Here is a 576,716-nt window from a genome sequence, read left to right as displayed (position 1 = left end):
ATTTCAAATAGTATGGAAAAATCACATATCTAAGATTAAATCTAACAAAGGATATAGAAGATCTTCTACATAGGAAACCAAAAAGTATCCTTAAGAGAACCTGAAAAAGACCTAAATAAATGGAAGAGAAAAAAACTATGTTCTTTTATTGGAAAACTCAATAATATGAAGGACTTAAATATCCACACCCAAATTTTTCTACAGATTTAATGCAATCTCAATAATATCCTTACATGCCATTTTGTAGAACTTGATACACTTAATTAAAAATTTATAAGAAAATATAAATTGCTAAAAATAGCCACAACACTCTTGAAGAATATGACCAAAGTGGGTTGACTTGTTATATCAAATATCAAGATATTATAAAGCAATAGTAATTATGAAAGTAAGATATTGGTGCAGGGTATACAATTGGGCCAAGGAATAGAAATATAAGTGCAGAGGCATGCCCATTCACATATGGCCAATTGGTAAATGAGAAAGGTAGCACTATATAGCGATGAAGAAAGGAGAATATTTTTAATAAATGGTACTGGAACAACCAAATAGCCATATGGTAAAAATGAAATTCGAACCCTAACACACCATTCAAAAGTATCAGTTCTTTATAGAATGCAAATATAACTATAAATTGCAACATAATAAAGGCTATATATGATTAACCCACAGCCAATATTATACTCAGGTGGTGAAAATCTGACAAATTTTCCCTCTAACATCAGGAACAAGACAAGGATGCCTAATATCACCACTTCTATCCAATATAGCAATATAGTATTGGAAGTCCTAGCCACAGCAATTATACAAGAAAAAGAAAATAAAGGCATCCAAATTGGAAAGGAAGAAGTAAAATTCATTATTTGCAGATGACATGACACTATATAAAGAAAACTCTAAAGACTCTAACAAAAAACTATTAGAACTAATAAATGAATTCAGTAAAGTTGTAGAATATAGAATCAATATGCAGAAATCTGATGTGTTTCCATACACCAATAACAAATGATCAGAAGGAGAAATTAAGAAAAGAATCCCATCTACAATTGCATCAAAAAGCATAAAATACCTACGAATAAATTTAAGAAGGTGGGAGACCTGTACTCTGAAAACTATGACATTGAAGAAAGAAATTTAAGAAGATACAAATAAGTTGAAAGATATATCTTGCTCATAGATTGAAAGGATTAATATTGTTAAAATGTCCTTAATACCTAAAGTAATATACAGATTCAATGCAATCCCTATCAAAATACCAATAACATTCTTCTCAGAATTAGAACAACTATCCTAAAATTTATGTAGAACCACACAAGACCCTGAATAGCCAAAGAAATAATGAGGAAGAGTAAAGTAGGAGGTATCATGCTCCCTGACATCAAACTATACTATACTACAAAGCTACAATAATCAAAACAGTATAGTATTGGCATGAAAATAGATATATAGGTCAATGGAATGGAGAGCCCCATAATAAATTCTCACTTATATGGTCAATTAATCTATGACAAAGGAGGGAAGCCTATATGATGGGGTAAAGACAGTCTCTTCAATAAGTGGTGTTGGGAAAACTAGACAGATACGTGCAAAAAAATGAAATTGGACCACTTTCTTATACCATATACAAAAATAAACTCAAAATGGATTAAAGACTTAAGTGTAAGACCTGAAACCATTAAATTCATACTAGAAAATATAAGCAGTAAACACTTTGACATCGCTCTTAGCAATGTCTTTTTTGATATGTCTCTTCAGACAAGGGCAACAAAAAGAAAAAATAAACAATTGGGACTACATAAAACCAAAATGTTTTTGCACAGTGAAGGAAACCAACAGCAGAATGAAAAGACAACCTCCTGAATGGGAGAACAGATTCTCAAATGATACATCCAATAAGGGGTTAATATCCAAAATATATAAGGAACTCATACAACTTAATACACATACACACACACACACACTCCAATTTAAAAATGGGCAGAGGACCTGAACAGACATTTCTCTAAGAGGATAGACAGATGATAAAGACATATGAAAAGATGCTCAACGACATTAATCACCAAGAAAATGCAAATTAAAACCACAATGAGGTATCACTCACACCTGTCAGAATGGTTGTCATCAATAAATCAACAAATAACAAGTGTTGGTGAGGATATGGAGAAAAGGGACCCTTGTGCAGTGTTGATGGGATTGTAAATTAATGCAGCCACTACAGAAAATAAGGAGATTCCTGAAAATATTAAAAATAGAGGCTCAATATGATATAGCAATTCTATGTCTAGGTATTTATCTGAAGGGAAAAAAACCACTAATTTTAAAAGATGTATGCACCCCTATGTTCATTGCAGCATTACTAGTAATAGCCAAGATTTGGAAGCAACCTAGATATCCATCAATAGATGAATAAATAAAGATGATGTGTGTGTGTGTGTGTGTGTGTGTGTAATGGAATGTCACTCGACAATAAAAAAAAAATGAAATCTTGACATTTGTGACAACATAGATGGACCTAGAGGGTATTATGCTAAGTAAAATAAGTCAGACGGGGAAAGACAAATACCATATGATTTCATTTGTGTGTGGAATCTACAAACAAAATGAATAAACAAAACAGAAACAGACCCATAGATATAAAGAACAAGCTGATGGTTGCCAAAGGGGAGTGGGGGAATGGGGAAAAAGAAAGCATCTATGTATAAGCAGAGGAATGTGTTGGGATATTTAGCAGAAAATGTGTGAAATGGAAATTTTTAAAAGACACAGTATGCAAACTACAAAACGAAAAAAAAACAGGAAGAAGGAAGCATAAGGAAACCATAATATTGATTGGGATTGAATTTAGTAGAAAACAAACCTTGAAGAGAATGAGTCCATTTTCTCTATATGTTCAGCTCTCTGTTACATTCACTGTTTTAGAAATTAGTGTCAATGACTCACAGGCATAAAATTTCCTCTAGAGATTTTTCTTTTTACAGTAGTTAAATAGATTAAATAAATAAATAATTTTAAATAAAAATAAAGTGTGGCCTAAGATTGCATAAAATTTAGTGAGGCTGTGGCTCATACATCTTCAGAGTGAGAGAGAGGAAAACCAACTGGGGGGTTCTCTCAGCAAGTCAGATTGTATGACATGCAATGTGGTAGGTCCCTAATCTTCCACAAACTTGGACCCCAGGGTCTTGTATCAGCTCCCTACCTCTTCCTTATCCCTACTTCCTCAATGCCTACATTTCCTTCCCTGCTCCACAATCAGTTCTCAGTCTTACTTCTCCTTTGGTGCCATTCCTGTCCCAAAGCACAGAGGGATACCATCTAATAGTTAGCCATTCACTTTGTTGTTCTGGTCTGTCTTAAATTCAGGCAGTGTTGAGGTCTGCGTTACAGCCATGGAATGTATCAAAGACAGAGCATCACCTGGAAACACCTGTCTACCTCTCACAGCAAGCAAGACACCCTGAAAGAGGCTGGGAGCTTCTCTTCCTGGGGGGTGAACTAATCAGTCTTCAAAAGTTCTCTGTCCAGCCTTCCCCTCATGAACACAAGACTCCACCCCTAGCTACTCTAAAAAAAAGGTGCCCTTTTGCCAGGGCCCTTGAGAATCCATCATGGTTAAAGATAATTTTAAGTTACAAATGAAAAAGATCTCCCCATTAACTGTTTTAACTTTACAGATGCTTGAAAGAAGTATAACCAACTTGATCTTGAGCTCCTTCAGAGCAGGGACTGTGTGACCCATAGTTGTAATCCCAGCACCCAGCACAAAGTGTTGCAAAAAGTTGATGCTCAACAAACGTTTAAAGTGGACTGTTTCAATTAATCCACTCCCTGCTCTGTTAGGGCAGCCATTTCTCCAGATCAAGGTGGACAGAGGATCCAGCTCAAACCTCAATTGCCTCTTTTCTTCTTTTTTTGCTCATGGCCTCATTTGTTTCAGGAATTTTCTGGGCCTCACCCTCCAGAATTTCAGCCATGGTGTGGGCCCTGACATTGGTATGAGGATCCAAAAGGTGTAAGTCCAAACAATGAAGTCATTTGGAAATGAGCTTCAATTGGAGGATTTCCTGGTTATTTTCCATGTGGACAAGATGTGCCCTTATTTGCTTATTCAGTAAATATCTAAATATCAGGAAAAGGACAGGGTGAGGGAGTCCAAAGAAAAAACCCAAATCACTGCCTCTAAGTAGCACTTAAAGTGTGTATATGTCTGTTATCTGAGTGTTTAGATGACGGAGGGGTACCAGTTGTCTAAAAAAAGTATTTTTAAATTACATTTTGTAATCAAGGATTCCATTTCTATTCCACCAGCTCCTAGTATCTGCTTTTAACTTTAAGGTGTGTGTGGCAATAGCGATGAGAAGGTGCCTGCAGAAGTACTGAAGGGTAAGTTTGCCAGGAAAACTCAGGAGGGCTTTTTATGTGAAACAAGTATCTGCAGCCTGGGGCCAGGAGAGGTCGTTCATCTTGCTGGAAACTGCAGTGCCCCCAGCATATATGTACCCAGCCAGCCCTGCAGTAAATTGGGTCTCATAACCAGACGTGGCTGATCTCATAGGTTGGTAAGTTTAACGTGGAAAACTGGCAAATCAACAGCATTAGGTCCAGTTCGGTTACCCGGAAGGAACAAGGTTCGCGCTGAAGAGTCACTGGTCAGCCAGAACGGAAGCGGTAGACGGAAGTGGTTCCTTGTACCAAGAGCCAGCTGGGCCTCTGCTAATGCAGGGCCTGAGCAGCCTCGGTTGGGAGCCTCAACCCTTCGATCCGTCCTGGGACTGACTCCTGGGTCCCCTTTACAGTTTCAGGGGTTCTGAGCTTGGGAAAGGGCCAGAAAAACCCAGGTAGCAGAGAAAAACCACCCGCACGCCGAGAAGTGCGCAGAGCCCTCCTCCCCTCCTCCGATTGGTAGGGTTTGTCCTGATTCTTGTCTGTGATTGGGGGATTCCGGCGCCGGGCCCTGACCGCCACTCATTGGCTCCTGTGGGCGGGGCCTGGGAACTGCGGGAGAGGCCTAGGAGCCGGGAGCTGCTGGAGCCTTTATCTCCCGGCGGTAAGTGCTGCTCTGGCTGGGCCGGTCTCTGCTGACGCTGCGGATACTCGGCAGTGGGAACCCGGCGTCTCCACTTTCGGCTTTCGCTGTGGGGCGCTAGTGCTGACTAAGGAAGGAGGTGGGTAGACAGCCGTGCCTCTTCTGAAGTCAAAGGTCCTGCAGTCACCTCACTCTGGCCCCACCCGCCCTCAGCCCCGGGACCCTGCCCGCGCGTGCCCTGTTTCCAGGAGGTTACCAGTCCCCTCTGCTTCCGAATCCTGGAGATCCCCGCCTTTCCTCGTCCCTCTCCCCACCTGGCCCCTCTTCTAGAGTCTTTTCTAAACTCCGCCCCCTTCCCTCAAATGCCTTTCCCACACTGGCTCCCCACTTTGCCAGTCAATTTGGAAGCAATTAAATGTTTAATAATTAAAGTTTTGTCCAAGTAATTCATGTATAATAAAAAACAAAACAATGAATTAGGTCTTATATCTAACAGCAATAGCTACCCGCCCTAAATCTTTTTTGCAGAGGCCACCACTTTCTCATGTTTAGATCTTTTTATGATCCTACTAAATCTAAATGTGCTTACACCGCATTTCTTGATTTATTATTTTGATATTTCTTTACCTCACTTCCCTACTGCCACCAATTTTCTATTTCTATTTTTATTCTTGTGTTGAGCTTTGTAGCTTTAAATCATAGATATCAATCAACCTGTATTGTGTCAGCTTTAGATGATAACTCTTCTTCCACCTCCAACCTACTATCACCTGGACCTTGACAGTTACATTCAATTCTCATATATTCAAAAAATATTGGAGGCACTGCTGTTCTTGGTGTTGGGGATATAGTGGTGAACAAAATTGATGATGTCACTATCCTCGTGAAAATTCTAGTGCGGGAAGTAAGACAATAGACATATGCATGTCAAATGACGTTAAGAGCAGGATCATGGAGAAGTCATTTCAAGCTGGGAGAATGTCAGGAACCCAAGTGAGGTAGAATGAATACACATGGGGTCTGCAGGAAAGTGTGGAAGTTTCTGTTTGCTTGACTGGGCACAGGTGTTGTTTCAAAGGTTAAGCACGAGAGTTTCCAATTGGACTGGGTGCTGGGGAACCAGGATAGACTCTTCTGTGGGTTAGTGATAAAACTGGGTTTTAGGATACTGGATCCCATAGTTTGGTAGTGCTAGTGGGAGAGGGAAAAGCAGGAGGCAGGGAGGCCAGTGAGAAGGCAGAAGCTTCTGCTGGCCTATAACAGAGAATCCTGCAAAATCTACTTATGGCTCCATTTCATTCAGGAAAACTTACTGGACTACCCAAAACCACAGTGATTTATCTCTCTGCTTGAATTTTTATTATTACTTGAAGTTGGAGAGATTAGTAATTTGCCCAAGATAGATGGTGGAGCTCAGGATCAAGCATCTGTAAGAGGAGAACAGTAGAACAATGGTTTCTTCTTAGGGCTGTGAAATAAACTGAGCTAATCTATGTAAAATGCTCAGAATAGTGCGTGGCACATAGTGTAAGTGCTCAAGGAGTGCCTGCTATTATTATTAATGTATAATACTCTCAGTTGTCTAACCCATTATAAAAGCATTTTGGGTTTAGGAACTATTTCCTATGTCTAGCTGGTTTATTTTTTCAACAGATATTTACTCAGTAATAATTGCATGACAGGCATTGTTTAGGTGCTGAGGATACAGCAGTGACAAAGACCAACACGGTTTTTTCCTTTAAGGCTCTAGCTAGTAACACAAACTTGCAAAGGAACAAATAAATATTGCCAATTGTGCCAAGAGCCTACACTTGACCATGTAAGTTCCATACCCACATGTGGCCCTGGCAAAAATTTCGGGTTTCTTGCTGAGGTAGTAACTTTATCACATGGGTTTGATTAACATCAGGTGACCTTTGTTTTTTTATCTTCCAAGGGGTGTTGTTTCATCTCTAACATATCACTGAAAGCTGAGGAGAGAGTCTTGGCATCTCGGTGAATGTTGGTGCTGGAGAAGTGGGCAGAGGTTTACAGAATGTGGGGAAATGATTGCTGGTTCTCTTGTACTTTATACTTTAGTGTGCAACACAAGAAAACCAATTGTGCATATAGGCAATGGGTTTCTGGCATATTACCTTTATTGCCCCTTGAAGTATATAAGTATACATATACACATACCAGAGAGTGAGACTGGGGGTATTTCTGGCCTTCTTTTAGACACTGAAGTACCACATTTTATGTGACCTTACCCAAGTTGAAGAGAAACAGTGCTGATTTAAGGAGTGTGATTGAGGTGGAGTGGGAATAGTCAGGTGAGCAAACCCAGAGGAGTGTCAGAGATGACCAAATGAATGAAAACAGCTCCCAACGTCCACTCGGTTAGACATCCCCAGATGTCCCTATGTGGTGTGAGCAATGTGACCTAGTCAGAACTTCACTTGGGAAAGCCAGTGCTTATTAAACAAGGTCAATAAAGGACCAAGGAAGAATCAAAAGGAGGAACTTGTTTTTTTTCACTCACGAATTATCCCTTTTACTAATCCCTGTGCTCCTCTGTTACCTTTTCCCCTTATTTGTTTTGCTTTTCTTCTCAGCCTTCACCGCTGCCTGGTTTTGTTCATGTTCTGAGGAGGGTGTGAGAAGGAGCCATGGATCCTGCAGCACTGGTGGAAGCCGTTGTAGAAGAAGTGGCCTGTCCCATCTGCATGACCTTCCTGAGGGAGCCCGTGAGCATTGACTGTGGCCACAGCTTCTGCCAAGGCTGTCTCTCCGGACTCTGGGAGGTCCCAGGGGAATCCCAGAACTGGGGTTACACATGTCCCCTCTGCCGGGCTCCTGTCCAACCAAGAAACCTGAGGCCTAATTGGCAGCTGGCCAATGTGGTAGAAAAAGTCCGTCTGCTAGGGCTGCACCCAGGAATGGGGCTGAAGAGTGATGTGTGTGAACTCCACGGAGAACAGCTAAAGATGTTCTGCAAAGAGGATGGCTTGATCGCATGTGAGGCCTGCGGCCAGTCCCCTGAGCATAAGGCCCACAGTGTTGTGCCCATGGAGGATGTCGCCTGGGAGTATAAGGTAGGAGATGGAGGCTAGCCACCCCAGTCTTTACCCTGCCTCTCACTTGGTTATCTCTAAATCAAGGACTTGACCAGGGACCCTAGAGATAAAATGAGAACTGCTTCCTTTGATCCTCACAGCCATAGAGCCTTGGGACCTGATACGATGAGCCACACCTCTCCTTGCATTTGTGACTTCCTTTGACTTCCTTCCCTCCCACTTCCACACCCCACCCCAATCCCAGCATGGCTTAATGCCTAACAAAAAGATGCTTTGTTTCCTGAGAATTTAAAGGAGAGCAGTATAGTTTAACTGGGTGCCTTGGATGAATTTGGGTATGAGGTAGTCAAGGCTGCACCTATCAGAACCTGCAAACTCCTAGCAATGCCACAAATAGTCATTTGACGTTGGGTGAATCACTTTAACTCCCTTGTTTTGTAGACAAAACTGAGGCTTAGAAATTTGAGATCACGTAATTGGTTTCAGAGCTGGAAGGGACCATAGCTGAGTCATTTAGGATTGAGTGCGATTAATCTAACATTCTAACGTCCCTCTGACTTCAGGTTAAGTTAGTTAAAAGTTAGTTACGGTAAAATCAAATGGTACAACTCAGGTCTTCTTGCTCTTCTGGCAGTGTTCTTTTTCCTCTACCAAGCCTTTTATTTTTTTTATTTTTTATTTTTGGGGGGGGCGGGGGGGAGTCATCTCTGACATATCTGCTACTCCTTTCTTATAGCTACTACCATCGACTTCCAGCTTCTTATACTTTCCTCAGTTGTCCATGCTGACATATCGTTACCAGAATTATTATCCCAATGATTCTGTGATCCAGTACTGGTCTTAATTCTCTTTCTTGAAGTTGAGATTAGAAGGTAAGAGTAGAAGACACATCCCCAGAATTAGCTGTTTTTCTATGTGAGAAGAATTTCTTAAAAATGTAAAGTATTTACTTACTCATTTTGTTTTGAGAATATTAGATTACGGAGGCAGTATCACATAGGCAGAGGAGTTAAACAGTTGGGTTAAATCCCACCCAACCACTTACTAGCTGAATGACTTTGAGTAGGTCATTCTCTAAACCTCAGTTTTTTTCCCCTATAAAATGGGGATAATACCAGTCTCAAGGAATTGTGATTATTGACTATATGGTTAGTGCTTAAGCCATATTTGGCTCTTGGTAAATCTATAACAAAATGGTTAATATTATCACAGTACTTTGTGCTTTTCAGTAGTAATCTCTTGCATTAGTATTCTAGGATAATGCTTCTTACTTTTAGTGGGCAATTGAACCACCCAAGGATCTTGTCAAAATTCTAATTCTAATTCAGGAGGTGTGGGGTGGGGCCCAAGACTGCATTTCTAACAAGCTCCCAGGTGGTGCTGATGCTACTGACCCACTTGAACCACACTTCAAATAAGAAGGTTTTAGGAGGCCGTAGGATAACAAGTGAGAGGAGCATACAAGGAGACACGGATAGGAAGTCCAAGGTGGTTTTCTGGAAAGCTGGAAGGGCTCTTTCCTTCTACTTTACAGTAACTTAGAGACTGTGGGAGGTGAAAGAATTCTCAGATCAAGAGCTACGTTGGATGTCATCTGAGCAGGAATCCACTCCCTGTGGCATCCCTTTTCTTCCAACATTCATTCTGGCAGATCACCTAAGGGACACTTCTTTTCCCATCACCTACCAGTGCTAGGAAGCCTCATTATGAGTCTGGCTGCCCAAGATGGCCTCATGAGGTTTTTATCTCTTTCAGTGGAAACTGCATGAAGCTCTGGAACATCTGAGGAAGGAGCAAGAAGAAGCCTGGAAGCTGGAAGTTGGTGAGAGGAAACGAACAGCCAACTGGAAGGCAGGTTGCCACCTGGGAAAGGAGTTGGAGTGGTCCCTATGTTGTCCTAGAGCTGGCCCATGGTGGCTTCCTCATCTCTGTGAGGCAGAATGTGAAGTTTGAAGTCAGAGAGCTTGGGGGCCTCATGCCACCTTCCTCTAGCAGGTGTGTGGCCTTAGGCAGGCCACGTCACCTCTCATTTTTTATTGTGATGTAGAAATAACCTCTGGGCTTATGTGTTCATGTGTGAGAAAGGAAAACTACACGTCGCACATAGGTGTTAGCTCACAGTGGTATGACTTGTGTAATGCTTAGTAAAACGTAGTTTGTGTTTCACTTTCCCCAATTAGAGCATATTTACTAAAAGTTCAGTTATTAAAATACTGGCAAATCACTTCTCAAATAAATTCAAGGCCCATAAGTACCAAACTATCAGAATTTTTGATCAACAGACGCTAACATTGAACTGGTCAAAACAGTGTATTGAATTGATGTAATACCCATAAGAAGTAAAAGCATTTAACAGGGTAGTTATTACACTCTCTTAGAGGCTTAAGTGTAATGCACTGACCATTATTCTGAAAATAGGAAATAATCTAGAGCATATAGTACCAAGATAGTATTCTGGGCCCTTCTGGGGTCAGTAAGAGTAGTGAAAGGGACCCAGAAGCATGTACCGGAGCTGTGGGAACAGGGAGATAGGCAAACCAGTATCCTTTATCTTGGATAAAGGATATCCTGGGTGGCGCTTGCACAAACAATATCAGTGCTGACTTCCTATCTTGGCTCTGCAGATACAGGTGGAAACCCGAAAGCAGAGTATCATGTGGGAGTTTGAGAAGTATCGGCGATTACTAAAGAAAAAACCTCCAGGTCGGCGGCTGGAGGTAGAGGCAGCCGCAGCTCTGGCGAACCTAGAGCAGGAGGAGAGGGAGACCAGGCAGAAACTGGAGCTGAATCACGATGCGCTCAACCAACAGAATCGGGTCCTGTGGAGGCTGATTGCAGAGCTCGAAGAGAGGTCTCAGAGGCCTGTCCGCTGGATGCTGCAGGTGAGGAGCAGGTTTTCCTGGGAACTCTGAGTGGCAGCTGAAAGTAGCTTGGGACTCCAGGACAGGATCTTCAGTGAGGCCTGTCAGCACGCTGCGGGCCAGACCTGGATCCCATATTACCCCCTCCCCCACCCCTGCTGATGCCTGCTGTTCTCCTACCCCTGGTTGGGTGGATGACCCGGCCCACTGTAGCTTGGTAGGTGGAGCAGCACTCAGGCAGCTCTGGCGTTATACCAGTCTGTCCCCTCTGGCCAGAGAGTGGAGTCAGCTAGTCCAGCCAGAGCTCAGTCTGCCCTGCTCCCCTCCTATAGGCTTTTTGCCTCCACCTCTACACACCTTCTCTCCAGGCTTGCTCTCTGCCTCCCTTGCACTCAGAGAAACCCCCCTCCCAGGACTTGGTGTCTGTCTGGTCCCTTTGAGGAACAGCACACACTCATGTGCTGCATTTTTCTCTCCTTCTAGGGTATTCAGGAAGTCTTAAACAGGTATGTTACCATCCTTGGAGCCCCTAAGCAGCCCTATGAGGGATACTGGGGCCTGGCCAGAAGTGGGTAAGGAACAGAGACCCAACACCATAGGAAAGTGGGTGCTGCTCCATCGTTTTCTCCCTCTTTCATTATATTGGCCAAAGAAGCTTTGTTCACCTAACGTTTTTCTTCTTTATACTTGATCAGATTCATTTGAAGTAGTGCCAGTAAGAATTTCAGTAAAGTTGTAAAATACGTGGTTTCAAGCAGATCTCCCAAGGAGGGAAAAAGACCGCAGATGTCTCCATTAGTGCTCTAAGCTCTGAGTATAGCCTTTGTCCTCTGTGGCACACCTCTTCCTGTCCCAATGTCAGGTGTACATCTAACCCTTCCCACAGCATCAAAACGTGAATGTTCTCCTCTCTGTGCCACAAAACGTTCACTTTGGTGGGATAATCATCATATCTCTGCTTTGCCTAGTGATGCTAGGGAGGGGCATCTCCCTGCCTATGTCCCTGGCCAGACCCCTCTTCCGTGTACTAAGGGCAGGCCTGTGTGGCAGAGCCAGGACTTCTGGCCCCAAGATTTACCCCTCCTCCATCAGGAGCAAGTCTTGGACCCTGCAGCGGCCAGAACCAGTCTCCCTGGAGCTGAGGACAGATTGCCGTGTGCTGGGCCTGAGAGAAATCCTGAAGACGTATGCAGGTAATGCGCGCCTGGGGCGGTCGTGATGGACAGTGGGAGGGACCACTCCCGGAGAAATAAAACGGTTCAGTGCACTCTGGATGCCCCGCCAGCTGCACTCCCACGCGTCATTGAGTAACCTGTGGCTGTGTTTATCAGAGACCTGGTCCATTCCCCTGGCTGTGCAGCAGCATTGCCAACCAGGATCTTTTTACCTAGCTGATGTGCGCCTGGATCCAGACACTGCTTATTCCCGCCTCATCGTGTCGGAGGACAGAAAATGCGTACACTATGGAGATACCAAGCAGAAACTGCCTGACAATCCTGAGAGATTCTACCGCTATAACATCGTCCTGGGCAGCCAGTGCATCTCCTCAGGCCGGCACTACTGGGAGGTGGAGGTGGGAGACAGGTCTGAATGGGGCCTGGGAGTGTGTAAAGAAAATGTGGACCGGAAGGAAGTGGTCTATTTATCCCCCCACTATGGATTCTGGGTGATAAGGCTGAGGAAGGGAAATGAATACCGGGCAGGCACCGATGAATACCCGCTCCTGTCCTTGCTGGTCCCTCCCCGCCGGGTAGGCGTCTTCCTGGATTATGAGGCCCATGATATCTCCTTCTACAATGTGACTGATAATGGCTCCCACATTTTCACTTTCCCCCACTATCCCTTCCCTGGGCGCCTCCTGCCCTATTTTAGTCCTTGCTACAGCATTGGTGCCAACAACACTGCTCCTTTGGCCATCTGCTCCCTGGATGGGGAGGACTGAGAGAGCCATCATCTCACCCAGAGGCCCCGGAAGTTTCCCTGGGCCACAGGGGACTTGAAGGGCCCTGCCCCTGACCGGGGTTCCCGTGAACTGAGCTGAGCCTAGAATCCAGGGATTCCTCTGTCTGGCCCGCTGGTCTGCTGCCCCTGGGACAGTCTCACTAAAGCTCTCATGTGAAAGAGCTGAGGCTTAGTCAGTGAGCATTGTGCCTGTGACGGGAGCCTGACAGCGCTGATGGTGTGGATCAGAATGGCTCGCGGCATCAGGACTTGACCTTTCTGTAGCTCACACCCCTCTTCTCCAGTCCCTGTTGGTGCCATAATTAAGTCAGCGAGGATGATGAAGCAGATCCAACCTTCGAGAAACCTGTTGGATAGAGTTTATCAGCAAGCCAGAAGACTCCTGCCCACATCCTGAGGTGACAGCTGTGCTGAGACCAGTCTGAGGAGGCCTCAGCGGAGGTTTGCTGTGACTGAGCAACCCAGCTCTCTGACTCCAAACTAGAGAAATGTATTGCACGTTGCCCAGCCCACCCCAGTGGTCATCCCCTCTGAGCATGAGCTGGGCACATCACTCTGTCTCAGACTCTGAGGAGACCTGTGTCCTGGTCCTGCCTTTCCCTCTGAGCAGCAGGGTCAGAAAACCTGTGAGCCTTGGTTTTATTTTCACTTTATGGATGTGCAACCTGAAATGGCCTTAAAGCAGCAAGTTATTTCTCACAAAGCTGTCAAAAAGAAGACTGTAAAGATTATAAAGTACTTTTCACATTCAAATGAAATGAGATTGACAGACTCATGCTTCTTAGGTCACATGTCTGCGTGTCATTCATTACATTTGGGTCTGAAACATCCCACACATTTAAAAGATTTTGTGTCCTCTGGGAAAATGGGTAGAGTAGCTACATATTCTCCTACCTCACAGGGTTGTTGTGAGGATCTCAGATCCATCCCATTACTTTCGTTCCTTTCTCAGGGACAGAGGAAGAGAAGCCATGATTCCTGCCTGTGTGACCTTCCTGTATCACCTTCTCATCCAGCATCTTTACAGCAGGGCTTTTCTGTCTCAAGGCCTCGCCTAATAGTCAAGAACCCTATAGACAGAAAGTGGCCATGCCAGGGGCAAACTCTGGGCCACAGTAACATATTGTGCATCAGTTCTATGTATTTGTCTTTGGATTAGAATGGGGACTGACCACAGGGTAGACAATGGAGATTTAAAAAAAAGAAAAAGAAAAAAACAAAGAGCAAATGCACAGGGGGGAAGGCTCACTTACCCACAAGCTGGTTGGGCTAACATTTGGATCTTTTCGTGTCACCAAGGGATCTACACAGTTCTGGGAAATATATATTAAAAACATTCTCCCTGCCTTTGTCTTCTCTAAATGTATGACAGAAGAAGAAAGGGGAGAAGGAAGTGTAGGAAGAAAGAATATGAGTAGGCACAAAAAAGCTACTTTGGGAGCCATATATTATAATGAAGGGGAATAAGACTATATTTCTGTGCTATTGACCTTAGAGTGTTGTGTGTGGCAAAAGTAATTCACTGCAGGTCTTCAGAGTGTGATGTGGGAATGACTGGCTGGGAACAAACTTCAAGGCAAGCATATGAATGAATGGCTTTGCCCATTGCGAGGGCTATAATGTGTACATCACATATTGTCACCATGACCGTCACAACATCTGATATAGTTTACACATGAAGGTAGTGACCATTGGGTAGGATTGGCCAGCAAAGTAGATATTAGGTTATGTATAGGCTGAAGCAAAGTAATTAGAATAGCGTAATAAAGAATAGCGAAAATTATCTTGACGTTAATTGTGCTGGCTGTTCACATATGAAGGAGGTAAAAAGGGCCAAAATGGAGAAATAAACTCATTTTGCCCAACATGCTTCCAAGTGGCTCCTTAAGCATTAGCAGCAGAAGGGGAATGAACTAGAAGTCACAGGCCTGGCCTTGGCAAACAGTTGAGCTTACCTACATTAGAGGGGCTGTGTTTGTGTGTGGCAGAGGGGAGGGAGATGGGGGTGAGGGAATTCACAAGTCGTCTGAAAGGGAAAGAGGCAAGTAGGCAGGTAGCTGTGTGGAGGGTAGAATGCCTAGGAAATTGTTTATAGACTTGAGAAATAGAGCTTTAGAAAGCACTTCCAGTTATATGTCCACAGACACTTAGCAGAAGAGGCTAGGGGCCAATTCAGTATTGTTCTTTTACTATGGTTTTATTAGGATAAATCTTGGAATGTTCAAAGGAAAGAAGATTATTAGGTAATAAATTCATTCAAACCTAGAATGCAAGAGTGGAATGACTTCACTTGTAATGTACTATTTGCGGGCTTGGGGGTGTTTTTTACATTTATAAGCTGATTTGGGTACTATGATTATTTTTTAGAAGAATTATAAGGTTAAATTATGCCAGTGTTTATTTCGTATTTCCTGATTTTTAAGACTGTGCAAGAAGATTGAAGTTCTTAAGTATGTGAAAATCCGTTTCTCTAGGTGTTGCTTACACGTCTCTTCTAAGAATCCCATGAAGACAATCCCTCATTTGTCTGGTTCACAGGGAGTGTGCCCATACATCCCCTGAAATGACTACAATAGCACCTCCAACTTAATGTGATTATTCACTACAAGGCAGGAGGAGAAATGAGCTCTGCCCATCCTTGTTTCCCAACAGAGAAACCAAGGGGCGCAATGCCTGAGCCTCGAGGGAAAAGTCTATTAAAGGTAAAATGCTTGAGTCCTACAAAAGGAGGAGACAAAGGGCAAATCCTTGAGTTCACAGTCCACAGGAAATTCAATCTCCCTTTTTTTTCAAGCTGGACTGGTTGTAATCTTCAGATCCAAATATTGAGAGTCTACTATGGGTCCCAGGCATTAGTTAAATTAGCACACATTGCTTCATGTGACAGGGCCGGGGCACATGTGAATGTATCAGGAGAAACACAGGATTTTCTGTTTTGGGATAGCCATGGAAGGGAACCAGTCCATTTTGGAAAGTATATAGGTCAATAAATAATTGAGTATTAACAGTGAGTCCCAGGTAGTTTCAGAGAGTACTAACATGAATGAAACACAAGACTGGCAGGCCAGGCTTCTGACGGAAATGCCAGAAAGAAATTTCCATTTTGGATGCAAGCTGCACAATACCTTTGTTGCTTTACATCAGATTCTTTCATGCACCTAATATTTTTTTATTAATGGGCATAACCAATTCTTTGGGTTCCTTATGAAGAAAAAATAGTGTGACTTTTTAAAATGGATAACTTACCAAATATGCTTAACCACCTCATGGTCTTGATTTGTTTTTATGTTAGGGGGTTGCAAGAGGAGAAGAAATTCTTTATACTGTTCTTTGGGAACTCAGTACATTATTATCAGATTATCAGATTTTTAGAGGCAGATTCCTACTTCACTGGTATTCAGAAACAATACATTCTAGTAGTAAACAAGTCCAATGTTAGCAAAAGTTATGGATGCTAAGTTGATGAGGAGCAGATCTGTTTGGAAGAATTATCACACAAGTACTGATTTACACTGGACTGCAATTTCAATGGTGCCTAAAACTACCTCTGAATATAGAATTTGAAATCTATTGGGTATTTTTTTTTTTTTTTTTGGTACATATAATATGTTGATGTATTATGTGCTTTTCTTATTTTCGTTAATTTTCAATAACCTCTATGAATTAACATTTTTATCCCACAAGTACAAAGGAGATATTAAGACTCAGATATAATATCTTGTTATCAACACTATTAGGAAATTATCTTTTATTAAGATTTTCAGATTTACCAGAGTCAAATATATGTATCTCTTACATATGAAATCTTCTTTTAACATATACTGATTGTTCAGTTTAAGACTTCCCAAAAGGGGAAAATAAAATAATAATGATAATAAGTATCTGGTGACCTGGAGAAGAGTGGAAACAGTTCAGCTTCATTATTGATAATGTTCTCTGTTAACCTTTTCATCCAAGGTATTTCTTCTATAGGTATCCAAAAGAAGAAAGACCTGTGTTATATGTGGTTCCTCTCTTTTGTGTCTTACACTTGTTAACACAGATAGGACTAGTAAGAAAAACAAATGATGCCCAAAACCAAACCCACATTGCCTCAGCTTCCATTGCTTAAAAACAAAAAGCTGCTGATTAGTCCACTGACTCCAACTAGCTTACCGGTAGGCAACATATTACAATGACAGAGATAGCTCATAAAACTTAGTAATAGGGGTCTACCTGTGTATCCAAAATGAATTGGAACGAGAAAACAAGAGACTCGGTGTCTTCATCCCATCTTGCTAATCTGCTTCTGTTGCTGTGCAACAGGTTTCTCTACCCAAGTTCATGTGTTGGAAAATGGCCCCCATCAGTGATCCCAAATTGATATCTCCTCAGATAATCTGGAATCCATTTTGACTGGAGAAGAACTCTGGTCCCGGAGTGAGCACATCACCCAAGCTGAGTGGATTTGTCAGTGGTCCAGAAGGCAGGGTCATATATTCACAGTTGTTTCCATATAATCACATAAGGAGATGAGCAATTCTGAGAAAACCAGCAAGGCCGGGGGGGACCAGAGTTGGTTTCTTCTGCAGAGGAATCAGTAGGATATTAAGTTGGGAATATGGGTCAGAAGCTAAGGAAAGAAAAATCCCATATCTATATTCTCTGCCCACTTATTTCTGATTCAGATTCAAATTGATTGAAACTATTAAAAATGTCAGAAAATAATTATTCACATTCTTGCTAGAAATTGAAGTTATGCAAAGATACACTTTACAGCTTCGTCTCAGAACTCCGATGGTGCCAGATGAACCAAACCAGCTCTGCAGGTCTCTTAAGGCATCTATGAAGTTGTCTGGAATGCTCAAGATCTGAAAAGACTTTTTGTTCATGAACCCAGGATGGAATGGCCAAAAAGACAGTGCATCAGCAAGCTACCTATTCTCTCCCGTATTTGTTTGGTCCTCAGGCCATAGATGATGGGGTTTAAGGTGGGTGGGATGACCAGGTACAAGTCCGCTAAGAGCACTTGGGTGTGCAAAGGCACTGTGTCCTTCCCTAGCCAGGCCACATAGATGGATGCCATCCCAGGTAGGTAGTACAGAGCCATAACCCCCACATGGGAGCCACATGTGCTTAATGCTTTAAACTGAGCATTCTTTGAAGAGAGACCAAATACTGCCTGAAGAATCAGGTTATAAGAAGCAGCAATGAAGGCCACATCAGAGCCCACAATAATGGAAGAACCAATCAGACTATAGAGACTACTAGGCATGGGGTCAGTACATGCCAGCTTGGCCACAGCTATATGCTCACAGTACGAATGGAGAACCACATTGGAGCCACAGAAAGGTAGATGACTCACCATCCAACTTAATGGAGTCATGAATATGACAGCTCTGATGGTGATGGTCACACTCATTCCCAGCATCACTTGAGGTGTGAGAATTCTCTTGTACTGTAGAGGCTTACAGATAGCTACATAGCGGTCAAAAGCCATGGCCAGCAGCAGCCCTGTCTCCACAGCTGTGGCTGCATGGACAAAATACATCTGAGTGAAACAAGCATTAAAGCTGATGGAGTTGTCTCCTGAGGAGAAGATGCTTATCATCTTAGGCACTACAGAGGAAGCCATAACAATGTCCACAGTAGCCAGAAGACACAGGAAGCAGTACATGGGCTCTTGTAGAGTGGAATCCATCCAGATTACAGTCACTATGAGGGTGTTTCCTAATACGGCTATAGTATACATGGCACTCAGGGAGATAGCCAACCAAAGATGTGAAAACTGCAAACCTGGGATACCCACAAGGAAGAAGGTGTCAGGGGCTTCCATTGTGTGGTTGTAGGGTGGCCCCAGCATCACAGATGATGAAACTGCTTTCCTGTTAATGCATAAAATGATGTTAAGAAAAGGATACAGTCCTATAAGACTTGTTCCCAGCTGTGGTGCTAGGAGAGCATACTGATATTCTCAGCTAGGCGGGCCACAGGTTCAGAACTGACATCTGACAGTTATCCTGCTCTACTTCCCAACCTCCTCAATATTCTTTGCCTTACTAATTTCTATTCATTGTTCAAAGACCTCTTTTGAGAAGTCGTCTGTGCTCTACCTCCTCCCCCATCCCATGCCAAAACTAAATTATGTATCCTCTGAGCTTTCATGGAATCTTCCATGCTGACCTCTGAGGGATCTAAATTAACAATTGCAATACTCTAACTATGACTTTATTGTGTTTAATCATAAATATTGTTTGTGTCTTGTTCATGGCTTTATACCTTATACCAAGTGTGTGACCAATTACTGTGGTGCACAAGTCCATTAAAAGAAGGTATGTGTGCTCATTATAGCAAACAATTGAAAGAATGAATGAGAAATCAGAGGAGTTTTTCTTTTATCTCTGTATGTTCAGTTCCTAACAGTTAATAATTGTTGAATGAAACAAGTAACTTCCTGAGATGGAGCATGTCGTATTTTGTATCCTTAGTATAGTGCTAGAGAAAAGATGAATGAAACATCCTTCTGGTTGAAGAGATCAGTTAATGGATCCGCAAAAATACGGTCACTAGAGAACAACATTATAATTTTCCATAGGAGATAATAAACTGTCTGGAAATATTTATAATCCCTGTATTTTCTTTATTTAAGCCTCGATTTCCTGTTGAGCTAAGTTCAATTAACAGATTAGATAGCTACAAATAAAACTTTAGGTCTCCTTTATAGCTGAACCCCCAATAGGTTTTTTATGATTCTTCAATATAGATAACTCTCTTTTCATGATAAACTACCAAGACATTCCAAATGACAGTGAAGCTTTATCCTTCAGCAAGTCAATTTCTGAGATATTAGTGCAAACTATGGTCTTTATTGAAACAGAAAAACCACCACCAACAGCAACAACAAAAAAAAAACCTAAACATAAGAAATGCCTTATAATGGAACAGACTGAATAAAGTAATAAACTCTGCTTCATGGTCAGATTAAAAGAACCTTGCAATGTATAGTCACTGGATGAAACATCTTCAGTGAAAGACCATGAGAAGTTAAAGGAAAGCTCTTTGAAGTAGAATTGGAGTCAAGGGTTATGGGGTTATCAGAAATATCATAATTCAGGTTATCCTTGTGTGTTTTCTGGATGCCACAAACTCAGAGTTAAGTATCACTGCTTAAAGAGCTGAAGAACAGTCTGAGAAACCAGAATACCTCCTCCTCCGCCCACACCACTTGCCTCTGATCCAGGAGCTTTCTCTCCTGGCTTGCTGCCCTGTATAAATCTACTTTTCTTCTGAGGGTACTGTCAGCTTGTGCACTGCCCATCCCTCTTGTCTCCACCCTGGCAACATCTAGCTAGCTGGTTGTATCTTTCTTTCTCTTGAGGGTTTTATTTTCTTCCTTTCTCTTTCTTCTTAATTAGCACTGCAGAGGTTTGTATATTTTATTACCCTTTTCAAATGACAGGACATTCGGTTTGGTTGTTCATCTTTTTTAAACATTTTATTTCACTCTTTAATCTATTGTTCCTTAAGCTTTTCTTGCTGACATCAACAATGATCTCCATCAATGACCTGTTGCCAGTCCAGTGATTTCATTTTTTATTTTACCTGACCTATCCAAAACATTCACCTTTACTGACTACTCCTTCATTTTTCGGCTAACTTTTCTGATTAAAGTATAACATGCATACTGTAAAGTGCACAGATCTCAAGTGTGCATCTTGAGGAAGTTTTATAAAGTGAGTATATGAACACACCCACATGGTCACTACCCAGATTAAGATACAGACAGTCGCTTCCTAGTTGTTGAGACGTTCTTCAGAAAGCTCTGGCCTACAGCTCTCCTAAGGCATTTCCAGCAGAGAACCTGCCTCTGCCTTCAACCCTGCAGAGACATTCACATGAAGACCTGGAGGGCCGATCACTAAAGAAAAGATTAGACAAGTCACTTAACGCCAAGAAATAAATCACAAGGATGTGAGGATTTTTCATTCCTATTGAAAGTATAGGAAATACACAATCGAAATTAAACTTGTTTGAAGATAAAGGCAGTAATGCATAAGTCATTTGTTGGAGAGTTTGTTTATGATAACCCTATGCCTCCCCTCTACAAGCAAATAAATATGCTCCCAATCATCCTTACTGCTTGGTTTCTTTTTGCATAACTCCTTTGGTCTCTGAAATCTGTCTCTCCATCATCCCAAGCTTGAACTTACCTCTTTCTCTCTCAGCTTTGAATCAAAGTTGTCATGTATTCCCTGCTCCCGCTCTCTCCCCCATCCTCTGATCATTTCCAGAAGGTGATTTTGGTATCAGAAGTACCCTCCAGACCGGGCCAGCCCTTTATAGTGGGGTGGAGAGCTTATATACTTTCTAGGGTGACCCTGACCTTCAGACTTCATCAGCCCAACACCCAGTCCCAAGGTCAGTTACCCACATCCCTGGAGTTTTCTCTATTCAACTTCCTCAGATGTGTCCACATTTCTTTCACTCAAAAGGGAGATTTATACAGGATGCTTCAGGAGGAGCAGGAAGAGCGGTGTAAGATCAAGGATGAAAAACACAGAGTCATTGTGAGAAGTGCTGTCACTTTCAAAGACCTCCCATTGGGAATCCTCTTTCCCCTTTAGATTCTCTATCATCCTGCTTTTTCCCCAGGCACCCTGTCTTCTCTTGGCCTCTGACCAAGAGCCAAACACTGTAACTCCTCCAGAGACTGGCTTTTTTCTGTGCTCTGGCCTCTGGGGCTTTCCAGATTGTAGCAGGAGACAGATGTTTAGCGGATGAAGAGTCTTTGTTTCTTTAAGTCTTCAAAGGATATCTAAGGGTAAGAATACAGAGTGCATCCTGAAAAGAAAACAAAAGGCCCAAGATTAGATAGATTTATGAAAGCCTGCTATGTACCAGGCACTCTGCTGAATGCTTTTCAAAGACGATCTCATTCAGTTTTCACAACCATCTGCAGTAGCTGCCCTTATTGCATCCACATTTTATAGATGAAACTGAGGTGCAGAGAAGGTCATGAAGTTAGTGAGCCAGAGAGTCAGGATTCAAATTCTAGCAATCGTAATTCATTTCACCTTGTTGTAGAACTGTTCGCACGAATAGGATACTTAATCTCTCAAAATCCACTTCACTGTTCAGTTCCTCAGTTCTGCCTGGGGGCTCATGACGGGCTTCACTGGTTCAATATTTCTCATTACTCTGTGTTTAAAAGTCCTATTTGAGCACAGAAGGGAAATAGAATGTAAGGGGACCAACTGGGGGGAGGGCGTGGACCTCAGCACAAAAATATGAAAACACAAAATGTTCTCCAAACATAGAATACACCAAACAAGGGAGAGTACAGGGCACTTGAAAGAGAATCAAAATAAATGAGGCTAGAACAGTGCATGGGCCATATTTTAGAGGTCATGACTTCTGCCTGGGCGTTATCTGGGTGCAGGAATAACACCAAGAGAAAGAAGACAATGAGCACAAGATATAAATTTTATTTTTTTAGTGGCAAAGGATATAGAGATATATGGAAATGTGAAAGATCAGGAGACGATGTTCGTGCTCCCAGTTCCACAAGTCCTCCGCGGTGACATAGTTATTAGTGATGTGAATGGTGAGAGGCCTTCGTTGTCTTTATGGGGGTGGGGAGTGCTTCATGCCTTCCTCAGCCTGACCCACCACATTCCTAATAATGGAGGAGGGTGGTTGAAGTTCAATTTGCTAGGCTTAGCATCTATTAGCAGGTCCAGCCTTCAAGCCTATGAGAGAACTAATCTCCCAAACTGCTGCACTTAAAAGTTTAAACTCTAAAACACCTGTGGGTCTCTGTTGCCCATAGGATAATTCAGAGAACAGGCCAGGATGTAAACCTAAACAACAACGTGGAATATTGATAGGAAACATGGGCAGTCAGATGCAGAAGGAGAAAAGGGTGCTGCTTAAGGAGCCCCAGCATGAGACAAGGTAGCTCAAGTGCAACTGTGCCAATGGGGACAGATGGACCGCTTTCCCCTGGGAGTCAGCCCGGCTCCTGCTGAGGCATTAATGGCCATAGTGCAAGCTCACAGAGCATCCTCACCACGCCCAGTCCCATGGCAGAAGAGATTCAAGAGGAACAAGAAGCACTCCCCAAAGGGCGAGGACCCAATATAACAGAACAGTGATACAGGGCAAAGCTATTCTATATGGAGGCAAGAGCTTTCAACATCTTGGATTCTTCTACCTGTGGAACATCATAGCCTACATAATAAGGAGGTTTGCATCTACAATTCACTAGGCCAAAAGATGATTTGGACGTGCCACCTAGGTACAATGGCAAGTGTCAGGCTTATGCGTGTAGGTGTGTTTGCATGTGCATACAAGCGCATATGCAAGTAAGCATTGATACACAATCCCGTTTCAGCAAACGGCCTTTTTGTTTGAGCTACTTTTCATTAGGACCCTGTCACATCTTCCAAGGGGAGAATTTCATTTTGTGCCATGAGGAACAAGCCATAATAATACTACCTAATGAAAACAGTACAGTGTCTCTTTATTTATTCAGCAGCATTTTCCAAACAGCAGAATGATTCTCCTTAGAATTGGATCAGTTTAGTAAGTCTCTTGTGGTTGGGATTTAGACAAAGATACATCGATTATTTATGATCTTTGGCTTTCTGTCATGAGAATCTATTACTTCCAACTCCCTACATGCATCCTTTCCTAAGGTTTCCATTGCTGGAAAGCTAACCAAAAAATACAAACAAAATTTAAGTGAGCATTTAATTTTATTTTCCAAATTTATCCATCTCTCACATTTTAGTTTTCACAGCTTTGTCTCTTTTATTTATTTATTTCATGTTTGAATGAAAAGCAACAATCAAAATTGAGACCGTGAATGTATTTTTGTTATAATGTCTGTTTGAATTGTATCCATTGATTTCTGTTTACTTCTTTTGTCTTTATTAATTGTATTTTAAAATTATAACTTTTATTACATCTGTTTCATGATTTCTTAACCAAGAAGAAGTATGATAATAAGCACAAGATATTAAGTCATCTGCTCACAGACATTTGGGTAGTTTCCTCATCTTACCTATTGTGGAGAATGCTACAATGAACATAAGGGTGCAGATACCACTTCAAAATCCTGATTTCAATTCAGAATAAAACTTAAATGAGGCAACCATGGGAGAGACCATTCTCCAATCAGGAAAAAACGTGTGATGGTTTATTTCCTTCCACCCCCAAGTCCCCTCAGAAAACTAATCAGTTATAAACGTTCCCTAGTAATAGACGGTGTAGCACTACACAGACCCCATTTCAGGGTTAAAGTACTCGTTTATTCAACAGCTGAGAGTGTTGGCCGCTGAGGGTTCACAGCTTTATTCCTCTTCAAGACTTACCTTTAGCCAAAGGACGTGCATCACCCTAAGTGATGCACCCTCCTAATGCATGGATCGCATCCTATAACCAGTCGATCCTGGGTATAAAGCCTTGTCCCCCTTGCCCAATTCAGGACAAGTATACAGGTCCAACTCAGCTCCAGAGTTCCTCATAGGGTCAATTGGCTGAGAATTCTGATGAAACTGCATTGTAATTCACCTTCTCCCTGTATTCTTCCTTCACACCTGTTTGGATGTTGTTCCTGGCATATTCCATGCTAAACTTTTTGCATGAAAAGGTCTCAGAGTCTATTTCTGGGACTTAAGATGGTTGGTAGTAGAAATAACCCTAGAATGTAGACTCAACTGTAATTACAAGCTGGCAGGCTGGAAATGAGGACCCAGCAGACGGTTGTCTAAGCTGTTTTGGGCATAATTCAAATAGCAGAGTCTTTATCATGCTGGGGCACAAACTTCCCTTTTCTTCTTCTTTTGCTATATTAAAAAGGTATTTTTATGGGTATGAAAAGTTAACCAATATTGGTTGTGTGTTTTTCCCAACTCAGGTTGATTCTAAATTTGATGATAGAATTTAGAGTTTCAGCAGGATGGTACAGTAGGCAGCCTCCAAAATGGCCCCCAACGATCCTACCTCCTGATATGCATGCCCTGTGTAATTACTGCCCCTCAAGGGTGGGAAGGATCTACTGACTTATTTCTAACAAATAGAATGTGACAAAAGCATTGAAATGTCACTTTTAAATGAGGTCACGGAAAGATTGTGATTTCGTCTTTCTCACCCTTTCCTTCTTCCCCTCAGAACTCTCACTGCTGGGAAATCAAGCCAAACTTCCATGTTGTGAGAAGCCTTATGGAGATGCTCATGTGGCAAGAAACTGATGTCTCCATGAACACCCAGGGAGGACCTGAGGCTGCCACCAGCCATGTGAGTGAGCGTGGAGGCGGACAGCCCTCAGATGAGCCCTGGACAACACCTTGACTGCAGCTTTGTGAAGGACCTTGAGGCAGAGGCATCCAGCTCAGCTATGCCCAGATTTTGACCACAGAAACTGTGACAGTGTAAATGTTTGTTTTAAGCCATTAAACTTAAATATTTAAGCTCTATTGAAGAATAATTGATATACAAAAATTTGTATATTTTGGTGAGGTTAGACATAAGCATACATCTGTGATACCATTACCACAAACTAAACATATACAAACTGGTTTAGTTTGTAATTTCCTTGTATTTTTTTGTGTGCGGGTGAGTGGGGGAGGCGTTGTGTATGTGTGGTAAGAAACTTAGCATGAGAACTAGTATCCTCTTAACACATTTTAAAGCACACAATACTGTGTTGTAAACTATCTATAAAGCACACAATACTGTGTTGTTAACTATGTTGTACAGCAGATCTTGAGAAATTTTCTCACCGTTCATAACTGAAACTTTATATTCTTTAGCACCAGTTCTCCATTTCCCTCTATCCCAACCCTTGGCAACCCCTATTCTAGCCTCTGCTTCTGATTTTGACTATTTTAGATACCTCATATAAATGGGATCATGTTGTATTTGTCCTTCTGTGTCTGTCCTATTTCACCTGGCATAATGCCCTCTCTAGGTTCATCCATGTTATCACATGTGGTAGTATTTCATTCTTTTTTAAGGCTGAATAATCCATTGTATTTATATGTCACATTTTTTTATCCATTCATCTGTTGATAGACATTTGGGTTGTTTCCATATCTTGACTATTGTGAATAATGTTGCAATAAACATAAGGGTGCAAAATCCTGATTTCAATTCAGAATAAAACTTAAATTTAAGTAGGGTAATTTGTTATACAGTAATAGATAACTAATACAGAGAATTATCGTATAACCTATTAACGTGAGCCTTAGCAAATCAATTGCTAAGTATAGAGCTCCCAAATAGCATGTTTGGAACCATATTTAAAACACATGGCCTCAGGGAGAGGCTAACAGTGGCATATTACTGAATTCCCTCACAAGTTGACTTCAGTCACATCTGTCTCTAAAGGTAATGTCATTCATCTCAGACAAACAAGCATTAAAACAAAGCTGACTGTCAAGACAATTTTTTCAACTCTATGAAAAATGTTAAATATGTATAAATATTGAAATAGTACAATGAAGACCTGTATACCCACCACCTAGAAAATAATTATTAACATATGACATGTTTGTTTTGTATGCATACATGGATATATGAGTGTATATGTATGTATGTGTATATGTATATATGTATAAGCCATATACTATACATACACATGATATACATAGGATGACACTTTACCTCTAAATACTCCAACATGCATCTCCTAAGCATAAGGACATTCTCCTATATAACCATAGCACTCACTTCATATTCACATTTCTCCAGTTGTTCTAAGGACTGCTATTATAGCTGTTCTTTTCAAAACTAAGAGTTATTCAAGTTTCACACATGGCACTTAATTATGTTGCTTCAGTTTCTTTTAATCCAAATAATCCTGTCACTTTTTTCACTTTATTAACTTTTTTGCAAATTTTATAACTGTTTATTTTACCTTTTTATTATAAAAGATTTCAGCACATATAAAATAGTGTAAGAACCCCATATACTCATCTCTCAGCTTCAGAAATTATCAACTCATGACTCTTCTTGTTCATTCATAATCCTACTTATATCTCATCACCGTGTCCTTTCTTTTATTTTTATGCTTATTGGCATTTATTATAATAATTATATATTTTTAATTATATGGTTTTATGGAGTTTAATAAGTGTTATAGCCAAGTACTACCATTCCAGTCAAGATACAGAACATTTCCATCACCGAAGAAAATTTCTTCATACTGCTTTATGACCAACCCCCTGTCGCCCACCCAAAGGCAACCACTATTCTGATTTCCATCCCCATAAATAATTTTTGACTGTTCTTGAAATTCATCTGGATAAAATAATACATTATATAACTTTTGTATCTGTCTTCTTTTCCTCAGCATAATGTCTGTGAGATTCATCCATGTTTTTCCTTTTATCAGTAGTTTGTTACTTTTTATTTATGAGTAATATGGTCACAATTTGTTTATCCTCTCACCTGTAGATACAAATTTGGGCTATTTCCAGTTTGGGGCTATTATGGATAAAGTTCTATTCTTGAGCAAGTCTTTTGGTGAACATATGTTTTCATTCCTCTTAGATAATACTAGGAATGGAATTGCTATGTGGACAGTGTACACCAGTTTTCAACATTACCTAGGTCTGAGTAATTTGTGCCCCCCATTGATAATATATTGTCTTCCTTGAGAGGAAAATTAAGTTGCCCTATAGCAGAGAAGAGAATCTTAGAGCGTAGACTAGTAGAGAAAGAGCCCAGAGATAGCTAAGATAAGAATTGTGGCTTAAGGATAAAGGATAGGTTGCAAGTGTGATTTCAGCAGACAAGAGCTGGCATGCTGTGAAGTGGCACAGACCCACTGGAGAGACAGCTGTAACAATCAGTCCATAGTCACACACAGCCCTCCACCTTTGTGGTTTTCTCCAGGTCCTGAATTCAATTTGTGAGACTGAGGCAGGGACTGGGATCTGGACTTCTGCTGAGCTCAACTCCGTAACCATCAGACCTCATGGGAGGAAGTCAGAGAAAGGGGAGCAGAAGGATGGCCAAACAGTGTAGACTCAAAGGTGAAGTCAGTCCTATAGAAAGAGAACTATGAGAGATCCAGCAGAGTCTTGTTCAGAGGCTAGAGCTTACTGAAAGTAACGAGGAAAGAGTTTCAAAAGCCTATCCCCTTTTCATACGTGACTGTTCTCTCTTTACCTATGGGGAGAAGACACTGGGTGATAAAAGGGCTCAGAGTAGATAGGTAAAATGTAGCAGTTACCAAGGAAACACACCTATAATGTGTGAGGGGGTGGAGAAGGATATATGAGTGAAAAGAGTTACTCAAAGCCATTCTCTGACTACAGATTTATGGCTTTGTGAAGTGTTTCCTAGGACCAGCTGGCCTAGGGTAAAAGAACCAAGGCCTGGCTCACAAATGGGTTGGCAAGATATGTTGTTGCTAGCTGAAAATGGATTTCTACTGCATGCATGTTTCAATCATGATATCCTTAAGTGCCATTCCTAAGTGGTGGAAGAAAATTTGGCATTGCATTCAGTCACCAACATGTTAGGGAGGGAGGAGTAGACTAAGGGTCAAATATGCACTAAACAGTGGTATAAATCTTGGATAATCTGTCAAGGGCCTGAAAGAAATAAGATTGAAGGATTAAAGACAAGTATGTCAGGGAATAGGTATGTTAATGGAGTTATATGAGTGGGCATAAAGCATGCAGGTCTTTTGTTTTTTTTTGTTTTGTTTTGTTTTGTTTTGTTTTGCTTTACCCATTGCTCACCAGAGAGCATGTACTCTTTAGTGGGCTCTCAAAACAAGTTGGGCAGGATGACTTGCCCAGTGATTGTCAGCCAGCTTCTCTCTCCTTGGCCACCTAATGCAGGCTCAGTGTGTCCACAAACGGGGTGGTACCATCAACATGGCGGCCACAGATGGAGATTATTCATGGGCCTAACAACCTGGGCTCCTACTCACCAAGGCTGATTCAGTTACTGCCACTGTTGAACGTGCAACCTGTCAGCTGCAGAGGCTGACAGCAGCCAACCTTTATTAACAGACTATGGACACTAGCAGATAAATTCTCGTCCCACCTTTCCTTACTCTAGACAGATTTTTCAAGTGTGACATTGTTCATATGTTTTCTTATAAGATGGTGGCATGATAAGTATTTAGGCACACTTGTTACAAAATGGTGATCAGCTTGATAAAACACCATTATATTGATTTGTTTTTCTTCCTGGTATCACTCCCCCTTTTCCTGACTCCTACTTCCCTGAAATTACAACTCTTAATAAAGTAAGTAAACAAGCTTTTCACTCATGCTCTCCTTTCAGAGAAAACCAAACAGAAACAAACCATCTATTTTTCTTAAGCTTCTACTCTGGAATGTTCCTCTATGCAGGCAGGTACTGTGTCTTTCTGGTTTCCTCCCTTTTCTCCTAGTGAGATGTCTGGCATATAGTAGGCAGTTAAACATTTATCAAATAAGTTCAACAAATATTAATATTACATTAATTCCATTAATGTGATTGAAATAAAATGGTCCTTCAAGAATGAAAGAAGCTGGAGGTAGAAATATTATTTGAAGATCCATGGGCACTAATTCTGCTTTCTAACCCTGATTGAAAATGTTGCCTTGTTAACACTGAGTTTGATTTAAGAAGCCAGAGTACCTGATGCTTGTAAACATCCCTCTAAAAGATACACATAAAATTAGTGTTTGTCACTTTTTAAATTTTTCTGAATTGCTGACATAATTCCCCAGTCTAAAATGGTAGATGAAACAAATTTTGAGCTTCCAGATAGAAGGGGATTCTAAGTATCCCTGGAAATTGTGGCACCCTCCCCTCAGGAGGAACCCTTCTGAAACATGCTGCATTTACTTGTTCTATGGGTGGGCACCTAACCTCTAATAAGTTTCTGCATCCTAGGATAAATAAATCATGGATTAAAAAATAACCTTATAATAAGCACATATAGGATCTCTTTTTTCTAATCTATGACCGGCCAGGAATGCTTTGAAAAATGAATGGCATTAATATATTACCTAATGTTAACCTAGTTTTGTATTTTTGGATTAGAATCTTAGTTATTTGCATATTATTATTATAATGCACCCTTGATTTTGATCTGCTGATTTTTATTTTTTAAGGATTTTTGTATCTTTTGTCATAAGTGAATGGTGTATACTTTTGTTTGTTTCCTTTCTATACCATTATTATCGTAATTTGAGTTTAGGATGATGGTACCTCCATAAAATGAATTGTGAAGCTTTCTATATTTAACTTACATTGTGCAATAGGGTCCTCATTTGAGTTGCCATCAAGGTTTTTCTATAGCAATTACCTCTTTTCATATACCTTTTCACTATACCTAGTAGAGTTTTTGATACATAGGAGACACATGAGTGAAGACTTCTTATTTGTTCATTTAATAATTCATTGAACTAGCAATTCTGCAATGCAGCTATTGAGTTTGTCATGCAGGGAGGTCTGCGGGGTCTCTGCTCCCGCTCCCCACATAAGAACGCAGAACATGGTGAGGCCAAAAAGGAACAACCACGGAGCCATAGGTAGGGGAGTCATACCACTATATTCTCACTGGCGGCATCCACCTCTCTGCAATCCACTCTTGCTAGCTCAGCCACCATTTTCTTGCTAGCCCCCATTTTTCTCTCTTTCTGCTAGCGTAGCCACAGCAGTTATATTAGTGGCCAATGGCTCACTGTTTATAGCTGACGGCCAACTAGCCACAGCTGATGGCCATGCAATCTCAGTTGATGGCCATTTACTACCTGAGCCAGCACCTGTCTATGTGAGGCTGAGAGCCTGGAAACTACTTTCTGGGGCTCTGCCCCCACAGAGTTGCTTGTGTGATCCTTTTTCCTCTGGAAATTAGGAAAACTTAAATAAACAAATAAACAAAACAATGCTAGTAGGTAAACTTAGGATTGATATAATTTAAAACCTTTATATGTATAGCTGAGAAAACTGAAACGGTGCATAGAGGAAAAGGGTTTTTCTTGACACATCAAAGAAATAGCTCCCCTTTCGTCCCCCAGACCTAGAATTATGTTTATGTTCTATGACACCCTCCTTTCAGGATTTTCTATACTCTTTGTGATTGCTAGTGCCTCTATAATTTCCAGAGGTCTCTAAATTATTCTAAATAAATTCTGTCTCTCAGTTATGTCACATTTCAAGTTTGCTGACTCTGTCTAGCGATGAACTGCTGGGAGGGAGCGTGGGAAACATCAGAGTGTAGTGATGATCAAGCAAGTCATGTTCTTGAATCTGTGCTTGGCCACTTATTAAATGTTCAATTTTGAGTGAGTTATTTCATATCTCAAAGGCTCAGTTCTTCAACTATAAAAGGGGTATGAAAATAGCTACCTCACAGGAATTAAATGAAATGGTAAACTATAAAGCACTTAGTACCAGGCCCTACCCGTACTTAGTACTCCATAAATCAATTGGATATATTGGCCTGAGGGTGATGAGGGAGGTCTGGACCAGAGTTAAAGATTTGGTAATCCCCTTCAGTTTGCACAGAGATGGTAACTGAACCTACAAATAATGAAGACAGGGGTTAATAACCTTTGCTGCAGGTGGAAAACATCCAGGGAGCTTTACAAAAGCAATACGATGTTTGAAAAAGCATCCGTCCCCAAGATTCTGACTGAATGGGTATAGAACTTCAGCATGAATTGGAATAGCCTGGAGGGCTTGTTAAACCAAAGATTGCTAAGCCCTATTCCAAGAGTTTCTGATTCAGAGGATTAAGAATTTGCATTTCTAACATGTCTCAGGTGATGCTGCTGGTACAGCTGATGGAAAGAAGATTCATAAACTTATGAATATTCTCCTGCAGCATCAGCTCTCTTCTATCATGGTGGTTTCGGCAGGGTAAAATTAATAATTGCATTCTAGCTGTCCTCATTAGAGATTTCACCAATTTTCTTAAACTCAAAGCTGAGGATTACGATGTATTGATGAGAAAAACTCTAAGGCGTGAAAAGTGAGTTTTGATGTCAAATACAGCTGTCTAGAGGAACATTTGAGACCATGAAGTGACTGAATGGCCACAAAACAAAAACAGTTTTGTTTTGTCAGAACGTGTTTTTGGAGGGAGAGGGTTAAGGCCAGTATGAAGAGATTCTGAAAAGGAAGGGGCTGGTCATGGTTTCAGAAAGTGATGTAACATGGGTCTTCCTTTATACTATGTAAGAAATGAAAGGTTTACTGTTTTCCATGAGGAATGATCTAACATCATTATTTATTGAGCTTATTTTTCTTTACTATCAAATTTAAGATTCTAGCCCATTTCTGACAGTTTCAACTTTTTTTGCTTGTGGATTCTGATAATAAATGTTAGACGGTGAATTATCATACTGTAGTTACAGGTGGACACACTCAAGGCGCTCCCAATTAAAAAAAAAAAAAATCATCAGTCCTCAGCTTCCACTACTGTTTTAATAGATCCAAGAAACTCATTGGCTCCAGACACTTAGGACGTAAACTCTGACCAATCATGTTCCCTCACCTTCTACTTAAGTGAGACTCCCGCCACTTGCTTCGTTTCTATACTGCTGACTGAGGGAGAGTTGCGTCTGAGCAGTTGGGGAGGGATCGCGAGCTATCGAAGTTAGTTTCTATTTTCTGTCAGTCTGTTTCTCTCTGCTTTTCTGTTTCTGCTTTCTTTGAAGGATAAGGAATTTTCTTCTGCTTGGCTGTGGGAAAGACAGGCAAAATAAATTAGACCCTTTCCTTTTATTTCACTCAGACTCACAAAATATGCCCAAGAATTCAAGACTTGGGTAGTAAACTCAATATCCTTTTCTTTCACAAATGAAAAAGCTGAATTTAGTACTGAGTTGAAGAAACACTTTGGGCTGATCAAATACTAGAAACTACCTTTGCAGGGACCTCATTCCTCCTATCCCTGCTTCCTTTACTTGGTGAGGTGTGGGCTGTTGGAAAACCTGGGGCTGGGAATACCTCTCAAAGATAATGCTGGGGCTGGGATGGAAGCATTACCCCTGTTTTCCTTAGGAAGGGCATTTCTAATTCTGTGTCTCTTCTGGGAGGTACAAGGACCTTCCTGACCTGACTCAAGCTTCAGTTCTAATTTTCGCCTAATTTCTTAAAACTAGTCTCCCCATCCTTGCTGGGTTATGAGCTACTTTCCTTCCTATTCTGACTCAAAATATCCCACGTCAGAGGGAGGTATATATATATATATATTCCCTTGTCCTCCTGGTGCCTTCACTAAGCTGATTTTATAGCTACCTCTACCCCAGAGCCATCCAAATCTCCCAGAAAGCACTCAGAATATTTAGCCCATTTTGTAGGATGCTTGCCTTTTCTGATACTTATTTAACACAGCCTCTTTTCAGGACATGAGCTTTTAGCCTAACTTTCCAGGTTCTTTCAATTTCTCTTAATCTTTCTTCGGTAGCTTGAAAGCTGGGAGACACTTCTGTGTTCACTTAAGTTCTGTTTCCGTTTGTCTTGCTGGAATTTGGAAAGCAGGTCCAAGGCTATAGAATGACTCACTGGGGAATAGAATATACTATCTATAATGTCCTTGTATCCCTGCTGTTCAACTCTGGAAGGTTTATAGACTGGGCGTGGAATTGGACTAGTAAATGGGATTGTGACCCCAATCCTAGAAGTTTTCCTCTTTCCCTCATGCTCAGGCTACTTCTGTTCTCAGGGTGTGAAAGAATCTTGATACAGGAAAAACAAGCCATGAAATACATTGAGACCCTGTTGATGGGTGACACCTAAGAGCTTTTCCTACAGTACTCATTTGTCTAGCTTAAAGAGAATTCAAAGTTTTTCCTTACAGTACCTGAGAAGTTACTTCTGACTGATCGTCTGAGGGCTGAGCTATGTTCTTAATTCAGAAGCTCACAGATGCTGTTTGTTCCTTACTAATAAGATTGTCAGGCCAACAGGGTAATAGCCTCACCTGTGGCTGGCTTCCTTTGGAGACCACTTACCTTGATCCAGTATACAATAAATGAACTCTTTTATTTCATGTTGTGATGGCTCCTAATACAGATCTTTAGGATCCTGTTTCCTATCAACGCTCAGAATCTATAATTTAGATAGATGTCATAACCAGGCCAACTACCCACTAATGCCAATTAGTGGTGAAAAGTGGCAGCTGCCATATTTTGGTGGGGAGGAAGGTGGTCAAAACCTGGATCAAAGGATGAGGAGAAGGAGTTTGTAGCAGAGAAAATAAGAGCAGGAACAATTAAGGAGAACTGCTGGGTCCAGGAGAAAGTGCTCCTTGCAGTAAGGTACCATAGGTGTCTGTAGCCTTAAGGAATTCCCCTCAGGGAATGAACCAGTGCTGTAGGAGCAGGAGTTACTGCTCCACTTAACATGCATTTTGAGCAGCTGCTATTTACAATTATAATAAATCCCAGTGGAAACCTTCCTGTCATGCTGGGTCTCTGCTCCCTCTCTAAATCTGAAAGAACCAGAAGTTAATAATATGTCATCAACATAGTGAAACAAGATCACAGAGGCCGGGTGATCCCACTGTGCCAAGTCCTGGGCTACGAGCCCGTGGCAGATAGTGGGGCTGTGCAAGTATCCTTGCAGAAGGACTTGAAAAGTCCACTGCCACCCGTCCCAAGTAAAAGCAAACTGTTCTTGACACTCAGGTGCAATGTCAATGGAGAAAAAAAGCACTGGCCAAGTCCACTACATAATGATACGTTCCCAGGTGGACAATCAAACAATCCATCAAATCATGTATTGAAGGCACTGCAGCGTGCAAGGGTGGTGTCACCTTATTTAACTCCCTATAGTCCACAGTCATTCGCCAGGTCCCATCTGGCTTCTTGACAGGCCATACTGGGGAGTTAAAGGGACTGTGCGTTGGCCTCACAATATGTGCCTTCTCCAATTCCAATATTGTACGACCAATCTCCTCCTGTCCTCCTGGCAGGTGGTACTGTCACACTGTAAACATGCGCCGGGGCTGTGGTAACACTTGAGGAGGGTGGTGAGCATACCCACGTGTCACCACTTTCACCACCCGGATCCGGAGACGGAACTCTCCTACCGACGTCTGTAAGCTGACGCCGTGTAGCACATCCACCACTAGAATATACTCCAGAACTGGGGAGACATAAACCTTGTAGGTACGAGGGCAAGACTTCCGATACCCAGTAGTAAGGAAACAGCTTTTACTGTCAGTCTTTCCCCCGTAGCCATCAATGCAGATTGCTGGTCTGGGGAATGGTTCTGGGTTCCCATAAACAAGACTGCAGTCTGCGCCAGTGTCAACTAGGGCCAAAACCCTCTGCACGTTAGAAAGGGACCAATGTATGGACAGTTCCATGTGGGGTCAAGCCACGTGGCAGGACCTCTGGGACCTAGGGCAGAGAAAGGAGGTGACCCTAATGTATGTCATTGGTCACTCCCCCGTAATGTCCCCAGATAATGATGAAGCAGATGTCCTAGCATGGGTCCAATGGTTACAACAGGCCTCTGCCACTGATGTGGCCCATTGGCTGCACAGGAAATTGCAGCACGCTGGAAGCCGAACTATGTGGCAGGTGAACAGATGCTGGGGTCTGCTTTTGAAATAGCAGGAGATAACACATGCCTGCTATGACTGTGTTGTTTGTGCCCAGGACAGCCCCCACGGCGGAGGCTCTCTTGGGAGACACAGCAGATTATACGAAGGAAGGTAGCTGTGGGGGCAGAGCCCCAGAAAGTAGTTTACAGGCTCTAGGCCTCACGTGGAGGGGTGCTGGCTCGGGTAGTAGATGACCATCAGCTGTGGCTGATTGGCCGTCAGCTGTAGCCATTGAGCCATTGGCCACTAATATAACTGCTGTGGCCAGGCTAGCAGTTAAAATGGGGGCTAGCAAGAAGATGGTGGCTGAGCCTGCAAGCGGAGCAATGAGGGTTGAGAAGTGTGTGGCTCCTGTTTCCTGTTTCTCCAACCCAGACACCAGAGAGAATATAGTGGTATGACTCCCCCATCTATGGCTCTGTGGGTGTTCCTTTTTGGCCTCACCATATCCTGCGTTCTTATGTGGGGAGCAGGAGCAGAGACCCTGCAGGCCACCCTGCACGACTCCCTGCACGACAAATGGCGCAGCGAGTGGGGTCTCCCGCATGACAAATGGCGCAGTGAGCAGGGTATGGTGCCGGCCAAGGCTCTCCCGAGAGTGGTGGAGCAGTTTGTGTTTATGAACACTCAGTCTCTGGAAGACCAGGAGGAGCAGCTGCCGGAGAGCTGGACCCCCGTGGAGGGGTGGGAGGACATGGACGGTTCCCCAACCAGCACAGACTGGAGAAAGCAAAGGTCATTGTGGCCCTGTGGGCCGGGAAGTTCCTGCTCAGGCAGCCCGGATACGGGACTTGTCCCAGGAGGAAATGCTTGCTGAGTCCTCCATGGGAGATGAGGGTGAGGTCAAGGTTGTCCCTCACCCCCAGGACAGCCCTGGCGAATGACTATGGACTATGGGGAATTGCCTTCCATCCCTGATTTAATGGACAGCTTGACTGTTTGGGAACATACCACCACGTAGTGGAACTGGGGGATATTTGCTTTTGTGTCTTGACTGGCTGCCACCGAGAATATGTAAGCACCTTGACTGTGAGTCGCTGTTGTTCCAGCAGGGTACCCTGAGAGGCCCAGAGAGTGGCAATGCCCTGAGAACCCTGGCTGAGCCCAGGAAGTCTGGCTGTGCCCAGAGAGAGTGGCAGTGCCCTAAGAGGCCCTGGCTGAGTCCAGGAAGTCTGGCTGAGCCCTGAGATACCCTGGCTGTGCCCAGGAAGTCGGGCTGTTCCCAGAGAGAGAGTGGCAGTGCCCTGAGAACCCTGGCTGAGTCCAGGAAGTCTGGCTGAGCCCTGAGATGCCCTGGCTGTGCCCAGGAAGTCGGGCTGTTCCCAGAGAGAGTGGCAGTGCCCTGAGAGCCCTGGCTGAGTCCAGGAAGTCTGGCTGAGCCCTGAGATGTCCTGGCTGTGCCCAGGAAGTCGGGCTGTTCCCAGAGAGAGTGGCAGTGCCCTGAGAGCCCTGGCTGAATCCAGGAAGTCTGGCTGAGCCCTGAGAAACCCTGGCTGTGTCCGGGAAGATTAGTGGTACCCTAAAAAGCCCAGGAAGTCTGGCTGTGCCCAGAAGTACTGGTGGTGCCCTGAGAAACCCTGGCTGTACCCGGGGAAACTAGTGGTACCCTAAGAAGCCCAGGAAGTCTGGCTGTGCCCAGAAGTACTGGTGGTACCCTGAGAAACCCTGGCTTTGCCCAGAGAGCCTGGCTGTGTCCAGAATATTGCATTCACCTCCAGGCTCCTCGCACAGGGCCCCTCGCGGAAGACGCTTGTCGCGTAGATTGTGAGGCGAGAGCCTGTAGGTGTGGAGTGTGGGGGCAGAGCCCCAGAAAGTAGTTTACAGGCTCTAGGCCTCACGTGGAGGGATGCTGGCTCGGGTAGTAGATGGCCATCAGCTGTGGCTGATTGGCCGTCAGCTGTAGCCATTGAGCCATTGGCCACTAATATAACTGCTGTGGCCAGGCTAGCAGTTAAAATGGGGGCTAGCAAGAAGATGGTGGCTGAGCCTGCAAGCGGAGCAATGAGGGTTGAGAAGTGTGTGGCTCCTGTTTCCTGTTTCTCCAACCCAGACACCAGCGAGAATGTAGTGGTATGACTCCCCCATCTATGGCTCCGTGGGTGTTCCTTTTTGGCCTCACCATATCCTGCGTTCTTATGTGGGGAGCGGGAGCAGAGACCCTGCAGGCCACCCTGTATGACTCCCTGCACGACAAATGGCGCAGCGAGCAGGGTCTCCCGCATGACAGTACCCCTCACTCACTGGCAAGTGGATTACATTGGACGCCTGCCTAAAACCTGCAATGCAATGTATGCTTCACAGCAGTGGATCCAGCTACAGGGTTGATGTTTGCTTAGCCGTGTCTGGCTGTGGATCAGTGGCATACAGTTGTTGCTCTTACACTGCTGTGCACCCTCTATGGGCTCCCCACAGTCATTGCAAGTGACAGGGGTACCCATTTTTAGGGGCACGAAGTGCAACGCTTGGCTGCCAGGATGGAAGTACAATGGTTGTTTCATACCCCGTACAATCCACAAGCAGCTGGCATGAGTGAACACTACAATGGCCTTTTGAAGCAAGGCCTCTGGGTGTCAAAACACCCTCCCACCATACGTGACTGGGCTTCGTGTCTGTGGGATGTCTGAATGACAGACCATGGACGGGAGGGCCCACAGCAGTAGACGCTCTGCTATATCGAACGGCTGCTCCCATTCAGTTACAGGTTATCCCAAGTGAGACTCTGTTAAAGCCAGGCTATGGCAGAAATGGAAACATTTTGCTGCTGGCACTCACATGCTTGAAAGCAGGGGAACGGCAGCAATGGACTTGGCCCTGGCAGGTCAAAAGTCCCCACTGTCGGTGGTTGGGCCTGATAGTCCCATGGGGGACAGGTGTGACCCATGATTTGCAAGTGATGCCAGAGGTGGTGGCCGAGTGGCCACCACAAGTGACTATGGTATACGGAGGTCCCGATGCCGTGATGATTTTGCGGGGAACCTATGTGCTCTCGCTATGGCCTATTATGGGGTCCCCTGTTCTGTTACATGTTAAAACAACGCAAGGAACCCCAAGCACTGCCATAATGGTCTGGTATCACAAACTGGGAAAGGTGCTGGTGGCAGCGACCCTCCTTTCCCAGGACAAAAAGCTAGCATGTATCCTCCCAGATGGAAGGGATTTGCCATTGTTGGTTCCTAAGACTACTGTTTCTTTCCATCTGTAGGTGCCCATAGGCTAATATGGCACAGGGCCCCTCATGGAAGACGCTTGTCATGTAGATTGTAAGGCAAGACCCTGTAGGGGTGGAGTGTGGGGAAAGAGTCCCAGAGAGCAGTTTCCAGGCTCTCGACCTTTCCTTGGAAAAGTGCTGGCTTGGATAGTAGATGGCCATCAGCTGTAACCAGGTAGCCGTTAGCCATTGACTTAACTGCCATGGACGAGCTAACAAGCGTGGATTGCAGTTAGCAAGGGGTTTGGGGTTGGGTGGCAGACAAGCGGACAGCAGATTGCAAATCGTGTAGCTCCTGCTTCCTGTATCTCCAACCCAGCCACCAGCGAGACTATAGTGGTATGAACCCCTTATCCATGGCTCCGTTGGTGTTCCTTTTTGGCCTCACCATATCATGCATTCTTGTGCAAGGAGCAGGAGCAAAGACCCTGCATGACACTTCCTATTTCCTGTTTTGTCAACAGTGTTGCTTTGGTCTTATTTTAGGACTTCTGTCTTAAAGAAACCGAAGGTTGATGGTTCAATGGTGGTTCACCAGATTTGTGTGCCTGAAAAATTATTTTTCCAGCTGAAGACTATTCAGATCAACTGAGAGCTTTGTGTTTGATTCCTATCTGATGCCACCTGGGTTCCATTTGGGATGCTTTAAAGCGGCTTACACTTATGCTGTTCAGTTTTGTGGAGGCTGCCCAGGTCAGAACGTGTAACTGTCGTTCCTCAAAAAGGAACATGATAGACTAACTGCACTTTCAGCTCTTATATTGCTGTTCTGTCACTGAAGATCTCAAGCCCCATCAGGGACTTCTCCAGGGTTTGCATGTCCTACATTGGTATCAAGAATTCCCTTGAGTAAGATGTCTAGTAAAGATGGCAGAGGAGGTAAATGCTGTGCTTGCATACCCTCACAACCACATAAAAATTACAACTAAGTAGAGAACAATCATCATTGAGAGTTACCTGAAGTGTAGCTGAACCAAAGCCCTACAAATACAGGTGTACAGAGGTAGCCACCTTAAGACTGGTAGGAGAGGCAGAGATGCAGAATGGGCTGGTCCCACACTACATGTGACTATAAAAAATCAGAAGGGATATCTCAGCTGCAGAGGAGCCCCACCAAGGAGCAAGAGGTCCTGGCCCCACACCAGGCTCCCCATCCTAGGGTTCTAGCGCTGGAGAGAGAAGTCCCCATAACTTCTGATTGTGAAATCAGCAGAGATTATGGCTGAGTGAGATGGAGGGCTGCTGAAGTCCCAGGTCCTCTTAAAAGACCACCACATAAACAACAAAAGAACAAGACAAACAAATGAGAAACAGAAACTCATAGACACAGACAATAGTTTAGTGGTTGCCAGAGGGTAAGGGGGGCGGGGGGTGGGGGGTGGGAGATGAGGGTAAGGGGGATCGAATATATGGTGATGGAAGGAGAACTCACTCTGGGTGATGAACACACAATGGGATTTATAGATGATGTAATACAGAATTGTACACCTGAAATCTATGTAATTTTACTAACAATTGTCACCCCAATAAATTTAATAAAATAAAATTTAAAAAAAAAAAGACCGCCACATGGACTAGCTTGCTCTGAGCTTCAGTGCTGGGGCAGTATCTCCAAAGGTGCCAGGGATATACAGCAAGAAACTGAGTTGTCTTGGCTTCAGGGAAGGGGCTGGAGCAGCAGCTCTCTCCCAGACAGAACTGCTGGCAGAATACATTGTTTCTTTGAGCCCTCCTCGTCCTGGCCACCATATCTGAGTCTACATCAGCCTAGCTAACACTATTCATCTGCCCCACCCTGGTAATTCCCCAAAATCCCGCCCCACCCAACTTTTGGGCATGCCCAAGCCTCTTCCATGGCTTTTACATATGAACAGCCTATCTTGGCTTATCCTGTTGACTTTCCTAATATCTCTTAAAGCTTCATGAAATCCAAACAAGCAGCATCTGGCCTTCAACATATCCTGTACCTCTTACTAACCAACCCAAAGCCAAGCACTAGCAGCCTCTAGCCTCAGTTAACAGCTTGGCTTCTTCAAGGCACCTCCAAGTCTAGTGAAGTTGGTGTCCAACTGCAGATTGCTTTGTGGCGCATGCCAGATGGCCCCAGGCAGGGCACAGGCTGTGGCTAAATTTGGCCTGTGGCAGGGACCATTCCAGGAGGCCCCAAGGCCAGCACACCAGTGGCCAGCTTCAGACCTAGCCAGAGCATCATCTGGCAACCTCCAAGGGCAACACACCCAAAGGGCAGATGGGGAAGGCACCAGAGCCCTGCCAAAGAAAATCCTGCTCTGTAGGGTCAGCCCCTGAACAATAACTTCTCCACTATAGTCATGGCCAGTCCTCACAACCAATCACCCTATGAATCAATCTCTCCCATTGAGATGCAAACAGCAGCTAAGGCTCAACTGCAACAGGAGGGCACACACCCCCATGAGGGACACACCTGGAGCACCTGGCTCTAGTGATCAAGGAGACTGTGCCACTGGACCCCACAGGACACCTACTACAAAAGACCAGTCTAAGTCTAGGAGACATACCTAATACATAGAAACAAACACAGAGAGACAGCCAAAATGGGGAGACCAAAAAAAAAAAAAGCCCCAAATAAAAGAACAAAACAAAGCTTCAGAAAAAGAACAAAAAGAGAGAAGCAATCTACCAGATGCAGAGTTCCAAACAATGGTTATAAGGATGCTCAGTGATCTCAATGAGAACTTCAACAAAGCGATAGGAAATAAAAAATGGAGATATAGAACATTATTTAAAAAGTCAAAAATGAAGAAATAATTGAATTAAAGCAATAATTGAATAAAAGCATACATTGCAATAATTGAAATAAAGCATACATTAGAGGGAAACAACAGCAGATGAGATGAAGCAGAGGATCAAATCAGTGATTTAGAAGAGAAGGTAACAGAACACACCCAATCAGAAAAGCAAAAACAAATGAGAGTTTAAGGATCCTCTGGGACAACATCAAGTGTACCAACATTTGCAATACCATAGGGATACCAGAAGGAGAAGAGAGCAAGGAATTGAAAACCTATTTGATAGATCCAGGGAGATCACTTCATAGACCGCATAGATGCGTGACCAAAGCACTGTACACCTGAAACTGAAGTAGAATCATATTGTATGTCAACTATAATTAAATATAGTCATGGAATGTGGAGTAGAGCATAAGGAAGATAGTCAATGCTATTGTAGCAGTTATATAAGATATGAGAGGGGTAGTCGCTTGGAAAAGGAGGGTTCTCACTTTGTGAGGGGTGTCAATGTCTATTACATTGCTTTGTACACCTGAAACTAATTTTTTTTTAAAAAAGCTGTTTGAAAAATGACAGAAAACTTCCCTAACCTGGTAAAGGAAATAGACATACAAGCCCAGGAAGCACAGAGCACCCCAAACAAGATGAACCCAAAGAGGCCCACACCAAGACACATCATAATTAAAATGCCAAAGATTAAAGACGGAATCTTAAAAGCAGCAAGAGAAAGGCAGTTACCTACAAAGCATCCCCCATAAAATTGTCAGCTGATGTTTCAACAAACTTTGCAGGCAGAAGGGATTGGCATAAAATATCTGAAGTGATGAAAAGCAAGGACCTACTACCAAGATTACTCTACCCAGAAAAGCTATCATTTAAAATTGAAGGACAGATAGAACTTCAGGATAAGAAAACACTAAAGGAATTTATCACCACCAAATCAATACTACAAGGAATGTTAGAGGGACTTCTTTAAGAAGAAAAATAAAAAAATAGAATAAAGTGGCAATAACTACATATCTGCCAACAATTACTTTCAATGTAAAAGACATAGGGAGACCACTTCATGGACAGTGTAGGTGCCTGACCACTGCAGTGTATACCTGAAGCTAAAGCTGAATAGCAATGAATGTCAACTATAATATATATATATATATATATATATATATATATATATATATATAGTCACAGGATGTGGAGTACAGCATAAGGAAATCAGTGGAATTGTAACAGCTACATAAGATGTCAGAGGGGTAGTAGATTGGGGGAGGGGGTTATCACTTTGTGAGGGGTATAAATGGCTAACTATTGCATTGTTTTGTACACCTGAAACTAATAAAATAAAATAAAAGCCACCATTCCCCTAAAGAAAAACTAAATAAAACAATTCCTTAAGAAAAGAAAAGAAGACATAGGGTGGCTGAATTGATAAGAAAACAAGACCCTTACATATGCTGCCTACAAGAGACTTCAGATCAAAAGACAGACTGAAAGTAAAGGGATAGAACAAGATATTTCATGAAATGGAAAAATTAAAAATGCTGGAATAGCAGTATTTATGCCAGACAAAATAGAATTTAAAACAAAGAGTGTAATAAGAGACAACTAAGGATCCAATAATCCCACTTCTGGGTATTTGAGGAAACTTAAAACACTACTTTGAAGGGACATGTAAATAATGCTGCAATGAGCATATGGCTGCACAATAGCCAAGATATGGGGGCGCTACATATATACAATGGAATATTACTCAGCCATTGAAAAGAACGAAATCTTGCCATCTGCAACAGCATGGATGGACTTAGAGGGTATTTTGCTGAGTGGAGTAAGTCAGACAGACAAATGCCATATGACTTCATTTATATGTGGAATCTAAACAACAAAACAGAAACAAACCCATAGATACAGAACATGGATGGTTGCCAGATGGGAGGGGATTGTGGCGGTGGATGAAAAGGGGAAGGGATTAAGAAATACAACTTGGGCTTTTCGGCCGGGACCGCCATCTTCCAGTAATTCGTCAAAATGACCAACACAAAGGGAAAGAGGCGAGGCACCCGCTATATGTTCTCTAGGCCTTTTAGAAAACATGGAGTTGTTCCTTTGGCCACATACATGCGAATCTATAAGGAAAGTGATATTGTAGACATCCAGGAAACGGGCACTGTTCAAAAAGGAATGCCCCACAAATGTTACCACAGCAAAACTGGCAGGGTCTACATGTTACCCATCATGCAGTTGGCATTGTTATAAACAAACAAGTTAAGAGCAAGATTCTTGCCAAGAGAATTAATGTACGTATTGAGCATAGTAAGCACTCTAAGAGCCGAGATAGCTTCCTCAATGGGTGAAGGAAAATGATCAGAAAAAGAAGGAAGCCAAAGAGAACGGTACCTGGGTTCAACTGAAATGCAAGCCTGTCCCCACCCCCCAAGAGAAGCACACTTTGTGAGAACCAATGGAAAGAAGCCTGAGCTGTTGGAACCCATTCCCTATGAATTCATAGCACGATACGCGTAAAAAAATAAAAGACCTCTGTAAAAATATTTCTCTTCATTGAGGAGTATGGCGTCCCCTCCCCCAAAGAAATATTTAAAGAAAAAAAAAAAAAAAAAAAAAGAAATACAACTTGGTTGTTACAAAGTCATGGGAATGTAAAGCATAGAGAAGAGTCAATAATACGGTAATTATGTATAGTGCCCGGTGGGTACTAGAATTGTCAGGGAAATCATTTCTTATATGAATGTCTAACCACTATGCTGTACACCTAAAATTAATAAAATAATGAATGTCTGCTGTAATTGGGAAATTAAAAATATGGGGGAAAGGTGGAGGGAAATAAATATATATTTAAGGTGGTTTTAAAAACCTACCTGGAACTGCTGACATACGCAGTACAGATGAATTTCAAAAGCATTATGCTAAATTAAGTAAGATAGACACAAAAGACTATATACTGTATGATTCCACTGAACCTAAAATTCTGGAAAAGGTGAAACTATGTGGACAAGAAACAGAACAGTGGAGCCAGGGGCTGGGGATAGAGGGAGGAATTTGCAAGGAGCATCGGGAATTTTTGAAGTAATGGAAACATTTTTTATCTTGATTGTGGTTACACAACTGTGTACATTGGTAAATGTTGCTGTATGTATTAATAAAGAATGTCTCAATAAAACTGATGACAAATAAAAAATTCCCTTGACTAGTTCTAAATGAGAAACCATCTGTTTTGGAAATGGTGAAGTCTGGACTCAGCACATAAGACCTATGCTGAACAGTTTGCTGCAGTGGGGTGCCTGTATTTCTTGTAGTCCTAACTAACTATTGCAGGCATTTCAGGAACCTATTCTCTACCACCTTAAAAAATTCTTATTTCAGGCTGTAATGAACTAGAAATGGAGGAAAAAACTCGTGATACAAGCTGTTGTCTCCTTCCTTTTCCTATGAGCAGACTATTATCGTCTGACTTAACTCCCAAGTTCTTTATAGAAGTAGTGACATCAACAGCCGTAAAGTGTATGGTGGCGGAAGTGTTGGTGGAAGTATATGGTTAATACTAACACAGTACATGCTTTTTCCTTCTGAATGCTATTAAACTTTTTGCTTGGTCAACAAACTTCATTAATATGTTCTGTAGTGACCACCAGTTAACAAATTCTTAAAGAATCACTCTTCAACTTGACTGTCAAATAACAAGCCATAAACATCCCTCCTTCTGAGAGTACATTTTGTTAGCAGTCACCTTCCCTACAAATGGGTACATGGAAGGAGAACTGACTCTGGGTGATGAACACACAATGGGATTTATAGATGATGTAATACAGAATTGTACACCTGAAATCTATGTAATTTTACTAACAATTGTCACCCCAATAAATTTAATAAAATAAAACTTAAAAAAAAAATTCCTTATTCTTGCCTACAAAGACAACTTTTGGATTTATACAGATTCTTTTAAAACCTTGCATTTTGGTTCCTGAAATTTAACACTTCTAGTTTTCTGAATCCAAAAACTCCTGGTGTTGTAGTATGGGAATCCTGTTCCTGCTTGCCTTTACTGTTCGGTCAATGTGAGGACAACTTAATGAGCTCCATGTCTTCATGAAGGTATATATCTCCTCCCCTGAGGATGAGCAGTATTGGAAGAAATGTTGAGTCCTCTCTCCATATTTTCCTGCACCCTCCCAAAAGAAAAGATTCATAGAAACAAAGGAGAATGAAAATACATCATATCAAAATTTGGGGGATGCAGAGAAAGCAGTTTTAAGAGGGAAATTTATATCATTACATACAGGCCTATCTCAAGAAAGAAGAAAAATCCCAAGTAAACAATCTAACATTACTTCTTAAAGAACTAGGGGGAAAATATGAAACCCAAAGTCAGCAGGAAGAAGGAAATAATAAAAATTGGAGTAGAACTAAATGAAATAGAAAACAAAGACAATAGAAAAATTAATACCACAAAGAGCCAGTTCTTTGCAAAGATGAATAAAACGGACAAACCCTTGACTAGATTCACTAAAAAAAAGGCCAACAAAATCAGAAATGAAGAAGTTTATGACAGATACAACGGAAATAGAGGATCATATGAAAAGACTATGAAGGACTATATGCCACCAAATTCAATAATCTAAAAGAAATGGACAAATTCTTAAAAATCATCCAAAACCTTCCCCAAAGCAAAGATGTAGAACCAGATGGCTTCACTAATGAATTCTACCAAACGTTCAAAGATTACTTCATACCTGTCTGCCTCAAACTCTTCCCAAAATTGAAGGGGCAATACTTGGTAACTTATTTTATGAGGCCAACGTTACTTATACCAAAACCTGGTAAAACGAAAACTACAGACCAATGTCTCTGAATATAGGTGCAAAAATCCTAAACAAATACTAGCAAATCGAATACAATAATACATTAAAACTATTATACATAATGATCAAAGGGGGTTCATTCCAGGGGTACAAGAGTGGTTCAATATATGCAAACTGATCAATGTGATACACCACATAAATAGATAAAAAATCATATGATTATATCAAGAGATACAGAAAAAGCATTTGACAAGATACAACATCCATTTATGATTAAAACAATAAACTGGGTATAGAAGAAAAGTACCTCAACCTAATAAAGGCCATATATGACAAACCATTAACTAATATCATACTTAATGGCGAAAAACTGAAAGCTTTTCCTCTATGATCAGAAACAAGACAGGGATGCCCCCTCTGACCACTGTTATTCAACATAGTGTTGGAAGTCCTCGCCAGAGAAATCAGACAAGAGAAAGAAATAAAAGGCATCCAAACTGGGAATGAAAAAGTTAAATTGTCACTTCTTGCAGATGACATGATTCTTTGTAGAAAAGCCTACACTCCACCAAAAAAGATTAGAAACAATAAATGAATACAATAAGGTTGCAGGATACAAAACCAATGCACAAAAATCCATTGCATTCCTATATACTAACAATGAAATTTCAGGGGAAATTCATTTTGCAATCACACAAAAAAAAAGTACCTAGGAATAAACTTAAAGGATGTAAAGGACCTATCCACTGAAAACTATATTATTAAAAGAAATTGAAGAAGACACAAAGAAATGGAAAAATATTTTGTGTTCATAGATCAGAAGAATCACCATAGTTAAAATGGCCATGTTATACATGTTACACAAACGCAATATACAGATTTAACACAATCCCCATCAAAATCCCAATGGCATTTTTTTCAAGAAATAGAACAAAAAAATCATCAGATTTGTATGGAATCACAAAATACCCCGAATAGTCAAAGCAATCCTAAGGAAAAAAAAAAAAAAACAAGGCGGGATGTATCACACTCCCTGACTTCAATTTGTACTACAAAGCAACAATATTCAAAACAGCATGGTATTGGCAGAAAAACAGACAGGCCAATGGAATAGAATTGAAAACTCAGAAATAAACCCACATATACGTGGGCAGTTAATTTTCAACAAAGGAACCAAAAACATACAATGGAGGAAAAAAAGTCTCTTCAATAAGTGGTGCTGAGAAAATTAGAAAGCCACGTGCAAAAGAATGAAACTAGATTGCTATCTGTCACCATATACCAAAATTAACTCAAAATGGATCAAAGACCTAAACATGAGACCTAAACAAATTGCATAGAATAAAGTACAGGCACTAAACTTTTGAACTTTGGATTCAGAGAGGATTTTGCTATCTATTATGAATAAAATGGGCCAATGTGGAAGATCTGATCGGAGAACATCCTAATGTCAGATAAGTTATTTCTCAAGGATAATTGATCGTAAGCCTCATTCCAAGCTGCATAAGATTTTCTTTAATTAGACTGGTTGGATAATCTGAGGTTCTGGTTGAAATTAACTGAGAATCTGAGTGAGATACCAGAAACTTAATTAGCATCCTATAATTATGATACTGATGTTTTGTAGTATCTAGCTGACAACTTAGTATCCTAACGAGCTTTGGGGAAATAAAATACAAAACACAATGTCCTGCCAACAGAGAACCACTTCACAAAGGTAGGAAGAAGTTTTGAATAAGCATTAGGATGAGATGCACATCACAAGCAACTCACTAAAGAGATTGCAAAGACCGCAATATTGCCCAACGAGATATATCCCATTACACGCATGTTATCAAGATAGGCAATAACTAAACTTAATAGCACCATTGGTCATATGTTGTTCATGCTAAATTTGGGTAGCCATCTGTACTTAACTACCATCATCCAGTCAAAATATTTCTCATATCTTCATAATAGGAGATAGATTTGCAACTTGGAGCCAAGCATTGGCTGAAGTTAGGCTCCTACTCTCCCACAGAAACTTGGAGGTAGAATAGTATAACTCAATTTCAGATGGCCTAGAAAGCCAGTGGGAGCGGTAAAGACAAAATGCCTATGTAAAAACAGAGGTGGTACTCCCAACTTGATTCTCTTTACAAGATAATCACTTTTTTTTTTTTTTTTTGTAGAGGCTCAAATGAATTGAGCCCTGATTTAGGAAATGTGTATCATAAGAACCATGTTTTTCGTTTGTCTACATGTTGTAAATTAGAACAACACTTTTTGTAAGTAAGAAATGACTCTACTGTGTAATATGTGATTTCTTCACATATTTGAAGACATCTGTGTGTGTTGCTGTAGTTCATTTGACTTCTCTGACATTCCGTTGTGTGAACATATTAGTTTACGCATGTTTGTCTTGATGAGTGTTTGCTTTGTTTCTAGGGCTGTTCTATTATGAACAGTGTAGCTATGAATACTTTTACATGTCTATTGTTAATGTAAGCTTAATACACTTGCTATAGAATACAAAAATGCTTAATATTAGGAGACAATGCCAAACTGCTATCCAAAGTCATTGCATTGATTTACACCATAAGAGAAACTGAACCAACATCCTCTCCAACATTTACCAGATCTTACTTTTTGAAAATTAATTGGTCTAAAATCTCGCTATATTCTTGATATATATTTTTTGGATCACTAATTATGATCACTTCTTGCATATGTTTAAAGATTTCCTTCTCTGTGAAATAGCTTTTTGTCCATTTTTTCTCTTTGGTATTAGGACTTTTCTTGATAGTTGCTTATTTGATCTTTATAAATCCTTTGTGTATATCAAGAATCTTTCCATTTGTAGCATTTTCTAATTTTCTGGGAGTAAGTCTTTGTTCTTAAATCTCCATCTATCCCAAGATCTAAAACTTTATTCATTCATATTTCTATACCAAGAATTAGTTACTTTTACATTTAAGTCCTTAATACATCTGGAGTTCATTTTCTATATAGAGTAAGGTAGGGGTCCAATTATCTTCCATGGGAAGAGCAATATTTTTTCCAGCTAACCTTATTAAACAGGTCCTCCTTTCAGTAAGTTATCTTACTGAGTTAAGAAAGGTGGGATGCTGTGTACAAAGAAGTGATTTCTTTTTTGCTAGGAATCTGCTGGCCTGTGAGACTGTACCTAGACTTAGGGGCTTGCGACTCAGGTCTTGGACCTATATAAGTGAAAAGACAAGACTCTAGTGGGAAATCAGTGCAGTCATCTCTGTCAAGGCAGAACATAACGCATGTTAGTTCATCCCTAACAACCATTTCACATCCCTGGAGGAATGAGGGAGAGCCAAGAAACTGCAGAGTTGTAGGACTTCCCAATGAGATTGAGGATGGTGGACTGCTCTATTTCCTGTCACATGTACTTCTATAAAGCTGTTACCTTTATGCCAAGTTAAAGCTTATAGTGTCTTATGAACATATTAATCCAAATCTGTGACCACTGCTGATTGTGATTCATCTGTCCCAATAATTCTGCTTCTAATGAACTTGAATTCAGTGGAGTTTTTTTCGTTAGTTGTTTCTCAAACATCTTTACTCTGTCCTGTGAGTTCACTTCCCCTGGTGGTATCAGCTATCATCTGAGGAGCTAGCCTGTAGCGAGGGCCCATGAAGTGATTCATCCAACGATACAGGTTGTTTGGCGGAGTCACTCGGCGAGTGGCGCACACGCTAGCTATGGGAGGTGATCCGGTCCAGTGAGTGATGGTCACATTGGGCGGGGGGCTGGACTCCATGGTATGACTTGATGCACCCACTTGGTATGCACAAAGGACGTTCTCTTGGTCTTGGGGAAATACAGGCAAAACCTCGTCCCCATGTTAACAAAGTACCTAACTGCCATTGATTAGTCTGAATATCCTTCCACCGAAGGGGCACATTCTCCAAGGCCTTAGGGCTATGGAGATTATTAAAATGTCTTTCTGCAGCTGTGCGCCCAAGGTGTGGCTCTGTATTACTGCTAGAGCCAGAAAAATTCAAAAAATTTAAAGTAAACATAGCTCTGGCTAGTTTTACTTGCGGAGGATCCTTATTGTCTCCCCCTTTCTGTTTTTGAAGGGTACAATTAGCACGTTCTACAATGGCCTGTCCTTGGGGATTATAAGGAGTTCCAGTGATATGATTAATGTTGCACTGTTCACAAAATTTTGTGAACTTATTACTGGTATAAGCAGGGCCATTATCTGTTTTAATGGCCTGAGGGAGTCCCATAATAGAGAAACAAATCAGCAAATGTCTGCAAGAGTGTCCAGAGGTTTCGCTGCTTTGAGCGGAGGCTGTGATGAAACCCAAAGATGTATCAACCATGATATGAACAAATGACAAGCGTCCAAACGAAGGGACATGGGTAACATCCATTTGCCAAATAGCATTAGGAGCTAGACCTCGGGGATTAACCCCTTCTGGACACTCTTGAGGAGCATTGAGAATCTGACAGGCTGGGCAGGTCTGAACTATATATCTAGCTTGTTTAAAGGTAATTGGAAAACGAGCGAAGGCCAGCAGCATTTGTATGAGTTAAAGAATGAAACTTGGTTGCCTCGGTAACTAACACATTAGCAACCAATGAATCAGCTAGAGCATTGCCACCAGTCAGCGGTCCCGTTAAGGGAGTGTGAGCGCGGATATGAGTAATAAAAAATGGATGTTGTCGGTTTCTGACAATCTGTTGGAGCTGATTAAAAAGAAACTGGAGAGATGGGTTTGAATTGTTAGACGGAAGAGCCGTCTCTGTTTTGTACTGTATGTACAACATAAGCTGAATCAGACACAGTATTTAAAGGTTCAATGTGACCTTGTAAGGCAGTTAAAACTGCAACTAGCTCTGCTCTCTGTGCAGAGGTGCAATTAGTTTGAATAACTTGTTGGTCTGTCTCACTTACTATTGCAGCTCTGCTATTACTAGATCCATCAGTAAAAACTGTTTTACCTCGCAAAATTGGGGTTGGACTTAACCTCTTAGGGAGAATCCAACTAGAAGAAATTGGAACAATTTATTCCTTGGATAATGATTATCAGTTACTCCAAAGTATCCACAAATAGCAACTTGCCAGATTTCAGAATGGGTATTTAAATGTATAATTTGTTATTTAAACGGAACTACTATCTTATTAGCCTCGATTCCGTGTAAATGAAGAACTCTTGTGCGAGCTCGTGAAACAAGTTCTGAAATTAACTCTAAATATGTTGGAAGTGATTTGACAAAATTATTAGGCAGAAACAACCACTCTACTAGGTCATCCTGTTGGACAATGATCGCTATAGGTGAATGAGGAGTGGGAAAAATTAAAATCTGCAAAGGTTGTGGTGGATCTACACGCTGAATCTGAGCGTCTTGAATTTTCTGTTCTACTAGTTCTAACTCCTTGCTGGCTTGAGGAGTTAGAGTACGGGGACTATCTAATTGAGAAGGACCCGCAGGAGACTAAACAAATTACTGAGTACATAGGTTGGGATTCCCAGAGTGGGACGTAGCCAATTAATATCTTCCAACAATTTTTGTAAATCATTTAATGTGGAAATCTGATCTCTTCTGATTTGTAACTTTTGAGGTTTTATTGTCTGTCTGTCCAAAATAGCTCCAAGGTATTTTATAGGAGTTGTGGTTTGAGTTTTATTAAGAGCAATACAAAGTCCTGCCAACTCATATTGTTCTTGGAGTAATTTAAAACAATCTGCCAAAACCTCTGGAGAGGACGCAGCACAAAGAATATCATCCATATAATGAATGATATAACATTTTGGAAATTTTTCTCTAACTGGAGAAACAGCTCTGGCCACAAAAATGTGACAAATTGTGGGACTATTCAACATGCCCTGAGGAAGCACTTTCCATTGATATCTTTTAATTGGCTCTGTATTATTTAAAGAGGGTACTGAGAATGCAAATCTAAGACCATCCTCAGGCTGCAAAAGAATTGAATAAAAACAATCTTGTAAATCTATTACTACTAATGGCCAATTTTTAGGAATCATTGATGGTTGGGGAGTCCAGGTTGTAATGGACCCATAGGCTCAATTAAAGAATTAACTACTCACAAATCAGTGCGCAATCTCCATTTTCCTGATCTTTTTTATAACAAACACTGGTGAATTCCAAGGACTGGTTGAAAATTCTATATGCTCTTGTTCTAATTGAATTTGTACTAACTCTGTTAAAGCCTCTAATTTTTCTTTAGAAAGGGGCCACTGTTCAATCCAGTAAGGCTTATCACTATTCCATTTAAGAGCTAAAGGAGTTTTTAACTCAGTAACAGTGGCCCCTAATAAAAAGGCTGTTGACCTTGTGAATAAAATCCTAACCCTTCACGTCCCTTTTGAAGCACTGGTTGAATAGGTTGAGTAATGCCTTGATTAAATTTTCCTAGCCCTTGTCCTGACTGATAATCCCATTTGAGTCATCATTTTTTGGCTTTGTGGACTATTGTCCAGGGGTTTTACGATTTCAGCTCTCCACTGAGAGTAAATCTCGACTGCGCAAACTGATAGGAGTGTCAGCAATGTACGGCTGTAAAAATCATTTTTGTCCTTCTGGCCTGAGGCAAGGAAGGATGCAAGTGCTTTGAAGCAATCCCTTAGCCTTGCCTACTCCAACAACATAGATATTAGCTTGTTGGGTGGGCCAATTTTTTGGCCAATCATGGGAACATATCATAGAAATACCAGCACCAGTATCCATAAGCCCTAAGAATTTTCTATCTTGAAGTGTAATATGGCAAACAGGGCCATTGATGTAATCTGGGGAGGAGGACTGATAACAAATGTGTGGATGACAGAATTTGGGATCCTTGCTCACGCAACTTACTTAGGCCATCTGGTCTTAGTAGGTTTGTTCCTGGCTGAACCATTTCCATCTCATACTGCTGTGGACGTGTCTGATTTTGACTTGGCCTGACAGACCCAGCTTATAATGGGCTCAGTTCTGAATGCTCTATGACTTGTTGTCCCACAGACTAATGTTCTGTTTCTACCAGGGTCCAGTAAAATGCCAGGAGCTACTTCTCAAGTTATACAATGTTTTGCTGTAGATGAGACAGCGTAATTCAAATCCTATGAGCCTGTGTAGCAATAATTCCATAAGCTCCATGTTGCTTCTCTCCCCGTCACTGACACCTTCAACATTTGAGTCTGTCAGTTCCTAAGACCTAAATGGCAGTGATGCTTACACCACACCCTGGACTTGCAACAGAGTTCTTTCTTGATCTGGGTTCACTCAAAGTTGGACACCTTCCATGTTTCTTAGCATATGGGCCAAAGCAGGATTATTAAGTAAGGAATATATTATGTCCAGAATCCAATGTGGCCTACCATGCGTTCTGCTTTCTTTGTAGTAGAGATGCAAGATGGTCTTTCTTTTTTTTTTTTTTTTTTTTCACTTTAGTAACATTAATTTACCATTGGACCCCTAAAAAATTCACTGAAGTGCTAGGTTCCTGAATATTCTTAGGATTTGTCTGGAGCATATGTATCTTATCTGTGTAAAACACCTCTTATTTTGCCCAATCCACATGCCATTGATGGGTCATTGTGATAGTCTATGGGGTGTCCAGTCATCTCTTAGGACTATATTATGGCACAAGATAGAAGAGTTAACATGACCCTGAAGAAATCTATATAAGTACTATTGCCCAGCCCATGTGAATGGAAACTGTTTTGTTCTTTCATAACTAGAATGTAAATACATTTGCCAAATTCTCTAACATTGCCTGTAAAGCAAAATTTTTTTTTACAGTTTTGGTGGTGGAGAGACATTTTAGAGGTTTTCTTTTGACCTTCTCCACTATGCTAGCTCTTACCTCACAGACCAGGATTGCCATGTGGTAGTTACTCTAACAAGTATAGTAATTCTAATTATGCACTAAGTGACTAGAGAAATGACAACTGGGTGGATTTGTGGAACCAGAACACACTGAGAACTAGACTTTCTCCAGGACTCTATTTACTAACTGAATTCTACTACCTAAAGTAGAGCCCCAACTCGAACAGAGGAACCATGATTGTGCTTTCAATTTTTGGTTATCAATGTCAACTCAAACTTTGTTCAGTAAGCCTTACTGTCTGGGTATTCCCTTCTTAGTATAAAACTGCCTGAGTAGTTGCTTTAGGAAAAGTCTCAGGGAATCATCATGGTGTATAATAAGTATGGTGTTTCAGAGTTCTTCCACTTAGGGATCCAGGTACCTCTTTAGGTAATGAGTTCTAGACCTGAAAATTGGTACAGGTCTCAGAACTGAGCAACAGGTTGAAATTTTTGCAGTGACTATCATCAGCTTTCTACTCCTCCATTTTTGCCTTGTTCTTTTAAATGGTAAGCAGAGACTTGCTGGTTCTTATAAATGGTAAGCAGAGACTTGCTGGCTGCCTATCTGTTTTGGCCCTTGTGGAGATGGGATTGTATCCTGTGGGCCAAGCCCCTTTGACTTTGCCCTTTGATCCATAATTTTCTGATGGGTCTCCTGTCCTTATATGTCTATTACAATATGGTCATACCCCTCTTTATTTCTTCTACCTTCTTCCAGGGCAAAATAAACATTTACACTTTCCTGAGCATTAGCCATGATTGTTTTCAAGCTTAAGGTCTCAGTAATTTCAGCCTTATGATTTGTGGTTAAGTGTTTTCCACTTGACCTTTTGCTCCATTATCTCCTTAGATATTAATGAACCCATGTCTATAACTACCTTTACTGCTATCAGATCTGGTATGCACAGGAAAGCCACTTTGAATTTCTCAGTGTTGTTGGTGCCCATGTCACCAGGTTATTTATAATGGCTTGGTGAATGTTGTCCTGTGTCCTCCAATTAAACATAATTTTCTGATGGGTCTCCTGTCCTTATATGTCTATTACAATATGGTCATACCCTCTTTATTTCTTCTACCTTCTTCCAGGGCAAATTAAACATTTACACTTTCCTGAGCATTAGCCATGATTGTTTTCAAGCTTAAGAGCCAACCTACTAGGAGTGAGTTTGTGCTAACTCCTAGGGTCCTTGCAAGGGTCATAAATCCCACATCTGAAGAAAATGTCCCCAAGTTGAAACTTTCATCTAGTCTTAACATTCCATTATATTCCCCTTAAGTTACCCCCAAAATCCAAACCCAGGGGTATTTGTTATCTGTCAGTATATGCTGGCTAATTCTGAAAACTCTTTAGGTATCTAGTTACTTTCCTTATCAGGCCCTACCTATTCCCAGGAAGGGTATGCTGTCTTTTCACCCTAATTATCAGCCTGGCAGCCAGTAGAGGAGGTAAGAGCAGTTCCTGAAGGTTATATACCTCTTGCCTCATGGATGCTACCTCTTACTAGGGAAAAATGGGTCACCTCTGAAAACGCAAAGTATTTCAGACATCTGCAGTGCCAGCATCCTCAAGGACAGCCATGCCATGTTTTAGCATCCCAGGTTTTCCTAAATAGAGCCCTGACCTTGGAATAGACCTTTGTCTGAGCATCGACACATCTCAGATGCTGTGTGCCTCTTATAATTGTCTTCAGTCTGTTGTCGGCTGTGTATCATTACAGAAAATAAGGGCTTTTCCTGGAAGTCACTAGACAGATTCTCTGGCTCTCACACTTAACTATTAACTGTTTGTTAATTGCCCACAATCTCATTATCCTTCTGCAGGGCATCAATGCAACTTAGAATAAAACAAATTCCAATGTCTTTGTAGGTTGTCCCCCCCATGGTTTTCAAATCTTTGAGCCATCATACCTTCAACATTAATTCCCTCTACTGGGACATTTTCTTAGGTCACCACCAGTGAATTCCTTAGCAATTGAGCCAGCATCTTGAGCGAGGGATTACTAAGTACTAGAGTGACATCCTCTTCATCCACAGGCAGTTAGCGAGCCATTCCCAAATCCCCATCGTGTCTTTTGCTTGCTTTAACCACTCTTGGTCCTCCGAGAAGCAGACCACAAGAGGAAATTAGATATGAGATTTATTGGAGGTTATGCCTATGAGGGAAATGTGGAGAAATTCCAATGCTGGCCAAGCTATTGGCTCACAATACCAGTATGACCTCTGTAAAGGCTTGAGGAAGGTTAAGGAAAGTCTCAGACTCAAGTGTATTTCTAAAAGCCTCAGAAAGGCCTGCAAGGAGTCCTGCAACCACAGGTGCCTGTCAGAAGGGTTCTGTCGCACAGGAATGGGCCTACCCTGTGTCTGTATGATACCCAGTAAATGCTGACAGCTGCTTGTGGGAAGTGTGGCCTCAGCAGAACATGGTGATGGAATTTAGATGGCAGCAGCTAAGGCTCAGCCAATCATGCTCCCAACTGTGGGAAATGTGGAAGGCACATTTTTTTTTTTTTTGAGGATGGTAAACTTTTTTTTTTTTAATTCAACTTTATTCGGGTGACAATTTTTAGTAAAGTTACATAGGCTTCAGGTGTACAATTCTGTAATACATTATATCTTACATTGTGTGTTCACCACCCAGAGTCAATTCTCTTTTCATCACCATATATTAGACCCCATTTACCCTCTTCTAGAGTCTCCCTCCCCCCTAAAATATTGGTAACCCCTAAAATATTATCTGTCTGAGTTTTTGTTCCTTCATTTGTTTGTCTTGTTCTTTTGTTGTTTTCAGTTTTATATATCACATATCAGTGAAATCATATGGTTCTCTACGTCTTCTGTCTGACTTATTTAGCTTAGCATTATAACCTCAAGATCCATCCATGTTGTCACAAATGGTACTATTTCATTTTTTCTTACTGCTGAATAGTATTCCATTGTGTATATATACCACAACTTCTTTGTCCATTCATCTATTGAAGGACATTTTGGTTGTTTCCATGTCTTGGCCACCGTAAATAAAGCTGTAATTAACATTGGCGCACACTTGTCTTTATGTATAAATGTTTTCAGGTTTTTGGGTAGATACCCAGGAGAAGGATTGCTGGGTCATATGGTAATTCTATTCGTAATTTTTTGAGGAACCTCCACACTGCCTTCCATAGCAGCTGCACCAATCTGCATTCCCACCAACAGTGTATGAGAGTTCCTTTTTCTCCACAGCCTCTCCAACATTTGTTACTATTTGTCTTGTTGATGATAGCCATTCTGACTGGGGTGAGGTGATATCTCATTGTGGTTTTTATTTGTATTTCTCTGATTAGTGATGTTGAGCATTTTTTCATAAGTCTATTTGTCATTTGTATGTCCTCTTTGGAGAAATGTCTCTTCGGGTCCTCTGCCCATTTTTCAATTGGGTTGTTTGATTTTTGGTGTTGAGTTGTATGAGTTCCTTGTATATTTTGGATATTAGCCCTTATCAGAGGCTCTGTTTGAAAACATTTTCTCCCATTCAGTTGCCTCTTTATTTTGTCGATGGTTTCTTTTGCTGTGCAGAGCTTTTAAGTTTGATATAGTCCCATTCATTTATTTTAGCTTTTAGTGGGAGGCACATTTAAAGGTTGCCACAACAATCCCATGATTTCTTGTATGTTCTGTAAACTCAGCCTTTTTTTATAAACGTAATGCCTCTTGGCTACATCCAGATTTCACAATATTTATATTAAAATACATAAAAGACATTAGAATTGAGACTGTGGTATTCCATAGCCAATCTGACAGACTGCAGTCTTAGGAAAATAAAGGCAAATTCATGAGTTAGGCTGAATTCCAAAGGAAGAATGCCATAAATTGGGTCCAAGTCTGTCTAACTCCTCCGAAAATATAAATGGTTTTCACTGAAGGAGAATAACAAGATTTATAATCTTCTCTCTCCTGAGATTTTTAAAGTGATAGTTAAATGATACCTTACTATAACTTCAGAGGTGGTTCTGGGTCGTTGGGCCTTGCCCTTTCTCTCACTCATGCTCCACTAAGAGGGCCCTGAGAGCCAGTGAGCATGTGCTTAGCATTAATTCTAGACATCTTCACCAGGACCCCAACCATGGTGGGCGTGGGGAGAACAGGACTTTGCTTACGATTGCTTTTCCATTCATAGGGAGAAGAAGATTTGACTCCTCCAATCCCAAAGGTTCAGAAAAGCTAAACACCATGGTGGAGTAATGAGATGAAAGTTAGAGGTATTAGAAGAAATACAAATATAATTGAAATCCTGAATGATCACACACTTTAGATATCCCAACAGTGGGGCAATTAATTGGAATAGCCAAAGCAAAACCAGAAGTCACTTTTTCCGGTTATATAGTGGTCTTTCCTTTGCACTTTACTTCCCTTTTATACATATGGTGTGCCCAATAATGGCTTGTTGTATACCTGAAGCCTAGTAGACTCAACATCTTCCTGCCTGTTTAGTTTATAGTTATGGAATTTGTAATCACACTTGTATTAAATCCAGCTCTACACTTTGTTGTCCCTCTAGGAAAGGAGCCCTGAGAGGAAACTGCTTTGTTGACCTGTGCACTCCCAGTTTTGGGAATGTCTAATGTCTACAGCGAACGTCTGCTGTGTTGGGGATGTTAAATACACAACCGTCAGACCTTGGGGAAGAGGCCTTTCAGCTCTTTCACAGTTAAGGAAAATGAGGATTAGAAAGACTAAACGTTTTAGAATTTAAAAAATCTAAATTCCTGATTTTTATCTCCTATAAACTAAGTTACTTTGGACAATCTTTTTATCACTTCTGGGAACACCAATTTCCTCATCTGCAATGTAAGGATAGTAACTCCTGCCCTTACAGTATGGTTATGAGAATCACATTAGTAATTTTCAATCAGTAGCAGCTTACTAGCTAAATGTGTATATTATCCATTTTCTATCTGGGGGTAAAGTCAGTGTTCCTATAAATGCTAGAATTCATAAGTTTAACTTATTGCAATCCATTAAAAAAATAGCACATTATGATTAGGGATCCTATAGATGGATCCAGGGGTTAAAGAGAGTTTCTGTGGGGAAAGGAAGGTTTTCCCTTTCATGGAGCCCTCATATGTTTCAGGCCACTTGATGGTAGCAGGCCTGCAGGGAAAATACAACAAGGGCCGTGTTAAGACATGGTCATTTTGTCACATCTCCCTTCATTGAGTTTATTTTTTTCCAAGCCACATACTCTTTCATGAGTGGTATGCCCCATACCAGCCAGGCATACATGTCAGTCTTTTTCTAGAACACTCCATGCTTTATTAGTATAAGCAGTTTATCAGCATCTTGATAAGGGCTTAAATCAGAAAATGTTTTTCTTGCACCTAGGGGCAACTTTAATGAAATGACCCCAGTTTTTGAGGATTTACTTATATTAAAGCATACACAGAAAACTGAGTAGAAAGTATTATGTAACACAACAATAGATTATAAACTCCAACCAAAACATGGAGTTTCTAGAGAGCTTAAGAAACGTTGTATGCAGTTTATAAAGCAAGCATATTCAGTCCTGTTTCCTCATGTGTAAAATGTGAACACTACTACATATCTCATAAGATGTCAAGATATTTGTAAGAATTGCATGACATATAATTGCTGAATAAATATTAACGACTATTTCTGTTACTGGTATTGTCATTGTTGTACCTTCTACAGCTCGAGTATCCTATAGCCATTTAAAAGAACATACCCTCAGAATTTAGGATTGTACAGTCTTTCTTAGCGTTTCTTTGGAATTATTGAAGCTGCAGACCACTGGGCCTAACATCTCTAACTCCCTAAAGTTCTCATTTGGGAAGTTGCCCACCATACTTAAATACATTTCCTCCATGTGCTTATTTGAGAGAGAAGGAAGTAGTAGTCATCTAACCTTGGCTCCTATCTTCAGGACTTGGAGAAGCCGCTCTCGGATCTGCTTGGTGCGGATAGCATAGACAATAGGATTGAGGATTGGAGGAATGAGGAGGTAGAAGTTTGCCAACAGAGTATGGACTGGAGGAGGCACCTGGTGACCAAATCGGTGAATGAGGGAGGAAACAGCAATGGGAACATAAAATATCAGAATTGCACAGATGTGAGAACCACATGTTCCCAAGGTTTTAAGCCTGGCCTCAGGGGTGGTCAGCCCCATCACAGTCCTGAAAATCATCACATAAGAGACAGCAATGGCCACTGAGTCCAGGACCAGCACCAGAAAGCCAATGCTTAGGCCATAGACATTATTGAGCCTGCTGTCACCACACGCCAAGGTGACCACAGCCATATGTTCACAGTAGGAATGCAAGATGACACGGGCTTTGTAAACAGGCAGCCGCAAACGGATCATCAGGGGCAGGGGTCCAATGTAGAATACACCCCGGAGGAGTGCAGCCATCCCCAAACGCCCCACCACAGTATGAGTGAGCACTGTGCTATGATGTAATGGGTCACAGATGGCCACATAGCGGTCAAGAGCCATGGTAAGGAAGATGCCTGACTCAACCGTGGCAAAGCAGTGGATGAGAAACATTTGGGCCAAGCAGGCATCCAGGCCAATGTTGCCAGCACCAAACCAGAAGATTCCCAGCAGTTTGGGCATAGTGGAAGTAGACAGAACCAGGTCAATGACGGCCAACATGCACAGGAAGAAGTACATGGGCTGGTGCAGGCTGTGTTCCACCCTTACCACAGCCAGAATGGTGAGATTCCCCACCACAGCCACCAGGTACATGGAGCCAAAGGGAATGGAGAGCCAGATATGCAGGGACTCCAGCCCTGGGATGCCGGTGAGCCGGAAGGAGCTGGGTGCCGAGCAGACATTATGAAAAGTGAGCATGGCTGTTCATAAATCATCCTTTTCACTTGTGCCCCAAAATGCAGAACTTTTTTTTCTACAAATAAAAGATAAGAATATTTTATTCTTAGGTCCTATAATAAAGAAAAAGAGCATTGATAAGATGCTATAAACTTTTTTCAGAAGAAATTATAAAATGCCATGACATGTATTATAATATTCACAAATTTGTCAAGCACAAGCCAAAATACATACTTGAATGAAATGTTTAAGTATATTTTTGCAATATGGCTCTCAAGGAGTAATGTTCTCACATCAATGAATGAAATGGCCAAAGGCAGACAGGTAGCTAATTAGTCACTTAACTATGCAGGTAGGCTATAAGGTATCTCTCGGGATTATATTAGAAGATTTCAGACTAAAGACTTCTTGAAAGAAGAGATACATTGATGCTGAGAGATACAGTGGCAGACTCCTGGGGCTGTCTAGACTATGGTAAGTCAATGCTCAAGCTGGGGGTCAGCATTAGCTATTAGATGAGCTGAAATGTTTAATCTGCCTGCCAAAATCACAAGGATGTGGGCTGGTGAAGAAGAGGGACTTCCAGAGGGTGAAAATAGTGATTCCTGAAGGGTGAAAGCTGCTTTCTGGAGCTCAGTTTGTGTGTCCAAAAGCAGGTCCTTGCAATGGCCTTCTCCCTTCATGGAGGCTAAATATGAGGATAAGATTCCAAAAGTAGAGACGGTTAACCCCAGGCAGGAAGAAGACACAGTCAATGCCAAGCGACATGAAGCTCAGATGATAAATATCTAAGCCCTAAGAAGAAATGCCCTATCAGAGTATAGAACAACTGGTGAAAAGGGAGATGTGTACTCGTATTTAGAGGAAAGACACCAACTTTTTTCCAGGTCTAAGTAATCATACCAGAATGGGTTCCCTATGTATATTAGAGATATGTCAAGGAAGGGAAGAAGTCTTTTCTGCACATTTTAAGCCTAATTGGGTTGAATATAGCAGAGTCATCAGTAGTCTTGGTTTTAGAACTTTGCAGATCCAATTTCAGATCCTGGCAGTAGGAGCTTAGACAAGTTACTTGATCCCATTAGGTAAATACAACTGACCTCATTTCACAACAAATTTAAACAGCTGTGACCTAAAGTCATAAGGATTAAATGAGAATTCAGTATCTGACACACAGTAACACTAAGGATTAGCTCTTTATAGTCAGTTGTTGGAATGATGCGTGAAAGCTAAAATATACTCAATAAACTTCAAAGAACTCGGGAAATGCCTATCTTGGCAGAGAGCCATAGTGCAGGGAGGATGACACTCTGTGTGAGTCTGTTGTAGTGACTTTATTCCCCAGAATTCCTCTCCATGAGCTGGGTTTCCTCTCCATCTCAGGGTTCTCCTAGATCACTACAAATGGAAATAGAGATAGTGTTGGCAGTAGCAGAAAAAAGAAAAGACAAAAAGGCTAAATCACTGGAGCTGAGAAGGAAAGGTCTGCACAGGTACCAACCAGCCTGTGACTGAAATAACCAGGAGACATTAGATGAGGGGCGTAGCTAAGGAGAAACTGTCCTGGTTTCCTTACCCTATCTGCTGGCTATTCTCCATCTGTCCCTCCAAATCCTGTCCTATGTCCCCAGAATCTAATGTTTATGGCCTATATCACCCAGAGCACCTTCTCCTCTGTTTCTAGGTGGTTCAGCCAATGTGAGGCATCAGCAGGAGATATCAAAGTGAAACCAGAGATCAGGAGTTTATTCCCCAGTTCCTTTCCTGCCAGGCACATTTGGCAGCTCTGCGGTTTTAACCAAAGGCTCCTGAAAAGTGACCCCTCCTGTGTTTTGGCAACTGCCTCTTCCTTTGCCTGGTCAGGCCTGAGTTAGGTAATGCTGCTCACTGTTGTCAGTCCTGGTGCTCCACCATCCCTTCTGTTTCCTTAACCCTGCCCAGGCCTCTGCACAAAGTCCCTTGACCACGCCACTTGTTCTTTGAGTGTATCAGACCAGAATCCATAGTATACCCAAGAGACATTCTTCACCCAGTATTGTCTCTTGAAAATCTGTCTGCTTCCTCCACAGGACATACAATCTGAAAGTTGACAACTTTACAACTTTTTCTAAAAGCAAAAGAGCTATGTAACCTCATGGTGGTCAGGGCTAAGTGATCCTTACCCTGATTTCTAGATTTACAATAAAAGGGAACTTGTCTACTTCACCCCTAATTGTAATCAACTGACTTTCATAACTGATGTTATACTAAGCAAAGGTGAATCATGTGGAGAATAATCTTTTACTCCAGGAAAAGAAGAGTCCTTACATGGAAAGATCAGCAGGACTTGCCAAGTGAGTTTGTCTTCTGTTTCCAAGCTGGTCCCCTTATAGAAGTTACTCTCCTCCTGTGTTAGGGAGGAAGCTGTTTTTCAACCATCTGTCTTTCCTTCTGATGTTTTTGAGTCCCACCACTACTGAGTCACAGCTTGGGGCAGTGGTTCCTAAGATTCTAACACTCCTTAAATTATGCCTCCCTAGTCAGAAGCACCCCTCACACCTTACATACAACAGAAGGAAGCTACTATACCTCATCTTCAGTGTTGCTGTGAGAGTGTAAGGAATCACAACAGGCCAACCCCCACCTGAGCTCTGCCCAAATACATTTGCCAACATCAACCACAGATTTTACTGTTCCCCACCCTGCTCACTACTTTCCAACAATGCTGAATGTTGTCCATTTCCCAACTGCACCATGTTCTTTTGCCTCTAAGAATTACTGATGTTCTTTCCTAGTGTTGGAATGGCATACTCATCTTTCTCACCGGGCTAATCCTTACATATGCACCTTGCCACAGCTTAGATTTCACCTTTAAAAAGCCTGCTCCCATCCTTAGTCTGTGCTCAGTACCTGTCTTTGTACTGCACACATAATGCTCTGAATTCAGAGTTTACATACATGTTTCCCCAAACAGGATGTAAGTTCCATAAGAATAGACAGCGTGCCTATCTTGTTCTCTTGTGTAATCCTGTATTAGCACAGTGCCTACCTATGTTGAGTGAGAATAAAATGCTGTGCCTATTTAAAGCATGTGGGGATGTTTTGGAGGATGTTGTGTTGGCATTAGTGAACTAGCAGCCTCTTCGGCCTCCTTATGTGTGGACTCCACCTTTTCTAAGTCCCCTTCCAGAATTCCTTCCCTCTGAGTCCTATCTTGGAGATTTATACAGGAGTTCAATCTAAAGTGGGTTGCCAAGTGTCCCAAGTCTCTTCATCCTTATAGGTTGGGAACTCTTTCTGGTGACCTGTTTCTTTCCTAGGTTTCCCCTTTATAAGATGCTCTTACCTGGGCTGGGTAGTGTCAAAGAGCAAGAGCCTGGGGCTCTGCCAATGACTCTGAGGCCTGGCACTTATGAGCATTCTGTTCAGGGGTTGAGGGAATTCCACCTTGACTCATAACCTTCTTACTTCCTTCCGTGAAGAAGGAAAATAGCAGGTTTTGTCCCAGAAGGATGGACACAGAATCTAAATTTAGGTACAGCTATCCCTGGCATGTCAAGGTTGGTCCAGAGAGATCTAAGGAAAACAGACCTTCTAATTGGCTCATGATCCCTTGGGTTCAAAGTCTGCTCTTGCTTATTGTCTGGTCTCCCTGGAGTTGGCAGCTATTCTGAGGACACCAAGGAGAAATCAGAAAGACCTTTCTAGAGGAGGTATGAAGAATCGCCTTAGGATTGGAGCTCAGTCGGGCTGTAATTCTCCAATAAAGTCTGGTATCCTTACAGCATTTGAAGGTGATGGTAGAGTCTTGAACTAACTTTAAGATAAACCAATGACAACTCCCTAAAATCTAGATACTGCAGACTTTTTCTCCCACTCTGGTTTATATTGTGAGGGAAGGACCTCATGGACTTGTGGCTGGAGCTGTGTATCTCCTTTACATCTTTCAGAACCTCACCATCCCAACCTAACATTCCACTCTGCAAAAAGGAGAGAAGCCAAACTGAGAAAGCAGTTTCTTTTTTTTCTTTTTTTTCTTTTTTTTGTAATTTAAGAGATGTATTTGAAATATAAATATTATTTTACAGTAAATAAAATTTCTATAGAGGAAAATAGAATATGATTTCAAAGATAGAGGTTTATATGTAAAATCTATTGATTAATTAAAGTTCAAGGGGAAATTTATTTTCATTCAGGCAGTTTTCAATTTCTTTACAATACTCTGTTTAGTGCGTTGAGTATGGTAACACTAGGAAACTAGTACACTCTGAAATTCAGAAGTTCTTTCGAGAAAGCAGTTTCTTGATGTATCTCACTGGGATGCTCATTGGGTTGGTAGGACATGTGACAAGACACAATCTTTGAAGCTCCAAAGGCTTGAGTTTACAAGCCAGCTCAGTTACATACCCACGTGCGACCTTGAACAAGTTCATCTCCATTTCTTCAAACAGAAAGTGGTAATAATACCTATCTCTAGGTAGTTCTTATCATTGAAGTACTGTTTATAAAGGGGCTAGTAAGAAGACAAACATACTAGGTGCTTAATAAACAGCATGGTTATCACCGTGACTGCTGCTTTTTGTGTATCTTTGGGAGGGGTTAGCTCTCATAAGCCTGGGAGAGACATCCTAATTGTCTCCTTCAGACAAGAAGCCAAGATGGTCAGGGCAGGGGCTAATCCAGTAGAATCAATACATAAATAATCTAATTTTCACACCTCAGAGGAACCTATTTCTCTGGAAGCTCAGGAGAAGCTGGGAAGTTCTAGCTTTTTAACTGTTCCCCAAACTTAAACTTCATATTTTATGTAAAACTGCTTCTAGTTGCTGCAATATACAGGGTTACTTCTTGCTTCTATGCCTGTACACATTTTATACCCCCAGTCAAGTTAAAAAAAAAAAAAAAAAAAAGAAGGTAGGAATGCCTATCATACAGATTTCATATCTAGCTTTTGAAACATGGTTCAATAATCACCTCCTCCAACTGAATTCTGCCTTTAAATTTAGAGTTTAATAGGCAAGCTAGTTTATTTTGTACCTGAATTTCTTTTATGATATTTAAAAATTATAAGTATTCAATAAATCAATGCATTTGGATTGAATGACAGTTTCACGTAGTAAGGCCTCTTCCTTTAATAATTTGACTTTCTGGACCAACTGTCAAGACAGCCTTTTTTAACTGATGAAGAGGTATGCATATTATATGCACAGAAGAACATCAAAGTATTAACTTTCTCCACAGGATAATATCTTAAGTCTATATTAAATAAGTCAGATACATATTCAGCCTTGGAAGCAGAGATGAATCAGAAGCAAGTATGGTCCGTGCTCATTCTAACTGTCCAGGAGAGGGTGTCCTGCCCCAAGGAAGAGATAACAATGGCAGATTGAGCTCCACAACACAAAGGAAATCCTCAAGCTTGGGGTCATCAAAAATTTTAATCCTTCACTTGAATGTGCTGTTTTGGCTTTATATCTTCACCCAGTCAACCCTATCTTACAACTGGCTTCCCATGTAGGTCAATCAAGATGAAGAGAACATGTTCCTTAGGCCAACATAATAATACCAGGGACCCAAAAGAGTTCACTGTCTATTTATAAATTAAATATTGGATTTCTGGATTATAACCTTATCAATGAGTTGGGTTACTCTTACTCTGAAATAAGCTATTGTTCATGTGCAATTCTGAAAACAAACAAAAAAAATTTAAGCTTGTTAGATCAGGAATTGAATTGCAGTGTGTAGGAATAAATACCATTTGAGTGCCATGAATACATCATCTCTGAAGTCTGAAGATTAGTTTTCTCATCCATAAATGGGAATACTGACACTCAGTATAGGTAAAGCATTTTGCCAAAATCCTCCCAGCTTATACGTGGTAGAGCCAGGAGAGCCAGGATTGGGGATCTGGGATCAAACTTGAGCTCATGCTTGTTGCTGAGGGAAGTGGTGTGCCACCGTGGTTAAGAGCATAGACATGAGCCCACACCTGTCAGTACTGCCACTTACTAGACACATGTCCTTGATCAAGTTATCCCTAAACCTGAGTTTTCTTTATCATTTCTTCCTTGATACACATCCTGAGTTTCACTCCTTTTGCGAGTTTCCTGCATCCTTTATCCCATCCTGAACTCCCCGCATATTACTCATCCCACTAATAAACTTTCTCTAAGTCTCAAATTACTCAATCCTCAGCCTCCCTATATCTGCCCCTACACAGGGCCATTGGTAGTCCACTTTTTTCTGTTTTCCAGAACATGGAAGACTTGTTAGAGCCTGAAGCAGCTGTGGATGGTACAGCTAGATGAGACACCCCTTCTGATATACATCCTCATAGACCCACTGAGACTTGACTAGATACCACTTGGATGTCTTTGTTAATTCAAATGTCAGAATGACTGGGTCAATGTTGCGTTATAATGTCAATTAACATTAAAAAATCCTTTTAATTCTTAGTCATTGAATAAATTCACTATCCCAGCATCACCAAGTTCTCCTTTCTTGGTTCACGTTCTCATTTCCTTACTGCCTTGTGCTGCTATTCTTTGGTTCCTCTGGCTATCATCTCCCAAACGCTTTTCTTCTTCCTTTTTTACCCAAACAACCCTATGAGAAATGCGCTCTTATAATCCCACTTCTCAGACCAAGAAAACTGAGGCACAGAGAGGCTAACTAATTTCCTGAGATTTACATAAGTAGTGGTAAAAAGCAAAAGTTTGGGATTCGTGTACCCTAGTTTCAAATTGTACATTTTTCATTTCCTAGTTTTCTAAGAGTATTATGAATACGTGTTGTCAAATGAGTTTTCTACATCTGTTACTATCATGGTTTTTTTTAACCTGTTGATGTGATTAATTACAGGAATTTATTCAAATGTTGAGATACCTAGAATAAAACTCACTTGGTTGCAGTGCATGTTCTTATGCATTGTGGGGTTCGGTTTGCTAATGTTTTGGTATAGATTTTTGCACCTATGCTCATGAGTAAACCCATCTGGGCCAGGTGCCTTGTTTTGGAAGGTTATTAATTGTTGACTCATTATTTTAATAACCACATTCACATGTATTTCTCCTTGAGTTTGGTAGATTATCTCACAAGGAATTGGCCCATTTTATCTAGATTATCAAATGGATGAGCGTCAACTTATTCAAAATACTCCTTTATTATCCTAATATTCATGGTATCAGTAGTGATGGTTCCTCTTTCATTTCTAGTATTAGTAATTTGTTACTTTTTTTCTTAACCTGGCTAGAGATTTAACACTTCATTGTTCTAATTTTTTTTCAATTACAATTGATGTACAATATTATATTAGTTTCAGGTGATTAGACATGTATGTAACTTATGAAATGATCACCTCAATAAATCTAGTAACCATCTGAGACATACATAGTTATTACAATATTATTGACTGTATTTAATGCACCCATTAAATTCCCAGAGTGAATCCATGGGGCAGTGCCCCACACAGGCATCCCTGTAATAATCCAGCCTTCCATTGCCCACCTACGTGATCATACAACTAGGCCACTGGCTACAGCCCATGTCTCAGTAAAAACCCAAACGTAGGGACTTTTACCATTGCTCAAACCTTCCATCACTGCTAGAAAAACAGCATGCAGTTCAGCCCGTTGAGACCATTTATTTTTATCATCAAAATGGCAAAATAGGAGTTATCGACTGTCTTCTCCCCAAAGAACAACAATTTTGACAGTCACCTACAGATAAGAGCACCTTTGTGGAAGTCCAGGAGTCCAACAGACAAGTAATAGCATACCATAAGGGGGTGAGGGGGAATAGAAGAATTGAAGAGGGTAAGAAAAATGATTTCACTTTACTCATGTTCCCTTTCCCCGAGGTAACACAGCTCAGTGCCAAGAGAGAACTTCTCAGCCCATGCTCTTCCCCACAGCAGAAAATAAGACCACTTGAGTGCCAGGCTACTCCAGCTGAGGGGGAGGCTGCCAAAGAGGACCACTTCTTACTCGTCCCATCCATAATTCTGAGAAGTGCTCAACAGCTGGGGATCAGGGAGTGGCTGGGGTTCTCTGAGCATCAAAGGAATGCAGATTCTACTAACTGCATTCCAGATTTCATCAGACAGCCCACTCATGAGCATTGGAGATGTCTTTCATGTGGATTCCCCCAAGTGACTCACAGGCACCCTCAATGTTCTGTGCACCTCACTCACATAAAATCCTACCCCACAGGAAACCATCATCATCATCTTATTTAAAATGTGCAGAGGAACTGAATAGACATTTTTCCAAACAAGACATACAAATAGCCAATGAGTACATGAAAACATGCTCAACATCACTAATCATCAGGGAAGAGGGTTGTGGGGTTGTCCCTCTTAGGGGTTGAGTTTTATAGGTTTCCTCTCTTGGTCCCAGTATGCTGGGTCTGCGGTCAAAGATGAGTAAGATTCCTCAAGGGAGGAACGACTTAAGCCAGACAGGACCCCAGGGACCCCCATGAGTTAATGCGAAACTAGGAGGGATGCCCCTCCTCCAATGCTTTCTGGAAGCTGCTGACGCATGCTTCTGATGTCCGGCACCCTATTGTGCTAAGGAACGTTAACTGAGCGAACTTATCTCGCTTCCCGCTTAGCTCATGAGGTAATTGCTCTGAGAAACCTACTCCCCCAGGGGTTGTACACACCACACCTTGATCATGTGGGGACAGCATGCACAGGTTGCTTTGGGACAATATGATTGGGTATTGGAAATATGCTAATTGTATCAGTGGTGTGAGAGTTTTGCAGACCCTGCCCAGAATCATGTGATGCCTATTGTAAAAAAACAATAAATACCCACGACGACCCGATTCGGGGCTCCAGTCCCTTGAGGCTGTGAGTCCCTTGGTCCTCTGTGGTTTCTTTGCATTCAGTGTCTCTGGTCTCTTTATTTCTATAATAGAATTTAGCCCTTGCCGCCTCCCTCGCTTTCCCCACTGCTTGTGTTGTGCAGGACGCAACAAAACAGTATAGAGATTCCTTAAAAAAAATAAAGATAAATACCACATGAACCAGCAATTACACTTCTGAGTATATATCTAAAGGAAATGTAATCATTATCTGAAAAGTTATCTGCACCGTCACATTCATTCCATCATTATTCACAATAACCAAGACACAGAAGTAATCTAAATGCCCTTCAACTGATGAATGGATAAAGAAAATGTAGTATATATGTGCAATCATATATGCAAGTAAGAATATACAATCATAAAAAAAAAGAAAAATCCTGCCATTTGTGACAACATAGATGGACCTTGAGGGCTTTAGGCTAAGTGAAATAAGTCAGAAAGACATGATCTCACTTATGTGTGGAATCTAAAAAGTCGAACTCATAGAAACAGGAGAATGGTGGTTTCCAGGGATTGGGGTTTGAAGGAAATGAGATGTTTTTTAAAGGGTACAACTTTCAGTTATAAGATAACTAAGTTCTGGGAATCTAATGTACAGCATGGTGACTGTAGTTAATAATACTGTATCATATACTTGAAAATTGTTGAGAGTAGATCTTAAATGTTCTCACCACAAAAAAAATAAATAATTATGTGAGGTGCTAGATGTGTGAACTAAGTTTAATTGTGGTAATCATTTGACAATACATATGTATATCAAATCATACTATACCTTAAATGAACATTATAGGCTGATTATATCTCACTAAACCTAGTGGGGGAGGTAGGAAGGAGCTTTAGAATCAGACTTAACTCCTCTCTCTCACATAAATCTCTATATCCTTCCAATTATGACTAAGATTTTTTAAAAATTAGTTTCAGCAGTTTGGAGATATCTCAAAAATCTGAAAATGGAACTACCTTATGATCCAGCAATCCCACTCCTAGGTATCTATCCGGAGAAATCCAAAACTCCAATTCAAAAATCTTTATGCACTCCTATGTTTATTGCAGTACTATATACAATAGCCAAGACCTGGAAACAACCGAAATGCCCATCAGTAGATGACTGGATTAAGAAACTGTGGTACATTTATACAATGGAGTATTACGCAGCCATAAAGAAGAAAGAAATCTTACCATTTGCAACAACATGGATGGACCTAGAGAACATTATGTTAAGTGAAATAAGTCAGAAAGAGAAAGACAAATACCATATGATCTCACTTATATGCAGAATCTAAAGAAAAGAATAAGTGAATGAACTAATCAGAAACAGTTTTGGAAACATGGAGGAAAAACAGAGGGTTGCTAGAGGGGCTGGGGGGTGGGGATAAGGGGAAGGTGAGAGGTTTTGGGAACGTACAGAGGGATAGTGGATGGGGGGAGGGGGGTTCACACAGTGTGAGGGATATAAATGATAAACGTCTAAGTTTTGCTTTGTCTTGTGCACCTGAAACTAATTAAAAATAAAAAAAAAATTAAAAAAAAATAAAAAAAAATAAAAAAAAAGTTATTTAGGCAGAAGGAAAATAAGCCCTGGTGGAAGATTCAATTTCAGTAAGAAATGGAAAAAAATTGGCAAATATGTAAGTATAGCTAAATATTTACTGCATAAAATTATTATGATAATCAGTTATGTGGGATTTCTATCTGTATGTATTGTGAATGTTTGACAACAATATAAGCTACAGGAATAAATAAAATGTTCAAAAAAAAAAATTAGTTTCAGGTGTACAAAACACCTGAAATGTAATAGACATTTACACCCCTCACAAAGTGATAACCCCTCTCCCCCAATCTACTACCCCTCTGACATCATATATAGCTATTACAGTTCCATTAACTCTGTTCCCTACATTGTACTCCACATCCTGTGACCATATGTATATTAAATTATAGTTGACCTTCATTGTTATTCAGCTTCATCCTCAAGTGTACAGTGCAGTGATCAGGCACCTACACCGCCCATGAAGTGGTCTCCCTAACAAGACAAGTGTCCATCAGATACCCTACATAATCTTTACAACATTGATTGTATTCTCCAAACTGACTTTCGTATCCCCATGGCAATCTTGTGGTTACCAGTTTGTGCTTTCTAATCCCCTCACCTTCTAAGCTTTTAACAATTCCTTTCATTTGAGTCTGCAGCAGGGAGAGAGCAATAATCTAGGATTACTTGAGGATTTTAATGTGTATTGAAACAGATTTCCCAGAAATGGTTAGAAAATTAAATCTAAAGCTAGATAGAAAGAGCAATCACAAAAAGCATTTTGTTATTTGGAGTGTGAATAATCAATTTTGCAGTTTCAAAATGGCACCTAAGTAGTGGAGAGCAGAATGATAGCCAAGACAGAAGGGACAATGAGGCCATTGAGGAGGATACAGTTCAGGACTTGGAAATAAGGGTACACCAAGGATACAGAAAAGAGAAAACATTGTGTGAATAATTAGGAAATCTCACTGAGGTTTCCCATAATAAAGATGGAATATTATGATTTAGTAACAGTGACCATAAAAGTCCCTCCTTGTATATGTCAGAACTTTATATAGAAAACATTAAATCTTTCCCATATTTCCTAAAATCATTCTCCCTGCTTTATTTAGGAATACTAAGTATATGGCAGAAAAAAAGTGGGGAAAGAAATTGTTCAAAATACATTGGCCACAAATTGTCCAAATATTGACATGTTCACTCTGTAGAAATCAAAAAAATGAAAACTATTTTTGTTTTGTTCATCAATGTAATGGATACTTTAAAAATTACTACAAGACAATTAAGCAAATAAACTCACTTAATGCTAGGTTAAACACAAGGTGTACAAACAGTTTCAGAAAGCAATTTGATAAGAGCATTTGCGAGGCCTGCGCAATGGTCAATAATATTCCCTGGGAATCTATCCTAAGACTGAGCAGAAACAGAAGATCGACACATATGTCTGTGCCACTCGGTATAGTGGGAAAACTGAAACTAGCCTTTTCACTACTCTGAGAAGTGTAGGTTAAAGTAACCACAGACATGGACACAAACTATTGTAACTTGTGATCATAAATATTTTTAAGCAAACACGCATTGAAAAAACTAGAAGCATAACGTTTGTATTTAAGTAATTTTCTTCTTTATATGTATAGCCAAGGTTTTATATTAACAGTTTTTTAAATAATGTAAGCAATAATTAATAAAAATAAAAGTGTTCATATGGTTCTACTTTATCCTATGTTCTTTTTCCCTCCCTGCCCTTCTCTTGTGAACTCTCCCAATGTCCCTCTTGGAGTCTTTGAAAACCGAGCCCTGAGGAGAGGACAGTTAGAGACCTGGGGGCCTACCAAGAGCCCCAGCAGGAGGATAGAAATAAGTCTATAATCTAGTTCTGGGAGATAGAGTGGGCTAAGAAGTGAACACTACTCCCCAGAGGGAGTAACTAAAGATCCAGAGGGAAGGGCACAGGTTTCTCTGTGCAACCCTTGGGACATAACTGGCTATTTTCAGCACCTGGATAAAGAAGGGGACACGATAAAATAGTGAAGAGATCAGGGCCATGGCCTCCCTTGACTGAACTAAATTTGCCTAAGCATTCAGACAAGAGGTGATCATTGTTAGAAACAAAGCTTAAAGCTAGCTGTGTGGACAGCACCCCAATGGGTAAGTACATTCCAGAGATTGGAACCAGTCATTGGAAACAGACTCTAATTTTCAGAAACTACATTTGATTTTTAGTCCATCCAGGGCTTATCTTCACAGTTCTAGTCAAAAGTAAAGGAAATACAGTGAACATAATTTGGCCTGGATCATGAATCAAAGAAGAGAAATCCCAAGGCTTTATTACCTAGTGCACTCCATAACACAAGAGGAAAGATTGGACTATTCCAGCCTGATTTGGCCTCTTGTCTTCTGCTCCAATCAAGCAACCTTCTCTCCTGAGCTGATCCTTACACCATCACTGGTCTCTTCAATTGATTATATCCATGTTTATAGTGCTATTCATACAGCTGGGAAAGAAGAATATGGAGTCACCACGGTCACATGGAAATAAAACACTGTGTCTGTTCTGTGGAAGGGGACAAAAAACAGAAGTGAGGAGTCAGTAAAGAAGGGAATACAATGCCTATTCCAGAGGCCAGGCATCCCAATATTTGACCTCCTGTGCGCATGCATACACACACATTAGAAACAGTTCATTTACTACGTGAAATATCTCTAATATAGCTAGAGATGTACACTTCATTTCACAGACTGGGAAATAGCATAGAAAATAGAGGCAGAGAGATTGCACTTCCTAAGTCACACAGCCAGAAACAGTGGAGTTAGTACTTGAACTTAAGTGGGTCTTGCTTCTAATCCATGTTTATTTCACCACAACAAAGCATCTCTCAGGAGCCTCAGACCCGCCATCAGAATACCTCTTCCAGAACTTACAGGCACGTCAGTAGTGTCCAGGTAAGCATGCCCTCATGTGAGATGACACAAAAAATTTCTCTGGAATGTTCTGTTCCAGAAGCTTAAAATAACACAACTTAGGTGCCACAACCTAGTAAAAACCACCACTTAAGATGCCAATTATCAACTTGGTAGCTTTATTTTTATACACATGTTCACATTCTTTGTCCCAGCCTAAAACAACTTCATTGATTAAACTGACACAAATCAAAGTTAGAAATCTGGGCTTAAGTCCATCCAATTGTGATGAGTAGCTACTATTTTGAGCTACCCTGACATTCAGTAATTAGGCCCCTTTCTGCTTTAGAATGGTGGTTCATCACAATATTTTTAGAGAACACTTCAGACATTTACTCTGTTATGAGATAAAATTGTATATTGACTAGTGTTCCCCTTAAATCACTGTTCCATCTCTACAATTCGTGGACTTTCGAGGCATCCTCAAAGATGTTCCGTGGAACAAAGAGACACAGGAAACTATTCCAATCTGCAGAATGTAAATTTCTGGTCTATTCACCATGGTGAATTTAGGGAAAGGAAACTGTTGCCATGTGCCAAGAGCCTCCCATTTAATTTGTTCTTTATAGTATACTTATCCTTTGCAGTTGGTATTCTCCCCATTTCTCTTATGAAAAGGGCTGAGACTTTAAGATGTTAGGCAATTTGCCCAAACACAGAGTGACATGAAGATCTGGAGAGGGAAAACTTGTTTGGTAGCTGACAAAGCTGGTGCCCTGGGCTGGTCCTGTGGTGTTGCTTCCCAGGACCTCTTTCCCTTTCCTATCTTATCCTGTAGATCCACAGAAACTTCCATTTGATCCCTGAGAAAGTGACTTCACACACATTATTACTACTGTTGAAGTACCCAATTCACAGAATTGCTGAAGTCAGTAAGAGTTAATGTAAAACAACAGTTGTGAACCATTTTAAAGTTTACAAAACTTTTTTTTCAACACCCAGTCAAAGCCTGACCCAGAAGTAAGAAAACTTGTAAATGTAAAATTAACTGTGTGTTGGAGCATGAATTAGGAATCCCTGAAGTTACGTAGGCACATTTATTTTGCTTATTTGATATAAAAATGTAATTGCTATTTATATTTTAAACAGGAATATTTAAAATGTAAATGGGTTATTGGAGACAATTGGGGAGAATTCAGTGACTACTTAGCCGCCCACTCTGGTATAGAACAGAGATACCAAAAAAAGCTTTGTGGAGGAGGGAAGACCTAGGATGGGCCTTAAAGGATGGGGGATATTTGCCTGGGTAAAAACCAAGAAGGTGGTGAAACCTCTCAGCAAAACATAGCTGTGTGAAGAAAGTCAGATGGTGTATGTGGGGAGTCTGAGATTTGACTCTGCTGAGAATCTGATGAGAAACATGAGAATTGCAAGCCCAAGACAGGGCAGGACCCAAATTAGACCCTGTGCTCTCAGGTCCTAGACCCTGAGGATGTGAAGCAATGGGAGCCATTGTTAGATTCTTAGCGAGAGGAAAAAGAGCAAGAAGTGGACAAGGATTTTACAAGCGATGGCCAGAACTTTAGTGCTGCTCCTCCCTGTCTCTTCAAAGAATAGAAAACAGGCAACAGAACTCTTTTACTGATCACATCCTTCTTAGTCTCTGTCAGCCCATTCTTTTCTTTTTTTTTTTTTTTTTTTTTTGTAGATTCCCTTAAATGTCTGTTATGTGGTCTAGAGAGGCAGCTTGGTGTAGTGAAGGAAGAGTCAAGGAGAAAAGGAAACCTTGAATTTAACCAAGGTTCTACTCCTGACTGCCTCTGTGATTTGAAGTAAATCACTTAATGTCAGCCCATTCTTTGTAAACACTATCGTCACTTAATGGGCAAAACATCCAGTGGGATTTGCTCATAAAAATATGTGCCTCTTTTATCTAAAATTATATGCAATGCCAGATTGTCAGAAAGTTTAATGGGATCTGTCCTTAAAGTTCCTTAAAAACGGTTTACTCTAGCTGTTCTTCATTTTTTTAAACATGAAATCTGGGCAACCTTAAATGAGAGAAAAAATTTTTTTTGAGAAATTAGGTCCTGTTCCAAGTAATCTTTGAAGAAGTCAATTAGATTTGACAATCTGACAAAACCAGTGTTAAACCATTAGAGTAAAGGGAATTGTACCTCACTAATATATTTTTCTTAATAAATTGTCCCATTATGTTTTTGATTGGGTTTTTGATAACTTATAAGATTTTTAAAGCTCTTGGCCATTTTTAAAAGACAGAATATTGACATATAAAAGAGGAAGAAGACTAAAAGTGTGTGCTTTTACATTGAAGGTGTTTTTCTACATGACACACACATATATTTTAATGAAATTATAATTTAATCTGCCTCTTGCCATACCCTTACTTAACTGAAATAAGATGTAAACATTTTACCAGGTAAATACATCGCTCTAAAAATGTTATAAATATAAATTAAATTCATCGAATGGATGTACTAGAATTTAAACAATGCTTTATGTTTGAACATATTTCTTCCTTATATTATAAAATCAATGCTTGCAAATAGCTACTCAATATTTATTATTGACAGTGTTAATATTACTATTTATAAAGTGATGAGAAGGCACTGGGCTAAACATGTTACATGGATTTACAGTTAATCATTGCATGTAGAACTTTTCTGTATTTTCCATTTTCTTTAGAAAATGTTTACCAAAGTAAAATTACTGGGGCAAAGGGGATGAACAATTTTGAGGCCTTCTACAATGGAGTAGGGCAATTTAGCAGTAGAAATCATAGAATGCTTGTTTCTACATTTACCTGTGGGTGTTTTCATGCATAGTTTCTTTTATAACATATGTAATATGTCAATTTTCAAGTAGGCATTCAGAATTCTTCTTTATTATAGGTTCCACCAGTTGCCCAGGACGGAAATAAGAGCCAGTAGTCTACAGTTTCAGAGGCAACATCTCTCATAGAAGTAAAAATATAAATCTTAAGAACTCCTGTCCCTTGGATACTCCCCACAGTGAAATATGTTCATGCCTAATAATGCGTGCATGGTGCCTACTTCTTTCTGGCTCACTGGCATCCCAGGGTTGGAGTCCCTGCACATCTGGCTCTCCATCCCTTTCAGCTCTATGTACCTGGTGGCTGTGGTGGGAAATGTCACCATCCTGGCTGTGGTAAAGGTGGAGCGCAGCCTGCACCAGCCCATGTACTTCTTCCTGTGCATGTTGGCTGTCATTGACTTGGTCCTGTCAACCTCTACCATGCCCAAACTGCTAGGCATCTTCTGGTTCAGTGCCCACAACATTGGCCTCAATGCCTGCTTGACCCAGATGTTCTTCATACACTGCTTCGCCACTGTTGAGTCAGGTATCTTCCTTGCCATGGCTTTTGATCGCTATGTGGCCATCTGTGACCCACTACACCATGCCTCAGTGCTCACCCACACAGTGGTGGGTCGTTTGGGCCTGGCTGCCCTCCTCCGTGGAGTACTCTACATTGGACCCCTGCCCCTGATGATTCGCCTGAGGCTGTCCTTTTACCGGACCCAAATCATTGCCCACTCCTACTGTGAACACATGGCCATGGTCACCTTGGCATGTGGTGACACAACAGTCAATGATTTATATGGAATGGGAATTGGCTTCCTAGTATTGATCCTGGATTCATTAGCCATCACTGCCTCCTATGTGATGATTTTCAGGGCTGTAATGGGGCTGGCCAGCCCTGAGGCTAGGCTTAAAACCTTAGGGACGTGCAGCTCTCACATTTGTGCTATCCTTGTCTTCTATATTCCTATTGCTGTTTCCTCTCTCACTCACCGCTTTGGCCATCATGTGCCTCCCCATATTCATATCCTTTTGGCCAACTTTTACCTCCTTATCCCACCCATTCTCAACCCGGTTGTCTATGCTGTCCGCACCAAACAGATTCGAGAGAGACTTCTCCACTTTCTTAAGGCAGCAGCTCAACTCAAGTGACCATTCTGCATCTATAGAACATACAGATATTTAGGGGTGACAGGAAAAGACTGACTGGGTAAACTCATGCAATAAGACCCAAGCAACTAGACCTTACCTGAGTTGTGGAGATAAGTGTCTATGAGGATTGCTGGAATATATTCTATTTGACCATGTATGTATTTTCTGAAAGTGGAGAGGGTAATAGCTGATAATGGAAAGGAGAAATCAGGGCATGAGTTTTTGTACTACAAATCCCTTTTCCTTTTGACATCATAAAATTAAGTACAATAGATATAAGTATACAGACCACAGAAGTAGGATTGTTTCTATCTTTTTTGGTAAAGGATTTTAAGTTTTTCTTTGAAGAGTGTTTTGCACAATTGCTAGACAGTAAAATTATACTCTAACACCTTCTTGAAGACAGTTTACAAATTCTATTAGTAAAGGTCTGGAAAAATTCAACTGTGTTGGCAAGCTTTTCCAATCCTATTGGCTTCCCACAGAAAAGGCCTTTTGTTGAGGATGGAGATGATATGAAAGTGAGAAATCTTAATCTAATGAGACCTTACTTTTAACGGGAGTTAAAGCCTGGTCATTTCCCCCATTTATAAAGATAGATGAAAATGTAATATCCCACATCTTTTCCTAATAATAGTTAATGGGGAGCAGGGAGGAGGAGACAGAGAAGGACATTAGATTTCATTTTGGAGGCCCTGGAATGGGATACATAAAAGACAGCAGCTACAATGAAATAGTAATAAAATTACATAGAGATTATTAACATGGAAGAGGTTGGGTAGAGAATGGAGTAAAGGTGATGAGAATAAATAGAGACCCACCGGCAGATACAAATCTTGAAATAACTTCAGATCTGTCTTTGGAGAATTCTTGCTTCATATTTATGTTATATTTTGACCCTTTTTATATTGATCATAGAAGTTCCATAATGAAATTATTTCAGGCTAGAAACCTACAGAAGTTTTGTAGTAATGCATGAAAAACAGAATAAAGCAATCACTCCCAATTGTAGTGATTCAGAATTATGGTATGTCCATTTTAGTTCTAAAATATTTCAGACTTTAAAATGTGCATTTAACCTCAGTTTAAAACCATTACAAAATCTAAGAAAGCCAAGGTGACTTACCTTAGGTTAAGAATAAATCACCTTAGTATTTTGAAAATATAATTTAAAGAAGCCAGAGCTAAAATTCAAGCCTTATATTAAAATTTAAAAAAAAAAAGGAAAACTTAGAATATCATACTCTTTTTTAAAGTTTAGCTTAAAATCCTAATGAGTTTCAAATTTCTGTTTCCTCAGAATCCTATTCCTAGACCTAAGGCCGGCCGGGCCATATTTATTTTTCTGCATTGTTTTTGAGTGACGGGTGTTCATCCCCCATCTCCTTATCAAGGGCCCTGGAGTCCAGTGCCAAACCCAAGTCCATTTATTGGGTTTGAATGAACCCAATTATTATGAAGATAAAATTATGAACATAATTTTAATGCCAAATGTAATCTACCTGCTGGTGTTTTTCTATTTTTTTAAAGTTTTTGGGTTGACAATTGTTAGTAAGTTACATAATTTTAGGTGTACAATTCTGTAATACATCATCTATATAGCACATTGTGTGTTCACCACCCAGAGTCAATTCTTCTGCTGATTGTTATTAGGAGTTGATGAAAAGATACTATAGAAGCCTCAGAGTTAGAAGCTTATTTTACAGAGTTATCTCCTAAACATGACCCTGGGCTTTGGAGAAAATGCAGAAAAAAATGATATTCAAATCCATCAGTGACACCAATGCTGAGGGAAATGACAAGGAACCTTTATCATTTCCTTTGTCATTATGCTCTTCGGCATAATGCCTAAAGTCCATTTATAGTATGTAAGCAGAGCATGTATATGGAGATCCAGGGCTTTCAACCTGGACTTCATTGCATTCAGTAGGATTAGTACTAACTTTCTAGCCAAATCTCAGAAATCCCATAATAAGGTGTTTCTCTCTAGATGGTCTTCTGGGTCTACCACAGACCAAGACCACAGACCAATCATCTCTAGCTTCTTCATACGGTATTGAAGCATTAGGGGTAAAAGAGAGAAAATACCACCCGTATGTGTGCTCCTGCTCTATCTGGGGACAATTACGCATGACAACACCTATGCCTATCGGACTCAGGGTTTGAGTTTAGTTACAGTAGAGCATTATAATCCCATTGTCAACTGTAGCCATGGCTGCACTCTTTCATGGTGAAGGGGCCATCTCAGAACAGGATGGAAGGGAATATATACAGTGGTGAATACACTATAGGGATGTGACGTAAGTCCAATAATTGAATCTCTTTTTCAAAAAAACATCTTCTTTCTCCTTCACACAAATATCTCTGTTCCCTTTTTATCACCCACCCCACCCCCCAGGTGAGAGTAAAAGACACTGTCATCAGCCCCTTTTGAGCCTTCAAGTCTTCATGGAAAAGTGAAGATTAGAGAACATTTGAGGGAGGAGGCATTTTTATGCTCATTTTCCAGGGTGGTGTGGCACAGGTGGTTAAGAACTTGGGCTCTGGAATTACAATAAATGGCAGAGATGGATCTGAACCAATACCTGTCAGACTTGAGATGTGTTGCACAATCTAAGCCTCAGTTTCCTCTTCTTTAACATGAAAGTAATGATGGTAGCTCCTCATGGGTTTGTTAAAGTTATTTGGGTATGAAAGTGAGAGAGCCATAATCTTATAAGGGATACAAGCATCTCACCATGTGCTGCAAACAGATTAGATAGATATATGATATAGATAAGGAAACAGATGGGTATATTTTCAGAGGAGCAAATGTTATTCTCAAATTGGATTGTCCAAAACTTTTCAGATGCATCTAATGTTGTGAGGGCATTGTACTGTCATCAACATCAAACCAGAATTATAAGGAATCTTAGAAGGACTTCTTTAAGATGAAAAAAAAAAGGATCAAAAATATGAATAATAACGATAGATATGTAATTATTGCCACAACAATTACTTACAATGTAAGTGGCTTAAATGCTCCAATCAAAAGATAGAGAGGCTGAATGGATAAGAAAAAAAGACCCTTACATATGCTGCCTACAAGAGACTTACTTCAAATCAAAAGACACACACAGACTGAAAGTAAAGGAATGGAAAAAGACATTTTTCATGAAAATGGAATTTTTTTATAAAGCTGGGGTAACAATAGTTATACCAGACAAAATAGATTTTAAAAGAAAGGCTGTAACAAGAGACAAAGAAAGACCCAGTAATCCCACTTCTGGGTATTCAAAGAAATCCAAAAAGTACTTGAGGGGACGTGTGCCTCCATATGCTCATTGCAGAACTATTTATACTAGCCAAGAATGGGGACAACCTGGTGTCCATTAGTGGACGAATGGATAAAGTAGAGGTGGTACATTTATACAATGGAATATTACTCAGCCACAAAAAAGAATAAAATCTTGTTATCTGCGACAACATGGATGGACCTAGAGGGTACTGTACTGAGTGGAGCAAGTCAGACAGAGAAAGACAAATGTCATGACTTCACTTAGATGTGGAATCTAGACAACAAGATAAATGAACAAATGAAACAGAAACAAACTCAGACAGAAAGCAGTTTGATGATCTCTGGATGGGGGGGCAGGTTTGGGAGGATGGGTGAAGGTGGGGAGGAGATTAATAAAAACAAATTGGTAGTTACAAAGTAATAATGTCTGGGAGGCTCTTTATCTGTCCTTTGATTCTAAATAATAGCTTTGCTGAGTAGAGTAATCTTGGTTGTAAGTTCTCACCTCTTACCACTTTGAATATTTCATGCCAATCCCTCTGACCTGGAAAGTTTCTGATGAGAAATCAGCTGATAGTCTTATAGGAGCTCTCTAGTATGTAACTAACTGCTTTTCACTTGCTGCTATTAAGATTCGTGTTTGTTTGTTTGTTTGTTTTTGTCTTTAACCTTTGGCATTTTAATTATGATGTGTCTTGATGTGGGTCTCTTTGGGTTCATCTTGTTTGCCACCTCTACACTTCCTGGGCTTGTATATTTATTTCCTTCACCAGGCTAGGGAAGTTTTTCATCATTATGTCTTCAAATAAGCTTTAAACTCCTTTGTCTCTCTTCTTCTGGTATCCCTATGGTGTGACTCTTGGTACCCTTAATGATGTTCCAGAGGCCCCAAACTATCCTCAATTTTTAGAATTCTTTTTGCTGTTCTGTTTGGGTGTTTTGTGCTATTTTATATTCAAAAATCACTGATTTGATTCTCTGCTTCATCTAATCTACTGTTGATTCCCTCTAATGTAGTCTTTATTTTAGTTATTGTATTCTTTATTTCTGATTGGTTCCTCTTTGTTTTCTATCTCCATTTTTGTTTCCTATCTCTTTGTTGAAGTTCTCACTGAGATTATTGAGCAGTCTTATAACCAATGTTTTGAACTCTATGTCTGGTAGATTGCTGTTTTGTTTAGTTCTTTACCTGGAGCTTTGTTCTGTTACTTTATTTGAAACATGTTTCTTTGTTTCCTCATTTTGTCTGCCTCCCTGTATTTGTTTTTATGTATTAGGCAGAGCTGTTATGCCTCAGCTATTGTAGCCACCAACACGCTGGTGAGGAGAGGGTTCAGCAAAGGAACAATGGCTTCTGCCAGCGCTTCTATCTGAAAGAAAGCTGCCCCTCCAGCCCTCACCCTGAAGCCAGATAATTCAGTTCCTCCCCATATATCCCTGGCTCCTTTCCACCTATTGCCCCAGTGTTGGAGCTCAGGGCAAGTGAGTCTGTCAGGGAGTGAGTTTGTCAGTGAGTAAGTCATGCACAGGCACTTTAAGAGGAGCACAATGGGACTCCAGCAGCATTTGTCTCACTCAGCCACAATCTCTGCTATTTTCACATCCAGAACTTATGGGGACTTCTCCTTCCAGCACTGGAACCCTGGGTTGGGAATCCTGGTTTGGGGCTGTGACCCCTTGCTCTTCAGGGGGACCTCCACAGCTGAGCTATTTCTCCCAATTTTTAACTGCCACATATGGGTGTGGCACTAGCCAGTTCCCCCAGTCTTAGTAGAATGGCCTTATGTAGTAGGTGTCCTGTGGAGTCCAGTGGCTCAGTCTTCCTGTTCACCAGAGCTGGATGCTCCAGGTGTGTTCCTTATGGCGTTGTGTGTGCCCTCCTGTTGTAGTTGAGACTTGGTTGCTGTTTGCACGTCAGTGGAAGGGATTGATCCTCAGGATTACTGGTTGTGAGTACTGGCCTTGACTACAGTAGAGGAGTTGTGGTGCAGGATTCACTTTAGTAGGGCTCTGGTATCTGCCTTTGGGCATGTAATCCTTGGAAGTGACTGGGTGTTGTTCTGGCTCAGTCCAAAGTTGGCCACTGGGTATGCTAGCCCTGGGGCCTACCAGGAGGGGCCCTGCCACAGGCCAAGTTTAGCCACAGCCTGTACCCTGCTGGAGCCACCTGGCATTAACCACAAAGCAATTTGCAAATGGCCATGACCAATGCTGTGCTTGAAGGTGCCTCAAGAAGCCAAGTCTCAAACCAAAGCCAGCTGCTGCCAAAGCAGGACTTGGGGCTGCTCAGCAAGAGGTACAGGATATGCTGAGGCCAGATGCTGATTGTTTGGAGTTTATGAACCTAGGAGAGATGATAGGATAGTCTGAACCATGAGCTAAGATATGCCATTTGTATGGAAAAGCCACTGGAATCAGCTTGAGTAAGCCTGTAAGTTAGGTGGGGCACAGTCTCAGGGAATCACCAGGCCAGGCAAATAGTGTTAGCCAGGTTGATGGGGACTCAGCTATTGTAGCCACCAACACGCTGGTGAGGAGAGGGTTCAGCAAAGGAACAATGGCTTCTGCCAGCGCTTCTATCTGAAAGAAAGCTGCCCCTCCAGCCCTCACCCTGAAGCCAGATAATTCAGTTCCTCCCCATATATCCCTGGCACCTTTCCACCTATTGCCCCAGTGTTGGAGCTCAGGGCAAGTGAGTCTGTCAGGGAGTGAGTTTGTCAGTGAGTAAGTCATGCACAGGCACTTTAAGAGGAGCACAATGGGACTCCAGCAGCATTTGTCTCACTCAGCCACAATCTCTGCTATTTTCACACCCAGAACTTATGGGGACTTCTCCTTCCAGCACTGGAACCCTGGGTTGGGAATCCTGGTTTGGGGCTGTGACCCCTCGCTCTTCAGGGGGACCTCCACAGCTGAGCTATTTCTCCCAATTTTTAACTGCCACATATGGGTGTGGCACTAGCCAGTTCCACATCTCTGCCCCTCTTTCCAGTCTTGAGGTGGCTTCTTCTGTTGTAGGACTTCTATTTAGCTAGACTTAAGGTGATTCTTAATGATAGTTGTTCTATAGTTTAGTGGTAATTTTAATGTAGTCATGAAAGGAGGCAAGCACAACATTTACCCACTCTCCATCTTGACCAGAAATCTTGGGTTTGGGTTATTACTAATGTATTTGCTAAAATGTAGACTGAAGCTTGCCTTCCTTGTTTTGTTAACCTGTATTCTAACTCTGTCATTTGGGCATTTCAAAGCTATCAGTGAGCTGGAGGTGTCCTAACTAAAATGGATGTCTGGGTCAGTCAAAGAACCATGTAGAGATATTGTTTAGGCAACTTACTGACAAATACTCAGGCTCTAGAAAATCTAGAAGTAGGGTGCAAGAATGATTGAAAATGTTCAATTAAGTTTGAATCAGTGCAAACACATTTTCTGTATCTTGTATTTAAGTAATGGTAAACTTCAAGTCTAAAAATAGCATACATGCATTGTTCTCATGAGTGTTCCACCTAAGCATACAGTGTTAATATAAAATAGGAAATAACTCTCCTTTGACTATTTGTGAATAAAGCTAAGTGTGCTTTATGGTAATTTAAGTATGGTAATTGAATTCGTATACTCTTAGACTTCTATGCAGGACAAAATCACTCTGTGGAAGGTATGTGTCACCTAAAAGTCAAGGTCATTCCTACACCAAACATGGGGACAAATCATATCTTGCAGCCAGGAAAGATGTATTTAGTTCATTATATTCAATTTACTAATTAACAACGACAGATAAACAATGAATTTCCAGAACATACTGTGGAAAAATATCCACAAAATCTCAGCAACACACAACAATAAAATGTATGTCTTATACATCAGGAGAATGGCAGAGATGACTTTGCTGATCTCAATTTAATTGCTCATCCATCTGCAGGTCAGCCGGAAATCTGCTGATCCAAGTTGGGCTTGGCTGTTAGGCTCTGCTTCAAGCTGCAAGTTAATGAGGCAGCTCTGCTCCACTTTCTTTGCATCTCCTTGGACCAGTGGGCTAACCATAGTACAGTCTCATGGCACAGTAGAGTCAGAAGACAGCAAGCCCCACGGTATAAGCAAATTTCAAGCCTCTGCTTGTACCACATCTACTAACACCCCATTGACCAAAATGGTGCTAATAGCCAATCCCTTGTTTCATACCACTTTTTTCCTTGCTGCCTAATTGCCCTACCTCAATGTCTAGAGAACTGAGACACTTGGGAACTGACAAGAGATCCACTGAAACTCTTCATGTGCCTATGAGTCAAGCTGTGGCACAACAACATGTGCCTGGAGGGCTTGGAGATGCTTTTTACAGAACCTCAGGTTTTCTTCTTTTCTTACAATTGGAGAAACTCCTTTTAATTATTACTAAGGAAATAAAAGGGTCACAAAATAAAAAATAGAATAATGTGGTTATCTAAATAGGCCTTCATGAAAAACTGCATGAGAAATTCTTTAAAAACTAACTGAAGGAATGTTCAATTATGAGAATTCCCATTAGGAGACAAAGCAGAAAGATAAATGAAATTTGGTATCCTTTTTAGGGTATGCTGATAGAAGAAATAGTGGATTTTCTTTAAATACTCAATTTTGAACTGTCAGGAGTTGGAGTGAAAGAAAGAACTCACAATTCCAGCAATCAGCGTTCTCTGGGTTATGTTATAAAACAACTCCCAAATCTCAAAGACAATAAAATCATCCTTGCTCATGTTACATGAACACTGTGGGTCAGCTGTGGCTATGTTCCAAGCTATGAGTCAGATTCACATCTGCTCCATCACGGGTCTAGGTTGAAGGAAAAACTCTGATTGGCAACATGCTCATTCTTATAGCAGAGGTGAAAAGCAAGAGAGACTGAGCAAAGCTACACAAACACATTTTAAAGTTTCTGATTATTGTGACACATTTCAATGCCACTAAAATCCCACTGGCCAAAGAAAGTCACATAGAAAGATTTAACATTCCTGGAGTGAGGAAATATCCTTCGCTGGGAAAGGAAAATGTTAGTAAGTATCTGTGAACAATAATACAGTCTACAACTACATATTGGAACTACTTTCTTTAGCTTCAGAAGTCTCAATTTTAAGAGTCAAGGTGTTTCCATAGTCCATAGCCCAAAGATAATATTCTATTCATTGAATAAATACGAGTTTTGTTTTTACTTTTAAGATAAATGACATATGCATATGAAAAGTTAGTTACATGATGATATAAATTTTTATAAAGGATGTCAGAAGGCTTCTTTGCCAATTGTCCATTAAAGTAATTGGCCTTTAGTATGGGTCAGAAAGAAACTTAGTGGAAGGTATAAGTCTTTTTAGAAGAGGAACTGTCCAACTTAAAGCCAATAACATTGGGTAATAGTGGGCTAATTAGTGGCAGAGAATGGGGGCCACTTATCAGAAGAGATATAGAGGCTATTTCAGTAGTAGATGTGGTAGTAGCCTTTGGGTCACAAAATTTGTGGTTCAATTTTTCACTCATCAGCTGGATGAAGAGCTTACCAAAATCTCAGCTTCTTGTACCAATCTCACCAATATTCCAACTATCTTTCACCTAGATGACAATAGCACTTTGGAAGTTTCTCTGATTCCCTGAATCATGTGATGAGTGTATAAGAAAAGGACAGTCAAACCTCTGCTATTAGACAGATAATAGGGACACACCTGGTTTGATCTGATTGGTGGATCTGTGAGAATGGGACCTCATTTTCCTTGTCATACTGGAGAATCGCCAAACATGGAGACTGCAATTTCCCTACTTGAGATCTTTCCACTCTACCTTAATCCAGCATCCTCTCAGTACTGGACTGGTGGGTAAGAGAAAAAACTTATCCATCTACACATCCTTTCTCTGGAATAGACTGAGCACATGATCACGAATCTGCTTGGTCTTGATGCCATAGATAATGGGGTTGATCATGGGAGGGAAAAGAAGATAGAAGACAGCAAGAAGTATATGGATATGAGGGGCAGCTTGGCGAGCTACACGGTGCATGACTGAGGAGATAACTACAGGTGTGTAGGTGGACAAGATGGCACCTATGTGAGACACACATGTCCCAAAGGCCATGGCCAGCAGCACTGCTGACTCCATGATGGAGAAGGAGTGGAGAAAAAACATCTGGACTAGACAGGCATAGAAGTTGATCTCCTGATCTCTGAACCAAAAAATGGCCAGCATTTTGGGAAGTGTTGTAGAAGTGACGATGAGATCAGTGGCTGCCAACATGGCCAGAAAGAGGTACATAGGCTCGTGGAGAGCTGCATCAACTCGGATAATGAAGAGAAGCATGCAGTTGCCTAGCAGGGCCAGAGTATAGGCAAAGCAGAAAGGAATGGAGATCCAGATATGTAGGTGCTCCAGGCCTGGAATTCCTATCAACAAGAAGGCAGCTGGATGGGTTGAGGTGATATTGGAGACGAACATGGCTTGTGGAAATTCTCCTTGTCAGTTTTTATGGGGCTCCTTCATCTTCTATATAAATTTTCTTGGCAGGATTATGTTTTGTTCCCATTGCTAGACTTTAAATAAAAGCAGATAGTAGGGCTCACAGACGTTCTCATGGAGGAGCATAATCATGTTTTCTTCCCTTAAGGCACTTTGAATCTCATTAAGTAGATAGAATAGTAAACATGATCAGAACTGATATTACAAGACAACTTTCGTAAAGAAATGGAGAGAAGGTAGTGTTTACTGTGTTGGTGGTGATGACAGGAGCACCTTGTTAAAAGAAGTAAAAATATGTTTAAGCCAATTCACTTTTTCAGAACATACATTGGTACCGTTCTACATGATAATCATGCTAAGCTCACAATCACAAAAGCCAATTTTCTGTCCTGAAGTCTCAGGCTTGGGTCTCTGTATAAGGTGAATAAAACTTGCAATTTCTAATGCCCCTATTAATTTCACAATCTGGATAGTTTTCTCTAGCCCTACTCTATCTAATATGATGGCCACTAGCCACATGTGGCAATTTAAATTTATTAAAATAAAATAGCCACATGTGACTAATGCCACCATATTGGACTATTCAGACACAAACTATTTCCATCATTGCAGACAGTTCTACCGAAGAGAACTGCTCTAGGATATATCTTCCAGGTCCTTTCCACGTCCACATATCTGTAAACACAGCCCTGCCTCCAACTTCCTGGGAAAATGAGGAGCTTCCTCTTTTGGTTCTCCTCCATCTAAATTCACATTAACCTCTCTGTTCATGTGGCTCTTCCTCGACTCATCTTCCAGCTCCTTCATTTTCATCACAGAACTTTCTCATTTTTAGCAATACTGATATCTGTCTTCCATAACAAATGCCTTTTATTCTTAACAGTCTTTCATCTTTTCCTCTTCTCTTGCTCATTTTCTTTTTACTTTTTTCAAATCTTTAAACTTTGAGGTTGCCCAGTTTTTACACAGCCACTTTTCTTGCAGAATCCAGTTAATGTGGTTTTTACAAGCACCAAATAAGATAATGTATTTAAAACATTTACCACACCACTGAACAAAGTAAGTACTGAAAAAATTTGGTCTCCTTTCAATATAAGAAAACTAAGTTTTTAGAAATTTAATATCTCTAAAGTATCATAATTAATAGTGTTAGACAGCTTAGTTTGAGTTCTCGCTTTCTCCAGTTCTTATGTCCTAAATAACTAGGCTTTATTACTTCCATCTAAATGCCTTATAAGTAACACACATTCAGCATATCCAAATTGAAAACAAACTAACTTCCTTCCGTGCTGTATGGAAAAATTTTAGAATGTGAAGATTTGGGATCAAATCATGACTGCCCTTTACACTGACTGCATGACCGTGCACAAATCACTTATATCCAAGCCCCTGTTTCCTTCTCTGTATGGGGTATAGCAATGCCCCAACTTTATGGAGATTTTGGAGAGAGTACATGGGATCATGTGTAAAATTCTCTTGTATAATTCTGTAGTGTTTGCATAGCCTTATTTATCATTTCCACCTCTCTTCCTCCACAGAACTACATATTTATTAAATCGTTATGTTCATTAATATTCTCCCTCCTATCTTCTCCTCCTTCTATTACTTCAAATCTCTGTTTCTCTTCACAGAAATCTAGAAATGCTTATATTCAGTCTCAACTCTCTCAAATGTCACTTGATAATGAAACAGTCCCATCTGGATTCCATCTCATTATTTCTGTAAAACTACTCTCAGCAGGACCACCAAAGACCTCCATGATGATAGTGCCATTGTAACTCACCCGCTTTATCTGAATTGACAACTCTCCTTTTTAAAAACCCTCTTTTCTACAACAACACTACTGTTTCCTACTGCATTACCTTCTCATTTTAGTCTTCTGTATCTGCCTTATCTCTAAATATTGAATTTCTTCAGGGCTCAGTATTGAGCTCTGTTCAATTTTATATTCACAAACCACTCAGTAAATATATTCAGTAAATGTACTGAAAAAAATAAATATTTTTACTAAGTGGGTTAACAATAAATCCATGAATGAAACAGACTGTTGAGTAGAACAAATTTTCTAAAGGCTTGGAAAGGATAATAAAAGAACATAACCAAATTACATAGAATAATATATTACTGTTATAAAAAGTAAGGTGATGAGGATAGGAAATCTTGGAGTCAGGGGAAGGGGAATGTAGCAATCTGAAATAAAGAGATCAGGATAGGCCTCATTGGGCAGGGAATTTGAGCAAAAATTGAATGAGGTGAGAAAATAAATTAGCCCGGTTTTTTAAAAGTCAGAACCTCAGGTTCCATGCAGCCAGTTTATGTGGAAAAAATTATAACAGGGAGAAAGAATGGGATGAAAGGGTGAAAAATAAAGCAGAGAATCACATCCAAAACTGCATTACTAAGCCAGATAATGTGTGATCAACAATGTCCAATCCCACATGAAAAATTGTATAGAAGGCACCTCAGAATTTTGTGTTTGAGACATGAAAGAGGTATATTTATCAACTGGGCCCACCCTACTCCACCCCTGCTCAAGGGTGGACCAAAGTGTTAATTCCTTGTACTTCATATTCACACATGCTCTAGAATAGATGAGAAGTCTTCAGGTGTCCCAAACAATGGAGCAGAGAAACCCAGGAGCAGATTATGTCTGAGTTAGGTGCAATCAGGTTATATCTGCACGGAAGTGGTTGCCACAGCATCAGCTAAACAAAAAGGTAATGCAAGGAAGTGAGATAGGCATAAAAGATGGAGCATATAGGGAATTACTTCTGTGTGAAGAAAAGGAAACAGTCAGACCAAATGCCCTAAGACTGAAATATGACTGATGTCCAAAGCTCAGCTATGAGACCAGTGTAGCCAGATGATGTGAATGAATGAGACATTTACAGAAATCATAAAGATGGGGCCAGATCATGGTAGGCCTTGTAAACCTTTGTAGGAACTTTGCAAAGGCTTCATTTCTCTCAGTTTTCTGAGCAGAAACAATGACATATCTGACAAATTTGTTTTAAAGTTTTCTCTGTCTTTTATGATGAGAGTGGTATGAAAAGGTAAGAGTAAAGGCAGAAAAACAGACTCTAGAGGCTATTACAGTCATCAGGGAAGGGAGAATTTGGCTAAGAATCAAGGTGGCAATGTATGTGATGAGAAGCTATCAGATTTTGCATATATTTGAGAAACGCCATGGGACTTTCTGACAGGTTAAATATAGGTCAGAAGAGAAAAGGCAGTCAAAGATAACATGAAATTTTTATCTTAAGCAACTGAAAAAAGGAATTGCTGTCAACTGAGATGGGGAAAGATTTGGAGGGGGAGATCAAGATTTTAATTTTGAATATGTTGTGTTTATGATGTCTATCAGAAATGTAAAACATGTTGATATATTTGGGTATATACACCTGGAGTTTAAGACAGCGATTTGGGCTGCGGATGACCACATTGGAAATGGATAACATTAATAGCTATGAAACTGATTACCAAGATAATGAATGTTCATAAAGAAAAGTGAGCCAAGAACTGAATTCCAACATTAAGAGCTGGGGTGGAGAAGAAGATGGGTTGAATGAAGAGTCAGCAAAAGAGACTGAGAGTGGGCAATCTACCAGAAAAGTTCTCACAATGATGTTCTCTCTTGATAGGCTATTGAATGTAGTGGATTAAGGAGGAGAAAACTATTACCATGCTAAATGCTACTGATGAGTCAAATAATTCCAAAACAGAGAGTTGTCCTTGGGTTTGGACATGCAGTGGATTGGCTACCTTGGCAAGAAAAACTTTGCTAGAACAAAAGGAGGCAAAGCCTTATCTTACTGAGTTAAATGAGGTGGGGGGGAATGAAGTCGGTTAACATAGCTCACTCTTTTGAGGAGGTTTGTTGCAAAGGCCAATCGTAAAAAGGGCCCTGGCAACTGCAGAGGGTAGTGGAGTTAACAGAAGGTTATATATATGTGTGTGCATATGTGTATGCATAGGTGTGTGGGGGTCTGTGGGGGTGTTCAATTGTTTTTAAGAAGGAAGAGAAAATGGTATGTTTTTAAACAGAAGAAAATTATCCAGTAGCAAAGGAAAACTTAAAATAAATGAGAGAAAGGAGAATATTGCTTCAGAAAAGTCCTTGAACATCACCCTCTTTCTAGGTGTTCTACTTGTTTACCACTGATTTAGTGATCAGATCCTAAAACTTCACATATTGGTTTCCATATCTGACCTTCTCTTGAAGCCATAGACTAGTATATTCAACTGTCTACTTAATATGCCCACATAACAGTCTCATAGATATCTCAACCTATCGTGCATGAGGCAGAAATCTTGACTTCTTCCCTCTATGTGCATTCCGTATCTCAGTATATAATAGTCTCTCCAACCGGTTTCTCCACCTAGAATCAAGTCATCCTTGGTTATACCCTTACTTTCTGCACCATAGTCAATCTACCAGCAGGTCCAATGCGATCAACCTTCCACAGTAAATCTCAAATTGCCTACTCCATTTTAATTGCCACAACACTTATTCAAGACACCATTATCTCTCATTTACTATTGAAACAGACTTCTAAAAAGTGTGCAGATTTCTACTTTTGTGCTCTAATGTCTATCCTTCTACAAATACCCAACATATTGTGAAGTGAAGAGACTTGGAGTGAAGGGACTGTGACTTATTCACTTCTATAAATGCAGCCTCTAGCGTACACATTAAGTGTTGAATATTTCACCAAATGAAGCATGAACACGAGACTGAAAAATGTCTCCTCACTATATCAGAAGATCTCCCTATCTAACCCAAACCCAGAATAGTTGATTATCTTCCAATTTAACATTCAACCAGGATAGAAGTTCTAAGAAACCCTGACCAGCCTTGGTTATATGCATCAGAATAAAATCCTCTTTCCAATGAAAGTAATATTTGCATATCTTTGATAGGAGCAAGCACTTTGACTGTGTAAGGAATAAACTATAACAGTAGGAAATTCTTTCATTTTTCACAATTATATCTTCAGTGGCAAGAACAGTGCCAGGTATATAGCAGACGCTCTATAAATGACTAATGATCCCACATAGCTGTTGCAACTTCACCCTCAGTAAATATGCATTTTTCCATAAAACCAAACATATTTCACTTTATCTCTGAGTCTCTACATCTCCCTGACCTGTCCACCTTCTAATCTTAAATAACTGCCCTGTGACCTGTTCACCCTTCCTCACACAAAGAAAAAGTTATCTGTTCTATCCAACTTCCCCAAAAAACCACATGTTGTCCAACAGTGCATGACCCTTATTTTTGTTGAAACTTATCAAAAATATACACCACCCAGAATAAGAATCTCAGAGTAGGGGAGTGAATAAAGCCAGTGTTCCATCCCTAATATCCAGAACCCAGGAACTTGCTCTGTAGAAAATGTTTTATCCTGCCTGTACTCTGTTTCAGAAGCCAAAATGTCCACATGAGATCACAGGAATTGTCTTCTATTTTTGGGGGGTTTTTCACAAAAGTGCTTAAATGACTCTCCATACACAGAAAATACTCAGTTAATACTTTCATCTATTTCATAATCTATACCTATATCATAGGAGGATATCAGAAGATGAATTTGAACAATTAAGACCCAGAAACAGGAAGTGAGATAATCACTCACCGAAGGTCCTTCAAAAATGTGGCTTGTAGACAAAGAACCAATAAGAAATGTATTTCTTACTTCTCCCTGCAGCTTCCTAGTTCAGGCTTCATTTTCTCTCTGCTAATGCAGAAGTCTCCTGATTGGGACAAGGACACTGGTGTGGGTGGGAAGAGAAATGATAGCAAGTGAGAAGCGACAAAAGGATCTCCCAAAAGGATCCAAGCTGGAATAATCAGCTAAGACTTCCTGGAGATGAACCACAGTGTTTGGCATAGAAAGGAGGCAGGCATCCTCTGTAGTGGAGGAAGTGTCTGGAGTTTGTAGACAAAGCATTTATTTGTGAGGGACTATCAGGACTTATGTTCCCTCAATTGAAGAACCAAAATAGAGGCAATAAAGGAAAAGGGAGACGGCAGGGAGCTGATTGAGGGGTGTAACTGTCTAATTATGACATTGTTTTGTACACCTGAAACTAACTTTAAAAAATGAAGAGAAAAATAGATACATGGCTGGAGGAGAGGAGTATCAACTAGCACAGTTCTTCTGTGGAACAATCTAGCAATACACATCAACAGCCTTCATGATATTTATATTGTTTGGCCTAGTGATAAACACTGAGGACATTGTGCTACGTGAAATAAAGCAATCACAAAAAGAAAAAGAAAAAAGAGTGCCCCCATCCTCTCCCATTTACCACACCTCTGTCACCTCTATTCTGTTTCTGCTAGTCCAGCTCTGTCCACAATCCAATGCACACTTCTTCCAGTGAGAGAAGTTTGGGAAGAAGGGAGATAGAAGTGACTGCCTTTATCCTCCCAAACCTCTGCTCTTCTCCCAAAAGGATGTGGAGGCAGACATTGCTATACTTAAGGAGGGTCCTCAGGGGTCATGGAAGGCTCTGGCCTATTCTTTAGAGATTGACACAAAAGGACTCCTCTGACCCAGAGCTCTCGCCCCTGAGGGTTCTGGCAGATCATGCCCCCTCCCTTTTTGTGGTGCTATCATGCCTCCCAGGTGTCATGCAAAACACTCCAGAGACTGCACTGCACTTCAGGTAGAGGCTGGTCTTTGATGTGCGTCTACTTAAACCTCTACTACCTCCTTGCAGTGTCCCCTAAAAAAGAGAGCCTCATTAAAATATATAGTCAGCAACGAGTCTATGGCCCAGAGGGCAGGAATTCAACTACTGTCTATTTATTTATGTGTTTTAGTATTTACTGATATTTTTAAGCTTTCCACCTATCCCAATTATGCTCAGAAGAAAACAAGCAAGAGGTTTGTACCACATAGGAACTAAAAGTATAATAGCATTGCCTTTTTTGTTTGTTTTGGTTTGTTGTATTTTCGTTTGTTTGTTTTAGGAAATTATGAAAGCAGAAATGGGACACAAGCATAAATGTGTCTCTAGGTTATTGCTACACCCTTCCCTCTTTGACTGCTTCCAACCTTCCATACCCCATCTGACATTGACCTGGGACTCTTCTTTCAAAGCTAAATATGTATAGGCAGATATATAGAGATAGAGACAGATACACTGATTCCTAGACAATAGTCTCTGAGGAAACAAGGGCGTCATAAGATGAAAGTAGAAGAATGCATTTGTGGAAGAAAGTGAGACAGGTTAGATAAGACAGGGAGGTCCCTGGTGGAAATAAACAAAGATAGCCATATCCTAAAACTCCAGGTTTTAAAATCACTCCTTCATTCCAGGACAAAATGTACCAACGCCCTGAGGTTAATCATAACATTCCTTTTGGCCTGACAAATGGAGCAGATCTGATAGATAAGAGTGGGTTATTTTGCTAATTCCTTCAGGATGGGCAAGCAGAACAAATCTGGTAGACGAATTTCATTAAAAGATGCCAGCTCCCCTTCCCCCAAGCAAGCAAGGGAAGGTATAAATGTAAGAGCTTTTGCCTCAGTCACTGGGCACCCCCATTCAGGACCCCCTCCCGCTCGGGAGCTCTGACCCTCTGCTTTCAATAAACTGTCCTCTTTTAAAAACTCTTTGCCTCTCCTGGGTCCATGTTTCCATTCTTCGGTCTCACAAGACACGATCCCGTTACTCACTCACTCCAAAGTCCCCTACATCATTTGGGGACTCGCAGAGACATATTTCTACTTCAATAGTGTATGAAGGCTTGTGTGACCACACAAATTCTAGTTGTCAGGATTAATAATAAAGGAATTCTCTAGTTTGCTTGGAAAGAAGGAAGGGGAGAGAGAGAAACACAGGACGATATTCCCATCTCCCATCTGCTTTGCCTACCTATTTCTTCCACGATAATGAACCTAGGGATGGGGAGTTCAGAAAACACAATCTATTGTACTTAGCATTTCCTTCTTTGTTTCAGGACATAGATATAAGTGCAGCATCCCTTCCTTAATAATCTACGTATTCCCAGCCCCTAGCACAGACTTGAAACAGATTTGGTACTCAATAATATTTTGTGAATGGATTAGTAAATTAAGAATTCACATTTTTGGGGCCGGCCTGGTGGATCAGGTGGTTAGAGCTCCATGCTCCTAACTTCAAAGGCTGCCGGTTCGATTCCCACATGGGCCAGTGGGCTCTCAACCACAAGGTTGCCAGTTCGATTCCTCAAGTCCCGCAAGGGATGGTGGGCTGTGCCCCCTGCAACTAGAAACGGCAACTGGATCTGGAGCTGAGCTGCGCCCTCCACAACTAAGATTGAAAGGACAACTTTACTTGGAAAAAAGGCCTGGAAGTATACACTGTTCTCCAATAAAAGTCCTGTTCCCCTTCCCCAATAAAATCTTTAAAAAAAAAAAAAAAGAACTCACATTTTTGATGAAAATGAAAGATACATCTATGTGTAAAGAAAGGACTGAATGATGTCTAAAGAAATGTCAGAAGACATGTCTTATTTAAAGTGTTTAATGAGAGGTATTGGACATGAGAATGTATAGATCAAAGCAGTCAAAGAATACATAGGCTGACTCAGAGGAAAAAATAAATTTTGACAAGCAAAACTGTCTGACTTGGAACCTATAGCGCGGGAAGATCATGAGCTCCCCCAAACTGGTAGTGTTTAGGCAGAGACTAGACATCAACTGTCAGACTGTATAGGCATTCCTGCCTCTGATAAAATGTTGGTCCTTATCTGGGTCCTGAGTGGATAGTTCACCAAATCCCAAAGACTTAAAATAGAAACTCAGATACGTAATCTTCTTTTAATAAATGAACTTGAAAGCATCTTTGTGTCTATAGGTGACGTTGCCAAGAGGAGAGTAGGTTAAGCCTTTGTCAAGCCTTTGATAGGAGAGTTGACTCTGAAGAGATAGCAAAGTCAACAATTTCAGTCCAGAGGCTACCAGAGGATATACACCCATGAGTCCTGATCAGACTGGTACTGTGAGTTTCAGGACATCATTTAGTTTTTTCATTATATCAGGAATAAACTAAACATGGAGAGTCTGGCAGCCCTCTACTTCCTATCATACCTCCACCCCATTTCAGTATTCAACCTGTACCACACTTTCTCCACCTGCTCCTCACTCTTCATTTATTTACACATCCTTTCTCAGGAATAGTCTTAAGACTCGCTCACGAATCTGTTTGGTCTTCACCCCATAGATAATAGGATTAATCATGGGTGGAAAAAGCAGATAGAAATTGGCAAAGAGAATGTGCACATGGGGGGCAGCCCGGCGAGCTACACGGTGCATGACTGAGGAGATGACTACAGGTGTGTAGAAGGCTAAAATGGCACCTATGTGAGACACACATGTCCCAAAGGCCTTGTAGCGGGCCTCCTGAGAGGCAAGCTGTAGAACTGCCTGAAGGATGAAGATATAAGACAGGATAACAAAGAGCAGGTCCAACACCACTATAAACATGGCCACAGCAATGCCATAGATATTGTTGAATCGAGTGTCCCCACAGGCCAGCCTTACCACAGCCATGTGCTCACAGTAGCAATGAGCAATAACAGGGCCTCGGCAGTAGTGGAAGCGTTTGAGCAGAAAGGGGAGTGGAGTCATTAATGCCACAGCCCGAGTCACAGCAGCTGTACCGATTTTGGTGATAAGGGATCCAGTTAGGATCTTGGTGTAGTGCAGTGGCTTGCAGACGGCCACATAGCGGTCAAAGGCCATGGCCAGCAGCACTGCTGACTCCATGATGGAGAAGGAGTGGAGAAAAAACATCTGGACCAGACAGGCATAGAAGTTGATCTCCTGATCTCTGAACCAAAAAATGGCCAGCATTTTGGGAAGTGTTGTAGAGGAAAGGACTAGGTCAATAGCTGCCAACATGGCCAGAAAGAGGTACATGGGCTCATGGAGAGCTGCATCAGCCTGGATAATGAAGAGGAGAGTGCAGTTGCCAAGCAGGGCCAAAGTATAGGCTGAGCAGAAGGGAATGGAGATCCAGATATGTAGGTGCTCCAGGCCTGGGATCCCCATCAACAAGAAGGCTACTGGCTGAGTTGAGGTGATATTGGAGGTTGACATCGCCACTGGAAATTTTCTTCCTCTTATCTACTTCCACAGGGTTCTTCCAGAAAGTCTCCAATGTCAGCAGAATTACAGTGCTCAAGTTCAAACTCTGATCATTCATATGGGAGGATTAGCCCTTGATCCCATTTCTAGACCTTAAAAGAAATTAGAAAATCATCCTAATATGCATTGTGAAACATTATTCGTGATCTCTGCTGTCAAGGTGCTTATAATATCATTGGATACTGAGGACATTAAATAGCAATAAAGCTAATATCACAAGGCAGCCTTAATAAAGGAATCAAGTGGAGGAAGAGCTTTCTGTGGTCTTTGTGTGGCCAAGGACAGCTTTATAAGGGACGTAGCTCCCTGCCTAATTCAAATCTTATCCGAAAACATTCACTGTCTTCTTATTGCCTTCCAACTCAAGTTATACTCCTAATTATGAAAGGAGAGTCTCTTTCCTGAAATGTCAAGCTTGGCTATATTAAACAGAAAAAATTAAACCTGGCATTTCCTAATAATTCACTTTCCTCCAAGTTCTATAGAATTAGTGTAATGGAGTTTCCATAGTTTTTTATTTGACACTCAAATCTTACCAGGAAGCTGTACCTCCAGCTAACTTGAAAATGTAAGACCTATTGTTGTTCTCCTTCACCTAACTTTAGTTTAACTTCCATATCTACATGCTGCTACCCACACCTACTTTCCTCTTTAGCATTCATGGCATTCAGAAGAAGAGATGTTCCACTCCCACATTTTTGCAAGACTGAACTCTAGACTTCACACCGTTCTTTTTCCTCCTGGGATCCCTTATCATTTTTTTTCTCTTTGATCATCATTTCCTTTGAAAATGCTTAATCACTTGTTTCCCAAAATTTTGACCTGTGCTCTCTTCTCTTTTTTTCTCAGTGCCTACCTAAAAACTTTCTTCAGAGGATTAATTTAGGTAATCTTTTAAAACGCTTACCACATTGTCTTTACCCATTCACCCATTGTGATATCTATACACAATGGAATACTATTTAACCATCAAAAGAAGGAAATCCTGCTATTTGCAAGAACATGGATGGAGCTTGAGGGCATTATCCTAAGTGAAATAAGTCAGACAGAGAAAGACTTACTGTATGATCTCACTTACATGTGGAATCTAAAAAAACCAAACTCATAGAAACAGAAAACAGATTAGTGATTGCCCGGGGCAGAGGATGGGGGTGAGGAAAATACATGAAAATGGTCAAAGGGTATAAACTTCCAGTTATAAGATAAATAAGTTTTGGGGATGGTAATGTACAGTATGGTGACTATGGCTAACAATACTGTATTGTATATTTGAAAGTTGCTAAAGCAGTAGATCTTAAGGTACTCATCACCAGAAAAAATGAAATGGTAACTATGTGAACTGATGGATATTAACAAAACTTGTTGTACTAACCATTTTGCAATATCTACATATATCAAATTATGTTGTACATCTTAAACTAATACGTTATTGTCAGCTATATTGCAAAACTGAAACTTTTTAAATTTTTAACTTAAAAAAAATATTAGCAGAAATCTAGATTAGAAAGCACAATCAGTTACCACAAGATTGCCATGGGGATACGAAAGTCAATTTGGGGAATATAATCAATAATGTTGTAAAGATTTTGTAGGGTATCCGATGGACACTTGTCTTATTAGGGAGACCACTTCAGGGATGATGTAGATGCCTGATCACTGCACTGTACACCTGAAGCTGAAGCTGAACAATAATGAATGTCAACTATAATTTTTTGTGTGTGTATACATATAGATATAGATAGATATAGATATAGATATAGATATAGATATAGATATAGATATAGATAGCCACAAGAAGTGGAGTACAGCATTAGGAATAGAGATTGTGGAAATGTAACAGCTGTACGCAATGTCAGCGGGCTAGTAGATGAGGGATGGGGAGTTGTCACTGTGTGAGGGATATAGATGATAAATGTCTAACTATTACATTGTTTTGTACACCTGAAACTAATGAAAAAAAAATTTTTAAGTACTCAGTAAATGTGAGCACTGTTTTTTTTAATTTTTATTAAAAAATATAGCTAGCATACAACATTATATCAGTTTCAGGTGTACACCACAGCTGTTCAACATTTATATGCCTAAAGAAGTGACGACCATAAGTCCAGCAACCATCTGGCACTGTACGACAGTATCACAATATTATTGACTATATTCCCTATTCTGTACATTATATCCCCATGACTTAATTGTTTTATAACTCGAAATTTGAACCTCTTATTCCCTTTACCTTTCCCCTGTTTTTAATTTTTCAATTACAGTTAACATTCAATATCATTTTATATTAATTTCAGGTTTACAGCCTAGTGGTTAGACACTTGTGCAATGTAAGAAGTGATCCCCCTGACTAGTCTCATATGTGAGCACTGTTTTGAATTGAGAAAACTAAAGGTTAAGTTACTTACTGAAAATGTCATGGTTGGTAAATGTCAAAGATTAAACTTGAACTTTGAGGATTCTGGTTTCCTGCCTTCACATACAATATCTTAAATCACTATACTCTTCTGCTTCCACCTTGCTGCTTCACAATCAGTTCAAATCCAGCATCTTCAAGTTAAATAAAACTTTAACTCATCACCATGCTATAGAGAAAAGTTTTAGAATCTAAAGACTTGGGCCCATACTAATTATGCCATCAGTCTACCATCAGAAACCAACATTAATCCTGTATTTTTTAAATTTTAGCTTTCTCACCTATAACTACAATAACTGTACCTCCCGTGACCATTCTACTAAGTTTTATTGTAGGATGAAGGCACATATAAGAACAGACATTGAAAGCTGTAAAACATTGTGCAAATGCTATTTGTCATTAGTGACTTCCTCGCCTTGTGCAAATTTGTCCCATTTTCTAAAATGTTTACCTTGATTAACATCAGCATGATCTGTATTCCTTGGCTTTATATCCTCATCTAACACCCATTAAATTCTGTTCCCCTACACAGCACAAGTTGTTTAAAAATTTGACAGTATTTAATCCCTACTTCGTCTCTCATTTAATTTCCAATCCTTTCAAATCTAGTTTCCATCTCCGCTACCCCCTTACACTGATCTTATCATTACTCCGTTTTTTCCCTCACTCTGTCCTCCTTTTTCTTAATTCCCTTTTTTTCTCATACTTCTCTAGGTGTTCTCTTTGATTCCTCTTGGGGTTTTTACCTTCTCTATTTAGGGAATTTTCAAATGGATAGCTTCTACCCTGAGTTTTAGACTAGTATATCCTGCTGCCTATCGGATATCTCTTAGTTGTTCCACAGTCATCTCAAACAAAATACAACCAAAACAGAAATCTTACATCCCCACACACTATTTCCTCCCCATGCCTTATCCATCTCGGTACATATTACTACCACCCACCCTCTGGTAACATCAGAAATGCAGGAATAATCCTTAATTTAATCCTTCATATTCAGTTCAGTTGCAAATCCTATCAGTCTACAAAATGTCACTCCCTATTCTTTTCCTTTCCCCTGCCAACGTTCTTATTTAAATCACCATCTTTCATCCAGACTACAAAAGCCTCCTAACTGGTCTTTGTGATCTGAATCTTGGGCCCTCTATAATCCATTCGTTGAACTGTTGCGAAAGAGACCATTTACATATTGAGGCAAATTTATATTGTGACGGGCCTTACCTAAGACCTTCATGGAACGGCCATTGGCCTGAGGCTGGAATCCACTCTCCTAACCCTGGTTTACATGTCCTGCATGGTCTGGTCCCTACTCACCTTTCAGCCTCATCCCATTCCACCTCTCCTGCCTTCATTATGCCCTAGTCACACAGCCTTCTGCCAGATGCTAGAACTCCTGGAACTCTTTCTCAGTCAGAAACAACGCCTCTGAGTTCTCTCATACTGCTCCTCTCCTCTCTATGCCCTTTGTGTCTTCCCAAATTCACATCATCTATTGCCTGTGTCATTATAAAGACCTCCTCCTTAATTTTCCACCCCCACTCAATCCGTCCACTACAATGTGACAGACCACATATGATATTTCTGTACGGAAATACACTTAGATCTCATTGCTTCAAGAAAAATAAATCAATAAACCACTCAACACGCTTACAAACTTGTTCCTGCCTAAATTATTGTCCTTACTTCTTACCATTTCCTTAAATATTCACTCTAGGTTCAGTCACATAAGGTTATCTGTCACTTCCTAAAACAGTCATGTCTGTAGCTCATACTATTTATCTGGAATACCTTTCTCTGTCCACTTTCATACCTGGCCAAGATCATTCCACCTTCTTGGTGAAGCTTTCTCAAACTCCTTCAGGCAGATTTTCTCAGTGTTATCAATGAGGACTCATTAACACACTGAATGAAGTAAGGGTATGTATGATCTGTGTTGCCAATGCATGTATCTGTCCTTTTATAGGACCGTGAGAGCACTTTTAGTACAACTGTGACTTACTCATTTATTTCCATATTCACAGACTGTACTGAGCATGGTTGGTGCTCAAGTGTTTATTAAGTGAATGCATGAATGACTCCCTTCCTGGAGAAACTTTCTTCTCTCCTGCTCTTGTATAACACACATCATCTGATCCAAACTGAGACTATGCATATCTCCCAATTTTAGGCAACTCCACAGATGGAAATTCTATGAAATTTCCCATCAGTTTCAGTTCCTTAGATCAGAGTAAAAGCCCTTCTCTTCTTCGTAGAAACTTCTCCAAGTCTAATGTGTATCTGTCCATTTTCTCTAGGACTTAGCAGTGGAATGGACAGTGTGGAAGCCCCATGACAACAGGGCTGTGTTTTTATATTTACAGCACTAATAGCTATAGCACCCAAACAGGAACTTGCTAGATATTTCTTGAAAAAATAAAATAATACTCTCTTATACATGTTGTCACCCTTATCCTAAGTGAAGTGCTTCTCCAATTCCAAGCAGGTCTCATTTCTTCCCCGAGTGCCCCTGTCTCCCTTACTCTCTGTGCTCCTCCTGAACATCATTGGCCCTCGGTTTATTTGCCCCCACACCTGCATCTTGCAACTTGCCTATTCTGTTTATTATGCTTAATAATCTGTCAACCTTCCCTCTTTCCAGGTTCAACTAAAATACACTTGTACCTCTAGTTCCATTAATAATCCAGCTCTGCTGATCTGGTCTCCCCCTCTGCCAACTCCCTTCAACCTGCTGGGCATGAGTGTTTTATCTAATTCCTTACATGACGTTGTTTTTTGTTTATTTCCTGCCTCCACAGCCTAGATGTCAGCAAATGACAAAAGGAAGCTTGTATCGTTTATTTTGTCTTCCCCAAAAGTGCACGTGGCTCCATACCTGCGGAGTATTCCCTCAGTGCTGTAAACTATTTGGTAGGCTTACCTGACAGGACCTTAGAATGATGTATTTGGGAAATTGAGTCCTTAAATGGTAACGGAGGGAGTAAGTAGCATATCTAGGACTAAATTCTACATCTTCTGTCCCCTATGTCAGGATTCTATCTACAGGTCCATAGAGCAAAGATATAGCTGTTTGTTGCTGAAAACTTTAATACCTGGCCTGCCCCTTCCATCTCCTTATTTCAGGTTTCTCCTTCCCGCCTCCCCTCTGCCCCAGACTATTACAGCAGTTGTGACTGAAGTGGAGCCAGAATGCGAAGTAGGAAGGAAACAATTATCACTAACAGAAGGGATGTGACTAACCCAGTCTGGGTTGTTTAGCGAAGGTTTTCCTGAGGTGGTCCCTAATACACAACACAGGAACATAGGCCTGGGAGGCAGAGAAGGGTTTCTTCTGATAATGGGAGGATCTGAAGCTTATAGAAGATAAAGTATTTGAGGAGCATAGAGAGAAGGTCTCCTGCTACATAGAGACAGATGTACAAGGATGAGAATGATAGAGGACAAGAGAATCAGGAGGTGAGGTAATGCCTGAGACCAGGGTAAGTTGTTTGGACATCGGAGGTGCATGAGAGATGGACTCTGCCCTGTGCACACCAGAGCTCATCCCCCAGACCTAGACCTTGCCTATTCCCCTCAAACATGAAAAACTCTTCTCTTACTGGGTCTCCACTCAGCCTTCTGGTATTTCCCCTAATGATTACTGTTTTCAGTCTTATTTCTGCCATTACCCTGCTTATTACATGTTTCTCTGCCAGCCCCAGCTCACATGGCATCTTTCCTTGACCTGTGCCCCTCTTCTAACTCTCTGGTAGTCATCTGATCCCAGCATAAGAACCCCTCCCTGGTCTGCTCACCCCTCATCCCATTTGTGCCAACTCCCTCACTGTTCCCTGTATACTCCTGGTCTGCCGCCACCACCATGGACCCAGTGTGCTCTCACCCCTCAGTGCGGCAGTCGGGTCATTTTCTGTAGTCTTCAGGAAGCACTGATACAATTTTCCTCTCTTAGTGAGAGAAGGGTGAAAAAGAGGACGTTGGAAAGGGGAGGTCTGGCTATACCCTCATAATCGGCTATTCTCCTAAAAGAAAAAGGAAACATCAGGCCTTGTCCCTGAAGAACATCTTTAAAAAGTCCCAGGACTGGCTTCGTGTCTTCTCTGGGGGTGACTCTAGGAAACTTCTTTGTCCCAGTCTCCAGCCTTTTGGGGTTCCTGCCCCTGGCTTTCTGCAGACTCTACTCCCTTACCACTCTGTGGCATTCAATTATGCCTCCCATGAGGCAGAGTGTAGTCTGGTTTCAGCAATTACGGTGTCAGTCACCACCCTCACCTTTCTCCCCTGCACTGCCTACTGAGAAATAAAGCCTCCTTAGAACATGTAAATGGCTGCTTGCTGTGCGTGCATTTTGTTTTTTCTTTTTAATTTATTAAAGTATAGTTGACATACAATATTATATTAGTTTCAGGTGTACAACATAGTGATTTGACATTTATATACCTTATGATGTAAACACAATAAGTCTAGTAACCATCTGTCACTGTATGTAGTTATTAAGGTATTATTGACTATATTCTCTATACTGTACATTACATCTCAATTACTTATTTTATACCTGGAAATTTGTATCTCTTATTCCCTTTCACCTATGCCCTCATCCTCCCCTCTGGCAACCACCAGTTTATTCTCTATATCTGAATCTGGTTTTGTTTTGTTTTATTCATTTGTATTGGTTTAGATTTCACATATAAGTGAAATCATCTGGTATGATACTCAGCATATTGCTTGGACCTTGGCTACCTCTCCAAATTCATCTCCTACTGATGTAGGAATATTTTTCCTGTGAGTCCGCAAATGATGTAGATGATGTTGGATCTGCCGGCAGTTTCTGGGTGTGGGTCGGGATCATGTCTTGTGAGACAGAAGAATAGAAACACAGACCCAGGAGAGGCAAACTTTTAAACAGAGGATAGTTTATTGAAAGCAAAGGGTTAGAGTTCCTGAGCAAGAGGGGGTCCCGAATGGGGGTGCCCAGTGACTGAGGCAAAAGCTCTTACTTTTATACCTTCCCTTGCCTGTTTGGGGAAGGGGAGCTGTTTGAAGAAGGGAACTGTTTGAAGAAGGGAACTGGTGCCTTCTAATGAAATTCGTCACCAGGTTTGTTCTGCTTGCCCATCCTGAAGGAATTAGCAAAGTAACCTACTCTTATCTATCAGATCTGTTCCATTTTTCAGGCCAAAAGGAATTTTATGATTAATCTCAAGGCCTTGTTACATTATGTCCTGGAGCGAAGGAGTAATTTCAAAACCTGGAGTTTTAGGATATGGCTGTCTTTTGTTTATTCCACCAGGGACCTCCCTGTCTACCTAGGGACATGCTGGCTAACCTGTATCAGTACCTTTTCCTCTCAGTCACTATGCTCCAACAACTGGCCTAATGTTGGCTCTCAAATTCACCAAACACATTCCAGACATCAAAGCGTATACATCTGCTGTTCCCTCTGCCCAAAGCACTGTCCTTCATATAGCTGCATAAAGGACACTCATTTCATCAACATCACGACTCAAATGTCATCACCTACCTAAAATTGTGCTCCTTTTCATTTCTAGCTTCTTAACCTGTTTTACTTTTTTAGCAGTTTTCAATACCCATTTGTGCTATAAATTGATTTTTTTAATGAAAGTTTCTCTTACTAGCAATAGAAATTCCACGAGAACAAAGACTTTGTCTTCTTTCTTCACTACTATATTCCTAGTACTTAGAGGAATGCTGACACATAATACGTGCTCAGTAATATTCTGTAGAATAGTGTTGGTTGAACAAAAATCTGTGCAATGATATTGTGCAATGATATCCCAAGTTAACAATGAGTAGCCATTTCTATCTCTGAGCCCCAGCAGGACAATGGAGATTCTAGGTTTGGCTCTGAGAACTGTGGTACTGGTAGAAAATTTTAAAGTCATGTCATTTATCTGCCGTTGTCACTTATTCCTTCTATTAGAATCAGTTGTATCTCTGGAAGAACTAAATGGGAAAAAGCCAAAAATCAGGGTCTCTGAAACTTAATTCTTTTTTTTTCAAGATAATATATTTTTATTAGTTTCCTAAGGATGCTGTAACAAATAAGCACAAACTGGGAGACTGAAAACAATAAAAGTTATTGTCTGAGCAGTGACAAATCAAGGTGTTAGCATGGTCATCATCCCTCTGAATCTTGTAAGGGAAAATCCTACTTGCCTCTTCCTAGTCGCTGGTAGTTTGCTGGCAATTCTTGGTGTCCCTTGGCTTGCAGCGGCATCACTTGGCTTCCATCTCGGCCTCCACTGTCACGTGGCATTCTCCCTGTGTGCCTCTGTCTTCACAAGAAACAACATGCCATTCCTGTTTGTGGACACCAAAATAAGTTTGGTCACTTCGCTTGGGCTAATGCGTAGTATAACCTACAATTTTACAAAACTGATCTGCATTCTTTGATAACGGGAAATTGCTGAACTATTGGCACTTGCAAGAAACCTACTGCACTACTAAAATATCGCATAAATTACTGTGTTATTGCATATCTACTGCTGTTATCCTATTGGTGTTAATTTCCAAAATGTCATTTATCGCTCAAGTTTTGCACTTGCATGGTTAGTAAAGATTGGTTATCTGCTTTGTTCTCTACTTCTTGCACTACTCCCTGACCTTCTGATTCCACTGCTCTGAGCTCACAATTATTATTTTCTTTATATATTATTTTCAAGACTTTATTTCCTTTCTATTAATCATCTGGTTTCAGATCCTGTCCTCTCCAACCTCTTCCCATTCTACCCTAATCCATAAGGAAGTCATCATATCTCAGCCACACATTATAAGCCCCCATTATTTTCATGGTCCTATTTCTTCTGTTTCCTGGTCTTAGCTACACCTATGGGGACTCCTACCACATATTATGTTTCCATTAGATTGTTCTTTTACATTTTTTCTTCTTTGACTCTTATTTCTTAATGTGCTGTCTACCCTCTTTTGCTCTCAGTTCTCAATATTTTCCCCGGCTTTCACCATGAAAGGATTGTTAAATTTGCATTGTGGATTTCTCCAGAAAATTAATAGTTTTTAGGGCTATGGCTTTAATCAGTCTGTGGCAGAAAGATAAAACACATGCACTTTGCTGACAAAATGCCAGGATTTGAAAATTTGGTCTAATATTTTGGATAATTTAACTATTTGAAACCCCAGTTTATTCATCTAGAAAATGAATACTCTGGAGTAATTTCATACCTGTTATGGGTTGAATTGTGTCACTCACAAAGATAAATTCTAACTGCCAATACCTCAGAAAGTGACCTTTTTTATAAATAGTGTCATTACAGATGTAATTAGTTAAGATGAAGTCATAATGGAGTCAGGGGATCCCTAATCCAATATGACTGGTGTCCCAGTAAGAAGAGGAAGCTTAATTCTTGAAGTATCATTCCTCTGTGAGCTCCCCAAGGAACCTATATGCTTATTGAGCGAAGCCTCCACCTCCCTCTCTCTGTGGGTGAGGGCCATGCCATCCCCCACTAGTTCTTCCCTCCACCATCTGCATACATTTAAAGCTCCTTGACCCAAGAATCTTTTCAATTCTTTGTATTTCCAAGACAACATCAGATACATATTAACTGGTCATCATATTTTTCTTGTATAACTGATTGTCTGAAATCAAATTTTTGTCTGCCTGATCTACATTTGATTGGAATCCCATCTGCTTGTTCAATGGCCTTCTCCCAATACCAAATATCATAAGGTTTTAAGCACTGTCAGAGAGAGAATTCACCCCGGTATCTCTCTGCCTTTTCAATACCCTTGTTTAGGAAGCTAATTGAAAGATAGTGATGTAACGATAGTAACAATAAAAATCTACTGAAGACTTGCTATGTTCCAGGCACTGAATTAAATATCTTGTGTGCAATATCTCATGATGACCCCCCCCTCCATTTTTACAGATGGGGAGCAAGAGGTAAGAGCTGTTACTTACCTAAGGTCACAGCAATAGGATTTAAAGCGGACAGTATCATGCAAACAGCATCTGATAAGATGCTGTGTGGACAAGAGAAGAGAAAGAATACTCTGTAGTGGTTCAGAATATCAGAGAAGACTCATGAAAATGTTAACTTTGAACTGGGTTTCAATGGTTCCCGGAACACGCCCACTATCCCTTGCCTGCTGTCTGCTCTCCCTGGTATGCCCCTCCCTCCAAGCTCACCTTAACTCCTAAACCCTATATCCTTGACTTTTACAGAGCAAAACTATTCCCTGCTAAATGAGCCTCTGTGTTTTTTTTTATGTCTACATCCCCAGGGAATTTTTACTCTCAACTAGGGCCCTAATAACAGGATAAATACTTTAGTTCTTTGGCTCTCCACACTCTAAACCCTGCAGCAGCTGAGAGTCCACTACCACCCCCTGCCCCAGATCTGGTAAGTCTGTCTGTGTACTCAGCCCACGAGGTACACTATGATCAGACCAAAGACCTGACGGCCACTAAGATAATTTCCTCACTGAGGTGGTCTCTACTTCAGATAAAAGGAACTTACAAATGAATCACAATTTTTATCACTGCTATGTGCTATGTAGTGCGATTGCTCTTCAGATAAGTGTCTCCCATAATAATTCCTCACAGTAGGCTCTAAAGTAGGAATCGTCCTCTCCGGGTCACATATGAGGAAGCAGGTTAAGAGAGATTAGGTGACTTGACTGAGATCGCACAGCGGGTGAGTTAATAGAGCTGGGATTTGAATCAGGCTGCCCTTAATGTTTCACTAACAGACGTTGAGTTCTTGGCAGGTAGCTTCCAGATGCTCAGAGCATCTCCATTGATAAAGAACATCCTTTCCTCATGAGACACTCTTGTTCCTAGTACTTGGGCATGTATTCTTATATATTTTAGGTAAGGCCTTTCTTATACCAAGTTCTAAGGTACTTTAGAACAAAGAGAAGTGTGAGGAGCATAAAAATAGTTATTCTGAGTGAGTCATCTGGAAAAGGCTGGGAGTCTCTCCTTGCCTGACCTCCAGAGGCAGATGAATTAGAAGAAAATAACAGTAGGGTATAGGAGAAGGAGGTTCAGGCAAAGAGAAGAAAGCTGTAAGAGTCTCTCGCTGTTCACCTTTTCCATAAAGAGGGTTCTGGAGCCATGCCCCTCACCTCCCAGCCCAGAGATCATTGAATCAGACATAAGTGGCAAGGACTCATTTGAATGCTGGTGATAGTAACCCACCTCATGCCTTGCATCATTTCACAATGCCCTACAGTCTTCTTCTCCTGGACATTTTTCATGAGATCTAACTCAAGTATTAGTGAGAGGGCCAGTAAGTAAGAACCCCAAGGCCTACACCGTGACCTTGATCTCTTTCCTGGAATACGAGCATATTGTGCTTAACATATGCTTTTCTAACTTCATTTTCCCCATCTGTGAAAACAGAGGCCAGGGGAGCTTGCAGTCACTGTCCTATGTAGCTATAAGGATAGAGTGAAAGTTTTTTGAATGGAAGCTCAGGGGCTGAGGACATTTAATTCAATTATTAAAAGGCTGAGGAGAAGAAGAAAAGGAAGGAGAAGAAAGCAAGGCTGTCCCATTTACGTATGGATTATTCAGATCTCAACTTTCTCCATGCCAAAGAAAGGGCATTGAAACATGGACACTCCGAAAACAATTTCTTACCTGTGTCTTCTGAGTACAGCCTTGCTCGTGCATTTTACAGAGCAACATATGTAAACAATCACATGCTCAGACAAACACATTGTGAGCTAATTTATAGAATGGAACAGTTTTACTCATCATTTCACAAGATGTCCCCACTCAGATTTTTCTGTTCTTGATCCTCCAGCCACCACCAAATCTGAAATACCCTCTGGGCATGCTTGGGTACAGGCTGGATGGTGGAAACTCAGGGAGAAAGATAGCACAGAAGAGAAAATAGGAAACATGTAGAGGAAGGGATGAGACAGAAAGGAACAAGATGACTTGTTCAATATCACGATGACAGTTACAGTTGGCACTGGGATGGAAAACCAGGCATCCTGGTCCAGGGTTCCTTCCCTTTTTCCTGTCACTTTCTTTCTGGATATGGATAGCCAATGTGAGGGATTGCAAGGAGTATTGTGGCTTAAGGAGAGGGACACAAGTAGGTTATCTCTGGGGGGCCAAATTAGTTCCACTACCTCTGTCCTAACTAGTAACCAAAACAGTCACATCCCATTACATTAGAAGCCAATGTGAGAACAGTATTTGGTTCTTTCTCACTCTCTTTTCTACTCTCTTCTATGTCTATTTCTTGTTCTCAACTTTCTTAACTCTCCATCCTCATCTCCTCTCCCTCTAATGTCCCTTTCCTAGCTTTTTAAATTTAATCTTCCCTCTTTCTCAAATTCTCAATTACTGGCTGGCTAATAGATAAGTGAAAAATGAGAAGGTGCTTGTAGGTGAGGGAAGATCAGGGCATACAGAGAGTGTGTGTAATGGACAAAGATGAAGTAGAAATGTGTAGAAGCTCACTACTGTCATTTGACCACAGTTAGTCTCCACATTTGCTTACAGTCAATGATTCTGTGTTCTCAATTGTACTTTTCTATTCCTGATCAACCCATGTTCTGAACCTCATCTATGAGTAACCATGGTATTAATAGCTTGAAAAATCCATCCAAGATCTCCCAACTTTCCCTTCTCTACCCCTCAGTTCTGATCTTCCCATCTTGAAAAGTAATCCTTTGAGTCTTCCCCCCAATCTACCTGAGCTTTGATCACTACATTGCTCTTATATTGTTACACAGGCAGATGATTCAGAAGAAAATAAGACTATAGGCAGAAGAGCATTCACAGGCACAGAGGAGAAAGCTGTAAGAGTCTATTGCCTCTCACATTCACCTTGGAGAGGATCCTACAGCCATGACATCATTGAATCAGACACAAGTAAAAAGGACTCCCTTGAAACCTGCTAATGATAACTTCACCTCCTGCCTCGCATCATTTCCCAATGATCTTCAATATTCTCATCCCAGATGTTTTTCATGAGGTTTAACTAAAATATTTCTTGCTATCATTTCAGTTTCAACCACAGCATAAGAATGAATCCCAATAGCTTCATCTCTCATGGCTTCCTAGGGCTCAGAGCAAAGAAGTGAGGCATTTTTACCCACCCGACCTCGACTTAGCCATGCAATTCACAAACCGCAGCCATCAAAACCCAAACTCCTTCCTGCTCATGGGAATTCCTGGCCTGGAGGCATCCCACTTTTGGATTGCATTTCCCTTCTGCTCCATGTATGCCCTGGCAGTGCTCGGCAACATGGCGGTGCTCCTGGTGGTGCATTCAGAGTCTGCACTGCACCAGCCCATGTACCTGTTTCTATGCATGCTGTCCATCATTGACCTAGTGCTTTGTACTTCGATTGTACCCAAGCTCCTTGCACTCTTTTGGACAAATGCTACTGAGATTGCCTTTGAAGCCTGTGCTGCTCAGATGTTTTTTATCCATGGCTTCTCAGCTGTAGAATCTGGTGTCCTGCTAGCAATGGCCTTTGACCGCTACTTGGCCATCTGCCGACCACTGCACTATGGGTCATTGCTGCCCCCGGAGGCTGTGGGCAAGCTGGGGGCTGCAGCTGTGTTTCGTGGCTTGGGGCTCATGACACCACTCACCTGCTTACTGGCAAGGCTGAGGTACTGTGACCGAGTGGTGGCCCACTCCTACTGTGAGCACATGGCGGTGGTAAAGCTAGCTTGTGGGGGCACACAGCCAAACAACATCTATGGCATCACCACTGCCACACTGGTGGTGGGGACTGACTCCATCTGCATCGCTGTCTCCTATGCACTCATCCTCCGGGCTGTGCTAGGCCTCTCTTCTAAGGAGGCAAGGATTAAGACTTTTGGCACCTGTGGCTCCCACCTGGGTGTCATCCTTCTCTTCTATACACCAGGACTGTTCTCATTCTACACGCAGCGCTTTGGCCAGCATGTACCTCAGCACATTCATATCCTCCTGGCTGATCTCTACCTTGTTGTGCCACCCATGCTCAACCCCATCATCTATGGCATGAAGACCAAGCAGATCCGGGATGGGGCCCTCCGACTGCTGAAGCAGGGCTCTGCTCAGTCATGAAGTCTTCAACCCCACCCTAGAACCCTATCCTATTCCCTTAGCCCTTAGGAAAAGTTTAAGAGACCAGTGGTTCCCAGCATACTGGGGAGAAAAACCCGCACTCAATGGTATCCTTCCTTTGAGAAGGAGGTATAGCACAAATCTGATGGGGCAAGAACAATCAGGTATTTCCCAGTTGTGATGTAGACACTGTTACAAAGATCAGGGAGCCCTGTCTAATGGGAAACATGGTTACCAAGCTGACGATAGTCTCCCAGGGAATCCCATTCTGCTGTTCTGACCTGGCTCCTACCTTCCAGGAGATCCTGATAAAATGAGAAAGCTTTGACCACTGGTCTCACAAGGAGAAATAACTGTCATCCACAGTCAGGTGTTTCTACTCTAATAGGGATACATGGATACTTCCCTCAGTGCGTGCTAAGTCTTTTGGAAGAAACACACTTGGGGAGGGAGGAAAGAGAATATTAGAGGCAGAGAGAAGGGTGGAGGACATACTCAAGAGGACATGACTACTGGTTGATCCTCAAGCTGGATGAGGGCAATCGGAGGTTTCACCTCCTCCCCTGTCCTTGGAATGTATACTCTGCCTACCATTCCCACAGTGGGAGCTGTTTCAAGAACATGCTCTCTCAAGGTTAAGGCATTGTTGAGACCATCTGAACTGAATACATGTTAAGATCTGTTAAGAACTTAACATGTTAAGAACTGAACCCAGTTAAGATCATCTCTATGAACTTTTAAGATTCTGGTGAGCCAGTATGGAGATCAACTCATCTTGGAGCTGCCCAAGCCAAACCCCATATGTAAGTTCCCTTACTTATTAAACCTGCCACCTACCAAGCTAAAGTGGTCTGCCTCTGTCTTAGGTCTCTCCCTGTCTTCCATATACAGGGGCCAGTTTGTAAACTAACATAGATGAAATCAGAGCACTTAGTAATGGGTCATAGGGACAGCAATAAATAATCATGGGAAAACTGTGTCTGTTGTACAGAGGTGTAATGTCAATCTAGGAAGTTTCTCTGGAAGAGGAGAGCTTTTATCTTTTTGCTGAACATGCACTATGGACCAAATATATTGCTAAAATCTAAGGATATGGACTTGATTAGGTTAAAAATCCTTCTTTCATGGTGACTCCTCACTGTTAGAGGAGACCTACATATCGGGTAAGCACAAGGACCATAGGTATTGAGCAAGAACACCTAACTTTCTCAGGGAAAATAAGGTCCCAGGGCCTATTTCATCTTACCCTACCTCTGTACAGTTATGAAAGGCTGCTGTCCCAGAAGCCTTTGACCAGGCCTGGGTGTAAGGTGTGGGAACAAAGTCTCAGGCTAGATGACATCAAGTCTGACATCCTTAGTCTTTCCTTCACCAGCCAGGGAATGGCCAAGTGGAGCTGCCACTGAGCCTCAAACATCCAGGGAAGAGACCAGGCACCTTCTTTGGAGACAAAACAGAAGGCATCCAATTTGACCTCCTGAGCAGGTTTATAAAAATGAAAGTGATGGCTATAACTAGAAGGCCTGTTAGATTCCAGGGTTCTCAGGGGCTCTGGTTCTGACATCTCTGCTCAGAATCTGCAGGCAGATTGATAGGTATTTGTCTCTGAGTAAAGCGTTTTAATAAGCTAAGAAAGAGCTTACACAAGAGAAGGTTTTCAGCAGGCTCAGGGTGACAAGCCACCAGAATTTCATCTAGTATTAATGGGTCGATTAGCTTTTAACATAGTAATGCACCAAGAGGATGTGTATTGTTTTATTGTAGTCTCATAACCATTTTATGAGGAGCATATAATTAACTACTCCCACTTTACAAAACCAGAGGCAGAAGACTAGGGAGGTAGCAACTTGTCCAAGAAAGAAAGTAAATGTTAGCCATTCAAACTCAGATCTTTCTAATTCTAAATTCTGTACTTTTAATTCTTTACCAGGTGAGTTCCTATAAATCTAAACCCTAGGCCCAAGAATCTAATAAATTTTAACCTGGGAGTGAGAGGATAATTCTTTTCTTAACATCACTGACATTTCTGAGTACATGCAACATGAAAACACTATTCTAAGAGCTGGAAATATAATGGTGATTCAGGAAGATAAATGCCTGGTGACAAGTCAAATATGAAACCTCAGAAAAATCCTCTCATATACCCTCTGTGACTCCCATGTTACCATAATAATTCTTTTTTCACTCCAGGGTTCAGCACACATGAAATTAGTAGCTTTCATTTGACCACAGACAACCCATATTGCCAGGAAATCAGAGAACTCATATTGGCCAATAAATTCTAATTCCCAGGATGTTTAATTTGAACTATAGGGAAAGTCAACAGAAACAGCTACATCGTATTTGAGACTACATTGGTTATGGTTGGATTTATTTTCCCCAAACCACTTTTTTAATGAGGTATAATTTATCTTAAATAAATACATATATTAAGTGTATTTAATATATGTATTTATCTCTATCAAATGTATATATCCATATAACCACCATCTTAATCAAGATACAGATTATTTCATAATCCCAGAAAGTTCCCTTGTGTTTCTTCCAGGCAATACCCTTGCTCCCTACTTTTTTCTTTCTTATATATCCAAATTTCTATGTAGTATTTCTCATCAGCATTCTTGTAGTGTAGATTTGTTAATAAAAGAATTCTCTCATTTTTTCATGAAAATGACTTTATTTCAATTTTACTTTTGATGAAAATTTTTGCTAGCTATAGAATTATAAATTGACAGGTTTATTTTTACTTTCAGCACTTTACATAAGTTCCTTTATTTTTTTTCCTCTTTTTTTTTTATGAAAGTCACCATTCTTATCTTTGTTTTCATATGTGTATTTTTTAAACTGGCTTCTATTACGTTTTTTTCTCTTTATCTCTGTTTTTCATCAGTTAGACTTTGTGTCATGTAATTTGTCTTCATTTTGCTTGGGGCTTACTGACTTGCTTGAGTCAATGGAGTGAAATGTCCAGTTTCTGGGCAAAATTCCCCCTAGAGATTTGGAAGTAGCTTTGGGAAAAGCTCCACAAAGAAAACTTAGCTCTTCTCTGAGCTGCACTCTGAGAAATAGCCTTCTTGACTCTATGGTATAGAAAGAATCACCCTTGTCTCCAAAGTTTCTGACATCCATCCTCACCTATTCCATTGCAGTTTATCAACTACTTGTTAGCCCCATGGGCCTCAGACATTCAGATCTCCTAGTCCTCTCCTTTCTGGAGATTTTGCCCCTTTGCCTTCTTTACTCATTTATTTAACAATATATGTTGAGCACCTACTATATAATAGATGTTGTTCTTGGAGCTGGAGATAAGTCAGCGAACAAAACAGTCCCCAAATCTCGGACCTCATGGAATTTACATCCTAGCACACCACCTGCATTGGAAATGAGTGGCTGAGTATTCCACCTTTACTATTGATGCTTGAGCACTACTCAGAAGTCATACTGAGCAGCTTTCCTGGGTTTGGCAGGGCCAAACTTTCTCTCTAGCTCAAAGTAGAGACACACATGAGGGGAACCAAGAGAAAAAATCACTCCCTGAGCTGCAAATAAATGCTAAATAAATTCAGTACATACAGTGTTGTCCTATGAATTTCCCACCACCCACTCCCCTTTCTATTTCTTGGTATATGAGCTGGTTAACATTAGATTTAGGAGAAAAGAGCCAGTGTTAAGGTGAATATAGCTTACTTAGACATAATATTCTTATGTATACTAGGATTATAGTTCTTCTTTAGGCTTAGAAATAAAATGGTGGAGGAGTCCAGTGGAGAAAAGGAGAGAGGTACCTGCACAAATAGATATGCACACACATCCTTTCAGTGTGGTTCAGGCTTCTAGGTGAGGAAATGTTACAGTATATATGAGTCTGAAATAGTTCATCTCTAATCCAATACAACAATGAAAGGATTATCAAGGTGATACTTTGATATGCTTCCAATGGTCTCAGTCCCCAAGAACTATAATTATAGAAGATGATAGTGCCCCCAAAGGGCTCAACAGTTAGAACTGAATCATTGTAAAAACCTCAAAAATTAACTCTTCACAATTAATCCTCCTCCACCGCAAGATCCAGGTTGGCCCACAGGGGTCATGGTATCTTCGGCTATTCTAGGAAACATCAACCCTTTTCTGCTGGAAGCTCTTTAGGAGGCCCTGACGGATCTGCTTAGACTTGATGCAGTAGACAATGGGGTTCATGAAGGGCGGGACCAAAAAGTGCATGTTGGCCATGAGCACTGCCAGAGCAGGGTAGCTGTGCTTCTCTACTCGGTGCAGCACAGACAGCCCCAGTTTGGGCAAATAAAAGATGAGAACAATGCAGAGGTGTGAGACACATGTGTTGAGAGCTTTGAGCCGTTCCCCAGGTGATGCAATGCCCAGCACAGTCCGTAGAATCAGGGCGTATGAGAGCATGATCAGGAAGGAGTCAAGGCCCAATGAGAGGAGGATGGAGACCAGGCCTACCAAGCTGTTGATCTGAGTGTCTGAACAGGCCAGTCCCACGAGATCACAATGCAGGCAGTAGCAGTGAGAGAGGACACTGATCTGGGGAAAGAGCAGCCGCCGCAGGAGGATAGGTCCCGGGAGGTTGAGCAGGACAGCCCTCACCAGGATGGCAGCCCCCACTTTGGCCATAGCTGAGTGGGTCAGAATTGTGGCATAGTGCAGAGGGTCCCGGATGGCAACAAAGCGATCAAAGGCCATGGCTAGCAGCACACCAGATTCCACGTAGGTAAAGGCATGGATGAAGAACATCTGTGCTGCACAGAGATCAAAGGGCAGCTCACGAGCACCCAGCCAGAAGAGCTGCACCATAGTTGGGAAGGTGGAGGCACAGAGGCACAGATCGGAGGATGCCAACATGGACAGGAAGATGTACATGGGTTCATGCAAGGCTGGATCTGTGCGGATCAAGAAGAGGATGATACTGTTACCCATGATGGAAACCACACAGATGAGGTTGATGGGGATGGAAACCCAATGATGAGAAGCTTCCAGGCCTGGAAAGCCAGTCAGGAGGAAGGTAGAATGACCAGAAGAGCTGGTGTTACAGGCGAACATTCCAGGAGGGAGTTGTCCATTCTACAAGTAAGAGGCATTCATTCATTTGATCATCATTTATAAAGACCCTAAGTGTGGGCTGGAAAGGAAGAGCTGCACCATAACCCTTTCTTGGGCCCTGAAAGAAACCTTATTCCCCTGAGGAGACTTCTCCTTCATTTCCCATTCTCCTTCATTTCCTGGTTAATTTAATCTTCTCTTTGAATAAGTAGTAGTGAATAAATTTTATGAGTTAATCTCTGCTTATTACTTTAGCCGCTCAGTATCAGTCTTCTCTTGGGCCTAAAAAACCTCCTTTTTCCACTTACACTACACCCAAAGCCCATCTTCAGAGTGTATTCTCAGACAAAATAATGAAAAAAGGAGAATAACTTTTGTTGAAATTTAGGATTATATTAGGAACAAGCAATATAGACTCCATTTCTATTTATTCTTAGAGAGAACTCAGGTGCATTCATTTTTGTTAGATTCTTTCTTCCCCAACAACCCCACCTCCACCTCACAGTCTGCTTGAAGTTGGCACATTTTCTTCTGACTCTGCCTTTGAGACAGTCCTGTGGACATAGACTCAAATTGAAGGCATTTTCCTCTTAAATATCTCTTTTTGGTCCCTTTTACCATAAAAGCTGTTATGACTGCCCCAGGTACTTTGAAGTTCTCAGTTGTAGACAGAAGGGTGAGGCTGACAGGACTTGAGGGGCACCACCTGAAGAGTCAGGCAGAGAAGCATGAGCTCGGAGCCCCACGGTTAATAATGTTAAGCAAGGAGCCCAGAGTGTAGTGTGTACGCTCATTCATTCCCACAACGTCACATTACACATTCAGGCTGCACAGTCTCCCCAGCTTCTGTCCTCAGCAACAGGACTGCATCACCATTTGTCTACTAAGCAGCTTGCCATAGCTTTGCACTATAAACTGAATGTCCTGCAGAACCACAGTTTGTAATTTCTCTACTTTCCCCCTAAAGCTCACCCTGCAGTACCTGTCAGGCCTTCCTCTCTTTCCCGTTATCCATGAAATCTCCAGGAAACACACACACACACACACACAGTATGTCTTTTCACTCTGTAACATATTCCCCAAATCAACTATATTTGAAATACCTCCTCCTTTCAGATCCCAGTGAAACTAATCTAGCCAAATATCACCATCATTTGTCTAGATGTTATAATAGCCTCCTACCTACTTTCTTCAGTCTTCCTGTATTCTGATTTACTGTCCAAATTTCCATTAGACTCATGATCAAAAGACTTAAGAAAAAGCAAGTGTGGACATTTAAATGAGTACATGCATAGGGAGGAAACGTGGTGATCATATTTGTTTTAGGGAGATGTCTCCTTTCATAACTTTGTTTAGTGATGATCACTAGTCCCTGATGCTGCAGAATCGGGTCTAAGCAAGATCTTTATACCAGGTCCAGAAAGAGAAGGACCTTGTCCATCCACCAGCTGTAACCAACTCAGTCACCTCTCCCCTAAACATTATGAACACTACTCATAAGACATCTTTCTGCTTAACAAATTTACCATATTTGATCATTCTTAAAATATCTTTTTTGTTGAAATTTAAAATACACATAGAAAATCCTACATATTCTAAGTATAAAGCTTAATGAATTTCCTCAAAGTGAACACGCGCACGTAATCACCCAGATCAAGAAACAGAGTACTATTAGCCCCTCAGGAACCCCCCTATTACCCATTGCAGTTATCCTCTCAATGACAACCACCATCCTGACTTCTAATATCACAGATTCGTTTTGCCTAATAATGCAGTATATACTTTATCTGCCTTCCTAGGTTCAACTTTGTGTCTATTTGTTGAAGGAATGAATGGATGGTTTGATTTGTTTTTTAAATACCATCTTTCTAAACTGACTTTGTTATGTGTAAAGCACTGTGCTAGGAAATGACATATAGCAAAGAAAACTCACATAGGCAGGAATACCCTAAAGGAACTGGAACTGTTTGTTCCAGCATGAATGTGTACAGTTCCACCCATCGGTTTCTGATGGTGATTATTAATGTTAAGAATAGTTGTTATCATTTATTGACCATGTGCCAGACACTGAGTAAGGATGTTAACTACACTCTTCACAATAAGGAGCTGAGCCTGAGGCTGAATAACTTGCTGCAAGCCAAACATCTGGTCAGTGAACAGTCCTGACCTCATCTCAGCACTGATTCTCAAGGCCATGTGCTAGCAGACAGCTTATGAAACTTTTCCCAAACTGTCAGGCAAGACATGTATTATCTGATAGGCCAGGGCCCAAACGGAAAGACTTTTTTTCTTTGGATACAACTTAGTTCATACACAAAATAGCAGCTTGGAGGCCACCTGTGAGCAATGTTTTCACTGACTGTCATGCCACATAGCATCATATTGTTTTGTACAAAGCTTCCGTGAAATGACAGCAAAGCAAAATGACAACCACATACCACCTGAACAAAGGTCAGAGAACTCCCTTCTCCAGCAATTGGCAACTTGGACATTCCCTTTCTTCATGATCCCTAGAGATTCCCTATATCACTGTGCTGGAGCTAAGTCCACCTTGAAATATCCCGTGGTGCCCTTTTTTGCCATGCCCCTTGCTTTTTGACACTTCTCCAGGGTCCTAAGCTTATTTTCTTACAAAGTAAGAGCCCAAAATTAACAAATTTGTCTTTTATAAATGCTCTCTACCCAACTGCTTACTCATTCCTCTAAGCCTGTGGGATATTTTTCCATTTTCTGATGAGGAAATTGGAGCTCAGAGAGGCCAAGTAACTTTCACAAGTTCATGAAGCTAGATGGTAGATCCATCTGGCCTAAAGACAAAGGTTATTTGCTTAATTGCTTCATATAATAAGTGATTCTGGCACTTTGTGACTATTAGATCCTTTGCCCTCAAGATAATTTGAAGGCCGGTTTCTCTGTCCCATCCCTCTAACCCCATCTCCCTCTAAAGCAGATGCAGTCTTGAGATCAGAGTAAGTTTACCTACTAAAAGAAGAAGTCCTCAGATCAATCCAGCCAGGCTTCTGCTTCCATCACTCACAACATTTTTCCAACCTTTCCACACAGGTTGTGGCTCATCCTCCAGGTGCAATGGCTGAGATACCTGCACCCCTGCACCCAAGACTCAAGAAAGCTGCAGTGTCTGATACAAGGGAGGCTGCATCCTCCTTCTTCTGTTCTAATGCTGCAGGGGTGACAAGGAGTTCACCAAAATGTTGTGTCCTTGTGTAAAAAAAAGGACAATTATACTGACTTCACAGAGTGGTGTGAACATGGGGAAGACTAGCACATAATAGGCGTTTATGAAAACGTAATAGTTAGCAGAGACACCCTAGGATTTCATATCCATTATCCTATGAATCTCCCTCCTTCCAAAGCCTGTGAATGGCATCATCCCCTTTCTATAGATAAGGAAATAGAGCCTGAGAGGAGAGGAAACCTGTGGATGACCACATTAAAAGTAAGCAGAAGAGACTGACTTCAAGCACAGTCTGTTTTACTCTAAAGTTCGTGCATCTGTCCATTCCTCAGCATTCTCATCTCTAAAATCTTTAAACATGGTATTTGCCTCTTGAGATCATTATAAAGATTAAATGAGAATACATGCAAAGCACTTAGTACAGTGCCTAGCCCATAATAAACACTTACTCAAAAAATAACAATAGTTAATATTTATTATTTGCTGCTTCGTGAGGTGGGTATAATTATCGTTCCCATTGCACATGGTAAAACTTAGGTACCAAGTGGATGAATAACTTACCTAAGATCATGAAGTAAGAAAGTGGATGAGTCAGGGCTTAAATCTAAGCACTCGGACTCCAGAGCCCACATTCTTCAGCATTGTGTTATGTTGCTTCTTTCTGCTAGCTATGATGATTCTTAATATTGTTAATGCTGAAAAGTTTCACCCCAAAAGAAGATGAAATGGGATTGCAGATTTATGTGATCTCCTCATTTACCACTCCTGCCTCCTCCCTGACTGTTCATATGCACCAATCCTTGAACTTCCCCACAGAACAGTTCTAAGATTATAAGCGGTACATGTGCTTATTGAACACCCCTATGTTGCATACTGTGTGAGTTTAATTACAGACTTATGGCTTAAGAAGAACTTTTTCCTAAAAGAAGTTATCTCCTGAGAGAGCAAAGGAGAAATGTGATAAAACTGTATCTGGAAAGAAAAACAATGAGAGCGAGAAGCCGGGAGAGAAAGACAGAGGGACAGAGAGAATCAATGTAGAGCAGACCCTTCCAAGGATGAAGAAAAAAATTAAACAACATTTTCTACCATCTTACTCATTCAGGTTCCAGAAGACCATGAATAGTGCAAAGACTGTGTCTTTCTCTAAGCAGGGAATTCTGTCCCCAAATTGTTCATGGCCAAACTATGAGCCACCAAAAGGAAAAGAGTCATCTTAGAGAAGATTGGAGACTCTTTTCCCACAAGATTTCTATGGCAACCAGGCATCAGTCTCCAGAACTCAAGGGGATGTAAGGCTTTAAGCCTCTGGATTTACCAGCTGAGTCTAGGGACTGAAGAAGCCCCAGGCCTGGGCCAAAGAGAGGTTACAGAAAAATAGGCTCTGGCACTGCAGCCCCAGCCCAGCAAAGACTGTGAGGAGCTAGGGAAACAAGTTTTCCCCACGCTGTTATGCTTTAGCCAAGATTAGCTCTAATTCCACTCTGCTCAGAAGTAAGCTTAGCATACACACGTCTAGGCTGGACACCTGCCCCTGGGCAGTCACAAACTGTCTGCAGGCTCTCCAGCTCCCCAGAAACAACTCAGACTCCTTCCACCTCCAGGTGCTTTCTAACTGTGTGAAGCTTTAATTGTCTTCTAGGGATGAACAGCAGATGTGTGGAAAGGTTCAGTGCTGCCCAGGGGTGGAAACACTGATGTAGGCAAGTGGCCCAAGGCCTCGGTGTTCAGTCTCTCCACTGACACTCTAGTTCCAGCACTCACCATAGTTCCAGAGCTTGTATCTCCTCTCAGCTGTCCCTCTGTTTGTAAAAAGCGTTTCTTGGTGTATCAATAAAGACCAGTACTTTATAATCCTCCTGGTAGAGGTAAGGAAATAACCAGTCTGCTGGGAGCCGGGTGCAAATACAAGAGATTTTCATAGTTGACCTTCTTGAACTCCCTGAGAGCAGGGTCAGGCAGCTCTGGGACTTGGAAGGAAGCATCAGGCATGATTTTTCATTGAGAGCACCAGAAGAATACCAGGGTGCCCCCTACTGAGCACCTGCTCTTCCCAAAAAGCCAGCCCATGAATTGTCTGGTGACAGATGGAGGCAGGTGAGGACAAAGAGGATGGTTAGAGACTGGGATACACTCTGTCCTTCTGGAGCAACAAAGGCAATGTGAAATTTCCATTTCTAGAGAGAATGAGCCTAAGCTCTTTCCAAATTCTGCCAAAGAGAAATCACACAGTATAGCCGAAGAGGTGTGCGTGAGTGCTTTAAACACAGGGAGAGTGTCAGAGAGGAGAAAGAAGTGCTCTATCTAAATTTATGCCTGTACCTAGGGGATGAAGGTAGTTGAAAATAAACCTATAATGATGAAGCAATATTTCTTTCTCTTTCTCTCTCTCTCTCTCTCTCTCTCTCTCTCTCTCTCTCTCTCTCTCTCTCCTGATATTACCCTTGGAGATTATCCATCAAGCATGGTGTAGTAGAAAAGCTATGGTCTATTTCTAGATCTGTCACTTATCAACTGTGTGATAATGAGCAAATTAACTCCTTTTATGTTTCACTTGTAAACTGGGAATAATGGTTATTTCATGAGATCATTGTTAGAATTATACTAGAGTAGGAAGGCACTCAAAAAAGGGCCTGGCACATCGTCGAATCTCCATACATACTCCCTTTCCTTTCCGATAGGAAATTGAGAACAGGCTTCAGTAATCTATGTGACTCCTCTGCATTGGCCATCTGCACAGCACACTCCCACCACCACTCATACTCAGAGTTGTGGGTATTTTTTAAATAAGCTTTTTATTTTCAGATAAATTTAGATTTACATAAAAGTTATAAAGATAGTATAAAGAGTTTTTGTATATATGTTAACATCTTACATAAACATGGTACATTTGTCAAAACTAAGGAATTATTAGTGATAATTACTATTAAAATCCAGATTTTATTTGTATTTCACCAGTTTTTCCACTAGTGTTTGTTTTCATTCTAGGATCCAATGCAGGGCACCACATTGCAATTTGCAATTAGTCATCATATCCCCTTAGTGTCTTCTGGTCTATGACAGTTTCTCATTTTTCACTTGGTTTTCATGACCTTGAGGGTCCTTAAGAAAATTGTTCAGTTATTTTGTAGAAGGTCAGAACTCTTAATTCACTAACGTCAGCATCCTCTCTTCCTTTCGCTCCAGTGTGGAAGGGAGAGGCAATAGGCTGCACTGCAGAATGCCCTGACCCCTCTTTATTCCACTCCAGGTTCCAGTGTGTCCTGCAGATCAGAGAACAGGACATCTCAGATTCCATCTGCTTGAGGCTATTAGCAATTCCTGAGGTTTTCCAGGTGGTTCTTCCAACTAGGAGACTAATCTTTGTCCTCCATGGGCTGCACCCCAATATAAGCCTTCCCACACTTATCACATACCCCTTTTTTCATTCATTGAAATTTAGAAATTTTGCAGGTTCTTATCATGATTCAGGCTTTAAAGATAAAGAAATAATTTTTAACGAATTTCTAACTGTGTTTTGTTGAAATACTGACATCTCTTTGATGAAATAATTTTTTATCTTTTCTAGCACTTCATTTTTGGATGCTTTCATTGCCTTAAAACTAATAAATATGGCTGGTGCCAAGTTGTCTCTCAAATCTGGGATGGGAGAGAAAATGATAAATGGAAGTAGATGGGTAGAACCTAAGACCAATTCTATCTGCACATGAGAAATTTTTCCCCATTCTACTCATTCTGAAATCTGCATTATCTAGTAGTCTTTGAAGTGGTTCACAAAATTGGGGTTCCTTTATTCACTGTGCTTTTCCTAGAGATTTAATCAGGTACCAATCCTATCTTCTAGTAGCTTATGCCTCTAAAAGAAAGTAAAGCGTGTGTAAAATCTAAATTGATACATTACTCTCTATTTTAGTCGACAACAGAGAAATAAGGAAGGCTTTATATAAGAGGATGGTGCCTGAGTTGAGACTTTGAGAATAGATTGGCCTTAAATATATAGAAATAAACGTCTTGCCAGGATTACAGTTAAGATCATTGTACATGAAATAAAACAGAACGTAATTAAACTCCTTATTATTAAACTAGATACCCTGGGCCCAGTATCTAGACTCTAAATGCATCAGTATCCACTCTGTAAAATTGAGATGATAAATGATTAAGAATAGCTGGAAAAATGTAAACGTATATAAAATTGAGCTACTCATTTGCATGTTTGCTCTCAAATATATTCATTTCCCCTCTTCATTGTCAGAGGTTAATCCCTGACTGCGGGGTTTCCCAGGCTCCGGTGATCTGGTTTCTAACTGGGTTTAGGCATCGCAAATATTGGAGGAAGATTAACCAGGTCATCTAGATAAAATTGGAGTAAGATTAAATTAGTGATCTTTATTCACGAGGAGAGGAGAGGAGAGGAGAGGAGAGGAGAGGAGAGAGGAGAGAGAGAGGAGAGAGAGAGGAGAGAGAGAGAGAGAGAGAGAGAGAGAGAGAGAGGAGAGAGAGAGAGGAGAGAGAGAGGAGAGAGAGAGGAGAGAGAGAGAGAGAACTCAGAGTTGGGGGAAAGGGAAGTGAGGCAAGAAAAAATGTAGAACAATGAAATGCATTATCACACTGGATAATGATTCATGAGTTTCAAAATGACACAACCATCAGCCAGTGGGCTTGCTCATGAGAAGAACTGCAAGGAGGAATTTCACCTTGAAATTGTCCAGAGGAGAGAAAGGAGGGCATTTTATTTGTCCCACTTTCTCCTATCTCCCATTTCTCATCGGTCAATGTTCACCTCATGGAAAACTAACTCCCTGTACTTTTTGCTTATGTCATTTGCCTATAATGGCTGTTCTGAAATCTGGATCGCACACCCTGCAGTGTGATGTTTCATCCAAATCTGACAGTATGAGTATGGAGTGGTGTCCTTACGCAGCACTGACAGGGTGCTGAGTAAGAGGATGAGAGAGAATCTGAGATGGTGCCAAGATTGGCGTCCAATACATTTCACCCTGTAAAACAAGGATAAAGGAAAATCTTCCCAGTGGACAGAATTTGAAGCAAATGGTTCTATACTTTGCTTGAAAGAAAAGATGAATTGGTGCACATTACGTATATACCACCTTCACCATGTCTAACAGGTTGGCCTGCAGGTCAGGAGCTGAAAAATAAGAAAACAAGATTGAAAGACTGGTAACAGAGTTATGGGTAGAAGTATACATGGAACTTCCAGGAAAGTATCCAGAGTGTGAAAATGTTTTTGTCCCATGTAAATATCCACTAGAGAACATGCAATGCAGAGAAGGTATCTCTAACCAGATAAATAAGATGATTCACCCAGTACATGTTGCTGAGCCTCTGCCCCAGTCACCTGTTGCTTGGTCAGTGGGTTTATGTACAAGAATCCTTATCCATAGTGGTAAACAGATAAACCTTAGTGAGGGCAAATGCATACTCAAGCAGAGCTTCTATCCCTGCTGCTGTAGGCACTTGGACATAAAAGGCCAACTCTGAGCCAGATTCTTCACTACATCTAAGAGAATCAAGACAGTCTTCTGGTGCCACGTTAGTTACATTGAACAAAGAGCAATTTGTCCTCACAAACTACGTAATATTCCAGAGACAATTCATTTGCCGCCCCAAACCCCCTAAATTGGTTCTGCCAGCACCACCATTTTTAAACTTACACCATCAGGATATCCCAACAATATCACCTGCAACCAAGGAACTGATTTTACAACCAAAGAATTCTGATAATGGGATTGCCCTGTGAAATGCACTGATCTTACAATGTACACCATCAGCCAGGAAAAGGTGGACCAATAAAGCTATGGGATGCCACACTAAAGGCTCAGGTATGGCACCAGTTTGGAAACCCCACCCTGTGAGATTATTAGGTGGTCTCATAAATTTTGGTACATGCTTAAAATCAGCAACTAATGTATAGTGACTTTTTTTCATATCCAGTATACATACACTCATCACAGAATCAAGAGGAAAAGTGGAAGTGACCTCTGTTACCATCAAACTAGTAACTCATGTACAGAAAGTGTTCTTTCCATCCCACAACATATGGCCCAGGCCTGTTTGGAGGGTCTTGTGAAAAAAAGTAGAAACCCTTCCGCCAGAGTAAGCAAATCTAGTTCTAAGAAATGGGAATTTGCAACTACTCCGGGCTCTTTGGGGATTCTTAAGCCACTGAAGAAATAGGAAGAGGATGGGGTTTCTATACTGGCTGGAATGACTTATCTCTATTACCAAGGAGAACTGGGGTTTCTGGTATGTAATAGGGGCAAGAAAAACTATGCCTAAAACCGAAAATACACGTTAGAGAGATTCCTAGATATCATTGTCCCATAGCAATGGCCAAGGTGTTAAAAACAGGAACATTGAGAACACTGATCTTTCAAGAATGAAGGTGTGGGTCACCTCACCAGGAAAAGAACACTGAAGTGTTAAAGTACTGGCAGTTAAGTGAGGGGACTTGAAATGAGTGGCAACATTATTCATATAGCCAGTTACCAAAATGGGGACTGTTGCAGTTATGCATGTTAAAATATCTGTGTGCATATTGTTGAACAATACCAAATCAACCCTGGATAAATATTGATAAATATTAGGATAAATATTGATATCCTAATGTAAGTAATAAATTGAAGTTCAGAGAGGTAGTACATGCCTAGTAAACAGCAAGGTTGGTACTGAATCCTGTCCTATAGTGAGACCTCTGCTCTTTTCTACCTCTACCAACAGTAGCTTAGTTAACTCTGTGCCTGCAGGAAACAACAAAGGGGCTGCAGTGGTGTGAAGCCCAGTCCTTTTCTGAGTGCAAGTTCACGTACAGGTCTCTTCTTCCTTGGATATTTTTTTTCATTCTGTTTTCACTCTGCTTGCATTAAGTAAATTATCTTAAAAACAGAACTGGAAATTTCAAAAAAGCATGAAATGTTTTTACATTTCCTAAATCTATAGAAAATACCAAGCAAAGTTCAACTGATGTTTTTACTTTAAGTTATAAAAGAACAAAAAAGAAAAAGAATGTCAGAGTTGAAAGGAATTGAGGATTTTTCTAGCCTTCTTCTTTGCTCCTTCCTCCTCTACAACTATAACAGCATCCCTTCCAGCTGTTCCTAAAGCCTCTGCTTGAACTGACAGGGCAGCCTGTTATGTCCCGGCTGTCACTAAAATGAGGATCTTCCCTGGCCCTTTAGTTATCATACAAGTATGCTTACTATGTCACTTTAAACAAGTCACTACACTCCGTTCAGGTTCAGTGTCCTCTCTTGTAATATGAGTTTAATAACCCCTAAATCACTAAAATGTTGTGCAGCTTAAATAATATAACCTGACAGAGCAGCACTATTCACAATAGTCGAAAGGTGGAAGTTGACACCCAAATGTCCATCAACAGATGAATGGATAAATTATTCAACCCTAAAAAGCAAGGAAATCCTGTCACATGCTACAACATGCACATTACCCTGAGTGAAGTAAGTCACACAAAAGGACAAATACTGTATGATTTCACTTATATGAGGTACCTAAGATAGTCAAATTCATAGAGGCAGAAAATAGAATGGTGGTTGCCAGAGGCTGAGTGGGGAATCATTGTTTAATGGATACAATTTCAGCTTGGCATGATGAAAACAAGTTCTATGGATGGATAGTACTGATAATTACACAACAATGTGAATGTATGTAATGCCTCCAAACTATACACCTAAAAATGGTTAAGATGGTAAGTCTTATGTCAGGTGTATTTTACAATTTTTAAAATAAAAATAATAGTAACCTGAGAAAATCCCCAGCTCAGTGACAAGAACACAGTTGGTGTTCAACAACTAACTGTCAATTCCCTTCTTACCACTCACTGGTGTGATATCTGTCTTGGGGTCAAGCACAATAAATCTTTTACACCCTTAAGTTAAAATATTGAATCGCCTGAAAAGGAATTGTTTCTGAAAGAAGGCAGCAGATGGTGGCATGTGAGGGAGAGCTCCAGGCACTCTTCTCTCCATCCAAACCTCCCTAAGAGCTGCTCCCAAACGTAGGCACAGCATGTTGGCATGGGGTGATGACCCTTCCATCTAGTGGATACGATATTTTACTATATTAGACATGGGAGGGAACACGAAGTAAGAACTAAATGCTGCGGAGCTTCCCTCAGTCCCAGCCTCCAAGAAGTACTAGCCAGAGGTGTCAGCAGCTTCAGACACTGAGACGCTCAACTCCGCCTTCTCTCCTCCCACTTCCTCTGTCTCCTGTCCCTCCCCACCCCTTCAGTGTACTCTCCTCCTCTGGCCCCTCCTACTCTCTGGCGTGTGCCTACCTCCCTTTCAGACTTGCCTTTTAGAGGAATCGAAAGTGAAATAAAAAGCCGGCTGCCGTCTGCTGAGTCCCCTAAAAAGGTGAGTGAACTTGGCTAGACCGAGGTATCCCACCCCTCCCTGAGAAGCCCCTTCCAACCGGTGCCCATCCCTAGAACCTTCACTCTCAATTTTACCTTCTCCGCAGCAGGGTTCACTCAGCCCTAACCCAGCAGTTTTTCCCCCTTTGATTCGTCTGCCCTGGGAGGAGGCTGGGCTGTGAACGTGACTTCCAAGTCACCTGAAAGGAGCTAGGGCAGCCCTGTTGCTGGCACTAGAGCTGGATCGAGCGGCCAGGTGACGCTGGGAGCACCAGGACAGAAACCAGCAGGAAGGGTGGTCCAGGAGAGCCCGGGGTAGGATAGGTCTGCAATCCTTGAGACTCCCATCTCCAAAAGTCTCTTTCTGTAGGAGAGAGGGACAGGGTTGTTTAGATGTTATTTTATAGATCTATGCCCTGGAGGAAATGAAGCTGCTAGGGTGGAAGTAGCTGAGAGAAGGGCCTGGAGTGCTGAGTGCTAACCACTCATTGGTGTCTGTATAAACATATACACATGTATACATATACAGATACGTAAACATATATGCATATATAGGTGCACCTACCGGTATACACATACAGATATACGTATATACTTACAAGAATAAATATTCTTATGTATATATTCATATTATTATATATAATGAACTGATGGCCTGAGATGGGAAAAGATGGGTGGGAAAAGCCTGGGCACTGAGGGTTTAAGCAGAGATAAATGTGATAAAAGTAGAATTGTAAACAGCTTTATTGCTGAAGTTCCCAACAATTTTACTGTCTTTTGGGGATTCACTTCCCCCTTCTGTGTGACTGGATCAATGGAGCAGACTGTGGGGGAGAAGCTCTTGTTATTCAGCTTAATGTTCTTTGTTTTAACCCCCTCCGGGTCACTCTCCCTCATGTTTGCCTTTTAATTTTTTTGCTTTTCTCACACAACCTTTCTTGTCTTCTTCCTTTTCTCCTGTCCCCATTATGTCACTGCAAGATCTCCATAGTACCACTTCATAGAAACATTCCCCCTCATGGCCTCAGCAATGCCCTTGGCAACGATGTGGGAGGAAGTCACATGCCCTATCTGCCTGGATCCTATGATGGAGCCTGTGAGCATTGAATGTGGCCACAGCTTCTGCAACGAATGCATCTCTCAGGTTGGGAAAGGTGGAGGCAGCGTCTGTCCTGTGTGCCGGAACAAATTCCTGCTCAGGAACTGCCGGCCAAATCACCAGCTAGCCAACGTGGTCGACAACCTAAGACAAATCAGCCAGAATGCCAAGAATGGCACGCAGAGGGAGCAATGTGGAGTACATGGAGAGAAACTTCACCTATTCTGTGAGAAAGATGGGACAGCCCTTTGCTGGGTGTGTTCCCAGTCCCGGAAACATCGTGACCATCCCATGATCCCGATTGAGGAGGCCGCTCAGGAATACCAGGTGAGGCCTTGGCACAGAGGCATGAACAGGTAGAAAGGAGAGGGGGCCCTGATGAGTGCTTTGTTCCCCAGAGCTGGGATGGGAGAGAGTCACCCATAGAGTTAAGGGATTGGAGAAAGGGTGTCCCCAACTTTTTATGTCTGAGTTAAGGGTCAGCACAGCCTTCTCATTCCCCAGGAGCAGGGCGACGCTATGGTAAAATGATGCAAGGATCATGATTCCCTGTGGCTTCCTGGTTAATTAGGAATAAGTAGTGCCCCCACCCCTGCCACCCCAACAATGTGGCTCTATTTTGTAAGAAACATGAGGCTTTCTCCAAAGTTTTCCCATCCACAGAATTCCTACCCCAATCAGACTAGTCCTCCCTTCTCAGCACACAAGCTTTTCTAAGAACCAGTAAACCTTCCCCCACCTCATGCTACCCCACCCTACTTCTTGATCTGGTTGGACATTAACCTGCTATCTTTCTGTGCAGGAGAAGCTCCGGGTGGCATTAGGGAAACTGAGACAACAACAAGAGTTGATTGAGACGTTGGAAGTGGATGTTGCTACGAAGAGAACAGCCTGGAAGGCAAGAGTCATATCCCAAAGGGAATCTTAGATCAGAAGTCTAGGCAGGGTCCAGGGGCCTGGCCTCAAGAAAGTCCTGACCATAACTATGCCTGTCTGAGGAGTGATAGAGTCAGTATATCTCACTCTTCAAAAACCAACAGTCCCCTAGGTCTCCTGATAGAGGAGCATAAAGAGTATGGAGCTCAAAGAGAGCTCCCAGTCAGACACAAAGATCGAGTCTTAGGAGAAGGTGCTGAGGGACAAGCCATACCCTAAATCTCCTGTTCCTTAAGCCCAGTCTTAGGGGATGACCGCACCACGGTGTCTGGGACAGGTATTCCAGGAGAGATGACCAGTGGCTAGGCCTGTTAGGAAATGACAAGGGCTGTGATGAACAGACTTAAGGGAACCACCAAGGCCTGAGGTAGGAAAACCAGTCTGACCAGGTGATTGCTTAACCATGTCCAGATCACTGGTTCAAAGTAGAACAGAGAACTAAAGCTTGTTCTGCACTGGTGATATGGAGGTGGGGTGGGTCAGGGCTAGAGGTGGGTTAGGGACTCATGTCCAGTAGATCCCAGAAGAGGAAGATTTGGGACCGGGGAAGTATACCAGCCTATGGTAGCAAAAAGGGTCATCCTGTGTTATCCAGTGACTCTTCAATCACTAATACAAAAGGGCAAACAAAGAATATCACAAAGACTTCCTTTGCCCAGGACTTAAGAATGGTGTTGTGAGCCTGTCTTTGTGAGGTTGTTGGGGTGGGGACAGGTGTTACTGTCTTAGTAATTCTCTGAGATAGGAAGACAAAAGGACACATGTGGGTGCTGACTGGGTTTTGAAACAGGTTGAAAGTCTCTGATAACAAGGGCTGATGCAGCAGTGGTTGTAGGGCAGCTACAGTGCACCCCCCACCAATCCCATTCCCCTCTTAGTTCCAGAAGCCTCACCCCCTACTCATATCTTCCCAGCAAAATTGATTGTGTGTGTGTGTGTGTGTGTGTGTGTGTGTGTGTGTGTGTGTTTATTCCCAAAAAGAACCAGTGGTGCGTCTATAGAGAATAGAAGTAGGTATGGACATCTCCATTCCTGAAGCTTGGGGGATTTTGATAAAAACTACTTCTCTTTCCAATGACACCAAAGAGGAAGGTTGAGACACACAAAATGAGGATTCATGGAGAGTTTGAGCAGCAGAAAAAGTTCCTGGCTGAAGAAGAGCAGAGGCAACTGCAGAAGCTGGAGAAGGATGAGAGGGAACAGCTGAGACTCCTGGGGGAGGCAGAAGTGGAGCTGGCCCAGAACAGGGAGGACCTGCAGGAGCTGATCGCAGAGCTGGAGCAGAGGAGTCGGAGCTCAGAGCTGGAAATGCTGCAGGTGAGGTGGGAGAGGCTCCCACTCTGAATTCAGAGTAACTGGAAAAAGCCAGAATTCTCCAGGGCTACCCTCACAGCAAATGTAAACCTGGTCCCTGGAATTTTCTTAAATAAAACAAGCTAGAATTTGAACCCATGAGTGGTTTGCATTTAAGGCATGGAGAGATACAGATGTAGGAAGGAATATTCCATGCAGCAATTTTTAAAATGGACACCTCTGATAAGGGTCTGTTCTAACATATACCAGGTTCATGACCTTGAGAAAGATCCTTAATCTTTCTCAGTATCAGGTTTCTCATATGCTGAATGGATATTATGATATTCCATATCAAAGAATTTTTGTGAGGATTTAATGAGAAAATCCGCTAAGGCTCTATGGGTGTTTGGGAAGGTTTTCATAAATAACTGAAACGACTGAATTGAAAATTAGGAGACAGTAGCTCAGCCCCAGCCTTGTAAGTAATTCTCTCCATTACTCTAGGTTAAGTCATTTTTCCTTTACTAGACTTTATTTCTACATTTGTGAAATGAGGAGGGAGTGGACGACATGACAACGGTTTCCCCAAACTTTACTCATAAATTTATCATCTTTACGTTTTCTGCTACTTCTATGAACTACCGAAGCAATTTTAACATGTTATTTTTCTTTAAATTGTCTCACTCTTTTAGCAGAATCAATTTAGTTTAAAAGGAAATTTGTCCTGACCAATAGTAGCCAAGAAATCATGTGTTGATATGTTACTGATATTTTTTCTAAGTTATTTCATAACAATGATAGTAACTGCATAGTCTTCAATAGCACATATTACGTGACAGGCATTCAATTCGTCATGACAATGCGATGAGGTGGGTAGTACTATTATCCCCATTTTAAAGACAAGAAAACTAAGGTACAGAGATGTCAAGAGATTTAGTGAAAGACTAAAGCTGAATAACTTGACCATTCACCCAAATAGTAAGAGGTAGAGGTAAGATTAAAATAATTACCAATGTATGTTCTACTTAAAATGATCTCACATCCACCAATGATATGTTTACCTCACTTTGGGTATCTAGGAACTAGATGGTCTCAAAAGTCCCTTCTGTTGTAACATTCTACAGTTCTTCTTTTCCCATACCTTTTCACTATCACCCATTCAAGTGTGGTCATGAAGCCATTTCTTTCTGGTCTGTGGGGGGGGGAAAAAGGTGACTAGATTGGCTTCACTTGGCAGGCTCTCTTCTTCCTGCTGTCTAAATCTTGCTTTGGCCCAACATTGAGCCAAGCTTCTAATGCACTTTTGACTGGGCCTAGGAGCCTGCTAGTTCCCAGGTAAGGGCCCCCAACCCCTGCAACAGAAATATTCTCAGGTGATTTTATTGCACCTACAGGAGAGGCCACATTAACTATAGCAGAGGACAGAGCTTTAACTAACCAGCCTTTTCTCCCCAAACAACTCAAGCCCATAAATGAGATAGAGCAGTATCTGTGCACCCTGACCTGTCTATTCTTTCCCTGTGACTGTCTCTGGGCCTCACCCAGGCTGGACTATTTGGCCCCTTTCCACTCTTCCCATCTCCCTTCCTCTCTCCAAGAATCTGGTCTTTCTAATGTGTTTTCTGAATTGGAGTCCTTAAACTGATCGTCCTTTCCTTACCTATAGATCACATGTGGGTTTCTGGTTACCTTAGAAGCATCCACACATCCTTTCTGCTCCAACCTAGTCAAAAATGTCTTTTGGGCAATGGCCCAGCGGAATGGGGCAGAGCAGTGTCCTGTGGACCTCAGGGTGGCATTGCATCACCCACAGGAATGAAGTCTCAATGGTGAACCAGTGATTCTGAAAATTATTCTGTCTCTTTTTCCCTCAGGAGGTAAAAAGTGTCCTGGAAAGGTAAGGAGAGGTTTTCTTTGTTAGAGGAGTGGGTGGGAGGAAGCGTATACACCTGTGAAAAAGGTTATTGCGTTAGAAAAACATGCACTGAAGTTTCTATTGTCAAAGATCTAGTCCTCCATAAAATAGTCTCTGATCTCAGAGGGCTAATTAATGGACATCTCAGTTGGTGAGTTGCCCCAAGTAACTGGACGAACAGGGAAATTTGGGGGAGTTTTGAGTCTGCAGCTTCCTGGGGCTCCTTTAAAAAAAAATTAAAAAAAAATCTAAATCTAACCAGTTACAAACGTCCCAGAAAGAGCCATGAGTAAGAACCACAGTGTAGGTAAGACTCCTTGGGGTTCCTTAGGAAATGATTCAGCACCCTGCCTATAAAATGAAACAGAATGTGCTTGTAGGGTGACCTCAGACTCAGAGACAAGATACAGACTAGCCACGTGCTACACGGGCCCATGTAACCAGGAAGGCAGCAATAGGAGCTAAATCTTGCCTCCTTTTGCTTCCCACTCCCAGGGATCCTAGCATAAGAGGTGTTTATAAATTTGTGTTGATTGAATCATCAGTCATCCACAAGGCAGGTTATAGCATTAGGGTTTGGGGGTGGGGTAGGAGTTGGAGACGGGGTCTCTAACTCTGTTTCCCGCAGGAGTGAGTCCTGGAACCTGAAAGAGCTGGACATCGACTCCCCAGACCTGAGGAGTGTGTGCCATGTGCCAGGGCTGAAGAAGATGTTGAGGACGTGTGGAGGTGAGGCGAGTGCCAGGAATACGGGACTGGCCTGTGAGCAGCAGAATGGTATAACAAGGGTGCAGAGTATGTCCCAGGGTCGGGGAGACATTTCAGGTCGGAATAGGTGGAGCTAGGGAAGGTGGTTTCCTCAAAGGTCAGGGCAAAGGCTGGAGCTGGCTGGGGTGGGGGGTCATTTCCTCCCATAATGAGATTCAGGGTCACCCCCTCTTCCTCATCCCCTCACCACTGGCACTGAATTAGTGACCTCCCCGTACTTTCCCAGCCTGACTCTGGTCCTCTCTCTGCAGTACACATTACTCTGGATCCACACACAGCCAATCCGTGGCTCATCCTTTCCGAGGATCAGCGAGTAGTGAAGATTGGAGATACCCGGCAGAAGGTGCCTGAAAAGGAGGAGAGATTTGATACTTATCCCATGGTCCTGGGTTCTCAGATCTTCGAATCTGGAAAATTTTACTGGGAAGTAGATGTGACCGGAAAGGCAGCCTGGGACCTAGGGGTTTGTAGAGACTCTGTGCAAAGGAAGGGGCATTTTTTGCTTAACCCTAACAATGGCTTCTGGACAATTTGGCTGTGGAACAAACAAAAATATGAGGCTGGCACCTGCCCCCAGACTCCCCTCCAACTTTCGGTGCCTCCACACCAAATTGGGATCTTCCTAGACTACGAGGCCCGCACTGTCTCCTTCTACAACGTCACTGACCACGGCTCCCTCATCTACACCTTCTCTGAATGTGCCTTCACTGGACCCCTGCGGCCCTTCTTCAATCTTGGATTCAATGATGGAGGAAGAAACGCTGCCCCTCTAACCCTCTGTCCACTGAAGATGGGATGGTAGAAATCCTCTGACTGTTGATGGCTCTCTCTGGGTACTGTTACCCCCACCTCGTGGGTACCCCTGCTCAGCCACTGACCCTGTTTCATTTTCCCAGGAACTCTGAACCACCTTTGTCTCTGCAGAGATGTCAGGATACCAGCAAGCAGACGGGCAAGGAGGTCACTGAAAGTCTGTGTCAAATCACCTTGATCATCAATATCCCTGCCCTAGATTTCTTTATGGTTTTCCCTCCATGAAACAAAATATATTCGGTCCGAACTCATCTGTATTAACCAAAACATGTTTCTGCCTTGTTTACGCGACTCAAGTTTTGTTCTCTTCTCTCCATTACTAGGCCTTTGGTCAGATCTCTATTATATATCACACATGGTGTGCAAAAAGGCTTCCTAAGTATATTAGGCCTCAATGTATCCCATTCAATCCTTGTTCTCATACACATCTGACCAACAACACATTTCTGAACATAAGTGGCTCCACACTGCCTATAGAAAAAAGCCACACTTATTAAAGAAAGGCTGAATTATACATTCCTTAGATTACCAAGTTAAATATCCAGCCTGCTGTGCTCTGCCATATCCCGCTTTATTTCCCAACCATATCTTGTTAATGATAGAGTTGGTTAAAGGGCCTATCAATCTAAATGGAAGGTGTGATGGTTTTTTGATGTGTCAACTTAGCTAGGCTAAGTGTTTTTCAGTCAAACGGTAATCTAGATGTTGCCTCGAAGGTCTTTTGTAAATGTCATTAAAGTCCATAATCATTTGACTTTAAGTAAGGAAGATTGTCCTGATAAACAGGGTGGGCCTAATTCAATCAGGTGAAAGGCATTAAGAGCAGAACTTTGGCTTCCCTGAGGAAGATATTCCACCTATGAATGGCAGCTTCAACTTATGCCCAAGAGTTTCAGCTTTCCCTTCCTGATTTAGGACTTGCTTTGCCAGCCCCCATTGCAGCGTAAGTGAATTCCTTGCAATAAATCTCAATCTTTAGCTCTTACTAGTTCTGCTTCTCTGGTTGAGCCCTGGTTGGTATGAAGGCCAGAGCTGAGGTAACAGCATCACCTGGTGACAGCAAACACTTTCTTGAGTTTATTCTTTTAAGGTTGGAACACTGAAGATCTACCTGAGTGATAGTAGGCTATGAGAAAGCCCCCTGCTGTCATTTCAGGAACCTTGATTCCTTATCTAAAATAGAATCTCAGATGTGCCCTCAGAACATCTGCTAAGTATTTCAAGAAAAATTCAGGTACTATCCTAAAAGACTTCCCCATGCCTCCTTTTAAAAGAAGTTTTCCTGAGCCTGCCCCAGGCATCCCCCTGCTTTGTGCTGATGAGCGCTATCCCTATCCCTCTCACCTGGAACTTCTTAGAGTCTGCCAAGGGTAGCAGTTCTTTGCCCACATGATCCATCTCCCCTAAGTCATAATTTTCTAAATATTAGGAAACATACCTTATTAATCAGAACTATTTTTATAATGAAGCATCTTTAACAAAGCTTGAATTCCTTTATGGATTGGACATGGCCTTTCATCAATGTGGACCTAGAGCATAGCACAGAAGGAAAGGCCAACAGGAGAGTAGGAGGGAAAGAAGGCCAGGTGAGAGAGAAGATTTAAGATCAGTGGCCACACAGACAATAGTTTAGTGGTTACCAGAGGGGTGGGTGGTGGGAGATGAAGGTAAAGGGGATCAAATATATGGTGATGGAAGGAGAACTGACTCTGGGTGATGAACACACAATGGGATTTATAGATGATGTAATACAGAATTGTACACCTGAAATCTGTAATTTTACTAACAATTGTCACCCCAATAAATTTAATAAAAAAAATAAGATCAATGGCCAAAGTCCTCCTTTGAGGACTCAGGTGCCTAAATCCAAATGAAACTTAAAAAGTCCTCAGAGAACCATCTATCTCATCCCTATCAGCCCAATTATTGGCCACTGGTCTCTACAATCTGTTCACAGTCTAATCACAAGACGCCAAAGAGCCTACTATCCCAACCTCACAAATTAGTTCCATTACCTCGGGCCTGTGAGGCGATCTAATGTCTAGCTCTACTCTCCCCTACTCCTAGAATCTCACCCCACATAAGACAAAATCAGTCATCAGCCTCAGACCAACTCTTCTGAAACAAAAATGGAACCAGTGACTGGAGGAAACCTAGAGACTTGCAGAAATGACTACAGAAGTGATGAACTTCATGAGTTCTCAGGAGGTCACTTTTATTCTAAAGACCAATTGCCCTTGGGTTCTGATTCCACCAACTCACCTGAGGTCCCACATGGGCCAACTCATTATGCCTACTTCTTTCTACCTTTTTCTCTTGACACCTGGTCCTCAGACACCTCCAGTAATTAGATCTCTATCTTCAAATTTTACGTGTGTATAGCTGTGGCTTTTCATACTCAGAGGCTTTCACTCCTAACCTAGTATTTCCTTCAGAGAAATTGGGAGGATGGTGGGGTATGAATCACCAGGAATCTGTGTCCCCACCGAGACAAAAATTGTAATGGTAGAATCTGTCTCACATAGCAGTTTTGGAACTCTGGAGCCTATTGGAGGCTTCCAACTTCCAGGGGACAGCACGGACAGTAAACTATGATGAATTTTCATCACTTTCATCTCACAGCACAATAGCAGCTACTCACTCCTTACCCCCAGCCCTATGGCAGGCAGCTGTGCATGTTTCCCTGGGGCAGCTTGCATACAACTGGTGGGAGCCAGGGTGGACCAAAAGGATTCTGTCCTCCAAATATCAGGAATCTGTGTTCTGATTCCCAAGTGCTGGTTCTGATCTCAGAGGTGCAGAGAGGTGGGCAGCCATTGTTATTGTACCTCAATCCAAAGAAAGTGACTTCCAGGGGTTTAAAGAGCTGGCACCCATTTTTCCCTTTCATTTTTTTCTATCCCCACTTTTGGGAGCCAGATAGTAAAGATTAAGACATGTGAAAGCAACTGCATAATGATGGCTTTTAAAAAGTGACCATACAGGGCCGGCCCAGTGGCTGAGGTGGTTGGAGCTCTGTACTCCTAACACCGAAGACTGCTGGTTAGATTCCCACAATGGGCTAGTGCCAGATGGCTCAGTTGGTTGGAGCACGGGCTCTCAACCACAGGGTTGCAGGTTCAATTCCTCGACTCCCACAAGAGATGGTGGGCTCTGCCCCCTGCAACTAAGATTGAACACTTGAGCTAAGATTTCAGCACCTTGAGCTGAGCTGCTGCTGAGCTCCTGGATGGCTCAGTTGGTTGGAGCGCGGGTTATCAACCACAGGGTTGCCGGTTCAACTCCCACAAGGGATGGTGGGCTGCCCACTGCAACTAACAATGGCAACTGGAGCTGGAGCTGAACTGCACCCTCCACAACTAGGATTGAAAGGACAACAACATGACTTGGAAAAAGTCCTGAAAGTACACACTGTTTCCCAATAAAGTCCTGTTCCCCTTCCCCAATTAAAAAAAAAAGTGACCATACGTACCCAAGGACGAGCGCAGACTCAGGAAAGACCTGAGAAGACCTTAAGATTACTAAGAGCTTCTGATATGATTTATTTACACCTCAGGCTGATCCTTGGCACAGAAAAAGCCTACAGCAATCAAATGAACAAAAACAATATACAAAAACAGCACTTTAGCTGCATCCTATAAATTTTGATACTTTATTTTTTCATTTTAATATATTTCAATGTTTCTAGCTTCCCTGTGACTTCTTATATTTTTACATAGTTGTGGATTTTTTAATAATCTTGTGTAATTGATTTCTGTTTTAATTCTGCTATAGCCAGACAACATGCTCTGAATGATTTCATTTCTTTGAAATTTGATGAAGATCGCTTTATAACTTAGCACATGGTCAATTTTGGCAACTTCTCCATGCGCATATGAAAAGATTGTGTATTCTCTTGCTACTAAATATAGTGTTCTATAAATATCCAATAAGTAAAGTTTTTAAATTATACTGATTACCCTTTGCACCCTTATTAATCTATTAGTCTTTTGTCTCCTTGTTTTTCATCTATTGGGAAGTATGTCAAAGTTTCCCACTCTGATATCGGATTTGGTTACTTTTCCTTTTAGTACTATCAATTTTTAGTTTATGTATTTTTAGCTATGCTATGTGGTGCAAACAGATTTATAATATTTATGTCTTTGTATTGAACTTATGCCTTAATTATTATGAAGTATCCCTCTATATCTCTAATTATGATTCATACCCTAAAGTCCACTTTCTTTTTTTTTGTTTATTGGGGTGACATTGGTTAGTAAAATTATATAGGTTTCAAGTATATAATTCTATAATACATCATCTATATATTGCATTGCATGTTCACCACCCAAAGTCAAATCTCCTTCCATCACCATATATTTGACACCCTTTACTCTCTCCTACCACCCCCGTCCCTCTTATCCCCTGGTAACCACCTAACTGTTGTCTGTGTCTATGAGTTTTTGTTTGTTTGTTTATCTTGTTTGCTTATTGCTTTCAGTTTCATATCCCTCATATAGTGAAATCATATGGTTTTCAACTTTTTCTGTCTGACTTATTTTGCTTAGCTTGATAATCTCAACATCCATCCATGTTGTCACAAATGGAAGTATTTCATCTTTTCTTATTTTATTAATATAGCAACATTGGTTTTCTTCTAGTTAGTGTTTCCGTGGTATATGTGTTTCCATCTTTTTATTTCTAATTTTTCTACATCTTTATACTTAAGAAATATTTTTGTAGGCAGCACATATTTTCTTTTGTCTGTTATCTAATCTAAATAAATAAAGTTCAATCTATTTACTATTTTTAACGTTTCACAAGTTTTATGTCATATTTAAGAAACCCATTGCCAAATCCAAGATTTCTAAGAGCTTCTTATATGATTTATTCTAGAAGTCTTATAATTTGAATTCTTACATGTAGGTCTATGATTCTTTGGAATAAAATTTTATACATGGTGTGAGGTAGCGATTGAGTTCTTGGGGGGGATGAATATAGTGATCCAAATGTTCAATCACTCTTTAGAAAAGAGTATGCTCTTCCCATTGAATCTCTCCTTGTCACTTTTGCCTAAAATAAGTTGACTAGTTGGCAAAAAGACAGAGTTGGGAACTCCAAACACCTGTTCTTTTGCAGAAACACCAAAAAAATGAGTAAAATCTGTCAGAATCAACTTTCTCAGAACTCTAGAAAACAGTCAATGCTTACAACATCCAAATAAATGTTAAATCAAGAAAAAGATGAGTTGAGATCCAAGATGGCATAGTAGATAAATGCTGTGCTTGCCTCATCCCATGATCACATCACAATTACAACTAAATTATAGAAAAATCTACCTGGAGAACCATCTGAAGTCTAGCTGAACAGTTAGTTATCCTTGTAACTAAGGATATAAAGAAGCCATGTCGAGACTGGTAGGAGGGGCAGAGACATGAAACAGGATAGTCCCACACCCATGGGTGGCGGTTGAAAATTGGGAGAGATATCCCAGCCACAGAGATTCCCCACAGAAGAGCAAAGGACCATAGCCTCACACCAGCCTCCCCAGCCCAAAGTACTGGTGCCAAGAAGAAGAGGCCCCACAACTTCAGTGGGGATTCTAACCATCTGGGTGGGACAGAAGACTGCGGGAAACCCAGACATCATCTTAAAGAGCCCATGCAGGCTCAGCTGGGGCTCCTGTGGAGAGACTCGGGGGGTATTGAAGAGATATGGGGAAAGACTGAGTTGTGTAACTTTGGAGCAAGGACTGGAGGGACAGTCCCCACTTTCCCTTTGTGGGGCCCTTCTCCCATGTAGCCGGCAGGTGGCCGCCATCTTTTCTGTGTTGAGCCTGCTCCCACAGGCCAAATCTGAATCTGATTGGCCTGGTGAGTTCCACTGTTCCACCCTGCTAACTCACTGAGACACTGCCTCACCCAACTTGCAAATGTCAGGAGGCTTTATCAGTGTCTGAACCTTACAGGAGTTGGCAGGTGGCAGCAGACCTTGGAGTTTCCTGGCTTTTTGTGGAGCTACCCTAGACCCAGTACTGGTGGCAGCCATCCTCGGTTTGCAGCGTAGCCTCTCCCACATGCCTCCATGTACAGCGCACGCAGAGACTGACCGTGGGTCACTTTGTACCTCCTACCAGGTCCTCCCTAGCTAGTCACAGGCAGTGGGTGACCTGAAATGCACTAGAACCCCTCCCAAGAGGCCCCAGAACCAATACACTTGGAGGTTGGCTTCAGACCACAGCAGAGCACCACCCAACTAGCCCCACAACCAGCACACCCAAATGACAGTCTCAACAGGCACCAGAGCCCACTGGAATGAATCCCACTCCATGGGGTAAATCCCGCACAGAGAAGCCCATAAGCTTTAGGTGTGGCCAGACCCCACAGCCTGTCCCACCCAGTGACATGCCAACAGCAATCAAGGCTCAACTATAACAAGAGGACACAACAAACCCACACAAGGGACACTCTTGGAGCACCAGGAGCAGTGACCAGGGAGACTGTGCAAGTGCCCCATATAAGGCCACCTGGCCAAGACTGGGAGATATAGCTGGTCTACCTAATACATAGAAACAGAGAGACAGCCAAAATGAAGAAACAAAGAAATATGTTCCAAATGAAAGAACAAGAGAAAACTCCAGAAAAAGAACTAATCAAAATGGAGGCAACCAACTACCAGAGACAGAGTTCAAAACAATGGTTATAAAGATGCTCAAGGAATTTAGTGACAACTTCAACAAAGAGATAGCAAGCATAAAAAAGGGCATAATAAACCATAAAAAAAGAGCCAGTCAGAAGTGAAGAATACAATAACTGAAATCAAGAGTGCACTAGAAGGACCACCAGCAGACTAGAGGAGACAGAGGATCAAATCAGTGATTTGGAAGACAAGGTAGCAGAAAACACCCAATCAGAACAGCAGAAAGAAAAAAAAGAATTTTAAAAAATAAGGATAGTTTAAGAGGCCTCTGGGACAACATCAAGCATACCAACATTTGCATCATAGGGGTACCAGAAGGAGAAGAGAGAAAGCAAGGGATTGAGAATCTATTTGAAAAAATGACTGAAAACTTTCAGAACCTGGTGAAGGAAATAGATATACAAGCCCAGGAAGCTCAGAGAGTCCTGAACAAGATGAACCCAAAGAGGCCCACATCAAGACACATCATAATTAAAATGCCAAAGGTTAAAGACAAAGAGAAGGTCCTAAAAGCAGCAAGAGAAAAGCAGTTAGTGCCACAAGGGAGCCCCCATAAGCCTGCCAGCTGATTTATCAACAGACACTTTGGAGACCAGAAAGGATTGGCAGGAAATATTCAAGTAGATGACAAGCAAGGACCTACAACTAAGGGTACTCGACCCATCAAGGCTATCACTTAAAATTGAAGGACACATAAAGAGCTTCCCAGACAAGAAAAAGCTAAAGGACTTCATCACCACCAAACCAGTATTACAATGAATGTTAGAGGAACTTCTTTAAGATGGAAAAAAATAAAAGATCAAAAGTATGAATAATAAAATGGCAATAACTATGTATCTATCAACAATTGCTTTCAATGTAATTGGATTAAGCGCTCCAATCAAAAACATAGGATGGCTGAATGAATAAGAAAACAAAATCCTTACATATGCTGCCTACAAAAGACTCACTTCAGGTTGAAAGACACACATAGACTGAAAATAAAAGGATGGAAAAAAGTGATTTCATGAAAATGGAAATGAAAACAAAACAAAACAAAAAAGCTGGAGTAGCAATACATATACCAGACAAAATATACTTTAAAACAAAGGCTATAACAAGAAACAAAGAAGGACCCAGTAATCCCACTTCCTGGTATTTATCTGAAGAAACCTAAAAATGCTACTTCAAGGGGACATGTGCATCCATATGTTCATTGCAGAATTGTTTACAATGGCCAAGATGTGGAGACAGCGTGGTTATCCACTGATGGATGAATGGATAAAGAGGAGGTGGTACAGATAATACAGTGGCATATTGCTCAGCCAGGGAAGAGAATGGGTTCTTGCCATCTGTGGTGGCAGTGGATTGTGCTGGAGTGTGTTGTGCTGAGTGGAGTATGTCATACAGTGAAAGACAAATGCAATGTGATTTTGTTTATATGTGGAATCTAAAGAACAAAATAAACAAACAAAACTGAAACAGACTCATAGATACAGAGAACATTTTGATGGTTGCAGGGGGGATGAGGGAGTTGAGGTGGTGGGTGAAAAATGGGAAGGGATTAAGAAGTACAAAGTGATTGTTATAAAGTAGTCATGAGGATGTAGGTTATAGCATAAGGATTATAGTCAACAATACTGTAATAACTACATATGGTGTCAGATGGGTACTAGATTTATCAGGGTGATAGATGGGAGGGGTGTTGGGGGACAGGGTGAAAAAGGTGAAGAGATTAAGAAATATAAATTGATTACTTTGTGAGGGGTGTAAATGTCTAATCATTATGTTGTTTTGTACGTGAGAAAACAAAAAAAAGAAGTACAAATTGGCAGTTACCAAATAATCATGGGGATGTAGTAAAGCACAGGGAATATAGTCAATAATATGGTAATAACTATGTATAGTGCCAGGTGGGTACTAGACTAGTCAGGGGATCACTCCTTAAAATATATAAATGTCTAACCATATGCTATACACCTGAAATTAATATAAAATACTACTGAATGTCAACCATAACTGAAAAATTAAAAGGGGAGGAAAGGTTAAGGACAATAAGTGGTCAAAATTTCCAGATATAAAACAAGTAAGTCATGGGGATGTAATGTACAGCATAGAGAATATAGTCAATAATATTGTGATAGATTCATACGGTTGCTGGACTTATCATGGCGATCATTTCCTTAGGTATATAAATGTTGAATAATTATTGTGTACACCTGAAACTTCCATAATATTGTATGTTAACTATATTTTTAAGAAAAATCTTTTTAAAAAGAGAATAGCCAAGGTCTTTTGAGAACATTTATTATCTATTATGTTACCATTCTTTATGAAGTCTCAAAAGAATTCCACTGTGGCTGTCCAGAATGCAGTGTTAGAGAAAAGGACTCTGCTACAGTTTATATCCAGGTGGATATACCAAAGTGTAATACAAAAGGTGAAAGGAATGTAATGTAAACCATGAGAAAAGTGAGTCAAGCAGCATGGATTGTAAGAGTAAAGGGGATATGTTACTGTCTTTAATACACTACCTTTTTGGAAGTCAAAATGACGGGAAACTGACCTGAAATAATTAACCTCCTCAATATTATATTTTAACCACTTTCAATGCCCAAGTACCAGGTAAGCAACTTAAAACACAGGAATTTCCAAGACTGCAGAAATCTTACCTGATATGCATTTGGAAGCTAGTGACTATGTGATATTTATATAAACAATCAAGCACATAATTTATTTTCTAAAAAACATTCTGTACAGTTTTGTATTCTGATGCTAATTATTTATTTTTATTGCATATTAAGTGTTAACACCAGGGAAAATATAATACTGGCTGAAAATGCTCTTTTGATTGTTGATGTTCTTACCATTAACCACCTCACTAATGCAAGCACTGCAACCTGACATACTGTAACATAAAGCTTTCATATAACTAAACCCAGAATTGTGTTACTAACATTTTCTCTTTCATTTCTCTAATGAAAGGAATGGATGATAGTCAAATAAAAAAGTTTGCAAGGTCAACTATTAAAAAGAAAAGAAAAAGATGAGTTAAACATGGTAGGAGACCTTTGTGGCATTTTAACTTATCCTTGCTCGACCCCTCTCCCCAACTCAGTAGCAATCCTGAAGAAAGCAACAAGTATTCCTTGTGTGGGTCTCTGCTTCTGGAGGGAGCAGAGTAGACCTTGTTGTCAAGGAATTCTGTTTGTCTATTTTAACTATCTGGGTGTTGCCTGAAGGACTAACACAAGGTGCTCACGTTTGTTTTGCCTAACTCTGAACTCTCTCAGGACAGGACATAAAAGCAGCTATATGAAGGATGTTTCTCAAAACATTGAAAGGCAATGAACTGGGGCATTTGCTGCCATTGCCACCTGGTACAAATGATTCCAGTTGGGGCAAACAATAGATACACCAAAAGATTGGGGGGAAATCTGGAGAGAGAGATACTTTGGGGAATAAGGGCTTTGCAAAACTTCTGCGTATAATAGGAAATCTAAAAAGCTTCACTCAAGCCTAAACACTGCACACAAAAATCAGTTGTTTTTCTATACACTAGCAATAAACAATCAAAATTAAGAAAACGATTTCATTTACAATAGCATCAAAAAATAAAATGCTTATGAATAAATTTAACCAAGGATGTGTAAGACTTGTACACTGAAAACCACAAAAAATTGCTGAAAGAAATTCAAGAAGACAAGGATGAACCCTGTGATGTTGCATTGGAATTAGAGCTATCAGTATGGATTAATGATTCAGAGAGAGAAAAAGAAAAAAAGCTTTTGTTTTTCTTGACTCTGATAAAGGAAAGAAGCTAGAAACGACACCGAAATAGCAACGAGCACACCTAGTGTTCAACTTGTTTTCTAAATACTATTTATTCACCATTAAAACTATCTAAGGATCTTGGAGAAATAGTTTATTCCAAGGCTGAGGTGGAAAATTACAAGATGAGTCTGGAACATCTTGTGCTAAAATGTAAGGAGGTACTCAAAAAAATGATAGAGAAATAGCAAAGGTTACAAGAGCCAGTTTAATGTGGCTCTCACTAGTCAAACCTGGAAGAATTTTGAGTACCAAAATGAATAATCATAGCACTGGATTATACAAGTAATTGAATAAAAAAAAATCCATTTGTCCATACTAATCCAAAAAACAAACAAACAGAAAACAGGAAGTCTCTTATTTACAATAGAATATCAACTAATAAATGTAATGGGAAATATCAAGTTAGAAAACCATTATTTGCAACCATCAAAATAAAAATTGATTCAGGTAAGAATCACCATTAAATGTTAAAACCCCTTCATGCAGGTTTTGTTGGGGAACAGCATATTTCACAACCTCAAAAAATCTCCTCAAGTTTATATTATTGATTACAAGATAGAGGGAATACTTTTATGTTGGAGAAATCTGGTGGACCCACTTTATTTCATTAATTGATCACTGATAACATCATCAATAATGGGACAAAATTTTATATCAGTTACCTGCTGATGTGATGTAACAAGAAGAACACAGCATCACTTATGTAGTATTCAAGCCAAAAATGTATAATCTGAATTTAATTATGAGGAATACTCCAAACTAAGGAGCATTATATGAAGCATGGGACTCCCTGGTGCCCAACACTCAGGTTCCTCCTTGAGTCATCACATTTGAGGCTATGAAGACAGCATTTGAAGCAGGTGAATAAGTTATTTATTGACGTAGGGTAAACTTTTAGAGGGTAAAAAGGAGATTAGTGGGTCATAGGGTTTAAGGTTAAGTATTTGAGAATATTAGGACCTTCATCTGGCATTAAGTAAGTGGAGTGATATCTAATGCTCTCCAATTTAAAAACTCATGATAGTTGACTATCTCCTCCCAGGATTGCATCCAAGTTCTTCAATTCATAATCAGAGCCAATATACTTTTGTTTCTTTCTTTTTATCGTTGCATAATAGCTACAATCTGTTGCGACCTGCACAACACAAGACGTGGGAAGGCGAGGGAGGCGGCGAGGGTTAAACTATCATAAAGAGACAGAGACTCAAATATAGTTAAATCACAGAGGACCAAGGGACTCGCAGCCTCAAGGGACTGGAGCCCCGAATCGGGTCGTGGGTATTTATTGATTTCTTACAATAATCACAAGATTAAAGGCAGGGTCCACGAAATTCTCACACCACACCATAAAAATTCTTCCAATTCCCAGATATCTGTCCCAAAGCAACCGATGCTCATTGTCCCCAGGCGACTAAGGTGGGTGTGTACAACCCCCTGGGGGAGCAAGTCTCACAAGGTAAAACCATCCCATGAGCTAAGCAGGAAGAGCGATATCTTATCGCTCTAAGAAGTCCTTTGCATAGCAGAGTGCAGGACAACAACTGGGGCATGCATTAGCAGCTTCCCATAATGGTGAGGAGGAGGGGTATGGCTACCTCCTGACTTTTATTATGTTAACTCATGGGGGTCCCAATGGGGTCCCGTCTGGCTTAAGTCGTTCCTCCCATGAGGAATCATTACTTGTCTTTGACTGCAGACCCAGCTTACAAGGACCAAATAGAGAGACTTAGGATAAATGAACTCAACCCCAAAGAGGGACAGTCCTGCAGAGTCTTCTTTCCCTAAGGAAAGATTGGAGGGGACAAACGGCTAGGCTGCTGTGTGACCACAACAATCACACAACCACATGGGATTACAAACTGTTTTAAATGCATTAAATATTTGTATGACAACAGTCTATCTTTAAATTCCCAAATGACCTCATGCAGTTCTCCACCTAATTCACCTCCAACTAATGACATTCTACAGCCAAATAGACTGAATTACCCATTTGGTTGGGTTCCCATAATAGTTTTTTATTTTTACCACTGATATGTTCAGTTACCATATTATTTCAGTTGGCTATATAACATCTATCTTCTCTGTTAACTCACTGAAAAAAAAAGATGCTATGCAATATGCAAAGTAAGGTGCCATTTTTAATTAAATTGTATTTTTTCATGTTTTAAAGATATAACTTAACACAGTGAAATTCACTTTTACTTTACATTTCTGTGAGTTTCAATAAACATGCAACTACTACAATAAAGATATATAATTGTTCCTTCACCTCCCCAAAACACCCAGGTGCACTTTTTAGTCAACTATTCCCACCAGCCCTGGTAGCCTTTTATCTGTTTTCTGTGCTTACAATTTTGCCTTTTCAAAAATATCTTACAAATGGAATCATATTTTATGTAGCCTTTAGAGTTTGGGTTATTTCACTTAGCATAATGCATTTGAGATTCAATCGTGTTGTATTAATATTAGTAGCTCATTCTTTTTCATGGTTAGCAATATTCCATTGTATGGGTGCACTGGATCAATTCATCCATTTTCCAGTTGAAGGACATTTAGGTTGTTTTCAGGTTTTAGTGGTTACACATAAAGCTATTAAAATTATACATATTTAATAAAGAGTGAAAATGTAAATTTAACTTCATTTGGCTAAAAATCTAAGACTAAGATTGCCAGGTCATAAGATAAATATGTGTTTAACTTTGTAAACAAAATTGCCCATCTTCTCTAAAGTGTCTATGCTATTATGCATTTCCACCAGCAACGTAAGAGATGCAGTTGCTCTACAGTCTCATCAGCATCTGGTACTATCTTTTTTTTAATTTTAGCATTCTAATAGGAGATTAATAGTACATCACTATAGTTTAATTTACATTTCCATAATGATTAGGGATGTTAAGCATTTTGTTTTCAAGTACTTACTTGCCATATGTACATCTTATTTGGTAAAATGTGTGTTCAAATATTTCAGCCATTTTTATCACATTGTTTGTTTTCTTATTATTGAGTTTTGTGAGTCATTTATTCTGGAGACAAGCCTTCTATCTAAATGTGATTTGAACATAATTTCTCTCATTCTATGATTGTCTTTCCATTTTCTTAACAGTGTCTTTCAAAGAGGGTAAATTATTAGTTTTGATGACATTTCACTAAATTTTTTCTTGTATACTCGTGTTTTGGGTATTTTAAGACATATTTGCATAATTCTAGGTCACAAAAATTTCCTCCTACGTATTCTAGAAGTGGTATAGTTTTAGTTCTTTATTTGGGTCTATGATCCATTTTGTGTTAATTTTTTCATGAAGTATGGGTTGAGGCTCATTATTTTGCATATGAATATCTAAATATTCAAGCACTATTTGTTGAAAAGACTATCCTTTCTCTGTCGATTTGCCCTTGCACCTTTGTTAAATAAATTTACCATGTGTGTGGATCTGTGTCTGAACTCTGTTCTATTTCATTGATTTACAAAACTAAATATACTCTTACCATACAATCCAGCATTCACACACCTCAGTAAGTTGAAAATGTATATCCACACCAAAACCCACACATGGATATTTATAGCAGCTTTATTCATAATTGCCAAAACTGGGAAGTGACCAAGGTGTCCTTCAGTAGGTGAATGAATAAATAACCTATTTTTTAAAAAAAGAACTAAATAAAAGGTATTCAGGTTGGACAAGGAGATTTAAACCTGTATTTATTAACAGATTATTAATAGATGAAATGATTGTGTATGTGGAAAATGATAAGAATCCATGCAATAACACTTAACAAATGGTTTTAGCAGTGTCATAGGATATATGTTTAAAATACAAAAATAACTTGTAGTTTTATATGCTAGCAGGAAACAATTCACCTTGGCCCTGGCAGAGGAATGGTGACTCATGGGGCATCAGAGGCATATGCTGGGCAGACTGAGGTATGTGGCCTGGTGGGGGGGCGGGAGGAGAGGGGAGGACAGCTTGGAGGTCAGTAATTTCCCTGTGTTGGGAGCTTTTCCTGTGCAGCTGGCAGGTGGGCACCATCTTTCTTGTGTTGAGCCTCCCACCTACATTTACGTCCAAATCTGAATCTCATTGGCCTGGTGAGCTCCGAAGCTCTGCCCTGCTGACTCACTGAGACCCTGCCACACCCAATTCCATACTGCAGGAGATTTTATTGGTGGCTGAACCTTACCAGAGCCAGCAACAGGCAGCAGATAGCAGCAGGCCTCGATGTGTCCTGGCTTTTTGCAGAGCTACCCCAGGCCCGGTACTGGTGACAGCTGTCCTCAGTTTACAGCGTGGCCTCTCCCATATGCCTCCAGGTCCAGCACAGGCAGCAACCAACTATGGATTGCTTTGTAGCTCCTACCAGGTAGTCCCCAACCAGTCACAGGCAGTGGCTGACCTGGGCCTGCATTGGAGCCCCTCTCAAAAGGCCCCAGAACCAACATGCTTGGAAGTTGGCTTCAGACCACAGCAGAGCACTGCCCAATTAACCCCATAAGTGTCACATCCAAAAGGTGGTCTCACCAGGCACCAGAACCTGCTGGGGCAAATCACAATCCATGTGGTAAGCACCCCAGCACAGCAGCCTATAAGCTGTGAATGTGACCAAACCTCACAGACAGTCAGCATGAGGATCAATCTAACCCAGTGACATGACAATGGCAATAAAGGCTCAAATATAACAGGAAGGCACACACAACCCATACAAGGTGCATTCCTGGAACACCCAGCTCAGGTGACCAGGGAGACTGTGCCAGGGCCCCATAGGACACCTACTATGTAAGGCCACCCAGCAAAAAATGTAGCAGATCTACCTAATACATAGAAACAGAGAGACAGCCAAAATGAAGAAACAAAGCAATACATTCTCAAAGAACAGGAGAAAATTCCAGGAAAAGAGCTAAACATAATGGAGGCAAGCAACCTACCAAAAACAGAGCTCAAAACAATGGTTATAAGTATGCTCAAGGAACTTAGTGAGAACTTCAACAAAGAGATAGCAAGCATAAAGACATAGAGGGCTGGCCGGTTAGCTCAGTTGGTTAGAGTGTGGTGCTAATAACACCAAGGTTGCCAGTTCGATCCCCACATGGGCTACTGTGAGCTGTGCCCTCCTTAAAAAAAAAAAAAAAAGACATAGAAACCAGTAAAAAGAAACAGTCAGAGGTGAAGAATACAATAACTGAAATGAAGAATGCACTAGAGGGAATCACCAGCAGACTAGATGAGGCAGAGGATCAAATCAGTGATTTGGAAGACAAGGGACAACATCAAATGTAACAACATTCGTATCATAGGGGTACCAGAAGGAGAAGAGAGAAAACAAGGAATGGGAACCTATTTGAAGAAATAATGATTGAAAACTCTCCTAACCTGGCAAAGGATATAGACACACAAGCTCAGGAAGCACAGAGAGTCCCAAACAAGATGAACCCAAAGAGGTCCACACCAAGACACATTATAATTAAAATGGCAAAGGTTAAAGACAAAAAGAGAATTCTAAATCAGCAAGAAAAAGGCAACTAGTAACTAACTTAGGAAGCCCTCATACAAGTAAGATTGTCAGCTGATTTCCCAACAGAAATTTTGCAGACCAAAAGGGATTGTCACAAAACATTCAGTGATGAAAAGCAAGGAACTACAACCAAGACTACTCTACCCAGCAAGGTTATCATTTAAAATCAAAAGACTTGGGAGGGGGACAAGGATGGGGGAGAAGGTGAAGGGATTAGAAAGTGCAAATTAGTAGTCACAATATAGACACAGGTATATGAAATACAGTATGGGGAATATAATTAATAATGTTGTAAAGGTGATGTAGGGTGCCAGATGGGCACTGGGCTTATCAGGGGGATCACGTCATAGACTGTGTAGATGCCTGACCAAGGCACTTTACACCTGAAGCTGAAGTACAATAATATCGAATGTCAACTATAATTAAACGCGCACACACACACACACGCACACAGCATGCCAAAAAATGTATACACATTTTAAGAAACGAAAAAACTGTATTAATTGTAATATTCAATATATATCAATAACAAAAGATGAATACAAGTCATATTTGACTTCCGCAATTACATGGGGTGCTCAAAGTGGTTACCATCAGCATCCAGACACTTCTAATTATGGCGAACTACTGCTTGAGCAACGTTGACCTAAGTGTCCACTTGTATACATATTTTTGGCACCCCTGTGTTTGTGTATGTGTGTGTGTGTGTGTGTGTGTGTGTTATTCAGTCATGAGAACTGAAGAAATCCTGTTGTTTGTGACAACATAGATGAAACTTAAAAGCATTATGCTAAGTAAAATAAGTCAAATAGACAAAGATAAATACTGTATGATATCACTTTATGTGGTAAATAAAGAAGCCAAACTCAGAGAAACAGAGTTTAGAATGGTGGTTTCCAGGGGCTGAGGGGTGAGGAAATGAGGAGATATTGGTCAAAGGATACAAATTTCTAGTTATAAGATTTACAAATTCTGGGGATTTAATGTACAGCGTGGTGATTATTGCTAATAATACTTTATTATATACTTGGATGTTGCTAAGAGACTAGACCTTAAATGTTTTCATCATATCACCATATGTGACATGATGGTAGTGTTAGCTAAGGCTATAGTGGTAATCATTTTGCAATATATAAATATATCAAATCAACATATTAAATTTACACACTATTGTATGTCAATTATATCTCAATAAAGCTGGGGAAAAAATTGAAAGAAAAGGAGAATAAACATTCCTGACAAAAGATATATAACCACTAAATGCCACTGTGTTTAAAGACTGGAAAAATTTGTTGCTATAAATGATTGAATCCTAACCATTGTAGTTATGAATATGGACTGAAGAGTAAATAATAGCATTGTATCAATGTTAAATGTCCTGAGTTGTGTACTGAACTTTGTTATATAAGAGATTCTCCTTGTTCTTAAGAAGTACATACTGAGTATTTAAAGTGAAAGGTCACATCTGCAATTTTTTCAAATGGTCCACCAAGAGAAAAGTGTAATAATGATAATAATAATAATATAAGAATAATGAGAGAGAGAGCAATAAAGAAAATGTAGCAAAGTGATAATAATAACTATATAAAGGCTAGATGAGTTTTATTATAATATTATTGCAACTTTTGGGTACATTTTAATTTTTAAAAAATAAATATTGGGCCGGCCCGATGGCTCAGGTGGTTGGAGCACTGGGTGCTCCTAACACCGAGTTCACCAGTTCGATTCCCACATGGGCCAGTGAGCTGTGCCCTCTATAGGTAAGATTATGAACAACAGCTCTCCCTGAGCTGGGCTGCCGTGAACAGCTGTAGGTGAGCATGAGCTGCCTTTACCGTGTGCTGCCAGGAGCAGCTGGCGGCCAACGTGAGTGACCGGGGGCCAGCTTGAGTGGCTGGCAGCCATTGTGAGCGGACTGCAGCCGGCGAGAGCTGCCATGAGCTGCTGTGAGCGGCTGATCTATGACTGGCGACCGACTATCTGGGTTGGGGGGCACAAGGCTCATAATACCAGCATGGGCAAGGGAGCTGTGTCCTACACAACTAGACAGAAACAACGGCTTGAACTGGAGGGGAGGGGAGGCAGAAGAAGGGGAATGTATGAATGAATGAATGAATGAATGAATGAATGAATGAATAAATAAATTAAATAAATAAATATTAGTAAAACAATTTTATCAAACTCCTCTATAAGTTAAGTGGAAGTAGAATTCTGAATCAGCTCCTTACATCATCATTTTGACTAGAATTTTATGGTTTTAAAACCATACACAGACAAAAAGATATTTCTTAGGCATAAAACTGTTTCTCCTTTACAAATATTTAAGTGTACATTTACATAGTTTAATTAAACAAAAAGAAAAACATATAAAAATGATATAATAAGGAGGATATAAGTATATCAGAAACAAAGCTTTACTGAATAAGTTGACTGAAAATTAAATGTAGATTACGTGGCAGCCAAAGGAAAAGAGGATACAGAATGTTTTTCATAGTTAACCTTGGTTCACATAAGTAGTACAAATAGACTTTTCAAAATACATTCAAGTATTCTCATGTAAATACATAAAACATTATTATTAGAAATTCTGAAGTTTGAATGACTTGACAAATATGGTATAAATTTAATTCATTTGTCTACATTACAAAGGAGCACTTTTGTAATAAGGTGTTTTAAAAATAATGTTGATTTAGTTTGGTGGTTGCCAGAGGGTAAGGGGGGGTAAGAAGAGGGTAAAGAGGGTCGTTATATTGTGATGGAAGAAGAACTGACTCTGGGTGGTGAATACACAATGTTATATATAGGTGATGTATTATAAAGTTGTACACTTGAAACCTATATAATTTTACTAACCAATGTTACCCCAATAAATTTAATAAAAATTTAAAAAATAGTGTTGATTTTCAAATTGAGCTCATTGAAACAGTATTAATATTTACTAATAGCCATTAAAATGGAAACAGGACTGTTTGGTGTAGTAATGCTAATAATTTATTTATTAGAAATAAGTACATGAGTACACCTAATCAAAGGAGGTGTGAAAGAATCAGTGGGATAGTCAGGCTTGAAGAGTCATAGAGACTTGATCCACACATATAGGATAATGGAGATGTTGTTGAAAAGACAGCTCTAAATCTGGGCTCCCTGGAATAGTAGGTGCCCCTGAGGATTTCCGGTAAACACATAAAACCTCTGTTCCCTGGCACCCATCACTCTGAAAGCCTGTTTGCGACTCATTCCAATCTAGCCCATGAAAACTCCATTTAAAGCTGGTGAGTGATTTATTTTCTTACTGTGGGATGAATTTCAGGCAAGAATGCCCAATACAAACTAGATGTTATTGGGACATACAGTTAGTTGTTGAAAATAATAGGACCATTGTCTAGAGTTAAGTAGACAGAGTTGGAGAGACTAAAGCAGTTGTGTGCTAGAGCCACTTGTACTGACTCATTTGTACTCATTTCTTGCAAACTCTACATTCAGTGACATCATGTTTGTACCTAGAAATAGCCCATAGTAGGAGTATATACACTGCAGAAACTGGCAAATACTACAAATCAGGACTTTGTATTTACTATGTATTTAATGTGTATGCATTCGAGCTGGGTTGCCAGCACACCACTGAACCACAGTGATAAATATGGGCTATCCATATTTATGGAAACAGCTGTCTGGGAGAGGAGAGTGTGTACATTCTGGGCACGAGGCTCCTCAATTACTCTGGGTTCCAAGGATCCCTAAACCCTGCCAGAGAAGATTCCACATTGGCCCCAGATCCCCACTACTGTAAATATCCAAGACATTAAAGAGACTTATTCGCGTCTACACTGTGATGATCCTTCAGCACAGGCATCCAATATTTGTCATTTGGTTGTTTTGTTAAACATTTTGAGGAGTGGCACTGTGCCTTAGTGTGCTGAGATCTGGAATTGCACAAAGGAAAAGGACAAGTCTCAGACCTCAGAAAGTTTAAAATCAACAGGGGAAACATTGCCAGGTAATCAGATATGCCTCTATCCTTGAGATAGTGGTCTGACGATTAGACTCCTTGTGCAATCAGAAGGAAAGAAATGACTTATGGGGAGAAGATTCTCATGAGTACATGGCTGACATACTGGGTAGATGGTGAAAAGAACCCTGAATATGGGTATTTCTCTCAGGAACACAGCAAGGTAAAGCAAGTAAATTCTCCAGGATGCTGAAGATATCTGGATCAAGACTGGGGGAACATTCATGAGGCATTTGAGAATTCTTTTAGATTTGATTAAGTAAACAAGAAAATACTCAAGTATTCACACCTTTACCCATAAACCAGACCCCAAACACTAAGTTCCTTAGCATTTCTCCTCTGCCTCTCAGAAAAAAAAATTCTCTTTACTTCCAAAGTATCCAATGCCCATCCTCATCTACAAGCTGGTCCTCTTCAGGCTCCTCTTTTTAGTGACTTATCGTTTGTATGTTTCTTCATTTTCATCACCTTTTCCTGTTTTGACTTTGTCAACCTATGATATACACACCTAAGCATTGTCCCCCAATGACATTGTCATAGCTATTGGGTTTCTTCCATCTCCTTCAGGAGGATGGTTTTCCTCAGGGCACTATATAGTCCCATAGTGGTTGCGTGGCCATATGCTGACCTGGTGGTACTTGCTATCCACAGCAGGCACATCCTCAAAAGCTTCAACTGAACTCCTGTGTCATGATTTTATTTTTAGGACTTTTTGAACCATTACTTAGAGAATAATATAGGAATGAAAATAGGAACAGATTCTCCTACTCTGGAAACTAAATTTAGAGGAGAAGAGAATCAAACTTGGAGGCAGACAACAAATGATTATGTTAATACTGTGTGCTGGATCCTCAGTCATGCCCTGAAAATAAATACAGAGATCTTGAAAGTTGTTAATCTGTGTACTTCATCATAGATCCCTGAACTTCTCACAACTTGAGTTTTGTACCAAGCTCCTCTCCTGAGAATAGAGATAAGGATTCCAATCAAGTTCAACACATAGACAGGGCATGGAAGAGGGTAAGTCCTCGAGTTTGAACTTGATAGTATAAAATTGTTCCTTTAACACATACCAATACTGGCTGATTCTGTAGAGTAATGAGTCCTCTGCACACTAAACCACTTGTATTTCTTCTAGAATCTGAAACAGTTTTTAACTTTTTCTTCTGTCTTCTCCATCAGTTCTTAGAATTTGGGCCTACACCCCCTTCCATGTTATCACCCAGCCCCTCGTCTTCTGTAGTATGATGGATAACAGAACTATTTATGAAGTTCTCAGGCTTCAGCTGGCCTGAAGACATGGTGCACAAGTGTTTTGGGTTTTATCAGAATTTTATCACTGTTGAGTAAAGAGACATTGACAAGGGAACACATCAAATATTGATGGAGTTTCAAACATAAATAATTTCAAAAACCATATTATATTGCCCCTGTTCTTCATTCTGTAGTAAAAAGGATAGGACATCATTACCTGCTCAGCAAACGCCTTTGTTCTGTTTCTCCCTTGACCCCCTACCAGTGGTCACAAGACCTCTGTTTCATTCAGTTCAGGAAGGTCTTTTCCCCCTAATCCATTCATAGAAGATGAAAATATGTGTAGTAACTTTTTGTAAATCTTTAGATCCCAGCTACATTCTTAGAGCTATGACAAGATTCTTGAGCCTCAAAGTCCTATTTGGGGAAATTGGTGATGACAACGCCTACTTCCCTGTGTTGTTAGAAGCCATTAATGGGTACCATAGGTAGCATTTTTACATTAGTCCCCAACACTGAGATTTAAAAAATAATTGATCCTATCTATTTCACTGTGATAGTTATCCATCAGTGTATGAATTTCAAATGTTTCAGTGTCCTGACGTTCCAGTCTTTGCTCTCTTTCTTCCTTCCAATCTCTCTTTTACTAGCTGCCTGGTTAATGAATCCAAAATGTTCTCCAGTTTCTTAACTCATCATGGCTGACCATTTATTCACAGATTAAGTCCAAGATCCTTCATTTATATTCTGAGCAAATCTGCTTTGGTGGCCATCTTTTCTCCAGTTACCCAATTTTCCAGTGCCACAACCACACAGAGATGAAAAAGGTTTTAAACACACCTGGCATTTTCTTGTCAAACATTTCTCCTTAAATTCCCAAATGACCTAGGTCCAATCTCTTCTTGGTATTCCCACCAACTATTGACATCCTAAACTATCTTCAAAGGTAAGCTTAAAAATAACCTGTTCTTAAAACCAGCATGAATACAGAGTGAATTACTCCTTCCATTGTATTCCTGTCTTAGTTTAATTTTGTACCACAAAGATGTTTATCATTAACATAACTTAATCATTTGTTTTTCTGTACTTGTGCAAGTACAAGGGTCCATCTTTTGTGTGAGATTAAGATGTCATTCAGAAAATTATGTCTTATTTATCTTTATATGCATCATAATTCCTTACATCCTCATAATGGAATAGGATCAGGTCAGTGCCAAAAGCACCTGGTTATATCAAAGAAAAAAAAATATATATATATATAATCCAAATTTTCCTCTGTCTCTGTGAATAGGTCGTGAGGTCCTGTAAGATCTCCACAAACATGGCTACCTTAAACCACACTGGTGTTAGCCACACAGTCTTCCACTTGCTGGGCATCCCCGGCCTTGAGGACCAACATATGTGGATTTCCATCCCCTTTTTTATTTCCTATGTCATCGCCCTGCTTGGGAACAGCCTGCTCATCTTCATTATTCTCACCAAGCGTAGCCTCCATGAATCTATGTACATCTTCCTCTGCATGCTGGCTGGAGCAGACATTGTCCTTTCCACATGCATAGTACCCCAGGCCTTGGCCATCTTCTGGTTCCATGCTGGGGAGATCTCCCTGGATCGTTGCATCACTCAGGTATTCTTCCTCACTTCCACTTTCATGTCTGAGTCAGGGATCTTGCTGGTGATGGCATTCGACCGCTACATTGCTATATGCTACCCACTGAGATATACCACTATTCTTACAAACACACTGATTGGGAAAATTGTTGTGACAATCTTTCTGAGAAGCTATGGTACAGTTTTTCCTATAATATTTCTACTGAAAAGACTGACTTTCTGCAATAGTAACATCCTCCCAAACACTGCTTGTAAACACATGGTCTTAGCCAAAATTTCCTGTAATGATATCCAAGTTAACATCTGGTATGGTTTTTTTCTCCTAATGTCTACCTTGGTCTTAGATATTGTGCTCATTTTTGTTTCATATATGCTTATTCTCCGTGCTGTCTTCCACATCCCATCCCAAGATGCTCGCCACAAAGCTCTCAATACTTGTGGCTCCCATGTTTGTGTCATCATCCTCTTTTATGGACCTGGGATCTTCTCTGTCCTTACTCAGCGATTTGGACACCACATCGCACTCCATATTCACGTTCTGCTGGCCAATGTCTATATTCTCATTCCACCTATGTTAAATCCCCTCATTTATGGGATTAAGACCAAACAGATTTGGGACCTGGTGGTTCACTTGCTGTTTCCAAAACAGAAATGACTATAATAATGGAAACTAACCTTGTACTTTTCTTAGTAATTTTTGCCATGCTTGAGGTTACATTTTGTATCAAGATGTGAAGGGATGCAGTAGAGATACTAGTCAAATGTCACCACGTCTTGTTGTCTTAGACCAATTGTATCAGGAATGTGTTGGTGAATGTTTCTTCTAAAGCCATTAATAAGTCATTAGATGTCAGTGTCTTTGGTGTCTTAGCATTCTCATTCACAGAATTCAGAGCCAGATCAGTTCACCTCTTTACTCCTAGACTGGAGGATAGAATGCAACAAACTGGAGTGACCTGCCCCAGAAAGTTGTTGAACTATACTGGGGTAGTCTATGCTTTGAATAGCTGCATTTGCTTTATTCCTCTCATTAGGACATTTGTCCATCCATTCATATCTGTCATATCTGCCTTCATATTTTTGCTTTAGACAATTATTATAAAATTATATTATGCAAGTATTATAAAATTCATCTAGATCTTATAATTCATATATATTCACCATTAATATAATTTAGCATAAATTGATGAAATTACATACCAAAGGCTTATTAATGTTTATGTTCATGACATTTTTATTTATTGTCAATTGTTTAGAGAAAATATTCGATATGAGACTAAATACAGTACACACACATAAGAGTGTACTAAGCGAATATTAACTAAAAATACACTAATATATAAGAAATGTTATGTAAAGAGAACATTTGTTTAGATCATCAATGACACATCTATAATTTGCAATATAGAAGGGCAGTGAGAAGTAATAATATGAGTTTATGTTTTTGCTGATGGAACTATACTTACATTATATTTGTAAGTGAGAGAAGTAAGTTCCAGATCAGTCAGTTAAATATGACACAATTTTTAAATAATATGTTTAACTAAATGTCATATCAACATATGCTAAAATCATATGAATGGTGGCCATATTTGAATTATAAGATACTGATGATTTTTATAATAATTTTAGTCTAAATTGTCTAATACTTATACCGTGAACATGATTAACTCAAAGAAGATTAAGTGAAAGGTGTTTTTTTTAAAAAAAGAAGTACAGTTAAACATCATTGACCAGTATTTCCTTTAGTACAGAAATGCAAGAGATGAATTAGCTCAGGTTTTGCTTATCTGAAAATATTTTTATTTGTCTTCATTTTTTAAAAGATAATTTAATGGGTATAGAATTTCATGTTGGCAGGGGTGGGGGTTTGCGCTTTAAAATTTCTCTTCTAGTGCTTTTTTGCTTATATCTTTTGTATTAAGAACTGACTTGAAAGCTTTACTTTTGTGCATCTGAATGTAATGTACTTTTTATATCTGGCTTCTTTTAAGATTATCTTTTTGTTTGTTTTTGTTTGTTTGTTTGTTTTTCAGAACATTTATCACGTATCTATCTGAGGTTTGCTTTGCATACATCTTGGGATTTTTCTGAACTTGAACATGTGAATTTATACCTTTCATCAGTTTGGGAAAGTTTTCTGTCATTATCTTCTTGAATATTATTTCTGCCACAGTTTCTCTCTCCTCTCTGGTTGGAACTACAAGTATTATTACATATTTTTTTAATGTGTCTATCATTTGTCTTGTGCTTATTTTTTGCCATTTTCTTTTTCTCCCCCTCACTTCAGTTTCTGTTGTTTCTATCAATCTATTTTCCAGTTTACTAATCGTGTCTTCTGTTTTTTAAAATCCATTGTTTAAATTCATCACATGACTACTTAATTTTAGGTAATTATGATTTCAGTTCTACAATAACATTTTAATAATTTTCAAAATTCTAATTCCCTAGTGTTTCTCCAAACATTCAAATATCCTGACTACTTTTTGTTTATTTTTAAATAAAATTCTATAAATCTTGCCAGATAATCCCAATAACTGGGTCATCTATTGGTCTTCTCTTTTCAGTTTTTATTCTTGATCATTGATTATAAGGTCCTGACATTTTTAATGTCAAATAATTTTTTATTTAATGATTTATATTGTAGTAAAAAATGTACAGCTGCAGGTGTGATCTTCTATGAGACGTGTTCTCCCATCATCTATTAAACAGATAAAGTGAGCAGCTGATCACTTCAATCCAATGAGGACTTGATCTAAGAATAGATGCAAATTTAGTAAGACTGTGTATCTCTGCTATGCTTCTATTCCTAGTTAAGGATCCTCCAGAAATTTTTATTGAGAACATAGAATGCCTTTGAATCTACAGTTTAAAAACTGCAAAAGACTCTGTTATTCTCTTTAGAGATCTTTTAATGTAACTCTTTAGACTCTATCTGATGCAACTCCAAATTTGGGAAATGACACAAAGGAGATATTATTAGCCATATATTTTAGGCATGTATCCCCCACCCTGGTAGTTCTTTCTTTTCTCAAAAACAGAAATGCAAGAGATTTTACTCTGCTTTTAAGATGTTCTAAGCTTATTTCCCAGTATCTAGTGCAGCTCCAGAATTCAGCCCCAAATAAATAAATAAATAAATAAATAAATAAATAAATAAATAAATACTAAAAACAAAAAACAGCATAAATTTGAAGCCCCCAGGTTTTATATTTGTTACTCCAGCCCTGTAAGACCAGTGAAAGCTTTAGTGGTTTCTGTTTCCCCCAGCAGTGGCCCTCTTCATGAGCCAACATTAATACCTCACCAGAATCAGCAAATATTCCAGTGGGGGGTAAAAATGCATGGAGATTGTCAACTTTTGTGTAGTTTTTCTTTCTGCCTTGAATTTTAAACCATCTAGTCTTTGGTGCTTTCACCGCTCTCTTATGTCTTAATATATGGTTTTTGTTTCAAGACACTAGTTAATGCCTGCCTTGAAAATATGGAAATAACAAACCAGTGACATTTAGCCTGAAGCAAACTAAAATTTATATGTTTGGGGCACAATAAATGTTTCTATCTTTTATTGGAAGCCAAAATAATGGTCAGTAATTTTTTTCAGCATACTTACCTTACTGTGAGATTCACTTACTTTGGGATTTTAAGAATCTCCACCTGCATTAGCAATTACATAATGCAAAATAAGGTACATTTTTTGTGGATCTTACAATTACATGTTTTTCTCCAAAAACATTAAAACCCATGATCTATAAAAATATCAGTAATTTCCAAACTTTTTCACTCCTCCAACCTGTTAGAACGAATCTAATTATTTCTGTGATTATTCGTTAGTAACCAAGAATTTCATTGTTTCCCCTAAAGATAGTATAGTGGCACATTACTCTGTACTTTATATTACAAACCCTTTATTACATGGGAAAACCTGATAGAATTTGTGTGTTCAAGGTGTCAATAATCATTTTTGTCCTCATTTTGTTCAACCTCTAAATAACATTTGAAAATAGCTGGCTATTCTCTTTGAACTCTTTACTTTGCCTCCATGGCATTAATAACCTCCTATACCTTCCTAACCAGTTTTTAAGCATCAACCAGGAAAAAAAAAATCTGCAAGTCAAATTATTCAGTTTTTAACCTTTTCATATTAGAACCTACATGATTGGATTCCTATTCACCTTACCAATTTTTTCCCCTCTTCTACCATTTCCCCTCCCCCCTCCACCCTCTGGAAGCCACTAAACTGTTATCTGTGTCTGAGTTTTTGTTTCCTTATTTGTTTGCCTTGTTCCTTTTTTGCTTTCAGTTTTATATCCCACATATCAGTTAAGTCATATGGTTCTCGTCTTTTTCTGTCTGACTTGTTCCACCTAGTATAGTAATCTAAAGATCCATCCATTTTGTCACCAATGACAGTATTTCATCTTTTCTTATGGCAGGGTAGTATTCCATTGCGTATATATACCACATCTTCTTATCCAATCATCTATCGAAGGACATTTTGGTTTCCATGTCTTGAACACCATAAATAAAGCTGCAATGAACATTGGAGTACATATATCTTTATGGATAAATGTTTTCAGATTTTTGGAGTGTATAGCCAGTAGAGGGATTGCTGGGTCATATGGTAATCACCCAAGAAGATATACAAATGGCCAACAGATATATGAAAAAATGGTCAACCTCACTAGCTATTAGGAAAATGCAAATCAGAACCACAATGAGATATCACTTCACCCCAGTCAGAATGGCTATCATCAACAAGACAAATAATAACAAGTGTTGGAGAGGCTGTGGAGAAAAAGGAACCCTCATACACTATTGCGGGGAAAGAAGATTAGTGCAGCTACTATGGAAGGCAGTGTAGCGGTTCCTCAAAAAATTAAGAATAATATAACCATATGATCCAGCAATCATATTACCAATTTTATCTCCTACATCTCCCACAAAAGCCCTGTTGCATCTCTGACTTTCTGCTCCTCTCATTCCACACTTTCATTACAGCCATAGACGCTTCGCACTTTCTTTCTCCAATGTCCAAAACGTCTTTTCCCCATATTTCTATGACCTACTATTTAACAGAAAAATCTCAGCCCAAATGTCCTATTCTCAGCAAAAACTTGTCTGACAACCCAATATTAATTACATATACTCAAATGGGGAATTGAAGATTTCTTAAAGCAAATAAAGGAATTTTATAAAAGCCCAACTGCGGCAACTCAGCTACCCATTCTCAGCTCAGGCACATGGATTCTAAATCAAGATTTCAGACCTGATGTTGACCCTTTTATATACAGCCCTGCTTTACCTTGAGCCAATTCAAACTGGTTTGTTTATATTTTGCCTAAAAACAAGTATCCCCTAAATCCTTTAAGTCTATCTTTTCAGTTGTTTGGTCAGACACTCCATTGTTCCTCTAGTGTGCAGTTCCCCTCACTGATATGGGTAAACAAAAATTTGAATTTGTTGGGCTACAGTCTTATTCCTGGGAGATCTTGAACTGATTGGGCTAGGACAGTTTCACCCATCTCCAGTCTCCCACCCCAGTCAGGATTCCACCCTTGTTTAATTGTTTTTGAATGCAAAGCATTGTCATGGATACTCTAATCATATACTTCCAGCCATAGGAGAAAAAAAAATCATCTTTTATTGAAATGAACTTGATAAATTTCTGCTAGATAAAAATTTGTGTTAAATTTTAATTTAATTCATACTGACATATTAATTTAACAATTTTTCATTTAATTGTTTTTAGTATAGTGAAAATCTTAAACAATCCAAGTATTTATAATGTGTATTTTCTTGACAGTTGTAAATATTTAACCTGGTCAGGAACAAGCTAAATATAAAATTTTTAAATTTCAATAATCTCCCTATATGAAAAATTAACATAGACTACATTTAAAGGCTCATAAATAATTATGCTTATGACAACTTTATTGATAGTGGCAACCATTTGAAGAATATCCAGCAAGAATCTACTGATGGACTATAAAAAAAGACACTTATATTTTGAAATATATTGTTCATATGAAAAGATATCATTCCAATATTAAATTAAGCTCAATAAATGTGAAATATTTTGCATGTCAAATAATTTTTTGTATAACATTAAACTAAAATGTAAGACAAAAATTATTGTATAATATATCAGCGTGTCAAAATATGCTTAAAGAACAAAATATTTTCTAAATATTAATGATTATGTGTCATGGGTGTTGTTATAGTGATTATTATAATGTTTCTCCATTATGTATTTTTAAACAGAGATATTGTTGAAATATTAAATATAAAATGTAAATTCTAGAACAAATGGAATTTTTAAAATAGTAAGTAATGGATTTATCTTAAAATGAGAAAAACTAAAAAGAGAGAGAGAGAGAGAGAGAGAGAGAGAAACTGATGTGAAAAACAAAAGAACAATCAAAGGGAAAAACCAATGATTTGAGTACATGGAAATCATTAGGCATCAGAGTACCCAGCTTCTTAAGAGTTTCCTCCAACAACTACTATCATATAATTAACTAATTCATCTTCTCATTTATCCTGTCATTATTCACTCATTCAACAAATATTTAATGAGGTCCTAAAATGGGCTAAGAACTGCTCTGGGCACTACAGATAAAGCAGTGAAGATACCACACAAAAGTGCTTTCCTCATCTAACTTATATTTACTTGAAAGAATATGCAAATAAAATAAGTAAGCAAAGCAGGCATACAGTCAGCTATGTAATGGATCACTATTGCCAGCAGCAGCAGCAGCGTATGTTATAGATAAAAATAATGTATGAAAAGAGGTTAGCATGTCAGTCGTCAGATGTCACAGGGATTGTAATCTTAAGTAGGATGGTATGATGCTTAATTTTATGTCAATTTGGCTAGACTGTGGTGCCCAATTATTTGGTCTACATGTTGACATGAAGATATTTTTTAAACGTAATTTTTATATAAATCATTAGACTTTGAGTAAAATAGATAACCCTCCATAATGTGGGTAGGCTTCATCCAATCAGTTGAAGGCCTTAAAAGCAAAGATCGAGGTCCCCAAGGAAGATGGAATTCTGCCTTCTGGAATTCTTTCCAGAACTGAAATATATAATGTAATACAAGAAGAAACAGAGGGAAAAATCATAGAATACCACCACACAGAAATAATAGACAACAACAAAAAGGCAAAGAAACAATGGAGACACAGTCTTACCAGAAAACCAAAGGTAGAATGATAGGAAATACTCATATATCAATAATCACCCTAAATGTAAATGGACTTAACTCACCAATAAAAAGGTAGAATAGCAAATTGGATCAAAAAATTAAACCCAACAATATGCTGCCTCCAAGAGACACATCTCAGCTACAAAGACAAATATAGACTCAAAGTGAAAGAGTGGAAATTGACACTCCAAGCAAATGGTATTTAGAGAAAAGCAGGTGTAGTCATACTGATATCGGATGAAACAGACTTCAGGATAAAAAAGGTAACGAGAAAAAGATGGACATTTCATAATGATAAAGGGGACTATAACACAAGAAGACATAACAGTCACCAATATTTATGCCCCCAATCAGGGAGCACCAAAATATACCAAGCAACTACTAACAGAACTAAAGGGAGAAATTGACCAAAACACAATTATAGTAGGGAACCTAAATGCATCATTGACAACTATGTATAGATCATCCAAACAGAAAATAAATAAATAAATATCAGTCCTAAATGACAAATTAGATGAAATGGACATAATTGACATTTATGGAGCACTTCATCCTAGAATATCAGACTATACATTCTTATTTAGTGTACATGGAACATTCTCAAGGATAGACCATATATTGGGACATAAAACTAGCCTCAGCAAATTTAAGAAGATTGAAATCATACCAAGCACATTCTCTGATCACAAGTCTTTGAAATCGGATATCAGCTGCAAAAAGCAGGAAAAAAATCACAAATACGTGAACATTAAACAATATGTTATTAAAGAATGACTGGGTCAAAGAAGAAATAAAAGGAGAGATCAAAAGATACATAGAAACAAATGAGAATGAAGATCCATAGTATCAAAATTATTCAGATATAGTGAAAGCAATTCTAAACGGGAAAGTTATATCATTATAGGCCTATCTCAAGAAATAAGAAAAATCCCAGATAAACAACCTGACATTACATTTTAAAGAATTAGAAAAAGAAAAACAAATGAAATGCAAAGTCATCAGAAGGAAGGAAATAATAAAAATTAGAGCAGAACTAAATGAAATAGAGAGCAAAAAGACAATAGAAAAAATTAATGCAACAAAGAGCTGGTTCTTTGAAAAGATTAGTAAAATTGACAAACCCTTGGCTAGACTTACTAAGATAAAAAGAGAAAAGACACAAATAAACAAAATCAGAAATGAAAGAGAAGTTACCATAGTACCACAGAAATACAAAGGATCATACGAGAATGCTATGAAGAATTATATACCACCAAATTCAAAAACCTAGAAGAAATGGACAAGTTTTTAGAAATATACAGTAGCCATTGGTATGTTGATGGGGATTTCATTGAATCTACAGATTGCTTTGGGTAGTATGGACATTTTGACATTGTTGGTTCTTCCGACCCATGAGAATGGTATATCCTTCCAGTTGGTGTCTTCTTCAGTTTCTTCAGTGTCTTGTTGTTTTTCAAGTATGGGTTTTTTGCCTCCTTGGTTGAATATACTCCTACGTTTTTTGTCTTTGTGTTTCTTTTTGTTTTTTGGAGCAATTGGAAATGGGACTGTTTTCTGATTTTCTTTCGATAGTTCCTTGTTAGTGTTTAATAACGTAACCAGCTTCTGAATATTAACTTTGTGTCCTGCTACTTTGTTGAATTCATTTATAAGTTCTAATTTTTTTTGGTGGAATATTTGGGGTTCTCTGTGTATGGTAATATGTCATCTACAAAACAGTGATGGTTTTGCTTCTTCCTTTCCAATTTGCATGCTTTTTAATTCTCTTTCCTGTCTTATTGCTATGGGTAGGATTTCCAATACAATGTTGAATAAAAGTGGTGAAAGGGGGGGGGGAAATGTTATTTTTTCTGCTAAAGATCCTTACAGATGTCAATGTCCAGCACACTCTATTACGAGCTTTGATTTGCTCACTGGAAAACAGTCCGCTGTGGTAACTTCCTTCTAATGTGAACACTACTTCTTCTCTGTTGAGTACCTACAACAATGTCCTCCCCCTTGTAGAGTGTTTTGATGACTGTCAGTAGTCTTTGTCCTCATTTCCCATCAAAGGCTGTTCTTGCTCAGATCTCTTCCCCGGTGCCATAGCTAAAAGTCATACAAACAGCATTGAGTGGAAAGGGCTTTAAAGATGCTTCTCACAGAAAATATGGACTACTCACAAACTTCACGCACAAGTTCTTACCCACCAAGAAGCCAAAACCAGCTAAGATCTTCAGTAGAAGCAGACCATGTGAAGGAAGCTCTTCCCTGTTTTCTCCTCGAAGAGCAGCTTGTCCAGACCATCTTCCAAGTCTTCCATATGCTGCAGGCCCTGGCAGAGCTCACAGATGAGGAAAGCTCCAAGGGTGGTGCCCTCCAGCATGTCTTCCACGTCCACGTTGACCACGTGCACAGGTTGGAATGTATCCTGCTCTCTGGCACACAGATCTGCCACCACTGTCACAGACCCTCTCCTCACAGGTAAAGATGACATCAAAGGGATCGCTGCACTCTTGAAATCTCTCTGGCTGGGGCTTGATCCTCTCATTTCTTTCCAAGATGCGCAAGAGTCCATTCCTGCGATAGCACTTTCTGTCTTTCCTGAGGAGGTCGTTGTACATCTGTTTATATGTCCTTGAGAAATCGTAAACTACGGGGAGATTGGGTGCCGAGCCCGGGAGCTTCACACGAGATCCAGTTCCGAAAAACCGAACACAGAACCCTTTTTTTCCTGAGGACGCTGTGGGCTTCCATGCTCCTGTTCATGTTACTCATGCACACCACAGCCAGCCTGAGCGGGGATGAGGGCATCATGGTGGCCACTTGGCACTTGGTGAGACTCGTGGGTTTCAGTGGCTGCTGGGACTCCAAAACCAGGCAGTGACCACCTGGCTACAGCTCTTCCAACTAGCAAAGTGTCATTGAACAGGAACCGGGTTTATATGAAGTCACCTTCTCAGAGTGGGAGGAGACTTCCAGAACTTCCAGATTGACTTACTTTGATCAGGTGGAATGTAATCTAATCATGAGAACAATGAACGTGATTGGATCAACAGACCACTAAATCTCCACAAGCATGTGGCCACCCAGTGGGAATGTTTTGAAATCTGGAGTTGACCTTGTTGCTTCACATGGTGAATGAGGGCTGATAGTGACAAAGTTCACTAGGCTAACTGTTATCATGTCACTGCTCTGCAATGAACTGTTCATGAATTTCAGTTGAAAATCTGTTTTAAAATTGTGAATTTACATCCAATTCAATTACACCTATAATTACAAGTATTGTTGTACTTTAATATACTTTTGGTTTTTCTAGAAATGGAATTGTGTAAATCATAGGATGGTTGTACATAGTTTTGCCCAACAATTTAAAAATCATTCACCAATACAAACAAATCATATTCTGTAATTATAGTTACAAAGCTATTCCATTAGATCTCTGAAAGTTATTGATCTTGCAAAACTGAAACATTGTGCTTTTTATATGAGATTGTCCAGGGATATCACAAGATGTCTCAGAGGATGAGAAACTCAATGAAGAATAGTTGAACAAATTCCAAGACGAGAGCACTGTTCTCATTTCCTGTTACCAAAGATCAAGCTAGTGACATGACCCTGGAAATACAGATGTCTGGCCACACGATCTGTGAAGGAGGTAGCTTGCTCAGGCAAATATGGCACTGCTCTCTCCCTTGCATTGACAGTTGAAGATGTAAATCCTGTAACTTCTTTGTTGAACTAGCTCCAAAAACAGAATTCACTGAGCTATTTCCTAGTGTTTCAGTTTACTACTACTATTTCCACCCACCACTTCCATAGACAACATCATGGATAGCTAAAGATGCTGAAAACTCTGTTCCACTTCCAAAGTTGTTTCTACTTTGGTAAAAATATGTGAGCTGCCTGCTCTTGGATTTGCTTGGTCTTAATCCCGTAAATTATGGGATTCAGCATAGGTGGAACTGTAATGCAGACATTAGCCAACAAGATGTGAATATGGGGTGGAATATAGCGCCCAAACCGCTGAACAAGGCTTGTGAAGATTCCAGGACCATAAAAGAGGATGATGATGCAGACATGGGAACCACATGTATTGAGTGCTTTGTGGCGAGCATCTTGGGAAAGCATGTGGAAGACGGCATGGAGAATCAACACATAAGAAACAAAAATTAACAGGACATCTAAAACCACTGTTGACATTAAGACAAAAATTCCATACCAGATGTTCACTTGAATGTCGTTACAAGCATACTTGGCCACGCCAATGTGTTCACAAAAGGTGTGTGGAATAATATTACTTTGGCAGAAAGTCAATCTTTTCAAAAGAAATATCATGGGAAAAACTATACAATAACTTCTCAAGAAGATGATAACACCAATTTTCCCAATCAGTGCATGTGTAAGAATAGTGGTGTATTTCAGTGGGTAGCATATGGCAATATAGCGATCAAATGCCATCGCCAGCAAGATCCCTGACTCAGAGATGAAAGTGCAGTGGATGACGAAAGTCTGGGTAATGCAGCGATCCAAGGAGATCTCCCCAGCATGGAACCAGAAGATGGCCAAGGCCTGGGGTATTGTGCTCGTGGAGAGGACAATGTCTGCTCCAGCCAGCATGCAGAGGAAGAGATACATGGGTTGATGGAGGCTGCTCTTTGTGATGATAATTATGATGAGCAGGCTGTTCCCAAGCAGGGCGATGACATAAGAAATGAAGAAGGGGATGGAAATCCACATGTGCTGGTTCTCTAGGCCCGGGATGCCCAGCAAGTGGAAGACTGTGTGGCTAACACCAGTGTGGTTTAAGGCAGCCATGTGTGGAGAGACCACCAGCGACATCACTTCTTATTCACGGAGACAGAGGAAAACACAGATTTTCCTGTGATATTCTTTATGAAGGCACCGGGAGCTTTTGACACATTCCGCACTTTCATATTCTTTTAACAGGCAAATAATAAAAAACATAAAAGGTCAATAAGATATATTCTCTGCCTCAGTGAGTGTTAGTGTAATTAAAAGATATGCATATATCTAGCTAATCAAATAAAACATTATATGTATATCTCCTACAAACAGAGGATCATGAATATTCAAAGGAAATCATTCTATGTATCAGAGAAGGCTGTGACAAGTGTTTTTGAACTTGAAGAACTGAAAACTTGACCTGTGGTAGGTAGTTAAGCATAAGAAGATCAAAAAGAGAGGGAAGCAACAAAAGAAAACATGGGTATTCAAGGCAAAGTAGAGCTATAGCACATTCCTGAAACCATGTTCAGTTCTAGGTGGTGATGCCTAGAGAATGTGGAGAAAGCAGGGTAGGTGGTTGTTCGGGCAGATTCAGTCCAATTGATGGAAATGAGATTTGAAATCTCTCTGATTTCACCACATACAATTTGCTCACTTGTGAAGAGAATCCAGAGGACTTTATTTTAAGAGAGAACATTGACATGGCCTGTGTGCCTGAAGTGAGGCACTGTGCATGCTCACACCTTAAGGAACTAAGTTTAGAAATGACTGAAATTGCAAAGTAATGCATTAGTGCTGGGAGGAGATGTGCAGGATATTTGGAAGCTTTTTCCGTAGGTGGAAATTTTATCACTTAGGTCTTAGTGTACATTCATTCATTCACTCAATCATTTAGGAAGCAGTAACTATTTTTCAGGCACCGTATTACAAACTGAGGATATAGAAAAAAAAAAACGGAATTCAACAGAGTCCTATGGGCTTATAGTTAGAGAGAAAACTGAATTTGTAAGCAGAGAGGTTGAAGAATTGAAGACAAATGCTAATTTCACTTTGTGAAGGGGTCTTTTTAAATATCTAGTACAGTAACTAAGTTATATCTCATACTCATTATTTCTTCCACTCCAGTTACTTACTTGGTGCCCATGATTTTCCTTTTGGGGGAGGAAAATCAGCTCCAATTACCATCCTCCAAGTGCCGGGGAAACGTGTTCTGCCATCAGTCACCTATCAAAGGAGCCCAATCAGCTGGCCTAGGTCAGGGCACTGTCTCCTATGGAGCATGCAGCTGCTTTGTGAGAAAGTTCTCTCCAGTGAGGGAAGCTGACCTCCTGCAGGAAAACAAGTAGGCGACACCAGAGGGATGTGAGGGTCGATGTGTGCCCCACAGACCTGATTGGGAAAGGGAAGGAGGAAAATAGCAAGAAGGAAGAGGGCACAGAAGACACAAAACAAATGCAGAGCTGGAGAGGAAAGATTATGGAAGCTAGTGATGGCTATGTGTTTGGGAAAAGGGAGAAGCAGAGGATATTTTATTAATTGGAGCCAGAGAGAGAAGCCAAGGAGCTCAGAGGTTGAGGATTGGCCTGTTTAATTGGTCTCCTGACTTTGGTCTCACACAAGTTCATCTAAATGCCCCACTCAATGCTCCTCCCCCATAGATCTCTCACACCTGCCCAAGATCTCCTGGTTCGCTTCCCAAGCCCTCCTTTGGGAAACCCAGCACAGATCCTTGTCATTCTGAGGGTTCTTCTCATATTTGCCAAGAGGTCTGCAGTCCAAGTCAATATCTTTTCTGTGTTTTCATGTCCAATCTAATTATTAGAACATTTGTCATGTATTGGATTACTTCCCTTTATTTACCAACCTTCATTAACCTCAGCTACACATACACTCTCAACTCCCCTTCCCTTCCCACACCTCACCCTCCACGTCTGCTGTAACCAACCAGCCTGGTGCCTCTTGTCTTTAACGTTCTTTGTGCACATATATCAATAGCCCCTAAGAGTCCTGTTACCTCTGGCCTGTTTGGGACATAACACCAGCCCAGCCCTCACATTGATCCTGGAACCACCCCACCCATAGATGTCTATTTCACTCACCAGCCTTTGCTGAGTCTTTAGGAACAAACATGAGATTGGAGATGAAATTCAGTTTGTTGGGAGCCAGGCAGTTGGGCTATTTATTCTTTCCTGACAGCCCTTGAGGGAAGCACTTACATCAGGGCCGCAGGGACACAGCTGTCTTCACCAGCCTCCCCCCTCCCAAAATGTCCTGATCACAGGTCTGTTTCTCCTTTCCCTAGAACGTCTCCTGACTATTTTACTTCCTGCTTCTCCTCACATGCTCTGAAATTCATCCAACACCAAGTGTTCATATTTATGATGTTTCACTATAAAAAAACTCTCCCAGCTAAACTACCTTTGCTACAAGCCTGGCTTATACCTACCCTGGCATTAAATATTGAATTAAATTAATGAATATCAAAGTTATTTCAAATCTATAATATCAATGCGTGCCATCAATATGTAAAAATGATTTTCAGATTTTTGTTCTTCATGTAAAGGATGACGTTGCAGTTATTATATTCGTGGTCATAAGATTCATCTTTAGACTCATAAATAATGCGTTTTAATTCTTTCCTAAGGGTACATACATGTACAATTTGTAGCACACATGTGATTCCTGACATTTGTGACACATTTTTATTTCTTTTGCCTGTCTAATGTGTTATTCTGCTTAGTGCTTAGTCACCAAAACTCTACATTTACGGTTGTTGGGGAAAATTTCTGTTTTCTTGATCCTCCTTCATAAGGAATTTTATAGATTTTATAGATTTTACTTATCATGATTGTATGGTGTGAACTTTTTCCTAATCCAGTCATCTATCTATGGGCATTTCAGTTGTTTCCATGTCTTGGCTATTGTGTATAGTGCTGCCATAAACATAGGGGTGCATAAATTTTTTCAATTAGAGTTTTGGATTTCTCCGGATAGATACCTAGGAGTGGAAATGCTAGATCATAAGGTAGTTCCATTTTCAGATTTTTGAGATTCCTCCATGCTGTTTTCCATAGTGGCTGCACCAATCTGCAATCCCACCAACAGTGAACAAGGGTTCCCTTTTCTCCACATTCTCGCCAGCACTTGTTGTTTGTTGATTTATTGATGATAGCCATTCTGACCAGAGTGAGTATTTCATGGTGGTTTTTATTTGCATTTCTCAAATGATTAGTGTGGCTGAGCATTTTTTCATGTCTGTTGGTCATCTGTATGCCCTCTTTAGAGAAATATGGACAGACCTAGAGAACATTATGCTAAGTGAAATAAGTCAGATGGATAAAGACAAATACCATATGATCTCACTCATATGTGGAATCTAAAGAACAGAATAAATGAGCAAACTAAAACAGAAATAGTCACAGAGATAAAGAGAAAAAAACTGACGGTTGCTAGATGGGAGGGGGGAGGGGATTGGGAAGAAGGTGAGGGATTAGAAAGTACAAATTGGTAGCCACAATATTGCCACAGAGATACGAAAGACAGTTTGGGGGGTATAATCAATAATTTAAAGATTTTGTAGGGTGTCCGATGGGCACTTGTCTTATTGGGGAGAACACTTCATGGACTGTATAGCTGTCTGACCACTGTGCCATACACCTGAAGCTGAAGCTGAATTATATTGAACGTCAAATATATATATATATGTGTGTGTGTGTGTGTGTGTGTGACTGTGTGTGTGTGTGTATGTATGTATAGTCACGAGTCACGGAATGTGGAGTACAGCATAGGGAATAGAGTCAATGGAATTGTAACAGATATATACGATGTCAGAGGGGTAGTAGATTGGGGGAGAGGGGTTATCACTTGTGAGGGGTGTAAGTATCTAACTATTACATTGTTTTGTATTCCTGAAACTAATAAAATAAAATCAATGTGAGCCCCTGGAGCATAAAATACAGAGGGAGGCAAAGGACTAAGTAGCATCTGATCCCCAGCCCAGTTCCAAGGAAACAAAGAGATGTGAAGGCAGATGACTTTCATGGTAGACTTGGTAAGATTTTAGAGCATTAACTTTAATAATGTGGAGCTATAGATATACAGCATTTAGAAGAAAGGATACCGCTCCCCTATACAGTGCTGAGCACAGCCTGGAAGCACAGTAAGTGTAGTGTCATTTGGCACATTGAGACCATGTTGGGAGCACCCTGAGTAGGGCATTGGGGTGCTCATGGAAGTCCCTGTTTTATTACAATTACAGTCCCAATGATCAGGAGAAGGGACAAGAGTAGTAAAGGAGGATATGGAGAGCAATAAAGAGATGTGTTATACAGCTGACAAAGGTGGCCGGGGTATCTAGAAGTTCAATCTGCAACACTAGCCCTTGCGAAACCATAAAAAATTGTGTCTCATTGCCATCCTTTGATTGAAAAAAAAAAAAAGGATAAAGAATTTATTCTCTGGGTGAGATCCCCAATAGGGTGTTAATGCCCATAATCCTGAGTCTCTGTGCATGGGCATGGCTTCTGAAGGAGACCTTTGGTAGTGTCAACAAACAAAATGCCAAAATGGGAGGTTTGATACCTATGGAAAGTATTCAAAAAGAGAAAATTCATAAACAGAAAAAAGATACTTATCATCAAAATTAAATTACATCATTTTATATTTTTCATTTGGGGTTGTTTCTCCTTATTTACAATTCCAAATCTTTAACAATAACGTAAAATGTGTTTTCTTACTCAGGTCTTGAAGTCAGCATTAGAAAAGTACGTATAATCAGTAAGTAAAGCTATCTACAAGTAAAAATGCAATATACTCCTTTTTCGTTGGGACAAAAACCCTTATAATTAATATACCGCTTAAAATGGGCTAAAGAAAATTGTTTTTAAAAGTGATGCCCTATACTTCTAATTTCAATTTATTACTTTATTGTGTGATTAATGAAATCCAAAAAGCTCCTAAAAATGTATGCCAATGAAGAAGCATCCATGCTCATTTTCCTAGGGATCTTTAGTTGTTTCATTCCATTATATTTCAGAGGCAACACCCTCAGATGCTGCAAGAAATTACATTTCCCAATCAACTGATCTTAAATTAGTAAGATCAACCTGAATTATCTGGGTGGGCCCAATGTAATTACAAGGTCCTTAAATATGGAAGAGGGAGGTACAAGACGAGATCAGAGTGATGTAATGTGAGAAAGACTCAACCTGCCATGGTGACTTTTAAGATGGAAGAAGTGGGCAATGAACCTAGGAATGTGTGTTTCTATAGGCTAGGAAATGCAGAGAAATTAACTTCCCCTACAGTCTCCAGAAAGAAGGCTGGAAATAAATAAATAAATAAATAAATAAATAAATAAATAAATAAATAAATAAATAAATAAATAAAGGCTGGCCTGTGTAATGTCCTTTATTCTCTGAATATCCTTCAACAAATCATTGTCAAATACTGCATTATGAATTCGATTTGCTCACTGGAAAACGAAGTCCATGGCGCTAACTTCCTTACAACGTGAACACTAATTACTTCTTCTCTGTTGAGTACCTAGAACAATGTCCTCCACCTGTGGAGTGTTTTGATGACTGTCAGTAGTCTTTGTCCTCATTTCCCATCAAAGGCTGTTCTTGCTCAGATCTCTTCCCCGGTGCCATAGCTAAAAGTCATACAAACAGCATTGAGTGGAAAGAGCTTTAAAGATGCTTCTCACAGAAAATATGGACTACTCACAAACTTCACGCACAAGTTCTTACCCACCAAGAAGCCAAAACCAGCTAAGATCTTCAGTAGAAGCAGACCATGTGAAGGAAGCTCTTCCCTGTTTTCTCCTCGAAGAGCAGCTTGTCCAGACCGTCTTCCAAGTCTTCCATATGCTACAGGCCCTGGCAGAGCTCACAGATGAGGAAAGCTCCAAGGGTGGCGCCCTCCAGCGTGTCTTCCACGTCCACGTTGACCACGTGCACAGGTTGGAATGTATCCTGCTCTCTGGCACACAGATCTGCCACCACTGTCACAGACCCTCTCCTCACAGGTAAAGATGACATCAAAGGGATCGCTGCACTCTTGAAATCTCTCTGGCTGGGGCTTGATCCTCTCATTTCTTTCCAAGATGCGCAAGAGTCCATTCCTGCGATAGCACTTTCTGTCTTTCCTGAGGAGGTCGTTGTACATCTGTTTATATGTCTTTGAGAAATCGTAAACTACGGGGAGATTGGGTGCCGGGCCCGGGAGCTTCACACGAGATCCAGTTCCGAAAGACCGAACACAGAACCCTTTTTTCCTGAGGACGCTGTGGGCTTCCATGCTCCTGTTCATGTTACTCATGCACACCACAGCCAGCCTGAGCGGGGATGAACGATGTACTTCCTCAGAGAATACACAGGAATAAATTATATTCATATCTCTTCCTTTGGAGGTCTGAAAAATCTACTTGAAAACTGAAAGGCACAATCCAATTTTTTAACCTTGACAGTAATTTCTTGTTTGACCTCCTAAGGTGGAAAAGTTCCTATGTAAGATGTCACAGAGTATACAATTGGAATTACTGCAGTGAACAGAAGTACAGGGAAATCAACATTTTCATGCAATTTGAGACCCCAAATGAGGAATTTGTGAAACAAGTAGTGGATATACCAATGGATATACCAGTGTACCAATCCATTTTTTTTTTCCAAATTGAATTTGCAGAGTTTTGCCTTCCATATTATGCACTGTCATTTTGTGCAGGGAATAAGTCTAAATTTACAGGGAGTATTCAGATTAATGTTTTTCTCTGTGCTTCCTCCTCAGCTTCCTGAGCTTCACCTGCTCTTATTCCCCAGGAAGATCATAAGACACTCCTCAGGTGAGTTCTAGTCCTTTTTGCAGATTTTAGCCTCAGAAATAGGTCTGGGCTTGACTAGCAAACAGTGTTGGCATAGAGCAGGGGTGTCCAAACTGCGGCCCGCGGGCCAACTGCGGCCTGCAATCCATTTTTAATTGGCCCGCAGCAAATTCCAAAAATATATTTAGTTTACTTAAATAAACCAGGTGAGGCAATACGTACTTCACCTCGAGTGAGTGACCCGGCTGTTTGTGTATTTTACCGCATATGGCCCTTGGTGAAAAACGTTGAAAAAAGTTTGGACACCCTTGGCATAGAGGAATAAGTAGCAGTAGCCTCTGTATGTTACTTTTAATGCTCCCTCCCACCTGTCTGATGGATGACCTCCCACCTGAAGAAATCACATCCTATACATGAGGAGGCCTAAGTTTCCCCTGCCTGAAGCTAGGTTCCCCGTAGCTGGGCTCTTCTCACCATTCTTGAATTTCTACAGGACAATTAAGTTTGAGAACTCATCCTAGAAAAAGTGCTACATACCTCATTGCTAAATATCACTACGGTCACCTTTGAAGTACTCCCCTTGGGAAGCTATGCACTGATGCCAGCACCTAGTCCACCCTTTAACGCAGTTTTGGAACTCTTTTTCTGGAATGGCCATCAGAGCTGTCATCGTATTACCCTTGATGTCATGAATGTCATCAAAATGTCTTCCTTTCCATATTTCCTTGATCTTCAGGTAAAGAAAGAAGTCATTGGGGGCCAGATCAGGTGAGTAGGGAGGGTGTTCCAATACCGTGATTTGTTTACTGGCTAAAAACTCCCTCACATACAGTGCTGTGTGAGCTGGTGCATTGTTGTGATGCAAGAGCCATGAATTGTGGTGAAAAGTTCAGGTTGTTTTCGTTTAACTTTTTCATGTAGCCTTTTCAGCACTTCCAAAGAGTAAACTCGGTTAACTGTTTGTCCAGTTGGTACAAATTCATAATGAATAATCACTCTGATATCAAAAAAGTTTAGCAATATTGTTGCAACAAGTTTGCGAACTTAATTGTAAGAACTTGTATGATGTCTCAACTTAGTTTAATGAAAATTACCATCCTCTGGGAGCCAGGGTACCTGAGTTATTGCCTGAACCCTTTTTTTTTTTTTCAGTGTATCCAGTGTGCTCCACTGTGTAGTTAGGGTGACCCTTGTCCCAATTTGCCCAGAATTGGGAGGTTTCCCAGAATGCAGACATGAATGCTAATACCAGGAAAGTCCCAGGCAAACTGGGACGAGTTGGTCACCCTCTTACAGTTGAGTTTGTAGTCTGTGGACTAGTGCATGTATAAAGTTATTTCCCATCCTTACCATTTAGGAAATTCTGGCCTGTTGACAATTAATATGATAGGATATATGAGGAAATAGCTCTTGTAGTTAAGTAATTGCTTCCTATATGCCACTCTCCTCTGGAGACAGGGAATATCTAGAGCAAGAATTCCCTCAGAGCCATATCTCACCTAGATATGACGGGATCCTGTGTCATCAGATAGTGAACAGTACTGTACTTTACGCCAGTGTTTCCAGTGCCATGGTCCTATGTGTTTCTCTTCAAGATCCTGGGGAGGTCTTGTTAAAATATCCCAGCACTGTGATAGCTGACAGATGGGGCACTAGATGCTAGAGGAAGTAGGAACGTGTGGCTCCATAGGCTTTTCTGATATCTGCCATGCTTGTAAGGGAGACCTTACATGGCAAGTATGACTTAAATTCACTGCCAACTCTGACCACTGTTTAACTCCTCACCATCTCTGATTTTTCATTCTTTGTTAACCTTGAATGTGGTTAATTTTAGTTTTTATTAAGACAGTTTTTCCTTATACTCAGTATTCTTTTTTAAAAAACAAGAATAGGATGCTTTTTTTAAAAATTTTATTGGGGAATATTGGGGAACAGTGTGTTTCTCCAGGGCCCATCAGCTCCAAGTCTTTGTCCTGCAAGCCATTTGTGGAGGGCGCAGCTCAGCTCCAAGTCCAGTTGCTGTTTTCATTCTTAGTTGCAGGGGGCGCAGCCCACCATCCCATGAGGAAATTAAACTGGCAACCTTGCTGTTGAAAGCTCGCTCTTTAACCAACTGAGCCATCCGGCTGCCCAAGTCAGTATTTTTTAATGTTACGTCTTTATGTTATTATGTCTTTAATGTTATTATTACGACTTTGTTTTCATTTTTTAAAGTCTACCCTGGAAAAAATTCTGTTGCCCTCAAAGTTATCTTATGTCTTTCTGTAATTACCTCTATGAGAAGGTCCATCTTCTCCAAGTAATTTTTTTATCTGAAATCATTTGACACTCAATCTTGTATATCTGTAGCTAAACACATGAGTTTGTTTATTTCATCCAAATTACTTCAAAAACCCAGGCAACAATTATACTGTAGGACATCAGTGAACTGAACTTTTTTTAAGTTATATTTGTTCCTGTGAATTCTTTGAGATTCTTGCAGAAAACTTTGCAGTGCAGTTGTTTGTCCTTTTTAAAGTCAACAGCTGATTCAATATAAGGGTTTGATTTCATTCTTTGGGGTATAGATATCCAGTTTTCCCAGAACCATTGATTAAAGAGAGACTGTCCTTTTTCCATTGTGTGTTACTGGCTCCCTTGTCAAAGATGAGTTGACAGTCATTCCTTAGGGCATCATGGGGACTGCAGAGGTTATCAAGACGAGGCACTAAGGGGATGGTGAAAATAAGCCACCTTGTTTCTGCTCCCCTTAGCTGGAGATGGCCTATGTTAGTCTCCCACTGTTCTCTCTCTTCATGGCCTACAAAGCCCTTTCATTGCTAAGTCTGAACTGATTTTCACAGTCAGTTTAGAAGAATCACTGCAATGTGGTAAGAGTCCTGAGCTGAAATTTGTACTTTCTGGAGCATCTTCCAATGGATTGTTCACTATCTTGATTGTGGCAACAGTTTCATAGATACATATTTCAAAACTTACCAAATTTGTGAAATTTAGCACTTTAAATATGTTCAGTTTATTGTATGTTAATGGTACCTCCATACAGCTGTTTAAAAAAAAGAATAGGAGCTTCTTTTACCACATGAGATGGATATAGTTTCTAAGGAGTGATACTTATTGAGCGTTTAGAGTAAGACCAGTGGCTTACATAGTTCTCAATTAGCTCTCCCAGCATTGTGATGATGTATTAGTTATATTATCTCCATTTTATAGAACAGAAGACTGAGGTTTAGCAAGGTGAGCTAAACTACCCCAAAATCACAGGGCTAATGCATGACACAGCCATGACAGTGCTGCTCAGAGCTCCTGGGTGAAAGACACTCTCGTTCTCTCAGCTCTACCTCTCTGTTCCTGACCATTTCTCTTTTTTTAGAATTTTTTTTTTAATTATTGTTAGTTTCAGGTGTATGAAACAAGGTAATAGACATTTATACTCCTCTCAAAGTGATAACCCCTCCCCTGACCATTTCTTATAGGATAACTTCACAGCCTCATTTTCTAGTTAACAGTTTTCTGATTCTCTGGAACTATTTCCTATTGTTTACTGTGTATGATGAAACCAAGTCCCTCTTTCCCTCTTCTTCCTGAAGCCATATTTCATTGCACTGTCCCCAAATGGCATAAACACAGGAGCTCCTCCCCTCTTGCTGACTTGTGGACCTCTATGTGAGGTATGGGGCAGCAGCAGAGGACGACAATGATAAGGCCCCTTCAGGCTCCCTCTTCTCACAAATAGGCCCTTCTGCAGCACAGAGACACATCTCTCCAGAAAGCAGCATCACAGGAGTCCAGCTGATTATGTGAAAGGAAAGTTCACCTTTGCCAGTAATCCCAGAATTTGTAAGACAGAAATATGACACATTTATTACCTGTTGGATCACCTGACCCAGCAAAGATGAAAAGGCATGTTAATGCCCAGTGTTGCCATGGATGTGAGCAAGGTAACTCATGGATATTCTGTTCTTTGGATTATAAACTAATAAAACCTCACTGGCTGACAGTTCAACATTTCACACAGCAATCTAAATCCATCAGCTTATTCTCCAGAAATAACCAAATTGTAAAATGTACATTAAAAAGCTAATGATTATATCACTGTTCATAATGTGAAAAAAAATGGAAGGGGCACATAAATACAAAATTATTTTCAAAACTGTTTAAGTTAGTTTTGGTGCATCCATCTAATGGATTGCTTGTATGCATTAGTGATACAGTTGACCCTTAAACAACATAGGGGTTGGGGGTACAACCTCACACATAGTCAAAAATCTGAATACAACTTTTGACGCCCCCAAAAGCTTAATTAGAGTCATCCTGCGTTAACTGTGGAGCATTGGTTCCAAGACCCCACCCACCCACCCATGGCCATGGATACCAAAATGCTCAAGTTCCTTATATCAAATGGCGTAGAACGATTCATACAGTCAGCCCTCTGCATCTGTGGATTCCTCGTTTGGTTGATCCTTGCTTGATCCTCAGTTGGTCATTTGAATCTGCAGGTGCAAAACCTGAGGATATAAGGCTGACTGTATTTATTGAAAAAAATCCATGTATAAGTGGATCTGTGCAGTTCAAACCCATGTTTCTGTGAGAAGTTTAAAAGCAAATTCAAGTCTGTGGTAGCATAGTCTGCTTGTCAATTTTTACTTTTTCTTTTCATGTATGAACCATATACAAACATTGAATGAGGGATATCCAAAGGAGTATCTAAAAGATCTGTCAGAAGCATGGATAGGTCCTTAACAGAGGTAAAGAGGCCATGGGTTCTCGCCCTTAGGCAAAGGAAGGAGGGTGATTGGTTTTTGCGTATTGCAGCAATGTTGACAGTGATATGTGAAGGGGAAGACAACAGTGCGTCATAGGAAATGATGTGAAACTAAGTTTCACTGGGCAACTAGTGTAAAGCGGTGAGAATTTTCTGTCAGTAAAAATCTGTACAGCACGAGGAACCATGAAGCGTAGTGGAGACTTTAGAATAAAGTCAGTTGAGGTTTCCTTGAGCTTTGCTGCTGCTACGATAGTTCTTGGGCAGGTAGATAGGCCCTGTTAGGCATATGCCTCCTAATGGGAGACTAGAGTAAGCAACAAGCCTCTGATCAGTGCCGTGCGGAGCATACTGGAGCCTGTGCCCTTTCTTAAATGGTTTATTGTTTTCCAGAACATTAAAAAAGTGAAATAATATTTTTAAATGGAAAAGTAAGTTATTAAAACACATTATTTTTCATCTGTTATAATTTTTTAATTTTTATTAAATTTATTGGGATGACATTGGTTAGTAAAATTATATAGTTTCAAGTGTACATTTCTATAATACATCATCTATATATTGCATTGTGTGTTCGCCCATTATTTTAAGTTCAAATATTTTACTTACACCCAAAAGAGTTTACTATAATTTAACTTTCCTGGATTTAATGAAACCAAACTCATCCAGAAACAATAAAAGATTAATGAATTTCTTTATATAAAAATAAAACTATTTTATTACAAAAATACAAGAAAAGTCAAAAAATAAAAGACAAACTGAGAGAAAATACTGGAAACATACCACAGAAAAATGTCTAACATCTCTAATATACAAGAACTTTTAAAAATTGAGGGGAAAAGTTTCAAAAACTTGAGAGGAAAATAATCAAAGATGTAAACAGATAATTCACCTAAAAAGAATTAAAAATGCCACTTAAACATATGAAAAAATGCTATGCAGCTATAAATATGAGGACAGTGTCTGTAAACTGATATGGAACGACTTCCAAAATACATTGTTAAATGAAAAGAACAAAATGTATTTTTGAGAGAAAGAGTATTTATAGTATGCCACCTTTTGTAAAAGAAAGAAGGAGGAATGAGAAAACATGTTCTCTGCACAACTGTACAAAAAGAAACTTAAGAAATGTCCCCATCCCCCAGTTCAGGTCCCAAACTTCCCTGTCATCTCATCGACCTGCCCAACAACTCTTACTTAAAGATTGAACCTTTTGCTAGAAGGTTTTAGGCTTTCAGTATAAACAGAAACACTCTGGCATGACCAAAGTGAACCTAACTGCCTCATAGCTCTGACAGCCATGGGGGGAGAGAGAGACAGAGAAGGGGGAGACGAGGGGAGCAGGAAGAGCTGGTGCTGAAGGACAACCCACAGCGGCTGTGGGGCTGCAGCGGCTGCAGCATGAGGATGACTGTGGCAGAAGCGACTCCCTGAGCTGGGCAAAGACAGACTCAGGCTTCCTCACCAGGAAGAAGCATCAGAAAGGTGGGTCTTTGGGGGACCGGGGAGGGGGCTCCTGGATTCTGTCCAATGGGAGCACCAAAGGTCTCACTTGGGCCCACCACCCCTATGGAAAGGAAGTGTCTTCCAGCAAAGAGTTGCACCCTGACAATCCCTTGTTCCTCTCTGAGCTGTCACCCCGCCACACTGCTCCCATCACCCCTCGGCCTCTCAGCAGCTAACCTCAGACCACAAGGATGCTATTCCCCTCTCCAGGCCCTTGAGGTAGAAGCAGGGGTGATGGGAGGAAAGCAGGCCACCTCCCAGAAGTATGCCCTAGAGCCCACAAATTGCTCCACTGTAACCCAGTGTCATCGTGGGGAGGCTCAGTGAAGGGGAGAGCCAAAAGCCACAAGGGCGCCCCAGGCTGCAGGGGACGGACTCCCACACTGCAAAGCCCACCTTAGCTCTGAAGCCATGCAAACCTACTGAAGGAACAGGGAGTCTAGGTGAGGGAGCCCAGGAAGTTGCAAGTTGTCACGGAGTCTGGTCGAAATGGCCTGGGCAGCAGACTGCTGTACACCACCAAGAAGGAATGGCTAGTTCACCAGCTCTTGCAAACTTCAATTTGCCTCCATTTTTGGAAAACAGCATATCCCCAAATTTTGACATGAGGTATCATGTGGACCTAACTTATGGATCAGTTAGCTGATCCCAGCTCCACCCCATACCCGTGCCTTTCACTCGTGGACTCCCCCTCATCAAGTAGCTTCCTGTGCCTGCTCTAAGCCAAGAATGCCTCCATGTGGCCTGGTAATGCAGGAGACCCAACCTACCAACACTTTGTCACTGGCCTTGGAATTACAAGAGCAACCCCAAAGCTGTTGCTCTTGTAGGAGAATTTCCCCCTTGGTTTCAGATCCGCAAGCAGGAGTCACAGCAGGCTCCAGATTCTCCGGGCCCCTCTGATGCCTTCCCCAGAAGAAAAGGGCTCCCACTGTCCCCAACTAGATTGCCACACACCTGCCCCATCTAGACCCTGCAGACTTGTTCTCCCACCAAGTCCTGTCCCAGGGCACAAGGGCAGAGTCAGAACAAATTGTTCAGGAAATCTGCCCACTCCTGGGCCCTCAGGCTCAGGGGCATCACTTGCTTTTTGAGGGGCTCCTGAGCATCTGATGAGATAAAATACAAAAGTGCTTTGTGAACAGTAAAGCACCTGCAAACACCAAAAGAGTTTAAGGGGAAAACTCTAGGAAAGTGATCAGGTGCTGAACACCTGAGAGAGGCACTTCGGAGGCTCCCAGGAGAATTCTGTAAGGGATGGCACCACCCAGGAAGGATGGCAGGGAAATGGGGCCAGTGCCAGCAATGGAAGAAGGGTTGCCAGGCAAAGACATGCCACGTGCAGCCTGCTCTGCCAGGGAGGGCTCATTGCCAGGAACAGGCCACAGGGAGATTAGCAGTGGCAGGAACTGGCCAAGGGAAGCAGGGACTCAGCCTGCCAACCGGCCAATCACCCACAGAGGGTACAGGCAGCAATCGCTCCAGGCCCTTGGCAGGCACTAGCTCCATCCAGCAGGACTCAGCTCCCAGCAGAGTAGCAGGGGACTCGGGCCAGGGATAGCACAGAGGGAGAGTGAGTAACGTGGTCTGCTGTGCCAAACTGATGACCCTGCCTGTGGGAGGAGGTGCCAGTCTCTGGAAACGCCGATGGGCTGGGCTTGGCACTCACAACCCTCTTTACCACAGCTGACCCTCTTTATCACAAGCCTGCCAGGTTTTGCCATTTGGTCCCAATAAGAAGAGACCTTACTCCCAGAAGAGAATTTCTCACTCAACTGTCCCTTCCCCCTTCCAGGAGTGGCTGTCACATATTTAACAACTGATAGAGTTCACAGTGGAGGCAGTAGTTCCCACAAGTTACCCCGTGAGAGTGTCCGGCTGTCACAGCCTCAGGGGCCCACGAGTTTACCTGGGAATTCCAGCACTGTCCCCAGGGGACGTGGGCTTTTCTCCAGAGTCCAGGGGCACACCCTGGTCAAGTGGACACATAGTGGCAGGAGTCAGAACCCCGGGACTGTGGTGGGCTGACAGTGTGTGGGCCAATGAACATCAGGCCTCCAACCCCTGATGATGCCACCCAGGATTTTGGGGGGCCAATGCAATAGGGGGATACTCATGGGGCTTGGAGCCCCAGCCATTTCCAAATGGTACCTGGTGTTTCAATATTTTAATAACTGGTACTGCCATACATGAAACACAGACTGAATATCAAGCCTACCCTTCTCTGTCTGCAGTTCTTCCTGACACCCTACTATCTGCCTCACACACGGGGAGCTCCCAGGGCAAAGGACTGTAGCATGAACCATCCACCCACCCCTGCAACCGGCTTCCTTAGCACACACACATTAATGACACCCAGCTGTGCCCATGACAAAGTGGTCCCCCTCCTGTTTTTCTGTCCCGCTTTATACCTTTGTGGCCACAGCTCCACATGAGCCTTGCAAGGAAAGCTGAGTTTGGTGCCAGACAAGTATTGGGCAATAGAAAAACTAACCCCTAGCACAGGAGGGAGTGCTGCTGCCAACCCACCCACAGACCAGCACTCACCTCCCTAAAGCCTTAAGAGAAGCTGAAGGTCATCTTCTGGCCCAGAAGTCATTGTCTGTTCTGTCCCACTGAAGGTCTTACTGAGCCTTTCCTATCCAAGGCCTCTCTCCTACAGGCCCTGCTGAGAAGTAGACTATACAGTGTGCACCAGGAACCCTGCCCTTTTCCCTCCTTTCTCACCTGGGCCTGGATGTGGGAGGAGGAGACTCAGGCATTGAAAGATCCCTTAAGGATTGTTCTGCCCAAGATACTGATAAGGACGAAGAACTGATTTGTCCAGGGCCCTGGTGAGTTACACTGAGCAGAGAGGTACAGATGTATCTGACTCCTGTCTGGTGGGTTTTTCCCTGTCGCCAAGTCAGAGTGTAACCTTGCAGACCCAGGAGGGACCCTCTTCCCTCTCTTCTCAGCTCCTGCCAAGTGTGGGTCCTCACCAAGCATCCAGCCAGCTGAAGCCCTTGGGAAACACTACAGGCTAAAGGGAGGCTCATCTTGGGCAGACCTGAAGGCACAGCAGGCTTTTTGGAGAGTTTTTGTTTATTTGTTTGCTTTGTGGGGGTGGGGAGGAGTTGTCAGGCAGTTCCACCAAGGTGGGTCTCCCTAGCGTCCAGACAGCAACCTGGCTCCAGTGCCACCTCTGTACCTTCCAGAACAAAGTAGCCATGATTGCCACCCAACATGGCCAAGTTAGTTTCATTGCATTGGGGTCAACAGTTACAAAGATGGGGTTGTCGTCTTAGAGGGGAGGCCAGGTGCAGAGGGGAACAGGACATATGGAACGGCCTCCTCCCCCTATATGCAAATCTCTGTCTGGGTGCCACAAAGTACTGCCATCCATTCTAACACACTGCATTCATTCCTTAATTCCAAAATGGCCAGGTTGGTCCCAATGCCAGGCCTTTCCTCAAATTATTACTTGAGGAATAACTTTTAGAGTTATTACTCAGAAAAGGTCCTCAAGCAGCTCTAGATGATGATGTCAGTATTTTTAAAGGAATTAAAGTTTCTTTGTAATCCAAGTAACCCACACCTTAAGAGGGAAAATAGAAAACACTTTATAAAATATAGGATTTTGAAGAGCCAGAGGAAGTAATTTCTTGGCCAAATTTCATTTTTAGCCAAGCCCTGACTTCTTGACCTTCCCTACATAACAGCCAAATCTTCCCGATCCCGCTGCAGTCAAACACGGCCCTGACTCAGAACACTGGCAGGGGGAGTTACACACAGTGTACGACTTGCCGCTGTTAGGAAGCCTTCATCACCCAGCAGACATCACCACTGCGGTATAATGTAGCCATGCAGGCAGCAGGCTACACAGTATAAAGAGGTGAGGACTTAGGTGTAAGGACACAGAAACTGTTTGTAGAGGGGTAGCATTGCCGCTTTCTGGGCTGCAGGATAATGATACAACAAAAAGGGCAGTCGTAGCACCAGGGCTGCACTCCGAGCCCCGGAGGCCAAACAGAGCCTCACAGGCACAGCCCTGGCCTATTAAGCCATCAGCACATGCACCTGTGAGGCCTGGCGCCTGCTTTCTGCAGAAAGTTAGGCTACTTGGAGGGTTGATGCACCTCCTGAGACCCCAGGCAACAATCAACATGGAAAAAGAGTGAAAGTACAAACTTTAAGATGGACTGAGACATTCCAGGTTGATTTTGATTATTTTTCCTTTGGTAGAAGTAGGAGACAGATGAACTGGGTTTAAGTCTAGAACAGAAAATAGTCGTTGAGAAAAATAGACTCTTTCCAGGTAAGAAAGTGGGAAAGTTATGATTAGTCATCCAAAAATCTTAAAGCCAAGGCCTTCTCCTACAGCTCTGCTAGCCTCGGACTCTGGCTTCAAGCTTTCGTGGTTGCTCTGAAGGTAGCTGAGTGAGCAAGACGCAGGACTGGTGCCCCACCTCGCAGGGCAGCCCTGGGCTCAGCGGTCCCCCCATATTGTCTACCTGCCCTCAGGTGAGCAAGTGCCTTCCCTGATGGCACCACCCAGGCCGCTCAGATCCCAGGCAAATTGCCCGGCTGGGTCCCGGCACCGCGTTCACTGCTGCCTGCCTCCCGCCGAGCTCATTCCGTGGACTCGGGCGCCCCCGTGCGGCCGCAGACAGGCGGCGCACCTGCCTCGGGTGCCCTGGATCCCAGCGGCAAGTCCCCGCAGGCGTAGCGCTCGCGAGCTCGCAGCTACCCCGGCGACCCACGCAGTTGTCAGCCTCCCCCGGGCCTCGTCAACGCGCGGCAGAGTTGCTGTTGGCCATGTCGTCGTGCTCCCCGGGGCCTTGGCGGCGGCGGCAGGCCCAACCGAGCTAACGAGCCCCGCAGGGGCGCGGCGGCGGCAGGCACGGCCGTGGCAACCTGGCCCTGCAACATGCTCCCAGCGCTGCACAGGCCGACCTCCTACCTTCTCCCGCTTCCTGCCGCCCAAGTCAACAGCGCCCCGTGCCCCCTACCCCCCCTCACTTGACACAGGGAGCCTTCCACCCTGCCCTGCCGCGAAGCTGCCGTCGAGGACCGCGCTGGGGACAAAGGGATCTCTCCCGTGCCCACTGCAGTGCAAGGGGGCCAGCGGGCCGCCCACCCCGCCCCACCAAAAACCTGGGTGACCAGAGGGCTTATCTATCTACAAGGGAAAGTCACTGGCGCCTTCTCAGCCTGGCTGTGTGGGTGCTCTGCCAATACTCATAAAATTGACGGGGCTTGGGAGCTACCCACTCACCTCTCTGAGCTCAGCTTATCTGGATGGGGATAATAATTGGGTGGATAGGGTGTATGGATAATAATCTAACGTTTATCGCCCATTTACCATTTGCCAGGAATTATGCTGAGTGCATTAGTACACCAGTTATCTCATTTAGTCCTCATAACAACACTGATGGGACTTGTCATATGTACCGTTAGTCTCATTTTACAGATAGAAAAACCGAGGCCTAGGATCAGGTCACTTGACCTGAAGGCACACGGCCAGTGAATGGCTCAAAGCCAAACCTCTTTACTCCAGTATTTTCGCGTCTTCCAGGGGTCACAACCCCCACAAATACTCCTCAGAGCAAGGGATTCCAGGGCCCAATAATTTGGAGAAACACTGGCTATTGTATCTCCCTCTGCTTTTCTGGGGGCTAACAATGCATTTTAGCCCGTTACAGTCTCTCAGAGAAGAAAACTTTACCTTGACTTAATTCAGTGTTTTCCAAACTTTCTTGAACAGGGAACCTCTTTTTTGAAAAGACAGTCATTAGTATCCTGTGGAACTGTGCCTGTGAAATACACTTTGGGACACACTTGCCTCCTTAGTCTCAAATGAAAGAACAGGTGTAGAAGTCCCTGTGAACTGAAAAGTGCTATAGAGCTATAAGGGCTTTATTATTATTTCAATTGTTGTCATCATCATGTTCTTCATTATTTTTTAGGGATCCTGTCCAAGGCTTCTGGCCACTCTGTAGTATTGAGTAATAATAACTAACATTTACTGAGCACTTCCTATATGCCAAGCACTGTTCTAAGTGCTATGTGTGTATTAACTAATTTATACCTTACAATTCCCCAGGTGTTTCCCCCACCTGAAAAATGACATAAAATCATGATGATTAAATGAATAATAGATGTAAAATTCTTATAAGAAAGCTCTTAGAAATACTAAAAGTGCTTGCTAATATCATTATCCCCATTTTACAGAGAAGGAAACTGAGGCACAGAAATATTAAGTAACTTATTCTAGGTCACACTGATAGTAAGTGGGTTGGAACCCAGGCAGCCTGGGGTAGAGCTTATGCTGGTACCCCCTATACCACTATACATTCTGCCTCTCAGCCAGAGGTGGACAGGAAACCCCGGATCTGGGCCCCCAACAGCAAAGCCCAAATTCCCTGTGAAAGCATCTCTCCTCCATCTAGGGCCACTTCCCCCTAGCCTGCCCATTCCATCTGCCCCTCATAACTGCCACCACAAGCACCCTCATGGGTGAAAGGGGATTAGATTTGGGGTTAAACAACCCTGAATTGGACCCCAGCCCCATTGTTTACTGACTGGGTAATCTTAGACAAGTAACAACCATCAGTTTCCTCTTCAGTAAAGAGACCAGCTTCTACCTCACAGGTTTGTGTGAGGGTGGACTAAGATAATGGATATAAAGCACTTAACACAGGGTCCAACCCGTCTTACACACTCAATAAATGATGGCCCAACACCTACCCCCACCTCCTCTGGGAAGCCTTCCCTGATTGTGCCTCCCTCCTCTTCCAGGCAGGTCAGAGCCCCTCTGCTGTGTCCCTGGCTTATTCCCACCTCACCCTGCCACACCCCTTGGCATGAAATTATGGCGTTATGTGTCTGTCTCCCCCACAAAATGGCGCTCCAAAGGTCGGCCTTGTTCACTGCTATATTCCCAGGGCCTAGCACACAAAGCTCAGCACACAGTAGGAGCCCAATTAATGTTTTCTGAATGAATGATTGGATTATGATAGCTAATGTTAATTATGGAGCATCCACTGTGTACTAGGCCCAGTTCCAAACATTTTACATAGATTTTTCACTCATTTAATACAACAAATATATGAGGTAAATACTATTGTTATGAAGTAAGTACCATGTGAGGGAATGGAGGCACAGAGATGTTCTTGGTAAACAATGGAGATAGGATTTGAACCCAGTCAGTCTGGTTTTGGAGCCTGCAAGCTTAGCTACAATAAATGAGGTGAACAGATGGCTGCCTACCTACCCTGGCAGGGTTGCTGAGGCCAAAAGATACTAAAAGCCCTACACATACACAATAGGTTATTGTTACTAAGCTCCAGAAAATGAAGGAATCTGGATTCAGGGCCTGCTCCTCCCAGGCCTCAGTTTCTCCATCTGTGAAGTAAGGGTTGGACATGATAATATCATGGCTGTTACATTCTTGGTGGTGCCTGCCTGCTTACCTAGAAGACAGGAGGAGAGAGGGAAAGGGAGGTAGAGCCAAAAGAAACCTAGAAACGGCACTGCACGGCAGGTAGGGGGGGTCGGCTGGGGACCAGCAGAGCAGAGGGACCCCTACTACTGCCTCTGTGAACACTCAGGTCTGAGTTGGCTCTGATTCAGCTAGGAGTGGGGGTCAGGGGCAAGGTCCCAGCCAGACTAGTAATTAAAGGCAATAGTGACCATTCACAAGTGCTAGCACTTTACAGTTTGCAGTTATCTCACCTGGTCCTCACCTACCCTGTGATTATTAGCCCTGAGAACTAAAGCCCAGAGCGACCTGGGGCTTGCCCAGCATCACACAGTGGGTCAGCGTCTAGACCCCACATGACCCATCTGGGGTTGACCTGACAATGGAAACTGTAGTAAGTCATACTCTAGAAATTGCTCTGGCTCTTTAAGAAGGGAGCAAGCAGAACCCAGGTGGCATGCCTGGGCCACAGTCAAGTGAGAGAAGTCGCCACTTCCACTCATTAAAAGTTTGTCCAGGTGAGCAAAGTGGGCACCTGGGGGCAGGTAGCTCTCCTTGGGGCTCAGGCTGCAGCTGAACCCAGTTTCAGGCCCAGGCTGTTGTAATTGGGCCCCAGGGGTCCTGCTGAGCCCTTGTCTCCCAGGGAACCTCACAGGCCAGTGAAGTCCAGCTCATTATGGCTTAATTGGTGGCAAATCACTCAGCCAGCCTCAGGGATGGAGAGCAATGAGCTCAGAGTGAGAAAAGTTTGAGCCATCACAACTTTCTCCCATGCGGCCTCAACTCTCTCCACAGTGGCCCTAACTTTCCCAGCCCTGGGGGGCACCAAGGTCCCCATTTGTGCCCAGGTTTCACCAGGTTGCCCAGGACCAGGTGCACAATTGATATGCTGCTGTCACCTCTGGGGTTGGTGTAACCCTCAGTCATAGGCTTGCGGTCTGAGGTACCTTGGGGCTCCCCAGAGCCTCTCAGGTGCCCTGAACCTGGGGAAGGGGGCCTAGCTCTATCCTCAACTCCCCAGCTCTGGACACTTGGTGGGACAGCAGCCCTTCCACACCCAGGGAACGGGGCCTGGGCACTCCCAAGCTAAGCACAACATCCCTGAAGGGGAAAAGATGCTAGAGGTCAACAAGACCATGGGTCCCTGTCCCTGGGAAGTTCACAAAGAACCTGCCTCATTCCCTCCCTCATTAGCCGACTTCCTCCTCACACCAGCCACGGAGAGAGGGAGGGAGGGAAGGAAGGAGGGAGAAAATGAGGGAGGGAAGGAAGGAGGGAAGAAGATGCAAAGATGATGATGGTAATAAACAAACAGTATGTTTCAGAGCTAACTGTCTTCTCTGTATCAGCCCTTTTACTCTTCAGAAAAGCCCCAGGATGTGCTCGCTTCGGCAGCACATATACTGAAAAAAAGAAAAGCCCCAGGAAGTAGAATTCTTACCCCTATTTCATAGATCAGTAAACTGAGACTCAGAGACATGAAGCTCACCCACCTCATCCAACCTTTCCCGACAGAGAATAGCATGTTTCCCCGAAAACAAGACCTGACCGGAAAATAAGCCCTAGCATGATTTTTCAAGATGACATCCCCTGAACATAAGCCCTAATGCATCTTTTAGAGCAAAACTTAATATAAGACCTGGTCTTATTTTCAGGGAAACACGGTATTAGTTTTGTTGTGAGATTAATTTGGGCTCCAATCCCTGCCACTTAACTGCTGTGTAAATTTATGTATGTTATTTAACTTCTCTGAGACTTTGTTTCTTCATTTGTAAATTGAGGACGTGACCATATCTATTTCATGAGATTGTGAGATCAAAGACAGTGTATAGAAAATGTCTACCCTAGTCCAGGCTCAGAGTAAATGTTGATTAAATAACTATGGTTAATACACTTTTACTGCTTGTGGAGTGAAAAAAAAAAAAAAAAAAGGCAGAGGATTTAGGGCCAGCAATTAAAAAAACACGTTTGCTCCCTTAATCCATGCCAGGCTCTGTACCAGGCCCTGGGGTTTCCAGTGTCAGCTAGATGCCCTCCCTGAGCAGGATGACACCAGGAAATCAGTGCAGTGGAAGGGAGGACAGATCAGGGGTCAGTCTGAGATGCCACTTACGCCCTCCAAGCCTAGCTTTAGCGTTTGTTAAATGCTAGAGCAATACCTGCCCCGCAGGGTTATCATGAGGACGGTGTGTGACCATGCAGGTAAGCTCGGGCTGCAAATTCCAGAGCCATATAGAATATCCCTACCAGTTCACAGGTGAGGAAGCTGAGGTTTAGAGAACGCAAGTCATTGCCGAAGGCCACCCAACTGCTGGTGGCTAAGCCCCAGGGCTTTTGTGCCCAGAGAATGCTGACACCCAGCAGGAACGGCAGCCTTCCTCAGCCTTCCACCTCAGTCACTCACCCTGCAGTGTCACTGACACAGGCTGAGGCTGGACACCTGGCCGACAGGTGAGACATGTGGGAGCAGGCCCTGCCTCTTCCCAAAAAACTCACAACTGAAAGGGTCAGTAAGACAAGCAGGAAGTGCTCAAAATACATGCAGAAGGGACACACAGCCACGGGGCATGCAGAGGGAATGGGGGTGACAGACCCCTCCCCACCTCTCCCTGCTCAGACGTGTACACTGTCAGCTCCAGGATCCTTTCTCTTCATCTTCCTATGCTCCAAATAAACCCACAATCTATGCAGAATCAGAGAGCTTGCTATGGACACGCAGTTGGGCCCCACAATCTCTCTGAGAGAAAAGTTGTTGGGTGCTCTCTGCTCTCTGCCCCTTAGGAAAGGTCTGAGCTCAGGAGTCTCAGCTCAGTGTGATGGGCGATCATGGTGGGTCAACACCGGGCCTAATAGCTCTGACCTCTGTTCCCTGGCAAGCCTTGACCCCAGGTGGTGGCAGAAGGGAGCTGGGCCTGGGACCTTCTGAGGGCCCCTAAATCATTGGTGGCCACCAACTTCCTTTTCCAGAAAGGACCAAACCTGCAGGAGGAGTTGGGGACTCTGGGGGAAGGAAGAGGCAAGGATCTGGGTGGGAGATCTGAGAAGGTGACCCAAGTTGATCCAAGGCCCCTGGGGAGGACTTGGAGGGAGAGCAGAGGAGACATGTGAACACACACACCACACACACACGTTAAATATGGGAACGGCAGCAATGGAGTTTAGAATCTGACAACCCTAGTTCAAGTCCCAGCTCTGCTACTTTCTGGCTATGTGGCCTTGGACAAATGTGTGGCGTTTACCTGTTTCATCCTCCATGAAATGAGGATACTAGGACCAACCACATAGGATTTTTGTGAGGATTAGAGAGAAAAGTCCTAGCTATTGTTTATAGAGTCCATACTGTGTGTTAATGACTGTGCGAAATAAGGTACAGATGTTACCTCATGTGAGCCTCAGGACATCCCTGTGAAGCTTTACTTGTTCACAGCTGTATACTACACCTAGCCAACTGGGTGCTCAATAAATATGTGTTGAATGAATGAGTGAACAAAGATGGAGTTGATGTTATTATTATGCCCGTTTTTCAGAAGAGTACACTGAGGCTCAAAGAGAAAAAGCAACTTGCCAGGACCACACAGAGCCAGGTCCTACTCCAGGCCCTGACACCAGCATGTTCTGACTGACTCAAGCTCACAGTCCAAGGGGAAGTGGAGGCACCACAGGAATGTCCGAGGATGGGGAGTCGCAAACTAACCAGCCAGGCCAGACAGACTGCCCCTTTCCCCAGGCACAGTCCCTCCAGCACAAGCCTTAGCCTCTGCCCCACATGGTGCTTGGGTGCCATCTGGTGACTGATCTAGGCCATGCAGGCTGCACCTGGCCTGTCCAAGAGGTCTCAGAGTGCGAAGGGAGGAAGGTGAGCTTTGCAGCCAGTGAGCCACAAGTCCTCAGATCCTGGGTGAGGCCCCCAGGCCAGACATGGATGGGGAAGGACAGGCTGCTCCAAAAGCTTCGCTCAGAGACCAAGGGCCCCAGAGCCAAATAACTTGTTTATGGGGCAAAGGAGGTTTTTTCACTTCAGTGTGAGGTAGCTTCAGAACTTGTGCCACAGCAGGTTTGAGCAGGTTCAAATGTGGGGAATCATGACCACCTTGACTGGGAGAGAAATCAGAGATGGAGAGTGTGGGGACAGAGCCCCAGAATGCAGTTTCCAGGCTCTCGGCCTCACATAGAAAGGTGCTGGCTCAGGTAATAAATGGCCATCAACTGTGATTGCATGGCCATCAGCTGTGACTAGTTGGCCGTCAGCTGTAACCAGTGAGCCATTGGCCACTAATATAACTGCTGTGGCTACGCTAGCAGCAAATGGGAGCTAGCAAGAAGGTGGTGGCTGAGCTAGCAAGAGCGGATTGCAGTTAGGATGGCGGGTTGCGGACAGTGTGGATCCAGCCTCCAGTGAGAGTATAGTGCCGCCAGCGAGAATATACTAGTATGACTCCCCTATCTATGGCTCCGTGGGTGTTCCTTTTTGGCCTCACCATATCCTGCGTTCTCTTGTGGGGAGCGGGAACAGAGACCCCGCAGGACGCCCCACATGACAGAGAGTTTAAAGCAGGGGTGCCATGGGGGCCAGGAAGAGGGAAAGGGAGTAGAGGCAGTGGACAAGTGGGCTGCCCTGGAGTCCGGGAAGCAGGGAGGCTCCCAGGCTAGCTGGGCTGCCCAGGTGCGCGCCACAGTGGGATGGGACACAGTGTGAGACCTGGACTCACGAGTCCTCACGCTGCAGCAACTCAGAGCAGCTGGGGCAAGAACAGTCAGGGAGGGCGTCCTACAACAGGCACACCTGAGCTCCTAGAGCAAGCACAGGCAGCAGCCAGGTGACACTGAGCAGAAGGACGGACAGCTCAGGCAGAGGAGTAGGCAGCAAACTGCATGTAATTTGGCCTTGCTGGATGGCAGCAGCCCCTCAGGGAAGGGAGAGGGGCGCCACTGAGGGAGCCTAGGCTTTACCTGGTTGGCAGTGGGGAGCCTCTGCAGGGTTTTACTAGGGTTGACAGGTCAGGTCTGCTCTCGCAATGGATCCTCTGGCGGCAGAGGTGGAGGAAGACGAGAGGGAGTGGTGGTGCTAGGCCTGGCATGAGGCCTACAGGTGACCCCGGCTGAGTCTTCAGGAGCTGGACCAGAGAGGAGACTAGAGGTAGAATTAGAAGGAATTGGTGGCAGACCAGATCAGGATATGGGGGAGAGGGACGAGCAGAATAAATCCCCATAACCTGGCTCAGGTGATGGGTTGGACTCCCTGAGAAAGGAGATTGAGAGGAGGAGCCAACAGGTAGGAGGGTGGGTGGTGGTGCAGTCAGTGGCAGCCATGGTGCACTTGAGGTGCATGTGCCCACCCCACATCTCTCCTCCCCGGTTGCCCCTGATGCGGAGTCCTGGTGACAGTCTGCAGGGCATCAGAGGCATCCCCAAGGCCCTCATGATCTCTCTCTCAGTGCTCTGCAGCCATATCTCTCCTTGTCACGTAAACTTGCCCCCCACCCCAGGCGGTATCCCAGTCTGAGGGCGAGGCCCATCCTTGCCCCAAGCCCCAGAGCTGAGGGAAGGAAAGGTTGAGACTTCTGGTGTGAAAAGGACCCTTAAGTGGTAACCCCTTAGCCTGTACTGCTCACTCTGCTCCCCTCAGCTGGTCTCTTTTCTATGGCAAAGCTAGAAGCTCACCTCCCCCAGGAAGCCTTTCTGGCTTAGCCCTGCCCCACAAGCAGGGTTGAGTTTCCACCCTTTTGAGTGAACCCTGGAGTCAGGGACTTTATGCCCCAGGCCAGATGGGCTCCCTAAGAGTAGCCCCTTGCTTTCCTCATCATGTTGTCACACACACATGCCCTCCCTACTGCTCCCCTCTGCACCCAGAGCCTGCCCAGGCCAAGGCCACCTCGCTGTCTCTCTCTCATCTTTTGAACTCCACATATGGAGGCTGTAGTGATGGCCCGCAAAAAGGCATCTCAAGGTCCTAACCCCTGAAATCTGTGAATGTGGCCTATTGGAAAAAAAGGTCTTTGCAGATATAATTAAATTAAGGATCTTCATATGAGATTGGGTAATATGAGATTATTACCTGGGTAATATGAGATTACCCAGGTAGGTCAAAAAATCCAATGACAAATGTCCTTGAAGGAGACAGAGGAGAAGGCCATGTGAAGACAGAGGCGGAGATTGGGGTTATGTATGTAGCAAGAGCCACAGAAGCCAGAAGAGGAGAGGAGCAGATTCTCCCCCAGAGCCCCAGCGGGAGCACGGCCCTGCCAACACTTGGATTTCAGACCTCTAGCTTCCACAACTGTCAAACAATACGTGTCTGTTGTTTTCCAGTTCATGGTAGTTTGTATAGCAGCCCCAGAAAATTAATGGGGAGGCTTAAGAACAGCAAGCAAACAGTTCTCAGAGTTCACATTGGCCACGGTGTGAGCTGACTAAGTGCTATGTCCAGCAATAGACACCATGGCCCTGGGCTTCTGCCTCCAGGCCCAGGCCCTGCCCCACAGGAGGCTCATGGACAAACTGATCTGGGCCACCAGTCCTCAGATCCTCAGTATCCAAGAAGCCCGTCAAGAAGGGCAGCAGCTGCCTGGGGCCCAGAGAGTAGGGGACAGGAGAGCCCAAGGGAGATGCACAAGGTGTGCTCAGCCTCGTGTGAGAAAGTCCCTCCTCTTGACACACCTCACACTTGGGCTTGGACGATGAGTAGGGTTTGGAAAACTCTTGATGCCTCTCAGACCCTCCAGCCCTGGCTGCCCACGGGTCACCTCTGACCACTGGTTCTCTCTGCTTCTGCCACCTCAACCCAGCAGGGCTGAGGCAAGCACAAGACAATGCCCTGGGTGTAGGGAGTAGGGTGGGGGCGATCCTGGGCTTCAAACCACACAAACCTTGATTGGTTCCTGCTCTACTACTCCCCCATCCTGAGGCTTTGGGACCAACTGCGCAGCCCCACACCCACCATCATTGCCATTCTTGCCCCTTGTGTCAAACCTCAGCCACACCAGGTCCTTCTCTCTGCCTCTGTGGCCCCTTCAGGACCTCCCAAGCCTGGCTCCAATGTCCCCTCCTCCATGAAGCTTTCCCTGACCCCCATGGGCTCCTTCACTGGGCCCAGAGCAGTGATGAAAGACAGGGATAGAGTGGGAAAGGCAGATTTGGGTCAGATGACCCATTCCAGTATTGCCACAGATCTGCTGAGTGACCTTGGATGAGTCACCCAAAGTCTAACCCTAGATGGCCCGCCTCTAAAATGGGGTGATAATATCCTACCTTCAACAGGCCTTCCCACAACCTCATTCTCCTGCTTCCAGTTCCTCCTTTTCTCCCATAAATGTTTTGTAAGTACCACTGATCCTTCAAAAGTCCCCCTGGGTAGGTGCTCCATAAAAGTTGCACTTTCTTGGAAGCTTTCACTCCTCATTACTAGCGCCACCTGCTGGACTGACCAACACCCTGCACTCTACTCCCTGACCTTGCTTTGGCAGAGCCACGCCTGGGGTAGGCTACTGCGTGAGTTGGGGATTCGAGGTCTGCATTCCCGGTTTGTGTTGAGTTACTCCCCTTTAGCTCCAGAGCAGAGATCTTGGGCAGCCCAGACCAGTAGAAAGCGCCTGGCCTGGATGTCAGGAGACCGGGCTCTAGGCTGTCCTGTGGGTATCCTAGGGGACCGAGGAGTAGTCACAGGGCACTACAATTGGCTCAGCCAGAGCCTGGCTCCCTAGGGGAAGAGTAGGGGTGCATTTAACTGCACTGAGGGAGGCCCACTGGTTCTCTCTGCTTCTGCCTAACTGTGAGTATCAGCTCTGGGTGGAAGGGGCAGCCCAGGAGGGCAAAGGGGGCTGAGGGGAGTCTCTTGCCAGGAAGGTGATGGAGGGAGTGGGGGATGAGCAAGGTAGGCACAAGGAAAGATGGTGACTTGGTGTGGGGACAGAGCCCCAGAAAGCAGTTTCCAGGCTCTCGGCCTCACGTAGAAAGGTGCTGGCTCAGGTAGTAAATGGCCATCAACTGTGATTGCATGGCCATCAGCTGTGGCTAGTTGGCTGTCAGCTGTAGCCTATGAGCCATTGGCCACTAATATAACTGCTGTGGCTACGCTAGCAGGAAATGGGGGCTAGCAAGAAGATGGTGGCTGAGCTAGCAAGTGCGGATTGCAGAGAGGCGGATGCCGCCAGCGAGAATATAGTGATATGACTCCCCTACTTCTGGCTCTGTGGGTGTTCCTTTTTGGTCTCACCATATGCTGTGTTCTTATGTGGGGAGCGGGAGCAGAGACCCTGCCTGACACCCTGCATGACAAATGGCGCAGCGAGCAGGATCTCCCGCATGACACTTGGCCTCACACCCCTGGCTGTCATCACCTCTCTTGGACAATCAGGCCACAACCCTAATGCACACCAATGTCCTCTCCTCTTCAGTTCCAGGTCTTCTCAGAAGGAAATTCTATTCTAAGCCTAACTTATTTCCCTCCTTTTTCAAACTGAGTCTCATCAATAGTGGAAAATCAGCAAAAATTTAGTTCATCCTCTCATTTCTACTCTCCCACCTTGTTTTTTCTTATAATGTTCGTCCATGGGACTTTCACCAAACCCAGGTGTCTCCTTTGAGATGTGGTGACAGTGACAGGGACCTCGGCTTTGGAGTTCTAATCCCACCCCCACCAATTCTAGGCTTTGTGTCATTAGGCTATTTGCACCTTCCCTTCCCTTCCTCTGGCTGACTCCAGCTTCAGCTCTCGGATTAGACATCCTGTCCTGTGAGGAGCCTTCCCTGTCCCAGAGGCTGTGAGAGACGCCCCCAGGCCTCCACAGCACTCTGGTTCTCCCCATTGGAGTCACAGTATCTTAGACACCAAAACCACGTCTAACGCGCCCATGAAGCCCCAGTGCCTAGCAGAGTGCCGGGTACATAATAAATGTCAAAATACATGTTGAATGAACAAATGAATGAATAAATACAGGGTGACTTTATATGTCTGACTCTCAGTTGTATTACCTGCCCAATAGAGATTCTATGGCTACTAAAAAAGGGGGAAACCATATGTGAAAGTATTCAGAGCCCAGACCGTGGTAGGCCCTCAAAAAATTGTTAGTTTTCCTTCTGCTCCTTCCTATCAAAACAACCCCAAGAAACAACTATTTCTCAGAGCTAAGAGGACAGAGCTGGGACCATGGGAATGATACTACATGAAGAGACGTGTCAGGCTCAGGTAAAGGAAGATGTTTAGGTAAAGCCACCCACCCCTGGAACTGATGGTCTACGACGGAGCAGTGAGCAACTTGTAAAGCTGTGCAGGTTGAGCGTATTCGTATCGAGGAAGGGACTGAACAAGAGGACCTCTGTGGTCCTCTGCGGCACATGGCTGTGGATTCGCGATTCCCGATGTTTTGGATGGTCACAGAGACCCAGAAGTGGGTGGGAGGAGGCACTTATCTGCCCTGGGGCTGGATATTTAGGGATCCCTGCTACCACCGTTCCAGGTGCTGGAAGGTTGGTAGTTCCCATTTTCCTTTTAAGCTCCTTGGTTGCAAGGAGAAAATCTTCCTTCACTGATGGCCTACATTCTGAGGCCCAAATCCTCCATCTTCTGAGTTTTTTATGTCAGTGAGGCAATTGCCCAGCAGTGATTGGGGGCTAAGCAGTGAGAAGAGGAGCCATGTTTTTGTTATGGGATTCAGTCTGTGGTAGAAACACTTCTCCAGATGAAGATGCTTATGGATGCTGGTGTGTGTCACTGAGTGTTTTAGTGAGAGTGTGTATATGTTTTCACACACACCCTAAAGGACTACAGTTCTTACTTCATACAGTGAGTTAGGATGCTCTGGACAGAGTATGACTCAAAATATCACCAGCTTACAGATTTATACTTTAGATTAAGGTATTTAATTGCCTTATTGAGATGCAAATCACCCTGTAGGAGTCTATGCTCATAAATTTAAAATATTTTATAAAATGGCAAATTATCAGAAGGATGTATTTTCCAGGTTTATTTAAAAAGAGATTAAAAACCTTAGTAGATAAATTGCCATGAAAGAAATCAGAAGACATTACCAAATAATCACCCCAAAAAAGTCTGTGTGCTGGTTATTTTATTGTTGAGTTTTTTCCCAAGCTTTCAAGGCATGAATAATTCCTGTGCTATAAAAACTATTCTAGAAAATAGAACTTAAAAAAGAAATTGAGTTGATTTAATATGAAACTGGCATACTGTGATACCAAAACCTCATATAGTTTCAAAAGTTCTCTTAATTCTTTATAGATCTATTCTCAATAAAATAGTAGCAAACCACTTTCTGCAGAATTTAAAAGTATAACCACTGTGTAATAAATTTTAAAAGCATTAGCTCATTATATTTGATGCCACAGAAGCATTTGAAAACATTAAACATAAATTCCTGATTTTCATTATTAAAAACTAGAAGCAGGAAGATACTTCATTAACATGAGAGTGTCTATCTCAAACCAACAAGCAACAGCATATTTAATAGAGGAACAAAAGCTCTAATAAAATTGAGGGGGGAAATAGATATACCTGTTCTTACTACATTTTGGCATTGTTCTGGACGTTCTCGTTTATGAAATAAGATGTAAAACAGAAATAAAAGTCCAGTTATTATTTTTTAAAAGGAAAAAGAGGAGATAATTCTGCCTTGAATACCCAATAAAATCAACCAAAATTTTTTTCTATTAATAAGGGAATTTTAAAAGTGGCAGTATATAAGGTAAATGTACAAAATCAATAACTTTCCTATAAAAGATTGTTGCCAATTCAAAAATATGATAGAAAAGTATTGTATTGTCAATAGTAACAAATAGCAAAATACCTAAGAATAATCTTAACAAGAAATGTGGGAGACTATTCATTATTCAACAAATACTTACTGAGTGTCTCCTGAGTGTCAGGTTCTGTATTAGGTTCCCAGAATATAAATGTGAGCGAAGTGAACAGAGTGCCTGCTGTCACAGACCTATACAAATAAAACTAAGAAACTGCTGAGAGATATAAATCAAGATTTGAAAACTTAGAACACTATGCTTTGATACTGGATGGAAAGACTGAATGTTGTCAAGATGTCAATCCTCCACAAATTAAATCATAGGTTTAATAAAATCCCAATGTGTAAAAAGCACAATGGGATTATTTTTGAAAATTGTCAAAGTGATTCTAAATGTTGGAAAAATAAAATTTGAGAATAACAAAAAGTCTTTAAGTACTTTAGAGATACGTTCCATTAGAAATCAAAATAAGTGACAAAGCTATAGTGATTAAAATAGTACAGTACTTTCTTATAACTCAATACAAAAAGACAACTCAGTTAAAAATGGGCAAAGGATTTAAAGAGACACTTCTCAAAATATATATATACAAATAGCCAATATGTATATGAAAATATATGCTCAACAACATTAGTCCTCAGAGAAACACGAGTCAAAATCATTAGGATGGCTAGAATTGAAAAAAAAAAAAAAAAAAAGAAAAGAAAAAGAAAAAAAACAGGCAAACAATAAGTGTTGACAAGGATGCGGAGAAATGGAACACCCATACATTGATAGTGAGAATGTAAAACGGCGCAGCTGTTTTGGGAAACAACCTGATAGTTCCTCAAGAGGTTAAACATAAAGTTCCTATATACCCCATATACCCAGAAGAAAGAAAACATATGTTCACACAAAAACTTGTATTTGAATGTTTATAGCAGCATTATTCATAATAGCCGAAAAGTGGAAGCAATTCAAATGTCCATCAGCTGATGAGCAGATCAATAAAATGTGGTCTATTCATACAAGAAATTTTATTCAGCCATTGAAAAGGAATGGCATACTGGTATATGTTGTAGCATGGATGAATTTACAAACATGATGCTAAGTGAAAGAAACCGGCAATAAAGGACCACATACCGCATGATTCCTTTTATATGAAGTGTTCAAAGTAAGCCAATCCACTGACACAGAAAGTAGATTAGTGTTGGTTACCTAGTGCTAAGGGAATTGGGAAAAATGGGGAGTGACTATGAAGGGTTCAGGATTTCTATGTGGGGTAATGACAATGTTGATGGTTGCACAACTCTGTGAATTTACTAAAAACCATTGACTTGCACACTTTAAATGGGTAACATGTATGGTATGCCAGTTATATCTCAATAGAGCTTTTATTTTTAAAATAGTATGGTTATTGCCACAGAACAAACAGAACTTCACTATCTATAAAACAACCCCATCACATATAAGAACTTAATCTAGGATAAAGACACAAGGCAGTGGAGAATATGGAACAAGACCAGTTATCCAGCTACTTGGGAGAAAAAATCAAGTTAAATTATCACTTCATGTCACATATCAAATTGAATTTCTTATTAATCAAAACAGTATAAAAAATTAGGCCATATTTTAAAGACCACAATATAGTATAATATCTTTTTGATCTTTGAATGAGGAAGAACATGCTAAGCTTAAAAACAAGAAAGAGGGGCCGGCCCAGTGGCTCAGGCAGTTGGAGCTCCATGCTCCTAACTCCAACGGCTGCTGGTTCGATTCCTACATGGGCCAGGGGGCTTTCAACCACAAGGTTGCCAGTTCGATTCCTCGAGTCTCGCAAGGGACGGTGGGCTCCACCCCCTGCAACTAAGATTGAACACGGCACCTTGAGCTGAGCTGCCACTGAGTTCCCAGATGGCTCAGTTGGTTGGAGTGTGTCCTTTCAACCACAAGGTTGCTGGTTCGACTCCTGCAAGGGATGGTGGGCTGCGCTCCCTGCAACTAGAAACGGCAGTTGGACCTGGAGCTGAGCTGCGCCCTCCACAACTAAGATTGAAAGGACAACAACTTGACTTGGAAAAAAGTCCTGGAAGTACAATAAAGTTCTCCAATAAAGTCCTGTTCCACTTCAAACAAACAAACAAACAAACAAACAAAAAACAAGAAAAGAACTCACAATGAGAAACGTCAATAGATTTAACTTTATAAATTAAAAAATCTTAGTCTTAATAAGACCATAAATACTAACAAGATTTGAAAAATCAATGGATGAAAAAGGAATAAGGATTTTAATATTTAAGTTGCTAAGAGAAACAATTAGTCCCTGCTAGTACATGAATACAAAATTCACAAAAGAGAACATGCAAATTAAAATGAGATAGTATTTTTCAACCATCAGATTACTAATTTTTTTATTCATGGAAATTTCATACTAGCATCAGAGATTCAGTGACAAGATTGATACAACTTTCTTGGAAATCTACTTGGCACTCTCAAAAATATTCATATCATTTGACCTAGTAATTCTACATCCCAAATTTACCCTGAGGGATTTATTTGAAAGGCAGGCAAAGATTTATTAAAGGATACATCTCTCATTAAATTATGACACTTATCTTCTCATTTTTTCCCTAAGATACTGGAAGATCATGAAGATCAAAAAAAGCGGTGGCAGGCCCTGGTAGGGGCCAAGTAAAGAAAGCAGGCCTCCCGCCCCTCTTCTCTTCCCAGAGCCATCCTGCTTCCCAGGGAAGATGTCAACAGGGAGCAATGGCAGCTCTGACGTGTCCTACACCAGCTTCCTCCTGCTGAGCTTCCCAGGGCTGCAGGCGTCCCGCATACTCCTGGTGCTGCCCTTCCTCAGTCTCTACCTGGTGATCATCTCTGCCAATGCCCTGGTCATCCACACGGTGGTGGCCCAGCGGAGCCTGCACCAGCCCATGTACCTGCTCATCGCCCTGCTCCTGGCTGTCAACATCTGTGCTGCCACCACCGTGGTGCCCACCATGCTGTTCAGCTTCTCCACCTGCTTCAACCGCATCTCCCTGACTCGCTGTCTGGTCCAGATGTTTTGCATCTACTTCTTCATTGTCTTTGACTGCAACATCCTGCTGGTCATGGCCCTGGACCGCTACGTCGCCATCTGCTACCCACTCCGCTACCCCAAGATAGTGACCGGCCAGTTGCTGGTTGGGCTGATGGGGGTGGCAGCTGCCAGGAGCGCAGGCATTGTTGCTCCTGTGGTGGGGCTGGCCTCCGGGGTTCGCTTCTGCCGCTCAGACGTGATCCACCATTTTGCCTGTGAGCACATGGCCCTGATGAAGCTCTCCTGCGGGGACATCTCCCTCAACAAGACTGTGGGGCTCACTGTCCGCATCTTCAACAGAGTCTTGGACATGCTGCTACTTGGGGCCTCCTACTCTCGCATCATCCATGCTGCGTTTCGGATTTCATCAGGCAGAGCACGTTCCAAGGCTCTAAACACCTGTGGCTCCCACCTGCTGGTCATCTTCACTGTCTACTCCTCCACCATGGCCTCCTCCATTGTCTACCGTGTGGCCCGCACCGCCTCCCAGGATGTGCACAACTTGCTCAGCGCCTTCTACCTGCTGCTCCCGTGTCTGGTCAACCCGGTCGTCTACGGGGCCAGGACCAAGGAAATCAGGCAGCACCTGGCAATTCTGTTCCAAAGGGCACAGCTGCAGGTCCCCACGGAGAAGCCCTAGTTTCTGCCCTCACAAAGGAAGCTTCCTGTCTGATTCTGTGGAACTTATAGGTCCTATAATCACTCTCACTGGCAAGTGGGTAAATGTGCAGGCAAGTCAACCCTGCTCTATTTTGGCTTTGGCTATCTGCATTCATCTTTGAGTCTTTTATCCATTTTCTGAAAAATAGCTACTCATCCAGAGTTACACAATAACCAACGTCAAAGTCAGCTTCTGTCTCTGGCTTCTAAATTTTCTCCCCTTCCTTCTGCTTTTGATTTTCATTCATTCATTCATTCTCATTTATTCATCAAACATTATACATACATTATGCTACCCTATAATTGCAAAGAGCAAAAATTGATCTCTACCCTGAAGGAGGCCCCAATATAGCAAGCTGTAAAGATGTGTAATGCTCAATAATAGCTTTAAGTAAAAAATTCTGTGAGAACATAGGGGAGGGACAATCGCTAACACAGAACACTTCACAGAGAAGGTGAATTTTAATTGTGTTTGAAGGATAAAATAAAGTGTTTACTGGAAAGGAAGGAGATAGAAGAAAAGGCATTCTTGGCCAAAGGAACAGCATGGGCAATAGGTAAGTGATAGAGAAATTGGTACCAGGAGTGGGCTGCTGTGTAATAAAAACCTAAAATGCATGACATTGGTTTTGAGATTGATCTGGTCACCCAGCCCTGTCTTCAGCGAAGAATCTTCTTAGGTCAGTTTAGCTAGAATCCCCTTCCCCCTAATGTTTTCTCTTAGTAATTTTCTATCCATTGACCCCTACCCTGCTCGTTGGCTATAAATTCCCACTTGCCCATGCTGTGTTTGGAGCTGAGTCCAGTTCTGTATTGAGATCTATTTTCCCCTATTACAACAGTCCTGAATAAAATCGGTTTTTACCACTTTAACTACTGTCCAGCTCTGGTTTTTCTTTGATAGTATTTCCACTTGTGTGCTTGTATGTCTGCCATAACCATGAGAACATGCTTGGGCTAGCCTTCTGGAGGAACAAAAGACACATTTAGCAGAGCTGGGTTGCCCCAGCCATCGCTCCCAAAGTTAACCTAGATAAGCTGCTAGCCAGCCAACCCCTAAACATGAGCAAGCCCAAGCAAGTCAGCAGAGCCACCTAGCTGACCACTCCAAGTGTGTGAACAATAAATACTTGTAATAAATGTTTGCCACTGAGTTCCTGTGGCTGTTTGTCATGCAGCAATCTAGCAATAACTGACAAAATGACTAAACAATGGTTTATATACAGTATGTCTACAATAAAAGTTAGTCTTCTTTTCTTAAGGCTGGGTAATATTCCATTGTATCTATGTACCACATCTTCATTATCCAATCATCTATCAAAGGATAGTCGATAGTTTCCGTGTCTTGGCCACTGTGAATAATGCTGCAATGAATATGGGAGCACTTATATCTTTATAGATGTTTTCAGATTTTGGGGGTAGATACCCCGAAAGGGGATGGCTGAGTCATGTGGTAATTCTATTCTTAATCTTTTGAGGAACCTCCACATTGCCTTCCATAGCAGCTACACCAATCTACATTCCCACCAGCAGTGTATGTGGTTTCTTTTCTCTTCACAGCCTCTCCAACACAGGTATGAGGTGATATCTCATTGTGGTTTTGATTTGCATTGCCCTAATCGCTAGTGAAGTTGCCATTTGCGACAACATGATGGATCTTGAGATTATCATGCTAAGCAAAATAAATCAGACAGAAAAAATCGAGAACCATATGAGTTCACTGATATGTGGGATATAAAACTGAAAGCAATAAATGAACAAGACAAACAAGCAAAAACTCCTTGACACAGATAACAGTTCAGTGGATACCAGAGGATAAGGTGGAAGAGGGGAAGATAGAAGAGGGTAAAGGGAATCAAATACATGGTGATGAAAGATTTGACTCTCAGTGAACAAACAATGCAATATATAGATGATGTATTACAGAATTGTACACTTGAAACCTATATAATTTTATTAACCAATGTCACGCAAGTAAATTTAATTTTAAAAAGATTAGTCTTCTTTTATCACATTGCTCTAATATGTATTGGGTAAATGTCTTTTTAACTGCTTAACGCTGAGTTCTCTAAGTGCAAAAACTGTATTTTAAAGACATCAGAGTGAGGTAGTGAGAAAACATTATTCTTTTAATAGGAAAGTCATTGTTTGTTAGAAAAAAATACATTGACAAGTGCTTAAAGGTAGAAGGTATTAACAGTGAGGGGACATCAGAGTGAGGTAGTGAGAAAACATTATTCTTTTAATAGGAAAGTCATTGTTTGTTAGAAAAAAATACATTGACAAGTGCTTAAAGGTAGAAGGTATTAACAGTGAGGGGACAGTGCCCATTCCAATCAATAGCAATCTCCAATAAAAGGAATCAGGGATACTTGAGGAAATGGCTGGTTCTAGGGCTGGGGTATGAAAAATACATGATGATCCTGGATTATCTTATAGTGCCACAAAGTAAGAAAGAGCTCAAAAAATGCTAGGGACATGTCAAAAGGATAGAGGGACCAATTTGAAGGGGTTTTTAATAGCTAAATCAGGGACAATTTTAGCAACAAAATATAGTAATGGATGATAATATATATATGATAGATAAATAGATAGATAGATGATAGATAGATAGATAGATAGATAGATAGATAGATAGATAGATAGATAGATAGGAAAGCTCTTCCTTACAGTAGAATGCCAATTAATAAATGTAGAAGGAATAATAAAGATAGGAAATCACCATTTGTTGAATATCACAGTAATAAATGTTTCAAGCAAGAATGATCAACGTATACTAAAATCAGTGGGCAAAAGTATGATGAGAAAGAAGATAATGTAGAGAATCTCCAAGTATTCCCTTCCAAGGTACTTTTTAATTACCAAGGGGAAAAAGTAACTTTACAATTGAGAAAGCTGGCAGTCTCTTATGCAAATGATAGATGATAATGTCACCAGTAATGGCACAAAGTGATATCATCTGTCTTCTGAAATGATGCACTAAGAAGTGCACAATATCACTTCTGCGGTATTCTTGCAAAAAAAAAAAAAAATGTGTAACCTGAATTTAATCAAGAGGAAACATGAAACTGACCCAAAATGAGGGCTGCTCTACAAAACAACTTGCTGGTGCTCTTCAAAAGTGTAATGATCATGAAAGACAAGGAAAGCTGAAGAACTGTTCCAAACTAAAGGAAGGGAGACATGACACTAAATGCAAATATGTAATACTGGATCCTGCATCAGAAAAGGGACATTCCTTGGACATTTGGCAGAATTTGGATAACATCTGTAAATTAGAAAATAGTAGTGTGTCAATATTAATTTCCTGATTTTGAAAATTGTACTGTGGTTATACTATATGCTAACGTTGGGGAATCTGGGTGAAGGGTACACAGGAATTTTTTGTACTGTTGTTGCAATATTTTTCACGTCTGAAATTATTTCAAAATTAAAAGTTAAAAAAAAACTTAAGAGTAGGTGAAACTATTCTCTTTGGAACATGGAGAAAATGTTCAGTTACTAGCAAAAAGGAAGATGAGAAAGAGGACAACCCAAGAAATGGCAAAAGTGTGTGTACTCTATAGTGTGACCCCTCCCTCTGACCCCCTCATTGAAGGCCACAAAAATCACAAGGCCACATGGAAACCTAAGAGAGCAGCAAATGTAAGAGCGAAGAAAAAGTGAATGTGATACACTAAGCCAGAGGAACTTCCTGAAATTGTGGTGAGGGCTCTGTATGCTTACACCTCAGAAGGGGCTATGTGCATGATATAATCTATGGTATGCATTTCATTTGTTAACTATTTATCAGAAATATTCAAGAAAGGTACATCTCAATGTTAAAGTCCAAACCATAAAGCTTTAACAAGATAATAAAGGAATATATCTTAATGACACCAGGATAATAAGTCTTTTTAAATAGAACACAAGAAGCACCAAGCATTTTATAAAAGAAAAGAAAAAAATGATATAAATTTGATTACATAAAGGAAAAAAGTGACAAATTTGACTATATTAAAATTCAGAACATTTAGTAATCAGAGCTGCCACTTTATGTAAATTATGTAGTGATCGACACACAGGCATCTGACAAAAGCAAGTGGAAGATGAAATTCAGCCCCCCATACACTTGGAAAGCCATCAGAGAGGGAGGACTTTTGTAATTTGTACTAGACACAGCTTCAATCAAAAGATACCAAAAGAGAGTAAAAAGTCAAGCCAGAGATTTGGGAAAGATATTTGCAATAAATTTAACCAATAAAGACCTAGTATCCAGAATATACAAAGAACAGCTACAAATTAGTAAGAAACAGACAAAGCAGCAGTAAAATAGGCAAAAGATCTGTACAGCCTAAGTTCTTCTGGGTTTCTCATTGTTCCCCCCTTGAGTCCCTGAAAATGCCTCTCCACTGGGAATCTTCTGATGCTCCTCCCCTTGAGCAACAGTCTACTTATCCATCCATCCCCCTCGCCTCATGGATCGGTGCATTGGAGCTGGGCAGACCTCAGGCCTTACCTTTTCAGAGGTGAAACCAAAGCCACAGCAGGCTATGACTTAACAGGACACCTCTACAGGCTGCCATGGTGAGACTGGGGATGAGAAGACAAGAGATTTATAGGGGATTTAGAGGCAGGTAAAGCTGAGACTGGAACTCTGCCTTTCACCGTTGACAAACCTGAGTTCACATCTCAGCTCTATCATTTAATACCTATGACACTTTAAGAAAATTAGTTAGCTTCTCTAAACCTCAGTGTCCTCATCTACACAATAGCAAGGGTTAATAAATAGTATTTGTCCCTTAAGGCTGCTGTAAATATTGAAGAGACACTATGTGGAAAACCCCCTTGGAACTATACCTAGCATGTAGTAAACAGTCAATAAACACTAACTTAATATCGTTGTTGAGACTAAGAATGCTTCCAACCTGTCCAGTGCTGCCTCCTATGTGGCATATGAGGGGAAAGCTGTGGTATAGATGGAAGAGTCCTAGAAGAACTAGATTTGAGGCTTGGCTCTTCTTGCTAGGTGAAATTAGGCAAATCACTTGGAATCTCTGAGCCTTGATGGGGCTAATGTCTCATTCATTCAACCTCAAAGGACTATTGTAAGTTGCAAATGAGAATATTTATTAAAATCCCTTTGTGTATTCATCTATTGCTTCAACACAACCCTTGAGCACAAGCTCTGCAGTAGGCTCTGTGCCAGGAGCTGTGACAGGAATAAATAAGACATGGTCTCCCCATTAGGCACACTTTCAGTCTAGCAGGGAGATAGATGAGCAGTGTCTAACTATTACATCGTTTTGTACACCTGAAAGTAAAAAAAAAAATTACACTTTGAAAACCTCTTGTACTTGCAGAAGTCAAACATGACTTGGATTCATCTTCTGTTATTGGTATATATTGAGTATTACAATTTTAATAGTTTTTTTCTTTTCTTAAAAAAAAGGACATGTCCAGGGCCTTAGTTTTAAAGGTGAGGAGAAAGATTGGAAGCTGGAGGGCTGTATGAAGTTAGGGAAGTGCTTACTTTCCCCAGCGACAGACTTGAAATTTTTCATATGCTGAAGGGGAAGAGGGGAGAAGTAGAAGATATCCTGAGGACAGAAGACAGAGATATCTCTTTCACTGGGAACTGAAGGAGGAGAGAAAATGAGCACATCAGCTCATTTGCGGGGACAGGGAGGGGTTAGAGGAGCTCTTGTCTCTTTTGACTTACATGGAGGAGCTACGCCTCTTTCTGCAGAGATCCTATGTCTGGCATCTTCTTCTCAGTCCTTCTCTCTATCCCACTCCTCTACCACTCAGAACACTAAGCCTTATAGGGTGATTAGCTGTGTTGGTCTTCACTTCCATTAGTCTGTAAATTCCTTTACCTTGAAGCCTCTAAGCAACAGAACCCCCTCCTCAGGTTTCCTGAACTCCATTTGCTCCTGGTTCTGACTCCTCTTCCCATTTTCTGTCTCCTTCACTGCCACGTTATTCTATCTGCCTCTTTGGTTTCTATCTCATGCCCTCTAATAAATTATAATCCCCATCTCCAACCCTAATCCTTCATCTGGACACTCCACCCCTACTGTGTTTCCCCGAAAATAAGACCTAACCAGACAATCAGTTCTAATGCATCTTTTGGAGCAAAAATTAATGTAAGACCTGGTCTTATTTTACTACAACATAAGACCAAGTATAGTACAGTATATTATAATATACCAGGTCATATTAATTTTTGCTCCAAAAGACGCATTAAAGCTGATTGTCCGGCTAGGTCTTATTTTCGGGGAAACAGTATTTCCAGTTCTTGACATCTTTTCATTTTTGAGTCCTCACAACATTCAAATGTGTTAATTGTACCACCCGGCACCCCAATCCTGTACCTCCTTTCTCCGTTTTTAATAGTTCCAATGTAGTCATTACAGCTTTAAAAAACCTTGAAATTATTGTTAATTCCTGTCTCTCTCCACTTTCAATTGTTTAAGTCTACCTGGTTTGACTCTAGAAACATCTCTTCATTTCTCTTAAGACCTTCATCAGTCAGTTAACTGATCTCATCTTTCAGTTTTTCGTACCTTCTTCCCCCAACTTGGGGAAGTTGTTATTCTACATTTCCTTTATTGACTGCTTTGGAGCCCAGTGTCAAAGCTCCTTTAGGAAATTTCCTGAGTAATCCTAAAATACAAAACAGGAGAGCAAGTTGCAGTTTATGTGAGAGGTAGACCAACCTCATCCACATTGAGATATAGGCGGCCCATGCCGGCTTTTTCTCCCCCTTAACGATGATCACCCTCTGGTATTTGGGAAGGAGAAACATAGATCCCTAAACATCTTCTTGGCCATTGCTCCTCCAGGTGGCATTATCCTCCTCACAACTTTTATTCAATCATGAACTGCCTCTCACCTCACTCTCCACTTCTCAATTCCACCCTCCTCCATGAAAGTCTTCAATAGATTTCCATGAGGATTTTTACCACCTACCCACAAGGACTGTCTGGTCCTTGCCCAACCACAGCAGTGTATTACCCGAAGTCTGAGTTATTCTAAATTAATGCTCTAAGATTTCCAGAAACACATTCCACAGCAGGTTTGGAATTCCAAATCCACTTCCTTTTGAGGTCTCCTTGTGAATTTGTTCTGAGTATTCAGAGGGTGGCTATAGTAACACCCATATAAACATTGACTTTCAGAGACAATGTATCTAAACCTATGAGAAGGAAGAGTATTTCCTAGCTGCTCCCCAATTTATAAGGCTTCTCTAATCTTCAATGTAGTTAGGGGTAATCATTAAGTGATCAACTGCCTGATTCACCTGAAAGGTTTCCTGGGACCCCAGACATTCAGTGCTAACACCAGGAAGGTCTTGGGCAAACCACAAGTCATCCTGAAGTTAAGGGCATCCACTCTGGATTCTGACTGCCTGGGTTCCAATCTAGCTCTGCCACTTACTAGCTGTATGACCTTAAACTAGACTTAACCTCTCTGTGCCTCACTTTCTTCATTGGTAAGACTGAGATCTTAAAAAGTCAATATATGAAAAGCATTTAGAACACTGCCTAATATATGGAAATGTCCAAAGGGCATTAGCTATTTTTAAGTGTTAGGTCCTCTTATCATCATACCCACCACCACCAAATTGTGTGCTCCCTAAGAATCTGGATAAGATGTGGGCTTATTGCTGAATCATATTATCTTTTAATATCTGCTCTTAATTATGCAAAAATCTGGCCAAAGCTTTGAAATTACCGCTCAGCCCAACTAAATGTTTAGCCTCCTATCGTTCTGTTCTTCATTTGACTACTCAACAAGCAATGTTCAACCATCTCCTGGGAGCCCACGGTGGCTGTTTGAAGCTCCAGTGAATACACCAGAAGTATGCTATTACCCCTGATCTCCTGGAACTCACATTCTGAAAGGAAAATGTGGTCATCACCTATGACACTGAGGACAAAGCTAGGCAGGAGGCCCCACAGCCAGTCTATAGGGGCTTAGGAGGCGACACATCTCTGTGGTCCAGGAAGACGAGGTCTTCCCAGCAACATTCCTGTCTTTGCCACAGTGCACCTTTTATATTATGGTAATAAATAAATAAATTAAATAAATGTCTAACCATTCTGCTGTATACCTGAAATTAATATAATATTGAATGTCAATTGTAATTGAAAAATAAAAAATAAATTTAAAAAAGTGTTTAAGAACTGAAAGAAACTACTGTCTTAAATATAGAAGAGGTACAGGAAAACATGAATAAGGAAATCAGGAAAACGTATTAACAGAATCAGAGTATCAGTACAGAAACAGAAATTATAAAAAAAAAAAAAGCAAATTCTAGAGCAGGAAAGGAATAACTGAAATGAAAATTTCACAGGAACTCAGCAGCAGATTTGAGCAGGAAGGTGAACTCGAAGATAGGACAACTAAAATTATGGAGTATGAAGAACAGAAAAAGAATGAAGAAAAGTGAACAGAAACTAAGGAAATTGTGGGACAAAAACAAGTGGACCAACAGATGTATTATGGGAGTCCCAGAAGGAAGAGAAAGGTGCAAAAAAATTATGTGAAGAAATAATGGCTAAAAACTTTCTTAATTTAATGAAAGATGTGAATCTACCAGTCCAAGCAGCTCAAAAAATTTCAAGTAGGATAAATTCAGAGACCCACACCAAGACACATTAGAATCAAATTGTCAAAAGCCATTAGAATGGTTATTATCAAAAATACAATAAATTAACAAGTGTTGTATGGTTAACAATGTATGGAATAACTGGAACTCTCAGGCACTGCTGGTGAAAATGTAAAATGGTGCCGGTGCTGTAGAGAACAGCTTGGCAGTTTCCCAAAAAGTTAAACATAGATTACCATATATTCCAGCAGTTCCACTGCTACGTATATACTCAACAGAATTAAAAGCAGGAATTCAAACATAGTTGTGCCTCAATGTTCAAAGCAGCGTTATTCACAATAGCCAAATGGTAGAAATAACCTAAATGACCATTAACAGATAAATGGATAAGCAAAACGTGGCGCATATATATATATATATATATATATATAAACTGTTATTCAACCTTAAAAATGAAGGAAATTATTACATATGCTATAACATGGATGAACATTGAAAACACTCTGCTAAGTGAAATAAGCCATACAGAAAAGAACACATATTGTGTGGTTCTATTTATATGAGGTACCTAGAATAAGCCCATTCAGAGACAGAAAGTAAAACAGACATTACCAGGGACTCAGGGGAGAAGGGAATGGGGAGTTACTGTTTTTTGTATCGAGTTTCTGTTTGGGATTAATGAAACAGTTTGGAAATAGTCGTGACGCTTATAATTGTATATGTACTTAATGCCACTAAACTGTATGCTTTAAAATGGGTAAAATGGTAACACTTATATATGTTTTACCATAATAAGGAGGGAAAAGGCATATATTAAAATCAGAATTCTATATCGTATCTAGGTAATTGTCTGAAAATTCCCTCCCTGAATTCTTAAAGAACAGAAAATGTTCTCTCAAATTTGACCTTTGTATGAAAATAAATGACAAAATTAGTCTCACACAATCAAGTGGCAATGTTTATCTTTATTTCAGAATAACCAATAGAATTTTTATCCAAAATTCTTATCAGCATTCCTCGTGTGTTACGACAGTCAAAGCAGCAATAAGTTTCATTACAAAAACTGAAGTCACCAGAAAATGGGGTACCAAATGGGTGAGGAAACCCTATTTAATCACTCCCTATTTGCAAGGTAACTCCTTTTTAATCCTAAAACTTCTACTTTGATTCCTAACACACCAATAAAAACCAAAAATAAAAATCATTCCTTTTAACATTATGTAAAAATGATACTTGAACTCAATTGACCCTTTTGTTGCAATTCGGTCCAGCAAAGCCTTACCACTTCAAGCAAACCTACTCTACTTATTTGTGCTCAAAAAGGAGTTGGTTATTGAAGAAGTGCTGCTGGTCTCTTGTCTTTCCTCAGGATCCACACATCAGACACTCATCTCTATTCTCCAAAGAGCACACCATGGCTGCTGTGTTCCTCTCCTTCTCTTCTTCCTCTTTTGATGCCTTTTCCTTATCTTTCAGCTTCTCTTTATTTAGAGTGAACTGGATCGGATTAGCCGCTGGTCTTGTCCTTAAGTAATACATACCAGTCTTTAAACCCTACAAAGGAAGTAAATAGAACTATTAGGAGAAACTGTGAGAACACAAGACATTCAAGACCAATGTTTGAAATACATTTCCATAAACCAGGTCAAATTGTTTTCTAAACTGGGAATTCTAGCTCCTCTAGAAGCCCTCTCAAAACCGCTTCAAGAGTCAGACAATATACTCTGTTCCTTTTACCCCTAACACAAATTTATCTCTTTGGAAATATCAAGTGTTCTTATTCTCTACTTTTGTTTTGTTTTTTTATGTGTATTACTTCCAAGTTTGCCTAAGACAACATGTCCACCTTAGATTATAACTATTTAGAGCTCTAGACTGTATCTCTGTGTAAGAACACATTATGACTACTTCAAGGATAAACTTTATTCAGTTTCCCCAGTCCTGGCATATAGTATATGTTCAATAAATGTTTATTAAAGAAAAAGATAGATTTGTAATTCTATGTAAAGACCCAGAACATTGCCAGGGAATAAGAATACAATCCAGGATTTTACAATTGGCAATGGCTAGCTAAGTAATTGGCTTTTAAATTATACATAGATAAAGTGGGGAAACAATGGATGTTTGAAGTTGGGTGACATGTGTAAAGTTTTATTTTAGGAATGGTAGCAGTGCACAAGACGGCCTAGAGCAGAAATACCAAAAGCGAAGAGATCAGTTAAGGAGTTAAGAATAATAGTGGTAGAATGGGAAGATATTCAAGAAACAGTACAAAGGAACACCCAACACAACTTGGTGAGTGACTACATAGAGTAAAGGGAAAGATCATAGATAACTCCAAGGTTTCAAACCTAGGAATGAAATAATCTTAAAGAAACAAAAGAGTCCACAGTGAGAGCTTGATCTAATACAAAAACCATGGGCTGGTATTAACATATTGGACTTGAAGGCAAGGAAGAACTTCTAGGTGGCAATAGGTAGCTAGAATATAAAATTCTGTTTTGAATCCAAAATATCTCAAGTTGGCAGTAAGTCCTCTTCGATTTCCTCTACCAACCTGCTTCCAGCCGTAGAAGTGCATACTAGTGAGTTTGCCATAGTTAGGCTCAGCAATGTGGATGTTCAGAGACTGGCTTTGATCAATGAAAGCACCTCTTTCAGCTGCCATCTTGAGAATGGTTTTCTGAGAGATTTCCCATACAGTCTTATAAAGTTGCTTCAAGTCATCAGGAATTTCTGATATGCTCTAAAGAAGAGAAACCAAATGTTTATTGCACTCTGGTTGAAGAAAGTTGTATGATTAACAGCATAATGACTCAAGGGTCTGGCCTTGGTTCTACTTCCTGCCAGATCTGACACTACCATTCAGTATAACACACTGTGATCCTTATCAAGTTTCCAAAGACTGCTCACCTCTAGATTAGCAAGTCCGACAAAATCTCTCATCTAACCAACAAAATATCAGGTAGTGATTTAAGATCCATCTAAACTGATCTGTAGCCAAAACAGTCATTGTTCTAGAGGCACTTAATAAAGGAAGAAAAAGAGCTAAAGAGTAGTAAGTGCCCCCTGAGTTTTGCAGAAAACACAAATAATCAGAGTTAAAACACTCAGGGACATGATCCAGGGAAGCAATGAGACAAAACACTTTAAATAAGTTAGGATTCCACAAATTCCATTTGGCATCAATAGAAAAAGTTTTCTGAGGTCCAGGGTTAACTTGCATCAAAACATACAGACTGGGCTAATGCTACAGTTTCTATATAAAAATATTGAAATGTTACAGGAATCTTTGATCTGTTGCCAATCAGACCAATGTTTAGCCAGAGGCCACTACCTACAAATGTTTCTTGATTCTCAGTTGCAAATATTTTATTGTTAAACACTAGTTTTGGCTCTATCAGTCCTCAATTTCCATCATACTTTTTAATTATGTTTGACTCTCTTATTTCAGACTTTCTATCAGTGGTCCCCAAACTTTAATGCACTTTGGAATTATGTAGTGAGTCTAAAAAATACTGATGCCTGGCTCCCACTCCCAGACATTCTCATTTAATTGACATGGGGTACAACCTAAGCTTCACGGTTTTAAAAGCTCCCCAAATGATTCTAATGTTATAGAAGTTAGGAACCACTACTTTATATTATTGCACAAACAGAAGGGTAAGGCCTAGCTATGTGAAGATGTATATAATCCTAGCGCAACAATACAGAGGTGAACAGAGCTGCATAACCACATATAACCACAGTAAATACCCATTCTTTCTTTCCATTGCCTCAGATAAGTGAGAAGGTACCAATGTCCAGCTTAGCTCACTTTTTTTTTTCATTCTATACCTGGATAGAGCCATTGCATGCAATAATCTGATTTTTCATCTCTTCATTCCACAAGCCCTGCTCAGTCAGATCTTTCAGTAAGTGAGGATTTACAATCTGAATGGAAAAGCAGAAAAGATGTGAAGAAATAAATAACAGTGACAGGCACTAAACAAGATCACAGGCCTAGAACTTAAAAGTAAATAAAATCACTGAAGAATTATTTAACATCAGACTGCTTGATAATTTCTATTTTTTATAAAGCTGAAAGGCCCATTCCAACACAAGAAAGCTATATTTCTTTAAAATTCTTTTTTATTCAGGAAACAAAATATATAGTATTTGCAAAAGTGAAAAGAGCTAACATTGCCTAAGCTGGGTAAATTTATGTGGATTGATTCTTTTTTTTCCTAAGCAAGAATACAATAAATACTTAAGAAAAATTAGAAATGTATTCACTCTAAACCTTACAGAAATGTATTACAGGATAGCAGCAAACTCACAAATAAAAATCTTTTAAATTAGTGGTTCTCAGCCCTTAGCTGCATATCAGAATTACCCGGGAAACTGAAAAAAAAAAAACACTGGTCCCACCCACCGAAACTTCTAATTTGTAACCAAGGCTGAGAACCAGTATCTTAAATGATGCTTCTACATTTATCTTAGTATCAACCTAAACATCTGAAGTTATAGTATTTATCACTATGATTACAGAAGAGTTACATATCACTTGAACTCTAATATCAACAAGTTACTTTCCTACTCAACCCACAATCATTCATTCTTTTGGCAGATATTAAAATGTCTATTATGCGATGAAATAACATAGAACAATATTAGAGATCAAGATGATTCACTTTATCAAAGCTTTGCTCCACACTAAGATGAAGAGGCATATTAACTATGTGTTAGTATTTATTCCCAACGTCAGGCTTTTGAAAGCTTTCCCAGTTGATCTAGTTGTGATCTCACCTGAAATTCTCCTGACAAGACTCTGCGAGTGTAGATGTTGCTGGTATATGGTTCAATGGACTCATTATTTCCCAGGATCTGAGCAGTTGAAGCAGTAGGCATCGGGGCAATAAGTAAACTATTTCTTATACCATACCTAAAGAAAAGGAGATTATTAGGTGCTGGTACTAAAGCTACAATCTGGCAAGAAGGCAGCTATTTTAAGTAATTGTAGTAAATGCAGCAGTGAGTAACATAATACCGGCATTAGACTAGACTCATATAGATTTTTGAATTTAATCCCTACAGGGATGCAGTTCCACAGTATGGGTGGTATAGCTCACCCCTCTCCTAAATGCCTAACTCCTAAACAGAATTAGCACAATTTCTATTGCTGGCAATCCTTATCAGGTCATGACTTATGACACCTGCACTGTGGCACTCAGGAACCACAGCACTTGATACACTCTCTTGCCCAAGGAAATACTAAATGGCTGTTGGAGAGTACACACTTGTATCTGAGTACACTCATTCAACCCTCACTCTCTTCCAAGTGCCTCTGCAATCACTGTGCTAGGCCTTTCAGGAAATATAATGATGTAAAAGCAGTCAGAAACAGACATCTATCACCAAGTCTCCATTAGCCTGAACGGGACAATGAATAGGGAAAATTATGCTCAAAGTCCATTCCTGACTTCCTCTATTAGCTCTTCAGTTATAAGTTCTTAGAAGAACGTTAACATCTTTTGACTCTATTTGGTGTCAAAGACAGTGCTTAAGGAAGAACACTGAGAAATCTTCCAACTGCCCTTGGCTTGTCCTCCAAAGCTCAGCCTAAGAGATGCCTAACTAGACCATCTTTTCTGACCGGGCAGACCACACTTGAGTGTCAAATATAAATATGTGCTCTGCAAACACTTTCCATGACCTGCACCTTTATGTATATGTCATGCAAGGAGTCACATGGGGTCTCTGGTCCCACTCCCCATATAAGAACACAGGACATGGTGAGGCCAAAAAGGAACAACCACGGAGCCATAGGTAGGGGAGTCATACCACTATATTCTCGCTGGCGGCTGGGTTGGAGACACAGGAAGCAGGAGCCACAGAATCCGCAATCCACACTCCGCCACACTCCATGCTTACTAGCTTAGCCGCGGCAGTTATATCAGTGGCTAATGGCTAACAGGTAACAGCCAATGGCCAACTAGTCACAGCTGATGACCATCTACTACCCAAGCTAGCACCTTTCCATGTGAGGCTGAGAGCCTGGAAAATGCTCTCTGGGGCTCTGTCCCCACACTCCACCCCTACAGGGTCTCGCCTCACAATATACGTGACAAGCGTCTTCTTCCACGAGGGTCCCTATGCAAGGAGCCTGGAGGTGAATGCAATATCCTGGACACAGCCAGCCTCTCTGGACACAGCCAAGGTTTCTCAGGGAACCACCAGTCCTTCTGGGCACAGCCAGACTTCCTGGGCTTCTTAGTGTACCACCAGTCTCCCCGGGCACAGCCAGAGCCTCTCAGGGCCCTGCCACTCTCTCTGGGCTCAGCCAGACTTCCTGGACACAGCCAGGGCTCTCAGGGCACTGCCACTCTCTCTCTGGGCACAGCCCGACTTCCTGGGTACAGCCAGGGCCTCTCAGGGCAATGCCACTCTCTCTGGGCCTCTCATGGTACTGTGCTGGAACAACAGTGACTCACAGTCAAGGTGCTTACATATTCTCTATGGTGGCCAGTCAAGACACAAAAGCAAACATCTGCCAGTTCCATTACATGGTGGTATGTTCCCAAGCAAACAGTCAAACAGTCCATTAAATTAGGGATGGAAGGCAATTCCCCATAGTCCATAGTCATTCGCCAGGGCTGTCCTGGGGGTTAAGGGACGACCTTGACCTCACCCTCATCTCCCACAGAGGATTCAGCAAGCGTTTCCTCCTGGGACTACAAGTCCTGCATCCGGGCTGCCTCAGCAAGAACTTCCCAGCCCACAGGGCCGCAAGGACCTTCGCTTTCTCCAGCCTATGCTGGCTGGGGAACCGTCCACGTCTTTCCACTCCTCCACGGGGGTCCAGCTCTCCGGCAGCTACTCCTCCTGGTTTTCCTGAGACTGAATATTCATAGGCACAAACTGTTCCATCGCCCTTTGGGGAGCTTTGGCCGGCACCATACCCTGCTCGCTGCACCATTTGTCATGCAGAGAGTCACGCAGGGCCTCTGGTCCCGCTCCCCACATAAGAACGCAGGACATGGTAAGGCCAAAAAGGAACACCCACAGAGCCATAGGTAGGGGAGTCATACCACTATATTCTCGCTGGTGGCTGGGTTGTAGACACAGGAAGCAGGAGGCACAGAATCCGCAATCCATACTCCGCCATACTCCGCACTTGCTAGCTTAGCCACGACAGTCATATCAGCGGCTAATGGCTAACCAGTAACTGCCGATGGCCGACTAGTCACAGCTGATGACCATCTACTACCGAGCCAGCACCTTTCCACATGAGGCCGAGAGCCTGGAAAATGTTCTCTGGGGCTCTGCCCCTACAGTATACTTTAACTATTTGTATTACATGTCTCACTGTACTTAGTCTTAAGTTTTTCAAACCCAAAGAGCTTGTCTTTCCTACATTTTATACCTCTGGATTCATACAGTGCTTAGCACAGAGCCTTATAGCCTAATGGAGTCTGTATAACTGGGCTCTCACTGTCACTCTACTTGTGAGGCATCAAGCAAACCAACAGCTATGTCCATGTCTTTACTGTGGACAGTGGTTTCCTGTTCATAGACAGGAAAATGTTTGAAAAGTCATATATATGTGATACAGCCAAACTATGGAATTATCTGTCATCATTAAAAACATTAGGTTGAACATGACTAAAAAAGAAAGATCTCTAATATAAATCACTAAAGTCTCCAAATATATCAAGTTCGATCACATTTACATAACAAAACCATATGTGTGCATCTGCAAACATACCGAAAAGTCTAGAAAAATTCATCATTAAAAAATACACATGTGGGGACAGAGTCCCAGAGAGCAGTTTCCAGGCTCTTGGCTTCATGTTGGAAAGGTGCTGGCTCGAGTAGTAGATGGTCATCAGCTGTGGCTAACCATCAGCTGTTACCGGTTAGCTAATTAGCCACTGATATAACTGCCGTGGCTGCGCTGGTTGGTTAATCTGTCCGGTGGCAGGCAGAGAAGCGGACAGCAGGTGGCAGGTTGTGTGGCTCCAGCCTCCAGCGAGACTATAGTGGTATGACTCCCCTACCTATGGCTCTGTGGGTGTTCCTTTTTGGCCTCACCATATCCTGCGTTCTTATGTGGGGAGCAGGACTAGAGGCCCCGCAAGCCGCCTCGCATGACAAATGGCAGAGCGAGCAGGGTCCCCCGCATGACAACACATCATGGTTATCTCTAGAAAAAGGAGTAAGTTGGTTTTGTTTTGTGAGACAAGTGGTTGGCAGAAAAAGTATAAAGAAGGGTTTTCACTTATTTCTATATTTGAACTTTATTAAAAATGAATGTGTATTTATGTATTAATTTTGAAATTTAAAAAGACTGTATAAAAATTATATATAAACTATAGTATTTTGAGAAAAACAAAATAAAATAGAGTACAGGGACATTTTTGTAAAAGTTGCATTTGCATGTAAATACACATGTACACATGCTCAGAAGAAAGTCTTAAGGATGATGAAGAAAAAGATGCAGATAGGTTTTTGAGGGGGGATGGTATGCAGATAATTCTCATTTTACAACCTTTTCATGCTTTTCTAAATTTCTGAACACGTATTATTTGAATAAAACGATTTTAAGGCAAATAGATGTTTTAAAGAGCATTTTAAAGCTACTACTTCTGCAAATATTAAAATTTTACACATGTATTAACCCAGAGATGAACTGATCATGACAGGAAATGAAAGCAACTTGTTTCATTATTCCCTCAGCAAAACATTCTGCCTGCCCTCAAATTTCTTACGTTTATTAAGTTTGAAAGACCTACAAAGATTCAATTTTTATATTTTTCTTTCACAATTTAACATTTTACCCTCCAAAAGCTCTTCCAAAATCCCTTATTCCTATGACAATCAATTCAACAAAAGCCACTTATGTGCCCAATGTAGTTAAGCAATAAATAAAAGTGAAACACATTTAAAAAGCAAGTACAGTTGGCAATATGAGTTTAATGAGAAAAAAGAATTACCTCATCTAGGTGGTTAAGCCTTTAAAACAAAATCAACTCATAATATCTACCATGTATTGAAATACTTTCATTGTGCCAAGCACACGTATTATTTTATGAAGTATTTAAAAAATAGTTCTGATAGGTCATTTTAGCCCCATTTGAAGGGGGAAAAAATGAGTTTCAGAAGTTAAAATAACATAGCTGACTTTTGAAGAGCTGGGATGAAACTTGAACACTCCTTACCTCAAAGCTACTTTATATGTCATTACTTACTTTGCAATCTTCTCCTTGAGAAGGTTCCAGTCCCATAGGTCTGTGGGAGTAACATTCCACATATCATACTGAAGGATCTAAGGAACAAATAACCCAATTTATGATAAATCACTCTATGACAATTTAAAACTATGACAAAACCAAACAAATGACTAACTGGCCATGCCCTCACATCTCAACAAACACTGTCTTCTAGTAGAACTACGTAAGGAATACAAGGTCCAGAGATTTTTCTGGGCAAATTTCCATGAAGTCATATTAAAAAGAAGCAAGCAAACAAAATTGGTTAAGGCTTACCTCTTCCCATATCCCTGCTGAGCCCCCTTGGAGGACCTGTATCATATCTACAAACCAGAAAATTCTAACATTCCTGAAAGTGTGTTGCTGAGATGCATTCTTTTTCTACAGTAAAAATGTACTCTAATCTCATCTTTATTTGTCTTGATCTATTTACTTAGCTAATGAGCTAATATGGCAGAGAATTATACAACTGATTTAAAAAGGCATAGTTTAAGGGGCCTCTGGAACAACATCAAGTATACCAACATTCACATCACAGGGGTACCGGAAGAAGCGAGAGGGCAAAAAATTGAAAATCTATTTGAAGAGGACACATACAGGTGGTCACTCGACATATGAAAAGATAATCAATATCACTAATCATCAAGGAAATACAAATCAAAACCACAATGAGGTTTACTTCACACCTGTCAGAATGGCCATCATCAGTATCAACAAACAAGCGTTGGAGAGAATGTGGGAAAAAGGGAACCCTCATGCACTCTTGGTGGGATTGTAAATTGCTGCACACACTATGGAAAACTGTGCTGTTCCAACTGGATGTTTTCCGCTACCTTGTTTTCGAGATTGCTGATTCGATCCTTTGCTTCATTTAATCTGCTGTTGATTCCCTCTAATGTATTCTTCATTTCAGTCATTCATTTCCAACTGGTTCTTTTTTGTTTTTTATTTCCATTTTTATGTTTCCTATATCTCTGTTGAAATTCTCACCGAGTTCATCTATTGTTACCTAAGTTTACTAAGCATCCTTATACCCAGTGTTTTGAACTGTGCCTGGTAGCTTGCTTGTCTTTTTTTTTTAAAATGAGTTTATTTGAGCTGAACTGACGATATGTGCTGGGGTGAAAGATCTCAAATGCTCTGACTCCTTTTTGTTTAGTTCTTTTTCTGGAGTTTTGTCTTTTATTTTGGACATGTTTCTTTGTCTCCTAAGTTTTGCTGACTCCGAGTTTGTTTCTGTGTATTCAGATCTGCTAAATCTCCCAATCTTGACAGAGTGGCCTTATGTAGGTGTCCTATGGGACCCAAAGGTAGTCTGAACCCGGTGTTGCAGGGGTGTTCCCTGTGTGGATTGGGTGCCCTCCTGTTGTAGTTGAACCTTGATTGCTGTTGGCACGTCACTGGGTGTTCCTGATCCTCAGCCAGATTGGCTTTTAAGGGCTGACCATGACTACAGCGGACAAGCTGTTGTGTGGGGCCTGACCCCACAGAGCAGCAGTTGCTTTAGCAGGACTCCGGTGCCAGCAGAACTTGCCCTTTGGATGTGTCATTTGTGGAGCTGGTTGAGTGGTGCTCTGATGTGATCTGAAGCCAGCCATCTGGTTTGCTGGTTCTGGGGCCTCTTGTAAGGGTCTCTGGTGCTGGCTGAGGTCAGTCACCACTTGTGCCAGGCTTGGGGCCTCATGGTAGGTGCTACGAAATGATCTGTGGTTGGTTGCTGCTTTCGCTGGGCTTAGAGGTGCTTGGGAGAGGTTACACTGCAAGTCGAGGCTGGCTGCCACTTATATTAGCCTCGGAACACTTGGTAGGTACTACAATGTGATCTAAGCCAGCAGCCACTTGTGCCAGGCTTGTAGCCACTTAGTTGAAGTTATGCTCTAGGCCAAGACAGTCGCTACTTATGACAGGCTTGGAACCACCTGACGGGAATTACAATGCAAGTTGAGACCAGATGTTGCTTGTGCTGAGTTTGGGGGTGCTTACTAAGAGGTACAAGGCCCTCCCAGGCCTGCCACTGCTTGTTTGGGTTTTGTGGACCTTTGATAGATTTTGAGGAAGTCTGCAACGTGAGCTGAGATAGGGTGCTTGTGTGGAAGAGCAGCTGGAAGAGGTTCCAGCCAGGCAGTCGACTTGGATTGGGTGAACGGTATTAGCCAGGTTAATGGAGAGCACAAATTTGACATCAGCCTACACAGTGCCTGCTGGGTGGGAGGAGAGTTCAACAAAGGAACAATGGCGCCTGCCAGTACTTCGTTCCCTGGAGAAAACTGCCCCAACCCCTGCCCTTGTCCTGAAGTTAGTCAATTTAATTCCTCCCCATCTGTCCCTGATGCTTTTCCAGCTGCTCCCCCTGCTGTGGAGCCTGGAGTGAGTTTGTGAGCAAATGAGTCTGTGGGCAGGCCCTTTAAGACCTACAGTGACTGGTCTCTTGCAGTGCTTTGTCTTTCTTGGAAGTAATCCCCATGTTTTTCATAGCCAAATATTTTGGTGACTCCTCTTTATGACTCTGATACTGTGGAGAGTTCGGTGTGGGGCTGGAAACCCTCATTCCTCAGGGGGATCTCCACAGCCAAGATATCCCTCCTGATTCTTAACCACCACACTGTGGGTATGGGACCTGCCTGATCCACGTTTACGATGTGTGATCAAAAAATACAGTGAATGTTTAAATAAGAAAAAGTTTATTTCAGTGAAAAACACATTGCCATTAATGCCCCTCAAAATACTCACCCTCACTTTGAATACATTTATCCCATTGTTCTTGCCACTTTCTGAAGCAGCTCTGGAAGTCCTCTTTTGTGAGTATCTTGGTTGTGCTGTGGTGGCTGCCTCGATGTCCTGAATCGATTCAAAATGCTTACCTTTCATGGTCATTTTGACTTTGGGGAAGAGCCAGAAGTCGCTCGGTGTCAGATCCGGTGAATAAAGTGAATGAAGACACATCATAATGTTTTTGACAGAAATTGCCGTATACCAGAAGCAATGTGTGACACCGATCATTGTCATGATGGAGGATGATTTATGGCACACTTTAAAACACACCTCTCAACTGTAGCTCACACCGAACTGACTGCACCGAACAAGCTGAAACTTGTCACACACTGTTACTAAGCTTCGATGTGCCGCTTCCCATATTGAAGATCCCTGCCTTTCCGATGGATGGTACTCGGCAGCAGCATTCACCGTTATGTTTTGATCACACCTCGGAAGCCCTTCTGACCAGTCTCGACATGTCTTCTTCTTTATATCCTTAATTATACGGGTTCTATTCAGTTAGTTTTCAGGTGGTTCTCAGTGATGGTTGTTCTATCATTTAGTTGTGATTTTGATATGATCAAGGGAGGAAGCAAGCACAGTTTACCTGCTCTGCCATTTTGACCCAGGCACAGCCTGTCCTGAATGTATGTTGTTTTAATTTACTAAGTTTAGCATTAGAAAACTAATACAGTTCATATTTTTTAAGCCATTTTAGCAATGACTAGTTCTAAATAAAAGAGATTTAGAGGACAAAAGTACCACATTAGTATCCTATGGCTGGTGTAACAATTACCACAAACTTGGTGGCTTAAAATGACGAAAATTTATTTTCTCAGTTCTAGAGGCCAAAAGCCCAAAAATCAACATGTTGAGAGGGCCACGCTCCTTCCAGAGGCTCTAGAAATTATGTTCTTGGCCTCTTTCAGCTTTTAGTGGCTATCAACATTCCTGGGTTGTGGCTGCCTCACTCCAACCTCTTCCTCTCTATGTCTCTTGTAAGGACAACTGTGATTGGATTTAGGGCCTGTCTGATTCATCAAGGATAATCTCAAAATCCTTAATTACATCTGCAAAGACCCTTTTTTAAACCAAATACAGTAACATTCATATGTTCCAGGAATTAGGATATAAGCTTATGTTTTTGAGAGCTATCATTCAGCCTACTATAGGAATTTACAAGGCAAAAAGAAATTTTATCCAGTGTGACCACACACACACACACACACACACACATCATGCATGTGCAGGCCGTGCCAACTGCAGCAGAACCCATGGAACACAAGCGGTTCCAGAGCTCGCCTGCCTGCCTCGTCACCAGCAGTGCCACCAAGGCTGAAGCTCATGAGCAGAGGACAGCTCACACTGGGGCACTGTGCAGAAGGGTTACCATGGACAGAAGGAACAGCAGACACAGGGGAAACCATGCAGAGGGCGGGGCAAAAGCACAGGCCATGTCCAGCGGCACCTGAGAGGCACACAGAATTTAAAAAAAAAAAGAAAAAAATGTATCTGTATACTTACTCCTTTGCTGACTGGAGAGCCCTCGTAGGTTTCATATGGGCCATGCTCCTTGGCCAGATCACAGCTGGCTTCCAAGGCTCCATAATAAATGGTTTCAAAGATTTGCTTATTCAATAACTGGGCCTCTGGACTCTCAAAAGGATACCTCATCAGAATAAAAGCATCTGCCAGACCTTGTACTCCAATTCCAATGGGGCGATGGCGTTTATTTGATAAGTGTGCCTTTGTACCAATAGATTTAAAGAAGGAAAGAGATATTATTGAACAGAAAATGCAACATTCTGTACCAAATGACACACACTCTCTTTTCTCACACAATTCCAATTTAAATGGTGATAACCATTTAAATGATGATTGGCAGGGAGACTGTGATAATCTCCCTCTACCTTGGATTTTAATAATTACCAATAAGCAGAGACATCTATTCATACCTCTGGGACAGGGTAGTAATTAATATCAATAATTTTATTCAAGTTTCGGACAATGACTTTGGTGACTTCAGCCAACTTCTTAAAGTCGTATGTGTTTTCTGATGTGACATACATATTCAGGGCCAAGGAAGCCAAGTTACAAACTGCAACCTGGAATGCAAAGAAGAAAGGTCAAGAATCACACAATTTTAATTTCTTCCCTGTGTCAACAACACTACCATATAAGCCTCTAACGCTCTCTGACATTACATTTTTTTAAATCTTTAACTTCTTGCTCTTTATCATTCACCAGTTCATTTCTAAATCCCTATTACCTATTCATATATGTCTGTTGTAACATGCACAAGTGAAATAGGTAAGATGAAGAGAGAACCCTGTGTTCCATAATACATGGCTCCCTTACGAGACTTGTATCACATTGTGCTATAATTTTTATGTGTATCTGTCTTAGTCAATAGATGTGCACTGTCCAATACAGGAGCCACTAACCACATGTAGCTATTTAATTAAAATTAAAAGAAATTTAAAATTCAGTTTCTCAGTTGTACTGGTCACATTTCAAGTGCTTAGTGGCCACCAAATATAGAACATTTCTATCACTGCAGAAGCTCTTCCAAATTACACAGGCCTACATCACTCTTACTGAGATTCTGACAACCCCTTAACAACAGAGGATCCAAGTTAGTGAATTTCAAAAAAGCTCTTCAGGTGATTCTCCCACTACACTGACTCTACTAGGTGGTGACCTTTTTCAGATAGGATATATTATTTTTCCCTATATTTTCAGTACTAACAACACATCTGGCATATAGTAAATGCTTAATAATTTTGAATGAATACACCTTCTTTTCCATTTTGCTTATGACTATTCCAATACAAACACTCAACTCCTCTCACCTAGACTATTTGATGTCCTTCATACCTATTCGAGTTGCTTGCTGCCAAAGTACCCACTTTTAAAACATAATTTGGATCACATAGTTCTGATAAAAAAATTAAGACACAGAAAAGAAGACAGAAAAAAAAAGACAGCAAGTCTGGGGAGAGGGGTGGAAGGAGTGCCATTTTTAAAAAGAGTTGTCAAGGAAGACCTCACTGAGAATCAGACATGAACAAAGAACTGAAGCGGTTAGAAAGCAAGCCATGTGGCTCTATGGGGGAAGAGCATTAACAGCAAATATCCTGAGGCAGGAGCATGCTTGCTACGTTTGAGGAACAGCAAGGAAATTAGTAGGGCTGGAACACAGTGAGCAAGGGGGAGAGTAATAGCAGATGAGCTAGGGATACCCAATTGTGCAGGACCTCGTAGGGCACTGTAAGAATTCTGGGTGGAATTGAAGTACTGATACATGCTACAACACGGATAAGCCTTGAAAACATAAGTGAAAGAAGCCTGACACAAAAGGCCTAATATTATGAGATTCCATCTGTATGGAATGCCCACAATAGGCAAATCCAGAGACAGAAAATAGTTTAGTGATTGCCAGGGGCAGGATAAAAAGGGGAACAGGAAGTGACTGCCAATGAGTACAAGGTTTCTGGGGTGATAAAAGTGTTCTACAATTAGAAATCGGTGGTTGCACAATTTTAGAAAGATGAATTTTATGGTATATGAATTAGATCTCAATTTTAAAAAAGAAAGAATGGACCATGGATGGGTGGGAAAGTCAAAGAAGACTACAATGCAGAGAAATGATCTAATTTTTGTTTTAAAAAGAGTCATTCTAGTCTCTATAATATAATCTATCTTGTAGAATTGTTATTTGAGTATATGTTAATTTCCACCAACTAAATTATACATTCCCAGGGCAGGGATTGAGACATATTCATTTGTATTCCCAGAGTACTTAGTACAGTGTCTTACACATAGCTGGTGTTCAATACATTTTGTTGAATTAAACTGCAACCTTAGCAGTATGTTTAACTCACCATTTTCTTCCGATTTTTCATTTGTCATGTTTTTTTAGGTCCTAGAATTTGTGATCTATTTCCTCATTTCTATAGTTTACATCCAATATTCAAGCAGCCTGTCATGCAACAAACTCCTTAAACTAATCTCTAACCTCTTCTCATACCAACCCATTCTATAACCAGAATCAAGAACTATCCTTCTCATCCTAGCATTTTGATATTTTCTTTTCAGAACCTACAAGGGCTTCTTACCTGTGACATGCCAGCTTTCACCTACTAACTTCTTTCCCCTGGCCAACGCCATCTCTCCATGTACCAAACTTTAACGTATTTGCTCCATCAAAACAAGCCTGCTTGACCCTCACTGCACAAAACCTAACCCTATCTCTGATCTGTCATACATGCTGTTCTTCTCAAATAGAAGCTTCTCCATAAACTTTAAAAAGAAACCACAGACCTATGTCCCATTTCTAGCCTTGCCTCTTCTGTGAATCACTTTAAAGATCTGAGATTAGAATTTCGTCTCACCAGTCTCTATAATATAATCTATCTTGCAGAATTGTTATTTGAGTATATGTTAATTTCCACCAACTAAATTACACATTCCCAGAGGGCAGGGACTGAGACATATTCATCTGTATTCCCAGAGTACTTAGTACAGTGTCTTACACATAGACACCATTCACTAAAGGACTCTTTACGTGTTTACATACTTTAAACTGAATGAGCATCCTAACACATGTTTGTGTTTGTCCTAAACCACCGTAACTGTATATTGCTATTTTTCTCAAGTAAAGATCATTATAACAATTTGTGTGTAAGAAAAAGTTGACAGTCTTTTCTACATGGCTTAGACTAAAAGATAATCAAGGGCACAGAATCACACCCCTTCTTTCCTTTGTAATTTCTGTCTATTTTAGTGCCCTTCTGCTCACCAACAAGATAGGAAACTTCCTTCACCCATTCCAAGTGAAATCAAGTGAGGGATTCACAAACAATAATGTCCTAAGATTCTTCTCTCACTACTAGATTTAGGCAGAAGTTTTTCTACCCACCTCATCTTTGCTTGTATACTCTACTATTTCTGTGCACAGATTGCTGCATTTGATCGTTCCCAGGTTCTGCTGGTTGCTTTTCCGGTTACAGGAATCTTTGTAGAGCATGTATGGGGTACCTGTCTCTGTCTGCGACTCAATGATGGCATACCAAAGCTGCTGAGCTTTTACAACTTTGCGAACACGACCGTGTTTCTCATAACTGAAAGGCAAAGCTAATTATTATTTTAATATTCCCTAAGAAAACCTTTATTGCAAAAACTTGAAGACACTAAAATACAGTATGAAAACTCCTAAATTTTTCACTAAATTTTGCTAAGGAAAAAAAAGGAATGATATTCATTTTACTCTCACTAAAGCCATAGAGGAAAATCAGGCAGCTTTAAATCCCTTCATATGCTCCCCAATCCCACTAAATCAATGATACCTTCCAAAACAAATAGAGACAAAACCTAAAGTGGTCAAACTTCACTAAATTAGTATTATTGTGCTATTATTTAATGAACTATTCATGTGTGTCTTAGCTGCTCTTGATTCCTGTGTACAATATAAAGCATAACTTATTTTATCAGATGTACTGTGTGACAAAGCAAAATAATAACCCTGTTAACTCTTTGCTTTAATTTTTAAAAGCGTCAATTGAGAAACCCAAGCAAATATTTACATATCCACAAGTTTCAAGAAAGAAGACAGAAACCAAAATTTTGGTAAAGATTCAAGAAAACCTGACTGAAATAAAATTATTAATCACATTCTCTTCTAGATGCTTCCAAAGGCTCTTAGAAACTGGCTAATGAATGGTATTGTTTTGAAATGTGGATCCTCCCCAAATAAGAAAAAAATATGTAAAACATTATCACTTTCATATTTTTCCCATACCTTTCATATAGCTTCTCAAATTCCTCTCCCCAAACCTCATCCAGACCAGGACACTCATTTGGACACATCAAAGACCAGTTCTACAAAGGGAAGAACAGTACCACCCATAAGACACTTCAAATAACCAACCATACATAGTCCATTAAAAACACTGTAAGGGATAAGGTGTCTTCCACACACATTGTCTTGGAAATCAGCTAGAAATAATCATTTTAGGCCAGGCCCAAACATTTAGTTCTGCCTGTCTGTATACAATCTTTTAAGCATTTAGGTCACACAGCATCTACTTCAGAGAATAAAAATCCAAGACAGGAATGGCATCTCTTAACTTGTTCAAAATGACTTCTGTAGCAAAACACATAGGTGGATTCTTCCTAAGCATGATTTAAGATGACTGAAGAGAAAGCTTATATGAATCGAGTCATTATTAATAACAGGTATCTATTTCTCACCTGATTAGTCTCCACTCGTTTCATGAAGAGATCTGGAATCCAAAGGGCAAAGAAAAGGTCCCTGGCACGCTGCTCTTCCTTTCCTGTGTTCTTCTTTAAATCAAGAAACTCAAAGATGTCTAAATGCCAAGGCTCCAAGTAAATAGCAAATGCCCCAGGTCGCTAATGGTAAATAAATCATCATTCTTTTCAGAATCAGAATGAAACAAAGGAACTTCACATTACCCAAAGCATTTTTATAACATCTCCTTAGGTCTTCACTATAATTAATGAATTAAATGAGATAATACAAATAAAAGTACCATAAAAATATAAAGTAGCAATATTTTTTCTTACAAACCTAGGAGTAAAAAAGAGCATATGACATAAAGAAAATGTAGAAAAAGATTAAATAACTTGTCCAAAGTGATACAGTGAACTAGAGATGGAGCTGCTTCTTCAGTTGTCGTCCAGCTCACTTTACACTACATATGTATGTAAAGCCCAAAGAATATCACTTTAACTCTGACAACAGGTTGTGCTCTTATTAAAAAGGTCAAAAAGATGATGTCTTATCAAGGTCCTTACTTTTTTTTTTCTAAAATACACCAGAGAGAGTTCATAAACTAAGAGGTGATTGGTGTGCCTACATATATCCATAAGAGGCAGGCTCAAGTTAAAACTCATCCAGCTGATAATATTGGATAAATGACCCAATCCTCTCAACTTTACTTTTCCCTCCACCAAATAGGCAGTTTTGTTTTCTGTTTTGGGTTGTTGTTCTTTAAAATTTTTTAGCAGGGAATATTGGGGAACAGTGTGTTTCTCCAGGGCCCATCAGTTCCAAGTCGCTGTCCTTTAATCTAGTTGTGGGGGCGCTGCTCAGCTCCAAGTCCAGTTGCTGTTTTCAATCTTTCGTTGGAGGGGGCGCAGCCCACCATCCCATGTGGGAATTGAACCCACAACTTTGTTGTTGAGAGCTCACACTTTAACCAACTGAGCCATCCAGCTGCCCACCGGCAGCTCAGCGGCAGCTCATTGTCTTCAATCTAGCTGTGGAGGGTGCAACTCACTGGCCCATGCGGGAATCGAACCGGCAATCCTGATGTTCAGAGCTCATGCTTTAACCAACTGAGCCATCAGGTTGCCACTCCGGAAGCTTAGCAGAAACTCGTGGAGGGCGCAGCTCAGTGGCCCATGTGGGAATTGAACTGGCAACCCTGTTGTTAAGAGCTTGCGCTCTAACCAATTGAGCCATCCAGCCGCCCCTCTGTTTTGTTTTTTTAAAGAAAGATACCTAAAAGACATATTACAACCCCTTTTCAAGGTTAGGTATTAACATGAGTCACAACTTTAAAAATTCTTTGCAAATAAACTGTCACGTAAAAAAGCTGCTGACTAGATCATTGGCTGCCTGGAGCCAATATGCATGGGTGGGAGGAGTGGGGGTGATTAATACAAAAGCGCATGAAGAAACATTTTTGGGTAATGGAAATATTCTGTATTTTGATTAGTGTGGTGATCACAATGTAAATATCTGTCAAAATCCATCAAACTGTACATTTCAAGTATGTGCAGTTTAGAGTAAGTATATTATACTCAATAAATTGATTTTAAAAGTAAAAAAAATAGGCAAAGTTGTTAGAAGCATACACAATGAACCATCTTATTATACGCATACATGGCCAATGACTTTTAGTTCTGATTTCCAGTACTTTCAAGTAACAGAGCATACCTTGTTTCCACCCTGATCCACGTATCGAGCTGTATTGTTATATACTCTCAGCATCGGTACCAGGCCATTGGAATTGCCATTCGTCTGAAAGAGAAACTGAGAATAAAGGTATCTGGAGGGAAAGGGGGCTCGACAAGGGAAAGAACAAAATGGCTCAAAAATGAACAAATTACTCTATCCCAGTCTTTGTAAAATGTAATCTGCTCTCCAGTTCTACCTCTACTTTGAGAACACAATACACAATATAAAATAAAATGTTAAATAAATTACAATTATGTACAGTTATTTCATGGCATCTCTAATTTACAATGATATAATAATTACAAGTCAAAAGAATCCAAAATCAGGATAAACTCACCTTCTAAAGGTCATTATATAAATATGTACTTTGGATAAAGTGAAAACACCACTACAATGTCTTTTTTCCAAAAGAATTCAAGGCAACTTACATTAACAATTGTATGCAATGGATAAATCAAGACAATAAAGTAAATGGAGATTCTCAGCAATAAATGGATTCTAAAATCAAGAAAAGAAAACAGAGACTCCTAATATACATGGCAAAATGAAGAAATCTCACTGAATGTCAAAAATAATCCTTTTAACCTAAGGCAGGCCTTGAAACAGTCTAGAAAGATAAGTAAGCAATGGCTCACCCTACTATTTTGTGAAAGTTCTGAATGTATCACAGCACATCCAAAACACCACATAATGGAATGGTTTCCTTCTTGATTCTACTTTTATTCTATAAGGTTAGATATTTTCTTCACATTACAGATAAAAAACAAACTCAGAGATGTAAAATAACTTGCGCTAGGCACTACTAGTAAGTAGTACAGACAGGACTTAAACCCAGGTTTTACCTAAAATCATTATCTTGACTCCCAAAGAATAAACTAGCAAGGCTTGAATTTACATCACAAGGTGCCAATGTTTAAAGCTTGAATCCTGGCTCTATCACATATTAAATGACTGATCTCTGGAAGTAATTTAACTTTCCAAGCCTCAGTTTCCTCACTTGTAAAATGAAGACAATAGTGCTTATACTCACAAAGTTACTGTAAGGCTTAAAGTTCCTACCATGTGTCTGTAATATTTACTTCCTAACAATGTAGTAAGGATTAAAAGAGTAATTCATGTAAAATTTTTGTAACAGACTTACCACATAGCAATCAATAAATGACAGTTGCTACTATTATGGTAAAATAAATCAGAATTCCAAAATCTGAGCTAAAAAGGATCCTGCAGCTCTAATTTAAACCTCCAATAAGAGATGGAAATGAAGCCAGAAGCAGTGAAATGACTCACTCCAAGTCATATAGCCAGTTAATAATTAACAGAGACCCAGGTCTCCCAAACCGCAGGATATGCCCTCTCAACCATACACTTGGTTGCTTACAGACTCCAATCCCTCTAGTTCACACATTTTTAGCCATACAATAGAAGCTTACCCCAGCAATGTAGCTGCCAGTAGCTCGAATACAACTCACAGCAACACCAATTCCCCCAGCAGACTTGGAAATCAACGCACACTGCTTTAGAGTGTCATAAATGCCTTCAATGCTATCATCTTTCATACTCAGAAGGAAACAGCTATGAGGGGAAAAAGTCACAACTCAGCAAGGAAATGAAGCAAAGCAAAGTCACAAAAATGACTGTACAATCCAAAGACAGTAAATTAAGCATATAAAAGATTTGAAGTTTACAAAATTCCTAGGTGTTGAGAAGTGAAAAAACTTGTATGGGCTATGACACAGTAAGACATATCAACATATCATAGTTTTAAAATCACCTTGCTGCCTACCCTAGATGCTCAGCCTAGAAGGAAGTCTTAGAGATAAGTCTAAAATATTAGCTTAAGTGTTTACCAGACTGCAAATGTGCCATGATCACACTTTCTCATGCAAATTCCTAAGCATATATAACAGTCTTCTCAACCTATTAGTAGGCAAGAAAAATTACACATTTATGAAAAGAGAAACATCTATCCAATGATCAACCAATTTTTTGATATGTCCGCCAAAATTTAGCTCCCTTACAGTCATTTTTGAAGATAAGCCCTTTACCTGTGCACTGGATCTCATCCTATCCTCCACCTCAGAAACCTTACTCTATGAAGGATCCCTTCACTACCTTGAATAGTCAACCAATAAAATGGATTCTATCCACTAACTTCTATTGAATATTCAGACATTCATGAAGACATAGAAAATAATATAATAGGTACTTTGTACTTACTACCTTACCTACCTCAAAAAATTAGACACTATAAATACAGCCTAATTCCAATCCCATATCATTTCCATGCATTTCTACCTCCTTTTAGCACTTTTATGTTCTACATTTTTAAAAAATGTCAGGTTGAATATTTATCTTCTGCAACTTGCCTTTAACTCAATATTGCATTAGAGATTCATTCCTGCTGATACATGTAGTTCTAGTTTATTTTCACTGCTGTAAGGTATTCCATGGTATACCAATATAGTTGTCCACTTGTCTGTTGATGGACATTTGGATTATTTCCAATTTGCATGCTATTCTAAACAATGCTGTTGTGAGAATTCTTGAACGTTATCTCCTTGTGCTTATGTCTAAGGATTCCTGTAGGGTATAAACGTAGGCAACAATTGCTAGGTCAAAGAATATGCATATCTTCCACTTTACTAAAGAGTCTCCAAAGTGAATGGATAAGCATAGTCTGTCTTGCAATGTATGAGAGTTCCTTGTGTTCCACATTCTTACCAACATTTGGGATTATCAACCTTTTCATTTTTATCAAATTGATGGGTATGATGTCTCATTATGAGGCTAACTTTAATTTTCCTAATTACCAGCAAAGTTTATCATCATATCACATGCTTATTGGCCAGTCAAGTTTCTCCTTCTATGGAATTTTTTTACATCCCTTGCCCATGTTTCTGTGTCGTTGTCTATTTCTTATAATCCCTTGAATGGTGAATATACATTGCAAATATCTTCTCCCAGTCTGAAATTTGTTTTTGGTTCACAGAACTTCTTAATTTTAATGTAGTCAATTTTTCCTTTATTTGGTTTTGCTTATTATTTGTTTTTTAAGAAATCCTTCACTATTGAGGTCATATATATTCTCCTAACAAGATGTAGGTTGAAGTAGTATTAAGAGTCATGATGTCTACAAATCATTTTTAAATAACTCAGCACCCCCCAAAAAAAATTTTTTTAAGATAAAAATAAAAATATGGCAAAATATTAGTATTATTTTGATCTAGGCAGGGATGGGTGTACGGGTGATATTCACTGTCCTTTAAACTTTCCAAATGTTTGAAATAAATAGTAAAAAAATGACAAGGAAACTAGGTATTTTCTATATGCTCTTCTAAAAGATTTTACTTTCACATTTATATTTTTTTTCTTGAATTTATTTCTGTATATAGCATGAAGGGAAATCTAATGATATTTTTCCCCATAGTATAACCAATATCCCTAGCACCATTTCGCTAATGAAATGCAATGACACTTCAGTTATTCGCCAAGTTCCCATATAAGCCTGAATCTGTTTCTGGGCTATTACGCTCCTGTGGTTTATTTCTCTATCCCAGAGTAAATACGACACTGTCTTAATTGCCATGGTTTTATAGTAGTCTTGAAATCTGGTAGGGCTTTTTCTTCAAAACAGTCTTGCTATTTATATTAGTTTCCTATGGCTACCCTAACAAATTACCACTAATTTGGTGGCTTCAGATAGATACGTATTCTCTCACAGTTCTGGAGGCCCAACGTTCAACATCAGTTTCCCTGGGCCAAAACCAAGGACACTCCTGCAGAGGCTCTAGGGAAGAATATATATATTCCTCGCCTCTTCCAGCTCTGTGGTTCCTTTGCTTATAGCCACATCACTCCAATTTCTGTCTCCATCTTCACATTGCCTTCTTTTCTTCTGCATGTATTCTATCTCTCTCTGCCTCTCACTTATAAGGGTACTTTTGATTGGATTTAGAGCCCACCTGAATAATTAAAGATAACCTCTCTATGTCAAAATCTTTCCTAATCATACCTGCAAAGAACATTTTTCCTTGTAAGGTAACATTTATAGGTTCTAGGGATTAGGATCTATCTTTGAGCAGTCTTTTGCTCTTTCACACAAATTTTAGAATTAGCATGTTGAAATTTTGACTGGAATTACACTCAATCTATAGATAACTTGGGAAAAACTGACATCTTTACAATATTAAATCCATGTTTTAATATAAAATCAGTCTCTTTTTTTTTTTAAATGTCCTTCAACTATGTTTTAGAATTTTGTCTTTAAAAGCCTTACATATCTTTTATTAGACTTGTTCCTAGGTACTTCCAGTATTATACATGATATATTTTAAAGCTTAATCTTTGAACATCTAAAGTATAGAAACACAATTAATTTACATTGGATATATCCAAATACTTTACTGAAATCTTTTTAATTCTAATAATTTATCTGTAGATGCTCTTGAATTTCGTATGTAAAAATCATATAATCTGTGAATGAGTTTGGTTTGTTCCCTCCTTTCCAATCTTTTTCCCTTCTTTTCTTACAATGCTGGCTCAGGCCTCCACTATAACGCTGAAAACAGGTCATAGATCTAAGTTTTTAGTGGATATCTTTTACCAAATTAAGGAAGTTATTTTCTATATTGATTTTGCTAAATTTTTTACTATGAGAGTGTTAAATGGTATGAAATGTTAGTGCAATGGATTACATTAATATACTTTTTGATGTTAGCGCATCCGAATTCCTGGGATAAACCAACTTGTTATGTGTGTATTTTTTTTTTTTTTACATATTACCGGACTCTGTTCCAGTGTTCCCATTCTCAGAAAATGGCATCACCATTCATCCTGTTCCTCTAACAATAAACTCAGGAATCATCCTTAGCTCGTATCCAAAACATCATCCAATTCTGACAATTTTACCTCCTACATATCTCTTGAATCTATTTCTCTTAATCTCTACTTGTGCCTTCCTAGTCCAAAATACCACAATCTCTTGTGTAGACTTAAGAGTCCCCTAATTAGTTGCTAGTATTCACTGTTTTCAAAACAACTTGATTTAGATATAATTCACGTACCATACAATTTCCCCATTTTAAGTATACAACTAATGGTTTTAGTATATTCACAACTTGTGCAACCATCACCACAATCAAGTTTAAAATTTCATTATCAGCATTTGTCTCGCTTCAATTCATTTACCACACCTAAGTGAGAGATCTTTCCAGAATGCAAATCTCATTTAATCAGAGCAGGAATGATTAAATGTTCATTAAATTAATTTTTTGTGAACTGCCTAATTTCTTTGGGCCAAAGTTTATTTCCCTAGTCAAAACCATTTCAGAACTTTAAAAGCGACTATAGGTGACACATACCTAGAAAGTTGTGGGCGGTTTGTACCAGCATTGAAGAGAGTGGGAGAGGCATGGGTAAACCACCTCTCAGAAAGAAGGTTGTATGTTTCAATAGCAGCATCAATATCTTCTTTGTGAATCCCCACAGATACCCTCATCAACATATGTTGTGGTCTTTCAGCCACTAAAAACAAAACAAAAAGGAGTTTTCACATGATGGCACGTGTCAAAAAAATTAAGCTGAGACATGTATTTGAATTAAAAAAGGAACACCAAAAGACAATTTTTTAAGTTTTATACCAGTAAGCAAGACTTCATAAACTAAACCTACAGTTAAAAATGTTAGTTTAAATAGAAACATTAAGGCTAATAGCTCAAAGTTCTTTTTTCATTTTTTTCAGTACTATGAACAAAAAATCTAACACACAAACATGTTCATTTCTCACCTTTTCCATTGATCTTCAACAAATAGGACCGCTCCAGAGTCTAGAAAAAGCAAAGCAACCAAAAAACTTCCAGTGCAGTTTTTAAAGATACAATGGACAAATCACTTACAATAAGGCAACTATTTAAATCTTCTCCGTTTTTATGTAATTTTAAATAAGAATAATGTATTTACTCTTACTAGCTTCAGTTTGGAACATTATCAACTGGTTGCTTGTTTTGGAAGATTGCATGAAAATTTCTGGAAAAAGCCAGCTCTATAACATTAATAGCAGAAGCTGTGGTATTCATCATAATCATAATGGTTAACACTAATAAAAAATACTTATAACAGGGTAGGCACTGACCTAAGCAACACACATACATTTATCTTCAACAGAATTTATTGGTGAAATTGTACTATTACCCCCATTCTAAAGATGAGGAAACTGAAGCACAGAGAAATTAAGTAACCTGCTAATAAGCAGTAGAGCAGATTCAAGCTCAGGTGGTCTGACACCAACATTCACATTCTCAATCACTGTTTATCAACACAAAAGTACCTAGAAAAGCACTTGGCACACAGTACAGATTCAATAAATAGTTGTTGCATAAACAGTAGACTATGGAATCATTATTGCAAATTATCTGCATAACTCCTCAGGTAATCCAGAAGTTATATTTGGAAAATTTGAAAACTACAAATGGATAAGCTATCTTTCCTTGATTCAAACAATCACCATCACTCTAACCCCACTAATCCCCCAGGTCTATCCCAATTCCCAATAGCTTATTGCCTTCATAATTAAACAAAAACCTGTATTTCTAAATAAACAAAAACCTGTATTTCCTGACATAAGGAGGAATTCCCACTTTATTTACCTTAAAGCCAAAGTAATTATAAGAGAAATCTCGATCATAGATAATGGCAGAATTCAGGCGCTGGAGATGAAAAAAGAACCCACAAGTGAAGTAATTAGACTTATTTTCACAAAATCTGACGTTTCAGCCCTGACTCCAGAATTAAAATTGACATAGGATACAAAAGAGATAACACTAAGTATTATTGTTGTAGAATAGAAATCCATATCTAACGTTAAGAAAAAATATATAAAATTGAATATCCTAATTAGGTTTAAAAACATGTACATTAAAAGACTAGAAGTAAAAATACAAATGTGACTTTCCAAACTTTCCCCATTATATTTAGAGTACATCTCTAACTAAAGAGGAAAAGAACACGTGCATAAAAGGGACTATATATAATCTTTAAACATGTTTTTAAATTAGCTGTTAATCCAAAAGTATTTGGTACCACATACTTAGTAATACATATTTTTATGATAAAAATTAGACCAATTTAAACTGCACACGACCATATGTATGATGAAATGACAGAAAGTAGGATTACATTAACTCTAAGTCTCTTCAAAATCCATGGTCCTTTAACAGGTTTTTATACAAACTACTTTTGTGACAAGATTTTATAGAAGACCTGGACTTTGTTAGTTTTTGTAGGCTATAAAGCCATTTAGAGAAAAACAAAAAGATTTAGGTATAGTCATTCTGAATACAGAAAAATTGAGCCAGTTTTTAAAAATACTATTGATGTTTCTTTATATTGATCCACGACTAGAAAAATCTGTATGAAACTCTTCCCTTTCTCTTAAATTTTTAAGAACCTCTTTGTTGCCAAAGGCAGGTAGGGATCTTCCAGGAATAATGAAGAACTGAAATATTGTATTATCTTTATTTTTAGATACAGGTTTTTGCTGCAATTATTTTATTTGTGTTTTTAACCTGTCCTCAAGATTTTACACATGAACACAAAAACAACTCAGATTTCTCTCAGTTTTTTTAACACCAGATACATATTTACAGACAGCCAACTAATGATTTTATTACCTAAAACTAACACTGCCTTCTGTCTGAGCAGGTAACCATAATAAATAAATTCTGTGTGCAAAAGGGCTGGCTGGACCCATACATCTTTTCCCCTCTGTCTTCTGGGATCTAGTTAAGAAAGGGGTTGGAACACAAGTAGATAATTTTTAAGTTGCTGAGCAGGATCTTTCAAAATTTTACCTGAGCAATGTGTTTAGGAGTCAATTTGGCAATGTGTACTAAAATTCTGAATGCACATACATACTCTTTGGCTCAGCAATTCCACTTAAGGGATTTATCTTATCAATAGACTCATCTATGAGCAAAACATTACCATACAAAGACATTCACTGCAGCAAACAATGGAAAACAAATATCCATCATTACAGCAATTCTTACATATATGTATGACAACATATCTATAAAATGGAATGCTACGGAGCTGTTAGAAAGAATAAATTCTAAATGCTGATACAGAATTATCTCCAAGATAAAGTATCAGCAAGAACAGTATGCACAATACTACAAAAAATGTGTATGTATACACAGACATACGTGTATTATAGAACAGTGCTGAAAAAATACATTTTAAAATAAAATGTTTCTAGAGAGGGAAACTAGTATTTAGAGAATGATAATTACTTTTACCTGTATCTTTTGTAATATTTAAGTTTTTTAAAATATGCTTGTTGCTTAAAAAAAAAAGAAATCTACAAAAAAATGTTCACCAGAAAACCATATACATACATCTTTATTGGCCAAAACAATATCCAGTGTAGACTTGGCCACCATGGGAGAGTGTTTGCCATTATGTGGATTTATATAGTTGCAGAGGTCTTCCATTACATCTAAAAAAAAATACAAAATGAAAATGTCGAAAACATTTAACAACTAATTCACTCTTCAGATAATAGTTTAATACAGAGGTTCCCAAACCTTTTTCATCCCAACCCACCTCAGAACCTAGCATAGAAAGTATTCAATAATCATATACATGTTGAATAAATATATAATAATGCCTCACTTACAAAAACAAGCTTTCAGAGTTAGAGTGAGCACAGGCTTTTTTAGTTTGAAAAAAATTCCCATGTGATTGCTACCCAATGCCATTGAGAATTACTGGTTGAAAATAAAGATCTAACATAAAATTTCAACTTGAAATACAGAATCTATCATTCCAAGCATTTCATGTCTATAAATGCATATTTAGTAAGCCCTCTCATTTGTTCTTCTTGAAGATATCATAGCAGTATTTGGCCCTTTGCATTTATGTGCAATAATTACACACACACACACACACACACACACACAAATGCCAGTGTTTTGATTGGAATTGACTTGAATCTATAGATCAATTTGGGAGAACTGTTATCTTTACAATAAATTTACTAAAGAGGGAGATAAAATGTTTGAGGCCCCGCAAACTAGATCTGGACTCTATTTACACTTCTTATACACCACGTTTTACACATCAAACAAATTATTTAACCTTCCTTCACCCACATTCGGAGCTGTAAAATGGCAGTGATGGAATGAAGTGTATGCTAATGGTAACAAAAGATTAAATGTAACCCATGACTTGTCAATAAATATTACTCATTTTTCCAACCACACCACCACCAACTACCTAAAGATAGGCTTCAAAGTAAGAGAGTGAGATAGAGATAGAGATAGAGATAGGCTCACATGGCACCTGAAAGAATAAGAGCAAACCAAAAGATAAAGAAAAGGATCCACTGACCCTTCCATGCAGCAAATTAGCAGCATGGAGAAATAGTAGTTCTAGCCCCGCCATGCCACTAATTTGCACATTTTGTTTTTTTAAACAAGATGTAACTTTTCTTTTGATATTCAAGGTTTCATTCTAGTACCCTTATAAATTTAAATATAAAAAGTATACTAAATTCTTTCTTTTTCCTCTAGACTCACCACTGAACACTTTCTTTGTTTCTTTGTGCAAGTTAGAGACAGCAATTCTTGCTGCCAAAATGGCGTAGTCAGGGTGCTTAGTAGTCAGGGTTGCCGCTGTTTCAGCAGCCAAAGTATCTAGTTCCACGGTAGTGACCCCACTGTATAAGCCTTGGATTACTTTCATGGTGATCTGAGCCTATAAAACAAAACCAAGAATTACCTGAGCTCTCCCAAGAACCAATAGCTTAAGAGGGCAATGAAGAAAATAAAATTTATATCAAAAAAGAACAGACAACTTCCTTTTCTGAAAACTTGTATTTTAGAATGGTGGGCTGTGGGAAACTTAGTAATAAGAATTCATAAACCAACATAACTGCCAGAAAATACATATTATATATACAATAGTGGTCACTAAAAACAAAATTAATTTTTTAAAATCTAAGTATAGGTTTAACAAAGATCAAGTCTCACAGAGAAAGAGCTGAAAACAGATCAATGGTTCTATAAGCATTTCCCTGTCTTTCATTCAAATTCTCCCTATGTAATCGGGTTCCAGCTTACCTGATTAACCAATTTTTCCCCAAATCTACCTAAGGACAAGTACAGGAAGCAAAGGAATCCAAGGTTGGGGCTGAGTCATCAAATAATTTAATGACTTTAGCCCTTCACAAATTACAAAGTGTCACAACTTTCATAATCTTCTCTGACATTTCACAACCTCCTTGTGAGATGGATGTGATTACTATCACCATTTTACATAAGGAACCTGAGGCTCAGGTTACTCAGACTTGTCCAAGTTGACCGTCTTAAGTCTTCTGGCTTCACATCCCATTAAACCTTACTGCATCTGTTTTTAAGACCATACTGTAAGAGGTTACCCTTTTAAAAATACACAATGCACAAATTATTACCATGCATTTTTAAGAAAAACAAATACTAACTTGTGTATATGTTTTTACTGAATCTTTTTTAGAAAAGCCTAAGTTAACCAAAACATGATCCCCTCAACAACAAAAAAAAAATGTGTGTGTCATTACTAGTTTACAATCTATTATCATTGCATTTTACCTAGTCAAGTTGCTCCTGATCACTTTCTTCTCAAATCCAGCAGATAAATTACATTCAGTAAAATAGTGAAGTGTTCTAAACAGTTTCTGGTGCTATATGGCAAGTCATCAGAACTCAGGATAAAATAACATCTGTGTGCTAACCATGCCAGATTTCATAGCATACAGACTTTTTCAGCTGAATCTACCCTAGAAAGCTTGAGTCTGCTCAAGCACCCTTGTACTCTGAAATGTAGTATTGCATGAGGCAGCAGAACATCTAAAAGTCAAGAGACCTAGGTTCTTCTCCCTACACTCCCACTAACTTGTACAATCCCCTTCTCTCTTTGGACTTTTCTTATCTACAAAACAAAGAAGAGGGAATAGGATGATCTCTCAGGTTTGTTCCGACTCTAACATTCTACTATTCTAATTATTGTCTAGAATTCCTAAATGTAAAAGAGAATTTATAATAAGCATATTTTCAAGTTGTATAAAACTGTTTTCTTTTGACCATTTTGGTCAATTCACTATTTATCAAGTGTCAAATTATATATGTGCAAGCATTATGGATATCATAAGATATAGCTCACCCTCAATTCTAGGGGAGGACAGAGACATATCATTAATTTCCATATTATATATTATGTGGTTAACGCTATATAGCCAGCACAAGTCCTACAGCAGTACAGATAAAATATATAAAATGAGGCTGGGGCAATATGGGTGGGTTTAGAAAAAACGGTTCTTACAGACTTCATTTTAGGAAGCCATGTGAAGATGCATTTGAAGAGGGCAAGATTAGAGGAAGACCAGGAGGATACTTTAGAGATCACTATAGACAGCAATCTCAATAAGGGATGATGAGGGTCCAGAATGGAGGATTTATAGAACATAAGGAGAAAAGCAGAGCGACTTGCTTATATAAATTGTCTGTTCTCCTTAATTTAAATCTTGCCCATGAAATCTACTTTATATTAAATGTATTCATCTACACAGATAACAAAGTAAATTTCAAACTACTTTCTACCCAAATGACCGCAATTACAAAACAAGCTTAATTATAGGCTTTTTCACTTATGAATAAAACAATTTATTCAAGGAAGTCTCTAACATGAAACCTCAATGTCAAGCTTTAATCTTTACTCACAGCACAGAACGAAAATTTTAAAAAGAAGTTTTATTGAGCAGAATACCACAACAAAATATGTATATGTCAAATGAGTGAAGGGCAGAGCTAAGAGACAAGTAAAAAGAATCACATGAAGCAAGGAACCCAAGATATAAGCCATATTTACTTACAGGATCAACAAAGTCCATATTGAGTCCATAACACAGTTTCTGGATTCGAGATGTAATTTTGTCGAACATGACCCGCTCTTGACGGCCATCTGAAGAATGAAACCATTCAATTTACATGAGCACTTATTAAGATAGCAATGTCAAAGCAGTCAATGTAATCAATGAACTTTATAAATTGACCAACATGAAATGTTATTTAACAGATAAAAGATTCAGACCCCTGATAGATTCATCAAGACACTATTTTTGTATCTTCAAAAAGGAGATTCTATTCTGAAAGTCTTCCATTCCCTTACATTATAAATCAGATGGATTCTTGTAATAACATCCCAAATCATACATTTCCCCTTGTCCCATATGGCAGCTAGAATTATTCTTTAAAACTTAAATCAAAATCTTGTCATTATCTACTTCAAAAGTTCCAATAGTGGTTGATCATCTTCAGAATTAAAGTCAAAATCATTACAACAGTCCATAGAATCCTTGACAACCTATCTTGTGTGGCCCCTTTCCCAACTTCACCTCCTACTCTCTCCCCTCATTTACTCTACCCTGACTGCCTTGCTATCTACACCTATTTTTAGGTCTTTGCTCAATGTCATCTTCTCAATGACACTTTCACTGATCACCCTATTTTAATTAAATTGCAAAAGTCTGTTCTTCTTATCCCTTTTCTCTATAGCACTTATTATCATCTGACGTGCTATATATTTTACTTAGTACAGTCCCCTTTTATCTAGAGGATACATTCCAAGACCCCCAGTGAATGCCTGAAACCGCAGATATTACCGAACCTTATGTATACTTTTTTCCTACCATACATACATACCTTTTTCCTATATATGCATACCTTTCTCCTTAATCAATTTCTTCAACTCTATGGGTAACATGGCAGCAGCTTCTTCCTCAGCAGACACAGCCTCTCCAGTAATCTTTATATTTTCAGTCCAAACCTATTCTTGAATATGTGACCATCTTTTAGTTACAATAAATGGCTTGGTGTCACTCATTTCATGGGATCCCTTGATGAAGTCTTAATATAGATAAGCTCATGCTTTCTGGAGCAACAATCTGCCATGAATCAGAACGTTTTCTGTTCATATCTTCCATCGAAAAGTATAATGCCGTTTGCGTCTTAAGCACATATCACACACTGTGGTCGTAACTTTCACATTCTGAGGTGCGACAAAATTAGCACGGATTTTTCCTTCTCCACAATTTCACGTATAAGATGATTCGATATTACTGCGGATCTTAGCAATTTCAATATAGGATACGCCAAAAAACTTTCGGCTTTTCACTTTAACATTTTCGCTACGACGTTCGGATATCATCCAATGTTATCTCCATGCCACTGACTGAGGCTCGTATCTCCATGCCACTGACTGAGGTTCATCTCCATGCCACTGACTGAGGCTCATCTCCATGCCGCTGACTGTGGCTCGTATCTCCATGCCGCTGACTGCGGCTCGTATCTCCATGCCACTGACTGAGGTTCATCTCCATGCCACTGACTGAAGTTCATCTCCATGCCACTGACTGAGGTTCATCTCCATGCCACTGACTGAGGCTCATCTCCATGCCACTGACTGAGGCTCATCTCCATGCCACTGACTGCGGCTCGTATCTCCATGCCGCTGACTGAGGCTCATCTCCATGCCACTGACTGAGGCTCATATCTCCATGCCACTGACTGCGGCGTTTGACTTTACCCCACGAGCTCAGTGTTCCAGAAAGAAAGTTTAAGAAAGCAGATGTACATTTTTCTATACTGTTGTGTTTTTCAAGAATGAGTAATAATAGGAAAGTTGTACAGTTTAATCACTTTAATAAAACGCAGAACCTTAACTGTATTTACTTAAAACTATAAATACTGTAATAATTTTCGGTGGACTTTTGACACATTTTGGAGAATTTGAAATCAATTAATGCAGTGAAAAGGTTAAAGAAGTACTTTAGTTTCCCTTTGGCATATCCAAATCACCAACTTCAATTCTCTTGCGCTTTGGTGCCATTATTAAGTAAAATAAAGGTTACTTGAACGCAGCACTATCATACCTCAACAGACAAGCTGATAACCGAGACAGCATGGTAGTATATACAGCGTGGATATGCTGGACAAAGGGATGATTCCCGTCTCGGGTGGGATGGAACCAGATGGCACAAGATTTCATCACACTACTCAGAACAGCGTGCAATTTAAAACATGAGTTGTTTATTTTTGGAATTTTCCATTTAATATGTTTGGACCAGTTGACTGTGGGCAATTGAAACCGTGGAAAGTGAAACCACAGATAAGGAAGGATTATGTTTACTTATTGTGTGATTCTTCCCACGCATCCACTAAAATATAACTTCCAAAAGAGAAAAACATTTGCATGTTTTATTTTATTTGCAATGCCCAAAGTACCAAAGCCTAGCACATAGTAGGTACCCAAATATTTACTGAATGCTAAATGACTTATAAACCTGTCTGCAGTCTAACGCTTCATGATAAAGTTGGCTTACATACTCTCCTAGGGTAATAATTGATTTTGAATTTACTTCACACCACATAAAGTAGTTCTTTCTATTTGTAATCCAAGACAATCTTCCAGAGGCAAACTCTTAGTTTTAATAGTTTGGGCATATGGAAGCCAATACACAGACCTTATCTAGTTAGTCCTTTCTGATGTTTGGACTTAGATCATATTCCTCTTTGTCCTTCCTAACAAAAATCCTATTATCCTTAGTTTAACTTCAAACAGTAGCTCATCTCACCTTTATTTACTCTTACCAGGAATATTGGATATATCCAACCACTAAATAGCTTTAACCTTAGGCAACCCACATAATCCGTCTCTTAGCCTAAAAATAAAAGGCCAAAAATGAGAGGCAATAAGCATTTATTTGAGATCCAATAGAATAGCTATTCTGGAAGCACTGATTCAGGCAGAAACCCAAATAAGTGTTCCCATTAGAAGGCAAAGGCAAGGGATATTTATGACAAAGGGAAGGGGGACAATTACATAAATAGAAGGAATTTTTATAGGTGCAGATAAGCTAACACAGTGATGCTAATTCTAAAGAATGTTTTTAATTTTCAGTCCAGTAGCCATTGTATCAGCTTTGTTATCTTTGCAAACAGTTGTCTGTGATACAATGCTACTTTAGATCCAGTCCAAAGGTTACTTTGCCCAGTTTTAACATTCCAAAGGTTTGGAGAGTAAGATGTTTAAGTCAGTTCCTCTGGAATGGCAGCTCCAACTCCATTTTAAATTGGCTCCGTTTATATTTTTCATTTTCCCTTTTTGATCAAGATCCTTCCTTGAAAGCATTACCAAAATGGAAAGCGACATTTGTCAGTTACTAAAAGTACTGTGGGTTCCTCATTGCCAGGAAGGCTCATTCCTGGTATGTCATGTCCCACGTAAGAGGGAAAGAGCTTTTATTTTTTCTTAGGAGTCTTAGGCCACATTTGAGCAAGAAGAGCACCAGAACAGAGGAATGTTTACTGTCATGTTTAAGGGCAAATAATTTCTGTAGTTGTTGAGGTTTCTCCTATGCAATCTCATAGGCCTTAGTGATCATCTCAAAATGTTGAACAACCATCAGAGTGGTGTCTTTATAATATTGAGCTATGCAAAGTTTTATAAGAGAAAAAATTCCTGTAATAACGAACAAAATACTAAACCCAATTTGCAGAATCAATCTGAACCAGGAGGCAATACCTGAGGGCACTCAACTGAAGATGAAGAATCATGAGGTGTCAGTAAGCACTGTAATCATTTGGCTTGTGCTGGGATTTTATTTAGTTCCACCACTATTTCACTAGAAGTGTTTTATCTAAGTACAACAAAAGGTATTAATACAGAGCAAACCTCACCTTGTTTAGCTAGGATATAGTCAGGAAAATTCTATTGTCTAATAAACGCGTGCAAAGAAATGTAAAGATTTTTTCCTTGTTGGTTACTGTTTTGAAGATAGCTCCAGCAATTTCCTCTAAGGTTTTTGATAACTGTTTAATCATTTGTTTGTTTGTTTGTTTGTTTATTTATTGTCACACCTGCCCAAGGAAAAAGTATTTTCCAAATTTAGTCTCCTTACTAGGATTGGTATCATCAGGTATTAAACATCTTTGACTACATATGTAACCAGCTACACATTTTGACCTGAGAAGTAGGTTTAAAGATGGTGCCTAATGTTATCTTTCCAAAAATTAAGGCAAAACTGAAATAATTATTATGGTGAATGTTCAGCCTCTCATATTATCTGTGAGATAGGAACTCAAGTAAGGAAAACAAAATGAAGGTGTAGACTATACAGGCTTCATCTGGAATCTTGGGTTAGTTGTCCACAACAGATGTTGTCTGCTTCATTTCCTAGTACTTTTAAATTTCAAATCCTCTGGTTGAACTCAGTTAGGTGCAAGAGCTTTCTTTAAATGTGAAAAATGAATCCAATTTTTTTTTTTTTTTAAGATTTTATTGGGGAAGGGGAACAGGACTTTATTGGGGAACAGTGTGTACTTCCAGGACTTTTTTCCAAGTCAAGTTGTTGTCCTTCAATCTTAGTTGTGGAGGGTGCCGTTCAGCTTCAAGTTGTTGTCCTTTCAGTCTTAGTTGTGGAGGGCGCAGCTCAGCTCCAGGTCCAGTTGTCGTTGCTAGTTGCAGGGGGCGCAGCCCACCATCCCTTGCGGGACTCAAACCGGCAACCTTGTGGTTGAGAGGACGCGCTCCAACCGAGTCATCTGGGAGCTCAGCGGCAGCTCAGCTCAAGGTGACGTGTTTGATCTTAGTTGCAGGGAGCGCTGCCCACCATCCCTTGCGGGACTCGAGGAATCCAACTGGCAACCTTGTGGTTGAGAGCCTGCGCTCCAACCGAGCCATCCGGTAGCAGCTCAGCTCAAGGTACTGTGTTCAATCTTAGTTGCAGGGGGCAGGGCCCACCATCCCTTGCAGGACTCAAGGAATTGAACCGGCAACCTTGTGGTTGAGAGCCCACTGGCCCACGTGGGAATCGAACAGGCAGCCTTCAGAGTTAAGAACATGGAGCTCTAACAGCCTGAGCCACCGGGCCGGCCCCTGAATCCAAGATTTTTGAAAGCAGGAAATATATCTGCTTACTCACCACTGTAATCTCAGTGCCCAGCACAGTATCCACATATATTTGTAAAATACAGTGGGCTGTAAAGGGGATTAGAGAGGGAGGCAGAAGAAAGGGATAGACAAACAATCTGGAATAGAAAAGAGATTATCAGTGTGCAAATGGATACTTTAGGTGTTATTTTGCAAACTGGTTTCAGTTTTATGTACAAAGTCTGACAATTAAGTTTGCGAAATTGTTGCAACGATGTTGCTAACCTTTTTTGATATCAGAGGGATTATTCATTATGAATTTGTACCAATTGGACAAACAGTTAACCAAGTTTACTATTTGGAAGTGCTGAAAAGGCTGTGTGAAAAAGGTAGACGACCTGAACTTTTCACTAACAATTTATGGGTCTTGCATCACGACAATGCACCAGCTCCCACGGCACTGTCTGTGAGGGAGTTTTTAGCCAGTAAACAAATAACTGTATTGGAACACCCTCCCTACTTACCTGATCTGACCCCCAAAGACTTCTTTCTTTACCAGAAGATAAAGGAAATATTGAAAGGAAGACATTTTGATGACATTCAAGACATCAAGGGTAATACGACAGTTCTGATGGCCATTCCGAAAGAGTTCCAAAATTGCTTTGAAGGGTGGAATAGGCACTGACGTCGGTGCATAGCTTCCCAAGGGGAGTACTTCAAAGGTGACCGTAGTGATATTCAGCAATGAGATATGTAGCACTTTTTCTAGAATGAGTTCAGGAACTCATACATATGAGGTGTGATCAAACAATACGGTGAATGTGTAGCAAGGAGCATTGTCATGATGGAGGATGATTTATGGCACACTTTAAAACACACCTTCTCTCAACCGTACCTCACACCTGACTGACTGCACTGAGTAAGTTGAAACATCACACACTGTTACTAAGGTTCAATGTGCCGCTTCCCATATTGAAGATCCCTGCCTTTCCATTGGATGGCAGTCCCCAGCAGCATTCACCGTATTTTTTTATCACAACAGAAAGGCTCCGTGTCACACATCGTTTCTAGTATGGCAAGTTCTGTCAAATAAAAACATTAGGGTGTATCCTCATACTCTTTATTCACAGGATCTGGTACTATGAGACTTCTGGCTCTTCCCCAAAGTCAAAATGACCATGAAAGGTCAGCGTTTTAAATCTATTCAGGACACTGAGGCAGCCACAACAGCGCAACTAAAGACTCACAAAAGAAGACTTTCAGAACTGCTTCAGAAAGTGACAAGAATAGGATAAGTGTGTTTGAAGCACAGTGGAGCATTTTGAGGGGGATTAATGACAGTGTGTCTTTTACTGTAATAATTTTTTTTAAATTTAAACATTCACTGTATATTGTGATCACACCGCGTATACACACGTGTGCACTAAGTCATGATGTGTAAAACGTAATTTTTATACTGTGCTATAATCCAAAATTTTGAAAACACTATATATACTAGTTAATTCGAAAGCGTACTTTACAACTTAGCTTCACTGCAGTTATTTCAATGGTTCTCAACTTTCATTTTTTAACCCTGGTCCTCTTCCTTAAATAATATACTCTCCCATCAAGAAAAATAGCTCAAGATAGCAGATAAGAAAAACTCATCTACTATTATTCCCTTCTGTTATCTATCAATATTCGTATCGATTATTCCTATATCCCTAACTATCCTAAGATCTCTGAAGATAGAGCTGCCTTCTCCCTCTAATATTTCCCTCATAGTGCAAGATATTTACATTCAATAAATACTTACAGGTTGACTACCAGTTGCCTTCCTGAATAATTACATTATAATTAACAAAAACTACAGGAGTTAGTCTGCTACTACATTAGCATACCAAAAATAAGAAGGGGGAAAATCCCTAAACACATTAAAAGTCAAAGTTAAAATAAATCTAAGCACAATTTTGTATATTAACAAAAATTGATAAAGGATACACTGAAAGATTCTACCAAACCATCTGGATCAAATTACGAATGAGAAACAAAATAAACCCTGCCTTTTAGAGCTTAACGTAGGTACTTTTTAAAGTACACTATATGAAAGTGGACCCAAAAGTTTAAAAATGCAACACAAAACTGTTACCTGTTCCTGTAATCTACGTCCAGAAGTTTTCAACTCATCTGTTACAGATTTACATGAGTATCCTCATCCTTCCATACCTTTTTCTAAAGATCTAAAAAACTTGATGCTCATCTCTCAAACACAGGAATGGACCAATAAAAATGCACTATATATTTTGGTCTTTGGTCTCATTAGCCAAAATGGGAGACTAGGGAAATTCAGAAAATATTCTCAAGATAATAAAGACAGGAAGAGGGGTCACCACTGTCCACTTCTCCACCTCCTGGTTATAGTTAAACCACCCGGCCACAATCACATCAATTACCTGCCTGCCCACAGCACTCATCATAGCCTACATTTTAAAATAATTATTCTCATTCATTCTTTGAGCATTTATTCATGGCAGGTCCAGTGCTAAACGTGGGCATAAAGTCCCATCTTTGAAACACACAGCCTAAAGGATAAAACATCCAGTCAATCAGTATTTACTAAGTACTTACAGTTTTGAAATGACTTTATTGCTTTAACATAGGCAAGTGGATTAAACTCAAAACGTGTTCCTGTCTCAATGGTTCTCTGTTGAAAGTACATTTTGATCTTGTTTTTTCAACCCGATTAAACCCTTCCCCAAGGTAGAGACTATCTCCTCATAATTTCACACAGCCAGGCAAAAGGCTGGCACAAAGAAGGCACTCAGCAAGTCTAACTGGAAATAACTGTTGAGGAAGAATACAAGTCATCTAGGACATCCTGGCCATCCTAGTCTGATTCAGTATCTCTTCCCATCACGGGGAGGAACAGCTAGTAACTGTCCCAAACTCCTCTGGGACTACTCCTGGGACAAATGGCAACACGTTTCTACAAAGGGCAAACTCCAGGGAGATGTCTGTGTCTGAGATTTGGGTTTTTCATCCACTCCTATTCTCGCCCCACGAAGAAAGCTGATAGATGCCCTTGTAGAATAGAGTCCCATTTTTCCTAGACGCCTCCCTCCCCAGAGCCTAGGACAGGTCACCAACCCCACGGTTTTCAAATAAAACTCCGTTGTGAGCCATGGGTGCGAACCCTGGCCTCACCATCAACTTACTGGTGACTTTGCATCAGTCACCAAACCGCCCCGTGCGTTTCAGTTTCTTCATCTGAGGAAGTGGAGCTGATAATCGTACCTCAGGGGCTCCTCGTGAATAAAATACTGCCTGGGAAGAGCTCGGCGTACACAAGAACTACTCGATAAAGAGGACGTGTTACTCTTTTGAAATGTGGCGGGATGACAAGGTGAAAGGGGCGCAGACTGAAGGGCAGAGGAGGGGGAGGGGAAGCAGAGGGAAGCCAGCAGGCCAAGGCGGGAAGCCGCGGCTGGCAGGGCGGGAAGCGGCGGAGGCGGGCGGGTGCGGCTAACTGCTCCGGCGGCAGCAGCCGCGTCCCCTTGGCCGCTCCCCACCACCCCGCCGTTCCCTCTTCAGCCTCTCACCTCGCTTGATCACATGCATCGCAGCTAGTGGCTGAGTCGCTGAGGGATTCGAGACGGGACTGCAGCGCTGAGGCGCCAGCAGGATCTAGAAGGCAGCGCGCGAAAGGTCGGGCTCCAGGGGCTGCTCAGGTGCAGGCAGTGGAATTGGGCCAGACAGCACTTTCTCCCGCAGAAAAGAAACACCACACAATCCGAACTCCGTTCCGCTCCCGCCACCGGGGACGCAAAAGTGGCACGACGCAGCGCGAATGACGTTATTCGACGCGGCCAGCGTCCAGGCCCGTGGGCAGGACTAACACAGCAGGAAGTCAGCCTCACCCAAGAGCGCCATGTTGAATATGGGCGGATCCCAGAAGCCCGCGCGTCTCCCGCAGTAGTGCTGGGTGTGGGCGCGCCCGGGGAGGGCTGCTCTCCCGCCGCCATGTTGAGTCTGCGCAGAGCCCAGAAGCCCGCGCGTCTCCCACGGCTGCGTTGGATGTGGTGGGCCCGGGACGGGAGCGCTGTCCTCTCGCCGCCGTGTTGGGCGGGGGCAAAGCTAAAGTGGGGTCTGGGGCTGCTCGCCGCACGCAGAGCCCGCCAGGCCTACTCACGCCACTCTTGGCAGCACGCTCCTGTCAAGGTCAAGATGGTTCAAGTATTTTTGAAATAACAAGACCCCCCCAACTGTCTGTGGAGGCTCACAGGGATGTCCAAGAGAGGACTCAACCCGGAGTGCCAGTGACCAGGTTGTCTCCACGCTAAAAAAAAAAAAAACCACACACACAGATGCAGGAAAGTGAGATTTATTGAAATGAAAGGACAAATTGAGAGGGTAGTGCAGGCAGACTCAGAGATTGAGTCGCGCCGAGGAAGTCCTAACCAGGACTTTTAGTATATAAAAAAGTATACCTCCCCGGGGTCAGGATTTGGTGACGTCCCACTACGTGGCCTTCACTTTCCTCCCCAGCATGTAGGACCCTCAGCTTCCCCCACTCTTTCCTCCTTATTTGGCTCCTCGGGAACTGTCATGACCTCCGATGCATGATGAGAGTTATAGTATGCAGCTGCAATGTAAATGAAATTATAATGATACTGTCACTAGCTAAAAGGTCAGGTTCCCTTTGTAGGGATGTTTGCTGAATGAAACTGGTTCTTGTTCTCCAGCTGTAGGTGCCAGATACAGTCACTTGTGTAGCCAGTGAGCCGCCTCCGTTGTATCCTGGAGGGGGTTGTCAATTTCCTAGGCGGCCTGGGTCCTGCCTCACAACCATCCAAAACACTTTTTGTTGTCTTGACAGCTGTTACGTTATGTTAACACCACACTGCCCTCCGATGTGGGCTCTTTGGTCAGCTCAAAGCCTAGTCAGGTTGGGAGAGAGCCTGACTAGGCCAATGGCATTTGGATTTTATCCTGAAGGAAGTGGGAGCCCTGGGAGAGTTTTGAGACAGGCAGGGCCAAAAGTCACTTGCTTTTAGAGTTCTCCAGTGGATGGTGGCAAAGACAAGGTCAGCAATAGGGCCTTGTGGAGGTAGAATAGATGGGGCTTGGTGATTGAATGTGGAGAGGAAGAACAGATGAGATGTAATATACAAAGTTGACGTAGAAGCTTCTGATTTAGGCTACACCAACTGAATTTTATGAATCTCGTGGCATCCCCTCCCTAAAACCTTTCATTCATTTTTTAAAGAAAAAAGTAAGTTTTTATATATAGTTTTATAGTAAAGGGGGAAGCCTTAACTTGCAAGACAATTCTTCAGCAGTACGTACCTTCCAGATGCATCCCAACCTCCCTGTGAAGTAATTAAGAGTCATAGGTCATAGGTGAGCTATAGGATAGGTAGGTCAAGATGGCCCAGACATAGGGTTGCCAGCTTTAGCAAATAAAAATGATGTGTCCCAAATATTGCATGGGACATAATTATACTATACTAAAAACATTATTGTTTATCTCAAATTCAAATTTAACTGGGCATCCATTTCATCTGGTAACTCTTACCCAGAGAGCTTTTGGGTATGTGTATTAGTTCCATTTTGCCTTGGCAGAGCAGAAACAGTCTTCCTCATCCTATCTGCTATGTCACAGACAGCACAGATGACACAATGAGAGTCAATGCCAGCAGAGATTAAAATCTCCTACATGCTTTATTGGACTTCAAAGAGTCTTATGAAATAACACAGAAAAACCCATGTGAGGGTGTCCAGGAGGTACACGGCAGTCTGCAGCCTACCCCCCTCCTAAGACCAGCCCCAAGTGCCCCCACCTCAGGCCCAAAATAGGATCCCAGAGTAAAGGCATGTCTGGGAGTGGGGCAGAGTAAAAATACCTTTACAGCCATAGCAAAAACAGGTAAAGGAGAGTTGTTTAGAGGGTGGGAAGGGTGGGGGGAAGTGGTCACACAACCACCTTCACCTACACCATCTTCCTTAGCCACCCCCTTCCCTAAACCGGCTGTGTCCTTTTTGAGCCTCTGGCCCAGCCTATGCAGTAACATGGAAATGGGGTCTGACAAGGGGACTATGTGGTGCAGGCACTTGGGAAATTCAGTCAGGAGATTTTTTTTTTTTTCAATTTTAAACTTTTGGTTCAAATGCAACATCCTGCCCAGCAACTCCAGGGTCCATTAGAGCCCTGTATCATGACAGACGCCCATGGCCAGGGGAGCTGACTGTCCTGAGCCCTGGGAGTCCTGATGCTTAGGGAGCATTTGGGCAGCACCTCTTATAGACAAACCCTCCTGCAGTATGGGGGAGCAGGGATGAGAGAGGCAGGTATGGGTGAGAGGAGAGAGAATAGGTGACTGCCTTGTAGCCCACAACTCTGGCATCTACTCCTCCAACTAAGAGAAGTCTCTCCCAATCTGTCCTCTAGCCTGGCCTCTCTTTGAAACTCTCTAGTGGCTTGTTCTCTGGGAATTGGTTTCACTCCCCCATGGACCCATGGAGGCCTGAGTGAGCTCCAGGTCAAGATTCCCTCTGGCCCACCACACTCCCAAAGAACAAATTTCGAATATTAGGCCCTAGGACTCAGTATGGAGCAAACAGAACTATTGTAGGTGGGGTGCAACACATCTGAGGCACAGGTATCAGTAGTTATTCCTCCTATTTCCCCCCCTAGCTGCTAGGGGAAGTTGGGGTGTGGTGGGAGGGAGGAGCCTGAAAGCAGGAGACAGAGAAAAACAAGAAACCAAACCTCAAAACTGGGACAGCAGAGACAGAAGCTGGACCCCAGAGGTGGAGCTGGTAGCTGAGGGGACAGCAACTAAGACATGCACTGAAGTGGAGAGGGAGTGACAGCAGCAGCCCGTGGATGGGAGGGAGGCAGGGTAGGCAGGCCATGGTGGTCAGTTAATAAATAATGTTGAAGGACCCAAGGGTGAGGGGGGCAGGTATGTACAGTGCCCGGGCCCCTGGGCCAACCCCTCCCATGCCCCATTCTAGGGGCCAGGTATCTTGGATGGCAGGGAAGGGGAGGCAGAAGACCAGGGAAAGACAAGCTGTCCCACCACTGCCACCCTCATCCTGCCTACTTCTTAAGAGGCTTCTTAAAGATTTTGAGGGGAAACTTCTTCCGGCCTGGGCTGGAGTCTGCCTCCTCACCAGTGGAGCCATTATCCTCCTCAGCCGCGGCCTTCTTGCCAGCCAGGTGGGGAATGCGTGTATTTCGGCTGGCCTGCAGGGCTCGGCTGTCCCCAACTGGAGATGGCGTGTCTGGGTCTGGGGAACTGGGGCTGTGAGAACGGGAAGAATCCAAAGGTGGAGAGCCACCAGGTGGGGCTGTGGAGCTCAGCTCCATCAGGCTGTGGGTCTTGTCCAGCCCATGGTTCAGCGCCAGTAGGGACTTCTTGGCCAGAGCAGGGCTGTCAGGCATTTTCTCCACCAGAGACCCTGGGTGGACCCCCTCAATCAGCCGGTGGCTGCCGTTGGAAGTCATGGCATTGAGAGCCTCATCTGCAGCACGGACCATCTGAGGAGGCTTAGGGGCCATACGCTGGCGGTCACTCATGTGGAGGGAGGACTCCGAATCGGAATGGGTCAAATCCCTGCAAGACAGGGCAGAGAAGAAGAAAGGGACATATACAGGACAGGTGGACAGGCAAGTTGAAGAGGAAAGAGGGACATGAAAAGACAGGACAGTAGGAAAATGGGGGTGGAGAGAAGAGCAGGAAAGATAAAACAGGATGAACAAGCAGGTGAGAAAGAGAGAATAAGAAACAGAAGGAAGATGAGTAGGCCATAAGTACAGGATGAGAGAGGAGGCAGGAAAAGGAAATGGGGATAGATTGGAGAAGAGACAGAGAAAAGACAATAAAATTGGGGAGGAAGAAAAGCAAAAGGAGAAACAGGTAGAAAAAAAAGGACAAGAGGGAGAGAAAAAAAGAAAGGGAAGAGTGATGGGGATAGAAGAAACAGACAACAAGTAAAAACCAATGTCATTATACCATCATTTGTTGGGTAAAGGGCTTTCTAATGCCTGGGCCCCACCCCTAATGAATAGCCAGGCCCTAAACTAGGGCAACAATAGGCTTCAGTCCCATGGGCATCCTCCTGAATAACTTTTCTGCCTTCCCATACCGTGTTTCCCAGAAAATAAGACCTAGCCAGACAATCAGCTCTAATGCGTCTTTTGGAGCAAAAATTAATATAAGACCCGGTCTCATTTTATATTATGTTAGATAAGACCCAGTCTTATCTATTTTACAATTGTAAAATAAGGCTGGGTCTTATATTAACTTTTGCTCCAAAAGACGCATTAGAGCTGATTGTCTGGCTAGGTCTTATTTTCCGGGAAACATGGTAACTGGCTAGAGTTTTTAGGACTCAACCCCAAGCTAACATAGAACCCACATCTTGCTCTGAATCACCTTTTCCCATGCCTTCCTCCCCCACTTACTCCTGTCACACCCTTGGACACATTCAGTCTGGGCCAGGCCCCCAGAAATAGGGCACATGCAGTAAATGGGCTTGACCCAGGCTGGGGAGGAGATCGTTAGAACAGCCTTGCAAACAATCCTTCACCCACCCCAAAAGGCCAGGATGCTGCCTCTTCCAACCGTCTCACAGGATTCAAAGTGGGTCATAGAGAAGTGCTTCAAAGTTAAAATCAACTAGCAGCAGGAAGGGTGGGGTCTTTTTCAGAGCTCTGCTGACAGGGAGAATGGAGGAGGTGCAGAAAGACAGGATGTTGGCCTTTAAGCAGTGGTTCAGAAGAGCTGCACACTAGACGTCATAGGGACTGACTCAATTTCCATCTCTGCGTGAGGTTTGGACAAGTCATCTAACCTTGCTGGTCCTCAATTTTGGGCCAAATGATAATACCAATTCAGTTATCTTGCAAGACTGCTGTTGGCAAAGCACTTGGAAATGTAGACAGTATTGTGGGAATGAAGATAATGAGGCCAGTCAAGATGGAAGACCCATATGTGGGCCAGTCACAAGAGGCTTCTTTGCAAGGCTGAGTTTTAGGGACGTGGCACTGCACACTGGACATGCACACACAGAGGCTAGTCTGAAAAGTCGAGACCCTTTTAGGGGCTGGCTATTCCTAAGAAGGCCATGGACCAATCGAGATGCCACCCCGCCTGCCTCTACAGACAAAAGGGCAGATATAAGGGTCCCCTGCCAATCCCTTAACCTTCCTTCTGCTTTCCCAGAGGCCTAAGAACCCACAGTAGAGGCAGAGGAGAGGACTAGGACAAATGCTTAAACATCCAAGTCAGGAAGCCAAAGGGAAAGAGTCAGAAGTGGGAGTGGCGAGCACCACAGGACCTGGAAAGAAGGAGGCTGTGGGTCAAAAATTAGGGAGTGCACCAGGTCAAAAACAGGCAAAAGTAGGAGGTTGGCTCACAGCTATTATAGGTTTAACTCTCAGTAGGAAACAAATAAGTAGCCATCCCCATGGGTCAGTACCTTCCTGGAGATGGGCTAGCAGCGAACAATTCCCTCTCCGACTCCCGTTCTACAACTACTGTGTCAGCCACAAACTCTAGTGTTTACTAATATTTGGTCTCATATTTGGTTTCATAATATCTGACGCTGTCCTTGCTTTTGCCTAAATGTGCCCTTGCTTCTCTAAGCCCCAAGATGAGCCTCTCCACATCCTGCCTTTTCCACACACACATGAACCACCAAGCATGGTGCTAAGGGAGTTTTGAGGAGCAACTACACTGGGAAAGGGGGACCTCTAGGCTGAGGAGGTGAAGACCCTAAGAGCCCACCTTTCTAATGCCAAGGAAGAGAGGTCAAAGGATTGGGATCTTCCCAGACTCACTCCACCAGGCACACAGCCCAATTTGGTTGTGTTTCCCATCCTCCTATGCCTTCCTCATCAACTAAAAGCTGTGATTGCCAAAGCAAGAAAATAACCTGGGAGGAAGCCTGGGTAGATATAGGAGGGAAAAGTCCCACTGAGGCAAGCTCAACTTCTCTCCCTGAATCTTTGAGACAATTCAGGCCAGGGGTGTCCCTCCCCGAAGGCTGGGCTGCCTTGGGCTCCCACCCCAAGCTACTAACCTTACTAGAGAGCCTGTTTGCCTTTAGAGACGATCCTCTGGTGCTTGGTGCAAAAGAAAATTAGGTAGTGAACAGGCCAGGTGGATGCAGGTACCTTCCCACCCACCCTCCCCACTGGCCTCAACTTGGGCCTTGGAGCATGAGGGTCACAGCATCTCCTAGTGCCCCCAAACCAACTCAGTCCTCACCATCTATATTGGGAAGGGAAGTCTCCCTGCCTAGGCTTTTGGATGAAAATGAGGATGAGAATGAAGATGAGCAGCTCTGCTGGGTGATAACACTAGTAAAGACAGCCCCTTTGTGAAAGAAAAAGGAATGTCCTCAAGGACAACTATCCAGAGGCTCAAGGGGCAGAGCTAGAGAGATTGGTATCCAGAGTGAGGCAGGACCAAAAGGAAGCAACAGGGTAAGCAGGCTGCAGCCTGGAGGCCAGGACTGGGCTGTGGTCACTTCAGAGATGAGAGGTTCTTCCAGAGGACAGGGACTTTCTGAGGGTCCCCCAAGCTTGTTCCAGGCAAGTATCTCTGACCCTAGCCTATCATCTTGAGGTATCAACTGAGAAAGTCCCTATAGCTGCCAGAACAAGCTGTGGGAGAAAGCACACAGTTCACTTACTAAGAACTTGTGGAAGGACAAAAGTATCCAACAGAGTGTCCTGGAACGGAAAGCCAAGTTCTAATCTATGTTCTGCTCCTAATTAGCTGTGGGACCTGGGGAAAACTACTTAACTTTTCAGAGCCTTAACTTCCTATGCTGAAAGTATTTTAATGCCTGCCCACCTAAAAACTTTTCTTATCCCAAACTCCTAAACCTGTTTCCCCTCTTCTGTTTCCTAATTCCATGCAGGGTACTACCTCCATTTAGTCACCCACGCTAGAAATCTGGGTGTCATCTAGACTCCTCCCTCTCCTTCACCCCTCAAAGCCAGTTACCAAATTAATCCTTTCCTTTCCATCCCAAGACCTTTTACCTTGCCTAGTGGTCTACTGCAATGACTTTCAAATTCCTATTGTCTCTCCCTTCTTTCTTTTATACAGACCATTTACATGTTACTTCTAAAATGCAAATCTGACAAATTCACTTCCTTGTAGAAACTCTTTTGCAGTTCTCCGTCTCCTACAGGGTAATGGCCAACCCTTAGCCATTCAGAGCCCTTCATCACTCTAGCCTCATCTGCTACCCCTTCCCACCAACACATGAGTATCCAATGTCCTAACCACAAATATGTCAGATTCTCTTGAACCTCCATTCCTCTGCACATAATGTTTCCTCAGCCTAGAATACACGTTCTCCTCCATCCGCACACAGGATGTTAGCACAAATGTCATCTCTTTTGTGAAGTGTTCCACCCAAGTCCACACTGTTAGTCACTCCTTCCTCAACACCCCCATAGCACTTAGCAAATTGTTCCATAATTATTTATGTACCTTTCCCAGACCAGACTGTAATTCTTGATGGCTGGGATTGTATCTTATCATCTGTGAATCCCCATGCCCAGCAGAGCCTGGCACAGAGTAGGTATCAATAAATGTTTGTTGAAGAAATAAATGAGGACTCCACTGAAATAATAGATATGAAAGTGCATAGTTTAGGCAAAAGTGCTATGGAACCATGAGGGAGGGGGGTTGTTACTCATTTTTGGAGTCAGCAAACCCCAAACAGAGAAGGGAAGAAAGGTGTGGGGAGTTAGGCTGCCCTTGAGAAGGAGTCCCAGGGCTGGGAAAGGACAGGACATGGAGAAGATGCCCCACTGCACACACTCCCACAGCTGACTAAGCAGCAGCCAGCAAGCAGAGACCAAGGTAAAAGCAGCAGAAAGGGAAGGAAGAAAGAAAGAGAAAAGAGATAGCTGATACCCCAAGCTCTCTGAATGCCCAGGCATCACAGCGGTGCTGTCAGAAGGGGGTGGGTCAGGGTGGGGCTCCATCTGGAGGAAATAGGAAGTGCTGTGGTGGTAATAAACAGGGTGGACATGGACGGTGGTGATGGAGGAGGTGGTGGCGGTGGCGGTGGTGGTGGTGGTGGTGGTGGCGGTGGTAGAGGAGCAGGAAGAAGAAGCAGAGGCAGGTGGAGAGCTGGTCCCGTGGCCGTCAGAACTGAAAGACTGTCCAGATGAAAGGCTACGCATTCGCCGCAGAGATACCCGGCTTGTCAAGAAGTGGCCAGCCTCACCCTCTACCAACCTCTGAGATCCTAGGCCATGCTGTGGCTCCGTCAAGCGCTGCCGGACACTGCTCTGCAGACTGGGGGCTGCAAGGAGAGTGAAGACAGTGTGAGGAAGGGCCAGCCTCCTTTGGGATGGCAGGCAAGCAAATTTGCCCATGGAGAAATGCTTGCTGGAGACCACACTGGACCTTTGGTGCCCAATCTGAAGAATGGGGCACCTCCTCCCAGAAACCTCCCACCAGGGGTCCTGAAATGAAGGGGAAATTGAAGGTAAGGTGCCCAGGTCAGTTTTAGTGGCAATTCCAATAGAATGAGACCTAGGGCCAATATTACTATAAAGGGGGATGGCAGGCAGTTAATGGGAGGACACAAGCAGGGTAGGGTAGGATAGGGGTTTGGGGCAAGGTTCGGGAGAGCACTAAGAACCAGCCATTTTAGAAAGCCAACCTTAGGAAATAATTCACAGCTAAGACCAGGATTTATACAGAAACATATTCAGTACATCATCAATAGTTGCATGGAAGGAAACATAAAAGTGGAACAATGGGAAAAAGATAATATATCCAGTTGCTGGAAGAGTATATAGCTATTAAAAATGCTGTTCATGAAAAGATTTTAAAACCATAGGAAAATTCCTATTAAACTATTCAGGGAAAACAAAAGGATACAAAACTGTATGAGCTATGGAATACAAAAGACTAGAGTTTGAAACCAGGCCTTTCCACTTATAGCTGTGACCCTGAGCAACTTACTTCTCTGTTTTAATGCCTGATTTATAATATCCTGCAAGATTGTCATGAGGCTTCAAGATAATGTATTAAAAGTGCCTGACACACTTCATGGCACTCAATAAATGATAGTGGTTATCATTATCTTGACCCCATAAACTATTATTTTAAAATTTCAGACTGAAAGAAAAGGTGCTCAAATATGGTGGGACTATGGATGTCTTTTTTATGCTCATATTTGCTCTTCTTACTTCCCAAATTTCCTTTAATTAGCACGTAACCATAAAAGAATCAGCTCTTGGATTAATGCTGCAAATCAGGCTCTTGGAGAATGATGGCCACCATACACAGTTAAGGACTACGTGGGCACCAGGTAACTGAGGAATGTACTAGAGCATTCCCCTGGGGCTCACCCCAAGCCCTGGCTGAAAACAGAATTCATACCTTTGTTTTTCCTCCTCTACTCTGATAGAATGGCCTCCCGCCTTCTCCATAAAAATGGGAGAAAGGTTACCTGGGGGGCAGAAGCCTTGGAAGGGCCACCAGGGAGAGAGCACAGTTCCACGGTGATGGAGAGCTTGTGAGGCAGGGCTTCTATGGCGGGTGGCTTTCAAGGCATGAAAGCAGGGTGGAAGAGGAAGAGGAAGCATGGAACAGGGAGAAGGAAAGGGAGAGAGAAGGGGGAAACAGAGACGAAAAGGGAGAAACACAAAAAAGAGAAAAGAGGGGGAGGATCTTTCCTTCCCTCTCTCCATCCCAGCCCAGCTGGGAGAAGGGCTACCAGGACATCTGTCTAGTTGGGCTGAAAGAAGAAGCCCAAGCCTTCCATCACCGTGGGTGTTCTCTCTCCAGCCCTCAGCTGAGCAGGCTGATTCCTCTCACCCCCGAACCCTTCCCTGCAGTTAGTAAGGGTGTGCTGAGAGAATAGAGGGAGCAGGCAGGGGAGTGAGGCAGGCAGGAGAAGGGGCCCGTGGGGGAGGAGTGTTGGTTTAGTCCCAAAAGTCGGAAAAACAAAAGCCCCAAAGGGGCTCCTCAAACCGGGGTATTTCCAGAGGGACTGATCATCCGAGCCGGCAGATGCTGAGCAGAGCGAGCGGTCACTGAACCTACGCCCCATCAGCCAGGCAGCATCTAGGGTCCAACAGCCAGGCCAAAAGGAGAAGAGAATCTGATTTACAGAGGGCTTCAGCTTGCCCACTAATGGGATAAGGGAAGGACCAAGGGGCAAGGGGTGGGTAGCTCAGAGCTAACGAAGGTCCCTCCCAACCCAGAGAACATAGGAGCTTTTAGATCCGTATATGATGATCAAGCTCTGCTTGCCAGTGAATTTAACCTTGTTGGGCCTTCGAGTAAAAGCCCTGACAAGAGATCGGACCAGAGAGACAAAGGGTCTTGGCCAGAGGCAAAATATCATTGAAGAAATTTACATATTAATCTTGTCTGGAGCTGGAATCCAGCCTGATTAAAGAATCTGGCTTTCTGAAAGTGAGCCCCTAACCCAGCCCCAGGTTTTTGCCATCCCTTCTGCACCCATGGGATACTGGCCCAGAACAACAGCTTTTCCATAAGGCTCTAGTCTACTCTTATCTAATAGAGCCTCTGATCCAGAGAAAACCTCAATGGGGCCAGTAAGGGATTAGAAGTTCCTTCATTCACTGAAGAATTCCCACAGAGTGTTGTCTCTTTCGACTCTGCTCTACTCAGCTCTTATCATTCACAGGGGAGAGAAGGGAAAGGGAAGATCCAGCACAGAGGGTGGGGAGGTCCAAGAGTTCAGGTGGAAAGCCAGACATGCTTGTGCAGGCGATCCCTCCTGATTAAGAACATCTTTCTGGCTTGGAGTTTTTAGGGCTGTATCACTTCAAGGAACTGTCTCTTCCTGAGGTCTCACACAAAAAGCCAGAGAAAGAAACATCATTCCATTCATGTACTTTAGCAATTAAGAACAAAGAATATAAAATGAAAACAAATAAAAGCAATGAAATGAATGAAATGGTCAAAATAAATGCCATATTTTACGTGACAAACCACTAAGGAGATTATAAAGGTAGATGAGGGGCAGCATGGGGGAGAGGGGTAAATGAAGGGATTTAAAAAAAAAATACAGAGTGAAGGGAGACACTTAACACAAGACCCAGAAGGGCAGACAGAGCACATCACAAGGAAAACCACTGAAAGGACAACTATAAGGGAATATTCTGACGCAAATCGTGCTTTATTGTTCAAGGTCATGAGTTGAACTTGGTATCTGCCCCTCATGCTGTTTAAGCATGGCAGTGGCCAATGACTTTTCAACTTCTGCATCAAAGGTTCTCCCTCGTCCCCACCCGAGAGGTCACCTACACTGCATGGACAAGGGTGACACAATCTCCTCATCCATGTCATCCACGTCGTCAGTCATGATGAAGTGGGCAGGGTTGGGTCGCGTACTGCCCATCCAGCTGGGGTCTATGTTGAGGGCAGCCACCAGTGTGTGGATGCCAGGGTTATTGACAATCTGGAAGCCACAGAGGATCTCAATCTGCTGCCAGCGGTGCAGACGCTCCCGCAGTGCTGCCGTCACCTCACTCAGAGCTTGCCTGAGGACAAAGGAAAGAGAATTGCAGGCAAGAGCTGGGTGTGAGCCCCATCAGGCACGAGGCCTCTTAGAGGAGCAACGTGGGGGGATATGTGTAAATAAAAAACACAAATCGCAAACTTAAGAGCAAGGTGGGAGTTGAATAAGGGCTGGGGCAGGAGACCAGAGCTGTCCCTCTGCCAGTGAAGAAGTAAAATTGGGGTTGGAGGCCCTGTACACACTCAAACTCTAAGGGTGGAATGGCCTTTGCCAGGGCTGGGCAGCAGGTGCTACTTACTTAGCCGTTAAGATTTTGTGGTCTACGTCATCCAGGGAAGAGCTATGGGCCACGTGGAAGGTGCCAAAGAGCGTATTTCTCTTCTTTTTTATCTTCTCAGCCTGCAAAGATGAAGGCCTCAGCTTAAAAAGAGCAGGGATTAGAGGTTGGGAAAATGACGAATGCCTTTCTGTGGCGGGGTCCCCCTCTCCCTAGCACAGCTTAGGCTGCACAAGAAAAAGGAAGAGAAGATAGGAAAGGGAAAAGGAAGGCAAGGAGAGGGAAAAGAGTTGGGAAAGAAAGAAAACAGAGGAAACAAGAGAAGCAAAGGATCCCCTGACAGTACCCTAGCCGCAGGAGGATGCTGCCCCTGTGACAGTCTGGGGCTGGCAGAACCTTCCCTCTACCTGCCTCCACTTGCTGTACCTTTCCCAGAAGGCAGGTGGGAGACCCCCACACCCTCATTCCCTGCTCCAGAAGCTTGAGGACATTGTCAGGAGCTATATATTAGGAAAAGAAATAGAACCCAGCACCAGGATATCTCCTTGTCCAACAGGGGGGACAGGGAGAGGTAGAAAGGAGGAAGGGCAAGTGAGAGGGAGGGAGGCAAACAGAAGAGAAGAGGGCAACAGGAGGGCAAGTCTCACCCCCTCCTTGGCCACCAGCAGCTGCTTCTCGGCATTTTGCTTCTTGATGTTGTAGTATTGCACCTCCACCTCATGTGTCAACTGCAGCCATTTCTGAAGGGCCTCTGGAGCATACCATGAACTGTGTGATTCCAGCTCCTTCTCTGCTTTCCTCAAGGCCTCCCGAACCTGTGCAGCCAAGAAGATGTGAGTGCACTTACTGCTGCCATCACCTTCCCCAATGCCTCTGAATGACACTTCAGAATTCAGTTCTTATCTGCTATCTTATGTGAGCTTTACAACTCTCCCAAGAAGGAGAAAGGGCAAGGATTAGTCTCTGTATTTTATATGCAAGGAAACAAGCCAGTGAAGGAAAGAACCTACTCAAGGTCATACAGAAAGTACAGTAGTCCCCCCTTATCCATGGGGTATAAGTTCCAAGACCCCCAGTGGATGCCTGAAACCGTGGCTAGTACTAAACCCTTTATATGCTATACCTTGTTTTATTGCACTTCACAGATGTATTTTTTTTAATAAATTGAAGCAAGACTCTCCACCAACAAAAAGATTATAACTGCTTTATTGCAATATTCACTTTCTTGTGGTGGTCTGGAACCGAACCCACAATATCTCCAAGGCGTGCCTGTATGTACATACATTTTATGGCTTCTCTTTGGCATGTCCGAATTGCCAGCATCACTACTCCTGTACTTTGGAGCCACTTTTAAGTAAAATAAGGGTTACTTGAACACAATCTGTGTGATACGGTGACAGTTCATCTGCTAAGTGAGATGGGCACTAAGTGACAAACCATCATGGTTACACTGGACAAACGGATGAGTCACGTCCTGGTGGGACAGAGCGGAACAGCGTGAGATTTCATCATGCTACTCAGAAGAGCACGCAATTTAAAACTTAGGAACTGTTAGATCTGACAATTTCTATTTCATATTTTTGGACAATAGTTAACAGCAGATAACTGAAACCATGTAAAGCAAAACCTCAGGTCAGGGGAGACTACTGTAATTTCAACCAGAACTCAAATTGAGATTTTTTTGTTGCTCTTTTTTCTGCTGCCAGACTAGAGCACTGTTTTCCCTGCCACTAGCTGCCTCTCCTGGTCATGCAGCCAAGCTTAGCAATCTTCCCTACTCTCTTAAGGCACCAGTCAGCTCAGTGAATCATCTTCCTTCTGAAAGTTGGGGTCTGTGCTTGGAGGTCAAGACAATGTGGCAGAAAAAGCACTTGACTGGGAATCTGGAAATTTGGTTCTGGCCCCTGGTCTGTCATGCAACCCGCTGTGTGACCCTGTGGTTCCTATAGCAGATCTCAATTCAGTGTGAAGAAAGACTTTCTTGATCTCAGGAGAGAGTGAGCGCTCCATCATGAGAGAGATGTGAAGAGTGCATGCCAGAGAGACCTTAAAAATAATTGCTACTCCAGAATAGGATTGGCCTGAATGCTCTCCAAAGTGTTCTCTAGCCTAGACTTTGCTTATGATTCCCCCATCGAACAGGGCAGGTAGGCTTTGAAGGGCACTCTCTAGTACCCTTGAGAAGACAAGAAGCATGCTTACTCTTAACATGGGCATTGCTAACAGAAGCCAAGACATAAAAGGACCAATGTGTAAGCAGAAATCTCCTCACAGACTTCTCAGCAAGGCTCATACAGTGAAGCAGACAGTCACAAAGCACTCAAGTGAGAAAGATGTGAAAGTACATACAGACAGCACAAACACTAGATTCCTTGCTATCTCACTCAGGTTACGAGTATAAGTGATCCCCATCTCCCCCATCTGGGCACTGACCTTCAGCTGGTCAGAATCCCTGAGAAAGGGGATCGAGAGCCGTCTCATTATGCCCAAATTCAGCCAATGGGCCAAGTCCTCTCCACAGCCTAAGACAGACTGGGAAGGCCCTAACTAAGGACAGAACACCTTTATTCCTTAACAACCAATAAGCGGGCCAGTCTTCACTTGGTTTTTGTCCCCTGAAAAAGAAACTATAAAACGACCCACTCCTGGCTTTTTTAATTTAAAATGAAGAACAGACACTTTCAAGTCTAACGCACCAAGTCTGAAATGTATGACCAAGTTCTACATTAACAGTTAAAGCAATGGAATAAGCTAAGAAGGGAAGAATGAAGAGAGAAGAGAAAAAAGAGAACAAATAGAGGGAAGTGTGATAGCTGGGGAGACACACAAAAGGGCTAGCCTAACAGGCTCAAAAACTGCTTAATCGGAGAAATAATTACAAAATAGGGAACAGGGAATAGGACAAGGGGAGGCAAAGAGACAGAGACAGACACATCTTACACACAAAAGTAACAAATGCCTGAAGAAGAAGAAGACAACAGATAAGGACTAGGGCAAGTCAGAGTCCATTGGTCCTATTGTTTTATTCTATGGCTATGGTTCTCAGCCTTGTCATATACTGGATACACCTGGGGAACTTTAAAAATGCTGATCTCTGGACCCTAACACAGATTCTGATTTCACTGATCTGGAGTGTTGGCTTGAGCATCAAACAAATTGTAACACTTTCCAAGTGAAAGGGATTAGAAAGGACAAATTAGTAGTCACAATATTGCCACGGGGATATGAAATACAGTATGGGGAATATAATCAATAATGTTGTAAAGAGTTTGTAGGGGGTCAGATGGGCGTTGTCCTATTAGGGAGACCACTTCATGGACTGTGTAGATGTCTGACCACTGTGCTGTACACTGAAGCTGAAGCTGAATAGTATTGAATGTCAGCTATAATCAAATATATACATACAGAAGGTGCCAAAAAAATGTATACACATTTTAAGAAAGGAAAACTATTGAAATTGTAATACTCAATATATACTGCTAACAAAAGATGAATACAAGATACATTTGACTTCTGCAATTACAAGAGGTGCTCAAAGTGGTTACCATCAGCGTCCAGACACTTCTGATTACAGCAAACTACTGCTTGAGCAACGCTGATCAAAGTGTCCACTTGTATATATTTTTTTGTCACCCCCAGTATATATACAGTCATGGGATGTGGAGTACAGCATAGGGAATAGAGTCATTGGAATTATAACAGCTATATACGATATTAGAGGAGTAGTCAACTGGGGAGAGATGGGCTATCCCTTTGTGAGGGGTGTAAATGTCTATTACATTGTTTTGTATACCTGAAACCAAACAAAGAGAAAAGATTCATACATCTAAAAAAATTAAACTAAATTAAAAAAAGTAAAATAAAATGCAGTAAAGTTAATAACCACTGGTCTGTGTGCTTTAAAGTATTATCAACTGACTTCAACTTCCCCATAGGATGCAGTAGGTCATGGCAAAAGAATAATTCTGATTCAATACGACATCTGGAAAAAGCTATATAAGTTATGAAAATTTTGAAAGACAAATTATTATACTTATGAAACATACATCCAGATTTCTTTTGGGGGCATTTACCGAATTCTGGGGCTGTGCAGGAGAATAGGTAGCTAGGCCAAAGAGTGGAATAAAATCGCCCATCTCCCTCAAGACATCTGCAATATTTTGAAGCTACGAGGTGCATGAGACTAAAGAGCTAAATTCAAAACCTCCAAGTGGCAGAAATGAATCTCTTATAGTCTTTCAGGGCTGAGAAGAAAGAAATACACCAGCTCACAATAAAAAGTCAGGAAGGAGCATGCCTGAGAAACCAGGAGAAAGGAGCAATAGGCCAAGTCTTACTAAAACTACAAACCTGTTCCAACATAGCTCAATGTCTGACTGGCTTGGGGTGAGCAGGTCCTCAGCCATATATATCTATATAGCTAACAGAATAAAGAGGGAGCCCTGTATCTGATGGAGATAGAATAACCAGGATCCTCTGTTATTTTTTGTATACACTGTCCAGCATTTAATACAAATAAATTACAAGACATGAGAAGAGGCAGGAAAATATAACCAATAATCAAGAGGAAAAATAAGGAGTCCCATAAATGATACAGATGTTAGAGTTACCAGACCAGGACTTTAACATAAAAAACGCTGAAGAAAATACAGGAAAAAATGGACACAATAGATGAAAACATGGAAAATGTGGACCAGGAACCAGAATCTATAAAAGAGTAAAATGGACATTCTAGAACTGAAAAATACATTATCTGAGAGTAGGATTCTACTGAATGGGTTAGATAGTGCAATGTTCAGAGCAGAATCCAGGATTAGGGAACCCACAGATAGATCAATAGAAAATAACCAAACCAAAGCACAGAGAGAAAAAAGAGCAGAACTGAGCCTAAGAGACATGTGGAATACAGTTAAAATGTCTAACATAAGGACTGGATTCCCAGAAGGAGAGGGAGAGAGTGGAGCAGAAGCAACATGTGAACACTGAAAAAAAAATGTGTATTCTGTAATTGTTAGGTAAATGCTCTATATATTATCAATGAGATCAAATTGATTAATCATATTTAAATTTTTTAAATCCTTGCTAATGTTTTTGGCTGCTTATTATTGAGAGAGATGTATTAACATCTCTAAAATTTGATTATGAATTTGTCTATTATCCTTTTAGTTTTTTTCAACTTTTGCTTTTCATATTTTTAAATTATTAGATATATCCAAATTAAGGGTTGTTATATATACTGTTGAATTCACACATTTATCATTATGAAATGTCAATTTTTGTTTCTAATAATACTTCTAGCTCTTAAGTTTACTTTGCTTGATATTAACATAGTGACCCCCTCCTTTATTTTGATTAGTATTTGTATCATATATCTTTTCTCATCCTTCTACTTTTTTTTTGTTTATATTTTTATTTATTTATTTATTTTTATTAGTTTCAGGTGCACAAGACAAAGCAAAACTTAGACGTTTATCATTTATATCCCTCACACTGTGTGAACCCCCTCCCTCTCATCCTTCTACTTTTAACCTTTTTGTATTCTTATATTTAAAGTGTGTCTCTTGTAAATGGCATATAGTTGGGTTTTGTTTTTTATCCAGTTTGACACTCTTTGCCTTTCAATTGTACTCATACTGTTTAGTCTGTTTACATAAACTAAGTCTCAACATACATGAAAGGATTGAAACCATATAGCTTATGTTCTCTGACTACAGTGAAATTAAACTAGAAATCAATGAGAAAGATAACCAGCAAAGTCCCCAAGTGTTTGAAAATTAAGCAACACACTTCCAAATAATCATGGGCCAAAAAAGAAATTGCAATAGAAATTAGAAAACGTTTTGAACTGAATGATAATGAAAATATGAAATATCAGACTTGGTAAATACAGCTAAAGTAGTGCTTACATGGGAATTTATAGCTTTAAATGCGTATATTAGAAAAGATTAAAAGTTTAAAATCAATGACCTAATATTCCCCCTCAAGAAGCTAGAAAAATAAGAGCAAGTTAAAAAAAATGTTTTTAAGTGTAAGACTTCTACATTGAAAACTATAAAATGTTGCTGAGAGAAATTTTAAGACCTAAATAGGTGACAGGATAAACAATACTCATGGATTGGAAGACTCATATGGTTAAAATTTCAATTTTCCCCCACATTAATCTATACATTCAATGCCAACACAATAAAAACTCCAGCAGGGCGTTTTAGGGGTTTGGGGTGCAGGGGGTAGGCAGCAGAATGACAGGCTAATATGGAAATGCAAAGAACCTAGAACAGCCAAGGCCATCTTGAAGAAGAATAAAGCTTAAGAATTTAATACTATCAGCTATTAAGACTTATTATAAGAAAGTGTAGTATAAGGATAGACCACAGAACAGGATAGAGATTCCTGAATGATCACCTAATCTAATATCTACCTGAGGGGAAAAAATGAACCTTGACCTCCTACCGCATATCATATACAAAAATTAATTTAAAATAAACCATATCCCTAAATATGAAAAGTTAAACAATAAAGCTTCTAGAAGAAAATTTAGAAAGATATCTTGGGGATAGGGAAAGGTTTCTTAAACAGGACACAAAAAGCACCATTAAAAAAAAAAGATTGATTAAATCAGACTTCAGACTTCATTAACATCAAGAACTTATTTGCTAAAAGATAATATTAAGAGAGCAGAAAAGCAAGCCATGGCTAGGAGAAATATTTGCAATATATATGTACTCATATGTATATTGAGAAAATGACCTACATCCAGAATATATAAAGAATTCTTACAAACCAATTAAGAAAAAGACAGACAACCCAATTTTAAAAACGAGAAGAGATTCTCAAAGAAAATGGTCTATAAATTTAAGAAAAGGTGTTCAATACTAGCAGCAATTAGGAAAATGAAAATTAAAATCACAATGAGATATCACTACATACCAGTTCTACATACCAGAATGTGTAGAACTGAAATGTCCAAAAATACCAAAGTTGTAACTCAACTAGAACTCTCACATATTGTTGATGGCAGTATAGATCGGTACCACTATTTTGGAAAACTGTTTGGCAGTTTCTAACAAAGCTAAATATTTTATGCCCTGTTATATATCAAACAGAAATAAATGCTTATACCCACCAAGAGACATATGCAAGAAGGTTCATAGTAGTGTTGTTTACAAAAGGCAAAAGAAAACCTAAATGTCTATCAACAGGAGAATAGATACATAATTTCCAGTATACAATGGATTATTACTCAGCAATGGAAATAAACCAGCTATCACTTTATGCAATAACATAAATGCCTCTTACAGTCATAATGTTAAGTGAAAGAAATCAAAACACAAAGAATATATACTATATAATGCCATTTATGTGAAGTTCAAAATCAGGTGAAACTAACCTGGTTTAGAGATTATGACCATAGCTACCTTTTGGATTGAATATTGACAGCAGGGGGCAGTAAAAGTGAGCTTTCTGGGATGCTTAAAAGATTTATATTTTGATCTGGATGGCAGTTACACAGGCATATGTATATGTAAAAGCTTGCCAGCTGTATACTTTTAATTTCTCTATGTAAATACCTCAATAAAAAAATCAACAAAATAACTGTTATCACCTGTTATCCACTGTTCTTTGAAAATCACAGTGACAATTTTTTGCAACTTTTTCACTACTCTTATTGGTTAAGAGTCTAGTAACTCTTGGAGATATTCTTTGAGCCATATTTCAAAGTCCTCACACGAAACTTTCCAGCCAGACTCTGGCCCCTGTCCTTTACCCACCTCCCTCAGGTGTCCAGGAATGTGTAGACTCTCTTACCTGTTCCAGCTCCTCCTCAGCATACTTTTGGCGGCTCCGCTCATTCTCAGTACCCTCCCGCAGCTCCTTCAGCCGCTGGGCTTCCTGTTTGGCAAGGTTGATCTCATCGCGCAGCTTCTTCTCCAGATGTACCTTCTCCACCTCCACTGTGCGGTGCTCCTCCTGGGCCTTGTGCAGCCTGGGGGGCGGGGGAGGGAGGGGGAAATGGGTAATGCAGAGAGCTGGAGGAGGCCACGCAAGGGGCGCCAGCCAACACACCGTGAGGGGGAAAATGAGGGCTCCAGCACTCAGCATGTATTCTCCCTAGTTTGTTGACTCTCTGGCTCTGAGTTAGCTCAGGGCCAGCAGAAACCACAGTCGTTACTATTATTCTTACATTGGCCATCATTTTGCTGCCAGTAATAAAGGCTGTGAAGCTAGGTTCCCGGGCATCTGAATCCTTCCTGTAAAGTGTCTGACATACAAAAATTATAATAACTACTAGTTTACAACATATTTCATTTCACATCTGTCCTCCCTGCAGATATATTATTTTATTGTCAGCCTGGGACAGGTGTGGATATGAAGGTGTAGATAGGGGAAGTAACCGCAGGTAGAACTGAGACTAGAATTCCAATCTGTATGACTTCAAATACCATAGTTATTCCCCTTATACTGGGGTATCTGGAAGGTTCCATATAAATGTAGAATACCCTGCAAGCTAGACCAAAGGTCCAGAGAAAGCCTGACGGCTGATATGACTGGGGTGGTGGTAATGGGGAGATTTAAGGAAGATGAAAAAGGAACCACTGAGCTGTACCTCTTGGACTGACTCCTGAGTATCTATTCCTAGAAGCACAGAAAGAAAAAATTCATGCCAAAGGGGCTGGGCAGGGCTTGGGAGAGAACCCCTGCCTCCCTCAAGCCTGAGTTCCCTTCGTAAGTATCTTCCATGATGGGTAATAGCTCAAGGGCATTGGTTACAATGAAAATATATCTTTTTAACCACCCACACAATCCTTTTGTTCACTGACAAACCTTCTATCCAACTAATCCTCCTACTTTCCTCCTTTCTTTCTTCCATGTATCTATCTATCTTCATTCATTCATTCATTCATTCACCAAGTCCTTTCAGGTATCTACTAAATGCCAAGCTCTGTGCTAAGCCCTAGGTATACGGAAATGAATAAGAAAACTGTTCGTCACTGAGGACCTCATGATCTAGTCTAATTTAGACAAGTAAACAGATAACGGTACACAGTGCAGCAAGTTCTGCAGTAGAGATATACAAGGTGTTGGATGAGCCCAAAAGATGGAGTGATCAACTTCACCTGAAAGGAGTCAAAGGCAAGGCATGGGCTAGACCCAGAAGAAAAAGTAAGAGTTTGCTAATCCCTCTGGATGAGGGAAAGGATTTAGCCACTGTCAGGTCTTCCTACCTTAGTAGGAACCACCAAATTACCGGGGGACCAGGATAGAAGGGGGAAAGCGTGATGAAGAAGACGAGTGATATATGGCTTAGACTTGAGCTACAGCAGAGAAAGGGTAGGCTACAGAACAAGCAGGACCCACAGACAAGAGCGCTGACCACTGAGTTAAGTAGGTCAAAGTATAACAGGTGAAACAGAAGAGGCAAAAACAGAACTCAACCTCTAAAAAAAATCCCAAGTCCAGATTGTCAATACCTGAAGCCTCAGAAAATGCTGGGACAAGCAGGAAGGAAAGAGGAAGAAACATCTAGGCTACATGCTTCCTGCTGACAAACTGCAATGCAGTCTTCTGCCCACTTTGTCCGTGGAGAGAAAGGGAGTTGAACCTCTCAAGGTACACACCAGGTGGCGCTACATACACAGCTGAAAACAAATCAGAGGCGCCATTTCCTGCCCTATCTCCTTCCCTGGGTGAATACCTTCCTTTATTGTATTCCTCCATGACCCAACTGCCTGAAATTACACCAGTAGGGATTCAATTCTTCACTGAAATAGTCTCCTGTCTGAAAGCAGCCTCTTGAGAAAAGCCTATGATACATCTGTCTTCTCCATATAATAGGGAACTCCTTTAAAGTATAATCAAAACTGACCCACTTGTATAGTCTTAACAGGATCTAATAGAGATGAAGACCATAAGTACGACTGGGAACAGAAATGAGCAAATAAATGTCCGTCGAGCTTTGCCCCACTCCATCTCCACAGAAGACGGAGCATCTTGAAGGTAGCAATCAATTAGCATTACAAGTAAGAAAATTACACAGCCTGCCTGTCTGTAAGCTCTGGCTCTAAAGTAGTTGTTTGACTATGGACAAGTCTGTTCCCTGTACCAGGCCTGTTTTTTCATTTTTAAATGGGAGTCAAAATTCCTGCCTGCCTCAAAGAATTATCTTGAAACCCAATGAAATCCTAACTGGAATGCACATGGAGCATTACATTTATTCACCCAAAATATCAAGAACTCTGCAAAAAAAAAAGGCAATGGTGGCTGGTAGTACAGGCCTATTAAAGGAAGGAGGGACGAGGTGGCATGTGGCTTTGGACACTGTCAGAGGAGGATATGTGTGTGTACACACGTGTTAGCCTGTCTCCAGGCATGTGCGTGCATTTGTTTCTCTAAGTGCCACAGTGGTCAGTTAGCTCTGGAGGCCTTGGGGATCAGGGAGGATTGGGAGCTTAGTTTTATCCCCAAACTTGGAATGTCTCCTGCCTAGATTCTTTGCCTTTGGAATGAAAACAGTACATGTTTTTCAGACAAATGAAGAATGGGGACTGCCCAGACAGCAGCATTTAGCCCCCAGTTGGCAAAGGGCCTGGGAACAAGGAGCCCAGTAAAGTAGCCAGGAATCAGCTCTGAGATAAAACTCCTCCTCCTGCCCCCTAGAAGACCAGCCCATGGGAATGTATCTGAAAGCGCTGCCTTTACTGAGACAGCACCCTTTGGGTGTCAGAATTCCCAGCTCACTACTTACTGATATGTGACCCTAAGCAAAGCACTTACCCTCTCTGAGCCTTCATTTCTTCAACACTAAAATAGGGATAATAATAGCACCTACCTCACAGCATTGTGATGATTAAAAACAACAACGCATTTAAGGACTTAATAATACCTAGCTCACAAGAAATCCTTTCCCCATCCCTCCAAAGAAAATAGTATCTATCATTTAAAAATAACAGAAGAGAGCCAGACTTAATTTCCTTTTACATGGATTCCTGCAAAGACTTCCCAACTTGAGTGCTTAGGCTGCCAGAACAATCGTCCTAAATACAGTCCTAAAGTAGTCCTCTCCTCAAAAACAAAACAAAGCAAAAACCAAACACCTGCATTGACTCTCTGCGGCCTTTTGCATCCTACTCAACTTCTCCATGTGAGTTGTCAGGTGGCAGGGGTCTGGCCTCACTCTATGCATTGAACCTTAACTACCAGGACCTCCCCCTCTCTTTCAAGGCCACCTCCTCACAGTCCATCCACTCATCTCCTGCCTCTGTGCCCTTCCAGTCCTTAGGGTTCTCGTTCCGTAAGCTGGCACTGAGTCACTGCACTAAGTGTGTGCTCATTGCTCCTTCTCAGGTGTGAGCTTTGTTGCTCCAGAAGCAGTGAATTTCTTACAATTCCCAGCACAGACCTGGTACCTAGATGTCAGGGAGTACTTAGATCGACTGGCTGGCACCTTTTTTCACAGCTAGATCTTCTACAATAGTTGTTAGGCCATGTTTTATTTAAACAGAATCCCAGACTATCAGAGCTAGAAGGCCTGTAGTGCTCTCCCAGTTCCACACCTTCATATTACTGATGAGGAAATAAGTCCTAGAAGGGAAAGGGATTTGCCCAAAGTCATACAATAAGTGAGTACTTATGAGATTTAGAAGGTATTAGGAAGAAAGATCTGTGCGGTTTCTCTGGGGAACAGTGCAGAACAGTTCATTGTGTCTATTTCTACGGGAAGGGAAGCAGTCCAGAGGTAGGATGAAGGACAGAATGACCCCTAATGAGCCATCCAACCAGGGAAGCTCAAGACTTCTGACAGCTGCACATCTCTCCCTCTGAAGCTCAGAGGGAAAAAAGACAGAAGTAAGCTTCTGCCCTGGGTAGGACTACCTGCCCGTGCAACTGAGTGGCAGGAACCTGGACTCCCGGTGCAGCGTTGGAAGGATGACACAGCCTGGGCGACCGTGTCAGCACGGTCTCAAGGACCAGGTGGCCCACAGCCCCAGTGGAAACAGGAGGCTCCCCAAAGCTGGCAGCACCAGAACTATGGGAAGGGGCAGGTCTTACCTTTCCTGAAGGTCATGCAGACTCTGCTCAGCTCGGTGTAGCCCCTCCAGATCCTTCATCATCTTCTTCATGTGCTCCTTGGAGTAACGGTTCTGGATATAGGCAAACCAGCAGCCGCCCACACCAATAACGATAGACACCACCAGCATGAAATCCTTGAGGTGGTTATGGCGGGTCACTGCGAGAGAGGAAGGGCATGGTGAGTCAGGATCTGCACACTTAGCCTTGCAGGCTCCACTGCATCCCCTCCCATGAAGGCTTCCCATTCAGGAGGAATTAGTTTCTCTTCTTAGATACACACATGCCACACACTATTACAGTAAGCTCCGTGCCTATTTCTCTGCTATGTCAAGGCCTAATTCGGGAAGGATGAGAGGCCTCAGAGCAATACAGGAAACTTATTAAATCATGCTTCCCTAATGTGCACGAAAGAGAAAAGCATTAGTGTTTTCTCAATATATCCCAGCCATCTCTGGTCCAGGATGAGCTCAGGTGCCCAGATGCAATGGTTTCTATCCTACAGAGTAAACAATGCTAGGGTGCTAGAGTAGATAGGAAGGTATGGGTATATAGCAATGTCGCAGAGCTTAAGGTCTGCCTGGGGGACTAAAGTTACTACAGGAACTAGGTCTCCTGGACTACTAGGCTATTCTAGGTATGAGGTGCAAAGTCCAGTCAGGTAAAGGGCTGTAAGTCTCATCTATGGAGAGCATTTCTGGGCTGTGGCCCAATCCAGAGACCAAGCAGAACAGGAGCCGCCTCAAGAGAGTGATATATATGAGACATTAACATGCCAGGAACAGAGGGGCAGATCTCCCTGCAGAGAATGCCTGGTAACAAACTGGTGGAGGGCCAGGACCCCAGTCACCAGCTGAGGTTCAGAGCAACAATCAGTCTCCAGAGAAAAACTGAAAAACTAACCAAGGGACAACAGAAGATAAGAACAAAAGCCATGTCCTAAGAACTAAGCCAACCAGAAGAGGGGCACTCCTGGAGCCTCACATTGTTTCTAGTATACCGCATCTGGGCCACAGTGCAGGAGACCTGAGAGAGACACCGTAAGGAGAAGGCGGCTGCTGTGATAGCCCCTACCTGGGTTGTACCACACTTGGGATAGAGTAGCTGTGAGCTCAGAGGACCCTGGATGTGGAAGCTAAGGAAGGAAGTAAAGAGGAAATGACCTCCTGGTTACCCTCAGATTGGGGAGAGGAAGAAGGAAGGACTGACAGGATCCCAATGCCTGGAAAGGACAGGGGACAATGGGAATCTAAAAGGACCCAGGGAGAGCCACCAAGTTGAGGCAGTTTAGACAATACGAAAAAACTCATGCAACTGGGAACTGCATGAAACTGAGGACCAGTTTGAGAAAAAGGGTTCCATTCATAGGTCCTCACTGACAGGCTGAGCAGCAGGACATGAGGATGGTGTGGGATCAAAGACAGATTAGTACATTCTATTTCCATCCAAGGGAGGGGAGTTACCAGGTCCAGGTGGTAGCCATGTCCTTTACATGTTTATGCCAGACTCTCATAGATAAAACTAAGGGTCATCCAGTGGCCACCCTCTAGCCTCCTGGCAGACCTACACTTCCAGCCATACTCAAGTCCTCACTTTCCTGCCCCTCAAGTCCCATGAAAAGATACCTATGCAGCACAGAGAGCTGCCTTTCTTTCTGGAACACACCTGCCTCCTACACAGCCTCTACCAGAGGCTGGTGTACTCTCTGGCTCCTGCTTGTTAAAAACTTTTAATCTTGGCTTCCCAGAGCTTCTCAACTCCAACATTCCCTATACATTCCTACCAAAAGTCAAAGGTATTCTTGTTCAAAGAAGATGCCATGCAATCAGCAGCGTCCCCCTACTACCACCAACACTTCAAAGTTGTGAAGGTGGACACACAGAGTAGGTGCCTATCTATTCTATTCAGTCCCTTATTCCACCTTGTCCAGATCCATTTGGAACACGATTCTATTATTTTTTCCAGCTTCATATTCTCATCCAAGTCAGGAATAAAAATTGCCAATGACCAGGGCCAAGGATAGGATCTAAGGTAACACTGTTCCACCTATCAGTACCCTCTGGATCTCATCAACCAGTTTTGACTCCACCTAAATGTACAAGAATCCACCCCACACATACACCCCTCTGCCTTGCCAAATGCATAGCTAAAGCTCAGCTATACTTCCTGTCACATCCTATGAGCAACCAGGCTTGGCAGGAAGAAAATGACTCTAAGCCGGCTGAGTTTTTCTGTGACCCCTACTGATCATTACTTGTCCATACGCCAGTGTCAGCACAACACCGACCAACACACAGAAGGCACTCAATAAATATTCATTGGATTGAATCATTACTGATAAGCCTCAAGTATGAGGTCTCCCTTTCCTTAATCCACATAAGGAAGGAAAATAGAGAAAATACACAATGTACCAGGCATTTATATTCATCATCTCTACTTCCCACAACTACTTTCTCAGGTAGAGTAGTATTCCCAGTCTGTAAACCAGAAAACTGAGGCTCATATGGGGCACTGACTTGTTAGAGTTCATAAAAAGTGACAGAGCTGGGATTCAACCCCAGATTTGCCTGACTGCCTGGTCTTTCTGCTACCACTTTCTCACTACAACTTTCACACACTTCATCAGGTATTGTTTCTGCTTTGTTACATGCAAACATCTCTCACCATGGAGATGCCTGTAGCTCCTGATCTAGCCTGCGTGTGACTGCAAAAGTTCCAAGGCCTGAGTTTTCCCACCAAAAATCCTCCTGGGAGCTGACTGTGACATTGCTATCAGGACAGGCCTTTAAGGTTAAATATAAGGCCTCATGTGGAGAAATTCTTGTGCCATCAAAAGAGGCATCCAGCACTGAGTATTAGGAAGTCTGGGTTCTATGGTGCCCAATTTGTTATGAAATTCACTTCCCCCATCTGGACTTCAACTTCCTGTAAAATGTATTATCACAAATGCACAGTTGTAAATGGAAGCGCTTAGAGGTGTCTTGGAAATATTCAGATGGACATATCCAGTAGGTAATTAAGGATGTGGATATGGGTTTGAGGAAGAGCTAGAAGCTGGAGAAGTGGATGTGAGAATTATCAGGTTCATTCAGTGGAGCCCTGGGCTGAACCCCAGAGTCCTAAAGGAATCTGTGATGGTTAATTTTATGTGTCAACCTGACTGGACTAAGAGATGCCCAGATAGCTGGTAAAACATTATTCCGGGGTATGTCTGTGAGGTTGTCTTCATAAGAGATTAGTATTTCCTTTTTTTTTTCTTTTAAAGTGTGTTTTTCCAGGACCCACAAACTCCAACTCAAGTAGTTGTTTCAATCTAGTTGTGGAAGGTGCAGTTCACAGTGGCCCATATGGGGACCAAACCCAGCAACCTTATTGTTAAAGAGTACCACGCTCTAACCAACTGAGCTAACCGGCTGCCCCCGAGATTAGTATTTCAATGGCAGACTGAATAAAGATGTCTTCACGAATGCAGTGGGCATCATCCAATCATCCTCAGGCCCTGAATAGAACCAAAAGGTGGAGGGAGGGCAGATTTGCTCTCTCAGATTAAGTTGAGACATCCATCTTCTCCTGCCCTCTTACATCAGTGCTTCTGGTTCTCGGGTCTTCGGACTCAGATAGGGACTTACACCATCAGTTCCCCTGGTTCTCAGGCCTTTGGGCTTGGATTGAATTAGACCACCAGCTTTCCTAGTTCTCCAGCTTACAGATGGCAAATCATGAGACTTCTTGGCCTCCATAATTACGTGAGCCAATGCCTATAATAAATGTCCTCTTATATATATCTATATACATATCCTATTGGTTCTGTTTTTCTGGAGAACACTGGATAATACAGAATCTATATATTATTGTGTCAGAAAAAGGGGAGAAAATAAGGAAATCAAGACTAGTCTATTGGGCCGGCCCAGTGGCTCAGGTGGTTGGAGTGCCAAGCTCCTAACACCGAGGTCACTGGTTCAATTCCCACATGGTCCAGTGAGCTGTGCCCTCTACAGCTAAGATTGTGAACAACAGCTCTCCCTGGAGCTGGGCTGCCATGAGCAGCCAGAGGTTGGCGTGAGCTGCCCTGAGCTGCAGCGGGGCTGCTGAGTGCTGGCGCGGGATACTGTGAGCTGCCGTGAGCTGCTGTGAGTGGCCAACAGATTGGCAACCGACTGCCTCAGCCGGGGGGAGCACAAGGCTCATAATACCAGCAGGGGCCAGGGAGCTACACAACTAGACTGAGAAACAACGGCTTGAACCAGAGTAGGGGTGGGGGTGGGAGAGGCGGAAGAAGGGGGGAGAAGACTCTAATCTATGCCTAACCAATGATGTACTTCTTCCCATCATAATCCCATCCCCATTCTTCAATTCCTACTACCTTCCCAGCCCCCACAGTCCACAAATATCCTTCCATTCCTTCTCCTCTGAACTAGGATTCCCTTAGTCAATCCACTCTTTGGTCAGGTAAACATGGATTATCTCTTGCTAGCTCGGGGGCTGTTTTGTGTTTTTTTGGCTTTCATGTCAGTCACCTTCTTTCTGATAGTCTGTGAGCTCCCCAGGGCCAGCCACAAGACTTATTTATCTCTGTAGCCCCACACTTAGCATAGAGCCTGACCAGAGCAGGTAGTCAGCAAAGGTGGAAAGCAGAGAAAAAGGGAAGAAGGAAGGGAGGTTTTTAGCAGGAAGCGGGTAGGGAGTGTACAATATAAAGTGCACATGAATGGCAAAACCCAGCTCCTGGGGACAGAAAGAGTACGCCAGCTGTCCTGCACAGCCCCTGCACAAGCTCATCTCTCAGAATCCACCTCGCACCCAGGGAACATAGCCAGGGCAGAGAGTCCATGGAGGTTTCAGGAGAGCAGCTAATCCAGGGAAACTGGCTGGGACCTGAGGACCTAGAGGGTGGCAGAATTCCTAGCCTGAGTGCTATAAATAGATTTTAGCAAAATGAGGTCAACTGTTAACACAGTCAGGCCTAAAGCAGGGGAGCAGAGTATAAACAAATTAGATGTGGAAATGTTAACGGTGTCAGGATAATGGTGAGAATTTTCAAGGTGACAGTTACAATTGAGACAGTGAGCCTCCAATCATTATCACTTTCTGGAATCCCTCTCCCAATCTATTCTCTCCACCCTCTCTACTGCCCATAATATCCTGCCCCTGGCAGATACAGATATTCATCCCTTACTGCCAAAATACCGGGGGTGCCAAAAAAAAATGTGCATATTTTAAGAGACGTTATCTACCTTTCAAAGTTGAATTGAATTACGGTAGCAATGTGTAGTATGATGTTCGCCCAAAAGATGACATTAATCAAATGAATGCTAGCGTCATTTATTGTATTACAATTTTAATACAGTTTTTCCTTTCTTAAAATGTGTATGCATTTTTTTTTTTTTTGCACCCTCTATATATGCCACAATTTCTTTATCCAGTCATCTATTGATGGGCATTTTGGTTGTTTCCATATCTTGGCTATTGTAAATAGTGCTGCAGTAAACATAACGATGCGTATATCTTTTTGAATTAGTGTTTTGGATTTCTTTGGATAAATATAGATGGAATTTCTTGAGAGCAGAGACCCTGTCATTTACAGTGGTACAGAGTAGGTGCTCAACAAATGTTAGTAAATGAAAGGCCATTGCTTAGTACAGAGGGTGAGCTCACATAAAGAGAAGAGCCATTCAGCGTGTCATTTGTTCAAAACTTATAAATGAATGGTAAGCAAAAATGTGTACTAGGACCAAAAATAAAAAGGCAGCAAAGGAGAGGGGGACAACCTTCTCCCATGTTGCTCTGTACCACACTTTCAAAAGGTACAGACCTTCTGGAAAAGGCAAAACTTTGGAGATAGTAAAAAGGATCACAGCTGTGAGGGGTTGCAGAGGAGGGAGGGATAAATAAGTGGAGCACAGATGATCTTTGGGCAGTAAAGCTATCCTGTATGATACTAAACTGGTGGTGTATACACGATGTTATATTTATCCAAACCCCTTTGCACAACACCAAGGGTCAACCCTAAAGTAAACTACAGACTCTGGGTGACAATGATGTATCAATGAAAGTTCATCAATTGTAACAAATGTGCCACTCTGCTGGGGATTGTTAATAATGGGGGAGGCTGTGCATGCATGGGGGCTGGGAGTATATGGGAAATCTCTGTATCTTCTATTCAGCTTTGATGTGAACCTAAAAGTACTCTAAAAAATAAAGTCAATTAAAAATTTGAAAATAAAAAAAAATAAAAATAAAAAAAAGGTACAGACCCATCTGTATTGAGATTATCAGCCTGGACACTTGTCAAGCCAAATGCACGAACAGGGAAATGCTATACAGTAGACCCACCCTTATCCACGGTTTCACTTTCCACGGTTTCAGTAACCCACGGTCAACCACAGTAAGAAAATATTAAATTGAAAATTCCAGAAATAAACAATTCCTAAGTTTTAAATTGCATGCCATTCTGACCAGCATGATGAAAATCTCACGTTGTCCCACTCAGTCCCACCCAGGATGTGAATCATCCCTTTGTCCAACATATCCATGCTGTATACGCTACCTGCCCATTAGTCACTTAGTGGCCACGCCGGCTATTAGATCGACTGCTGTGGTATTGCAGTGCTTGTGTTCAAGCAACCCTTATTTTACTTAATAATGCCACATTCACATAACTTTTATTACAGTATATTGTTATAATTGTTCTATATTTTATTATTAGTTATTACTGTTTACTCTCATACTATGCCTAATTATAAACTTTATCATAAGCATATATGTATAGGTAAAAACAGTATATATAAGGTTCAGTTCTATCCGCGGTTTCAGGCATCCATTGAGGGTCTTAGAACATGTCCCCCATGGATAAGGGGAGGGACTATGGTACTGCCGCTGACCCTGCTTGCCAGCCGTTTCTCTGGACTGGTTCTTGGCACTATAGCATTCTGCTGCTGGCGTCCTCAACTGATGCCAACAGCTCCCAAAAGACAGGGAGTGGACCCTAAGAGTCTGTTTTGTCGAGGCTAATTTTCTAAGGAAACTTACCACTTTTGTTCCTCCTGAGTTCACTTAGAATAGGAGGTCAGGGTTGGCTGTTCCCACCTTGCAGATCTTCAGAAGCCGAACCACCCAATTCTCCCAGCTAATGACTGGAGGAAGAAAACACCCTTTATCTCTATTGATTTTTCTCTACTGGTAAATGTGATATGAAAGCCTACTTAGTCCTCTTTGGTTGTCCAAGGACACGAGATGTGCAGCAATCAGTTCATACACTCTGCACACCCACGGTAAGGGCAGAAAACAGCTAAATGGCATTCACACCCGCATGGGTTACTTTATCCCTGAGCATAGCTTTCATATTTTAGCCTTCGTATGCCTGCTCAGGTTGTTTCCTCCACCTAGAATGCCCTCTCCTGTCACCTCCATGGAATAAAGTCCTTACTCATCCTTAAAGGAAGAGCTTACAAGCCACCTCTTCAACAGTATGCCTTCTCTATCCCTCCTCTCAACCTCAGAAGCACTGTGCATCTGTCCAGAACATTCATTTTATCCCATTAGGGCAGAATATGATTCATCCAGGTCTTCCTACGGGGTCCAGCACAGCACTGGCACAAAAGTAGGTACTTTCTTAATACATCTAATGAATGGATGTTGATAGCTGGCTGGACTAAAATGTGATACATTTCATGCATTAATGACAGTAGAGAAAATGGAGGCACTGCCTTACAGGTATGCCTAGGAAAGCCAGGCCTCAGCCCAGCCACCCCCACTGCCCTGGGTTCCAGGGCACAGCAGCAGCCCTCTCTCCACAGGACTCACAGAGAGGAGGCCCAAAGAGCACCGTGTCCAGGGCCTTCAGCTGCAGCTTCTGCCGGTGGCTCCGGTCGGTCATCTTCAGTACAGTCCCTGTCATGGTGGTGTTGGTTACAGCCAGCCTGTTGAGGCAAAGAGTAGGCACTCAGTTCCCCGCCCACAAAGCCAGGAAGAATCCTGGTGACATTACCCACCTCCTCCAGGAACATTTCCATGACTTCTAGCTCTTGGTGACTGCTCCCCTCTGCATTCTAGAACAGAGTCTGTGCCAGTGGGTCTCAATGGGGACTACGCAGGAACACATAACACTGACCAAAAATTTGTTTGCCGTTCTCCTCATGGCCACCATTTCTTAGACAGCATTCTACTCTAAGGATTATCCATTTGTGACCATACCCACACCTGACTAAATTTTCTGTTGTGCTTCCCCTTGTAGGGACTGTCCACCATATTCCTGTACCCACACTCCCACCATTTATTTGTAAGTGCATTTTCCTGTCTATCCCTGGTCAAAATGTCATGCTGCATGACCTAGTGATTTTGGTGACCTCTGAATTATCCTAAACCTAACCCAATTAAATATATTTAATAATGAATATATTTAATATTCATTAAATTTAAACTTGCTGATGACAAACACTGTAGCTGTCTTGTTGGCTTGTATTTGAGTCACTGTAATTTACTTCCAATCAGATACTGTAATTTTTTTGTGACCTTCAACTGTACTATTGAGAACTCTCATAAGGGGGAGGACCTGTAATCAAAAAAATGACCTCGGAAAAACTGGACTTTGTTTCTCTTCTGTTGGAATGCAGGGTGTGTACAGAAGAAGGGTATGAGATATGGAAGATTGAAAAACCACTGGTCTGGATCCCACAAGTGCGCATTTACTACTATACTATTCCCTAAGATCAGTGTAGTTTTCGGATGCATAGCTCTGTTTCCCCAGGTAGAAAAGAAGCTTCTGACATCACAGTGTGTGTCAATGCTCCTGCCCGGACATGCAGGAGCAGCTACTTCCTTCTCTAGCCCTGGGAAGCAATCAAAACCAGTGACAAGAGAGGCAGTGAGACACTGATGGGAAGTTGGGGGTTGGGGGGGGGGTGTCAAGAGATCTAGTTACTGGTCTTGGCTCTATCATTAAGTGATTTCCTTGTCCAATCATAAGCTGCTTGGTTTCTCCCCCTGAGGCCTCAGTTTTCTTCTGTGTAAACTTATGTAAAATCAGATGTTTCCTACAAGCTTGGGAGTTCTTGGAGCTCCTCTTTACAGCACTTCTACCCAGTGTACTGGCCTTCATCTCACTTATCAAAATAACTGTCATCTTTTCTACAGTCTATCTGTCAAAGAAACCTATGAACTTGAATGCTATCTACTTCTAAGTAATGAGAGAAATGAGAAGGAAAGTAAAATTTACTAAGCAGCTACTTATCTTGTGCTGTTCTGACACTCTACATACAATACCTCATTTAGTTCTCATCACTGTAAGAACCCAGTTCTACTATTAGCTCCACTGTACAGATACAAAAACTGAGACTCAGAGTTGAGTAACTTGCCCAAAGTCACATAGCACATAAGTGGCAAAGGCAGGAGACAAACTCATCACTACTCCATGTACTGAAGGCTCCATGCTTCCTGCTGTCACCGAGGTGCCACAGCTTCGCTTCCTCTATTCCTGAGCCCAGTCTAGCTGGGTCTGGTCTTAGGTCTAATCCTAGCCGCAGGAGGGCTAAGTGAGCCCATTACCTGAGAACTGACTTCTTATCCTATGCTTTACAGTTTTAATGCAAACCACAGCCATTTCTTAAGATGAAATGGTCCAGTGATCCACAAGGCAATACTGTTATTTCCATCGGTATAAAGGAAGAAACCTAAATCCTGGTACTTCATGGTCAATCCCCTATTCAATTACCTGTCTCTCCCATTAAACATGGAGTTCCTAAAGGCAGACAGATGCGAGGTCTAATGCATGTCTTTGTCCTCAGGGCCCAGGAGAGAGCATGGCATATGGTAGATACTGGGTAAAGTTGGTTAACTAGAACTAAACTTAATATCTCTATGAAGTCCATCTTCAACTACATGGGGCAAGAGGAAGATACAATGAAAAAAGTACGTTACTTAGAACCAGGCAGACCTGAGTTCAAATCCCAGTTCAGCCACTTACTAGCTTGGATAAATCACAAAATATTTGAAGTTCAGTTTGTTCACCCAAAGGTTGGGATAATAATTCCTTCCTCCCAGAACTGTGAGAATCAACTGAAATAATAGGTAGGAAAGCACTCTATAAAGGGATGTACAAACATCAAGATTATTACTCTCTCCAGAGCAGGGAAAAGCTGTGAAGAGGAGGCTGAAGGCAGCAGAGGAGGGAACAGCCAGCTCAGCTAGGCCTGGACAACAGTGCCTGGTCGCTCTGTGGCTGAAGACTGCAATGTGTGGGCATTCCAACAGCTTCACCTTCCCCTTTCCCCTTTGCTGAGGCTCACACCAGATGCAGATGACAACTTATACACAATCGGCACTTACCAGACAGTAAGCCCTTTGAGGGCAAGGGCAGGTTGTTATCTTTATCCCCAGCACCCAGCATAAGTGCTTGGTACAGAGCAGGCACCCAGTAAATATTTGTTGAATGAATAAGTAAATGGATTAATGACTGAATGACATATGGCACTAGCTTGACATAACAAGAAGTCCAAACAGTACTCCATCCCCTCCCCACTCCCACCCCGAGCCCTAGCATATTGTGCCTATAAAGGAGGCAGAGTTAGGACACAACAGCTGTTGGGAGAGTCATTCCAGAGAGCAGGCTGGGCCCAATGGTAGTCAGCCCCCACTGTTGCACCATTTCTTTAGAGTAGATCAACTGTATATGGATAATTCAGGGGAAAGTAAAAGAGCCCAGAGGCTCCTGGACAATAAAAGAGGCAGCTGCTAGGGGGACAGCAAAAGAAAAGAGAAACACCACAGGCTTTAAAGTCTACCCAGATCTAGGTTCCAATCACAGTTTTGCGTCTAACTAGCTATGTGACCTTGGAAAAGTTACTTAGCCAGTTTCATCATCTTTAAACAATAATACCTACCTTATAGAAGTGATATAAGAATTAAATGAGATATTGTATATAAAGTGTTGAAGCAGAGTGTCTGGCATATACTAAGCACTCAATAAATGGCAGCTATTAGTACTATTCCCATTATTGATAGAAATACTAAATAGGAGAATGGATGCTAAATACCCATCATACTGTACAGCAAGTGCACAGTAGATGTGAGAAGAGGAGAGGTCTATAGATTCTGCCCTACAAACGGTGGAACCTCATTTAACTGAGTAGAGCAACCTGAAAGCAGGCCAACTCCAGCCCATTCCATGCACCCCCAAGTGAGAGAACCCAGTCTCCTCCTAACCTCGGCATGGCATGGCCACTGAGCTGCAGCTTCCGGAAGGTCTCCTCATACTGAGGCAGCTCCACATATGTGATCAGCCACTGCACCACCTCATCCACGGTCCAGTTGTACACTGTGGGGAGAGACAAGCAAAGCCATGACTCCAGAATGCCAAGTACCACGCACACAGATAAGAGATCTAATGCATGTCTTTGTCCTCAGTGCCCAGGAGAAAGCATGGCATATGGTAGGTGCTTGGTAAAGTTTTGTCACATAGAATTAAACTTAATATTTCCAGGAAGTCCATCTTCAACTACCTGGGACAAGAGGAAGATACAGTGAAAAAAGTACATCACTTAGAACCAGGCAAACCTAAGTTCAAACCCCAGCTCTGCCACTTACCAGCTTGGATAAATCATAACATATTTGAAATTCACCCAAATTGTTCACCCAAAAGTTGGGATAGTAATTCCTTCCTCCCAGAATTGTGAGAATCAACTGAAATAATAGGTAGGAAAGCACGCTATAAAGGGATGTGCAAACATCAAGATTGTCATTCTCTCCAGAGCAGGGAGAAGGTGAGGAGTCACACTGACCTTAACATTTACCACGTTTACGTGTTTAACATGTCTCTCTCCCATCAAATCCTGTGTATGAAAGGAACATGCACTCTACTGTGTGTGTGTGTGTGTGTGTGTGTGTGGATACATATGTGGATATATACACATATATATGACATAATATAGAGAGATGGATCCAGATGACAACACTTAAGCCCTGAGTCAGATCACACCTGCAGACAACCCTATTTCCAGTTTTGTGCAACAAGTAAATTTCCCCTTTGGCTTAGATCAGATTGAAAAGACTTTCTGTCCCATTAGTAGCCGATTCTAACTGAAACAATTACTGATCGATCACTCACAACCCGGAGAATCACATCATCACTATACACGGACCACTGTAGCTAATCGTTCCTCAATATTGTAATATTGTGATTTTTATATGGCTAATTATAAAAATAATCCCCTTAAAATAAGTTTAATATTTGTGTAGTGTTTAGATACACAGATAACAAATTTATCTCCATACTCTGTCAAGAGTCAACAGTAAAGGAATAGAAGTGGACATAATACACAAGAAATAAGTTCAAACCAAGCGAAGGTCAAATGACATCATAATGTATTATATAAATCAAAGTTGCATAGTAGCTTGAATTGCGAAAGATGGTGGGAAGACTGAGTCATCAGATGGCACCCAGTAATACAGGCACGCTGAACTTAAAAGAGCCTGGGAGCAACTGAATTTCAGCAGAAAAGTATCATTGTATTGCATTTAAAGTTTGTTTTTACTTAATGTATAAATCTGTTTTTGTTTCTATTTGTACGCAAATTTTATGCAGCTATTGAAACCTCATTTTATGTTTGTACACATTCAAATAACATTATAATAAAAGTAATTTAAGTCAGCATTGCAGGTCCAAGATAAATTATTTCCCTTAAAAGGAATGTGTACATTCCTCAAGTTTGAAAACTACAGCTGTGAACAGCAAGAAAACTAAAAGTTTTGAAGCAGAACAAAATGGTGAGGCTCATCACCCTCCTCTCTTACGATTCATTTCTTTACCAAAAACTGTCTTTCATCAGAATGCTATCTAATTTCTCTTTAATAACTAGGAAACATTACAGCATGGACCATGTCCTTTTTCATTTTTGCTCATTCTGTTATCTCTGAAATAGAGCTTCATATATAGTGGCGTCAGTAAGAATGTACTCAAAGAATAACTGCCCTAAATGAGGAGTTCCAGAAATGTTCTGACTGTGGGCCTCCAAAAAACAACAACAATCTCCTTAGACTAATACACAGTTCATGTGGATGGTTAACTTCCGAAATGCTTGTCAAAAACAGGCATTCCTCTGGTAGGCACACGTCAGATCTTAGGCTGTTTCTGTCACTCTCACATAAGCTAGAGAAGTTGGAAGGCTGGGCCCTGTCCCTTCCTTCTCCTACTTCCCCTACAGTGGAGCCCAGCACTGGTCTTAAGCACGCACCCAGCAAGGCATCCTGAATGAAACCAAGTTGAAGGCAAAAATGCTCCAATCTCTCAATGTCCTCAAGAAGCTACTGAAACTCAGGAGGAAAGTTCTGAAGCCAAGAGACCTTGGAGGTAGATTAGACGATTTGCAGAGGCACAGGGGGTGAGAAGGGAAAGGTGCCAGGGGATGAAAGGAAGCAGGTACAGTGCCCTAAGACTGCAGCCTAGAAGACAAGATCCTAGAGGTTTAGGTGAAGGGTGCCTAGTCACTGCTTGGTTAAGTTTCTAATTCCCAGACTAGAATATATTGGAGGGAAGAGAAGAATTAATTTCCAAGAGATACGTTGAAATCCCAGGGTTTGGGGCAGGAGGGATGACAGAGCTGGGATTAAGGAAGCATTACAGAAAGTAGAGTGTTTACTCCTGAAAATGAATACGTAGCCACACACATTACAAATGTGATCATTTACTATGGTTTGGAGTATCAGGTAATGAATGTGTAGCACAGTGACACACAGACATCAGACAGACAGACAAGTGTTAGCCTGCAAAGAACAGAGAACAACATACTCCTGCCACCGCTGCCAAGGGCGCTCAGCCTCATCCAAGACAAAGGGGCCTTTCTGTTGGGCATGTGGAGTGGAAAAAAAGGCCACTTTTTTATTGCTAGAAAGGCTGGAGGCCAGCAGTGCTACAAAGGCCTTTTGTCTACTGGGAGGACGCCCTGATACAAGCCTGAGCACAGACCTTTGGCACGCAGGAACTCCTCTATCTGTACCCTGCACTGCAGTGGAAATGGCAGGAGTCACTCTACACCAGGGCTTCTCAGTCTCCACAGCGCTGACATTTGGGACAGGCTAATTCTTCACTGTGGGGGGCTGTCCTGTGCATTGGAAGATGTTTAGCAACATCCCTGGCATTGCCCACTAGATGCCAGTAGCATGCTGCCAGTTGTGATAATCAAAAATGTTCCCTGGGCAACAAAACTGCCCCCAGCTGAGAACCACTGCTCTAAACACGACATTAGGTGATGCATATAAGGGGGTCAGGGAGGATGCAATCCAGTGAGGACAGACTCTGAACGTAGTCGGCCCCTGTATCGCGAGGCTATAGGACACGAGGATAATGGCTTCGGTGTGTTAGGCCAAACCTCAAGGCACTTGTTTTTTGTTTTCTGTGTTCTACATAACATTCTGTTGCCTAGGCAGATGCCCTACCCAGGTAGGGCTTGGCAGCATGGTGCTATCCAACCAGATTGCCGGCAGTCTGAAGAAAGCAAGCCCGGATGAGCTGCATTCTTGTCAAATAGCAACCCTGTGTCCCAGCGTGAAGAGCTAGCTCACTCAACAGTCAAGTAGAAATATCAGAGTCCCTTGTCCCTAAGGTTCAAGTCCTTAAAAGTTGAAAGTCTTATACTGCTTTCTCATTCCCAAAGAGAAAATGAGAAGACTCCCTGTGCCAAAGTGAGGAAGAAGGCCACAGCAGGCTTAGAGAGCTGTGGCTGTCCATGAGAGGCTACGGCATTTGGCAAGGAGAGCTGAGTACAGATACAGGCTCCAAATGACTCACATGTCCAAATCCTAGGAGGACATTCAAACAAGAGATAATCTTCTAAAGTCCTCAGTCTCTTATCCCCCTGAGCCTGTCCATGTGTCCCCTAGAGAGATCAAAGACAACATCTCTGTGCAAAATGACAAACAATACTACACACATTCAGAGAAGGCCAAGCCCAGGAATTTTCTGCAACAAATAGTCCTTCATAAGACAAATGAACAAGGTGATTCAATTTGTAGTCTCCAACCTTTTAAATGGTCTAATCTACCTGTGAAAAAATTTTGAGTACACATTGCCAATATATGAATATGTGTTTATAAATTAGATTTATGTAGTGACATTAGGAATATATAATGTAATGTGAAACATACATAAAAATTACATACTGAGATAGAAATAAATGCAATACAAATACAAGCTCCAGTATTTTCTTATGGCACCCCAATCCATTGCCTTGTGTGGGCCTCCTAAAGCATACATACCGCCTTTGGAAACTTCTGGACTAACAGTACCTCATCCCAACACAAATGACCTGAACATCACAGACTTCCCTGGAGGCCACCTCTGTTGTAGCTCTTACTTTCGCAGTCCTCATCGAGAACCAGTGTCTTGCATTATTTACTGATTCATCCTTGAACAATGACTTCTAGATCTTTGCTGTTTCCAGAAAAGCTCTTTTCCCTCTTCTTGGCCTGCTAAGCACCAACTAATCCTTAAAACCCAGCTCTACCTCTTTGCTTGCTGAAACTCTTTGGAGCCCATTTCTAAATCCCCTTTTCTAAAAAAGTTCTAGGTCTCCCTTCTCTACGTACATAGCACTTTCTTTATACAGACTTCTTTTCTAACATGTATGTTATATCGTTTAGTCACAGATCTCCCTTCTCCATTACACTGTAAGCAATTTGATAAGGAACATGTCTTTTCCACTTATGTATTCCCCAATGTCTAACACAGGGCTAGATCATTCTAGGTACTCTGTGAAGTGCACTGAATGGACAAAAGAATAGATATAAAAGAATGAACAAATAATGGCCATCTGCGGGTCCTGGATCACTTGTTGTAGATCACATCAGCATTTATGTTATATTTTCTCACTAACAGTGTCACTCTCTGCCACAGATTTCTTATGGAAGGGGGTATTTTTTTAAAAGCACTGAACTTATGCATATCAGCAAGGAACCCCAGAAATTGATTTTTAATTACCTTCTCATATAGCAAAGATATATCCTGGCCTCCATCCTATGTTTTATAAATAGGAAGGGGCCTTTTCCATTTGAGAAATATTTTCATATTAAATGAGCAAAGTCTCCTGTTTTATTCTGAGATAACCACAACAAATAAAGTTATTCAGGATTGCCAAATCACTGGGCTTTCTAGAACACTGGATTTTTATTGTAGAATGTATTAGAAAAAGTACTAGATTTAAAGCTGGAAGACCTTGATTTCTATCCTATCTGCCACAGACCACCTTGGGTAAATCACTTATCCATTCTGAACCTCAATTCCCCTTCTATAAAATATTCATCCAGTCATTCAAAATGTTTATTTTGCACTACTTTGTGCCAGGCACTGGGAACAGAGCAGTATCAGGACAGAGATCCCTACCCCCACGCAGTTTACTATCTAGCAATATCTGTCACCCAGAGTTGTTGAATGAGTTCATATGTTTGGAAATGCCTAAGATTTAATATAAACACAATAATAATTGTTTCTTCATATCTATGTATATATTTTTTTCCATTCAAAAAGAGGTAGGTGTTGAGGACTGCTCAGAATCTGGGTGGATGGAGATATAGGCCCATCAGAGAAAAGAAACACGAGCAAAGACAACAACTATAAAGTGTGGGGCCTGCTCAGAGAACACTGAGTTTGGAGTCCAAGGGTTACATATCGGAACAAGGAGAGCAAGGCATTACTGAGGCCAGATAATAAAAATCCTTGAAAGCAGGCAGTCTCAAGCTCCAAAATCATTTATACATTGCGGGGGAAAACCACTTACTGAGCACTTACTACTACTTGCCAGGCACTGCTCTAGGAGCTAAGGATATAACAGTATTCTAAACAGAGTCATAGGTCCCTGGTGCTTATATTCTGGTGGAGAGAGACAAACTAAAACACTCTGAACAAATAATTATATGTTGGGTAGTGCTAAGTATCATGAAGAAAAATAAAGCAGGGTAAGACAATTAAGAGCAGTGTTATATCAGATCTGATCAGGAAAGGCCTCTCTGATGAGGTGACATTTGAGCAGAAAATGAAATGACGCTGTGGGCCATGTGATTACTTGGGGGAGGGCATTCCAGGCAGTTGGAACAGTAGGTATTACTCCCCAGCACTTAAGCTTTGGTGATACCTCCAGGATATGCCAGGACAGATCCTTGGGCTTGGCCAATCCCTTCTCTTGCCAGAGAAAAGAACAGGCAGTAAGAAATGGGCTTCCAACTCAGTATCCGTTTCCCCTAATGGACCAGTGGTGCCTCAGATGAAGCCCTCACTTACTTTTATGGTTTCAAACCCACATCCCAAAAGAACTATGTCTGGGAAGAAGGTTGCCAGTGCTATCTTTGCCTCTCCTTCACAAAGCTATTGGTCAGTTACCTGGTCACTCAGTCAGCCTCTGGTCAGCCAGTCAGATATAGCACAGTGATTAAGAATGTGGGCTTTGGAACCAAGTGCCTTGGTTTGAATTTGGGATCTGCCACTGTAAGACCATGAGCAAGTTACTTAACCCTTCTGTGCCTCAATTTTGTCACCTGTAAAATGGTGAGAATCAGAGTTCTTACATCGTAAGAATGCAGCAAAGATATGGGAAGCTCCTAGCATACAGTAAAGGTGAAAGAGATATTATCTATTATTATTATCACCATTCATTTATTCATTCCATTCACCAAGCTTTCATTGGCTTCTCCTCTAGTAGGTCCTGGGTGAGTTACTAGATGTAGAAATCAATCTGTATGATCTCCATCACAAAGGGCTCTCTTCTAAAGAAGGAGATATACAAGAAAATAAATGAGGGTGGCCGGATGGTTCAGTTGGTTAGAGCACGACCTCTGAAGAACAGGGTTGCTGGTTCGATCCCCACATGGGCCAGTGAGCTGCACCCTCCACAACTAGATTGAAGGATAACTACTTGGAGCTAATGGGCCCTGGAGAAACACACTGTTCCCCAATATTCCCCAATAAAATTTATTTTAAAAAAATAAAATAAATGAGTATAATACAGTATGATAGATGCTAGGTCAAAGGGATGTGTGGGGTGACATGGGAGCACAGAGAAAAGAGTGACTAACTGCCAAAGTGAGTCAGAGAAAGCATTACAAAGCCTAGCTTCTTATCTGGCTTCTTTGGATACAGAACACTCCAAGACACCTACAAAAACTTACCAAAGTGGCCCTCCCTAAAGAGAGCTTGTGACCTAGACATATGGTTTGTCTCTCTGAGTGATTTCTTTCTGGCTCTCATTAGCAGTTTATCACATATGTCTAGTTTTCTAACATGATGTCAGTATCAAGCTCTGAACCTTCAATGCAAAAATAATCTGGTCCTTGGGCCAGGGCCTCATGTGATAGGCCCATAAGGCTTCCTGGCAAAAAAAAAGAAAAAAAAAGCAGGTCTACTATGGCTACAGAATAGTAAGAGAATCTAGGTTCTAGAATACTGAATAAGCCAAACAACTTAGGAGGTATGATCAAACAATACAGTGAATGTTTGTAAAAAATCAGTACAGTAAAAGATACATTGCGATTAATCCCCCTCAAAATACTCCCTCTCGCTTCAAACACACATCCCATCGTTCTTGCAACTTTCTGAAGCAGCTCTGGAAGTCCTCTTTCCTGAGTGTCTTTTGTTGCGCTGTCGTGGCTGCCTTGATGTTCTGAATCATTTTGACTTGAGGGAAGAGCCAGAAGTCACATGGTGCCGGATGCAGTGAATAACATGAATGAGGACACACCGTAATGTTGTTGTTTTTTTGACAGAAATTGCCGTGTACCAGAAGTAATGTGTGACACAGAGCATTGTCATAATGGAAGATGATTTACGGCACACTTTAAAACACACCTTCTCTGAACTGTAGCTCACACCCAACTGACTGCACCTAACAAGTTGAAACTTGTCACACAGTTACTAATGTTCGATGCACCTCTTAGTACATAAGATACACAGTGGTTGGGCCAAGGACAAACTTTTGTCTTCCACACCCCTACTCTGGGCTAAGCCCTGTGTTAAATGTTGATCTATAAATCCACATAAGGTAATGCCCTCAAGCCGTCTTGGTGGGAAGAGAGGCAGGGGAGTAAGATAATTGCAATTAATGTGCTAAGTGCTGCAATGAGATAAGCATTAAGAGGCTATGGGAACACTGAAGAAGGCACCTAACCTGGCCTGTGGTTTCCAGGGAAGATTTCTTAAAGAAGGGGATACTTAAGTTGAGTCTTACTTGTCAAGTAGGATTTAACCAGATCAACAAAGGGGGAAGGATGGGGGAGGAAGGAACTGTATATGAAAGCATCAAGGGATTGTTTGGGTCTGGAACCAACCACCCCAACATTTGCCTCAGTGGTGTACAGATTACTTTGAGCTAAAGGCAATTTTAGCTTCAGGCTCAAGAGAAACTTCTGTCCCCTCCAACGACTTAGAAGAATTTGAATTAGAGGCCTCGAACATAAGAGATTATCAAGAGATAACTTCTTTTGACCTATCTATAGGGCATGGCAAACTTATATTTACTAAAGGCCTGCTCTTCTCATCCTGCAATGACCTTTGAAGCCCCCAAGGCACCTTACCTCATCCCTAGCTCAGGATGTCTTATATACCCCATTTCTGTCTCTGAAACTCTCCTGTATGTGGAATTCCCCTGCACATGATATTAAATCTGATTTTCTCCTGTCGATCTGCTTCTTGCTGATTTGATTATTCAGCCAGTCAAAAATAACCAAAAGAGGGAAAGGGGAATTTTTCCCCTTCTCCAGTTTTGGTGCTGTGAGCTGGTTCACCACTGGCTGGTAAAATTCTTCACCAGCTAACTGGAAACTGCTTTCTCTGGCTGGGAAAACTGCTTTCTCCTGAGGACTGCTGCAGACAAATGGATCCTGGACATCTAAGCTGACATTAAAAAGAAAATAGTAAGACTTCTTACGGTTGTCTCCTTCCCTAAGATCTCTATCTGCAGGGATCCAATGGAACGAGAGTGGTGAGAGTCTTTTTTTTTTTTTTCTCTTTTTAAATTTAAGTTGGCAGGAGAAAATATTGGTGAAACTAGTTCCTTGAATTTTAGCAACTCTTGTAAATTTGGTGGAGTACTCTTGGTTTTATTGATCCATTTCCTCCTAGAGACAGTCTCTGTTCTTTGTGTCTCTCTGCCTATTGTGTATGAGAACTAAAATTCATAGGGAAGGCCAAGCCATCCCTACTGATGAGGGTATTCCTTTTGTCCTGTTCTATATCCTGAGAACTTAGTTCTTTTTTTTTTTTTTGACCAGTGAGAATATTTTCTCCCTGGCCCTCATCATCCAGAGGGTGCACTTTGGTGGCCAATTAGACTGGGGCTCTGAGCTCTCTCTGTGTCCGCCATGCCACGCTCTCAAGGGAGTTTTGTCTCTTAACTATTTTGAGGAGTGAAACTCTTTTGGATTATGGGGGCTTCACCATCTGTATCCTCGCCAAGGACATCTTTTGCATCCATAGTAAAGATTTATTCTAAGCCTAGAAAGTTAGCCCTGGGTCTTTCCATAAAAAGGCTTATTGGTTGAGTTGCAAATAAGATCCTAGTTATCAATGGCCAGACAATGGATTTTTTTTTTGGCAGAAAAACTAATAAGAACTTTGTTCCATGACACTGTATGGTCAGTATTTTTATTCCAGGGAATTTCTTCTGCAGAAAGTTTCTGCTGTTGTGTCCAGCTGTTCTTGAAGAACACTGCTAGGTGGCAGCCCAAGGTTAAAAGCAGCAGTCTCAATGTGACTTCTTTATATCCATAGTTATAAAACTTCTGTTCAGATAGACTTCAGATGGTTCTCCAGGTTGATTGTGCTATAATTTAGTTGTAATTTTAATGAGTTCATGGGAGGCGGCAGACATAGCATTTATCTACTCTGCCATCTTGGATTCTTCTCAGACGATGGATCTTTTGAATTGGAAAAACTTTTTTTTTTTAATTGGGGAACAGTGTGTTTTTCCAGGACCTATCAGCTCTATGTCAAGTCATTGTTTTCCAATCTAGTTGTGGGGGGCGCAGCTCAGCTCCAAGTCAAGTCGTTGTTTTCAGTCTAGTTGTGGAGGGTGCAGGTCACTGGTCCATGTGGGAATCGAACTGACGATCTTGGTGTTATGAGCACTATGCTCTAACCACTGAGTCAACCAGCCACCAGGAAAAACTTCTTTACTTGAAAAACTTTTTAGAGAATTCTCATTCCAAGCAACTGCCTTATTGGTGGTTACAGGAGGATCAAATTGAATGGAAAACACAAAAAAGTATAATGGCTAGCTAGCTTTAAGAGATCCCTTGATAAAATAAAAGAACAAAAGTTAGACTTAGAACAAAAATTAAAAATCAAGTCTGATGTAAATTTCCCTCCTATACTCCCATGTACCCCCAACTTCCTGTCCCTGACCCTCCAGAATATCTTTTGGATCTCTGGGTACCTTGTCGAAAAACCTCTTTTCAAAACCCAGCTCAATCAGCTCAGCCAGATCTTAGGACTCCAACTTCGCCAGAGAAAGTTCAGCTGCCTGTTTTAACGTCCCTTTCTCTAGAAGACCTACAGAGGGCACTCAGACCTGACCTTCAAGCTAAAGGCATACAGGCATTTCAAGCATACAGCTGAAAGTCAGGAAGTAAATTTAGTAAGAGCTGCCAAAAAGAGCAGGAAGACTTGCTTTACTGTAACTTATGATTTCCTTATTTCCCGGGTCTTGCCTGCCTTGGACATTCATATGTAATGTCCATTGTGGAGGTATCCTGGACCTCCACCGCAAAGAATTCATATCCCCTGAATAGTGGATGATCTTTTAAATTATAAAACCCTCTTAGTGCCACTCTCAAGAACATGCAACAAAATTGAGAGAAGAGTTAGAAAGTTTGGTGGCTATTCATAATCCCACTCACAGAGGTCTTGACTGGCTCCTAAGGGGTGTTCTTCCAGCCCATGACTATACTGTAGTTATCAGACAGGCCAGAAGGCCCCCTGGAGAAACCCCCACATACAGGGGAAACAGATGGCCAGACCCTCTTCCAGGCCCTCCTACAAATGACCAGGAAACGCTTCTGCTGGAGGCTGATACTCAAAGTTTAATAGAAACGATTCTAGATGCCTTTCTTCCTCAAGTTAATTGGTCAAGAGTTGAATTGTTGAATTATATACTCAGAAAGAAGGAGAACATCCAAAAGCATTCATTGAACGGTTTATGCAAACTTTGCAAAGACACAAAGCATTAAATCTAGAAGCTCCAGAGCACAGAAACCCCTTAATAACTGTTCTAGTGGGAAATTTTCTCCCCAATAGAAAAAAACAAATTCAAAATAGCGTGTTTGGCTGGTCGGGGCAACCACTAAGTTTGATAATGGAGGCTGCCATGTAATTCTTTGAGAATATTTTACAGGAAGGCAGAAGAAAAAAAGAATTAAAGGCAACAATTCTTGCTCTTCAACTTGAATCTTTAGAGAAGCAAAACTGTGACTCAGAATAAATCAAAGCCCACTCACAGCTCTTCCTCTGTGTCTCCAGACAACTGCAGGTATTGCAAGAAACCACGACATCGGAAGAAAAATTGTCCTGCACTTAAGAGGAAGAAAAGTTTGGGAAACAACCCATCTAGATCCCAGCACCCTCAGAAAGTTCATTTTTCTCTAGAGAGGCAATTTCCTCTCAAATGATAGGGTCAGCCAATCTTCAGTCACACCCCAGAACCTACCATTAAACTTAAAGGATCAGAAACTGGACTTCTTAATTGACACTGGTGTGACTTTCTCTGCTATCCATTTTGAGGACCAGTCACTACCTGTCACCTCTGATTCTATTCAAGCTGTTGGAATCTCTGGGCAATCTATTTCATTGCCCATAGATGAGCCCACTCCAATATCCTTAGGCTCTCTTAACACCCATCATGCCTTTCTAGTTTCATACAGCTCACCAGCAAATCTCCTTGGCAGAGATTTATTATGTAAACTTAATGCTACAATAAAATGCAATGAGAAGGGCGTTCTTATTTCCTTGCCCTCAGATTAAGTCCCAAATCTCTTATTTTTGTTATTAGAAACTCATCCTCATTTAAATTTTTCTGAAGAGGATGAGTCTTTAAGAGATATCCCAATTAGCTTCTGGGCCACACATGCAAATGAAGTCGGACTGCTACAGAGTGCAAAGCCCCTGCATGTTACATGGAAAAAGAATAAACCATTTCATCAGTAGCCCAATACCCTCTCTCTAGAGATGCAGACTGAGACACTGAACCTGTAACAGACTTCCTCTTGCAGCAGGGTGTACTAGTTTTTATTTCTTTACCCTATAATACTCTAATCTTGCCAGTAAAGAAAGAAGGCAAATTTGACTCAGATGAGAGTCAAATTTATCGATTTGTACAGAACCTAAAAGCCATAAACTGTTGTAATTCCTCACCACCCCGTGGTCCCTAATCTTGCTACTGTCCTTACCTCAATTTCTGCTGACGCAGCTCAGCGTTCTTTTCAATCCCTGTCCTTTCTGACTCCCAGTTTCTTTTTGCATGTATATTTAAAAAGAGAAGATTAACATGGACTTATATACCTCAAATTTTTGTGAGTCCCCCTCAATACTTCCCCAAATCCTTAAAATAGACTTAGACTCTGTAGCCTTTACCCAAGGGTCCAAACTTGTTTAGTATGTAGATGATCTTTTACTCTGTAATAAAACTAAGCAGGAAGCTCTTATAAACTCTCTTACTCTCCTAAATGCACTAGCTGAATGAGGCCACAAAGCCCCCAGATCTAAACTTCAGTGGATAAAAACTACTATTACCTACTTGGGACAGGAGATATCTCAGGATATCAAAAGCTAACCTCCAAATTCCTTGAGTCAATTTTGTCCATCCCTCTCCCCAAGACAAAACAAACAAACAAACAAACAACTATATAAATTTCTAGGGGCAGCTGGTTATTGCTGCCGATGGAACCCTAATTGTGCAGCCCTTGCTAAACCTCTGTAGCTCTTCTCGAGATAACATCTCAGAGCCTATTTCCTGGCCTTCAGAGGCATTAACCTCCTTTGAAGCCCTAAAATTAGTTTTGTGCACAGCCCTGGCTCTTGGCTTACCTAACTTTGACAAATCCTTTCACTTATGCTGCCATGAAAACAATAGGATTGCTGCAAGCATTCTAGGACAATCTTTTGCCTCTCAGATACATCCCATAGCATAATTCTCATACCAATCAGACCCTGTTGCATTAGGCATGCCCCCGTGCCTTTGTACGGTGGCTGCAGCTGCCACCTCGACTGACAAAGCTAGGACTCTAACATTAGGCTCCCCCATTCACCTCTATGTTCCCCATGTTGTGCCTGCTTTTTCACGAGTTCACAGGACACAGCACCTCCCCACGCGGTGACAGACCACCTATGAACAGGCACTTTTAACCCTTCCATCATCTTACATGATTCTAACCCTTTGAATGCAGCTACTTCACTACCCCCTCCTGATAATAGAGAGCACCTCGATATCTCACAGGGTGGCCTGGCAGTTATAGAAATGGTCTCCAAGTCACAAGAGCATCTCTCAGATATCACTTTAGACAAGCCAGACTTACTTTTATTTTGTGATGGTCCCTGTAAATGACATTTCTGGGGAAACATCACTAGCTATGTCATAGTTTCCCCACATGAAACACTTGAGGCATATTCTTTGCCCACTGCAACATCAGCCCAAGCTGCTGAACTCATAGCTCTTACTAGAGCTTGCACATTGGCTGAAGGAAAAACTGCCACTATTTACACAGACTCAAGATATGTCTTTGGAGTCTGTCATGCTGTTGGTGTAACTTGGAAATCCCATGAATTCTTAACTTCTGCAGGTACTCCTTTTGCTAATGGGCATATAATTGCTGCCCTATTACAAATCATTCACCTCTCTTCTAAAATCGCTATTGTTCACTATTCAGCCCATACTAAGGAGACTGACACTGTATCTTTAGGAAACAATAGGTCTGACAGAGCTGCTAAATATGCAGTTCAAAATGGACCCCCTTATCCTTTCTCCACCCAATTTTTAAACCTGCCTTTATCTCTCACTGATGTTAACTACCAGGCAAATGCCCTACAATCTGAGAAAGACAAATGGATAGAAAAGGGTGCCAAATGATTTTCTGATGGATTATACATTGGGCCAGATTTCCTGTAGCTCCTTTTCTTTTAACTTTTTGGGTTGTACTTATATCCCACCAAATAGAATGTATGTGCAGACGAGGGATAATTAAGGAACTAAAAGACAATTAGTTTTGCCCTGGTAGCCACAAAATTTCTGAACAAATTACTTCCCAGTGCGCTACTTGTAAATCCCACCAAATTCTTGGGAGAAATCAATGCACCTCAGGAAGTTCTCCTAGGCCCACACTTCTCTTGGCAGGACTCCAAATGGATTTTATAGATTTGGCCCTGGCTTTAGGCTATTCTCACTGTTTGATTACTGTCTATTTGGTTAGTGGGTGGAACAAATACTATCCAAGTAGACGTGTTGATGCCACTACAGTGGTAAAGAGATTAATAACTGAGATTATTTCTCAGTTTGGTATTCCTTTATGGATTGAATAAGACCAAGGTATTCATTTTACAGTAGAGATAAACCACTTGCTTGCAAAAACTCTGGGGTACTCATTAAAATTTCATACCCTAAATCATCCTCAATCATCGGGGTAAGTGGAATGTAAAAATCTAAATATAAAAAGGACTCTAGGAAAGATCTGTCAAGAAACTATACTTGAATGGCTCCTTTGCTCATAGAATTGTGCCACAGAAACGTGCCAGTCAAGAAATTATAGAAAACCACTGGTGTATCACAATTCTAAGTTCTCTTCGGCATTGAGGGACTTATCCCCAAACTTCAGAGAATATGAATTGGAAAAGGCAAACCTAAACCTCTCCATGGTAATAGAACAAGAGTTAATACTATCGTGCAAACTTTGAAAATACTCCAGCCGGAAGTTGACAGCTTAGCCTCTGTGGTTCTCCAACCGACTGCTCAACATAGAGGAGCTTGTACGATAATTGGTGGGAAATGTTGCTTCTATGTAAATCAAATAGGACAAGTAGTGTCTAATTTAAATCTGTTAAAAGACAGGATTAATATTTCCCATCAGATAAATGAAGCAAAGATATTTTATTGGATGGACATATTCCCAGGACTGGGGAACTGGTTTAACAAGGTGTGGGGAAGTGTGCGTCCATTTGTACTTTTCTGTTTATTCATGCTCATTATAATTTGTGTGTTTTTTCTCTCTTTGTAGATCACTAGGTTACTAACCTGTTCTAGCTCTCCATAGCAACCAGCTCAGCTTTTATTATGTGAAACTTCCATGGAAGTTTCAGAGGAGGGAATGTGGGGGTTCAGAACCATTCACCTCAAGATGTGCCTCAGTGGTATGCAGATTACTTTAAGCTAAAGGGAATTTTAGCTTCAGGCTGAAAAGAAACTTGACACCCTCCGCCCCACCTTAACTGCCTAGAAGAATTTGAATTAGAGGCCTTGCCCATAAGAGATTATCAGAAATAACTTCTTTTGACCTACCTATAGAGCGGGGCAAACTTATATTTGCTATCATCTTATTATTATCCTGCAATGACCTTTTGAAGCTCCCAAGGCACCTTACTTCATCCCTAGCTCAAGATGTCTTATATACCTCAATGTCTGATCCTCTCATGTATAGATAGGGGACTCTGACTCTCTCATGTATGTGGGGTTCTCATGCACACAAAATTATTTTTGACTTTCTCTTGTCAATCTGTTTCCTGTTGATTTGATTATTCAGCCAGTCAAAAGGAACCACAGGAGGGAAAGGGAAAATTTTCCTCTTCCACATAGGATGAAAGAGAATGACATACTCTAATAGCTGCAGATAAATCAATACAGCTACAAAGAAAGAGACATGATAAAGAGTGGTAAAAAAATAAGAAAGTAAGTGAATCACAGAAATAAGTATGGGCCTGTTATGCTACACTAATCTAGCACAATGGTATATAGAAGGTACTCAGTTAATTTTCTTTTTTCATGTAGGCATGTTTGCACAAATTATAGGAGAGAAATAGTAACTTTGGGGTCCAATGCTATAGAGGTAAATAAGAAATGATGGAGAATCACAGCAGTAAAATACAAAAAATCTCAAGATATAAAAGAGCATCACCAGATCATTATTTATACGTACATACTGATTTTTTTCACAGCTGAGGTAATTCATTTTAAGATTATAAATGGTAATTTAATTTCAATGCATCTGACTAACATCTCGCAGATAAACATGAAATAATCAGTGGCATCTTCTATAATAACTTCTTTCGTCAACAACCACTGAGCTTTCAGTGCCTTATTTTGTTGAGTCCCAAATGAAACAACAGCTGTGATCTAACTTTACTGCAGGTTCTACACAAACTCAAGTGTTACCTGGCCAAAAGGAAAGCCAATATTTATCTTCTCAAAATAATTATGATTATTACATATGATTATACTGGAATTTACTTATAACATCTTTAGCAATATTTTTATTTGTCTAGGTTCCATTTAAAAATATTTCTCCCACCCAGAAATTTGGTGTCCTAGCATGTTTGTTTCATTATTTAAAAAGAAACAGAAAAAGGGGATCCACTAAAAAATGTAAGCAGAAACATGGTCAGATATTTATTTTAAAAAGATCTCTCTGGAACCAATTATAGGACAGACAGCACTGGAGCCAGACTGGGCCAAGAAGAACAGCATGAAAACATCCAAGCAAAAGATGATAAAGCTGAGACTTCTGCTTCAGTCTAAGATGAAGTAACAAGGATGATATTTACCCTCCCTCCTGAAACAACTATAAATAAATAAATAAATAAGTGAATGAATGAATGACAAAAATATATGAAACAATGGTTTCCAACACACTGGATCAGACTATGATGGACAGTGATCTTTGAGAGATGGTAAACAAATAAGGCAAGTCATACAATTTCAATTTTGCCAGTTTGTGACTTTGAGAGAATTTCCAGGCCACAGTGCAAAGTGGAACTAAGGCTGAGACGGAAGGAATGGAAATACACTTTTGTAAGGTTCTTATATATGAGGCAAGGTATAATACCTCTTAAAAGTAGATAAGTTAAAGACGCATACTTTATTTCCTAAAGCACCCACTAAAATAACAGAACAAAAAGAGTTAAACCAAAAAAAAAGATAAAATGGAATCACACAAAAAATACTCATTAATCTAAAAGAAGGCAAAGAAAAGAGGTTAGGAAGAAAACAAAAAAACAAATAGCAATATAATGGACTCAAATCTACTAACCACTGAGCTGAATAAAAATAAAAACAAAACGTATCATAAGAACCAGTATTAGACGGACGTAAGATATAAGATAGATTTCAGAGGTATGCATTTCTATGGCAAAAAAAACAAAACACAAAAAAACCCTCAAATTGGAACACATCATTAAGGGATACTAAGTTATTGAAGACTATATCAGACAGTGAAACTAAGCATTTACCACCAGCTATATTTTCATTTTAGGTATTTTTGCTCTAAAATAAATCAGTTGAAAAAAAGCAAAAAAATACAACATACCAGAATTTGTGAAATGCTGCTAAAACAATACTTAGCGGAAATTTATAGCACTAAATGCCTACATTAGAAAAACAAAAGTCTTAAATCAGTGACCTTAGCTTCCACCTTAACAAACCAGAAAAGAATAGCAAATGAAACCTAAAGTAAGCAGAAGAAAGAAAATAATAAAGATCAAAGTAAAAATCAATGAAATAGTCAACAATAGAGAAAATCTTTGATTCCAAACACCGATTCTTTGATAAGATCAATAAAATTAATAAACATTTAATAAGGCTGATCAGTTAAAAAAGAAAAAAAAAAGAGAAGACACAAATTACCAACATCAGGAATGAGACATCATTACAGACTTAAGATATATTAAAATAATAATAATGGAATGTTATGAACAAATGTATGCCAGTAAATTTGACAACTTAATGAAATGGACAAATTCCTTGAAGCCGCAAACTTCAAAAGTTCATTCAAGAAGTAAATAACCTGCTCTAATTTCCCATCAAGATGGCAGAACAGGTAAACTCTTGCTTACCTCCTCTCATGATCACATCAAATTACAAATAAACTGCAGAACAACCATCACTGAGAATCTCCTGAAGTCTAGATGAACCAAAGCCCTACAACTAAGGACATACAGAAGAAGCCACCGTGAGACTGGTAGGAGGAGCAGAGACATGGAACGGTCTAGTCCCATACCCATTAACAATCTTGTGACCATTAAAAATCAGGAGAGATATCTCAGCTGTGGAGGTCCCCCCTGGAGGAGAGAGGGGTCCCAGCCCCACACCAGGATCCCCAGCCCAGAGTTCCAGTGTTGGGGAAAGAAGTACTCATGAATTCTGGCTGTGAAAACCAGCAGAGATTGTGGCTGAGTGAGATAAGGGCAGCTACAGTCCTAGGTGTTCCTCTTAAAGGGCCCATGCATGGACTTACTCACTGATGGACTCACTTGCTCTGAGCTCCAGTTTATGGAGCAGCAGCTCGAAAGGCACCAGGGACATATGGTGAGGAAATGAAGTGTCTGGCTTCAGGGTGAGGGCTAGAGGGGCAGCGTCCTCCCAGACAGAGGAGTTGGTGGAAGCCACTGTTTCTTTGTTGAGCCCTCTCCCGTCATGGTGGGCAGACTCAGGCAGCCACCATCTCTGAGTCTCCATCAACCTGACTAACACTGTTTGCTAGCCCTGATTCCCTGAGACCCCACTCCACCTAAATTTCAGGCACACCCAAGCCGCTTCCAGTGGCTTTTCCACACAAATGGCGGGTCTCGGCTCATGCTGCAGACTTTTGTAAAATCTCTCAAACATTCACAAAACGCAAACAAGACGCATCTGGCTTCAGTAGGTCCCATACTTCTGACTGAGCAGCCCTAAACTCAGCACTAGTAACAGCCGGCCTTGATTTGCAGTTTGGACTCTCTAGGCACCTATAATCCCAGCGTGGGCGGCAGCCATCTGTGGATTGCTTGGTGGCTCATGCCAGGTAGTCCCTGGCAGGGCACAAGCTAGCCTAAACTTGGTCAGCAATGGGGCTCCTCTCAGGAGGCCCCAGGGCTGGCACACCCAGTAGCCAGCTTTGAACAGAGCCAGAGTATCACCTGGCAACCTCCAAGTACAACACACCCAATGGGCAGACTGGGCAGGTACCAGAGGCCTGCTAATGCAAACCTTGCTCTATAGGGTCAGCCTTTGCACCAAAGCGCCTCCATTGTAGTCACGAACAATCCAATCAGCCTGAGGGTCAGTCCCTCCCATTGACATGCAAACAGCAACCAAGACTCAAACACAACAGGAGGGCACTTACAACCCACACAAGGGACAGATCTGGAGCACCGGCTCTGATGACCAGGGAAGACTGCACCTGGGCCCCACAGGACACCTACTACATAAGGCCACTCTACTAAGACAAGGAGACATAGAAGCCCTACCTAATACATAGAAACAAACACAGGAAAGCAGCCAAAATGGGGAGGCAAAGAAACATGTCCCAAATCTTTATTTATATTTGGGACAAAGCTCCAGAAAAAGAACTAAACAAAATAGAGACAAGCAACCTATCAGACACAGAGTCCAAAACACTGGTTGTAAGGATGCATGCTCAGTGAAATCAGGGAAAACATCAACAAAGAGATAGGAAACATAAAAGTGGAGTTAGAGGACATAAAAAAGAACTAGTCAGAAATAAGGACTACAATAACTGGAAAGAAGACTACATTAGAGGGAATCAACAATAGATTATATGAAGAAGATCAAATTAATGATTTAAGAGGATAAGGTAGCAGAAAACACCCAATCAGAACAGCAAAAAGAAAAACAAATCCCTGAAAATGGCACTAGTATAAGGATCTCTAAGACAACATCAAGTGTACCAACATTCGCATCACAGCGGTACCAGAAGGAAAAGAGAGAGAACAAAGAATTGAAAACCTATTTTAAGAAAGAATAACGGTAAACTTCCCTAACCAGGTGAAGGAAATATACAAAAAGCCCAGGAAGCACAGAGAGTCCCAAACATGATGAATCCAAAGGGCCCACATCAAGACACATCATAATTAAAATGCCGAAGATTAAAGACAAAGAAAGAACCTTAAAAACAGCAAGAGAAAAGCAGTTAGTTACCTACAAGGGGGCTCCCATAAGACAGCTGATTTTGCCACAGAAACTTTGCAGGCTAGAAGGGACTGGCAGGAAATATCCAAAGTGATATTTTGGACCTCCAACCAAGATTACTCTACCCAGCAAAGCTATCATTTAGAATCTAAGGAGAGATAAAGAGCTTCCCGGACAAGAAAAAGCTAAAGGAATTCATTACCACCAAACCAGTATTACAAGAAATCTTAGAGGAACTTCTTTAAGACAATAATAATAATAATAATAATATATATCAATAATTACTTTTAGTGTAAATGGATTAAATGCTCCAATCGAAAAATAGGGTGGCTGAATGGATAAGAAAACAAGACCTTTACGTATGCTGCTTACAAGAGACTCACTTCAGATCTAAAGACACACACAGACTGAAAGTAAAGACATGGGAAAGATATTTCATGAAAATGGACACCAAAAAAAGCTGTGGTAGCAATACTTATACCAGACAAAATAGACTTTAAAACAAAGGTTATAACAAGAGACAAAAAAGGACCTAGTTAACCACTTCTGGGTATTTATCTGAAGAAACCCAAAACATTATTTTGAGGAGATATGTGCATCGATATGTTCATTGCAGCATTATTTACAATAGCCAAGATACGGAGGCAACCTGGGTGTCTGTTGTTGGATGAATGGATAAAAAGAAGGTAATACATATATACAATGGAATATTACTCGGCCATGGAAGGGAATGGGTTCTTGCCATCTTCGGTGGCATGGATAGACCTGGAAGGCATTGTGCTGAGTGGAGTATGTCAGACAGAGAAAGACAGATACATTATGATTTTATTTACATGTGGAATCTAAAGAACAAAATAAACAAACAAACAACACAGAAACAAACTCATAGATACAGAGGGCATTTTGATAGTTGTCAGCTGGGAGGGGGTTTGGGGGTGGGTGAATAAGGATAAGGGATTAAGAAGTACAAATTGGTTGTTACACACTAGTCATGGGGATGGATGTAGGGTATAACATAAGGAATATAATCAATGATATGGTAATAACTATGTATAGTGCCAAGTGGGTACTAGACTAGTCAGGGTATCACTTCTTAAATTATACAAATGTCTAACCGTTATGCTGTACACCTGAGATTAACATAAAATAATATTGAATGTTGACTATAATTGAAAATTTTAAAAGGGGGGGAAAAGGTCAAAGGGAATAAGAGGTTCAAATTTCCAAGTATAAAACAAATAAATCATGGAGATGTAATGCACAGCATAGGGAATATAGTCAATAATATTGTGATAGCGTGGTTCAGGTGGTTGTTTAGACTTATCATGGTGATCACTTCTTTAGGTATATAAATGTTAATTAACTATGGTGTACACCTGAAACTAATATAATATTGTATGTTAGCTATATTTTAATAAAAATTTTTTAAAAACTAAATAACCTAAGTAGTCCTATAACTATTAAAGGAATTGACACTATCATTTGAAACCTTCCCACAAAGAAAACTCCAGGCTTATATGGCTTTACTGGTAAATTCTACCAAATATTTAAGGAAAAATAATGTTAATTCTACATGAACTCTTCTGAAAACTGAAGAATACTTCTCAACTCATTCTATAAGGCCAGCATTATACTGATATCAAAAACAAACATATTACAAGAAAACTACAAACCAATATGCATTATTAATAAAGAAGCAAAAATTTGAAACAAAATTTTAGCAAATAGAAGGATAATGCATCATGACCAACTGGGGTTTATCTCAAGAATACAGGTTTGATTTAACATTAAAAAATTAATCAATATAATTCACCATATTAGCAAATGAAAATAGAAAAAACAGACAACCATCTCAATAGACACAGAAGACTCATTTGATAAAATCCAATATCCATTCTGAAAAAAGATCTCAGCAGACTAACAACAAAAAGCAGCTTCTTCGATCTGATAAATTGTTTTTTTAAAAAACTTGCAGACAATGTTATAATTAATGGTGAAAGACTGAACACTTTCCTTCTAAGGTCAGAAACAAGACAAAAATGTCTTGTCTTTACCACTTCTCTTCAACACTGTACTGAAGATACTAACCAGGGTAATCAGACAAGAAAAAGATTTCTTTTAAAGGCATCCAGACTGGAAAAGAAAAAGTATAACTTTCTTTACTAGAAGACATGATTGTTTAAGTTGAAATCTAATGGAATGCGAGTTTAGCAAGGTTGCAGAATACAAGATCAATATATAAAAGGCAATTATATTTCTATATATGAGCAACAATCAGGAATTAAATTTTTTAAAATACCATTTACATGGTAAATTTTGTTATGTATATTTTACCACAATTTTAAAAAATACTATTTACAATAGCATCAAACCTATAAAATACTTAGAGATAAATCTGACGAAAGATATGAAAGATTTGTACACTAAAAACTACAATATATTACTGAAAGTATATCTCTTAAATAAATAGAGAGATGTATGTTGTTCAGGGGTCAGAAAATTCAGTATTGTTAAGATGTCAGTTCTCTCAAACTGATCTATAGATTCAATGCAATTCCAACCAAAATCCCAGGAGGGTTTTTTATAGAAACTGACAGGTTGATTCAAAGACAAAGAGCCAAAACAACTTTGAAGAAGAAAAAGTTGGAGGGTTAACAGTACCTGACTAAAAGAATTACTATAAGACTATTATAATCAAAATGCTATTGGTATTTACATAAACACAGACAAATAGATCAGTAGATTCAAACAAAGAGTCCAGAAATAAACCCACACTCACATAGACAACTGATTTTTGACAAAAGGTTCAATGCAATGCAGTAGAGAAAGGAAGAATTTTCAACAAATGGTTCTAAAACAATTGGGACAGCCATACACACACACAAAAAAATGAGGCTCCATACTTAACACCATATATAAAAATTAGTACAAAACAGATCACAGGCTTAATGTAAAACCTAAAACTATAAAACTTCTAGAAGGAAACATAGGATAAAATGTTTGTGTGACCTTGGGTGTAGCAAAAATTTCCTATATATGACACTAAAAGCATGATCTATAAAAGAACAATTTGATGAATTGGACTTCACAGAAATTAAAACTTCCTGTTCTTCAAAAGACAGAGTTAATAGAAGGATAAGAGAAGCCACAGACTGGAAGAAAATCTTTGCAAAGCATATATATCGGAATATATTTTTTAAAATTCTCAAAACTAAACAAGAAGAAAACAACCCAATTAAAAAAGTAGACAAAAGATTTGAACAAATAATCCACCAAAGAAGATAAATGAATGGCAATCTAGGTACATAAAAAGATGCCCAACATCATTAGTCATCAGATAAATGCAAAATAAAACCACTGCGAGATACCTCTACACTATTAGAATGGCTAAAATTAAGAAGGCTGACCATACAAGTGTCGGCAAGGATGTGGAAAAATAAAGTCTCATGCACCGCTGATGGGGATGTAAAATGACACAATTGCTTTGGAAACGGTTTGACAGTGTCTTAAAAATATATACCTACCATATAATCTAGGCATTTCATTCCTAGGTATTTACTAAGAGAAAAGAAAATATATATCCATTAAAAGACTTGTACATGAATGTTCACAGAAGCTTTATTTGTAATAGCCACAAACTGGAAACAACTCAGATGTCTATCAACAGGTGAATGGATAAAAATAAATCTTGGTATGTCTATACAATGTAATACTACTCAGCAATAAAAATAAGTGAACTCTTTATAAATATGCAGCACGAATGAATCTCAAAATAATTATGCTGAGTGAAAGAAGTAAGATTTTTTTAAGTACATGTTATATGACTACTCCATTTATATAAAATTTTAAAATGTAAACTAACTTATTGTAGCTAAATCAGATCTGTAGTTGTCTGGGGGCTGTATGGGAGAGATTACAAAGGGCTGTGAGAAAACTTTGAGGGGTGATGAATACATTCACTATCTTGATTGTGGTGATGGTTTCACAGTTGTATACATATGTTAAAACTTTTTAAACTGTACACTTTAAATATATAACACCTTATTGTATTGTTAGTTACAATATAATGAATCTTTGAAAAAGAGGAAGTTGAGCTAAGGCAGTATCATAGGAGATCACATAAAATAGACGCGTATCAAAGAGGTGGAATCCTCAGGTCTTGGTCACAGAAATAGGTGAGAGATGCTCAGTTTTCTTTATTAAATGGGAATATTTAACATAAATAGAAAATAACTATGATACGTGTTAAATCACTGCACTGATGCTAGTTGTTTTTTGCTATCAGAAAAAGAATTATATGAAAGAATATAAGAGAAAAAAAGGCAATCGTATCTTTCTGCCACCACGCCCCAAAATGTAGCAACAAACAAGCAACAAGCTAAGGCGTTTAACTGAAGTACTTGATTCACTTAGCAAAGTAATTTTTAAATAGCTAAAAGGACAGAATAAACCTATTTCTCATTGGGTTTATGTAAAAGCAAAAAGGGAATATCAACTCTTTTATATTGATCTGACTTTTGAAATTGTTTAAACAGAAGTCCAATGCCACCTGTCCCCCACCGCCATCCCCCGCCATGTTATGTCAACAGAGACCAGTTTTACTGAGTTCTCTCTATAAACGCCTCCTAGTTCTCCAGTACTGCTCTACTGTCTCCTGTGAAAAATCCTGTCCTACAAAAAACAGCACAGACAGAATTGGAGATCTGTGAGCTTATTTCATTATATCCAAAAGCCCAGTAGAAAATAAACATTTTCTCAAGGCAAAGTTCAGGGTCACACTAGAATAGCAGGTTCTTTTGCTTTCCGTTGGAATCATATTATTTAGTTGGAGTCAAAATTGATAGTTAAGATGTCTTTGATCCATAAAAATGGGGAAATAAATTATTACTTAAGAAATACGCTTTTGGGCGGGCCAGGTGGCTCAGGCGGTTAGGGCTCCGTGCTCCTAACTCCAAAGGCTGCCGGTTCGATTCCCACATGGGCCAGTGGGCTCTCAATCACAAGGTTGCCAGTTCAACTCCTCGAGTCCTGCAAGGGATGGTGGGCTCTGCCCCCTGCAACTAAGATTGAACAGGGCACCTTGAACAGGGCACCTTGAGCTGAGCTGCCGCTGAGTTCCCGGATGGCTTAGTTGGTTGGAGCACATCCTCTCAACCAAAAGGTTGCCGGTTCGACTCCCACAAGGGATGGTGGGCTGTGCCCCCTGCAACTAGAAATGGCAACTGGACCTGGAGCTGAGCTGTGCCCTCTACAACTAAGACTGAAAGGACAACAACTTGACATGGAAAAAAGTCCTGGAAGTACACACTGTTCCCCCATTAAGTCCTGTTCCCCTTCCCCAATAAAATCTTTAAAAAAAAAAAAAAAAAAAAAAAAGAAATACGCTTTTTTTTTTGGCAGATAGCATCTTTTAAATCTCATGTCCAGGAAAAGGAAGAAGAAACAGTAATGACACACTTTGCTTAGAAGAATCGAAGCCATGCTTTAAAGAAGAATCCTCTTAAATAAATGCCTCCCACCACCTCTCACTACAAAAGGCACTGTTACTGTTTCCACTGGCTCAAATACGCAAACAATTCTATTTCCAAAGATTCTAAAAATCTACCTGACATCCCTTCCTATAAAGAACTGCCACCCCCCCACCTCAAAGGGTCTTAGAGGGATTAAAAATTGCAGCATCCCTCAAACCCCACACAGTCTCTCACTCTCACACCCTTGCATAAGTCTGTGATCCAAACTATGCCAATCTGATTCTCCCTCCACTCTATCTGGCTCTTGAGCAAAGACACTTAAGAGATAAGAAATCAATGAAGCTGAGATATCTGAGAGTACAAAAAGCCAATCCCCTAGTCCCTGCTGCTGGGATCCCTGAAGTTGCCCTTGTTCTCGATCCTTCCTCAGCCATGCTAGTTCAGCTCTTCCCCACTTAATCACTTCATGTTGTACAATAAAGAATTTGGCTGGTCTTTATCTTCAGGTCAATTTCTCTGGTGATAGGAGTATCTTTGTTAATTCAGGTGGGCGCCTTGGATCACACTTGAGTTCATCCTAATGAGATAATCCTGGATGCGTGCTGGTCACCAGAAAGACCAACCAGTGACTAAAGGATTGGGGCTCTGAGTCAGGTGACAGTATCAGGCCAATCTTCAGGGAGGAAAAGGGAACTGGAGACTGAGTTCCATCATGTGGCCAATGATTCAATCAGGCCTACATAATAGGACCCCAATAAAAACTCTGCACACTGAAGGTCAGTTGAGCTTTCTGGTTAACAAACATATTAATGATTGATGGCCCACGAGGATATGTCCTGATTCCACCGGGAGAGGACACAAAAGCTCCACATTCAAAACGCTCCCAGACCTCACCTTATAAGTCTTTTCTTTTGGCTGCCCCTAATTTTCACCCTTTATAATAAAACTATAATCATAAATGTAGCACTTTCCTGAGTTCTGTAAATCATTTTGCAAACTATCAAATATGAGGGGAAAATGGAAATCTCTGGTTTGTAGCCAGTTGGTCAGAGCACTGTTGGCCTGGGAACACATAGCTTATGGCTGGTGTGGTGTCTGAAGTAAGGGGACTGTGCCCTTAACTTGTGAAGTCAGCACTAACTCTGGGTAGTTAGTGACAGAACTCCATTACATTATTTCACTGAACCACTCTCTCTGCCTCATTTTCCTCATCTGTAAATGGAGATGAGAAAATACACTAAATACAAAATCATAGCATTTACATTTTGGAAGGTTTTTGTGAGAAATAAAGGAGTTATTATATGGAAAGCACTTGGAACAGTGCCTAACTCATACCAAACACAATGTAAATATTAGAGTAATTTTTGAGTTGTTTTTATTCATAAAAGCCAGAGCTGGCTAATGTAGAGATTCTCAGGATTTTCTGCTAAATTCTAAATAACACAGAGAAAATACTGGTTCCCAAAATTAGTCAGAAATCCTAACAACACTAATCACATAGATGGTACTGACATTAGCCAACTAATGTTCTGAACACAAATCAACACTGTTGATTTCTACATTATCTAGCGAAACTCAGACTAGCCGGCTTGAGCCAGCGCCGGAGTATTATGTGCTTTTTGTAGCTCTGGAAATCATCACTCGAGAGAGATTAGGAGCCTCGCTCTGAAAAATGAAGCAAATAGTTGGGAGGACTAGTATACAAGAAGATTCTCACTTTCAGTTTGTCCAACCACCAGGCAAGACACATGGTAAGCAAATCCTAAAATGGTTCACAACATATCACTTCTCAGCTTAGCTATGAGCTACGTCGCTGTGCGTTGTATAGACCCGAGAAGAAAGATTCATTTGACTGAACTCCAGAAGGAATTTATCTAATGAGATGGACTCCCCACAGTCAACGCAGGGCCCAAATTTTATAAATAATAAGAGCCCAGTGGCCATTTGCTGACAGGGACTTCTCAGGTACTCTATACGCCGAGAAGGACCTCAGAATGAACTCTGGGCTCCCTTGCACTATGCCCCACTTGTTTATGCCATCTGAGTCAACAACTGCAAGGAAGCCCTGGTTTTGTCTTTCTACCAATGGACTGAGACCTGCCCTGTCCAATCAGAACTGCATGATTTGGATACCTCATTTAAATAAAAAGGACCTAATTAGGAACCTGGGCAGGGAACTTTTGCTATAAAAGGCGGCCTCCCCTTTGTCTCAGGGGAACATAATCTAGGTTGCTGCCTGAATCTGTGTCTCCTGGGCTGCACCTCCTTTTCCTCAAATAAATGCTTTTAATTCTTTATTACAGTCTAAAATTAATTTTGGTTTACAATTGGGATGTTTTTTCTGCTCATCAGTAATGGAGACCAACTTCTGAAAACTCACCCCACTGTCTTCCATCTTCTTGTCATTTAGAACACAACTGGAAGTGTTCCAAATAGTTGCTGAGTCCAGAAATAAAGTTCTTAGCAGAAAATTGTCTTGGGCTGTTTTCTAGTATTATGATTTAGTCCCTTTGTTTCTGCCCTTTCTTGATCACTTTCCTTTCCAAGCTACTGCTGTGCGCGCTTTCAGATAAGGCCAGGAATGCTCTCCCTGTCATCCTGCATTCTAAGTTCCTACTTATGAAACCCTCTCTTAGAACCCAGGCGCCATGTCCTCATGTTATTACAGAAAAAGAAGTAAACTAAAATTAAATGGTCCTAATAGAAGAATTTTCCTGGCAGTGCTGGTATAATTCCAAAGATCGTTTCACTGCTGGATCTCTCATCAGTGACAGCCCGAGTTGCTCAGAAGCTATTAAACAAAGGCCCCACAAGGAACTCAGCTTCTCAAACTTTCCAGAAAGCTGTCTGTAGAGTGAACTTGGGCTTCTTCTAAACTGATAAAAACACAGCGCTAACAAGAACTACCAGCCTGCCCATCCTGGAACCAGGATTAGAATCCAAGTCTTCCTGCTTCAAATCTAATGCTGCCTTATCTACAATACAGATGATCCCTCTTCCAAATCTAAAATTCTATCATCCTAGGTAACAATTTACACAAAAATAGAAACTACCTCATTCCTACCAAAACTTGTCTTCTTTACCACCAGCCTGGTGCTTTCAACCAAGATGCTATGAAAAAGCATTGGCTTAGAGAGCAGAAGGCCCAGGTCTAAGTTCTGCCTCCGTTATTGACTTAAATGCATGACAACGAACAGCAACTTTATAAAGCTAGGGCTGAGGCTCCTCTTCGGCAAAACAGGGACCCTGGTGGTCACTTACGTTCAATCAGTCTCAGCATCAAGACCTACCGCAGAGTAGGGAAGGGACTGCTTCCAATCTTGTTGATATCAAAGGAAGCTCTAGCCACAGGTGCAAACAGCCCTGTTTTTCCTTTTTCTGCCAAGTCCTCACACAATTAGACATGCTCTGTCACTCAGAACTCTGAAGCAAATGCTCCAGGAAAAAATGGTAACCATGGTTTAGCAGTTTTACACATGAAAAACATCTAAAGTTTTTATTTAATAAGTTAAACATGAGTCCACAGAGTGATGTGACTGCTGAAGGCCCCGGTGTCTAATCGGACTGCATCAACAGACGCACAGGGTCCAGAACTGAGAAGCTGATAGTTCTGCTTAACTCTCTGCTGACCAGCCCACACCTGGGGGTTCTCGTCCAACTCTAGGAGCCATGACCTAAGAATGATATTAACAGAAGTGTTTACCAGCAGAAAACCAAGATGAGGAGGAAGCTGAGAAAACATGTTTTCTTCAAAGAACTAGAGCTATTTAACCTAGAGGAGAAGACTTAGGGAGAGACCATCTTACTTCCACCCAATGTTTGAATCACCTAGGATTCAGCAAAGCTGAACCAAGTGGGGAGCTACAGAAGAAAGGGGCTGCCTCAAAAGACCAGCAAGCTCCCTATCTCTGGAGATGATGCAACAGAAAGCAGGGGTGGTGAGTGGAGAAGCTAGTGAGCAGAGGGGTAGGGATAGGATGGAATTCAATTATAATTCTAGCAAACAGCCCCAACTCTGGAGCATTTTCCCCCCATCCCCAGCACAGTGACTATAACCATTCTTATTCACAACTGTATGTAGAACCATTTCAATAATTCGCTCTTTACTAAGCATTTTATACTCGTAACCTTTTAAGGCCAAGTTGCTATCCATCTTCTCTCTTTTCTGAACCTGCCAGCAATGAGGATTGACAACCAGGCTGCCTATTACCTTCCGAGGACTTCCATGCCTTCCACAGGTCCTCCACGCTGATGAGCTTATCCTCACCATGGAAGGTGCTGTGTTTCACTGTTGGGTCATGGTAATTGAGGTCTTCCCTCAGGAACTGCAAGGGAAAAGCACACAAGTCACAAGAGACACCTGGGAGCCAGCCCACCATAATCTGCCTGGAGGTCGTCTAGCTATCCACAGCACACCCCGTCTACCCAATGCACAAGTGTATCATGTCACTCATGTAGCCTTCCATGTGCCTATGTCCTAGTCACCAACTAGACAGCCTTTTCTTCTCTGTTATATGTTTCACTTGAAAAAATTTAAAAATATGAATAAGAAATTCCTTCCTCATTTTTTTAAATTATGAAAAGATAATAAATGAAAGTTAACTGGAATTCAATAAGCTAGAAGAAAAAAGAAGGAAAAGGAGGAAGAATTAATAATTTTTGAGCACTTATTTATACACTAAACAGTATTCCAAGAACTTCTACAATATTTTCTCATCTAATCCTCACAACCCATGAATTACCACACCTATTTTACAAATGAGGACAGTAATATTCTCAAAGACAATGCAGTTAGCCCCAAATTGCATTAAGTTTATTTAGAGAGGTTAAATTATTTACTGTGATAGTTTTAAAGTATGTTCACAGTCCTTTGATAATCCTCCCCAAAAAGTGAACTTCCCTGCCCTTAAGTATGGGGTGAGATTAGTGACTCATCTCCCAACAGAAAGTGCAGCAGTGATGTTGAGTGACTTCCAAGGCTAGTTTAGAAAAGGCAATACAGAGTCCACCTGGCTTTCTCCCTTTCGGGACATATGCCTTGGGACTCCTGGATCAACACATAAGAAGCGTGGCTACCCTAAAGTCACCACACTGGAGAGATTATGTAGAAAGACCATACAGAGGTAGAGACTGATGTCTGAGCAGCCCCAGCTGTGAGACTTCCAGCCCAGGAGTCAGACATGTGAGTGACTGAGACTGCAGGTGATTCCAGCCCCTAGTGTTTGAGTGACTTCACCTGATGCCAAGCTATCCCTGCTGAGCCATGCCCAGATTGCAAACACATGCCAAATAAATGTTGTTGCTATTTTAAAGCCACTAAGTTTGGAGGGAAGTTAGTTATAGAGCATTATATGAATGAAACATTTGCTCAAGGTCACAGCTGATAAGTGATGGAGTTAGTATTCCAACCCAAGATACCTGACTCTATAGTCCCCCTGTACTGCCTATGCTGTCCTTTAATTATCTGTATTTCTTTGCATAATATACTCTTACAAGAAAGAAGAAAAACAAAAGAAACCAAAGCTTTTAGAAATTTAACTAGTAATTAACTTCATAGATACTCAATCGGCCCGATCCTTAACCTCATTAGTATGCACAGGAGTGAACACTGATCACTGCTTTCCACAGAGCCTCAAACATCAAAGAAATATGCAATTCTGATCACTACTCTCACAAGAGCATATTTTAATAGGATTTTCAGGAAATGTCCTCCTATCCATCTCTCTTTATCCAGGGTCCAGGAAAGGGTCTGACCCAGAGGAATGTCAGTAAATGTTATTGACTAAATGAATAGATGACTACAGTATGGTCCCAGGTTCCCTAGACCCATAATCAAGAGGTGGTTGCCTTCCCTGGATTTTGCAAACATTAAGACATCTGAGTTTAATGACCCAGGAGAGAAGTTTGAAGACAGTCCATACTGTAAATTCTCAACCTAGTCAGAGTATAGGCTGCTGAGCACAGGAACTTGGCAATGTCCACAACTATAACGTAGCGCTGTCCAATACAACTTCCAGCAATGATGGACAAGTTCAACATCTGTTCTGGCCCAAACAGTTGCCGCTAGGCACATATGGCTATTGAGTACTCATAATGTGGTTTGTGCGACTAAAGAACTGAAATTTTTTTTAAATTTAGATTTAAATGGCCACATGCAGCTAATGGCTAATATTAGAGGGCAGTTTTAATACATTCAACATACTACCTGGGGTATAGGTGATGGTCTAGCTACACTCCCACAGAGGCTAGAATGTTGTAAAGAAGTCAAGACCTCTGGTTAGATGAGGCCATAAAAGCCAAGCTGGGCTCACATACATGGGTTTAACAACTCTTTGTGCCCTCTGGCAACAACAAAATTCGGAGTCCCTCTGACACTTGAGGGTGAGATTCTCCAGCTGTCCAATCTCTCATTTGAAATGGTTGAGAGGATCTGCTTTTTAATAAGGATAAGTAGTTGACAAGGTGAAGAGCCCAGAGCAAGATTTTTGTCAGTTCTTAGAAAAGTAAACTGATTAAAGTACTTCTTGATTTTTTAATAGTCAGCCTTTTAGGCCATCTGACATTCAATTTATTATGCTGTAAGTTGTGAATCTTAACATTTTTTTCCCAAGTTGCCATCCAGTTCCCCCAGTGCCATTCATTAAATTATCTTTCATTCCTTTTTCTGATTTAATAATAAATTAAGTCTTTATTTGTAGTGGAGTATATTTCTAGGTTCTCCATTCTTTCGTTTCTATTTTGGTGCTAGCACTTGATTTTTATTATACTTTTTATTTTATTTTATACTTTAAAACGTTTTTTTCTAATGTCTGGACCACCCCCCGCTCTTCCCAGAGCTCTCCTATTTCAGAATATTTCTTGTCAATCTCAGCTGCTTATTTTTCAAAATGAATAATATTAAAACAATGTTAATTTTATTGAGAGTCTGGTTGCTCTCGCTGGGGAACCTACATAATGAGATCACTAGACCTTACACATCAGACACTGAGATACCTCAGATAAGATGCACTCACAGGCAGTCTGAGACAGCCAGTCTGGGGACAGAAATTCATTCGTTTATTTAACAAATATAAGATTTCTATATACCAGGCATAGTTCCAGGCATTAAAAATGCAATAAGTGGTAAACACACACCCACACACACACAAAAAACACAAATACAAATCTTTGTCTTCATTGAGCTAATGTAACAGTGAAATGCTAGCTTTCTCTCAGACTCTAACTTCTTCAAGCCTGCTGTGGTGCCCAAGGCATTCAGGCTAATAGCTCCCACTTAAGACACACTAATAATTAGAGGAATTCTGGCTTGAGTTTTTACAAAAACAGCCCCTCCCATTTTCCCTTTCCTGGACATAAAAGTAGCCTGAACTTTCAGGATGAGGACTCCCACCTTCTCGGTTGACGAATTCTTGATCAATAAACTTTTCCTTACTCCATATTCTAACGTTTTGAGTTTGGCCTTTCAAAGCATCAGGCACACAGACTTTGGACGGGTGACACTAACATCCTATTTGTGTGAAACAGACAATAATTTCTTTGAAGCAGGAAAAAAGAATAATGAATGCCAACAGCAGTGATATTAGAGGTTTATCATTTTAATTAGTCAAGCAAGGTCTCATTGAGAAGTTGACTTTTAAGCAAATATCTGAAGATGTCAGAGAAAGGCAAGCAGAATGACTGGAAGAAGAGTATCTCAGGGACAGGCATGGCAAATGCAAAGGTCCTGAGGCAAGAACATACTTGGTATGTTCAAGGCACAGCCAGGAGGCCAGGATGGCAGAGGAGAAAAGAGACTAGGGGGTGACTAGTAGGAAGGAGCTCAGGGAAGCTACAGGGGTCCCAATCACAAAGGCACCTGTAGGCCAATAAAGGACTTTGACTTTTACTCTGACATGGAAGTTGTTGGAGGAATTTGAATAGAGATGCAACATGATCACATTTACGTTTTTAAAAGAATTTCTCTGAGTGCTGTGTTGAGAAGCAGACTATAGGAGGACAAGGGCAGATGCAGGGAAACCAGTCAGATGGCTATTACAATAATCTAGGTATCAGCTAATGGTGGCTTGAAACAAGGCAGTAGTGTGCGGGTAATGAGTTGTCAGCTTTGGGATATATTTTAAAGAAATCAATTCTGTAATTCTTATAATTGTTTTAGTTTTGATTCATCAGGTCCTTTAAAGTATACCCTACTTTGGCCCTCTTAGGCTCTAAACCAAACCCTCTTAATCTAAGACTAGAGAAACACATAACACATGCAGGCCTTAGGAGCAAAAATGCCAAAATCTCCAAGGAAGGGGATGTTCTGCCATTACCAGAAACATCCGAGGCATACCAGCTGCTTCTAGGGAACCAACAAGAAATAGACTGCTTTTATAGAGAAGTCTGAACACTGAAGTATATATGGAGAGCAGGGAGGCTCATGGGAAGAAAGTACAAAAAGGATTTGCACAGGGGCTCGAATACAGGCTCTACTGGTGCCACGAAGCACGCAAAGGAGTGTGGGACAGAAAACAAGGCCAGCAAGAAGATGGTGCCAAATGTGGAGTGTGGGCTCATAAAACTTGACCTAAAGGAAGGATCTAGTGCTGACTAGAATCTCTTTAGAGAATAAAGAAGTGACGCTACAACAATCAAGTCTTAAGAGTCGGGATGGCAGTGTATTACAGAGTTCAGAACCTATAGACACAGACCCCTTACTTCCTGTGTGACTTTTGAGCAAGCTACTTACCCTCTCTGAGCTTCTTTTCCCCTCAAAATGAGGGAGAATTATCCCTCTCATTTGAGTGTGAAAAGGATTAAATGAGACCTGTTTGCACAAGTCATAAATGGCCTTTGCATGTGTCTTTTAATGGCCCGCAGAGCATTTTATAAATTAAACCTATGATTAAAAATCAGAAACTTTACCAAAAAAAGTCCCGTTTTCCAGGCTATCTTTAAAAACAAAATCAAAAGGTCTAGGAACACTGAACTCCAGTGACAACTTTAGAATTTAAAATAGGAGAGACTTAAGGGCAGCAATTTGATTGGAAGGGACAGTAGTGGCTAAGGGACTTGTTATGAAGTTGTGTTTGCAAAACAAACACATTATTTTTAGATAGATTGTTCAATACAAATTCATTTTAAAATGCAACATTTTATGAAGACGTCTTAATTCACGTTTTACTTAAAATTAAGAAAATATCAATTTTCCATATCAAAGAATATTATATATGTTATAATTCAGGGCAGCTGGGAGGTGGGGGAGTCGGTGTTGCCGGAGACAATGAGGGCCTCAGGACCCTGCCCCCGGTACCACTCTGGGGTTCACATATCTACCTGGCGACAATCTGCCAGAGCAGCAGCTGTCCCCTTCTGAAGAGGCATGTCATGTGCTCTCCAGTTTGCCACAGCTCCCCCACCCCCGATTTCTGCATGTGCATTTATACAGCCCACGGTGTTCGGTCATGGTACCCCCCCAGCCCTTCAGAAGCATGGAGCTTGTGATTCCTCAGGGACACAAAAGCACTCTGTAAGTTTTAAAGCACAACTTGAATGTTAATTGTGATGATTACTGGAAGGAGGGGGAGATAGGACATGAAAGAAAGTAAGAGAAAAAGCTTCTCGATCAAAGGTGAGTTTTCTGTGCTCCCATGTATATATACCTGTGCTCCCTTGTGTATACCTTTACCAGTCTTATTACGAGTCACCTCCCCTATCAAACCACATACCTCTGAGAGAAGGTCCCAGTTACTCAGTTTTGATTTTTAAACATAGATTCAATTTGTATAGCATATAAGAATGCTGTACTGAACTAGAACTCTGCTGTTCAATGTACTCGAGGGAGGTATTACCACCGTATTACCCTGAACACTGTCCCACATCCAGCTAATAGCTAAACTCTGATTTAAGACCAAGTTTAAAAGCAACAAAAAGTGAAAACAAAACAAAGAGGCAACTTTAGGCTCCACAAGGATTTACTATTTCAGACTCAGAACAAGCAGCTCTTCTCTCAGGGAGGTCTAAGGAGGCTCCCTAAAAGTCTTGCCTTACCATGGGGAACGCAGCATTGGCTGGAGATGCAGCTTAAAAGCTCTCTGAAGAGCCAAGGTACCAGCTGTCATTAGATATATTTAGCTCTGTGAGCTCATAAAAGTGATCTTCCTGGCGGGGACACAAAGCATGCAACCCCATTCCAAGTATTAAGCCGTAGTGAAGGGGTGTGGGTGACAGCAGAGAGAAGGGGAGACATCTCTCTATAATTCCCACAAAATAGGCCTGGCCAGCTCCATCAGTGAACAGAATTCACTGATGTGAAACCAGAAGAGGAGCGGCACATCTTTGGGTGCAGGGATCTGGGCAGGTCTTCTGGGTTCTTCCTTAGAACTAGTTATTCCTCCCTCCCCTTTCCAACCTTGTTCCCCACTGCTCACCTTCCATGTCTTCCAAACCAAACCACAACCCCTTCACTCCCATGTCACCACTCACACAATATTTAGAACCCACAAGACACATGCCCCAGATCTGAGAAGCTTCCCTGCTCTTGTTCAGCTCTTGAACATCTAGCAAGGACCCACACATTAACTGTAACAGCTCTGAATGTCATTTATACAGAGTGCTGGGACATGGATGTCTCAGGGGTGAAACATCTGTCTCCAGTGAGATCAGAAGCTATTGCTCGAGGGCAGGGAGTGGACAGTCACTTCTCACTTACTTTGGTACATCTAGTCTCACTTCTGCCAGTCCGTTACCAGAATGACCTTTGTAACGTGCAACTCTAACTATTCCAACGTACTTCCTTATAATCTCATGGCTCCCATTACCTACAGGATAAAGCTTCTTGGCCTTGCATTCAAGGCCTTTTACAATCTGGCCCATAAACTAACTTCCCAGTCAGCACCCTGGCCACTCTCCCTCCCTCCCAGATTATCTACAACTCCAGACAAGGCATCAGGAAACTATGGCCATGGGCCAAATCCAGCTAGCTGCGTGTTTTTGTAATAAAGTTTTACTGGAACACAGCAACACTCATTTATGTATTGTCTACAGCTACTTGCATACTACAAAGGCAGAGAGCTGAGTTGTGAGAAAATGTGTGGCCAACAAAGCCTAAACTATTCACTGTCTGGTCCTGTACAGAAAATGTTTGCCGACATTTGCTCTAGACACAGCAAGCCATTTCAGACTCCTTGAAAAAGCGTTTTTATACCTCTAAACCTTTACACAGGACACTGTATTTAAAATGTTTTCTCCCTCTCTTTATCTGCTAAAGAAAAAGTCACTGCCTCTGTGAAGTTTTCCAGACCTCTCCCAGGCAAGGGAATTGCACTTTCCTATTTGTTCTCTCAGTTCTCAGCATGTACATCTATGATAATACTTATGCCATTACACTAAAATTACTATTTAATTACCCCCCTCTCACTTTCCCTAAGCAACTCAAATACAAATACAGAAACTGCATTTTATTTGTCATTTATCTCTTTACCCAGCATCTTGTAAATTCTCTGGTACACCCACATGAATAATTGATTTAGCTCCATAAACTCACCTCTAAGCATAGGACCCAGCAGAGTAGGATATGTAGTTATTAAATAACTGAATGAATGTCTCTCAGTTGAGTTTGCCCTACAACACTCAGCAGAGTGCTTAGCTTACAACAGTTAGTCAATGAACATTGTTACTATACAGAAGAAAGAAAAAGGTCCCCAAACTGTCAGCAAGTCTGAAGCAAAGATATTTAGCTAGGGGCCACAGTATAGCATGATGGTTTAGAGTTTGATTCTAGAACCAGGATGCCTGGGTTTGAACCCTAATTCTATCACTCACTTTCAGTGTATCATGCACATCATTTGTAAAATGGAGCTACATAATACATAGTACAAACCTTCATAGTACAAAACCTCATGTTTAGAGTATTATAAATGAGTTAATTCACAAACAACTTAGAACAGTTCCTGGCACAAAATAAGCTCTCCAATGTGTAAATTAAGTTTTCCTAAATATTAATATATTTAATACTCATATTATAAGAGGAATATAAAGGTGCTAAGAATGTGTAATCCTGGAGCCTATTATTAAAGTGGTACTGATCTCTCATATGTAAAGGAGACCCATAGAGGAAGCAGAAGATAGATATTTCCTAAGTGTTTGCTATATAAAGGCCATGTACCAAGAGATGAGCAGTAGAGGTAAGTAAGACAAAGCACTGTAACCTACTGACCTCCATGGTCTTTTCTATTCTACTCCATGATTCTTATTACTTTGAAAGCTTTAGCTCCATTTAAAATAGAAATTTCATAACCTTATGCAACCCTCTCTGGGCTGGCCCCTATCTGTCTTCATTGCCACATCAACTGCCACTTTCTCCCATCCCCAATGATAATTAATTACATGAAATTTCCTGAAAGTACTAGACTCTTCACCAGTTTAATGTCTTTGTACATGCTACGCCCTCACCTAAAACACTCTCCTTCTTTTCCTGATCACTCCTAATCCTCTCTTCAGACCTGGATTACATGTCAGCAACTGTGTACATGGGTAAAACCAATGTAGGTCTTCCTCATCTGTGACTCCATCACACTATTCACTTCTCCTACTGTAGTATCCTTACCTGTTCACATGGCTGTTTCTACCACTAAAGGAATTTCTTCCAGGGCAGCAACTTCCCCTTTCCTTTTACTCCTATACATCTATGCACATATGCAGGTACAGAGAATCCCCCTGCACATATGCAGGTACAGAGAATCCCCCGAGGAGGATGATAAAGCTCAGTCCTTGTCACGGAATCATCCTTGATGTCCTCAGATTATGACACTCGGCACATGACACAGGTCAAATCCTAGAAACATCATCTAAGGTTGCAGATTGCTAGGTATCTGGTCAGAATGGCAAAGACTGGGAAACTCTGGTATCTCCAGTCTTGCAAACCATCAGGACCAAAGTATCCAAGCTAGCCAAGGACTACCAGCTGGGGAATCGTTGACTTATAAAAAAAGGATAGAAATAGATCACTAATTTTAAAATATTTACAGAAAGAGAAGGGAGTATCTTCTTAATTGAGGTCATACTGCCATATTCACATAGGATAAATACATAGCACTAGACAGAATGAATTCTGGGTAAGTTGATGAGGTGGAATGGACTTCTGGATTGAGAAGATCCATGGACCCACTCTCCAGTGAAACTGGGGGAAATTATTTTTTAAAGCAACCATTTAAAGTCTATAGAAATGGTCCTAATGGCACACAGCAAATGAAAAAACATCTGCTGAAGAAGGTCTACTAAAACTCAGTAAGAACAGTGAGAGTCTGCAGTATTTGAACTAACACCTGCTCTCTCTCTCTCCCTCCCTCTTCCAAATCAGTAAGCGAGAAACTCCATACCAGACTGGTGCAGCCAAGAACGCATGGTTCCCTCACCCCTAAGCTCCCAGTTGGAGGGCTGTATGCCTGAAAGGGGCAGGACATCATCATTTCTCATCCAGCCTCCAGTTACCTGTTGCTAAAGCTACATTCTAGATGAGTGCAACCAAGAAGTAGGCCTCCCTTCTTCCACTTATTCCCCACTCATGGAACAGGGGCTTCATCTTGAACGCAGCTCCATTGAGAATACTGGGGCCTTGATGCCATTGCCCTGGCTTGTAAAACATCAGTTAATACTCTGGGAGAAGCAAGCCAAGAAGACCTGAGGCTACCACCACCTCTTTACCGAGTGCTCAGCTCCTAAAGTGGAAGTGACACTCACAGAGAAACACATCACTGTTCCCAACGCCAGCACCAGAACTATGACTCAGAGATTTTGCCTGGGGGAGAAGCAGATCATAAAACAGAGAGCTCTGAATCTCTTCCCAGAGGAAATTACTTTATTTGCAACAGAGTGTGAAGAAGTTTGAGACTAAGGGTGCTCTCAGAAACAGTGAAAGTTGTGCTGGAAAGATGTGGAAGGAGACAGGTGGATTCACTGGAGGTATAGGCTAAACTGCAGGCTGGAGAACTTTCTGGTGAGAACATGGGAAAGAAACAGCTGGGAGGAGCCCTTCTGGGGTAAGAGCAAATCTCAAATACTGTTCTCAAGAACTGTCCTTTCCATAGAACCCTAATATAATTGGACCAGTCTGTGGAGCAAATTTATGCCCCAGGGCATTGTTGAAAACAATAGAGTAATCAGACGGTAATTAATAAAGTTTAACAGCTGGGTGTGGTTCTGGAAAGAGACAGTCAAAGAAAGCCCTGCCAAAACCATTGTCATCCAAACGTGACTGTGGGTATAACCAAGGCTGCACCCTCTGAGAAGCAACATCAGAGGCTTCGCACTGTGTGGAGGTGGTGGGAAAAGACCACTAAAATAACCCAGTCTTCGCCAAACAAATAAGCAAATCATAACAAGCCCCAGAGAAGTTGGACCAGTACCCAGACTTGCTACATATATTATCAAATATACCCCGTTTCCAATTAAAAAAATGGGAGACGTGCAAATTAACAGGAAAGTATGACCCCCACACCAGAAAAAAAGCAGGCAACAGAAACTGTGAGAGCAACCAAATTTCAGATTTAACAGAAAAACACTTCAAAGCAGCCATTAAAAATATGTTCAAAGAAAGACTAAAGAAAACCATAATTTAAAAAAATAAGTAATGTGTGATGATAATGTCACATCAAATAAAGAATATCAATAGATATAAATTATTAAAAAAGGAATCAAATGGACGTTGTGGAGTTAAAAAGTATAATAACTAAAATGAAATTTTCAGAAGAGAGGCACAACAGTAGATCTGAACCAGCTAAAGAAAGACTTAACAAATTTTATGAGATTACACAATCCAAACAGCAGCGAGAAAGAAGAATGAAGAAAAATGAACAGTCTCAGATAAATGTGGAACACCATTAAGCTCATCTATATATGTATAATGGGAGTAAACAAAAGGAGAGGCTAATGAGAAAGGAGCAGAAAAAAATATTTAAAGAAGTAATGGCAGGAAAATCCCCAAATTTATTGAAAAACATTAATCTACCCATCCATTACGCTCAACAAACTCCAAGTAGAATAAATAAAGAGATCTGCAAACAGACACATCATGGTAAAATACTGAAAGCCAAAGGCAAGGAGAAAATCTTGTAATCAACAAGATACAAATGATTTGTCTCATACAAGAGAAGCACAATAAAATTAACAGCTAACTTTTCATTAAAAACAAAAAACGCCAGAAGGCAGTGGCATGACACGTTCAAAAAACTGAGAGAAAAAAATGGTCAACCAAGAACCTGATATCAGCAAAACTATCTTTTTAAAGTAAAGGCAAAAACAGACATTTCCAAATAAACAAACACTGAGAAAATTAATTGCTAGCTGACACACTTAAAAAAATAAATACTAAAGGAAGTTCTTAAGGCTCGTAAGTGACCCCAAATAGTAATTTGAATCCACATGAAAAAATAAATCTGCTTCTTTTCAAATAGATTTATTCATTCACTCAACAATATTTATTGAGTACCAACACTGAGGCAGGTACTGTTCTAGGTACCAGGGATTTAGCATTGAATAAAATGGATCCCTTGCCCTTAGGGACCTTATAGTCTAGACAATAAACAATAAAATAAATGATTAAATGATAGACTCCAGAAGGTGACAAGTCCTTAAAAATAAAAAATAAACCAAAAACAGTGATGTGTAATGAGATCAAGATTCCAGGAATAAGATAAAGTTGCAGATTTCACTATTAAATATGTAGTCTGGGAAAGGTTTCATTGATAAGGTGAAGGATGAGAAAAGCAAAGTATTTGGGAATATGAGGGAGTTATCAAAGTGGATATCTGGGAGGAAAATATTCCAGGCACAAGTAAGAGCTAGAACCAAGGCCCTAAGACACGAACAACAAGGGTGTTTGAGGAACAGCAAAGAGGGTGGCTGGGGTGAGTGACCAAGGGAGAGAGATAAAGGAGAGAACATAATGATAAGTGGGGGCAAGATCGCATAGGGCCATGCTGACTCTTGTGGTAACTTTGGCTTTCATGCTAAATGAAAATGGAGCGACTACAGGGTTCTGAGCAGAGGAGTAAAATAGTCTGATTTAGTTTTTTAAAGAAAATTCTCTGGCTGCTATATTAATAGACTGTACACATAGCAACTTGTTAGGAGACTATTGAGCCTCAGTGCCTGCAGTGGAATGGTGATGAGAAATTATTATATTGTGGACCTATTTTGAGGATAGAACCCACCAGATTTACGAATGGATGTGAGTTGTGAGAGGAATTATGGACGATTCAAAGAGATTTTTGGTCCATGTAACTGAAACAATGGAGTTGCCTTCAGCTGAGACAGGGAAGGCTGTGGGTAGAGCAGGTTTTGGATGAGGTAATATTTAAAATCCATTTGGGAGAATGTTAAGCTTCATATGCCTTTAAAATTCTTTATAAAAAATCACAAGGGTAAATCATCATAATCTTGGATTTGACAACAGATTCTAGATATGACATCAAAAGCATGAGCAGCAACAATAACAAAAAATAGATAAACTGAACTTCATCAAAATTGAAAACTTTTGTGCTTCAAAGGGTACTATCAAGAAAGTGAAAAGTCAACCTACCAAATGGGAGAAAATATTTGCAATTGATATATCTGATAAGGGCCTTGTATCTAGAATATATAAAGATCTTTGACAATTCAATAATAAAAAGCCAAGTAGCCAATTAAAAATGGGAAAAGGCATGAATAAAACATTTCTCCAAAGAAGCAATAAAAATGTCAATAAGCCCATGAAGAAACATCTGACATCATTAGTCACCAGCGAAATGCAAATCAAAACCATGAGATATTACTTCACACCACTAGGATGGCTATAATAAAAAAATCAGATAATTACAAGTGTTGGTGAGGATGTGGAGAAATCAGGACTCTCATACACTATTGGCCTGAATGTCAAAATGGTTCAGCTACTCTGGAAAACAGTCTGGCAGTTTCTCAAACAGGTAAATATAGAGTTACCATCTAACACAGCAATTCCACCCCTAGGTATATAACCAAGAGAATTAAAAACATATGTCCACAGAAAAACTTGTACATGTCTATAACAGCATTTTCATAACAGTCAAAAGATGGAAACAACCCAAATGTTCATCAGCTGATGAGTAAATAAACAAAACGCTGTGTGGGTCCATACAATAGGGTATTATTCGTCCATAAGAAGGAATGAAGCATTGATGCATGCTACAACATGGATGAATCTTCAAAACATTATGTTAAGTGAAGTCAGTCAGTCACAAAGAACCATATATTACGTGATTCCACTTATATGAAATGTCCAAAATAGGCAAGTACATAGAGACAGAAAGTAGATTAGTAGTTGCTTAAGGCTGGGGGGAATAGGAGGATAGGGGTACGATATGTGTATAGGATTTCTCTTCGAGGTGGCAAAATGTTCTAAAACTGACAGTGGTGATGGTTGCACATATCTATGAATATTCTGATAACTACTGAAATGTATACTTTAAATGGGTAAATTGTATGGTATGTGAATTATCTCTCAATTAAACGGTTTTCAAAAATTGATGGGTTAGACCAGGGACCAAGCAAATTTTTTGTGTAAAGGGTCAGACAGTAAATATTTTAGGTTTGTTGGGCCATCCAATTTCTGTTACAACTACTCAACTCTGCTGTTCTTGTGTGAAAGCAGTGATAGATACTATGTAAATGGGTTCGAGTGGCTCTGTACCAATACTTTATTTATAGACACTGAAATTTGAATTTCATATAAATTTCACATCACAAAGCTCTTCTTTGGATTTCACCACCACCACCACCACCACCACCTATTTAAAAATATAAAAGCCATTCTTAGTTTGCAGACTACGAAAAACAGGAAGGGGATCATAGTTTGCTGACCCCTGTATTAAGTGCACCTCACCTTCTCTCCATTATGGCTTCAAGTACTACCATGTTTCCCCGAAAATAAGACATAGCCGGACAATTATCTCTAATGAGTCTTTTGGAGCAAAAATTAATATAAGACCCGGTCTTAATTTACTATAATATAAGACTGGGTATGATATGATATGATATGAAATGATATGATATGATATATGATATGATATGATATGATATATGATATGATGTACAAGACCCGGTCTTATATGATATATAAGACCGGGTCTTATATTAATTTTTGCTCCAAAAGACGTATTAGAGCTGATTGTCCAGCTAGATCTTATTTTCTGGGAACCACGGTAAGGAAATTTCTCTCCCTTACAATTCCCATAAACACGAGTCAGCTTTGAGTCCCCTCGTAGGTGTTCCCCTTACTACCACCCTATGCATGGCTCTCTAAGACTCTGGGAAACACAAACCCAGTCAAGCACTCAGCAGCAGAAAAACCTCCTGGATTTCATTTCCAAAACGGAACACCAATTTCAGTCAACTTGGTAAAAAAGTTGAGGGCTCACCATGTGTTCCTTAAGAATGCCACTCACCTTTGGGCAGTGAGGGGGAAGGCTGGGAAACAGAGAACTAGGAGAATAAGACAAAGTCATGCCTCTCTTTAAGAACCTTCTGGCTCCTAATCAACCCCAAGAGGAAGAATGCAGGCTCATGGGTCAATAAGCAATAGCAAAAAAATAAAAATAAAATGTCTATGATACTATTAGAGCATCACAGTATCACAAAAGAAGGCCTAAGGGAGTAGTGAAGACACCAAAAGTTCTAAAAGCCTTTTTTTTTTTTTTTAAGTTTATTGGGGTGACAATTGCTAGTAAAGTTACATAGATTTCAGGTGTACAATTCTGTATTACATCATTTATAAATCCCATTGTGTGTTCACCACCCAGAGTCCGTTCTCTTTCCATCACCATATATTTGATCCCCTTTACCTTCATCTACCACCTCCCTCCCCCCTTACCCTCTGGTAACCCCTAAACTATTGTCTGTGTCTATGAGTCTTTGTTTCTTCATTTGTTTGTCTTGTTCTTTTGTTGTTTTCAGTTTTATATACCACATATCAGTGAAACCATATGGTTCTCGACTTTTTCTGTCTGACTTACTTTGCTCAGCACAATAATCTCAAGATCCATCCATGTTGTCACAAATGGCACTATTTCATCTTCTCTTATGGCAGAATAGTATTCCATTATGTATATACACCACATCTTTATCCAATCATCTATCAAAGGACACTTTGGTTGTTTCCATGTCTTAGCCACAGTAAATAAAGCTGCAGTGAACATTGGAGTACATATATCTTTACAAATAAATGTTTTCAGATTTTTTGTGTAGATACCCAGGAGAGGGATTGTTGGGTCATATTCTAAAAGCCTTTATTAAGAAGTATTTTATTCTTTCATTTGCCCAACCAGCATTTACTGAGCAGTTAGTATGTGACATGCTCTGCACTGGGATCCAAGGACACAGAGATTAACAGACATAGTGAAAGCACCTAGGTAAGACAGATATATAGAGGAGGGTCACTCCTTGAAAGCAAGAACCATTATTCTATGTGGAGGAAAGTGCTCAATCTCAAAAGCAGAGCCCAGAAACTCTCTCTCCAACCCTCCCAACCCCACACTGCCTGAGCCCTCACAGTGTTTCACTCTCAACTAATCAGGGAGCTAGCTCACCACCCAGAAATATCAGAAAGCTTGGGAAGTGACATATAGGAAAAAGAATCTTACAGATACACATTTGAATCCCATCTCTGCCACTTCCTCACTATGTCATCTTGAGCCTGTAAAATGCAGACTACCTCACGGTTACAATGTGGAGAAAATGATATCATTTAAGGCACAGTGCCTGTACGTAGAAGGTGCTATGTAAAAGTTTGCCCGTCCCAAACCTGGGCCCCTAGGCACAAACACCAGTTAGGTCCGAAGGCAAGCGGGGCCCTGGGAGCCAGCCGCTAAGTTCTCTTTAGACAGGAAAAGTCAGAAGCTTACTACCTGAAGCAGGGCTTTTCTCTCTCTGCTGGCTTGACCATTTCTGGCTGCTAGATGACCACTGCATTCGGCCTACCACTTTGTAGAGCCCAGATCCTGCCTAGACTAACAGCCCCTTGGGGTTTCTGATTCCACTTCTGGCTCTGCTCTTACCTCTAGGTCCTGCGTACTGTACTGTAGCCGAAACTTCTGCTCTTAACCTTCTCCTTAATCCTCAACCTGGCTTATGGGCTTCTCTCAGCTCCTACTTCCTTGGCTCAGTGTTCCTCCCCTGCCTCCACTAACTGTCATACACACAGAGACGTCTAAATATAGCAAGACACAGACAAATACAGAAAGGCACAAGATGATGTGCTCGTATACACACAAATAAACAAACAGGAAGGCACATAGAGACGTACGGACCTACACGGGCACACAGAGAAAAATGTTACGAGCGTAATTAATCCCTGTCACCAGCAGGTTTACCATCCAGAATAGACAAAGCAGACTCACCCACAAAATGGGGAGGAAGGAAAACAACAGTCTGCTTAGTGAGAAAGAATTTCCCTGTCTGTCAAAGCAAACGACAGGCTGGGTTTTCCTAGAAACACGAGAGGTACCATCTGGGGGAGCTGCTGCTTCATCCTGTATCTGGCTAAGGCTCTGGACAGATTGCAAACCATGCCTACTCCCTCTGACATGTAAGTCAGCTTGTCTAGCAACTGGTACCCATCCCTGATGCTGGTTGACAATGTGTCTCCTGCTACACCAGCATATGTTAGATTACCTCAACCTTATCCCTCTTGAAACTGCACAGTCCCTACACACACCACCATTATAGTTTAAAATGTGCTGCTGGCATTGCCAGTTTATGTATCTGCCTCTCTCACTAGCATGAGGGCTTGTCAATGGCAGAGTATCTCATTTTCATTTCTACTTTACAGATGAGGAAAAGTGAGGCTCCACATTACTTGGCCTTACAGCTAGTACATTGCAAAGCTTGGATGTGAACTCAGGTTCGACTCCAAAGCTCATGCTTTAGACTTTTAAAAAATCAATGTCCAAGAAACTCACAAAAGTTAGGGCTGAATGCTGAATGCATGAGCAATGCCACAGAACTTGAATTCAATGGGGGTTGCAGTCTCTAAACTGACTATGAGCCACTCCTGGTAGGTGAATGCTACAGCCATCCTATAATTAACATAAGGAAAAATCGGCGGGTCATTTCCTTAGCCTAAGGAGCAGATTTCACCTGAAGAATGCTGTCATTCATGGTATCAGTCCTTTCTGTTCTGTCCAAAGGGCCAGAGCAGAATTCAATCTGTGCTTTGCCTAGATTTAGGGTAGTTTCTCAGAATGTTCTACGAGGCAGGAAATAAAATGGTGATTGCACCAGGAGACAGGCAGGGAGCTAGAAGGCAAAAAACCAGAGAGCTACCTCCAAACTATTAACAGTCCTCTAGGTCAAAAAATAATTACTGCAGCAACAGAAATGTATACATCAAAACCTATACTGAGGTTATTTGAATAACTGTTTGGATTGGGCCCAGGGGTCAAGGGGAGAGCTCTGCTTCCCAGGGGCCGGCACGGGAGCACCAGTGGGAATCAGAGGAGGCTCTGAGCACCAGATGAATCCAAGAAAAATAAAACAGGACGACTTAGTCAGCTCCCCTCATGGAACCCCTATGGTAAGGGATCTGAATTTGATGTAGGTGAGAGGGAATCACCAACCAGCATTCTCCCATAGCTTTCTTGCCATCTTAGCTTCCCCAGAAGTGACAGTTACAAAAAAGAAAAACGAAGGGAGTGAAGGAGGAGAGAAATTCTCCCAAACAGAATATCTCAGGTCTCTTCAGTCTGGTATCCTCAAAAGCCACTTACACCTTCCTAGAAAAACAGGCAACCTAGCTGTCAGCCAAAGAGGGATCTCCACTTCCAGAAACCATGGTACTTCAGACTTGGAAGCACCTCTACTTATCGGCCAAACTTCAGAGTGGGAGAAATGGGGACAGAAACCAGCATGGTCTGCGAAGTGTTTTCTATGGGGCCCTAGGGATTCTTATGGACCAAGCTACAGAAAGGCAGGTGGGAGGTGACCAATGCAGTGACACTTCTATTTTTTAACATCTTTACTGAGATATAATTCGCATGCCAATTCAGTGTACAACTCAAGGGTTTTTATTTAGCAGATTCACAGAAGTGTGCAACTACCACCAGCAGTTAACGTCTTCATCAGCCTGATGCAGGTCTGAGTTGCAATAACCCAAGAAACAAATAACTAGGCGCTAATTCAGTCTCAGTTTCCTTATCGGTTATATGGAAAAATCCTTTCAGCACTCTCAGTATCTTTTTTTTTTCCTTTTCTTCGTTTATGCTCCTCTAGTATGTGTTTTTTCTAAGTCTTTCCTTAATTAACTACAGTGATTTTCACCTCCATTCAGGTTTCTGTATGTGTTTCATAGCACAGGGTAGAGGAACAGGGAAGGGGAGCACATCATACACTAACATGTCTGGAGCCCAGAGCCTAGCAACTCCTAGTAAAAGCACACCACCAACTCAGCTGCTAATCTTGCCAGGAACTCCCAAGTCCAAAGCACCCTGTCCCCCACATACCCTGACCAGCCAACTTTATACTCTTGTTCTGCCCTAAGGAAACAATTTAAGGGACACACAGACAGATAAGACAGACTCTTTGCTTTAAAATTCAAAAAAAAAAGCTTAAGTCATCACCTTTAAGTTAAGGCCCTGCACCAAGCATACTGGGAGCAACACTGATGAATAAGACATGATTCCTTCCCCCCGGAGGCGCTCGCAATCTCGTAGGATGGACCCAACCAATTACAATGCCGAGCACCGTGCCACATGAGAGAGTCACGCCAAGTATTCTCGAACATAAGTAAAGAAGGATCATTTCCTACTGAAGGTGAACAAACAAGGTTTCTTGAAGGAAACATTTAATCTAGGCCAAAACTACTCAATCAGGAGCAATTTTGTCCCCCAGGACCATTGACAACTGGCAACAGACACATTTTTGGTTGTTACAACTTGGGGGCGGGGTGGGGTAGAGGTTTGCTACTGGTATCCAGTGTGTAAAGGCTAGAGATGCTGCTAAACATCCTACAATGCACAGGACAGCTCCCCAAAACAACAAATTATCTGGCCCAAAATGTCAATAATGCTGAGGTTGACAAACCACGGTCTAGGCCTTGGTGGACAAGTGGAACGTTTACAGGCAAAAATGGGAGGCAGAGAGATGCCAGGATGAGGAGTTATCTGAACCAAAGGCACAGCAATGGGACATGAAGAGCGAATGTAACAGAATGAGGGAATGCAGTGTAACGTGACCGAGTCAGGTGAGCTAAAGTCTGATTGTGGGAGCACTGAAGGGCAGGTTGGAGTTTAGATTAATTCAGTAAGCAAAGGTAAGCCACTCGCTTATAATTTCATCATTTCTGAAATAGTTATTAACACCTAGCTCACAGAGTGGTTGAGGATTGAATGAAACTGTGTATGTCATCAGCTGGCATGGGGCTTGGCACCTGGGAGGGAGGCTACTGTCTCACCAACCCCCTTTACAAGGTAGGAGTGATGATCAGAGTTGTGCTTTTTAGTAATTCCAGTATTAGTGCAAAAAGACAAACTTATAAGCAAGGTAAATTTTATGGGACAGACTGTGTGCTACGAGAATTAGTACTGAGGGGCAGCCGGATGGCTTAATTGGTTAGAGCGCGAGCTCTGAACAACAGGGTTGCCGGTTCAATTCCCACATGGGCCAGGGAGCTACACCCTCCACAACTAGACTGAAGACAACGAGCTGCCACTGAGCTTCAAGAGGGGCGACTGAATGGCTCGGTTGGTTAGCGGGCAAGCTCTCAACAATAAGGTTGCCGGTTCAATTCCCGCATGGGATGCTGCACCTGCTGCAACTAAAGATTGAAAATGGCAACTGGACTTGGAGCTGAACTACGCCCTCCACAACTAGATTGAAGGACAACAACTTGGAGCTGATGTGCCCTGGAGAAACACACTGTTCCCCAATAAAACTAATTTTTTAAAAAAGAGAGAGTTAGTACTGAGATGAGAAAGGTCAGTGGGTGGGAAAGTCAGGGACGGTTCATGAAAAGTAAGACAGGGGCATTCCAGAGGACACCTAAGACTGATACAGACAGGGCCAGGGGTTGGAGGGAGGGGTATGAGAAGTTAATTCCAGGTAAGGAGAACTACCTGAACAAAGAAAGCGGATTGGAATAAATATGGAAAGTCTATGAGACAAAGGACAAGAATGGTAGGAGGTGTGTCTAGAGAGTCTTACAAAGAAGGCTAAGACCAGATTTGAAGGGATGGAGTATTTGGCACAGGAAGTCAGATGGAACAAGAAAAGGAAATCATGCGCAAGACACAAAGCCAACATGTAGTTTAGGAAGATCAGCGGCAGCGTGTATGACATGGGCTGGTAGAGGAGAAATCGGAGGCAAGGGAACACTCAGAGGTGTCCACAGCTACCTGGATAAAAGGAAAGGAGGCCCAACCGCTGAGGGGAGAATAACAATCATTAGTAATCATGATAATAACTTTTGAGCATAACTCAGCTACTTACGTTCATCCAAATTAGCTCGTTCTGGCCACAGCACCGGGCTTCTCTCTCACTCCCCATATAATACTTCCCATCAAGTCCAAACCCTACTGGCCCTCTGGATATCATCACAAGTGCAACTACTGGCTGCTCCCCTCAGGGTTTAGTTCCTCCAGCCGGGATTCCACCTGGTGCCAGATTCCATCCTTTCCCAACTCTCACAACTTCCTAGGACCTAGCATGCCTCTCAGGAGGGACAATAAAAAAAGGTAAAAAACAAGTTAACTTCTACCCTGCTAAAGTCAAGTAGATCTCATAACAGTGCCATAATATGGCTTTGTTATTCAAAATAGACAGGAGGCTGGGTGAGCTACCAGAGAAGTTGCAGCCCCTAGAAAAATGTGGCCCTGCTCTATTGTGCCCCCCTTTCCTTAATATCAGCCACTCAGCAAAGATAGAACCAGCCCCTGCAGCGTCCCACCCCCTACTGTGGGGATGGCTCCCACAGCGGAATGTTGGGAAGCCCTGGGATGATGAGAGAGCGCATTTGGAATTCTTGCCAGCCCTCACTATCTATACCAACATGTTACGGGAGGAAAACACATGGATTTAGCACATGTATGTGGTAGGTACTGTGCTTGGGGCTTTGCATACATTAAATTCTTGCAACAACCCTGCAAAGAGTTACCCTCCTCAAAAAGCTGAATACAATGAGGCTCACAGAGGTGAAGTTATTTGTGTACTTGTCACATAGTCAGTGAGTGGATACAGGTCTGTCTGCATCAAAATGTATGCGTTCTGAGGATAACAATAACAATCATAACAAAAACTAACTTTTATAGAGCCTTTTCTATGTGCCAGGCCCTGTACTAAGCGCTTTATATGCATTATTTCATTTAACCTTCACAATAACTTCATGAGGTGCCTACTATTGTTACTCCACTTCTAATGAAGAAACTGAGGCTTAAAAAGAATAAGTAACTTCTCCAAGTTTCCACAGCTGGTAAAAGCAGAGCCAGGTTTAAAGCCAGGTCTCTGGGACTCTAGAGCACAAACTCTTAACCCTGTGCTATATTTCTATACCAGAAACCACAGACACTAACAGAAGCATAAGTAGCTTTTGCAGCTTCCCAGGCTCCTAGTGCCACCTAGCCACCCCCACCCCCACAGGCTTGCTCAAGCCTGACACCACGCTGCTACAGTGGGACGGTCAATCATTCCACACACTGATTAAGCACCTACCAGACTCTGCTGGGCACCAGAGAAAGCAAGGCAAACAAACCCCATAAGGTCAGTCCCTGCCCGAAAGAGGCTCACAATTTGGTGAGAGAAACACATCAGTCGAACAAACTGTTAAATATAACTTTCAGATGCAGGTAGTTTTTCTGGATATATAGAGGAAACATAAAGGGGAAAGTAACTAGCATTCACTGAGCTTGAGTTGTGTGTCAGGTAACGTGCTGGGAATTTTTTTTTTAATATGATGAAATTAACTTTGGGGGTGGAGGGGATAGAGTTCTATTTTAATTTTAATACATAGTTAGATTCTTGTAACTGCCTCTCCAATCCAGACACAGGACAATTCTATTACCCCCCAAAATTCCCTCATGCTGTCCTGTAGTCAAACCTTCTAATCCTTGGTAAACACTAATCCTTGGTGACCACTGATCTAGCCTCCATCCCTCTAGCTTTGTCTTTCTCAGAATGTCATGTAGATGAAATCATATAGTATGTAACTTTTTGAGACTGGTTTCTTTCACTCAGCATAATGCCTCTGAGACTCATCTATGCTGTGTGCATCAACAGTTCATTCCTTTGTAATGTTGAGTAGTGTTCCATAGTTTTTATCCAGTCAAACATTAAAGGACATTTGATTTGTGTCCAGTTTGGGGTGATTATGATCAAAGCTACTATAAACATTAGTGCACAGGTTTTAGCATGAATCTAAATTTTCATTTATCTATCGGGGTAAATACCTAAAAGTAGAATTGCTGGCCCATGTAGTAAGTTATGTTAAACTTTATAAGAAACTTTATAAGAAACTTTATAAGCAAGAGTTCCAATGGCTCTTCCTCCTTGCCTAGCACTTGCTATTTTCCATGTTTAAATTTTAGCCATTCTATTAAGTGTGTAGCGGTGTCTCATTGTGGTTTTAATTTGTACTTCCCTAGTGACTAATGACTTTACGCATCTTTGCATATGCTTATTTGTCATCCAAATATCTTCTTTGATGAAGTGTCTGTTCAATTTTGTTTTTCATTATTTATTGAGTTGCTTGTTTTCTATTGTTGAATTTTAAGAGTTTTTTTATTTGTACTGGGAACTTTTAACAGCACTTATTTCACTTAGTTCGGAAAACAACCCTGCAAAGGTAGAAATCATTAACCACCATTTTACCCTGAGAAAATCAAAGGGGAAGTCACTAAACTTCTATAATCTGATCATAGTTCGGCCCAATTTCAAAGTTTACTTATTATTCAGTCACCTGTGACATACAGACCACTAGAATGCAAGCTCTATCAAAGTAGGGATCTTATCAGTTTTGCTCACTATGAAATCTACAGCCCCACAATAGTGCCTGGTACATAACAGGTATTGAGTAAGAATTTGCTTAATGATGAATAAATATCCTTAATTTTTCATGTAGACTCCAGAAAAGAAAATAACACCGCTTTCAAAGAATCTGGTCCAGTCAAGGGGACAGTGGTTTTAGGCCCTTGTCTGTCCACCTCAGACCTGTCAGGACAACAGTCTGCAGGATGGACACATGGCAGTACCCCACCAGGGCTCTGAATAAAACATAGGTAATGAATTCCCACACTGCCAGGCTGGTAGAACTCCCTGCCATCTTGGCAAGAAAGGCACTCACCAATAGTGCCATGTTGCTCATCTGAAAGGCCCACAATCTACAGCCTCTAGGACAAAAGCAAGCAAAGACGGCACTTGATCAAACTAGCTGCCCCCTACACAGAAACGAGATTATATTTTCTATAAAATGCCTGCTGAGTCTCAGTTTACCATAAGTCTAATTTCACAGCTCACAGCAGAGTAGATGCAGCATTCAGAAATGAGAATGAATTAAAGAGACAGGAAAACTGTAAGAAGAAATCACAACCCTGCATATAGCAATCTAGACACTGGGGTAATAGTGCAAGAGGCCCTGAAGACATGCTTTGAATTATCCAAATAAAGTTAACACTCTGCTCACAATAATCTGTAAGAAAAAACACTTCAAAAAAGGCTAAAATTTTTAAAGATCTACTACTGAGGTTATAGTTCAATTATCTGAAAAACTTACTGATATGTATGAGGCTGAATAAATGAGGCCTTGATAGAGTATCTTCAGACTTCTACTATGGTCCTTGGGAAATCATCTTTTAAAGGGGTCAGAAAATCTCGGGTCCTTGATGGCCACCACAACCAGGGTTTCCTCTCTGGTGCCTCAGTGTCCATTATCCAATATCCTAAGCTCTGAGCTGTCCACCCAACTTTCTAGTTAGATCCTGAACTCCGAGGTTGCTCACATGTGGTTACACTGACTTAAGCACACGCATTTTGCTAACATGACTTTTACTTTCAAAGAAAGTAGCATGTGAGTGATGGTGCAAACCCAGGCTAACAGGCTACTCTAACCACCAGAGGCCTGAGATTGTAGGAAGAGCAGCTGAAGCCAAGGCAGGCAGAAGCTATGCTGAAAAAGAACAGCTCGCCAGGCACAGAGCAGGGTGACAGCTTTTGTGTTATTTTAGAACAGTTTGTGCTGATGAGCTTTTTGTTGTGGTAACATTTCTCTAAAAAGAACATTTTCTTCTTCCTCTCATTTACAAAGCAATTCAGCAGAAAGTGAAAAAAGAAGGAGGGACGATGACAAAGATATCCAGGAATTCGTGGATCTTGGATCCTATCACCTTCCTAACTGTGGTGCCATCCTCTCCCAGTCCTCCCATGGCCAGGCCCTTGGAGGGAGACCAGGACACCGTGAGGCCGTATTCACTCCCAGGAACACGGCTCTATTCTCAGCACAGACAAAACTGGGTCCTGTGAGGACCAGAGACACTTCTAGTTGTGACCAAAAGTGTAACTGTTTTCATCATGGTGGTTGTCTTTGCTCAAGAACCTACAGTTGTCACATTCAGGAAGTATACGTGTCTTAGCCTGGTTGCCCAGGCCCCACTTTCCTTTCCAGGTTTTTGTCCTGTGGATTGCTATCTACCACAGTCACTCCGTCTAACCAAACCCACCCACCATGCTTCTTACTACCTCCACATCTTTGCTCACGCGCGTTCCCTACTACTCAGGCTGCCCCCCTTCCACTCTACCAAATTCTACTTTTCCTCCAGGGAGTCTTTTTTTCCCTTCTTATAAATCCCTTAGACATTATCTAGTTCAGCCTAATACCAGCATCCCCTCTGCTGCCCAATCAGTGGAATGCTGTTTCTACTTGTCAATCTTCAGTGACACCGAGTTCACTACCTACCTACCACAGAAGTCTGTTCTATGATGAGACAGTGCTGTTAGGCAATCTTTTTATTCTAAAAGAATGTGCCTATATTTTACTTTCACCTCATTTGTCCTGGCTCTGCCCTTAGAATAAGAGAAACAATACAGCTGTACTTAACAACATGCGCTTTGAAATCAGATCTCTGCTCATATCCAGTGTGTCCTTGAACAAAATGCTTAACCTTTCCAAGGCTCCAGTCCTTGATAATAATACCAACTTTATAAGGTTGTTAATAAAGTTAAAAGAGTAACTATGCAAAGAACTTAACACCGTGCCTGGCATAGAGTAAGAGAGTAATAAACGATAAGCTAGTGCTGTGGTTTTCTTTGTTCTCATCATTGCTATTTAAGTCTGACTCCTCCACTTGTAATGTGTTTGAAGACAGAAATTATATTACCCAAATCTTTACTCTCGAGGCTAAAGTTTCTTCACTAGATTATAAATTATATGATGGCAGATGTATCTGTCCTATTTACTGCCACATCCCCAAGTCTAGAACAGTACCTGGCACATACATAATAGACACTTACAAATACTGAATTGTATTGAATGCTCTCTCCATTTCATAGTTTCTATACTCTTCATCATTCACGTCACCCTGCTCTATATAGTCTCTCGCTGTTTAAATGCTTCTGACAACGTGAGATGCAACAATGAACTGAGAACTTAAAGGCAGGCTAAGCGTCAGGGAGGAGAGACTTGGATGACCCGCCCTTCCTGATACGTACATATCACTATTACGGATCTGGCACAACTTGGCAGGTCCACCACACTGCTGGCTCGTGATGAGCTTGAAATCAACTGAAACCTTTCAATCTTTTCACACATGACTTTGTACTTACCCTGGGCTCTCTGGATTGGAGCTGTAGTAATGCCAAAAGGTGAAACAATAACAGAGTTTTTTCCATCTACATGTTCCTCTCGTTCTTACTCTGTGGACCAGTGAACTGGTTCCCAGCAACTGCAGCCTGGAATTTGGAATGATCTTTCTAGAAACATTTGTTTCTTCCCCCCAAATAGAGTATATACTCCCAGAGGGCAAGATCTAACTGTCTTGCCTTCTCTCCCTCATGCCAACAAAGGGCTGAGCTCAGAGTAAGTACAGACTGATACCCTCCATCTACAGCAGGATTACAGTAGGATCCGGGGAAACTGTGGAGACGGACCTTGGGGCTCCCTCTCCCTCTCAAACAGCACAGCTCAGTGAGTGCTGTGCTTCTAGCCGACAGGCAGACAGGAGCCAGTCCAGGCACAAGACAGACATACGGCCTGCACTCTGAGCAGCTGGCTCGTAGACACTGCTCTGCTGAGAATCACCTCCCCTGACAGGGACGAGTCCCGAGACAAGCCAGTATCAAGAACATCTCTCCACAGAGAACAGCCTGCCTAGACAGCTGTTGGGGCCGGTTCGCACAGGAGAAGCGAGAGCTGCGGTGGCGAGCGCTCACCTCATCACTTTCTTCCACGTCCACATCGCCATTGGCATCATCATCCATCAGCTTGTGGATGCTGCGGACCGCATCGAAGCTGAGCTTCTCATCCTCGCTGTGGCAAAGGGGCTTGTCAATCCGGCAAAACTCTGCAAAAGAAAAGCCAGAGACAACATTACCGGGGGCTGCCACCCAACCTCTATTACCCACCTGTCTCCGTATCCTTAGCTACCTGGTTCCTCATGGAGCCACCTGACCGGCTCTTTGCACAGTGAGACAAGTGTCTCATCCTGCCTTTAACTACCCCCCCCCCAAGGACATGCTAAGCTCCCTCATTTAGGGACAATGCAGGGAAGCCCAGCATAAGACTAAGAATACACTGGGACCTAGACAAAGAACGTGACTAGGTAACTCACAAGAAAAAAATACAAATGAGAGAAAATACAAACAGCCAGTGAACATAGGAAAAAGTTTAGCCTCACTAGTAACCAAAGAAATACATATTCAGATGAAATATGATTTTTAATCAGTCAACAAACAAGTGTAAATTAATACAAATCTTTCTAGAGACAGGATAACAGCCCATTCATTCCAGTGCCAGAATAATATGTAGTTTTCCTTTTTGTTCACCTGGTCACTGCTGGGACATATAATGCCAGCCACAGGTTAACTGAGGAAACCCTTCACATCGTTTTGCCTTCCCACAGACAGCGAGTGACATTTAGCAAATATCTATTAGGCATCGAAGGTCCTGAGTTCCTCTGGTACAACAGCTTGGGAAGCCTGGAGTGCGGCTTCCTCTGCCCACCATCACACACAGCCAGTCAGGCAGAAGTAAAACCAGCACAAGAGCCTCGGCCACCCTGGGTCTTCCATGACACCTCCCTTACAAACCTGAAAAACTGCTAGCCTGACCGATGCGCACGTCACAAAGAGTCTGGAATCTAGTCTCAACTCTACCACGTGACCCTAGGGAGGTCACTTCCCTTCTCCAGGCCTCAAGTTCATTACTTGAAAAAGATATTTTAACTAGTTTCTAGTATTTGTTCCAATTCCCAGATTCTAAAATTCCTCTTTCCTTTTGACCCTGATCTTCATAACTACTTTCTAGGCAAAATACTCTTCGGGTCACCCCCAAAGAAGATAAAAGAAAAACCCTGATTTACCAGATAATATAAGAAGCTGTCACCGGAGGGAAAGCAAAGACAGGGTAAAGAGACTGCTGCTCTGAAGCCTTCTAGAAGACACTGATCAAAGACCTGAAACACTCTAATCCATTTAATCATTCACTTGTCTGCTGGTCAGACACTGACAGGACGAGACAGGTCACCTCCCTAGCACTTGCTAGTTGCTCCAACCCTTTTCAAAATGAGACAGGGGTACACAAATAAAAATTTTAAGTGTCCCAGACGTAACTCAATAACAATATCTTGAATATTTAGTTCACAGATGTTAACTGATACGTCCCAAGTCAAAGGCAGTTGAAGAGCCACAGTGAGAGTCCAGGTCTGCCGTCTCCGAGGCCAGCACTTCATCTGACTGCCTTTATGCCCAGGTGACCAGAGAGTGTTAGGCAGGCTTCGTCTTCTGGAAGCCACAAATGGTAATATTGGTAAGAGGCACACTGAAAAAATGGCTTTAGGGGAAAAAAAAAAGTAAGACGAAGAGTATGCATACAAAAGAAGTATCTCCATGTAACCTTATGTTCCTCTATATTTGTCCTGCCAAGTTGGAGTGGGGAGTGGAGGGTGGGGTAGAGGGGTGCTGGGTACTGAAGGAAAGAGCAGAATGTAGCCAAAGATTAAGGCATTGTTTCACAACTTCCTCACTAGCAAGAGCACTTGGCATAACTGTTTCATTCATGGACTCCTATTCGTGACGTAGCTATCCAAAAAAAATTGCAATGAAGCAATAAGCAATAAGTACTTCATAGATGAAGCACACAGTACTGAGATTAGCACAACCAGCATAACACTTTTCCTTCCTTATTCCTGTTGTTGCATTGCTCAAAGGTACATACAATTTCCCATCAGAGTTTTTTTTGATCAGCATATGATATGCCCATTTAAACAACATTTATTGAATATTCTTCATGTGTCAGGCTCTGTAATCAGCATGGGGCATACACAGATGAATCAGATTTCATCTTTTCTTTCAAGGAGCTCAATTATAAAAGTGGAGGAGATAGGCAATTAAAACACTATGTGCCTAGTGCCATGACAGAATGAAGATTACTCTAGGGGTCAGCAAACTTTTTCTGTAAAAGACCAGACAGTCTTAGGATTTATGGGCCATATACTCTCTGTTACAACTACTTAACTCTATCATTGAGCACAAAAGCAGCCATAGACAAAACAGAAGTAAATGAGCTTATCTGTGTTCCAATAAAACTTTATTTACAAAAACAGGTGGTGGGCTGGATTTGGCCCCTGTCCGTAGTTTGTGGACCCCTGTTCTAGAGGAGTATTGGTAGCACACCTGAACCACACTGAATTGACAAATTTCTGACCCAAAGGAAAGAAATGCAATCTTTTCATTAGACTATATCTACCACACACAGGTTTATACTAAGTAAAGCACAACTTCTAATAGGCTTTTTAAAATAACGGAAATAGTTTACCAAGCTCTAGGGACTGGGGTTCTCCAGGGTAGGCACCATTAGCCTGAGGTCTGCCAGCCCCTTTCCCAAAAGCCCACGGCAAGTCCAAGAAGTTTAGGCTTCAAACACCAGGCTCTGATTTGTAACCTGATCAGACAGGTGACCTTTGCTGCTGGCATCATCTGGCATAGAGAAGGATAAAAGGGATTAAGGATAAGAGAGTAAAAAATCTTGATATCCCATATGGCTGTAGACTCCTGTCCAGAAAAAACATATCAGCCAAAATTCACAAATTACCCCTTCAACTGAGACCTTTTCTACCTTATTTTATAAATTCTCATCTGGCAAGGTTTCCCAGAGCCATCTGGAAATACCTTAGAAGATCCATCCATTTGGCAACACATTTTTACCGCAATGAATGGCCCTGGACTTGCAGTCAGAACACGTATGTGAAAATCTCAGCTTCATCTGTTACAACCATATGATATTGAACAAGTTGCTTAACTTCTCTGTGCCTCCAATATCTCATGTGCAAAATGAGGATAATCATCTCTGCTGCATGGGGCTTTTGTGAAAATTAATTAGACCACATTTGTTAAAACACCTAGCAGAGGTCCTGCATAAAGCCAACATTCAATACATTTGTAGTTTCCTTCTTTTCTCTTACAGCAGCAAATGAATAGTTTCCATCTTCTGCTAACTTCAGCTACTTTCCCTGTCAGACCATGAAGACTCAAATGCAGGAGGTGTAGTCCAATCAAATAGACCTGTCATACATTGTAGGTAAGTTGGCAAGTGTCTCTGATCCCCACAACATTTACGTGGCGATCATTGGTAACATTTATCATACTCTGTTGCAGTTGCCTGTTTGTCTTCCCCATCTGATTATAATTTCTTTAAGGGCTTGGTACCATGTCCCCAGCAGCAAGCAAAAGCCAGTTCTTGATAGGTGCTCAGTAACTGTTTTTTTCAAAGAATGACTAAATAAAATACCAAATCCAAAATTATGTGTAGGATTTGCTAGGCAGAAGAGACGAATTCTAAGTGGAGAAAATAGCATAGGATCAGGTTTTATAATTTTTTGGCCTGAGGATCCCTTTATACTCTTAAAATTTTTTAATCCCACAATTATTTGATATTTACCATACTAGAAATTAAAACACAAATTCTAATATTTAGCAATAACTGATTTTAAAACAATAAATCTCCTATGTGTTGATATAAATAATGTGTTTTTATGAAAATAATTGTTTTCTGGAAAAAGAATTATGAGACGGGTGGGACTGTTTTACATTCTTACAAATCTCTTTAATGTCCGGCTTAATAGAAGACAACTAGTCTTATTATATCTGTTTCCACAGTCAGTGTGTTGTGGTGGAAGATTAAAACAGATATGTAGTTGCAAAAGGCACGAGTATTTTAATAACCTATCAGATAATTGTGGACATTCTCCTCTGATACTACACCAAAACTCAACAAGTAGTAGGTTTATTAAATGTTAGTTGCAATGTGAAATCTGAAACTATATGGATGAATTTTTTGTACTCCATTAAAATCCATTGGTTATCTTGTACTTTGAACAGATCTTTTATCCATGGGTGACTTTGTAACATAATGCACTGGTCATGTGGAAACTACTGATTCAATGAGTTAGACAGAGTTTCCAAATTTGACACATTTCATTTATACAATATCAAAATAATCACTATTATTAATATCACCACTAATTTCATATGAAAAGCTTTAAATCTAAGAGAGCTGTCAAACTCATAGTGGCAGATACAAATTTTCCAAAATTCTACTTCAATTAAAACCTGAAATTTTGTCATTGGCAACAAATACTACCAGTTGTTTTCCTTAAAGTAGCAGACTCACTTCACTAATTTTCAAGAAAATGTCCACATATACATAAGTCTGAGTAACTATAGTTTGCTGCCAGTTATACTTTAAAATATAGTGTTCCCTGAAAAAAAGGAGGTAGCTTGTAACTCAATCACACAAGTGCTTTTCCTTGAGATAAACATCAAACTTCTACATGCAACAGAAGTGCTTTATGCATAACTTCCTGTTTTAGCACACAGAATACTAAAGACACATGTATTCATGGGGTACAATTTAATAAAATTAATAAATTTTTACTTCTTTACTAAAAACTTAAATTAAAAAAAACAGAGTGTGTGGAGGTGAGGAAATCAGCAACTACTAGCACAGTTTTATGCCACTGCTTTGTTTCCTGTAAAGATGTCGGCAATTTTACCTAATTGCTTTTGAACCATCAGTGCAAATGTATACACAGTGAAAAAAAGCAAATACAATCTGAGCAGTATTATTAAAATGGTTTTGACCTCTGGCCCCTCAAAAAGATCTTGGTGACCCCCAGTGGTCTGCAGACCACACTTTGTTAACCACTGGCCAATAAAACAGCCAAGTTCTTTCCGTCATGTCCAAATCACCTCTCCTTTCTCCAGGAAGAATTAATCATTTACTGCTGGATGTTCCAAAGCGCTCTGTACATAACACTGTTATGTCAATTCTCATGCTCTGAGTTGTTCACATGCCACATCCAGAAAAGGGCAAGGACTGAGTTTGACTCACTCTATCCCCAGGGCCCACGATGGCACCCCACGAACATCTGCCCTGTCAAGCATACACTCAGGAAACGCTGGCTGAATGAATGAACGCACAAAGAATGGATTCATAAAAAACCATATCTCCCCAAAAGGCAAGAAAGTCTTGAGTACAACCCATCAATTCCCACCACCAATATTCACCATCCACCTAGTGCCTCTTCTCTCCCAGCCACTTTCCCTTATCACTGAATAGTAACTCACCCGCCAGAGAACACATACCTGTAGGCACATAAAGCAGAGGCACTGCAGATGAGCCTGACAACGGATTGTCTGATGTGAGACATAAGCCCAAAGGGAAAGAAGTGAGAGAAACAGCAGTCAAGGAAGAAGGTACAGATTAGGGATAGAGAAAGCACTGGTCAGACTGTTCCTTAGTGTTTGGTTGGAACCTGAGGGGAATCTGGAAATTGCTAAATTTTACAAACAAGAGCCTCATCTGTGAGAATAATTTCCCCCACTTCACCTCCCACCCCCCAGCCAGGACTGGCAAGCTCTGCAGTGACTCGACGGGATCAGAATCCACCCTTACGGGGAGAAAAGTCAGCAGGAATGCTAGCCATAGGCTGTGCTTGTGCACGACAGCTGAATCTCTCTGTCCAAGTCCTCTCCCTACTTAAAGCCCTTCAAAAGCTTCTCAATACTCTTAGAATAAAGTTCAGGTTTCTTTTTTCTTTTTCTTTTTTTTAAAGATTTTATTGGGGAAGGGGAACAGGACTTTATTGGGGAACAGTGTGCACTTCCAGGACTTTTTTCTCCAAGTCAAGTTGTTGTCCCTTCAATCTTAGCCACGGAGGGTTCTGTTCAGTTTCAAGTTGTTGTTCTTTCAGTCCTAGTTGTAGACGACACAGCTCAGCTCCAGGTCCAGTTGCCATTGTTAGTTGCAGGGGGCACAGCCCACCATCCCTTGCGGGACTCGAGGAATTGAACTGGCAACCTTGTGGTTGAGAGCCCACTGGCCCATGTGGGGATCGAACCGGCAGCCTTCGGAGTTAGGAGCACGGAGCTCTAACCGCCTGAGCCACCGGGCCAGCCCCCAAGTTCAGGTTTCTTAATGTGGCCTGCAGGGCCCAGAAGGATGTGCCACCTGTCACCTTTCTGGTATCATGTCCAGCACCTCCTTCATCTTCGTGTGACCCTTCTCTGATGTGTCAAGCTTCTTCCCTCCTTTGCACACAGCACAATTTTCAGCTCTGGCTGCGTATTAGGGTCACCAGGAGCTCTTAAATTGCTCATGCCTAGGCCTCATCCCAGACCAATTCAGTCAATATCTCCATGAATGGGACTTAGTATGGCTTTGTTGTTTTGAGGGGTTTGTTTTTCTGTTTTTCCTTTAATTGAGACATAACATACACACAGTAAAGTGCATAAACTAACACATGGATCAATTAACTTTTACATATCTATATATCCATATAACCACCACTAAAATCAAGACATAGAACATTCCTGACACTCCAGGAAGACTCCCTCCCTCTTGCCCCGTCCAATCAATATGACCACGACCACTACCCCCACTTCCCCCCAAAGTGGTAAACACTAATCTGACTTTTATCACCATAAATAAGTTTTACCTATTCTTGACATTTATAAATGTGGAGCATGGATTTTTTTTTTTTAACTTTTATTTATTTTAAGTGCGTTTTTCCAGGACCCATTAGCTCCAAGGCAAGCAGTTGTTTCAATCTAGTTGTGGAGGGCGCAGCTCACTGGCCCATGTGGGGATCGAACCAGCAACCTTGTTGTTAAGAGCACCACATTCTAACCAACTAAGCTAACCGGCTGCCCCTGGAGCATGGATATTTTTAAGGTATAGTTACATGTAATAAAATGCTCCGATTTTAAGTATACAGTTCAATCTGTTTGACAAACATATGTACTTGTATAACCACCACCCCAATCAAAATACAGACTGTTTCCTCACTCCGAATTGTTCCCACTTGGCCCAACCCTCATCTCCCACCCTACACAACCACTGATCTGATTTCCATCATTGCAAATCAATTTTGCTTGGTCTAGAACTTCAAATAAATGGAATCATCAGTATGTTCTCTTTTGTGTCTGGCTTCTTTTGCTCAGCATGATTTGAGATTCAACCATGTTGTCACATGTATCAGTAGTTTCCTCCATTGTATTGCTGAGTCCAATGAATGAATATACCATCAGTTGTTTATCCAGTGACCAGTGTTTAGCTATTACAAATAAAGTGCTATGAGCATTCCTGTACAAGTCTTTGCGTGGAAAACTGTTTTCATTTTTCTTGAGTGAAAATAGGTTCTCACTTTTATCTTGAGTTCCACTAGAAGTGGAACTGCTAGGTTATATGATATGGGTCTGTTTAACTTTTCACGTAAGTGTCAAAGTGTTTTCCAAAATAGTTGTATCACTTATGCTCCCAACAGTAAGCACCAGTATGAAGCACCAGTCCAATTGCTGCATCTGCTCTCTTACACTTCTCTGGTGATGCTAAGGTGCAGCCCAAGTTGAGAACCACCTAGAATTCTTTTATGTGGAAGGCTCTTTATTCCTTCTTGATCTGCAAACTCGGACTCATGCTGCTGGTCTCAGTTTAAATTCTTTAAAATCCTCGACTCATCTTCCCTCCCTAACTGGTTTAGGTCTACACTACTCATTCTCCAAAGCACCTCATATTTTTCACTTATAACACTTTGCACAATTTTAATTATTTATGTGATAATTCGCTTAATGCCTGTCTTCTCCAATAAGCTGTAAGCTACATAGCTGCAGGAACCATGGCTGTCTTCTTCATGGCTGAATCCTGGCTTGTGGACAACACCTAGCACCTAGCAAAGTTCCTAACATAACCATTGGGCTTCAATAAACATTTGTTGAATGAACAAATGAACGCCCAGAAGAACTTGTTGCATGAAGGAGCAAATTCAAACAGAGATGAAAAATGCAGTCCTTGCCCACAAAAGTACAATGAGCACAGTACATGAATTACAAAGATGCAAAGCAGAATATGGTAAGGAGCAGGAGACCAGAGTAGCAGGAAATACCACAGTCTGAACAACAGGTAGAAGACAGTGGGGGCAGAAGGGAGAGCAACTCAAGCAAAGCAAGTCCAAGAGCAAGAAGCACAGCATTTCACACGGTTTAATTTAATAAATGACCCAAAGGCAAAACGTTCTTCTTAACCAGTCTTGCAAAAGCTACAGGCATAGAGTGGGACTAACGGGTATCAGAATCCCTCATTGTACTCAGACTTTAAATGGCAGAGTTGGAGGGGCTTTGCAGGGTATGAAGGGTCACTGCTCACATTACAACTAGAGAAGAAAACTGAGCCCATCAAATGGGATTGTTTTGCCCTAGGCTGGCCAGCACAACCAGATTAGAAGCCACACTCATGCCACGTCCTGTAGCAAGGCCACATTTGGGAGATCCAGATAAGCCTGTGCAAGAGGGCTTCCTTGAAATACTAATTCTTTCTCCCCAAGGCCAACAAATAGGGGCAGGTTCCCACCATGTGATATACAGATGATGTATTACAGAATTGTACAGTTAAAACCTATGTAACTTTACTAACCATTGTCACCCCAATAAACTTTAATTAAAAAAAATAGAAAATAATAACAAAAAATAACAAAATTTGAAAAACAGAAAAGAATAGGGGCAGGTTCCAGCAGGTACTTTCTGTCTATTAAGGACAAACACAGAAGTCCTAACTGGGCTTGTGCCATACCCCAAGCAGGATAAAATGGAACTTCCTGGTTTTGCCTTAACTTCTTCAGTGTCCAGCACTAGCCAAAGGCCTCTTCCTCATTAGGACTAGAAACAAAGCTAAAAAGATACAAAAGAAGGACTACTGAGTCCCTGGTATATTCTGCTGGGAGAAGCAAAAGGAGCAAAGGAATGTGCTGCTGTGTAAGCATATGAAACCTAACCATCAGGTAGAAGAGATGCGGGGGGGGGGGGGGGGGGGCAGTCAGTCACACCTCTCGTGTCCCATTTCTACCTTCTTCCTCCTCTCAATATTCTTTTCTTCAAACTTTGATCTCACAAGAAGCCTCCTTCCAGAAGGAGATGGCTAATACCCAGTTAGTCCTCACCAAGTAGGCCATGAGCTCAAAATGCAGGCTTCTGGTGCAGGGGTCTTCTGGCTGTTCTGAGCCCTGGGTCTCCTTCAGGTCTCCAGATTCTTGCCCATCTGCTTAACAGCCAATTTGCCTGCCCTTTTACTTCTACAAGGTCTGACAATTAAGTTGGCGAATTTGTTACAGCAATATTACTAACCTTTTTTGATATCAGAAGGATTATTCATTATGAATTTGTACCAACTGGACAAAAGTTAACCAAGTTTACTATTTGGAAGTGCTAAAAAGGCTGTGTGAAAAAGTTAGATGACCTGAACTTTTCGCCAACAATTCATGGCTCTTGCATCACAAGAATGCGCCAGCTCACACAGCACTGCCTGTGAGGGAGTTTTTAGCCAGTAAACAAATAACTGTATTGGAACACCCTCCCTACTCACCTGATCTGGCCCCCAGTGACGTCTTTCTTTACCCGAAGATAAAGAAAGTATTGAAAGGAAGACATTTTGATGACATTCAGGACATCAAGGGTAATACGACGACAGCTCTGATGGCCATTCCAGTAAAAGAGTTACAAAATTGCTTTGAAGGGAGGACTAGGCGCTGGAGTCGGTGCACAGCTTCCCAAGGGGAGTACTTTGAAGGTGACCATAGTGATATTCAGCAATGAGGTATGTAGCACTATTTCTCGGATGAGTTCTCGAACTTGTCAGACCTTGTATGACCTTTCTGACTGAATTAAAAGTGTCTGATCCCCAGTTTAGTGTTCACATGCTGCCATGTCAACACTCACTTATGATTATAAAACAGCTATTTGCTAAACATTGAAGTAGCTAGCTGAACTAGCCAAAGGCAGTGGGAATACAAAGAAAAGATACTTCTCTGGTCTCCAGGGTCCCCCCTAATTATTAAAATATATGCTGAATTGCAGAAGTGGTGAATTCCAACTTTCCTATGCCCTGACTACTGCTAGGGATTAATTTTCTCATCTGAAAAATCAGTCAAGTCCTGTGAAAAACAGTAAAGCCCTATAAAAGCGTCAGTAGTTCCTTTGTCGGTTCTCTACTCTCTCCTTTACCTGTGAGTCTTATCGTCCCAGTCACAGCAAGAGGAGGTGATTTTTCTGGTGTCCCCTGTGTCTGGCCCAGCGCCAGGCAACACAATACTTGGTCAAGGGAAAAGTAACTGAAAGCTGCGTACGGATTTTGAAGATTTGCTTTCTCAGCTTTGGGGTCCCACACTCCACTGGTTTTTACATTCTAAAGGTGTCTGTGCCAAGAAGTATGACAGCCTCAGAGAAATTAAATCAACACACACTTGTTCAAAAGCTACCCCAAATTCTCTGACCTGGCTCCTGACCCAAACATTCTTGTGTTCTGGCCAGCACTTGTCAGGGTCTGAGATGGCCAAAAAAATAATTAGAGACAACTCAAAACAGGTTTCTGCTGGGAAAAGTTTCCTGAAAGTGTTGGGATGGGCACCCAGGCCTTGCCCAGATAATGGGGACTTCGCACAGTGCCCAGGGGAGGTGCCCAACACACTCGTGGACCCTCTAGGGATTATACCCTTCTGGGTTCAGAGTGGGGCTGGCTCCCAACAATCAGTCTTGATCACAGCAGCCCCAAGAGCACAGTGATAAATGCCTGAAGATATAAACACTGAGGAGCCAGGCACACCACCGCATGGGGTAAAAATAATGTGAATTCCAGTTTCTACAGCAACAAGAGGTCGTCCGCAAGCTTCCCGGGCCCATTGCTGGCTGGCTGACCAGCAAACACATGCCTGGGCTCCAAGAGAGACCAGAACTAGGAGAGAGCTTCTCATCACCTTTCTGTCCCACATAAGCCTCCACTCAAACAAACAATACAAGAAAGTCAATGGCCCCCCTTCTTCTCTTCTTCAGAGAAGATAACCAAGGACATCTACTGAAAACCTTGCAGTCAGGATGATCATTCCAAGAACTAAGATGGCAGCCCTTCCTTACTTAATGCACTTGTCAGCTGTGGTAGCAGAGTGTATCCCCTGAATGGGAACTGACTACCCAGAAAGAAGTGTGACTGAGCCTCCTTACAGCCCAGGCTCCCCAGTCCTGCTCCCTCATATGCACAAGCCTGATGTGACTTCTGAGGAAAGGCCTCTATGGCAAAGCGTATTCCAGCTCCCAGAGATCAGAGTTCACGTCTCAGTATTTCTTGCCTGGGTTTCTCTAACTGATTTCCTCACTGATCTTCCCTGTCTCTGTTCTGTTCTGGTTTCTCTCAAATTCACCCTCTAGCAAAGCAGTCAGTGTAATTTTTCTACAATTCAAATCTGACTAGACCACTCTCCTGTGTAAAATATTTTACAGGTTCACACAAAAACCTGTACACAAATGTTCATTGAAGCTTTATGTGCAATAGCCAAAAACTGGAATCAGTCCATATGTCCATTCAATAGGTGAATGGTTAAACTCTGGTACTTATATACAATGAAATACTACTCAGCAATAAAAAGGAACAAAGTAATGATACATATAACTACTTGGATGAATTTCCAGGAAATTATGCTGAGCAAAAAAAAAGTCAATTCCAAAAAGTTACATGCATTATGATTTTATTTATATAATATTTTTGAAAGAACAAAATTTTAGAAATGTTAGGGACAGGGAAGGGAATAAGAGGGAAGGGTGTGGTTATAAAAGCACAACATAAAGGATCCTTGCGTGTTAGAACAGAACTTACATGTATCTGCACGCACGCACACACACACACATACACACACACACGAGTACAAGTAAAATGGGAAATCTGAACAAGATTGGTGGATTTTGTCAATATCAATATTCTGGTTGTGATATTCTACTAGTTTTTCAAAATATTACTGTGGGGGAAACTTTGCATAGTTTCCGGGTGATCCCTCTGTATTATTTCTTAAAACTGCATGTAAAATCTACAATTATCTCAACAAAAAATATTAATTAAAAAAAAATCCTTTGCAGGACTCCCAAAGTCCTACAACAGTGATTCCTAGCTTTTCTCAATGAGGAATTCAGAAAAGCTCCAGGTAATAATAGTTGTACTTTTAGTATCCACTGATTAAGAAGTGATTGAGGAAATAATATGGATTCATGAGATACTCTTCAAGGCCCCCATTCAGAGCTTCAGAGCCGCAAGATCGGGAATCGCTGGGCTGTCCAATGAATATAATGTAGCAAAGCATTCGAAGCTTTTCAAGAGCTGGTCCCTACCACACTCGCTAGCCTTACCCCACATCACTCACTCACTGACACAGCCTACACTCCCACCACACTACACTACCTGCAACGCCATAAATACACAAGGCTCACTGAGTGGCTTTGCACAATACCTGATGCTCCCTTTGCCTGCAGTGTCCTTTCCCCATTCTACACCTGACTAATTCCTACTCACATTTCAAGATTCTACTCAGGCTTTTTCTAATTCCTCCAGGACGTCTTCTTTACAATGACTCCCAGGGTTAAATTAGGAGCCCCTTTTCTATCCTCTCCTCTTCCCTCTGCTTCTTTCTATCACAACTTAGACCAATTACTTAACCTCTCTATGCCTCCATTTCATTATCTTTAAAATAAGGAGAAAACAGTACCAACCTCATAGAGTTGTAAGAATGAGATGAGTTAATACATATAAAGTACTTCAAATAGAGCATGGCACACAGTACGCATTCAATCACTACCTAGTTGTTTTGTTGTAATTGTCTATCTAAACACTACACTGAAAAATCCAAGTAAGAACTGGTATTTGTATCCATCTCTGGCATATACTAGGTGCTTGGTAAATATTTGGGGAAAGAATTAAGGGATCTAAGGTTGGTAGGAAGGTAGAATCAAAGTTGAAGGTAGAACTGAGGGTCTAGAGAATTGGGAATTACTGCTAACAGCAAGAGGTAAGCACAGGTAGGAGCCAGGAATAAGACTGCCGTCTCTGGAAGATAAGCATAGAAAGACTCTGACTATTACAGATTAATGAAAACTTAGGTGAATAAACACACACAAAAAGAATGAGAACTGCTAAATTATACATAGCTCCTAAACGGGCTTAAGCTGTACTCAATTATTATGTAGGGCTCCTTTGATTTGTCATTATAACTTGTTCATATTGAGATGAAAAAGTTGCTTAATCTTTTGGAGGCACTGTTTCTTCATCTGTAAAATGTGGCATAATAATACAATTTTCTAAATATTTAAGATTACACAAGCAAACTACCTGGCCCATTAATTAAAGTAAAACTAGTTTGCTCTGAATAAATGTTATGTTTTCCCCTTGTCTTAAAATTGTTTTCTCTTAAATTTTAAGAAGAAAAAGGATAAATCCCTTGGCTAATAACTACCTAGATGAAGAGAGAGGGAAGAGACACGTGAAATTGACCTGTACAAAGCACCAGAGCTTGACAAAGGGTAAGTGGGTACCTAGAAGGACTCTCCCTCCAGTTTCTCATGTTTAAGACTTGCTGACCCTTCAAAGGCCCAAGGAAAGCCCTATATCCACCACAAAACCTTCATTAACCGCTCCAGGCCCTGTGCGTCTTCCCCTCTGACGTCAGAGCCCTGCGCCCAGTCTGGGTGAGGTGCCACCGCATAAGGTCTCTTCTACCCATAACTGAATTCTGTCCCCAGCCGGCCTGTTAGCTCCTCTGGAGTGGGCTTGGATGTCCTCCTGCTATCTCCACAAGAATAGAATTAAGTAAATGTAAATGTCTAAGAGATAAAAAGGGGATGAACATGTCAGGAACTAGGTTGGCATTTCTACATATGTTGTCTCTTCTATTAGACAACTTTGTGAGGTCAATACTTTTATTATCCTTAATATAAGAGGAGGAAACTGAGGCCCGGATACACTACGTGACTTGATCAAGTCACATAAATGAAGAAAGTAGGGCTGGAACTGGGATACGGTCTGTCTCCAGAGCCTTAATAAGAATAAATGTGTACTGGTGTCCACCTGGTTACCAACCATACAGTTAATTTGTTGGTCAATTTGGTCATACCAGCTCCCCACCTCAATTTCTCCCTGCTGCAAATCTGGCTGGGCCTGAGATAGCTGTTTGATTTCCTTTCTTTCTCTTATTTTTTTCCCATATAGGAAATGCAAAGGGAGCTCTCCTGAGTCCCTTCCAGGGTGGAGTAAGTAGAAGAAATGGGCTAAACAGAGGGTCCTTCAAGGGGAATAAAAGGGAGGCAAATATTCATATCCTGTAATTTCAGAAAGACTCAGTAGTTAAAACTCTCTGGTTTTACAGATGAGGACATTGAACACTGAGAGGGGAGGTCACTTGCCTAAGGTTACACAGCTGAGTGGAGGCTAAAACTCTGTCTCCCAACTCCCAAATTGGTGCTCATTTTGGTTTACCCTGCACCAGGTTGTGGAGAGAGAAGTGGAGTATGACCTGTCAGGCCTGTCACTAAGTGAAAAACCCAAACGCTGTAAACACAGGAAATGGGCTGGGATGAGGTTCAGAGGGAGCAACGACCTTTGCCAAGTCAGAAGTGTTCAAGGGTTTCCTGTCCACAGCTGCTAACTGTCACAGAAATGCTCCAGAAAGCAATACAAGACAGAAGAAAAAAAAAACGAGGAGAAAATATTCAGGCCTAAGCGAGACTTTATAAATTATTCAGTCCAATCTTAACTTTACAGAGGAGGAAGCTAAGTATTGCCCCCACCACCACCACCATCACCAAAGAAATGACTTGTTGAAACTCACACTCAGAATTTAAGGACCCTTAGAAACCACTTCCTTGGTTCAAATCCTTCATTTTAATGATTAGAAGCCTGAGGCTCAGAGAGGGAAAGAGGCTTACCTAAGGTCACACAGCTGGACAGTGGCAGAGCCGGCAATGGAATTCAGGTCTCCTCCCTTAGAGGCCAGTGTGCGCCCCACACTGGTTAAAGTTAATCAGATAAAGTGATTTACCTCATATGCTCTGGATGCTGTTTTGGCCTTGGAAAAAGTACAACAGGTCAGGAAACTGAAAATAAGCAGGATATACTAACAGCTAATGAAGAATGACAAGGTCCAAACAGAGCACGCTTAAAGGAGCCAAAACAAAAGTGCTCTGGTTGATTAAGACACTTTGGAAAATTAAGAGTTAGAAAAATATTCAGGCTATTCTAGGAACTTAGAATCCAAGGAAGGACAAGTAGGGCAGGCAGACAGAAAAGGCTAGAAACGCTAAGGGAAATCCTAAGGTACTGCTTCCTTCTTCTGTCCTAAGCCCAAATATCCAGAAAACATCACCTCAGAAGCAGTTCGGAGATCAGCAAGCCACCACAGGGTACAACAGTCTGCCCCTGCGTGCCACACCGCTAGCACAATGGAGGGGAATTACAGTTACACAACACCGAGAATTTCATACATACTCAAACCTCACACCAGCCATGCAAAACAAAGATTATGATTCCCATTTAACAGATATGGAAACGGGGCTTAGAGAAGACAAGTCTCCTGGGCACAGTCATAAAGTTATTATCTGCATACAGCAGATTGAGTATTCAAACCTAAATTTCATTTAAGAAATCCTTAGCAAGTGTCTGCGGCTCCAACCCTGTGCTAAGGCCTAGAGATACAATGAGGAAAGAGACGTGGTCCCTGGCCTATGTATGAGTTCCTATCAGGGATGAGACCATTAAGTAATAATTATAATAATATATAACATTTTGAATGTTTACCATGTGCCAGGCACTATTCTAAGCTTTCCACATATATTGCTTCATTTAATTCTCACGGTAACTCAGTGAGGCAGTTGCTAATATTCTCCATATTTTACAGATAGGAAACTAAAGCACAGAGCGATTAAGTAACTTGCTTAAGGGCACACAACCAGTAAGTTGTAAAAGTAAAAATTTAAAATCAGGCAGCTTGACTCTAAAGCCTATATTCTTAATATCTACCTACAAAAAGATAATGGCAAGACAGCCCAGTGAGTGCTCTGACAAAGGGAAGTCAGAGGCAACGGAGGATCTTACTGGGACAATTGGCCTTACAGGGTCACCCACATTATATATAGTGAAGAGGGACTATCTAGAGGCTGGAAAGAACAGAAAGGTCAAAGGAACCTGAGCATCAAGGACTGGGTTGCAATCACTGATTTCTCCAGAGACAGGAAGACTCTGGTGAGAGAAGATGGGATGGTGACCAGAGCCACTGTTCTCTTCTCCCACTCTGATCAGGAACCATCACCTCTGTTCTGCTTTCTCATGCAACCTCTCACCAGTCTCACGACAGTTAAGGGAGTCAGGCAGGACAGACAGTCCTGATACCAGCTGACAAACGAGGAACATGAGACAAATAGAGCAGCAATGATTTGTCCTAGGTGGCCCAGTGAGATGGTGGCAGAAGAAAGTTAAGTCTCTTGACTTCTATTCTTTCTACTAGACTATTCTAACTCGAGATCACAAAAAGGAAAAATCCAAAACGTGGTACTGAGGTAAAGTTAGAACTCTCAATTTCTCTGATCATTCTCTTTTCATCTTATCATCACTCCCATCTGACTCCCCACCTCAACCCTGCACTATACACGTACACAGAGCTCTTAAACTCTGCTTACATATACCCACGTTTCCCTCCCTTGGTGCCTCAAAGTCAGTGATTCAATCAGTGAGTTGATCAACCACAAAGCCTCACTGCCATTAAACACCATGTCCTTAGGGAAACATTCCCTTCCACCAGCTCATTCTCAGCATACAGATCTTTAAATGGCAATTAAGGAAATGAGAGGAATGCAGAAAAAGAAATGGCCAGGGAAAAACACCCTATGAGGGGAGAACATTTCTTACGATCTTAATTCTGTACAGCAGACATCAATCAAATTTGGCCCCAGCCTGAGTTTTACCCAGCAGATCCACTCAGTGGGCCTTGAACTCCAAATAAGGAAAAGTACTGAAAATCCACCATTAACTCATTCATTCATTTTCCATTATTGATGTTTATTTTTTATATAAGTGCTAGAGCCACACAATTGAAAAACAAAAGCCTTTGCTTTCAAAAAGCTTACCTTTTAGCTAGCACTTCATTGTTAAAGATAAAGCCATTTTTTTACTAACTCATCTGCTTCTATTGCATATGTGAACTTTATATATAGATACACACACATACATACACAGAGGGTACCAAAAACATGTATTCACATTTTAAGAAAGGAAAAAAACTGTATTAAAATTACACTGATGGTAACCACTTTGAGCACCTGTTGTAATTACAGAAGTCAAACGTGACTTGTATTCATCTATTGTTATCAGTACATATTGAGTACAGTGGTACCTAGGTTTTCAAAAGTAATCTGTTCCGGAAGGCCATTGGAGTTCTGAAACGTTCAAAAACAGCCCACAGCTAGGCCTCAGGATCTTGCACTCAGCGGAAGCCACGTGACATGTTCAACTTCCAAGGTGTGTTCGAAAACCAAAGCATTTACTTCTGGGTTTACAGCATTCGTAAACTGAAATGTTCGTCAACAGAGACATTCGAAAACCAAGGTACTACTGTATTACAATTTTAATACAGTTTTTTTCCTTTCTTAAAATTTGTATACCATTTTTTTGGCACCCTGTCTGTGTGTGTGTGTGTGTGTGTGTGTGTGTGTGTGTGTATAATCATTTATTTTCTTAATGTCTTACTAATATGACCATGGGAGATGTATGGAGAGGAGAAATGAAGGAAAGTTGTATTTGTTCTCTGGTATATTTTTCCAGCTATTCCAGAAGATTTTTATTTTGGGGGGAACTTTGAACTGGCCTATGGCTCCTTTGGAAAAAGCTATGTTCACCAGTAAATAATCTTTTTTTATTAAAGCACAACAGCTTTACCAGAAAAAAACAAAAAACTAACCTTCTAGTGGAGAAGACAGGCAATCAGGACACAAGGAAAGAGCTACAATCAAGGGATATACCAAGCTCTGTGGAAGCAAGATGATTCATTCTCCCGTAAGGGTCAGGAAAAGGCTTCCCAAAAAACCTGCTATAGGCTTGGCATTAGGGAATATGGACATCTGAAAGCTAGAATGCTGAGCCTTCACAGACAGGGCTGAAGAGGTCTCTAAGAGCAGACTAAAGAGTGCGGGTTCCTAAGAGGAGTTGCCTTGGGATAAAAGAAATATGCTATAGCCCTGGTTGCTTCAAAAAAGATATTACCCCCTGAAGCATCTGCTCCTGGTAAAGTCCATCAAACTCTATAATGGACCTAGCTCTACCCTGTACTCAAAACAGACCCAAAGCTCTGAGCATAAGCTTGAGACTACTAGAGACTTCTCTATCTTGCCCTCACACACTTCTGCTTCCTGCCTGCAAACTTGCTTCCACAGCAGCCACAACCACCTTATCTTACAAAAAGCTCAGCTGGTGGATACAACCATTAATGGTCTTAATACTTAAAGCCAGCCAAAATGAGAAATGATCCAGTTCAAATGCAACCTTTAGTGGTTTAACCTTGAGCTGGCCAAAGATGAAGACAAAAGTCCTTTAATGGTGCACAAACACAAAACAAAACAAACAGCTCCTACCAAACCACAGTCCATTCAGTGGAAGCCCCAAATCCAGTAGTCCCTGCTACCCTACCCACCCATCAGCAAACTCATGTTCCATCTAGGCCAGGCCTAGACACACAGCACTAGAAAGAAGTGTAGGCGAGCAGGTCCTCAGGCCTGCTGAAGCACTATCCAAATGAAAGAGAGTAGCTGCCAGCTCAGCCTGGCCCTTGTGGGATTTGGAAATCTGCAAAGAAGCTGGCAATGTGCTACGTGAGCACCACAGACCACTCCGCTTAGGAAAAGAGGGCTACTTATGCAGCCCACATAAGAAGACTGCCACGTGCAGTCTAGGTATTATATGGCCATTTAAGGAGTGCTGCTCTGGAATAGAAAAACTGGGTTGAAGTTTGGGTACTAACTTGATCATAGACTATACCCATTCTCACCTCAATGCAGTCCCCCCAGATGAGCAAATCCTACGCCACCTTCAAGCCCAAATCACATCATGCCTCCTCTGAGGGGAACTTCTGGCCTCCTACAGTTCTCAGTGATCATCCTTTATCCCCTCAAACAACATGCAGCAATGCTTTTCCTCTGACAGCACTGTTTGCTGTGGTACTGCTGCATTTCCCTCACCAGAACTCAAGTTCTTTAACAAGGTTGCCCAATTCCTACACTTCTACTGCCTAAACCTACCAGGAATTCCCTCCAAATATAACAAATGTATTACACTAGATGATTTAACATGGACACACCCTATCTCAAGAGCATTGCCAGTTCTCCTCCCTGTAATTCATCCTGCACCTCCCAAGCAGAGCTTGTTTACCACTGCTTTATGCAGGCCTCACCTTGCTCACTATGTTGACGATTCTTCATTACCTGTAGCAGAGGTCTTCAAAGTGCAGATGTCAATCCCTCAGCTAGTGGATTGACTTTTTTGTTTTAATTATCAGAGTTCACCAGTAAGGACATACACGGTTTTATAAAAGTTCTGTCTCATTTAAATAACAGCAGCTACCATTTATGTCTCACTATGTGACAGGCACCATTCTAAGCACTTTCTATTTGTTATCACATCCATTCTCACAACAACCCTATAATGTATCATTATTATCTCCATTTTTCAAATCAAGAAACTAAGGCATAGTTCCCAAGACTGGAGGCTCTAGTAAACACAGCTGCTCCTGAGATCAGAGACTCCAGGAACCTCAGCAGCAGCTGAGACCCAAGGCTCCAGGAACAGTGGTGGCACCTGTGACCCAGCAACACTGAGAGCAGCAAGGAACCAGTGAACTTGGAGGCATAAGCAACAGCAACAAGGGCACCAACAATGCCACTGGCAGAGGCAGTAGGGGATGGAAAGCACTAGCTCTCAAACAGAACTAGGGGTGACTCAGAAAAAACGTGCACTACTCCAGATGTGCCAGTAAAAGAATTATTCATCAAGTATCATGAAAAATTACAGTAACACAGTATCACAAAAAGGAAAATGACAATGTTCCAGAAGCTAAACTTAAAATCAAGAAAGATTGCAATCTAACAGAGAATTCAAATAGCTATCATGAAAAAACTCAACGCACTTCAAGATAATTCAGAAAGGCAACCTTGTTGGGCAACCTTGTCAAAGAACTTGAGATCTCGTGAGAGAAATGCAGCAATACCACAGCAAACAGTGCTGTCATAGGAAAAGCATAGCTGCCTATTTTTTGTGTGGATAAATACCACAGCAAACAGTGAGCACAGGAATAAATTAATGAACAGAGGAACTACTTCATCAGAAAGATTGAAACTCTAAAAAGGGACAAAACAAAAATCCTGGGACTGAAGAACACAATAAACGAGATGAAGAATGTATAAGAAAGCATTGGAAATAGAGCAGATCATATGAAAGAGAGAACTGCAAACACAAAGATAGAAATCTAGAAATGGTGGAATAGGAAAGAGAATAAGATCGTAAAAAAAAAAAAATGAAAACTCTACAAAAACTATCCGACTCCATTAGAAAAAGCAACATAAGGATAATGGGAATCACAGAAGGAGAAGAGAGGGAGAAGAAGCTTATTTAAAGAAATAATAACTTTCCCAAACTAGGGGAAAGAACTGGATATACAAATCCACAAAGCTAACAGAATGCCTACTTATCTCAACACAAAAGAAACTTCTCCAAGATATAGTATAATAAAATTGTCAAAAGTCGGGGCCGGCCCGGTGGCTCAGGCGGTTAGAGCTCCGTGCTCCTAACTCTGAAGGCTGCCGGTTGGATTCCCACATGGGCCAGTGGGCTCTCAACCACAAGGTTGCCAGTTCAATTCCTCGAGTCCCGCAAGAGATGGTGGGCTCTGCCCCCTGCAACTAAGATTGAACATGGCTCCTTGAGCTGAGCTGCCTCCCGGATGGCTCAGTTGTTGGTTGGAGCGCGGGCTCTCAACCACAAGGTTGCCAGTTTAAAAAAAAAAAAAAACTTGTCAAAAGTCAATCATAAAGAATAAATTTTAAAGTCAGCCAGGGGAAAAAAGACAGTAACTCCAAAGATACCTCCATTAGGCTATCAGCAAATTTCTCAACTGAAACTCGACAGGCCAGGAGAGAGTAGAATGAAATATTCAAAGTATTGAAAGATAAAAACCACCAGCCAGAAATACTGTATCCAGTAAAGTTATCATTCAGATATGAGAAATACTTTCCCTGACAAACAAAAGGTGAGGGAGTTCACCACCACTAGACCTGCCTTACAAGAAGTGTTGGAAAGAGCTCATCTACCAAAAAATCAAGTGGAAAAAAGAGCTCTTCTACCAAAAAAAAGCAAGTATACAAAATCTGAGTACTATGAAAAATGGACAGGCAGAATCAGAAAATTGCACAGCTATTTCAGAATTGGCTGTTAATCACTAAAATTTAACATAAAGCTTAAAGGGAAAACACATTTAAAAATAACTTATCTATAGTTATTTGAAGTAGCTATCTTCAATTGGGTAACAAACTCACAACATAAAAAGGGGCAATATGTAACAACAAAAACATAAAAGGGACAGAGGAAAAAGACAAAACCTGTATAGGCAAATGAAGACTCTATCATCAGAAAAAGAACAATTTTATCTATAACATGTTTTATACAAACCGCATGCTAACCACAAAACAAAAATCAAGAGCAGAGACACGAAACATAAAAAAAAAACTGGAAAAAAATCATAGAAAACCACCAAACTAAAATGGCATACAGAAAAACAAGAGAAAAGAAACATGGAGATATAGAGAAAAATAGAAAACGAAAGATAAAATGACAGTAGTAAGCCCTCATATATCAATAATTACCCTAAATGTAAATGGAATAAACTCACTAATCAAAAGACACAGAGTGGTTGGATGAATTAAAAAACAAGACCAAACTACATGTTGCCTGCCAGAGACTCATCTCAGCTCTAAAGACAAACATACACTCAAAATAAAGGAGTGGAAGATGATACTCTAAGCAGAAAATGGGTGTAGACATACTTATATCAGAGAAAATAGACTTAAACCCCAAAAAGGTAACAAGAGACAAAGATGGACATTAAATAATGATACAAAGTGTCATAAAAAAATATGGTGGCTGTTTAAATTTTAAAAATATTTATTACAAGAAAAGACACATTGCCATTAATCCCCCTTGCTTCGTATACACTTATCCCATCGTTCTGGGCACTTTCTGACACAGTTCTGTAAGTCCTCTTTTGTGAGTATCTTTAGTTGTGGTGTCATGGATGCCTCAATGTCCTGAATCATTTCGACTTTGGGGAAAAGCCAGAAGTTACACAGTGCCAGATACAGTGAATAAGGTGGATGAGGACACACCGTAATGTTTTTATTTGACAGAAATTGCCATACCAGAAGCAATGTGTGACACGGAGCCTTTCCATTGTGATCACAAAATACAGCGAATGGTGCTGTCAAGTGCCATCCAATGGAAAGGCAGGGATCTTCAATATGGGAAGCGCCACATCAAACAGTAACAGTGTGTGACAAGTTTCAACTTGTTCGATGCAGTCAGTAGGGTATGAGCTACAGTTGAGAGAAGGTGTGTTTTAAAGTGTGTCATAAATCATCCCCCATCATGACAATGTTCCATGTCACACATTGCTTCTGGTATACAATTTCTGTCAAATAAAGACATTATGGTGTGTCCTCATCCACCTTACCCGTATTTACCAGATCTGGCACTGTGCAACTTCTGGCTCTTCCCCAAGGTCAAAATGATTCAGGACATCAAGGCAGCCTTGAGAGCACAACTAAAGACATTCGTTAAAGAGGACTTACAGAACTGCTTCAGAAAGTAGCAAGAACGATGGGATAAGTGTGTTTGAAGCAAAGAGGTGTATATTTTAGGGGGATTAATGGCAATATGTCTTTTACTGTAATATTTTTTTTATTTAAGCATTGACCATATTGTTTGATCACACCTTGTAAAAGGGAGCAATCCATCAAGAACAGTAACATTTATCAATACATATGAACCAAAAATAGGAGCACCAAGGTATATAAACAACTATTAACAGATCTCAAGGAAAAAATTGACAGCAAAATGAGAACAGTAGGGGACTTTGACGCCCCACTTACATAAATGGATAAATCATCTAGACATTAAGTAAATAAGGAAACAGTGACCTTAAATGATATCTTAGACCAGATGAATTTAATAGATACATGTAGGACACTGCATCCAAAAGCAATAGAATACACATTCTTCTCAAGTGCATAAAGAACAGTCTCGAGGATTGAAATTATATCAAGCATCTTTTCTGACCACAACAGTGTGAAAGTAAAAACCAATTACAAGAAGAAAACTAGAAAAATCACAAATATGTGGAGATTAAACAACATGGTCCCGAACAACTACTGGGTCAATAGGGAAATAAAAAAACAAATTAAAAATACATGGTGACAAATACAAATAGGACATACGAAAATCCATGGGATGCAGCAAAATTGGTCCTAAGAGAGAAGTTTATGGTAATACAGAGCTATCTCAAAAAATAAGAAAAATCTCAAATAAGCACTCTAACCTTACACCTAAAGGAACTAGAAAAAAAGAACAAATGAAGCCCAAAATCCATAGAAGGAAGGAAATAATAAAAATCAGAGCATAAGTAAATAGAGACTAAAAAGACAAAAGATCAATGAAACTAAGAACTGGTTCTTTGAAAAGATAAAAAGACAAATCTTTAGCTAGACTCATTAAGGAAAAAAAGAGAGAAGACTCAAATAACTAAAATCAGAAACAAAAGAGAGGTTACAACAGATACTACAGAAATACAAAGGACCATAAGAGACTACTATAAATAGCTACAGGACAAGTCAGAAAATCTAGAGGAAATGAGTAAATTCTTGGAATCATTCTTAAAAGAGACCAATCACTAGTAAGGAGATTAAAACGCTAATCCAAAATTTCCCAAAAAACAAAAATCTGGGAGCAGACAGCTTCACTAGTGAATTCTACCAAACATTCAAAGATTTAATATACATCCTTCTTAAGCTCTTCAAAAAAGAAAAAAAAAAATGAAGAGGAGGAAATGCTTCCTTCATTTTACAAGGCCAACATTACCCTGATACCAAAACCAGACAGGACAACACAAAAAAACAAAATTACAGGTCAATATCTCTAATGAACATAGATGCAAATATCCTTAATAAAATATTAGCAAACTGAATACAACAACACATTAAAAAGATCATACACCATGATCACGTGGTATTTATTATAGGGATGCAAGGATGGTTCAATATCCACAAATCAATCAACGTGATACAACACAGGAACAAAATGAAGGATAAAAATCATATGATCATCTCAATAGATGCAGAAAATGCATTTGACAAGATTGACTATCCATTTATGATTAAAAAAAAAACTCTCAATAAAATGGGTATAGAAGGAAAGTACCTCAATAAATAAAGGCCATATGTGACAAACCCATAGATAACATCATACTGAACAGTGAAAAACTGAAAGCTTTTCCTCTAATATCAGGAACAAGACAAGGATGCCCATTATGGTGTTCAACATAGTATTAGAAGTCCTAGCTAGAGCAAGAAGGAAAACAAAAGAAAAAGAGAAAAAGAAGGCATCCAAATTGCAAAGGAAAAAGTAAGGTCGTCACTATTTATGGATGCCATGATTTTATATATAGAAAACCCTAAAACCTCCTACCAAAAAACTATTAGAAATAAAAAACAAATACAGTAAAGTTGTACAGTATAAAATCAATATACAAAAATTTGTTGCATTTCTATATACTAACAATGAAAAATTCAAAAGAGAAATTAAGAAAACAAATCAATTTATAATTGCAATAAAAAATATCTAGGAATAAAATTAAACTGTTGAGGTAAAAGGCTGATACACTGAAAACTAAAAGACATTGTTGAAAAAAATTGAAGACACAAAGAAATGGAAAGATATTCTGTGCTCATGGATTGGAAGAATTAACACTGTTAAAATGTCCATACTACCTAAAGCAATCTACAGATTCAAGGCAATCCCTATCAAAATCCCAACAGCATTTTTTACAAAAAAAATCCTAAAATTTGTTTGGAACTACAAAACACCCCAAATAGCCAAAGCAATCTTGAGAAAAAAGAACAAAGCTAGAGATATCACACTCCCTGATTTCAAACTATAGTACAAAGCTGTGGTAACCAACATTGTATGGTATTAGCAGAAAAACAGACACACAATCAATGGAATAGAATCAAGAGCTCAGAAATAAACCCCCATATATATGGACAACTAATTTACGACAAAGAAGTCAAGAAAAAACAATGGAGAAAGGGAAGTATCTTCAATAAATGGTGTTGGGAAAATGGATAGCCACATGCAAAAGAATAAAGCTAGACCACTATCTTAACACCATATACAAAAATTAACTCAAAATGGGTTAAAACTTGAACATAAGACCTAAAGCCATAAAAATAAAATAAAATACATTAAAGACCAAAATACAGGCAGTAAATTCCTTGATATTGGCCTTAGCAATGTTTATGTGGATTCAACTCCAAAGGCAAGGAAAACAAAAGCAAAAATAAAAAAATAGGACTACATCAAACTAAAAAACTTCTGCACAGCAAAGGAAATCATCAACAAAATAGAAAGACAACCTACAGAATGGAAAAAGATATTTGCAAACCATACATCTGATAAGAGGTTAACATCAAAAACATATAAAGACCTCATATATCTCAACAACAAAAAACAAACAACTCAATTAAAAAATGGTCAGAGGATCTGAATAGACATTTTTCCAAAGAAGACATACAGATGGCCAACAGGCAAATAAAAAGATGTTCAACATCACTAATAATCGGAAAAACGCAAATCAAAACCACGAGATATCACCTCACACCTGTTAGAATGGATATCATCAAAAAGACAGAAAACAAATTAACTGTTGGGGGCGGCCGGTTAGCTCAGTTGGTTAGAGCGCAGTGCTCATAAAACCAAGGTTGCCGGTTCGATTCCTGCATGGGCCACTGTGAGCTGCGCCCTCCACAACTAGATTGAAACAACTACTTGACTTGGAGCTAATGGGTCCTGGAAAAACACACTTAAAATAAGTTAAAGTTTTTTTCAAAAAAAAAAGTAAGTGTTGGAGAGGATGCAAAGAAAAGGGAACCCTCATACACTGTTGATGGGAATGCAAATTAGTACAGCTGTGGAAAGCAGTGTGGAGATTCCTCAAAAAATTAAGAATAGAACTACCATATGATCCAGCCATTCCTCTCTGAGTATTTATCCAAAGAAAATGAAAACTAATTTGAAAAGATTTATGCAAACCTGCGTTCACTACAACATGGTTTACAATAGCCAAGATATGGAAACAACCTGAACATCCATTGACAGATGAATGGATAAAGATGTGGTACACATGCCATAAAAAGGTGAAACCTGTGACATGGATGGATTTTGAGGGTATCATGCTAAGTGAAACAAGTCAGCCATAAAAGATAAATACAGTATGATTTCATTCATATGTGAAAACATAACATTTAAAAAAAATAAACAGAAAAAAAAAAACTTCATAGAGACACACAACGGATCAGTGGTTACCAGAGGAGAAGGGGGGTATTGGGTGAGCAAAATGGGTAAAGGGGGTCAACTGTACGTGATGGATGGAAACTAGACTTTTGGTGCTGAGCATGATGCAGTATATACAGATGTTGAATTATATAATGTTGTACATGTAAAACTTATGTTATTAACCAATGTTATCTCAACTGGGAAAAAAAGAAAAGAAACTAAGGCACAGAGAAATAAACTAAGTGGTGGCATTTAGAGACAGGCAGTCTGGCTCTAGAGTCCAAGCTCTTAGCTACCACACTACACTGCAGAGTATAAAAAGAATATACACCTATATATATGTATATATTTTTATATGTATTTTTATATTATATATATAAATATATATTTATACATACATTTATATTTTATATATATAACTATATATTTATATATATAGTTATATATATACATACCGGTATACAGGGCTTAAAAACACTTCCCATAATAACATCTATTTTACATACAGTCCAAACTTCTGTCACTTTAGCTTTACTTCTCACTGCTGCTTCCATGTACCCTCTACTCCCACCAGACTGACATACTCATGGGCCCCGCCCCCTCCCATCCCTCCCCTCCCATCACTGCTCTTCCCCTCTTCCTCTCCCCCAATCCTAGTCAACCTTTCAGGCTTAGCTCCTCCAGGGAGGGATTTATCGTTGGTTTAATGCCTACCATGTATCAGTCACTAGGCTTGTGTCTTAGACACATTACCTCATTGAATCCTCCCAACCCTGTGAGGCTGCTATTACTATGCCTATTGTACAGTAAGGAAAAAGCAGTTCCAAGTTAACTTGCGAATGGCCCACAGTTCTGAGGCACACACACTTTCCATTACACCTTCTAAGCCCCTTATGACCTATTCCCCACACTGAAAAACTTAACACGTGTACTATTTGATTTTGCATTTTACTGAAAACTATCTTAAACTATTTTCCTGTTTATGTATGTGCCTTGTCTCTCCAACTGGACTCTGAGCCTGTCACCCCAAGGGCTTCCCCTACAGTACCTAACACATAGCTAGGCACACAGGGGCTACAGAGTTTTACCAAACTATTAGGTTGGTGCCAAAGTAATTGTGGTTTACAAGGTTAAAAATAACTGCAAAAACCGCAATTACTTTTGCACCAATCTAATAAAGCAATAGGTCTGGGTTCAGCTAGAGGAGAAAATTGTTGTGTTCTAGGTAAAGATGCTAAGCACCTGTGTGTTAACCATACATAACTATTGATTAATTTCTTCTAGAGCTAAGGAAAAAGTTCTCTTAACCAAAAAATCACATAGTGAAGTCATTCATGAGTCATTCTTGTCAGCAATGATATGACGATCCCAAGTAACAAAAAAAGAATTACAGTGGGTGGAATGTTTCTTTCCCTTCCCACTCTGTGGGGAACACAATTAGGTGATGCTCTCTAACCAGTGCACACAGCTTCAGCTATAGAATGAGGGAATCCCAAAGGGGAGATCAGCAAAACCCAGACGATCCTAAAGTTGTTCACAGAAAGCCCCCACAAGGCTCAGAATAAGATGGAAGCAAAAAACTGGACAAGGTAACGGAGAATCTGGGCTCCAGTTCTGGTTCATTCATTTATTCATCAAGAATTTATTAACAGTACTGAGGATACCAGTCAATCTAGTTCACGATCCAGACAGGTAAATTACTTAATTTCTCTGGACCTCAATTTCTTCACCTCTAAACAGCTTAATAAGCACTTACTTGCCCATATCACAAGGTGTTGAGAGGTTCAAATGAGAAAAGGGCAGATTAACGTCATGGGCAAAGTATAAAGCTGTATTTTTTTAATTGTGGTAAAGCATACATAACATAAGAGGCTCTATTTTATATCTGCATTCTCTGGCCTAAAGGGAGAGCAGTGGTTGGGAGAAAATGTGGAAATGAGATCAGGGGTAACCTCAACTTCATCATAGTCACCCACTTTCCTGACCCTCTGTTGGGCCTGTAGGATTTCCAGGAATCACCGCAAAAAATCAGTTCTAGAACTTTTAGGTTGGGAAGGCCTAGAAGATTCATAGACTCTCAGAGCTCGAGGGCCTTTAGAGGCCAGCTCATCCTAATCCCCACCCATCTCTCATCTTTCTTCCAGCCCTTTACCAGGTCATTGTGAGGGCCCTGCCTATGTGTACCTACATCCTCTAAGAGACCCCAGAGATCAAGCAACATTTTAAAAAACAGATTACATGGTCCAGCTGCCCTTTCTCACACCTTACTCATTATGGGTGGTGGTCTTAATGAGAAATCCAGCATTTCCTCACAGTAACCCTAGGCAGCTCGTCTCTGTTTAACAGTTGTAATGTCAAAGCACTTGTATTTCTGGGTGGCCCACTCCAACGATAGGGAGTCTCGTAGTTTGAGAAATCTTCCTTGTGCAGCTGGGGACCAGAATAAACAACAATGTAAACTACTTTAGTTAGAGAAATTGCCATTTTAAAGTTGTCAGCCCCTCTCTGTCTTAGAAACATCAAGTCGTCTTGGAGCAGACCCTTATTCTTGAGGGGACCCCTTTTAACCATATAAATATAAAACAAGTGGGCACACATTACCCTTGGGGAAAAGGATACAACATGATCTTTTGAGACTTGACAAAAACTGTTCCCAAGACCCTTTGGTATGCAAAACTGGGGGAAATAAATACAAATAAGCACAGAGTCCAAAGCCCTTCCAGGACCAGACACTGAAACCTTGACCTCCTTTCTTTGGAGGTTCATGGCTAGGAGAATTTCTCTGACAGACTGAGATCCTAAGTCAAGTTAAAGGTAGGAAAGGACACTAAGAGCCGAAAATAAGTGCTCAAGCTGAGGAAACAAAAAAGTTTGACTGGGTGTTCACAGCTTAATAACTACAACCAAAATGCTCATGGAGGAAGACAGGTTCTGGAACTGAAATCTAGAATAATTCTAGACCCAGCCAACTGGAAATCGTAGGAGTTCCCTCCTCTAGGGAATGAGCTTACACATATATATGAACGTAAGAGCATTCACTTTTAGAACTCAAGCCTCGTGGAGCCTAGGCCAAGGTGCCACTGAAGGAGCACGATCATCCTCTCTCCAAAGCCACTGGAACTTACGCAGAACCTAGTCCTCGTGGCTACCGTGAATGAGGAAACAGCATACTGTGAGATCCGTTTTTGAAAACCACACTGTGTATCATCAACAGATGCTACCAAATGAGGCCCACTAGCAGACCAGTCAGATTCTCTAGTTCTCTATTCAGAACTAAGCCTGACCTCTTGGGACTAAATGAGCCCTTAGAGTTCTTGAATATTCCAGAAAGAGAAAGAAGGAAGAGGAAAGGCCCCAAGAGAAACATACTGAATTTCCAGATAATTTCATACTCATTCAAGAGATTAATCTTAACAATGAAAAGAGATCTGACCTTATTTGTACTCCAAGCTGTTGACAAGCTAATGGGGTATGTCATATCCATCGCACTTTAATTTTTCCATAATATGCTACACTGTCACCCAGTCATAGGGCTCTACTTACGCCTTCTGAAGCCACATAGAAAAACAAGTTGATTTTCTCTATCAAAGAACAACCTTTCAATGATATGAAGACAATGATTACATTTTCTCTTCAGGACTTGCAAAACTGGCTCCTTCAACCCCCCTTACAAGGACTAGGTCTCCAGGCCCCTCTCCAAGATCTTGCCTACTTTACACACGTTCCAGTCTCTCCACGTTGCCCTTATACAGTGCCCAGCCCAGAACTGGCTGCAGCCTACTACTGATACCACTCTCAGAGCATATGAGACCCTTGTGACTTCTCTATTTCTATACCGCAGTTATGTGAGCTTAGGAGCCAGTCCCTTTTTCAGATACTACGTTATACCTTGTTAGGAGGCTCCCTGGTCCTGTCCATTCTTCACGGCCTGGAAACGCAAAGGCTGGGCAAAAGGCAAGTAGCTCTCTGCCTGCTTTGGTCATGGGATTCTAGGGGTACTGAGATAACTTTTTCATCCCTCCCCATTGCCTCCCTCTGGGCCTCTTGCTCCCCAAAACCCTTTAGTGTTTAGACTGTAATCCTATCTCATCTTACTCTTAATGCACTTGTCCACCAGGGCAAGAGGGGAAATGGCTGCATCACAAATGAAGAGATGGAAGGCAGTATAGCAAAGTAGTTAAGAACGGGGGCTCTGGAGTCAGATAGCCTGGGTTCAGATCCTGGTTCTATCACTTAGTAGCCATGAGACTTTGGACAAATCACTTTAACTCCTCTGTACCTCCATTTCCCCTTCTGTAGAATGAGGATGATAAAAGTACCTATGGATGGAAATGTTGTATACCTTGATTGCAGGGGAGAGATTATGGAGATGTATATATCTGTCAAAAGTGAAACTGAACACCTGAAATACTGCATTTTATTACATGTACAATATATATCTCAATAAAGTCAACTGAAAAGTAAAAGAAAATTATAGTAACTACTCATGGAGAATTGAAAGAATTGTAAAACATTTAAAATAGTTCCAGCAAACATAGTAAGCACTCAACAAATGTTATCTATTTGTAATGGAATTTGCAATGCTGCACACAATGTCTGTGTCCTAGGATTGCTGCCGGCGAGCAAAGGAGAGCTCTGAAGACCCAAGGAAGCCAGCCTTGGGTCTTTTCCCAGAAGTTTCATTACAGACCTGGTTTTCACCAGATAAAACACCAGTATTACAAACCACACCCCTTCCATGCTCCACCTGAGGTTGAGTTTAACACAGGGGAAGCCAAACCACAGGAATCATGATCAAAACCAGAGATATTCCAATGAAACTGGGAGGGACCTGCTTTCTTTCGTCTTTTTCTGGTTTAGACCATAATGTTTTCCTGGGCCAACTTTGATGATTGCTCAGTTCTTCACCAAGTTGTCCTGAATTTCTCCTGGGCCCAGCCTGTGCAGGAGTTAGGGAGTGACAGAAGGCAAAGGAATCAAGTTTCCTGGCTGCCTCACTGTCACCAAGTTCACAAACTACAGGAATTGCAAAAAGAAAAAGGAGACTTACATGAAAGACAGCAAGGTGGTGAAGGAGTACTCCGCAGGGAGTTGGAAGAGCAGTGTCTGGCCTCAGCTGGCACGAGTCACATGACCTTGAACTAGTCCCATGCCCACTGTGAACCTGTTTCCTCCTCTATAAAATGAAGGGATACTAATAAACAATCTCAGTCTGTGGCCTAACGGTGGTAGAAAAACAGGTGTAAGAGGACCTGTTTTGAGCTCTCAGCCCTGAGAGAAATCTCCGGATGAGCCAAGTGAGCTAATTTAGAAGAATTGATTCTGTCTTCGATCCAGAATGCAGTAAGGGGAGTGCCTCCTTGCTGCAGCAGCAGTGATGGCATGCATGACCTGGACAAGATCCCTTGCAGCTGCTATTACAGGGACCGGGTTCATTTCCATTTTCTCACCCCACATTGCCCCATGGGGCCAAACCTGAGAATTAAGGAAGCAGGATGCCAAGAGTGGCTCATCTCTGGCATTTCCTCCCTCCCCATTCCCTGGGTCAGGCCCAGGGGCTTAGAAGAACACCATGAGGTGAAGGGCAACGTAAGGCAAAGCAGGCAAAGATAACATCTGTGGAGAACAACAGTGTTCTCTCTGGGAGTCAGCACTGGGGCCGGGAAGACACACAATCCACTGAATGATGCAAGGGAATCCTTTGAGTGTATGGAGGTACACAAGGCAGTTGTACCGAATCGTGTATTTGGGAGTTCTGGTGTCAGCGAAGTTCAGTCCAACAATTACTGATCCTCTGGTCTCCCTGAGGCCTTGTGCCTGCTAAAGACAGATGAAACGGACTCAGTTTCTTGTTTTTAAGAGGCTCAAGATGCCACAAGGGAAGCAGACAGTTGAGTGAATAATCACAGTACAACAGGGGCCTCTACCACGTCCTGTGGAGGCATAAAAGTAGGCGTGCCTACCTCCACAGAGAGAAGACATAAAAGGGGGTGTCCTGAAAAGGTGCCATCTAAAGTGAGTCTTGAAGGTGAGTAGGCATATATGGGGTAGAGAAGATGGAAGGACATTCCTGGCAGAGGGGGCAGAATACACAAAGACCTGAGATAGGAAAAAGTCTGTCACGCTTCAGGAACTGCAAGCTATCTGGTGGAGCAGGAACACACGATGGGTGAATGCAGCAGCCTTGTGTTATTTAAGACCCACTTCTCAAACGGGACTGCAAAGCCTCCAAGAGAAGAAAGGAAGAGAAGCAAGAGTGCTGAAAAGCAGGCGAGGCAGCAAATACGCCTCTCACCTCCTCTCCCGCCCTTCCCCAGCCTCTGCCTCACACACATCCCTCTCCCACACCACACACACCGCTGGAAACTCTAGGACGGAAAGCACTCCCTACCCTAAGCTCCAGAATCCCCATTTGAATAGGCAAGTCCTCTAGTAAAAGACAGAAATAAGAACCTTAAGAAAAGGGACATTAAGTACTCATTTACAAAGATCCAACTAACCCTAGCAGCCATGCAACTCTGAACAGCTGAGGACATCTCATCCCACCACCCAAGCTCAGATCCAAAACGCTTTTCACTCAGACTCATTTCTTGTGAGCCATCTCCGGCTTCTGTCCTCCTGAGAACGCTGTGGGAGCGGGAGTAAGAAAGGCAGCCAACAAATCCAGAGCTGACTGAGGCTTTAAAAATGGCTTTAGCTACGGTTATATGGTTGCCTCATGCTAAACACAAAAATAAATTTTAGATGGGAAAAAAAATGACTCTAGCAGGACACATTTCTGAGCCTCAGCCATGCTGAGAATCCTTAGGTTATTGACACAGGGAGGCCAGGCAGACAAGTCAAAGTAAACAAGACCAAAGAAGCCATGGAAACAAGATGACACACAAGGACTAAAGTCTGTAACCACACTGGGAAACAGCTGGGAGAGAAGCAGGGACTTGAGAGTCAGACTTGAGCTCTACTCCCCAGCCACCACTTACTAGCTTCACTGAACCTTCCGCCTTTTCATCTGTAAATGAGAATAGTAGTAGTCTTTACCTAAGAGCATTATTAGGCATATTAAATGAAGTAAAGAATATAAACAACCTAGCCTGAGGCATATAGTCAGTGCATTTAAAGTTATTTAAAACTTTACTTCCCTTCCCTTTAAGCAGAGCCGGAGTGATGCGCTGTTGCACAATTAGGGGGAGGTGGCCCCATTTACAACACAGTCTCTGTGAACAGCGCGCCCTGCAGTTATGCAACGCACAGTCCAAGAGAGGCAGCCACTAAGACTTGCCTTTAAGCAGGGCCGAACTCAGAAAAACGGAGCTAAAATACCATTGCAGGTGTATTCAAGACACTGGATGGGTCTGAGACCACACAATCAATCCGAGTAACAAATACAAGACACCAGGAACACAGAGCTCTGAAAACCAAGGCAACTTCATCTTAACCAAAAAGGCTCTTCTATGTTCCTATTGGGGTAAAAACTAACTTCTCGACCTCCATCAACCTGAAGTCTGTAGATGAACCCCATCAACCAAGGATCTTGTGAGTGTGAAGCCAGTGGTAAGAGCAAATGCTACAAGTTTCCAGCTAAGGTCCATGTCCTCTCTGCTTGACCAGTGGGCCAAACACTGAAGGGCAGGCAGTTTCTCTAAAGGTGTTAACTACTGTCACATGAGACCCAGGAGACTGAATCCAAAATCTAGGGTGACCTTAGCACCCTGGTTACCAAGGGGTGATGCCACTGCTCCTGATTGAGTTTCTCCAGGGTAGGTAGGCACCATGTCTGATTGCTTTGTACGTCCCCTGACCCTAGCACAGTGCAGGATATAATCTACCAGCTATAAATGGTTGCTTAATAAATGAACCACAATGGACATGGCCTTATCCCTATCTCCTGTCCTCTAGGTCTTTGCATATGTAGTACTCTACCTTTCTTTTTTTCTTTCTTTTTTTTTTTTCATTAGTTTCAGGTGCACCAAACAATGTAACAGTTAGACATTTATCATTTATATCCCTTACACAGTGACAACCCCTCTCCCCCCATCCCACTATCCCTGACATCGCACACAGCCATTACATTTCCACTGTCTCTATTCCTAATGCTGAGTACTCTACCTTTCTTATCCCCATTTGCTTAGCTAAGTTTTCTCAATTCTCAGGTCAACTTAAATGTCACTTCTTCAGGTAATGTGAGGTCTTTCCTGACACCCTACACAATATTAACTCCCCTGCAATATGTACCCTCTCATCACATCCCTTATTTATACTTCATGACATTTATCAGAATTCACTGTGAAGTCTTTCCTGTTACACTGTAAGCTCTAAAGGTGCAGGAACCATATCTATTTTGTTCATTATACTGATTCCCAGGGCCTGGTAGAGTACCCGGCACAGAGGGAGTGCCCACCCACTATGTTAGATGACTGAATACACGCATGAAGGAAGGAAGGAATGAAAGAGCTCCAGCCCAAAATAACTCTGGGGTCGTTGGGGACCCAAAACTGCTTGCTCAGCCTTAAACTGTCAATAGTTACTTTTTGAGTAGAATCGTAATATAGCCTACAAATGTCTATGCATGGAAGAAAACAGGAGATTTGATGAACAATACCAAGTAAGCAGAGATCAAGTAGGGGTTATGAAGCAGAAACCCCACCTCTGGGTGCCTAAGGAATATGGTTTATAAGCCTGCAGGACAGCCACTCTCTGACCTGGGTTCACTAAGGTCACACGGGCCTGTGGTAGGTGCGTACCATCCTGCTATAGCCATCCACTGCACTCCCATTGTTGCCCACAGACTGACTGGCCTTCTTCCCCTCCCTTCAGCTTCACCCCCACTTCTCCAAGCTATATGTGATCATTAAAAAACACAAGTGACCCCAAGGATAGTCTCCAAATTATCCTAGCCCAATTTTACTACAGAAAGTTGTGAACAGGGAAGCTGTCATTTAGGAAGGACAAGATCAGAAGACCTGGATTCAAGGGTTACCTACGTGATAGTAGGTTATTTAGTGAATCTTTCTGAGTTTTAGTAATATCTTCTGTAAAGGAAGACGGAGATAACACATGCAAAGGGCCCAGTACAGTGCCCCATATCGTGAGGGTCCAACACAGGTTAAAAAAAAACCCACCCAGGGCATAGGATTATTATTTCCTGCTAAATGCTAAGCACTTTCACTTGATCTGATACAGCAGAGACCCAAGAGGCCAGAGGCGAAGGGTACCCATGCAGACTTGGGCCCACATTGCCTCCTAAAAGGGGATGGGCAGATTGCCCTGTTTCCATTCTCTGTCTAGTTGTCTGAGGAAATTACCAGTAGGCGGGCTGCTGGGAGTGGGGAGGTGGGGGGAAGAGCTGAGGCTCTCCCAGAACATCAGATCTATTAATAGCCTGGTCACGTGTCTATAGAGGCACAGGATTGTTGTCTGTAAACTTGGTAACCTATAGCCCAAGACAGACAATTCAGGGCTGGGGTGTGTTTCAGACCAAGCACTGCAGTCTGGGGTCCACTCTAAATAAGGAAATATGGAAGCAAACCAAACCAATCAGAGATAAGGTGTTGACTCTTCACAAGATGCAGGGAACGAAACCACAAAATAAATCCCTCACCCTCCCTAACCCTGCTAACTTTATGTTTCGGTAGGCCTCCGATGAGACTTAGCCTTCGTAGGCATTTCAATTTACCCTTGGAAATACCTTCACATACTCACTCTGTCCGGACTGACTGTGTCACCTTGGACAAGTCACTGCTCTCTAGGCTTGGGTCTACACCTGAAACTCAAGAAGGCTAAGCCAGATGATGCTTACATCTTGATGGTTTTCTCAGACATCTTCATCTCAAAGTCCCAGCCCTGACTTAATGAGAATCCAAAGTCTAAAACACTGTGTTTGGAGATGGAGAGAGAGGGTTTCAGGTGTACTGCCCTCTGCCACCAGCCTCAGCCACTCCACCAACAAGAGAGACAAAGAATATAATGAACTGGGAACCAGCCGTCCCAACCTCTCAAAATCCCAGCACCTCTAGCCTCAGAAGGCCATCATCTCATAGCACCCAGGAATGGGCTCAGTAAATACAGGCAAATGACCTCACGGCATCTGAGTGTGGGTGCTAATTGCCAATTCCCACACAGTTCCTTAAAGGACAGCCCTGGAACAGAGGTCTGCCTGCTTTAAAATAAAAAAAGGAAAAGGATATAAAGGGCCTGTATTTCCAGTCTTTCCCAATCTCAGTGCCACCATCCGAGAAAAAGCAAAGCAGGACATCTGCAGGAAACTTACCAAGGGACTAAAGTAATTAGATGGCAGATATGAGATTTAAATGCAATTATGCATGTTGGTGTGTGCAGTATGGAACTGTCCGTGGGTGTATGGGCTTTTCTTTATCCCACCAACTAGCCTCATGAGGAAGACTCAGGAAGTGATGACTTCCAGAATGGCAGGAAAGCTGTAACACAAGGAAGGGTCAGTGCTTTGGGGCACCGCGAGGTGCTCTTCTACACACATACTCAATGCACACACACATAATCACAATCACACATCCCAGGGCTAAACTAAAAAATCCACAGAGTACAGATAAACCAAGTGAATTTAAAAGACAAAATAGGGGCGGCCAGATGGCTGAGTTGGTTAGAGCACGCGCTCTGAACAACAGGGTTGCCAGTTCGATTCCCACATGGGCCAGTGAGCTACGCCTTCCACGAGCTGCCGCTGAGCTTTCGGAGGGGTGGCCAGATGGCTCAGTTGGTTAGAGCGTGAGTTCTCAACAACACGGCTGCCGGTTCAATTTCCGCATGGGACGGTGGGCTGTGCCCCCTCCAACTAAAGATTGAAAACAGCAACTGGACCTGGAGCTGAGCTGTGCCCTCTACAACTAGACTGAAGGACAGTGACTTCGAGCTGACGGGTCCTGGAGAAACACACTGTTCCCCAATATTCCCCAATAAAAATAAAAAAAATTTAACTTAAAAATAAATAAATAAAAGACAAAATAGTTCCCAAGCCAGTAAAATTTAACTGTTACACAGAATTACATCTGTATTAACATATCTAAAGAAAAAAATGTGTCCTTTATCAGGAAGGTTAGTCAGACATGGAAGCTAAGAAAAAGCAGAGTCACAGACACACATATTGGCAGACACACAATTGGGTTTGTGGACAGAATGAACCCATCATTCATTCATTCCACAAAGGTTTACTGAGCACTTACTACATCCCAGGCACAATTCTAGGCCCTGGGAATATAGTGCTCCTAACATTCTCAAGGAGAGAGGGAGGGAGCCAACAAAGTCCAAACATTCCAGTTGCTTTCCCATGACCTTTCCATCCCTACCATGAGTCGAATGCATCGGGCTACTTACTGTAGCCACTATAGCAGCCAGGGTTCTTAGTTGCAAGAACAACTTAGTTTGCAAGTTCAACAACCAACACGGATGCTGGCTAGTCTAAGCATAAAAAAGCTTATTGAAAGAGAAGCTCAGCCTCACCTGGAGTAGTGGAAAACCAGAGATGGATGCCAAGAACAATGCCTAAAATCAGGCAGCAGAACTAGTCTGGTCAGCACACCCGCTTCCACTGCCAAGCTCCCCTGTCTCTAGCCACCATAACACAGCTGCTGCAGCAGCCGGCACACCACTGCTGCCCCAGGAACACGACCTTGCTGTCTACACCACCACTACTGCAGTCTCTGCTGCTTCGCATCACCAGCTCTTCAGAATCCAAGTCCATGGTGAGGGGACCAAATTAAAAGAACCTATGGCAAACTGCAGAACAGGTTGTTGAAAGTGAATGTCTGGCATTTTAAGTGAAGAAAGTCTTAAATACAGAAAAGGGTAATAAATATTCATTTCAGCCACTTCAGCATTATACACAAAGCACCGGATTCATCTAACTAATCTCCCTAATTCAGATTCTATGTTCACCTAACCTTTATGATTAGGATTTGGTGTTCCATGGCACCCAAAGATAGCAAATGTACTGGTCACACCACCACAGGCATTCCAGTATATGTGACAGATCTATTTCTTGAGGTAAACTTAAAAATTCTAGTTTTATGTATCAGCCTCATGAACTTGGGTAAGAGAGTCTGCTTGAAGAGATAAATATTCTCAAATGTACTGACAAAATCTGAACCTTCAAAAAGTGAAACACAAACCAACATTTACTGAGCACTTCATATGTGCTAGACAATATCCCAAGCACTCGATATGGATGACCTAATTTTTTTGTAACAACCTTATAAATTGGGTACCATTCTCCCCATTTAACATAAGAGGAAACTGAGACACAGAGAGCTTGCCTAAAGTAAACTTGCCTAAGAATATGCAGCTAATAAAACAGGAGTCCACAGTTTGAACCCAGGTAGTATGACTCCATACTTAAACTTCTGTCACCTCCCCAAAGTAAATCCCCACCTAATGAGGCCTGTTAGGTGGTGGTCTTGCTCACTGCAGTGTTTCTGGCAGGTTACAGATTGGCAGGAAGACACAGTCTTATGTTCTCCATTCTAAGGTTAAATTCTCGATTTAATTAGCTACAGATATAAAATCTTACTGGAAGAGAAATGGCTGCCCACACAGGACAAGAGCAGATGAAGCATTGATCGAGGCGAGATGAGGCTTTACTTGGCTTCCAGATTCTCTGACTGCAGCTGCTGACAGTACTACCCACACAAGGTAGTGTTTGCTGGACGTACAGCTCAATTCTTATTATGTTACAACCTTTTATTTATATTCAGGGATTATGCCTACATTCAGAAAGAATTTACACAAACAACATATATTAAGACAGTCAGCTCCAAAGTGGGGTGTACAAAACTTTCCCATGAAAGTACAGAAAGAGAAATTAAAACTCTTACTTCATATTAATTTTAATCTTAAATATAAGAATCCTGCTTTACCAGTATTAACTGTCCAGACTACCAATGTGCCCTCTCTGAGTCTGTATGCAGGTTGTTTCCACATCCAAGGTGCCCTGAGATTAGCGTGGGAGCGCCACAGTACTGAAGGGAGAACACCAGTGTCTGCAGTCACTCGTTAGTTTTCAGAATACTATGACATACTGAGGTTAACACATGTCTGATTAAATGAACTTATGAATTATGGCTTCTATTTATTCCCAACTAAACCAAATTTCACCATGCAGACAAGTGATTTTAAAGGATTCTTGCAAATAAGTAAACAAAAAAATAATAATCCTGATGGATTGAACATAATATTACACACAAGGAGGTGGCCAGTTAGCTCAGTTGGTTACAGCGTGGTGCTAATAACACCAAGTTTGCCAGTTCAATCCCCGCATGAGCCACTGCGAGCTGCACCCTCCTTAAAAATAAATAAATAAATAAATAAATAAAAATTACACACAAAAATAAATAGTAATGAGAAAGTGACAGAGCTGATCCTAGTATTCCTAGTATAAGCTCTCTATCGGCTACGTTACAAGGTAAAAACAATCTAATTGGTTCAAACAAAAAGCTGGCCCAAAAAATTCAAAACTATCAAAAGACTACTTAAAATATAGATTCACTGTACCTTGATACATATATTAAATCAGAGGTAAGCCAACATTCTCTGTAAAGGGCCAGCCAGATACTAAATAGTTTAGGCTCACAGACCATATAGTCTCTATTGTAACTAAATACCTCCGTCATTACAGTACAAAAGTAGCCATAGATAATATGTAAACAAATGAATGCAGCTGTTTCAATAAAACTTTATTTATAGAAGCAGGGGGAGTTTGCCGACGCTTGCATTAATTAATGATGAAATAAAGCTATCATGATGAAAAACACATCTAAAAATTAAAGATAAACATCTATCAATTTTCTGTGATGTTTAAAGTCTGGAGATACTCAATCCAATTAAGAAGTCTTTTTAGGATCCAAACAGACATTTCTCCCAAGAAGACATACAAAGGGCTAACAGATACATGAAAAGATGCTTAACTTCACTAGCTATTAGGGAAATGTAAATCAAAACCACAATGAGACACCACCTCATACCTATTAGAATGGCTATCATCAACAAGACAAGTAATAAATGTTGGAGAGGTTGTAGAGAAAATGGAACCCTCATACACTGCTGGTGGGAATGTAAATTGGTACAGCCACTATGGAAAACAGTATGAAGGTTCCTCAAAAAATTAAGAATAGAATTACCATATGATCCAGCAATCTTTCTTCTGGATATCTACCCCAAAAATTTGAAAACATTTATCAGTAAAGATATATGTACCTTTATGTTCATTACAGCATTATTCATGGTGGCCAAGACATGGAAACAACTGAAGTATCCTTTGACAGATGATTGCATAAGTAAGATGTGGTACATATATACAATGGAATATTATTGTGCTATAAGAAAAGATGAAATACTGCCATTTGCAACAACATGATGGATATTGAGAATACCACACGGAGCGAAATAAGTCAGACAGAAAAAGCAGAGAACCATGTGATTTCACTGATATGTGGTATATAAACCAAAAACAACAAAAGAACAAGACAAACAAATGAGAAACAGAAACTCATAGACACAGACAATAGTTTAGTGGTTACCAGTGGGTAAGGGGGGTGGGGGGTGGGGGGTGGGAGATGAGGGTAAGGGGCATCAAATATATGGTAATGGAAGGAGAACTGACTCTGGGTGGTGAACACACAATGGGATTTATAGATGATGTAATACAGAATTGTACACCTGAAATCTATGTCATTTTACTAACAATTGTCACCCCAATAAATTTAAAAAATAAATTAAAAAGAAAAAAAATGATTTTGGTAACATCCACTACAATTGAGCATAAGATGTTTAATAAATACTTGACAAATTGAAAAAAAAAAAAGAAGTCTCTGTATAGGTTTCCTGCTTAATAATGAAAAACAAAAAGCACATACCATTGGTGAAACACTAGTTCCTTCTTATGGAAGTAAAAAATGGGATTAAATAATACATGAAAAGCAATATTTTTTAAACTGCGCTCAATTGTTATCAAATGCTGTCTGGACGATATATACAAAATATTTCTTAACGTTTTAAAAAAATTACTATTACAAACTATGGAGCATGAGAGATTTGCTATGCAGTAGATACATGTTTTCTTTCATATACCAGGTAAAGGTATTTGCTACATTCTGTTAAGTACTGAAATACAAAAGGAACTGCCTTTTAAGGACCACTAAAGGAAAAATGTACAAGAAATATCCTGTACAGTATAAGGTTTCTTTTATTAAAATAAAGCCTTATTTTTTAAATAACAAAAAATAAAGCTTTTTGGGGGAAACTACTTAAGTATAACCACTGATAAAGCAGCTGCAAATCCACAGAGACAAAATGTAGATTAACTGTTGCCAGGTGCTAGAGAATGGGGAGTGACTACTTAATGGTAATGGAGTTTCTTTTGGGGATGATGAAACTGTTCTGGAATTCGATAGTGGTGACAGTTGTACAATGTTGTTTTTTAAAAAACAACAACAACAACAAGTTGTATACTTCAAAACAGCAAATTTTATGTTATGTGAATTATATCTCAAAAAAAAAATAATTGAATGGCTGTTGGCTGCCTGATGAGCTGGCTGCGTATGAGGGCAGCTTTCACCCTCACTCAAATTTACAGTACAGAATCCAGCTCAGGCTCTATACACTCTAGCACACTGAACGCTTGCAAAATGCATAGGATACAAATACATTTCATCACTCACATTAACCAATACACTTCTTCCTGTTCTGTATGTGTCCCTATTTAAACCTGAAAGACTCATGGCGTTTTTTGTGTGTTTTTTAAAAAGTCCCCTTTGGTGTCTGGACTAAGCAAGGTCTTTGGCATCCTCCACCCCAGGCCCTAAATGGCTCTGCTACTTACCTCACTCTCCCTGATTGGAAGGAAAATACAATCTCTTCTACAAAAGGCTAGAAAGATAGGGAAAAGGGGTTGAGGGACTATCACACTTCAAACAAATATTTATTGGGTAAACTGTCTAGCAGTTTTCAGTTATGCTCTGCAGCCCCTCCTTTCCCCTAGCCTCCTGCCCAGGCTCCTTGGCAAATAACTACTTCTTCAGGCAGAGCAGCTCTATTTCTGTTGGGCTTTAAACATTGGAAATAAACTTTTTAAAATAAAAATGGCTCAATCATGTAGCGGACACGTATGAATTTTGCTGTCTAAAATGATCACCCTACCTCCCAAACCCTTCTTTGAGTAAATGCACCTTGATCTTCCCTGCGCTCAGTCCACATGATTCCAGGGGAGCTGACTTGAACTCTCTTGGCCAAAGGAAGCCCAGCATTCTTCTGGCCCCAGTGATTACTTTAGGGTGGGCACAGGACCCAAGGCAAAATCATACCCAAGACTGCCAGCACCATCAGGAAAGAGGTATTACCTTTCAGTAGTGGTTGCTTAGCTGGTAGAATGCATACCCAAAGGTGATGTCTGTCTTTGTTACTACATGGGTGGAACCTGCCTAAGAATGGCAGGTTCTACTCCTAAAAGCAACCACTACTGAAAGATAAAACAAAGAAAAGCAGAGCCAAGAGGAAAGAGATTAGGTCCAAATGACATCACTCAAGTCCCTGGATCTTGCTGTGTCTAAAGGTAGATCTATGCTTCTAGGCTTTTTATTATAGTTACTTCAGTCAATAAGTCCCTCTTTCTGGCTTAAGTCAGTAAGAGTTTGTATTTCCGTCACCTGCAAAAGAAAGAGTCATACCAGAAATAAAATAATTTGGGGAAAACATGAAAAAACACCCATTTGGTTAATAAACCCTAAACCTCCATCTGCTCAATAAACTCTAAATCTTTACTATAAATCACAGTCAGGGAAAGAATCTTTTTTAAAAAGCTCCCAGAAAACTGTCTTCTCCTTGACTCCCCATTACATTCCTAAATGTGTACAGCATTTTACAATTTCCAAATTACATTCCCATTGATAATCTCATCTGATCTTCAAAAACAAAACCCTGTGGAGTCAGCATTCCCATTGTATATTTGAGGACATTGAGGCTCAGAGAGAACTAACTAATCTGAAGCCATCCAATTTGAAATCAAGGCCTCTGTCTCCAGATATCTTTTCACTACGCATTACTGGTTTGCACAGTCCTCAGCAAGCCATACATAGGGCTGGGAACCTGGTGGGGCTCATTACAGACTTGCTACCTAACAGCATTGTTCCCCTGCCCCTGGCAGCTTTGCTCGTTTCAATCAAGCCTCACCCTGCTCCCTTTCCTCACAGGCTGACATAAACAAGCCCATGGCACAGAATCCCAATGCATTTACATAGGGTGTGTCACTCAGCTGACTGGCAGCCCTGACAGTCAGTAGCCTTACTTTCAAAATAGCTCTAGACCTATCAGCAGACAGGATCTGAGGAGGAAGAAATGTCTTCTAAGATGCACCTAGTGAGAAGCTACACTTCAGCTAATAGCAGCTAACACAACTTCTGTATCTGCTGGGATCTGAAGACCAGAAAACCATTACTGACCAGGAAAACCCCAACAGCATACATTCAAGGGTCTAAAAGTGCATTAGACTCACACCACATACAAAAATTAATTCAAAATGGATCGACAACCTAAATATAAGAGCTAAAACCATAAAACTCTTAGAAGAAAATATAGGGGTAATCTTCATTACCTTGGATTAGCGATGGATTATTAGATATGACACCAAAAGCATGAGCAACAAAAGAAAAAAACAAATGCGACTCCATAAAAATTAAAAACTACAGTGTAACAAAGGACATTATCAAGTGGAAAGTCAACCTACAGGATGGGAGAAAATACATACAAATCACGTATTTGATAAGGGGCTAGTATCCAGAATATATAAAGAATTCTAACAACTCAACAACGAAAAGATGACGTAATTATTAATGGACAAAGAACTTGAATAGACGTTTCTCCAAAGAAAATATACACATGGTGAACAAGCACATGGAAAGGTGCTCAACATCATCAGTCATTACAGATATAAATGCAAGTCAAAACCGCAACAAGATACTACTTCACACCTACTAGGACGGCTGTAAAACAAGCTGAAAAATAACAAGAGCTGGAAAAGATGTGGAGAAACGAAACCGTGATACAGTGCTGGTGGGAATGTAAAATGCAGCTGCTGTGGAAGACAGTTTGGGAGTTACTCAAAAAAGTTAAACATAGAATTACCATGTAACCCCACAATTACACTCCTAAGCATATGGCCAAAAGAACTGAAAACTGGCACATGTACACATGTGTCCATAGCAACACTAGTCACAACAGGCAAAAGGTAGAAACAGCCCAAGTGTCCATCACCAGATGAATGAATAAACCAATAGTGAAATATATATATTTTTACCAGCTATAAAAAGAAATGAAGTTTTTTGATACATACAACATGGATAAACCTATGAACACTATGCTAAAGAAATAAGTCAGAAACAAAAGGAAAATACAGTATGATTCCATTTATATGAAATATCTAGAATAGGCAAATTCATAGAGACAGCAAGTAGCTTAGAGTCTAACAGGAGCTGGGAGAGGGGGAAATGGGAGTTATTGCTCAATGGGTACAGAATTTCTGTTTGGGGTGATGAAAAAGGTTTGGGAAATAGACAGTAGTGATGGTTGCACAACACTGTGAACGTAATTATTGCCACTGAATTGTACGCTTTAACATAGTTAAAAATGACAAATTTTATGTTATATATTTTACCACAATTTAAAAAAAAAGAATGATGTACTGACACATGCTACAATCTGGACGAACCTGCAAAATATTATGCTAAGTTAAAGAAGGCAAACACAAATGGCCACATATTATATGATTCCATTTATATGAAATATCCAGAATAGATAAATCCACAGAGACAGAATACAGACTGATAGCTGCCAGGGGGATGGGGAAATGGGAAGACACTGCTTAATAGGTAAGGTGTTTTACTTTCGAGTGACGGAAATGTTTTGGAACTCGAGGTGATGGCTGCACAACATTTGAGAATGTACCAAATGCCACACTGAATTGCACAATTTAAAATAGTTAATTTTATGTTATATGACTTTCACCTCAATACATTTTTTTTTTTTTAGTACGTGAAAGTATTCAGGGAATTGTCTGGGTAGCAAGAATTAAGGCTAAGAGGCAAGGCACGGCAAGAAATGGTGAGGAACCCAGGGAGTAGTCCAGGAACAGCAGCAAGCAGTCACCTGATGCTGCAGCAACGGGGTTCTCCTTGCATGGGTGAGGGTACAGGTCAAGCTGCTGTCACTATGAGACCCCCACTTAGAGAAGATTAAACTAAAAAGAAGTGTGTTCCTCTCCATGTAACAGCTGGGCAGTGGCAGTCAGGGACTGCGAGGAGAGCCCTGCTATCCTCACTCAACATGACACTTCCATCTCTGGGACCAAAAAGAGAGCGGTAACTCTTACCATCTCCCAGCCAGCAGGAAGGAGAAAAGGGCAAGAGAAGCACTCATCCACTCCTTTTAAGCACATGGCCCAGAAGTGGTACACACACCACTTCCACTTAGACCCCACTGGTTTGAACTTTGATACATGGCCACAAGTGGTTACAAAGGAGGCTGGGCAGCTATGGGCCCCACTAAAACGCAGGTGTTCTATTAGTAAAGAAAAACTGAGTCAGTATTGGCAAAGACAAATAACAGTCTCTACTATATTCACTTCAGATCTTCTTTATTTTTTTTTAATTTGTCTTGTTTGGCAAAAAACTTATTCCCAAGCCCAGCTACCCTGAGGCCTGCAGTTATTATTCAGGGGAACCTCCTGGCTAGGATGCAAAGAAAAGAAGAACAAGACTTGTATGGATTGATGCCCCTGTTAGCCTTACTACATTGACCAATACCAACACAGCCTATTATTTGCCTTTTGTGACTGGGTATTTATGGTGGAGAAATAAAAGTTTCTCAAAACACAAAACAAAACAAAAACAGTGAGTGCTTTCTCTGTGCAATACTGGGCCAAGGGTATAGAAAAAAACAAAAAAACGAAGTAGGTCCCTGTCTTTAAAACATTCCCAATCTGTATAGCAACCACAATACAGTGAGGTAGTTAACAGAGAGACATATAAAGTATAATAGAAGACTAACTGGAATGGACTGCCTGCCTATGGGCAGGGAGAGCAGAGAAAGCTTCAAAAAAGTGGTGGCACTGGAGCTGAATATTGAAGGATGAGGAATTTACCACATAGAAAAGGTAGGAAGACATTCCAAGCAAAATGGAAAGCGAGAGAGAGAGAGAGAGAGAGAGAGAGAGAGAGAGAGAGAGAGAGAGAGAGAGAGAGACTTGCTGAAAAGACAAGGTACAGAAGCCAGATCATGAAATGCCATGAAAACCAGATTCAATCAAAAGCCTGTATTTTAGAATCTGCACAGGATGGGAAAGCAACAGAGACTTCTGAGCAGGGAAGGGCCATGGTTAGACTGACTTGTTAGAAAGATGACTCTGGCAGCCAATAGGAAGATGGATGAAAATAAGGAAAGCTTTGGGCTCAGATCCATGCCTAGTCCCTTCCTTGACTCCCCAGGGCCACCATCAATAAACCAGGCCCTTAGACAGAGAGGAAAGGCAGTAACAGAACCCCACGCCAAGTCCTACAAAGACTGAAGCAGGACAAGGTCTTCGTTTTGTTTGGTTTGGTTTTAAGTTTGTTTTATTAAGGTAAAATTTACATAAAATATTAACCACTTCAAAGTGAACAATTCAGTGGCTTTTAGTAATTCACAGTGTTGTGCAACCACCGAGGTTCTTAGTTTTTGACAAGGTACAGGAAAGCCTCTGTGATTTCACCGAAGTCAGGCTCTGACCGCTTCTCAGGCATCTCTGCTCAGACTAATGTGCCAGATACTTGTGGTTTTGGCAAACACCTGCCTACAGTCCATAGGCTGCCATACTTTTTTCTGCCTTTCCTGATTTCAGCTCCCCTGGAAACACAGGACATAGTGACCAGGAGCAAATCTAACCATGTCTAACCTTTATTTGAAACTTTTCAGTGGCTCTGCATTGCCCAAAGAATAAAGCCTCAAATCCTTAACACGGCATAGGAGGCTCTCTACAATCTGGCATCTGTTTGTTTCCCTAGCCTCATCTCCTAAACATGTTGCCCTAAAATTCTTTCCTCTCGTTATGTTTCCCTTGCTACTTGTGACTGCTCAAACATGCTGTTTTCTTTCTCTCACTCTGAATGGTGTTGTCACCCCCATGTACTTTTCCCCCAGGCTTATCTTACCCTGGGGAAAGTTCTCATCCTATTTTCATTATTCCCTGGGAACAGCTCTGATCCCAGTTTCATTTTACCCTGGGGACCACGCTGATCCACAGTTCACTGTTCACTATTCTCCAGATACGTCATTGACCGTATCACACCACAGGACGACTTTTTTTCCACCTCCTCCTCTCCTACTTCTGTCATATTACTGAGAACAGCCTTATCCTGAATACATTTGCTTCCATTCCCTCTGTCTGGGTCTCCTACAAGCCCAGGGCTTCACCAGGTCTCTCACCCCTAAGTTACTGGTACCTGGGTGTTGGAGTAGTCAAAATCATAGAAGCAGAAAGTAGAATGGTGATTGCCATTCTACTGGGGGGAAATGGATGGGGAGAGGTTATAGTTTAAATGGGTACTGAGTTTTCAGTTTTACAAGATGAAAAGAGTTACAGAGATGGATGATAATGGGATGCTTACACATTATGAATGGATTTAATACTACTACACTGTACAGTTAAAAATGGTTAGGATGATAAATTTTATTTTATGTGTATTTTACCACAATAAAAAATACGGAGAAAAAAGTTACTGGCGTCAAATACGAGGAATGATCAACAAATATGGTGAATGTTTAAACAAAAAAATTTAATACAGTAAAAGACACATTGCCATTAATCCCCCTCAAAATATTCCGCCTCGCTATGAACACACTTATCCCATTGTTCCTGTCACTTTCTGAAGCAGTTCTGGAAGTATGTTTTTGTGAGTGTCTTTACTTCACTCTCCATCACACTCTCCAACAACACTCCGAATCATGCATCACGTCTGGTATGACAATTTCTGTCAAATAAAAACATTACGGTGTGTCCTTATACACCTTATTCACTGGATCTGGCACCATGTGACTTCTGGCTCTTCCCCAAAGTCAATGACCATGAAAGAAAAATGTTTTGAATCGATTCAAAACATGGAGGCAGCCATGACAGCACAATTAAAGACACAAAAGAGGACTTCCAGAACTGCTTCAGAAAGGGTCAAAACGATGGGCTGAGTGTGTTTGAAGCGAGGGGGAACATTTTTAGGGTGATTAATGGCAATGTGTCTTTTATTGTAATGATCTTTTTTAAATTTAAACATTCACTGTAGTTTTTGATCACACCTCATATATGGTGACAGAAGGAGATTTGACTTTGGGTGAACACACAATGCAATATATAGCTGATGTATTATAGACTTGCACACTTGAAACCTATCTAATTTTATTAACCAATGTCACTCCAATAAACTTAATAATAATTTTTTTAAAAGTCACTGGTACCTGTGACTTAGGAGATACTATATCCCAGCCAGTTGAGGGCTTGTATCCTGATCTTATTCTCCCTCACCTTCTTTTCTGACATAATGACACAGCTCTGTTAGGATGTCACTTGAACCTAGCCTCATTTCACCCTGGAGATATCTCTGACTCCAGCCTCATCTTACCTTGGAGACAGCTCTGACCTAGGCCTTCCCAATCACCATACCACAGAGAAAGTCACACTAAGTATACCTTGGAGATGCATTCTGACTTTGGCTGACATTAAACCTTGGTAAAGAAGAGATATGAAGCAATTGGCCCAAAGTAACCCTAAAGTTATTCTAAACTAGGAAAAGAAAGGTCTTTCCTAGAGAACAGGGGTGAAAAATTTCCAAACCATCACAAAATTCTTCTATGTATACAAGCCAAAGGTGTGTCAAATAGTACACAGGCAGATCTCACACAAAGGTTTTTTTCTAGGTATTCAGGTTTCCAGCTGCAGTAGCGTCATAAGTATCCGTGGGTCCCCATGTGAGTGAATGAACAATGCCCAGTTCAAGACATTCAGTCTCTGCCTTTCTTCTGGTTTCTAGACCTGCGGTTTACACACTCCATTCAGTAGCAAAGCAATAATATTTAGACTATCATTCTACAGTATTTTATTTGGGCTTGGCAATGTATTAAATAGAACAGAGCTAGGCTTTATAACTTTCTAGCCATACAATCTTGGGCAAATCACTTTCCTCATTGGTAAAATGAAGTAATAGTGATATCTTGCAAGGTTAAGAAGTAAACAAATATATATATATGGCATACAGCAGCATACCTGGTCCAAAATATTTCATTCAACAAATATTTACTAAGCACATGCTATGTGCCAGTCAGTATTCTAGGCACAGAGGATTCAGCAATAAACAAAAATCACTGCTCTGATGGAACTAACCGGTAGTAGAGGGGCAAGGTAAAGGGCCTGACCAAAAAAAAAAAAAAAAAAAAAAAAAGTCAGAGGGTAATAAATGCTACGGAGAAAAATAAAATAGAAAATAGAGGTTGAGGCATGCTATGGGGAAGGGCTTACTATTTTTAAAATAGAATGACTGAAGAAGGCCACCGAGAAGATGACATCTAACCAAAAGATCTGAAGGAAATGAGATAAAGAACCCCGTACAAAGTTAAGAGAAAGGGAAGAACAAATGCAAAGGCCTTGAGGCAAGAGCCTATCTGTCTGGTTCAAAGAACAGTGAGGAAGCAGTGGGGCAGGATGAGCAGCTGGAGAGGCGATGAAGATAAGCTGGTAACTCTGGGAGCCACGTGATGCTCAGGACTTGGGCTTTTTCTCTGAGAGCTATGGGAAGCCACTAAATGATTTTGAACAGAAGAGCTATATGATTGGATTTGTTTTGAAAAGATCACTCTGGCTGCTCTGTTGAGAACAAACTGCAGGCAGGCAAGAGCAAAGGCAGGGAAACTAATTAAGAGGCTATGATCTGACGCCTAAAGGTAGAAACGATAAGATTTGCTGACAGACTGAAGGTAAGTGTGAACTTGTTAAATTTAAAATGCCAATTACACATCCAAAATGTCAATTAAGAGGTTGGATATACAAGTCTAAAGTTCAGAGTAGAAGTCTGAGCTGGAAACACAAATTTGAAAGTTGTCAACGAAGAGATGATAAATAAAACTATGAAAGTGGCTTTTAAATACCATTTATTTCTCAATAAATGAAGTACCCAATGAATCGTAACTGCTATTATAACCCCTTTGTTTCCCAACCTCTAAGCCCATCCCTAATCCCTCAAATCCCTTCCTTCCTTTCACATTTTCAATTAAAACATCAGATAAGTAGAGGCATTGTGGTGTTAAGTAAACATCTCAGTTTTAGAATTAGATAGGACTGGGTTTGAATCCTTTATCTTAGCCACTTACTACTTCTATGACCTTCGAACCTGAATTTTCTTATGTGTAAGATGGAGCTAAGTACCTAAATTATAGGATTGCTGTAACGATAAGACATCCAGTCATTCACTTGTACGATAAATATTTACTGAGCATCAATTACATGCCCAGAACTGTGCTTAGCATTAGTACCACAACAGTAATCAGGCACAAGTACTGTCCTCATGGGCCTTATTGCCCAAGGGACCATAATATTTCTAAAGGACCCAGAAAAAATTTTAAAATTAAAAAAATCATCTAAATAAATATGTAAAGAGCTCGACACAGTGCAAACAGTAGGTGCTAAATAAATGACAGTACTTACTGTTTTATAATTAATTAAAGCATGTAAATCCTCATAGAACAATATATTTTTAGAACTGGAATGACTTTTAGAAATCAAAAACTCCAATTCCCTCATTTAAAAGACGAGCAGATTAACTTACCCCATAATAAACTTAGACCTCTTCAGTCAGGCCAAGTATGTGAGGTACAGGAATGAGTAAAATACAGTCCTTACCTTATGTCAAGTAAATATGCAAGGGGGAAGTCACTTGACCAAGGCAACCTACATAATCACTTACACCGAAAATAATGTCTTATAATTTTCAGCGGTTTGCTCTTGCAACTGATCCAAAATTATTCCACTCAAATTAAAATACCAGGGGTGCCAAAAAAAATGTATACATTTTAAGAAATGTTATCTATGTATTACTTTTCGAAGTGGAATTGGATTACGGTAGCATTGTGTAGTATAATGTTCACTCAAAAGATGGCGTTAATCAAATGAATGCTAGCATTATTCATTGTGCTACAATTTTAACACAGTTTTTTCCTTTCTTAAATGTGTATACATTTTTTTGGCACCCTCTGTACTTATCAGGAAGACGCCTACTATGTGCCCTGTGCCAAACACAGTGCCATCCTACAGTTCAGCAATTCCTCACACGTAGCTTGTCAGAAAGGATGAGTCCCTTTGGGTTAAGAGGTTGATCCTTTTTTTTCTCTATAAACAGTGTAATAAGCAGCAGCTGGGATCTCAGATGCCCTGGTAGGAAATTACAGAAAGATGGAGAAAAATAAAAGGAAATCCAACGGTCACCAAGACCAATGGCTGAGCAGAGATAAGGCGGAGCAAGGCCAGACCAAGACCTTTCTCCTTCATTCCACAGATTAAGTCACGTTCCTCCCTCCAGGCCAGGACCAGTTCCAGAATTCTACTTTTGTCCCTCTGGGCCATCCATCACTACCCCCCTCCTCTTTCGAGTCTCAACATGGAGCTCCAAATGAAAAAGCAGCACCGTGGTGTAGAAAAAGAATACCTCGTAGTTTCACAGACCTGGCTGAAACTTTGGCTCCACCACTAACTAGCTGCATGTTTCTTAACTTGTCTGCTTCTGTATCTGGAAAATGGAAGAAGTAAGCTGCATCTTACTTTTAGGAGTTGTGATGAGCATTAGAATTCTGCCTAATGTGTTTAGATGTAACCCCCCCCCCCAAAAAAAAAAAGCCTGGCATACAGAGGTTACTCAATACATGGTGTTATCGCTAATTATTATTCATGTCAAGGTCTCTCTTGTCCATCCCACACTCTTTCTCGTGACTGAAGGCTTCAGACAGCACCACAGGTTAGCTGGTTAACTTTCACAATAATATGGAATATTCAGAGAAGCATGGCACCTTCACGGACGGCATTTCTCTCTCTCTCCTTCCTCAACCTACCCCAGCTCTCCACTCCACTGCCCCAACTTAGAAAAAATCCCGGGTTCCTCTTCAAAACATCACCCTCCCTCTTGTTTACTTCCTTGCCACTGTATTTCTCAGAAGTCTGTACTTACTGAATCTATGTCCTCACCTTGTACTCACTCCCTAAGCCACAGCAGACTAGCTCCCCGCCCCACCCCTCCACTGAAACTACCGGCACCAGGTAACCAATGACTCAGTAGTCTCATTTCAGGGCTCACCCTGCTTACTCTCTGCTGCAACAGACACCTTCTTTCAGAAACTTCTCATTCCTGGTGTCCTAGACAGGACTTTCTCCTACCTCTCTGACTGCTCCTCAGCTTCCCTCGCTAACTTTACTGTCTCTACACACCACAGTTCCTCTGGACTCTAGCCTCACACTCCTTCCTCTCCCCATTTTATGGATTTTACTCAGGTGATTTCACCTATATCTATGGTTTCCACACTCTCTTAGAAGTCAGCGTTCCCAAATTTATGTTCCCACCTCTCTCAGAAACTCCAAAACTCCTAATCTCTTCCCCAAGTACCAGACACATTCCCAGATGTCATCCGTAGGCATCTCAAACCAACGTTAACTTCCCCAAAGCAGCTCTCCATCCTATATCCCATGTGTTAACAGTCAGAGAAATACCCAGTCACCTAAAACTTCCTCCCCCACCCTTCAGTCACACAACTTAAATCAACCCCCAAGACCACTGCCCTTGTTCCAACGTCATCATTTGCTACTGCAACAGCCTTCTAGCTGCCTTCCCTGCCTCTAGCTTTAATCTATCCATTCTAAGCCTCCTAAGCACAAACATCAGAGATTTTTCTAAAACACCACTCTGATCATGTCACACCATCATAAATATCCAATAGGAGTTAAGTAAGCTCTTTACAAGTCAGGCTCCCTTCCAAGCAGCCCAACAGTCCAACACAAGGAACAACTCACCATTCCCTGAATATGCCATGCACTTCCACGCTTACCCTGTCTAGAATGCATTCCAGGGCCCTCTCTGCATTTAGACCTCCCTTCCTTTCTCGCCCAGTACATTTTCTATGTTCCTCTGTTGTAGCACTGGTGACCCTATATTGAGTGCACTTGCTTGTGTGTTTATCTTCTCAGTAACCTGGGGATTGCTCAAGGTCCAGGACTATGTCTGTCACATCTCTGTACCCCAGCCCACTTGCCCAGTTTCTCAAAAGGAGCAACCAGACTGACTATTAATCATGACAGAGGATACTAACCACCACCCCCTCCTCCCCATGTCAGGGGCACAGACTCTAAAGGCTACAGGAAGTCTTAATGGATTCAACTTCCCCTCTTGCAAATGCTGCTTGTACTGACTCTGACTCCAGAGGACTTATTCCTGACCTGATTCCTGGGGCCCCTCTGCCTGGAACAGCCTGTTCAACAGGGATAGGAGAGCTTCCTGTCAATTAAAATTCTTTGGAAAATGCTTTCTAAAATGGGCCGAGATTACAGGTGGGGCTGACAACTGCCAGTTCCATCTCAGGAAGTAATTTGTGAAATAACTTCAAGACTTTTATATACCTTCCAAAGTAACTGGGATAATTACGACAACAACCTGTGGCTAGTCTTGCTGCCTTCAATTCCCCCTCCTTGGGAAACTGCCCTGTACTACGCTACTTGCAACAAGTTGCTTCACTAGCCAGAAATCTAAGATGGATTCTCACTGCCTAACACTGTACAGCATGGTGATTAAGAGCAAGGACTCTGGGAACTTATCAGCCAGGCCTGAATCCCAACTCCAACATTTATTAACCATGTGAATTTGAGCAAGTTATTTAAGTTCTCTGGGACTCAGTTTTCTCACCTATAAAATAGGAAAATAATAGTATCTATTCTCTTAGGGTTGGTATAAGAATCATATACACTAATAATAAGAACTAAATAAGCTTAGCATTCAAAATCCTAAGAAGATGGGGTGGCCAGTTAGCTCAGTTCGTTAGAGCGTGGTGCTAATAACACCAAGGTTGTCGATACAATCGCCACATGGGCCACTGTGAGCTGCGCCCTCCTTTAAAAAAGGAATGCTAACTAGAGTACCTGGCACATAGTTAAGAACTTAGTAAATTACATATAAACATATTCGGGTTTCCAGTCCCTCTGTCATTCATAGCCTGAGACATGAACTGTTTGTTCCAACCATTTCACATTCTACAACTTACCAGTCTTTTTCATTTCTGACCTTATCACTTCCCACTACTCACAATACCAATCCCCATCTGCCCAGCTGCTCCCTCTGTCCTTAGCTACAAATTCTCCCTGACAATACTACCTTTCGCTGCCCCGGAAATAGCCCCCTTGGCAGTGTCCCTGGGTGCTTCTCCTGAGCATTCACTACCTGTATTCAGATCGTTTTTGCAACCCAAATGCCTCTCTGAGTTTCCGCAGTATATAAACCATAAACAGAGTTTCAGAGACTAATTAAGTCACATGAACTCCAGAAAGCCTGCCAGAGTACAGTGACTCATACAAATGTTTGCCTTCCCTTAATTACTAAAGTCTTAATCTGTAATATACACTTCCACACTCATATCATCTAATCATCTCTACTAAATTAAGCTCCACTCCAACCAGAAGCAGTGTCTGGTTTTCCATCAGTACATCCCTATTATCCTAGAACAGTGACTGAGCATAGCAAGTGTTTAATAAATGTTTATTGAATACAATCGATCTAATCCAACTTCATCATCTTTAAAAGAGAAAACCAGGGTTGAGAAGGTAAAAGTACCTCAGTCGAAGCACAGTGAAGAGGGGCAGCCCGATGGCTCAGTTGGTTAGAGCACGAGCTGTGAACAACACGGTGGCCGGTTCGATTCCCACATGGGTCAGTGAGCTGTGCCCTCCACAACTAGATTGAAGACAACAAGCTGCCAGAGGGGTCGCCGGATGGCTCAGGTGGTTAAAGCGCCAGCTCTCAACAAGACTGCCGGTTCAATTCCCGCATGGGATGGTGGGCTGTGCCCACTGCAACTAAAGACTGAAACAGAGACTGGACTTGGAGCTGAGCCGCGCCCTCCACAACTACATTGAAGGACAATGACTTGGAGCTGATGGGCCCTGGAGAAATACACTGTTCCCCATATTTCCCAATAAAATTAAAAAAAAAAAAAAAAAAGCAGAGTGAAGACTGGAACCCAGAACTCCATAAGACTAAATAAAATATTGAATGCAATCTCCACTACCACCCCCGCCCCACCAACTCACTTCTTGACCAGTTGCAATTAACAAGAGCACTCAGAGAGTTCTCTGATTGAACTGAGTGTTATTCCCTCAAAGCAGGGCATTTATCTCCCCCTCCAGAAGCAGACGACTAAATCAACTATAGAGGCTTGATTACCTAACTCTCCTACCACTGGGTCTGGGACATAACCAGGGACTGGTGAATTAACCAAGAGCTCCAGCTTTCTGCAACAACAGCCCAGCCTGTGAAAAGCAGGGGAGCCGTGGAGGTACCCTGCCAGCCAAAGAACAGCTTGCCGTACTATTTCTCCAAGCCCTACTAATAGAAAAGCAGGGAGCCACTTTTTGCTCATTTACCGAATTGTTTTCCATGGAACACTGAGGTCTTATAAAATGTCAATAGGTGTTCTTTCAGGGGGGAAAAGATTCCATGATCCAAAAAAAATGCAGGAAACCCTAAAGGTTCCTAGCTTTTCCAAAGTTGATCTCAAAGGTCTTTTTTATAGAGTAATACCTATTGTCATTTCATGATAGTGGTATTCTGAGGAATATTTATTTTTAAAGAGTATACTGTACAAATGTATAAAGGTACTGTTATTCCACAGTTACCCAAAATGGACAGAACCCGAGGGTAGAAGAGGATGGTTAAACTACTTGGACTACGAAAATTATATTACTTTCTCCATGCTTGGGGGAAGGTCAGCCTAGATTTAGATCTAAGTCTGTTTGACTTTAAAGCCTCTTTCTTTCTGTTATCATACTATATTCCCTGACAGTTATTTATTTTTTTTAAATGTTTATAGAGCTGCAGATGCAATGCCAGGTACAAGGGATATGAAGAAGTATAAGATTTACTAATCTCTGCCCTCATGACTCAAAATTTGGTGATGCTCACTGCTATGATAGAGGGAATGGGGACATAGGGATAGAGAGAGATAGGGGGCAATGAAAGCTCAGGGGCTCTCTAATCTTTGATGATAGGGGAAGTAGTGAGGGAAGGCTTCCCAGAGAAGTTGGTACCTCAGCTTGTCTAGTGAAGAAGGATATCGGCTCTGGGGGAATAGGCCAGTTTCTACAAGAGGCCAGCTTCCAGCCTATGCAATGAAGAGGTGGCGGAGAAAAGAGGGGTCTTTATCAGATATAGCATTTCCAGGGGCTAACTAACCAGAGATGGCTTTAGGGAATGCAAGACAGGTTGGGTTTCCACCAGATACAAAGTTACTTGACAGCTGTACTCCTGGTAACAATTAACTTGGCAGTTTTTACTTTGACAGAATCTTAGGCCTGAAAGGACTACTTTGAAATCACTTAAATAAACCCCCACTTTATTGATGATAAGAGGTCCTAAGAGAACCTGTCTTCATTTGTCCCCACTTGAGCTGAATATGGGAGAAACACAGATTAGACAATGATAATTATAGAGGTTAATAATTAATGACAGCTTAGTATGTGTCAGGTAATCTGCTAAATGTTCAGGATGGATTATCTCATCTAATCATCACAGCAGCTCAAATGAGGTAGATAACATAATTATTTCCATGTTATAGATAAGGAAATAGACTACGAGAAGTTAAGTAACTTGCCCCCAAAATTACTAGCCGTTGATGAGACCCTGACCCCATGTTCTTCATCACTAGACTAGCCAAGGTACCAACTTCTCTGGGAAGCCTTCCCTGACAACTTCCTCTACCACCAATGATTAGGAGATGCCTCCCCCCGCTCCCCCCCCAAGGCTTTTATTGCCCCCACCTCTCTCTCTATCCCTATGTCTGCATTCTGTCTATCATAGCAATATCACCAAATTATGAGTTCCATGAGGGCAGAGATTACTAAATCTTACACTTCCTGCTATTCTTTGTACCTAGCATTGCACCGGCGGCTCAATAAACACTTTTTAGGATTAGCAACTATCAAAGAATATAGTATAATGTTAAAAAAAGAACAGACTTTAAAGTCAAACAGACTTAGATCTGAATCCAGGCACTGCCCCTTCATAGCCATATGGCTAAGTCACTTAACCACACTAGGGCTCAGAGTGGTAAAATGCTTGACCATATAACGTTCTGAGAAAACAGGTACGTACTTTATTACAATGCCTAGCACATGAAAGTTACTCAATTTTATTTACCATACTCCTTTCCCCTTGTCCTACATATATTGGTAGAAAGAGCACTATTCTGGGAATCCAGAATCTAATTAGCTATAATCTTAGTTAAATAATTCTCCTTTCTGGGCTTCAATTTCCTCACCTACAACTCACAGAACAATTGTGCGGAACAAATGAAATAATAAAATGTGTTTGAGTGGTTAAAAAGCACTGCGGAGACTGAGGAATTTCTGGCATTCCACCTATCTAGCTTTTAAAATCAGCCTTGAACCACACTGCATGTAAGTGTCCTGAAGCTCACGGAAGAAGAGTGATCTCTCTGAGACCTAAAAGCTATAAAACAAGGGAGTATTTGCACTGTCACTAGGAGGAGCCAGTCTCGCTGAGGAGCTGAGGGAAGACACTGCCAGGTGGCTTTGCTCCAGCAGGCCCTAGCTAATTAAGGCCTTGCTCCCCTGCCCTGTCTGCCTGTGACCTCCGCAAAGGCTAGAGAACACCAAGTGCTCCACAGCAGCTCTTGTCTGGCCCAGGGTGCCAAGGATCAGCCAAAGCTATTGCTAAGAGGTTCCTACCCTTGGCCTTCCTCAGAACAGGGCCAGAACAAGGAGCCTTCAAGCTGTCCTGAGGTTATCAACTTAGAATTCCTAAGAGTCAGGCCTGAACACAGCTCCCAGAACACTGGGCCTGGAACATGTCAGCTGTGACACAACTGAAGCCTGACCAGCCAGGCCCTTTGGACAGGCTAGGAAGTCCGCCTATGCTATGGAAAAACAGGGTCAAGATAAGGAACTGGTCCTCTCATTCTCAGTTGGGAGTGTCTAGTCTTAGATGCTCCCGAGGCAACTTTTCAGGCTCTTCCTCAGGCTGCATAGGCCCCAGGGACTTAATCACTTCCTCTGATCATCAAAGCAGAACTCGCACTCTGTCCCTTAGGGGGCCCTCCCCTAAGCCTGGCTCTAGGATAAGAAAGTCCATCCATCTGGAGCCTTCAAAAGTTAAAACATATGGAGGGTGGCTGGTTAGCTCAGTTGGTTGGGGCGTGGTGCTGCTGGCACCAAGGTTGCCGGTTCAATCCCCACATGGACCACTGCCACCACAGAGAGATAATCAGCAAAAAAAAAAAAGGTTAAAACACATGGGCCTTTTGTGTTGTAAGGGCTAAAGTATTGGGTTGGGAAAGAATACAGGCCAAAGGCAACAAACATGAGGAAGTAAAGGTTTAAAAGTCAAGTTCATTACAGTCACTGTCCCCACTTCACAATTCCTGGGTCCTATAGTAATTGGTTGCAATCCAATAGTTTTCAAACTTTATTTTTAAACTGTGTAACCCTCTTTTTCAAATGCAGTTCAAATTAAATCTAATTAGGAGTCTCAATATCTAATTAGGTCTCCAATGAAATAATGGATCTAAGGTAGTAAACATCAACGGCTCCTAAAATCATTAGGCAAAAAGCTGATGGTAAATATTTTACTGAATAGATCGGGTTGACAACATCTGAACTCATTTATCAATCTTAACAATACAAAAAGAGAGAAAAATCAGATATGGTTGGACATCCTTTCAAAAAAGAAAACAAAACAAATGATTGAAGTTGAATCTGATTATGCTTCTAGACCCAAATACGAATTTATAGAAAATATAGATGATATAGGAACATGTTAAGTGCCACCACAGAGAGATAATCAGCAAAATCCAGAAACTGGGAAACTCTTTAGGACAAATGACCCAGTTTCTTCAATATAAAATTGCCAGAAAAAGAAAAAAAGGGGGGGCACGCTATGGATTAGAAGAGACTTGAGATTTAGATCAACCAGTGTGTAGACTTTCTTTGGTTATTAATACAAACAAGACAACTTAAAAAAATTTCTGAGTCAGGTGAAATTTAAACACTGGCTAGTTGATGATATTAATGGATTATTGCTATAGTTTTAGACGTGATGATGGTATTTTGTGCTTTCTAATTCAGTTCTTTTAGAAATACAGACTAAAATTTTTACAAATGAAATATTTCTGGAATTTGCTTCAAAATAATCCAAGGGGGTGAGAGGGTGCAAATGAAACAAGATTGATAAGATGGCCACGAGTACATCATTGTAGATGGGGGGGGGGGGGTAATGGGCAAATGGGTGTAGACGAAAAAGGGGCTCTGTAATAAATCTAATGGAAAGTAACCTCATCGGGTGATCTGATCATAAATTCCAAACTGGGCAGGTCATAGTGGTAGTCACACCCCAGGCCTATAACTTCTTTAGTAGGTTTTTAAGCCAGCCCTGTTGTTCTTGTGCATCGAGGTTAACACACCTTTGAAATGCCAGAAGTAATACCCCTGGAAGGGGGACCACCCTAAAGAGGGCACATAATCTTAACTATCCTGTAAGCCAATCCCCACCTTTCTTTCTCCCACATTCCTGTCATTTCCCTTCCGTTCCCTCCTAATTCCCAATGTATAAAAAAAACTGTAAAACTGTCATTTTCCAAAGCATTTTCTCAATCTGTTGAGATCTTGCTTCCAGGAGTATCTTTTGTTTGGCTCAAATAAACTCTAACAAAATCTTACAAAAATTTTCTACAGGTTTGGATGTTCTTACGTTGACATGGCAGTTCATTCTACTGCCCTCTCTAGTGATAAATACATTTCAAATTTCACATAATAAAAAAGGGGGTTTTTTAGTTAAAAAATTAGGTTTAGTGTAGAGGGGCTATGGTTGAGACATGTAAGAAAAGCCTGGAGCTCTTCCCAATGACTCAACTCTCCCACAGTGATTCCTGAGACACCCCTGGGAAGCCCTAGGACATCTGGAAACAGTTTGAAAACCACTGCTGCACTGTAAGGAATACAGAAACCTGAGTAAGAGAACCTGGCTTCAAATAAAATCGGGGATTGAAATCTTTTCTATTCTAAAAGTACGTACGAACATTACCAGGACCACTGAGGAGACAATTTATTGTTATTCCTAATAATAAAGTTACTCAACCCCACCCCACCCTAAACTTCATGCCAATCCCTCCCAATCACCACCAAACACACATAAATATTCATGAAGACATGAGAGGCAACAGGATTTAAGATTTGCTCAGTGGGCAACCCCTGTGTGCTTGGCCAGCTACAGTGTGTGTGTTTGGAGGTGGTGGGTAGGTAATGGGAAAGTGCCCTAGAGATTACTGAAAATTTACCTTCCGCCTTGGATCTAGGTCTCTAAACTAACGGTCCCGAGTGACAAAAAATAAATAAGTAAAAAGCCCTTGTGAGGAAGGCCAACCACCAGGGGAGAAAGTTTAGTGTTAATGACGGTGTTTAACTGCCTGTTCCTGACTGAGAAATAGTGGGACTTATCCTTTTTATCAACACATTATTTTCTTTTCATAGCCCCCATGTTTTGAGTGATTCTGTCCATAAACAAAAAGCACTTACTGAGAAATAATTCAACATTTTCAGCTGTGTTTATTATCACTACTTTTTCTTTTCAAAATGCAGACCCAGAATTTAACCAACCATACACAATTATCAAAGCTTCGTAATAATATTGTGAAATCACACACCTCACAACCCTGGCTTTGATGCTAATGAGCAAGAAAGTGAAAGGAAACACATAGACATTCAAGCACAAGGAACTGTTACCAGTTGCTTATTTTGGCTCTACACTTGTGTCCAAGGTCATTCACTCTCTGGATAGGTTTACGTCCTGTGATGCCATCAACTGCCACTCAAAGCACCAATCAGCATGAGCAAATTCGTGTTACTACACAGAACTGGCATAATTGAAACCAAAAGCAAAGATACTTTTATTGTAGGTAAGTGGACAATCATTAGGCTTGTTGAACTCTAAAAGCAACTTAAATTCATTTATTCATTCAAAAACAAATATTTACTAAGCATCCCTATCCAAGACCCTATGCTAGCTAGGCACTAAGGACAAAATGAATGACAGCCCATGCCCTCAAGGGATTCATATGAATACTTGCCTTTATTGCATTCATGGATCCCTAAGGTTCCAGAGACCACAGGCCACCAAAATTGTTCTGGAAGAGATGACATTTTTATTCCCTTATGAACGCAAACAACTTATAAAAAGGCAACCTGCTTTGAAGAGTACCTCTCAAAAGCACAGTCCTGTTCTGGAGATACAAGCTGCTCCACTGCTAGAAAATCAAGAAAAGGGTTTCTGAGATCAAGGTCTTTGTCTACAGTTCAACAGACATTTACTCAAATTTCTATTTTGGCCTTGGGCACTGCGCTACATAATGGATCAGCAAACTGTGGTTCTCAGGCAAAATCCAGCCTAACACCTGTTTTTTGCAAATAAAGTTTTACTGGAATATAGCCATGCATGTCCATTTACATACTGTCTATATGGCTGCTTTCCTACTACAACTTCCCATTTCAACAAAAACATATGGGCCATCAAGCCTAAAAGATTTACTATCTGGTCCTTTACAGAAAATGTTTGCCAACTTCTATGCTAGACTCTGGAGATTCAAAAATGTGTCACTATCTTGATTTGGTGGTAGTTACATGGGTACAGACATATGTAAAAATTGACCAAGCATGTATTCATTTTATTGTATGTATGCCACATAACGCAACACTTTTTTAAAAATGAAATACAGAGCACTTGGTCCTTGCCCTCTAGCAACTCAAAATCTAGTAGAAGGACATAGAAGTAAGTAATTGCAGTACAATGGTGGTAAGAATCATAATGAAGAGCTATACTAATTATAGTAATGGCACAAAAGGGAAAACGAACAACCTAGCTAGGCATGCAGCACTTCAGAGAGAAGATAACTGAGGTGCATCGTGTAGAATGAATAGGTTGATGCCAGGAGGACATTAGTAGGGGAAGAAAGATGCAAATAAAGGGAGAGGTCATGCCAGGCAGGGGGAATAGCATGTGCCAAAAAATATATATGACATACCTTTGGGAAATGACAAGCAGTTCACGGAAACAATTAGGTAAGGTGCAATGTCAAAAGGTGAATTAGGTAAGGAACAATGTCAAAAGCTGAAACTGGAGCAATATACAGGAGTCAGATCATGGAAAGCTTCAGATGAGGGGTCACCATATAGTTTATAGTCTAAACTGGGTAACTTCTGAGAATAAGAGAGCCAGAAAAATAGTTGTAAACAAGGACAATCCCAAGAAAATATGATTACCCTATTTACACGCTACATGAAAGAATTTGGACTGTAACCTATAAGACAGGACAAGTTAATGACAGGTTTTAAAAAGAGGAATACCAAGATTTATATTTTAAAAAATGTATAGTTCATTTATCTATTTTATATAACATATACATAAAATACTTATTATGTGCAAGGCACTGCCCTAAGCACTTTAAAAATATTACTTGTTAACCCTCATAATTACTTTGTGAGATACATACTATTATCCTCGTTACTCAGATAAAAGGCATAGGGCAATTAAGCAACTTGCCCAAAGTAGCACTGCTAATAAGTGGCAGACCCAATATCTGAACCCAGCCAGTCAGGCCCCAGAGTTTGTGCTGTTCATACTCCACTTGGGGTCTCACGTTTGACATTTACGCAGAGAATCCTGAGCCCTCAGATGGTGTCAGGTCCCCCTGTACAGGCACCCACAGGACTCTGCATTTCTTCACAGCACTCATCAAATTTCTAATCATTTGTTTAAAAATCTGTCTTTCTCACTATATTGTAAACTCCGTAAGGACAGGATTGAGATTACCTTGTTTACCACTGTATTCCCACAGCCTGATGAATTTATCAGCCTTCAATTTAGGAATATTAATAATAGCCAACATTTATCGAGCACTTACTCTATTCCAGGCACTATTCTAAGATCTTTAAAAATCTAAATTGATTTAAGAAAAGCTGAGTAACTTGTCCAAGGTCACAAAGCTAGTAAGAAACCAAGCTAGGATTCTGAATCTAGCTCAAAGCTCTTAACTCTATGCTATACTACGTCTTTTATTGAATAGATTAAAATATTAATGAATAACATTAGCATCCCTGGAATCCAAACAGTGCCTGGCACTCAGCAGCCATTCCAAACATAATTCCCACTGGTGCTAAGGAAGCCAGCCTGCACACACCTCCTTCCTCCCAGAGAGGCTGTCTGGCCCACAGAAATATAAGCATGTATCCAGACCACTGGGGAGGCAGCATAGTGCAGTGGTTAAGAACACAGGCTTTGGAATTAGAACATAAAATTTCTAATTAGGTTGAGTCCCACTTCCACCAATTACTATCTACGTGACCTTTGAGTCCTCGCTTATAAAGTGAGAATAATATCCCTCTCATCGTGAGGATTAAATAAGGTAAACATGTAATTGTATCTAACATAAGTACTCAATATACATTTGTTTTTATCATAACAATTAAAATCATTATTGTTTTGTTATTAACTGTCTGATTAGTGGGAGATTTAGCTGTAGCTCAGAGTTCCTGTTACTTCCTACTAGGTTCCTGGGGACTCCCCACCCCCAAGTCTTACCAAAGTTGATTATTTTACAAGTATAGAGCTCAAGTGAGTAATGTACATCAACGGACTGTTCCATGGAGCTTCAGATTTCTAGTCTAAAGGACTAGAGGTGAAAGTTCTAAAGGTGGGGTCCTGACCCCATTGCTTAAGCCACGCCCTCCAGAATCAAACTCAGGAAACTACCACCTCCAGCTGACCCAGCTAAGAATGGAAGAAACCACACTAGAACACATATTTAAATACAATATCTTCTTGAACTTAAAACCTCAGTCAAATCCTTACTGCCAGGCTAGGAAAGCTGATTCAGTCCAAGAGACTGGGCGGAGAAGCCAGCAGCTTGTCAGTGATGCTAGGCCTAACACGGGTGACAGAGAAACGTTTTAGACTTCTAAGGTGTCATAAAGTACTCTCAGCAATCTCTGTGACAAATGTAACTCAAAGTCTCCTGGATGCCCAGTCCTATATTAGGACCAGAAGGGAACCATCACAGATATCATAATATTGGGAGAACTATATGGATCTCCAGAGATCGCAGTCTGGATAGGCCCCTGCTTTCTGACTGTAACATACCTATCATTCGCTTCATTTCAAAGATAATGCAACTGAAGTCCAGAGAGGGTATGTGACATGGTCCAGGTCAGATATCTAAGAAGCAGCAAGAAACAACAGAGAGCATCTAGTCTCAAAGAGCAACACTCCTGATGATAAGGTAAGACTCATAAAACTGTCAAAACAACAAAATGAAAAGACAACTTACTGAATGGGAAAATATATTTGCAAATTATATATCTGATAAGGGGTTAATATCCAAAATATATAAGGAACTCGTACAACTCAATAACAAAACCAAAAAAATAATCCAACCAAAAAATGGGCAGACGACATAGACATTTCTCCAAAGAAGATATACCGATAGCCAACTGACATATGAAAAGATGTTCAACATCACTGATCATCAGGGAAATGCAAATCAAAACCACAGTGAGATACCACTTCACACCTGTCAGAATGGCTATTATCAAGAAGTAAACAAATAACGAGCTGGAGAGAATGCTGAGAAAAGGGAATCCTCCTACACTGTTGGTGAGATCGTAAATGGGTGTAGACACTATGGAAAAGAGTATGCAGATTCCTCAAAAAACTAAAAATAGAACTGCTATATGACCCAGCAATTCCACTTCTCAGTGTTTACTTGAAGGAAATGAAAACACTAGTTTGAAAAGCTATGTACACCCCTGTGTTCACTGCAGCATTATTCCAAGACATGGAAGCAATCTAGGTGTCCACTGATAGGTGAATAGATAAAGAAGATGTAGGACATACATACAATGGAATATTACTCAGCCATAAAAAAGAATGAAATCTTACCATTTGCGACAACATGGATGGACCTATTAAACTAAGTGAAATAAGTCAGACACAGAAAGACAAAAACCACATGATCTCACTTACATGTGGAATCTAAAACACACACACACACACACACACACACACACAAATGAACAAACAAAACAAAAACAGACATATAGAAACAGAGATCAAACTGATGGTTGTCAGAGGGGAGGGGGTCTGGGATGGGTGAAAAGGTGAAGGGGAGTATAGTCAATAATACTGTGATAACTTAGCACAGCGACAGATGGTTACTAGACTTAGTGTGGTGCTCACACTGTAAGGTATAGAAATGTTGAATCACTATCACATGAAACTAATATAATATCATATACCAACTATACTTAAATAAAAAATTCAAAACACACATGGTCAGGTGGTAAGAAAGAGTCCTGTGAGGAGCTGCAGGCATGGAAAGGAAGATCAAGAGCTGAGGTACACAAGGCCTCAGGGTAAAAGCCCCTCCCCACATGGCATCCATGCAAAGTGAAAGGGCCCCTCCTTGCTTTTATGGCTCCTTTATCACCTGCTACACTGTAACACCTGTTTACCTATCTCCCCCATTAGAGGGTAATCTATGCAAATTTTATCATCCATCTCTCTGTTTATTTATATGCTGAGCAGTGCGTTAAGCCCTAGGGGTAAGATGATGCTCTTGTCTTGGGCATCTCTGATAGAACCTCAGCATCTCGCGTGGTGCCCCCCACAGCTGCGTGACACACAGTGAGCGCTCACTCAATAGGGAACTCCCGAGAAGACTGCTGGACATGGACCACTAGTGACTTGCTTGCCAGTACAGCAAGGCCAAGCCATCTGCTCTGCTAGCCCTAGAGATACGCAGGCACAGAAGAGACCAAGCCCCTGGCCAGCAGCAGGTCTGCACACCTACAGAGCCCCTCCCATGGTAGAGCCTAGCGCTGCAGATGACCAGAAAAATACAAGAAGGCTCTAAATGACTCCCTCAAAACTGCTTTACAGACCACATGGCAACTATACGGCCTCTCCACTTAGGACCTGGATTGGAATATTAAACTGAACACCCACCCTCACATTTCCTACATTCCCCACTTGCGGGAAGGAAAGTGCTCCTTCCTTTTAGCACCACTTGTTTGAAAAAGCTGATCTCCCGGGAAAAGGCCAGGCTCATATCCTGACAAATAGGATCTGGCAAAAGCTTGAACCCCACAAAAGCATCTCAATCATTCCACCTTGCTGGGCTCCAGGCTGAAAATAGCTCCACATGAAAAACAAACTGTGTGGACTACTTATCCAGTTTCATAGCAAAGGCAGCCCATCAGCTGGCTGAAGAGGACAAACCCCTCACTCCTTCGCTCAAGCAGGGCTAGAAGTCTCACCTGTTTCTGGCCCCACAGCAACTGGCACAGCTCTGGCACCTCTCACGCTTCATCTTTCCAAAACAGAATGGAACAAGTGCAGAACAAGGGAAGGGCCTTCTGCAGTCAGCCCAGCACTGCTTGAAGCGGTGGCAAGGAGAGCTATTCCTGGACAGAGACCCCTACTCGCTTGTCAAATCCGAGGGCAAAATGAAAGGCCCTAAAGCAGCCCATACCACAAAAAGCAGCATTCTGTACCTCTGCTTCATCTTCTGACAATGACCTTAAGAGGTCCTTCTACTGAGGCCCTGTCTCAACGCCTGTTTACCTAATCGCAGGGCAGAGCCAGTCAGTCTGCAGTCTTACACACAGCCCGTCCCTGTCTGGTACACAACCTGATCCGCAACATGAGAGTCCATTGTTCCCAGGTCTGTCTCCCTCAGCACATGACTCACTTCTAGAGGCGGGGCCCACGTCTCATAAGCCTGTATCTCCAGTTCTGCCCAGAGCAGGGCATGCTTAGAGCAGATGCTCAAAGACCTGTTTGTTGTAAAACAAAAGTGAGCAAGTACAGAAATAGGACAGGAAGTGTAAGGACAAGAATGTATCCTGCCTTCCTCTCTCTGGAGTCCTGCCTCTAGCCCCACCCTCTGGCCCTGGGCTCAGGCTGATTTCCCAGGCTTCCTCTCTTATCACAAAGCTGACAGCCATCACTCCTTCCTGTGACTGTGCACAATCCTATCCCTGGACCTTCACTTCCTGGGTGCATTTGGGAACTCCTTGAGGACGCGGCCCATGGACCAGCCACAAGGCAGTAGAACAATAACAGAATACAGAGTGAGGGGGAAAAAAAATCAACTTCCCTTGAGATTTCAATTGGTCACCAGTGAAAAGGTAGAAAGAATATCTGTCAGTCATTTTTCACCTGGTTTTGCCTGGTTGCTCCCACGGGCTTAGCTTATCTCTCTTTCTCCACGTCCTTAACTGGTTCCCAGGGAATTCTCTGTAAAGAATTCAGGCCAAATGGTTCAGCACCTATATTTGGCCTACAACTGTGTGATACTCAAGATGTCATCAGAACAGAGATGACAGCTCATTCTTCACATCCCACATCCGTCAAACTATTGGGAGTGACTCATTCATGATAATCCCTGCCAAAGGCAGAAAAGGTCCCCTTGAACCTAAGCAGGACAGTGCTGCATTCTGCACCTCCCTACCCACGGGTGGGCCCGAGCCGAAGATCCTGTTCAGGCTCCCACCTAAAACTGGGAATGGGCCCATAAGTCCTCACCTGTGTAGGCTGAAGTCCTGGGAGAAGACTTCCAATTAGAAAAGAAAAGAAACTTTCTACAACTGTGTTAAAACCAGTAGTTTTCAACAAACCCAAATGTCTTTGTTTTTATTGTGATGGAGTTCACATACCATACAATTCACCCTCTTAAAGTGTACAATTCAGTGGTTTTCAGTATATTCACAAAGTTGTACAACAAGTACCACAATCTAATTTCAGAACATTTTCATCACACCAAAAGGAAATCCCACACTCATTAGCAGTCATTCCTCATAAGCCCCACCCCCGGCCCCTGGCAACCACTAATCTACTTTCTGTCTCTATGGATTTGCCTATTCTTGACATTTCATACAAATGAAATCATATAACACGTGGTCTTTTCACTTACTTGTTGTTTTCAAAATTCAACCATGTTGTAGCAGCTATCAATACTTCAGTCCATTTTATAGCTGAATAATATTCCACTGTATGGATATGTCACGTTTTGTTTATTTCTTCATCAGCTGATAGACACTTGGATTGTTTCCACTTTGGGGCTATTACAAATAATACTACTATGAACATTTGTGTACAAGTTTTTGTGTGAACATATTTTCAATTCTCATGAGTATACTTGTATGCCTAGAAATGGAATTGCTGAGTCATATGGTAACTCCACATTTAGCTTTAGAGGCCAAATTACCTTTTAAAACATTTTAATTCACTCTTCTGCCTTCCTCACGCAAGACCTTCCATCATCAGCCCCCCTCCCCAACACACCTGCAGAACCCCAGTGGCCACTGTCTTAGCTAGTGGTTACTATATGGACAGCACAGATATAAAACATTCCCATCATCACAGAAAGTTCTACTGAACAGTGCTGGTCTAGAAGGATAAGATGATTAGAATGATTATGGCTACCACTTAATGGATGTTACAATAGACCAGACACTGCCCCAAGACCCTTATAGGGAGTATCTCTTTTAATTATCACAATTCTATGTATCACTTCCATTTTACAAATGGGAAAATCAAAGCTTGTAGGAGTTAAATCACTTGACTAAGGTCACACAGCTATTAAGCAGAGCCATGATTTAAACCCACGAAGTCTAACTCCAAAGTCTGTGTTCTTAACCACTACAGTACACACAAATGATTGTAATAAAGGTAAAATGTGCTATGGTCATAAATGAGGTCCAGATAAATAGCTAGGGAACTTCAAAAGAACAGAGGTCACAATGGGATGTAGGAGGAAAAAGAAAAGACTTCATTAGAGAAGCATGAAAAACAACCACTAATCTAACTCTATTAATTTTGTACTCAGGGCCACTCAAGCACCATTTCCTTCAGAACATTTTCTTGGATTACTCCAGTCCACACTATTCTCTCCTTTTATATTTTATATTTAGCTGCTCTCTAACTTGTTAAGAAATTATCTGACTTGTAAGTTCCTCAAAGACAAGAATAAAGACTACATTTTAGTCCCTTCTATGGCCCACAATGCAGCAACGAGGAAAACTCAAAACAAGCTGACTCAAATGTTTCTGAAGGATTGCTGATTTTTATTACTCCCTCACATTAAGATTCAGATATAGCAAGAAATAAAGCCAGAGAGAGAGAGAGAGAGAGAGAGAGAGAGAGAGAGAGAGAGAGGAGTGATCTTCACATTTGTCCTTCTGAGGGCAGAGCAAAACAGGCTCTAAGTTCCCCAGGCCAATTCCCTTTTGCCGATTTACATGGAGCTCCACTTAAAGCCCCACTTGGAATTCACTCTCAGCCCTTGAATCAGCGCTGCAACAGTCAGTGCTCCAGGCAAGGTAGCATGATATAATAGTTTCTAGCACAAGCTAGCTCCTTTGGCCTCCAAGGCGTTGAAAACATCCGGCTGGCTCTCACACTGCTCATTCATCCTCTTGACTTAGGAAAGGGAGAGCCAAGCATCACGCTACTCACCACTTAAGAAGGCACTTTCATCCTCCATTAACCAACTGACTCTTTACAACACTCCCTACAATACCAGGGCAGGAATCCCCGCCTCCATTTTATACACAAAGAAACTCCAACCTTGAAATATGAAGTAATTTTGTTAATTCATAAAGATACAGAGACTGAAGAAAAACGCAGGTCTGCTAATTCTTGGTCCAGACCCTTGCGAGTTGACTTTAAGGCCATCCAATGAAAGGCTTTCCCTGAACACCCTACCTAAAATAGTATCCCCATCACTCTCTAACCCTCTGTCCTGCTTCATTTTTTTTTCTCGAACTTATTATTACCTAAAATCATATTACATATCTACTTGTTTATTGCCTATCTTCCTACTTGAATATAAAACAACACGGGTTATTATTCTTATTATCTATTGCATATCAAGTGCCTCGCAGAGGTCCTGGCACTTTAATATTTAATAAAGCAAGGCTTTAATATTTATTATATGAATGAATAAATCCAGTGCATCCTCTAATTGATCCTCTCTACACCATTTCTTCCAAGTAAGCCTCCAGTGTACACTCAAAATCATAATCTATGCTCGTTTAAGTCAGCATTTATTAACATTTATCATACGCCAGGCCATATGCTAAATGATAAGGACATAAATGAATCAAAATACAGTATCTGACTAGAAATACAACCTAGTGGTTTCGAGCGGACAATAAAAAAGTGTGCCATTATAGAGATGCTCAAGCAGGGAGCACCGAACTAGTGGACTAAGGAAGAGAAAGGGGTCAATGGAGCTTCGCAGAGGAGGTGATATCTGACCTGAGCCTGGAAGAACAATTACAATTTTAGCCATCAGAGAAGGTTTGCCTCAAAATTCTATTTTTAAAAAGATGAATGCCTAGTATCCAGAATATATAAAGAACTCTTACAATTTGTGTTAGTCAGGGTTCTCCAGAGAAAAAGAACCAACAGGGAATGTATACACATACAAATATTAGCTGTAAGAGGGGATTTATTATAGGAATGACTCACACAGTCAAAAAGTCCCACAGTCTGCCATCTGCAAGCTCAGGAACTAAGAAAGCTGTGGTGCAATTCAGACCAAGTCAAAAGACCTGAAAAGGCACTGGCGTGGGGCGGGGGGTGGGAGGTTACAACGATCTAAGTCCCAGTCTGAGTTCAAAAGCCAGAGAACCAGGAGCTCCAATGCACAAGAGCAGTAGATGGATGTCTCAGCTCAAGCAGTGAGAGCAAATTCACTCTTCCCCCCTCTCTGTGCTACTCAGACCCTCAGCACATTGGATGATGCCCGCCAGCACCGGTAAGGGTGATTTTCTTTATTTGGTCTACTGACTCAAATGCTCATCTCCTCCAAAGACACCCTCACAGACACACCAGAAATAATGTTGTACCAGCCGTCTAGGCATCCCTTAGCCCAGTCAAGTTGACACATAAAATTAACCATCACACAATTCAACAAAAGAAAAACAAAACCCAATTTAAAAATGGACTTGAATAGATATTTCTCTACAGATGATATACAAATGGCCAACAGACACAGGAAAAGATGCTCAACATCATTAGTTATCAGGGAAATGCAGTTGAAACCACAATGAGATACCACTTCATACTCACTAGGATGGCTATAATAAAAAACCCAGAAAGTAACAAGTATTAGTGAGAATGTGGAGAAATTGGGCCCCTCATATATTGCTGGTGAGCATATAAAATGGTTCAACCATGATGGAAAACAGTTTAGCAGTTCCTTAAAATCTTAAACATAGAACTACTATGTGATCCAGTACAAAGACGTATATGCCCAAAAGAATTGAAAATGGGTACTCAAACAAGTATGCATACATGTACACACATGTTCATAGCAGCACTACTGAAACAGCCCAAATGTCCACCAACAGATGAGTGGATAAACAAACTGTGGTATATCCATACAATGAAATATTAGCCACCCAGAAAAAGGAATGACGTACTGCTTCATTCTACATGCTACGTACTACAATATGGATGAACCTCCAAAATATTATGCTAAGTGAAAGAAGCCAGACACAAAAGATCACATATTTTATGATTCCATTCATATGAAATATCCAGAATAGGTAAATTCATAGAAACAGAAAACAGATTGGTGGCTGCAAGGGGAGTGGGAGAAGGGGAAATTGAAGCACCTGCTTAATGGGTAATGAGTCTCTTTTTGAGTGATGAAAATGGTTTGGAACTAGATATAAATGGTGGTTATACAACATTGTGAATGCTCTAAATGCCACTGAATTGTGTATGTGAATGGTTAATTTTATGTTATGTGAATTTCACCTCAACTGAAAAAAAAACGAAAAAGATGAATGGCCTATAGCACCATATTCTAAAGGAAAAACTCAAAAGCCACTGATACTTCCCCATCCAGCTGTTCCTTCCGGCCCTTCAAGTAAGCCTGCACTCCCATCCTGCAGCCATCCAAACCTGCCATTTTAGCAATGAGTTATGTTCCTTTGCTCTCATTTTCTAGTCATTTCCTGCGTCAGGCTGTCTAAAGTCCCCGGTGAGAAAGCAAGCTCTCTTTTCAATAGGGCCCATGTGTACTTCTGCTGTTTCCCCTGCAGCACAGACCAAGCCATAAGCAAAGAGAGTAGGGAGATAGAGGCTGAATGACCTGGTTTTTGGGTTGTTTTTTTCAATTTAATATTTTTTTATTTAAATGTTCTAGACAATATTTCTTTTTTAAAATTGAAGCATAATCAATGTATAATATTATATTAGTTACAGGTGTACAACACAATGATTTGACATTGTATATACTGCGAAGTGATCAACACACTAAGTCTATTTACCATGTCACCACACAAATTTACGAATTTTTTTTCTTGTGATGGGAACTTTTAAGATTTACTATCTTAGCAATTTTCAAATTTGCAATACAATATTATTGACCATAGTCACCATGTTGTACATTATATCCCCATGACGCATTTTATAACTGGAAGTTTTGTACCTCTTGACCACCTTCACCCATTTTGCACACCCCCCAACACCCCTCCCCTCTGACAACCACCAATTTGTTTCTGTATTGACGAAATTGGTTTTGTTTTGTTTTCTTTGTTCATTTGTTTTGGTTTTTTTAAATCCACATACAAGTGAAATCATACAAGTACTTGTCTTTCTCTGACTTATTTCACTTAGCATAATACCCTCAAGCTCCATCGGTGCTGTCGCAAATGGCAAGATTTCATTCTTTTTATGGCTGAGTAGTATTCCACTGTGGTGTGTGTGTGTGTGTGTCACACAGCTTCTTTATTCCCTGAACGACCTCACTTGCAGCAGCACTTTGGACTGGTACTATCTCTGAGCCGGGAGCTGAAGGCTGGGTGGCCAGGGTGATCAAGGATATAATCACTACACAATGCTCTAAATCTGCTTTACTTTTTTGGGGGGACGGGTGGGGGTTCAAGAAGAAAAGAGACGTATTTAACAAACAGCTTTGGAGCAATATCTGGTTTCAGAAATAACTGAAATCTCTCAATAACACCTGGGTTCTTGACTTTTCAGAAGCAACAATTCTAAAGCCAAAGCCTTTCAGAAAAGCCAAGTTTTACTCCCCCAGTTTGACACTGAAGCCATACCCTAGCCGTCCACTGCGATCAGGGCCTGGGGACCTGGAGACTTTGGGCACAGCATTCAAGCTCAGCCCTGGCAGCCGGAAGGCTGCAATGCACCGTGTCATCACGGAAGCCTGGAGCTCAAGCCACAAGGAGTAACCTACAAGGAGCACACCCTCCTCAGGCTCCTCATGTCTATATTTATAGGAGTACTGACAAAAACAACCACCAACAAATACTTCCTTTTTTAAGGACTATTGTGTGGCCCTTAAATATTAGGTTGGTGCAAAAGTAATTGCGGTTTAGAAGGTTAAAAACAACTGCAAAAACCGCAATTACTTTTGCACCAACCTAATACATTCTTACAATAGCCTTAAGGCTCATACGGATTAATGATTTATCCAAGGTCATAAGATTAATAAAGAACACCACAGCCAGATTTTAAACTCTGGTCTGCCCGCTTCCATGGCTCAGGCTATTGCCAAGACACGAACTGCCCAGCTCTACACATCCTGCCCTAACTATTTCCTGGATCTCCAAGAGAAAATGCTCTGACCACGGAGAATAATGCTTCTCAATTTAAAATTCATCCTAGTAGCCACAGGGATAGAACCTCCCAGGCAGTAGAAACCCAAGGCACTGACACCACTGAGAGGTACCTGAGATTGCTATCTGAGCCACTCCATTCCCCGGGTCACCAACCAAGCCTCCTAAAAGCCCCCAAGGGAGATGTTCTGCCTTGGTTGGCCCTTAAAGGCAGGAGAGGAAATGCCAGGGACAAACACAAACGTGGAAGGCATGGCAGACAAAACACGAAGCCAGAAATCAGAAGACCTGAGCTCTAGTCTCAGTTCTACCCCTAATTAGTTACATGACCTTGGGAAGTCACTTGTCTTCCTTGCATTTGTTTGGTCTGCTATGACATGGAAATATTATACTAATCCCCTCCCGTCCTATCTCACAGGTTTGCTGTGGGTATGATGAGCAAAAAGACCAGTCTTAAACAGGAGAGTGCTTTGTAAAGCACAGAGCACAAACTATCCGAGGAGTCACTGTGATCTGACTACCACAGCAGACTAGAGAGAAGATTAACGTCCAGGAGACAATTAGAAGGTGAAACAGTAGATAACTAGGTGCCAAATTACATGGCACAGATTAAGAAGATCATAGTCTGGAAAGGGGAGGTTACTGGGACTAGTCAGAGAAACTGCATTGAAAAGAACGCACAGGATTGACAGGAGAGGAACAGCAATGGGAGCAGCGACAGTATGTCGGCAGAGAAAAGGGGTGAAGACGCAGGATAGTAACCGTGCTGGATCAGATGCTGAGTGTTAGCAGGTCAGGGAGGCCACCATGGGTAAGCAGGGCAAGGCCACACTGTGGAAAGAAGACAGTCGGACCACGGAGCTGGGGCAGGACACAGGTGGCAACAGGGAGCCATGGGCGAGGGCAGAGATGGATTTCACAGCCACCATGTACTGGGCGCAGTGATGTGGGGGGCACTGTCACAGGTTGTCGGGAAACACAGATGGGCAAATGCGTCATGACTATGCATGTGAGTCCTAGCTCTTCCATCTGCAGTGACACGGGCATCAAGGTACAAGCTTTATAATCACAGGATTCTGGATTCAAATCCCTGTGCTGCCATTGCCAGATGATGGACCACCATCAAGTAAAAGCTCTAATTCCTGTTCCCCTCATTTGCAACACAGACGTAATCATCATCTTTCATAAGACTGCGGTGACTACTAAATGACATTAAGTTGTTAAAAACAGAAACTTGGTACGTGCCTTCTCAACACACTACAAATGATAACTATTATCATTATCATTCACTAGCTTTGTGACCTTGGGAAAACTGCTTAACTTCTGTAGGCTTCAGTTTCATCATTTGTAAACTTCACAAGGTTGTTGTGAAGATTAAAGGAAATAATTGGTCCAAAGCACCTAGCACAAAGCAACAGCTCAGCAAAGTTCCCTTTTCTTCCCTCTGCCCGCTTTCCTTAACCGTCTTCCCTTTCCCTTCTCCCAGGCTCATACGTGAGATGTCCCTGTGGCAATGCTCAGCTCCCATAGGGCATTGAGGACATAGCTAGGGCACTTACTGATTCTACTTCTAGGAGGCACCAGGCCCATTTAACCCCCCAACTAACTCTAACGTAGCCAATGCCTGACCACCCCATCCATGAACAAGTTCTTTACCCACTTCTTGCCAAGTGGCTTCAATTTGCAGGCAAGGGTCCCTTTCAGCCTGATGGTCAGATGATTCCTACCTGCTTATACATCCTCCCAAGAAATAACATCAAAGGAGAAAGCTCCAAAGTCTAAAATTTTGATAAAAGAGAGGGTCTTAAAACCATAGGCTAAAAGGGAGAGGTGCTGGGCACCCTTGCTTGAGGAGCAGGTGGATCCCACTAGCCTTGTGCACGTACGACAAGGGCAGGCAAACCTGCTGCAACTTCCAGCTGGGAATGTCTCAGAGCAAGGCCCTCATCCTGCTAGAGTCACTCAGGCATGAGGGGAAAATGAGGTTTTCACTAGTAAAGGTCAACTCATAAATACCTGATTAACCCAAGCCAACATGCTGTGCTCCAAGTCCTGTGAGAATTTACAACTGATCCGGAACAGAAGTCAAGCTGAGTGCACGTTTTCAAAGCTACAACTAACAATTACTGAGGTGGGAGGATTGGGAGCGTTGTGGGGAGGGGTGGTGGCTAGTTATAAAAGCCTAATCCAAATCAGGTGAGTCCAGACTCTCCTATGGAAGCTGCTTTTGCTGGGAACAACCACTGTGCAAACCTGTGGTGCAAATGTTACCTTACCTTGAAAGACAAGCGCCAGGCCTCCCACCAAGCCCATAGAAAATGCAGAGAAGCAAAGCATATTAATCCCAACACCCCTGCTGAATCCCAGGGAGTTCCTTTTGGGAGAAAATAATACCGATAATTCTACATTAGGAAGACATGTCAGATCAAGCCTCTGAGGCCACGGCCTACACTCCCCCCAGCACATCTGCTTCTTCCTCTGTGCTCCCATCACACTTTACAAACCAGGGAGATAGAAAGGTGCTTTCATTGAGCACTTACTAGGACTTATACAAAGGTTTTCAAACTTTTAATTTTTTTAATCCGCCCAATAATCCTGTATGATAGCTAACCCTAGTCCCATTTTATAAAGGAGGAAATTGAGCATCAGAAAGCTTAAGCAACTTGCTCAGGAGAGGGAATGGTAAAGGGCAGAGCCTAAATCTGAACCCAGTCTAATTCCAAAACTTAACCTTTCTTTCAACAAATGTTTATTGAGAGCCTACTATGTGCCAAGCACTACTCTTGGGTGAATATACAGCAGTGCATATGACAAACAAAACCCCGTCTTTATGGAGTTTTCATTCCTAAACCAAGCTGCCTCTGCATTTAGCACACCACACATTTAATAAGTAGGTATCTGAATTATTTCTCCTCCACCAGGCAGGACTCAACAAATACATATTGAAGGAACGAATGCGGTCCTTTCCCTCCTCTCACAAGAATTCTTCTCAGCTGCTGTCCAAACAGCATTCCACTGTTTCCTTATCAACCCTGCATCCTTCTTCTCACCTAGGTCAAGCCATACCTTAAACCAAAAGCTTCCTCACATTGCTGGCAAATTGGCTCCAGTCACCCAATGAGGATGACAATAGTGCTTTAGAGTTTACAGAAGACTTTACAGACATTATTTTATTTAATCCTCATAAAACTAAACAAAGTAGGTATTGTTGCTATTTAATAGGAAAACAGACACACCCAGAAAGCTCAGTTACTACTCGTTTGTGGGGACAGAGCCCCAGAAAGCAGTTTCCAGGCTCTCGGCCTCACATAGAAAAGTGCTGGCTCAGGTAGTAAATGGCCATCAACTGTGACTAGTTGGCCGTCAGCTGTAACCAGTGAGCCATTGGCCACTAATATAACTGCTGTGGCTACGCTAGCAGAAAATGGGGGCTAGCAAGAAGATGGTGGCTGGGCTGGCAAGCGCGGATTGCAGTTAGGATGGCTGGTTGCGAACAGTGTGGATCCAGCCTCCAGTGAGACTATAGTGCCGCCAGCGAGAATATACTAGTATGACTCCCCTACCTATGGCTCCGTGGGTATTCCTTTTTGGCCTCACCATATCCTGCGTTCTCTTGTGGGGAGCGGGAGCAGAGACCCCGCAGGCTTCCCTGCACGACACGTTACTTGTATCCTAAGACACAATCGAGTAGTGGAACCAAGCAAAGCACAGTGCTGCCCGGTCCCAGAGTGCACTCTTCTTCCCTTCTCCCTCATCATCTCTTCTCCATGAGAGAAACCAAAAGTGTGTTGTGTCACTCTCTAATTCACTCTGTTTGATTAAGCTATTTCAGATTCCCCACTGTATCCAAATAAAACAAACATCAATGTTTGTTTCATCCTATTGAGGAATTTATTTTGATTGTTATCCAAATTTTATTACTTGTCCTATTGAAAAGTGTTTTAACTGTATTTTGTTATATTCTAATTTGCCATTTAGTCCCAAAAGGACAAGTTTTGATGTTAAACACTAAACACATATGCTACATGCACAGGAAAAGGCCTGAAAATACTTTCATAATTTTTTTCAAGTCAGTGAGAAAGATAATTCAACTTATAAAAATGCTTTTACAGGCCTGCCTTCTCTAGGAAAGCCTTTATCCTGTGAAGTGACACACCAGTAGGTAGAGGCTGTAGAAAGTTTAAGTCCCAATAACTCGGTATGTATAAATGCTCTTTGCAAAAAAAAACAAAAACAAGAAAACCCAAGCACCCACAGTTAACAGGTACGTTCTAGCAACCAAGGCCAGAATGAGAGCTTTGTCACACCATTCCACTCCACTAGCTCTATTAATTGCAAGGAGGCCACAGGAGAGAAACAAACTCTAAAGCCAGATGCCAAAAAAATGACCTAAGGAAAGAGAGGACTGTTCCTTGGGAACTCAAAAGACATCTGCCTAGAAGGATAACACAGCACACTCTGGGCAAATCAAGAAGACCCAGGGCTGACTTTACTCAGGGAGCTAGCGAACACTCTGCCCAAAACCCTCCCCTTTGCCAGCCTGTCATGACACCTGAAATTCCAACACTGCAACTTCATTTGGTTCTTTAATAAACTCATCCTGAGTACCACACCCTGCAGGAGGGGGAGTAGTCAAATGAGGGAGGTAGATCCATGCCTCCTTGAATATCAGTCAGATTACAGAGAGGGGCAGAGTGTTCTAGAAATGCAGGTCAAGAAAATAATTCTGGCCGTAGGAATTGGAGACTTTCTGGTGGTAGGAAATTAACTGGGCTTAGAAAGACAGGCGGATATGAAATCATTTGCGCTACCTAAAGAAAGTAACCAGAGGCTCTGGGAGAGAACCAGATTTTAATTCTGGGTCAGTTGCTTACAGGCTATGATGACAGTCCAGCAAATGACTTTCCTTTTATGAATATTTCCTCATCTGTAAAATGGGAATTATGAAAAGATACGGGCATTTTTCACAAGGCAGCTATGTAAAACACTAGCTTCATCCTGGCACATGATGGGACTTCATAAATATCCTTTCCTTCTCCCTTATTCTGGTTACAACAGGAACACACACCAGGGAAGAATTCCCCAGGGCAATGGAAATTACTTGCCAGCTAACAGAGCAAAGCCCATGGGGGCTGAGAGACAGAGAACTGACCTAAAAGGGAACCTCAGGAGGCTAGAGAGTAGCAAATCCAGGCAAATCCGGATCCAGATCTTTCCTCCACCACGAGATGTGTGGCAGCCCATTCTGGACAAATATCACATCATCATGTATTTAGTTAGATGAGGACATGGAAACGCGCTCCTTAACTCCCCAAGAAAGACAGCCCTGTGCCAACTTCTGGTACTCCAGGAGGCTGGGGCAGGACCTAGTGCAAGGAAAGTATTGAGTCCAGCTGCCAACATTTTAATTAGTCCAACCTTAAAAAGTCTATAACCACAAGAGATTAAAAGGAACCCCCAGGGAAAGCCTCTGCCCTTCACATGGTTCAGCCAATTAGATCTGCTCAAGTGCCCTAATTTCCATCACTGAATTCTTAAGGGGAATCAAGCCTCACTGAGTTCCGATTTCTGACCGAAAGTACAGGCAGACGCTCAGCTCAGAAAGAGCAGTGTGGGCTGAGAGAGAGGCAGCATCCAATGCTCTGAGGCCCTGACACCCTTCCTGCATCAGTAAACTAAGACCTGTCCTCTTACCAGGCTCCATCCCTCACCCCCATGTCCTACTGTGACCCGTGCTTCCAGTGGCTATACCCTAATTTAATCCACATTGAAAACCTAGCAAAGGATAGTTTTGATTCTTAGTTATTACCTCAGCCCAGTAATACTTGCATTTTAAAAGGGGATCTTCCAAAATGGAAGTGATTTCAAAACCAAAAAGAACTACATGGTAAACCAGGAGACAAACGTAAAAACTGAGGGACAAAGGGGTAAAGCGTTTTGTTCAAATTAATGACAAGATATTCTACCCCAAAGCCACTGAACTTTACATTTCCCAAAGGCTCAGGCCCTCTCCCTTGCAAGTGTACTGTGTGCAATGCTTGTGTAGCCTCACTTTTTCTGTTGTCATTAAGAGTATAAAAAGCAAGGATACAAGGAAAAGTGAGAATCTAGGAGACATAGGGTACTAACGAGAGGGGATATTCCAAGAAATTACACAGATGATTGGACAATTCAGAGGAGGAAAACGAATAATAATAGATTACTTACATTTGTTTTAGACTAAATACTTGTCACATTATCTCAGAAGATCTGCACATGTCAGCCTGTGAGATAGGTTCTGTTATCCCCAAAATACCTAGCATGGGGAAACTGAGGCCCAGAAAGGTCAAGACTATCACAACCCAAGCTAAACTATGTCTACCTAATTCCCAGTCTAGTGTTCTTTTTTTATGAAACTAGATACTCCATAAAGAAAGCTGTGAAGACTCAAGAGAACCAAGCTAGGAAGGGGTAAGAAAAAGGAAAAAAGGTTCAAAGGAAATAAGTGGAAAGAAAATGCTTTAAGACAGAAGCTACAAAACAGCAAGCAGCTATTCTATTAATCAGAAAATCTTCTTGCTTTCCCCCTCCACTCTCTCAGAGGGTGTGTGAAAAGACATCCAACACGATGGCCAGTTTCAGGCTTGCTTCCATGGCAGAGAGCTAACATAACCACAGACCTGCTACCTGACAATCCATGAGCAGCCTACTCCCGTCTCAAGAGGACTTGGGAACATGTGTAGCAAACCAAAGACATGACCACAAGAGGACTCCAGGCATCAGCTTTGACCAGCAGCTGCACCTAGTACCTCTGTCCCGAGCCAGGGCTTACCCTCGTCTAGCAGGAGGGTCCCCAGAAAGAATAGCCTAAATTCAACTATCACTCTGTCCCCACACCTTCAACCAGCTGAAGGTTGACAGAAGATCCTGGGGGAACGGGATAGTAATCACCTTCACTCAGGCCGAGAACAGCTGATAGGATGTGATCACTTAGTGTTCTTATGGCAACTCCATTTCCCACTAGAAAACTTGAGATGTGTGACTGTGGAAAACTTGGCACGTTCCCACACCAGAAAGCCCCACCAGCAGATGAGTAGTCTAGGTCAGTCTAAAATGAAAGACCTTCCATGAAAAACTGAGTTTACGTCTGCTCTTATTTGGCCAAAACCCTCACTACAAATATGGGCTCCGACTCAAGCCATAATCCTGGAATAACACCCTCACACAGCACTTAAGAGTTTTACAAAGTACCTTATCTTCCATTGCTTCCATAAGGTAGAGATTGTGGAAGCAACCCCCCTCCTTTATTTTTAGTAAACCCCCCCCCGCCTTTATTTTTTCAAATTTGAAAGCTAACACTCACAGAGAAAAACTAACCTGCTCAAGATTTTACAAACCAAAAATGACAAAGCCTGGAATTGAACCCAGGTTTTTCTATCTTTACTACCGTTGTGAGGATTAAAGAAGATCACGTACGTATGTGAAAGTATCGAGCCCAGGCCTGGAACAGAGTAGGTGCTCAATAAACAGGAGCTCTTATTATGTACAGTAAAGAAAAATGTGGGTGCACATCTTAATTCCTCAGTCCTTCTACTGGGCAGGGATCGTTCTGTAACATAACATACATGTTAAATGTTAACTGAAGCGGTAAAGAACACTACACAGATACAGACCACATCCCAAAGCTTATATCCACAAGAGCTCAACCATAATGCTATTTTTAGAAGATACAAACGAAATACACATCACTCTATAGCTACACACTTCACCAATGTGGTATTCCCACTTCCACTCAGAATTTATAGGTGAAATACGCCCCCTCAGTCCTTCCCTCACCCCCAAATCCTAATTCCAGGCCAGTTAGGTGATAGAACTAAAACCACAAATAGTCTGATGAATTATACACTTTTTAATCCAAATACACATCTCCACCTAAATTTATATACCTGTTTCTTTCCCTCCATACATGATATTAAACAAAAATAGAAAGAGCATTGACCTTTGGGTCAACAAAACCTAAATTCAAATCCTGGCTTAGTCACTTTGGGAAAATTATTTATATTCTCAGAGTTACTGTCTCCCCATCTATAAAAATGAGAAAACTATCCCCCTTTAAGGGTGCGGTATAGATGTAAAGCACCCCGCCCAGTGCCTAGAACATAGCAGGTGCTCAGTAAACAGTAGCTATCATCAGCATTTGTATCACTCAAGCTAGTTGTCTTAATTACATATTTATCTCTTTAGAGATACGAAGTGTGAGTTCCAGTGAACTTTGCCCTGGTCAGCGACTGTTTCTTGAAACAAGACCTCCACAAGTTTGACTACCCCGCCACACACACACACAAACACACAGACACATACTGCTTTCTAACCTCTGCATATATTTTACCTGAAGGGCACCCAACCCCCCTGGCCACTACATTCTAGATGCTGGCTCTGGAAACTTGGCAAACAAGGACACATTTGTTTTAACATACACTGTAGTGATGAGAGTTCTGAGAGCTTCCTGAGAGGCCTGAGATAACCCAGAGAGGCCAAACAGGAGCAGAGCTACTGGATCGCACCGGAGACAATTAGAGGCATGTGAGATTTGAAAGCCAGCATGCCTGCCTGCCTTCCAGTGAGATTTCTGGTCCTCACCTAGGCCAGAACTCAACCCGAGGCAGCCAGGAGCTCTGTAAGTGTAGTTTACAGCGGAAAGGGGCAGGTTTGTCCCAGCTGGGCCACACTGACAGGACAGCACAGCTGACTCTCTTATATCTTTGCCCCCTCCACCAAAGCCTTGAAGGAAAGCTAGTGTGATATCTGCTCAAGCCGGAGTTCTCTGAGGCCCGGGGAGTTCTCAGAATCAGAGATAAAATGGAAAAAGCTAGTGACCTTCAGTGGACCTATCCTACCTCCCGGCTACAAAACAAGCCTCGCATAAAAGAAGGCTCCTTCCCCCCCCCCCCCCCCCCCCCCCGCCACGAGCCAGGTTAAGAAAAGCAGTTCAAGTGCATTCTGCTCATTTGTCTGCCTTTGTCTGCCTCGAGTTTGACCTGAGGCAAACCCCTGGGACAAAAGCAGGGAGCAGCAGGACCCAAGAGAGCCTTGCCCGTGGGTTGCATGTCAGTCCTCCGTGATCACAGCCCTGCTCCACTCCGACTGCAGCCACCTGCTCAGGGGCAACCAAAATCGGCAGCCAGAGTCAAAGGCCAAACCATCCTCCAGTATGACTGATAACTGGCACGGAGCAGAGCTTCAGCCGGTGCTCAATACGCAGAGATGAAGTACCACTCAGCAGAAAAACAGTGTCCACAGAACTCCTCGAAAACCCATGTGAATTCTACCCCTAATCTCGGGGCACTCTTGTCTAAGCTCTTCGCAGGAACTGATGACAATGTACCTGGCACTGTCCCTCCACGCCTACTCAATCCAAGGATGGGCTCGCTGTTACTCATTCAATTATTCAACAAATATCTTTTGCGCACTTACTCTCTGACCAGCACTGTCATACATACTAAAGATAGGTACTCGGGTCAGCAAAACGGACATGGCTCCTGCCCAAGAGAGGGGAAGACATGCACCAAAAAACTTTAACATGTAGACAACCCTTTCCAATAAACTAATGCTCTTTTGACCCCATTTTTCAAGTGAGGAAACTACAGTTTGGGGCATATTGTCAGTAAGGACTCAAGCCAGTGCCCCGTGATCCTGATTACACATCACTCCGTGTCTTGCCTTGAGAGGCTTAAGTGAAGTGCAGAGACTGCTGCAGGCCGCTAGTGCTACCAGAGTTTGATCCGGGATGAGAGGGAAGGCTTCACAGAGGGCTGAGAGGTTAGATAGGAAGAAACGAGAGGGGAGGACCTCCTGGGAGGAGAGTAAAATGATATAAGTAAAGCCGAAAGAGAAGCAGTATACAGTATGTTCTGAAGACCAGGACAAAAAAATAAAAAAGCATGGCCGGGCCAAGATACAGAGAGGGGAACAGAGGAAGAGGAGGGGGCAAAGTAGTCTGGGGCCAGAACCCTGGGTCAGGAAGGAAACGACCACCCACAAAGGGGTTCTAGAGCCTGCACTGTCTCTATTCCAAGTCCCCAGCAGAAACAAAAGAGCATTTTTGTTGGCTCACTTCAGGTTTTTCTTTGCATGGCCTCTCACTATGAAATAAATCTGCTCCACTCTGATAAACATGACAGGGCCACAGCCATCCCTGTTCAAGTCTCACCTGCCCTAGCAAGTTGTGCCAACCCAGGCAAGGCTCCGTCAAATTCTCAGTGCCCAGAAAGCCTCTCCTTGGCACTTTCCAGGTGGCCACAAATAACCCCGCAAGCCTTTCGATATATTTACCCTGCCTGTGAAGGCCCCAAGTCCATACATAATGACACCAGCTGAGCCAAACAACAATCAGATGTACAGTACAGCGCTCTGACCCACCCACTTCAGGAAGCCCATTCTGTATATCTCAACAAACAGAGATCTCCCATTCTAAACTGAGATTGCCAAGACAGCAGTAGAGAATGCAGATATAAGTCACCATATGCCATGAATATTACTGGGCTTCTTTTTCTATGCCTTATATAATAGCTTTCCAGCTTAGCTGGGAGGAAACGCCTCAGAAGCAGCATTTGACAATGACCTTGTATACCCCCAAATCTGCCCAGCCCAATCTCTGTGAACATAATACAATATTGTGAACCACTTTCTAGTTCTCCTCTGGACAGGTCTCAGACCCCCTAACACCTCAAATTGGCTGCATTAGGTAGAGAGGCTCCACAACAGAGTGTAAGCAGCATGTGAATGAGAATCAGACAAAATTAGATTCTAGCCCTGGCTAAGACCTTACACAAGTTTGTTCCTCTCATACGTAAAATGAGTTTGGAAGAGATGGTCCTTAAAAGACCTCCCAGCTTTAACATCTTAGGATGTTAAATCCTAGCACCTAACACCAATGGCCTAAAAGGTCAGAGTAACTTTTCTGTCTGTCAATGTGTAAGTCCCGATCCAATGCCACTTACAAGTCTAGCTCTCAGAAGCCAAGTCGGGGCAGTAAAGTCTCCAAGGTCAGCGGCTGTACAACGGGCTCCAGAACTAAAGTTATCAAACAAGCAGTTGGGCGGCAGGACTAGAACTTGGGATAAAAAGCGAATTTAGAGAGGGGCCATGTCACCTCTACATGTCAAAGCAATGACGTCATGGAGGAAGCAAGATGACACGGTAACAAAGGGAGGACAGAAGATTCCCACAAGACTTGAGGAGGCAAGCAAAGAAAAGCTAAAAGGACACAGCACCTAGAAGCCATTGTTCCCAAGATCATGGCCCTGGGGGATGTCATAGGCGTCCTCTACGATGGCCCCTGCCCTCCTGGTATCCGTGCCCTCGTGGAATCCCTTCCCCTTGAGCGTGGGCTAGACCTCTCGACTTACTTCTAACAAATAAAATACGGCAGAAGTTGTGGCATCTCAACTGTAAAATTACGTAATACAAAGACTGTGGCTTCCATCTTAGGCACTTCCTCTCACTCTCTCTTAGGTCATTTGTCCTGGGGGAAGTCAACTGTCATGTCATGAGGCAGCCCAGTGGAGAGAAGACCCATGTGGCAAGGGACCAAGGCCTGCCAAATACCCTCCCCTCCAACTGAGCCTTGAGCCCCAGCCCAACAGCTTTACTGTGACCTCATTAGAAACCTTAAGCCAGAGACACCTAGCTAAGCAGTACCCAAATTCCTAACCCACAGAAACTGTGAGATAATAAATGTTTACTATTTTAAGCCTCTAAGTTTGGGGATAATTTGTTATGCATCAGTACCGGTGGGGACCATGCCCATCTAGTCAGCCATTTCCAGCCTGCAGGTGGGGCTAGGGAAGTGGTTACACTCAGTAAAAGAAACCGGGGTATGGGCCGGAAATAAGGTCAAATACTAGCACCTAGACTTTCTCAGCAGCTTCCCTGTGGCCTGGTAGAGTACTCCTCCACTGAAAGCCTAGTTTGGCCACACCGAGAGTCCATGTTTGGTGGGTACACCTGCAGTAACACCATGGAACTAGATCAGGTTCAGAGAAGCAACTACCCTTCGCGGTGTGCTTCCATAAGCAGACACTCCGATTCCGACTGAGGCTTCTCAGCCCACAAAAGCAAAGGTTGAGAGGCCTCAACGACCCCCAATCGCGCAGTACCTTGGAATTCATGAAGGCCTTTCTCCACATAAGCTATCGCATCTGATCCTCGCTACAAATCTATTCGTTAAGGTTATTCCCTTCCTACAAATGAAAAAACGAAGGCTGAGAGAGATGAGATGCCTTGCCCTCCACTAGATCCACAGCCAAAAATGAAAAGAGCTGGAACTCTGAAGCTCCCCTAAATCCAGATATTTATGTCTGATGGCTGTGGCCAACTCAGATCCTTCTGCAAACCAAAGCCAATCATCTCATTTTACATCTAGGCTTCTATCCAGCCCTACCCACTCATTTCCCAACTCTCTCCTCCCCACTACACATAGGTCCTTTGTAGAATGAGACAATTTCCCAGCTACTCTTAAATGTATTCTCTTGGTAAGGACTGTTAGACTGATTTCTTCCACGTGAAGTGAGGCTGTGGGATCCAAACTGATCTGGGTGATTTTTTTTTATAACAAAGAATGAGAAATTCTAAAACAGTGAACTTTCTAAATAAGTGAAGCTTATGGCCTCAACTCTACCTAAACTTTTCCCAGAAAATTTTTTTTCAACTTCTCAGCAAGTGCCATAAATTACAGTAGAATCAGAACCAGACAATAAATACCCTTCAGTTCAGTTCTACAAACTTGGTAGTATATAAAGTACATTACATGCCAAGCCTTGTGCTAGGAGCTTGCTCCCCTAACCCTTGAGGAGCTATGGGATATCAAGGAAGGCAGACACACTCCTACACAGAGAACTCCAACAGCATAGCATGGCGGGTAAGATTATAGACTCTACCCTTCTCCAGAGCAGCACTTTGTGATGATAAGTGCACTATTCAAACACCTTTGTTCACCCAGCTATCTCCATACCGTTGAGGCTATAGGCTCTGAGTGCCAGATCAGTGAGTGACACATCGACAGGTAATGTATTTGATAAAGACAGCATGGGTTTGGTACACAGATCCCCAGAGTTATAGTTCTGGCCCTACCACTTTTTAGCTATGTGACCAAGAACACAAATTGCTCAACTACAAATTCTTCATCTTTAAAATGGGCATATTAATAAAAACAGCCCTACCTACTTCCAAAGTTGAGGATGAAATAAAATAATAGATTGACAAGGGATTAAACAGATCTGAGTTCGGATGAAAATACAAAGTGCCCTGGGCAAGCAACCAAGAGTTGAGGAAAAAGCCCAGAATGTGTACCAAGACATGTGAGATGGTTTGAAAGGAAGAAAGAAAATATGACCCATTCAAATAGGCCCTGATTCTGGCTTTTCCAACAAACTTTAACAGAGGTTTTAGGCTGGACACAATAAAAACAGAGATAAAGTACAACCCTCCTCCCTTCTTCTACAAAGAGCTGACCCTTGCGAGAGAAAACATATATACAATGTACGAGGTGTTACATTAGAAATTTATACAAAGTGTCCTGAGGGTAATAAAGAAAGCCCTGTGCTGTTACTATTTTATTTCTTAAACTGTTGCGGGCAAATGGTCATTCAATGTATTATTCTTTATACTTTGTTGTATATCTTAAATATTTCTTTTTTTTTTTTTTTTTTTATCAGCAACAAAAAAGAAGGATCTGCTGGAGGCCCAGTTTGGTATCTTTCTCTCTCCCTGAAAGTCTGACAGCCAGAGCTTCTAGGTTTCCTGGAGAATCATTTCCTACAAAGGGACAAGTACCACAGCATGCCCATAAACTCACTCAGCAATGTATGTCAAAGCTACTCAGCAGGAAATGAAGGGCCCCTTGGGGCTCAAACCCAAGTCCTGTGGAGACCCAGGAAAACACTCCCCTCAACAGGACCTCATCCCTCCCTTGCCAGACATCAGGAGTTCTTAATATGAAGGCTCCACGTTCCTAAGGGACCCATGGGTACAATTCAGGGGCATCTGTGAATTTGGATAGGAAAGAATTTACATCTTTATTTTCAATATTCTCTTACGGAAAGTTAGCATTCCCTTTACATATTTCAATTATGTATTGTAAGCAACCAACTACAATATTATTAGCAGTACCTATGATTTTGTCACCAATAGAAATTATAGATATTTTCATGTCACGTTACATTTTTGCAGATATCTCAAAATATTATTTACACTCACCATTACTTCAAAATTAGGGTAGTTTTTAGATCTGCCACTAGATCACACACGACTGCAATTTTCCCGTCTACAGGCCCTTCTTAGCTGGCCAACTATGAAACAACTCTACCCAGTCATTGTTCAGCTACCAAACAGTGAGACTCCATATGCTGTCACTGGTGCCCAGACATCTCCAATGCCTTTCTTCCAGTCTTCCCCAAGTCAGACCACTCCCTCCTGCTTCTCTTCTGCCTCCACCCAATCCTCCTTGCAGAAGCCCTCCCCAGCCACCTTAGCCCAGACCTGCCTACACAGAGTTCTCTTAATCCTTAGCCTACACTGTCTACACGGCCTGGTTTTGTGCTTCATTAAGCCTGTGGATTATGTTGTATTTAATAGCCTCTAAATATATATATCCACAGGGCTAACCACAGAATTAGACTTCTTTGGTAGCCCTAAGTGCAAAGCAAGCAGTAAGCACTTATTATGGACTTGTGGATAGAAAAAACAATTGAATCAGGGTCCGTGACTCAAATATCTTAGTCTCGTTCTGTGGAACTTCTAGTTGATGCCCTTCTGGACATCAATTTCCTCATATGTAAAAATAAGTTGGTTGAACTAACTGATGTTTCCACCTCTTAACTTCTGAATTAGGCAACCACTTTTTATCTCCCTGAGATCTGAGAAAAATTATGAGGGAAACTGAAAAGCCTCCCCCAGCTCTCCCAGGCAGGATTAGTCACTTGCTCCCCTGGGCTTCCCACAGCCTTCTGAATGTATATGCAATACCTCTATTACAACGTTTGTCACAAAGTTTGTGAGAGAGTGTATAGCATAGTAGCTAAGGTGGAGGGAAGGAGAAGAGTCAGACGGCCTGTGTTCAAGTTCTGGCTCTACTCCCTAATGTCTGTTAACCTTGAGCCAGTTACTTAAGCTTTCTGACTCCATTTCCTCACCTATAAAATGGGGCTCATACCAAGCACACAGGATAACTGTAAGAATTAAATGGAATAAAATGTTTGGAATAGTGCCTGCCATACAGTAAGCACTAAAAAATGTTTGTTGCTATTATTGTTGATGTTATTAATATCTTACCAGGCACCAGGGTCCTACTTTAACTGGCTCTCTGTCTTCCTCCCATTCTCCATCACAGCACTCCTTTTATTTTTTCTTCCACAGAACTTACCACAAGATAATATATGTAGTTAGGTGTTTATTTCCTATCTGCCCACTAGACTGTAAACTCCATGAGGGCTGAGAACCTGCATGTTTTGTTCATCCTTAAATTCTCAACACTAAACACTGCCTGGCCCAGAGGCACGCATTCAAATATTTGTTGAATAAATAGCACATGAACTGGCACTGTTTGATGTTTGCTAAATAAATTAACCTAGCTAAGGGTGATTGTCAAAGCTGAGGCATGGATGAAGATGGTGTCCCAGTTGCCCCAGGATTACCATGACCCTCTCCCCAGCCCCCAATATTAACCTTAGTCAAGCTCCACCCACCTGCCTGTGGCCCCAGTCCAGTTCCGGGAGCCACCCTCGGCTAAAATTAGCATAGCCACCAGGATGGCCAAACCATTTATAGCCTTGGAGGCAACAGCAACTAGCTGGGTGGGCAGGCAGGGCTCTGGCCTCCCACTCCATCAGGGAAAGCCAGCTTCCACTGGACAAACTGCTTAGATAGATGCTTATGCTCCAAGGCTGTTTTAGCTGTACTGAGTCAAACCACAGTTCACGATTAGAGGCCCTCAATACCTCCAACACTGGCAGTCACAACTCCAGACTCACCTGGGACCCCCTCACACATGTTCTGCAGAAAACATTTTGAGTTTCTGGAGGCAATGAGCTGAGTCTAAGGGAAGTTCCAGGCATGAGTTCCAGGCCAGCTTCAGAAATTCAGGCCCCAAAGTAGCACAGCCAAGCACAGATCTTTACTGAGAAAGGGACTTAGCTCAACTGGGTGTACAGGCATCAAAGAGCCAGGAGGTGACAGGAATGGCCTTTCCACTGCCCAATGAGAGGGCCTCCTAGCAGAGCACCTGCCTTCACTGCAGGGTTAGGCCTTTAGGTTGAGCATAACCAGCCAACAAGAGAAAAAAATCCAATTCTCTGGCCCCTGCAAAAGACTCTCCAGAGGAAAACAAGGCCGTCCTTTCCTTGGCTCTCTGCTCCAGTCCCCAGAGCCTGCCAAACTAACTCACCAGGAGGAAAGTAGCATTCTCTTGGTCTTGCCTAGCACTCCTTTAACAGAGCAGGGCTGAGAAGACGGGAGGAGTCTAGGACTTAAACATCAGAAGACCTGCCTGTAAGACTGAGCACAGGACCCAGTGTCTTCACCCATAAAAAAGGGACTAATACCACATGCCCCGCATTCTAATAGGCCTATTGTGAGACTTCTGTAGGAAAATAGCTGTGTGGTTGAAAAAGGTAAACTTTAGCGAATATACAAATTGACTGGGTATGTTGAATCTGATTTAGAAAAGTAGCAGCTTTAAAGGCAAGTAAAACTCCTGTGTTCTGAAGATACAGATGGACTGGAAAAGCTACAAGGTTCCTGGCTACACAGAAAGCTTCTCCCCAGATCCTGTAGCAGAGCCCATTCCATTAGCCACCTCTCTGCAAAAATGAGTTCCTGTCTGAGTCAGAGACAAACTTCCAGACAGGCCCAAGGGGACAACCTACCAGAACAATAGTGCTGGGGCCTCCAGTTCCCACAAACCATAACCATTACCAGCACTTAGGGTCTCTACAACTTCCCTCCCTGGGATTCAGTATTATTGTGACAACAGAAACAAATTTTTGAACCAAGAAGAAGAAAAGACCAAAACAGAGGCCTAAGTGGTATAATCAACCCAGCCAGGCCTTTGAAACATGTTGTGTGAAGGGCTGTCTCCATATACTAAACTCAGGGGTGGTTCTAAGGGATGTTGGAATGCATCTTACCTACCTCACACACACATACACACGCACACGCACACACACGCACACCTTCCTCATAGCTAGCTAATGCCTAAAATTCAAAACTTCATCCCTTTAGCTGGTGTCTAAACTATAGAACACCTCCTCCCCCAAAAAAAATATTTATTTTGTATCAGGCACTCATATTTTAGGGTGAAAAAAGGACATATTATCAGTTATAAACAGGGACGTCACTGGAACTGCAGAGACACTCCTTTAAGGCTACTTCATAGTTTGACCTACATCTGCTTACTAGTCTTTCCCTTTACAGCCCAATGAGAACAAAGCTATGAGCTAGGTTTCAGCGACCAAGGAGACAACACATGGAAAAACAAGATTAATATGCAAGGACCTATCTTCAAAGCAACAGCCTAGGTGCCATGCTTGTACAGAGAGCAACCCTGGCCTCACCTTGAATGCAGCCCTTGGGATATCTGGAATCACACCCAGCCCAGCCAAGGAAGTTAAAAAGGGGTTTCCTAAGAAAGGGTACACCACCAAAGCCAGCCTCTGGATCCATCCATGAAACTTCCCAGTCACATGACCTATATTTCCTTTTGCTCCAGGTATCAACAGGTATCCACTGAGCGGTCCCCTCACTTGAGCTTGCCCATCCTCAAAAAGAACCCAGCTATAAACTCTCCCCACACTGCAGCCCACTGCTTTGGGCAGAACGTAGTGACACAGCGAGGGAAATAGGAAAAAAACACTGAATTCCATTTAAGCCTTTGTAAAACAACTGAATTTTAAAAGTGCTCTTTTCTTCTGGAACAGAACACCAGGGCTCCTGCTGTCTGACAAGGCTCCATGAATGCATAGGAAAAACCAGGACAGAATGAAATCTCATAGAATTCCTATCCTCATCAGTCAGAAGAAACAGAATAAGTCAACAAGTGGTCCCAGAAATTATATCATGTCCATGTCAAGAAAAGGCCATTTAAATCCTTGGTGGTCAATAGGATTCAATCTAAGGAACTGCCTTGGTATTTCAAATGGGCACAGCTAAAAGACCGCAGATTACCTAAGGGAAGGGAGGGCCTAGGGTTCCCACGCTTGTTGGAACAGAAAGGCACACCTGAACACCAATAGAGTTGGTCCAGCCCTGACTTTCCCTGCGCAACCCAAGTAGCCTCAACCTCCCTGTGCTGCCAAGTGCTGAAACTGGCCAAGAGCAACAGACTTATCACCTGCGCAGGCCATTCTTCCAGACAAGTGGCCCTGAGAAGGGGTCTTGGCTTGCTGATCTGAAAGGCCAAGGTACTTCATAAGCAGACCTCTTCTCACTGCCAACAAAGACATCCTGAGGAGGGATGAGGAAAGTTGTTCAAGAGAGACAGAGACATTAGATAGTCATGGCTCCTGAATGGAAAGAATTCGTTGGACTACTAGGTACAGGCAGTGCCATATGTGGTCCTCCATCAACTGCACATGTAGAAACCTAGGATTCAACTTGCCCACTTGGGCACCTCAGTTCTGAGTCAAAGCCCCCAGCCCAGTCCAACCGATATAGCAAGGCCTTACCTTCTGCAGTGGACTCCTCAGAATTAGCCCCCGAGCTGGCTCCCGTCGTCTTCTCGCTGTGGCTATGGCTGAGGCTCTGGCCGTGATGCAGGAGGAGCCCCCAAAGGAGCCACAGGGCAAAACGGGCGCACACATCCATGACTCCAGGTCTCAGTAAACATGCGCCTGATGTGAACACCTCGGGTCCCCAAAGGCAAAGCCGGGAGCCCAGGAGTGCGGCCGTCGGTCCTGGAACCCCAGGCAAGATGCCCTCGAGGCGCCGCAGCTGTCCAGGCACTCGCGGGCCTGCCTCCTCCGACAGCCAAAGGTCAAATGCTCCAAGTTTGGGCTCGGGAGGAGGGCCGTCGCCTCCGGTCCAACAGTGGGTCTGCGGGAGTTGCGGCGGCCTGAGCGCCCAGTCTGCTCGGGCCGCTTCCGGAGAGTTTGGACTGGGTGGCTGCGGGGCCGCTGTCAGCTCCGCAGCCGGATACACCCCTGCGGGAGGGGGCGGGCAGGCGGGATCTCCCGCGGGCAGGGGAATGGGGGAGGGAAAAAAGAGAGGGGAAGAGGGGGGCACCTGGCCTCACCCCGCCGAGGAGAGAGCAGCACAGGTTCGGAGAGGGCGTGCGACTCGCAGCCCCCGCGGGTGCTTGCGGCTCCGGGATCCCAGGCCTCCTAGGCCGAGGTCAGCACCCCCGCCCAGTCCCGTGCCCAGGCGGCCGACGGTGCCCAGGTTCAGCAGGCGGACGGGCACGGGCCAGGCCCGGGACAGCGGCTCCCTGGCGGGCGGGCGGGCGGGCGGGCAGCGCGGGGCGGGCCCGGGGCTGGCGGGGGCGTGCTTTCCCGCAGACCCGCCCCGCGCCGCCCGGCCCCCAGCAAAGCCGGGGCCCGCCCCAGCGCCGGCTTTATCCCGGAATAACCTGTTGGAGGCAGCCACCGGGTGTCCCTAGCCCTAGGCGGGCTCTCCAAGCCCCAGTCCGCGCTAGGCTCCACCAGGACCCCTCTCTCGCGCCAAGGGTCGGGTCCTGGCCTCCTCTTCCCCCACGAGAGTCTCTCCCGCGCTAACCGCCGTCAAACCCGCGGGCGGGCCCCTGACACGCAGTTACTCAGGTAACCCAGGCCTGCGGCGGCAGCGGCGACCACGGCAGTAGCTGCCCTGCCCGGATCTGTGGGCCTCAGTGCAGCTCCTCTCGCCTAAGCTCTAGAGCCAGGCTGAACAGAGGCCCGCGGCACAAAGATTGCCGCCCCAGGATGCTGGAGGGGACAACCGCCGTACCCTATTCGGCCGGGGGTGCGTTCCCAACCCCCACTCGCAGCCGGCTTTGCAGGCTCCGCCCTCCGCCGCGTCTTGCAGCCAATCGGCCTCCGCCTCTCTGCAGCTTAGGAACCCGCCTGCTTCTTCACCCGTGTGCAGCGGCCCCTGGCGGGCAAGTCTGGGTGCTGCTGACAGCACACCAGCTCCTGGGAGGCCCCGCCCTTTTGCGGAGGGTTGGGGAAATGAAGAGCACCCGCCCCGCGGGAGGCCCATTAGGGACTGCCATTGCTTTCAGAGGAAATGATGCCAGAAAACAAAATGAAACGTCCAAACCACTAAAGGTAAAATTGCCCTACACATCCTTTAAGTGTAGGCTAAAGGGTCCAACCCTATCCGCCTCATCCAAGATAAGGAGGATGCCCTCGCTTAACTTTCACAGCCTGTTTTCCTACCTGCCTCTCAAATCCCCTCCCCTTTGAGGTTTTTGCGGGTAGGACCTGCAGCTGGTTCCTCCCCGAATCTTAACTCTCCCAGCCGTTTGGAGGAGGTGTTAGCGACCTGAGAATGAGTTACCCAGTGAAGAGAGAGCCGCGCCTGGGCCTCCTTCAACAGAGCCTGCACTTCCTGTTCTCTTCTCAAGTATACTGTCAGCAGATCTTTACTGAAACCTGCTCTGTGCCCTACCCTGTCCTTGGCACCGGAGACAGGGGAAGGGATTAGGCCCAGTCCCTCTCCTGACTGACAGCGCTAAGCCAGCTACCTGTTCTGAGCAAGCCCTCCAAACCGGGAACACGGATTTGCCCAACAGCTGCCTGGCTTAAGGGTTAGGCTGTTGATATAAAAATACTCGTCTAACGTCATCTACTACCACTCTCCCCACTCTTGTTAAGCTTCAGTCACACTGGCCTTCTTTAAGTTCCTCAAACACATAGAGCCTTAACCACCTCACGGCCTTTGCATCTGCTGTTGCTTCTGCCTGAAAAATTCTTCTCCCCCAGCTCATATAGCTAGACTCTCCTTCTTCCATATATAGTTCAAGGACTCCTCTTCAGAAACTCTTATTCTGACCACTCCCTCTGGTCCAGAATTGGACCATACACCTCTGCCTCCTCCCACCCCATAGGATTGTGAGTTTTAAGGTCAGGGGCTATGCCTTATTCATCTCTGGGGAAAGACGATCCATCCATTCATAGGCCTTGCACATAATAAGTGGACATGAGTTAATGCACTCAAACATGTCTTGAGTAATAACTATGTGCTCAAAAATTGGCCGGAACAGAAGATGAACTCCTAACCTAGGTTCTAGTACACTTATGCTCTGAGCCAAGAGTCTTAAACTCAAATGGCAAAGTGGGCAGATAGGTAATAAAATGGAGAGAAGTAGGTGGGAATAATAGGGAGTGGTGGGGACCGGACTGTGGCACACTGGACAGAGCAGGCAGGAAGGTGGGCTCAGTATTGCTGGGTCATCTTCAAGAGAAGATGGAAAACTAGACTTTTATATGACATATCCCTTTCTTTAGTATTAGCACCTAATTTTGAAAAGTGTAAAACCTTGCATAGGCCACACAAAACACATCTGCAGCCCAAATTAATCACTCAGACTGGGAATTTGTCATTTCTGCCTAAGCCAACCAACCTGCCTGTTTTCTCCTTTGTCCAAGCAAACACACAAGAAGAAAGGAAAGGAAAGCATGCTTAACACAACTTCGTTTAAACTCAACTGCATCGCTTCTCTTAGCTACCACATGATTTCTTTGGGGGTATAAACACAACCTATTCAGTATAAAGAGCCTGGATCTTAGAGGCAGGAAGGGAGGGTCTGTTAACTTTTCATACCAAGAACTTGAACCTTTTGGAACCTGTTGCATTTCCTGTGAGGTTAAAATGGTGTCTGGGAACTAAAAATAGAATTACCATATGATCCAGTAATTCCACTTCTGGGTATATACCCCCCAAAATTGAAAGCAGGGTGTCAAAAAAATATTTGTACACTCATGTTCATAGCAGCACTAGCCACAATAGTCAAATGGTGAAAGCATCCCAAGTGTCCATGGACAGATGATTGGATTTTTTTTAAATGTGGTATACGAGGTCTGACAATTAAATTATCAAACTCATACTAGAAAAAGTGCTACATACCTCACTATTGAATATCACTATGGTCACCTTTGAAGTATTCCCCTTGGGAAGCCATGCACCAATGTCAGCGCCTACTCCACCCTTCAAAGGAATTTTGGAACTCTTTTTCTGGAATGGCCATCAGAGCTGTTGTCGTATTACCCTTGATGTCCTGAATATCATCAAAATATCTTCCTTTCAATATTTCCATTATCTTTGAGTAAAGAAAGAAGTCATTGGAGGCCAGATCAGGTGAGCAGGAAGGGTGTTCCAATACAGTTATATGTTTACTGGCTAAAAACTCCCTCACAGACAGTGCCGTGTTAGCTGGTGCATTGTTGGATACAACCATGACTTGTTGGCAAAAAGTTCAGGTCATCTAATTTCTTCACACAGCCTTTTCAGCACTTCCATATAGTAAACTTGGTTAACTATTTGTCCAATTGGTACAAGTTCATAATGAATAATCCCTCTGATATCAAAAAAGGTTAGCAACATCGTTGCAGCAAGTTCGAGAACTTAATTGTCAGACCTCATATACATAAAACGAAATATTATTCAGCCTTAAAAAAGAAGGAAATTCTGCATGCTACTATATGGATGAAGCTTGAGGACATTATGCTAAGTGAAATAAGCCAGTCACAAAAGACAAATACTATGATTCCACTTACATGAGATCCCTAGAGTAATGAATTTCAGAAAGACAAAAAGTAGGATAGCAGTTGCCAGTGGCTGGGGGTAGGGGAGGATAGGGAATTGTTTAAGGTTTATGATATAGTTTCAGTTTTGCAAGATGAAAAGAGTTCTGGAGATTGATTGCAAAAAAAAATGTGAATATACCTAACACAACTCAACTGTACACTTAAAAATGGTTAAGATGGTAAATTTTATGTGTATTTTACCACAATTGAGAATAAAAATAAATACTGTCTGGGAGCCAAACCATGGCCTGGACAATAGGAGGAACATTCTGATCTCCTCTTTGCCTCCAAGATCATGATATGACATCAGAAAAGCCAGTTCCATTCTGGATCTCAACCTCCCCAACTATAGGATGGATAGGTACCAGATCATTGATCTAGTTCAGCTTTAATATTCTACAAGACAGGATAATCCTGAGACCTCCTGGAACTGCCTGGATCAGAAGCTGTGACTCTCACCTCAATAGCTCCTATGTTGGGTCCTCATGTGAGTGTAATGTCCGCAAGAAAAGAGCTTTTCATTTTTCATCTTTATCATTTTTAATCCTATATATGAAGCCTTTACCATGTGCCAGGTGTATGTCTCTTGAATCACTCTGAGGGCTTTGCTCCTAATAGATAGTCTGCAGGTGTTGATTAAATCAAATTGGATGAAAAATTCTTATGCCTCTATTCCACAATTTGCAAAAGTTTTCATATCTATTATCTCATCTCCTCCCTCACAAGAGCTCTGCAAGATTAGATGCTATACTCATTTTACCGAGGAGGAAACTGAAGCTGAGGAAATGAAGTGGCAACCACATCACGCTCTCTTTCTCCTTTGGGATTTCCTCTCCATCCTTCAACTCTCAGCTCAAGTGAAATAAAAGCACCCATACCTTGACCGATGATGACAGCCTAGCATCAACCAAAAGTTACGATTAGTTTTAAAAAAAATAAACAGTCCAGCTCAAAAGTCACCCCTTCCTTCCTTTGGCATTTTCCCCGACCTGCCCTGTCTCTCCGGTCTCCTGCTATACCTTAGAGTACTCATATAACTGGACTGTGATTATCTAATAAGTATCTATCTTCCCCATTAGGCTTAAACTCATCACAGACTGCATTTCATTCATCTTTATATTCTCCCAGGCTGGGACTTTACCCAGTACATACCTGGTATTTATTAAAAGTGAACAAATGATTGAGTGAATGAATGAATGATGTGTGTTCTGTACTGCAGTCTAGCTGTCATTCTTCTACACCACAGGGTTTCTGGTTACCAATAGCTTTCATTTGGAAAGTGAGAGAATCTTCAGAAGTGTAACAGAGTCTTAAATCTCTGGCTCAGAAAAATTTATGAATCCCTGAGTTTGGACTGTTATCAGTGGAGCTCCCTGGTGTCCAAACATGGAAAATACAGCCGTCACTGAGAAGCTACCCAGGGTCTTGACTGCGTAAGGAAGGAGGAAAGAGAGATCTTGGCTTCTGACAACTCTTCCCAAGCTAGTTTCACAGAGAATCATCTCCCCTGCCAGAATCAGTTTTAGAATCTTACTGCCAATGTTCACTCATTCATTTAACATCCATTGAGTAATTGTTCCTAACAACCCAGTTCATATCCTCAAAGAGTTCAGTTTTCAGGGATATGAAAACGGAGCTCTTTGAGGGTATGAGGGTATGAACTGGGTTGTTACGAACAGCTACTCAATGGATCCAAAATATATAATATATATATGGAGAGAGAAAGAGAGAAAGAGAGCGTGCAACTAGTACTTGTTGGTAGTGTCTTGAGAGATTGGTACAGGGCAGGTGAGGGAGCACGGAGGAGGGACACGTAACTGCCTAAAGCAGTCAGAGGCGATGCAGAGGCACATGGATGGGTAAGGGTGAGGGGTTCTGGAATTAGACTACCTAGATTCACATCCGGTTCTGCTGTGTGACTCTGAGCAAACTAAGTTGCTCCTGAACACCCCAGGGCTGAAAGAGGAATTATCCAGGTGACATAGGTACCATTCAGTTTGGAGAACCTCAAAAATGCAAAGATGTCCTGGAGGCAAACAGGACAAGTATCGTTCTGCCTGCCTGGGAGTAGGGACCCTCCTGGAGAATAGGCATGCCCTCCGTCCCCCCTTCCCCCACCCAGTTAGTTCCTCAGAGGGAATCGAAACAATGGATCATAGGATGCTACTCTAGAACTTAGTTTCATTTATCACTTCCCATGTTCGTTCTCTCTGCTATCTTCTGTCTTGCCCATCATTTTCCCATGTCACAAAATGGGACATCAGGCTGTCTTTGCGGGTAGCAATGTGGGGGTGACTCCTACTTCTACTCCTCAGACAGGCTGAGAGAGCGAAGAACAAAGAATTAAGAGGAGTCTCAAAAAGGTTGTGTCCCTGGAGCCACGTCAGAGACAAAGGAAGACTCAGATTTAGGGTTAGCCCGAAGAGGCTGAGGCTGGGACTGCGACCGACTGGAAAACACTTGTGGGTCACTGGGCACTGAGCTGGAGCTCAGTGAGGACAGGCTGGGAAGACCCATTTGGAAGCCACCCTGGCTGGTGAGATCAGTTCAGGGCCCTTCTCCTCTTCCTCTCCGTCTCCATCCTGCTCTTTTAGGTGGATCCAATCAGCTTTAACATTTTTGACCTTGAGAAAGAGGGAGGAATTGGTCGTGGGGGAAAGCTGAGACCACTACGGGCATATAGAGAAATTAATTAATGTTTATTTGTTGTACTGCGGGCAATCTGCTAGATGCTCCACTTGGATTATTTCATTTAATCCTCACAATCCCACAAAGCACACAATATTGTCATTCCCATTTTAAAAGGAAACTAAATGGCTGTTATATGCTCTCACAGCACTCTGTACGCTTGTATGATTGATTACTGGTTTAAGATCTACCTCCTTGCTAGTTGCATCAGGATAAGAGCTTGTCTATGTTTTCACCATTGTATCATTGATATGATACTATACCTGGCCCAGAAAAGGTTTTCAATAAATATGTGTTCAAGGAATGAAAGAGAGAGGTCATGTGACTTGTCAAAGGTCACAATATAAGTTGCACAACCAGGATTTGAACCCTGGACTGTCTGGCTCCAGAACCTGTCTGTGATCTTTCTATCCTACCCCCACCAAGTATGCTGTCACATGCTATCTCCCTTATAAATGTCCCAGCTTGGTGTCCTTGTCTCTCAGATGCTTGTAAACACAAACCTACACCACCTGCCGAGAACTCACCTATTCAAGGAAAGCAAGTGAAAGAGTAGGAAGAAGAAATAGCCCATCTGGGATTGTGCCCTCTTCTTACCCTCTTCAGCTCAGCATCCTCCTTCTCCAAGAAGCCTTTGCAGACAGCCCTACTTATCTACCTGTCTCCCTCTCCTCTGGCCTATCAGCCCTTCCAAAAACTGAGCCACAAAAGTGGTTCCAAGTCACCTAGCCTCTGATGGTTTTACACATGTTAGTGCTTTATTAAGGCAATTTAATTCCATAGATGTATACTGAAGGCAAATGTGTGCTCAGGCCTGCCTATGCCAGGCCCAGTGGGTGGACACCGAGATGAATCAGACACAATCTCAAAGGACTTAGGCAGTGGGGGATACAGACATTAGGCACAGATACAATTAACCAGAGCACAAAACAAGATAACCTAAATGGTATGAAAAAACTATGAGTAGTATGCTACATGCATGAACCTTAATTACTTAATTATTGTTTTGAAGAGTGTATCATAGAAGGTCAGAGCTCAAAGATATCATCTGGTTCAAACCCTTGTTTTCCAGTGGAGGAATCTAAGACCCAGAGAATGGTGAGGCCTAGCCCAAAGTCTCATTAGCCAGTCTGCCTGAGCCAAGATTAGACTTCAGGTCTTGTCTTCCAGTAGCTTCATACACAGCAGTCCCATATCGCACCAGACCATGAAATTCTCCAGGCGAAGTCAGGTTCTCCCACCTAAGCAAGCTAAACCAGGGCCAGGCATGCCCAAGTCTAACCCCAAGCTGCCAATCCAGCCTTTTGGTCTACTGCACCCTACTTTTCTGTGTACCTTACTTTTACCACTATAAATCTAAAACTGATATTCAAGTATTGTTACAGAAAAAGATTTTTTTAATGACTTCTTCATCCAGAATAGTAGTATATAAATCACATAAAAGTTAACCAACTCTGGTTAAAGGGAAGGGAGCCCCACTATTTTCCTGCCCTCAAATCCTGGAAAGGGAACTCTAGGAACACAACTCAAAAACCGTTGTTCTGGGACACACTTTTTAATGGCTTCATGAAAGCTGTTGTAGTGTGTGGTCCTCCATGAAACCTTGTCTTTTATGGAAACTCACAAACCTTTCTTCACCATCAAATACCAAGTACTAGCCATGTACTCCCAGTAGGGTATGGAGAGGAATCAGATTTTCCCCTTGTGTTTCCAGCTCTCCTCTCCTCCACAGAGAGGAAGTTTGTCCCAAGTACTATGGGGAAGGAGAAGAGAGACCCAAATTCTGCCTGAGGGGTCAGGGGAAGCCTCCCCAGAAGGATCACAGAGAGTGAATTCATCTACTCAGTCACTTACCAGACTATGTGATGGAGGCTCTAACTTCACTGTGTCATACCATACCCACTAGCTACATGTACTACGGAGCCCTTGAAAGGTATCTAGCCAAAATTCAGATGTACTGTAAGTGTAAAACATACACCAGATTTCAAAGACTTAGTACCAAAAAAAAAAAAAAGTAAAATATCCTATTCATTTTTATAATCAATAATTGTATATTGATTACATGTTGAATGAAAATATTCTGGATAAATTGGGCTAAGTAAAATGTATTATTAAAATTAATCTTACCTTTTTTTGACTTTTTAAAAAAGTGTTATCACTAGAAAATTTTAAATTACATATTTGGCTTGCTTATTTCCACTGGATAGCTCTAGGAGAGACTCTCAAGTTCATGGTAGAAGTATTATGTGTGTGCTTGTCGGACTGGCGAAGATGGCAGCCAGACAGGTAGTAGTCCATTAGGGTCATATCGTGAAAAAATAAGTTTATTTTTTCCCCCTAGCATTCAATACAGGAAAGAAATCAGGCAGAGGGAACAGAATGGGTAAAGACTCAAAGATGAGGGCAGGCACATTGTGTTTAGGGAACTCATTCTTATATTAGTATTATTTTTTAAAGGCATTTGTTTTGTGTTTACTTTGAGCCAGGCATTGACAGCAGGCCTTTTACATCCATTGTCATGTTATCTTCACAACTACAGGATGAAAAAGAGGTTATTCTATTTTTTTTACCAAAGATAGAATTAAGGCTCTGAAAGGTTACGCTATTTTCGTTGTTCTTCCTCTTTATCTGGAAAGCCTCTTGGAGACAGGGAGCCCGTCTTAAGCGCCTCTCAGTTTTCCTGCACAGCACCTAGCACTGGGCTCTGCACGTGGTAGACGCTCAGAAAGTTTGTGTTGAACTGAGGATGCTCATTCTCAAGTCAGAGCTCCAAGAGCAACGCCGGGGAACAGAATCACCAGAGGGCGCCCACGAGTCTGTCCACCCGCCTGTCCCCAGGGCCGCAGCAGGATCTCAGGCCTGGGTGCGGCCCTTCGGCCCAAGCAGTGGCGCGCTCCGGCAAGAAGAGGGGCGAAGGAGCCCCACGTCCTCTGTCCGCCCCGCCCCCTCCCCAGAGCACAAGCGCGCGGAGTGGCCGGGTGCGGAACGACGACGCGACATCCTGTTTTTGGGGCCCGCGGCTCCGCCTGCGCCTCTGCTGATCTTGTCTTTCCCCGGGTGCTGACGCCAGCTCCCCTTCCCCCAGTCTCCGCATTCTCCCCAGGGGTCTGGGGCCTTCCCACTGCTGAATCACCACCACTCCGCACTCCCTCGGGGTTCCGGGCAGGGGTGGGGACTGTCCCAGCCTGACCCATTCTGGCCAACGCCGAGTCTTGGATATCGCTCGACTCCTGGGCTTGAAGGCATCAGGCCTAGGGGCGCCTGTTCTCAGCATCTTCCCGCAGGGCTTGGTGGGGGCAAGATACGGGGAGGGGGACAAAAGCTTAGAGCCTAGGCTAGGGCCTCTACCGGGGTGGGGGTGGCAAGGAGGACACTGGGAGGACTGACCTTGGGAGGACTGACGTTAAGAGCCTCGGAGGCAGAGGGCTGGGGTCAGGGAGCCCAGGACCGGGCTGGGGGCGAAGCTGGGGGTGGAGAAGAGACAGAGGGTGGGGGGACCGGCCCCACGGACTTCCTGGTGCGGCCCCGCCCCGGCCCGCCCCCGCGCTCCGCCCCGGTCGCCGGGACCGCCCCCCCCACTTCCTCCGGCCTCCCGCTCTCACTTCCTTCTCGAGCCGCCTGCTGCTGCCGCCGCCCCCAGCTCCCCCGCGGCGGGGAGGGCTCCAGGTGAGGCCCGGCGCGGGCCAGCGGGCTGGGGGTCCCAGGGAAGGGAGCCCGGCCGGTCCGGGACTGGGCACGGGCGCCGGCCCAGGAAGTTTGCTTGCGGGAGGCCGCGGGCGGGAGGTTCTGGGCTCGTTGCAAGTTGGGCGGGCGCGGCCGGGCGGGCGGGGCGGGGACCGAGCCACTGCGAGCCGGCGGCAGCTCCGGGAGGGTGGGTTCCTGTACCGTGGGCGGCTGTACCGGCTCGCTGGAGCCGCGGGGGGCCCCTGAGATCGGAGGTCTCGCTCCCGGAGAGAAAAGTCTCTGAAGTGGAAGGGTTTAGAGCTGGGATGTGGGACTCAGAGGTGGGGTGCCCTCAGAAGTTGGGGAACTGTTCTGCAGTGAGTGGGGTGGGAGGGCTGGGCTGGAGATGGCGCTCCCACTGGTCTGGCAGTTGTGACATTTGTGAGGTTGAGAGGGGGGCGGTGTCTGGCCTCTCGCCCTAGCCTGCAGAGGACGACCTTCCTCACTGGAAGATCGGTACCAACCCAGACCCTGCTCGCAGTCTGCAGCCCAAGGGTCGTCTGCACTCAGGAGGGCGCGGGAGCCCGCTGACCCCAATCTTTCTCTCTCTGTGTCTTTTTGCTGAGGCCCAACCTCTCCATCCATGGAACCACGCAACAGGTATTTGGTGAGCAAATACCCGCTGTGCCTGGCTGAGGGGTGCCTGGCCTTGCTCTTTTGGGGGTAAACTGAGGAAGAGAAAGGGCCTGGTCTTGTCCTGTGACTAGAGTTGGAAGGACTCTCATTGAGAGGTACTGATAGTCCCTGACAAGATAGCATCACTGAGAGTAGCACTGTTTTCAGGAGATGGAGAGAATAATAGGGCTTCTGGGAGGCAGCAGGGGTTCTGGCCTTGGGAAATGATTGGGAGCCATCTCCTAGTCTACCTCTCACCCGCCCCCACCCCTCATTGGTAGTCTCTAAATTCTATACATTCTCGCTTTGTCTTCTTCCATTCTTTCTTCAGACTCTACCCACAAACCCTCCATCACCCGCTTCTCGAATCTTCTTCAGTTTCTTTTCCCCCAAACACACAGTCATGCCAAGGCCCTGACCTCTCACCTACCCTGCCCTTCTGTCCATCTCTGTCCCCTGCAGCCTACCCCCACCCCTTTCTTTGCTCAGCTTCTGTCTCCCACAGATGTATCTACCCTCTTGCTTCTTCCATCTCTCTTCATTCTTTTGATCCCTCTGTCTCTTTTCCTTTTAGCCACTTATCCCCAGCTTTGGCGTCAGGATCTTTGGTGAGTTTCAGAGCCTTTTCAAACCTCCCCAGCTGAGAGGCAGGCTGCAACCTCCCAGTAATAGAGATGATTAAAGGGCTAGAAAACCTCTCTATATGTGTACGTGCGTGCAAGTATCTTGTGTGTCGACATTTTTATCTCTTGGAGACAAAATAACTGCTCTCAGCCTTGAGAGGGCCCAGAGCAGGGGAAGCTGGTAGAATGAAGGGAACCTGCAGTGAGTGAGGTTGTGGTTAGGTTAGGAGGAAGCAGTCTGTGGTGGTCAGGGTAGAGTGGCACAGTAATAAGACTGTTGAGAGAGGCCGTGGGAAATCAAAATCACTCAGGTGCTTGATCAAGAGGCCAGGCCTGGAGGCCAGAGGACAGCCCGAAGGCCCCTGACTCCAGTGTTTACTGGTTCCAGCACCGCCTGGTGGGGAGAATGGGACCAAGTCAGCTAGGTGTAACAGAAGGAAAGGGAGGAAGCAAAGGCAGGGTTCTGGAGAGGAGACTAGAGCTGTTCTAACTTCAGTCTTACCTGTTTTAGTGCCAATTCAGGAAAAGAACAGGAGTGGGAAGCAAAGGTATCTGCCCCCTCTTCCCTTCTTGCTGCCCTTTGGGGCCTGCCCAGGCTGGGTACCTATGTGCCCTAGCTGCATCAGGGCTTTGGTGACAGTAATCCTCTGCAGTCTGCTGACCCCTCTGCCTTCAGGAGTCCTTAATATTTCCCCTCTCACCTAAGATCCTACTCCCTCTCTTATCAGGAATTTCTCCTGAGTCTAACTTTAGTCCAGACTGGCTCTGTAAGCTCTTGTTGTCCCCATTCTAGAGCTTTTTCTTCAAGCCTTTGGGATGCATGTTGTGAGATCTTGCTTCTCTCTGTCTCCTCCAGTCTACTCTATTCATTTCTCTCCACTAGGAAAAAAGGAGGGGGGAGGGGAGCAAGTGCTACTCTTTTGGGAGTCCCAAGCACAGCTAGATTTAAGGGCTATTCCTGTTCCCCATTCTGTCCTCTTCTATTCACAGCTGCCCTCTCCCATGAACTGTCTCTTTGTCCACCCACCAGTGTCTTCTACTCTCATTTCTGGGAGGTATAAGGGGTTTGGCCCTGGGAGGAAATCTTGGGGACCTACATTAACTCCTGCTCAGGGAAGGATGTGCATGCAAGACGCCCTCCCAGCATCACGGCTCAGTAAAAAACCACCCAGGAGTCCTGACTCCCGCCTTGCCAATGGGTACTTATTTTAGGATTCTGCATAACTGAGCAACCCACAGGTCTCTGGGGGTGAAGATAGGATGGATGAGACGGGTTCTCCCAGGCAGAATCTGGTCCCACTGGAGGTTTGAGCTAATTGCAAGAAAATCATTGCTGGAAAAAATATAACCAGGGTAGGAGAGGTCTAAACGGGAAAATATCATGGGGCGGGGGGGCAGGCTGCAACCTAGGAGGCTGCTGTTGAGTTCATGGCTAAAGAAATAAAGCCAAAGTCCTGACATGAAAAGAAGTGGCTGATGTGAGATTGTCACAAATCCTGGTTGGGAATCTGGGATCTGGAGAGTTATTTCTGGCAAGATGTTAGGGCAAATAAAGTGGGTGGTGTGACCTTTTAGGGGGTCATGAGCGGGAAGGTATGAGAGGTTATGGCTGTAGTGAGATGGTTGAGAAGATACTAGAATGAGGATGGATATGCCCCTGGGAAGAAGATGTAGGCCAGGGCCCAGACTGAAGACCCCACCCTCCATACGCAGTGTAGATTCATTAGTGGTGAGGCTTGTAGAGGTCCGTGAGGAGGGAAACCAAAGACAAAGTCTAGGCCAGAACAGATTGGTTTTCCTGTCCAGGATCCAGCTTCCTCTTTTGCCCTCCTGTCATGCGGGGGAGGGCATCTCCCCAGGAGCTAGAGGCTAAAGGAGGAGCTCCTCTCAGCTAGGACAGGACCAGGATGGCTGTCTGTCCAGTAATGTCAGTTCTACATCATAGATGCCCCAGTATGCTCTAGGCATGAGAGCCTGAGAACTTAGAAGCAAAAAGGTCTCAGACGTCAATCTGACCCCTTGGGTCCATTTCCTGAAGGGATAAATCATGGTAGAATCATCCTGAATAAGGCCAGAGTGATGGTGGGCCCATTCCTAGGCCTGAGTAACAATCTTCACCTTCTCTGCTTTGTGGAAGTGACCTCAGGCTGGAGGTTAGGAGACCCAGGTCTTTGTCCTGGATTTGCTCCCAAATCTCTGTATAACTCTGATCAACTTTGTCTCTCGTGGCTCAGCTTCACATGAAGGAGTTGCCTATCGGTGCCTACACAGAGCCTGGAAAATACCGGTAGCTCTGACTCCCCTTCCCCCAGAGGCTCCCCATAGCAGTGGCCTCCACTCCGGGCCCTCCTGTCTCATGCCAGCCTTGAGCTGACAGGGCTGAGTGGTCTCTGAGTATCTGTCCAGGGACAGGAACTGGGGCCCCTTGCCCCGAAGCCCAAGGATTGTTACAGGTTGAGAGATGAGAGCAGAGAATGTTGGGGATTTTGCCAGGGGACTGCAAGATCGGAGAGTACCCTGTGCCCTGCTCCAGCTGTGCCCCACTGACAGTGGAAAATAGATGCCGGAGTTTCCTCCCTGATGTTTTTTTCCCTTGTGGAAACCCCCGCGGGCCTGGGGCTGGTCTGAAGGGACACGGTGATCCTGGGTCTCTGTGGGTATTTACAGGTGGGGGAGGCAGAATTGGGAGGATGGCACTTGTGTACAGCCTCGTGTGAAATGAGCAAAGGCAAAGGAAGTGCCACTTCACCGGCCTTTCATGGGGCCCCGGGACTGCTGAGCTGCTAGGGGGAAGGGAGGAGGAAGCAAGTGTTCAGCCTTCCTCTCTGCTGCCTGGTGGGGGAGGGGAGCAGGGAGGGGAGCAGCCTCCTTAGCTCCCCCTGCCAGAGCTTTCCGGTCCAGGGGCTCACGCTTTTTGGAGCACCCCAAGTACTGGGATGGTGAGAGAAGGAAGGGAACTGGGATTTAGTGAAAAGGTCCCATCCCCTAACCGCTTTCCCAGTTGCAACTGTCTTGTTTCTTGTTTCCTCCTCCTCTCCACCCTCTAGTGGGTAGAGGCAACTCTTCCTGGCTCTTACCCTACCTAGTGCGGTGCAGGGGCTGAAGGGTGGAGAATGGTAAGAGGTAGGGAGTTCACCAGCATGGATTTTTTTTGTAAGGATGGGAACTAGGCTCTCTGGGTTGTGTCCCGGCTGATGGGGAGAAGGGGAAGAGAGAAACTCAGCCCTTGGCCTGGTCCCAGCCCTACAGTGATCTCATGTCTTCCCCAGCTTCCTCCTCCCAGCCCAGCTGCAGCCGGCTGCAGCCTCTTTGAGCCTCTTCATATCACCTCTCCAAATAAACAAATAAACAGATTTGCAGAGCTTCTGAAGCCATTTCCAACACTGACCGTGACCCGAGGGTCTTGATAGTCCCACTCCTTAGCCTTATCAGGACCACGTTTCCTACCCATCTTCCTCATCACCCCGGGCGAGGTGTGCCTGCTTCTCCCCACTCACGCTTTCAGGGTGAGTCTGGCCTATGTGTTTATTACCCTAAATTGTACTCCTCAGGGGGAGGAAGAAGTTGATTGCACTTGTCTTGTATCTCCTGGGCATAAGGGCTCCTCCTTGTCCCCAGAATCAAAGTCTGGATTGATGGGGGAGGAGATGTGTGTCAGTCTGCAGCTGGGCTTCTGGAAGCAAGACAGGCTTCCCTCCTCATGAGGCACCCAGTTCGTTCAGTGCAGTGAACAGTACAGACAGTGCTGGGGAAGGTAGGGCAGGAGAGGGGGTTGCTGTGACATCCTAGAGAAGCTGGGAACAGAACTGGGCTGTGAAGGATGGTGCATCTGAAGGGGGTGAGCAGGAATTCCAGGAAGAGGAACTCCCATGTGCAAAGACATGCAGGACGGAGTGAGTGAGTTCAGTTATGTACTATGCGCAGCCTAGGGAGACTCTGGCCAGGACCTTGTCCTCTAGGCCCTCCCAGTCTAGTGACAAGAGATAAGATTCAGCACAGCTTCCCTGTGACGCAGGATACAATGTGCCTGTGAGAGAAACAGGGTCCAGACCTTGGATGGGGTAAGTCATTTGTAACTGGGGTAATTTACCAAAACTTTCCTGGAGGAGATGGCAACGGTGCTTGGCTCTGGAGGACCAAGAGGTGGGGTCCCTTGAGGCAATTGGAGCCTTCTGAGCTGCCTGATGCGGGTTGGAGGGTGGACGAGGGGACGAAATGCTGGATTCCCATGGGGACAGCGAATACGCATGCTGCTTGGTGTGTTGTGGGGAAGGGAATGTGGAGGTTGCTTGTACAGGATCAGGGTGGTGTGGCCAGAGCTCAGAATCAGAATCCCAGAGAAGGATTATGGTTACAGTGAGTTGCATGGAGGGCTGCAGAAGGGGAGCCCCGTGTCAGGGAGGCAGGTTAGGAGGCTGTGGTACGTTGGTTCCCATTGTTTCCACACTCCTCCATCTCTTAGGGGCCATCCCTCCCCTCCCCCACTCCCAATTGGGACACTTCCCCTGCTGTAACGGCCACGGAGATCTGGTAATCAGGCAATCCTCTGCTTCCTTTCCCTCCTCACTTCTGGGCCTGCGTGGGCCACACCCCAAGACCAGGCTCCACGGGGTGCATGCTGGGCGCCAGGGACCACACTCCGAGTTGGGCCCCCATGGGTAGTACTTCCATAGTCTGTGCTCCCTGCCAGAGCCAGGTCCAGCTGACACTGGGAAGAGAGATTTCTGCCTATCCCAGTCAAAGCTTTTGGCTGCCATTGCTGTCCGAAAAGACTCAGCATTGCAGTGTTGGCTGTGGGGGTATTAGTCCAATTCTGGGCTTCTGAGGCAACTCTCCAGAGCTCAGTAATGGGCAGAAGCCAGCACATCAGAAAGCACTGGCTGCGTTCTCCTGTGTCCTCAACCCTGTACTGGATTCAGCTTTTCTGTAGGAAAGTTGAGGGAAGCTCAGGCCTCCAGTACTGGGGGGGACACCCACAAGCCAGGAAACTTATGTATGACTATTGGGGAAGGAGAATCATGTGGAGCCAAGGAAGGGTTAAAAGGGGTGGCCATGCTATGGGCGTGCAAAGAAAGGAAAATTCGGTAGCCTCATGGGACTGTGAGATTGGGCTAGGCCTTGAGGAGTCAGGACGATTTGAGAGGGGAGAGGGAATGGCAGCAAACAGAAGAACGAGAGGAAACGTTCAGAGGCAAGAATCTTTTGGGCTTGTTTACAGAGGCCAGTGAAGACCCCTCGGGAGCAGGGAGCTGGGAACTCACATTTGCAGAGTGCCTAAATGGTACACGTAGGTTGCACATCAATGCACTTAATCCTTATAATATCTTATGGGGTTGGTATTATTACTTAGCTTATAAGTGGCAGAACTAGGATTTAAACCCAGGTCGATCTGACTCTAAAACCCCTACCAGAGTATGAAGAACTGTGAACACCAAAATGAGGGACCACACATGATCTGAATTAAGCTGGGAATAAAAAGTCAGAACAGGTCGTTATCATTTGGTTAATACTATACAGATCAGCAACTGTTAATTTACTTACTAAACAAAAGTTCTTTAAAAAAAAAAGAAAATGTCAACTAGCGAGTAAGTTCCAGTTGCCCGCTAACCTCTGGCCCGTCCACTGTCCTTTGGCTCCTGCAGCACTGACTGTCCCTTCGCCCTCTGGCACAGATTAGATCCTAACCTTTATCAAGCACCCTCAAATGAGCTGTGGGAACTTACTTGACTCAGTTCAAGCCGTAAGATTTCCGAGAAAAAACTTGTGCTGGGAGAGAGGATAAGGGTCTGGGATACACCCGAATAGGGAGTTCTGGGCTGATGCCACCACTCAGAAACCTGTATACGCAGTGCTTCCTGCCTTTTGGGATGAAAGGCTTTGCTCCTCTCACCTCCCGTGCACACAATACTTCCCAGTTCACAAAGCACACTTATTCCCATGCTCAGGATCCTTGCTGCCCTTTGAGGCAGGGAGGGCAAATATTGTCATTCCTGTTGTACAGATGAAGAAACTGAGGCACCAGGAAGGGAAGTGACTTACTTGCTCAAGGTCAGGAAGTTTAGCTGGTAAGGGGTAACGTGGAGGCTGTGTGATGCACTGAGGAAAACAGGACTTTGGATGGCAAAACTGGAGTTTGTGTGCTGGCTCCCATGCTAACTAGCTGTGTGATGCTGGGTTACTTTAACTCTGAGTTTGTTTCCTCATCTGTAAATAGGAATAGTGCCAATAGGTTGGTAGAAGTGTCGAATCACAATACCATGGGATCTGTAAAGGGTTATACTTCGTGAGGGCAGTCAGCAGGTGAAGCTAGGAGGTCACCTGCGGGTATCCACTTCTCGTGGCTGTGTACCATGCTGCCTCTGCCCTGCTTGTTTCTGGACACTGCCTTACTCATGATCCTTTTCTGCTGTCAGTCCTGTTCCCTTGCCAGCTCGGAAGCTGCCCTGCCAACCCCCTGCCCCCACCCCCAATCCTTTGAGGGCTGATTTACTGATTGCTGGCTGATAACCACCTCCCTAGAGAGCAGCCTGGAGCCACTGCACTTCCAGTCTCTTAGGCCTTGTGACTGCTGACCAGAGTTCCCTCCTTGCCTTCCTGCCTGGGCCAGCCCAGTGCTGGGCCTGTGGGGGTAGAGTTCCCAGACATACTGCCATTGCCCACACCCCTGCTCTGTGTGGAACTCAAGAGTTACAGGCCCAGGAGTTCTCTCAAAATGCCGGGGTCTCCGAGGTAAACCAAGGGATATAACTAAACAGCCCCTCCCGACCTCCCGCTCCCCCCCCCCCCCCGACATACACACACAAGATGCTCTCTCCTTTCTCCAGGGAAGGGGCCACAGAATCCTAACAGGATGTGTTCTAACTTGCCCCGATGTGCCCAGCCTTATGCTTTTGCTGACTCAACCCCTCATATTCCCCCACCCTGTGCTCCTGGGGGCCTTTCTTACGCCCATCATCCTATCCCCTACTCCAAGGGTTCTTCATATCTGATTTCATCCACCTATGACCTTGTCACAGGCATTTTTCTCTCCATTTCATGGACTGAGAAACTGAGACCCAGGGAGGGTAAGTGCCTCAGGCTTGCTTGCAGTGAGTCAGCAGAAAAGCAGAGCTGGGGTTAGAACTTAGGTCTCTTGACTTCCAGTCTGCGTTTCTCTCCATTGCCCTAGAGCAGGGGTGTCCAAACTTTTTTCAACGTTTTTCACCACGGGCCATATGCAGTAAAATACACAAACAGCCGGGCCACTCACTCGAGGTGAACTACATATTGCCTCACCTGGTTTATTTAAGTAAACTAAATATATTTTTGGAATTTGCTGCTGGCCGATAAAAAATGGATCACGGGCCGCAGTTGGCCCGCGGGCCGCAGTTTGGACATGCCTGCCCTAGAGGGTCCTTATCTCCTTGCCGGACCCATTCCTGGATCCATCCTCTCATGAGGTTGAACACACACGCTTATTCATGCAAGTTAAGATGGAAATATTTTTAATGTGAACCAGAGACAACCTCATAGACTGAAGCCATTTCCCTCCCAGCTAGTCCCAGGGGAAGCTGAGGCCTGGGAGGAAGCTGGGACCAAACCCTGGGTCCTATGCAGGTCCTACACCACCAGTGTTCCTTTTCACTTCCCAATGGGGAATCCCTCACCCCACAATCCCCAATTTGATTTTTGAGGCTTTTGAACCAGTGGTTGAGAGGTCAGGCTGAGAGAGAAGGGGTTCTCAGAGCAGGGTGCCTTCTCACACTGTATAAAAGTGGGATGGAGAGAATGTGCCCGTGGTGATGGTGCTTGGCAGAACAAGGGATACTTGGAGGTCTGGGTGTGTGTAAAACAGGTTGTCCCTTCCCAGGGAGCACGGGCCTGGTTGTGGGAGAGAGTCAAGGAAAGGAAGTCACATACCGGCCAGCAAAAGTCCCTCATGGCCAAGAGGAAGTAGCCAATGAGAGGAGAACCTCTGCCACAGCATTATAAATAATCACAGGGTTTCCGGAAGCTCTGTTCTATTCCAGAATTCAGAAGAGCAGTTCCTCAGCCTGAGGCCCTGTGAGATGCACATGGGAAGAGTAATGGCTAGAGTTGGGACTTCTCTCATACTCACCCCAGTAATAATTATTTGGTAGCAGCCCATCCAATGTGCCACACCTCAGGCCAAACATTTTCTACACATTAGCTCATTTCATACTCTGAGCAATTCTAACACAATAGGCAAGATTTCCCCCGTTTTACAGATGAGCAAATTGATGCTCAGGAAACTCAGATGTGTTGTCCAAGACCATATATGACTAGTTGGTGGAGCTGTGATTAGAATCCCTGGCCAGTCTGACTCTAGCTTGTATTCAGTGATACCAGCTTTAATGGCACTGTATTTTCTACCCAAGAGTCTGGAAGTCCCTGAAATTCTTCAGAGGCAGGTGCTATGATCTCAAAAAAAGGTATAGAAGATTAAGGGGGAAATCAAGTTTTTGTTTTACTCTTCTGTTCAACCCTCTTGGCTGGGCTTGGAGGGTCTGCCTCATCCACCCAGGGGCTTACGAAAAGATGTTCATGTCTAAGAGCCACATCCTCTGCTTCGTTCATCACTCCTTCCCCAGATTCCAGACCAGCTCCCAGCCCTAGCTCATGCTTCCATAATTCCCTGTACGGTTGCCACCTTGGGTGTGTGGCCAGACAGGGTTTACCGTGCTTACAGAAATGATGGTGTAAGCTCTCCCTCCTTTACCCTATCCCCAGGGCACCCTGCATTGAGATAGGGCAGCTGTCTAGAGAATTATGCTCCTCAGTCAGCAGGTTTCTCATTGTCCCTTTTGGTTTGCACTCAGTAGCCAAGATGTCAGGATTGGAGTTGAACTATCAGTGCACTGGGCAGGGCGAGCCCTGAGTTGGGAGAAATTCCACCCATGGCTGCATCTCAGAGAGACCTGGGACCGCACCCTGTGCCAGAACCCCTCTCATCTACTAGGTGGGGAGGGTCTGTATCTGGTAGAGGATCTGTAGGTAGATCCCTACATCTGTGCACCCTCCTTTTGTGTCTACACTGCCTGGAGGAAAAATAAAAGTAGCTAATACTTATTAAAAGCTTATGACCAGGCACTGTCCTAAATGCTTTACATGTGTTACTTTATATAATTTCATAATAACCCAATAAGGTGGGTATTATTTTATCCCTATTTTACAGATAAGAAAACTGAGCCCCACTACTCACTATCAGAGAGGGTAAGTAATTTGTCGAGGCTCACACAGCTAGGAAATAGAACTAGGATTTGACCTTCGCCAGTCTGGCACCAGAATCTATGTGCTTCACATAATACACTACACGTTATAGTACCAGCCTCCTTACACGTGGGCATCTTTGCTTGGGCTCAGGGCCTTGCTCTCTCTCACTGTGTACCTGTCTCTCTGAGGTCTGTCTTGATGGGCTTGCAGGATGGTGTCAGGTTAAGAGAACAGCAGCTGGTTTCGTTCTGTATGCCCCCATTCTTTCTTCCCAATGGGTAGAGGTCTCCCTGACCAAGAACGTCCCTCTCATCTGTTCCTAGGTTACTGCATCCAGAGGGGCCCAGAAGGAGAAGGAGGCATTGCCTCCACTGCAGCAGCTGCACCCACGATGCAGAGCATCAAGTGTGTGGTGGTGGGCGATGGGGCTGTGGGCAAGACGTGCCTGCTCATCTGCTACACAACCAACGCCTTCCCTAAGGAGTACATCCCCACAGTGTTCGACAATTACAGCGCCCAGAGTGCAGTTGATGGGCGCACAGTGAACCTGAACCTGTGGGACACAGCGGGCCAGGAGGAGTACGACCGCCTCCGCACACTCTCGTACCCTCAGACCAACGTCTTTGTCATCTGTTTCTCCATTGCGAGTCCGCCCTCCTATGAGAATGTGCGGCACAAGTGGCACCCAGAGGTGTGCCACCACTGCCCCGATGTGCCCATCCTCCTGGTGGGCACCAAGAAGGACCTGAGAGCCCAGCCTGACACCCTGCGGCGCCTCAAGGAGCAGGGCCAGGCGCCCATCACACCGCAGCAGGGCCAGGCGCTGGCCAAGCAGATCCACGCTGTGCGCTACCTCGAGTGCTCGGCCCTGCAGCAGGACGGCGTCAAGGAAGTGTTCGCTGAGGCTGTCCGGGCTGTGCTCAACCCCACGCCGGTCAAGCGTGGGCGGTCCTGCATCCTCTTGTGACCCTGGCACTCAGCTTGGAGGCTGCCCCTGCCCCCCACCAGTTGTGCCTTGGCGCCTTGTCTGCCCCCAGCTGTGCCTTAAGGACTAATTCTGGCACCCCTTGCCAGGGGGCTCCCTGATGCCTGTTTCTCCTTAAGGAGGCCCACAGGGAAAAGGGCTGTGGGCCCTGCCCCATTCTGCTTGGGAATACCAGGTATTCGTGAGAGCTCACCCAGGCCAAGGTTGGATCCCTCCCCAAGAAGCCAACCCAGTGCCCCCTCCCCATTTTCCCCTACTGACCAGTTGATCCAGCTTTCTACACCGATGTTGCTGCCTTCCTTCCCTCAGGTTAGGGACTCTCAGCTGTCCCTAACCTCTCCCTTGCTGCTCTTCGAATTGCTCCCCCCTCCAGATGCTCTCTCTTCCTCAAAGGAGCCACAGAATCCTGAGAAGATGAATGTGCCCTAACTTGCCTCCATGTGCCCAGGCCTTATGCATCGCTGACTGACTCAGCCCCCACCCTACCCCCTGGGCTCCTAGCCCCATCAGCATCAATAAAACCTCCTGTCTCCAGTGGCCCTGGCTCCTCCCTGTGTGCTGGACATTGGGGGTTGGGCAGGGGACAAGCATGGGCTAGGGCTCCCCAGAGACTGGGAGCCTTTTGTTTCCTGCAAGAGGGGACAGGAGACAATAGGCTTCATTGTGGTCCCCCCACCCCCCAATTTCCTTAACAAAGCTCTAGGCTCCCTTGGAGGGGCCAGTCTTGCTCTGGGACCCAGCCACAGATTCTGTAGTGGAGTGGGATGCAAAGCATGAAGACTTCCTGATCTAGGGCTCAGAAAGGGAGAGGTTGAGAGCCAGCAGGCAGGTGCTCAGTCATGCATCTAAGAGCTGTCCCCTTACACCCCCAAGGGGAAAGATCTTTACTGACAGTAGGGGCTAGAACTCAGGCTTTTGACCCCACCCAAGACTCAGGTACCTCAGCTTCCAGGCCTGGAGTCATTACAGGGATAGCTCAGTCACTCATGCTCACCAAAACCGGGGCTTAGACCAGCTATAGGAGACCCAGACCTAAAGGGGTGAGGGGATACCACATGGAATCATACCCTGCCATGGACTTCATCCTGGAGCCTGTCCCTCGCCTCAGTTCCATTAAACAGAGACAAACGCCAAGACAAGCCTAGCCCAGACTGTTGGCAAGAATTTTATTTTCCTTTGAAATAAAGTGTACAACCAAAAGAGCTCAAGGGCCTGGGACAGTAGGATAGGATAGCTGGGGAGAATAGCAGTTTGGGATAGGAATCTGCCTCCGACCTCTACCCCCCTTTTGCCAAGGAGGAAGAGTCTATAAGCCAGATTTCAGAAGGGAAGGGAAATACATGCTGTGCCAGTGCTTTTTCTGGAGCAGGTCTCCCGCGACAGACCACCACCTCCCTCCACCAGGTGAGGCAAGCAGACTGGCAGAGCCCTTGGAAATCCTACAGCCTGCCCACCCCCCGTCACCCACATGGACACACCAAGTCAGAGGTGAAGTAGGGACTAGACCTGGGCAGCCTTAGCAGGGGACTGTGGTCACAGGCCTGATGCGCAGAGCAGATCATTAGACACATGAGTCAAATGACCCCATGAAGAGAATGGCTGTGGTTTTCAGGTAGCAGCCACTGCTCAGTGGTCCCTGACCTCAACGACAGGTGGCTATGTTAAGGCCAAGAACCGGATGATGGTTAGGAACCTCAGGACTTGTTTTAGCACCAGACGGTGGAGCTCTCCTGCCTGTGCAGCTGGGGGCCTCTCACGTAAGGGTGATGCTGCTTGAAGGCCCCTGTGCCTCCACGTGCGACGGAGGAAAAGAAGCTGCAGCACTGGGTGGAGCCTTATCCTGTGCCCTTCCTCCTTTCTTACTCCCTTCCCCCAGCGTCAGTAGGTCCTAGAGAGGACATAGGAAGTGGGGAAGGCCAGAGTGGGATCTTGTTTCTAGTTTCTGGGCAGTGGGCCCCTCCCCAGCAGAAGAGAAGGGTTTAGAATCGCTTTTCCTCAGGCTGGGAGGTAATCAGCAGCTCCTTGTTCCCGAAGTCCCACCAGGCTGTCATGTGGAATGCCATGTTGGTTAGGACAACAGTGTACTCCAGGATGGCAAAGATGGTATACACTGTTGTGATACAAGGAAGGGCATGGTGAGCCTCTGGCCCCTACCCTCCCCCTGGCCCGGGGCCTCTTGATAAACCACCAGCACATCACCACACAGGGAACACAACGGCAGCCAGCCCCCAAGACCACCGCCATATTGCACATTATAGAAAACTGTCCCGTACCCATTGTGACCACCTATGGATCCCAGCGTGGCCTCACCTCCAGCCTCACAATACATGTTGTGCCGTAAGTAGACAGCCAGTGCCGTGAAGAAGGAGATGAAATTGATGATGAAGAGCCTCTGTTTCCACTTGTAGGACTTGTGATCCTATTGGGAAGGGGAGCTGTCTGATCACTCTGCAGCTTGTTGGACATATACGGGTAGCCTCCCCTCTCAGCCCCAACTCCTCAGGGCTGAGTCTCCCCTCCCTTGGTCATGGAAGGGGGCAGAGGCAGGGTAGCAGGAATGATGGGCTCGTTCGCATCCCTGTATTTGTGACATAATGGGGCCAAAGAGCCATGGTGTCCCTGCCCCTCCTACTTTGGGGGGATGGAATATGAAATTACTTGGAGTCAAACCAACCAACCCAACACCTCCAGATATTGTGGGGAGACGAAAGGTGTATGTGTGGGAGGGCAACTGGAGTTATTACAGACCACAGACCCTGACACGTGTTCCTAACTCACTGCAGCCTGGGTGCTACCCCTCATTCCACCCACTTTGGAGCCTCCATCTCCTCTATTTTCCAGGCTCCTGTACTACCTACACATAGGCTTGGATTCTGACCAAACAGTCACCCTCCACTTGTCCCCAAGCCCCAGCCCCAGCCCAGGTTCCAATTAGAACTCCAGTCCCCCCCTCACCAGTACCCACATCCAGAGGACAGGTCTCCTTGATTTTCCTTCAGGCTGCCTGGAGCCCCACTCGGGGTAGACCGTACCTCCTGACTTACTGTGTGCTTCTTGGTCAGCCGCCAGATAACGCAGGTGAGCAGCATGTGGCTGAGGGATGCAGCGATGAACACAATGAAAGCGTTTTCATGGATGGCTGGAGGGATAGAGGAGGGTTGGGAGCACGCATTGCAGGGAGCACCCAAACCCTACCTCTGAAGGTCTGAAGAAGGGGGGGGCAGGGGTGTCCCCTCCCCGAACCCTTCCCCGCTCTCCTTCCCTCGTCCAGGCACCCACTGAAGTCCTCAGAAGAAGAGACGTAGGTGAGCACGAGCAGTGCAAGGTTCTCGACGACGTTGAGGCTGAAGTTGAGGCGGCAGAGCAGCTGGTAGCTAGGACACGAGGAGGTACAGCTGAGGTAGTGGTTCCAGTAGGCGAAGGCCACCAGGAAGCGGGGTGCTGAGTGCAGGCCGATGCAGAAGCGCCACACGTAGCGCTGGGGCACCTCCCCGCCGATGGCCGAGCTCACCGAAGGCAGGTAATTGGGCACCTAGAGAGTTGTGACCCATTTGGGCACCAGCCCTGCCCACCTGGAGATCCTTCTCTCCATCAAATCACCCCAGCCCTCAGATGGCTCTGCTCCAGCCCCTTCCCTTCCAGAAAGTCCTCCTCCAGGCAACCCCAGAGCTCTCCTAGGAGACCTCCCCTTCCAGGTCCCAGGTTCCCACTGTGCTTGGTTCTCATTCCCCAGACGGCCTGGTGTTTATGCAGGGGCGTGGAGTGACCTTCTCTATCTCCTTACACATGGAACTTTCACATGGCTGAGACAACTGTAGACAGGTTCAGAGCCAGTAGCAGAAGGCCCTGTGAGAGGTTCAATGAGCCCAAAACACCAGATTCAGTCCCATGGACAGATGAGTCAGACCATCTGAGCTGCCTTCGGATAGTGCTGGATTCACTGCCCAGCTGAGCTGTTCCTCTGACGGCTCCCAGCTCCACTTGTTCTTCTGGGCAGGTGTACCGAGGTGGTAGAGGGTACTGTGAGATCCTGGGGAAGCTGGGCCAGAAGGGTGCCCCACCCTGATCAGGTGTAAGAACATGGGTGCTCCTAACCCAGGGTAGTCTAAGAACATGACTGTTCTTGTACATCTCTCCCGTTCATCTTTCTCAAAGCCTGGGATTCCTCATTCCTTAAGGAATCAGAGCATCAATCTTTAAAGTTAAGAAAGGAGGAGGAGATAATACTGCATGGCTGCAAGGATTGCTGTGTTCCTTATATGGGTGATGGTGAGAGGATCGGGGATGAGTAAACAGTAGTTTTGATAGGGACAGAAAAGCCAGGGATGGCAGCAGGATCTCTTAGACTCCAGGGCCTGGAGCTGCTTCTCAAACTTTAATATGCATACAACTCAGGGACAGTGTGAGAGTGCAGAAGTTCTGGAAGCAGAGAATCTGCATTTCTAAAAGATTCCAGGACTGTGGAAGCTACCGGTCTATTGCCCACACTTTTCATGGACTTTTTTAGACTTTCAACAAGGGCCAGAGCAGTGCCAGAGCCCAGCAAGGGAGTGACCCTGCTGTGACTCTGGCAGGACCAGGCTTCAGAGATGGCGTTCTGCAAGATCCCTTCCTTTCTCCCAATGGGGACACTGAATGGGTCTCCAAAGCAGCTGGGATGGTAGGCAGTGATGGAGGCAGCTCACAGAGAAGGGGTGGGCCTGGGGAAGCACTAGCCAGCGGCTTCACAGCCTTCACAGAGGAGATGGATTCCCCTCGGCACTGTCAGAGGAAACAATGCAGAGCTCTCAAAGAGAGGACGCTGCTCTCAAGGCCAAGGCCTAAGATACCATAGCTTGAGACCAGGCTCAGATATTCACTCTGAGTTATCAGTGAAGAGGCAGCATGGAGGTTTTGGAGCCACACAATCCTGGGTTTGCATCACTGCTCTGCCTTTGTTAGTGGGGTAACCTTGAGCAAGTCACTTCATCTCTCTGAGCTTCAATTTCCTCATTGGCAAAATAGGGATACCACCCCCTACCCTGCAGGGTGACTGTGAATACTAAATATAACGTGTGCAAAGCATCTGCAGTGTCTGACACACAGTGGGTACAAGTGATGGCTTTCAGAAGACAAACTTCCCTAAAAAGCCTGCAGATAGGCAGTAAGCTACTACATGGCTACTGAACATGAGAAGGCCTACATCTGAGTGAGAGGCGGGAACTGTATCTTCACCAGACACTTCTGAGGCCTCTAAATCTCCTTACTTGACCTTTTTGACTCTCTGAGTAGGTCCTTTGAGTAGGGTTAGTGGGAGTGTTGCCTCCACTTCCGAGAATATTCATTCTGAAAACTCCTGCCCCAATCTCAGCTGTTTAAGGGGAACAGGGCCAGCCTCTAAAGCTTGGCTGGGAGAGCCCAGAGCACTTAAGGGTCCAGAGCCCTGACTGATGCTGTAAAACAGATAAAGGGCAGAGATGGCAAAGAGTTGGGGGACGCCTCAGGAGGAAGAGAGAATTAGGGCCGTGTGGTTACCAGTCCTGTCCTCACAAGCTCCTCCCAGATTAGGGGTGGGGACCTCTCACACCACACACACACACACACACACACACACACACACACACACACACGTGCGCACACGCCAAGGTACAGAGACTCATATATATGCCCCATTTACAAGTTCCCTGTTCACCAACCATGCCAGCAACAAGCAACTTCAGAAGCTATCAGAAACCAGGTAGACAGCTCACCTCAAACCTACCTCCCCATGAGCCCAGAGCTAAGAGTACTGAGAGATGGGAACATAACCCCTTCCCCCAAGAACAGAAATCCTTTGGCTTGCAGGACCCTGCTCAATGGATCTGTGGCAGGGCAGCAGGGCAGAAATTCACATGAGATAAAGGGAAAAAGCCCCCAAAATTCCCTATCATTGGACCTCAGATTTCATCATTAGAGATTCATTCCTTTTGGCTTCCGATAAAAGTCCCCCCAAATTATGGAGGACTTTTCTATTTACCTTACTTCCCCCTGCCCTTTGCTAACTGGACAAAATTCACATTCCTGGTATTTCCACTTGCTCTTTTTCTCTGGACTTCATCTCCTCCTGTCTATCCTCACAGTTCCCATCTTAGCTCTGGTCTCCCCAGTAGCACAAGCTATTGTACTGACCACCTCACTGGGTTCCCTACTCTGGTCCTGTGCCCTTAAATCTGTTTGCCTTTCAGGAGGCAGACTGGTCTTCTAAGCCACAAATGTGATCATGTCCCTTTCCTGTTTAAAATCTTTGCAAACTTCCCACCGCCCTCTGTATAAAATCAGAAGTTGTCAGCCGGGCGTTCACAAAGATTCTTCTTCACCCCCACAGCAACAATGCCCACTCCTTCAGGAAGGAAGCCTTCACCAATGTCCAAGCCGGGTTGAGTGCTTCCACTGGGCCCTGCCATCCCTGTGCTTCCTTGTACCCCAGTTGGAATCCTGTCTCACTGTGTACTGACTGCAGGGTCTAGGATTATCTCTTGTAGGAATGAGATGCCAAGGGCAAGTCCATATATAATTCCATGCCCCCGACATAGAATCTCTGCCCGTGGGCCCTGAGCAAAGGCCTGGTGGACTGCTTGTGGACGCGGGAATGCATCCAGGTTTCTAGCTGACAGAGACCTCAGTGGACACAGGTTGCGGGTTTGAGGCTACCAGAGAGAGACACCAGGCTAGAAGTTGCCAGGGCAAGGCAGGGGTCCTCTCGGTCAGGCCTCTGTCGCGGCTAAAAGCACCTATTACTCCTGCTCTCATCTTACCTGCTCAGTCCTGCATCCCTTCCAGTCTGGCCCTTTCTTCAGCCTCCTTCTCCCTCTCATGATCTCTCTGGTCTATTCCCACTCCCTTCCCTTCCCCCTCTCCCCTCTGCTCTCTTGCACTTTCTATAATCCTCTTCTATGCTTGGCGGACTGTGACTCTACTCTCTGGGTCTCTCCCCCAAAATTCCCGGCTATGACTTGCCCCCCACCATCCTTCTATTTCTTTTCCCTCTTTCTGACCCTCCACCTTCTCTCTTACTCTCCAATTTCACTCTTATCACCAGCTGCCGACCTGGCCCTGACCCAGGTACTGGGGAGCCTGGCACTCACCCCACAGTCAGTGGCCACCGTGTACTCAAAGTGGAACACCAGGGACCAGATGATGCAGAAGAAGAAGCCGAACATGGGGAAAGTGATGACCCACCAAATCATGGCCGTGATGCGGAGCCGGAACATGGTCCCATCGGGGTCCAAGGGCTGGGAGGCTGTAGAGAACATCCTGTAGGAAGTGGTGCCTAGGCAGGGTGAGGGATACACCTTAGGGCCTAGTGGGATACCTGGGCCTGGGAAAGTGGGGTCTTTTCCAGAGCTGGTTTATCAGGGTATAGAAAAGGGCCAGAATAGAAAGAGCATAAGGGAAAAAGGAAAACAGTGCAGAAGAGAGAAAGGTGCAGAGGGAGATGGGGCAGGAGCAGCAAAGACAGTCAGAATCAGCTCTTAGGAATCCCCTTGGCACACTGGTCCTACAGGGCCACATCTTGAGGAGTCTGGAGAATAGAGGCTCCTAGTGGCCTGGGCATAGAAGATCTGATGGCCCACCTCATTCTCACCACCCTCATACCCACTCAGAAGGGTCAGAGATGGACAGGTTATTGTTCCCATTCCACAGAACAGGAGATTGAGGCCCAGAACTATGCCAGGATCAAACATTAGAACTAAGGCCTCCTGTCACCTGCCAGCTTAAGGCTCCAATTAAGGTTTTCTTTAGGCCAAGTAATCTAGACAAAGGACCCTGGCTCAGACTGGGCCCAAGCCCTCTCACTGACCCTGTCTGACCACATTCCTGCTCTTTACTCAAGTTCAGCTAGGAACAGTGGGTGTGCCCCAGAACCTATTTCAGCAGGACCACAGGCTGCTAGCCATCCCACCCCCAGGCTCCGAATGATCCAAGCCTCAGGCCAGCAGTACTCTGATCCCAAGATACCAGGGTCCTTCAGAGGCCCAGACCTCCATCTCCTTCCTCTCTGAGAAGAACATGTCACCCAATCCAAGGTTTATAGGAACCTGATGGTCATAGGAACCTGCTCCACTCAGCTTGAGCCTGCTGTGCTGGCCGGACCCAGGAAGTACAGACCCAGACCCAGACCCAGGGAGCTGGGCTTCTGCCCTTCTTCCTCTAGGAGAAGCACTCCCTCCTCCCACCACCTACTTTCCCAACGACCATGACCCCTCAAGCTGGGCTCCCTTCTCGGTGTCAGACAGAGATGGCACTGTATTAAGCCCAGGACCAAATTTCCCCTTGGGACTCCTACCTTCCTCCATTAAGGAAATCCCAGCCCACTAGTCCAGCTCAGCATCAGGGAATGGGGCAGGGCAGGAGGGGGCTCACTGAGAGACACTCACACTGGGTGCTGAAGGATCCGGGGCTTGGATTGAGGGCTCTAGCCAGACTGAGACTGTTCTAAGACTATAGGGTGCCACCCCTCTAGTCCCCAGGGCCTGCCTTCCCACCCACAGAGCCCAGATCTCCACGCCTGACCAAGCACACAGCCTTCCTAGGACCAACAAGACCATGTCATAAATTCCGGAACACTCTGTAAAGGTAAGAAGTGATAGTGGCTAAGGTCAGCCCACAGCAGCTTCCTTCTCAGTTGTGGGGGTGGGGACCTTTCTGGGGGGTTGTGTCCAGAGCTACAGGCAGGTTCCTTGGGAAAGAGAGAAAGCAGAATAGGATTTGGTCCCTTTTTGTTGGAGTAGGGCTGAGTACGTTTGTTGGGCCCCATTGGAGAGCTAGCTAATCTTATGACAATAGATTTATGATCCGAAAGAGATCTAGACAGGCCTGAATCCACGCTATCAGTGTCCAGCCTGCACCTGTGCAGAAATAGCTAATGGCAACTCAGGCTGCATTCACAGAGGCCTAACAGCCAATAATAGGAATGGAACAGTCCAGCTTTCACCTGTACTGCCTAGGCCCTATGAAGTCCTATGCCTACATTAGGGCCTAGCATGGAGAAAACAATTCCCAACTGAGCCAAGTCCAGGGGCACATATCCTGCGAGGGTTGCCTGAAGGAACTAGAGCTATGCTACCGAAGAAGAGGAGACTCAGGGACTCCCATTACTGTCTTCCCATCGCAGCAGGGCTGGCAGGAAGTCTGGAGGAAACAGTAGACCTAAGGCTCCCAAGGCAGAGAGTCACCAGGAAGAGAATGTATGCTCACTGTAATTGTTAGCTACTAAGCCTCCTTGGAATGGGCTGCCTAGGGAGGAAGAAAACTCCCCATTACTGGGGAGATGCAAGCAGAGGCAACGTCATCTAATTATAGATATATTAAACTAAGGTTACTTCTTTTATTCCTAGAGTTGGCAACTCCTAGGAAACTCTGGGGGAGAAATTCAGAACATATATGGAAATCCCCAAGTAGATCCAATATGGTAGTCCCAGGGAGTGGGAATAAAAATACCCCCTGCGTCTCTAGGCCTATCCTGTCCCAGAAGGGCCAGGTACTCCTCCTGCAACTACCTATGCCATAGCTCCATAACCAGTATGCCAAGAATGGGTCACAGGTGTGCCAGGTGTACTGAGGTTATTGATCCCTTATCCCTCAGAGCCAGCCATGAGGGGCAGAGCAAACAGCCTACTCCGTTTAACTCTATATGCTGTACAAATATTATAATTTTCTGTATGGGCTACGACTGCATTATACATGCCTTCCTTTTCCCAGAGCACTGGGCGGGGGGCGGGGGGGTGAGTCCTATCCACTTATTCAATAAATACTGATTCAAATGCAGTGAGCACCTTCAAGGAACTCCTAGTCTGGTGGGCAAGATAGACACAAATACAATGTAACAGAACTGTGAGAGAGAACAGGGAACTGTGGGCCCCCAGAGGAGGGGGTGATTAAGTTTGCCCCAAGGAGGTTGGGGAAGGCTTTTTGGAGGAAGAGACACCTGAGCAGGATGAAGAGGAGTTGGGCAGGACAACAGAAACATTTGATGTATTATATAAGGTAAGAACTAAGTCAGGAAAGGCTGCTGGATGGACCCTTTCTCCTCCTTCCCCCTCCTCCCTTCGGATCACCTGGTCACTCCCTTTCTTCTAATCCTGTTCTTTCTGATAATTCCCAGTCCTGGGTCTCATCAGACTGGCTGCCCACAGCTCAAGGCCCATTACTCCCACTGACAAATCAAGAGGGAAAACTTCAAGTCCTGGGAAGAAAAGAAGTGCCCCGCCACCCCAGCCAGACTCCACTGCTAGTCAGCGCCCTTTTCTGGAGCAGATGTTCTTTATAGGAACGGGGGAAGCTCAGCGGACTGGGGGACTTCAGAGCTTTCTCTGAGAATAATCCAAGGGTCCGTGTCCAGGGCCTGCCTCTTTTCTACCTAGATCCCCTAGGCTAACTTCCTCTCCTGCTCTGCCTTCCATCCTGACAATCTCCTTTTGCTCCACCTCCTGACCCTTCATATTCCCAAACCGCCTTCCTATCCTTTCTCTACCTGGAGCTCTACACTAGCCCTGAGGAGGAGGAGGACAGGAACTATGAACCTCCTTTAGCCATGGGGAAAGTGAGGCTCAGTGTCCACTTCTCAGGCAATATACAGAGTTAGTACATAAACTAGGAGTATAACAGAGCTCAACACAGGCCTCATCCCCGTTACTCCAGTATCCTACGGAGAAAGCACTTTCACATCTTCCTGGCCCAGCACCCCATATCACTGTCCAGAGGGTACACGGCCACATGTGGAACCTCAGAGGGCATGAGATCTACCCCAGAACACATACACACATAACCTGGTCCTCATGCAGACAGGCAGAAAGAAAGTCACTCTCACACACATACCCCACTCCAAGCCATTTTGGTCATGTCACTTACAGTTACACATATACACACAATCACTTTCCCACAGAGACAGGCACAAGCCCATAGTGCCACACTTAAGAGGCCCCAAATGCCCTCTAGCCCAGTGTTGTTCTCTCTCCATTCCCCAGAAAACCCTGGGTCTCCTGAATCTGTCCCTCTATGAAGGATTGGGTTCTGGGTTCTGGGGCTGGCCCGCTTCAGTGACCCCAGACCCCAACAACCTCCATGGAAAATGGAGGGAGATTAATTCTTGTGACCTCAATTTGCAGTCATCCCCCCAGGAGCCCAGTATGTTTGATGGCCTAACTGGAGAGTTTGCTAATCCTGTTACAATAGAATCAGGATCCAAATAGATTCAACTGGGCCTGAATATGAGGTGTCAGTGCCCACCCCCCCCGAGCCCTACCCCACAGTGTGTAGCTGTAGTCTCCTTGAAGTGGAAGAGCAGGGACCAGAGGATGCAGAAGAGGAAGGCGACAAGTGGACAGCAGACTGTGACCAGGGCCACCACGGTGAAGCGGAGCCGGACCAGGGTCCCATCCCGGTCCAGTGGCAGTAGGACCTGGTACATCTTGTCAGACCTGGGGATGGAGTGGCATGCTGTCAGGGCCCAAGGCCAGTGGCTGGGACTCTGGTGAAGTCAGCCCTGTGCTCGGTACTCAAACCGAGCTACGACTGAGGAGTCTGAGAAGGAAGCCACCCAGCTCCTACCATGCCTGGGTGAGGAAGACTGACTTGGAATCCCATGACAACATTCACCCTCAATTTCAGAGGAAAGACAATGAAGGAAATGTATGCTACAATGAAGCTTGAATCGATTGGGAGACCTCGTCATCCCTATGCCTGGCTTGACAGGCCTAGGACTACAGGAGCTGGTGTAACTAGTCTCTCTTGTTTCAGGAACCAACCCTCAAACCGCCTAGTGGACAGAATGCCCATTTCCTCCCCCAGGCCCTTGAGCCTCCAGGCTTCAGGGCCTCCCATCAGCTCTCAGTGCTTTACCCACCGGCCCAGGACCCCTCGCATCTTCAGTCCCTTCTCAGACCCTCTGAGCTCTGATGCCTGCACCACAGTCCACAGCAGCAAGCACTCAGTGAAAGCCCACAGAACCTGGACCCACTGTTTGTCCCCGCCTGCTGCCTCACGAGCTCTGAGGGTGAAAAGCTTTGCAGAATCAGGCCTGGTGCTAGCCTGGGCTTGCTGTTTGCTGGAGAGAGCTGCCTGGTCAGCTTCTAGAGGCTTCCCAGTGCCCAGGGGCCTGTCCACCCTGCCTCTGGAGAGTCGGTAAGGGCTCCGGAGGAATGTGACTCCCCCCTCAGATGAGGGTATCTAAGGTCAGGAACTATAATTGCCAAATATACACCAGCAAGCATAGCCCAGCACCCCCTCAGTCTATAGAGGGGAAGTTGAGACCAAGAAAAGGACAGGAGACTGCTCAGGGTCACACAGCAAAAAAGAAGAGCAGCCAGCAGTGGGAAGATGTGGCTCACAGGGTCAAAAACTGCAATTCTGGCCTTCCTTAACCCCTTCCTCTCTGGACCACAGCAGATTAGGTCAGGTGAGGAGAGGAGAGAAAAAGGGTGCCTGTCCCTAGGAGAAAGGTAAAAACCAAATCCTACAGAGATGAGGCAGTCACCCCTGGCTCCACCGTAAACACAGAGAAACAGAGACACAGAGAGGAAGGCCTTTCCTCAAAGCCATATGCTGAGCCTGAGGGAAAGATCCTCAGAACTTAGGCTTCTTGTTGCCAAACTAGGACTGGCTTGAGATACATAAAGAATTCACCCTTCTGGACTCAAGGGCCTTGTCAGACGAAGTGCCAACTCTTCCGGACCCGCCCTCAGGACTCGCCCTTCTAGTCCCACCCTCCGGAAGAACCTGACTTCTACACTGGCCTGCCTCCTGGCATTCCAGAACAAAACAGGTAAGTATCTTCCTCCACCCACCTCTCTGCCAGGTCCTATTAGGCAGCCTACCCTAATGACTCAGGCTCCTTTCTCTTTGTGGGGGGCACGGGGGGGGGGTCTCCCAGGGGAGTTGGAAGTGGCTCTAGTGAGCCTCATTCCATGGATCATCCCCAAATGGACTCTAAGCCCCTCACAGCCCTAGAAAGGGAACACCTTCCCCACTCAACCCAAACCCACTCTGTGTTTGTGGACGTGCTAGTCTTCCCTCCCAACACCCCTCCCGAAGGCCCACCTCCTCAGAAGCCACTGGGATCTCCAAACTGAACACTAGATCCTCAGGGAATGAACAGGCACTGCCCACGGCAGGGGGGTGATAAGCAGGCCCGAGAACGAGCTGTTCCACTTGTTGGATCTGCCTGGCCTCCTTTTTAGCTGTGTGACCTTGGTCAAGTCACCTACGCACTCTGGGCCTGTTTCCACATTTGTTCCCATGGGGACCATGTGGTTTAGATAGGCCATTCCAACTTGGTCATTCAACTCCTCCAGGCCTCAGGATGGGGAGCTCACTACCTGAAGGACAGCTGTTCAGCCCCAGTCAGCTTTAACTTCCTCATAGGTGCTTAGTTGAAAAACTGCCTTGATAGGAATGCCCCTACCTTATCTCCGAAGGTCCCAAAAGATCTCAGCTTCCAGTCCAAATCTACACTTACTGGGTGCCTTCTAAATCTAGGCACCCTGCTTAGCACTACATATAGTTTCTTTTAATCCTCACTATAATTCTATGAGGTAGACACTATATTTCCTTTTTATAGAAGATGCAAAGGAGGCTCAGGGAGGTTAAAAACACTTGCTCAAGGTCACATACTAATAACTGGCAGAGTTGGGATTTGAAACGAATCTATGGAGTCCAAACCCCCCACCCCACACACACACCTCCATTCCCCTGCACCTAAAAGGAATACGGACCAAGAGTCCCTGTGGAGTGAAGAAAGGAGAGCTCAACCCTTGCACACCCGGCCCCAAGCATGAGGGCTGAGGGGAAAGAGGTCAGCTCAGCAAGTCCGGACAGCAGCATTTCCTGAGCAGGCACCAGGACCCCCAGAGTTAGAGAACGGGCCCTGCGGGGGCTGGACCGCGTGGCCGAGCTCCCCCAAGTGGGGCTGCCCAGCGGTCCAACACACCCGTCCGCAACTCACCCAGGCTGTGGCTGAGAGGAGACTGCGCCGGCGCAGGCCAGGAGCTGGGGTACCCTGGGGACCTGGGGGTAGCCCAGGCCCGGCCCCGGGCGAGCGGCGGGGAGGGGGGTATTGGAGTAGGAACGGTGGGTGCGGGGCAGGACCGGCGTGCTTGGGGCGGAACTTGAGGAGGAAACAGCGCCCAGATCCTCTGCTGGCTCCTCCCCGCTTCTGCGGACCCAGGCCCCCCAGGCTCTCCCCCTTAATCTGGCATCCCTTCCTGCCATTCCTCTCCAGCCCTGGTCGGCCCCACTAATTCCAGCTGCGTGGGGGCAGCCGGAAGAGTCCTGGAAACCCGGGTTTGACACGTTGGATAAGACACCTTGTCACCTTACCTCTCCGCTGCGTTCCATCACCTGTTGAGAGAACATAAAATTAATTGAACAGGGCCCTGAATTCTCTTTATTTCCCGACCCCAGTCTCTGTTGCTCCCTCCCCTCCATTCTAGCAGAATTATGCAGCTTCACCCTTCTAAAATATTAAGTCAGTTTCGCTCCAGCCTCGGCGCCCCTCCCCCAAACTTTGTTACCTGGAGCGGATTCAGGGCATTTCAGCAAAGAGAAGAGCACCTTACAGAGATAGTGAGTTCCAGTGAAGCCCACCCCAGAAACTCTGGGTCAGAGCTGATCCCACCTTTGATCAGGAGAGGGAGCCCTGTCCCGACATGGCAGAGAGGATCTCCAGACAGCCCTGGGTCTCTCCCCACCATGAAAAGGTTGATCACCAGACACCAGCCCCCAGAGTTCCCTCCCCTGACTGACCCATAAAGGAAACGGAGGGAGACTCTTGGCTCCCTTTGCAAAGACCCTCCTACCCCAACAGGGAAGCAGGGTGAAGGGACCAGTAATCCTTCCTGAAGGCACAGAGCAGCGTTGTTAGAGCACCTGAAGGGGGTGTGGAGGACCTCTGAGCCAGGCACACCACCATCAAGTTTGCCCCATTGGAATCCTCACAGTAACAATTAGCACGTTTGGGCACCCTCTGTGTCCCAGGCACTTTTCTACTTTTTATGTATCCCATTTAATCCTCACAAAATCCCTATAAGGTAGATACTATTAATATCTCCATTTTACCAATGGATAACAGAGAAGGCAAGTTACCTACTCACACAGCTAGTCCGGTACCTGAGGTCATTCCCTTAATCACTATATACTGTTAATTCCACAAGGTAGCTATAATCACCGCGCTGCAGATGGAGAAACAGAGGCTCCAATTTGATCAACTTGCCGGTTTACCGCACGCATTCATTCTCTTGTTCATTCATTCAGTCTAGGCCCTCTCTGGGGCAGGCCCTGGGCTGGGCAATGGTGGGGGACCCAGAGATATCTCGGACCGACTGCTAGGGGAGTGAAGTCTGGAGAAAAGGTGTGATACTCTAAAAACTACTTTTCTTGACTTTGAATTCTCCCCACATGTCCTTTAAGGTCCCAGGGCAAGTGAACAATTAATAAAACTTTACTGAAAGAACCATCTCCTTTTAGTTTCAATAATTAAATTTAGGTTTTCTACCTTGGGGCTTTGCGCCATCCTCTGTTTAGCTCCAACCCACAGATGCCTGCTTCTGGCCTTTGTTCCCTGTCTTGAGCTTTCCTGGTCTCACATCTTTATTTTCCCTGTTTATCTGGCTTGGAGTGCTTCTTTTCCTCCATCTCAGCAAACTCTACCCTTCCTGTAAAGATAGTGATTAGCATGACACTTGGTAAGTTAGGAATGCATGTGGTAATTTCTAGGGCAATCACTAAAATAATAGAAAAAGAGAATTCCCAAACTGGCACAGGAGAAAAAAATGAAATAATCCGTAAGAATGCAAAAAAGGAGATTTAAATGGCCAATATGCACGTGAAAAGATGGTCGACATCATTAGTCATTAGGGAAATGTATATGGAAACCACAACGAGATGACACTTCACATCCCCTAGGATGGCTGTAATTTAAAAAAAAAAAAAGGAAAATGACAAGTGTTGGCAGCGATGTGGAGAAATTGGAACCCTCACATAGGAGGTTGGACAATTAAGTTTGTGAACTTGTTGCAATGATGTTGCTAACCTTTTTTGATATTAGAGGGATTATTCATTATAAATTTATACCAAGAAGTGCTGAAAAGGCTGCATGTAAAAGTTAGACAACCTAAACTTTTTGCCAACAATTCATGGCTCTTGCATCACAACAATGCACCAGCTTACACGGCACTGTCTGTGAGGGAGTTTTTAGCCAGTAAACAAATAACTGTACTGGACCACCCTCCCTACTCAACTGATCTGGCCCCCAATGACTTCTTCCTTTACTCGAAGATAAAGGAAATATTGAAAGGAAGATATTTTGATGACATTCAGGAAATCAAGGGTAACACGATGACAGCTCTGATGGCCATTCCAAAAAAAAGTTCCAAAATTGCTTTGAAGGGTGGACTAGGCACTGGCGTCGGTGCATAGCTTCCCAAAGGGAGTACTTCATAGGTGACCGTAGTGATATTCAGCAATGAGGTATGTAGTACTTTATCTAGGATGAGTTTGCTAACTTAATTATCAGATCTCATATTGCTGGTGGGAATGTAAAATTGTACAGCCACTTTGTAAAACAGTTTGCAGTTCCCTCAAAAGTTAAACATAGTTACCATGTAACCTTACAAATCCACTCCTAGATATAAACACAAGCGAAATGAAAACATATGTCCACAAAAAACTTGTACATGAGTGTTAATAGCAGTACTATTCATAGTAGCCATAAGATGGAAACAACTAAAATGTTATTCAACTAATGAATGTATAAACAAAATGTGACATCCATAAAATAAAATATTATTGACCATAAAAAGGAATGAGGTACTGATGTACAACATGGATGAACCTTGAAAACATTATGCTAAGTGAAAGAAATCAGACACAGAGGCCGCATATTTATGATTCCATTTATATGAAATGTCCAGACTAGGCAAAGCCATTGAGACAAAGCAGATTAGTAGTTGCCAGGAGCTGGGGAAGGGGGAGTTGGAGAACGACTGCTAATGGAGCTGGGGTTTCTATTCATGGTTATGAAAATGTTCTGAAATTGGACAGTCATGATGGTTGCACAACCTTGTGAATATACTAAAATACTAAATATACTAAAAACCTCTGAATTGTACTCTTTAAATGGGTGAATGTGAATTATATGTAAATTATTATTATATGTGAATTATATACTCATGTGAATTATGTCTCAATTAAAAAATTTGACAAAGATCTGGGCTTCAATAAATGGCAATTATTATAATAAATAAATAAATAAATAAATAAAGGAAGGAAGGAAGGAAGGAGAGGAGGAGTCTGGTCAATATGGTGGAGTAGAATCTTAAAAAAAAGAAAACAGTTATTCTCATAAACCAACACAAGTGAGAAATGTGAGGAGGAAAAATAAAGGAGAGGCAGGAACAGAATTGAAAGGACAAGTAGAAAGTATAAAATGTTAGATAAAATACTGAATATACCAGTAAATTCATGAACTGCAATGACCTAAATGCTCTAGTTAAAAGTCAAAGGTATTGGGCCCGCCCAGTGGCTCAGGCAGTTGGAGCTCCGTGCTCCTAACTCCGAAGGCTGCCGGTTCGATTCCAACATGGGCCAGTGGGCTCTCAACCACAAGGTTGCCAGTTCAACTCCTCGGGGTTGCCAGTTCAACTCCTCGAGGTTGCCAGTTCAACTGCTCGAGTCCCGCAAGGGATGGTGGGCAGCGCCCCCTGCAACTAAGATTGAACACAGCACCTTGAGCTGAGCTCCCAGATGGCTCAGTTGGTTGGAGCGCATCCTCTCAACCACAAGGTTGCCAGTTCTATTCGAGTCCTGCAAGGGATGGTGGGCTGCGCCCCCTGCAACTAGAAACGGCAACTGGACCTGGAGCTGAGCTGAGCCCTCCACAACTAAGACTGAAAGGACAACAACTTGAAGCTGAACGGCACCCTCCACAACTAAGATTGAAAGGACAACAACTTGACTTGGAAAAAAGTCCTGGAAGTAGTACTGTTCTTCAATAAAGTCCTGTTCCCTTTCCCCAATTAAAAAAAAAAAAGTCTTAAAAAAAAGTAATTAAAAAAAAAAGTCAAAGGTATTCACACAAGATTTATAAAAATTTAATTATGTGCTATTTACAAACATCACCCTTCACTATCAAGTTATAGGAAAAGAGGAAGGAAATCAACATTTACTGAGTGCTTACTGTGTGCCAAACATGTGCCCAGTCCAGTCCTTTGCAAATTCTATTATCTTATTTGAACTTTACAACCACCTTATAAAACAGGATTACTGTGCCCATTTTATAGCAAGAAAACCGGGGCACAGAACAATTAAATAATTTGTGCAAGGTCTAAAAAGTAGCAGATATGGCAGTTGAACTTAGCTGTATGACTCCAACTCTGCTGCTCTTTCCAATGCACCATGTAAGAAATCTAGAACCGTCCCAAGGAAGTGTCTTGCCCTTCCATGATTCTGCAATCTGTAGAGGACTATCTCCTCCCTGAGCTCCAATCCCTCATAGCTGCATAGGGTGAGTTCTCAGGGCATGTATGTGAGAGACTGGGGGCTGCCAGGACAGAGCTGGCCAGGGCAGAGTTTTGAGCTGTGGACATCTCTGGGCTACTGATGCCAAAACAGGGCTTGGCTCCACAAGCTTTTGTGAACATACACCAAACTTCATGTCTTTAGAAGTTCTTCCCTGGGCAGAAGTCCCTGAGAATGATGAGCTTGTGGGCCACATGCCTACAGAGTACCTAACAACAGTCCTTCACTTCGAAATCACCATGTTCACAGGGAATTCCTCCCTGGAGCATTCCTCATCCAATTCCTGATCTTCTCCCTCCAGTTTTCCCGCAAGTATTTAAGGGTCCACTAGTACTTTGAACTGAATGTCCTCACTCCCTCAAGACATATTTCTGAGCCCCTTTTCTAAGAATCATGTCTTAGATTAGTTAGAATTCCTTGACATTTTTAAAAAATATAAATGTCTACCATTCACTGAAGGATTACTGTGTACCAAGTACCTGATAAGTGCTTTATCACATTTCATTCTCACAATAACCCTGTGGGGAAAGTAGGGTTATCCCCATTTTTACTGACACGGAAACTGAGACTCAGAGGGGTTAAGAAATTTGCCCAAGTTCATACAGCTAATATATGGTTGGGCTCAGATTGAAACCCAGGCTTCTCCAACTCAAAAATTTCACACTTCTACTTTTCTACCTAAGAAAATAATTCACTCATTCATGCATCAAACATTTAATGTATGCCTGTACTGTATGTATGGCCTTAGGGACACCAGACTAAATACCGTGTTTCCCCAAAAATAAGACCTAGCCAGACAATCAGCTCTAATGCGTCTTTTGGAACAAAAATTAATATAAGACCCGGTATTATATTATATTATTATATTATACTATATATTATGTAAGACTGGGCCTTATATTATAGTAAAATAAGACCAGGTCGTATATTAATTTTTGCTCCAAAAGACGCATTAGAGTTGATTGTCCAGCTAGGTCTTATTTTCGGGGAAACACGGTAAGTAGAGGAAAGGTTTAGTTGGGTTTGAGGATTGGAAGATGACAAATCAAAGGTTCAGAAGGGCAATGAGGAAGCTATTGTAACTATCGGGGAGAACTAATGACTTTCTGATGCAGCACATAGGTAAGGGAGGGTGGAGGAAAAGGAGAGATGTTTGGGTGAAGGAGTTGGGGGAAGGTGGTTGGAGTCAGATATTCAAACTAGTTTTACTATTTGACCCTCCATGTATTTTTTTTCTTTCTTCCTTCAAGCATCTACTGAGCACCTACAAGGTACCAGGTTTCTCCTATCCATTATCTGATTTCATCTTTATGACCACTCCACTTTTTGACAAACAAATCAATTATCTCTAATCCCTTGCCACCACTGAAAACCCACAGGGATTTAAGGTCACCTACTTTTGGGCAGAGCCTATTTCAATTTTGCATTGATGCCCCAGGAAGAGGCGGTGGTGGAGAGGTAAATCAAATAGGCTTTCTGAGCACAGTCCCTGCTATTCTATGTGGGACTCTCAGTCACTAGGCCTAGGTTTTAGAACATGCGCAACCCTCCCCTTCATAATATCAGGCTTCTGCACCAGGCTTGGTCCAAGGGAAAGGAACACCAAAGTAAAGGAAAAAACCATAGGCCCAAGATGGCATCACTCATGCCAAAAGCCCATAATACCAAACCTCGATTTAATAATTGATCTAACTGTATTTTCAACCTCTCCTAGAAACATGACCTTAATCAAACCACTATGAAAATTTCTGGTCAAGCACCAGTAAGGTAACCTGTCACATAGGCCCTCTCCATCCTCCATAGAAAGGAGTAATCTACATAATAAAAACCCTTCCCCTTCTCCTCCCCCAAAGATGTCAGAGCCCCAAAATAATCCTTACTTTTGCTAATAGCTTCCTTGCCTCACCCTTCTTCCTATAAAATCTTTCCATTTTGTACATCCTTTCAGTTGCCCTTCCAGTTGCTAGATGGGATGCTGCCCAATTAATGAATGGCTTAATAAAGCCAATTAGATCTGCAAATTTACTTGGTTGAATTTTGTTTTTTAACACCAAGAAGAAGAAAATGCAGCTCTGACGTCCAAGAGAAGCGGCACAGAAGACAGGAAAGTAATAGGATACAAAGTGACAAAGCTGTAACAGAGGCCTGCCCAAGCATTAACCCAACTTGCTGAGAGAGATCAGCAAATGTATCCTAGAGAAGGTGGGAGCATTTGAACCAGAACTTTAAGAATAACTGGGGACTCCTAAAGGGCAGTTGGGTAAGAAGTTCCAAGAATCCTGCTTTGTACCAAGTTTTTTGCTGAACCATCCCCTTAGGGCATCTCTGATGCTCACAACATTTATTCTAGGGATTCAGAGAGGGAAAGGTGCTGGGGCTTGCGTGGGTCAGGAGACAAGAAGGCCTGGTTTTAAGGCCTCGGAGCAGCTGCAGGAAAGCTACGCGGGCAGTCAGGGTTCCCACGGGGGCCCTCTAGCTCTACAAGAGGTCTGGCCAAGAAGCGAGGGAAGGACTACCGGGAAACCTTCCCATCACCGCCCACGGATTGGGGCAAGGTGTGGGTAGAATAGTTACCATGCCATCCTGGAGCCTTTCCTCTGATTGGCCGGAGCTTCAGCAGCGGGTCTCTCCGCTCCAAGGAAGTGGGCGGAGCTTCGATGAGCGTCACCGCTCTTCTCCCACACCCCGCCCAACATAGCCACTCACCAGCCCACTTCGAGGGGCCCTGTGTTACGTCACGACTCTCTCCCAGCCAACGGCGGCGGTGAGGGCCAGAGCTCCACGTCCCTCCCACCAACCCTCCCCTTTCCTCCCCTAACTTCTTAGGCCCCTCCTCTTCCTCCTCTCCCCTTCTCTCAAAGACCTCCCTCACGTTGGGTTTCAAAAGAGTCGTTGCCCAATGAGTAACAGGGTGGGCCTAGAGTGGCGGCGGCGTTTGCCAATGCTCAGGCAGCGAGGGCGGAGCGTCCGGAGCGAGCCTCTGACGGCGGGCGGCGTGTGACGCAGTCGGGCCCACTGTGCGCTGCGCCCGAAGCGGCGGTAGGTATCGGCGGTGGCAGCGGCGGCGACGGTTTCGTGGCAGCCGCGCGCTGCTCGCTGAGCGGCGGGTGGTGGACGGGCCTAGGCCTTCACTCTTGACATTTCCCCTCCCCCACCGCACCACGGTAAGTCGGGGGTCGGGGCGGTGGCGGCCAGGGGCCGGCAGGCTCCTCCTTTCTTTAGGGCGGGCGGTACGCCGGGCGTCCCAGGGCCTCTCCGCGCCGAAGTCTCGCGCCCCGGCGGCACCTTCTGCCCTGAGGGAGGGGGCGGGGCCCGCAATCCTGCGGCCGGGAGGCCCAGCTCTTCCGGAACTGGAAGGGAATCGCTCTTGGTGGGGTCTGGGTCGTGGGTGTCTCCGGTCGCAGCCTACGCTGAGGGAGCGTCCATCAATCCAGACTCATTCATTTGCCCGGCGGAGACTAGGTGGGCCGGTCCTTAGCGGGAGCAGCGCTTTAACACCAGGAATATGGTCTCCCTGCACTTCCTTGACTGTCGTGTGGGATGGGCTTTATTTGCCTGTCCTCTCTTACAGGAGAAATTTGTAGCCCCAGGGTTGGGGTGGGTGGGTCGGGAGTTTGTTAGCTTTTTACAACACCCGAGAATTAAGGTCGGTTTAGTGGAGTAAAAGATTATTTTCTGGCCTCCCACGTGTTCCATGTAAAGCTACATGAGAAGAAAGGTGGGGTTTCTGGATTACTATAATATATAGCCATAAGAATCTTAGAAATTAAGCCCATTTCCCTACCTTATATCACGTGCAGGTTTTACAGATGAAGAAACCGAGGCCAGTGAAGGGACAGAATTAGCCAATTCCAGATCTGGCTCAGTCTAAAAATATGTCTATTACATCACTCTCCCTAGATGTTTCACTTTCCATTATGAGGACTCCCTTCGGTTGTAGGGGTGAGGGACGGGGGCTGTCGGTAGTTCGAAGTAGGTACAGTCTTCAGTAGTGTTTCTGACTTAGTTACCACCAGCTCTGCTTGATTATTGGTACCCTAACCTAGACCATGAAAACTAAATTTAAACTTTGGTTAAAGAATGCCAGTAATGTTATGTATTGGAAAAACGAATCGGTAAAACTACAAGTCATTGGCTAGTTTCCTGTTCCAAATCTAAAATTTTTACTTGTAGCAGCTGCAGGGGACTCGGAAGAAAGTGTCTGGTTAATGACCCACAGCAGTATTGGAGTAGAAAGCAGGAAATATAGCTGAGACTTAGAAAGGCAGACAATCATTTTGTAGTTCTTGTATCTTGAAACTCATGGCTTCTTTCTGGTACTGAATTTAAAGTTTTTGTAGTAGAAGAAGGTAAGAAAAATTAAATTCCGTTTTGGAAGAGGAAACTAACTAGAAGAAAGAAAAGAGAAGTAAGCGTTCCCTGTGACAGCCTTATAAATTCAGAAAGAAATGCTTGTTAATTGGGTGACAGATGCTGTGTTTATTTGGTGGAAGAAGTCAGGATATTTAAAAAACAAAATCAGAAGTTGGACAGGTTGGAGGTACTGGGGAATACTTTGATAAAATTATTTTTTAACTCTTCATTAAGATTTGATGGAATGGAATTTGTTGCTACTTTGGTCTGTTTACATCACTCGGATCACCACTTTGCTCTTGTTTAGATGACAAAGCAAAAACTGAAAAATAGTGTGTAAGAGCAGAAGAGAACTGTAGTCTAAATACTAAAATGGGAACAAGGTATATTTCCTGTGACACTTCTCAGTTCAAGCATCACCCTCTTCTAGGAAGCTTTTCCTGGCATTCTCTCCCCTGTAAGCTTCCATAACACTTGTTTGATACTTCTATTTATAGCACAAATCATTTTGTGTTTTAGCTGTTTGTCTTTTTATTAGACTGGTAAAATATTTTTGTCTTTGTATTCAGGTTGACACACAGTAGGCCCTCAGTAAGTGTGTTTGCTTGAATGAATAAATATGGAGGAGTTAAACATAAAAATAGTCTATAAAGAGGTTGGGTATTTGTGTACTCCTGAAATGTGGGGCCCAGGTTAGAGTTCACATGGTACTTTGGTACCTGACCTTATTCACGTCCACTAGCACCTAGATAGCTAAGAGCAAGTAGAACTTTTAGGGAACCAATTTAACAGCTTAGGAAAAAATCAGTTATATTATTTTTATTGTGATATTTTTATGGCAGCAGTTAAGGGGAAGTAAGGGGTGGTAGTGCTGATGTTTAATTTCAAATAAAGAGCACATTTATAGTTATGAAATCTGTTGAAAGGTTAGAGGATTTAGAGATTTAACAATAAGTATTAGAGCCAAATTATGTAAACAACATTTCTTGACAATTTGGTGCATTCTTTGTGTTTGGAATTGAACCTAAATACAGTAAGTCCTCGTGTGGCATCGTCGATAGGTTCTTGGAACTGCAGCAAAACATTGTATAACGAAACCAGTTTTACCATAGGCTAATTGATATAAACAAGAGTTCCAGTCACATCTCATCAACGTTAAAATAAAATGACAGTGTTGTGTGAAATGATATTATTGGAGGACTGGCTGTATTCAACATAGTATGTCTGTAGAGCAAGGTTTCTCAGCCTTGGCACTTGACACTTTGGGCCGGATAATTCTTTATTATGGGGGAGCTGTCTTGTGTATTGTAGAATGTTTATTTAACAGCATTCCTGGCCTCTACCAATTAGATACCTGTAATACCCCCTCCCCAAGTTGTAACAATCCAGAATGTCTCCAGACGTTGTCAGATGCCCCCTGAGTGGCAAACTTGCCCCTGATTGAGACCACTGCTCTAGAGAAAACATTCCCAATATTTCCGTAAAATCATATCTTTATGGTGCCTGGTGTATGCTTGTAAAGTCAACTAATAAGTTGTGTTTTGTTAAAATTGCCCTTGGAAAAACCTTAAATTGTCGAAATCTAGTGGGAAGCTGAAAAGATTAAGAGTCCTAGACTTAATTTTCTCTAGTTTCTCCTTTCATTTCTGTGGTAGTCCCCCATTCTCTGAGATAGGAAAAATCAAGGTCTTGTTTGAAAGGGGATAGACCACTGGGTAAATAAAACAATATCTATTTTATGACGTCATACAGTGGTCATTTAGAAATTAACTGTAATGCTGTGTAATTCCATTATCTTTCCATTTCACTGATATATTTGATGCCACATAAATAGGCACTGATCGGAGGTTTTGTCCCATTGTACTAACACTGAGAACTTAAATACTAAGACTTATTTGCCGTATTGAAGAGTTTGTACTTAATTCAGTGTAATGCAGAACAATTGCAAATTTGTTGAGAAATACAAATCGTTTCTTAAAATACAGCTAAGTCTGATACTAAGTGAGTTTAAGCTGGGGGTAGTAGGGTAGATTGGAAGATGTGAAACTAGTTAGGCAGACGAGTTAGAGGGAGGCATAGCAATAGTTTAGGTTAGAAGTTCTCAAAGTTTAAGGTCTGGACTCGGTTATGCTTTTAAAAATTATTGAAGACTCCAAACAGCTTTTATTTATGTGGGTTGTAGCTACTGGTATTTACTGTACTAGAAATTAAAACAAAATTTTAAAAGATTTATTGATTTAAAAAATAAATCTGTTAACATAATATAATTTTATTTAAAAAATTACTAAAAAATTTAGTGACAAGGGTGGCATTGTCTTACATTTTTTCAAATCTCTTTAATGTCTGGCTTAATAGAAAACTACTGGATTTGCAGATTTTCTGCATTCAGATAGTTAATATATTTTTTTTTTTTTTTAAGTATGTGAACAAAATCCAGCCTCATACAGATAAGTAGTTGAGAAGGGGAGGGTTTGTATTTTTTTTTACAGTTTGGATGACTTTAATGATGGAAGGGAGTTTTAAAATAGCTTTTTCAAATGATTGTAGATTTTCTTTGACACTACACTCAAACCTTTTAAAAGGTTTATTGCAATATGGAATCTGAAATTATATCACTGAACTTTTGTGCTCTGTTACATTGAGATTCATTTGTTCTTGGACTTTGAATGGATTTTTAATCGTGCATGATTGATTGTATGACATCATACATTGGTCATTTAGAAATCATTGGTTCATTGAGTTATACAACTCTTCCAAATGATGATAACTTTAATTGTACAGTTGATAATGTTTCCATTCATATCGTCAGATAATTCTTTTTAAGAGTTGGGAAGCTGACAAGCTCATAGTGGTTTTCAAAATTCTAATTTTCACTTCAAATCTGAATAACCATGGTTGGTCATTCATTCTTTGAAATAAAAATTGTGTTTTATGAAAAATTCAGCTGGTTCAGCTTTCTAGTAAAAAATAATCACACAAGTGTTTTATCTTGAGATGATCCTTGTATTTCAATATGCACAACTGCTTTTGAGTACTTCTCATTTCATCCCAAAGAATAATCAGAGTTATTAAAAAGATGTATACTGAAATGTTGAGAATTGGTACAATCAATTTTTTTTCTTTCTTTCTTTTTTTTTTTTACAATCAATATTTTTTAGTGCTTCATGAAGGACATTCCAGTCAAAGGGGATTTTTGTGGTACTGTAAGTGGGTGGCAGTGTAGAATTCAGTGACTGTTAGTACAGTTTGCAGCCATTGTCTTGATTCATGCTCAGGTTACAGCAGTTTTATACACCATAGCTTTTTGCACCTCACTGCAGAAGTCAGCACAGTAAAATAAGGTAAATAATATCTAATACTTATTATAAAAATGGTTTGATTTCATGGACTCCTTGAAAAAGAAGTTTTGGGGACATCTAGAGACCTTTGGACCACACTTTGAGAACCACTAATCTAGGACAGTGATTTTTCACACTAGTTCATACAGCCCTAAGCTTCTTTGAAAGGGCTCCGTTGTATCCATCCCTCTTTATTTCAGCCAGGGTAGCTTCTGCTGATGTCTATTTTATGTATTGGGTTCCATAGGTAAAAATATTTGAAAACCATTGATCAAGGAGAAAAGAATCGAGTGCTTGGTATAAAAAAAAAAGAGACAGAACCAAGTGCCTGAATTAGCACTGTGTTCAGGAAGGGAACAATTCATCCTCCATGAATATGAGTTGCAGTCACTCACCACTTCACACCTTTGTTTAGTCTTGCTTTAGTGTGCTTCTTTGACACAAAGATTACTGTTATCTGCACACCTGAGATAAGCTTCTTAAGAAATAGGCAAATGAGTTTGTAAATAAAAAAGGTGAGTAGTTGGCAATGAAGCTAGAGATGTCAGATGAGAAGAGAATAGATGATCATAGTGACCTGAGTATGGTGTGTGTGTGTGTGGGGGGGGGGTTTGTTTTTGTTTGCAGTGGTGCTTTATGGTTGTGTTAAATGTCAGTAGATGACACTGAAGTATTGGGAAACAAATCGTGTTATGTATGGAGTTCTAGTTAGGCATTGATCTATCATGGTTTAGAGTGAGGGGAAATTATTATTACACTTTTCTAATTAAAAATATTGTAAGACAGTTGAAGAATTAAAAACCTGCTTTTGAGGAGCTCTAGTTTGAAGCAACTTTATCCTAACAGTCCTCTGGTGTAGGCCCTATAATGTCTATTCAAATGTAGAAATTGAGGTCTAAGAGGCTGAGTATCATGACTTAACTACAATTATACAGTAGCAAGTGACAAGTTTTTTTATTTCCTTTTTTTAACTTTTTATTTTGAATGAATTTTAGGTTTACAGAGAATTGCAAAGCTAAATGGCTGAGTTTTAAATACAGATTTGTCTCCAGAGTGAATGTATTTTCACTACTTCTGTTTTTAAAATGAGAGTTATGTTAAGGGGATGAAAACGAAAATGCTACTCAGCCCTATAAGGAAGGGGCTGAATTAGATACTATGGATTATCTTAAATTAATTTACACGCTAGTGAGAGAAATGAGCAAAAACCAAGATGCTTTTACCAGAGTGGCAAACAGCCACACTTAAGTGGCAGGTATAACAACAAATATATTGCATAACTACAAACAGCTGGGAGTCATTAGTTTATGTAATAGGAGTGGAAAGGGGGAGGGGAAGGGGAAGTGTTTCTATAAGTTTGAAGGGTCTAATTTGGGACATGTCGTCTTGTGAAGCTGGTGAGGCTTGAGCAGCAATTTTTAGAAAGAAAAGGGGACATAGTTTTTAGAGGAAAGAAATGTTCTGGGGATCAGTCATAGGAAGGATACAGTATGACAATTAAGAAGATAGGGTAGTTTTGCTGGGATGTGATATTAGGTGATAAAATGGTAAAAATTAGACTAATTTCTTCTTCCTGCAACTCTGCCCAACTCTCCCATCCTTCCTTTCTCATCCAAGGCAAAAATCAACATTTTTCCATTCAATTTAACTGTGGATGATAATTCTTGCCTTTTCTAGTACTTTTTTAAAGATTAGATGAGAGAATATATGAAAAAGTATTTTATAAGTTCAGAAGTATTATACTAATCCATTCATCTAACATTTATTATTGTTCTTGACTGAGTTTGATACAAAGGAACTCAGTGAGGTGGAAAGGAAAAATTACAGGCATACCTCATTTTATTGCACTTGGCTTTATTTATTGCATTTCAAAGATGTTGCATTTTTTACAAATTGAAGGCACGACCCTCCACCAGCAGAAAGATTGTGATTCACTTTATTATGGTGGTCTGGAACCGAATCTGCAGTATCTCTTTTGTGGAACTGTCTGCTGTCAACAGAGAGCAGCGAACTTGCTTAGTCATTCAGATAGCACTTAAAGTTGGTAGTTGCTTGGTTGTTACCATGTGTCTGGTTCAGTCCAGCACTTTTCCAGAAGAAAACTAAGTTTTGTCATTGTGCGCAGAGTTCACAAAGCTCTCAAAAATTGGATGAATAAGTTAGGACATGAGTTTATTGAGTTTCAGTTGGGACAGTGGGAGAATACTGGACTGCTGGTGTCTCTTATTAAGGCTACCTCTTTCTTGTAGCTGACATTCTATTCTGGGTTATTAATTTATTAGAAGATTGAGCACAGAAAGCAGAGTAAATTTAAGGGCGTTGTCTCTTTCTGTAGAGCACTAATTCTTTAAAAAAATTTTTAAATTAGTTTCAGGTAGCACTAATTCATTTTTATTTTTTCGTTTCTAAGTATGTCTTACACAGGGAAGGGAGGGAGGGTATAAATAAATAAGTAAATAAGTCTTATAAAAAAAATAAATGCAGTGAGTGTAAATATGTTCATCTATAAAGGAAGTGGTTAATCTTTGTAGGAAATTCCATCTCGGCCTTGGGGATGCCGTATAAAATTGTCAGTCCATAGACACATTACCTTTCTGGTGACTGGAACACCCAGGTTTGCCGGAGCAGTTCTTGTTCCCCTGATAATGCTGGATCAGTGCTGCCAGATTTTAGATTTATAGTCTCGTCATTTATAGTGAATGCAGTCATTTCCCTTTAGTTGTCCGTGTTCTTTCTGTAGGACAGCTCTTAGGCTCTAGCTTGACTAGGAACCACAGCTTCTGGAATCAATACAGTATAGTCATGTGTCGCTTAACAGGAATTATGGTCTGTGAAATGCATCATTTGGTGGTTTCATTGTGCTGCCATCGTAGAGCACAAGGTGGTATAACTAACACACACGTAGGCTGTACAGTATGATCTTACGGAGCTCTGTCCTATATGCACTCAGATCCTCATTGACAGAACTGTTGTGCTGCGCTGGACTCTACTGACTGTGATCTGGGACAAGTTACTTCTTGTGCCTCGATTTCACCATTTGTAAAATAGGGATAAAAATACCTCATTGGATTCGTGGGAGGTTTATATGAGGATTCATAAAAATTGTTTAGAACAGTGCTTGGGACATAGTAAGAATTTAAATGTTAGTATTGTTTATCCCAGGAATGTATGATATGCCTTTAAACTCAAATGAATCTAAAAGTTCCACACATTTCAAGCTCTAGGATTACTTCTTTCTCTTTTTGAATGGATGTTCTACTTTTTTTTTAATGGGAAAATAATGCAGGTATCTGTACTCTAAATCTTCTGTTGTTGGTAGAGGAAATATTATAGAAAAGCTAAGTCAACAGATACCAGGAAAGTGGATCTAGTAGGGGCCATGACCCACGAGAGCAGATGAGAGAGACTGCAATTAAAATGAGCTGGTCCAGACATCTAACTCCTAGCACAACTGTCAGTTCTGAATGAACTGTTGAAAAGCAGATATGTAGATGGACTCAGAGGTCTAGACTTCTGCTAAGTACTTCCAAGAATATTTCCCCTGGAAAAGAGTCACCAGTTAGTATGGTGAAGGCCCAATCTGCCACTTTGTGACTCCTGATAAATTGGAAAGGCAGGAAACTTAAAGCATCTCCTTACTGAAAGAGAAATGATGATTTCAAGTCACTCTAATGCATTCCCTTGGAACTGGAACCTCTAGTTCCAGGGGAATGTATTAGAGTCACTTGAGGAGCCTTTCAAAATACAATTGTCCACATTCCAACTCGGGATATTTTGGTTCAGTATTTCTAGCATGGTACCTGGGGGTTTCTATTTTGAAAAGCTTGCGAGCTAATTCTGATGTGGCTCTCTTGAACCACTGGTTTCAGGGAGCTTTGTTTAATCGAAGGAGTTATTAAATTCCTAGATGTTGGAATAAAGAACTAAATGTTGGAATTTTTTTTTCTAGGAGAGTGTTGGAGAAAGAATGTTAGTTTCTATAAACACATCAGGTATTTAGGGACAGCTTCATCTTTTCCAGTATTGTACCAAATGTTTCAGGTGTAGTATACCTGGAAGTGCTAATCGGAAACTGGAACATTGTGGGGAGTATTTCAAAATGTTATATTTAATTCTATTATATGAACGAGACATATTTCATTGCTCCATTATGTGTATGTAATAGAAAAATTATAGTACCTGTCACAAAATCCAGATAAGCATGATTGGCTGTTTTCTGAGTTTTTATATTAAAAGTAGTTTACTCATTATTTTCTTGTCTGCTGGCAGGTAAGTGGTAGCAGATCTTAGGTTTAAGAAAAATTTATGGAAGGGGAAAGCTTTAACTGTTGAGTAGACTACCTTTAACTTGTTTTTATCCAAATCAAGCGGGGAAAACCCAAACTTCCCTTTTGTTCTTGGAACACTTTTAATACAATTCGTTAAGTGACTTGGGTACATAGTTTGGATTCATATGAGGTTGGGGACTTTTCACCAGAGGTATTCTATGATGTTTCCAGAAGTATTAGGAGATAGATAAGTAGGAAACCATAGAGAATAGTCTTAAGAAGTAATCTCAAAGAGAATGTCAGGGCACCAGAAACGGATTTGGAGGTGGGAGGAGGGGCATGCATAGTTTGAAAACATTTACTACTACAACACTTTATATGGGGGGGAGGGGAACACACCTTTTTACAATGCAAAACTATGGAAAATAAACCCTGACGAAAAGTTTAGCTTTTCAGGTGGTTAGGCCAGCAGAAACATCATTGTAATTTTTGATGGGTATTGTAAATAACCTCCTAGGTGAGCCATGTCAAAATCTGGCATAGTGGACCTGAAATCTTTATTTAAAAAGGACTGAGTTTTTTTTTATAAAAAAGGTTGGAAAACATTGTTTTAAAGGGATGGTTGTTGGGATCTGACGTTAACCTCACATTATGGTGCTCACTGAGTTCAATTTTACAAGGTCTATTTTATCATACAGAGTCTTAGGATATTGAGTGAGTGAACATTATGCTATAGTTGGAACAGGCCTAATGAAGTTTGTAGACTGGTACATTTTCTGAAACAATTACATTGTATTCTGTAGTCTTTAAAAAGTGACCTTTTTTTCTTCTTTTCAGCTCTCTGAAGCACAGACTCATTTCAAAGATGTTTAATAAGTCATTTGGAACACCCTTTGGGGGTGGCACTGGTGGCTTTGGCACAACTTCAACATTTGGGCAGAGTAAGTTTTTAAAAATCCAAAGGGGGGATCTTAAGCTATTCTTATTAAGAACACATCCATTCTGATGGCCTTAAATAGGAATTTTATTCATACTTTGGTCTTTTATAACAAAACCTTTTTGAAAAATAATCAGGATAAGATCTTGTGAAAATTGTCTAAGAAAATAGAAATTAGAGCTTTCATGGCTTTCTGATCATCAGTGCAAGATACTTAACATATTTTTATTAATTGGTTCTTTTTAGCAGAAAGTTATAATTTGTTACTAATTTTCAGACCAGGAAATAACTTTTTAAATATTGAAGTCTAATGCAATTATTAACTGTTTTGAGATTTGCTCTCTGAATAAGAGGACATTCAGAAACAGAATTGTTAAAATGTCAGTCGTTGATCCCCACCAGCCTCCCTGAGATCCACTCCCCCTTCCACCAGTATTGTACATGGCACTAGTCATGTATAACAACCTTTATTCTCTCATTTTTAAACTTTTTGTTAAAAATTTTTGTGTGTGGGGTTTTTTGTTTTGTTTTTTTTAGGTAACATTGATTAATGACATAAATTTCAGGTGTACATCATAATTTGATATCTATATACTATAGCATGCTAACCACCAAAAGTCTAGTTTCTGTCACCGTACTACGTTTGATTCGCTTTACCCATTTGAACCCCTCCACTCACATCCCTTTCCCCTTTGGTAACCACCAATCTGTTGTCTGTTTATGAGTGTTTTTATTTAATTTGTTTATTTTTTCTTTTTTGTGTTATGTTCCACATATGAGTGAAACTGTATGGTTTTTGTCCTTTTTTTGTCTGACTTATGTCGCTTAGTGTAGTAACCCTCAAGCCCATCCATGTTGTTGCAAATGGCAATATTTCTTTTTTTTGATGACTAAATAGTATCCCATTGTGTGTGTGTATACCACATCTTTATTAATGAACACTCAGGTTGTTTCCATATCTTAATTTTTGTAAATAATGCTTCAGTCAGTGAACATAGGGGTGCATATATCTTTTCAAATTAGTGTTTTCGTGTACTTTAGATAAATACCAAGAAGAAGAATTGCTGGATCATATGGTAGTTCTAGTCTTAACTTTTTGAGGACCCTCCATATTGTTTTCCACAGTGGTTGTACCAATCTGCAGTCCCACCAACAGTGTATCAGGGTTCCCTTTGCTCCACACCCTCACCATCCTGCTCTGAGATTGGCTCTCTGAATACAATACGACATTCAGAAAGAGAACTGTTAAAATGTCAAAGTCTTTAATCCCCACCAGCCTTCCTGAGATTCACTTCCCGTCTCACCCAGTCTTGTACATGACACTTGTTTCTTGGCTTTTTGATAATAGCCATTCGAACAGGGGTGAGGTGATTATTCTTACACAAAAGTAGAAAGAATGGTATAATGAACTGTCATATGTTTATCTCCCAGCTTCAGCAATCAGCATTTTTCCAGTCTTGTTTTTATCCGTTTCTTTTTAGGGGGAGAGGAGAATTCTGAACAGAATATTTTAATGCAAATCCCAGAAACTTCCTTTAACAAATGAGGATTTTTAAAAAGCATAACTACCAAACCTCAATCATACCTAATAAAAATAACAATAGAGAAAATTTTTCTGGTGTCTCCTCACCTCTTATTAAAATACTTTACATCTAGGTCCTTGGTTTTTAAATAAAAAATGTCCAGAAGAGTCGCCTTTGGAGGTTACCCCCGGCCAAAGTACATGTTTACCATCATAGAACTATGGAATTAGGGTCTCTGGGCTTGGAACCTGAACATGTATATTTTGAAAAAGTTTCCCACGTCATTCTGATGTGCTCCCCAAATTAAGGACCATTCATCCCAGTGACTATGGAGTATGCAGTGTGTGGAGAGAATTTTAACCCTTCAATTTTGATGATTTTACTTTTGTATGTAACTCCGTCACTAGTTATGTTGACACTTTTTTTTCCCCAACCTATCAACATTTATAACTTTTATTGAAAAGTCATGCCTTTTCACTTTAAGTTTCCTTCAGCTGGGAACAATGAATAAAATATCTGTGGCTTAATTTTAATTCTAATTAGTATTCTGATGGAATTTTGAAAAAATAGTTTTCGGATTAGACCAATACCCCTATCCAAATGCAGAATGTGAGGAAGTATTAAACTCTTTTTCACTGTGTCAGCTTTAAATCTTATTCTGACTGTGGCTTTTGCTTTTTCAGATACTGGCTTTGGCACTACTAGTGGAGGGGCATTTGGAACATCTGCATTTGGTTCTAGCAACAATACTGGAGGTCTGTTTGGAAATTCACAGACCAAACCAGGTAGAGGCTTTATTTGGAATAGAGTTGGTTTACTTGTAACTGGTATAGGATTTCACATAGATAGTGGCTCTAGTCTATCAATTTAACTGTTTTTAACCCCTTTGCATCTCCCAGGAGGATTATTTGGCACCAATTCATTTAGCCAGCCAGCTACCTCCACAAGCACTGGCTTTGGGTTTGGCACATCAACAGGAACATCAAATAGCTTGTTTGGACCTGCAAGCACAGGGACCAGTCTCTTCTCATCCCAAAACAATGCCTTTGCACAAAATAAACCAACTGGCTTTGGGAGTAAGTAGGACATTATTGACACTTCTGCATGTAACAATTTGATTTGTTTATTGAATGTGTTCTCCTTTTCCCTGTGTTCAGCACCCCCTTTCCTTTCAAATGGTAAAAACATAGGGAGAAGAAAACTTCAAAATGTGTTGAAAGTTTAATAGTCTAGAAAGGAGGGGGGATATATACATCTCTTTAAGAATGGAAATCAGAGAAGCACTAGTACTTAAGGGCTATGCAGAGGTAGGGGCACCTGATGTAGAATGACCAGATATGATAGGATAAAAAGCCAGGTCAGAGTAGTGTCATAGGTGTTAAGACAGGAGAATTTCAAGGAGGAATGTGTGTGATCAACAGTATTGTATGGCAGGGATACCTTCTTCTTGTCTTAGTTTCACACTCAGTAGGAAGAGATTAAAGCAGGAATGACAGATGTTGGCCATGACATGGTTACTCCTCTATTTCTTGTACATAGGAGATGTTTTCAGTTGATGGCTTTTTTCTCTGTAAGTCTAAGTGTGGCCTAGGGATACTTCTTCACACAGTATTTAAGTTGGACAGGTGTGCCCTGTGAGTTGATGCCATTTCCAGTACAGGTGAATGGCAGAATGAATAAGTTAGCCAGCTATCAGTATTTTACAAAGGGAAAGTTGTTTGTGGGGTTGTTAAATATTTAACAGTGACAACATAAAATGCAATCTAAAGTGTTAATTCAAAAGAGATGTGCCTATTTAAACTATATATTAGGACGTGTTTTTAGAAAAGAAATAGTAGTTGCTAGTGTGAAATCATATTCCTCTTGGTAATTAGGATGTCACTTGATATTAAATATTGGAGATTACTTTTTATTGCTACTGACATTTCTAGCACCATATGTATAATTTCTGTAGAAGTAGTAGCTCTCATATTTTGAAAAATATATCCTTAGATAACAGTTAAATTCACTTTTGTGTATGTTTAAAAAAAATCAGCTTTTTGAAAAAGTAATCAGAGGATCTCTCTCTGTCTCTCTCTCTGTCTCTGTCTCTCTCTTTCTTTCTCTCTTTTAAATAAAATGATCAACATGCCTACTGATTTTTCTAAATTATTTTTCTGGGTGTGAAGTTTTATATTAACTTGTATTTGTTCACCATAACAGGACAATCTGTATGTTTTAAACTTTTTAGTTATGTGTGGAAGTTTATAATATATGTAAATAAAATATACTATGACCCCTATTTAAGCATGTTGTGATAAGGTGTTTTCAGAAATATAAGCTCATTCAGCATCTAGTCTTGCCAAGAAAGGAGAAATGAGGTAACATTTATGACAAAACAAAATATTGTCTCTCAAGTATGCTCAAGAAGGGCTGCATGACATTTAGCTGACTAAGGGTTTCAGATTTGGTTTCACTTCAAAGTTGTGAGTGTAGAATTAGGTGTGTTTCTGTATGAAATATCTTTTGAAGTTACTTGCTAGGGAGATTTGAAAGAAAATTTGAAGATGTGAAAGTATTGCTGCTCTAGTACTACAGCTGAATTCCAAGTTATCTTACAGATTCTTGCATTCTTTACTGTTACCATCTAATTTTTCTTTCTAACTTATAGATTTTGGAACAAGTACTAGCAGTGGGGGACTTTTTGGAAATACAAATACCACCTCTAATCCTTTCGGTAGCACATCGGGCTCTCTCTTTGGGCCAAGTAGTTTTACAGCTACTCCTACTGGGACTACTATTAAATTTAATGTAAGTATTTTATTCCAGCCTTTGTGAAATTTTTCTCCCATTTATATATTTATTTGCAGGATGAATAAAAAAATTTCTCTTCTTTCCAGTTATGCACAGCTTTGTCTCACTCTTCTTAAAAGATGTGTTAAGAACAAAATCTGTAAATAGTTATATAGTAGACAGGGAAAGTCTTGAAACATAAATCTAGATTACAATGCATATTTGATTTATGCTCAGCCCAGTCAGATTTGTTGATTATAATAGCTAGTATATGGTTGAACTTGTATTTGTTGTGTTCATAATTCGGTCTCTGAATAGTCAACCATTCTTTATAGAAATAAGAAATGTGGGCACAGACTATAGAAAAATACTTGAAAATAAGGCTTGTTTAAGGAGATATATGGAATAACTCATCAATATTCTATATGCTAGTTAAAAATAAAAGTTTCGTTTATGAAATAGCAAAATGAGGCATTAGAGTTTTGTGTTTTCTTTGATTTTTTTGAGAGGAGTTGGGTAGAGGGTTAGAGTGAAAGAGTTTGTTTACAAAAATATGTGGAATACCACTTCATTTAAGATACTACTTGATGTGATTGGTTGGCAGATACTTAGGATAGGTTAGAGGTGCTGTTAGACTAATGGAAATCTCTGGCAAAAATAGGGTTTGGCAAAACTTAAAACTTACTCCAGAAAGTAAAGACTTTCTCAGGCAACGTGGTATTTATAATACTGAATTCAAATACTGAATTTAGAATCCTGAATTTAAAACAATGTTAAACATAAATGATAGTGAAAAATATTACGTGTTGTCTTTTAGAAAGTACAGTAATTGAGAAAGCTGACAATGTAAGCAGGAATCTTTAGTTTCTTATCGTGCCTATTTCCTCATATGGTTATAGGGAAAAAAACAGACTTCCGTATTTGTTAAATGAAACAACAGTTGTAAAGCAGACACTTAAGAGCAGAAAAGGAGGTACAACTCAGAAATATATGTTTGTTATGTTAAATAAATTGGATAAAGCATTTCTTATATATAATATTAAGTATATTTTAGTAGATAATTGTATGGCTTGGTTATGAAATTAATCGCTAGGTTTGTGATAACTATTGGTATTACTATTGTGATAACTATTAGTAGATAACCTTGATGTAGGAAGATATCAGGAATGCAGTGTATTTAATCAAGTACTCTTGAAACCATCTCGTTAGTAAAAGACCTAGGGGACTAATTATGGAGTTCAGTGGTTGAAGAATTGTGTCTGTGAGAGTAGGGATATAAAGTTTGGATCTGCCCATTTGTTTTAGATTTTCAAATTTGCCTTTATTTTCCTTTGCAGCCTCCAACTGGTACAGATACTATGGTTAAAGCTGGAGTTAGTACTAACATCAGTACTAAGCACCAATGTATTACTGCTATGAAAGAATATGAAAGCAAGTCACTAGAGGTCAGTAAAATGCAACACAGTAAAAGCTTCTATTGGAAAGCAGCTTCTGAAAATGATTTAGATTATTTTTAGGATCAAGTGGTTTATATTGGGTTTATGTAAAAAACTAACAATCAAATTATTTTTTAATTAATGCATTATTTATAGATATGTATTGTTTTTGGCAATGATAATACTCAGCTTATATGTGCTGGTATAGTTCTAAAAGTCTATTCTGATTGAATGTTGCCCACACTACACTGGGCAATGTGTGCACACATGCGCATGCATGTGTTTTTGGTATATTTATGCGAACTCATAAATATACAACGTAGTAAGTTTTCACTAAGTGAACACACCCATATAACCAGAATCTAAATCAAGACACAGCATTACCAGCATCCCTAATGTCCCCCTGTGTCCTGTCCCCCAGTCACAATCCTCCCCTTTCAAAGGTAACCACTATCCTGACTGCCCATGTTTTACCCATTTTTGTATATAAATGGAATCTTACATTACGTACTCTTAAGTCTGTTTCAAAATTGAGATAATCCATGTTGTTGCATGAAATTAGTTTGTTCATTTTTATTGCTGTTTAATAGTTCTTGGTACATTTTGATTGTTATCCCTGATTGTAGCTGTTGCTTCTTCCTACATCCCAACTGTGTTTGCTTTATTGGAAAGTGCAGAAACACCCTGACTTGGGAGATAAAACTGTTAAACTTTATCCCTTCTTTCGCTAAATTTTCTGAACTCCCCAGAATCCTCTGTCTTTTAATCAGCTAACTTTTATATTTGGAGTGAGAGTAGACAAGATTGTTATATAGCATTATACTAAAAGAAAGTATTATTATTTACAAATGAAAATTAAGATGTGGTTGGTTGATCCTTTGGCCTGTAGTTTTATCGTAATTATGGTATGGATGTAATGTCCACTATACACTATTGAAAATGTTTTTCTGTAATATTAAGTTCGTGTCATTCATAGTTTTCTGTTTTTTAGTCATTGTTCCTATGTGAACATAGAACTTGAATACTCAATTCAAGTATTTAGTCTCTTAAATAATTTTTTTGGCTGCATATTAAGATTGGAAATATGTTTTCCCTCCCTCTAGGAACTTCGTTTAGAGGATTATCTGGCAAAGCGGAAAGGCCCGCAGAACCAGGTGGGAGCAGGTACCACGAGTAGCTTGTTTGGGTCTTCTCCGGCCACTTCCAGTGCGACAGGACTCTTCAGCTCCTCCACCACTAATTCAGGCTTTGCATATGGTCAGAACAAAACAGGCTTTGGAACTAGTAAGCACTTGACATCATATTGGGTCATATTGAGGAGGGACAGACAACTAAAAGTAAACCATTTTGTCAGAAGAGCTATAGAGAAAAATAATTCAGGAATGCTGGAGGAATAGGGAGTGCCTGATATATATGTGGGGGTGGGGAGACATGCTATAGTGTGATCAAAAAATACAGTGAATGTTTAAATTACCCAAAAAATGTATTACAGTAAAAGACGCATTGCCATTAATTCCCCTCAAAATACTCCCCCTTGCTTCGAATATACTTATCCCATCATTTGTACCACTTTCTAAAGCAGTTCTGGAAGTCCTCTTTCATGAGTGTCTTTACTTGTGCTGTTGTGGCTGCCTCGATGTCCTGAATCATTTTGACTTTGGGGAAGAGCCAGAAGTCACACAGTGCCAGATCCGGTGAATAAGATGGATGAGAACACACCGTAATGTATTTATTTGACAGAAATTGCTATACCAGAAGTGATGTGTGACACAGAGCGTTGTCATGATGGAGGATTAAGTAAAGACACTCTCGAAAGAGGACTTCCAGAACTGATTCAGGAAGTGGCAAGAATGATGGGATAAGTGTTTTCAAAGTGAGGGGGAGTATTTTGAGGGGGATTAATGGCAATGTGTCTTTTACTGTAATAAGTTTTTTAAAATTTAAATATTCTCCTTATTGTTTGATCACACCTTGTACATTTCTAAATGAAGATGGTTAAGGACTTTATTGATGAAATAACATTTGAGCAGTGACATGTCTGAAGAAGGTGAAGGATAAAGCTGTACAGATTTTTGGGAGAAGAACATGCCACTTAGAGAAAACTATAAATCTTAAAATCTTGAGTTTTGCCCAAGAGGAGAGCGCAAGGGGAAGTACTGGGGGATATAGGGGCAATATTTTATAGGACTTTGTGTGCTCAAGATTTGAATTGTTGTTTGAGTTGGGAACACATTAGAGGCTTTAGAAAGAGAAGTCATGTGATTATGGTTAAAGGATCATTCTGAAGGCTGAAGGCTGCTATGTTAAAAGTAGATTGTAAGGGAACAGAGTGAAAACAAATCAGAAGAGCTATTGCTCTATCTACACAAGAGATGATGGTGGCTTGGATAAGAATGGTGTTGTAGAGATGGTAAGAATGTTGGATTCTGGACCCAGTTTGAATATAGAACTGATGGAATTTGCTGATGAATTGATTTGATATGGATATGAAAGAGGGAAGTGTAGGGTGATTACTAAATTGCTTTATAAATATGTTACTTTTGTAGAGGTAATACATGTATATAACATAAAGTTCATAAACACAAAAATAGTGTGTAACCAAAGTTCTCTTGTTTTTCTCCCCAGCCACCAGCTTGCCTCTAGAAACAAGCAAAAGTTAGATTTTTTCGTAACCTTCTAGAAGGATCCATACACACAAATATACAAATAAACACATATTTAAGTGGCATTTAACATTGTTTTCCATCTTGATATTCTGTGATTTAGTTTAGCTACATTTTTAAGTACTATTGTGTACTTAAGCTAGATATGGTGACATAAAGAGAAAGCCTCTGTTCTCAGAAATTTTGTCTAACAAGGTTAAAGTACACACGTAGACTCTTGAGTGTAATGTAGTATCTTCTAAAATAGAAGAAAGCTGTGGGCTCACAAAGGAAGATTACATAGTCCAGCCAGGGTTCTTGGGGTCAGAGTATTATTGTAGGAATTAAAGTCTGAAGCGAGTCTGGAGTTAGATGAAGGAGGATGGAAAAAGAAACAGTATCCAGTTTGACTAGGATAATTTCGATATGTAATCAGTATCATAAAACTATTGTAGTGACTGGATAATGTGAAGTTTGGGATTTTTTTCTCCATTTAATATTTCTTTTCTTTTTTCTGAAAGGTACGACTGGATTTGGAACAAATCCAGGTGGTCTCTTTGGCCAACAGAATCAGCAAACGACCAGCCTCTTCAGCAAACCATTTGCCCAGCCCATAACCACCCAGAACACTGGCTTTTCCTTTGGTAACACCAGCACACTAGGACAGCCGAGCACCAACACCATGGTAAGGAAACAGGCCCTTAGTTAACTCTAGGTCTTTATATGGCAAAGTAATGAGGCTTCTAATCATATCAAACCAGCAAGTTCTATCTCTATTACATTTCTTAAGGATTGATGGTATGTAATAAAGGGAAGAGAGCAAAATCTTTGAATAATTAAGACAGAGATTCCAGTCTAGGCTATCCTCTGTACTCATTGAGAGGCTATTGAGCAAGTCACTTACCTTTTCTGAGCATATTTTCTTATCACTTAGAGCTGCTTAGTGTGCTAGAATTTGCTGTCCTGAGGCTACACCTGGACTCAAGCCATTCTGTAGCATATAGGATAAAATACTTATTTATAAATTACTGGCTATATTTCAGAATGTTCTTTCACCCTGTTCCCTTAAGCAGTCAGACAAAGAAGTTTAGTTTATTAAAATAAAAAAAGGGAGAACTAAAACTCAGCCATATCGGATAACTGGTACTTCTGTGCAGAAAGTAAAAGAAAGTCCTTACATCATTAATAGTTTATTTCTAGGAAGTCTTTTAGGGAAGTATAAAATTAAAGGTTAATTTGAAATATTTATTGATTAGAAATATTAGAATTTACCTGGTCTATCTCTAATTTTTGGTATGTTCAGAGTTTTAGAGATACTCTGCCTGATTAAAGAACAATTACAGCTAGACCTAACAATCATCAAAATACTAGCAAACAGAATTCAGCCACATATAAAAAGGATTATATACCATAACCAAGTGGGATTTTTGTGTGTGTGTGTGCCACTTTTTGTGTATTATTTCATCCCCTGTGCCTGGTACAGTGTTGGTGTTCAGTATATTTTCCTGACTAAAATAATTGTCCTTGATTTGTTTTCTTTTTTTTTTTTTTTTTAATTTATTGGGGTGACAATTGTTAGTAAAATTACATAGATTTCAGGTGTACAATTCTGTATTACATCATCTATAAATCCCATTGTGTGTTCACCACCCAGAGTCAGTTCTCCTTCCATCACCATATATTTGATCCCCCTTACCCTCATCTCCCACCCCCCGACCCCCCTTACCGTCTGATAACCACCAAGTGGGATTTAATCCTAGGAAAGTTGGTTCAAATTTGACAACATAATAAGCCATAGAAATAGAAAAAAGGACAAAAACCACATGATCACCTCCATGCAGAAAAAATATGTGACACACTTTCATGATTAAAAAAACTCAACAAAGAATAAAATGGAACCCAGAATAGCCAAAACAGTTTTAAAAAACAAGAAAGCTGGAAGACTTACACTTCTTAATTTAAAAACTTACTATAAAGCAATAGTAATCATGGCAGTGTGGTACTGACATAAGGCTAGCCATATAGGTAATTGGAATAGAAGTGATTGTCCAGAAATAAACCCTCACATTTACAGACAATTGATTTTCAATAAGTACGAAAATAACTCAATGGGGGAAGAATAATTTTTTCAACAAGTGGTGCTGGGACAACTGATTTTCCATGTGCAAAAGAATGAAATTGGACTCTTCACACCGTTGTGGACTATAAAAATTAACTCAAAATAGGTCAAATACTTAAAAGTAAGAGCTGATATAAAAATTTGGAGAAAAAGGAGTTAGGCAATGGTTTCTTAGATATGACACCAAAAGAAAATAATAGATTTGGCTTTATCACAATTAAAAAACTTTAGCGGGTCTAAGGGATACAATCAAGAAAGAAAGGAATACCTGCAAATGGGAGAAAATATTTGCAAGTCATATACTTTATAAAGGACTTGTATCCAGATATAGAGAACATTTATGATTCAATAACAAAACAATAACAATAAAAAATGGGCCAAAGACTTGAATAGACATGATACACACATGGCTAATAAGCACATGAAAAGATACTCATTATCCGTAGTCATCAGAGAAATGCATATCAAAACCGCAAACAGATACCACTTCATATCTACTAGGAGTGCTATAGACAAAAAGATAGACAGTAATAAGTGTTTTCAAGAATTTGGAGAAATTGGAATGGTCATACATTACTGGTAGGAATATAAAATGGTGCAACACTTTGGAAAACAGTTTGGTGCTTCCTCAAAATGTTAAGCAGGGTTACCATCTATACCATAAGTAAATACCAAGTTGCACACCTTGGTATTTCCCCAAGAGAAATGAAAACATAAAAGCTTGTACACAAATGATCATAACAGCATTTTTATAATAGCCAAAAGGTGGAAACAACCCAGATGTCCATCAGTGCTGAATGAATAAACAAATGTATATCCGTACAGTGGAATATTGTTTAGCCATAAAATGGGATGAAGTACTGATACACACCACAACATGGATGGACCTTTTAAACATGCTAAGGGAAAGAAGCCACTCACCAAAGACTACATTTTGTATGATTCCATTATATGAAATGTTCAGAATGGACAAATCCATGGAAACAAAGTAAATTAGTGGTTGGTTATCTAGGAATGGGGAGTGACTGCTAATGGACCTGGGGTTTCTTTCTGGAGTGATGAAAATGTCCTAAATTTAGAAAGGATAGTTGCACAACTCTGAACATACCAAAAACCACTGAATAGTCCACTTTAAGTGGGTAAATTTATGGTCTGTCAATTATGTCTCAGTGAAGCTGTTTAAAAACACTACTTTGAATTCTCAGTTCAACAATAGTCTATCAGTTCAGTACTTCTTTTTGTTAAGTAATGCATAAACTATCTTCTTAAACATTGGATGATACAGACTTACATTGGATGATACAGAGTTATTTGAAATTAGTGTAGTTTCTCATGTCAAATTAAGAAGACTTTTTAACATTACATTCCTACCTCTGTCGAAATTAATCTGATTCTTTTCAGCTGATTACCAACTATTTGATTCAAAGTCCATTTCCCACCTCAGTACTGATTAGTTCTTTTGACATACTCTGAAGATGAGGCACCTTATCGTATCACTTTGCTGTCAGTGTTGCAACCCTGTTATCTCTTAGAGCAGGGTTAGTATAGTTGCTCAGGACCTGGGAACTCATTAGGCTTAGATGTAGATAAGAATTTCTCGTACTTCTGCTCAGGAGCTGTGACATATTGGGCAAATTTTTAACTCTTCTGAGCCTTATTTTCTTTTGGAAAATGGCTCTGCTTTTTAGGGTTTTGAACAAAAGAAATGTTCTATGTATTTATCATAGTACCTGTCATTTAAACTTAAGAAAATGCCAATTATTATTCATCTAAGACTCTTAAAGAAAACTGACTCTTCTAGGATGTCTTTTAATCTAGATTACCTTTTGCAGGGTTTATTTGGAGTAACCCAAGCCTCACAGCCTGGAGGTCTTTTTGGGACAGCTACAAACACCAGTACTGGGACAGCATTTGGAACAGGAACAGGTCTCTTTGGGCAGACCAATACTGGATTTGGTGCTGTTACTTCGGTAGGTTTTCATAGTTGGTTGTAATACGAAGATGTGTCTAAATCTGTTAAAGGACTTCCTAAGAAAGATTTGACTGTCTTTCAAATATCGTATTGGGTACATTGTATGATACTGATGGTAACTAAAAGTTATTTGGTATAAAATAAAACAACTAGGTAACTCTTAACAGGCTAATTTTCAAATAGTAAGTTCTTTTTAAAACTCTGCCTCAGTACTTGTGTGCACTTTCCTTCTGATAGCAAAATACCACTCCAATTTGTTTGTTTAAATTGTTGAGTTTAAATTGAGATGCTTTCACGCTTAAATTCAGATAATTTTTAACTTCTAGTTCTAACCTCTGTTTTGGGTGATAGGTTGGGTTTTGAGAATTAAATATTTTTGGTGTTGATCACAGTTGCTAAAATTGTTGGTGTTCTCACTGTTCTCATACTGCTGGAGGCTTACCTGAATTATTTTCCTTGCTAAGTCATTTAAGTAAACAATTACTATTTAGGAATATACTTGACCTAAAAACAACAGTAAATTCTATATTTCCACTTAAGCTATATGAGAATCAGTATGAAACAGTCAATCTGTACTATGTACCCATTATAAAAAGTTTTGAATATGCTGTTGTGGGTCGTTTAAAAAAACACAAAAGCTCCAAAACATGTAGTTCTGTTTTTGTGGAGATTGAAATCTGTTATTTCTTAACTTTGTTTGGGCAGCTTATTGAATTGAGAAAATTATTTAATGTTTCACCAAGTGCTTATTTTTTAATAACTTCATTGAGAATGTCATCTAAATGTCATACAATTTACCCTTTTTAAACTTTACAATTTAATGGTTTTTAGTATAGTCACAGGGTGTGTAACTATCACCGTAGTCAATTTTAGAACATATTTATCACCCTAAAAAGAAACCTCATACTCATTAGTACTCTTCGTTATTCCCAATCACCTCAGGCCTGCTTTCTACGGATTTACTTGTTTTGGACATTTCATATAAATGGAATCATATAATAATGTGGTTTTTGGGACTGATTTATTTCACTTAGCATAATGTTTTGAAGGTTCATTCATGTTGTAGCATGTTTAAATATTTTATTGTACCTTTCTGCTGGCATAATAAATGCATGATACATTTCTGTTACCAGGTAAAAATCATTTGATTCCCTTGTAATTTTTTTTCTTTGCCTTACTGAAATCTTAACATTTGCTGAGGGGTCCCATTAAATTCTCAGGCTAAGAGCATTTTGTATTTATAAAGTTAATCTTGCTCAGATTAGTTTATTTTTTGGGTAGTCTTTATTTATCCTCCTGCCACTTCTCTCCCTTATCCCACACCTAATCTAGTATACCTGAGGTGACCTTTGTTTACTGTTTGGAGTGTATTTTTGTATTACTTAAAATTTTCCTGTATTCTGTTCTTTTTAGACCCTGTTTGGCAATAACAAGCTTACTACATTTGGAACCAGCACAACCAGTGCTCCTTCATTTGGTACAACCAGTGGCGGGCTCTTTGGTAACAAACCAACCCTGACTTTAGGAACCAATACAAACACTTCCAATTTTGGTACATATAAAAAGCAGGTTTGGCTCTCTTAAAGTTACACTGACTATACCACACATCATTCTCCTGATTCATATGATTGGGAATAATTAAAAATTCTCAGGTAAGCGGTGGCTCGATGTGAGGTACAAGAGGGAAAGGTTTAAAATTCATCAACATAGGTTGAGATGCTTAGAAGCGATGTAAACTGCCTTTTCTCATTCATGTGCTTTTGAACTCTCTACTTTGGATAAAATGGACCATTCACATGCAGCAGTACTTTGCAGAAAGTTGGTTCTCTAATAAGGATAGATTTTTTCCCCAAAAATATCGAAACATCACTTTCTTTGGATTACCTCACTAGTAGTTGAGAAACTATAAATGAAATGCATTTGGTTGAGATAACACATTGTGTTTGGCCAGATTTCAAACAGGGTAGTAGTGCACTGGTCAGATTCTTTTTTCAATTGGTTTTCTTATTGTTTTTTGAGGTTTGATGATTCTTATTGAATGCTGAAACCTTTCTTATTTGGTAGATTACTCAGTTTTTTTGTTTGTTTGTTTTTTTTAAAGATTTTATTGGGGAAGAGGAATAGGACTTTATTGGGGAACAGTGTGTACTTCCAGGCCTTTTTCCAAGTCAAGTTGTTGTCCTTTCAATCTTAGTTGTGGAGGGCGCAGTTCAGCTCCAGGTCCAGTTGCTGTTAATTGCAGGGGGCGCAGCCCACCATCCCTTGCGGGAGTCCGGGAGCTCAGCTGCAGATGCCATGTTCAATCTTAGTCGCAGGGGGCACAGCCCACCATCCCATGCGGGAATTGAACCGGCAACCTTGTTAAGAGCTCGCGCTCTAACCAGCTGAGCCATTCAGCCACCCGCCTATAATTCTTTTTGGTTGTACTCTATGAAGGAATGGTTTGAGGGAGTGGACTTTTTTTTTTTTTTAAAGGGGAACAGGACTTTATTGTACTTCCAGGAACAGTGTGTACTTCCAGGATTTTTTTTCCAAGTCAAGTTGTTGTCCTCTCGATTGTGGAGGGCGCAGTTCAGCTCTAGGTCCAGTTGCCGTAGTTAGATGCAGGGGGCACAGCCCACCATCCCTTGCGGGAGTCGAACCAGCAACCTTGTGGTTGAGAGGATGCGTTCCAACCAACTGAGCCATCCGGGAGCTCAGTGGCAGCTCAGCTCAAGGTGCCATGTTCAATCTTAGTTGCAGGGGCAGAGCCCACCATCCCTTGCGGGACCAGAGGAGAGAACCGGCAACCTTGTGGTTGAGAGCCCACTGGCCCATGTGGGAATCGAACCGGCAGCCTTCAGCATTAGGAGCATGGAACTCCAACCACCTGCTCCAGTAGAGAGACCTTTTTGTGTGCTTGTTTTTTATCTATAAAATTAAGATGGGAAAGATACTTAAGCGTTAAATCAATGTTTTTCAGCCTTTTCAAATCTTTTTCACTCTTCCTCCAGAAGCCATTGTAGACTATTTTTTTCTTACTCGTCTTCTCACTCCATGATATTTTAATAGCACATATATGCTATGTATCTGTTTATGTACCCTTTGGAGGGCCATAAATTATGGTTTATCTGTGATTTTTTTTTTTTTTAGCTCCCTCAAAAACCAGTTTATGTTCCCTTTGAAAATGCTTGTGTTTTTTGTGTTATTTTTTTAGCACACTTCGTGTTCAGAATTAAATGTCATTTCCATGTGACAGCTTGCTTGTATAGGCTATACTTGATAAAATATGCTGGATTTCTGAAATATATTTGATGTTATTCCATGATTGCACATTTCTGATTTGTTTGGAGATTTTTGTTTGTTCTGTGAGTACGTTTATACTTATGTTCATTGATTTGAAAATGAATGGTCTCATCTTTTTCTGATACACCTCACTAACTTATGTGCTGAATTTGAATTGTCCTTAAATTTTTTTTTTATCCCCCATGTTGACCTAGGTGCTCAGTAAAAGTTTGTTAAATGAATGAAAGAATGAATAAGTATGGCCATGAGAAAAAGGATTCCCTTTAGTTATAAGTCAGGTATGATTGCAGGGTGGCAAGTTTTGTTCTACTCTTGGGTGAATTTATGATTCCATTATTAAGGGATCCAGATCTAAGTAAGGCTTTCTTTGATGTTCCTGTTTTCTTGGGAAGCTGTCAACTTTGATTTTGTGGGCAGAGATTATCTTCTGATTTAGAAATAAGCCATATAACAAATCTGGAAATGGAATAAAGTTATACAAAGATTTGGAGTATCATTCTATCATTGTTAGTTACACATTATCCAACATGGGATTGTGTTTCAATTTGATGGTGATTAATTCACAGAGTTAAAGGTTGGGATACCAGCTTCAGTTGGTGTTGCCAGATCCTTAAATCATCAGCTCATTTTGTTGGTAAATAATTATTCCTGGCAGGGACAAGGTTAAGATTAAGTCACTGTCTGATAATGACTGAATTTCTGAATGAATGGAATAGTTTTGTTTTAGGAGAGAAATTACAGAGAGGATGCCAGCACTTGTAAGCAACAATTTGAAGAGGTTGACCATCCTTTGGGTATTGGTAAGATGGTGCTGAGTAATAAATCATGCTACATGGTTAAGTTCTTCCATGCTACATGGTTAAGGGACAGTTAAAGAGCTATTTGTATACATAAACATCTTTCTTTTTAAGCTGTTTTTTTGAGGTATAATTAACATATAGCATATTAGTTTCAAGTGTACAACGATTCAATATTTGTATATATTGCGATATGATTGCAGTAAGTCTGGTTAATACCTGTCACCATACGTAGTTAACAAAAATTGCTTTTCTGTTTTTTTAAGGAGGATGCAGCTCAAAGTGGTCCATGTGGGGATCGAACCGGCAACCTTGGTGTTAGTAGCAATGTGCTCTAACCAACTGAGCTAACTGGCTGCCCCCCAAAATTTCTTTTCTTGTGATGAAAACTTATACCTACTCTCTTAGCAACTTTCAAATATGCAATACAGTATTATAACTGTAGTCACCAGGCTGTACATTAAATCCACATGACTTCCTTATTTTTTAGCTGGAAGTTTGCACCTTTTGACCCCCTTTTACCTGTTTGGCCTATCCTCTACCTTCTGCTTCTGGCAACCACTGATCTCTGTTTTTGGTATCTGTGAGCTCAAGTTTTTCTTTTTAAAGATTCCAGATACAAGTGAGATCATGTGGTATTTGGCTTTCTCTGACTTATTTCACTTAACAGTAACACCCTCAAGTTTCATCTTGTTGCAGATGGCAAGATTTTTTTGTTTCTTATGGCTGAATTGTGTGTGTGTGTGTGTGTGTGTGAGTGTGAGTGAGTGTGACCCTCATTTTCTTTATTCATCTATCAATGGACAGACACTTAGGTTGGTTCCATATCTTGGCTATTGTAAATAATGCAGTGAACATGGGGGTGCATATACCTTTTCGAGTTAAGTTTGTTTTCTTTGGATAAATACCCAGAAGTGGAATTGCTGGGTCATATGGTAGTTCTACTTTTAAGTTTTTTAGGAACCTCCTTACTGATTTCTATAGGGGCTGCACCATACATTTCCACCAGCAATGCACATGGGTTCCCTTTTCTCCGCATCCTTGCCAACATTTGTTATTTCTTGTCTTTTTGATGATAGCCATTCTGACAGATGTGAGGTGATATTGTGGTTTTGATTTGCATTTCTTGGATGATTAGTGATGTTGATGAGCACCTTTTCATGTGCCTGTTGGTCATCTGTATGTCTGCTTTGGAAAAATGTCTATTCAGATTCTCTGCCTATTTTTAAATCAGATTGTTCTTTTGCTATTGAGTTGAATAAGTTCTTTATATATTTTGGATATTAACGTCTTATCAGATACATGATTTGCAAATATTTTTTCCCATTCAGTAGGTCACCTTTTCATTTTGTTGATGGTTTCTTTTGCTATGCAAAAGCTTTCTAGTTTGATATGTAGTCCCACTTGATTATTTTTGCTTTTAATGTTAGATCCAAAAAATCATCTCCAAGACAGATGTCAAGGAGCTTACCACCTGTTTTTCTTGTAGGAGTTAGATGGTTTCAGCTCTTACATTGAAGACCATTTTGAATTAATTTTTATGTATGGTGTTAAGGTACAGATCCAGTTTGATTTCCTTTGCATGTGGCTGTCCAGTTTTCCCAACACCATTCATTGAAAAGACTTTTTTTCCCCATTGTATACTCTTGTCTCCTTTGTCGTAATTGACTATTAATTAATTGTCCTTAATTTTAAAACCTGTTTTCGAAATAACAGTTGATAAACTTTTGTCAGTAAGAATCGGAGGAAGTGTGTGGTATAAACAGTGTAAGCTGGGACTTATTTCCCTCCTATGGGTTTGAGGTAGTTCAAAAATATTTTGTTTTCTGTTGTTTATGGGGATGGATGATCCTTTCTGGTTAAATTTTAACTCAAAAAGAAAAAGAGTATCTCTAAGTACATTTTCTAGTTTTTTGTTTTAAATAATTGATTGTGCTTGAGTAAGTAGTATTTCAGTTTTGTGACACAGCTTTAGTACAATTGCAGAAAAGATTTAATGTATGAATTAAATATACTGAGATTGAGTCAGATTATTTGCTTGGATTTTTAAATGACATTAGAAATATGTTTTCAAATTTTAAATTCTCAACTTTTTTTTAATCTTTTTCATTGAGATAATCCATATTTTGGCAAGACAGTATAATATTCTTGGTGATACTGTCGTATTAGGTTGGTGCCAAAGTAATTGCGGTTTTTGCAATTATTTTTAACCTTTTAAACTGCAATTACTTTTGCACCAACCTAATATTTTCCAAGATACTCTATTCTGTAAATCTTTTGTACCTGTTCCTCTCCATGATGACGTTTACCCCCATGATGCCTTTTAAAAAGACTTTTCACAAACAGGTTTTGCTGGCCAATGATTGATCTTTTTAACTCCCATCAAGAGAGATTAATGATATGTTGTTAATCCAAAAGGAGTACAAAAACTTTATGGACATATCTGAACAAAAAAGAAATAATAACAGTAATACGATGTGGGTATCTTTGTGGGGAGATCTGTAGATTTGAGAGGAGAATCAGGATTTTTCTAGGTGATGGGTCATAGTGAAGGAGGATGGTTCGTTAACTCCATCGTCTCTGATAGTGAAACAATTCAAGAAAAGTTATTCATAGATTATCTTCTCTTTTTAATATCAGCTAGCTGAGTCCTTGCGTGCTCCTATGAGCCGACTATGATGCCATTAAAGCTCCTTCTGTGTGATTGGCCACATGTTGTTATTCATACAAGCTCCATTTGTTCAAAAGCTGCTATAGAGATTTTTATAGGTAATTTTCTCTTAGAACCTTTAGGTTCAATAAAGCGTCTTTATTTGTTGATTGCCTTATTTTTTAGTGAAAGATTGAGGAAATATGTTTTTCTTCTAGTGATTATATGAAACGTAGGTTGGAGCCCTACAAAGGGAACATTTCCCAAGCTCAAGCACAATCATTTTGCTTTTTAATATTAGCTATTACCCTATACCGAATTGATGTTTCAAGTCTGAAATGTAACTAAGTAAATAGGAAAACTTCTAGGGTTTGTTTACAGGCATCAAAGTTAAATTAAAAAATTAAATTCGCCTACACTTAGGATTTCTAAATATTAATAACTGAAAGGACATAAAATTTAGGATTAAGCTACTTTGTTTTAAATTCCCTTGTACAGGAAAGTGAGAGTTGTGTTAAAGTACAGTCCACTCATTCTTTTGTCTTTCTAGGTTTCGGCACAAATACCAGTGGGAATAGTATTTTTGGAAGTAAACCAGGACCTGGGACTCTGGGAACTGGGCTTAGTGCAGGATTTGGAACAGGTAAGGAACTGTACCACAAGCTTTAGGAAGTGATACCTCTTGGCTTTCTATTTGCTGGAACTTAAGACTTATGTTTGATCATAAGCCTGGAAATAAGAGGTCTAAATTTTCATTTTCACAAATGGATTTATAAAACATTTCCAGCAGTTAGGCTTTACCAGGTATTAAAACATTGGCACATTTCTGTTAGAGGCTGTATGTTCCCTTTCTACAAAATGTTTGTCCTCTGATAGTTCTGGTCTATCTGGGATTTTCAGTATTTAATGTGAGACTTGTTCCTGTGATGAAATTATTAACTTTCAGTTCCCTTGTGTTACCTTTGTTGGCAGAGATTTGAGACTTTGAACTGTTTATCAAGTAAGCTTTATTACTCTAATAGAAAGAGCACATGCTGAAGTGATTAACAAATACTGAGTTTTTGCAAGGTGTCTCTATACCTTGTAAGCCTTTTCACCTTGATATACAGATGAAATGTCACACCTTTGTCTCTATTCCTGCTATTGATAATTACTTTTCAGTGTCTTTGAAGACATTGACCGTTCTACCTGCCTAGCTGTTTTAAACAATTGGAGGGTAGTGATGTTCATAAAATGAATAAATGCTTCAGCGTGTATAGTTCAACAAGGTTGTTGAAGCATATACTTATGCCTGCTTTCCAAATTCATCGGACCATGGGGATGGTTATTTAGTTGCAGACTACTTATTTCCATGGTCTCTGCTTCCACTGTTCAGTTATCTGCTATCTTGCTTCTATGCTCTGATCATTTATCTGTCATCTCTTTTTTTTTAAATTCATATTTTGAATTTGGGGGACTTTATTTATTTATTTATTTTTAATTTTGTTGGGGAATATTGGGGAGCAGTGTATTTCTCCAGGGCCCATCAGCTCCAAGTTGTTGTCCTTCAGTCTAGTTGTGGAGGGTGCAGCTCAACTCCAAGTCCAGTTGCCGTTTTCAGTCTTTAGTTGCAGGATGCACAGCCCACCATCCCATGCGGGAATTGAACCGGCAACCTTGTTTTTGAGAGCTCGCCCTCTAACCAACTGAGCCATCCAGCCGCCCTGTCATCTCTTTTTTAATAGAACCATATTTTGTACTCTGTGAACTGTTTCACTTTCTTTTTAAAATAAAAAATATAAGTGCTTGTAAAAAAAAATTCAACAATTTGAAAAGTCCTATAGTAAAAGTTTGGTGTGTATCGTTTCAGACCCCTTTATATATATATATATATATATATATATATATATATATACACACACACACATATATATATATACACGCACACACACATACATACACACACACACACACACATATATGTATATACACATTTTTTCAAACGTGCATATACAGAGGGTGCCAAAAAAAAAAGAAAGGAAAAAAATGTTATTAAAATTATAATACTCAATATGTACCAATAGCAAAAGATGAATTCAAGTCATGAGTATACATTTTTTTGGCACCCCCTGGGTGTGTGTGTGTGTGTGTGTGTGTGTACACCACCACCAGTGCCAAAAAATGTATATAAGTAGACACTTTGGTCAACGTTGCTCAAGCAGTAGTTCGCTGTAATCAGAAGTGTCTGGACACTGATGGTAACCACTTTGAGCACCTCTTGTAACTACAGAAGTCAAATGTGACTTGTAGTCATCTTTTGTTATCGATACCCTGTTTCCCTGAAAATAAGACCTAGCCGGACAATCAGCTCTAATGTGTCTTTTGGAGCAAAAATTTATATAAGACCCAGTATTATATTATGTTATGTTGTGCTGTGTTATGTTATGTTATGTTATGTTATAAAGATCAGGACTGGGTCTTATATTAATTTTTCCTCCAAAAGACGCATTAGAGCTGATTATCCGGCTAGGTCTTATTTTCTGGAATACACAGTAGAAACACGGTATACCGTGGTCATTTGAGTTATTTGATATTATTAGCAATGCAGTAATGAAGATCTTTATTACATAATTTTGTGTGTGTTAGTGTTATATAGGATTGATTATTAAAATTGGAATTGTGCAAACATACACATATTTTGAATTTTGGTCAGTCTTGTCAATTTGCCTTCCAAAAAAAATGCCAGTTTGCATTTTTGCTCACATATAAAAGTACTCCTTTCCCCATACTCTTTTCATATTGTTGGGCTTTTTCATGTTTGCATGCATGATGGTGGAAATTGGTATGTTCTGATTTGCATTTCACTGATGACTGGATATTCATATGTATGTTTGCTGGCCATTTGAATCTTTGAATTTCGATTCATAGCATTTGATCATTGTTCCTTTATTTATGAGACTGCATTATATATTGTGGATATTAACTCTTTTTGGTTGTATGGCAGAGTTTCATTTGAGCTTTTTAACTTACTCAAATTGTACTGCATTACAGAGGGTGCCAAAAAATGTATACACATTTTAAAAAAGGAAAAAACTGTATTAAAATTGTAATACTCAATATATACCGATAACAAAAGATGAATACAAGTCACATGTATACATTTTTTTTTGGCACCCCTGGTATTTTGCAAGAAATAAAAACTAAAAAGCTCTACTATTTTGTATGCTGTGATCCCTAAACTTAAGTAGAATACATCACCTGACATCTGTGTTGTCTTCTAATCCCAAACGAAGAATTAGGTTTGCTGTGGACAAATTAAGGGTCTTTCTCCAGGGTAGTTTTGATTCTAGAGAGTTTATGAACCAAAAGTCTTAAGGGCTGGGTAAGATGTTACTCTATTGTCAGTTACAGATATTTCCACTAAGTCTTTAATTTTGTTTATGGTATATTCTTACTCAAGTTTTTAGTTTTATGTGGTCAAAATTATCATCATCTCTTTGTCTTTTGGGTTTTGCAGCCTATGTCTTTTCCAGTAATCCAAGATTATAAAATGTTCTGTAACTTTTTTTCTGGTGCTGTTGTCTTTTATTCCACAGTAATATAATATCTCAGCCTTTTTATCAATTTGACTATATTCCGATTTTCTTAAACAGTTCTACCTTATAGACAACAAATCACATTTTTATTACTGTTATATCTTCCTCATTAATGCCTTGTCCCCATAAACTAAAAGCCAGGTAAAGAATTTTACACCCCCAACCTTAACAGCAGATCATATACTGAAATGAGAATTGTGAAAATGACCAAGAGAACACTATTGGAATTTTTTCATGATTACATCTGCTAAAGCATACTTAGTTTTGAGAGGACTGTGTCTGGAGACTATTATACATAAACACCCACATAGATGAACTCTGCATTCCATGGTATCACAAATAGAATAGCACTGTAGCTTTAGGCTGTGTTTGTGTTTTTTTTGGGGGGGGGGAGATTAGCTAAGTGGGTATTCCTATGTGGCTTCTTGTTTTGAGTGATGGAGACTCAAAACTTAACAGAAGTAAATTTACCGGTAATATTGGCCTTTGCATACTTCATGATACTTGATTACAGAGATAATTACATGTACAAATACATAAGTTTTTTTGTACACTTAGATTTAAGTGGTTAATCTTAGTATAAAATATTTTGTTTATCCTTTGGCATGTGATCTTTTCTTTCCCCTGATGTGCTCAGACTAAGGAGTACTCATTAAATCATGGACGTATCAGTTTCTTCTTCACAGTGATATTAGCTATCAGCAGTATTAATAGTATGCCATTTTCTTGGTAGTTACTTAGTAATATTAAGAAGTTTTAGTTCTCATAATTTTCTATGAAGTAATAAGTTTAAGGGTACATCTAGTAAAGTTGATTTTATACTGAGATATACACAGGAAAATCTACCCCAAGGTAGATACCATAGAGAAAATTAAATTCTAATATTTATTAGAAGATCTCAAAAGAAATACAGTCGTTTTACTTTTTCCATCAGCATCTTTGGAGTTTCTAGGGTCACTAAAGCATGGTGCCCCCCAACGTAGCTTCCTTATGATTCCTACAACTAATCATAAATATAGCATATTTCATAAATCAACATTATCTTACATCAGGATGTCCCTAGTAAGTCCTTTCATTAAGCATAAAAAGCCATTTGTAAATAATATAAGACAGATCTGGATAAAAATACATATTTTCCCATTGATAAATTGTAATAGTATATGCAAGTCATTTTGTGACAGTCCCTTTCCAGATCACTTGAACCTCACAATGCCTTTTTTAATTCTTTTGTGGGTTACTGAAATACAGTGGTTTTTAGACTGTTTCATGGTTCTTTACCCAGAGCTGCTGTAAAGATCAGGGAAATACACACCCATCCAGAACAGAAATTTTTATCCATTTTATATATTTGGGTTTCATCCAAGTTTTTGTTTGGAGGTAAGGACACGTTTTGCTACCTGGAAAAATAAAGAATCCTGAAATTTGTCTGTAAACCATGTCCTTTGACAGAGTAATATAATTTTAGTTTTTCTTGTAATTTTTACCAATCTCTAATGGTTTAGTACTTATTCCCTGTTCCAAAGCTGGGCTTTTTAGGTGAAATAATCTCGTTACATTGTTGTCTTGTTATTGATGCAGTTGGACAGTTAGGGAATGTTTAGTCCATTCAGTCATTAGTCATCCTCACTAATTTGCTATGTGAATTTTCTTAGTATAAACTTCCTATCCTTTTTTTGGTTGTGATCTCAAAGCAGTTCCCATTCGAGATTTTTGACTTTCAAGTTATTATATCTTTGAAGTGATGTTTGTGATTTTCATGGTAAACCACACGCTGTCAATATGCATTGATGCATTAAAAAGGTACTTCAGCTCTTCCAAATTGCCAATAACTTTTTGAAGAGGAGGGGATGGAAATTTTTTTTAAAAATTATGCCAGTGACTTGTATCTAAATAAATTCTCCCCATTTTATACTTTAAAAATCACTGCTGACAATAAGATCCATAATCAAGATTCATTAGGCTTTAAAACTTTCCAAGTTTTTGCAGTGGGTTTCCCTCTGGCGAAAATAAGTTCTTACTCCATATGATCTGATTCATGCTGAAAATTGAATCTAGTAACCTTATCACAAGGCATTTTAGCTTTTTATAAAACAAAAAGTTTGTCTAAAGTTTTCATGAGATATATACTTGAAAGTGTTACTTTTTGCTATTGGAAGAAAATATATTGGATTTGATTTTCTGTAGTTTAGCCATAGTTAGTTAAAAAGATGATACTGTGATAGGTTCAGCTGAGTATTTTGATTTTGAAAGATTGGAACTTAAGGAGAATTGACTTTTTTTAATTCTTTCAAAATATGTTTTACTATAGAGTAGTAGCAAAGAGCCCTTGGTTGTATTGTCAGATGTACTGAGGTCTGATCCCCAGTTTCATCATTTACTATGTTTGTGACATTGAGCTAATTAATTACTAAACCCTCAGTTTTCTTATATGTAAAATGAGGATAATAGTTTCTACTTTCAGGCTTATGAATTTTGAATAAGATGGTACTGGTTAATATTTAATAAATGTTAATATCTACCAGACGTCTTCTAAATGCTTAATATGTGTTTGTTCATTTTAATCTTAGGCTAAATATCTAAGCTATGTATTATTATCTCGTTATAGTTGAGGAAACAACACAGAGAGATAAACTATTTTGCCTGTAATGTATATAATATACTCAACATAGTGCCTGGCATGTAGTTAGCATTTACTCTATTAGCTCTTTTGTTGAAGTGAGTGGTCATTATGAAGTTTCCAAATGTTTTATATTTTTAAGTAACTGACCTGGTACAACATTGAAAGGATCTTCTGTGGCGCTTTTTTCTTTCCTCTTGTCTCCATAGCTCTTGGTGCTGGACAGGCATCTTTGTTTGGGAACAACCAACCTAAGATCGGAGGGCCTCTTGGTACAGGAGCCTTTGGGGCCCCTGGATTTAATACCACGACAGCCACTTTGGGCTTTGGAGCCCCCCAGGCCCCAGTAGGTAAGTGTCAGTCAACTTTAGAAGGCTTTACTCAGTTTATTTCTTGCTAATAATTTGCTAACCCAATTTTCCATGCCACCTTTGTTCCAGCCCTACCAGAGCAGTACATATATACATGTCATTGAATAATTATGTAGTGCAAAAGGGCTTGTAATAGATCCTAGCCTTCCCTGTTTCCCCATTCCCAGGCCTACTACCCCAAAGAAAGCACTTTTGTTACAGCTTTTAATTCACCTGGTATGTAATTAAGTTCATCTCTCTGAATGATGTGCTTATATTGCTGTGTTTTGCTTCATTAAATCTAAGTAAATAGTTAATGGTATATGAGAATTTAGCCCATTTATCACCTCTATGTTCATTATTCACTTCTCCCAATGTAGTTATGTTTACTAAAGTCCCTAAGTTTAGTTTTATCTATTGAAGTGTTTTTCATACTTAATTTATTTGAACATCCCTTCCTCGTTTTTGCAATACCTGCCTGCCACCTTTATTAGTATTTCTAATTTAAAATTAACTTACTTTTTAACTTAAATATATTTTTTAAAGAAAACTGTGTTCTACCATAAAGGAAAAAATTGATACCACCTGGCATAGGTAGAGTAAGATAGATAGGAATGACGGAAGGGAGGGAGGGAAGGAAGGAGTTTAAATTTATCTCCATGTACCACATTTTGAGAAGACTGCAAAGTTAAGCTGTGTCTTTGTATACTTTTTCTTCTGTCAACTAGGAGATAGTATTTCTTGACTCCCCTTGGTCAAGTAAGAAGTAAGAACATTAGTACCCTCCCTTATCTTTCTCTTTGCCTCATTTCTTTTGCCATCTTTATATTTTTGTGTTGATGAAGTTGTTAACATGTTCTGTCCTACAGTTATTACTGTCTTCTTTTCTTTGGTTAAAGCATAAAAGTTATAACCATGAAAACATTGCTGTCCAGCCAAGTACACCTTTGTCATGCAGCTTTTCCTGGGATTTGATTCTTTTTTCCCCTTGCATTATCAGCCCTTTTCACCTTTCTAAACTACTACAAATTTTTAAGGATGGTATCGTAATTTTACCTTAGGTCCGTCATTCTTTGATCTTTCTGCCCTCCTGTAGCCATATGAACTCTGATTATTCCCTAGGCCTTTATCATTCCCCTGAGATATTCCCTTCAAGTCTACTCAGTGGGAACTGCTGTGTCCTGGTTATAGGATTTTCCTCTGTTTATATCCTGAATTTTCTGGAATGTGTTTTCAAGTAAATTGTACTCACAGGTCTGAAAATATCTTCATTTGTTCCTCACACTTCAATGATACAGACTTCTGGTGTGAAAATAATTTACCCTCAGAACTTTTACTATACTCCTTCTGGCATTAACCATCGCTGAAAAGAAGCCTTTCTGATTCTTGAGACTTGTTACCCGCACTCCCACAAGCATTTAGGATTGTTTCTTTGTCCTGAAATTTCAGTGATTTGCTTAGACATTTTCTAAGCTCTTGTTTTTTGTTTTTTGTTGTTTTTATTGGCGAAGGGGAACAGTGTGTATTTCCAGGACTTCATTGGGGAACCGTGTGTTTTTCCCAGGACCCATTAGCTCCAAGTCAAGTTGTTGTCCTTCAGTCTTAGTTGTGGAGGGCGCAGCTCAGCTCCAAGTCCAGTTGCCGTTTTCAGTCTACATGTTTCCCCGAAAATAGGACCTAGCCAGATAATCAGCACTAATGCATCTTTTGGAGTAAAAATTAATATGAGACCCGGTATAGTATAAGACCAGGTAATATAATATATAATATAATATTGGGTCTTATATTAATTTTTGCTCCAAAAGATGCATTAGAACTGATTGTCCAGCTAGGTCTTATTTTGAGAGAAACATGGTAGCAGTTATGCGGGTGGGGGGGTCACAGCCCACCATCCCCTGCAGGAGTCGAACCAGCAACCTTGTTGTTCAGAGCTCGTGCTCTAACCAACTGAGCCATCCGGCCCCCCTGAAAGTTCCTTTTTTTTAAGCATCTGGTTCTAAGAAGCAGTTTTTCTTGAAACCCTGAATTTGTTAATTGGCATTAAATTTTTTTCAATGTTAAGCTGATTCTAACATTCGCAAAGGTTCTTCTATTCCTTAAATCTTCAGGATAATTTTTTTTTCATCTTCTTTAATGCGTGGTGATTCTTTCCATTTACATTTAAGAATAAAGTAATAAAAGGCTCACTGGCTACTAGTGTGTGGGGGTAGAGCTCATTTACCAGTAGGTTTCACTTTAAGGTAAATCATACAGGAACCAGCTATTATCCTCTAAATGTTAGCTCTGGGATGATGCAAGCACTCAAACTAGTTGTATTTGTTCTTTCCCTATGTTAACTTGGTTTCATCAGAGGTATGCTCTCGGGTATTCTGGCCTGTCTGTTGAGCATCAGGGATTTAGAGGATGACATGGTGTAGTTGTTTTGTATATATACTTTGCACTGATTCTTCTCTCCTTCTGTTTTCAGCCTCATCTCATCAAATTTGGTCTTCTTGAATCCCTAACCTTTCTGGGATTCTCCAGGGCATATATGCTCTGTTTTTGGCTGTAATCCCCTTTGAGTGTACTCTAAGCTATAGTGTTTGCTCTATCCTGCTTTATTACTCCTGTGCCCACTTCTTTCCCCTAGAAATTTTTTATGTTTTCTCATCTATTCATTTACTACATTCCCATTCTTTGTCATTGTGGGTTATGTAGATATGTTTTAATTTTATTAACCATAGATTTTAGTTAGGTTTTTGGAGGGAGCAAAAGTGAATTAGAATTCTAGTTGATATCTGTGTGAACATTAGAATCAGCTTTATCATTAAAAATGATATTTTCATTTGATTTCTTGTCCTTATTTTTGGTTGTTTTCAGTAGAAGGAGGTAGCATAAATATTGTAACATGCCATTTTTACTTGGATAGCTTTTTAAATGGTTTTTAATAATCCCATTGTTTTTCAAAGCTAATTGAAAGTTCCTGAGCAAAGAATTTAATATTATAGTTGCATATATTAGTGTTCCTGCCTACGTAAATGTAGTTGTATTGACTTTTAAAGTGTATGTCCTTGCATCACAGAATCTTAGTTGGAAGGTGCTTTAGAGTTTACGAGAGGCCACCCTTGCTGTGGGAGTCTCTTGTCTTGAAAATCTCAGTTAAGGTGGTTTCCTTTAACAGGTCAGTCCAGTCCATTTTGTTCAGGTTGTTTAAAAACCAAATCCTGCCTCCATAGTATTTCCACCCGATGATTCTACTTTTATCTCTGAAAGCTAAATAGACCAGTCAGCATGCTACAGTTTCTTCGTGGAACCCCATTGTCTTCCAGATAAAGTATCATCAGTTTCTTCTGTTTTCAGAAGACTTGATTTTCATACTTTTTCCTATCTCTTTCATCATTTGGTCATGATGTAGTTTTTCAATATGTTTTCAATTATTATGACCAAAATTGAATACACCACCAGTGGTAGCTTAACTACTGCTTATGCTTGCTTGCTTCTCATATCTTATGATTGCTAATGTATCAGCTCTCTTTTCTGTATTTTTAAGTAATACAGTTAACATAGAGAAGATTTCATATTTAAACATACAAAAATAAAACATCCTCACACATTTTCCTAGTTATGTTTGCATTTGTTAAAGGAAGTTGTTAGTCTTTTGAGCAAACCCAGGTGGGGTTACTTATACTTGTTAAATGATGGAATCAGCTGGTGCGGGTCGGCTTTTTCTAATGGATAATTAGCTGTCAAGTAACAAACTGACCAGTGAATATTGGAGTTCTTTCAAAATATCCAGGTTTTCTCAAGTCTCCTTGAATAGTCCACAGAATAACATCCTTCTGTTACTTGTGGCACTGTGTACCAAAAGACACTTTTCTATATGTTTTTGTTACCTGTGGTCTTAAAAATGGGTTTATGAAAGTTTCTGAATACAGGTGATTTACTATATTCTCTTTAAATTCACATCTCTGGGTTTTACAATCTTAAGCAACTTTGCACTCTCTCCTTAAATATTCATTTTTGTATTTAATGAACCCATCTAATTTTAAGAACACTTAATTTGACTTAGATGGACTTACTCCTTTGTCATAAATTTAGGTTTAGCTGTTCAATTCTGGGTTTCTTGTTATTTTTGCTGCCACTCTTGTGTTTTTTAACTCCTATTGTGAGCATTAAAAATTTCTAAATGTTTTGTTTATGGTACTCCTTTAATGTACTGACTTAACTATATTTTGGCTTTAGCCTTATTTTAAATGTTCATAAAAGAAAAAAAGTATGTCTCTAAAATAAGTACGGTCTGATTTTTTATCAGTATTTTTGGAAGTATTTAATTTATCTTGCTTCATCAGTCAAATACAATGCAGCTAGTGTGGGGTTTTTCTTTTTGACACGTTAATTCTTAACACTTTGAAAGAAAACTAGACTAAAATTAGACTAATTGGGCGATTTTGTTTTCTTTCAATTTTTACTTTAATATAATGGGTATTAAATGTAAATAATGAACATATAAGGATACCTTAATGGCCATTTTCATTTTTGGTATGCTGTATTAATATACATAATATTTTTAATTCTGGAATTTTTACTTATTAAATCAAAGATACTTTATTTCCACAATGAAACACATTATCATTATTTTTAATAGTACTTAACCCTCCATGTTGATATATCATGATTTTTACAACTGTTAATGTTGAACATAAGCTGTTTCCAAGTCTTGGCTATTACATGTGTCAGAACTTAATAAACATTATGTTGTTCCTAGTTTAAGTCCTTGGGTTAAATTTTTATGATTGAAATTATTACATTAAAAAATATTAAAACAGTACTTGCTCTATGTACTGTCATATTGTTTCTTTTAGACAGACTAAACCAATTTGTAATGTTTTTAGAAGTCAAAGACTATAATTTGTTTTATACAACTGTGCCACTGATAGGTAATGAGGTATAAAATATTTCTTCAAGGTTGTTTTAATTTACATTTCTTTGCTCACTGAAAACCTAAAAAAATTTGATTTATGCTGTCTCTTATGAAATGCCTCTTCATATCTTTAACCCATTAGTTTATTTGATTGTTGATCTCTTCCCAGTGTGCCCCCCCGCTCCCCACCAATAATGCCATTGAGTGAATCTGAACATTTTGAAGACCACATCTCCAAAAAGAGTCTTGAGTTCTCTTGTTATAAAGGCATTGGATCCTTGGACTGACATCTTGCTTTTTCTTTTCTTTTTTTAAAAAGCTTTGACAGATCCAAATGCCTCCGCTGCTCAGCAGGCTGTTCTACAACAGCACATCAACAGTCTAACATACTCACCTTTTGGAGACTCGCCTCTCTTTCGGAATCCCATGTCAGACCCTAAGAAGAAAGAAGAGGTAAATTTAAAGATGCTTCAGAATAGGAGAAACTGTGCAGAATGTAATTTCTTATGTATATAGGCTAAGCAAATTTAGGTGTAATTAAGTTTTTAAGACACATTTATTTATGCTTTTCACTTGGCCAGGGGATAAATTATTTTTGCTATTAGAAGGCAGTATGACAAACAGTGAAATGAGCACTGGACTGAAAAGGTAAGGGTTGAGACTTTTCAACAGCCCTGAGATAAAGCAGATATTATTCTCATTTTATAGTTGAACAGACTAAGGCTCAGAGAGGCTGATTTTCCTAAAATCATAATGCTGTTTAGCGGCAAATCAAAATCTTTTCTCCTGATTTCTACATAGCTTTGTCTTCACCTTTTGTGTTCTAGTGGCAAAGAAATGATCTTTTGCTCACTGTGATTTGGCATCAAAAGTATAGTCTGGTCTGTTTAATCTTTGTGTAACACTTACAGTCTGTAAGACATTGGGCATATCTTTTTTGCCTCTCTAGAATCTATTTTCTTACCTGTAAAATGGGAATAGTAATACTGTTCAGCATTGAGAATTTAATGAGATAAGGCAAACCTGGTTTATAGTAAGTTGTTCGGTATACAGAAATTATTATTTAGTCATTTATGTCATCTCATTCCTCAGCTGGTTCTTAAATATCCACTTAACCCTGTAAGTAGATATGAGATGCAAAATATAAATTTAAAGTGCTTTTTAAGGTGCTGTGTAAATGTAAGTTGTGATTGGATGAAAATTATAGTGTTCATACAACATAATTTTAGGTGCCTAAGTATGTGCTAGTCCCTGTGTTCAGCACTGAGGATACAAAATATGAAAATAAACAAAAACTTATTCTCTAAGAGCTTGTTACCTAGTGAGGAAGATCAGACCTGTAAGTGTTTAAATTTATTGTAGCTCAATATAGTATATGTAACAATAGAAGGGCCCATCAACTGATGAATGGATAAACAAAATGTTGTATATCTATACAATAGAATATAACTCAGCCATAATACACGTTATTACAAGGATGAACCTTGAGAACATTATCTTGGGTGGAGGATGCAGTGTAACAACAAAAGGCTTAATGATTCCATTTATATGAAATGTCTAGAATAGGCCAATTATAGAGACAGAAAGTATATTCATGTTTGCTAAGGGATAAGGAGAAGAATTAGGAGATACAGTGGTTCTTTTTGGAGTAAGGAAAATGTTCTGGAATTAGGTAGTGTTAATGATGGGTAACCTTATAAAAACCACTGAATTATATGTATTAGAATGGTAATTTTTATGCTTTATGAATTTTATCTTAATAAATTAAAGCATAATAGAAGAGCATAGATTCTTGAGTGAGTTTGGTAAGGCTTTTCAGAAGAGGTAACATTTAATTCTTTTTGTGTATGTATGTAAAATTTAGTAGACCTAAGTCAAGACATTTCCAAAGAAAGGCACAGAATTGTGAAAGAGCACAAAAAGATCTGGGAAGTTTCACTGTTACTGAAGTGTAAACAGTCTGCATTGTGAAGAGAAGAATAAATTGTGACAGGTTTTATATGTTAGATATTATTGTTTCAAGTAGTTATATAATCCAGTGTATACTGTTTAAAGACACAAATGTGTAACATCCTAAAAATGCTATAGAAACATAGTAAAGGTGCCATCAAAATCAACCTGGAGTCTTAATCAATTTAGTTGTGTATCTCCTCCACTAACTTGTAATATCCTTAAAAATCAGGAAAAGTAATTTTATTTTTGTTCCCAGTGCTTAGTGTTTGGGTCACGGTAATTACCAGTGTTTACTAAATGATGGATAAATGCAAGCTAATATCAATCTTTTTTCAGACTGATTTTGATTACATAAAAGTTGAACACTAATTTATAGCTGGGTCTCAGTTTTTCTTGAAGCATAAGATTTTTGGTTTAATTGAAAAATAATTTGGCTTAGAATTTTTAAATATTTTTTAAATGAATATAAATATTGTCATCCTTGTTTTAGAAAACAAAACTAATGCATGCTGTTTGTTCCCTTTTGTAAGATGAAGAGAAATGCACAAGGTATATTAATAACATGTTAGTGTAGTTTAATATACCAAGCACTTCAAATGCAGTATCTTATTTACATTTTGAAACAAGTCAGACAAACAGTTGAAATGGGGGCTGGAGAGATGAGTAAAAATCAATTATAAAGAAATACAGGTCCATTAGCATTCACATACACATACAACATCCGGTGTGTTGACATCCTTGTTTTCTGGAAGCAAAGACTTCCAAGGGGTATCTAGTGGGTCAGTGGCAGAGATGAGGTTTGCATTCTGATCATCTCATTTTTTTAAAGCCGAAACCATACATTTGAATTAAACTAGGACTTTCCTTGATGCTTTTGTTTTTCAGAGATTGAAACCAACAAATCCAGCAGCGCAGAAGGCTCTCACTACACCCACTCATTATAAACTGACACCCCGCCCTGCCACTAGAGTTCGACCAAAGGCTTTACAGACAACAGGCACAGCCAAGTCACATCTCTTTGATGGGCTGGATGATGATGAACCATCCTTAGCCAATGGAGCGTTTATGCCCAAGTGAGTTTATTTTTGTTAACATAAATTAAATGTAAAGTATTAATGTAGTAAATGTAAAGTAATGTGTAGTTATTTACTTAAATGTACTACAAATGCTATATAGTTATTTTTTTTAATTTGAAAAATACAGACCATCACAGAAAAATGAAAATGACCTGGTCATTCCTGAGGATAACCATAATTAACATAAAAATATTCTGACTATGCTTCTAGTTTTACATATATATGCTTTTGCTGTGTTTTTTGAGAGGTTAATACTTGCATAATTTTATTTTAAGCAGAAGACACATTTTTCTTAGAACTAATTGGCCAAACTGATTAAGAAGAATCTATATATATTTTTTGAAATTCCCATACAGCTGTTGAACCAATAATAAAATAATCACACAGAAAAAAAATACAGGAAAGTGTTTAGAAGAGTTGTTGGTAAACATAAAAAATTAACACTTAAATTATGTGTTAGAGCAAATATGTCTTAGAGTGTTAATATATGCATGGAAAAAAATACATATTAAACTCTTAACAATAGTTAACATCTGGAGATGTCACTTCAGGCCATTTTATTTCTGGGTTGCTTATTTTTTCTAGATACACAGACACATCTAAACATAGGCTTTTAAACAGCAAGTACTTTTCTAATCAGAAAAAAGCAGTGGTTTTTAACTTTTTTGGGGGCTTTGGAGAAAAAGTGGGAATTCATCACTTACAGTTCTTTGTCTATTAATGTTAACTTAAAAAATTACTTTTCTTTTCTTTCCTTAAAAATATGTTGGGTTGCTGCTTCAGAAAAGGTGGGAAGTCCAATTTTACACATGTCTTAGAATGGCAGTAGGTTATTTTGAAGGCAGATACTGTGTATAATTCATGTTTATGTCTCCAGCTTTTTGTAAATTGTTCAGCACAGAGTAGATCAAAAGGGCTTGCATTTACCAATTCAACCATCGCCCAGGGCAGTTTCACTAGGTCACCTTAGGATTTGAAAGTGTAACACACAGATAGAAAGGATTCAGGTGGGAAGGTACATATTTTGCTGTTAATACTATATTCCCTTCTTGGTTTCCACTTCTATGGTGTTGCTCTTAAAGTCTTCACTTAATGTATCAGAAGCATTTCATATAGTTCATCTCTCCTTCCTCTTTGATTTGCTTTCTTAATTGGCTTGCAGGAACCCCACACTCTAGTTTATTTCCTACCTTACTGGTCACTACTTCTGTCTCCGTTGCTGGTTCTTATTGTTCCCAGTCTCTTAAAATTGAAATGATCCTGGGCTCAGTTCGTGATCACATTTTCATTATTCCCAAAGGGATTTAACTTAGTTTCATGATTTTTAAGTATCATCTATAGTTGAAAAAAGTCAAAGGATATACATAAAAAATCAAGGATGATTCCCAAGCTTTTATCTCCAGCCCGACCTCTCCCCCAAACTCTGTATTCTTATATCCAACTCTACTCAACATTTCCACTTGGATGTCTAATAGACATTTATTTCTAAATCAGCACGTCCAACACCGAACCCCTGATTTTCCACCTCAGACCTGTTCCATCCAAAGCCTTCCCTATCTCAGATAATTGCATTTTCATCATTCTAGTTACCAGATGAAAAACTTTGGAATTACCCTTTTTTCGTACACCCCACAGCCAGGCCATCAGCAAATTATCTTTGTTCTATCTTCAAAAATTACCCAGACTCTGACCATTTCTTACCACCTTCACTGTTACTACCATGATCCAAGCTATGCTCTCTTGACTGAACTTCTGTGGTATTATCCTAACTGATCTTTGTGTTTGTACCCTTACCCCTTTGCATTCTGTTCTCAGTGTAGCTACCACAGTGATCCTTTTGAAGCATAAGTGAGATGTCACTCTTCTGTCAAAACGCTATGGTGGTTCATACTTAGCAGTAAAAGCCCAAGTCCTTACAATGGCATATAAGGCCCTGTAAGGTCTGACCTTCCATTACCTCTGTGAACACATCTACTGTCTCTTGTTCAGTCCACTCTAATCTTATTACCTCCTTGCTGCTGTTAGAACAGGAAGGGCATGCTTTTGCCTTTGGATCTTAGCCCCAGTTGTTCTCTTTACCTGAAACACTTCCCCCCATAAGTCCATATAGCTCAATTTCACTCTTTACTCACATGTCACCTCAATAAAGACTACTCTGACCACCCTCTTTAAAATTGCACCCATCATTTCTCTTGTCAACTACTCACATCTTTATCCTTTTTCGTGTGTGTGTGTGTGTGTGTGTGTGTGTGTGTGTGTGTGGTTTTTGCCTGCTTTCTCCCTCCAGAACAAAAATTGTATATAGGTAGGTAGGTACATCTTTTTTTTTTTTTTGTCACTTAAAGTGCCTAAAACAGTTCCTGTGACATAGTAAATGATCATAGTAAATGTTGAACATACGAATAGATCTTAGGAGGCATAAAAGCAGCTAAATAATCATAGAGAATCCCACAACTTTATTCCTGTAGCCCTTCATGGAATCATGTAAACCAAGGGACAAGAGAGGATGGGGATTTAAAAGGTCTTTTTAGTTTCTGCTGTCAGCTTTCCATTATTGAATTGTTAGTATATAATTTTATATTAGAATTTAATATTAATTGTATTTCACTAATGACAATGGCACATGCCACTATTCGCTTCCTGAACTAAGCCTTGAGTCACCACTTTATAGCTGTAAATAATTGCCATATAATACCACAGATGGTAAAGGATTGATGAGGGACTTTATAACCACGGCCAGTCCTACCTAGAACTGCACTCTTTTTGCTCTGAAAGATGAATTTGATAAATTGACAAGTGTGATGACCCTATCCAGTGCCATATCTTTTGCCATTTGCCTTTTCATACTAGTCAGAGGAAATTTACTATAGAGCAAGCCAATAATTTAATTTAAATGACAGAATTTGGAAATATTCCTTAATACTTTTGTTCATTCCTTCGCTCAACTTCTGAACTAATTTATCAAGCAACTAGTAAATGCTAAGTGTGATCGCCACTGGGCATGCAGCTGTGAACAAGACTCATTGCTCTGTCATTGAATTCACAATCTATGGAGGGAAGATGCTGACAGAGTAATCACAAGTGAGAGAAGTGACAGAAAGGAGTAGAGATTGCCACTGCAGGAGAGACTTAACAGGATAATGATGAAGGAAAGCTTCTCTGGGGATATATCATTTAAACTGAAGAGGGATAGGGAAAACGGTCATGCAGAGGAAATATTTTGATATGTTTCTGGTTTTAATTATGCGTATATTTTTCAAATGGATATAATCTTATTTTCCAGTATTTTTTTCAATGTTTTTGCAAACATAGTTTAATTAGTATTCTATTAAATGTCTTTACCAAGTTAGTTTTGCTACAGTTTTCTGTTCTTTGGCTTCTTGTACCTGTTCTTTGTACCTCCCTCACTTGGTATTTCTGATCCCAAGCTCCTTGACTTTTGTCTGATATGTTTTTTGTTCCTTGTCTTCTAGTTTTATGTTTTTCATGTGAAACCTTTTGTCAAGTCTCTCTCTTGTTTCCCCCGCTGTCACTGCATTTCAGTCCATTGCGGTTGTTGTTTTGTATAATAATCAAATTGTTCCATCTTTGACCAGCAGGAGTCCTTTCAGGTTGGCTCCTGGTCCTTTCTAGGGGCCCTGATAGTGTTTGGTAACTTCCTTGCTTGTAGGACTCACTGTATAAAACTTTGTCGAGGATTTTTGTTTTCTGTGTTTGTGACATAGATTGACCTGAATGTTTCTATCTCATAATTTCCTTATCTGGCTTGGGTATAAAGATTATCCTGATCAAATAAACAAATTGGAGAGTATTTCCTCTTTCTGTTTTCTGGAAAAGTGTATAAGATAGGCTTTTTTTTCCCCTTCATTAAATGTTGGATACTGGTAAAGATACATAAGCCTGAAGTAGTATTTGCAGTGGTATGTGTTTTTTGTTTTTTTTTAAATTAATTTAAAAGTTACAGGACTGTTCAGTTTTCTTCATTTGGGTAGAATATTAGGGCTATCCTCACTCTCATTCCTGTCATGGGGTTGTTTTTTGTGTGTGTGCACCTTTTTTTTTTTCTCAGTCTGTCAGGGATCTACCATTTTTGTTGATTGTTTAGAAGAACTAACTTCTGGCAACATTGATGCTCTTCTGTGATTGTTTCCTTTTTCATTAATGGCCCAACATATAGTTAGTTTTTATAAATGTTCCATGTGTTTTTGAAAACAATGTGTATTTTAGACTTGTTGGGTATGGCTTGCTAGTCATTTAGGTCTTCTGTAGCCACACTGTTTTGGTTTGGTTTGGTTTGGGTATTTGAACTACTGTTTCCTTCTAAAATCACACAAAAAAATCTGAACACATCTACAGTTTTCCTAAATTTATGCATTTTAATATTTAATAGCCTTTACAATGTTGTGTAACCATTAGCACCACTATTTCCAGAACTTTTTCATCTTCCCAAACAGAAACTGTACCTATTATGCAGTCATTCCCCACTTCCTTCTGCTCTCAGTCCCTGTTAACCGCAATATTACTTTCTGACTGTATGGGTTTGCCTATTTTAGATACCTCAGATAAAGGGAATTGTAATGTTTCTTCATGTCTGGATTATTTTACTTGGCATACTGATTTTAAGGTTCATTATGTTGTAGCCTGTGTCAGAACTTCATTCCTTTTGAAGGCTGAACAATATTCCATTATATGGATATACCACATTTTATTCATCCATTCATCTGTTGGTGGACATTTGGGTTTCCACCTTTTAGCAATGTGAATAGTGCTGCTATGCACACTGGTGTACGAAGTGTGATCAAAAGACACAGTGAATGTTTAAATAAAAAAATTTATTACAGGAAAAGACACATTGGCTATTAATCCCTTCAAAATACTCCCCCTCCCTTTGAATACACTTCATTCTTGCCACTTTTTGAAGCAGTTCTGGAAGTCCTCTTGCATGTCTTTACTTCATCCTCCCCCATGATAACGCTCTGTGTCTCACATCGCTTCTGGTACGGCAAGTTCTGTCACATAAAAACATTACGGTGTGTCCTCATCCACCTTATTCACCAGATCTGGCACCATGCGACTTCTGGCTCTTCCCCAAAGTCAGAATAACCATGAAAGGAAAAGGTTTTGAATCGATTCAGGACATCGAGGCAGCCACGACAGGGCAACTAACAATACTCACGAAAGAGGACTTCCAGAGCTGCTTCAGAAAGTGGCAAGAACAATGGGATAAGTGTGTTTGAAGTGAGGGGGACTATTTTGAAGGGGATTAATGGCAATGTGTCTTTTACTGTAATAATTTTTTAAATTTAAACATTTGTTGTATTTTTTGGTCACACCTCGTACAAGTATCTGTTTGACTTCCTGTTTCAGAGTCTTTTGAGTGTATTCCACCTAGGAGTGGAATTGTTTGTGTTCATATGTTAATTCTATGTTTAATCTTTTGAGGAACTTCCAAACTTTTCCATAGCAGCTTTACCATTTTACATTCCCACCAGCAATGTGCAATGGTTCGATTTTCTCCATATCCTTGTCAATACTTATTGTCTGTCTTATCTGTTGATAATAGTCATCCTAGTGGGTATGAAGTGGTAGCTCATGCTTTTAATTTTCATTTCCTTTATGACTAATGATATTGAGCGTCGAGTCATGTTTATTGGCCATTTTTCTTCTTGGACTTTCAGAGATTTGTTGTTTTATGGCAAGTTCATTATTGAGTTGAGTCAAAGCTGAACTTAAAACAGTGTGCTTTTTCCTTTTTATTTTATCTTCAGGGATAGAGACTTTTACAACTTGTTGCCTGTCGATGCCTACAAAGAGCTCCAACTATTCTAATTATCCTTCCTAGGAGAATTAGTCTGCATTACCTAGTCTACCAAAAGAAGGCAAAGTCTCAGTTTAGTTTTCATGGAAATAACAATTCTTCATTTTAAGTGCCTATTTAATTGGCTTTAAATATAACATCATTACAGTAAAGAGTATAAGTAGCGTACACAGGTTTGGAACAAATACTATTGATGTTTGTTATGTAACTCAGTTGTTGAGACTAGGAAAAACAAATATATGAGAGTGGTCTGCTGTTTGTTTTTAAAGAAGGAATGGAGCACGTTAGTCAATTCAGTGATTTAAGTGGAAGTTGATTAAAGTTCTTCTACTTGAAGCTTGTGTGTACTGTAGAGATTCTTGCCTTAAGTGAACCTGCTGTACACAAACCTGAACTTTTTAGGTATTTGTGAGCATTTGCATCATTGGATATCAGGGCTTTTTACTCCTATTTCTTGTCATCTTATTTTTAAAATCTTTTCTCATTCAGTCAACAAGTATCTATTTACCTACTTTTTCTTCAGGGCAGCATGCCGAGTTCTATGGGGTAGGAATACAGTCATAAATTCTGATCATACCACAGAAAGAAAGAAAATGTTTAAAGAGAGAAAAGGCATGTAGAGAAGTAATTGAAATATAAGTCATAGTGTGATGAGTGAACTAAGTGGATAAAGTGCTCAGCAGTTCAGAGAAATGTGAATAATATTTTCAAAAGGAATTCCCACTTTGTTTTGAATGTGCTTAGCTTTTCTTCCAAACACCAGAGTGCAGTGTATTTGAGGTGTTATATTCTGGTTATTTATAGGAAGAGTTTGTGAATTGAATTTGTTAGGTCATTTTTAGATACATAAGAATTGAATAAGAGTGCCCTTTTCAACTCCAGTTTTTAAGATGATGTCTGTGATGTAACTATGTGTGCCTGAGCTCTTACCCCCCGTACTTCCCGCTTTGGTCTCTGTTTATAGGAAGAGCATTAAGAAGTTGGTTTTGAAAAACCTTAGCAATAGCAATCTCTTCTCTCCGGTTAACCGTGATTCAGAAGATCTAGCTTCACCATCTGATTATCCAGAAAATGGAGAGAGGTAAACTGAATTCTGTTTTGGGTTGTTTTTGGTAGAGAGCCCTAGTCTCATTTTGAAAAGATTCTGAGCTTAGAATTTATTCATTCTGTGAAAATTTCTGAAGTTTGGCGAATGCTGCATAAAAGTATTACAGCATAGGAGCACCTAGAAATTAAGTCATGTTTTTGCTTTTTGAATACTTTAAACCTTAAAATTATTAGAGTTCTTTTGATTCAGTTCTGCAAAACTATTTTAATATCTATGTATGTCATTTTGGACAGGGTTAGCATGCATTTGACACTTCCTTAAAATAAGGGATATTTTGTGATAATTATTGAATTGATATGTAGTCATTATAACCAAGCCAAAACAAAGAAAAGCTACAGGAGTATATAAAATGTATAAAGGAGGAAGTGGAAGTATATATACATTAGTCCTTAATAGTTTGGTGTATATTCTTACAGTTTAGAAATTTATTTATAAATATATTCTTATAGATATACATTATAGAAGTTATGAATGAATAATATATATTCTGTAACCTGATTTCCATTTATTTTATTATAAATGCCTTTTCATATCAGTATGAATATATTTGCCCCCTCTTTTTAAATGATTCTATAGCCAGTTGTGAATGTAAGACAATTCAGTCAGTTCTTGATTAGAGGACATTTAGATTATTTGATAATTCTATATTCAAAATAATGCCTCAGTGAAAAATCCCTGTATATTTGCACTCTTTCTTTTTCTCTTTGGATAAAATTCTAGTTTGATTTTTCATTAATAAAACATTTTCTCATACATTACTGATTATAATATTAAAATTTTTTCAATTTTTTAGTTTGAAACTCGCCACTGGTTATTTGACACCCCCACCCCCATAGTAAAGCATCCTTTTTTTAAACTAAAAATTGGATGCTCAGATCCATTTATTCATGAAAATATATCTGTTAAAGGCTTGGAATCTACAGCCATATTTCCTGGGTTAAAATCCCCACTCTAGCACTTATGTATGACCTTGGTCAAGTTACTTTATTTTCTTTGTCTCAGTTTTCTTTTCTATAAAATTGATAGTAACCTGTGTTACAGGATTACTATAAATATTAAATGAGTTTTTAATATTCATTTAATTACCCAGAATGGTGACCTTGCCTAGAACAGTGCCAGACACTTAGTAAAGGCTCAGTAAGTATTGACTGTTATCATTCTTACTACTACTACATGAGACTAAAATGTTTCTACTTTCCCTTTTCAGATTCAGTTTCCTGAGCAAACCTGTTGATGAGAATCATCAGCAGGATGGAGATGATGATTCTCTTGTGTCACGTTTTTATACTAACCCTATTGCCAAACCCATTCCTCAAACCCCAGAGAGTGCTGGCAATAAACACAACAGCAGCAGCAGCGTGGATGATACCATTGTTGCGTTAAACATGCGTGCTGCCTTGCGAAATGGACTGGAAGGAAGCAGTGACGAGACCTCTTTTCATGAGGAGTCACTGCAGGATGACCGAGAAGAAATAGAAAACAATACTTACCATATGCATCCAGCAGGTCAGGTTAAGATTAGTGGTACATGAGTAATCTCTATTTGAAACCTCTTTTTGTTTGTGACAGATTTTCAACATAATGAAAGTCAGCTGTCTGAACTTCTAAATGTGTTTTATTGCATCTTACAAAAATTAACATTTAAACACTTCTCACTTATGCTTTGGTCGATTTGTAATTCACATACTTTTTGTACCTTTGGAGTAGTTAAAATTCATGTTTAAAGCATCTTGGCATAGTTTAAAGATCCCAAATTTTATAGCCAAAGAGACTATCCTCAAACTTTTCCTTGCTTTATAAACTAACATAGATCGATTATTAGTTTTTTAATGAAAACAATAGTGATAATTATATACATTTTTTGAGATTTGAATTAGATTTAAGTATATAGACCATAATGCCTAACATGTATAGGCATTCAAATCGAGTTGCTGTGGTTGTTTATTATCACCTCAGTTCTGTGCCCCACCCTCCTAAACAATGAATGATTAATTTTTTCCCAAGTAATCCATGAAACAAGTAATATAAACTACAAGATTAGAGTATTTTGATTGAATACTTAAAGCTTGCTTTTTTTCTGTGTTGATACATCATCTCTTTTGGGTTTTGATAAATGTCACTATGTGTTCCCTTTTTTAAAACAACAGGTACAATTCACATAAAATGAAGTTCATAGATCTTAAGTGTTCACTTCAGTGAATTTTGGCACGTATATACTGAGATATTTAATACCTCAATCAAGAAATAGAACATTTCTTTCACTCTGGAAAGTTTTCTGTGTCCCCATACCCAAAAGCCAATCACAGTTTTTTGTCACATAGATTAGTTTTCTCTATTCTTCAACTTCGTATAAATGAAATACTATACATAGTCTTTTTGACTCTATAATTTTTATAAGAGTGCATCCATAGTGTATATATCAACGCTTCATTTTTGTTGCTCAGTAGTATTCTATTAAGTAAATACGCCACATTTGGTTAATCCAGTCTCTGTTAGCTAACATTTGGGTCGTTGTACAGTTATTCTTGAAGTGTCTATAAAATTTTTTTATGTCTAATTATGCTATTGCCTTCATATATATCTTCTGGTCATTTGGTACCTTAAGGAAATAACTTTATACATTCACATCAAAAATCTCAAGTATATATACTTGTATGTGTTTATCTGCATGAATTATGATACTGCATCTTTTTTTCAAATATCCAGTCTAGATTTTTTATTGTTTCTAGTTTTCTCATTGACCTTGTTTGCCACCTCCCAATTTAAAATTTCATTCCCAAGGACACTAATAACCCTCTAAACCTTGCCAGTAAAGAAACAAGTTTAATATATAAGTGGACATTGCTGAAGGCTGGAGTTTAATCTGATACTGGCCTTCCTTTTTTTCTTTTCACAAAGTTAGCTCGATATCTACATATAAATGGGACAAGGAGTGATTAGAACAAGCGTACCAGTGTCGTATTTTCTTCGACTTCTTCAGAAGTCCACCTCTTTGATACTTTAAAAAAATAACAGTAATTATATGGTCCTTTAAGTTTCCATTTGTCTATGGAACTTTCTCATGTAGGATTTTTCATCTTGATTTTAGTGCTCTATTTTGAGGTGTAAATTTGATAGATACAAGAGGGGTATGGAAGACAGTAGGCTATAAAACAAAAAGTACTGGGTTTTGAGTTTTAGCTCTACCAGTACCACTGAATTACTGTGTAAACCAAGGCAGGTTCTTTCCACCTCAGATTTTGGTATCTTTGTGTACAATAAAAGAAACAAATGGATTAAGTAAGTTTTTTTGTAGAATGTAGTCTGTGGAATGCCTTTCATAGTGTAGTGTATTAATGGGTGTCAGTGAAAAGAAGGTTCTGTGGTTAATTAAGTCTAGGAAACACTGGATTAAGTCAAGTTACATAGACTTCATTATTTTATGAGTTTTCAGAGCCTGTAATACACTGCTTTGTGCATGTTCCCCAAACTTTCTTGACCATGAAGCTTTTTTTAAAAAAAAAAAAAAAGTCTTTTCCTAGGATTAGTGTTTCTTAGAAAACAAGTCTGGAAAAATGCTTTATTCCTACATATTTTCTCTTTATATAATAATTTAGTTACTAATTATATAGGTAATTTTTAAAATTACTCATTTTGTAAAAAATTTTTAAAAAGGCAAAAGAGTGAAATACATATTACTGAAAATTCCGCTACCTAAAGACAATCACAATTTATATTTTCTGTTTCTTTTGTCATAGGCATTGTTCTCACTAAGGTTGGTTATTATACTATTCCATCTATGGATGACCTTGCTAAAATTACCAATGAAAAAGGAGAGTGCATTGTCTCGGACTTCACTATTGGTCGTAAAGGTGAGTATGAGTTTAGGAGTTAGTAGTAAACCAGAGATCTGCACCTTATTTTTCTAATTAAGTAAGGGAAGCTCTTCAGCTAAATCCATTTTTTTCCTGCATTTGGACCCACCTTGGCCTGAAGAGCAGACAAAACAAGTAATAAAACAGACAAAAATAGTAACAAAACAAGTTAAAAAAACAAGACTGGAGCCTGATAACATTCTGTGGTAATTACTTGCCTCGTTGCAATTTTCTACAATTAAAACACTGTAAACAGCAAGAAATACTAAGTGAGAAAATTGAGTAAATGACAAAAGATAGGTAATATTTAGGTTCAACTTTAAATTATTATTACAGATAATTTTCTTGGGGGAAAAAAATCTCATCTTCCTGTATTGTATTCAAAACAAGGCTCACGTATTTTAACTCATACTGCAGGCTAGGTGCTATGAGTTGTTTAGATAGGAGCAGTGTAGATATTTGGGAAGAGATTTAAGAAGGCTGTTTTGAAAACAACATAGTGCTGTGAAAATACAGATGTTTACCAGATAATATATTTAATGTCACCCTCTGGTACATATTATGGATGAAATAACCCATTCAAGGTATTTTGCTGGGTGATTGAAAATATTGCTTAATGTTTAAAGCAACTTGCTCCTGATTATTTAATTACTAGAAGTGTAATATAGTTATTTGTCCTCTATAAAGGATGAGTTTTTAACTATTCGCTCTGTGTTGTAGGTTATGGTTCAATCTATTTTGAAGGAGAGGTGAATTTGACAAATCTAAATTTGGATGACATTGTGCATATCCGAAGGAAAGAAGTTATTGTCTATTTAGATGATAACCAAAAACCACCTGTGGGTGAAGGACTAAATAGGTATGAATTTATTTACATATTTAGAAAATAATCAGCTAAATCAGTTTGTTTTTTTGTAAACACAAATGTGTTCATATTATATACATTTTTCTGCAACTTGCTTTTTAAACTTACTGTATAGTGTGCAATTGTTTTTTCTATAATTTCATTTTAAAGTATAAATGATAAAGAAATGCTACACTATGACTTCTTGACTCCGTTTCCCTATTATTATCAGGTCCAACTGTTGGTTTCCAAACACCACTTTTAGTAGTACTTTTTTTTCATATTTTTGTTATGCCCATGCTTAAGTCTTTCTCTGTATTTTAGTGTGAGACACTAGCTTCTGATATCTCTTTAGACAGGTGAAAGGGCCATAGTTAAAATAATTTATATTCACAACCTACCAGGATTGAATCATGAAGAAATAGAAAATCTGAACAGTCCTATAAGTAATAGAGAAATTGAATCAGTAATCAAAAACCTCAACCTCCCATAAAGCCCAAGACCAGTAGGCTTCAATGGTGAATTCTGCTGAACATTTAAAGAATTAACACCAATTCCTCTCAAACTCTTCCAAAAAATTGAAAAGGAGGGACCACTTCTGAACTCATTCTGTGAGGCAATCATTACCCTGATTCCAAAGCTAGACAGAGACACTACAAGAAAACTACAAATATTTGTGATGAATATTGACATGAATATCCTCAACGAAATACTAGCAAACAGGATTTACCAAATTGAAAGGATTACACATCATGACCAAGTGGGATTTATTCCTGGAATGAAAGGATGGTTCAACATATGAAAGTCGATTAGTGTAATACGTCACATTTACAGAATGAAGAAAATCACATGATCATCTCCATTGGTGCAGAAAAAGCATTTGACAAAAGTCAACATCCTTTCATGGTAAAGACACTCAAACTGGAGCTAGAAATAAACTACCTCTACATAATAAAGGCCATATTTGAAAAACCCACAGTGAATATCATACTCAATAGTGAAAAACTGAAATTTTTTCTTCTGAGGTCAAGAGCAAGACAAAGATGCCCACTTTTGCCACTTCTATTCAACATGATACTGGAAGTTATAACTAGAGCGATTAAGCAGGAAAAAGAAAGAAAAGCCATCCACATTGGAAAGGAAGAAATAAGATTATTTCTATCCGTAGATGCCAGATGACTTGATGTTGTATGAAGAAAATCCTGAGGATTCCAGCAAAAAAGTGTTATAGCTAATGAACAAATTCAGCAGGGTAGCAGGATACAAAATCAACACGCAAAAATCAGTTGAGGGGGGCGGCCCTGTGGCTCAGGCGGTTGGAGCTCCGTGCTCCTAACTCCAAAGGCTACCGGTTCAACCCACATGGGCCAGTGGGCTCTCAACCACAAGGTTGCGTGTTCAACTCCTCGACTCCAGCAAGGGATGGTGGGCTCCACCCACTGCAACTAAGATTGAACACAGCACCTTGAGCTGAGCTGCTGCTGAGCTCTCAGATGGCTCTGTTGGTTGGAGCGCGTCCTCTCAACCACAAGGTTGCCGGTTGGACTCCCGCAAGGGATGGTGGGCTGCGCCCCCTGCAACTAGCAGTGACAACGGGACCTGGAGCTGAGCTGCGCCCTCCACAACTAAGACTGAAAGGACAACAACTTGAAGCTGAACGGCACCCTCCACAACTAAGATTGAAAGGACAATAACTTGGGAAAAAAGTCCTGGAAGTACACACTGTTCCCCAGTAAAGTCCTGTTCCCCTTCCCCAATAAAATCTTTAAAGAAAAAATAATCAGTTGGATTTCTATACAGTAACAATGAACATCCCAAAAAGGAAGTTAAGGAAATTGTTTCATTTATAATAACATCAAATACATAAAATACTTAGGAATAAACCTTACCAAGGTGGCAAAAGACTTGTATACTGAAAACTACAAAACATTGCTGAAAGAAATTAAAGAAGATAAATAAATGGGAAGGTATCCCATTTTCGTGGACTGGAAGACTTAAAATTGCTAAGATATTTATACTACCCAGAGCTAAGATATTTATACTACCCAGAGCAATCTACAGATTTACTGCATCTGTATCAAAATCCCAGTGGCATTTTTTGCAGAAATTGTAAAATGCAGCGTAAAACCGCATGGAATCTCAAGGGATCCGAAATAGCCAACTTAACATGTTGCATACGGCGGGGTTTAAATCCCTCATACCCCTCTGTTCCGGCAGGTTTTTAAAAGAAACTGCTTTAAAATGTACTCTTCTCTTTAAAGCGTAAATGCTTCTGTGTCATTTATTATTTTTCTATAAATAATAGATTCTACAAATAAATTATTCTATAAATAATTATTCTACAAATAAGTCAATAAAATATGCAAAGTATAAAGAGTCAACAGTAAAAATGAGAATTCTCGTTATCCGTCCTTAATGCATGGCTCAGAAAAAACGAAGATTCTGGTGATCCGTACGCAACGTGTTAATCTAAAAAAGAACAAAACTGGAGGACTCATACTTTCTGACTTTAAAACTTATTACAAAGCTGCAGTAACCAAAACAGTGTGGTATTGGCATAAAAACAGACAATACAGACTAATGGAACAGAATAAGAGAGCCTAGAAATAAACCTTTACACACGAGGTGTGGTCAAAAAATGTGGTGAATGTTTGAATTTTTAAAAAAATCATTACAGTAAAAGACACATTGCTATGAATTGCCCTCAGAATACACCCCCTCGCTTTGAACACTTACCCTATCGTTGTTGCCACTTTTTGAAGCAGTTTTGGAAGTCCTCTCATGAGTGTCTTTAGTTGCGCTGTCAAGGCTGCCTCAGTGGCCTGAATCATTTTGACTTCGGGAAAGAGCCACAAGTCGCACGATGCCAGATCCAGTGAATAGATGAGGACACATTGTAATGTTTGTTTTGCTTTAGGTTTTCTTTTATTTTATTAGTTTCAGGTGTATAAAAACAACATAATGATTAGACATTTATACCCCCTCAAAGAAATTGCCATATACCAGAAGCGATGTATGACATGGAACGTTGTCATGATGGAGGATTTTTGACGGCACGCTTTAAAACACATTTTCTCTCAACTGTAGCTCACACCCGACTGACTGCACTGAACAAGTTGAAACTTGTCACATACTTATTAAAGTTCGACATGCTGCTTCCCATATTGAAGATCCCTGCCTTTCTATTGGATGGCACTTGGCAGCAGCATTCACTGTATTGTTTGATCACAGTGGAAAGACTCTATGTCACACATCGCTTCTTGTATGGCAATTTCTGTCAAACAGAAACATTATGGTGTGTCCTTATCCATCTTATTCATCAGATCTATCACTGTGCGACTTCTGGCAGCTTTTCCCCAAAGTTGAAACGACCATGAAAGGTAAACGTTTTGAATCAATTCAGGACATCAAGGCATCCAGGACATCGAGGCATCCAGGACAGTGCAACTAAAAATATGAAAGAGGACTTCCAGAACTGCTTCAGAAAGTGGCAAGAACAATGGGATAAGTGTTTGAAGTGAGGGGGAGTATTTTGAGGGGAATTAATGGCAATGTGTCTTTTACTATAATAACTTTTTATTTAAACATTCACTGTATTTTTTGATCACACCTCATACGTGGTTAAATGATTTCTGACAAGGATGCCAAGACCATCCAATGGGGAGAGAACAATCTCTTCAAAAAACGGTTTTAGGAAAACTAGATATCCACATGTAGAAGAATGAAGTTGGACCCTTGTGCAGTATATAAAAATTAACTTAGGCGCGGCCGAATGGCTCAGTTAGAGCGCAAGCTCTCAAAAGCAAAGTTGCGCGTTCAATTCCCGCATGGGATGGTGGGCTGCGCCCCCTCCAACAGAGATTGAAAATGGCGACTGGACTTGGAGCTGAGCTGCGCCCTCCACAACTAGATTGAAGGACAACGATTTGGAGTTGATAGGCCCTGGAGAAACATACCGTTCCCCAATATTCCCCAATAAAATTTATTTTAAAAAAAAGTTAAAGTCGATCAGACCTAAAACTAAAATTCTTAGAATAAAATGGGAAGTCACGACATTATATTTGACAATAATTTCCTGGATATGACACTAAAAGTACAGGCAACAATAGTAAAAATAAACACATTGGACTACGTCAAAGTTTAAAACTTCTGTACATCAAAGAGCACTATGAACAGAGTGAAAAGGTAATGTACAGAATGGGAGAAAATATTTACAAATCTTATATATGATAAGAGATTAATAACCAGAATATGAAGAACTATATAAGGTGTGACAATTAAGTTCGCGAACTTGTTGCAATGACGTTGCTAACCTTTTTTGATATCAGAGGGATTATTCATTATGAATTTGTACCAACTGGACAAGTAGTTAATCAAGTTTATTATTTCGAAGTGCTGAAAAGGCTGAGTGAAAAGGTTAGACGACCTGAACTTTTCTCCAACAATTCATGGCTCTTGCATCACGACAATGCACCAGCTCACACAGCACTGTCTGTGAGGGAGTTTTTAGCCAGTAAACAAATAATTGTATTGGAACACCCTCCCTACTCGCCTGATCTGGCCCCCAATTACTTCTTTCTTTACCCGAAGATAAAGGAAATATTGAAAGGAGGACATTTCAGGACATCAAGGGTAATACGACAACAGCTCTGATGGCCATTCTGGAAAAAGAGCTCCAAAATTGCTTTGAAGGATGGACTAGGTGCTGGCGTCAGTGCATAGCTTTCCAAGGGGAGTACTTCAAAGGTGACCGTAGTGATATCAGAAATGAGGTAGGTAGCACTTTTTCTAGTGTGAGTTCACGAACTTAATTGTCTGACCTTGTAGCACAACAATAACAAAATTAAAAATGAGTAAAGGGCTTGAATACACATTTCTCCTGAGATGACATACAAATGATCAACAAGCATATGAAAAGATGTTCAACGCCACTAATAATTAGGGAAATGCAAATCAAAACCACAATGAGCTATCACACTCATTAGGATGGTTGCTATTAAAAAATACGTTTTTGCAAGAGTTTGGAGAAATTAGAATCCATTTGTATTGTTGATGAGAAGGTAAAATGGTACGCCGTTATAGAACAGAATATGGTGGTTCCTTAAAAAATTAAAAGTGATCCAGCAATTCATCCTCTGTGTATGTATCCAAAAGAATTGAAAGCAGAATCTCAAAGCAATATTTACATACCCATGTTCATAACTGCACTATTCACAGTAGCCAAGAGGTAGAAGCAACCCATGTATCCATTGACAGATTAATGGATAAATAAAATGTATCTACATACAATGGAATATTATTCAGCCTTTAAAAAGGGAGGAAATTCTGAAACATGCTACCTCATGAATGAACCTTGAGGACATGCTAAGTGATACAAGCCAGTCATAAAAAGATAAATACTGTATAATGCCACTTATTTGAGGCACCTAAAGAGTCAAATTCTTAGATAGTAGAATGGTGGTTGCCAGTGGATAAAAGTAATGGGAAATAGTTGTTTTTTAATGTTACAGAGTTTTAGTTTTGCAAGATGAAAAAGTTCGGAAGATTGGTTGCACAACTATGTGAATATATTTAACAGTAGTGAATGGTACAGTTAAAAATGGTTAAGATGGTAAATTTTATGTTACTACTTTTTACCACAATAAAAAATGTTTTAAAAAGTCATCTCTTATGTGCTAGTCACAATACTAGGTGCAAGGCATACAGAATGAATAGGAAAACAGTCCTTGAACTCAGGTACTAATATTAGAAGGATATATAACCACTTATAGTCATCTTTACACTCACTATTTAATGGTTAATACTGTGATATTCCTGATACTTCTTTTTGCAAGCATTTGTTGTTTATCAGTGATAGTTGCTGCTGTTAATATTGCTGTTAAGTACAGTAGCTCTCTAAGACCTTTGCTAAGACTTAGCACTGGTCTATAACCACTGAACTGTTAGCAATGGACTTGGTCAAGGATGCATAGCTTAAATGTTATTAAAATTAGATTGGAAATAATTGATGTACCTTAGTAGTTTGGAATAAATGGAGTATGACATTCATACCAGATACTGAGCTAGTTGATGTAGGAGTAATTCCCATTTCTCTTAAGCTTATCTACTTTGGCAAGCAAACACCAGAATAATTCCAAAGTAACATAGGTGCCTTTATTTGCTATTTATATAGATGTTAATTGATTTCTGGCCTTAAATATGAAACATTTATACATTACTTGGTTGTACATTACAGGAAGGCTGAAGTTACATTGGACGGAGTTTGGCCAACAGATAAAACATCTCGTTGTTTAATAAAGAGCCCAGATCGACTTGCTGATATCAACTATGAGGGAAGGTTAGAAGCAGTCTCGAGGAAACAGGGTGCTCAGTTCAAAGAGTACCGTCCTGAAACAGGTTCTTGGGTGTTTAAGGTATGGTCATTTAACCTTGTTTTAATTAACTGTAATGAGAGTCATAAAATGCTTGTTAGAAGTGATCCTCTCTTTAATTCTCTTTATTTTCAAATTAGGAAATAGATGTAGAAATACATCATGATTTGCTCCAAATTACATACACATCTAGATAAATCCTAGGGCTCGTGATTCAAATCCTCTGTCCCATCCTGTGAACATTTAGCTACATTTCTAAGGTGTGATTTCTCTGGGTGGCATCATCAGTGACATCAGGCAGAACTTTTGTCTCTTCATAGATCAACTCTTCCCAAAGAATTGTCATTCTTTTAAAGATTTCTGGGATGTAGAGGTTGACTTTCTCCCTTTTATAAAGTTTAACCCATTGGTTTCTTTTTTCTTCTAGACTAATTGGATTATTTAACTTGTTGAAGGCCCTTGTGTTGGTAGAGAACAGTTAGGTAGTATATAGATGTGAAAATTGTAATGGCTCTTTAGGATTCAGTTTCCTATGTTAATGTATTAATTTAGTAACTATATGAGCAACTAGTACATTCACCGAATATCATCTAAATCTTAGAAAAACAGTAAAGTGTGATAGGTGACATTCCATTGTGCTTTAAATAAATATTGTGATAATCTCTTAATTTAAAAAAAAATTTTTTTAAAGCTAATCTGCAGGATTGCGAGGGCAAATATTGTGGAAGCTCTCCTGAATATAACAGTGTTAAACTTGATTTTGTTGGATTCTCCTCTTGCTTAGGTATCTCATTTTTCTAAGTATGGCCTTCAAGATTCTGATGAAGAAGAGGAGGAGCGACCATCCAAAACTAGTACGAAGAAGCTGAAGACTGCCCCTTTGCCTCCTGCAGGCCAGGCCACCCCGTTCCAGATGGCTCTTAATGGCAAACCAGCACCTCCACCCCAGGTAGAGAAAGGACAATGAATTTGAATGGAATCCGTGATACAGAAGTTGACACCAAGTCATTCAGCTAGTACAAAGCTGTTTTATGACCCCTGGAACTTTGAAGAGTACAAATGTATTGGCAATCACATTGAGACAAGTACAAGGGAGGGCATGAGGTGGTACTGGCATCTGTTTTTCACTTGAGAGATTTAAAGAATTCTCTTGCTGTTTGGATCATTCTATCTACAGATTGTCTTTTTTTAACAACCCTTCCCCTCCCCACTTCATTTGGACTTGCTGAATTCTCTGCTCAGTGATCAACTTAAGATAGCCTTTTGCTTGTGTGGGTTGATGCAAAGTAAATCTTTTGTTGACTACCTGATGTGCAGTTTAATCTTATTCTTTACCTCCGTGTTTTTTTTTCAAAAGTTCCATCAGCTTTCTACAAGGGTTTTTAACTCCATATTTCTCAAGTTGTTTGCTTATACTTCTTGATATTTGTATATTAACAGTACATACTCTATGAAAATAGATAAAGTTTTGGAATGCAAATGAATTATATGGCTTGGAGAGAGTATGGGCTGCATTGCAATCATTTGTATTTTTCTCCTTTTCAGCATTGTTAAGCCATAAACTTTCTGTCCTTGTAGGGAAAGGTTTGTAATTTAAATATCAGATAGTTTCTTTGCCAACTCATAAAAGTTTTACTTTCATTTGGATATTGTTTATATTAAATCAAGTTACAAAAACTTTTTTCTTTGCTGCCATACTCCCTCAAAGAAAGAACTTGATACAGAATTTCTTTGTAAAGCATCCTCTACCTCTCAGCTGCTAAAAGCAGGATTTTTGGAATTTTCCATGCAACAATTCTTATGGCTACTGATTTGTGCGATTTTTATGATTTATTAAATAATTTCTTGGGAGGCATTTTTTGAGATTATTGTGTATGTTCATGTTTGCGCGTACAGGGTGAAGGGGCGGGTGTGATAAAAGTGGGAAATAGAAAATATGTTGACTTTCATCTTTGTAGCATTTAGGATACCCCTAAGAAATTTCTTCTGAACTAAAGAAATGCTGTAAATGGACTTGTTTTTCCAGTTACCCATGTTCATTTTGTCTGAATCATATACTTTATATAATCCTTTCCAAAGTGTTTTTTTGATCTTACAGATATTTCTTAGGATAATAGTCAGATAGACTTATTTTCTGCCAATGAAAGTAATGTGAAAGATCCTAAAGATACAGCTGGGGGAAAAAAGCTTTATCTATGGACAGAGCAAATTTATATAATTTTGATAACCAGTGGTTTTTTAGGCTCTTTAATTTTCAGAGTATAGATAGTAACAGATAACTATAAATTCCTGTGATGACACTTGAGTAAGTGAGAAAGAATTCTGAAAAACTGAGTACCAGAATATTTCAGAACAAGGTTCTAGAGGAAAGAGATGATGAGGATCAAAATGGGTGAAGAGAATATAGTAAATAGGGGTCTTTTTTCAGACATCTCCTTTGATTTGAGGAAGTGGATGGTTTTTGACCTTTTGGGTGGTGATGGGAGAAATGGGTAGAGTTGTTTAGATATTCAAGCTAATGTGTTAAAACAATAATGTGGGAATCTGAAGAACTCTTCCTTCATGTTGCCCAATGGTTACAAAGTTTTTAGTTATTAGTGTCAAAGACCTATGTTTTACTTGGCATGAGACTACTTGAACCATCTAAATGAACTGGGAATAGACAGACCAGTCTTCTCATTCCAATGTCAAAAGTGCTATCTTCAAGAGTGCTGTCACCTGGCCCCCTTAGATTGATTCATGATATAGCGTTCTCTCAGTCTGCTGTAGGTTTTTCTTTCTTTTTTTTTTCCCCCGCCCTGTACAGGATCTCAGGTTCTAGGAAGATTTATGATTTTGTTTAATGGTCACATTTATTCCACTGTCGTTTTTACAATATCCTCAGTCACTTCTTTACAGTTCATTCTTAAGCCTTACTTTGCTCCTAAAAAAGCAAGTAAATCTAAGCAACCAGAAAATATAAAGGTAACTAAAATTTCACGTAATCTTCTCTTATGCCTTTTAAGTTAAAGAAAATTTTGGCAGAAAAACCTTCACACAGGTGAATTAGTGCAGTTGCAGAAATGTTTTGTTTGGTAGTTAGATCATTAGCTCCAGAATGCTGATCTGCGGTCCAGTTTTCAGCTGATGGATTGCATCAGACCATTGGTGAGCTTTGATTTCATAGGTCTGGCATGGGGCTCAGGCTTACATTTCCCCAGATGATTGAGGTATGCAGCCAGGCTTCGGAACTGTTTGCTGAAAAGCCTCAGATATTTGGCATCAGGTAGAGAGACATGCAGCTTTGTTTTGTTTTTAACCTCAGCCTTATACTGAAATGTAACTTGTTTTCAGTACCATCAAGACAGACTAACTGACTTGCTCAGAAACTTAGCATTGTTCACTTGTTGAGTACATTCACATAAGTTTAAAATTTTTTAAAATGAAAACAGTGGTTACAATTTAGAAGAAAATTCCATTTCATCTATGTATACTTTTTTGAAAAATAAAATGGCAGCTATCTAAATTTATCTGATGAGCCAATATATATTTTTAATATGCATTTTATATTTTAATTTAATTTGTAGATATTTCATATATATAAAATAATTCTATAGCCACAAGCCTGTTTGCTTCAGACATTAATGTTACTGAATCCTATGCCTCTTGCAGTAATATCCCTGATTGTATGTATAAAGACATACACTTACTTTGGAGGGCCCTTGAAACCCTGACATGGAATTTCTCTTGAGAATGCAATATTGTTGACAGGTCTGCTTTTCCAGCAAAATGAATATAAAACATTCGTTGCAGTTAGAAAGCAAGTTGTTTCGGAGGCAGGCAACAGTAGTAGTTATACTGGATTAAACTATTTGGATGAGAGGACAGTATGAATTGTTTTCACATCTGTTTTACTGTAGACTGGTCATTTATCCTTTGTTGAATATGAGTGTCTTGATATACTGTACCTATTTGAATCATTTAACCTACTGGATTAGGAGATGCTTTATGTTTAGAGTATTGGCAGCTTTGTATAAGGACAATTCTTTTGAGTTGGAGAGTGGAGGTTTGTTGGTCATTAAAGGTTTCAGTTATGAATCCCCCCCCTCCATATGTCTGAATAGCCATTTTACAGATATTATTTGTGTACTTAGCATTTGTAATATGCTGTGCTGATATTTAGACATAAATAAGATATCCTATTACAGTGTAGGAAAGGGCAAGTTAAAATAATACTGTTTGTCTGCTTCTCCTAGTACATGCCTTTCTTTTCTATAGACCCCCTGCCCCCCAGGGACTTTTTTTTTTTTTTTCCTCTTCAGTTCCTTCTGAGCCATCATTTTTTTATTTAGTGTACTTTTCTTTCCAGGTCTGGCTTTGAAGAAGCACCTGATCTCCCAAGATTTCTCTGAAAATAAGTACACAGTGGGGGTTCATTGCAATTACTTAGGTGTACTTTAACAAAATATGCATCTAGGGGGTTCTAAGAGCTTATCAGGTCCTCACAGTTTCATAATAATTCACTTCCTCCTTGTCCATTTAAGATATCTTATAGCTTTGAAGTCTATATATGAGGTTGGAGCAAATAAAACCTTGATCCTTAGCATTCTTCTTAAAGATATGCTGGATCCCTTAGGTCCGTAACCCAGGTATTTGGTATCTTCCCATTTTGCCTAAAAGCATTCTAAGTGAATGTCTCTTGCTGTCAGTACTCCTTTGTTGAGTAGTGTAATAAGTTGGAACCATCTTCCCCCTTTTCTTTCCTCCCACCCATTCTTGCTCCTTCTTGTCCTTTTATAATTGCTTTCTCTATGTATAAGGCACTGCATTAGGCAATAGAAATAACAAAGAAAGTGTTCAGTGAATGTTGAATTTAACAATGTTCTTGGTGGTAGATACAGAAAACAGTAGGATTATTTCAAGCCTTAACAATCTGGTGAGACAAATGTATACCGAGGGTGCCAAAAAAATGTATACACATTTTAAGAGATGTTATCTATGCTCCAGCAGTAGTTTGCCATAATCAGAAATGTTTGGACTCTGATGGTAACCACTTTGAGCATCTCTTGTAATTGCAGAAGTCAAACGTGACTTGTGTTCATCTTTTGTTATCGATATATATTGAGTATTACAATTAATACAGTTTTTTCCTTTCTTAAAATGTGTATAGATTTTTTTGGCACCCTCTGTATATGCAAGAAACTATAATACATCGTGATATATTATATAAAATAGGTATAGATAGGGTATCCTAACTGGTAGGTTGGCAGAAGATGGGAAGTTTCACCACTTTTCTTAAAAGCGCACTGGTTAAAAATCAACATACTAGGGAGCCATTGGAGTGAGAATGTTCCCATAATCCTTGTAATTGTAATGGGAGCATCATCACCAAGGCTGCATTTTTTTGCCCAGAATTTTAAAGCATAGAAGTTGTCAGACCTGCCTGTAGTCTCCCCAACAGGTAAAAAAAATAATGTCATCTTTGCTTTTTGACCATTATCTGGCTTCAAGTTTTGTTAGAGCAGTCCTTGGGAATTGTTCACATCTTAAGTGGCAATTAACCATGTATCCAACACCTGAATTTTTCTACAATTAAAAATGGGAGCAGTCATTTTTTCGGTAAGGGTATTTGTTAAAGGAATGCAGGGGAACAATAGCTAACATATCATTAAAAATAAAGTAAAAAAAGTTGTACTAATGATTTCTCTTTGTCCAAAAAAATCATGAAAAATAAATTTTAAGCTACCTGACATATAATAGCATCCATTTGAGGTTTAGCATGAAGTAGGCCACTTGTGAAAGATAAACCAAAAATTGTGGAAGGTTAATAATCTAAAATGATATCGTGATAAAAATTGGTAGAACTTTTAGATTGAGAATATTCCATAACTTGGCTTAGCCACTTGTTAACATTTTGCCAGGTATATGAAAGTTTAGGACATATTTGATGAATTTGTAGTGAACCAGTTACTTTAGTGTGCTTCAACTCTATAAGTGTTTACTTATATCTTTAAAACTGCTTGATAACTGTAAATATAACTTGACATTTTTAAACATAAAGGAATTATTCCCAGATTAAACTTGTTTCTCAAAATATTACTTTGTTTTTCCTTTTGTATCTTACTTATATGGTACGGCACAGGTAGAGCCCCGCTGACCTTAGGATCCAGTTACTCAAAAGATAAATTCCAGGCCCAACTTCTGTTAACTAGAAATTTGTTTCTAAATGTTTTCTTTAAAAAAAAATTGCAAAGTTACTGGAGACTTTGATATTTGTACCTTTTATTCTGTTTTCCCAATGGCTTCTGGCTATAAGGCAGTGTAAGGGCAGGGTGACCCTGTATAAACTAGAAAATTGTAGTTGCTAGCTAATCAGGTAAGGCATAATCTTTGTCTGAAGAACACCATTTTTTCATTATGGGTTTTGGCTTAGGTTCCAGACACCAGACTGAAATATTACAAAAGTGTGAGTCTGTGAATCTTCATTTATATCCCAAGTACTTATAGGGGGGATTTTTTGGTAATTGTTTTTAAATCCTCTTTAGCAAATATGCTACCTCATATTATGTGGAATGGGCAGAATCTAACATTTCTATATCATATTCTGAATAAACTAAATATGTCTAGATGCTCTTGTTTGGTGTAATTTAATGCTGCTTCCCTGATCTTTCTGCTATCTACAGAGCCAGAGTCCAGAGGTGGAGCAGTTAGGGAGGGTTGTGGAACTGGACAGTGACATGGTAGATATCACCCAGGAGCCAATTTTGGATTCCATGTTAGAAGAGAGCGTGCCTGAGGATCAGGAACCTGTGTCTGCTTCAACACACATTGCATCTTCTCTGGGAATTAATCCACATGTCTTACAGGTGAAGTCCTAACCCACCCCTACTACAACAGAAAGCCAAACTAATACTTATTTCCCTTGCATAACATTGGGCCTCTTCCTCCATTTAAGAGCATTGAATACTCCCTGGAATAAACAGGAATACGGCCCATGTTTGGGCCTTATTTTCCCATTTGGGAAGGGAAGGTTCAGAAGACCTAGATTCTGACCCCAGTTTTGTAGTTATTACTATGTGACTTTAGGCATGTCACTTAATATCTGTGAGCACTGATTTTTCTCTATAAAATATTACTGTGTTTACTTCATAGATTGGTTTTGAGGCTCTTGAACGTGCTCCACAAAAGTTAAAAAACGAACAAAAAACTTAGTAGATGCAGGTTTCTTTTTAAGCTCTGCTTCAACTTCCCCTGCCCATGCCTTTTGGCATATTATGAGTTTAACCTTTGGCTTATTTGACTTTGAAATTATTCATTTAGCAACCATGTGAGAGATTGCTGTGTGCCAAGCTCTGCTGAGACTGTAGTACAAAGAAGAGGAGTATTATATAACTTCTACCCTTCAGGCACATGCAAGTGTAATTAAGTCAGTTATACAACTGTCCCTGCTCTGGACACAGCCTTGAGGCAGAGGGATTTATCGGTTGTTATAAACTGCATTTCTCTTTTATCGCCTTTGGCTTTGGGGGAGCACATTCATTCTATAGATCTTGCCTTTTTAGATCATGAAAGCATCATTGCTTGCTGATGAAGAAGATGTAGATATGGTCCTGGATCAACGCTTCAGCCGCCTTCCTTCTAAAGTAGATACTTCTCAAGAAATCTGTTCTCCCAGACTCCCCATTTCAGCAGCCCACTCATCAAAATCCCGTTCGTTAGGTACTGTAAAAGATGCTATTTTATAAGAAAGGTGTAAAGTCCTGCTTTTCATATATCTTGTAAGTTGAGCAGACTTCTCTAGCAAATTATCCCCGTAAAGGTGTATGACATAAGGATCCAAGAGGAAATGTATAAATATCTGCTTAGTGGGGCCAGTTTTTAAAAGCTGTGATTTGCTTTATTGGTACTGTTGCAAAAGTTGTATGGAGAAAAAAAGCATTTGTGATTTGTTTAGAGTCATGTTTTTATTTGCTTATGAATGTGGATTAGATAGTAATTTCAGATTTCCTAATTTTTATCACACCTTAGAGGAAACAGCAAATTGTACTCATTTTTTACTGTCCTAACACTCTCCTTATTGCCTTCTAGGGGCAAATGTTGCTTCTCATAATGCAAAAAACTTGTCAGATTTCTACTTTCCCTAAACCTTCCCAAATTCCCAGGGAAGTGATTACAGGTTTCATTTCAAAGCTTTCCCTTTTCTAGCAGGCTTTTAGCTGTGTGGGTGGGATTGGAGGTAGAGGACAAAGGACTTAAGCAGACGTAATTTCAAAACATTTTGAAAAACAAAGGGAGAGATTTGTCGCCTAAACCAAACGTTTATTTTTCATTTCTTTTGAGTGCCCTAAGGTACTAACTTTCCTTCTTTTAATACTTTAATAAGGCATCAAGTAAACATTCATAGCAACCTTTTCTATAATATGCACTACATGAAAATCTCATACCTGAATAGCAAACTCCTTACTTTAGACAAGAACCATGTAAAATTGGAGAATTGGCAATAGTAACAACAGTTTTTCTGAAAGGCACATGTGCAATCACAAGATGCCTCAGTGGGTTTTTGTTTCCTAAGCCCAGCATTGAGCGTTAGAGTGGTAGGATTTTATTAAGCTTTTTCTATTGACTAAGAAACAGTTAACATTTGGCATTCTGATGAGGGCATGAGCATTAGTGTCAGACTTACCTGGGCTTATCTCTCTGCCCTGCCACTTAGTAGCTTTGTGAATTTGGACAAGTCACTTATTTGAGCCCAGTTTTCTCACCTATAAAATGAAGATGATAATGTTTTTCATTTAAAGTTACTGAAGGATGAATTAAACTGTATACAGATTGCTTATAAAGAGTCTGCTGCAGATAAGTGCTAAATAAATTTTTTTAAATAGTAGTAGCCGTGTTTATTATTAATGTTGTTGAGACATCATCGTCATGATAATTCCCGCATTGATGTCTGGTCGAATGAGTAATTTCTGCAGTATCTGACTTAACCTGCTTCTGGTCTTCTATACCTGATTTAATTAGTTTGGTAAAGCTATAATTTCAGCCTCACTGATTGTTGTTCGAAAAGCAATAGACTATTTTCTAATAGCCTTTCTCCCCCTTATTTTAGTTGGTGGGTTACTACAATCAAAACTTACAAGTGGAGCTTTTTTCTCACCAAGTGCCTCTGTGCAAGAATGTCGCTCTCCCAGAACATCGTCTTTGATGAATATCCCGTCCACATCCCCTTGGTCTGTCCCTCCACCCCTGACCTCTGTGTTTACAGTGCCCAGCCCAGCTGCTGAGGTTCAGTTGAAAACAGTGGGTACACGCAGACAACCAGGCCTAGTCCCTCTTGAAAAATCTGTCACCTATGGCAAGGGGAAACTCTTGATGGACATAGCCCTATTTATGGGACGCTCATTTCGGGTTGGTTGGGGCCCCAACTGGATTCTTGCTAATAGTGGAGAACAGCTGAGTGCCTCTCATGAACTGGAAAATCATCAGATTACTGATTCTGTGGAATACGGATTCCTGCCTAATCCAGTGGCTGTTAAATCGTGAGTCACATTTCCTTACGCTTTTTGAGAAAGGCAACATGGTAGGTGAGAAAAAAACTTTTGATCATCAGGAGATCTTTCTAGATATATTTTTTAGCACAATTTTAGATAGCAGAAAGTATTTGTATAATTAAAAACTAAAATGATCAGTAAGATAACTCCATTTGTATTACCAAGGTACGAAGAGTATATAATACCTAGTCATTAAACTTTAGTTGCAAAAGTAACAGACCTCAAGCTAATGCTGCAGTATTCCTTGAATTCTCACCCTTTTTATTAGTCATTTTTTCTGTTTTCTCACTTAGATACTTGTGTTTTATTCAAATATAAGGTATTTTCTGAACTAAGTACATTTCCAATATCTTAGACCTGATAAAATGAATGTATGAACTGTGGATAATCCATGCATAAGTATTTGGAAATATGGTGACATCTGGTAACTATTGATGTTATATATTTCTACACAATCCTCTCCATCAGCATGTATATATGTGTGCTTATAGTTCTATATATACCAGATAGGTAGGTAGGTAGGCAGATAGATTGATAGATTATATGTATAGTTTTCTGGTAGTTATTAGGCACTGTATACAGTTGTTCTTTGCAAAATATGTAATATTTTCCTATTTCCTTTTTACAATTGTAACAAATTGTTCTATCTTTACTACAGATTAAGTGGCTATGATCACCTACTCTTAGTTTTTAAAGTAGATTTTGAAGAAATAACAGCATGTCTTGAACCTCACAATTAAGAATGTTAATCCTAAACCTAAAACCATGCATGATGTCATGATATTTTGGAGGTTGTTATAAGCAAGCTTAAAAATTGATTCAAGGCCAAATTGACTATATGTTTATCTTAATTTTGAGTCAGTTCTTCAGTATCTATTATAAGCTTAACCTCGTGACTTTTGATATCGTGTTTCCCCAAAAATAAGACCTAGCCAGATCATCAGCTCTAATGTGTCTTTTGGAGCAAAAATTAATATAAGACCCGATATTGTATTATATTATATTACATTATATTATATTAAAATAAGACCAAGTCTTATATTAATATTTGCTCCAAAAGGTGCATTAGAGCTGATGGTCCAGCTAGGTCTTATTTTCGGGGACACACGGTACCTCATTAAATATAATTTAAGAAATAGGTACCTCACAAGTTTTTGGTCCTTGGACTTCATCATAGTATTTAGGTGCACGCTGAAGCCAGTTCCAAATCTAACTGTGCTGATTCCCATGCTTGTTATATAACCTGACCTAAGAAGCCTTTGGATTCTGATTGCATGAGCCAGATCATTTATTTACTCAGTATATAGGAAATAGGTTCATTATAATTTGACATTAGGAAACAAAATTTCTTTTAAATCACAGTACAATGTTTTGCATTCTATCTGTAATCATAAAAAGAAAGTTTTGGTTGTAGGAAAACTCTGGTGTCTGTCTTATCTTTATTTTCTATCTTGTCATTTGCCCTCGTAGCCTAACTGAGTCCCCATTCAAAGTTCATTTGGAAAAACTCAGTTTGAGACAAAAGAAGCTGGATGAAGACCTGCAATTATACCAGATACCTCTGGAGCTCAAATTAAAACACAGCACTGTCCACGTGGATGAGCTGTGTCCTCTCATTGTTCCCAATCCAGGAGTTGCTGTCATTCATGACTATGCAGATTGGGTTAAGGAAGCATCAGGAGATTTATTGGAAGCACAAAGTGAGTATGGACTATGCTTCTAACCTTTGATGTCCCAGGAATAGGAATAGGAGCATATGTCATAGGAGGACAGATTTCCATATGCCTGAGCTTGTACTTGTCTGTAGTTGAGTTGGGATGAGCAAAATCCCAAGCAAAATGAAATTACATTATTTACAATTACTCTTATGACCTTGAACATACGAGTCCTTGTTCGAAGGAACTGTAGCCAGTCAAATCTCTTGTATTTATGAAATTGCATTCTTTCCTCCCCACAGAGAACATAGGGAGAGAGAGATTCCTTCTTGCTTTTCTAAATTTTACCCATTCTTCCATGTCCAGCTGAAGTCCCACTTGGTCTTCCCAACAACTTTGGTGTTTATAACGTCCCTTCCTGACCTCCTTTACTATTACTTCTCTGTAACTATGGTGACCATGTTTTTCTGAACCAATACTTTGATAAAGAGCATTTCTAATTTAGGAACTTACTGTTTCAAATAGTAGAAAAATCATAATTAATGTGTTTCACAACATTTCACATCACCTTTATTGGAATATGGAGACTATTAGAATGTTCCATACTACACATTTTAGGAATTGTTTGCGTTCACGTCTTTGTGTTTGCTTCAGTTGTCTTTTCAAGCATGTGAGTCATCTTCCCAGTGCATACTTGTAAGTGACTTAAAGTGGTAACTAGTTCTTTTTTGTTTTCCTTCTTGGGCAGTATAGTGGTTAAGAGTATAGAATTGAACTCAGATTACTTGGGTTTGAATCCTGGGTCTGCTACATATTGCCTATAACTTTGAGCAAATTACTTAACACTCTGTACCTCAGTTCCTCATTTGTAAAATGAAGATAGTAACTATTATATAGTCACATTGTATATGTTAGAGTTGGTTTACTTTTTTTAAGTGCTTTGAGCACTCATTTAGACACTAAATGTTATGCTGTGCCTATAGCAGGAGAGAATAATCCCTTACAAATTTTTAGAGCACTTCATATTCCTTAAAGCATTTTGTAAACAGAATTTGATCAATTTAGAGGACTTTTCTCTACCATTTGAGTCTATATTAACCGTAATTAGGCTAGAGGAAACAGTTTAAAGGAGCATTGAGTTACATTTGTTATGTATGAGGTGTTATCAAAAAATACGGTGAATGCTGCTGCTGAGTGCCATCCATCGGAAAGGCAGGGGTCTTTAATACCAGAAGCGACACATCGAACCTTAGTGACAGTGTGTGACAAGTTTCAACTTGTGTGTTGCAGTCAGTCGGGTGTGAGCTACGGTTGAGAGAAGGTGTGTTTTAAAGTAAATAAATCATGGATCATGAACAATGCATGAAATTTTGTATTCGGTGGCAAAAAAGTGCTGAAGAAACACATGAAATGATAAAATTAGTTTATGGTGATGCCGCAATGACCATGACCTAGCACTGTATGACTTCTGGTTCTTCCCCAAAGTCAAAATGACCATGAAAGGTAAATAATTTGAATCGATTCAGCACATCAAGGTAGCCATGACAGCACAACTGAAGACACTCACAAAAGAGGACTTCCAGAACTGCTTCAGAAAGTGGCAGGAACGATGGAATAAGTGTGTTCGAAGTAAGGGGGAGTATTTTGAGGGGGATTAATGGCAATGTGTCTTTTACTGTAATAATTTTTTGAAATTTAAACATTCACCGTATTTTTTTATCACACTTCATAAGTACTATAGGAACATGGAGGGAGCAAGCAGTTAGACCACCATCTCTGCAGCTTGTACGACACAACTGAGTTAGGCAGAGACAGACTCAGGGGTAATCGACTTGAGTGGTTGTTGGGGTATTTATTATGTATTCTTAAGCACATGTATATTAACTTATGTATTCTATAGTTATTGTAGGACTTAGTGTCATAACATTGTTTTCCTGTCCCTTCCTTAGTTGTGAAGCACTGGAGCTTAACATGGACATTATGTGAAGCTCTATGGGGCCACCTAAAGGAGCTTGACAGCCCACTGGATGAATCTAGTGAATACATTCAGATTCTGGAGCGAAGGAGAGCTTTCTCTCGCTGGCTATCCCATACTGCCGCACCTCAGATTGAGGAAGAAGTCTCCTTAACCCGAAAAGACAACCCTGTGGAGGCTGTCTTCAGCTACCTCACAGGCAAGAGGATCAGTGAGGCCTGCTGTCTGGCCCAGCAGTCAGGTAGGGCATATGCCTACTTCCTACTTACCATCCATACCTCTTAATTGTGGATTTGCCTTTGTTGTCTATCCTGAGTATTAAGTATAGACTACTCAGGAAGATTGCTGGTTCCTCCAGAATAGGGATTGTGTCTTCTAGTTTTCTTTTTTAGAACCTAAATGTTAAATTTACTTTATTAACATTATTTTAATTTTATATGCTATATACACATTTGTAGTAAAACTAGACAACGCAGGTAAGCAAAAAGGAGTAAACCAAAAACTCCTAAATCCTTTACTATTCACTACAAACATTTCAGTGTGCAATTTATACTTGGACTATTTGCTTTGTAATATATGAAGTATATACAAATATGTGCACACAGAACAACATATGATACACATATAAACTTTTCAAAGATGGTATCCTGCTATATATACACATGCATACATACTCTGTTCTTTTCATGTCATACATGACAATGTCCTATAATATAGATAACTATAGACAAATGCTTTTTAGTATTCTATTGTATGTAAATGATTCATGTTAGCAAATTCCTTTTTTGATATTTAGGCTTTTTCCCCCCTCACTATAAGCAATATTCTGAACCTCTTAAACAGGTGTTTTGCACTAATTCACTTCTCTCACTCAAATAAATATGTAGAAATTTAATTTCTGGTTTGAGATACTCACCGGGCTTTTTTTAGTATTTACCGTATGTATTTGTGCTTTTCTTAGTTCCTCTTCTATTAGGTTGGTGCAAAAGTAATTGCAGTTTAGGAGGTTAAAAACAATTGCAAAAACCGCAGTTACTTTTGCACCAACATAATATTGAGAAGCATTCAGCTAGTACTTAATGACTATCTACACACAAATCTTGATAAGAATAAAGGATAACATAGTTCAACTTATTCTCATCCTTGATCAAACCTTGTTTTGTTGGAATTTAATTTATCTGAAGCCAACTAATTGAAGCCATCCACTGGATTTTTTGAGGTCTTGGCCAATTTGGGGATTATAAGGAACAAATCACAAGAAAAGCTAGAATCCGCAATTTATATAAATGGCTAGTTGCATTTCACTATCACTACACATTTAGCTCGGTGCCTTTATTGGTCTTTATTTATATGGTAAGAACTTGTCTTTAGGATTGATCTTCTATAAAGCTATAAAGATTATGAATCATTAAAGTGATAAAATTATGCTCACCAGCATACATACATGTAGCGAAAGAAAATCTTAAATGCCAGAGGTCAGGTCCTTAGATTTATTCATTCACAAACCGTTTTTTCCACCCTTTTTTTCTTACCGTAAGGTTAACCCTTTGGCAAGGCACTACCTTTCAGCTTACTAAAAACTTTTGCTTCACTACCTCCACTTTCAATATTGATAGAACAACTAGGCAGAAAATCAAGACTATAGAATACTTTAACACTATCAACCAATGTTACCTGGTAACTACCCAACAAGAAGAAACACCTCAAATCAATAACCTAAGCTTTTACCTAAGAAACTAGCAAAAAGGCAAACTAAACCCAAAGGGTGGAAGAAGGGAGGAAATAATAATAAAGATTAGAACAAATCAGTGGAAATGAAAACATAAAAAAATAAAGAAATCAATAAAACTAAATGTTAGTTCTTTGGAAGGATCAAGAAAGTCTACGAAGCTTTACACTGATCATGAAAAACAGGAAAGACACAGGAGTAAAAGAGTGAACATCGCTCCTAACCCTACAGAAAAGGGAATACTATGAGAAATTGTGTCAACAAATTCAACAACTTAGATAAAATTGACAAATTCCTAGGAGGATATAAATTACCAAAACTGACTCAAGAAGAAGTAGAAAATCTAAATAGAGCCATAACAAGCAAAGAAGTTGAATTTGTAATTAAAAATCGTCACTCAGAAAAGCACAGGCCCAGATGTCTTATATTTAAAGATGAATGAATACCAATCTTGTACAGCTTTTCTAGAAAATAGGGGAGAGGGGTGGCCAGTTAGCTCAGTTGGTTAGAGCATGGTGCTAATAACACCAAGGTTGTTGGTTCTATCCCCGCATGGGCCACTGTGAGCCATACCCTCCTTAAAAAAAAAAAAAAAAACGGAAAAGAAAATAGAGGAGGAAATACTTTCTAGTACATCTATGATGACATTATTACTCTGATATCAAAGTGAATCTACAAAATACCTATAGCTAACATACTTAATACTGAAAGACTGAACACTAAGATTGGGAACTATTTCTGTACAGTATTGTAATTTCTGTAACTGCTATTTCCGTACAGTATTGTAATGAATATTGTAGCCAGTGTATTCAGACAAGAAAAAGAAGCAAAAGTTAATACAGATTAAGAAGGAAGAGGTAGAACTGTCTGTATTCACAGATGGCATAATTCTTTATATAGACAGTCCTATGGAATCCACAGAAACAGTAGTGGGACTAATGAACTATTAATAATTCAGCAAGGTCTCAGGATTCAAGATCAATATACAAAATTCAATTGTATTTCTATGTTTTAGTGACAAACCATCCAAAAATGAAATTTTTAAAATTCTAATAGCATCAGAAAGAATAAAATACTTAAAGAATAAATGTAACAAAAGTTTAAGACTTGTACACTGAAAACTGTACAACATTGCTGGAAAAATAAAAGATCTGAATAAATGAAGAAAAAGTCCATGTTCATGGATTACATCTCAACCTCAGCACCACTGGCACTTTTAGCTGGTAATTCTTTGTTGTGGAGGCTATCCTGACATTGTAGGATATTTAGCAGCATCTCTGCCCTCCACCCTCTAGTTGTGACAACCAAAAATATCTTCAGACACGGCCAAATGTTCCCTGCGGGGCAAAACCACCCAGGTTGAGAACCACTGATGGAATAGAAACCTCAGTATTGTTAAGATGTCCGTTCTCCCCAAGTTAATCTATACTTTCAACACAATCTATATCAAAATCTCCAGCTGGCATTTTTGCAGGTCCTGATCCTTATATGGAAATGTTAAAAACTTAAACAGTGTTTTAAGTGAACAAAGTCAGGGGACTCAGCACTTTCTGATTTCAAAACTTCTATAAAGCTACGGCAGTCAGGATGATATGGTACTGATAGTAGGATGGACATACAGATCAGTGGAACAGAAATGAAAATCCAAATATAAAACCCTTTCACTCATGGTCAGTTATTTTTGACAAAGGTGCCAAAACAGTTTAAATGTGGAAAGGATAGTCTTTTCAACAGATAATGCTGGGATAGTTGGATAGTCACATGTAAAAGATGAATTTAGATCCTAACCTCACATCACACACTAAAATCAGCTTGAGAAAGTACCCTAGAATCCTGTCATTTGCTCAACTACATGTTGTCATCAATGAGAAAGTCTAAGTGAAAAGTCAAGGATTGGAAGAAGCTGATTGGTTGGTTGTGTGATCAGAGCAAAGAGAAATGATCTTAATGAATGATTGTTTCAAGATATGATATTCCAGTTTCTTCTCTGAACTTGATCATCTTTAGTGAGCAGGATATTTATATTTGTTGGCTTATAAACCCTCTCTTTGGGGTTCTATAGATACACAGAAATAATCTTTTCTTTTTTTCCTTATTATACACCTGGAACATTAGCAACTCATGGTCAAGTGAGCTGCAGTACTTACTGCATGAATCATACTCCAGTCATGCTTGGTTACCTATATACTACCAGGGAGACACCTTGGCCTAGTAGCACATTTCTAGATGTGTTCTTGATGCATGATTTCTTTCCTCCAGGCCTCTCCAGTTTGTGAAGGAAACTCTTTGAGATGAGAACATTAGTTTCTGGCAGGACAATACTTTATATAGTCATGTAGCACTGACTGATACACAAAAACGAAAGGAAAAGGACTATTGACTTCTAGAAAGTTTGTCTTAAGGGCTGAGACAAAGAATATTTCTCTTAATTCACAATTTAACTGGAAATTTTCATAAACTGGAATTTCTGTCCCCTCATTCTGGTTAATTAGCCCTTTGTACTTAAATTTTTTTTTTTTTTTTTTTATTAAAAGAGATTATTGGGTCTGTGAGGGTAAAAGACTCAACCATTCTCTTTATATCACATACATGCATTTTCTTTTAGGTTTGATTGCCATTTCTCAGTGTCATTATATAGTACATTCTAGTTGGGCATGTTTTCAATCATGCCATGTCAGTTTTCACTATGAACCTTTGAATCATGATATTGTCCTCCATTTTATGGATGAAGTGCCTGGTGTAGGGTTATAGAAGTAATAGATTTGTCATCGAACTCTGTCTACTATGCAGTCTATATGCAATTTAGGTTAGACTACTTGGAAGATTTTCTACCCAAGAAGAAAATGGTTAAGTTTTTGATTGCTGTTTTGGAACTACTGCAGAAGGCAGTCACAGGTGTTAAGGTCTCTGTCCTGAGGGCTAGAAGAAGTAAGGTGATGCCCCCACGTGTTTCCCCAAGTCTGTAAATTCTCAGTATCACCAGAGAACTTCTGTTTTTCTTGTAGGTGATCATCGTCTTGCCCTTCTTTTATCCCAGTTGGTGGGTAGCCAGTCGGTCCGGGAGCTGCTTACGATGCAGCTGGTGGATTGGCATCAGCTCCAGGCCGACTGCTTCATCCAAGACGAGAGACTGCGCATCTTTGCTCTGTTGGCTGGCAAACCGGTATTTTCCTCTTTTCTCATAAACTCACATACATTTTCTCATAAATACAAACTTGCTTGAGGTTAAAGCAAAGAGCTATTTTTGTAAATTGTACACTATTACACATAACTAAGCAACTTATTTTTAATGGAAATATTTTCAGATTATACAGGTATATATGCATTGTAAAAAGAAAAACCTAGTCATACAGAAATCAAAATGTTAATATACACTATATCATAGTGATAAACCATGTAAATAATTTGTCTTTCTACACGTATTTAAGTTTATATCAACATACATGTGTACATATTTACATATGTATAGATTAAAATAAAATCAATTATATATAGCAGTTCTGCAACTTTTTTATCATACCTTATATGGATATTTTTTCATGTCATGTAGCCTCATCTTTTTAATAGCCACTTCTGTTCCATTTTATGAGTGATATGCCATAATTTTTTAAAGCCGGTCTCTATTGCTGCCATCTTAAAGTCAATTTCCAAAAATGAAAAGGTTGGTCAGAATTTATTCACATCTTAAAGAATAAGTTGGCAACTGGGGCAGTGAGAAGACCTCCTCTTTGCGCTCAGTGATTCTCATTTCTTCTCAGAGCAGTGATTCCAATCACCTGCCTCAGGGATGTATTTTATATCTGGATCGTTAACACTGCTCCTAGATCATTTAAAATGTTACTTGAATAAGTGAATAACTTACATACCTGGGCAATAACAAGGTAACAACATACTGTATAACTGTGATGGTGATTTTGTCTCCTGCAGGTATGGCAGCTCTCAGAGCAGAAGCAAATCAATGTATGCTCCCAGTTGGACTGGAAACGCTCTCTGGCTGTCCATCTTTGGTATTTGCTTCCACCAACAGCCTCCATTTCCAGGGCACTCAGCATGTATGAAGAAGCATTTCAGGTATATGTGTCCAGTAGAGCCAAGCAAGAGTCCTGGAAAGTACTGCAGGGAAAATAACCATCAAGTCACATTTCATAATACTTTTTCCTAACTGCTTTTTTTGAAAATACCATAAAATTGAAATGAACCCAGAAAATCCGACGGGAAACATTTTCCTTGTCTTCTACCCTCTGGACAGGGCTATTAAACTTTTCCAGGTGTCTGCTTCTGTTTTGTTTAATATGATGAATATCCACAGCTGACTTTCTTATTGCTGTTTTTCTGCCTCCAAATCAGAGGGTTTTCTTCATTCCTAATGGTATCTATTTCTTTGGGAATTCCCTGAGATACTGCCTGACTTGCGATTTGGTATAGCCCCAAATTAGGTCTGCAATTTGCCTATAAATAACACATTTCATATTCCTTGTCAGTGTTAAGGTATTATTACTGTTTTTAATGCCATCATTTCTTCAGTTCTTTTTCTTACTGTCCATTTTTGTTTTCTTTAATATTATTTGTCAAGAAAAAGGGAACACTGAAGAAACTGAGTGTAATAAGAATTGTGGCAAGAACGGTGGTGAGATTAGTGAGAGCTATCTATAGTCTTTGCCATTTCCTTAAAGATAAGTGGAATATATCACTGATCAAAAGAAGTTTAAATCTTTGACACTTTCCTTTAGAAGGTGTCACGTTGGTAATACACATGTCTGAGTAATTGAGACATAGTATCTGTGACACACACTGGCAGCTAATGTATTGTTTATCAAATTCTTAACTTCAGAATACCTCTGAGGGTGACAGATATGCCTGCTCCCCACTTCCTTCATACCTGGAGGGCTCTGGCTGTGTGGTAGAAGAGGAGCAAGACTCACGGAGACCACTTCAAGACGTCTGCTTTCACCTTCTAAAACTCTACAGTGACAGGTAAATCAGAGCCCTGCAGTATTGTCACTTGAGGGCATCATCTGCCCTAGGGAGTCCTTTCCCTTTCATACATGGCTAAATTGCCATTAGTCTGTATAAATTACCAAAATACAACCTATAGTAGTTGAGTACAAAGAACACTGGAACTAGACTTAGCAATCTAAATGTTATTTTAATCAACTTTAATGAGATACAATTTACATATAATAAAGTGTGTAGTTTGATAGGTTTTAATGTAATGTAACTACTCACAGTCAAGTTATTGTTTACATTACCCACAAAGAGTTCCCTTATGCCCCTTTGCAATCAGTTCCCACCCCAGACAGCTACTGACTGACTTTTCATTATTATAGTTTAGCTTTGCTGTTCTAGAATTTGTATAATTGGGATCATTCTGTGTATTATCTTTTGTGCCTGGCTTCTTTCATTCAGCGTAATGATTCTGAGATTTATTCATGTTAATAATGTACATCAGAAGTTTTTTATTGCATAATATCATTTGTTGATGGACAGTTAGGTTTTCTTGTTTTTGGCTGTTATGAATAAAGTTGCTATGAACACTTACATCCAAAAGTGCTCATTTAGGGGTGGCCGGTTAGCTCAGTTGGTTAGAGTGTGGTGCTGACAACACCAAGGATGCTGGTTCGATTTCCACATGGGCCACTGTGAACTGCGCCCTCCTTAAAACAAAAAAAAAAACATAACAGAAGTGCTCATTTATATCCAGAAGTGCTTGTATCATTTTACATTCCCACCAAGATTTCTAGTTGTTCCATATCCCTTCATATTTTGGTATTGTCAGTTTTAAAAATGTCACCATTTTCATGGGCATATAGTGGTATCATATGGTAGTGTGTGTGTGTATCAATAAGAAATGAAGAGTGGTTTATTTATCCTACAATAACATAGTAACACGTGCTATTATATCTAATCAATTAAAACTCAGAAGTGTCTTTTTACATTATATCAGAAACACTGAGGGGTTTTCTTCAGTCACTGCAACAATATAGTGAATTACAAAATAATTTTATTTAGTTCTGAGGCAAGATAAAAAAAAAATACCCCCAAAAGTGTACCTACTGTTGATTCCAATTTATATAAAATTCTGGAAAATAACAAACTATAATCTATAATGACAGAAAGGCAATCAGTGGGTGCCTGAGAAGGGCAGCTGTAGGGAGGAGCAGGAGAGAGAGGTTACAGAAGGTCAGAATGAAACTTTCAGAGGTGATAGGTATGTTTGTTATCTTGACCTTGGCAGTAGTTTCACAGGTGTATACATATGTTAAAACTTACAAAAACTGTACGTTCTTAATATGTGCAGTTGATTGTATGTCAGTTTTTTTCATTGCAAAAGAAAAAAAGGAGGAGGAAAGCAGTATCTCAAGGCACCAGAAATAGAGAAACCAAAGCCAGGATGAGATAGTAAACTGTATTCTCATGAAAGGGAGAATTGCTGTGACTAAAACCCTTATATAAAATGCACATCCTATCTCTTAAAAATAGTCTATAGAACTGCACTGTTAAATATAATAGTTACTGTTTACATGTGACTTATGATTTAAATTTTTAAAAATTACTCATTCACATTAGATTTTCAAGTGTTTACTAGCCACATGTGGTTAGTGGCTATCATATTGGTTAAGGCAGACTATATATAGCACATGTCCATCATCACACAAAGTTTAGTTTCAAGCACTGGTCAAGAAAAACTGCTCATTCACAGAGGTGTTAGGTAGTTATAAAATATTAGGGCTCTTAGGTGAAAGGGAAGTTACTGGTTGGTAATCTAAGCCCCGGATCTTTAAAACTTGCAGGTGTGGGATCTTAATTTATACTGTTCTTAGGATCTGGGAATTCCAAGCTAAGAACTTAACACATAAGCTGTCCCAGGACCATTGAAATCCCTGGGCCCCCAGCAGAAGAAAAAGCAAAAGTCTATATATGGACACTTTCAAAACCCAGGGCACCTGTTCTATAAAAAGAATAATAACTACTGTAGATAAAATCAAAGGTAAAAATTATAAGCTGTATACTACATCTGTAGTTTATACGTAGACTATGGCTTACCCGTCATAAAGACTATTTAGCTGTTCAAACAAACTGGAGAATTAGCACTCCAGCAACTTCAGATAGTGGAACAGTCTGAAAGATACTAAGGTAACTTTTTTTAATAGTTAAGAAAAGTAATCGACACTATAATGAGGGAATAAAAGGTTGAGAGCTGTGGAGACTCCCTGTATGAGGAGGGTAAAATATATAGGCCAAATATCAGCAAACCTAGTAGATTACACTGCCACAGAAGGGAAGGTGCCTGAATTTTTGGTATGAGCTACAATCTAGCTGAATGTGTAGAGATAGATTGCTATAACACTGTCTAAGAGGGAGAGTATGAGGCCTGTACTGCTTCTGGTCTGAGTGGCCTGCCTGCCATAGCCAGAACAGTTGTCATTCAGTACACGTGGTCTGCTGGCTGGATATGGTAACTCTCCGCCCATTCTCCTTTGCAGACATTATGATCTCAACCAGCTGCTAGAGCCTCGAAGCATAACAGTGGATCCTTTGGACTACCGTCTAAGCTGGCACTTGTGGGAGGTGCTGCGGGCTCTTAACTACACCCATCTCTCAGAGCAGTGTGAAGGTGTGCTGCAGGCCAGTTACGCTGGCCAACTGGAAAGTGAGGGGCTCTGGGAGTGGGCCATCTTTGTCTTCCTGCACATTGATAATTCAAGGTGAGTGAGAATTCATCAGACCCACTATACATCCAGAGCTACAGGGCAATGCTAAAGGAATCAGTCTCTTAGAGTTCAGTTCAGCCAGGACGTGTTTAGAATGTATTTTGGGTTTAGCCTTGTGATAAACCTTAAGATGGTTCAACCTGCAGCCCAAACTATCGCTGTATTCCTGTGAACAAGTTAGAAATGAGACTGCCTTTGATTGAGTGCCAAATTATGCTGTTTATCCTAAGACTTCTCTCTTGTCTGAGAAGAAGAGATCTCTGAACTGCAAAATCTCTGAATTTTTATAGAGATAAGTTTCAAAGAACCTGTAAAATTGGAATAGGAAATGATTAGTGGAAAAGGAAAGATATGCCCAGGTGGGGAAACCCCCTTAACTTAGGCTCAGATTCACTTGAATGTGACATGTTTAGAATTACAGGAATCCCCCTCTGTGGTTTCATTTTCTGCAGTTTCAGTTACCTGTGGTGAATCACAATCTGAAAATATTAAATGGAAAATTTCAGAAATAAACAATTTATAAGTTTTAAATTACATCCTGTTCTGAAATCTCTTGCTGTCCAACTCCATCCCGCCCAGGTCGAGAATCATCCCTCTGTCCAGCACATGCACGCTGTGTATGCTACGCATTTGTTAGTCACTTAGTAGTTGTCTTAGCTATCAGATTGACTTGTCATGGCATCACAATGCTTGTGTTCAGATAACCCTTGTTTGACATAGTAATGGCCCCAAAGCGCAAGAGTAGTCATGGTCACAATTTGGTATGCCAAAGAGAAGCGGTAGAGTGCTTCTGTTAAGTTGAAAAGGTGAGTACAGTACAATAAGGTATTTGGAGAGAGGCCACATTCACACAACGTTTTATTACAGTAAATTGTGAAATTCTATTTTATTGTTATTGCCAATCTCTTACTGTGCCTAATTTATAAATTAAACTTTGTCATAGTCATGTATGTGCTCATGTATGTATAGGAAAAAACATAGTATATATATATATATATATATATATATATATATATCGATCAGTACTATCCATGATTTCAGCCATCCACTGGGCGTCTTGGGACATTTTCCCCTCGGATAACGGGGGACTACTGTATTCAGAAATAGTGTTGGCTGAGCTGCCTCAGTGGATCCGTGGAATGGTGCAGGGAGGGGTCTGCTATATCTCTGTCTACTGGCTTTCTCCCTCTCCCTGGCTTTCCCTTGCCATCTCCCCACCTCTACCCCTCAAGTTTAATCGTATTGTATTTACCAGTACAACCTTGCTTAGATACGTAATCTTTTGGTTCTCTTTCCTGAAAGAGAACCAGAGAAATGCCTTTTCTTCATGCTGTGTATGTTGGTTTTTTGTGGGGTGTTCTTTTTTTGGGGGGGGGGCTTTTTGTTAGCAGTTGCAACATGGCATTACAATAATAACAAAAACAATCATCTATGTAATATTTTGTTATATAGTGCTTTTATGTCTGTTTATTCTTTGTTGTAAGTCTTTGCATATATTAACTCATTTAATGCTCATAATGAACCGATGAGATACACTTTTATTGTCTATTTTACCGATGAGCATCCCAAGACACAGCAAGATTAAGTAACTTTTGCCCAAAGCACATAGCTAGTAGATGGCAGAGGCGGCTTCCAACTCAAAACACCCAGAGTCTATGCTGTCAATCACTGTCATGCTGTATGGTATGGAAAGAAGTTGAGTTTTGTAGTCAGACCTGCCTAAATTCTGGATCCAACGTTACTCATTTTGACGTAGGGTAAAGCTTACTCACATTTGACTTTGGGTAATAATCTCCAAGCCTCAATGTTTTAATCTGTAAAATCATAATAATTCCTATTCAAAGGTGATTGTGGTATTAAAGAAGTAAAAGTATAAAGCATCTAGCACAGCCCTTCCGTTAAGGAGTTTCTCTTTTCTTTTCCCTTACCAGGAAGCAAAACAACCCCAGACTTTTCCTGTGAGTTTATTTCACATGGTAAAAGGCAGGCTAATTGGATATCTGACGGTTCAGAGTTGGCTGTAGGGAAGCAGATCCTGTTTGCTGGGGGGGGAGGAAGTAGAGGGGAAGCAGTTGTGATAAGATTGGCATTTCTTGAAAAACCTAGGAGTTCCAAAGAGAGTCTAAGATGAGAATAGTTTTGGTCTAAAATTAAAATGGCTGGTCCTTTTGCCCATACAGAAAAGGACTCTCCTTAAGGGACCGCAAGAGCAGAAAGAGTGAGTGTAGCCTAAATCTGAAGGTAGGAAAAAAAAAGAATTAAGAAGGTTGATGGCTTTAGGGAAAAAAACAAGAACCTGGAAGAGACAAACTATTTTGCTTACTTGTACTGACAACGTGAGAGTAAGAGAAGGGAAAAAGTTAGGAATGAACTTCAGAGCACTGCTCTGTAGCATATAGAATTCCCCTATCCCAGTCTTTGATCTCCTGAAAGGAAATAAAGGAGATCCTAGCTAGGGAAAGCCTTTGCTGGGCAGTGATAATCTTCCCTAGAGTATTAGTTTTCAGACTTTTTTGGCCATTAAAATATAATGTGTGTAGATACTTAATATTCTATTTTGTTTAAAAAATAAATGCTGGTATGATGGCTTTTGACTTTTTTTAGTGAAGTTTGAGTTGATCGACTAAGGGTTGAGACCTGCAATTTGAGAGACTACTGCAGGGGCCACTCTGAGCTGTCTGAGGCAGCCTTTTCCATCAATGAGGATGAGCTTTATTCCAGTATCTCTTCCTATAGCATGCGTGAGAAGGCTGTTCGAGAGCTGCTGACCCGGCACTGCCAACTATTGGAGACACCTGAATCTTGGGCTAAGGAGACTTTCCTGACCCAGAAGCTTTGTGTGCCTGCTGAATGGATTCATGAGGCCAAAGCAGTGCGAGCACACATGGAATCCGACAAGCATCTGGAGGCCCTCTATTTATTTAAAGCCGGGCACTGGAACCGCTGCCACAAACTCGTCATCCGGCACTTAGCTTCTGGTGAGTGCTTCACACGAGGGCCTGTGTCTCCTGGAATCAGACCACATTCTTCCAACCTCTGAACACCATGATGAGTCAGGCCCGAGTTGATGCTCAGTATGGGACATGGCAGATGTCAGAGTGAATCAGATCCCACTTTGAAAGCTCTCTGTGCAGAAGAGGCTTGGCCAGGATGAGGGGCTAGCAGAGCCAGGGTAGACAGCAATACTGTTATCATTTGTCAGGAATACTCTTGATCTGTACTATGTTAAGAGCTTTGTTTATTTAGGGAATTTTATTCAACAGCACCAAAAATGTCTGTTTGGGGAACTGAAGCCAGAAATTCTTCACATTTTATTTATAGAGAATTTCAAAACACCTACTTGAAATTCTCAAGTCTGACCCAACATTATTTCCCCTTTCTTCCTGTCTTGGATTTCTGCCATATCCTTCCTCTGTACTTTTGGGAATCATATACTTGTGCAGACACAGTGCTCAATATTTTGTCCTTCAGATGCCATCATTAATGAGAACTATGACTACCTGAAGGGGTTCTTGGAAGACCTGGCACCTCCTGAGCGCAGCAGCCTAATCCAGGACTGGGAAACATCAGGCCTTGTTTACCTGGACTATATTCAGGTCCTTGAAATGCTCCACCATATACAACAGGTACCCAAGTTCCTTAAATGACTGCATGGTTTTCCTTTTCCCTGGCCCTTAGAGCCACAGAGACCTCAAATGGCCTGAGCACCGACTTAAAAAACTCAACAAGCATTAGAGAGAGTACTGTCAGTTCAGGAGGGACATTTTGATGAGGCTGATTTGAGGTAGTGATTTTTATAGTTGTATCAAAATTTAATAGAAACACTTTCTTGTGTTTATTACCAAGTGGTGTGTACAATAGACATTTCTGAGCTTGTCCATAGTCTTCTCCCCTGGTCCAGCCCTAGTTTGAGTGAGAAAGTCAGGAATGAGAGATACAGTAATGTCAGAGATTTGGTGAGGATAATTGTCTCACACATCATTTAGCCATGTTTTAAAAATGCAAATTTTACAGTTTTTTCAGTCTTTGGTAAAATGTCTTGGGTCGGTCTTGATAGTCATAAGATAGCTCTGCACTGCTTATAGCACAAACACCAAACTCATAAATACAGGATTCAAGCCCCTGTAGAGGCCTTTACCTTTCACTCCTGCCTTAACGCCTACCACGCTTACCCTACATTCCAGCCTTACTAGCCTGCGCTGCTCGCGCTAATTACTTGTGGTGTTCCCAACAAATCTGTTCTATTCCACTCTTTAGCTAGACACTCATACTCATCCTTTAAGATCTAGATTGCAGTGAGCTCTCCTTTTCCCCCAGGAAGAGTTTATTGCACTTCCTTGTTTTATTACCAAAATACTGATGCGTTTGTCTACTAGCATACCTGACCATATAGTTAATGTATCCATATCTCTCTTCAGGTTGCCATGAGCTCCTTTTGGGGAGACGTTTATTTTCAGTTTAAAGGCAATTGAGTATAGAGGTTAAGAATCAAGTTCTAGAGCCAGACTGTTAGGTTCAATTCATGGCTTCCTCATCACTAGCTATGAGACCTGAAGCAAGTTAATTAACCTCCCTGTTCCATGGCAGCAGGGAGGGGTTACAGCTTATAGTAGACATCTGACAGAGTTGTCATAAAGATTAAACAAAATATGCATAAAGTGTTTAGCAGACTATTTTATATATATTGAATGCTTAATAATTGTTATCTATTATTATCCTTGTTAAAGTGCCAACTGCTGACACAGTATCTGGCACATAATATTCATAATTCAGTGTTTGTTATACCCTTAGGATGGATTAAGAGCATCATCCCTAAATTATCACTTAAGAAACCCTTTTCTATTGGAACATTTATTCATTTACCCAGCCTAGTTAGTGAGAGCCAACCATGTGCCGAGTACTGGTGGATTGGAGGGATATAAAGGTAAAGTGTATGTATTTTGCCCTTACCAAAGTAATAATTTTGGTGGGGGTGATATTAATATACATAGGTAAACTCGCAATTACTATGGAATAGTAAGTGTAGGGATTAAGCAAAGAGTATATATAAACGAAGTACCTAACCCAGTCTGAGGGAGTCGACAGGCTTTCTAGAAGTGACATCTAAGCTCTTAAGGATGAAAAAGGATACTGAATGGGGAAGAGTGCTTCAGCAGAGGGAACAGTATGGGGAGAGTCTAGAGATCAGAGATATCACTGTGCTTCCAGGGAACTTATAATAGATTCAGTGGTTTTGGGGTATGGAGTAGAAGGGGGAGCCATGTAGATGTGGTAAAGTCACAGATAATGAGGTATGATCGAAAAATATGGTGAATGTTTAAATTTAAAAATTTTATTACAGTAAAAGACACAACGCTATTAATCCCCCTCAAAATCTCCCCCTCGTTTCAAATACATTTATACCATTGTTCGTGCCACTTTCTGAAGCAGTTCTGGAAGTCCTCTTTCGTGAGTGTCTTTACTTCATTCTCCATCATGACAACGTTCCATGTCACACTTCACTTCTGGTACAGCAATTCTGTCAAATAAAAACATTACGGTGTGTCCTCATATACCTTATTCACCGGATTTGGCACCGTGCGACTTCTGGCTCTTCTTCCCCAAAGTCAAAATGACCATGAAAGGAAAACATTTTGAATCAATTCAGGACATGGAGGCAACCACGACAGTGCAACTAAAGACACAAGGGGGAGTATTTTGAGGGGGAATTAATGGCAATGTATCTTTTATTGCAGTAATTTTCAATTTAAACATTCACCCTATTTTTTTATCATACCCCATATCGCTCACTGCTACTATGATAGCAACCTAATTGGTTTCCCCTGCTTCTAGTCTTGGTCCTCTGCAGTTCATTTCCACACAGCAACCAAAGTGATCTCTTTTTAAAGGAGGGCGCATCTCACAGTGGCCCATGCAGGGATCAAACCGATAACCCTGGTATTATTAGCACCACGCTCTAACCAGCTGAGCTAACCAGCCGCCCCCAGAGTGATCTTTTAATAGACAAATCATCATCTCTCTTGTCTAAAACCTTCCAATGGCTTCTGATCTCACTTAAAGTGCTTCTTTGCAAATCTTACAAAGCTCTGCATCAATGATTCTTACCCTAGAGCATTTGAGATCATTGTCCCCAGCATATGTCGTCATTTTTGGCTCAAATAAACTCTTAAAAAAATAATAATAATAATTCTTACCTTTTTGTGCTGTGAACCCTTGGCAGTTTGGTGAAGTTCATGGATGGATGTCTAATGTTTTTAAATGCATAAAATTTAAATATATAGGGTTACAAGGGAAATCAATTATATTAAAATATAGTTATCAAAATATTAAAAACTTGTGGTTAGTAATAACTGCTTATTAACAAATAAGTTTTAGCAGTGGATCTACTACTGTAATTTTGAAGTACTATATTTAAAAATCACTAACAACTGTAATGTGATATGAAAGTAACTGATTTCTGTTGCTAACAAAGCCACACTTAACTGCTAATATCTACAGTAATAAATGCTAATTTTTAGTTAAAAATTAGTAAAAATTAAGATTTTATTTTTCCCAGTTCAAGTCCAAGACCCTTTGAATTCTAAGGACCCCTGGTTACAATCCCCAGCTATGTAATGCCTCTCCAGTTTTATCTTTTACTCTCCTCTTTACCCTGCATTTCAGACATAAGCTTTCTTTGCATTCCTACCTTAGCTGGGTTTTAGCTATTCTCTTTGCCTGGAAAGTTTCACCTTCTCCTTGTTATTCAGCTTTCCACTTAGATATGACCTTCCTTAAGTAAGCCCTTCCTGATTCCCCAATCTGAAGTAGTCATCCAGTTTTTCTCATCCCCCGTCACATCCCCCGTATGAATTATCTGCATGGCTTATTTCTTGTAGGTTTATTACTGTCTGATACTATTTCTTTATTTTCTGTAACTTTCATGAGAGCAAGACCTTGTCTTAATCTTGTTTACCACCTTTTAAAGTCAAGTTAAAGACTGCATTCTGGGGATGAAAGGATCATACGTCTATAGACATTAAATGGTGCACTCTGCAACCGCCCCCTCCAAAAAAAAATTGATTTGATGAGAGAGATAGTTCTTGGAAGGGTTGAGTGAGCCATTTGGAGAAGGAAGTGATGGGAGACTTAGTAGGTAGGTGGTTTAATGTCGGATTTTGAGAGAGGAGGGCTAACCAAAAATATGAGACAAATAAGGATAAGGTGCAGCTGGAATGTATTCAGAATATAATTAATAAAAATGTAAACTTTTTTTTAAAAAAGATTACTTTGGCCACAGTATGGTAGAAAAAAAGGATGTAGAGGGGATGACATGGAAGGTTGTGATCAAAATCTTAAAATATTTTAAGTGAGAAGTAATGGTAACCTGAGCTAAGGCAATTGCTCTGGCAAAAAGGGTGGAAGATTGGAATATTAGGCTAGAGATACAGATTGAAGAATCATCAGCACATTGACTGTAAAAGAAGCCATAGGAGTGGAGCACAACACATAGGGAGAGGCTATATAGTGAGAAGAGGGTTGTGAAGTTGGAGTCAGAGACCTAAATTAAATGCTAGTTTGGGCTCCACCTCTTGCTAACTGCTCTTAAGAAGTCATATCATCTCTCTGAACCCAGATTTATCTAGATTTTTGGTGCCATGTTACAGTTTGCTAGTTACATGGTTCATGAATGCTGATCTCAAGACTTGCCCAATCCAAGGGTCTGTACACTATATTACTTTCCTGTTGTGTATTACTGCTCAGGTGGACCGTGCCCTCAGCGACTGGGGAGGATGGTAATAACATGGCACTGCCAGCCAGCTTCTTGGGTTCCCCTCCCTCACCTCTCCGTTGTTTCAAAGTTTTGCATAGTCAGTCTATGAGTAAGATGGTGGCGATGGGTCTCCTCTTGGCCTAATTAGTTTATCTGCTGCTTTGTAGGTGGATTGCTCAGGTTATGAGCTGGAGCAGTTACATACCAAAGTGACCTCACTGTGCAACCGGATCGAGCAGATCCAGTGTTACAATGCCAAGGATCGCCTGGCTCAGTCAGGTAAGCCTCTAGCCTCTCCCCACTTCTGCCTGCTTGCTTCCTGTCGTAATGATTATTACACACACTCCAGGCCGCCCCAGTGCACACGTTTCCCCACCTTCCATCCATGGTGCTCACTCTATTTTTCTTTGCAGACATGGCGAAACGTGTAGCCAACCTGCTGCGTGTGGTACTGAGCCTTCAGCATGCCCCTGATACGACCTCTGACTCAACGCCAGACCCTCAGCGAGTCCCTCTGCGCCTGTTGGCTCCCCACATTGGCCGGCTCCCCATGCCTGAGGACTATGCCTTGGAAGAACTGCGCAGCCTCACACAGTCCTACCTTCAAGAACTGACTGTTGGGAGCCAGTAAGCCCCAGGCTTATTCCATCACATTCACATGTTCATTCACACTCACCACACAAAGGTCCCCTGCATTGAGTTGACCCTGTTTGCCATTCTCTGGGTTGTCTGTGGAATCCATCCTCCTTTCCTGCTGCCCCAAGCAACATCCTCCAGTTGTTCACGGCTTTCCTTAATACAGAACAAACCATAAGGGCTTTTGGTACCCCAGAAAGGAGCCAAGCCTCTTTTTACCATCCTCAAGACATTCTTTTTTTTTTTTTTTTTAGTGGTCAATAAATCACCTTTGGCAGAATTCCCCCCAAAGAACCAGGGAATCATTTTCCACCCTCATCCATTCTGGATCTTGTGACTCTCCATACCTACCGGCTGCCCTATTCCTTCCTGGGCCCTTTTACACAAGGACTCTTTAGGAGTGGGACAGGTGACGGTACAAATGTGTTGATCTAGGACTATCCTTCCTTAACAGATGAGCTATCCATATGAGGAAGAGAATCTGTCTTTTAAGTATACTGATGAGTTAACACTGGGTTTTAGAATCAAACGAGGGTTGGACTGAGTGAGGAAGCAGAACAGGGTCTTTCTGACTTGTTTAGGATAGAAGTACATGCCAGCATGGAGAGGTGGGTCTTCAAGTCTTGTTTGTTCCTGTCTTGAATGTTCCATTAACAACAAAGCTTCCCTACTACCACGTGTAGGAGCCCTTGGTCATAGATCCCATGTCTCTGGGAAGGTCCCAGAACTCCATTTGGTCCCTGGTTTTCAGTCATCTTGCTAGGCCTCCTGTCCAGATTTGCCTGAAGAGTTTGGATAAAACATGGCGGGTTGTGTAGCCCTCCCTGTCCCTTCCATTCTAGCCCTAAGCATTCACCACCCTCCATGTACAATTCCAGAAGGTAAAACCATCACTGAGGCAGGCAAGGATCTTAGCTTCAGGGATAGGCCGAGGGCCTTCGCTAAACTGCCAGCTGTGGGGAGCCCCAGGTACAGCCTGAGACAGCTGAT

General features: G+C 41.2%; 17 protein-coding genes and 2 pseudogenes across 46 annotated transcripts; 8 read left to right on the top strand and 11 right to left on the bottom strand.

Moving 5' to 3' along the window:
- Positions 1–4,672: 4,672 nt before the first annotated feature.
- TRIM68 (tripartite motif containing 68) lies at positions 4,673–15,173 on the top strand. 4 transcript variants are annotated; one of them, XM_074335869.1, is made up of 7 exons: positions 4,673–5,047; positions 7,621–8,100; positions 9,838–9,933; positions 10,707–10,964; positions 11,427–11,449; positions 12,036–12,136; positions 12,275–15,173. In XM_074335869.1, the coding sequence occupies exons 2-7, from the start codon at positions 7,675–7,677 to the stop codon at positions 12,883–12,885; spliced, it is 1,515 nt and encodes a 504-aa protein (XP_074191970.1). In that variant the 5' UTR covers positions 4,673–5,047; positions 7,621–7,674; the 3' UTR covers positions 12,886–15,173. The 4 variants fall into 4 exon arrangements, with proteins under 4 accessions (XP_074191970.1, XP_074191969.1, XP_019571416.2 ...); XM_074335868.1 differs by having other exon boundaries at positions 4,673–5,165; XM_019715857.2 differs by having other exon boundaries at positions 4,678–5,047; positions 12,335–14,244.
- Positions 15,174–17,772: 2,599 nt separating this feature from the next.
- On the bottom strand, positions 17,773–18,818 carry LOC109436977 (olfactory receptor 52I2). The gene has a single exon (XM_074335870.1). The coding sequence runs from the start codon at positions 18,745–18,747 to the stop codon at positions 17,773–17,775; it is 975 nt and encodes a 324-aa protein (XP_074191971.1). The 5' UTR covers positions 18,748–18,818.
- Positions 18,819–59,977: 41,159 nt separating this feature from the next.
- Positions 59,978–60,931, bottom strand: LOC109436966 (olfactory receptor 52M1). Its single transcript, XM_019715847.2, has one exon. The coding sequence runs from the start codon at positions 60,929–60,931 to the stop codon at positions 59,978–59,980; it is 954 nt and encodes a 317-aa protein (XP_019571406.2).
- Positions 60,932–77,234: 16,303 nt separating this feature from the next.
- LOC109436899 (olfactory receptor 52M1) lies at positions 77,235–78,188 on the top strand. Its single transcript, XM_019715777.2, has one exon. It carries the CDS (start codon positions 77,235–77,237, stop codon positions 78,186–78,188), a length of 954 nt encoding a protein of 317 aa, XP_019571336.2.
- A 9,136-nt stretch (positions 78,189–87,324) lies between these two features.
- LOC109436957 (olfactory receptor 52K1) lies at positions 87,325–87,915 on the bottom strand. Its single transcript, XM_019715838.2, has one exon. It carries the CDS (start codon positions 87,913–87,915, stop codon positions 87,325–87,327), a length of 591 nt encoding a protein of 196 aa, XP_019571397.2.
- Positions 87,916–97,082: 9,167 nt separating this feature from the next.
- On the bottom strand, positions 97,083–98,027 carry LOC109436964 (olfactory receptor 52K1). Its single transcript, XM_019715844.2, has one exon. The coding sequence runs from the start codon at positions 98,025–98,027 to the stop codon at positions 97,083–97,085; it is 945 nt and encodes a 314-aa protein (XP_019571403.2).
- A 13,560-nt stretch (positions 98,028–111,587) lies between these two features.
- On the top strand, positions 111,588–112,547 carry LOC109436969 (olfactory receptor 52P1). The gene has a single exon (XM_019715849.2). It carries the CDS (start codon positions 111,600–111,602, stop codon positions 112,545–112,547), a length of 948 nt encoding a protein of 315 aa, XP_019571408.2. The 5' UTR covers positions 111,588–111,599.
- Positions 112,548–116,654: 4,107 nt separating this feature from the next.
- Positions 116,655–117,608, bottom strand: LOC109436973 (olfactory receptor 51G2). Its single transcript, XM_019715853.2, has one exon. The coding sequence runs from the start codon at positions 117,606–117,608 to the stop codon at positions 116,655–116,657; it is 954 nt and encodes a 317-aa protein (XP_019571412.1).
- Positions 117,609–129,058: 11,450 nt separating this feature from the next.
- Positions 129,059–136,152, top strand: TRIM21 (tripartite motif containing 21). The gene is made up of 7 exons (XM_019715869.2): positions 129,059–129,197; positions 130,178–130,622; positions 131,098–131,193; positions 132,318–132,548; positions 134,399–134,421; positions 135,068–135,168; positions 135,459–136,152. Exons 2-7 carry the CDS (start codon positions 130,215–130,217, stop codon positions 136,007–136,009), a joined length of 1,410 nt encoding a protein of 469 aa, XP_019571428.2. The 5' UTR covers positions 129,059–129,197; positions 130,178–130,214; the 3' UTR covers positions 136,010–136,152.
- Positions 136,153–158,597: 22,445 nt separating this feature from the next.
- Positions 158,598–159,548, top strand: LOC109436961 (olfactory receptor 52B4). Its single transcript, XM_019715842.2, has one exon. The coding sequence runs from the start codon at positions 158,604–158,606 to the stop codon at positions 159,546–159,548; it is 945 nt and encodes a 314-aa protein (XP_019571401.1). The 5' UTR covers positions 158,598–158,603.
- Positions 159,549–168,321: 8,773 nt separating this feature from the next.
- LOC141572441 (RNA polymerase II subunit A C-terminal domain phosphatase SSU72 like protein 3-like) lies at positions 168,322–168,902 on the bottom strand (annotated as a pseudogene).
- Positions 168,903–169,964: 1,062 nt separating this feature from the next.
- LOC109436898 (olfactory receptor 52B4) lies at positions 169,965–170,927 on the bottom strand. The gene has a single exon (XM_019715776.2). The coding sequence runs from the start codon at positions 170,925–170,927 to the stop codon at positions 169,965–169,967; it is 963 nt and encodes a 320-aa protein (XP_019571335.2).
- Positions 170,928–176,614: 5,687 nt separating this feature from the next.
- LOC109436897 (RNA polymerase II subunit A C-terminal domain phosphatase SSU72 like protein 3) lies at positions 176,615–177,230 on the bottom strand (annotated as a pseudogene).
- Positions 177,231–204,868: 27,638 nt separating this feature from the next.
- On the top strand, positions 204,869–205,840 carry LOC109447902 (olfactory receptor 52K1). The gene has a single exon (XM_019732630.2). The coding sequence runs from the start codon at positions 204,869–204,871 to the stop codon at positions 205,838–205,840; it is 972 nt and encodes a 323-aa protein (XP_019588189.2).
- Positions 205,841–215,401: 9,561 nt separating this feature from the next.
- On the bottom strand, positions 215,402–255,328 carry RRM1 (ribonucleotide reductase catalytic subunit M1). Its single transcript, XM_019732665.2, has 19 exons — positions 254,989–255,328; positions 246,354–246,442; positions 244,024–244,201; positions 242,842–242,942; positions 241,093–241,152; positions 240,234–240,273; positions 239,809–239,971; positions 235,879–236,020; positions 234,428–234,511; positions 232,714–232,875; positions 232,262–232,341; positions 231,383–231,584; positions 228,417–228,566; positions 227,986–228,207; positions 223,687–223,763; positions 219,245–219,380; positions 218,294–218,389; positions 217,014–217,202; positions 215,402–216,010 (listed from the first exon to the last, which is right to left on the bottom strand). The coding sequence occupies exons 1-19, from the start codon at positions 255,005–255,007 to the stop codon at positions 215,822–215,824; spliced, it is 2,379 nt and encodes a 792-aa protein (XP_019588224.1). The 5' UTR covers positions 255,008–255,328; the 3' UTR covers positions 215,402–215,821.
- A 1,763-nt stretch (positions 255,329–257,091) lies between these two features.
- STIM1 (stromal interaction molecule 1) lies at positions 257,092–440,174 on the bottom strand. 8 transcript variants are annotated; one of them, XM_074335860.1, is made up of 14 exons: positions 439,748–440,174; positions 346,273–346,403; positions 320,087–320,201; positions 290,472–290,583; positions 287,076–287,191; positions 279,255–279,432; positions 275,013–275,190; positions 267,854–268,021; positions 267,228–267,328; positions 266,716–266,951; positions 265,411–265,503; positions 263,662–263,728; positions 261,479–261,521; positions 258,819–259,008 (listed from the first exon to the last, which is right to left on the bottom strand). In XM_074335860.1, the coding sequence occupies exons 1-14, from the start codon at positions 439,884–439,886 to the stop codon at positions 258,964–258,966; spliced, it is 1,722 nt and encodes a 573-aa protein (XP_074191961.1). In that variant the 5' UTR covers positions 439,887–440,174; the 3' UTR covers positions 258,819–258,963. The 8 variants fall into 8 exon arrangements, with proteins under 8 accessions (XP_019588192.1, XP_019588191.1, XP_019588193.1 ...); XM_019732633.2 differs by lacking the exon at positions 261,479–261,521 and having other exon boundaries at positions 257,092–259,008; XM_074335859.1 differs by lacking the exons at positions 261,479–261,521; positions 265,411–265,503 and adding an exon at positions 348,875–349,035 and having other exon boundaries at positions 257,522–259,008.
- A 9,842-nt stretch (positions 440,175–450,016) lies between these two features.
- RHOG (ras homolog family member G) lies at positions 450,017–462,187 on the top strand. 5 transcript variants are annotated; one of them, XM_019719001.2, is made up of 3 exons: positions 450,062–450,157; positions 460,628–460,665; positions 460,989–462,187. In XM_019719001.2, the coding sequence occupies exon 3, from the start codon at positions 461,057–461,059 to the stop codon at positions 461,630–461,632; it is 576 nt and encodes a 191-aa protein (XP_019574560.2). In that variant the 5' UTR covers positions 450,062–450,157; positions 460,628–460,665; positions 460,989–461,056; the 3' UTR covers positions 461,633–462,187. The 5 variants fall into 5 exon arrangements, with proteins under 5 accessions (XP_019574559.2, XP_019574560.2, XP_019574564.2 ...); XM_019719000.2 differs by lacking the exon at positions 460,628–460,665 and having other exon boundaries at positions 450,017–450,157; XM_019719005.2 differs by lacking the exons at positions 450,062–450,157; positions 460,628–460,665 and adding an exon at positions 450,655–450,814.
- Positions 462,188–462,799: 612 nt separating this feature from the next.
- PGAP2 (post-GPI attachment to proteins 2) lies at positions 462,800–482,863 on the bottom strand. 11 transcript variants are annotated; one of them, XM_019718994.2, is made up of 7 exons: positions 482,756–482,863; positions 475,985–476,005; positions 472,914–473,088; positions 464,930–465,182; positions 464,683–464,789; positions 463,961–464,069; positions 462,800–463,760 (listed from the first exon to the last, which is right to left on the bottom strand). In XM_019718994.2, exons 3-7 carry the CDS (start codon positions 473,076–473,078, stop codon positions 463,630–463,632), a joined length of 765 nt encoding a protein of 254 aa, XP_019574553.1. In that variant the 5' UTR covers positions 473,079–473,088; positions 475,985–476,005; positions 482,756–482,863; the 3' UTR covers positions 462,800–463,629. The 11 variants fall into 11 exon arrangements, with proteins under 11 accessions (XP_019574553.1, XP_019574558.1, XP_019574544.1 ...); XM_019718999.2 differs by lacking the exon at positions 482,756–482,863 and adding an exon at positions 476,179–476,295 and having other exon boundaries at positions 464,695–464,789; XM_074335866.1 differs by lacking the exon at positions 482,756–482,863 and adding an exon at positions 477,159–477,273 and having other exon boundaries at positions 463,497–463,760.
- A 292-nt stretch (positions 482,864–483,155) lies between these two features.
- Positions 483,156–575,756, top strand: NUP98 (nucleoporin 98 and 96 precursor). Of its 6 annotated transcripts, none has more exons than XM_019718981.2 (33): positions 483,156–483,345; positions 492,978–493,081; positions 495,284–495,385; positions 495,500–495,676; positions 497,251–497,390; positions 498,710–498,817; positions 499,912–500,092; positions 501,972–502,135; positions 505,402–505,539; positions 506,955–507,018; positions 512,824–512,916; positions 518,675–518,815; positions 524,035–524,168; positions 526,554–526,741; positions 533,527–533,643; positions 534,878–535,176; positions 537,408–537,521; positions 538,245–538,383; positions 544,604–544,781; positions 545,524–545,688; positions 551,402–551,584; positions 552,281–552,437; positions 553,825–554,254; positions 555,737–555,966; positions 557,871–558,137; positions 562,631–562,788; positions 563,553–563,696; positions 564,457–564,599; positions 567,110–567,331; positions 570,074–570,315; positions 570,809–570,963; positions 575,258–575,369; positions 575,504–575,756. In XM_019718981.2, the coding sequence occupies exons 2-33, from the start codon at positions 493,006–493,008 to the stop codon at positions 575,719–575,721; spliced, it is 5,379 nt and encodes a 1,792-aa protein (XP_019574540.1). In that variant the 5' UTR covers positions 483,156–483,345; positions 492,978–493,005; the 3' UTR covers positions 575,722–575,756. The 6 variants fall into 6 exon arrangements, with proteins under 6 accessions (XP_019574540.1, XP_019574539.1, XP_019574538.1 ...); XM_019718980.2 differs by having other exon boundaries at positions 483,190–483,345; positions 506,955–507,042; XM_019718979.2 differs by having other exon boundaries at positions 483,207–483,345; positions 506,955–507,093.
- Positions 575,757–576,716: the final 960 nt, after the last annotated feature.

This window comes from Rhinolophus sinicus, linkage group LG06, assembly GCF_036562045.2.
Source record: "Rhinolophus sinicus isolate RSC01 linkage group LG06, ASM3656204v1, whole genome shotgun sequence".
NCBI lineage: Eukaryota > Metazoa > Chordata > Mammalia > Chiroptera > Rhinolophidae > Rhinolophus > Rhinolophus sinicus.
Note: the sequence above shows the minus strand (reverse complement) of the source record. Positions and strands in the feature narration are given on the sequence as shown.

Bases quoted from the DNA above. Each gene is read 5' to 3' on its own strand.
- TRIM68 (XM_074335869.1), top strand. From the start codon at position 7,675: ATGGATCCTGCAGCACTGGTGGAAGCCGTTGTAGAAGAAGTGGCCTGT. The intron at 10,965-11,426 runs GTGAGGAGCAGG...CTCTCCTTCTAG, and splicing joins CTGTCCGCTGGATGCTGCAG to GGTATTCAGGAAGTCTTAAA. The intron at 12,137-12,274 runs GTAATGCGCGCC...TGTGTTTATCAG, and splicing joins AATCCTGAAGACGTATGCAG to AGACCTGGTCCATTCCCCTG.
- LOC109436977 (XM_074335870.1), bottom strand. From the start codon at position 18,747: ATGCTGGGGCCACCCTACAACCACACAATGGAAGCCCCTGACACCTTC.
- LOC109436966 (XM_019715847.2), bottom strand. From the start codon at position 60,931: ATGCTCACTTTTCATAATGTCTGCTCGGCACCCAGCTCCTTCCGGCTC.
- LOC109436899 (XM_019715777.2), top strand. From the start codon at position 77,235: ATGTTCATGCCTAATAATGCGTGCATGGTGCCTACTTCTTTCTGGCTC.
- LOC109436957 (XM_019715838.2), bottom strand. From the start codon at position 87,915: ATGTTCGTCTCCAATATCACCTCAACCCATCCAGCTGCCTTCTTGTTG.
- LOC109436964 (XM_019715844.2), bottom strand. From the start codon at position 98,027: ATGTCAACCTCCAATATCACCTCAACTCAGCCAGTAGCCTTCTTGTTG.
- LOC109436969 (XM_019715849.2), top strand. From the start codon at position 111,600: ATGCAATTCACAAACCGCAGCCATCAAAACCCAAACTCCTTCCTGCTC.
- LOC109436973 (XM_019715853.2), bottom strand. From the start codon at position 117,608: ATGTTCGCCTGTAACACCAGCTCTTCTGGTCATTCTACCTTCCTCCTG.
- TRIM21 (XM_019715869.2), top strand. From the start codon at position 130,215: ATGGCCTCAGCAATGCCCTTGGCAACGATGTGGGAGGAAGTCACATGC. The intron at 131,194-132,317 runs GCAAGAGTCATA...ATGACACCAAAG, and splicing joins CGAAGAGAACAGCCTGGAAG to AGGAAGGTTGAGACACACAA. The intron at 134,422-135,067 runs GTAAGGAGAGGT...TGTTTCCCGCAG, and splicing joins GTAAAAAGTGTCCTGGAAAG to GAGTGAGTCCTGGAACCTGA.
- LOC109436961 (XM_019715842.2), top strand. From the start codon at position 158,604: ATGGCTACCTTAAACCACACTGGTGTTAGCCACACAGTCTTCCACTTG.
- LOC109436898 (XM_019715776.2), bottom strand. From the start codon at position 170,927: ATGTCGCTGGTGGTCTCTCCACACATGGCTGCCTTAAACCACACTGGT.
- LOC109447902 (XM_019732630.2), top strand. From the start codon at position 204,869: ATGTCAACAGGGAGCAATGGCAGCTCTGACGTGTCCTACACCAGCTTC.
- RRM1 (XM_019732665.2), bottom strand. The intron at 219,381-223,686 runs GTAAGTAATGAC...CCTTTTCTTTAG, and splicing joins CTCAAGGAGAAGATTGCAAA to GTATGGTATAAGAAATAGTT. The intron at 216,011-217,013 runs GTTGGTAGAGGA...CTTCCTTTGTAG, and splicing joins ACTTCTACGGCTGGAAGCAG to GGTTTAAAGACTGGTATGTA.
- STIM1 (XM_019732631.2), bottom strand. From the start codon at position 439,886: ATGGATGTGTGCGCCCGTTTTGCCCTGTGGCTCCTTTGGGGGCTCCTC. The intron at 279,433-287,075 runs GTGAGTCCTGTG...CCTCTCTCGCAG, and splicing joins GCTCTTTGGGCCTCCTCTCT to TGACCCGCCATAACCACCTC. The intron at 275,191-279,254 runs GTAAGACCTGCC...CCCGCCCCCCAG, and splicing joins CTGCATGACCTTCAGGAAAG to GCTGCACAAGGCCCAGGAGG.
- RHOG (XM_019719000.2), top strand. From the start codon at position 461,057: ATGCAGAGCATCAAGTGTGTGGTGGTGGGCGATGGGGCTGTGGGCAAG.
- PGAP2 (XM_019718985.2), bottom strand. From the start codon at position 475,876: ATGGCAGGAAGGGATGCCAGATTAAGGGGGAGAGCCTGGGGGGCCTGG. The intron at 465,183-472,913 runs GTAGGGCTCGGG...ACAACTCTCTAG, and splicing joins CTACAGCTACACACTGTGGG to GTGCCCAATTACCTGCCTTC. The intron at 463,761-463,960 runs GTGAGGCCACGC...GTATCACAACAG, and splicing joins CATGTATTGTGAGGCTGGAG to TGTATACCATCTTTGCCATC.
- NUP98 (XM_019718979.2), top strand. From the start codon at position 493,006: ATGTTTAATAAGTCATTTGGAACACCCTTTGGGGGTGGCACTGGTGGC. The intron at 526,742-533,526 runs GTGAGTTTATTT...CTCTGTTTATAG, and splicing joins AATGGAGCGTTTATGCCCAA to GAAGAGCATTAAGAAGTTGG. The intron at 567,332-570,073 runs GTGAGTGAGAAT...CTCTTCCTATAG, and splicing joins CTGCACATTGATAATTCAAG to CATGCGTGAGAAGGCTGTTC.